The sequence below is a fragment of the Scyliorhinus torazame genome, chromosome 16, assembly GCF_047496885.1.
Source record: "Scyliorhinus torazame isolate Kashiwa2021f chromosome 16, sScyTor2.1, whole genome shotgun sequence".
NCBI lineage: Eukaryota > Metazoa > Chordata > Chondrichthyes > Carcharhiniformes > Scyliorhinidae > Scyliorhinus > Scyliorhinus torazame.
In genome coordinates, this window is record NC_092722.1 from 65,591,012 (window position 1) to 66,167,727 (window position 576,716).

The following is a 576,716-nucleotide window of genomic DNA, read 5'->3' on the forward strand; positions in this document are numbered from 1 at the left end:
GGTTAAGAGCATTAACAATAGACCTAACGGATAGCGTCCTTAGGGAAATGGTTATTTTGGAGGAATTTAAAGATTCACTTCCTGCAGTAGTGAGAACACATGTGGAAGAGCAAAAGGTTAAAACTGCATTATTTTGAATTAGTTCATAAATCAAGGTTTGTTTTTTGTCATCACTTTCAATCTGTGAAAGGTAGAAACTGGGGAAATGAGAAATCCACTGATGGTCAAGGCAAAGGAGGACGAGTTGGAGATATAAAGATTTTGCCTCAGATTAAAAAGGACATTTATGAGGGTGGAAGACAGACAGCACGGTAGTACAAGTGGATAGCACTGTGGCTTCACAGCGCCAGGGTCCCAGGTTCGATTCCCCGCTGGGTCACTGTCTGTGCGGAGTCTGCACGTTCTCCCCGTGTCTGCGTGGGTTTTCTCCGGGTGCTCCGGTTTCCTCCCACAGTCCAAAGACGTGCAGGTTAGGTGGATTGGCCATGCTAAAAATTGCCCGTAGTGTCCATAAGGGTTGGGAGGGGTTATTGGGTTGCGGGGATAGGGTGGAAGTGAGGGATTAATGTGGGTCGGTGCAGACTCGATGGGCCGAATGGCCTCCTTCTGCATTGTATGTTCTATGTAATCTATGTAAAACTTAAATATTTTAATTGTAATAAGGGGCGGGATTCTCCGACCCCACGCCGGGTCGGAGAATCGCTGGGGGCTGGCGTGAATCCAGAAGTCTCCGCCACCAGAGATTCGGCGGGGGCGGAAATCGCGCCGCACCGGTCGGTGGGCCCACCCCCGCCGATTCTCCGGCCTGCGATGGGCCGAAGTCCCGCTGCTGGAATGCCTGTCCCGCCAGCGTGGATTAAACCAACTTTTGAACGGCGGGACAAGACGGCGCGGGCAGGCTCCGGGGTCCTGGGGGGGGGGTGCGGGGCGATCTGGCCCCGGGTGGTGCCCCCACGGTGGCCTGGCCCGCAATCGGGGCCCACCGATCCGCGGGCAGGCCTGTGCCGTGGGGGCACTCTTTTTCTTCCGCCTTCGCCATGGTCTTCACTATGGTAGAGGCGGAAGAGACCCCCTCCCCTGCGCATGCGCGGGGATGATGTCAGCAGCCGCTGACGCTCCCGCGCATGCGTCGCCCGGCGAAGACCTGTCGGCCCCGGCTGGCGTGGTGCCAAAGGTCTTTCCCGCCAGCCGGCGGAGCGCAAACCACTCCGGCGCGGGCCTAGCCCCTCGAGGTGAGGGCTTGGCCCCTAAAGGTGCGGAGACTTCCGCACCTTTGGGGCGGCCCGACGCCGGAGTGGTTCCTGCCACTCCATTACGCCGGAACCCCCCGCCCCGCCGGGTAGGGGAGAATCCCGCCCAAGGTTGGACACACAAAGTTGCAGTGTTGGTGGCTTAAGGAAAGTACTGGGAAAACAGCATTTTTAAAACAGGATAAGCCAGTGGGATTCATTAAATTGGCAAAAGAAACCATGCTTGCAGCTGAAAAGGGGCAAATGAGTATGCAGTCGGTTAAGATTATGGTTGATAGAAACGTGTCAGATCTTTTTAAAGATCATGAGCTGGATTCTCCGCAGCCCCGCGGCAAAATTGCTTTTGGCGCTGAGGCGGAGAATCAGCTTTCGCGGCGAAACCGGGCCCAGTGCCATTGCAGCGATTCTCCAGGACCCGAGAATTGGCGTTTTCGCGAATTACTCCATGCAGCTGGGGGGCCATTGCCAGAGGCCAGCCCAGCCATCCTCCGCTCCCAGCCAGCCGAGTTCCCGATGGCGTGGTTCTAGCCACCTATTGCCATTCGGGCACCGCTCATGGCAGCTGTGGACTCAGTCCGTGGCCGCTCTGGTAGGGGGGGCGGGGGGGGCGGGCTTATGGGCAGCCAGGGCACACACAGATCGGGCCGGTCTGATGCAAGGGTGTGCGGCCAATCGGGGGGGCCTACATTTCGGAGCTGCCTCCGCAGTCCGAGTCTGCCATGGCGCTCGGCGCGACCACTGGAGCCGCCGCCGTGAACATGCACGGACTCGAACCGGAAGAGCGTGGGCCCGTATCGCAGCCGGAGCTGCGTGAATTACTCCGGATCCCTGCTAGCCCCGTGAGGGTAAGTGAATTGGTTTACCTTTTTTTGAGGAAACTCAGGAGTGCGACGCCAGCATTTTTACGCCGGCGTGGAGACATAGTCCCATTTTGGGAGAATCCAGCCCCCCCTATTTGTGAGAATAAGGTTTACTCATGTGTGCAAGGTGGAGTAGGTAAGGCGGTTAAGATCGTAAGGGACACAGGAGCAGGTCAATCTTTCATGGTGGGAGATAAGAAGATATGTAGTTCAGATAGAGTATTGCTAGGAAGGGTGGTATTACTGGTGGGGTTACTGGTGACGTGAGTAATATTCAATATTGTAAGGTAAGATTAGAGAGTCTCGTGGAAAGTCCTGAAGTGCTGATAGGAGTAATAGAAAAATTACCTTTTTCAGGGGGTACAATTTATCCTGGATAATGATAAAGCTGGATCACAGGTGAGTGTGATGCCTGCTGTGGCTAGAAAGCCTGTGGCAAGTTAAACAAATGAGGTGTTGCAAGAAGCGTATCCTGGGGTGTTTCTAGGTTGTGTGGTGACAAGATCTGGAGCGAAATTCTCCTACCCGCCCCGCCACATTTCTGCCCCGACCGGCCGGCGGGAGTCTCCGTAACACCGGCGGGTGAATGGGGTTTCCCATTGTGGGGCAGCCCCGCGCCGTCGGGAAACCCCCGGGCGCCGGCAAAACGGAGACTCCCGCCGGCGGAGAATGACGCCCCACAAATCCGCAGGTTGAGACAGGAGGAGGAGAAATCAAGACGTAATGATAGGGAGGCTGAGCAGATGGTTGATAAAGAACAAGAGCATATGGAGAATGAAGCCTTTAGTTCAGAAAGTTGGTAAAATTACAACAGACGGATTCAGAAATAAAACAGTTGTATCAGAAAACATACAGACAGAGAAGACTGCTGGAGAGAGTAGAGGAGCTGGAAAATAGAGCCCGTAGACAAAATCTGAGGATCATCGGCCTCCCGGAGAGGGCGGAGGGAGCTGATGCCACAGCGTTCGTGGCAGACCTGTTGATGCAGCTGATGGGGGCTGACGCCTGTCCGCGATCGCCGGAGCTGGAGGGGGCACACAGAGTACAGGTGAGATAGGTGCGTCCGGGGGGTCCCCCCCATCCGATGGTGATTAGGTTCCACAGGTTTGTGGAGAAGGAGCGGGTGCTGCAGTGGGCAAAGAGCACTAAGAGCAGCACGTGGAATAACAGTGTCCCTCGCATTTACCAGGACCTAAGCCAGGAGGTGGCCAGGCGGCGAGCAGCCTTTAAACAAGTTATGGAGGTGTTGTTCAAAAAGCACGTGAAGTTTGGTTTGCTCTTCCCGGCCCGTCTTTGGGTTACGCATCAGGGCCAACACCACTACTTCTCCAAGCCCGAAGAAGCGATGGACTTTGTGAGGGATCAGGGGCTGGTCTCAAAAAAAGGACCCACGGACGCAAGCTAGGGTCCAAGAATTACTGGTTGAAGGGACGCTTACTGTGCCTGGACTGCAGGTCGACTGTTTACTGCTTTAAAGGTGCCTTGTGGTGTATTTTTTGTGGGCAGGTTTTGCCTGTGGCCTGTGGGCCCCCCCCCCCGCCCCTTTTGAATGGTCTTTTTCCTTTATTCTGTTTTTTTTTTCTCTCCTTTTTTTTTCTTCTTCTGTTGTGGTGGGTACCTTTTGTTGGGCTCTCTGAGTGCGCTGGAGCCTGTATTGTAACAAAAGGGTGGCCGGTCAGCAATGGGGATTAAAGATGTTGGTTGGGGGCTTTTATTTAATTTATGTCTATGGTTTTTATGCTTGTTTCGGATGGGGGATGTACGGGTACTGGGTTATTGCGATGTTATATTTTTCTTTTTTTTGCTCAGAAAGGGACGTGGGTTAACACTTTTCTGTGTACACAGCTGGGACTGTGTTGTACCTGGAGCAGCCTCACGTTGCTGTTTGATGTTCACATCTTGTTTGATCTTTCCCATCTTAGTGAGACTGCTCCAGTGGGTCGGAGTGGGCGATGGTGTGCTGGGGAGTGGGGAGATGAGGTCGGGGAAACAATGGGAGTGAGACAAGGGGGCGCCGGAGCGATGAGTCACCGGGCTAGCAGATTGGCTAGTCAAAGGAGTCAGGTGGGGGGGGAAGAATACAGCCAGTGAATGGCAGGGGTGGGGTTATCGGGGGATGTTGCTAGTGGGGCGGGGGGGGGGGGGAGTTATTTTGCTGACGTGGGGGGGATCTGAAGTCGGTAATGGGAAGGAGGTCGGGGTGGAGGTAGCCAAGAGGCGAGCCAGGAATGGCACGGCGCATGGGGCTGACTGGCGGGGTGGGGGGGTGTGCCCCCCAACCAGGCTGATCACCTGGAATGTCAGGAGACTAAATGGGCCAGTTAAAAGGGCACGTGTGTTCGCACATTTGCGGGCTCTAAAGGTGGACGTAATTATGTTGCAGGAGACATATCTGAAAGTGTCTGACCAGACTAGGCTAAAGAAGGGCTGGATCAGCCAGGTCTTCCACTCGGACTTGGATTCTAAGTCCAGCAGGGAAGCAATTATGATCAATAAGCGGGTTCAATTTGAGGCGGAGGGCGTAGTCGCAGACGGCGGGGGCAGATTCCTTATGGTAAGGGGCAAGCTGGAGGGGAGAAGAGTGGTGCTGGTGAACATATATGCGCCGAACTGGGACGACGTTGACTTTGTCAAAGAGTGCTGGGAAGATCCCAGACCTAGACTCACGTAAGTTGATAATGGGGGGGGGACTTTAATACGGTCCTTGACCCGGGGCTGGACCAGTCATGTCCCAAACGGGCAGATTCCCAGCAATGGCAAGGGAGCTGAAAGGGTTCATGGAGCAAATGGGGGCTGTGGACCCATGGAGAGCCAGACAGCCGACGGGAAGGGGCTACTCGTTTTATTCGCATGTTCATAAAGTATATTCTAGGATTGATTTTTTTATCGTGAGCAGGGACTGTGTCGGGGAGGTAAAGAATATGGAATACTCGGCAATCACTATCTCAGACCATGCCCCGCACTGGGTGGACCTGCAGGTCCGGGGCGGGGGGGGCGGGGGGGGGGGGCGAATTACCAACGCCCGCAATGGAGGTTAGATGTAAGACTGTTGTCGGAGGAGGGGATATGTGAGAGACTTCGGAAGTGTATGCAAAATTACTTGCAGGTGAACGATACGGAGGAGGTTTCAGCAGCGACCCTGTGGGAGGCGCTGAAGGCAGTAGTGAGGGAGGAGCTGATCTCAATTCGGGCTCACAGGGTCAGGGCGGACAGAGCAGAAATGGACAGATTGGTTAGGGAAATTCACCGGCTAGACGAGGAGTATGCGGGATCCCCGGGGGAGGACCTACTCAGGGAGAGACGGAGATTGCAGGCGGAACTGGGGGTGCTATCCACGAGTAGGGCCATGGAACAACTTAGGAAGGCGAGGGGAGTGGTGTATGAGCATGGGGAGAAAGCCAGTAGATTGCTAGCACAGCAACTCAGGAAGAGGGAGGCGGCCTAGGAAATAAGTAGAGCGGTTGATGGGGAGGGGAGCAGAGTGGAGGACCCGGCAGGACTGAATAAAGTATTTTGGGACTTCTATAGTAAGCTGTACACTTCAGAACCCCCGGAAGAGCCGGAGGAGATGAAAAGGTTCCTGGATGGACTAACCTTCCCAAAAGTAGGCAGGGGACTAGTGGACAGGCTGGGGGCCCCGATTAGAGCGGAGGAGGTATTGGGGGGCCTAAGGGCCATGCAGTCGGTGAAAGCCCCGGGACCGGATGGATACCCAGTAGAGTTTTGCAAGAAGTTCTCGGAGATAGTGGGACCGGTCCTGACAAGGGTTTTTAATGAGGCAAGGAACAGAGGGACCCTGCCACCGACGATGTCGCAAGCCACCATCTCGCTGATACTGAAGCGGGACAAGGACCCGGAATCCTGCGGGTAATACAGACCAATCTCCCTGGTCAATGTGGATGCCAAGCTCCTGGCCAAGGTCCTGGCGATTAGAATTGAGGACTGCGTACCGGAGGTCATTGGGGACGATCAAACAGGGTTTGTGAAAGGCAGGCAGCTGACAGATAACTTGAGAAGATTGCTTAATGTGATCATGATGCCCCCGACGGGCAAGGAGGTGGAGGTAGTGGTGGCAATGGACGCTGAGAAGGCCTTCGACCGGGTGGAGTGGGGCTATTTGTGGGAGGTGCTTGGACGGTTTGGGTTCGGGGAGGGACTGGTTAATTGGGTCAGACTATTGTACCAGGCCCCAAAAGCTAGCGTTAGGACGAACAGGATAATGTCAGATTATTTCAGACTACACCACGGGGCCAGACAGGGGTGCCCACTCTCCCCGTCGCTGTTCACGCTGGCCATAGAGCCATTGGCGATGGCGTTGTGAGCTTGAAGGGGTGGAAGCGAATGACTAGGGGTGGGGGGGGGGGTGGTCGTGGAACATAGGGTCTCTCTCTATGTGGACGACCTGCTCCTGTACATGTCGGACCCACTGGCCGGGATGGAAAATATACTGGAAACATTGAGGAAGTTCGGCCGGTTTTCAGGGTACAAATTAAAAATGGCCAAGAGTGAGATGTTTGTGGTGCAGGCAAGGGGCCAGGAGAATAGACTGAAGGAGCTGCCATTTAGGCTGGTGGAGGAAAGTTTCCGGTGGTGGCGTTGTCACTGGACTGGTAATCCAGAGACCCAGGGCAATGCTCTGGCGACCTGGGTCAGTAGATAGTGAAATTCAATAACAATCTGGAATTAAAAGTGTTTTGATGATTATTGTTGTAAAAATCCATCTAGACTCATAGTAATGTCGTTGACTCTAAAAATGTGTAAGGGTCCTTCCTGTTTATTCCTTAATTTCCCTTTCTTTTATTTTTGCCATTACATTTTTTATCCATGGATGATTTGTGGACATGTGTCTTTAAGCAGCCTATATCTTTAATTTAAGCAGAAGGAAGCAGTGGCCTGTGCCTTTAATTCAAGCAAAGGATTTTGACAGCAGGAGAGATCACTATGTTAGTCTGTGCTGGTTCAAACTGGAGCTGTGGACTGTCCGGCACCAATGACAGAGATTAGCTGGGTCTCGGTTTGATTAAGTTGGCTGTGCTTTACCCGGTAACAGATGGTGATTGGATCTGATCTCTCGGAATGTTTTCAGGTTCACGAGGGTTCCAGTTTAGATTCAGCTTTGATCTTGGCAACCCCTGAAAGGACTGCTATTCTTTACTCTCCGTTTTTCTCCAGAAAGGCTGTGTTTCTGAACTGGCAGAGAGACTAGATGAACTGACAGAGTCCACAACCGACAAACTCTCTCTCCTGACAGATAGAGGCCTGAATGTGAACTTCAAGCTGGAGGCCCAATTTGATGAGAAATAAAGTGTCTCTCCAGAAAGCCTGTTGCCTGTGAGTACTGCATTTTCTGAACTGTGGGGTTCCTGTATGAATGACTCTGTAAAGAAGACCATTAACAGCTGTAAACCAGAGACTCTAATCAACAAGCTTGCTGTGGACAAAGTGTGCTAAAGAACCATCACCTGAAGAAAAGACTCTTACCTTTTGACTTTCACCCGTATTATTTTTTGCCCTTCTCCCCTCCTCTGTGTTTGTCTGCCTTGTGTGTGCAGTGTTAAGATACTGTTATGAAGCCTTTTGTCTGTCCTATGTTCTCCGTTTTATCCCCATCCTGCTGCCTGTCTTCTGATTAGCAGCTACAACGTTGCCATACCATCTGGGATTTCTGTTCAAACTACAGATTTTAGGCAGAGTTGGAACTGCCTATCGTGTTGGACCAAGTAAAGACATCCCCTTTAGGTTATGGGCAGAACCAGTGATGATGATTAGATAGATTTGGCAAGCAGCCAATCGGTAAATGTACAATTTACTGGGGCCAGACAGAAAGTTCCAGAGGAAGGCAGATCTTGTGAAGAGTGCCATTTCTTTGGCTGTGTTGTGAAGAGATCCAACATGAGACAGTTTTAAATCTCTCTCTCTCTCTCTGCCTGTTGATTTAGAGACCATTCTACAGCCAGCAGTTTCTGATTGAATACATGATTAAAGGATCGCTGGCTACAAAGAGCTACGTCAGCAGCAAAGAACAATCTCAGAACTATTAATCTCTTTTTCATTTTAAACCTTTCCTCCCCATTTCCACCGTGTATGTCTGTCTTGTGTGTGTCTGGGTGGAGGGTGGGACAGGGTTTTGGGATTAGGTAGATTGTTAGACCATTGTTCTGTTATTACTTCATATATTCATCTTTCCCTTTGGTTATTATAAACAGTTTGTTAATGTTTTACTTACAAATCTCTTGTCTGCATCTCATTGCAGCAGTCTAGGGCTAAAATCTCGACAGGTTTATAAGAATGATTGGTTAATTCACTTACGTTGTGACCCCGGGTTGACGAGGGCTGGAACTGACCGCGCGCTCGCCCAGAGTATCGTGACAGTGGGTAGAGGGTGGGAATGTTAAAGTGGGTAGTAGGTATTAGCTTGTCGTTATCCAGTTCTATATACTGCATATTTTATTAAAGTTCTTGTTGTAAATAAACAATAATTGTTTTTAAACTTACAAACTTGGTGACTGTAATTATTGGGCAGCCGAGGGCCAAAGACTTCGTGAATTTTTATAAGAATGATTGGTTAATTCACTTATGCTGTAACTCCAGGCCGAGTGGGCTGGAATTGACCGCGCAGTTGCCGAGGGTGTCATCACAAATACCCTCTGAAATTGCCTAGCTCAGTTCAATTGGGGATGGGCAATAAATGCTGCCCCAGCCAAAGAAGCCCACATCTCCTGAATCAATAAAAGTGATTTCTCAGATACTGAACCAGTCAATGTCCAAATGCAGCAGGACTGATAATGTCCAGGCTTGGGCTGACAAGTGACAAGTAATGTTCATGCCACATAAGTGCCAGGCAATGGCCATCTCCAAGAGAACAGAATCTAATGTCAAAGAGAAATGCTGGAAAATCTCAGCAGGTCTGGCAGCATCTGCAGGGAGAGAAAAGAGCTAACGTTTCGAGTCCAGATGACCCTTTGTCAAAGCTCAAAAAATAGAATCTAATGACCGACTCTTGATATTCCATGGCATTTCGATCGCTATTTCCCCCACTATCAACATCCTGGGTGTTACCATTTAAACAGAAACTGAACTAGACTAGCCATATAAATACTATGGTTTCAAGAGCAGGCCAGAGGCTAGGAATCCTGCAGTAGTTTCTCAACTTCTGACTCCCCCAAAGCCTGTCCACAATCTACAAGCACGGTGATAGAATACTTTCCACTTGCCTAGGTGAGTACAGCTCCAACAACACTCAAGAAGCTCAATGTCATCAAGGACAAGCAGCGCACTTGACTGGCACCCATCAACCAACCTAGACATGCACACCTTCCACAACTGATACTTCCAAAGATATGAGATACATTTCTGGAAAGACAGAAGAAATGAAGAATGCGCATGAACAGCAAGGAGGCAAAGAACTACCAAGCTTAATGCTGAGGCAGAAAATACAGCATTTCTATCTCACTGAAGGAATATGGAATCCAACTGAGATAGGGAAAATCTGTCATGAATCAAGACCTTCCAGGGTACTCACATCAGATAAATGACATAGAGACAGAATTGATACCAAGTCAGGGAAGTTCCTAAATATGACATAACAGGCCAGCTGAACAATGTTGGACAAGATCTAAACACAACCCTCCTACAGATACAGAGTATTGTTAGAATGATTAGTAATCTGAGTGTGGACTTCCGGTTGCGGCTATGCCTGGGTTGGTCTCACGGTCAGCAGCTCCCGCCGATAATGGACTTTTAGGCCCTTTTACGGAGCTCCAGCGGCACTTTGCCGGCGATTCCTGATTGGGAAGGAAATAGTGAGGGTCCCCCAGTGTTGTATGGAATGGACCAGGAGTGGGGCGATCAAAAAAGCGGCTTTGGAGAAGAGAGGAGAGCGGGCGCGAAAAAACAAGATGGCGGCTGGCAGGGATCAGGCAGCGTGGGCCCAGTGGTCACAGGAGCAGCAGAAGTTTTTGAGAAGCTGCTTGGCGGAGTTAAAGGCAGAGATGTTGGCCCCTATGAAGGCTTCGATTGAGAGGTTGGTGGAGACCCAGAAGATGTAGGGGATGGCGATAAGGGAGATGCAGCAGAAGGCCTCTGATAACGAGGATGAGATTTTGTGCCTGGCGGTTAGAGTGTCACGAGGTGCTGCACAAAAAATGGCAGGGGAAGCTGGAAGACCTGAAGAATAGGTCAAGGAGGCAGAACCAGCGGATTGTGGGTCTCCCTGAAGGCGCGGAGGGGTTGGATGCTGGGGCATATGTGACCACGATGCTGGGTGCGTGATAGGCGCGGGGGCTTTCCCGCGGCCCCTGGAGCTGGATGGGGCACACAGAGTCCTGGCAAGGAGGCTATGGTGGTAAGATTGCACCGCTTCACCGATAAGGAGTGTGTCCTGCGATGGACGAAGAAGGAGCGGAGCAGCAAGTGAGAGGACATCAAGATCCATATCTATCAAGACTGGGGTGCAGAGCTGGGTGCAGTACGGGATTCAACCGGGCCAAGGCGGTCCTCCACAGCAAAAGGGTGAAGTTCGGGCTGTTACAACTGGCGAGGCTGTGGGTTACATATCAGGACCGGTACAACTATTTCGATACGCTGGACGAGGTGTGGACTTTTATCAAGATTGAGAAGCTGGACTCAAGCTAATGGACTGTAGTATGTTGTGGGGGTTGGTGGTGGGCTGGTGGGGGCTGGGGGTGGGGGGGGGGGGCGCGGTGTTATGTTGGGGTTTTCCCCGTGTTCTCTTGTGTTTTTTTGCCCTCGGCAAGGTCGCAGTTGGGAAGAGCTGCGACACAGGTGGTGGGGTTGGCCCAGACAGGGAGAGCGGTTTATCCGCTCAATGGTGGGGGCAGTATCCGAAGCTAGGGGGTTTGAGACTATTGTGCCTTGTTTTTTTTCTTCTTTCTCTGTACACACGGGGTGTAGGGGGGGGGGGGACTCTCTCTACCTCCTTTAGGTGTGGGGTTGGAGACTCGTATGGGGAGCCGACAGTGGGATTGGAGGTGGAGGCGGCAGCGGCCGGGGTCAGCATGAGTCAGCTGGCTTGCGGGAGTGCAATGGGGGGTTAGGGGATGCTTGCAGAGTGGAGGGGGGTTGGGGGGTGGGGGCTGGGATGCTGCTTTGCTGACTGAAGGAGAATCAACTTTAAAGGGGAGAGTCGAGACGGGGAGCCTCCGGCTGGGGGGCTGGAGTGTGCGGGAGGCGCGGGCACGTGGCTGGCCTAAAAAAGGAGATGGCTAGTCGGCAGGGGGGGCGGGGAGGGGGGGGGTAATTAGCCCCCCGACCAGGCTGATCACGTGGAACGTGAGAGGCCTGAATGGGCCGGTAAAGAGGGCCCGTGTGTTTTCGCACTTAAGGGAGCTAAAGACAGACGTAGCCATGCTACAAGAACGCATCTGAAGATCGCGGATCAAACCAGGCTGAGGAAGGGATGGGTGGGGCAGGTTTTCCACTCAGGGTTTGATGCGAAGACCAGGGGGGTCGCAATTTTGGTGAGCAAGCGGGTGGCATTTGAGGCGGCGGGTGTTGTGGCGGATAAAGGGGGTAGATATATTATGGTGAGTGGTAAGTTGCAGGGGGCCCGGGTGGTGCTAGTGAATGTGTATGCTCCGAACTGGGACGATGCATGGTTCATGTAGCGGATTGAGTATAAGAATTTGAGTATAAGAATTGGCAAGTCATGTTGCAGCTGTATAGAACCTTAGTTAGGCCACACTTGGAGTATAGTGTTCAATTCTGGTCGCCACACTACCAGAAGGATGTGGAGGCTTTAGAGAGGGTGCAGAAGAGATTTACCAGAATGTTGCCTGGTATGGAGGGCATAAGCTATGAGGAGCGGTTGAATAAACTCGGTTTGTTCTCACTGGAACGAAGGAGGTTGAGGGGCGACCTGATAGAGGTATACAAAATTATGAGGGGCATAGACAGAGTGGATAGTCAGAGGCTTTTCCCCAGGGTAGAGGGGTCAATTACTAGGGGGCATAGGTTTAAGGTGAGAGGGGCAAAGTTTAGAGTAGATGTACGAGGCAAGTTTTTTACGCAGAGGGTAGTGGGTGCCTGGAACTCACTACCGGAGGAGGTAGTGGAAGCAGGGTCGATAGGGACATTTAAGGGGCATCTTGACAAATATATGAATAGGATGGGAAAAGAAGGATACGGACCCAGGAAGTGTAGAAGATTGTAGTTTAGTCGGGCAGTATGGTCGGCACGGGCTTGGAGGGCCGAAGGGCCTGTTCCTGTGCTGTACATTTCTTTGTTCTTTGTTTGTTGGATGTTGAGTAGGATTCCGGATTTGGAGTCAAGCAGTTTGGTAATGGGGGGGGACTTCAATACGGTCTTGGACCCGGCCCTGGATCGGTCTAGGTCGAGATCGGGTAAGAGGCCGGCAGCGGCCAAGTTCCTGAGGGGTTCATGGACCAGATGGGGGGAGTGGACCCGTGGAGATTTGCCAGGCCAAGGGCAAAGGAGTTTTCTTTCTTCTCCCATGTGCATAAGGTGTACTCGCGGATTGATTTTTTTTGTGGTAAGTAGGGCGCTAATCCCGAGAATGGAGGGGGTGGAATATTCGGCCATTGCGATCTCGGACCATGCCCTGCACAGGGTGGAGTTGGGGCTGGGGGAGGAGAGAGGCCAACGCCCTCTGTGGAGACTGGACGTAGGACTATTGGTAGATGTGGAGGTCTGTGGGCGGATTCGGCGGTGTATCCAAAGCTATGTGGAGACCAATGATACTGGGGAGGTTTCAGTGAGTGTGGTCTGGGAGGCGCTGAGGGCAGTTATCAGGGGGGAGTTAATTTCAGTCAGGGCCCACAGGTAGAAGAGGACAGGATGGAGAGGGAGAGGTTGGTGGGGGAGATACTTAGGGTGGACAGGGGGTATGCGGAATCCCCCGAGAAGGGATTGTTAAAGGAGCGCCGGAGTCTGCACGTGGAGTTTGACCTGCTTATCACGGGGAAAGCTGTGGCTCAGTTGAGGAAGGTACAAGGAGCGGTGTACGAGTATGGGGAGAAGGCAAGCAGAATGCTGGCGCATCAACTGCGGAAGAGAGAGATAGCCAGGGAGATTGGGGGAATTAGGGATAGCGGGGGGTTACACGGTGCTGAGCTCGGCAAGGATCAACGAGGTCTTCAAGGACTTTTATGGCAAATTGTATGAATCAGAACCCCCGGAGGAGGGGGGAGGGGTTGAAGCGTTTCTTGGACCAACTGAGGTTACCTAAGGTGGAGGAGGGGCGGGTAGAGGGATTGGGTGCCCCGATTGAGATGGAGGAATTGGTTAAGGGGTTGGAGGGTATACAGTCGGGCAAGGCCCCGGGACCGGATGGGTATCCCGTAGAATTTTACAGGACATTCTCAGAGCTGTTGGGTCCGATATTGTTGAGAACTTTTAACGAGGCTAAGGAAAAAGGAACCCTCCCCCCGACGATGTTGCAGGCTCTGGTCTCGCTTATCCTTAAGCGAGATAAAGACCCGTTGCAATGTGGCTCCTATAGGCCAATTTCGCTCCTTAATGTAGATGCCAAACTGTTGGCCAAGTTCTTGGCCACTCGGATCGAGGATTGTGTCCCGGGAGTGATCAATGAGGATCAGACGGGGTTTGTGAAGGGCAGGCAGTTGAACACGAATGTACGGAGGCTCCTGAATGAGATCATGATGCCCTCGGAAGGGGGGGATGCAGAAGTGGGGCCGCAGTGGACGCGGAGAAAGCCTTCGATCGGGTGGAGTGGGAGTACCTGTGGGAAGTGTTAGGCAGATTTGGGTTTGGAGAGTTTACAGGGTGGGTTAAATTGTTGTATCAGGCCTCGGTAGCGAGTGTGTCGACGAACCGGCTGCGGTCGGAGTACTTTAGATTACATCGAGGAACAAGGCAGGGATGCCCCCTGTGCCCCCCCCCCAACCCCCGCTGTTTGCCCTGGCAATTGAGCCACGGGCCATGGCGTTGAGGGAGTCCAGAAACTGGAGGGGGCTGGTTCGGGACGGGGGAGGAGCATCGGGTTTCACTGTATGCGGATGTCCTGCTCCTGTACATTGCGGATCCGGTGGAGGGGATAGGGGAGGTCATGCAGATCCTTAGAGATTTCAGGGACTTTTCAGGGTATAAGCTGAATGTGGAGATGGCACAGTGTAGAGGCTTGGGTTAGTGACATGGTTGGATTTCTCAGGTTGGAGAGGATAAAGTTTGCCTTGCGAGGGTACTTGCAGGGGTTCTCCAGGCGGTGGAAACCGTTCCTTGACTTTCTCGCGGAGCGTTAAGTGGAGGTCAGCAGCAGCAGCAAACCAGGCAAGGGGTGGGGGTGGTATGGGTGGTGGATAGATTTTATTTGTAAAGGGCAGATACCCCACCTTGTTTTGCTAATTTGTTAAGTTGTTTTCTTAATTATTACTAAGCTTTTTGTTGTTTTCTTTTTGTAGTGGTTTGTAAAAATTATTGAACAATTTTGAATAAAAACAAATTTAAAAATGTAATCTGAGTGTGATGGAATCCGCTCCACTTGCCTGGATGAATGCAGCTCCAACAATACTCAAGAAGCTCGACACCATCCAGACCAAAGCAGCGCACCCTTTCCACAAACATTCACTCCCTCCAGCAGCGGCGCACAGTAGTAGCAGTGTGTGCCATCTGCAAGATGCACTGCAGGAACTCACCAAGGCTCCTTAGGCAGCACCTTCCAAACTTACAACTACCATCATCTAGAAAGACAATTGTATCAGACACATGGGAACACCACCATCTGGATGTTCCTTTCCAAGCCACTCACCAACCTCACTTGGGCTTATATCACCATTTCTTCACTGTCGCAAGATCAAAATCTTGTAACTCGTTCCCTAAAAGCACTTTGGGTGTACTGTAGGCACCTAAATTGGCCAACTCCCGATTTAAAATGGCGAATGGCAAAGGCTGATGGGAAAGTCAGCCAACACAGGCAGAAACCAGCAGGTGCAGGTTTGCTGTGTATTTAACTCTGCAAAAGCCCAGACAGCATCGATACCAGCGACCATCAGCATAACAATGTAGCAGCCATCTACATACTGATGAGCATTCCCCGGGGACAATGGCAACATTTGGGACACTCAAAACTAAGACAGACTCCCCGGCGCCAGCAGGAGCCAACACAAAAGAGGTTAACAAACACCTCAAGACCGCCCATCGATCAGGGAACCGCTCCAGTATTGGAGAAATCGAACCAAGCGATTGGAACAAATTCCAATCACCTAGAACCAGGTACAGAATCTGCCCTGAAAGGCGGGAGACCCCTGGGGACTATAAGAGTTAAGCCCCAAGTTCAACTCGCTCTCTTCATCCTGCCCGGGTCACCCAGCAACACAAACCAACATTGACCGTGACCGGTGCAGTGACCGCCGAAAGAAGTAAGTCTTAATTCAACGCTCGCTACAAGATAGGCGCACCTAGCTACCAATCCGTACCAACTTCGAATCCCGCAGACTCAGAACCCGAACGAAAGGCCATTTGTTCCCCTGACCTGGTGGGCCAGTCCGAAGTTAAGTATAGGCCTGTTAGTTGTAGAAGTAGCTGAGACGTAGAATTTGTGCATGAGTAGCGATTACTGTGTATAATAAATGTGCTTTGATTTGAATCTTACTAATCGGTGTATTGAGTTATTGATCATTACTTGGACTTGAACCTCGTGGCGGTATAAAGATACCTGGTGACTCGAGAGCAAAGGTATTAAAACAGAGCAATTGAACCAACCGGAAAGTTAGCAACATTATTTGGCGACTCCGCCGGGACCCGATCTAGAAGTGGCGTAACCACTCCGGCAGAACCCAGAATTTGAATTAGAGATCCAGTTGGGAACAGAAAACCACAAGCGTTCAAGCAGTTCTGATCAAAACTCATAATTCGGAAGTGTGTGTATGCATGCGTAACTAACAGGGCGATAAAGTAAAACTGATAGATTTTTTTGTTGCGACAAAACTGTCGGGAGTTTGTATTTCGGAAAGTAGCGAAAGCCGTACCCGTATTTACAGCACCGCCTTAATACCCCTGTCCCAAATTTGAAGAGCAGCATTCGGATAGGAAAGATGGCAAATTCCTCATGAACCCAGAGGAATTTGCGGTCGCAGCGACCAGCAGCAGTAGAGTGGGACAATGTCCCATTTGGGAGGAAGAAATCAGGAAGTACCTCAAAGGGAAAGGATGGCCCCTTTGGAGTGAATTCTGTGACAATGAGGAATCAGGCCCCGGGAGTATAGGACATGCTTGGTGGGAGAACCTGAGCGAGATTCACAAAAAGAGCTTAGGGAAAGCTCGCAAGCCGATGGCAATCATGTCCTGCTTGGCACAGTTGCGAGGCACAGAGGAGGTTGTTAGGACACTCCGGAAAGAAGTAGAAGGCATACATCGAATGAGTAAGGTCGATGTAAGCGAGGTAGAAAAAGAGAACTTAGAATTAGAGAACTTAGAATTAAGGAGGAAGTTGGCAGCAAAAGACGGAGAGGTGGATGATGCCAAGTGGGCTCACCAGTCTTGTCAGTCCCAATATGAAAAGGCCTATCAGGACACGCAACGTGCAGTCCTGGTACATGAAGAAACAGAGAAGCAGGTAGAAGCATTGCAGAGGCAGTGTCGTGACCTGAAGGCAGCGTAAAGAGCACTCCATGCTGCCACCACGGAGCAAAGACAAAGCTCACTAGACCACACAAAGTGCTGGAAGCAGATTGCAGAGCTGCAATCTCTGCTTTCAGTCCAAAAGGATTCCAGGAAACCTTTGGAGCAAAATTAGAAGAGGAAGACGGCCCTGATTGGGAAGAATTAAACGAGACAGCGCAGAGATATGGTCAGGGAACATGTGCGCAGGGAAAACCACAGAAGAGGAAGGGGCCCCAACCCCCCACAGAGCAGATAGTTCAGGCTCCAATGAACCCTGTAACCACCCACCGCACAGCCACATCGGACGACGTGGAATTTTTGTATACCACCCCCTTAACAGTGACCCAATTACGGGACGCGTGCGAGAAAATCACATCGTTCCTCCCCACCTCAGACCCCCACCATTTCTTTGCCAGAGTAAAGCAGCATGCGACCATGTACGGCCTGGATGAGCGAGAGCATGTAAAGCTCATGGCAGCCCTTCCCGACCCACAGAATGTAGGAGGAGGCACCCTTGCAGAAATGCATACCGCGATCCTGGATGCGATCGGGTATAACCGGGGTGACCCCGTAGATGACCTCAACAAATGCAGGCAGGAGAAGACCGAGCACCCCACAGCGTTCGCTGGATGCCTGTGGATCCACTTTGCAGCAGTCTTTGGAGACTTAGACCGCGCCCATTTGTCCCCAGATAACATGGCCAAATGGACCCGCACCCTTATCTCCCATGCCACAGAAACAGGACAAAAAGCTTGCAACAATTATGATCCCTCAGAGGAGGCTCATAACAAGAAGTGGGTAGTAAAAAGATTGTCCCGCACCTGAGAGAAGTCTGTACAAAGCAAACCCGCAGTTAAAAATCCCGAGGAAAAGCAGGCCGACGCAGATATACAGGCAATTACAACACATCAGAACCCCGCATGGGTAAATGAAGGAAAGAACAGCCCCCCACCCAAGTCACAGGAGTGTTACAACTGTGGACAGTTGGGACACTTTGCAAGCGAGTGCAATGCCCCACAAAAGCCACAGAGAGCCCAGCAGACGGGCACTCTGAGTAAGAAGAAGACAGAGCCGATTCATAGTGTTAGCGCCCGTTCAGATCAGACGGACCTGACCGGAACGGACTGACGGTGTATGGGCTCCCCCAAAGTTTTGACCCACCACATCTTTACAAGATGGGGACTCCCCCGCAGCATTCTCATTTTACGGGACGTGTCATGAAGAACGTCCTCACGATATTTGGCATTACCCAAAAATTCCACATTGCATACCACCCAGTCAAGTGGTATCGTGGAGCGCATGAATTGGACCCTAAAATCAACCCTCAGAAAAATGGTCCAGCAAAACAACTCCACTTGGGACTCAGTCCTCACTTTTGCGCTGATGTTTTTGCGTAATACAGTTTCAACTTCTACAGGTTACACCCGACACACCCTCATGACCGGACGCCCCATGAAAGGCACAGAATTTTTACTAGGTTTAGACTTGACCAGCCCCGAAGTGACGGCCCTCACACACGAGAAAGCAGTAGCGCAATTAGTGGATAATGTTAAAACGGCTCAGCTAGCAGCCGCAGTGAAATTGGGCACAAGAAAGAAACAGAGCAAGGCTTGTTTCGACAAGACAGTGCATGCGACTGAGTTCAGTGTAGGACAGCAAGTCATGCTCTCCGTATACAACCCCAGCACATTCCTGTCACCAAAGTACTCGGGTCCGTACTCCATTGCGGACAAAGTAAGCCCTTCCGTCTACAAGATAAAGTACCCCAATGGAAAGACTGCGTGGTTCCATATTAACCAGCTGAAGGCATATGGAACACAGTCTAATCACTCACACCACGTCATGCTCGACGCAGCACACCACGCCCCGCCCACAGCCAACTTAACCGTACCCTACCCCAACACGTCCACCTCAGCCACGCACTCACCCTCGACTCCACCCCCGAAATATACACTCCGCCCCGGAACGCCCACAGACTGCAGCAGCGGAGACAGCGACTGTGACTCAGACGATAGCCACAGCACGCCTCCTACTATCCCCATGCAACAGGACCCACACCCAGGGAATCTGACCACGATTCGAGTGATCCCTTCATGATCACTTTCCAAAACAAACCCCACCACCGACCACCGACCCACAATGACGACCCCGATTCCGTCCCCACACAACTAGACACCACCTATTGGCACAGAGACAATTCATTCAGACTTGTCCGGAATGACGAGAGCGATCCGAAATCATACAAAGCAGCCCTATCAGCCCTGATACACTCAAGAGTTTGGCATCCGGGAGAAGATGACGACTTTGAGTCTGACTCCCAAAACGAGAACCACTTTGCGACCCTGTTCACAACCGATAACTGAGGTGTCCAGATGATGTTTCAAAAGGAACCGTTTGGGAGAAAACGGTGTCCTTTCTGATGGAACCTGCAGCATGTTTTATGTTGTTTGTAGTGTTTTGTTAAATGTTGTATGTCAGACCGGAAATTTTTTTTCACGGCCCCACACCTTTTCGGCCGAAACCTCTGAGGACTTGCCCACAGAAACTTGCTATTGGCCAGACGCTAGTTCAGAGGAACTAGTTTGTCTGCAGAGACTTGTTAAGGTCCCAGACGCCAGTTCAGCGGAACTCGTCTGTCGACAGACACCACACGCCCGTTCATAACTGCCCTTCTGGTTCGAAGGTAGAACCAATTCGGCACCCCCCCCACGATGACTACATTTCTTGCCCGTTCTTGTCAGTTGCTCAGGCAGTGGCGAAACGGCTTGGGACCCGCCCTGCCTGGGAACCCCCCTCTGGTCAGCTACGCTCGGGTAGGGGAGACACGGCAATGGTCGCCGTCCTATCTGGGGACTCCATCCAACTCTTACCCGTGCACCTCATTTTGGAAAGTTTTAATTCAAAAAGTTTTGTTTGTTTCAGGTAACCCTTAGGTTGCCAACCATATGCTATTTACATCCTGAAACATTTGGATGGTAAACCGCACAGTCTGTGAGACGGCTCGCACTGGTTCATTATTTGAAAGTGTATCTTGCCCTAAAATTCGGTTTTTGAAAAAAAGTGAGGGAGTCACACATAGTGACCAATTATAAAGGGAGTAATTGGCACTGAAGGACAGACAGGCTATCTGTTATAACCTGCCTACTTACCATTGGCTGGAGACTAATGACAATCCCACAATCCTGTGGGAGTATGAGCTTCCCCAATGAGGGGGGCGGAGAAATTATTAGTAAACTCCTAGTATAAATAAAGCTGGCCAGTTCAGGAACCAGCAGGAAGGAGTATGCAGCAAGGGAAGTTACTGCTACTGTTATATATATATGTTATTGTAAATAAATGTTATTACTTTGTATCCTTAAAACTAGTGCTGGATTCTTCATGGCCCTCACAAAACTATCATACGAGATGTTAAACGAAGATAGTAACAGATACTATGCTTGTTTCCACAGAACTCCAGAAGCTCCAGGACCAGAGAAGAGAAGAGAAGAGACTTGAAAGAAGAAGAACCATGAGGACATCCTCCGGATTGTTCATCGTGATAATGGACATTCGGTTGCGCGTGAACGCGAACCCCATGACCTCAAGCCCCCCAGCCGTTAATGACGCACTTCCCCACAGTACCCAGAGCCCAGTCACCAGCGACACCACACCATCTTGGTGTGCCAGGTTTATAACCTGGTACTCCCTGTCCTACTTGATAGAACCCCTATTGGTATTGGCGATAGATACTCTGCTGCATCATGCAGACTATGCATCTGAAAAAATAGAGAAGGAGAGCCTACCGCGCTCGCACCCCGGTATCTAGGATCAGATCCCCTATTTTCGGATACGACCAGACCCCCGACCCCCGCGATCTATAATAAAGAGCATTCGTTCGCGTTTTTGTTGTAAATAAAGACATGTTCATGAGCAATTGTACGATCCAGAGCTTGACTGCCAAGCCAGGAAAAAAGTGTATAAACTGCTATGATTTTGTTTGTATGGTTGAGGAAGTTAGAGTGATGAAATGTTTAAGTGAGTGTAGGGTATTAAGGATAGTTAGAGGTTCCCATTTTTATTGTTTTGTAATGCATGTCCCTATTTGACATAGCGCCCCTTAGAATTGTCAGTTAAATTTTTTTTGCATAGTTACGGTCAGTGTAGAGGCCAAGAAAGAAGTGCTCACTGGGTCAGGGAATGAAAGCAACGTAGTTATGTGATCCTTCACGCTTCGCGTTAGGATCACAAGGAGGGTGTGTAGCCACCTAAATTGGCCAACTCCCAATTTAAAATGGCGAATGGCAAAGGCTGATGGGAAAGTCAGCCCACACAGGCAGAAACCAGCAGGTGCAGGTTTGCTGTGTATTTAACTCTGCAAAATCCCAGACAGCATTGATACCAGCGACCATCAGCATAACAATGTAGCAGCCATCTACATACTGATGAGCAATCCCCGGGGACAATGGCAACATTTGGGACACTCAAAACTAAGACAGACTCCCCGGCGCCAGCAGGAGCCAACACAAAAGAGATTAACGAACACCTCAAGACCGCCCATCGATCAGGGAACCGCTCCAGTATTGGAGAAATCGAACCAAGCGATTGGAATGAAGTCCAATCACCTAGAACCAGGTACAGGGTCTGCCCCGAAAGGCGGGAAGCCCCTGGGGACTATAAGAGTTAAGCCCCAAGTTCAACTCGCTCTCTTCGTCCTGCCCGGGTCACCCAGCAACACGAACCAACATTGACCGTGACCGGTGCAGTGACCACCGAAAGAAGTAAGTCTTAATTCAATGCTCGCTACAAGATAGGCGCTCCTAGCTACCAATCCGTACCAACTTCGAATCCTGCAGATTCCGAACTCGAACGAAAGGCCATTTGTTCCCCTGACCTGGTGGGCCAGTCCGAAGTTAAGTATAGGCCTGTTAGTTGTGGAAGTAGCTTAGACGTAGAATTTGTGCATGAGTAGCGATTACTGTGTATAATAAATGTGCTTTGATTTGAATCTTACTAATCGGTGTATTGAGTTATTGATCATTACTTGGACTTGAACCTCGTGGCGGTATCATAAAGATACCTGGCGACTCGAGAGCAAAGGTAATAAAACAGAGCAATTGAACCAACCGGAAAGTTAGCAACAGTACCTACACCATATGGCCTGCCAGGTTTCAAGAAGGCAGCTCACCACCATCTTTGCCATAGCAATAAGGTATGCGCAATATGGGCTAGCCAATGATGTTCACATCCCATTAATTAATTTTTTTAAAGTATTAAATTCTAAAAATTAACTGCTCTAACTCCAAATTACTTTCAAATAAATGATAATAAAGACCGGGGGCGGGATTCTCCGACCCCCCCCCCCCCGCTGGGTCGGAGAATCACCGGGGGGCGGTGGGAATCCCCCCCTGCCGTTCCGACGCTGGCTGCCGAATTCTCCGGAGCCGGTTTTCGGGCGGGGGCGGGGATCGGGCCTCGCCGGTTGGGGGCCTTTGGCAGTGGCCCGCCTGGCAATTCTCCGGGCCCCGATGGGCCGAGCGGCCGCCCTTTTTCGGCCAGTCCCGCTGGCATTAAATGGACATGGTCCATTCCAGCGGACCTGGCTTGTCAGCCGTCTAGCGTGGTCCCCGGGGGGACGCGGGGTGATTCGGCCCCGGGGGCGGGGGGCACAATGGCCTGGCCGTGACCGGGGCCCACCGATCTGCGGGCGGACGTGTGCCGTGGGGGCACTCTTTCCCTCCGCACCAGCCTCTGTAGGGCTCTGCCATGGCCGACGCGGAGAAGAAACCCCCTGTGCATGCGCCAGAACACGCCGGCAGTCCTGCGTATGCGCCAACTCGCGCCGGCCCTTCGGCTCCGGTGCCGGCTTTGTGCGGAGGATTCCGCAACGTCCGGGCGGCCCGACGCCGGAGAGGTTCGCGCCATTCTTGGAGCCGGCGTCGGCCCATCCCGCCAAGTGCGGGAGAATCCCGTCCCTGACTGCAAAACACATGTTGGTTGATGGGCAAAAGCATTTATTGCAACTTCAGTCAACATGGAGGAACAGCATGAGTCTCCATTAGGTAGTAATTGTTTGTAACACTCACATTGTCACAAATAATTTGTTATTTCACTGAAAGAATGATTTTGGAACTCTGTGAGATTACAATTATTGTTGTGTTATTTTATCTGGGTGAAGAACTAAACACGAGTGATGTCACAACAAAATTGTGAAACATCAGTGCTGTTATTGTGATATCATAAATGGAAGACTGTTTCTGTTCTTAATTTCTAAATATAGTGGATAAAGCACCATCTGTAAAAGGTCACAAAGGTGCAGACTGATGGAATGGTCAAGTTCCACACAAGCTGGTGCGTCCTGGTGTCTAGATGTTCCAGTGCTCATTCTTCATGTGCGAGACTAAGCAGGTGTGTCAACAACTACCTTAACATGGGGATCATCACAAACAAATCTGAAGCTGCCTTCATCCAATATCTACAAAGGTACATTTCAATTTCAGAAAATCGTGAGGTGGAGCAGGCACTCTGCCAATTCTCCGCTTCCCAAAATCCAAGAGAACTGAAACTATTGATAATCCCTTAGTATTGATCAACAAATTCCCAGCAAATTGTAAAATAGAATCTGGAATATCCAGGACTACATGGCTTACTATCAGAATGGGCTGGGCATTGAGTAACAAAACTGATGGAAGTGAACAATGAATGAATTTTTCAGTGTTTGTGCTTTGATCTGTAAACCAAACTGCATGACAGGTTTGGTTAATGTTTGCTGTTGTTTGGCTCAACAATATTTCTATCTTGACCATCGCGGTATAGAGTTGCTAGTCTGGTGACAATAACTCAGCATGTGATTGGCACCGGAGTGTTTTCTATAAAGGATTTGTGTCACTGACCTATAAAATTACTGGGTGTTAGGTAACAACTCCACAGTGTTGTATAGTAAGTGATAAGATGACATGCAAATAATACAACCTGATTCCTGGGCCCATGGTGATCATATTTGGGTTTCTTGGCTACTTTAGTGACTGGGACTCCGACTGATCCTGAGAGCACTTGAGCCACACAAGAATAATACAGCCTGATTTGTCAGCTGTTGGGTGACCTGTTCCAACCCAGAGACATCCATATGGCCGTGTGCTTCCTGACCTGGAGGGGATTATAACCTTATATGCCTATATATATAAACATGTTTTGTTGAAACTACTTGTTAGGTGTTTTCCCTACTTCTAATCTTGATTTCTGCATCTGTTTTACAGCTTTGATGTTTATTCTGAAAGTTTGGATCTTTAATGATGTTAGAGATGGGGCTACTAGAGCTGGAAGCACTCCAAATGAGGTGCATTGCAGCCCTATCATGGCCAGGGTAACCAACATGGGAAGGGTATGCCAGCGGGCCTCCTTGGCGTGTAGCAGTAGCCTCCCAACTGATAATGTCATGATGTTACTCAGCTCAGCTAGCTGATTTGCAAACTTGGATTGCATATGGATAATTTGCTTGTCACTCACCAAAGAATATGCCATCAGTTGCAAGTGGGACCTGTTAGGAAAGCAAAGGTAGTTTCAAAGGATTAATATTTATTTGTTTTGATAAACATTAGAAATAAGGTATAGTTTTAATGTTTCTGTGCCTGGAATGGTAAAACCTACAGTTAAATTAATGCTGGACAAAGCTGTTTGTATGTGTGGGGTTGGTTAAGTTCCAACTGTGTTTCTATTGTGCTCAGAGAGGACGATGGCATGAAGAATAAGTAAAAGGCATAAGCATGTGGGTGTTGCTTAGCAACTGAGGCCTTGTAAGGTAGAGCTAATTTGATTGGAGATAGGTATTGAGAAAAGGCAGTTCTCACAGCTCTGCTATAAGTACAGATTGAACATCCCTTATTCGAAAACTGACATATTCCAAAATCCACACTTTCTTTGAGCGGCAAGTGATGCCACAAGTCCCCAGGCGATGCGCAGGTCCCAACGTGGCGCACATGTGCAGTTCCCAATGTGCTGCACATGCATAGTTCCCAACGCAGCACACCTGCACAAGTTCCAACGCGCCACACATGCGTAGTTTGCAACATGCCGCAAATACGCAACTCCCAACGTGGTGCACATGCGCATATCGCAACATGGCATACATGCACAGTTCGCCTCATGCCGCACATACGCAGTTCCCAACACACACACACACATGTGCAGTTTCCATCGTGCCACAGATGCACATTACATTCCAAAATCCAAAAAACTCTGAAATCTGATCCACACTCCGCCCCAAGCATTTCAGATAAGGGATACTCAACCTGTAGTTGGTTTATGGGGCGAGAGAGGATCATCTCACTCAATGTTTCGAGAAGAAAAGTCATACCATAGGGTAATGGTTAAGAAACGAAGTGCAGAGATCTGAAGAACAGCTAATTAAGGAAACTAGGGAAATGGAAAAAAGTTTACGTGGGGCGGGATTCTCCCTAACCCGGCGGGGCGGGGGGCCCGGCGGGACGGAGTGGCGTGAACCACTCTGGTGTCGGGCCGCCCCAAAGGTGCGGAATCCTCTGCACCTTTAGCGGCTAGGCCCGCCCCGGATTGGTTGGCACCCCGCCGGCTGGCGTGGAAGGCCTTTGGCGGCGCGCCAGCCGAGGCCGAAGGGGCTCCGCCGGCCAGCGCGGGTCCGCGCATGCGCGGGGGTGTCAGCGGCTGCTGACGTCATCCCGGCACATGCGCAGGGGGGGTTCGCCTACGCATCAGCCATGGCAGAGGCTGACATGGCCGGCTCGTAGGAAAAGAGTGCCCCCATGGCACAGGCCCCGGTGGGCCCCGATCGCGGGCCAGGCCACCGTGGGGCACTCCCTGGGGCCAGATCGCCCTGCACCCCCCCCCAGGACCCCACAGCCCGCCCGCGCGCCCCCCCCCACAGAACCCCGGAGCCCGCCCGCGCTGCCAGGTCCCACCGGTAAGGGACCTAGTCCAATTTACGCCGGCGGGACTGGCATAGAACCAGCAGGACTTCGGCCCATTGCGGGCTCGAGAATCGGCGGGGGGGGGGGCCGCCGACCGGCACGCCGCGATTCCCGCCACCGCCGAATCTCCGGTGCCGGAGAATTCGGTGGCCAGCGGGGGCGGGATTCACGCCACCCCCCGCCGATTTTCCGACCTGGCGGGGGGTTGGAGAATCCCGCGCAAGAAGTCTGAGGTTAAAGGTACTAGAACAGAGTACTGTTCAGTAAAGACAGACAGATCTGAGAAGAAAGTTGAGATGCTGGAAAGATATCTGAAGTGATATTCAGGTTTGTGAGATTTTACTACGTGATTTGAAATAACCATGGAAATCGGAGGCCGGGTTGATGGCTGCTGCAGTGCCAGTGCCTCAGTGAGATGGAGTGGAGGCTGTATCATGGGAAAGCATGGTAAAATGTCCTCTGGGCCCAGAGCTTGAGAGCCACTGCCCTTCACATCAACGCAGCATTTGACTGACTGTGACATCAGGAAACCTAGCAAAACTGGAGTTAATGGGAATTTGGGGAAAACTATCTGCTGGTTGGAGTCATACCTGGCACAAAGAAAGATGTTGTAGTTGTTGGAGGTCAATCATCTGAGTTCCGATCCATCACTGTAGGAGTTCATCAGGGTAGTGTCCTAGGCTTAACTATCTTCAGCTGCTTCATCATAAGGTCAGAAGTGGGGATGTTTGTTGATGGTTGCACAATGTTCAGCACCATTCATGACTCTTCAGATACTTAAGGAGTCCATGTCCAAATGCAGAACGACCTGGGCAATATCCAGACTTGGACTGACAAGTAGAAAGTAATATTTGCACCATATAAGTACCTGGCAAATGTCATCTACAACAAAAGAGAATCAAACCATCACCCCTTAACATTCAAGGGCATTACCTTCACTGAATCCCCCACTATCAACATCCCTGGGGTTACCATTGACCAGAAACTGAGTTGGACTAGCCATATAAATACTGCAACTAAAAGATCACGTCAGAGGATAGGAATCCTGGGCGTCATTCTCCGACCCCCCGCCGTTCACTGCAGGAACTCATCAAAGCTCCTTAGGGCGGCACGGTGGCACAGAGGTTAGCACTGCTGCCTCACAGCTCCAGGGTCCTGGGTTCAATTCCAGCCTCGAGTGACTCTCTGTGTGAAGTTTGCACTTTCTCCCCGGGTTCTATTCCAGCCTCGAGTGACTGTCTGTGTGAAGTTTGCACTTTCTTCCCATGTCTGCGTGGTTTTCCTCCGGGTGCTCCGGTTTCCACCCGCAGTCCAAAGATGTGCTGATTAGGTGGATTGGCCATGCTAAATTGCCCCTTAGTGTCAAAAAGGTTAGATGGGGTTACTGGGTTATGGGGATAGAGTGGAGGTGTGGGCATAGGGTGCTCTTTCCAAGGGCCGTGCAGACTTGCTGGGCCGAATGGCCTCCTTCTGTACTGTAAATTCTATGATTCTAGGCAGCAACTTCCAAACCTACAACCATTACCATTTAAAAGGATAAAGGCAGCAGACACATGGGAAACCACCACCTGGAGGCTCACTTCTGGGGCGAAATTCTCCCGAAACGGCGCGATGTCCGCCGACTGGCGCCCAAAACGGCGCCAATCAGACGGGCATCGCGCCGCCCCAAAGGTGCGGAATGCTCCGCATCTTTGGGGGCCGAGCCCCAACATTGAGGGGCTAGGCCGACGCCGGAGGAATTTCCGCCCCGCCAGCTGGCGGAAACGGCCTTTGTTGCCCCGCCAGCTGGCGCGGAAATGACATGTCGGGGCGGCGCATGCGCGGGAGCGTCAGCGGCCGCTGACAGTTTCCCGCGCATGCGCAGTGGAGGGAGTCTCTTCCGCCTCCGCCATGGTGGAGACCTGATCGCGGGCCAGGCCACCGTGGGGGCACCCCCGGGGTCAGATCGCCCCGCGCCCCCCCCCCAGGACCCCGGAGCCCGCCCGCGCCGCCTTGTCCCGCCGGTAAATAGGTGCTTTAATTTACGCCGGCAGGACAGGCAATTTATCGGCGGGACTTCGGCCCATCCGGGCCGGAGAATCGAGCGGGGGGGCCCGCCAAGCAGCGGGGGGTCGGAGAATGACGCCCCTGATTTGGAAATATATCGGCCATTCCTTCACTGCCATTGGGTCAAAATCCTGGAACTCCCTCCCTAACAACAGAGTGGGTGTACCAGAACTACACTGTAACAGTTGGAAAAAGTAGCTAACATACACCTTCTGAAGGTGCAAATGAAGGTGGGGAAGAAATGGTCTAGCCTGTGACACCCACATCCCATCATAAGAAAACCTATAAGCTGTATGTCATGGAAACTTTGGTTCGGAATCAGTGGGTCGTGAGAATGTGGAGCGCTTCTCCCCAGAGAGTGATAGAGGCAGCATAATTGAATATTCTTAAGGCAGAGGTCGATAGGTTCTTGACCAACAAGATATCAAAGAATATCGGGCTAAACAGGAAAGTGGCACTGAGGTAATATTCAGATCAGCCATGATTCTATTGAATAGCAGGAGCAGGCTCGAGGGTTTGAATTGCTTACTCCAGGTCCTAATTCACATGTTCGCATATGCTTGTCCTGTATTAGTACATACATGACATAATAATTTCATACATCCAGGTTTGCAATGTTAGGTGGGAATGCAATGTTAGGTGGGAATGCAAAGTGTGAGGAAGACACAGAAAGGCTGCAAAGTGACAGGGCAACAAGCTGGCAGATGGAGGATAATGTGGTGAGGTGTGAGGTTCTTCATGTTGGTACTACAAATAGCAAAGCAGAATACTTTTTAAAAAGCATCAAACTTCTAAATCTTGATGTCCACAGAGACTTGTATACTCATACAAGGAACACCAAAAGTTAGCATGCAGGTACAGGAAGGTAATTGCCACTTTTAACACAACTTAAGCTAGTGAGTGGGCCACATGAGTGGCCTCCTTTTTCTCAGTGGGCCGCGTGATTGAAATTGGGCTTGTTCACTATTCATGACACATGAATAAAATTAAATATATTTAATACATGCTAAATATTTCACAATGATTTGTAGAAAATGCTTAAATATTTATTATATTAATAGAACTACCACCAATTTCAAAACAGTAAAACCAAAAGTAATATATTTTTTTAAAAAAATATGTTTTATTGAAATTTTTTTCCCAGACAACAATTTTTCCCCTCTTACAAAGCAAACGCAACAATAACAATACAGAAATTTTTAACAATACACAAGTAACAAAACCCCTTTATCTTTGACCTAAACTAAACTAAACCCCCCTCCCCCCGCCCCCCCTTCCCCCTGGGTTGCTGCTGCTGGTCATCTGTCTTCCCTCTAATGTTCCCCTAGGTAGTCGAGAAATGGCTGCCACCGCCTGGTGAACCCTTGAGCCGATCCTCTCAGGGCAAACTTTATCTGCTCCAGTTTAATGAACCCCGCCATATCATTTACCCAGGCCTCCAGTCCGGGGGGTTTCGCCTCCTTCCACATGAATAGGATCCTGCGCCGGGCTACTAGGGACGCAAAGGCCACAACGTCGGCCTCTTTCGCCTCCTGCACTCCCGGCTCTTCCGCAACTCCAAATAGAGCTAACCCCCAGCCTGGTTTGACCCGGGCCTTCACCACCCGCGAAATCACTCCCGTCACTCCCTTCCAATACCCTTCCAGTGCCGGACACGCCCAAAACATATGTGCGTGGTTTGCCGGGCTCCCGCCACACCTCCCACATTTGTCCTCCACTCCAAAGAACCTGCTCAATCTTGCTCCCGTTATGTGTGCTCTATGTAGCACCTTAAATTGAATCAGGCTAAGCCTGGCGCATGAGGAAGAGGAATTTACCCTGATTAGGGCATCAGCCCACATACCCTCCTCTATCTCCTCCCCTAGTTCTTCTTCCCACTTTCCTTTTAGTTCGCCCACCGACTCCTCCCCCTCTTCCCTCATCTCTCGGTAAATCTCTGACACCTTGCCCTCTCCGACCCACACCCCTGAAAGCACCCTGTCCTGTATCCCGTGTCGGGAGCAACGGAAATTCCCTCACCTGTTGTCTAGTAAACGCCCTCACCTGCATATATCTCAAGAAATTTCCCCGGGGCAACTTATACTTTTCCTCCAATGCTCCCAAGCTCGCAAAAGTCCCATCTATAAATAAATCTCCCACCCTCCTAATTCCCAACTGGTACCAGCTCTGAAATCCTCCATCCATTCTTCCTGGGGCGAACCTATGGTTGTTCCTGATTGGGGACCCCACCAGGGCTCCCCGCACCCCTCTCTGTCGCCTCCACTGTCCCCAGATATTCAATGTTGCCGAAACCACCGGGTTCGTGGTAAACTTTTTAGGTGAGATCGGTAGCGGCGCCGTCACCAGTGCCTCTAAACTCGTCCCTTTACAGGACTTTCTCTCCAGTCTTTTCCACGCCGCTCCCTCGCCCTCCATCATCCATTTACGTATCATTGCCACATTGGCGGCCCAATAGTAATCGCCCAAGTTCGGTAGTGCCAATCCTCCTCTGTCCCTACTACGCTGAAGGAACCCACTCCTTACTCTCGGAACTTTCCCTGCCCACACGAAGCTCGTGATGCTCCTGTCTATTTTATTAAAAAAGGTCTTGGTGATTAGTATAGGGAGACATTGAAATACAAATAAGAACCTCGGGAGGACCATCATCTTAATTGCTTGCACCCTGCCCGCCAGCGATAGAGGCTGCATGTCCCACCTCTTGAAGTCCTCCTCCATTTGTTCTACCAACCGTGTCAGATTAAGTCTGTGCAAGGTTCCCCAGCTCCTAGCGATCTGAATCGCCAGGTATCGGAAGTTTCTTTCCACTTTCCTTAGAGGCAAGCCTTCTATCTCTCTACTCTGGTCCCCTGGATATATCACAAATAATTCACTCTTCCCCATGTTTAGCCTATACCCCGAGAAATCCCCGAACCCCCTCAAAATTCGCATAACCTCTATCATCCCCCCCGCTGGGTCCGACACATATAACAATAGGTCATCCGCGTATAACGAGACTCGGTGTTCTTCTCCCCCTCTAATCACCCCTCTCCATTTCCTGGAGTCTCTCAACGCCATGGCCAGAGGTTCAATTGCCAACGCGAACAACAATGGAGACAGCGGGCATCCCTGTCTTGTTCCCCTATATAGCCGGAAATACTCCGATCTATGCCGACCTGTAACTACGCTTGCCGTTGGAGCCCCATAAAGAAGTCTAACCCAGCTAATAAACCCGTTCCCAAACCCAAACCTCCTTAACACTTCCCATAAATACTCCCACTCCACCCTATCAAATGCCTTCTCTGCGTCCATTGCCGCCACTATCTCTGCCTCCCCCTCCACTGGGGGCATCATTATCACCCCTAATAGTCGTCGCACGTTAACATTCAGTTGTCTCCCTTTTACGAACCCTGTCTGGTCTTCGTGCACCACCCCCGGGACACAGTCCTCTATCCTCGATGCCAGTACCTTTGCCAACAATTTGGCGTCCACGTTCAATAATGAAATGGGTCTATAGGACCCGCACTGCAACGGATCTTTATCCCTCTTCAAAATTAATGATATCGTCGCCTCCGACATCGTCGGGGGTAGAGTCCCCCCTTTCCTGGCCTCATTGAACGTCCTCACCATCAACGGGGCCAACAAGTCCACATATTTTCTGTAATACTCCACCGGGAACCCGTCTGGTCCTGGGGCCTACCAAAAGTAATATTAACACTTTGGACACAGAGCACGGCCATCACAGCCAATGTTGTGAGCAATCAGCACGCACTTCACTTTACTTGCCCTGGCTTTATGTGTGTATCATTTGCCCACCACTGAATTAGAAGGATGTGTGGTACAATAGTTAATGTTCCTGCCTCTGAGCTAGACGCTCAGATAGGACAGGTAGTCGTGAATGCACTTCAAAACACAAATGTCTTGTTTTCCGTAATGAACAACACAACATTTTGCATGCACTATCACATGTAACTGTGAGTTACCAAAGTTACCCATCATAGCACAACTGTTCTCATGCATTAACAAACTGTTCATTCTCTACAGTGAGTCTCTACACGTGAATTGCATACGTAGTCGTTAAATCATGCAGATCTTTTAATGCATGCACATTGTCATTGGCTGTTCATCTGGCTGATGTTCTCTATCAAGGAATATCATTCCCGTGGTACTTGCTGTTGTCCTGGTAACTGTTGTTCATAGAATTTACAGTGTAGAAGAAGGCCATTCGGCCCATCGAGTCTGCACCGGCCCTTGGAAAGAGCACTCTACTCAAGCCCACACCTCCACCCTATCCCTGTAACCCAGTAATTCCACTTAACCTTTTTGGACACTAAGGGCAATTTAGCATGGCCAATCCACCTAACCTGCACATCTTTGGACTGTGGGAGGAAACCGGAGCACCTGGAGGAAACCCACACAGACACGGGGAGAACATGCAGACTCCGCACAGGCAGTGTCCCCAAGCCGGGAATCGAACCTGGGACCCTTGTGAATTAAATTAATTGAAATCTTATTGTTTTTCATTGCAAGTGGAAAAATTGCCAGTTCCACCAAATATCACCTTTTATTCTGACAGGAGCCGCGAATGGAAAATCTACAGCCATTTTTGTCTCATCCAGTATTTTACTTGCAGCCTTCAGCTTGTGTTAGCTTTTTCTTTGTCTTTGTTAATTTTTCAGTAAAACTCAACCTTAGCTCTACTTCTGACACCATGCTACAAGCTCAAAAACTATAGTCTTTTAAGTGTGGTGTCTTTATTGACCTGAATGTATCATGGCTACCTGCAGGGAGTTCCTCTGGGATAGGTTACATGACTATGGCAAGACAGGTAGGTCATGGAGTAGTGATTGTATTTCAAAACCCAAACTCTACAGTAGACAACTAGAAGTTAGTTCCCTGACTGAGGTGTCTTGGTCACAGTCTCAAGAGAAGAGGCTGACGATTTCAGACTGAGATGAGGAGATATTCCTTCACTTAGGAGGATGTGTATGCTCCTTTTGAGTATATTCAAAGCTCGAATTGTTAATCTTTGGGATTCTCTTTCACAGAGAACAGTGAAGGTGTGAATTAGTTTCCCTTCAGTCCGGATGAAATGATCAATCGAACACCAAGCTACTTCAACGTACGTTTATTCACGGCCGGGACTTGAGCACTGTACATCAAAGTGTCTACAGATGCAAGTCGAAGTTAATACAGCAGACTATTACTTATATAATAAAATGACAATGTTTCCTTCCCAAGGACAGCCCCTTTAGAAGAGGTCTGAGAAATACAGCATTCTGTGGCTCTCAGCTAAAATGAAGTTATCTGTAGAAATAGAAACGATTCCCAAGGCCGTGTTTTGTTACTGCAACTGTCTAGCGCAAAAACATAAGAGATAACATAAATTCCGTTAGACCAAAAAGTTCTTTTTGACATTTCATTTTCCCATCAAGCTTGATTCTAGATCCAAACTAAAACTCGGGTTGACATCCAGTAGCTTGATCCATATTCTCATTCCCCCCTTTTATCATTTCATGATAACTTCTAATCCATAGCCAATCGTCTCAGTCTCTCCCATTCTATCTGTACGTCTATCATTTTCTTACTTTCTTCGGCACTTTCTTTCACATCCATTAACTCTTCAAGGCGCACTTCATGTTGCTGCATTAACTGTTGAGAAATTACTGCTGCACTGACTCTTTTACACAAGCATTTCATTAGGAAGCTAAACATAATTATTACAAGTATTACAACTACCAGGATTATCAATCCATGCACCAGGTAAGACCCCCATGATCCGGCAAATAACCAATCTAACCACCCACCCCTTGATGTTTCATGCAGTTTCTTAACCTCTTTGTGGATGTGATCCACGAGGTGAGTTCTGTTCTCCGAACTATCGGGGATGTAGGTGCAACATTCCGAACCGATCATGGCACAAGTCCCACCTTTGTTTGCAAGGAGGTAATCGAGGGCCATTCGGATTTGTAGGGCTACGGTTCTTATTGCCACCATTTCATTATTTATCTCAGTCAATGCTTCAGTGGTGTCGTTTGCTACCTCCTCCAGGATTTTTGCTATCTTCCTTATTTCCTTCATTGCAAGAGCTACCCCAATAGGGGGAAGCAGGATCCCAAAGTATCGTTGCGTTTTGGTTATTTTTTTCTTTTGTCATCATTTGGTCATGGTCGCCTAAATTGGCGAGGTGGTGTATAAAGGGGACTACATACCCCAGATAACAGGATTCCGTCCAATTCTCTGGCAGCCAGGGATATGCCTTGTGGCCACAAATAAAATACGTCCCATTGTACGAAGTGAGTTTGTCCACATCAAACCCTTCAGCCATCAAGGAGTACTTGAAGGTACCTGTCCCATTTGCGTATGGGACGTCCAGTGTACACCCATAAAACTGAGGAGACGTATATATGGGATAGACCTCGGATATGTTGGCCACCACAAATCTGTGCTCGCATTGACTCGCACCTACAAATATCCCTTTAACCACATTCCTTCCTAAACATATTATTCCAAGTGGTCTTCCCATGTTGGTGGTATTAGTGAGGGTAAGAAACGGAGGCTGGTGGGATCTGTTATAACTTGGTTGGTACCACATCTCAAAGGTGTTCATTGGATAGCCCACCTCTTTCCAAGGTCTTGGGGATATGGGGAGAAACGATAAACTAGAAGCTACCCCACCGTCTGGGTGTCTTACCATAGATGCAATTCTTACAATCCTGGGGGATTGACGAGTACCATTCTGGTAAATATACCATTCTACCGTTTCTGACAGGTTAAGCGGAACAGGTCTGAGGGGGATCCCTCCCTTAGCATGGGTCGGGATATGTGTACATACCCAGCAACCAGAAACATTCATGTCCTTTGCGTACACATATGACATATACAGATACGTGTTTACATGTAATTCCCTTTTTTTTCCACAGCCTTACCCTCCCTTGGTCAACGCATCCCAAGGGTAAAGTCTTTTTTTTGTTTCTGCAGCTATAGTCCCATTTACAGTTGACCTGATGACAGGGTAGGTTGCCCTTAGTCACTCCACTGATGAGTATGGTCCGATTGCATCGTTGTACGTAGGCCGAACATCCGTCCGCAGGAGTCGCGTTCCAAGGTCCTTCTCCTGGGCCTTGACTGGTGCATTGTAAGGTGTCTCCTCGACAGAGGTGATGAGTCTGTCTTCCCTTGGGGCCACAGGTTCTTCGCTTTGCCTCTCCTCCAGTTTCCAAAAGTACCAGGAGGGTTACGATAATAAGTGTGGCCCTCATCCTAGAAGTGATGTCGGAGTTATTACCTAGGGCTCGAAACAGAGGGTTATTCTCGATTGCATTTTCACAACCTTACAATGGTGGATGTGGATCCAGGCATTTCTGCTTCCACTTTTCCAGCAGTGGGAGTAGTGAGTAGGACCTGGTGTGGTCCTTCCCATCGGGGTTCTAATCCTTTCCTAACCCAATTACGAATCAGAACATACTCCCCCGGATTAATAGTGACAGAACTGGACAAGGGAGGTATCTCCTCATAAGCAGCTCGTACCCGTGAATGGAGGCCTTTTAGTACTTTAGTCAGGGCTATCACATAGTTGGCCATTTCAGTGGTCATGTGGTGAAACTGTACTTCCTTATGTTTCCCTTGATCCCAAGTAGTACGCAAGGGTCTTCCGTATAACATTTCGGCGGGACTCAGTCGTGTCTTTCCAGCTGGGGTTGCACGTATTTGGAAGAGGGCAATAGGCAATAATTTGAGCCAAGTGGCTCCAGTATCTGCCTGTAGTTTTGCCAGTTTTGTTTTTAATGTCTGATTAGCCCTTTCTACCATTCCCGCTGCTTGGGGTCGGTATGCGCAATGAAATTGTTGTTTTATTCCCAGCTGAGTACAAAATTCCTCATTGATCTGTCCCACAAAATGAGGTCCATTATCAGAGCTTAACCGATATGGAATCCCAAATCTAGGAACAATTTCTCGCATTAAAACTTTTACTACGTGGAAGCTTTGTTATCTACAGTGGGGTAAGCTTCTATCCATTTACTAAATACATCAATAATAACCAATACATGTTTATAACATTGGAATCTTTCCAACTCAATGTAATCCATCTAGAGTGTCTCAAAAGGACCTTCCGGTAGCGGGGTTTTACCCATTTCACAGGGTATTGCTTTACCAGGATTATACTGCTGACATACTAGGCAACGACTGCTAATGTTTTGTGCTATGTCCTGCAGTCTTGGATGCCACCAGGTCTTGAGCAATACATCACCCGTAGCTCGCGCACCACAATGAGTTGCAAAGTGAACACACTCGGTGATCCAGGCTGCTAATGCATCGGGCATACAAGTCTGCCCTGCCGGGGTGACCCACAATTTGTTTACAGGATCATAACAACATCCCAATTCTTCCCATAGTCTTTTTACACAAGCAGGAGCGTCCTCCTGTAACTGAATGACGTCAGTGATGGTCGGCATTGGCTTTTCAGAGGGAGACTGACCCTTAGAGCTTTTAGTCTGGCTCATCATTTTTGGTACCACCATGTCTTTTACGTGAGAAGCCTCTTTGGCTTGTTGGTCTGCTTGCCGATTACCCGCGTCCACCAGTGTTTTGCCTGTCGTATGGGCAGCGCACTTTATTACGGCTATTTGTTTAGGGAGTATTAAAGCCTGTAGTAATTGTGTAACTAACTGTGGGATATCTGAGTGCCTGCAGATGTAAGAAATCCCCTGTTCTTCCATAATTGACCGAAGTCGTGTGTGACTCCAAATGCGTATCTGGAGTCTGTGTAAATGTTTATTTTCTTATTCTCTCCTAACACGCACGCTCGGATAAGTGCAAATAGCTCGGCTTGTTGGGCGGAGAACGCCATTTCAAATGCTGCTGCTTCCAAGGTTTCTCCCTGCTGATTAACTATAGCGTACCCTGAGACTTCCGGTGACGGCGGGCGGGAGGTGGCCGCACAATGGAGGGCTCCCGGTCGGCAACGGCATTTTCGGGGCTTTAAGCCCGGTCCCAGGGTCCGCGGAGGCGGCAGAAGAAGGGAGAAGGCACGGAGGAGGCACAGTGAACACACAGGAGGACAAAAGGCACAGAGAAAAATGTCGAGGGTGAGCAAAAAAAAGCCGGAAAAAAACAGCTGGAGGTCCGTCGCGGAGTGGAAAGGTCACCGCGGGGTCACCAGGAAAAATGGAGGCTGGAGCACCAGGGAAGGCCGCACTGCTTACGGCTGAAGAAATAACTAAGGTGATGGCTGCGGAATTTGAAAAGCAGTTGGCGCAGATTGCGAAATGCATGGAGACGGTGAGGAAGGAGATGAGGGAGGTTTTGAGTGTGCTGGTGGAGGAGGCGGTTTCCCCGGTGAGGACGGAGGTGGCGAGCGCAGTGGCGGAGGTGCGAGAGCAAGGGGAGGCGCTGAAGGAAGTGGAGGAGACGTTATTGCAGCACGGTGATCAACTTTCCTCGATGGGGAAAGAGATGCGGAAGGTGATGGATACTAACAAGGATCTGCGAGGAAAAATGGAAGACCTGGAAAACAGATCCAGGTGACAGAATTTGAGGATTGTGGGGCTGCCCGAAGGAGTTGAAGGACCGAAGCCGACTGAGTACTTTGCCGCGATGCTGGCAAAACTATTGGGGGAGGGGGAGGATCCCTCCCGATATGAACTGGATCGGGCTCATCGGTCGTGGAGGCCTATACCAAAGGCGAGTGAGCCGCCAAGGGCAGTGACTCTGTGCTTCCGTAGGTACAGGGTGAAGGAGAAGGTCCTGAGCTGGGCCAAGCAGAAGCGGGTGGTGCAGTGGGCTGGAGCTGGTATACGTGTATACCAGGACTTTACGGTGGAGCTGGTAAGGAGGCGGGCTGCCTTCAACCGGGTGAAGAGGGCACTGTACATTAGCAAGGTGCGGTGCGGCATTGTATATCCAGCGAAGCTGAGGGTGACTTACAAGCTCAGGGACTTTTATTTTGGAACGGCGGAAGCAGCGGAGGAGTTTGCCAAAGCAGAAGGAATGTGGCAGAACTGACAAATTGAGGAATGGCCATGTGCCGATGTAACCTCATGACTGTATTTTCTTCTTTTTTGTATCACTGCGCGCGGATGTAGAGATTAAAGGAGACAATGTGGTGTATATTTGGACAAGGGAAGGGACGGGACTTTCACTCGAAGTGAGAGTTCTTTGGGGTGTAGGTGGATATGCGGGGTTTGTGTGCTAAAAGGGGATCTTTGGGCTTTCCTAGGGCCGGGCAAGTGGGAAAGGGACCCGGGCGGGGGCCTCCACGCTGGCCGGTTTAAGCCGGCCAGTGAACGGGAGTGAGGTGGGGGAGGGGCTGCGGCCATCGGAGCCTGGCAGAACAGGGTCCGAGTGGTCTAGCCGGGGTGGAAAGTTGGGGGGAAGGGACCGAGGTTGGGAGGAGGAGGTTTACAAGAGGCAGTGGACAGGAGGAGCTGGAGACATGCGGTGGGGGGTGTGGGTGGGGGGGGGGGGGGTGGGGGGGGGTGGGGGAGAGCTGTGTAAGATTAAGGGTGACTACGGGTAATCCCTGATTCCTTTTTGCCATTTGTTTATGTAAACATGCGGGTTGAGGTTTGGGGGTTGGTGGGTAGATGGGATCGTTGTTATTATGGGGACTGACATATCTTGCTGATTATTGTTTATTGTTGATGGATGTAAATGTGGGAGAAAATGTGAAAAAGGAGAATAAAAAAAACTGTTTAAAAAAACTATAGCGTACCCTGATAATCTAAACCCCCTTTCGCCGACGGAAGCACTGCCGTCGGTGAAAACAGTTAAGTCTACATCGGGCAGGGGAGTGTGAGTGAGATCATCGCGTACGGAGGCTTCCTCTCTGAGGAGCGTCAGGCAATCGTGGCCTGGCTGTGAGCATTCCGAGGGTGGTTCGGAGAGAAAACTTGCTGGATTGATAGTGGTGCAGTGGCGAAATTGGAGCTTGGGATTATTCAGGAGATAAATTTCGTATTTGTTCTGCCGAGCCATGGTTAAATGTTGAGTTTGGAGCTGTCCGAGCAATGCCGTGACAGAGAGGGAACTGTAAAGCACAATGTCCTGCTGGAGGGTAAGGTTAGCTGCCGACTGGAGGCTGTTGTAAATAGAAGCAAGGATCTGAGTGCAGGCGGGATAGTCAAAAACTGTCAATTTAAGAGAACTGTCATTATTCTGAATATTACTTTATTAATTTTAAGAAATTAACATATCTTGCAAGTAGTACTTTCTTTAATTAAATCGAAGAATTCATCTATAGAAAACCAAGAGACAGCATAAGATTGGTTCAGTTATATATGTTTAATAAGTTATTGTGTTTGATATTTTAAAATAAATGTTTAGAATTAGCCTGGGAATTAAAATTTCAAACAATGTGGAAGCTGGTTTTAAAAAATCAAAACAGCTGATTAAAAAGAACAGATTGTTCAAATACATTTGATAACGGAAATTTGGCAGCAATCCAACTTTTACTCCCACTCCATTTGAGTGACAAATATATATATATTTTTAAAAAAAGTTTGGAGATGCGAACGGCATCATTCCAAGCTATACGCCTCTTTTTGTCTCTGCAAGAAAATTAACCCTTTCAACAAGCTTTTGTGTATAATCCAGAAGATGTCAAAGTGCAGAATGTTGCACTTTCATTCCCAATAACTCTAAAGAAGTTAAAGATTTGGCATTACATATCCAAAAAGAAATCAAAAAACTTGATCCACCCCAATTTATCTCTCTCTGGGATAAAATTTGTGGGTGGCTTGGACACACTGGGATGTCCATAATAAGAATAATCTTATTCTCCTGTGTAGCTGTATTCATCATTTACATAACATACCAATGTGCTAAGTGCATAAAAAACTATTCGCTAAACGCAGGGGACCAACTATTAGAATGATTCAACTAACCCAACTGTACCCCCAATCGATGAATTTGAGCTGAAATACTATTATTGAAATGTTACTGATCAATCAACTGTTTGACTGTATTATTAACATATTGTATAATTTATTAATACTGAACCAGTAGTATCAAATTTGATTAATTTATTAATTATAATAATTATTTTGAAATGCCTGGTTGTTGGGCCCCGGGGGTTGGCAGGGTTGTATGCTATATTGGGAACTTGCCGGATGGGGAACTGACACTGCGGTTGATAATCGTCTGGGTAATCAGGGAAATCCACCTCTAGTGCCCCCTCTTTTCCCAGGACTAACTCTTGATTCATCTGTGGGAATTGATTAGCATGGGTTTTAGAACGAGTGCGAGTCGCAGGACCTCCTTGCGACGGTGGAGTTGGTGGTACTGGCGGTGTAACGGTCGGTCGTCCCCTATATTGCCAATTTTCAGGGTCATCCTCATCGTCTCCCTCGGTCAGGGCAAGACCGGCCATTTGACCGTACGGTCCTGATTTAGAAATGGGGGTTTTTACAGACTTAGGTCTTTTTCTATGGTGGGCACATTCCTTTTTCAAAACCTCCACAGTCTCAACAATTCCCCCTTCTGTTAATTCAATACCCAATTTTAAAGCGTTAGCCTGCCAACTAGTCAATAAGGATGTATCTTTTAATTTTTGGCAGTACTCCCACCATAACTCAATCAATGTCTTAGCCGTGGAGCTACGGTTATGTTGCCAAATAATCTGCTGTGCCTCTAAAACCGTAGGCAAATCTTTTGATCCTCCCAGGGGCCATTTCCCCTTTCCCAATTTCTTATGCAATTCTCCCGATAACTGCCGCAGCTGCTGAGAATGTTCTGGATACTGTTCACAAAGAATCTGAAGCACGCTTCCACTATCAGAGGTGCTATCCAGAGTATTACCCATTGTCTCCTTCCTCGGATGATCTTTGTGGTTACCTATGTAATTTTGGTCGCGATCCTAAATCGCCTATTCAATCAAGAATTTAAACGGGTTTATCCTGCCCCGTTACCCAATCAGGAGGCTAAGGCAATTGTTCGAAAGTGATTTTTAGAAGGTCAAAGTCTGGAAATGAAACATGAAGAGAGAGAGAGAGGACTGATTAAAACCGACTGACAGACTCAGGGGATCAAAGACAGAACAACAGATAGACAGACTCAGAGAATTAAAGACAGAACTAACAGATTTAAGAAATTGTTCGAGTGTTCCGACAGGGTACGCAACGGTGAAACCCTGTTTATTGTGGAGTTTAAGGCGTCATCCGCACCTGGTGAGAAGTACTATAATTTAGACGGAGTTATCCGTTCTCCGCTGTAGCCAATAGTCAACCCGGAGTGTCGAACAAGTTGAGACACTGGTTGAGACAATCACTTGTTTTAAGGGCAACCTTTTATCACAAAGGTATCAAGCAACCAGAAGGATCATCAACAGCCAAGCACCTTTAGAATTCGAGGAGAACTCTAAGCTCCTACGGGACTCCAACCCAGAATTTGAGGAGAACTCTAAGCTCCTACGGGGCTCCAACCCAGAATTTGAGGAGAACTCCAAGCTCCTACGGGACTCCAACCCAGAATTTGAGGAGAACTCTAAGCTCCTACGGGACTCCAACCCTTCCCGGGCCTCTAACCCGGACTGTAACGGGATCGCTGGACTGACCTAATCTCGTAAGAGTCTCTCCAGGAACAGACAGTAGGACCAGGTCGCGCTCGGTACAGCGGAGTGGGAAACCAAAGTGGTAACAAGGGTACTCACATTTGGGGATCCAATTCCTCCAACGCCTCCCGACACGATCAGTCAGTTACACCATCTGCTCCTGGCAAGGCTCCGTGAGAACCATCCTCTGCTACCAAATGTGAATTAGTTTCCCTTCAGTCCGGATTAAATGATCAATCGAACACCAAGCTACTTCAACGTACGTTTATTCACGGCCGGGACTTGAGCACTGTACATCAAAGTGTCTACAGATGCAAGTCGAAGTTAATACAGCAGACTATTACTTATATAATAAAATGACAATGTTTCCTTCCCAAGGACAGCCCCTTTAGAAGAGGTCTGAGAAATACAACATTCTGTGGCTCTCAGCTAAAATGAAGTTATCTGTAGAAATAGAAACGATTCCCAAGGCCGTGTTTTGTTACTGTAACTGTCTAGCACAAAAACATAAGAGATAACATAAATTCCGTTAGACCAAAAAGTTCTTTTTGACATTTAATTTTCCCATCGAGCTTGATTCTAGATCCAAACTAAAACTCGGGTTGACATCCAGTAGCTTGATCCATATTCTCAAAGGCTGGGTCATTAAATATATATAAGGCTGAGTTAGACTATTGTTTGATCCACAAGGAGTACAGGTTCATAACTCCTTCAGTGGAAAATCGTTTAATTGAGTTTTTTGAAGGGGTAACCCAAGAAGGTCGATGAGGGTAGTGCAGCCGACGTTGTCTACATTGCCTAAAGCAAGGCCTTTGACAAGGTACCACATGGTACATTGTTGCATAAGGTTAAATCTCACAGGATCCAGGGTGAGGTAGCCAATTGAATACAAAGTTGGCTTGACAACAGAAGACAAAGGATGGTTGTAGAGGGTTCTTCAAACTGGAGGCCTGTGACCAGCAGTGTACCTCAGGGATCAGTGCTGGGTCCACTGTTATTTTTATTTATATTAATGAATTTGGATGAGAATTTAGGAGGCATGGTTAGTAAGTTTGCAGATGACACCAAGATTGGTGGCATGTGGACAGTGAAGAAGGTTATCTAGGATTGCAACGGGATTTTGATCAATTGGGCCAATGGGCCAATGAATGGCAGATTGAGTTTAATTTTGATAAATGTGAGGTGATGCATTTTGGGAGATCGAATCGGGGCAGGATCTACTCAGTTAATGGTAGGGTGTTGGGGAGAGTTGTAGAACAAAGAAACCTAGGAGTACAGGTTCATAGCTCCTTGAAAGTGAAGTCACAGGTGGACAGGATGGTGAAGAAGGCATTCGGCAAGCTTGGTTTCACTGGCCAACACATTGAATACAGGAGTTGGGGTGTCTTGTTGAAATTGTACAAGATTGTACAAATTAGTATGGCCACACTTGGCATATTGTGTACAGTTCTAGTCACCCAATTATAGAAAGGGTGCACAAAAGATTTACTAGGATGCTACCAGCACTTGATGGTTTCAGTTATAAGGAGAGGTTGGATAGACTGGGACTTTTTTCCCTGGAGCATAGGAGGCTTAGGGATGATCTAATAGAGGTTTATAAAATAGTGAGGGGCATAGATAAGGTAGATAGTCAACATCTTTTCCCAAAGGTAGGGGAGTCTAAAACTAGAGGGCATAGGTTTAAGGTGAGAGGGGAGAGATACAAAAGGGTCCAGAGGGGCAGTTTTTTCACTCGGAGTGTGGTGAGTGTCTGGAACGAGCTGCCAGAGGCAGTATTAGAGCCGGATACAGTTTTGTCTTTTATGAAATGAAATGAAATTAAATGAAAATCGCTTATTGTCACGAGTAGGCTTCAATTAGGTTACTGTGAAAAGCCCCTAGTCGCCACATTCCGGCGCCTGTTCGGGGAGGCTGGTATGGGAATTGAACCGTGCTGCTGGCCTGCCTTGATCTGCTTTGAAAGCCAGCAATTTAGCCCAGTGAGCTAAACCAGCCCCTAAAAAACAATTAAACAGTTAGATGGGTAAGATGGGTATAGAGGGATATGGGCCAAATGTGGGCAATTGGGACTAGCTTAGTGGTAAAAACTGGGCGACAAAGACAAGTTGGGCCAAAGGGACTGGAAGAGGGGGCTGTGTCAGACCAGGAGGGGATGAGCCTTGTCAGAACAATGGGGGGGGGGGGGGGAATCGGACGGGAGGGGGTAATTGGACCAGAGGGTCAGACTGCGGGTGGGGTCAGACAAGGAGGGGAAGCGTCAGACCGAAGGGGGGGGGGTCAGTCTGGAAGCCAGGGAGCTGGGTGGGGGGGGGTCACACCCAAACCGGAAGGTAGGGATTGGTATAGGAGTGGGGTGGGGGAGGGGTGTGGAGGGGTGGGGGGGGGGGGGGGCGGGGGGGGCTGGAATTGAGGTTGAGGGGAGTGTGGTGGGTTGGGCCTGGGGGGTCGTGAGTGTGGCGGTTGTCCCGTGCTATGTTGGGTCTGGATTTTTAAAATTGTTACTGGAGTTAGAACTATTTTTTTTCCTTTAACTCTTCCAGAGTAACGATCAGGATAAAACTGACAGAACCCCCAAGGTTTAACGATTTGAATCGTTTCTGTGGATGGTTCCCAACCCAGCGCAACTGTCCAGAGGTCCAGAGGAAATTAGCATTTCTGGGCAGGTGCCAAATAAACCCTTATATGGGAATTTCTTAGAGGGATTCCCCAGCGCATCATTATGGGTACCCCCTAAACGCGACACTCGGGAACGAGGAAGTTATGTTGCATGCGCAAACGACACTATTGTTTTGTGCTCCATGGTTTTTCTTTTTTCCATCTATTAAGAATATTTATTGCAGGTGCTACATCGTTGAATATATTTTTCCATTGTACGTCTGACCTAATAAAGCTTATTATCTGATTCGGATATTCAAGTATACTCTCAATATTGTATTTTTTTAACTGTAGAGTAACCTACCAAAGTTACTCGGATAGGTTACATCCGAGAGGAAACTTATTATTTTTCTGTCTGTTTTCAAATTCACTTGTCTGCAATGCCTTATCAATCTGATCTATGGTGATATTATTTATTTTGCTCAACTTCCTTTTAGCATTTGTAATTTAGGTCGTGTTTTATATCCGAAGCATTAAGGGAACTTCCATAGTCACTCGATATCTAGATATATTTTGAGACTGTTAAAGTTCTGAATAACATATTTCTTTAAAATTTCCTTTAGGCATGGGATTTATGCCAACCCTTACCGGGTTTATTTGTGTTTTTGCAAAGCAGGACAGTAATATCAAATAGCAGGAATATGAATAACATATTAAAATCAACACATTAATATGCACTTGTGTACAGAATTCCACTGAGAAAAACATAGCAGACATGATTTAAAAGAAATAAAAGAGTCCCGTGCCAGGCACATCCAGCCGGGTGTTTCCCGGCACTTGCAGCAAACATCCCCGCTATTAAATGTGAATCTGCTTCATTTCAGGGCCTCGGCGACGGGCTCCCCACACCAACGAACTCCACTCAACAGTGCAGGAAGGGATGCCCCTCCACAGCCTCCGGACCCCCCACCCAAACTCTTAAGGCATGGAGCCGTTGTGCCCGATCCATGGCACGAGAAAAATGCCACCTGGGCATCTTGGCACTGACATATTGACACCCTGGTAGTGCCCCTGTCAGCCTGATATTGTCACCTGGGCACCCTGCCATTGCCCAGTGGCAGCTGTGGTGTTGGGTGCTCTGGTGCACAGATGAGCCAACACAGTTGTATGTGGTACAACTCTATTTTATTATAACTCTTATAATACAGTTCGTTCTGGATACTCTGCACGTGCTGTCTCCCTGAGTGTGTTTGGTAACCAATGTGTCCTGGTTCTCCTCTGCAGCTAATACTGACCACCGGGGGTCGTGTCTGTGCTTTTATATCTTTCTGTCATTGGTTGTGGTGTTGTGTGTTCTGATTTGTCTGTTGGTGTGTCTATCATGATGTGTGTGTTTGAATATCATGACAGCAGCTAGGTGGCAGTGCCAGGGTGCCACTGTCAGGATGTCAGTGCTAAAGTGCCCAGGTGGCATTGGGGTGCCAGGGTACCACCCTGCCCAAATTCTAACATCCAGGAGCACCTGATCACCTGGGAGACCCGCCTCAAGTGCCAGTATGTCTCGTCCACGTTTGTGCAAACCAGCACTAAACAGTGCCCGCTCGATGTCTCCGAGACGTGGCCTTTCGATCCCGTGTACTGGGTAAATCGGTATAGACATATTCAAATGAGCCTAACTACTCACTTGAGAATGCAAACCTGACGCCTCAGGAGATCAGCTTTGCGCACGGGCAGCGGGAGAGGCCACATCCAGAGGGAGGCACAGACAGAGGGAGCTTTAACTTGAGAATTTGAAGCAGAGTGGAGTTGAATTGGTGAGTTTTTCCCTCTTTCCTTTTTAATAAGTTAAGTTATCCAGTTAAAAGGTTAATAAGGAGCTGCCCCACCCAGATAGCTGAGGGGCAGTTAACTGACCATCACCTGAAGCCTGATTAGGAGTCAAGAGGTGTTGATTACTTGCTTTTGATGCTTAACTGGTGTGTGAGTCATCCCAGCCCATCTCAGCCCTATTTAAGAAATGCTTCAAAGCATATCCAGAAGGAGGCACAGACAAAGTGAACTTTATACTTGGAAATTTGAAGCAGAGTGGGAATTCAGTGCAGAGTGGTGTCATGTGAGAGTACCTTTAAGAAATGGGTGTTTAAGAAATGTACCTTTAAGAAATGGGTGTTTAAGAAATGTACCTTTAAGAAATGGAGCTGCTCATGTTACTGGAGTGATGTCAGAGTGTGGGTGGAGCTGAGCTCCACTTTTGCTTTTTAGTTTCAAATTGAGAAAAGCTTGGATGTGTCTGTGTTTTTCAGTGAGCTCTTTAGAGAACAGTGAGTTCTCTAAACCCTGGCACGTAACAGTGGGAAGAGGTGCTCTTTGTTTTTTCTTCCTGCTGTGTAACTTTAAATCTTCAGAGAAGGGCCTTGCCCTGCTGCAACTGAGGCTATCAGGAAGACAGCTGATTGGTAACTAATGGGTAAGGTCGGTAAGTCTTTGCAACTTTTATCACTTGTAGTTTGAAAAAATGTTTTGTGGTTTATAATCTGTAAGGGTTACAAATTTGCTTTCAAACTGAGGTAATAAGGAGGGCTAGTCTTCAGGGAGCTGTCTTGGTGGGTGGAGCATCGAATTTGGAGAGTATAAAGTAGCTTATTTCGGGGTTCCACTGAAGCAGAAAAAAACTGATAGTGATATCACAGGAAAGCTGTGACCTGATTTGCTGATATGGAATCTGCTTAATTTGAAAAACGCACTGCAAAACTATTTAATTAACTAAGCCAGCCTTCTCTGCTATGTGCTGTATCTGCATGATGTGGGAGCTAGCAGATCCCATTGCGAGCTGCAGTGACCATGTCTGCAGGAAATTTTGGTCGCTTGAGGAGTTTTGGCTCCGAGTTGATGAGCTGGAGTCTAAGCTTCAGACACTGTGGCACATCTGGGAGGGGGAAAGTTGCACACTTTGGGCGGGATTCTCCGAGCCCTGCGCCGGGCCAGAGAATCGCCGCAACCGCGCCACGCCGCCCTGAAGCTGGCACGTGATTCTCCGAGGAGCGGAGAATCGGTGGCATTTGGCGCGGGGCTGGTTGTGGGCCGCTGTCCGCGGCCGGGCCACCGATTCTCCGGACTTGATGTGGAGTGGCCGCGCGGAAACGGCAGAGTCCCGCGGGGCCGTCCGCTCCTGCTCGCAGCCGGCGGGAACTCTGTGCGGTGGGTTGGGGGGTGGCCCGTGGGAGGGGGAGGGGGGGGCTCCTTCATCAGTCGGGGCCTCCGATGGGGTCTGGCCCGCAATCGGGGCCCACCGATTGGCGAGCAGGCCTCCCAGCCCCAGCCATATTTTGTTACGCAGCCGGCACCTGAGCCCCCTCGCCATGTTGCTTCAGGGCCGGCGTTTTGAGGAAGTCCCCCGCGTATGTGTGGGTTGGCGCAGCGCCACTGCGTGTGCGTGGGTTGGTATAGAGCCACTGCATGTGTGCGGGTTGGTGTGGTGCCACCGTGCCCGCGCGTGGGTTGGCGCCATGGTGCATGGTGTGCGCGGGTTGGCGCCATGGTGCAGGCTGGTGCATGCGCATGCTGGTTGGCGCCATGGCATGTGTGTTGGCGCCATGGTGCGGGCACGTGGGTTGGCGCCACGGCACGGGCACGTGGGTTGGCGCCACGGCATGGGTTGGCACCATGGCACGAGCATGCGGGTTGGCACCATGGTGCGGGCATGCGGGTTGGCGCCAGGAAGGGAGGCTGGAGCAGCGTGAACCGCTCTGGGGCCAGAATCTGTAGTGCCTGCGCCCGTTTTGCACCGTCGTGAAATGCAACGGTGTTCACGATGCGCGGACCCTCTGTCTCCATTTCGGAGAATCCCGCCCATTGTTTCAGGAGGCGGTCACACCCCATAGATTAGTTGTCTCCAATTCGGTCAATGATCAGGGACAGCAGGGTGTGACTGTAAGTGAGGCAGGAAGAGATTTCCTGAATTCGGGAATGAAGGAGCCTCAGATCTTGACCTTATCCAACAGGAATGAAGAACTTACTCCCTGTGCTGATGAGGAAAAGGGCTGTGGGGAAGAAGAGCTAGCTGACCACTGCATCGTGGAACAGGAGGCCATTCAAGTGGGGGGAGAAAAAAGTGGTAGTTGCAGTGGATTCTATAATTAGGTGAATTGATAACATCCTTTGTAATCAGGATCGAGAGTCCCGCATGGTGTGTTGCCTGCCTAGTGCCAGGGTGAGGGACATCTCTGACCAGCTTGAAAGGATATTGGAGTGGGAGGGGAAGAATCCACAATGGGACAAAGAACATAGGCAAGACTGGGAAAGAGGGCCTGTTAAGAGATTATCAGGCACCAGGAACTAAATTAAAGAACAAGTCCTCAAGGGTTATAATATCTGGATTACCACTCAAGCCACATGCAAATTAGCATAGGGATGAGAAAATTAGGGAAGTAAGCAAGTGGCTAAAGGAGTGGTGTGGGAAAGAGGGGTTCCATTTCATGGGGCATTGGTATCAGTATTGGAACAGGAGGGATCGGTACCGTTGAGACGGTCTTCACCTGAACCGATCTGGGATCAGTGCTCTGGCGGAAAGGATAAATAGGGTGGTCACAAGGACTTTGAACTAGGAAGTGGGGGAGAAGGGAAGGGTAAAACTATGGGAAGTATAATGGGTAATGGGAAGCAAAGTAGCAGGTTAGCACATTGGGAGGTGGGTTCAACTACATGGAAAAATATGAAAAAAGTTAGAGGGAAGAATAACTCGGGAGATGTTATTAATGGAAGTGTTAGGATTCAAAAATAAGCTTTAAAAAAAAAAGCCAGCGTAAATTCAAGTAAACCCACTTTACCTAAATACTCGTAGCATTCGAAACAAGATGAATCAGTTGTCAGCACAAATCATCGTGAATGAGTATGATTTAGTGATCATTACAGAGACATGGCTGTAGGTCACGACTGGGAGTTAAATATCCAGGGATATCAGACTATTCGGAAGGACAGACAGACAAGTAGGTAAGGGAGGTGGTGGAGCTCTGATATTTAAGGATGACATCAGGACAGTAGTGAGAGATAATGGGTTCTATGGAGAAAAAGGTTTAATCCATTTGGGTGGAAATTAGAAATATTAAGGAGTAAAGGTCACTGATAGGCATAGTCTATAGGCCACCAAATAATAATATCGCGGTGCGACGGGCAATAAACAAAGAAATAACTGATGCATGTAAAAATGGTATGGCAATTGTCATGGGGGCTTTTAATCTCGTATCAATTGGTCAAACCGGGTTCGTTAAGGCAGCCTTGAGGAGTTCATAGAATGTATCCGCGATAGTTTCCTCAAACAGTATGTAATGGAACCTACGAGGGAGCAAGCTATTCTAAATCTGGTCCTGTGTAATGAGGCAGGAATCATTAATGATCTCATAGTTCGGGATCCTCAGAAGGAGCGATCACAGTATGGTTGAATTTAAATTACAGATGGAGGGCGAGAAGATAAAATCCAATACCAGTGTCTTGTGCTTAAACAAACAAGATTACAATGGGATGAGGGAGAAGTTAACTAAGGTAGACTGGAAGCAAAGACTTAATGGTGGGACAATTGAGGAACAGTGGAGGACTTTCAAAGCGACTTTTCACCAGTCCTCAGGAAGTGAAAAGGAAGAACTGTTGGAAAATGGATAATCAGGAATGGATATCTAAGGGAATAATAGAGGTTTGGGAAATCTTTAAAATTCAACAGAAAACCACGAAAAAAGCTATAAATATAAATAAGATAGATTATGAGACTAAACTAGCTCAGGATATTAAAACGGATAGCAAAAGTTTCTACATATATATATAAAACGGAAAAGAGTGGCTAAGGTCAAAATTCCTTTAGAAGATAAGTGGGACATAATAATGGAAAATAAGGAAATGGCCGAGGCATTGAACAGGTATTTTGCACCGGTCTTTACAGTGGAAGACACAAATAACACACCAATAATTGATGGCAAGGAGGCTTTGGCAGGTGAGAACGTTAGAAACGATTATTATCACTAAGAAGGTAGTGTTGGGAAAGCTAATGGGGCTCAAGGTAGACAAGTCTCCTGGCCCTGATGGAATGCATCCCAGGGTACTAAAAGTGTTGGTTCGGGAAATAACAAATGTGCTTGTGGTCATCTACCAAAATTCGCTGGACTCTGGGGCGGTTCCGGCAGATTGGAAAACAGAAAATGTGACGCCATTATTTAAAGAAGGAGGTAGACAAAATGTGGGTAACTATAGGCTGGTTGGCTTGGCTTCTGTAGTGGGGGAAAATGGTTGAATCTATCATCATGGAAGAAATAGTGGAACACCTGGATAGAAATTGTCCCATTGGGCAGACGCAGCTTGTGTTCATGAAAGGCAGGTTAAGTTTAACTAATTTACTGGGATTCCATGAGGACATTACGAATGCGGTGGACAATGGGGAACTGGTGGATGTGGTGTATCTGGATTTCCAGAAGGCATTCGACAAAGTGCCGCACAAAAGGCTGCTACATAAGATAAAGGTGCACGGGCAATGTATTAGCATGGATAACTAACAGAAAGCAAAGAGAGTGGATAAATGGGTATTTTTCTGGTTTACGATGAGTGGCGAGTGTTGGGACCGCAATTCTTTACAATTTACATAGATGATTTGGAATTGGGAGATGACACTAAGATTAGTGGTAGAGCAAAGTGTGCAGAGGACACTGAAAGTCTGCAGAGGGACATAGGGTCGCTGGTCTGGAGGGGAAGTAGTGGTGTACTGCAGGTGGCCATAGAAGCCAGGTGGGGGAGATAGCCGGGCAGTAGGGCACTGTGGCTGACTTGGGGGTAGGGCAGAGCACAAATCATGAGTGGGGTTGGAGGGTGGGGGCAGGGGGTGGGTGCCATGCAGTGGCCTATCGCTTGGAAGGGGGAATGGTTTTTCCCTCTCGGGGTTAGCAGAATTGGAGAGGGAGGGAAGCCACTTCCGATGCTCTTCCAACCTGAGATTGAAAATCATGGGAAGAATGCCCCGGAGCTGGCTAGGTATTGAATCCAGGAAAGGAATTGACTGCAGAATGTTTATTCTTTCTCATTCCTCCCAGCAGTGATTACAGTGAGAGAAAGATGGAGCCAGGTCAACTGGTTGTGATCATGCTCACTGTGAGGCAACAAAGACAAAAGTGTGGATATCTGGCTCTCCAGGGACAGGATCACAGCCCTGGAGAGGAAGGGGTGGCAGGACCTGCTCCCAGCCAGAGGGACCATCAAGAGCAGTCCCTTACAGGTGTCATCTTCAGACCTGGGTTTACAGATGGCATCTAACTTCCTTGGAGATGAGTAAGAACCAGTGTCGAAGGAGACACTGCATGTCAAGGCATCTAGTTGCTCACCTGTGCCATCTGCTCCAGGAGTTGATGCCACATGGACTTGGTGCTGTCTCAGCTGGGTCTACGTTCTCAGCGTGGCTGCTACCACTGGGCTTGTGTATCTTGCTGAGGACGATGGGATTGCTGCTGTAGCCAGGGGCCTGGAGGGTCGTTCATTTACAGGATTCCTCCTCCATTTGTACCCCCCATTTGTACCCAATCTGTGCTGTGTTCTTGTACCCATCCCCTCACTCTCTGCCGTTGCTGCCTAGTGGTAGTACTGTAGGTTTGGTAAAGCCAGGACCCCTTTGATTTTCCTCCTTTGCAATGTCGGTTTGGGAATTCTCAGGTTCTTACCCCCAAACACAAACGCCATGATTAGACTGTTTATATTTTGGGAAAAGACCTTGGAGATGGAAGATCAGTATGGATCTAAACAGGAAGAAGAACCTTGGCAGTATGTTCATCTTGATCGTCTGCACTCTCCCCGCCAGGGAGAGTGGGAATGAGCCCCACCTTTGAAGGTCTTTTCTTACTTCCTCCACCAGGCTGGTCAGGTTCCACTTGTGGATCTGTGTCCAGCCTCTGGCTATCTGTATCCCCAGGTAACGGAATCTGTTCTGGGTCGTTTTAAACAGAAGCCCCTCCAGCTCTGCCCCTCCCCATTTGGGTTCACTGGGAGTGCCTCGCTTTTGCCCAGGTTAAGTTTGTAGCCCGAAAAGGTTCCAAACTCTTTCAGGATTTGCAGAAACCTATTCTAACAGGACTAGGTAGGGTAGATGCAGGAAGGATGTTCCCTATGGCGGGTGTGACCAGAACCAGAGCTCACAGTCTGAGGATACGGGGTAGACCATTTAGGACTGAGGAGGAGAAGTTTCTTCACCCAGAGAGTGGGATTTACTACCACAAAGTATATGTTTTCAACAGTTAGAGCTCTTGGGGCGAAGGGGATCAATGCATATGGGTAAAGGTGGGATCAGATAATGAGTTGGATGAGCAGCCCTGATCTAAGTGAATGGCAGAGCAGACCTGAAGGCCGAATGGCCTCCTCCTGCTCCTTTTTTCTATGTGACAGTCACCCTGAACATTTAGGCGAGTGGTTCGTCCTTTCAGGGCTCCACTGGTGATGTTGTGGCATCTCGCCGGTCTCTGCACATACGTGCCTCAGGGAAGTGATGGTAGCACTGTTTGTGAGGGCTCACAACTTCATCAGTTTTCATAGAATTTACAGTGCAGAAGAAGGTAATTCGGCCCATCGAGTATGCACCGGCTCTTGGAAAGAGCATTCCACTTAAGCTCACACCTCCACCCTATCCCCATAAATCAGTAACCCCACCTAACCTGAGGGCAATTTAACATGGCCAATCCACCTGCACATCTTTGTACTGTGGCAGGAAACTGGAGCACCCGGAGAAAACCCACGCACAGACTCCGTACAGGCAGTGACCCAAGCTGGGAATCGAACCTGGGACCCTGGAGCTGTGAAGCAACTGTGCTAACTGTAGCCATCTAAGATGGCGATCTGCAAAGGACTATGGGAATTATGGCCAACCCAGGACTCAGACAGATACACAGCCTATGTGTATCTGAAACACAGGTAACCAGACCTGACTGAAAGCCCTGCTCATTTACATTTCAATGGCCCATTTTCCCAGGACAATAGAACTGCAATCAAGCAACCGGTACAGCCATAGACTGATCGGCGCCACTCCCTCGCTCAGAAAGCACAACTGCCAAGGTCAATGACCGCTAAGGACCCACCCAGCTACCAAGGCACCAGCCCCTTTTATTGGCCGAAATCGAAGAGAGTGATCAGAGCCCTGTCGAGCTATTGGGTCCAAGGTTAAGGACCGCCCCAAAGAGCGCAAAATCCCAGGGGGGCAAAAGAGAGCACAGCCATGTGTTCTGTCTCTCTTGGATCTGGCCTGTATCCACCCAATTGCAGCAGGAACAGCCAGCTAAGTTCAGGACCGCCCCAAAGAGCGCAAAATCCCAGGGGGGCAAAAGAGAGCACAGCCATGTGTTCTGTCTCTCTTGGATCTGGCCTGTATCCACCCAATTGCAGCAGGAACAGCCAGCTAAGTTCAGGACCGCCCCAAAGAGCGCAAAATCCCAGGGGGGCAAAAGAGAGCACAGCCATGTGTTCTGTCTCTCTTGGATCCGGCCTGTATCCACCCAATTGCAGCAGGAACAGCCAGCTAAGTTCAAGACCAACGGTCGCTACCTGTCGGATGAGCCCAGCAGAGACCGAGCCACTTTCTTCGAACAAGCCAAGTGAAATCCAGATAAAGGCCTTTATCCATTTGCACAGTGCCAGTCGCCCTGAAGTTAAGTATAGGTTATTGTAGCTGATGGGTGTAGTTTAACTCGCAGTAGATATTGTGTTTGCATGTTGAGATAACTCTTGTGTATGTAAATAAACCATCTTTTGAACTAACTAACTGGCTGTGTGGTCATTTGATTGATATAAGGGAAAGGCTTGTGGTTCACCGAGATAAATAAATAGAGCAGTATAACCACTGTGCTACCGTGCCGTTTGGACCCGGACCAGGCCAGCCAGGATGCAACAAGCTTGGGATTCTCCTAGATTGCTGGCTTCTCACAGGTGCAGGGAAACATTGAATGCAAATATGATTGCCTGCACATCAAGGAGTCCCCTTTATGAACCACAAGGGCTTCCACTCCCTGAACATGCAGCAAATATGTGACCACACTAAGTGCATCCCACAGTTTTATATGCTAGATCCCAGGGAGCATTCATGAGAGATTAATCCTTGGCCGCTCACAGATACCCAGGTTACTTGAGGCTACAGTGGTGACTCCTCTGGGCCAAGGGGTAACCCTCAGGACAGCAAACACCCTATTTATGTGAGGAATGGTGGCAGTGGTTGGCACTGCTGCCCCAGCTTCAGGGTTGAATTCTGGCCTCGGGTAACTGTCTGTGAAGTTTGCACTTTCTCCCCGTGTCTGTGTGGGTTTCCTCCGGGTGCTCCGGTTTCCTCCCACAATTCAAAAATGTGCAGATTAGGTGGATTGGCCATGCTAAATTACGACATCTTCTTCACAGCCTTCAACACGTCATCGATGAAGATGAACATCTTGCCAAGGTCATCCCCACACCCCCACTACTTGCCTTCAAACAACCGCGCAACCTCAAACAAAACCATTGTTTGCAGCAAACTACTCAACCTTCAGAACAGTGACCACGACACCACACAACCCTGCCATGGCAATCTCTGCAAGACGTGCCAGATCATCGACATGGATACCACCATTACACGTGAGAACACCACCCACCAGGTATGCGGGTACATACTCGTGCGACTCGGCCAACGTTGTCTACCTCATACGCTGCAGGAGAAGGATGTCCCGAAGCATGGTACATTGGCGAGACCATGCAGACGCTGCGACAACGAATGAACGGACATCGTGCAACAATCACCAGGCAGGAATGTTCCCTTCCAGACGGGGAACACTTCAGCAGTCATGGGCATTCAGCCTCTGATCTCCGGGTAAGCGTTCTCCAAGGCAGCCTTCAGGACGCGCGACAACGCAGAATCGCCGAGCAGAAGCTTATAGCCAAGTTCCGCACACATGAGTGCGGCCTCAACCGGGACCTGGGATTTATGTCGCATTACATTCATCCCCCACCAGCTGGCCTGCAAAATCCTACCAACTGTCCTGGCTTGACACAATTCACACCTCTTTAACCTGGGGTTACCCCATCTCTGGATCTGTAAAGATTTAATCACCTACTAATGCTCACATTCCAAGCATTGTCTGGAGTCTTTGAATTTGTCCTATATATATGTTTCTGGAACATACCGCTTCATTCACCTGAGGAAGGGAGCAGCGCTCCGAAAGCTAGTGACATCGAAACAAACCTGTTGGATTTTAACCTGGTGTTGTAAGACTTCGTACTGTGCTCACCCCAGTCCAACGCCGGCATCTCCACATCATCTCTTGTACAGGACACACTGGGCAATTTTCCACATTGCTAGGTGGATGCCAGTGTTGTAGCTGTACTGGAACAGCGTTGTTAGGAGTGCGGCAAGTTCAGGAGCACAAGTCCTCAGCACTGTTGCCGGAATATTGTCAGGGCCTTCAGCCGTTTCCTTGACGTCACGTGGGAGTGAATCTTATTGGCTAAAGACTGACATCTGTGATGGTGGGGATCTTCGGAGGAGACTGAGATGATCATCCACTCATAGGGACATAGCGAATTAGGAGCGGAAGTAGGGAATTCAGCCCTTTGAGCCTGCTCTGCCATTCAATCAGATCATGGCTCACCTCTTCCGGGTCTTAAATACATTTTTTAAAATTAGAAATATATCTATCTCCTCTTGAAACCATGTAATGACTTTGATTCCACCGCACTATGGGGGCAATAAGTTCCACAAGTTCACAACCCACTGCGAGAAGTAGTTCCTCCTCATCTCAGTTTAGATCTACCGCCCCTCAACTCTATATCTATTCTAGGTTGACCCTCAAGGGGGAACATATGGGGCGAAATTCTCCCCCAACGGCGGGATGTCCGCCGACTGGCGCCAAAGCCGGCGCCAATCAGACGGGCATCGCGCCGGCCCAAAGGTGCGGAAGGCTCCGCATCTTTGGCGGCCAAGCCCCAACATTGAGGGGCTAGGCCGAAGCCGGAGGGATTTCCGCCCCGCCAGCTGGCGGAAATGGCGTTTGTTTCCCCGCCAGCTGGCGCGGAAATGCGGCGCAGTGCGCGGGAGCGTCAGCGGCCGCTGTCAGTTTCCCAGCGCATGCGCGGGAGCGTCAGCGGCCGCTGGTCAGTTTCCCGCGCATGCGCAGTGGGGAGAGTCTCTTCCGCCTCCGCCATGGTGGAGGCCGTAGCGGAGGCGGAAGGGAAAGAGGTGCCCCCACGGGTACAAGCCCGCCCGCGGATCGGTGGGCCCCCGATCGCGGGCCAGGCCACCGTGGGGGGCACCCCCCGGGGTCAGATCGCCCCGCGCCCCCCCCCCCAGGACCCCGGAGCCCGCCCATGCCGCCTGGTCCCGCCGGTAAATACCAGGTTTGATTTACGTCGGCGGGACAGGTGTCTGGGCGGGACTTCGGCCCATTCGGGCCGGAGAATCCCAGCGGCGGGGGTCCCGCCAACCGGGCGCGACCGGATTCCCGCCCCCCGCCCAATCTCCGGGAGCGGAGACTTCGGCGGGGGGCAGGGGCGGGATTCACGGCGGCCAACGGCCATTCCTCCAACCCGGCGGGGGGTCGGAGAATAACGCCCAAGGGGCGGTCATTCTCCGACCCCCCAGATGGTCGGAGAATGGCCGTTGGCCGCCGTGAATCCCGCCCCCGCCGGTTGCCGAAGTCTCCGAAGGGAGAAAAGTCGGCGGGGGCGTTAATGGCGCCGCTGCCGCGGAGAATGTCACGGGTCTGCGCAAGGGCAGCCGATTTTCGGCCCTGCCGATATTCTCCCTTCCGGATGGGCCGAAGTTCATCACGTCGACGTGAATCAAACCTCCTTTTCATCGGCGTGACCCGGTGCTCCAGGGTCACGCCGACCAGCGTGGAGGTGAGTGACGGCCTGGGGAGTTGGCTCTGGGCAGGCAATGGCGTGGCCGCAGTCTGATTGCGTGAGGAGAGGTGTGTCTCGGGTTGTGTGTGTGTGTGTGTGCGGCGGGGGGGGGGGGGGGGGAGGGGTGGTTAGAGTAGGCTGGGCTCCGGGGAGTGCCGGGAGGGGGTCCGTGCCGGGGTGGAGGTTGGGGGGGGTCCGTGCTGGGGTGGAGGTTGGGGGGGGTCCGTGCCGTGCCGGGTGGAGGTTGGGGGGGGGTCCGTGCCGTGCCGGGGTGGAGGTTGGGGGGGGGGTCCGTGCCGTGCCGTGCCGGAGTGGAGGTTGGGGAGGGTGTCCGTGCTGGGGTGGAGGTTGGGGGATCCGTGCCGGGGAGGAGGTTGGGGGGGGGTCCGTGCTGGGGTGGAGGTTGGGGGGGGTCTGTGCTGGGGTGGAGGTTGGGGGGGGTCTGTGCCGTGCCGGGGTGGAGGTTGGGGGTTGGGGGGGGGGGTCCGTGCTGGGGTGGAGGTTGGGGGAGGGGTCCGTGCCGGGGTGGAGGTTGGGGGGGGGTCCGTGCTGGGGTGGAGGTTGGGGGGGGTCCGTGCCTAGGAGGGGGATGGGACGGCAAGTGAGTTGGTCCACCTGGCCAGGTGCCAGCCTCCAAACAGTTGGACCCATGCGGTCCATGCCACCTGGCTGGGGGGAGGAGGTGGATATGGGCAATGATGACATGTCGTCGTTACCCTCCCGGTCCCCCCACCAGGGCCGTCATGTTTTCAGATCATCCAGCGATGTTGGCCGCCGTGGTGGCCAGCCGCTCATGTCTATGTTGCCCTGGATGAGGAGGAGGAGGAGCGTGCCAGAGAGGCGGCGCAGGCTGCCGCAGAGGAGCAGGCAGCAGGCCGCCCAGGCTGGAGGGACACCTGACCGACAGGACGAGGAGGGGGAGGAGGACGTCGCGGCCCGCCACGGCAACGGAGGCACCCGAGGGCCGCCCAGTGTGTACCGGCCCCGCAGTCATACCAGGACCTCACGGACCGGGAATGCAGGAGGAGACTCCGGATGAGCCGGGAAACCGTGGCACACATCTGTCACCTGCTGGCACACCTGTCACCGCGTGGCACTGGCGGGGGACACCCTCTCCCCGTGGTCCGTCAAGGTTACGGTGGCCCTGAACCTTTATGCAACGGGGTCATTCCAGGCACCGAGTGGGGGACCTGGTCCGGCATATCGCAGACATCGGTGCACCGGGTGCATCCGGGCAGTGACAGATGCCTATATGCCATGGCGCACCGCTACATCCGCTTCCCCGTGGACCGGGCCAGCCAAGATGCCCGGGCCGTGGGCTTCTCTGCCGTTGCCGGTTCCCCATGGTCCAGGGGCGCGATCGATGGGATGCACGTCGCCGTGCGGCCACCTGCAGATAACAGGGCCGTGTTCACTAATAGGAAGGGGACCTATTCGATGAACGTACAGGTAGTCTGCGACCACCGCATGATGATCCTGCACGTCTGCGCCCGTCACCCAGGCAGTGTACACGACTCATTCGTGTTGGTCCGCGGTCATCCATCCCCGGCATGTACGAGGGACGCCATCCCCGGGCTGAGGGGCTGGTTGCTGGGCGACCAGGGGCTACCCATTGCGATCGTGGCTGATGACGCCTATACGGAGGCCACGCAAAGAGGCGGAGAACCGCTACAATAATGCCATGTAGCGACAAGGGGAGTGATCGAGAGGTGCTTTTGTGTGCTGAAGATGCGTTTCAGGTGCCTGGACCTCTCTGGGGGGCGCCCTCCAGTATCGGTCAGATAGGGTCGGCCGCATCATTGTGGTGTGCTGCGTCTGCACAACATAGCCCAGCAGAGGGGCGATGTGCCGCAGGCAGAGGAGGGCGGAGTGGAGGAGCAGCAGGAAGAGGCCCAGGTCCTCCCCAGATGAGGGGGATGGGGGCAATGGTCAGGGCAGACGGGGTAGACACAGGCGGGTGGGCTGTCCACCGTTACCGGCTGGCCCAGCGGGCATGGGACAGACTCGATAGACGCCCGCAGCACTGAATAGATGGGCGTGGGAATCGGGTAGTATGGCCACAGACCGCACACCATGGCAACAGCCGACCACCCACACCCCCCCACCCATCCACCCACCCAGGCACCCTCACCCCCCTCCCCAACCCCACCCACCCCACCCGCATGCACACACCCCCCCCCCCATTGCCGATCCACCCTGCGGCACAACGGGCGGGGCTCACACAGTTGCGGGTGGACGCGTGTCTATCGCAGGCCATGGAGGATGATGACAACCCGCCCTGCGATGAGCTCCTGGCTCTACATCGTTGGACTATGTCTGACCCATGGCCACAGTACCACCATCCACCCGGACCATCCCTGCATGCGGCTGTGACACCTGCAGCGCACGGGTCCCGTCCTCTGCCCGGGGGATGTTGATGGCGGCCCAGGGGGGAAGGGGGCAGGACTCACCTGGGACTGAGGCAAGACCACGCCTCACACACACACTGGCGCTCAACGTACATGACACCCCCGCACACTTTGGACAGAGCACAAAGGCAGCTTCGGTAGGTGTAACATTGACTTTAATAACCAAAGGAGTTCATGCACGTGCCCTAGCCCCTAAAACTCATCTGTGCCCTGCACCCGTGTCATCTTACTCAGTGTCTAATTGTTTGGCCTTACGGGCCCTTTGACTACGTCTACGTGGTTCCCCAGACGGTACAGCAGAACTGGAGGTGGACTCCTGTGATTCCTGCCCTCTGACACTGGATCCCTTTGGCGGCCGTTTCCTGGGGCGTCCTGGCCTAGATGGGCCAGGCTGCGGCCTGGCGACTGGGGATGGCGAGCTGCCAGCCTGTCCTGCCCGTTGCCCACCCGATGCACCTGGGACGGAAGGGGGGGGAGTCCGAGGTATCGCGGTGTACCGGGACCTCCCCTACAGAGGGAGCCGGGACGGACCAACACCACCTCCTCCTCCCTCGGGGTGCCCGATGGCCCCCAGGCCTCTACATGGGTGGGGGATGCGAACGGACTGGCCATCCAACGTCCCCCCGACATCTGGCTCTGCCAGTCCTGGAGGCCCGTGCTGGTATCGACAGGGGTCTGCAGGTTTGCAGCCATGGAGCCCAGGGGGTTGGCAAACCCTGTCTGTGACAGTGCAACGCCGGCTCGCACATGGCCACTGGCGCCGATGCCCTCAGCGATGGCCTGCAGAGACTGGGCCATGGCCTGCTGAGACTGGGCCATGGCCTGCAGAGACTGGGCTATGGCGTTGAGCGCCTCTGCCATCTGGCGCTGGCACTGGCTCATGGCCTCCTGTGAGAGGGCAGCCATTTCCTGGGCCACAGACGCCGCCTGCACGGAAGGCCCCAGGCCTCGCAAACCGTTCCCCATGTCTGACACCGTCGCACCCATTGCCTCCACCGCGGACGCCACCCGTGCGGTGTCAGCCTGGGTGGCACGCATGATCGCACCACTCCCAGCTCCTTGACGCGGGTGGACTCCTCCACCTGCGACCGCAGCCGCCGCAAGCCGCCCGTCACCCTCTTCGCTCGTCTCCGGTCGGTGGTTGCATCGGATCTATGTGTGGGTGTGGTAACTGCAGGAACCCGGGATCCATCTGGGCGGCAGATGTTCGCTTGGGCTGGGCTGCCCTCCGACCGCCCGGTCCCCTCTGCTGCTCCTACCTCCACCTGCTTGTACCGGGGACGGCTGTGTTGTGCGCACCAGTGAGTGTACCAGACGCCTCATCACTAAAGTGCCCAACCGAGGTGAGTTGTTTCTGCGATGGTGGAGGGTGTTGGTGACAGCAGTGGCCTTGTGTCGTGCTCTTCGTCCCACTCTGAATCCATGGCACTTTGGGGTGGGGGTTCGTCTCCACCCATCCACTCTGAGTCACTGTCCGGTATTTCGTCTTCCTGGGTAGTGCTGTCCCGGGTAGGGGGTGTCCTGGGTAGTGCTGTCCCGGGTAGGGGTGTCCTGGGTAGTGGTGTCCTGGGTAGTGGTGTCCTGGGTAGTGGGTGTCCTGGGTAGTGGTGTCCTGGCTCGGATGTGACGGGGGCCTGTGGCTGCCCCCCCTCGTCGCCTAGGAGGTCGCTCCCGCACGTGACGGGGGTGTCGTCTCCCTGTTGCTCCAGGTCTCGCCGTCTCCCGTGGTGTGCGAGGGTCATCCTGCGGGCTTCGCATGCTGGAGGGTCCGGGTCTCTCCGTCTCCCATGGTCTCCGAGGGGCATCCTGCGGGCGTCGCATGCTGGAGGGTGCGGGTCTCTCCGTCTCCTGTGGTCTCCGAGGGGCATCCTGCGGGCGGTCTGCATCTGCGGGAATGGGTGCCTGGACGTTTGGGTCCTGGCGATACACAATGAAGCATGCATGGTTAGACATCAGGCAGTGATCAGGTGATACGGGGGAGGGGGATATAGGGGAGAGGGGATATGGGGACGGGCTGTCGGTGGCTCACTCGCTAGTACGCCCCCGACCTCTGCATCAGCAACCTCCCGGTCCTCAGGTCCGCCCAGCCAGTTCCAGGGCCCTTTCCTCGTGTACGGTCAGTGCCTCTCATCAGCGGGCCCTCCTCCAGTCCCTCACATGCTCCCTATTGTTGTTGTGCGCGCTTCTCCTGTGGGGGCGGGGGGCAGGGGGTAAAAGGCAACAGTGTTAGGCAGGTAATATGAATGCACGCCATCGGTTGCGCGTGCATTGCAGAGGTTAAGGTTAGGGCTGGATTCACTGGGGGATATGGGGGAGGGGGGATATGGGGGAGGGGGGGATATGGGGGGAGGGGGGGGATATGGGGGAGGGGGGGATATGGGGGAGGGGGGGATATGGGGGAGGGGGGGATATGGGGGAGGGGGGATATGGGGGAGGGGGGGATATGGGGGAGGGGGGGATATGGGGAGGGGGGATATGGGGGAGGGGGGATATGGGGGATATGGGGGAGGGGAGATATGGGGGAGGGGGGATATGGGGGAGGGCAGGATATGGGGGAGGGGGGATATGGGGGAGGGGGGGATATGGGGGAGGGGGGATATGGGGGAGGGGGTGATATGGGGGAGGGGTGATATGGGGGAGGGGGGATATGGGGGATATGGGGGAGGGGGGATATGGGGGAGGGGGGATATGGGGGAGGGCAGGATATGGGGGAGGGGGGATATGGGGGAGGGGGGATATGGGGGAGGCTCACCCTGCCTGCTCTGACGAGGTCGTTGACCTTCTTGTGGCACTGGGTGCCTGTCCGTGGTGTCAGGGCCACAGCGGTGACGGCCTCTGCCACTTCCCTCCACAGACGCCGGCTGTGGCGTGGGGCAACCCTGCGACCGTGCCCGGGATACAGGGCGTCCCTCCTCTGCTCCACCGCGTCCAGGAGCGCCTCCACATCGCGTGACTCGATCCTCGGGGCTGAGCGACGGCCAGCCATCCAGTCGGGTGTTGCGGTCGGGTGTTCCGGTCGGGTGAGGGGGAGCAGCGCGGCCTTATGAGCCGTCACGCCGTGCAGCGCGTATGACGCTGCACGGCGTGAACCACTGCGCAAGCGCGGATCCCGTTACGTCGCTGCTAGCCCATTTCGGGCCGGAGACTATCGACCCATTTTCCGACGTGACGCAAGTCGGATTTGCGCCGTTTTTTGCGCCGATCGGCGGACTTTCCGCCGATAATGGAGAATTTCGCCCAAGGTCTATGATTACTTTATCAATCCCTTTTAATATTTTATATACCTCGATGAGATCCCCTCTCTTCTTTCTAAATTCCAGCAAGTATAAGCCCAAATTGTTTAATCTCTCCTCATGCGTCAACCCTTTCACCCCGGAACATCCTCTGAACTGCCTCCAATGCAACATATCCTTCCTCAAGTAAGGAGGCCAAAACTGGACACAATACTCCAGATGTGGGGCGGGATTCTCCCCTACCCGGCGGGGCGGGGGGTTCCGGCGTAATGGAGTGGCGGGAACCACTCCGGTGTCGGGCCGCCCCAAAGGTGCGGAATTCTTTAGGGGCCAAGCCCTCACCTTGAGGGGCTAGGCCCGCACCGGAGTGGTTTCCGCTCCGCTGGCTGGCGGGAAAGGCCTTTGGCGCCACACCAGCCGCCGCCGAAAGGTTTTTGCCGAGCGACGCATGCGTGGGAGCGTCACCGGCCGCTCACGGCATCCCCGCACATGCGCAGAGGAGGGGGTCTCTTCCGCCTCCGCCATAGTGAAGACCATGGCGAAGACGGAAGAAAAACAGTCCCCCCTCGGCACAGGCCCACCCGCGGATCGGTGGGCCCCGATCGCGGGCCAGGCCACCGTGGGGGCACCCCCCATGGCCAGAACGCCCCGCACCCCCCCCCCCCGGGACCCCGGAGCCCGCCCGCTTCGCCTGCTCCCGCCGGTAAGCTAGGTGGTTTAATTCACGCCGGCTGGAGAGGTTTGACAGCGGCGAGACTTCGGCCCATCGTGGGCCGGAGAATCGCCGGGGGTGGGCCCGCCGACCGGCGCGATTCCCGCCGACTGGTGGCAGAGAATTCGGGACACGGCAGGGGTGGGATTCACGCCAGCCCCCGGCGATTCTCCGACACGGTGGGGGGTCGGAGAATCGCGCCAGTGGTCTCACCAACACCCTATATAATAAATATACAATTCCAACAACAATATATACAAGTGCAACGCTCAGCACCTCTGGCTAAAGATTGTTGCGAATGCTTCAGCCTTGCCTTTTGCACTGATGTGCTGATCTCCTCCATCATTGAGAATGGGAATATTTGTAGAGTCTCCTCCTCCATCGATTTGTTTAATTGTCCACTACTATTCACGGCTGGATGAGGCAGGACTGCAGAGTTTATATCTGATGCGTTCATTGTGGAATCACTTAGTTCTTGTCTATTGCTTGCTGCTTATGCTGTTTGGCACATGATTAGTCCTGTGTTGTAGCTTCACCAGGTTGGCACCTCACTTTTAGGTATGTCTGGTGTTGCTCTTGGCATGCTCTCCTACACTCTTCATTGAACGAGAGTTGGTCCCCTGGCTTGGTGGTAATGGTAGAATGGGGGATATGCCGCACCAGGAGGTTGCAGATTATGGCTCAGTACAATTCTGCCACTGTTGATGGCCCACACCGCCTCATGGATGCCCAGTCTTGAGTTGCTGGATCTGTTCAAAATCTATCCAATTTAGCATGATAGTGCCAAACAACACGATGGAGGGTACCCTCGATGTGAAGTCGGGACTTTGTCTCCACAAGGACTGTGCCGTGCTCATTTCTACTGGTACTGTCATCCCAGTCTAGTAGCTATGTCCTTTAGGACCCGAACAGTTCGGTTTGTTGCGGTACTACTGAGCGACTCTTGGTGATGGACATTGAAGTCTTCCACAAAGAGTATATTCTGGTCCCTTGCTACCATCAGTGCTTCCTTTAAGTGGTGTTGAACACGGCGGAGTGCTGATTCATCAGTTGATGGTGGAAGTACATGGTAATCAGCAGGAGATTTCCTTGTCCATGTGAAGCTATGAGACTTCATTGAGTCAGTCCAGAGTTGATGTTGAGGACTCTCAAGACAATCTACCCCCCCCCCCCCCCCCCCCCGACTGTGCCACCATCTCTGCTGGAAAGGTGATAATGGTGTCTGGGACATTGTCTGTAAGGTATGATAATGTGAGTATGATTATGTCAGGCTGCTGTACTAGTCTGGGACAGCTCTCCCAACTTTGGCACAAGCCCCAGCTTAGTTAGTAGGGTGGGCTTTTCAGGGTCAACAGGGTTGGGTTGGGTTTGCCGTTGTTGGTGCCTGGGTCGATTTTGGGTGGTCGGTCTGGTTTCATTCCTTTTTTACTGTTTACTGAGAGGCAGCACGGTTTTGTGAAGGGGAGGTCGTGTCTCACTAACTTGATAGAGTTTTTCGAGGAGGTCACTAAGATGATTGATGCAGGTAGGGCAGTAGATGTTGTCTATATGGACTTCAGTAAGGCCTTTGACAAGGTCCCTCATGGTAGACTAGTACAAAAGGTGAAGTCACACGGGATCAGGGGTGAACTGGCAAGGTGGATACAGAACTGGCTAGGCCATAGAAGGCAGAGGGTAGCAATGGAGGGATGCTTTTCTAATTGGAGGGCTGTGACCAGTGGTGTTCCACAGGGATCAGTGCTGGGACCTTTGCTCTTTGTAGTATATATAAATGATTTGGAGGAAAATGTAACTGGTCTGATTAGTAAGTTTGCAGACGACACAAAGGTTGGTGGAATTGCGGATAGCGATGAGGACTGTCGGAGGATACAGCAGGATTTAGATTGTCTGGAGACTTGGGCGGAGAGATGGCAGATGGAGTTTAACCTGGACAAATGTGAGGTAATGCATTTTGGAAGGGCTAATGCAGATAGGGAATATACAGTGAATGGTAGAACCCTCAAGAGTATTGAAAGTCAAAGAGATCTAGGAGTACAGGTCCACAGATCACTGAAAGGGGCTACACAGGTGGAGAAGGTAGTCAAGAAGGCATACGGCATGCTTGCCTTCATTGGCCGGGGCATTGAGTATAAGAATTGGCAAGTCATGTTGCAGCTGTATAGAACCTTAGTTAGGCCACACTTGGAGTATAGTGTTCAATTCTGGTCGCCACACTACCAGAAGGATGTGGAGGCTTTAGAGAGGGTGCAGAAGAGATTTACCAGAATGTTGCCTGGTATGGAGGGCATAAGCTATGAGGAGCGATTGAATAAACTCGGTTTGTTCTCACTGGAACGAAGGAGGTTGAGGGGCGACCTGATAGAGGTATACAAAATTATGAGGGGCATAGACAGAGTGGATAGTCAGAGGCTTTTCCCCAGGGTAGAGGGGTCAATTACTAGGGGGCATAGGTTTAAGGTGAGAGGGGCAAAGTTTAGAGTAGATGTACGAGGCAAGTTTTTTACGCAGAGGGTAGTGGGTGCCTGGAACTCACTACCGGAGGAGGTAGTGGAGGCAGGGACGATAGGGACATTTAAGGGGCATCTTGACAAATATATGAATAGGATGGGAATAGAAGGATACGGACCCAGGAAGTGTAGAAGATTGTAGTTTAGTCGGGCAGTATGGTCGGCACGGGCTTGGAGGGCCGAAGGGCCTGTTCCTGTGCTGTACATTTCTTTGTTCTTTGTTCTTTGTTGTTGTTTTTACAGTGGTTTGCTCGGTAATTTCAGAGGGTACTTTAGAGTCAACCACATTGCTGTGGATATGAAGTCACATGTAAGACAGACCAGGTCAGGATGGCAGATTTCCTTCCCTTAAGGACCATTAGTGAACCAGATCTTTAAATACCCTTCCCCCTAATTAGATTTTCCCCATTTACAAGCTGCTGATGTGTCCCTTAACCATAACCATCCTCCCTGCAACACAGTACCAAACCAAACAAGCCCATTGTCACGAAATGCAACATGTCCCTCACACCCAATCTGTGCCTTATCCCACTTGAGCACACAGGCCTTTCACCTCCCCGGGGCAGGACTATGATGTGCGTGGAATCCATTGGGGCCCACAAAGCCTAGGACTGTCTCTACTCTCTCGCCGTGACTATGAGGTCCACAAAACCCCAGCACTGCATTTAATCTCTTGCTCCAACCTCTTTGCCCCAGACCAGGGTCTATGACTTTCTTTCCATGAATTCTCCCATTGGGAGGAGCAATATGATTCTGACAAGTTGTATTTGCAATGAGTATTCACGACATGGTAATACATCCAAATGGTGTGGATCAGTGGGAAACCCAATCAGCCATCAAGTCATCATGAAAGTGCTCAGGGGAAAATTCCAAAGTGATTTCCAGCTGGCAGGATTCCGAATTTTGGGCGACCTTTGAATGTTCTGCTGCTGCCCCCACAAACCTTGATGCTGGCAGGAGAGGAAAATTCCACCCTTCATTTCTGCAGATCTGCTATAAACAGGTCCTCCCTTCTTTTAGTACTTCCTTGAGGACTCTGAATTGGATCGTGAAAGGATCCATTTATCCTCTTGAGCAGAATTTAATGCCCTCCCTCAAGGCAAGTTTAGTAGGGGGAGGGTATTTTATTAGGTGGGGATCTCACTGCTTTTCCCTTCCCTGCCCTATTAAGTCTAGGGAGGGAAGGCTCGTGGATGGTCTTCCCATCCCGCTGCCAATTAAGGCAGATGAGGCCACTTCGGGCCTCATCTGCCACTAATGGTAATCAACTAATGGCAAGTGAGGGACTCACCTACGGGTAGCCCAAAAAAGCAAACCCCATAGGGGGTTGTTTGCCAGTTCTGGGCAGGATGACCTTGTTCAAAGGCACTCAGTGCCTGATCCAGGGCTCCGGAATCGGGAAGGGAAGGAGCATTCTGAGAGAACCTCCGTGGTCTTGCTGCCTCCCCCTCCCCCTGTAATCCCAATCTCATAATCACTCACTTGTGACTTGTATTCCTTCAGTGATCATGGGCCTTTGGTGCATACAATACTGGCAACTACCAGCACTCTCAAGTAGCACTGCTGAGTATGTACAGCTGCTCGCCTGTGATTTGGCTAGTAGCTCGCTGAATTGGGATTCTGCACCTGTACTTCTTGAGCCAGGAGAAAGCCTATGTGCCTGAGAGATACTCAATTCAACATACCTCCTGAAAAGGAGGATATAGGAGCTGACAATCCAGCTGGTGGACGAGACCCCTGCCATCTTGTTGTAACCTACACGAGATCCACGGGGCCAGGCCGATTCGGCTCCCTGTGAGTCTCATGGAGTACAAGTTCCGTCGTTGAACGGTGGCGCCCCTCATTGGATTGGAATGGATTGGATTTGTTTATTGTCACGTGTACCAAGGTACAGTGAAAAGTATTTTTCTGCGAGCAGCTTAACAGATCATTATGTACATGAAAAGAAAAGGAAATAAAGAAAATACATAATAGGGCAACACAAGGTATACAATGTAACTACATATTCACTTGCATCGGATGAAGCATACAGGGGTGTAGTGTTAATGAGGTCAGTCCATAAGAGGGTCATTTAGGAGTCTGGTAACAGTGGGGCAGAAGCTGTTTTTGAGTCTGTTCGTGCGTGTTCTCAGACTTCTGTATCTCCTGCCCGATGGAAGAAGTTGGAAGAGTGAGTAAGCTGGGTGGGAGGGGTCTTTGATTATGCTGCCCGCTTTCCCCAGGCAGCGGGAGGTGTAGATGGAGTCAATAGATGGGAGGCGGTTTCGTGTGATGGATTGGGCTGTGTTCACGACTCTGAAGTTTCTTGCGGCCCTTGGCCGAGCAGTTGCCATACCAGGCAGTGAAGCAGCCAGATAGGATGCTTTCTATGGTGCATCTGTAAAAGCTGGTAAGAGTTAATGTGGACATGCCGAAAATCCTGAGGAAGTATAGGCACTGTTGTGCTTTCTTGGTGGTAGCGTCGACGTGGGTGGACCAGGAATTTTTTTTTGAGATGTGTGCCCCGAAGAATTTGAAACTACTAACCATCTCCACCTGGGCCCCGTTGATGCTGACAGGGGTGTGTACAGTACTTTGCTTCCTGAAGTCATTAGCGGGAAAGCAAACCAGAATATAAAATCCCTGGCCCGAGTGTGGGCGGGGTGTGGGTAGACGCTTCTGGGACCAGTGTACATAGAGACTCTGTTCGACTGTGATAAATCTTTCGTTCCGACCGCTTCCTGTGTGGCCACTTCCATGAACTCAGCATGCCTCCAATAAGTACCACCCATTGAATTATTTCTGTCCCTTAATAGAATAACAGTTTTAGTATAATAAGCATAAATTTACCATGTTGTATATGGGAGCATAGCAAAGAAGTTCACTTTTATTTGTTCCCAGGAAGTAGGCTTGGCTGACTCAGCCAGCAATTTTATTGGTCATCTCTAATAACCTTGAGTAGGTGGTGGTGTATTGCCTTCCTGAACCGCTGCAGTCCATGTAGTGCAGATACACCCACTGTGCTGTTGCTTCATAACATAAAGTCAGCTCTTGAGGACAGAGACATACACAGTACTGAAAAAGCAATATATTCCCGAGCTGCATTTCTATGTTTTTCCAATATGTGCTCTAACTGGGTTAGGTTTCATTCTGCAGTATGAAGCCAGAATGTTTATCCTGAGATTTATTGAGGTCCAGTTTAATTCTTAAGCCACCCCTCTATAACACTGCTGCTTCATGCATTGCCCCTCTCGAAGTTCTGAGGATGCGCACCTAGTAAAATTGTTGCTGATGTCAAGAAGGCTATTGTGTTAAGAGATAATCTAATGAAGTGATGAAGCTTGAATGCAAAGAAATCCAGGTTCAATAACAGTAGGAAGAAATGCAACATGCAAAATAAAAACCAAGGAATCTGAAAGCAAAAGAAAATGCTTTTGGGAATGTCTTGCACAGAATCATAGAATTTACAGTGCAGAAGGAAGCCATTTGTACCAAAGAGTCTGCACCGACCCTTGGAAAGAGCACCCTACTTAAGCCCCGACTCCATGCTATCCACGTAACCCAGTAAACCCACCTAACCTTTTTGGACACTAAGGGCAATTTAGCATTGCCAATCCACCTAACCTGCACGTCTTTTGACTGCGGAAGGAAACCAGAGCACCCGGAGGAAGTCCACGCAGACACTGGGAGATCGTGCAGACTCCGCACAGACAGTGACCCAAGCCTGGAATTGAACCTGGGTCCCTGGAGCTGTGAAACAACAGTGCTAACCACTGTGCTACCGTGCCACCTTAGAGTGCTGTGTTGCAGAACATGCTGGTTGTTAATCACTAATTGAGGTGGGCTGAGCCCTCTAGGACCATTGCTCTCCTGCAATCCCTGTCCTGAAAACCCCCTACCCTACCCTACCCAGCCACACAACCCCCAGATCCATCAAGAGAGGCCTTTCACTCCATCCTACATTGCTGCACCTTTGCATTCCTTCTCGGCCTCCGACCCCACCTTGGACAGTTGGTATTCCTTCCCTGGACATCTTCACCACCCCTTCCACCCTTAGCCTGCCTCCCATGTCGAGCCTTTGCTCCAATCTTCCACCCTACCTCGCCTGTCTACCCTTTGCCTACCTCTCACGTCCAGCCTCAGCTCCAACCATCCCACCGTTTGCCTGCTTCCTGTGTCCAGCTTTCGGCCCACCCTTATACTCTTCACATGGCTCCCCTGTCCAACATTCGCACCACCCTTATTCCCCCTTCCACCCTTCTCCTGCCTCCCATTTCCAGCCTTAGCATCACCCTTCCACCCTACTCCCTCTTCCAGCTTACACCTGCCTCCTTTGTCCAGCCATCACTGCACCCTTCCATTCACCCTTCCTTCCACACTTTGCCTGCCTCCCAGTCCAGCCTTCATGATAATCTTTATTATTGTCACAAGTAGACTCACATTAACATTGCAATGAAGTTACTGTGAAAATCCCCTAGTCGCCACATTCTGGCACCTGTTCAGGAACACAGAGGGAGAATTCAGAATGTCCAATTCACCTAACAAGCACATCTTTTGAGACTGGTGGGAGGAAACCGGGGCACCCAGAGGAAATCCATGCAGACACGGAGAGAGCATGCGGACTCTGCCCAGACAGTGCCCTAGCGGGAATCGAACCCGGGACCCCGGTGCTGTGAAGCAACAGTACTAACCACTGTGCTACCGTGCCGCTTATGCAGCTTGTCCTATTGCTTGACATGAGACAAGATTTGTGAACGGTCTCCTAAGTAGGCTAAAGCAGCATCGACACACCTCAAACTTGTAGAAAAAGTCAAGCTCACAAAGTGCACGCCACCCATACACAACTATAAATTCCAAATATGTTCCAATTTCTCACTGCCAGGAATGTTAATTGAAGGGAGAACTTAACTCCGGTGGGCTGGCCCCTCAACCAGCATGCAGGACCTGCTGATGCATTTAGAAGGGCTCCCTGACATTGTTCATCAGGAAGCTCGACCCGCCCTCAAAGTCCCGAGACCTTAAATACTAAATTTATCCCACTGTCAAGAAACTGATTCTTGGCCTCCTTCCCCTGCCCCTCAAGCTTCTCACTGATTGTGGGACCTAAGATCCTGCAGTTCCAAAATTGTTATTTTTTTTCTAGTGAATTCCAAATAATTTAAATTCAAAGTATTATGTAAAAATAAGGACAAAATGCATGACTTCAAAATGGTGACTAAATTACACCATTGAATTGGTTCAATAACTCTGTTTCAGTAGAAGATTGCACTTGGTCTTAACTCCCTGGAATAGATATTTCTTGTGGCTGCCCAGTCATAACCAGGACTACAATGTGACAATTTCCAGATGGCCACAGGGGTATCAGTATTGTTTAATACGTTTCCCCACGAGTATCCAGAGTAAAAAGACAGTGCTCAGGAATATATCCAGATTTAACTAAACTGTTAACTTGCTAGTGCATAAACTTGTTGATTTGAGTGAAATCTAAAATCAACATTCCACCCAGCCTATGGAGTTCTTTCTCAATGAATAAGGTTGAAATGACCCCCTTTTTTCCTACAGAAACAGAGAAAAAGCAACTGAATCATACTTGTCCTTGTGCATCACTTAACAGAGTTACTGAAGACCTCGGATGATTGTGACACAGCAGACAATTAGACCCACATTATCTGTGTCAGCTCTCTACTAAAGCAATCCAAAAGTGCTCAACGTCCCTGCTATCCTCTCGCAGTCATGAATCTTCCATTGCTACATATGTCCATATACTTTTCACTTAAAATCTGAATTGACTCCAGCTCGAACAATTCCTCGAGGGAAAGCATTTCATATTCTAACACAAATCTGTGAGCTCCAACAGCTTTATGCTAACATATCGATCACCACCTGCTAGCAGAGATCTTGAAGCAGTCACTTACCTAACTTCTCACTCAGGGAAGATGTGTGGGGCAAGAGATCTTTAAGGATTCCCGGGCGGCTTGGTGGCATTGCTGTCTCACAGCACCAGGGACCTGGGTTCAATTCCGACCATGGATGACTGTGTGGAGTTTGTATTTTGTCCCTGTGACTACATGGGTTTCCTCCAGGTTTCCTCGCACAGTCCAAAGATGTCCAGGTTATGTTGATTGGCCATGGGAGAGTCCAAAAGGTTAGGTGGGATTACTGGGTTATGGGGATATGTTTAGTGTGTGGGCCTAGGTAGGGTGCTCATTCAGAGAGTCAGTGCAGACTCATTGGGCCGAATGGCACTGTAGGGACTCTATGATCATCAGTTACCACTAATCCACAGATTAAGCTGTGTTATACAAGAGGAAGAACATGGGAAAACTGACACGAGAAAAAGTTGCTTTTATGTTAAGACTAAAATAAAGTTGTGTTGGCACCGAGGGAGACGGCATTAAATACACCCATGGCAGGGCTTTAGCATTTTATTTAAAAGAGAGTACCTCTGACAGTTCAGCACTGGCTCTGAAGTGTTTGCACAGATATGTGTTTAGATCAGTGGATTAGAATTTGAAACTACAATCTCTGGCCCAGGGATGGGGGTGCTGGCACTAAGCCACTCAGATTGGTTCTTTGCACACATTAATTGTTTCTTACCATATTGTTAGCATTGGAATGTTTTTCCATTGTGTGTTAAATGCTAGTGTTTATTTTTATCAGCCTTATAAAGTAATATAATCACATTGCAAAGTGTTCAATTTCTCAACCAACCCGTTTGTTCTCAGATGGTGAAATTGATAAGATATAAATTTGCTCATTTCCACTGGCTTCTCACACTTCACGGAGGAATTCTCACAATGCTGCAGCTCTGCTGAAGGGCTGTTAGGATCACAATTTGCAAAATTAGAAGAATCTCCAGGACTTTCCAAGGAACTGTAACAGTGTGTGCCTATATAAGGTGTACTACAGACACTAAAGGTGACTATTTAGTGATCAATGACCAGTACACTTAAACTTAAGACTTTTGTAAAGGTTAAATAATGTTTTATTTAAATGTTTGAAGCACTTGATCATGGTGTCATATCCTGGGCGCGATTCTCCGCTCCTGCGCGGTTGGGAGAATCGCCTGGCGCGTCATTTTTCCCCGCGACGCCGGTCCGACGCCCTCCCGCGATTCACCCAAACGGCGAGAACGGCCCCGTCGAGTTCTGCGCGGCGCAGGCCAGAAAATCGCCCGGGACACCCAAAATGGCGATTCTCCGCTACACCCGCTATTCTACCGCCCGGATGGGCCGAGCGGCCTGCCCAAAACGATGGCTTCCCGCCGGCGTCATCCACACCTGGTCGCTGCCGGCGGGAACAGCGCGGGAACGCTGGGGGGGGGGGGCCTGTGGGGGGGCGAAGGGGGTTCTTTCACCGGGGTAGGACTCAAAAGGGGTCTGGCCCGCGATCGGTGCCCACCGATCGGCGGGCCGGCCTCTCCGAAGGAGGACCTCCTTTCCTCCGCGCCCCGCAAGATCCATCCGACATCTTCTTGCAGGGTGGCCTCGGGGTTGGACGGCATGCGCGGGTGACGCCAGTTACGCGGCGCCGCTTTTATGCGGCGCCAATGCCCGGCGCGCGCTGACGACGCTGCTTTCGCGACACGCCCCCAGAGTTTTTCACGGCCCCGATCCTAGCCCATTTTCGGGACCTGAATCGATCGAGACCGGGGCCGTTTCGCATCGTCGTGAACCTCGACGGTGTTCACGACGGCGTGGGCACTTAGTCGCGGGAGCGGAGAATCAGGCATCCTAAGTATCATTTTCTGAATACAATAACTAAGAAAACAATTTTGTTCGTTGATTGGATCATTGGTCTGTTAAACCTTCCTATTTATTCTTTGTAACAATCATGGTACTTAAGGTCAAATATTTATATAATTATAACTCTTTCAACACCTCTTATTCCACTATTGGTCCCTTGTGGATGTCTATATAAACAGTAAGCTAATAATTGCTTCCATAACAATCGTGCTGCTCTGGCTGGCTCCCCACAGGTAAGGTCATTGATATCTTTGATTGATTACATTTCCCATTCTTTTAAATTGGAAAACAAGTCATGGACCAAAACTCACTGCACAGACTATCACCAGAATATGAGTGAAGTGGGGTGAGATGCAATCTCTTCAATGGGAAACATGTCCTTTACTCGTCTAAAGTTTGGGGTGGAACAAGTGACTGAGGACAACACAATGATGAAAGCAAAATACTGGGGATGCTGAAAATCTGAAATTAAACCAACCAATGCTGGCAGCCCTCAGCAGGTCAGGCAACATCTGTGGAGCGAGAAACAGAGTTAATGTTTCAGGGCTGTGACTTGGGGACATGAAGACATTTTAAAAGAATTGAAGGAAATAATCACAGGTGAGATACACATGTCTAGTTGAGTTTTGTAGGATCAGGTATGCATGGCTTGTGTACATTTATTAAGAAATAAAAGATAAGGCTGTACTTTTAGTAGTATGTTATATTTAGTATGTTCAGTAGCATGTATGGCGTGGATCACTTGTGGTCTGAGGTTTTGTTAACCTCGCGTGGCGGCTGCAGACTGCATCCTGCGCCGCCATAGTCAGGGGTGAGCCGTTCAGCTGGGGCCGGGGGGGAGGGGGTGGGGGGGGGGGGGGGGGGTGGCTGCTGGGGGGACTGGTAGGGGTGGTTACAGGGGGGGCACTATCTGGCAGGCCGGGTCCACGCTCGGGCAGTGCCATGTTTTACGGCACGACTGCTGCAGGTCGCCGTCGTGCGCATGCGCGGCCACGGACCCGGCAATTCCCCGGCTATTTTTGTTGGGAATGCTGGGGGTTTTACGTGGCACGGCTGCTAGTCCCCCACGTGGCGGAGCATTGGTGCGGGAGCGGTGCCAACTTTTTTGTTGTAAGACTGGACACATGCTCCGGACATAGCCTCAAAATCGGAGAATCCAGCTCAATATCTCTGCATCCAATCTGTCCAGCCCTATCAGAATGTTATATTGTTCAATGAGATACCCTGTCAACCTCCTAGGTTTGGTTGACCTCATCTCTCCGCATATGACAATCCTGCCACCCCCCGAAGGAATTTGGTGAACCTTCACTGCTGTCCCTTTATGTCTCCGTTTCTGCGAAATCCCGTGAATAGTGAAATCGCAAATGGTGAACTTCTGAAATGAAAATGAAATGAAAATCGCTTATTGTCACAAGTAGGCTTCAAATGAAGTTACTGTGAAAGCCCCTAATCGCCACATTCCGGCGCCTGTTCGGGGAGGCTGGTACTGGAATTGAACAGTGCTGCTGACCTGCCTTGGTCTGCTTTAAAAGCCAGCTCTTAGCCCTGTGCTAAACCAGCAATGCGTGTGCACTGCGTGCTTTCATTATGCAGAAGGTAAGAGATTAATATTCAACATCGCGGATAAATGAAGTTTTGAAGCCGTGAACTGCAATTTAGGTTCTCACACATTCGAGAGGGTGTTAAACAAATTCACGATATGGGGATTTCCGAATATCAGGGGCGACATTCTCCGACCCCCCCCGCCGGGTCGGAGAATCGCCGGGGGCTGGCGTGAATCCCGCCCCCGCTGGTTGCTGAAGTCTCCGGCACCGGAGATTCGGCGGGGGCGGGAATCGCGCTGCGCCGGTTGGCGGGCCCCCCGCTCGATTCTCCGGCCCGGATGGGCCAAAGTCCCACCGATAAATTGCCTGTCCCGCCGGCGTAAATTAAATCACCTACCTTACCGGCGGGACAAGGCGGCGTGGGCGGGCCCCGGGGGGGGGGGGGGGGGGGGGGGGGGCGCGGGGCGATCTGACCCCGGGGGGTGCCCCAACGGAGGCCTGGCCCGCGATCGGGGCCCACCGATCTGCGGGCGGGCCTGTGCCGTGGCGGCACTCTTTCCCTTCCGCCTCCGCCACGGTCTCCACCATGGCGGAGATGGAAGAGACTCCCTCCACTGCGCATGCATGGGAAACTGTCAGCGGCCGCTGACGCTCCCGCGCATGCGCCGCCCGGAGATGTCATTTCCGCGCCAGCTGGCGGGGCAACAAAGGCCGTTTCCGCCAGCTGGCGGGGCGGAAATTCCTTCGGCGTCGGCCTAGCCCCTCAATGTTGGGGCTCGGCCCCCAAAGATGCGGAGCATTCCGCACCTTTGGGGCGGCGCGATGCCGGTCTGATTGGTGCCGTTTTGGGCGCCATTCGGCGGACATCGCGCCGTTTCCGGAGAATTTTGCCCCAGGTGTTGACTGTGTATCCTTTCTTAGGTAAGGAGAGAAAACTGCACACAATGCTCCAAGCGTGGTCTCACCAAGGCCCTGTACAGCTCCCATAAAATATCCTTGCTTCTGTACCCAAGTCCTCTTGCAATGAAGGCCAACACACCATTTGCCTTCCGAACTGCTTGCTGTATCTGCATGTTTGCTTTCAATGGCTGGTGTACAAGTCCATTTGTACGTCAACATTTCCCAATCTATCACCATTTAAATAATATTCTGCTATTCTGTTTCTGTTTCTGTTTCTCCTTCCGAAGTGGATAACTTCACATTTACCTACATTATACTACACCTGCCATGTATTTGCCCACTCACCCAACTTGTCCAAATCACCTTGAAGCCTCCTAACGTCCTCCTCACCACTCATGTTCTCATCTAGTTTTGTGGCATCAGCAAACTTTGAAATATTGCATTTGGATCCCTGATTCAATCATTGATGTATATTGTGAATAGCTGGAGCCCAAACACTGATCTCTGCGGGACCCCACCAGTCACTCTGAAAAAGATCCATTTACTCCTTCTCAGTTTCTTGTCTACTAACCAATCCTCAATCCATGCCAATATATTACCCCAATCTCTTGTGTTTTAATTTTGCACACTGACCTCTGGGGCGAAATGCTTCGTTATCGGCGCAAAGTCCGCCGATGGGTGCAAAAACGGCGCAAATCCGACTTGCGCCACGCCGCAAAAATCGTCGCGAAGTCTCCGGCCCGAAATGGGCTAGCAGCGACTGACAGGATCTGCGCTTGCTCACGTGGTTCACGCCGTGCAGCGTCATACACGCCGCATGGCGTGACGGCTCATAAGGATGCGCTGCTCCCCCCCCACCCGACCGGAACACCTGACCGGAACACCGACCGGATGGCCGGCCGCCGCTCAGCCCCGAGGTTCCAGTCACGGGATGTGGAGGCGCTCCTGGACGCAGTGGAGCAGAGGAGGGAGGCCCTGTATCCCGGGCACAGCCGCAGAGTTGCCCCACGCCACAGCCGGTGTCTGTGGAGGGAGGTGGCAGAGGCCATCACCGCTGCGGCCCTGACACCACGGACAGGCACCCAGTGCCAAAAGAAGGTGAATGACCTCGTCAGAGCAGGCAGGGTGAGCCTCCCCCGCCCGATACCCATATCCCCTCTCCCCCATAACCCTCCCTCCCCATATCCCCCCTCCCCCATATCCCCCCATATCCCCCCTCCCCCATATCCCCCCTCCCCCATATCCCCCTCCCCCATATCCCCCCTCCCTCATATCCCCCCTCCCCCATATCCCCCCTCCCCCATATCCCCCATATCCCCAAGTGAATCCAGCCCTAACCTTAACCTCTGCAATACACGCGCAACCGGTGGCGTGCATTCATATACCTGTCTCACACTGTTGCCTTTTACCCCCGCCACCCACCCCCCCCCCCCCGCCCCCCCACCACCACAGGAGAAACGCACACACAACACCAGGGAGCATGTGAGGACTGGAGGAGGCCCCGCTGATGAGAGGCCACTGACCGAACACGAGGAAAGGGCCTTGAAACTGGCTGGCGGACCTGAGGACCGGGAGGTTGCTGATGCAGAGGTCGGGGGCGTACTAGCAAGTGAGTCCCGAGAGCCCGTCCCCATATCTCCCCTCCCCTACATCCCCCTCCCCCATATCACCTGATCACTGCCTGCGTGTCTAACCATGCATGCTTCATTGTGTATCGCAGGAGCAAATGTCGAGGCACCCATCCCCGCAGATGCAGACCGCCCGCAGGATGCCCCTCGGAGGCCACGGGAGACGGAGAAACCCGGACCCTCCAGCATGCGACGCCCGCAGGATGCCCCTCGCACACCACGGGAGACGGAGAGACCCGGAACCTCCGGCATGCGACGCCCGCAGGATGTCCCTTGGAGACCACGGGAGACGGAGAGACCTGGAGCAACAGGGAGACGACGCCCCTGTCACGTGCGGGTGCGACGACGCAGGCGTGTGCCACCCAGCGACGAGAGGGGCAGCCACAGGCCCCCCTCACAGCCGAGCCAGGACACCACTACCCAGGACACCCCTACCCGGGACACCCCTACCCGGGACAGCACTACCCAGGAAGACGAAATACCGGACAGTGACACAGAGTGGATGGGTGGAGACGAACCCCCACCCCAAAGTGCCATGGACTCAGAGTGGGACGAAGAGCACGACACAACGCCACTGCTGTCAGCAACACCCTCTACCATCGCAGAAACACTCACCTCGGTTGGGCACTTTAGTGATGAGGCGTCTGGTACACTCACTGGTGCGCACAACACAGCCGTCCCGGTACAGCAGGTGGAGGTAGGAGCAGCAGAGGGGCCGGGCGGTCGGAGGGCAGCCCAGCCCAAGCGAACATCTGCCGCCCAGATGGATCCCGGGTTCCTGGAGTTACCACACCCACTCATAGATCCGATGCAACCACCGACCCGGAGACGAGCGAAGAGGGTGACGGCCGGCTTGCGGCGGCTGCAGTCGCAGGTGGAGGAGTCCACCCGCGTCCAGGAGCTGGGAGTGGTGCCGGTCATACGTGCCACCCAGGCCGACACCGCACGGGTGGCGTCCGCGGTGGAGGCAATGGGTGCGACGGTGTCAGACATGGGGAACGGTTTGCGAGGCCTGGGGCTTTCCGTGCAGACGGCGTCTGTGGCCCAGGACATGGCTGCCCTCTCACAGGAGGCCATGAGCCAGTGCCAGCGCCAGATGGCAGAGGCGCTCAACGCCATGGCCCAGTCTCAGCAGGCCATAGCCCAGTCTCTCAGGCCATAGCCCAGTCTCAGCAGGCCATCGCTGAGGGCATCGGCGCCATTGGCCATGTGCGAGCCGGCGTCGCACAGTCACAGACAGGGTTTCCCAATCCCCTGGGCTCCATGGCTGCAAACCTGCAGACCCCTGTCGATACCAGCACGGGCCTCCAGGACTGGCAGCGCCAGATGTCGGGGGGGCGTCGGATGGCCAGTCCGTTCGCATCCCCCACCCATGTAGAGGCCTGGGGGCCATCGGGCACCCCGAGGGAGGAGGAGGTGGTGTGGTCCGTCCCGGGTCCCCCTGTAGGGGAGGTCCCGGAACACCGCGACACCTCGGACTCCCCCCCCCTTCCGTCCCAGGTGCATTGGGTGGGCAACGTGCAGGACAGGCTGGCAGCTCGCCATCCCAGTCACCCGGGCCGCAGCCTGGCCCATCTAGGCCAGGGCGCCCCAGGAAACGGCCGCCAAAGGGATCCCGTGTCAGAGGGCAGGAATCACAGGAGTCCACCTCCAGTTCTGCTGTACCGTCTGGGGAACCACGTAGACGTAGTCAACGAGCCCGTAAGGCCAAACAATTAGACACTGAGTAAGTTGGCACGGGTGCAGGGCACAGATGAGTTTTAGGGGCAAGGGCACGTGCATGAACTCCTTTGGTTATTAAAGTCAATGTTACACCTACAGAAGCTGCCTTTGTGCTCTGTCCAAAGCGTGCGGGGGTGTCATGTACGTTGAGCGCAAGTGTGTGTGTGAGGGGTGGTCTTACCTCAGCCCCAGGTGAGACTGCCCCTTCCCCTGGGCCGCCATCAACATCCCCCCGGGCAGAGGACGGGACCGTGCGCTGCAGTGTCACAGCCGCATGCAGGGATCGTCCGGGTGGATGGTGGTACTGTGGCCATGGGTCAGACATAGTCCAACGATGTGGATCCAGGACCTCATCGCAGGGCGGGTTGTCATCATCCTCCATGGCCTGCAATAGATACGCGTCCACCCGCAACTGTGTGAGCCCGGCCATTGTGCCGAGGTGGATCGACAATGGGGGGGGGGGGGGTGTGCATGCGGGTGGGGTGGGTGGGGTTAGAACAAAGAACAAAGAACAAAGAAATGTACAGCACAGGAACAGGCCCTTCGGCCCTCCAAGCCCGTGCCGACCATGCTGCCCGACTAAACTACAATCTTCTACACTTCCTGGGTCCGTATCCCTCTATTCCCATCCTATTCATGTATTTGTCAAGATGCCCCTTAAATGTCACTATCGTCCCTGCTTCCACCACCTCCTCCGGTAACGAGTTCCAGGCACCCACTACCCTCTGCGTAAAAAATTTGCCTCGTACATCTACTCTAAACCTTGCCCCTCTCACCTTAAACCTATGCCCCTAGTAATTGACCCCTCTACCCTGGGGAAAAGCCTCTGACTATCCACTCTGTCTAGGCCCCTCATAATTTTGTATACCTCTATCAGGTCGCCCCTCAACCTCCTTCGTTCCAGTGAGAACAAACCGAGTTTATTCAACCGCTCCTCATAGCTAATGCCCTCCACACCAGGCAACATTCTGGTAAATCTCTTCTGCACCCTCTCTAAAGCCTCCACATCCTTCTGGTAGTGTGGCGACCAGAATTGAACACTATACTCCAAGTGTGGCCTAACTAAGGTTCTATACAGCTGCAACATGACTTGCCAATTCTTATACTCAATGCCCCGGCCAATGAAGGCAAGCATGCCGTATGCCTTCTTGACTACCTTCTCCACCTGTGTTGCCCCTTTCAATGACCTGTGGACCTGTACTCCTAGATCTCTTTGACTTTCAATACTCTTGAGGGTTCTACCATTCACTGTATATTCCATACCTGCATTAGACCTTCCAAAATGCATTACCTCACATTTGTCCGGATTAAACTCCATCTGCCATCTCTCCGCCCAAGTCTCCAAACAATCTAAATCCTGCTATATCCTCTGACAGTCCTCATCGCTATCCGCAATTCCACCAACCTTTGTGTCGTCTGCAAACTTACTAATCAGACCAGTTACATTTTCCTCCAAATCATTTATATATACTACAAACAGCAAAGGTCCCAGCACTGATCCCTGTGGAACACCACTGGTCACAGCCCTTCAATTAGAAAAGCATCCTTCCATTGCTACTCTCTGCCTTCTATGACCTAGCCAGTTCTGTATCCACCTTGCCAGCTCACCCCTGATCCCGTGTGACTTCACCTTTTGTACTAGTCTACCATGAGGGACCTTGTCAAAGGCCTTACTGAAGTCCATATAGACAACATCCACTGCCCTACCTGCATCAATCATCTTAGTGACCTCCTCGAAAAACTCTATCAAGTTAGTGAGACACGACCTCCCCTTCACAAAACCATGCTGCCTCTCACTAATACGTCCATTTGCTTCCAAATGGGAGTAGATCCTGTCTCGAAGAATTCTCTCCAGTAATTTCCCTACCACTGAAGTAAGGCTCACCGGCCTGTAGTTCCCTGGATTATCCTTGCTACCCTTCTTAAACAGAGGAACAACATTGGCTATTCTCCAGTCCTCCGGGACATCATCTGAAGACAGTGAGGATCCAAAGATTTCTGTCAAGGCCTCAGCAATTTCCTCTCCAGCCTCCTTCAGTATTCTGGGGTAGATCCCATCAGGCCCTGGGGACTTATCTACCTTAATATTTTTTAAGACACCCAACACCTCGTCTTTTTGGATCTCAATGTGACCCAGGCTATCTACACACCCTTCTCCAGACTCAACATCTACCAATTTCTTCTCTTTGGTGAATACTGATGCAAAGTATTCATTTAGTACCTCGCCCATTTCCTCTGGCTCCACACATAGATTCCCTTGCCTATCCTTCAGTGGGCCAACCCTTTCCCTGGCTACCCTCTTGCTTTTTATGTACGTGTAAAAAGCCTTGGGATTTTCCTTAACCCTATTTGCCAATTACTTTTCGTGACCCCTTCTAGCCCTCCTGACTCCTTGCTTAAGTTCCTTCCTACTTTCCTTATATTCCACACAGGCTTCGTCTGTTCCCAGCCTTTTAGCCCTGACAAATGCCTCCTTTTTCTTTCTGACAAGGCCTACAATATCTCTCGTTATCCAAGGTTCCCGTAAATTGCCGTATTTATCCTTCTTCCTGACAGGAACATGCCGGTCCTGAATTCCTTTCAACTGACACTTGAAAGCCTCCCACATGTCAGATGTTGATTTGCCCTCAAACATCCGCCCCCAATCTAGGTTCTTCAGTTCCCGCCTAATATTGGTATAATTAGCCTTCCCCCAATTTAGCACATTCATCCTAGGACCACTCTTATCCTTGTCCACCAGCACTTTAAAACTGACTGAATTGTGGTCACTGTTCTCGAAATGCTCCCCTACTGAAACATCTACCACCTGGCCGGGCGTATTCCCCAATACCAGGTCCAGTACCGCCCCTTCCCTAGTTGGACTGTCCACATATTGTTTTAAGAAGCCCTCCTGGATGCTCCTTACAAACTCCGCCCCGTCTAAGCCCCTGGCACTAAGCGAGTCCCAGTCAATATTGGGGAAGTTGAAGTCTCCCATCACCACAGCCCTGTTGTTTTTACTCTTCTCCAAAATCTGTCTACCTATCTGCTCCTCTATCTCCCGCTGGCTGTTGGGAGGCCTGTAGTAAACCCCCAACACTGTGACTACACCATTCTTATTCCTGATCTCTACCCATATAGCCTCACTGCCCTTTGAGGTGTCCTCCCGCAGTACAGCTGTGATATTCTCCCTAACCAGTAGCGCAACTCCGCCACCCCTTTTACATCCCCCTCTATCCCGCCTGAAACATCTAAATCCTGGAACGTTTAGCTGCCAATCCTGCCCTTCCCTCAACCAGGTCTCTGTAATGGCAACAACATCATAGTTCCAAGTACTAATCCAAGCTCTAAGTTCATCTGCCTTACCCGTAATACTTCTTGCATTAAAACATATGCACTTCAGGCCACCAGACCCGCTGTGTTCAGCAACTTCTCCCTGTCTGCTCTGCCTCAGAGCCCCACTGTCCCTATTCCCTAGTTCTCCCTCAATGCTCTCACCTTCTGACCTATTGCTCCCGTGCCCACCCCCCTGCCATATTAGTTTAAACCCGCCCGTGTGACACTAGCAAACCTCGCGGCCAGGATATTTATGCCTCTCCAGTTTAGATGCAACCCGTCCTTCTTATATAGGTCACACCTGCCCCGGAAGAGCTCCCAGTTGTCCAGACAACGGAAACCCTCCCTCCTACACCAGCTGTTTAGCCACGTGTTTAGCTGCTCTATCTTCCTATTTCTAGCCTCACTGGCACGTGGCACAGGGAGTAATCCCGAGATTACAACCCGAGAGGTCATGTCTTTTAACTTTCTGCCTAGCTCCCTGAACTCCTGCTGCAGGACCTAATGCCCCTTCCTGCCTATGTCGTTAGTACCAATATGTACAACGACCTCTGCCTGTTTGCCCTCCCCCTTCAGGATGCCCTCTACCCGTTCGGAGTTATCCTGGACCCTGGCAACATACCATCCTGGAGTCTCTTTCACGTCCACAGAAGCGCCTATCTGTGCCCCTGACTATAGAGTCCCCTATTACTATTGCTCTTCTGCGCTTTGACCCTCCCTTCTGAACATCAGAGCCAGCCGTGGTGCCACTGCTCTGGCTGCTGCTGTTTTCCCCTGATAGGCTATCCCCCCCGACAGTATCCAAAGAGTATACCTGTTCGAGAGGGGGACAACCACAGGGGATTCCTGCACTGACTGCCTGCCCTTTCTGGTGGTCACCCATTTCTCTGCCTGCACCTTGGGTGTGACCACATTTATATAACTGCGATCTATGACGCTTTCCGCCACCTGCATGCATCCAATTGCTGCTCCAACCGAACCATGCGGTCTGTGAGGTGCTCCAGTTGGGTGCACTTTCTGCAGATGAAGCCATCCGGGACGCTGGAAGCCTCCCGGACCTGCCACATCTCACAGTCAGAGCACTGCACCCCTCTAACTGACATAGCGTCAATTAATTAAAATTAAAAGTTTTTTTTTTAAAAATGTTTTAATATATATATATTTTTAAAGTTACTGTTAACTATCTGTCTCCTACCACTAGATTTCTAATATAAATGCGAAAGCTAAATATAGTACTCTCCGATCTCTGGCTTAGATACCCCTCTAAATTATAATTAAGTAATTATGTTTAATTAGTTACCAATGCTTAATTTTGTTTAATTTAGTGTAGATTCCCAACCAGCCACTCAGGTCACAGCTTTTCTGTTTCCCCCCGACACACACAATTTGAAAAAGGTATAAAAGTAAAAATGAGTAAAAATCACTTACTTACCTTCTTACCTTCTGAGTGTCTTAGATGTTCTCAGGTTCTCTCCCTGACAGAGACTGCTCCTACTCCTCCGAACCACGACGGAGATATGCAAATTTCCCTTGTAACACCAATCAGCAGCTCCGCTCTACTGCCCTCTGCTGGTTGGGGAGGGGTTTGAGGGTTCTGGGTGGGTGGATGGGTGGGGGGTGTGGGTGGTCGGCTGTTGCCATGGTGTGCGGTCTGTGGCCGTACTACCCGATTCCCACGCCCATCTAGTCAGTGAAGCGGGCGGCTATCAGCCTGTCCCGTGCCTGCTGGGCCAGCCGGTAACGGTGGACAGCCACCCGCCTGTGTCTAGCCCGTCTGCCCTGACCATTGCCCCCATTCCCCTCATCTGGGGAGGACTGCGCCTCTTCCTGCTCCTACTCCACTCTGCCTGGGGCACATCGTCCCTCTGCTGGGCTATGTTGTGCAGGATGCAGCACACCACAATGATGCGGCCGACCCTATCTGACCGATACTGGAGGGCGCCCCCAGAGAGGTCCAAGCACCTGAAACGCATCTTCAGCACGCCAAAGCACCTCTCTATCACTCCCATTGTCGCTACATGGGCATCATTGTAGCGGTTCTCCGCCTCATTGCCTGGCCTCCGTATAGGCGTCATCAGCCACGATCGCAATGGGTAGCCCCTGTCGCCCAGCAACCAGCCCCTCAGCCGGGGATGGCGTCCCTCGTACATGCCGGTGATGGATGACCGCGACAACACGTGTGAGTCATGTACACTGCCCGGCACGGGCCCCCCATCCCCCTCCCCGGCACGGGCCCCCCATCCCCCTCCCCGGCACAGGCCCCCCATCCCCCTCCCCGGCACGGGCCCCACATCCCCCTCCCCGGCACGGGCCCCCCATCCCCCTCCCTGGCACGGGCCCCCCATCCCCCTCCCCGGCACGGGCCCCCCATCCTCCTCCCCGGCACGGCCCCCCCCATCCCCTTCCCCGGCACGGACCCCCCATCCTCCTCCCCGGCACGGACCCCAACCTCCTCCCCGGCACGGACCACAACCTCCTCCCCGGCACAGGCCCATCCTCCTCCCCGGCACGGCGCCCCCCATCCCCCTCCCCGGCACGGCCCCCCCCCATCCCCCTCCCCGGCACGGGCCCCCCATCCTCCTCCCCGGCACGGGCCCCCCCCCCCTCCCCGGCACGGCCCCCCCTCCCCAGCACGGACCCCCCATCCCCCTCCCCGGCACGGACCCCAACCTCCTCCCCGGCACGGGCCCCCCATCCCCCTCCCCGGCACGGGCCCCCCATCCCCCTCCCCGGCACGGGCCCCCCATCCTCCTCCCCGGCACGGGCCCCCCACCCCCCTCCCCGGCACGGGCCCCCCATTCCCCTCCCCGGCACGGGCCCCCCATCCCCCTCCCCGGCACGGGCCCCCCCCAACCCCCTCCCCGGCACGGACCCCCCCCATCCCCCTCCCCGGCACGGACCCCCCATCTTCCTCCCCGGCACGGACCTCAACCTCCTCCCCGGCACGGGCCCCCCATCCTCCTCCCCGGCACGGACCCCCCATCCTCCTCCCCGGCACGGACCCCATCCTCCTCCCTGGCACGGACCCCCCCCCCATCCCCCTCCCCGGCACGGGCCCCCCATCCTCCTCCCTGGCACGGGCCCCCCATCCTCCTCCCCGGCACGGACCCCATCCTCCTCCCCGGCACGGACCCCCCCCCCCCATCCCCCTCCCCGGTACGGGCCCCCCATCCTCCTCCCCGGCACGGACCCTATCCTCCTCCCCGGCACGGACCCCATCCTCCTCCCCGGCACTGACCCCCCTCCTGGCACTCCCCCGGAGCCCAGCCCACTCTAACCACCCCCCCCCCCCCCCGCCGCGCACACACACACACAACCCTAGACACACCTCTCCCCACACATTCAGACTGCGGCCACGCCATCGCCTGCCCAGCGGCCAACCCCCCCGGGCCGTCACTCACCTCCACGCTGGTCGGCGTGAACCTGGAGCACAGGTTGACGCCGATTAAAAGGAGGTTTGATTTACGTCGACGTGACCCGTCATCACGACGACGGGACTTCGGCCCATCCGGACGGGAGAATATCGGCAGGCCCAAAATCGTCTGCCTTGCGCACACCCGTGCCATTCTCCGACGTCTGCGGCGCCATTAACGCCCCGCCGACTTTTCTCCCTTCGGAGACTTCGGCAACCGGCGGGGGCGGGATTCACGGTGGCCAACGGCCATTCTCCGACCCGCTGGGGGGTCGAAGAATGACGCCCCTGATGTTAAACTTTGTCGATGGCTTTTTGAAAATCCAAATACACCATCACAGTGTCCTGTGTATTCTGTAAGTATTTTTCCAGTAGAGGAATTGGAAACAGTCAATGTGGTCATTTGGTTATCAATAACTTTCAACATAGAGCATGATTCAGCAGATATAAAACCAAGTCCGCTGACGGGCATGTTTAGCAAGGTGTTTCTCGGAGTCTGTAGCCCCGAGAAACACCCCACTATTCAACGGCATTTGGCCATTTTTCTGGGCTTTGGGAGTTTCTCCCCGCCGAGGCCACATTTAGAATCAAAAAAGAATCATATGAGTCCTACAATGCAGAAGGAGGCCATTCAGCCCATTGAGTCTGCACCGACCCTCCAAAAGAGCACCCGACTCAGGTCCACTCCCCCACCCACCCAACCCTATCCTCATAACCTAACCTGAACATCCCTGGACACTAAGGGGCAACTTAGCATGGCCAATCCACAAAACCTGCACATCTTTGGACTGTGGGAGGAAATGGGAGCTCCCAGAGGAAACCCACACACATACGGGAGAATGTGCAAACTCTACACACAGACAATCGACACACAATCGCCCAAGGCCAGAATTGAACATGGGTCCCTGGCACTGTGACACCAGCAGTGCTAACCACCGTGCAGCCCTTGGAGTGATTCCCTGCTGGCGAGCTGATCTTGCCAGCAGGAATGGCTGCTCTCAGATTGGAGTGCCATTTTGATCGGCAACCCAAACTTCTCTCCCCAAAACTTTCAGGCCCCTCCCTGCTTTATTGACCCCCCTGATCCCCCCCCCAACCTTGGTGAGACCTTTCAAAACCCCATCACACCCCCTGTAATTAGCAAGGCCCCCCGGGCCCGAACCCTGACAGTGCCAACCTGCCACTCGCGACTCCAGCCTGGCACCCTGGTAGAGCACCTTGGAAGTGCTCTGGAAGTGTCTATGTAGCTCTGCCAGGGTGTGAGGCTGGCAGTGCCAGGGGGAGTTCCAGGGTACCACACTGCCCTGCCCCAACCACCCAGAGGCCTCCAATGGCCTGTGAGACCCCCCGAGGGACGATTATGGCTGGTCCATCTATGTATGGACCAGTACTAAACAGCGCAGTTGCAGCCATTGAGTCCCGGGCACTGGTTGAATCCGGCGACCAGGTATTTAAATGAGCCATTAGTCTCATTTAAATATGCAGATCTGGAATTCAGCAAGCAAGGACGAGATCCAGAGTATGCTGGATGGAGCGAGACGGGTGATTCATGATTGGCGCGGTGCCCGGTGCAGAGCCTGTTGATCCACGCCAGGCACAACAGGATTACTGAATTGCGCCCATAGTTTGTGGAAGGAAAGGTTGTTTCCACCAACCACATTAAAGTTACAGAGGAGGTTGCTACCAAATTGAGGTGTCAAAGTAGTCTTGTAGGAATTGATTTTTTTAAAATACCTTTGAGATGGTAGCATGCAATGAGACATTTTGGAAGATGAAAGAGTGGGCAAAATCTTTTGTTTGGGAGATTAAGTGTTGACGCCGGGATTGAATTGCGTGCGGTTTATGTTCCCATTGGGTGTGCTATTTCTGGAGCAATTCAGGACATGCTAATGGCCCGTCACTCTGCTGGCGTGAATTCCGAACAGTTTCTGGCACAGCAGGTGTGCTAACCACTGGGGCCCGAGCTACAGAGCCTGGCAGCTGGAGCTGTTTTTAAGCACTCCAGACACCACACACTCAGTGCCGCCACTAAGGTGGCTCGGAGACCTGCCCACCAAGGTGTGGAGTCCAAGGTGGAAAGCTCCATGCCAGTGTGTAGCGGAGGGCCACCTTCTTCCTCAGCGGGGGCCGCAGAGTCAGTCAGAACGGCCAGCCTCACCAGGAGGAGGCAGTTGGTGATCCTGGAGGGGTGGGGGTCACTGGTGAGTCCTCTGCATTGAGGGAGAAAGAGAAGCAGGGAGGGGTCTAAAGGCCACCGTGCAAGTGTCCTCTGGTTGGGGTAAGCTCTGCTGCCCCCTGCTTCTTCTGCAATGAGGCAGCGCTTCTGAGGAGTGCCAACCCCTGGTAGCTCCTGATTGAGCTTGGCCCAGAAAATCTGGAGGACCATTTAATGGTCCGTTGACTTCGGGAGGGAATTTGTACTCTCGGGGTGGGCGTGACCAGAAAATCCACTCTCCTACTGACTTCAGTGAATAAGTCATATTTGTGTTACAGAAGGGTGGCACAATGGTTGGCACTGCTGCCTCACAGCGCCAAGGACCTGGGTTTAATTCCAGCCTTGGGTGACTGTCCGTGTGGAGTTTGCACATTCTCCCTGTGTCTGCGTGGGTTTCCTCCGAGTGCTCCGGTTTCGTCCCACAGTCAAAAGATATGCCGGTTACTACGTTACGGATAGGAGGGGGGGAGTGGGCTTAGGCAAGGTGCTCTTTCAGATAGATGGTCTGAGTGACTTGCTTCTGCACTGGAGAAGTTCTATGGTCACAGATGACAGAACAAATTGTGATGTTGCTAAAACCCGACAAAATAAATCTACAATCCAATGTAGATGGAATAGCAGAATGATCTATGTCTTGTGGATAATATTTAGGCCTGGACACCGGGATGTGATCCATGCCAGTATGCAACTAAGGCCATGAACTGGAGCAGGACCCCAGAGGCAGCTAGCAAATAGCAGGAGGTTCTTAGGTGAGTCTTGGAAGTGGGCTGAGTGGTACTCCATATTCCAATGAGAACTTCCTGGGCTCCACAATGGGGTAAAACATGAGACATACCTTTCGGGAGGCAGCTTCAGTCAATAGTTTGGCTGCTCTGTGGCTGAAAAAAATTACCGCTGTATTCCCAGCACATGCTGCAGTCAGTTAACAATGCAGTTTGCAAAGGGAGCTGATGTCACTTCCAAGGGGCACCCTGAGGGACAACAAAGAGCTCTCGCCAACACAGTGCTTTCGTGTCTGCTGCACTTTCACTGCAGAGGGTGTGTGCATACGCATGCCATGCCGGCAGGAGCCAACACCTGTTTTTTCCGCTACAAAATGAACAATGCACAATCAAATTTCCAGGTCAAAATGCCCTTTATATGTAGTGAGAACAAAATGACCAAGTATGACCTGAGGATTTGGTGAGGCATTGTCTCGAATAACAAGCCCAGTTTTTGTTCTATCATAGTGAGACATGGAGTTCCAGGACATGCTTCAAAGGCGAATGACTAGAACAATAACCAGTATAAAATCTGTGAGCTCTCAAAAGGAGCTAAGAGCTGAGCCTGTTCACTCTCTCAATTAGGGCGATTTGATTGAGGTATTTAAAATAATGAATGGAAAAGACCAAGAGGAATAATACATGGGCTTGTCAGCCCTGCGTTCAGATGCAGTCTGATTATAGTGATATTTTGTGATATTGAGTATCCACATTATGTTAATGTGGGGGTGTCTCCCCACAATGTTTATGACATGTTTTTATTTTAACATTTTGTGTTAATGACTTTTGTTTTCCAGAATTGGAGGAACATTGTCAAAATGATTTTGGTAAGTTCATCAACCATCAATTCAGATAGACAAACTGTTCTTTCTTCATTAACTGTATGTATAGGTTATGGCCAGAATTCTCAGGCCGATGGGATTCACTTTCCCTGCTTGCAGCACACCCCTGCCCGTGGGTTTCCCGGTGGTGTGGCTTCAATGGGTAATTAATCTCATTGACAAGCAGTGGGAGCAGAGAATCCCACACCACCGAGAAACACGTGACTGGGGGACCAGAGAATCATGTCCTCTGTTTGAAGAGTTTGCTGTGAATCTTTTAAGATGTGAATGTTATAATTAGTTCAAGATGTGAATGTTATAATTAGTTCAATTTTAAGTGCAACTTGAATTTGTATCTTACTGTATTGATTGGAAAGCTGAGGTGACTGAGAACTTCACAAAGGGATGTGAAAGACAGCAACATTGTACCACAGAATCATAGAATGATTACAGCACACTGAAAGAAGCCATTTTTGGGGGGAAATCTTTTTATTGGCATTTTCCATATTTATAAACAATTGTGTGTATATATACATCACATTTTTCTTAACTGCGTTAATTTACTTTATTGTACAAAAGGTTTATCCTGTCCTTCCTTTAATTAACCCTATATACATTTTGCTGTCCTCTGGTTCGGCCTACGGTCTCTTTCTCCCCACCTTGCGTACTCCCCTTGTCCCTCCCACGCCGTTGGCTTTGACTGTGTTTTGCTTTTGTGTTCAGGGGGGGGGGGGCGGTACCACCTCCCCCCTCTTTTGTGGCTTTCCCACCTTCCTTCCATCTTCTCCTTCCCCTGGATTGCATTGTCCATAGATGGTTCCTCATCTATCTTGATTTTCCCCCTGTCTTCCTCTCTTTCCCTTATTCTTAACTTACTCCTCGTTGCTGGCCTCAAACAGGTTTTGGAACAGGCTGGCAAACTGCCCCCATGTATCTAGGAAGTCTTCCTCTAACCCTCGGATGGCATGCTTAATCTTCTCCAGGTGGAGAAATTCCGAAAGGTCTGCCAGCCAGTCTGCAACTGTGGGTGATGCTGCCGATCGCCAGCCGAGCAGGATTCTCCGGCTTGCGATTAGGGAAGCGAAAGCCAGGGCGTCGGCCCCCTTCCCCATGTGTAGCTCTGGCTGCTCCGATACCCCGAAGATTGCCACAATTGGGCATGGCTTCACCCTCGCCCGCACAACCTTGGACATTGCCTCAGAGAAGGCTGTCCAGAATCCAGCAAGTTTGAGGCATGCCCAGAACATGTGGGTGTGGTTGGCCAAGACCTCTGGCACCGTTCACATTTGTCCTCCATCTCCGGTAATAACCTGCTCATTCGGGTTCTGGTCAGGTGCGCTCTGTGCACCACTTTGAGCTGCATTAGGCTTAGCCTTCCGCAGGAGGAGGTGGAGTTAGCCCTGCTCAGTGCTTCGCTCCAGAGTCCCCACGCAACTATGTCCCCAGCTCGTCCTCTCATTTTTGTCTGGTCCCGTCCAGTGGTGTCTGAGCTCTGTCCAGTAGCTGTCTGTACATTTTCCCACATAGTCCCCCCTCCTTGCGCCTATCAGGTCCTCCAATAGTATGGTTTCTGGGCCCTTGAGGTACCGTACTGTCTCTTTGCGGAGGAAGTGTTTTATTTGGAGATGTCTCATTTCATGTCCTTTTGTTAGTTTCCACTTCCTTGTCAGTTCATCCAGTGTCGCCAGTCTGTGCCCTACGTAAAAGTCCCTGACAGTCAGTGTACCTCCATCCCACCTCCATCTTTTGAAGCTGGTGTCTAGCATCGCTGGGGGGAATTTGTGATTTTCGCAGATGGGGGCCATCTTAGTTAGCCCAAAGTGTTGTCTCAATTAGGCCCATAATCTGTGTGGCCATTACCACTGGGCTCGTTGTGTGTCTTGTTGAGGGGGATGGGAGTGCTGCTGTAACCAGGGCCTGGCAGGTCGTTCCTTTACAGGAGGTCTCCTCTGCTGTTGCTGCCCAGTGGTAGTATTGTAGGTTCGGTAAAGCCAAGCCCCCTTTGATTTTCCTTCTTTGCGGTGTCGATTTGGGAATTCACGGGTTCTTATCCCCCCACAAATGCCATGATTAACTGTCTACATTTTGGTAAAAGGTATTGGGGATGCAGATGGATCTAAACAGGAAGAGGAACCTTGGCAGTACATTCATCTTAATCGTCTGCACTCTCCCCGCCAGGGAGTTGTAGTGAGCCCCACCTCTGTTGGTCCCTTTTTACTTCCTCCACTAGGCTGGACAGGTTCCACTTGTGGATCTGTGTCCAGTCTCTGGCTATCTGGATCCCCAGGTAATGGAATCTGTTCCGTGCCATTTTAAAATGGGAGCCCCGCCAGCTCTGCTCCTCCCCCATTTGGGTTCACTGGGAATGCCTCACTTTTGCCCAGGTTAAGTTTGTAGCCCAAAAAGGTTCCAAACTCTTTCTAGATCTGCAGTATTGCCTTCAGTCCCTCCTGTGGCTTCAAGACATAGAGGAGCAGGTAATCTGCATAGAGTGAGACTCTGTGCTCTCTGTCTCCTTTCCAGATGCCCTTACAGCTTTTTGCATCCCACAAGGCTATCGCCAGGGGTTCGATCACTACCTTGGACAAGAGTGGGGACAGGGGGAAGCCTCTCTGTAGCTGGGAGTAGAACATAGAACATTACAGCGCAGTACAGGCCCTTCGCCCCTCAATGTTGCGCTGACCTGTGAAACCACTCTAAAGCCCATCTACACTATTCCCTTATCGTCCATATGTCTATCCAATGACCATTTGAATGCCCTTAAGTGTTGGCGAGTCCACTACTGTTGCAGGCAGGGCATTCCACACCCTTACTACTCTCTGAGTAAAGAACCTACCTCTGACATCTGTCTTATATCTATCTCCCCTCAATTTAAAGCTATGTCCCCTCGTGCTAGACGGGGAAAAAGGCTCTCACTGTCCACCCTATCCAATCCTCTGATCATCTTGTATGCTTCAATTAAGTCACCTCTTAACCTTCTTCTCTCTAACGAAAACAGCCTCAAGTCCCTCAGCCTTTCCTCATAAGATCTTCCCTCCATACCAGGCAACATTCTGGTAAATATCCTCTGCACCCTTTCCAATGCGTAGTTCGGACACTCGCCTTGGGAGTGGTGTACAGGCCTCTCACCCAGGCGGTGAACCCCGCTTTTCGACCAAATCGTTCCAGTACCTCAAGGAGGTACTTCCATTTGACTCTGTCGTAGGCCTTTGCTGCATCCAGGGACACTATCACCTCTGGTGCTCTCTCCTTAGAAGTGGGGGGGGGGGGGGGCTCATTATTATGTTCAGCAGCCGCCTGATGTTCTCGGTGAACTGCCTACCCTTGACAAAGCCCATTTGGTCCTCTGTGCCCACCTCCGGTACGCAGCCCTCCAGGCCTTTGGCCAGGTCAAGTATTTTCGGTCTACATTCAGCAGGTAAATGGGTCTATATGATCCACATTCCGTCGGATCTTTATATTTTTTGGGTATCCATGAGATCAAGGCCTGCGCTAGCATGGGGGGGGCAACGTCCCCCTTGCCAGCGAGTCCGCGAACAGGTCGCTTAGGTGTGGGGCAACGACTGGCGCAAATTGTTTATAGAAGTCTGCTGGGACTCCATGATTTCTCCCGGATCTGTTGGTGCTTCCAGCTCCCCCTTCTTTCTTCCCCCACAACTGGTAGTTCCAGTCCGTCTAGGAACTATTTCACCCCGTGTCCCCGGCAGGGGGCTCGGAGGTCTCCAGTCCCCGGTAGGAGGTCTCAATGCCCGATTGACCTCTTTTGGTTCTGTTACCAGTCTGCCTCTGCTATTCATTACCTGGGCTATTTCCCTCGTGGCTGCCTGCTTTCTCAGCTGGTGAGCCAATAGGCGGCCAGCCTGTCTCCATGTTCGGAGAAGATCCCCTGTGTCTGGCGGAGTTGGTACACTGCTTTCCTGGCAGGTTAAAGTCCATTTGCAGCTTTTTCCTCTCTGTCAGCAGTTCTACGGTCGGGGCCTCGAGTACTTTCTGTCGACTTCCAGAATGGAGTCCACTAGTTGCTGCCTGGCCACCCTCTCTTCCCTATCTCTGCTTGCCCTGTAGGCTTTGATCGCTCCTCTAATCACGGCCTTCAGTGCCTCCCAAAACGTGGAGGGTGAGACCTCCCTGTTTTGGTTACTAACGTAATCGCCTATGGCCCGCGATATCTTTTGGCAGAAGGACTTGTCGGCCAGGAGGTCCATGTCCAGCCTTCATATGGGGTGCTGGGCATAACCTGTCTTCAACCTCACACCCATGTAATGTGGAGTGTGGCCAGAGATAACGATCGCGGAGTATTCTGCTCCCGTGATCCCTGGAAGCACCGATTTCCCCACTGCAAAGAAGTCGATACGGGTGTACACCTTGTGCACTTGTGAAAAGTATAAGAATTACTTTTCTCCTGGGTGCAGGCACCTCCATGGGTCCACTGCCCCCATCTGCTCCATAAATGCTCCCTAGCCATGTGTCTTTCTCCGTGTTCTGGGGTTTGATCTGTCAGTCAGTGGGTCCTACACGCAATTGAAGTCGCCCCCCCGTAATCAGTCGGTGTGTGTCAATGTCGGGGATTTCTGCCATGGTCTTCTTTCTGAATTCTGTGTCGTCCCAGTTGGGAGCATACACATTTACCAGTACCACCAGAAAGAGGCCATTTAACCCATTGTGTCTGTTCTGGATCTCTGTAAGAACATTTCATAGGCCCATTGGATCGTCAAGGGGTGATGGTTAGATTCTTTCTTGCTGGAGGTAGTCATTGCCTGGCACTTGTATGGTGTGAATGTTACTTACCACTTGTCAGTCCAAACCTGGATATTGTCCAAGTCTTGCTGCATTTGGACATGGATTGCTTCAGTATCTGAGGAGTTGCAAATTATGTTGAACTTTTAGCTCATTTGTCCATGTTTGGACCATGGCTGTAATGAGGGCAGGAGTTATGTTACTCTGGCGGAACCCAAGCTGAGTATCATATATAAACTTAGCATGTGTTTATCTCCAGAAATTCCTTGAGACATCTTCCTACATTAACTTGGTAGTCTTCCATCTTCGAAATGATGGCTTGCACCGTGATGGTCAACTCTGTGTTAAGCATCACCTGGTGTGGCTAAGATGACAATGGGCTGAGAAGATGCACAATTGGCTGAACTCTGTTTTCTTTGGGTCCTCTTCTCTGAGTTTGTCTCGTCTGCTCACTTCTACCAATGCCCTTCCAAACAGTCCACCTATAGAGGTCATGACTGTCAGCGACTGTCTCCCAGTTGTCTTCACAATAGCTGCCATTTTCATGTCTTGTTTGCAGATATTGTAATGGAGGTATGGAAGCATAGGAAATTGTGATCAAGTGTTCAGTTCACAATACAATGGTCTTTAGGTATTCAGCCATCATCCATCCGATGACCATAGCTGAGCTGGCACAGATTTCATTGGTTTAGATTGACAAAGAGTACTGGCTTTTGTTTTCCTATTAACATGTTCTGCATCTTACCTTATACCTCTGTAAGTGCCTTCTTTAGTCTTCAATGCTGCCTTTAACATTCCCTTTGTCTTGTCCCTATGATATCTTTGTCAATCTCTCCTTAGCTCCCACCTATCCCTGACGTTTTATGCTTCAATTCATTCACCCCCATCTCCAACTCTAAAATCCATCACATTTCTACCTCTTTTCGGCTCTGAAGAAGTCATACGGACTCGAAATGTTAACTGGTTTTCCACAGATGCTGCCAGACCTGCTGACTTCATCCAATATTTTCTGTTTTTATTACTGTTGTTTCACTATCTTACTCAGTTTAGGCATAACGTCTGCAGCTTTTATGATGTGTGTGTTGATTTCAGCATCAAGTGACGGATTGCTGGAGTTTGGCAATGTGAAGCTTTCAACAACCTCCAGCATTGTCAATGTTGACAAATGGCGGGTGCGGCAACATCTTGGATCATGGCATTTGTCTCCTGATGCAGATACGAACATAAAAACATACAAACTTTTATTGATGCCACTATACATGCTCCTAAAATTCCCTGTGTCCGAGGATATCTGGATGTTCTGACAAAGTGGTTATCAGTGGTCACCTAGCTGACTTTTCTTGGATGACTTTTAGTGCATTCGGAGTCTTTTCATCCCGATCTCTCATGTAATGACTGAGATTAGACCTCTCGGCTAACAATAAGAGGTTCCGTTGCATTGATATTAGCCTCAAAACAGTCAGCACTTTTTGTTTTTGTTTCCCAGAGGCTGAAAGTGCTGATTTGTGTGTGTCTCGAAGTATGTTCCATTTCACTTCTCCACTTTGAATGAGAATGACTGAGAGCATCTATTCTTCAAGTTGAGGAATATGGAGTATGGCTGTGGCTGATGGTGATTCAGGAAAGGCCTCTTTGCTTTAAATCAAAGAACTGCAAGGCATGCATCCAAACCTTGGGCACCCACCAAGGAGTGGTGTGTCATGGCCGTGTGCTGAGACTGCTGTTCACAGTCACGTCGAGGTGAAGGTCAGATCCAACAAGTCAATGTTATGATCTTGGAGTCTCCAGGATACCTTGTGGCATGGCTTGTTCTGAAAGGAGGCATGAGTTATACAAAGCTCACCATAGCAGCAAAGCCGAATAAATCAGAGAATCCCTATAATGCAGGAGGCCATTTGGCCCATTCATCTGCACCGACCCTCTGAAAGAGCACCCTACCGAGGCCCACTCCCCTGTCCTATCCCCACAACCCAACATATCCTGCACACTAAGGGGAAATTTAGCATGGCCAATCCACCTAACCTGCATATCTTTGACTGTGGGAGGAAACCGGTGCACAAGGAGGAAACCCACGCAGACACGGGGAGAATATGCAAACTCACAGACAGTCACCCAAGTCTCTGTCCATTCTCATTTATCTTTTGCAGGCCATAATCTGCAAGGCAAGAGGGCTTCAATTCATGGTCAATGACCACTGTTATATTGAACCCTCCCCATAGGGAAAGATATTTTGTTTTAGGGATTCTGCTGATAGCAGTGTCAAGCTCCTATTTGAACTGAATTTTCATGTAGTGGAGCACAGCATTGGAGGTGAACTGGGCCTGTTTGAGTTGAGAATTGGATGGAGGGAGAAAGCGGGCGTCATTCTCTGACCCCCCGCCGGGTCGGAGAATGGCCGTTGGCCGCCGTGAATCCCACCCCCGCCCCCGCTGAAGTCTCCGCTCCCGGAGATTGAGCGGGGGCGGGAATCCGGCCGCGCCGGTTGGCGGGACCCCCCGCTGGATTCTCCGGCCCGGATGGGCCGAAGTCCCACCCAGAAATTGCCTGTCCCGCCGACGTAAATCAAACCTGGTATTTACCGGCGGGACCAGGCGGCGTGGGCGGGCTCCGGGGTCCTGGGGGGGGGGGGGGGGCGCGGGGCGATCTGACCCCGGGGGGTGCCCCCACGGTGGCCTGGCCCGTGATCGGGGCCCACCGATCCGCGGGCGGGCCTGTGCCGTGAGGGCACTCTTTCCCTTCTGCCTCCGCTACGGCCTCCACCATGGCGGAGGCGGAAGAGACTCTCCCCACTGTGCATGCGCGGGAAACTGACAGCGGCCGCTGACGCTCCCGCGCATGCGCTGGGAAACTGACAGCGGCCGCTGACGCTCCCGCGCATGCGCCACATTTCCGCGCCAGCTGGCGGGGAAACAAACACCATTTCCGCCAGCTGGCGGGGCGGAAATCCCTCCGGCATCGGCCTAGCCCCTCAATGTTGGGGCTAGGCCGCCAAAGATGCGGAGCCTTCCGCACCTTTGGGCCGGCGCGATGCCCATCTGATTGGCGCCGGCTTTGGCGCCAGTCGGCGGACATCCCGCCGTTGGGGGAGAATTTCGCCCCACATTCTGAACCATTTGTGGGAGGGCCTTATCGTTGACAAGTTGGCATATTCTTTCTTTTTGTTTGTTTTGATTGTTTGTCTGGTGTTATGGATTCCATTAGTTTGTTAATAGAGGGCTTATGAATGTTAGATGAATGCTTTATGGGTGAGATTCTCTGGCCTCCCCACGGCATGTTTCTTGCCGTTGGAAGGCAGCCTGCCATTGGCCAACGGGGGTATCTTCTGGTCCCGTTGCTGCCAATGGGGTTTACCATTGAATCCACCACACATCGCTGGGAAACCCACGGTGGGGATGCGCCATCGGAGGATCCCTCTGGCGTGAACAGCCGGAAGATCTCACCCTGCATGTTGATTTGTAAATGTTGTGAATAATAACTACTTGTCTATAGAGTTCCTTTGTGGGATCTCCTCTGTGTGAGTTTATTATAAATAGTAATGCAGATATTCTTCAGGATTGTATTGAAAGAGATCTGTAAATCTGCCCAGCATGTTGAAATCTGCATTTAGTTGGTTTAACCATCACTCTCCAGAGTGATTATTTATTCATCAAGTGTGCTGAAATGTTGAGCTGAATCTTTATATCTAATTCCAGATATTCATAATTACTTCCATACTTTGCACCAACAGTAAGTATGATCATTTATATTTTGATGTTTAAGATCTTTTTATTAATTTTAAATAATATTCAAATGGCATTTAACTGTGCTATTTATTTCTGTTTCCAGGTTATGCTTTTGAATGCCAAGGTATCACTTCAAATCATTTGTTTTTTTGATGCATTCCAGTTTATATAAGATTTGACTGTATTATCCAAGGTGTAATCTGAAATTCTACATCAAATTATGTTTAATTTTAAGATCTGCTGCAAATCAATTCACAAATCAGCAGGTCTCTGTGCAGAATGGCTCTGGGACAGAATGGCTCTGGGACAAGCACACATGTATATTAACTTGTTCAAAGGCAGATAATTCTGTTCAGGGCCAAGCTGGAGGGTTGAGTGACAGTTACAGCATGGAAGCCATTTGCCAATTTTACATTCTAGGCCAGATAGGCCTATGTCCCCTCCGATGGACCAAGAAGGTGACACTCCACAATTTCTCTCAGTTCACAGACCAATGAACCATTTACACTATATGCGTGATTCAACAGCCTCATCGTGTCCAACTTGGTGTCGGGACGAGGATGTTGAAGCTGGCAAGAGGCCTCTCGCGAGATTTGCGATGCTCAAAACATCTCGCCTAGATCCATTCACTGGATTCTCCCAGTGCCCGGTATGCAATGGCACGTCTGGGAGACCTCGCCAGGGTGCCATTTAGTACTGGTCCACACAAACTTGGACCAGGCGTAGTGGCAGCTGGGGTGGTCTCTCAGGCTACTAGAGATGCTGTTTAGTCGGGGACAGGGCACCTGGCAGTGTCATCCAGACACTGGTTAATAATGCCAGGGATGGACATACAGGTAGAGGGTAGGTTTCCTAGGGACTTCCCAAAGGTTGAGGGAGTTGGGAGGGGCCTGAAAGGGGTGGGGGGGGGGGGGAGAGATGCGGGCATCCAGACAAAATGGCAACCCGATCTGAGACGAGCCTTTCCTGCGGGCTTAGCGGAGAGAAACTCCGAGGCCAAAGAAAACAACAATTTGCCATTGTGTAGCAAGATATTCTCACAACAGCAACCACCGATAAACACGGCCGAACCCGCACATAGACATTATTTGGGTGCATTGCGCTCCATAACTTGTGATAAATGTAGAAATTGGTATATATATTTGTGGCAGTAATGTTATTTAAAACCGTGATTTAAAATACAGTCAGTGGCCGGGATTCACCATTGGCTGACGGCGAAATTGCAAAATGCGATTGGGCGGAGAATAGCTTCCGACGCCAAAATCACGGTAGGCGCCGGTTTGACACCAAATCGGGATCCTCCAGCACCCTGAAAATGGAGTAAATGCGTCACACGCCTTTAAAGCACCATTGGCATATCATTAGCGGCCCTGATCCTCTATTCTCCAGGACCTCCGTGATTCATTGCCGCAGTTGGGCTAAGTTCCTGACGGCGCGGTTCACTTGTGGTCTCAGCGGTCGGGAACCCGGCGTGGTGGCTGCGGACTGTATCCAGCACCATCACAGTTGGCCGGGAGCCGTGCTACTGGTTGGGGGGGCTTCCGCGAAGGCTGGGGTGACTGGCCAATATTTGGCAGGTCGGGTCCGCGCACGGCCGGCGCCATGTTTTATGCGCGGCCATGGACCCGGCCATTCTCCAGCTGTTTTTGTCATGGGAGCCGGGAGTTTTACTCAGCACGGTTGCGAGCTCCTCACCGATCACAGGATGGGTGAGGGTTCGGCGCCGATTTTTTCCGTTTTCCGTTGGAAAACATCATAGTTCCTCCGCTGGGGTCAACACTTAGTCTCAAAAGCAGTGAATCCAGCCCAGTGGGTCTACTAAAGTTGTAATTAAGGTGTTGTCAAAAGTGAGGTAACCATGGTTTCTAACCATTTAGTTGTTTACACATACTGTTTTGTTTGCTGAAGATTCCTTGGGGTATAGATAATTTGAGGGATTGTATTTATCCTGGCCAAGCAGGTCATGGGATATCTTAGTGGGATAGATGATATAATTAATGGGTGGAGCCAGGTCTGTCTGTAATTTGCAGTTTTGCCAAATGTTGTTAGGTTGAGCAGAAGGGTCTGACAAGACAGAAGTGTACTGAATCTGCTCTTGAAAGGTATCTCTCCAAAATGTCTAGACAAAGGACAGCAAGTAAACCTGTTTTGTTAACTTCATTTAAAAGTGGCTTTTGAATTGTATTGACATTTGAATTGTATTGAGTTACTTGTTTGGAATATTTATAGTGAAGGTGTAGGGCATAAGTTAAAGTTTTCCCTTTTTTAAAAGATTTATTTAACTGTTAATTGTAAACCTATTTCTTTTGATAATGTGGTTAATTCTGTGTTTAAAGGGCAGCACGGTGGCATAGTGGTTAGCATTGCTGCCTCACGGCACCGGGGACTCAGGTTCGATCCCGGCTCTGGGTCACTGTCCGTGTGGAGTTTGCACATTCTCCCGTGTTTGCGTGGGTTCCCCCCCCGCCCACCCCCCACAACCCAAAGATGTGCAGGGTAGGTGAGTTGGCCATGCTTAATTGCCCCTTAATTGGAAAAAATGAATTGGGTACTCTAAATTGATAAAAAAACAATAAAAAATATCTGTGTTTAAATTAGAGTTTGTTTTACCATAAAAGGTCAGAGTCATCCCTCCTGGGGTTAAGTATGCTTTCCTCACAGTTTTACAAATTGTTGGAGTTTCCCACCCGGTATCTTAACATAAATTTGAGTCTGGTCTGGTACCCTAACGCTAAGAGTTAAATAACCCACTGCACAATACTTTTCACTGTATACTAATACATGTGACAATAATAAATGAAATCAACAAGATTGTTTTTATTATTTTGCATGAGGTGGATGTCACTGCCTAGGCCAGCATTTAATACCTATCTCTAATTGTTCTTGAGAGTTGGCGGTGAGCTGCCTTCTTGAACCGCTGCATGTGATGTTGGTACACCCACAGTGCTGTTAGAGAGGGAGATCCATGATGTTGACCCAGCGACAGGGAAGGAATGGTGATAGATTTCCAAGTCAGCATGGTTGCAGCTTGGAGGAGAACTTACAGGTGGTAGTGTTCCCAAATATCTGCTTCCCTTGTCCTGCTGGGTGATTCTGTGTGGAAGTGAATCACAGGATCTTTACAGTGGAGGAGGCCAACTGGCCCATTGGGTCTGCACTGGCTCTCTGAAAGAACATTCTACGTCATCCCACTCTCCTGCCTTATCTCCATAACCTTGCACATTCTTTCTTTTCAGATAGCAACTCAACTCCCTTTTGAATACCTCAATCAAACCTGCCTCAACCACCCTCTCAGCAAGTTTGTCCCAGTCTCCAACCACCCTCTGGGTGAAAAAATGTTTCCTCATATCATTTTTATTCATTTTGCCAAATATTTTGAACTTGCACCCTTTAGTTCTTGATGTTCTCCTGAGAGGGATGTATCTCTTGATTACTCCTCAGGAGTACTGAATCGCTCTACCAAGTCTCCCCCCATTCTTCTTTTCTTCAAGGAAAACAGTCTCAATCTCTCCAATTTATCTTCGTAGCACAGTTATTTATCCCTGGAATCATTCTTGTGAATCTCCTCTGTACTCTCTCCAATGCCTCAAATCCTTTCTCAAGTATGGCATTCTTATCTCCAGTTGAGGCCTAACTGGTGTCTTACAGAAAGTCAACATGACCTCCTTACTTTTGCACTCAATGCCTCTATTAATAAAACTTAAGATGGTATTTGCTTTAACTGCTCTCTCAACATGTCCGGTCACCTTCAGTAACTTATACACATGTGCACCAAAGTCCCTTTGTTTCTCACCTCCTTTAAAGTTTCTCACTTCATTTGTTCCAATGAAGCAACATCTTCCACAAGTGCTGAGATGTCTTTTTTCCTCGAACAAGGATTTGCCCCCTCAACCATAGCCCTCCATTTTCTCACATGCCTGCTCTCACCCTATCCCTTCCTTCACTGAATCATGAGACATTTACCTTTGTTCTCACCTTCCATCTAACCATCTTCTATGATCATCCTCTTTCATTTCCACCACCTCCAGCTTAATCTCACCACGAAACACATCCTCACCTCCTCTCAGCATTCTGATGGGGCCCTGGTCCACACCTCCATCACTGCTCTCGAGTCCCATTTCCACAGCACCTCTCTCTACAAGAACAGGAAATGTAACACCTCCCCTCTAACTCACCATCCATGGCCCCAAACATTCTTTCCAGTTGAAGCAGCAATTTATGCGTACTTCTTTCAATTTAGGGTAGTGTATTCAGTGATTAGAATACAGACCCCTTTACACTGAGGACGTAACACCCAGATTGGGTGACCGTTTTGTGGAATATCTCCACCATGTCCATGAATGGCGTATTGTTTGGCATTTTAATTCCCAAACTTTGTCTCATACTGACATTTCTGTCTTTGGACTGCATGAATGGCGTATTGTTTGGCATTTTAATTCCCAAACTTTGTCTCATACTGACATTTCTGTCTTTGGACTGCAGCAGAGTTCTAGGGAAGCTCAAAACGAATTCAAGGAATAGCACCGCATCTTTTGACTAGGTACTTTGCAACCTTCCCCAATCATTGAGTTCAACTATTTTGATCATAATCACCTCTACTTGTCACCCCTTCCACCCCCAATCCCTCCTCCCCATTCTGCCTCATTTCCCAATCCAGATTTCGGTCTTCATCTTGATTTTCTTGTTTTTGGTTTCAGATGTCAGCTGCTCATTATTCTGTCATTCATACCTCCTACGGACATCTTTATTTTTACCCATTTCCACTCCATTTGTCTATTCTCGTCAACTCTTTTGCCATTTAATTTGTCCCATCTCCCTTTCAGAGAACACAATTTTGCTTGTTTCCTACCCTCTCCCTTTACAGCTTGTTAAAAGCCAGAACCTTTCTAATTTTTCCCAGATCTGCCAGATTAGGAATAAAAAAGGGGTAACCACATTGCTAGGTGTTTATTATTGTAAAGTAAATTAAAGTCACCATAGTCCCAGGCTTTCCCCTTTGAGTGGTAGAGTTGACTGGTGGCGATTTGACCTGTGGATCAGGCAGGGGTAAGGTTGACAAGGCGGGGCCTTCATGAATAACCTTAGCAAGAACAGGAATTAAACCCATGCTTTTGGCCTTTTTCTCATCACAAACCAGCTGTCCAGCCATCCGAGCTAAACAAGCCCAGATGAACTATGGATGACCAGAGGTATTCTTGATATGATGAGAAGGAAAAGAGAGGCTTTTAGCAGGTACAAGGGGAGCAAATCAGCGAAGACATTAGAGGAGTACAGAATGTTCAGGATGAAGCTTAAAAAGGTAATTAGAAGAGCAAAGAGGGGATATGAGAAAGCTCTGGATGTAAAAGTAGGGAAAATCTTAAGATATTCTCTTAAGTATATCAATGGGAAGAGGATAACCAGGGAAAGAGTAGTGCTCATTAGGGAACAAGGGGGCAATCTGTGGTGGAGTCAGAGGACATTGGTAGGGTATTGAACAAATAGTTCACATCCGTCTTTGCCCAAGAGGATAAAGATGTAAGTATGGAACTCGGGGAGAGAGACTGTGGGGTTCGTGAGCAAATTGACATTGGGAGAGACAAGTTATTGGAGGTGTTGGCAGGCTTATCGATTGTGTCCCAAGCTGCTGTAGGAGACGAGGGAGGAGATTCAAAGTTTTAATTCCACTCTGGCCAGGGGGAGGTGCCAGATGACTGGATGTGGTTCCATTATTTAAGAAGAGAAAAGCCAGGGAACTACAGACCAGTGAGTCTCATGTCGGCGGTAGGGAAACTATTGGAAAAACTTCTTTAGCAGAAAATCTATCAACACTTGGAGAGGCAGGGTTTGATCAAGAATAGTCAGCATGGCTTTGTCATAGGAAGGCCATGCTTAACAAATTTGATGGAGGTGACCAGGTGTGTAGATGAGGGAATGAAATTGATGTTTGTCTAAATTCATTTTGCGGGATGTGGGCATCGCAGGTTAGGCCAGCATTTATTACTCATACCTAATTGCCCTTCATAAGGTGGTGGTGTGTTGCCTTTTTGAACCTCTGCAGTCCCTGTGGTGTAGTTATACCCACAGGACTGTTAGGGTGGGAGTGCCAGGATTTTGGCCTAACAGTGAAGGAATGACTATATATTTCCACATTGGGGTGGTGAGTGACTTGGAGGGGAACCTCCAGGTGGTGGGGTTTCCAGGTATCTTCTGCTCTTGTCCTTCTAGATTGTAGAAGTCGTGGGTTTGGAAGGTGCTGCTTAATAATAATAATATCACTTGCTGGCACAAGTAGGCTTCAATGAAGTTACTGTGAAAAGCCCCTAGTCGCCACATTCCGGCACCTGTTCGGGGAGGCCGGAACAGGAATTGAACCCACACTGCTGGCATTGTTCTGCATTACAAGTCAGCTATTTAGCCCACTGTGCTAAACCAGCCCCTGGAAATAATAATCGCTTATTGTCACAAGTAGGCTTCAATGAAGTTACTGTGAAAAGCCCCTAGTCGCCACATTCCGGTGCCTGTTCGGGGAGGCCGGTACGGGAAGGTTCCGCTTAAGGAACCTTGGCGAGTTCCTGCAGTGTATCTTGTAGGTGGTACACATTGCTGCCGCTGTTCATCGGTGGTGGAGGGATTGAATGTTTGTGGAAGGTGTAGTGATCAAGCGGGCTGCTTTGTCAAGTGGAGAGTATTCTATTACACTCCTGACTTGTGTCTTTAGATGGTGGACAGGTTTTGGGGAGTGAGAGAAGTTACTCGCCGTAGGATTCCTAGCCTTTGACATGTTCTGGTAGCCACAGTATTAATATGGCTAGTCCAGTTCAGTTTCTGTTCAATTACAACCCCCATGATGTTGATGTAGTTTATATGGATTTCAGCAAAGCTTTTGACAGGGTCCCACCTGGGAGACTTATAAAGAAGGCAAATGCCCATGAGATACAGGGTAATTTGATAAGGTGGATTCAAAATTAGCTTAGTTGTAGGAGACAGAGGGTGATGACAGAAGGCTGCTTTAGTGACTGGAAGCCAGCATCCAGTGGCGTACCACAGGCATCTGTGCTGGGTCCCCTATTATTCGTCATTTATATAAGCGACATAGATGACTCTGGCGGGTTAGATCAGTAAATTTACGGATAACACAAAGCTTGGCTGGGTGGTTAACAGTGAGGTTGGGTGTCTCGCGTTACAGAAAGATATGAGGTGATACACTTTGGAAGGAATAATTTGACAAGGAAATATTCAATGAATGGCATGACACTAAGAAGTTCTGAGGAACAAAGGGACTGTGGTGTGTTTGTCCATAGATCTCTAAAGGTGGAAGGGCAGGTTAATAGGATGGTGAAAAAAGTATATGAGACACTTGCCTTTGTCAATCGAGGCATAGATTACATGTTGGGAGTTGTATAGAACTTTGGTGAGGCCACAGCTGGAATACTATGTGCAATTCCGATCGCCACAATATAGGAAGGATGGCATTGCACTAGAGGAGGTGCAGAGGAGATTCTCCAGGATGTTGCCTGGGACAGAACATTTAAGTTATGAAGGGAGGTTGGATAGGCTTGGGTTGTTTTTGTTGGAGCAGAGAAGATTGTAGGGACGACTTGACTGAGGTATACAAGATTATGATGGATATGGACATGGTGGATCGGGAACAGCTGTTCCCTTAGTTGAAGGGTCAGTAATGAGGGGACAAAGTTCAAGGTGAGGGACAGGAGGTTTAGGGGGGATGTGAGGAATGCAGTCTGGAATGCATTGCCTGGGAGGGTGGTAGAGGCAGGTAACTGGATGAGCACTTGACACGTCATAACATTCAAAGTTATGTGGCAAATGCTGGTAAATGTGACTAGATCGGTAGGTCAGGTGCTTTTCATGTGTTGGTGCAGACTGAGTGGGCTGCAGTGTCTTTTCTGCACTGTGTGATTCTGTGCTGAAAGGTTACAACCTCAAAAACTAACTCTGTTTCTGTATTCACAAATATTTCCACACTCGCACTTTCTGTTTTCATATGTAGAATGTAAAAGCAGGCGGGTTTTGATAGAGCTGTATAAAATGCTTGCTAAGCCACAGCTGGAGTACTGTGTGCAATTCTGGTTGCCACACTATAGGAATGATGTGACTACACTAGAGAGGGTGCAGAGGAGATTCACCAGGATGTTGCTTGGGCTGGATCGTTTCAGCTGCAAGGAGAGGCTGGGGTTCTTCTCCTTGGGGCACAGAAGGCTAAGGGGGGAACCTGATTGATGTTTATAAAATCATGACGGACGTAGAATGGATGGGATGAAACTTTTTCACTTAGTGGAGGAGTCAATAATCAGAGGGCATTAATTTAAAATAATGGGCAGAAGGTTTAGAGGAGATGTGAGGACAAACTTTTTCACCCAGAGGGTGGTAGGAATCTGGAACTCACTGATGCCCAACGCATGGAAGAAACCTGGAAACTGGAAGAGCAACACCTCATCTTCTGAATGGCAAATTACTGCCTTTTGAACTCAACATTGAGTTCAACAATTTTAGACAGTATCTTCCCCCTCCACCTTAAACAATTCCCCCCCACCGCCAACCTTTTGTAGTTTGTTGCCAGTTGTTCCTCAGCTCCCTGGTCTGCCCCAACACAACCCCACTCCTCTCCCACATGGCCACCTGTCCCTGACTGTTCTGTTGCTCCCAATGGCTTTCTGGTTAGCATAGACCAGTTTGGGCGAAAGGGCCTGTTTCCATGCCGTAGATTCTATGGCTAAAACATTTGGCTATCTCGCCTGTTTCCACTATCGGCACTCTTTATCCCTTAATGGCAGGTTAACATTTCCCTTTGTCTCATGTCTAGGACAAATATGTCCACACCTCCTTTTCCCTGACCTATCATTGGTCTTCTATTCTGCCCCAGCTCCTCTGGCCCCTTTACAACTATATAATTCTGTACATTTCTACCTTGCTTCAGTTCTGCAGAAAAATCGTTTAGATCTGAAACTTTAACTCTTGGGGCGATTCAGTCACCGTGTTGCGCTGGCACGATCTGAATCATGCTCTCGCAAAAATGAGATTTAACTGAACATTAAGCTCATTTAAATGCCCGGATGCCGTAAGTACTCAGTGCCAGGGAGTCAATGGCTGCACATGCGAGATCCCGCCGGGGGGCCGTTTAGAATCATAGAACTTACAGTGCAGAAGGAGGCCATTCGGCCCATTGAGTCTACACCAGCCCCTGAAAGAGCACTCTACCTAAGCCCACACCTCCACCCTATCCCCGTAACCCAGCAACCCCACCTAACTTTTGGACACTACGCTGACATTTAGTGTGACCAATCCGCACATCTTTGGACTATGGGAGGAAACCGGAGCACCCGGAGGAAACCCACGCAGACACGGGGAGAACGTGCAGACTCTGCACAGACAGTGACCCAAGCTGGGGACCGAACCCGGGTCCCGGGTGCTGTAAAGCAACAGTAATAACCACTGTGCTACCGTGCCGCCCCACAGTAGTATTAGCACTAGTTTCCACAAACGTAGACCAGGCATGATCGCACCTCGGGGTGGGGTGGAGTGGGTGGGGAGGTGTCTCAAGGCCATGCAGACGCTCAACAACGAATGAACGGACATCGTGCGACAATCACCAGGCAGGAATGTTCCCTTCCAGTCGGGGAACACTTCAGCAGTCAAGGGCATTCAGCCTCTGATCTCCGGGTAAGCGTTCTCCAAGGCGGCCTTCAGGATGTGCGACAACGCAGAATCGCCGAGCAGAAACTTATAGCCAAGTTCCGCACACATGAGTGCGGCCTCAACCGGGACCTGGGATTCATGTCACATTACATTCATCCCCCACTATCTGGCCTGCGAAATCCTACCAACTGTCCTGGCTTGACACAATTCACACCTCTTTAACCTGGGGTTACCATATCACTGGATCTGTAAAGATTTAATCACCTGCTAATGCTCGCATTCCAAGCATTGTCTGGCATCTTTGAATTTGTCTATATATATGTTTCTGGAACATACCTCTTCATTCACCTGAGGAAGGAGCAGTGCTCCGAAAGCTAGTGATTCGAAACAAACCTGTTGGACTTTAACCTGGTGTTGTAAGACTTCTTACTGTGCTCACCCCAGTCCAACATCTCCACATCATTGTTGAAAAATATCAACTGCCTATTTACTTGAACCAGGTTGACCTTCAGTGTGATTGTTATTTTTCTATTTCTACTCTTCTACTCTGATCTATAAATGTGTTGCATTTTGTTCTTACTTTATCCAGGCACTTACAAAACCCAGTGGTTTGACCGTGATGATCCATCAGGGAAAGGTGATTTTGAATATCTTGCGAATCTCCGGAAAGAATATCCTGATCAGATCTGCAGCAATCCGACTGCCTGTGAGGTGGAGACAACATCAGGAATTCTCGCCTTAAAAACTGGAGACAACATCCCTGAGTAAAAAATGATTCCTCTCAGCTTATTTTGATACTATGACCTGATTTCAAAGCATATGAATTGTTTTAACATTTACATGACCACTGCCCCCTCTTCTCTGTGAATCAGGTGTACCATTTCGCTTGGATTTGCTTGTGTGAATACAGAAATAAGGACATGTCAAGATTACAAAATTCGATTTACCTGCCCCGAGTCTGTCTGTAAGTATTGGTTATTTCAAACAAATTGATGATTTGAATTTTAGTGTTATATATGTTTTGTATTCTTCCCAAATTAGATTTATTTGACCCCTCTTTCGGTCAATCAGCGGGAATATTCTAAATTCCAAAGACCTTTGAGAAATCTGCATTAATATCTTGGCACTTTAATGGATGATGAGCATTCAGGTGGAAGATTAGAACATGCCCAAATTTTCAACCCTTTCTTCATTCTTATATTTCTTCATACAAGGCACATCATGATGAATCTTCGCTTTGTACGAATAAGGAGCAAGATTGGGCCATTCAGCCCCTCGAGCCTGCTCCACATTTCAATAAGATTTGGATTTGTTTATTGTGACGTGTACTGAGGTACAGTGAAAGTATTGTTCTGCGCACAGTCCAGACAGATCATTCCATACATGAAAACAACATAGGGCATACATAAATATACAATATAAATACATAGACACAGGCATCGGGTGAAGCACACAGGAGTGCAGTACTATTCAGGAGAGATGCGATCAGTCCATAAGAGGGTCATTTAGGAGTCTGGTAACAGTGGGGAAGAAGCCGTCTTTGAATTTGTTTGTGCATGTTCTCAAGCTTTTGTATCTCCTGCCTGATGGAAGAAGTTGCAAAAGTGAATAAGCCAGCTGGGAGGAAGCTTTGATTATGCTGTCCACTTTCCCAAGGCAGCGGGAGTCAATGGATGGGAGGTGGGTTCGCGTGATGGACTGAGCTGTGTTCACGACTCTCTGTAGTTTCTTAAGGTCTTGGGCTGAGTAATTGCCATACTAGGCTGTGATGCAGCTAGATAGGATGCTTTCTATGGTGCATTTGTAAAAGTTGGTAAGAGTCAATGTGAACATGCCCTGTTGTGCTTTCTTGGTCGTAGCGTGGACGTGGTAGACCAGGACAGATTGTTCATGATGTGCACACCTCGGAATTTGAAGCTGTCAACCATCTCCACCTCGGCGTCATTGATGCAGACAATGGTGTGTCTGATACTTTGCTTCCTGAATTCAATGACCAGCTCGTTAGTTTTGGTGACAATGAGGGAGAGATTGTTGTTGTTACACCACTTCACTAGGTTCTCTATCTCCCTCCTGTATTCTGACCCATCATTGTTCGAGATCCAACTCACTACGGTTGTGTCATCGGCAAACATGTAGATGGAGTTGGAGCCAAAGTTTGCCACACGGTTGTGTGTGTATAGGGAATATAGGAGGGGGCTAAGTACGCAGACATGCGGGGCCCCGGTATTGAGGACTATCATGGAGCAGGTGTTGTTGTTTATACTTACTGATTGTGGTCTATGGGTCAGAAAGTTGAGGATCCAGAGGGAGGAGCAAAGTCCTAGGTCACAACTGATCCGATAGTAAACTCCAATCTGCATCCCACCTATGCCGAGAACTTTTCGCTCCCTTTGCTTCACAAGAATCTATCCACCTCTGCATTAAAAATATTCAAAGTCACTGGTTTCACCACCTTTTCAGGAAGAGAGCACAAAAACACATAACCTTCGCCTCATTTCTGTCTTTAATGAGTGACCTTTATTTTAAAATAATGAACCCAAGTACCAGATTCTCCCACAAGAGGAAACATCCTCTCCATCCCTCAGAATCTTATATATTTTAATCAAGGTACCTCTTACTCTTCTAAACTCCAACGCATACAAGCCCAGCATTTCCTCATAAAAGCCCTCTCATTCCAGCTATCGTAGTTTCCTTTATTAAGATTCAGGAACCTGGGGAGAAATTCTCCGGTATCGGCGCGATGTCCGCCGACTGGCGCCCAAAACGGCGCAAATCAATCTTTGGGGGCCGAGCCCCAACCTTAAGGGGCTAGGCCCGCGCCGGACGAATTTCTGCCCCGCCAGCTGGCGGAAAAGGTCTTTGGTGCCCCGCCAGCTGGCGCGGAAATGACCTCTCCGGGCAGCGCATGTGCGGGAGCGTTAACGGCCGCTGACGGCATTCCCGCGCATGCGCAGTGGAGGGAGTCTCTTCCGCCTCCGCCATGGTGGAGACCGTGGCGAAGGCGGAAGGGAAAGAGTGCCCCCACGGCACAGGCCCGCCCGCGGATCGGTGGGCCCCGATCGCGGGCCAGGCCACCGTGGGGGCACCCCCTGGGGCCAGATCGCCAGGACCCCAGAGCCCGCCTGCACCGCCTTGTCCCGCCGGGAAGGTAGGTGGTTTAATCTACGCCGGCGGGACAGGCATTTTAGCGGCGGGACTTCGGCCCATCTGGGCCGGAGAATCGCGGTGGGGGGCCCGCCAACCGCCGCGGCGCGATTCCTGCCCCCGCCGAATATCCGGTGCCGGAGAATTCGGCAACCAGCGGGGGCGGGATTCACGCCAGCCCCCGGCGATTCTCCGACCCGGCGGGGGGTCGGAGAATCTCGCCCCCGGTCTCAGAAACAAATATTTCATTATCCAGCTTGATGAAGAATTCTATTGTCTTATGGTTGCTCATCGCCAAGGGGCCTCGCACACCTCGGGCTGGATTCTCCGTATTTGGGACTAAGTCCCCACGCTGTTGTGAAAATTGTGGTCTTTTATGCCAGGAAAATTGGCGTCAAAAGGCCACAGATTCAGTGTTATGCTGGGGGCTAGCATGGAGCTATCATGGAGCCGATATGGCCCCCAGCACTTATGGGTCAGAGACCGCGCATGTGCACGGTGGCGGCCTGCAGCGGCTACGCCGTGCTTCATGGCGGACTCAGCCCGCGTACCTGGACCACTCGCCCACATCGGCCGCATGCACACATTGCTCCCATCCAGAATGAAGTCCCCCCTGCCCACCGATCAGCCCTCCCCGATGTGGCGGCCCCGAATTGAGCCTGCAGCTCCTGGCGGTGGGAGCACACGTAAGCCGTCGGAACTTTGGCCGGTTCGGGGGGGCGTCCAGTGCAATGAGACCTTGGTGTCCTTGTACACTAGTTTCTGAAAGTAAGCAGGCAGTTGCAGCAGGCAGCAAAGAAGGCAAATGACGAGATGATTTGAGTGCAGGAGCAGGAATATCTTGCTGCAATTGTATAGGGTCTTGGTGAGATCAGAACTAGAATCTAGAATATTGGGCACGATTCTCAGGCCTCGTTGCGCACTCGCTCAAGCGGAATGAGGCCGGTGAATAGCGGGAGAGGCCAAAAACTAGATTCCAACGCCTAACAGTTTGCGATGCAACCGGCCCGCTCCCGTTGGCGAAATCGGGATCTCGCCGTAACGAGGTGAGAAACCAATTATCACCACTTAAGCCCCATTTCCATTCAATTAACTAGAACGACCCTTATCCAATGGTCTCCCGTCATTCAGCGGCCTCCTCAGCAATTGCTCACGCTGGCATCGATTAGTACTCCTTTTGAAAAATGTGAACCTGGCGGAAGGACTTCTGTGGGGGCTGAGCAGGTGAGTAGTCATCTTTGCTCACAGGCAAAGAGAGTGGGGTTGCTGGGTTTGCCACCCCAGTGCTCGGCAGGGGTTGGGGGACCCTTCACAGGGATGGCCCACTATGGGGCGGGGAACCGGGGGTAAAATGCTCCCAGCACCATTCCAACCCTGGATTGTGTTTACCCATTCCTGGGCAACACTTCACCCTTGCCCGTTTGCCCCACTGATCACCCACAACTCCACCAACTGCTGAGGCCTCTGGCTGCGCGGCGGAAGGCTACTGCTGATAGGGAATTGGCAATCATGGTTAAGTGAGCACTTCATACATGCCAAGTGGATTCCTGTGGTTGGGCGGGCAATGTAGCATGTGGGAGTCATTGCCGAGCATCCCAATCACACCTTGATGCCTGGACACTGAGCTGAACACTGCGGGGGAGGCAACACCACAAGCAAAATCCGAACACCCAGGGATGGGTAACAGCTACGTGGACATGTCCACAGCTGGGAGGTGGGTGAGTGCCACAGGGAGGCGGGGGATGCCTGGAGAGATGGGCAAAGGGTCCGGGGATCAGCCCGCATTGCAAAAGAAAGTGACAGAGACATCATAATGGTTGTGCAAAAGGGAGGTTCATGTGCTGTACAATACCCCATTCCCGTTGGTGCTGCCCCCAACTTGTCCCCAACCCCTACCGAGAGCCCTCCCCAACACCCACCCATTCCTCCGGTGCCCACATTGATCCTCAACATGTTTTGCCCTCCGAGCCCCACCACTACGTCTAGGTGTTTCCCAAGGATGCACATCTGAGGTGGAGGCAGCCATTGAGTATAAGAATTGGCAAGTCATGTTGCAGCTGTATAGAACCTTAATTAGGCCACACTTGGAGTATAGTGTTCAATTCTGGTCGCCACACTACCAGAAGGATGTGGAGGCTTTAGAGAGGGTGCAGAAGAGATTTACCAGAATGTTGCCTGGTATGGAGGGCATTAGCTATGAGGAGCGGTTGAATCAACTCGGTTTGTTCTCGCTGGAACGACGGAGGTTGAGGGGCGACCAGATAGAGGTCTACAAAATTATGAAGGGCTTAGACAGAGTGGATAGTCAGAGGCTTTTCCCCAGGGTAGAGGGGTCAATTACTAGGGGGCAGAGGTTTAAAGTGCGAGGGGCAAGGTTTAGAATAGATGTACGAGGCAGGTTTTTTACACAGAGGGTAGTGGATGCCTGGAACTCGCTACCGGAGGAGGTGGTGGAAGCAGGGACGATAGTGACATTTAAGGGGCATCTTGACAAATACATGAATAGGATGGGAATAGAGGGATACGTACCCAGGAAGTGTAGAAGATTGTAGTTTAGTCGGGCAGCATGGTCGGCACGGGCTTGGAGGGCTGAAGGGCCTGTTCCTGTGCTGTACTTTTCTTTGTTCTTTGCCTACCTCGTCCCGTGGCCCTCGATGACCCTGATGGGCGTCCTCTGGACGCTCTCGGGCCCGAGGGCCCCAGCTCACTTGTCAGTGGCACACGCACAGCCATGCCGCCCTGTTCTGTGTGCTGACCTCGAGATGCGGTCTCATCAGAGGGGTGGAACTCGAGGGAGCTGGTGCCCACAATCGGCACTCCATGGGCGGGTCCAGGTTGGCACTTAGTGCCCCCTCCTCCTGGTCGGTTCCCATAGTGCCCTGAGGTTCACCTTGGGATGGAGGGGTAGCTGGGCTGAGCCCCGGCTGCCCCTGCATCTTGTCTCTCAGCCAGCCCTGGCGGTTCCCCATGGTCCACACTACTGTCGACGCCCTCCACGATGCTCCTCAGTGACTGGGACATGCTCTATAATGTCTCAGCCATGCCTACCTGCGACTGGGACAAGCTCCACAGCGCCTTGGTCATGCTCATCTGAGAGTGAGACATGTCCCACAGAACCTCATCAAGGACACCCTGGTACTGGGTGATATCCATCTGCGAGGCGGACATTCTGTCGAGACCTCAGGCATGGCCGTCACCGACTGTGCGATGCCTTGGACACTTTCACTCATGATGCCAATGTCATGCACCAGGTTTTCCACTGCGGTCGCCATCCTACCAGTGTTGGCCACAGTGCCACCCATAGCCAGCATCATCCCATGCGCCTGTAGCCTCTGGGCTCCTCTAAGCAAATATGGATCTGCTGGAGTGAAGCTGACATCTCCCTCTGAATGCCCCGGCCACTCCCTATTGCTCCATCAGCTCCGGGTAATCCACTTCCAGAGGCTCAGCATCAGGCTGGGACCCAGCTGGGTCTTGGGATCCTGTAGCCCTCCGACCGCTGTCTCGCCTGGGAGCTCCTGCCTCCACCAAATGTGCATCACCAGCAATGTGGTGCTCACCAGATTGTGCCCCAGACGCCTGACCATTAGTATTTCTCACCAAGGTGTGTGTATCTGCACTGATGGAGGATTGGGGTAACAGCTGCACAGCCACTATAACCGTTGCATCCTCAGAGCTCTCCTCCGAAGTGTTCTCCTCGGATTCAGAATGGAGGGCCGCCCGGGATGGGCCGGCTACGTAGGTTGGAGGACCTGCGGCAGAATGGACATGTGATCAGTGGGAGGGATGGGTCAGTCAGTATGGCAATCGCTACTCCTATTTGACAGGTCCCCCGGGTGGAACCCTGTGGTTCCTCACCTCTCCAGCATCCGCCAGCCTCCACGTTGGTGACCATACTCTCTCGGCCACACCAGTCACCTCCAGGGCCTGCACCTCGAAAGAGGCACCCCACCGTCAGTCTGAGCCCTCTTCCACTGATTTGAGGGAGAGATTTTCCTGAGGAGACAGAGGTGGCATTGTTAGCCACACATGTGGTTCACAGTGGTGGAAAGGAGTGGAGTGATAGTGAGCTTGGGAGGGCGGAAGTGGCAGGGTAGGGATGGAGGAGGAGTTTGGGGTCATATGGGGAGTTGAGGGTTGGATACTCCTTTGGAGGTGGGGATGGGCGTTGGTGTCTACTCACTGGTGCTGCCCGGTGTTGGTGTTATGGGCCAGGGTTTAGAGAAGCCCAAGTACATCATGGAGTTCACCTGACTCACGACTTTTACTAGATTGTGGTATGGGGAGCACACGGCCCACTCTACAGGTGTGGTACAGCAGAGATCGAAAAGTATTTTTTAAAGCAAAACAATGTTTATTCTATGAACTCAAGTTAACCTTTCTAAAACACACAGTGAGCATCTTAGCAACCATCAATTCAAATACAACCCCCAAAGAATACAACACTAAGTAATCCTTAAGCTTTCCTTTTAACATCCAAAGACATAAAAAAGCTTTTAACAAAAGCACATCAGGTTTAAATTCACTACTGAGAACAGTTATCACTCTGAATTCAGCAAATGATCACGAGATAGTCTTTACATGGCAGAGAGAACAACATTACACATTATTTGGCTGGCTGCAGCTCCAACACTGAAACAAAACCAAAAAAACACAGACACACCCAAGCTTTTCTCAAAGTGAAACTAAAAAGCAGAGCCAGAGCTCAGCTCCACCCACACTCTGACATCACTGCAGTAACTTGCAGACAAACATTTCTTCAAGTGACATTCTCATGACACCTCCCCCCCAAGAAAAAAAATAAACCATCAACTTCAAGATGGTTTCATTTTTCACCTTTTCACTGTCCTTTAAGAAATGGACACAGTAAATGTACTTTTTTGTTTCAAAAAACAACACACGCAAACAGGTATAATAATAATAGTCCATTTTTGTTCTTCTTCCTCCAACTGGAATCCTTCTCAATTGACAGTCTCTTTGGACAAGAAGGTCTCTGCAGGATCCATCCATTTCTCTATGCCTCGGCATGTCTCTTTAAAGTCAGATACTTTAGTTCAATCTGATCATGGAGTCCCTTGTAATTCTCCAACACAGGAGCATTGGTTTTCACAGCTTTCAGGTAGTCAAATGCCAGTTGAAACTCGGCTGTCCACTGAAATTTGCGATGTTTCTTCAGCAAGTCCGTCAGTGGAGCAACCACCCTACAAAAATTTTGCACAAATGTTCGATCAAATCCACTCAGGCCAAGAAATCACATTATTTCCCTTTGTGTCGAGGGTATTGGACAATTCGACCTTGTCCGATTGCACGGTCAAGGGAAGTGACTTGGGATTTTCCAAATTCACTTTTGGCTAGGTTTACGACCAAACCTGCCTCCGGAAGTCGATCGAATAACTCCATCACATGCTTCAAATGTTCTATCCATGTCTGGCTGAAAATTACCAGATCGTCGATGTACACAGCACAATTGGGTAATCCTGAAATGACTTTGTTAGTCAACCGTCGAAATGTGGCTGGGGCGTTTTTCATTCCAAATGGCATACTTTGAATTGGTATATACCATCTGGAGTCACAAAAGCTGAAAGCTCCTTTGCCCATTCGGATAAAGGTACCTGCTAGTAACCTTTAAGTAAATCCAATTTGGAAATAAAAGCTGATTGTCCCACTGTCTCAATGCAATCCTCCAAACGCAGGATAGGATAAGAGTCCGTTCTTGTAACTGCATTAACCTTTCTATAGTCCACACACAACCGTTGGGTACCGTCTGGTTTAGGTACCTTCACTATTGGTCAGCTCCATTGGCTGAAACCCACTTCAATTATGCCATTTGTGAACATGCTCTCAATCTCTTTGTTAACCTGTGCTAATTTTAAAGGGTTAAGTCTATATGGATGTTGTTTGATTGGAACAGCATTTCCCACATCTACATCATGTATAGCCATTTAGTACGTCCCAATTTATCTCCACAAACTTGCCCATGTGATATCAATAACTCTTTCAGGTCAGTCCGTTTTTCCTCTGGAAGGTAACTCAACAATTTATCCCAATTTTTAAGAACATCCTCGTTTTCCAATTTAATTTGAGGTATGTCAAATTCACAATCATCTGGATTTGGTTCGTCACTTTGAGTTAGAATCATTAAAACCTCCCCCTTTTTCCCTCCTTCCCTTTCAAAGTACCTTTTAAGCATATTCATATGTTGCACTCGGTGAGTTTTCCTTCCCTCTGGTGTTCTTACCACAATCCACCTCACTTAATTTCCTTTCAATCTGATAAAGTCCACAAAATCTTGCTGTTAAAGGTTCACCTACCACTGGTAACAATAGTAAAACTTTATCTCCACTGGCAAAACTACGAACTTTGGATTTCTTGTCCGCTACCCATTTCATCACATGTTGTGCAACTTTTAAATGTCGTCTAGCCAATTCACCTGCTCTATTTAATTGTTACCTAAAATTTGACACGTAATCCAATAATGTAAGTTCTGATTTCTTACTCTCCAATTTTTCCTTAATCAATTCAAGTGGTCCTCTTACCTCATGACCAAAATTTAGTTCAAACAGACTGAATTTAGTTGAATCCTTAGGTGCATCCCTAATTGGAATTCCTTTATCCCAATCCTCTGGTAATCGTGACAATTAGCCTTCAACATTGTCTTTAATGTCTGATGCCACCTTTCTAATGCTCCCTGTGATTTTTAACTGCAATTCTGGATGGTACGCAGTTTATTTAAATTGTTTTATTGTTAAGCTATCCATAATTTCTTTGAATAACCTTGAGGTAAAATTTGATCCTTGATCCGATTGTATTTCTGTGGGTAACCATATCGAGGAAAAAATTTAAGTAACTCCTCCACAATCTTTCTAGCTGCAATATTACATACTGGAATAGCCTCTGGCAACCTAGTAGACATATCCGTTATAGTCAAAAGATATTGATTCCCACTTTTTGTTTTAGGAAGCGGTCCTACGCAATCAATTAGGACGCTTGTAAAAGGTTCCTCAAATGCTGGGATGGGTATTAAAAGCGCTGGTTTTATCACTGCCTGAGGGTTCCCTATCACTTGACATGTGTGACATGATCGACAAAATTTAACTACATCTTTTGTTGTCCAGGACAATAAAAATGTTTTTGTATTTTAGCTTGAGTTTTCCTTATCTCCAAATGACCTCCCACTGGTACCTCATGTGCAACTCGCAACACCTCCTTTCTATACCCTATCGACGATACTACTTGATGAACTTCTGCCCACTTTTCATCCGCCTGCATATGTAAAGGTCTCCATTTTCTCATCAAGACATCACTTTTACGGTAATAACGCTCTGGTATACACTCAGATTCCTCTTCCGCGTATACTTTCTGATACATCCGGTTTATTTCCACATCTTTCTATTGTAACTCCGCCAATTTTCCTGAACTAAAAATATCCGCCTCATCCTCCACCTGTTCTTGCTCTTTTTCAACCATCTGATCATAAATCGTTTCTGATAATTTCAACTAATTTCAGCACTTCAACTTTATCTTAACTTTTTGATTTCTCCTCTTGTCTTGTGACTTCGCGACTTTGTCACTACACAATCCGGAAAAATCTCAGGATACTCGTCCTTCAACACTTCAGTTGTCTGATTTTCCACTGGCTTATCAACCACAGTAGGCATCACTCCTACCTGCGATCCAGCTATCTCATTACCCAAGATAAACTGTATTCCTGGACAAGATAGTTTCTCTTTTACTCCGACTACCACTTCACCACTCTTCACTGGACTTTCCAACCTTACCTTATATAATGGAATATTACTCCTCTCACCCTGAATTCCACATATTACCACCTTTTCTGGCAATATTCTTCCCAAACTACATAACTCCTAATCTCTTACCATCAAAGATTGACTAGCTCCCGTATCTCTTAAAATTGTGACTTTCCTCATGATACACGAGTAAACTTTACCCTCACAAGAAAATTCTTTAAAGACATCTGGCACCTTCTTATCAATCACCCCTTGATCAGGCTGTAGAATCTTTTGCACCTCTTCCGCTTCACTTGGTCTTTCCTTTACCACTTTAACAAACCCCACTGTCTTATCCTGCTTTACCACATCAGCCTTCCCAGTGCTTTTCTTCAACCACCAACACTGACTTTACATGGCCTACTTTATTACAGTGAAATCATCTGAAACTTTTGATTTCTTTTCCACCCTCCCGGATTTCTTTTTTAATCTGAGGTACACTCTGCTTATTATCTCCCATCAGATCACCTTTACCTTTACCACTTTAGTATTTCTCATGTCCCCAGTTTCTATCCCCCACAGGCTGAAACAGATGTTGGACCCCAAACTTTGATTTATGAACTAATTCATAATCATCTGCCATTTCTGCTGCTAATCTTGCAGTTTTAACCCTCTGCTCTTCCACAGTTCTCACTACATCAGGAATTGAATTTTTAAACTCCTCCAAAGGTATAATTTCTCTGGGAACTTCATACATTTGGTCTATTTTCAAAGCCCTTATCCACCGAATCAAAATTACTCTGTTTGATCCTTTCAAACTCCAGGTTCTTTCTTTAAATTTCTAAACTTTTGTCTGCAGGCTTCAGGCACTAGTTCATATGCACCTAAGTTGGATTTTTTCATCTCCTCATACATCCCAGATACCTTCTCTGATGTTGATGCAAACACTTCACTAGCCCTACCTACTAGCTTTGTTTGAATCACTAATACCCACATGTCCTGTGGCCATTTCATTTGTTTAGCCACCTTCTCAAATGAAATGAAAAAGGCTTCTACCTCCTTCTCGTCAAACACTGGCAATGCTAGGACATATTTAAATAGATCCCCACCAAGCTTTCAACTTTGACGCTCTTTCTCTTTATCCTCATCACTATCTTCAAACTGTACATTTCCCATTAAATCCGCCAATTTTAACTGACTGTCATGTTTCATGCCCATTTTCCAAAGTTCAAACTCTCTCTCTCTTTCTTTTTCCTCTCTCTGTTTTTCATATTCAAGCTGCTTTAATTCTTTCTCATGTTCCATTTGTTTAATTTGCAACTGAATATTTGCCATTTCAAATGAGTCAGACTGTATCTCAGGCAATTTTAAATGCTTAGCCACCCCCATAATTACCTTACCTTTTCGCATTTTTTCAGGTAATGTTAACTGCAATGTTTTTGCCAAATCTAACAGTCTGTTTTTAGTCTCTGTCCGTAAGGTGCTGCGTGTGACCATCTCCACCCCCAAAAACTTCAGAGCTCTGAAAGACCCATTGTCCACAACGCACTCCCTACTTAAACTAAAATACCATACCTGAAAAACAACCACAATATGCTCACCCCTCACTGTCTTTAAGTTCACTAAGCCAATCCAATAGATAGACTTTCATCCCGGACGAGCCCCCAATTTGTTATGGGCCAGGGTTTAGAGAAGCCCAAGTATATCATGGAGTTCACCTGACTCACGACTTTTACTAGATTGTGGTATGGGAAGCACATGGCCTACTCTACAGGTGTGGTACAGCAGAGATCGAAAAGTATTTTTTAAAGCAAAACAATGTTTATTCTATGAACTCAAGTTAATCTTTTTAAAACATACAGTGAACATCTTAGCACCCATCAATTCAAATACAACCCCTAAAGAATACAACGCTAAGTAATCCTTAAGCTTTCCTTTTAACATCCATAAGACATTAAAAAAAACTTTTAACAGAAGCACATCAGGTTTAAATTCACTACTGAGCACAGTTATCACTCTGAATTCACCAAATGATCAAGAGATAGTTTTTACATGGCAGAGAGAACAACATTACACATTCTTTGGCTGGCTGCTGCTCCAACACTGAAACAAAACCAAAAAAAAACACAGACACACCCAAGCTTTTCTCAAAGTGAAACTAAAAAGCAGAGCCAGAGCTCAGCTCCACCCACACTCTGACATCGCTGCAGTAACTTGCAGACAAACATTTCTTAAAGTGGCATTCTCATGACAGCTGGTCATTGAAATTTTTCTGGCACTGAAGGCCAATCCTCCTGGTCAAACTCCCTGAGCTGACATCTGCGCCACCTCGTCCCAGGCTGCACTGGCTGCCTGGTAGCTCACCCTCCAAGATCATCAGAGGTACAGGACATCACTACAGGCCTCCAGGAGCCTGCCTAGGTCAGCGTCCCCGCATTTTGAGGCTGAGGAGCATTATTGCGAGCTGGCTGGGCTTGGCTGAGCAAATGCAGCTTAAGTGCTGCTCTATTGAGTTGGTGGGGGGCTGGTGAAGGCTGTCCTGGCAGATCAGCTGGCGAGCCATCATTTGCAGTGCGAAACCAGTGAGGCCTCGTTAAGTGGACCAATTAACGTTGAATAGTGTTGCCGGCCTCACTGGGCCGAGTGCCGGGAGGTTTGCGGCAATTACCGCTCACTGCCACACTTAGAAATCTTTCTGGAGAATCACACCCATAGTGTGCAGAGATGGCCTCCTTATCTGAGGAAGGATTGTCTTGCTATAGAGAGAGTGCAGTGAATGTTTACCAGTCTGATTTCTGGGATTGTGGGACTAACATATGAGAAGAGATTAAGTCGGTTAGGATTGTATTCACTGGAGTTCAGAGGAATTAGAGGAGATCTCATTGAAACCACAGGACTAGACAGGGTAGATGCAGGAAGGATATTCCCGATGGTGGGGGAGTCCAGAACCAGGGGCCACAGTTTGAGGATATGGGGTAGGCCATTTAGGACTGAGATGAGGAAAAATGTCTTTACCCAGAGAGTGGTTAGCACAGAAAATAGCTGGGGCCAAAGCATTGTGGGCGGGATTCTCTATCGGCCGGCGCCGGAATCTGGAAAGGCGATTGGGTGAAGAATGGAGCTCGATGCCAAAATCTCGGGGGACACTGAGAGAGAGAGAGAAAGAAGATGTAGGGCACGGAGAGGAGCGACCGCAGGCTGCCGGCCTGGACACTAGCTGTGCTGGCTGGGGTGGGGGAGGAAACAGGCCGGGTGGCCTGGGTGAATCCCCCCATGGTACTAGGGTGGTGCCCAGGCACCGACTGCCATTACGATGGTCATCTTGCTGCACACCCGACCACCGTGGCCCCTGGTTCACCACAGTAACAATGCACATATGGGTGCCCCCACCCCGGCACCCAACCCTCTCCCACACCCCGCCCCAAACTCCCCGCCCAACCGGTCACCACCCACCGGCTGACCACCCAGGGCAACACTCATGGCAGCCCCCAGCGAGGGCAATGCCAACCAATGATACGCCTAGCATCAGGGATGGGTGCCAGAGCTGTAAGCTCCCACGGTGCCATCTGACGGGGCAGGGGTGAGGGGATGGAGGTGTGGGACACATGCGGGGCAGAGCCCGCAGTGCCAAATGGGCAACCGTGTAGCCCGTCGAACATCACTGGGCACAGGAATATGCACCATGCTAACATGTTGGTCTTTCAGCCCTTGCAGACAATGTATTTTGGAGTTCGACCAGAAATGGTGGCTGCCCTGGTGGTCGCCGCAGCTTTGCGAGGTTCGCTGCGGCCAAACGAGCGGGAGCTGCTGCAAGAGGAGGTGGAGGCTGCAGCAGCGGAGCAGGCAGCAAAGGGACAGGTGGTTGTCGCCGAGGTTGGAGAGCCAGCCACCCTTCAGGCCGAGGGGGAGTAAGTGCCGCATGAGGGCTCGTGTGTACCGGCACTGCCTGAAATTCGAGGAGCTGACAGGTTGGGCATGCGTTCGAAGACTCCGGCTGAGCAGGGAGATAGTGCTACATATCTGCCAGATGATGGCACACCTGGCACCTCCGGGGTATTGGGGAGGACACCCGTTCCCAGTGTCCGTCAAGGTGACGGTCACCCTGAACATTTACGTGGCAAGGTCCTTCCAGGCACCGAGTGGGGACATGTCCGGAGTCTCACAGACCTCCGTGCACAGGTGCGTCTGCACCGTCACGAGCCCTATATGCCCAGGCGGATCAATACATCCATTGTGATGTGAAACAAGCCCACCAGGATGCCTGGGCAGTGGGGTTCGCCGCTATCACCGGGATGCCCCGGGTCCAGGTGGCGATCGACGGGATGCATGTCGCCATATGTGCACCTGCAGATAACAGGCCAAAAGGGGTTCCACTCCATGAACGTTCAACTGGTCTGTGACCATCAGCTGCGCATCGTACACCTCTGCGCTCCATACGTGGCATTACTTGCCGATTCCTGAAATGCTCGAGAGGTAACCCCCCTCAGCTGAGGGGTTGGCTCCTGGGTGACAAAGGTTACCCACTGCGGCTGTGTCTGATGACTCCTATACGGAGGCCACAGACTAACGCGAGACCCCTACAACGACTCTCATGCAGCGACCAGGAGTGTGATCAAGCGGTGCATCAGCCTAGAGAAGATGCAGTCCAGGTGCCTGGATCAATCCGGAGGTGCCCTCCAGTATGAGGCTGAGAGGGTCGCCTGCATCGTGGCAGCCTGCTGCATCTTTCACAATATCGCACAGCAGAAGGGCGACATGCTGGAGGAGGATGAGGAGGAAGGGCAGGACCTGCCCGACGAGGAGGATGCAGGGGACATGAGGATGGGCATGACATGCCCAGGCAGGCACGGAAGGCTGCATAACGTGTGCGCCAGGGCCAACGCACACGGGATGTTCTGATCGCCACCAGGTTCACTGCCTAGGAGGGAGGGGGTGATGGCCAGGGGTAAGGACACAACATCCCAACACCATACCCCTCACGTCCCACCCCTCCTACCCCCCTGCCTGCAGCACCTCTGTGATACATACCGCAGCACTAAGGGGTGGGGACCCTGGGTTGGCAGTAACAACCCGCTCTGCGATGAGCTCTGGTGCTTCACATCGTATGACAATGTCTGACTCTTGCCCATAGTAGCACTTTCCACCCAGGGGAACCCTGCATGTGGGCTGGCCATTCCATCACACGGTCACATCGAATCCCTGAGGTGGCGGTGGTGGGGATGGGCAGGGGGGAGCATGGACCACCGACAGGACCTGCAGCAATCCCTCGCCTCCCCCCCCCCCCTCCCCTCAACCTGGCCAGCCAAGACCAGCCCACCCCTCAGACCCATCAGACAGAACACCAAGGCAGACTGAACCAGTGTGGACAAGTATTTACATATCTGTGCCCTCGGACCTCTGACTAAACTGTGTCCTACACCCGTGCCAACTTAACTGGTGTCTAACTTTCTGGCCAAAGGGGCCCGAACGCCACAACTAGGTGGTTCCCCATGTTAAGTAATGGGTTAAGAGACATTCCAATTAGTTGTCTCATTTATGTTAAGTATCCAATAATTGACACTGATATGTAAAGAGGCTTCAGGTGGCCTTTGTGTCAAATGATGTGATGTGATAGTTTTGTGCAAAGTCTGTTGAAGTAAATCAAAGGTGTTTGTGGAAAAGCAGCAGAACCCTTGACTCTTGAAACAACAGCAGCTAAAAGTCTAACAAATGGTAGCAGAGGACAGTTGCTGTGCAAATGTGAAGGGTTGAAAGATACAACTTTCCCAGACCAAACCAAGGAGTGAGTGAGAACAAAAAAAACCCAAAACAGATATATGGCTGAACCTAGGATAAAGATGGCCGGACGTGACTCCCCCACCCCCTTATTTTCTGAAAGGGGATCGTACGATCAATGGAGAAGTGCAGTAGTTCTGTGGACTAAGGTAACTGCCTTGGGAAAGAGAAAACAAGGTATGGCAAAATCCGAAGCAAAGTGTTTTCTGAGCTGGAATTGGAAGAGTTAGACTCTGAAGAAGGTCTGGAGACTCTATTACGTTATATGGGTAAGATTTATAAAAAGGATGACTTGTTAAGTGCGTATGAAGCATGGTCGGATTTTGATAGGTTTTGGAAAATCGAGGAATTCTCCATGGAAGATTACATAATGGAATTTAGCAAACTATATAAAAGGCTGCAGAAACATAACCTGGAATTTCCACAGTCTGTGTTGGCCTTTAAATTACTTGACTGTGCTAGAGTGAGCAACATGGATAGGCTCCTGGTTTTGACAGGAGTTCAGTTTGCGGATAAGAATACCTTATTCGATCAGATGACAGAAGCTTTAAAAAAAGTTTTGGAGGAAACATTTAATTCCGATGGCTCTGGTGACCCACATAGGTCAGTCTGCAACAAAACAGATTATGGAAGACACACTACTAACAGGATGGTGAAATCGCACGGCTACAATCAGGTTCCAAGACGATAGAGGGAGATCGGGACCTGGAAAGTATGAAGACAGAAACCCAGTTAGAACCTATAATGGGAAGATGAACCCCAGAAATGCCCGGGGTGTGATAAATCGATGTTTTCGACTCTCAATACCATTGTGCTTCCAACTGCCCAACACGCTATAATAGAGTGTTTGAAGCGACACATGACACGGAAGAGTCAGAAGAGGAAAAAGATAGTGACCAGAAAGAAGGCATTGTCCTATTAACAAGCAGTTTAACCTCGGTAATGAGGATGTTGGTTGCAGAATCCTTCAATTGTGCTGTATTGGACAGTGGCCGCACATCTACTGTGTGTGGAATTGACTGGTTAAAATATTACCTGGACTCCTAGAATGCTGAAAATCGTAACCATAATACCATAAGACATAGGAGCGGAAGTAAGGCCATTCGGCCCATCGAGTCCACTCCACCATTCAATCATGGCTGATTTTAACTCCATTTACCCGCTCTCTCTCCATAGCCCTTAATTCCTCGAGAAATCAAGAATTTATCAACTTCTATCTTAAAGACACTCAACGTCCCGGCCTCCACCGCCCTCTGTGGCAATGAATTCCACAGACCCACCACTCTCTGGCTGAAGAAATTTCTCCTCATCTCTGTTCTAAAGTGACTCCCTTTTATTCTAAGGCTGTGCCGCCGGGTCCTAGTCTCCCCTGCTAATGGAAACAACTTCCCTACATCCACCCTATCTAAGCCATTCATTATCTTGTAAGTTTCTATTAGGTCTCCCCTCAACCTCCTAAACTCCAATGAATATAATCCCAGGATCCTCAGACATTCATCGTATGTTAGGCCTACCATTCCTGGGATCATCCGTGTGATTCTCCGCTGGACCCGCTCCAGTACCAGTATGTCCTTCCTGAGGTGTGGGGCCCAAAATTGCTCACAGTATTCTAAATGGGGCCTAACTAATGCTTTATAAAGCTTCAGAAGTACATCCCTGCTTTTATATTCCAAGCCTCTTGAGATGAATGACAACATTGCATTTGCTTTCTTAAGTACAGACTCAACCTGCAAGTTTACCTTTAGAGAATCCTGGACTAGGACTCCCAAGTCCCTTTGCACTTCAGCATTATGAATTTTGTCACCATTTAGAAAATAGTCCATGCCTCTATTCTTTTTTCCAAAGTGCAAGACCTCACACTTGCCCACGTTGAATTTCATCAGCCATTTCTTGGACCACTCTCCTAAACTGTCTAAATCTTTCTGCAACCTCCCCACCTCCTCCATACTACCTGCCCCTCCACCTATCTTTGTATCATCGGCAAACTTAGCCAGAATGCCCCCAGTCCTGTCATCTAGATCGTTAATATATATATAAAGAGAACAGCTGTGGCCCCAACACTGAACCTTGCGGGACTCCACTCATCACCGGTTGCCATTCCGAAAAAGAACCTTTTATCCCAACTCTCTGCCTTCTGCCTGACAGCCAATCATCAATCCATGTTAGTACCTTGCCTCGAATACCATGGGCCCTTATTTTACTCAGCAGTATCCCGTGAGGCACCTTATCAAAGGCCTTTTGGAAGTCAAGATAGATAACATCCATTGGCTCTCCTTGGTCTAACCTATTTGTTATCTCTTCAAAGAACTCTAACAGGTTTGTCAGGCACGACCTCCCCTTACTAAATCCATGCTGACTTGTCCTAATCCGACCCTGCACTTCCAAGAATTTAGAAATCTCATCCTTAACAATGGATTCTAGAATCTTGCCAACAACCGAGGTTAGGCTAATTGGCCTATAATTTTCCATCTTTTTCCTTGTTCCCTTCTTGAACAGGGGGGTTACAACAGCGATTTTCCAATCCTCTGGGACTTTCCCTGACTCCAGTGACTTTTGAAAGATCATAACTAACACGTCCACTATTTCTTCAGCTATCTCCTTTAGAACTCTAGGATGTAGCCCATCTGGGCCTGGAGATTTATCAATTTTTAGACCTCTTATTTTCTCTAGCACTTTCTCCTTTGTGATGGCTACCATATTCAACTCTGCCCCCTGACTCTCCGGAATTGTTGGGATATTACTCATGTCTTCTACTGTGAAGACTGACGCAAAGTACTTATTTAGTTGCTCAGCTATTTCCTTGTCTCCCATCACAAAATTACCAGCGTCATTTTGGAGCGGCCCAATGTCAACTTTTGCCTCCCGTTTGTTTTTAATGTATTTAAAGACACTTTTACTATCATTCCTAATGTTACTGGCTAGCCTACCTTCATATTTGATCCTCTCTTTCCTTATTTCTCTCTTTGTTATCCTCTGTTTGTTTTTGTAGCCTTCCCAATCTTCTGACTTCCCACTACTCTTTGCCACATTATAGGCTTTCTCTTTTGCTTTGATGCATTCCCTAACTTCCTTTGTCAGCCATGGCTGCCTAATCCCCCCTCTGATAACCTTTCTTTTCTTTGGGATGAACCTCTGTACTGTGTCCTCAATTACTCCCAGAAACTCCTGCCATTGCTGTTCTACTGTCTTTCCCACTAGGCTCTGCTCCCAGTCGATTTTCGTCAGTTCCTCCCTCATGCCCCTGTAGTTACCTTTATTTAACTGTAACACCTTTACATCTGATTCTACCTTCTTTCTTTCAAATTGGAGATTGAATTCGACCATATTATGATCACTGCCTCCTAAGTGCTCCCTTACTTTAAGATCTTTAATCAAGTCTGGCTCATTACATAACACTAAGTCCAGAATGGCCTGTTCCCTCGTGGGCTCCATCACAAGCTGTTCCAAAAAGCCCTCCTGTAAACATTCAATGAATTCCCTTTCCTTGGGTCCACTGGCAGCATTATTTACCCAGTCCACCTGCATATTGAAGTCCCCCATGATCACTGTGACCTTGCCTTTCTGACACGCACTTTCTATTTCGTGGTGCATTTTGTGCCCCCGGTCCTGACCACTGTTAGGAGGCCTGTACATAACTTCCATTATGGTTTTTTTGCCTTTGTGGTTCCTCAACTCTACCCACACAGACTCTACATCATCTGACCCTATGTCGTTTAGTGCTATTGATTTAATTTCATTCCTAATTAACAAGGCAACCCGCCCCCTCTGCCCACCTCTCTGTCTTTTCGATAGGTTGTGAATCCCTGGATGTTTAAATGCCAGTCCTGAACCCCCTGCAACCATGTCTCTGTGATGCCTACCACATCATACCTGCCAGTCACAATCTGGGCCACAAGCTCATCTACCTTGTTCCGTATACTGCGCGCATTTAAATATAGCACCTTTAATTCTCTATTGACCGTCCCTTTTTGTTTTCTTAGTGTGGTGGACCTTGGTTTACTAACAAGGTTAAGGAATTTGTAAGTTCACCAAGTTTCAGGTTTCAGGATAATAATACTCTGAAGTCGCTGAAAGGAGTGGTGATCCCTTGCAATATTGCCGGAGTGAATCATTTCATTAGCACTGATGTATCAAGTGAGATATCTTTGCTTCTGAGCAGACCGTCGATGAAAAAAGTACACATGAAACTGGATATGGAACAGGATAAGGCAACAGTTTTTGGAAAGACGGTAGACTTTCAATTTACACAGTCGGGACACTACTGTATTCCATTACTGACAAATAATATTTCAAGTACAGTTGTTAAGGATGTGTTAATGGCAGTTCAAAATGGGACTTTAGCTGATAAAAAGCTTGTTGTATTAAAACTGCATAGGCAATTTGTGCATCCGTCTCCTCGGAGGCTGAAAAATTTATTAAAGGATGCAGGGATAAGGGATGAAGACTATACTAAACTGATAGAACAGGTTAATGATCGCTGTGAAGTTTGTAGGAAATACAGGACACCAGCATGACCGATAGTCACCCTACCTTTGGCCAAGGATTTTAACGACATTGTGGCCATGGACCTTAAGATCTGTGATAAAGCCAATAATACATTTATTTTGCATTTTGTAGATTTAGCAACCAGATTTAGTCAATCAACGCTTGTACGAAGTAAAGAAAAGAGAGTAATTCTGGATCAAATCGTGGAAAAATGGATAGGGACAGGAATGGGCCCACAAGCAAAATTCCTTACGGACAATGGGGCAGAATTTGCGAATGATTTTAGGGATATGTGTGAAAACGTGAATATCACAGTTATGAATATGGCTGTGGAAAGTCCATTTAATAATGGTGTGTGTGAAAGAAAACATGCGGTAATAGGTGACATGCTCCGGAAAATTTTGGCAGATAGACCAAACTGCAAGTTAAATTCAGCTTTAGCATGGGCGGTACATGCAAAGAATTCATTGCAGATGGTTGGGGGCTATAGTCATTATCAATTAGTGTTTGGTAGAAATCCTAAAATTCTGTCCATCTTAGATGACCAGTCTACAGTTCGGAATCGACTACAATTAGCTCTACTTTTGGTGAGCATTTAAATGCATTGCATAGCAGTAGAAAAGCTTTTTTGGAAGCAGAAGTCTCTGAACGAATTCGCAGAGCTTTAAGACATAATGTACGACCATCAGATGCCGTTTTTCAGCAAGTATACTATAAGAGAGACAATTCTAATGAATGGTAAGGCCCAGGGAAGATCATAGGCAAAACAATTATTTTGCAACATGGCAATCAAATTGTTAGGGTACATTCATCAAGGATAATGGGTACAGATTACAAATTTTCAAATTTAGACAGAGCAGACAGACATGACGAGGAACCAGAGTCATCTGGGACGCACATGTTACAGAACTATGAGGACCAGTTAACTGATATAGACAGGGTTTCTGTAGAGGAACACAACACTTCTGATGAATTAGAACAGGCCATTTTTCCGAAAGGACAACTGCCTTGTTGGTACAAAAGTGACATACTTGCCTGAAGGGTCTAGTCAATGGAAGGATGCAACTGTTATTAGTAGAGCAGGGAAGGCCACTGGAAACTATAAACATTGGTTGAATGTACAGCATTCAGGGGAGGGAGTCAAGACAATGGATTGGGAACACGAAGTTCAAAAATGGAGGGCACAGAAACACAATGCCAGTTCAGATAGTACGTTGGATAGTGAACAGGTCTGCAGGAAAAGGTCGAGAACTATTGAAAGAACATCCCACAGCAGAAGGGAAAGATCAAGCAGTAGCAGTACAGAACGAGATACCAGGCGGGAGAGGGGACGTAGTTTATCAAGATCTTGGAATATGAGTAAGACTGCAAATACAAATAGGAGTAGAAGCCCACATGCACGTGAGATTTTGGTGGCTTTCAATAAATTCGATGAAAAGGTTATCAAAGATGCCAAAGCAAGAACTGCATAGTTGGAGTGAATTTGGGGTATACACGGAAGTGCCGGATAGGGGACAAAGAGCTCTATCACACAGATGGATTTGCGTGGAAAAGGTTCTTCCGGATGAGACTTATAAGGCAAAGGCCAGGCTTGTGGCAAGGGGATTTGAAGAAAACTTAGAAGATCAGGATTTAAGGGTAGATTCACCTACGGCAGGAAAGGCTATTTTAAAGATCTTCTTGGCTCTATTAGCCACAAAGTCATGGGAATGCAAATCTATAGATATAAACGCTGCCTTTTTGCAGGGGCATTAGCTCCAGAGAGACATTTTTCTCCATCCTCCTAAAGAGGCAGCTAACACAGAAGGGGTAATCTGGAAGTTGAACAAATGTGTATATGGATTGAATGATGCGTCCAGAGTCTAGTACTTTGTGGGATGGTCAGTTTTGTTAAAGTTAGGATGTTGCCAGTTGAAAACAGATCCTGCAATGTTTTACTGGCACTATAAGGGAAATCTTTCTGGCATCTTTATGATGCATGTCGATGGTTTTTGGGGGGTGGGACTAGTGATTTAGAAGCTAGTGTACTCTCTGGTTTGAGGAAAGAATTCAGGGTTGGAAGTCAGGCTTCCGGTGCATTTAAATATATTGGACTGGAAATCGGACAGACTAAGTTAGGGTCAACTTTACGTCAGCAATCTTATTTGGAAAGCATCAGCCCAATAGCAATTAGTCGTGGCCGGGTTTCACAAAAAGATGCAATAGTTTCAAAGGTGGAAGAAGAACAACTGTGAAGTTTAATTGGGCAACTGAACTGGTTCGGTAGACAGACTAGACCGGATGTGAGTTTTGATGTCTTAGAGTTGAGTACAAAAATGAATGATCCCAAAGTGGAAGACATAATAAGAGCAAATAAAGCGTTGGTCAAACTAAAAATGCAGAAGTGCATTTTGAGGTTCCCGGTTTTAGGTGACCTTAGGCACTTGAAACTCATAGTTTATAGTGATGCGCCTATGCAAATTTATGTGATGGGGTTTCAAGCGCAGGAGGTTTTATAAGTTTCCTTTTAGGGAACAATGGTAAATGTTGCCCTCTTGTGTGGGAAACAAAGAAAATAAGGAGAGTGGTCAAAAGCACTTTGGCTGCTGAGACGTTAAGCCTTGTAGAGGCGGTGGATATGGCCTTTTATATATCTCAGATATTGACAGAAATTTTGGGATTAGGGGATTTGGGTAATATACGTATTGAATGTCACGTTGACAATAAATTCCTGTGGGAAAATGTGCACTCTACAAAAAGTGTCAATAAAAAAAGGTTAAGGATGGACATCGCAAGTTTGAAGCAGATGTTGGACATCGGGGAGATAGCAAAAATTCAATGGGTTGACAGTAGGTATCAATTGTCAGACTGTTTTACAAAAAGAGGGGCTAGCTCACAGAAACTTTTGGATATTGTTAATGAAGGGCGCCTGTTTCTGTGACTGTTTTTTTTCTTCCAAAAAATGAAAAGAAAAGGGGGGGAAATTGCGTGTGCGTTTTTGAGTTCCTTGTAATTTTGTTTTCACCTAATTTTTTTTTCTCCAAGGAAGGGGAGACTGTTAAGTAATGGGTTAAAAGACATTCGAATTAGTTATCTCATTTATGTTAAGTATCCAATAATTGACACTGGTATGGAAAGAGGCTTCAGGTGGCCTTTGTGTCAGGTGATGTGATGTTCGAGTTTTGTGCAAAGTCTGTTGAAGTAAATTAAAGGTGTTTGTAGGAAAGCAGCAGAACCTTTGACTCTTTATACAACAGCAGCTAAACGTTTTTAACACCCCAGATGGTACAGCAGGAGTGGAGGCGGCCTGCTGTGACTCTGGACCTGCGACGAGAGTCCCCGTTGGCGTGTGTCTTCTGGAGCGACCCTGCCTGGATGGGCCCAGCCAATGCTCGGGTGACCCAGTTGACATAGTGCCACCTTGTTTTTCCCGCTGCCCACCAGATGCGCCAGGGACAGAGACGGGAGTCCTAAGGTGCGGCGGCACCTACCCTGCGGGAGTCACCAGCACGGTGCCTGTCATCTCCTCCTTGCTCTGGGTGCCCAATGGCCCCTGGGTTACTCTGTGGGACAGGACTGCGAGCGGAGCCATCCCCTGATGCTCCCCGACCATCCCCTGAGGCTCCCCGCTAGCTGGCGCTGCCAGACTTGGAGACCAGCTCCGGCCTTGACCATGGTCTGCATGCTCATGGCTGTGCAATGGACCATCTCCGTCTGAGGCTGCGCCATCCCCCACTGGGACTAGGCCACCTCCCTCAGTGTCTGCACCACGTAGGCCAGCACCTGGGCAATGCTGCCAACGCTCTCAGCTATGGCCCGCTGTGACTGGGCCATGCTCAGATAGACTGCCAGTGCCACCCTGGCACCTAGGCAGCGCCTCTCACGAGATTCAACGGCCTTGTCCCGACACCAAGTTGAGCGCAACAAAGCCGCTGAATCACATCCTGACAGTTTCACATTTTCCTACATTATACTCCATTTGCCCATTCATTTAACCTACCTTTATCTCTTTGTCACCTCTTTTTAAAAAAAAATATATATTTTTTTTCTCCTCCTTTTTCACATTTTCTCTCGCATTTACACCCAGCAACAATAAACAATAATCAGCAACAGATATGTCAATCCCCATAACAATAACGATCCCATCCTCCCACCAACCCCCAAACATCAGCCTGCATGTTTACATAAACAAATGACAAAACGGAATCAGGGATTACCCATAGTCACCCTTAATATACACAGCCCCCCTTCCCCCACAACCCTCCCACCCATCACCCCCCCCCCCCCAACTAATGTTCGATGTTATCCAGTTCTTGAAAGTGCATAATAAATAATGCCCATGACTTGTAGAACCCCTCCGAGCTTCCCCTCAGTTCGAACTTAACCTTCTCAAGGGTCAAGTATTCCAACAGGTCCCCCGCCACGCCAGGGCACTTGGTGGAGAGGCTGCTCTCCATCCCAGCAGGATCCGCCTTCGGGCGATCAACGAGGCGAAGGCTATGATATCTGCCTCCACACCCGTTTCCAACCCTGCCTGGTCCGACACCCCGAATATGGCCTCCCGGGGACCTGGGTCAGGTTTCACACGCACCACCTTGGAAATTACCCTAAAAACCTCCTTCCAGTACTCCCCTAGCTTTGGACAGGACCAAAACATATGAACGTGATTAGCGGGGAACCCCCCCACAACGCTCACACATATCCTCTACTCTTTCAAAAAATCGGCTCATCCTCGCCCTCGCTCTATATACCACCTTCAGCTGTATCAGCCCCAACCGCGCACATGAGGTGGAGGCATTCACTCTGCGGAGCACCTCACACCAGACCCCCTCCTCTATAACCTCTCCCAGCTCTTCCTACCATTTTGCTTTGATCCCTTCCAGTGGTGCCTTATCCTCTTCCAAAATAGCTCTGTACACCGCTGACACTGCCCCCTTCTCCAGTCCCCTTGTCGTCAGCACCTCCTCCAGCAATGTGGAGGCCGGTTCCTCTGGGAAGCTCTGTATCTCCTTCCTGGCAAAATCTCGAACCTGCATGTACCTAAACACTTCTCCCTGCTCCAGCCCATACTTCGCTTCCAGCTCCCTCAATCCTGCAAACCGACCCCAAAGAAACAAATCTTTTAGCGTCTTAATCCCCCTCTCTTCCCATTTCCGAAAACTTCCATCCCCCCTCCCTGGCTCAAATCTGTGGTTCCCCCGAATCGGCATTTCCCTTGACCCTATCCCCAACCCGAAGTGTTGGCGAAACTGCCTCAAGATTTTCAATGAAGCTATTATTACCAGACTCCCTGAGTATTTCCCCGGAGCTATCGGGAGCGGCGCTGTTGCTAGTGTTTTCAGCCCCGACCCCCTGCACAAATTCTCTTCCATTCTGACCCACTGGGAATCAACCCCTCTGACCCAACTCTGCACCTTCTCCACATTCGCCGCCCGGTAGTAGTACAACAGGTTCGGGAGACCCAAACCCCCTGCCTGCCTTCCCCTCTGTAGCAGCACTTTTCTCACTCTGGCCACCTTCCCTCCCCATATGAACGAGGTAATCCTTCCCTCAATCTCCCTGAAAAAAGACTTTGGTAGGAAAATAGGTAGGCATTGAAAAATAAACAGAAATCGCGGCAACACATTCATTTTAACCGCCTGTAGATGTCCCGCCAGTGACAGAGGAAGGCCATCCCACCTTGCCAGATCGGCTTTCACTCTCCCCACCAAACTAGTGATGTTGTACCTGCGAAGCCTCCCCCACTCCCGGGCAACCTGCACCCCCAGATACCTAAAGTGAGTCCCTGCTCTACGGAATGGCAGCCCCCCCCACCTCTGCCCCCACCCCCGGCCGAGACACCACAAAATACTCACTCTTGTCCAGGTTTAGCTTGTACCCCGAAAAAGACCCAAATACCCGCAGTATTCGGCTCCTTATATAATAGCTTTACCCAGTTCACAAATCTTGGTCCAATCCCAAACCGCTCCAGCACTGCCATCAGGTACCCCCATTCTACCCGATAAAACGCCTTCTCGGCATCCAATGCCACAACTACCTCTGTTTCCTTTCTTTCCGCCGGTGCCATAACGACGTTCAAAACCCTCCTAATGTTCGAAAACAACTGCCTCCCTTTCACGAACCCCATCTGATCCTCCCCTATCAACTTCGGGAGGCACTCCTCCAGCCTACCCGCCAGTACCTTCGCCAACACTTTTGCGTCCACATTCAGAAGTGATATGGGCCGATATGACCCACACTCCGTTGGATCCTTATCTCTTTTGAGCAACAGTGAAATCGATGCCTGCCCCAAGGTTTGCTGCAAGACCCACTTCCCTATCGCCTCCTCAAACATCCCCACCATCAGGGGTGCCAACCTATCCTTAAATTGTTTATAATATTCCACCGGAAACCCATTCGGCCCTGCCACCTTCCCCGACTGCATCCTCCCAATTGCATCCTTTATCTCCTGATCCACTATTGCTCCTTCTAATGTAGCCCTGTCCCCTTCCCCTAGCCTCGGGTACTCCAACCCATCTAGAAATTCCTGCATCCCACGGTCTCCCCCGGGTGGCTCTGACTTGTACAACCTCTCATAAAACGCCTCAAAAACCTTGTTAATCAGCACTGGAGCCACCACCAACTTCCCTGCCCTATCCCTCACTTGAAGAATTTCCCTTGCCGCTGCCTCCCTCTGGAGCTGACCTGCTAACATACCTTATCTCCATGTTCATAAACCACCCCTTGCTCGTCTCAGTTGGCGCACCGCCTTCCTGGTGGACAGTCGGTCAAAGCTCGCCTGTAGTTCCTTCCTCTTTTCCAACTTCGCTGGGTCCCCATCTTCTTCATACCTCCTATCTACCTCCAACATCTCATCTATGACCCTCTGCCGCTCCAACCTCTCCTCTTTGTCCACCCTTGCCTTAAACAAAATTACCTCACCCCTCACCACTGCCTTTAGAGCCTCCCAGACGACTGCCTTCGACACCTCACCCGTACAATTGAAACTTTAATATTCCTTAATTACCTTTTCAATTTTCTCACAGAACACTTGGTTCCCCAAAAGCCCCACATCGAGTTTCCACCCTGCTCTCTGCGCTACCCCCTTCTCCAGCACCATATCCACCCAATGTGGAGCGTGATCTGACACTGCAATTGCAGAGTATTCTGACCCCTTGACTCCAGCCAGCAAAGCCTTTCCCACCACAAAAAAGTCGATCCGCGAGGATACCTTATGGACTGCTGAGAAAAACGCGTACTCCCATTCCCTTGGGTGCAGGAACCTCCAAGGGTCCACCCCTCCCATTTCCACCATTAGCCCAGTCAGCGCCTTCGCCCCCTCCTGATGGGATCAGCGAGCGCGGCCGTGATCTGTCCAACCTTGGCTCCTGCACCAAGTTCCAGTCCCCCCCCCCCCCACAATCAGCTCATGCATGTCCAAGTCGGGAATGGCCCCAAACACCTTTCTCGCGAATCCCACATCGTCCCAATTGGGACCATATACAATTAACAGCGCCACTAATCCCCCCTCCAGCGCCCCTGCAACAATCACATATCTACCCCCCTGATCCGCCACCACCTTCTCCATCTGGAAGCGTACCCTTTTGCTGACCAACACCGCTACCCACGAGCCCTTCCATCAAATCCGGAGTGAAACACTTGGCTAACCCAGCCCTTTTTAAGTCTCACCTGGTCCTTTACCCTCAAGTGAGTCTCCTGCAGCATTGCTACATCGGCTTTCAAACTTTTAAGATGCGCAAGCACCCTTGACCGGACCTCCTAGCCCTCTCACGTTCCACGTGACTATCCTTACTAGGGGTCTCTCACCACCCCCCCCCCCCGCCCCACCTTTCTTATCCACCATCACCATACCACCGGGCCCTGCCCCATAAGCCTGACCCGCCCCTGTCCATTGTTAACATCGAACCCCTTCCCCCCCTCCCAAGAACCCCCCCTACAAAAACATCCCCCAATATCCATCCCTTCCCCCCTTCTCGCTCGTCTCGTAGGCCCATTGAAGCCTGCTATCCAGGCTCCAACGTCCACAGCCCTCCTCTCACCTCACCCCAGTTCACTAGCTGACTTTAGTTAACTAGCGCGGGTGGCTCCCCCCCCTGCCAAGACATCTCGCCCCCTTCCACCCAGTCCCAGAGAAAGAAACACCAAAACAAACCCAACAATCCAACCCCTATAATTCACTTACATAACATTTAATCGTCGCAACACAGAACGCCATTAACTTGAACCCTGTAACAATGCAAAGAGAAGTAAATTGCAATACAAATCAGTAAAAAGAAAGTTGTAACATTTATACATTTTCCAGCTGCTCAAACACAGTCCACAGTCTCTCTTCCAGTTCCGCTCTTCACGTCTGTCCCAAGCCTTCTGCCCTCACGAACGCCTCAGTCGCCTCCGCTGTCTCAAAATAAAAGTCTTTGGCGTTATATGTTATTCTCAACTTCGCCGGGTACACCATACCAAATCGCACCCCCTACTTGTACAAAGCCGCCTTCACTCGCCCAAACGCCGCTCGTCTTTTTGCCAACTCCACCGTCAAGTCCTGGTAGATCCGAACCGCAGTACCATCCCACAGCACCTCACGCTTCTGCTTCGCCCAGCTTAATACCCTTCTCCTTCACGCAAAACTTATGGAAGCAGATAATTGCTGCCCTTGGCGGCTCATTCACTTTGGGCTTCGGCCTTAATGACCGATGAGCTCGGTTTAGCTCGTACAGGGTGGGGCTCTCACCCTCCCCCATCAGCTCCGCCAACTTCTTAGCAAAGTATTGCGTTGGCCTTGGGCCCTCTGTCCCTTCGGGCAAGCCCACAATTCTCAAATTGTGCCGCCTTGAGCGGTTTTCCAAGTCTTCCAGCTTTGCTCGGAGTCCTCTGGTAACCTCCACCACCCTCCACAGCTCGTCCCCCATCGAGGTGACCTGGTCGCTGTGTCGTGACACGGCCTCCTCCACTTCCTTCATCTTCTCGCCCTGCTCTCTCACCTCATCCGATGCCTTTGCCACCGCCACCCTCACCGGGCTGATTGCCTCCTCCACCAATGACTTCAACGCGACCGCCGTCTCCTTCCTCAAGGCCTCCATGTGCCTCGCAAACTGTTTTTCCAGCTCCACCGCCATCACCTCGGTCATCTTCTCCACCGTAAGTAGTGCGGCCCCGCCTTACAGTTCGGCTTCCGCCATCCTGTCAACACTTTTGTTCGTCTTCTCCTTCAGCGGCGATCCCGCCTTTCCTCATTTCTTCTACGCTGCTCTTCGCATCCTTTAGCGGCTTATTGTTTTTTATCTTCTTTCTTTTCTCCTCTCTTCCCCTTCACCCTCCTGTCCTTCATCAATCTGACTGATACTTTTTTTTAAAAAAAAAAAGGGGAGAGAAAAAAAAAACTTTTACCAAACTTCCTTAAACCTTCTTTCTTTCTCCTCTGCATTCACCCAGAGCTCCCCTGTGACCAGGCTGAAGCTTTCTTTCTTCCTCCTAGGTGGGAGCCATCCGACGTGGAGCACCCTCCCTACATAGTGCCCTGGCCTCGGGCCTGCCGCCTCGGCCTCCTCGTAGCTCCGCCCCCGCTGCTCTGACCTCAACGCCGCGCTGGGCCCAGCGCCTCAGTCTTCGCCGCCCGACACCCGCGCGGGGTTTTTCGCCGGTTTTTAAACGGAGCCCCGCTGGCTGCTCGTGACAGCCCCAAAGGCCGACGATAGTCGGGGGGTACGTGAAGACTCGGGGATTTCCCTGAAATCGCGGCCACCGGCGGGAGCTCTTGTTGCTGCGGCCGCCCTGCTCGCCCACGCCACCGGAAGTCTCCTTGTCACCTCTTTATGTCCTCTTCACAATTTATTTTCCTATCTATGTTTGTGTCATCAGCTAATCTGGCAATCAACCCTTCAATCCACCATCCAAGTCATTTATATACATTGTAAATAGTTAAGGTCGCTGCACTGATTCCTGTGGCACACCACTTGTTACACCCTGCCAACCTAAAAAGACCCTTGTATGCCCACTCTCTGCTTCCTGTCAGCCAGCTGATCTTATATCAATGTCAGTGTGTTACCCCCATAACACGAGCTTTTATTTTCCGCAATAACCTTTGATAGAATCATAGAACCCCTACAGTGCAGGAGGAGGCCATTCGGCCCATCAGGTCTGCACCGACCATCTGAAGGAGCACCCTACCAGGACCCACTCCCTCACCCCATCGCCATAACCCCATTACCGCACCTAACCTGCTCATCTTTTGGACACTAAGGGGCAATTTAGCATGGCCAATCCACCTAACCTAAAACTCTTTGGACTGTAGTACACAGAGGGAGAATTCAGAATGTCCAATTCACCTAACAAGCACATCTTTTGGGACTTGTGGGAAGAAACTGGAGCACCTGAAGGAAATCCACACACACGCGAGGAGAAAGTGCAAACGCCACACAGATAGTCATCCAAGCCCGGAATCGATCCTGGGTCCCTGGAGCTGTGAGGCAGTAGTGCTGACCACTGATGTGGCGCTTTATCAAATATCTTCTACATCCACTGGTTTCCCTTTATCCACAGCACAAGTTACTCCCTCAAAAACTCCAATAATTTGGTTAAACATGATTTCCATTTCACAAAACCATGTTGAATTTGCCTGATTACCTTGAGCTTATCCAAGTGCCCTACTATAGGTTCTTTAATAATGGCTTCTGATATTTTCCCTATGACAAATGTTAAGCATACGGTTAGCACTATTGTTTCACAGCGTCAGGGACCCGGGTTTGATTCCCAGTTTGGGTCACTGTGCGGAGTCTGCACGCTCTCCCCGTGTCTGCGTGGCTTTCACCCAGGTGCGCCGGTTTCGGCCCATATGTCCCGAAACATGTGGGGCTGGTTTCTCCGTTTCTGAGCCGAAGTGCGAAGGATTTTTGGAGTTGTTTGTGAAAAGATTTGGTGTCCCCTAACCGATCCTACAACCGGTGATGAGTTAGCAGCTGCGCTGCGCAACCCCCCCGGCACCCACGGACAAATGGCAGATTCGTGGTGCGCATGAGCATGGCGACGACGTGCAGTGGTTGTGCCGTAAAACATGGCACCGGACATGCTAGACAGTGCTCCCCCCGGCCACTCCCACCAGTCCCCTAGCCCTCGCAGAAGCACCCCCAGCCAGCAGCGTGGCTCCCACCCGACTGTGGCGGCACTAGACACAGTTCGCAGCTGCCAAATCAAGGTTCCCGACCGCTGAGACCGGAGATGAACTGCGTGGTCGGGAATGCGGCCCATCACGGGGGCGGAGCATCGGGATGTGCCTTCGGGTGATGCGCTAAGGCGTCCCCAATGGCGTGCGGTGCGCGACACGATGACGCCATTTCGGAGAGGGCAGTGCATACAAAACCTACGTCAAACAGATGCTGCCCTCAATTTCGGCATAAAATGGGATTCTTTGCCTGATCGGCGATTACAAAATCGGCATCGGGGAACGGAGAATCCCGCCCGTTCTTTTTAGGTGAATTGGATATTCTAAATTCTTCCTCAGTGTACTGAACAGGCACCGGAGTGTGGCGACTGGCGGATCTTCAGAGTAACCTCATTGCAGGATTAATGTAAGCCTACTTGTGACACTAATTAAGATTATAAAAGCTAATTGACCTGTAGTTTCCTGCCTTTTTCAATAAAGAAGTTACATTTGCTATTTTCCAATCTAATGAGACCTTCCATGAATCTAGGGAGTTTGGCAAAATTAAAACAAAAGCATCAACTATTTCACTTGGCATTTCTTTTAAGACCCTCAGATGAAGTCAATCAGGATCTGGCTCGTCAGCCTGCAGCTCCAAATGTTTACATAGTACCACTTCTCCGGTGACTGTAATTTTCCTGAGTTCCTCCCATCTATTTCCTGGTTTATAGCTGCTTCTGGGATGTTATTGATCTATGGTGAAGACTGATTCAAAATACCTGTTCAGCAGCCATCTCCTTGTTTTCCATTATCAATTTTTCAGTCTCATTTTCGATAGGACCAACACTCACTGGGTTAATTATTCTAATTAAAAATTTATAAAATCTCTTATTCGCTTTTGATAATTAGATATAGCTCTTGATACTAAAGGGCTCAAGGGATATTGGGGGAAAGGTGGGATCAGGGTATCACAATGAATGGCCTCCTTCTGCCTCTATTTTCCATGTATGTTTCTATGCATCTATTTTTATATTTCTGGGTAGCTGTCACTTGTATTCTAATTTCCCCTTATTAAATTTTTAGTTATCCTTTGCTGTTCCTTATATTCTGTCCAATCGTCTGCCTTCCTCCTGTCTTTGTATAATCATTTGCGTTTTCTTTAAGTTTGATACAACCTTTTAAAAAAATTGATTTTGAGCACCCAATTCATTTTTTGCCAATTAAGTGGCAATTTAGCGTGGCCAATCCAGCTACCCTGCTTTGACAAAGGGTCATCGGGATTCGAAACGTTAGCTCTTTTATTTCACAACAGATGCTGCCAGACCTGCTGAGATTTTCCAGCATTTTCTCTTTGGTTTCAGATCCCAGCATCCGCACATCTTTGGTTTGTGGGGTGAGACCCACACAGACATGGGAGAATGTGCAAACTCCACAAGGACAGTTACCCGGGGTGGGGATCGAAACCGGGTCCTCGGCTCCGTGAGGCAGCAGTGCTAACCACTGTGCCGCCCCAGGTTTGATACTATCTTTAACCTTTCTAGCCAACCACAGATGTGGATCTGTTTCTTGAACTTACTTTCTTCGACTTGATTGGAATGTCACTATTCTGTGCATTCTGAAGTATTCCCTTAAATGCCTGCCATTGCATCTGTATTGATCTTTCCCTTAACCTAATTTGCAAATTCACTTCAGTCAGCTCAGCTTTCATGCCCTCATAATTGCCCCTATTTAAGTTTAAAAACGTAAGTCTCTGACCGACGCCTCTCTCCCTCATACTGAATGTAAAATTCAATCATATTATGGTCACTGCAACCGAGGGGCATTTTAACTATGAGATCATTCATCATTCACATATCATTGCACAATACCGGGTCTAGTATAAACTGCCCTATGGTTGGGACCAGAACATTCTGTTCTGATAAACTATCCCCAAAACATTTTATGAACTCTTCATCACAGCTAGCTTTGCCCATCTGACTTTTCCAGCCTATATGTCAATTCAAATCTTTGTATCACTGTATCTTTCTGACATGCTCCAATTATTTCTTCTTTTATGCTCCACCCTACAATGTGGTTACTGTTAGGGGACCAGTACACGGCAAGCAGCCTTTGTAAATCTTTAATGGTATCATTGTAATAAGAACAAGAAAGCAATCTTGACTTCTTCAACTCTTAACTGTATTGTGATCTACAATCATTTATCCTCCAACCCCAAAGTACCACCTTTATCCCCTCTACAACTAAGTGCCGCCTTATCAAACAATAAATAAGTGTGGTCTGTCAAACAATAAGTGTATTCTATTAAACGATTAAAGCACCAATTTCAACTAAGCACTTGGGAACATTAACTCTTTCTTAACAAATTTGTCCTCTTAAAGAAAAGTAATTACTGTGGGATTCTCTGTCCCGGGATGCTTGGAATGCGTTCCCCGATAGGTCGGAGAATCTGGAGTCCGAGGAAAATTAGTGCCTATCCAAACGTGATTCTCCGAGCCCCCACTGCCGATGTGAACGAGGTCCACGATGCACGCCGGCAGGGCGGAAAATAGGGGGTCCATACCCCCTTCCCAGAGAGCCCTGTAATTTAAATTTTTTAAAATAAATTTAAGAGTACCCAATTAATTTTTTCCAATTAAGGGGCAATTTAACATGGCCAATCCACCTACCTGCACATCTTTGGGTGGTGGGGGCGAAACCTACGCAAACACAGGGAGAATGTGCAAACTCCACACGGACAGTGACCCAGAGCCAGGATCGAACCTGGGACCTCGCCGCTGTGAGGCAGCAGTGCTAACCACTGTGCCACTGTGCTGCCCTAGACGGAGCCCTGTAATAGGGGACCCCCCATGGTTAAAGGAACCCCCTCCACACACAGAGCCACGCATCCCCCCCAAAAAGGGACCCCTGTCTGGAAGCTAGACAGCAGTCCAGACAGGCGCAATGGGAAGCATTATATCTGCAATACTTACCTTGCAGATCCACGTGTCCATTCTTTGGAGGATAACAGCTGTGCCTGTTTCTGGTTATCATTGATCCACTATCTGCAAGCCATTCATAGCTTTTGAGTAGTGTTCTGTGATTGACAGTGCAGCGGCACAGTAGCTCAGTGGTTAGCACTGTTGCTTCACAGCGCCAGGATCCGGGTTCGATTCCCGGCTTGGGTCACTGTCTCTTCGGAGTCTGCATGTTCTCCTAGTGTAGGTGTGGGTTTCGTCCCGGTGTTCCAGTTTCCTCCCACAAGTCCCAAAAGGCATCCTTATTAAGTGAATTGGACAATCTGTATTCTCATTCGATGTACCCGGAGTGTGGTGACTCGGGAATTTTCACAGTAACTTCATTGCAGTGTTAATGTAAGCCTACTTGTGACACTAATAAAGACTATTATTATTAAAAACCATCTGCAGTTTTGATTCATTAATCTCCCTTCATGCTCCACTGCCGAAGTGGTGAAACCCCAATGTTTGTAAACAATGACCACATCAAAGAGATGTAAGTGCATTAGCAAGCATTAAGTACATTCCAATCAGTCAAGCGTGTGTGTTCCCGTAATTCAGGGTCCTATCTAAGGTCACTCCAAGGTATGTTGGAGTTGGGTGCTGCTTTAACTTGCAGCCATTCATTTGGATGTTAAGCTCTTTATTGGATTTTGCATAATGAAGATGGAATAAGCTGGATACTGTTTTGCAGGGCTTGTTAGAATATTGTTCAAGTTATGACAAGTCCTCGTTTAGGTTTCGATCCAAGGTGTCGAAGCCGGGGGCTTGAGGAGTGAGGCAAATGTCGTTGGCATATATGAATTTTCAGGAGGTAGTCATTGGAAGATCATTTGTGTATAAGTTAAACAGGATTGGAGCTAGTACTGAACCTTGCGGAAGTCCACTGATTTGTCTTTTTCATTAACTTTTTGCCTATCCAATGTGAACTCTGAACCTTCGATTGTTCAACAGTGTTCCAATGCTTTTAGTTGCCCAGGGGAGAGCCCGTAACAGCTTCGGGAGGAGGCCAGTATGCCAAACAGTGGCGTAGGCAGCTGTGAGGTGGAGGAACACAGCATTGAAAGTCATTTCCAATGTAGGTGGTAAGAGCTAGTACGTGTTCCTCTGTGCTGTGGTCATTGCAGAAACCAGCTTGGTCGACACCAAGGACATCTACAATTGGACATGTGCGCTGAAGGAAGAGGCGTTCAAGGATTTTATATGAGATCGACAGGAGATAGATTGGATGGTAGCTAGCTGCAAGTATGGAGCCTTTTCTGGGTTTTGGTATGGCGATAACTTTTGCTGTCCGCCATTTCTTTGGAATAATGTTGGAATTTATGACCATCGTGTTAAACCCGGTCAGTCAGGCAAGAGCTTGGAACCCCAGGTGGTTCATAAATTCTGGTATTATATTGCCATATCTTGTTGCCTTGCTGCACTTCAAGAACTGTAGAACCTTCTTTGGTTCTGCAACCTCAAAGGGGGCAGGGCTGATATCTTCTCTGCATTGCTTATGGTGTTGTCTTAATTCACTCTGAATGTTTATTTTGGTGTTTTTGTCCAGGGTGTCTTGGCTGTGGCAAGCAGATGGCTGGAGGCATGGTTGGGAGTAACTGAGGGACGGTTTTGAGTGGGTGGCTTTTGGCTGCTCCATGCTGCCAGACTAGACTCCAGCACTTCCTGCTGGAGTTTGTGAAGTTTAGCTCTGCTGCGGTTCCCTCCCACTTGGTGGGGTGCGCGGATTTGAGGGACTCGATTGGATGGTGCCCTACCTCTCGGTCCCGATGCTTTATTTGCCTTTAGGAGGGCAGCATACCTCATTTAAGCATGGGATATAGATGGGTTGGTAGCCTCTGGGAATTGTTGTGCAGGTTGCTTTGTAGATGGCACCACAGAGATGGTTATATGCTTTGTCAACGGTGATGTTTCGTAGTGGGATTGTTGAGATGCTGCGTTTCAAGGCTTCACTGTATATTGTCCAGTTGGCTTTCCAGAGGTTCCATCACAACTTCTTGGGGCTGTTGACTACTGGAACACGTAATCCTATATGGAAAAGTGAAGGATGGTGTTGGCTGCGCGGGAAGTCATCTAAGGCTCTATGCACGGTGGGAAGTCCCATGAAGAGAATTGATCCAGCACAGGTCAGGGTGGGGGGGGGGGGGGGGGGGCTAATCCCTATGCCCTCTGGGTGAATCTTTCATTTACCCGATTTGGGCATCGCTGGCTAGGTCAGCATTTATTGTTCATCCCTAGTTGACCTTCAGATGGTGGTGGTGAGCTTCTTTCTTGACCCGCTAAGTCCCTCTATGCTGTTAGGGAGAGAGTTCCAGGATTTTGAGTTGTGAGATTCGAACCAAGGTACCTAGTTCAATACGCTGGATCTCTGGATTGCTAGTCCAGCAACAAAACCGCTACGGCACCGCCTCCCTTTGAGTATTGAATGGAATGTTCCTCATGTTTGGGGTTGTGTAAGTGAAAGATCATTTCTGAATGCTCACTCTGCAAGCGCATCACCATCCCATCCCAGTCCAGACTGGTATCGCCAGTCTGACTGGTGACTGTTAAAGGGCAAGACTTGCTGCTCCAAGCTGGTGATTGGGGGATTGTGGATATCGGCTGTGTGGAATCCACCAACTGCTAGAATGTCAGAGAAAGTTGTCATTGCCAGATGGTTTGTTTGAGCAATGTCAGTCCAAGCATAGGTGGTACAACCCTGTTTGGCATGAGGGTGGTAGCACAGGAGGTCGTAGCCTTTGATGGAATAATGGCCTGCTTCTTCTGTTCCTATGTGGATTTCTTGCAGGCAAATTATATCAATGGAGTGTTGAGCAGCAAGGACTTCGTTGAGGCTTTGCATGGCTGCCAACAGGCCCTCAACGTGGAGTTTGAAGATTCGGAGAGCGGGCAATGAAACCTTTGGCAGATTTTCATTGTTCCTTTCAGCTTTGGGATTTTGATGATGATTCCTTGTGTGGACTCTTCTCATGCAGCTTCCTTTGGAATTTAGTCTGCTGATGGGATCATTGGCTTCCCCAGGCAAACCTGGTTGCTGGCATGGGCGTAATGTGAATGTTGCCTATTGCTCCCTGGGACAGCATCACATTGGGGCCCATTCAACCTGGTGCAGAAGGGAATGCTTTATATCACCAGGCCCCAAAAATGATAGCATGCAAAGACCTCTTCCACTCAGAAAAACACTCCCCGACCATTACCCTCTGCTTCCTGCCAATCAGCCAATTCTGGATCCAATTTGCCAAATTTCCTTGGATCCCATCGACTTTTACCATCACCATCTGTCTCCCTTTTGTGACCTTGTCAAAAGCTTTTCTGGAGTCCAAATAGACGACAAATCCGTTGCCTTCATCGACACACACCAAGTGATCTATATTATTTTTTATGTCTGAATGAAGCTCATAGTCTTCCAGTTGAAGTAAATGCTTTATTGGGTAAGTTCGTTCTCTCTCCAGAGCTTATCCTAGATGTTACATCTGAGCTGTCTGTCTGTGTCTGGTCACTAGCTGCCGTTCCTGTGAAGAGTGAGATCCTGGATCCCGTCTGTCTATTTTATACTTCTCTAGTGCTCCCTCTAGTGATTACTTAGTTGTAGTGTATTTACATTAACACTTGTATAAATGCAGATCACTACATGATCATGTGATGATGTGGTTACAAAGAGGGGTGTGACTGGGGCACGTAAGTTCTCCACAAGAGCACGGGCAGAGTACAAGCATGAAGTAGCTGCTCAACTACTGAATAAAGTACTGTTTGTGGCAACTCCTTGATGTCAGTGTTTGGTAACCCAGCAATTCTACCATTATTATTAGCTCATTAATTGTAGTTTGGGAATATCAAAAGGAAGAACCCAGCATAAAGCATTCTTGTATTTAAGCAAAAATGCAATGACCGAATTTTTCAGAAACAACCTGACCTGAGAGCTTTGTTGTAGCATTACACATAGCTATCAATTTTATATAAAATTATCCACGGTAAAAATCGTCTTGACATTCAGTTCTATCAGTTCTATGCAGCACGGTAGCATAGTAGTTAGCACAATTGCTTCGCAGTTCCAGGGTCCCAGGTTCGATTCCCGGCGCGGGTCACTGTCTGTGTGGAGTTTGCACGTTCTCCCCGTGTGTGCATGGGTTTCTTCCGGGTGCTCCGTTTCCTCCCGTAGTCCAAAGTTGTGCAGGTCAGGTGGATTGGCCATTCTAAATTGCCCTTAGTGTCCAAAAATGTTAGGTTGGATTACGTGGATAAAGGGGATAGGGTGGAGGTGTGGGGCTTAAGTAGGGTGATCTTTCCAAGGGCCGGTGCAGACTCGATGGGCTGAATGGCCTCCTTGTGCACTGTAAATTCTATGAAATTTGACTCACCCAATATCTCCCTGTTAGCTCAGTAATGGGATTAAATATCTTGAGTTAAAGATTCTTTTCACAGAGCCCTCAGTCGACTTTGTTCTTTTTTCAAATTTGATATAGATTTATTTTCCAATTTCATCAGGAACAGCCTGTTCTGCAACAGCCAATAAAAGGGGCCCAGTTACATACTTTTTAGTTGTTCATTATGGGTTTTCCTTACATTTTGTTTTTTATTTGATCCTTTCACCAGGTGATTGTAAAACCCAGTGGTTTGACCGCGATGACCCGTCGGACAATGGAGATTATGAAGACCTTGTGAATCTCCGAAAACAATATCCTGATCAGATCTGTAGCAAACCAGCTGCCTGTGAAGTGGAAACAACATCTGGGGTTCCAGCATCAAGCTCTGGGGACAACATTCCGGAGTAAATAAAGATTCCTCTCAACATATATTCCCTTGTCACATTTTATTTCAAAGATTGTGAATTGTTTTACACACGACATATGGGCAGGATTTTCCAGCCACGACACTGGGGGGCATGGTCACAAGAGTAATGAAAACATTCGACCGTGATGCAGCCCACACCAAATGTCCAGGCTGGAAAATGTCGCCCTCCATCTCCTGCATCACAGCAGTGAGAACACCTCAAAAAAGTACTTCATTGGCACTTTGAAACATTTAGTGGTTGTAAAAAGCAAATCTTTATTTTATTTATTATCTATTAAACAGGTGCAGCATTTCCAGTGGATTTGCTTGTGTAAATTCAGAGCAAAAGGATGGGAGCTGTGAAGATTACAGAATACGATTTACTTGCCCGGAATCCTTTTGTAAGTATTGAACTTGGTAAAAATTGATTTATTGAACTTCACATGCCCACTTTGGAAAGAATGGCTCTGCATTCAATGCTAGTTTAGCTCTCTGTTTAAATAAGAAAGCAATAAATTTTGGGATGGATTCTCCATCCCGTCACACCGGATTTCTGGTTCAGCACGCCGGTGGGATGCTCCGTTCCGCCAGCAGGTCAATGGGGTTTCCCATTTTGGGGCAGCCCCATGCCTTTGGGAAACCTCCGGGCTGCCGGCAAAATGGAGCATCCCACTGGCGGACAATCCAGCCTTTGTCTTTGGCTGGAATTGATCTGTGCCAGTGCAGCATCAAACATTAAAGAATGTAAGGAACACGCACATTGAAAACTGACCCAGAGAATCTTTAGGCATTCGGACCCAATATCCATAGTTTCTAACCACATTTGCGTTTCTGCAAGCAGAACATTTTCCTTCAGGAATGAAATAGGAATTTACACCATCAGGGTCCAATTAAACTTCACCAAAGAAGACAGTTACGCCTTTCACTCATCAGGATGAACCTCAAGATTACCAATAGTAACAACCATTTACACTGCATGATCAGGGAGTGCTGATTTGTTGGCAAGTGAACTCTAATTGGTAGAGGTAATGTCATGGAGAATGCATGCAGGCAACAGTTAAATGCCAAGCTTTTGTTCAAATTCAAACCAGGCAGGTCAGTTCTGATTGGTCAAGGCATTTCCATGGGAATGAATCGGAATTGAAAGTGAACCCGCGGAAAGTGACGAGCCCCAACGGAGTCCTTGGGCGAGCACTCAAAGCTTGCGCAGACCAGCTGCCGAGTGTAACACCACATTTCTCCGCTCCGAGGTCCCCACCTCCTTTAAGAAGACCACCATGATACCAGTACTAAAGAAGAACAAGGTAACGTGCACAACGACTACCGACTGGTGGTCCTGAAGTCTGTTATCAATGCCAGCCTCCCAGATGGTCTCAATCCATTGCAGTTCGCCTATCGCCACAACCGATGCATAGCAGATGCTATCTCTCTGGCCCTATAATCAACGCTCAAACACCTTGACAACAAGTACACCTACAACAGACTGCTGTTCACAGACTGCAGCTCGCCTTCAACACCATTATCCTGACGAGACTAATAACCAAACTCTGCAATCTTGGGCTTGACCCCTCTCTGTGCAGCTGGATCCTTGACTTCCTCACCAACAGACCGCAATCTGTCAGGAAAGGTAACAGCACCTCCTCCACAATAGTCTTCAACACCGGGGCCTTGCAAGGCTGTGTGCTCAGTCCTCTACTGTACTCCCTATACACACATGACTGTGTAGCAAGATTTAACTCCAATTCGATCTATAGGTTTGCGGATGATATGGCTGTGGTGAGTCGTATCTCAATGATGAATCAGACTACAGAAGGGAGATATTGGTTGCATGGTGCACCAAAAACAACCTCTCTTTAAATGTTGGATAGACCAAGGAACTGATCATTGATTTCAGGAAACGTAGCACGGCACGCACCCATCTACATCAATGGCTCCGAAGTGGTGATGGTCGATAGCTTTAAGTTCCTGGGGGTCACCATTACCAACAGTCTGTCCTGGTCCACTCACGTTGATGCAACAGTCAAGAAAGCCCAACAACATCTTGACTTCCTACGGAAGCAAAAGAAAATCGGCATGTCTGCATTGACTCTCACAAACGTCTACAGATGTGCCATAGAGAGCATCCTATCTGGCTGCATCTCAGCTTGGCATGGCAATTGCTCGGTCCAAGATTGCAAGAAACTGCAGAGTGTGGTGAACTCAGCCCAACGCATCACACAAGCTTGCCACCCTCCCATTGATTCTGTCTATACCTCCCGTTACCTCAGGAAGGCAGACAGCATTGGCAGAGACTCCTCACACCCAGGCTGTGCCCTCTTCCTGACCCTTCCATCAGGCAGAAGGTACAGAAGCCTGAAGACCTGCACATCCAGACATAGGAACAGCTTCTTCCCCACAGCTACTAGACTCCTCAACAACTCTCCCTTGGACTTATCTGTTCCCTGTAAGAACACTATTCACGACACCCTATACTGCTCATACTCATGTTTTGTTTGGCCCTTGCTCGCACTGTAACAAATCATATTTGTCGATGTACTAATTGTCAATGTACTCTGTCGATTATTCTTTTGTCTACTATGTACGTACTGTGTACGTTCCCTTGGCTGCAGAAAAATACTTTTCACTGTACTTCGGTACATGTGGCAATAAATATCAATCAATCAATGGCTATCTCCCAAGCTTTTTTTAGTTGAAAAAAATGCAATGCGTGGACTTCCTCTTTCCAAGGATACTTTCTCAGTATTCCATTGCTTTGTTTGCCCTCCCCAAATGCATTACCCCACACTTTGCCAGTTTGAATTCCATTTGCCAACTCTCTACTCACTCAGTCAAACCATAGATTTATATGCCGGGATCAGCATCAATCGTCTTCACTATTAACTATATGGTCTATTTCTGTGTCATCTGCAAATTTCGCAATCATTCCTCCCACATTTAAGTCTAAATCATTTATACAACAGCAAGGGCCCCAACACTGAGCCCTGTGGAACACCACTGAAAACTGTTTTGCATTCGAAAAATCAAGTCTCCACCTAATCTTATCTTCTCTAAGGAGATCAACCCCAGATTCATCAATCTATTGAGTTTTCCAAAGTCCCTCATCCCTTGAACCATTCTCATTCATCTTTTTTGTCTAACACCTGCACATTCTTCATAAAGTGGAGTGCCAAAAATTGGACGTATTATTCCAATTGCCACTGAACTAATAATTTATCAAGATTCATCATTACTTCCTTGTTTTTGTACTCCATGGACTTGATTTTCACTATTGAGGCAGAAGCTCATGTTGGGATATTTGCCAACTCAGCATAACTGTCTAGACTTTAAGGGTGCCATCACATCCAATTTCTGCTCTGGGGACGTGGGATCAGAATTGAGTCAGTCCACCAACTCTGGGACCATTCGGGTGCAGACAAGGAAAACAGTGAGTACCAAAGAAGTCTAGATAAAGGCCCATTTCACTCCTTCCCAGTTGCTTTGGAAGCTGTCAAGCCTTCTAGCTGCCACTCTCTTCTCATACTCTCTCATTTTTCCTTTTTCTTTTCATGGGGAAGGTAGTGATGTAGTGGATGTCACTGGACTAGTAAACCAGAAACCCAGGGTAATACTCTGGGTGCCCAGGTTCAAATCCCACCACTGCAAATGATGAACTTTTAATTCAATAAAAATCTGGAATTAAAAGTCTAATGATGACCATAAAACCACTGTTGATTATTGTAAAATCCAACTGGTTCAGTGATGTCCTTTAGGGAAGGAAATCTGCCATCCTTACCTGTTCTAGCCCACACATGACTCCAAATCCACAGCAACGCGGTTGATTCTTACCTCTCCCCTCAAGAGAAATTAGGCATGGGAAATAAATGCTGGCCCAGTCTGCGACACCCACGTTCCATAAACAAATTTTTTAAAAATTCTGTACTCAGTCTGATTCTCACTTGTATTATCAATCTGTCCTGTCATGTGCACCATTTTGCAGCTTCATCTTACCCACTATGTAATGTATCTATGATTCAGGGTAAACCATTTCGGACAGAGATAAGGAGACATTTCTTCACACAAAGAGTGGTGAGCCTGTGGAATTCATTACCACAGGAAGTAGTTGATGCTAAAACTTTGAATATATTCAAGAGGCGGCTAGATATAGCACTTGGGGAGAATGGGATCAAAGGCTATGGGGAGAAAGCAGGATTAGGCTATTGAGCTGGATGATCAGCCATGATTGTGCTGAATGGCAGAGCAGGCTCGAAGGGTCAAAAGGCCTCCTCCTGCTCCTGTTTTCTATGTATGTATCTACTATCGCTTCCGTCATCCATAGAAGTGTACCCTGTCTCCTCATCCCATTGTTCCATTAGTTTTGTCTGCCAATCGTTGATTCCAATTTATCTGGGGCAGTGGTGTTCTCAGTCCACTGAAATTAGCCTGCTTCCAATCATGTGCTGTTACATTAGATTGTTCCTTGTCTTTTTCCATGGCCAACCAAACCTTATGACACTATGATGACTATCCCTAAAGGTTTATAGTGACATTTTATCTGCTTTCAAGACCTCATTCCACAGAACCAGATCCAGCCGAGTATTTGCAGTATTTTCTGGTTTCAGCAATATCCTCACTCTTTGGACTGGAAACATTCTGCTCAAGAAAATTCTTCAGAACATACTTTAGAAACTCTTCTCTCTCTGTTCCATTTACACTATTACTATCCCAGTTTATATTAAGTTAATTTAAGTCCCCCATTATCATTGCTCTGTAGATTTTCCTCCTCTCTGTAATTCCCCTTCCAATTTTCTCCCCTGTATTTTTTCCAATTAGCTGGTGCTCTATCGAAAACAGCCAGTAGTGCAATTGTATATTTTTCTTTTAGCTCTAACCAAGTAGATTATGTCCTTGACCTTTCCAGGACACCCTCTGCATCTAGCACTGTACAATTCGTCTGACAGAGATCACTGTCAGACTCCTTTACTTCCCTATTTTTCCTGAATACGTTATATCCAGGAATATTTAGTACCCATTCTCACCATTTATTCAGACTGGTCACCAGCATCACCACAACTATGTTGTGGGCAAAATTGCAGGAAAGTAAACTTAGGCTATTTGGAATATGCAAATTCACAAGTATGCTTTGCAAACGTACAACACACACCCCAAGTTGTAGATCTTAACTATTTACAAAGTGCAATCGCTGCTCTGACGCAGGAAATGTGGTTGCCAATTTTCACAGAAAAAGGCTCAAGAATAAATTAATTCATCCATTTTAGGTGTTGGTCGAGGGATAGATGTTGACCAGGATGCAAGAAGAACTGTGCACCCTTGTATAAACAGTTTTATGTCCACTTGTAAAAGGTTAAAGAAAAGCCAATGTGGGGAACAGAAATATTACCTGTTATGAGATTTCCCGCAAAGATGGTGAAAAACTTGAATTTGTGCGGGGAGCAGCGGGTGTTTTGATCCAGCATATCTGAGAATACTTAGTACTAGCACAAATAATAAAAGCATAAGGAAGAGTTGCATTCCTCTCGCAATACTTATATAAAGAAATAAATAGCAATTTCTCTTACTAGAACCTCCCTTTATTTCTCTTTTATTAGATTCTCTCAGCAAGTATTTGGTGAAACCAATTCTGATTGAATTTAATTTCTCTAGAAGACTCCTCCAGGAGTCCAATTACTAACATTCTTCCCTTTCTATTCTGCACACACCATATCATATCGTTCAATTCCATTGTTGAAAGTGTTGCTAAGAGAGTAGAATTTGTTTTGTTTGTTAAACCAGGCAACTGCAAAACCCGATGGTTTGACAGAGATGACCCATCAGGCCATGGAGACTTTGAAAATCTCATAAACCTTCGGAAAGAAAATCCAGGTCAGATCTGCAATACCCCGACTGTCTGTGAAGTGGAGACAACATCAGGGATTTCAGACAGAAACTCTGGAGACAACATCACTGAGTAAATAATGATGTGATTTTATCCTGTGACTTTATTGCAAAGAGTATGGATTATTTTCGTGATTACATTATTCCCCCTCGTATTCCGTATTAAACAGGTGCAGCATTTCTACTGGATTTGCTTGTGTGAATAAAGACCAAACTGATGGGAGCTGTGAAGATTACAAAATACGATTTGGTTGCCCCGAATCTTTTTGTAAGTGTTCAACATTTGTAAAAGATTATTTAGCGCTCTTTCCACTTGAAATAATGGCTCTTGATTCAATGTTATATTTTTCCAGTATGCTTAAACAACTCCAGATGCACAGCAATGTGGTTGACTCTTGAATGCCCTCTGAAGTGGCGTAGCGAGCCACTCAGTTGTATAAAAGTGCCAAAAAAAAGTCTTGATGGAATGAAACCGGACTCAGCATTCATCATTAGAACAGGGCTAAATAGCTGGCTTTTAAAGCAGACCAAAGCAGGCCAGCAGCGCAGGCTCAATTCCCGTACCAGCCTCCCCGAACAGGCGCCGGAATGTGCCTACTAGGGGCTTTTCACAGTCGCTTCATTTGAAGCCTACTTATGACAAGCGATTTTCATTTTGTTTCATTTCATCAACCTAGGCACTGGGAACAGCAACAAACCCAATCATGTCACCGCCACTCCTTACTAACTTCTGGGGACTTGTGCCAAAAGGGGAAGACCAGTACAACAATAACCTGATATTGTCATACTCATGGAGTCGTAGGCGTGATTCAACAGTAATTAGATATTGGACAGTAGACTTCCGGGTGCGGCTATGCAGAGCTAGGTCGCATATTCGGTAGCTCCCGCTTGGAACGGACGTTTGGGCTCTTTGGGGCCCATAGAGTGTTGGTGAGGAGGCCCAAGGCTAACGAGCCTCCGCGGGCGGTGCTGGTGCAGTTCCATCGGTTCGTCGATCGGGAGTGTGTGCTCAGGTGGGCCAAGAAGGAGAGGAGCAGCAGGTGGGAGAACGCGGAGGTTCGGATATATCAGGACTGGAGTGCGGATGTGGCGAAGAGGAGGGCCGGGTACAATCGAGCGAAGGTGGTGCTGCACAGGAAGAGGGTGAAGTTTGGCATGTTGCAGACGGCGCGATTGTGGGTTACCTACAAGGACCGGCACCATTATTTTGAGTCTCCGGAGGAGGCGTGGGCCTTTGTTCAGGCCGAGAAGCTGGACACAGACTGAGGGTCGGGATGGGCGATTGGGGACTGCGGTGGATATGTTATGCCTATTTTTGGTTCGGGGAGGGGGGTGCCTTTGCATTTTTTTGGATTTCTTTTTCTCTGTGTTTTTCTCTTTCGGGTTGGGGAGGGTGGATGGGGCGGGTTGGGCACTGTTTTGGTTGGTGGCGGGGCCTGGTAGGTGGAGAGCGCGGGATTCTTTTCCCGCGCCGAAGACCGGGGCGGGGAAGCAAGGATTGTTTCCCGCGCTTAGAACGGAGGGGGAGAGCCTGTGAATGGGGAGCGGGAGAGGAGGGTGTGCCACACAATGGGAGGAGTCGAAGGGGAGGCGGGAGTGGCCGGGGTCAGCTGACTTGCGGAAGTGCAATGGGGGGAGTAAACCAGCTAGGATGGGTGTAAGCCGGGGGGGGGGGGGGGGCGGTGGGGGGGGGGGATCGAGTTGCTGCTGCTAAGATCAAGGAAGAGCTGGAGTGAGTGGGGTGGGTCAAGGCGGGGGTATGCCGCTGTGGGGAACGTGCCGGGTGTGGGGTGCGGGCGCGTGGCTGGCCGAGGAGGGGTCATGGCTAGTCGGCGGGGGAGGGGGGCGGGTAGCTCCCTAATCCGGCTGATAACCTGGAATGTAAGGGGACTGAATGGGCTGGTTAAGCGGGCCCGCGTGTTCGCGCATCTGAAGGGGCTCAAGGCAGATGTGGTTATGCTCCAGGAGACACACCTGAAGGTGGCAGACCAGGTAAGACTGAGGAAAGGGTGGGAAGGTCAGGTGTTTCACTCGGGGCTAGATGCCAAAAATCGAGGGGTGGCGATCTTGGTGGGAAAGAAGGTGTTATTCGAGGCGTCGAGCATTGTGGCAGATAATGGCGGGAGGTACATAATGGTAAGTGGTAAGTTGCAGGGAGAGAGGGTGGTACTGGTCAATGTGTATGCTCCGAACTGGGACGATGCGGGTTTTATGCGGCGTATGTTGAGTCGGATCCAGATTTGGAAGTGGAGGGCCTGATAATGGGGGGAGACTTTAACACGGTGTTGGATTCTGTACTGGATCGCTCCAGGTCTAGGACGGGTAGGAAGCCGGCGGCGGCTAGAGTGTTGAGGGGATTTATGGACCAAATAGGAGGGGTGGACCCTCGGAGATTTGCAAGGCCGGGGGCTGGAGAATTTTCATTCTTCTCACATGTCCATAAGGCTTATTCTCGAATCGACTTTTTCATTTTGAGTAGGGCGCTGATAGCGAGAGTAGAGGATACCGAGTATTCGGCAATAGCCATTTCGGACCACGCCCCGCATTGGGTGGACTTGGAGTTGGGGGAGGAGAGGGACCAGCGCCCGCTGTGGCGCTTGGAGGTGGGGCTGTTGGCGGACGAGGAGGTGAGCGAGTGGGTCCGAGGAAGTATAGAGAGGTACTTGGAGACCAACGACAACGGGGAGGTCCGAGTGGGGATGGTATGGGAGGCACTGAAGGCGGTGGTGAGGGGAGAGCTGATTTCCATCAGGGCCCACAAGGAGCGGAGGGAGCGGGGGAAGAGGGAGAGGCTGGTGGGGGAGATGGTGAGGGTAGACAGGAGGTATGCGGAAGAACCTGAGGAAGGATTGTTGAGGAAGAGGCGCAGCCTCCAGGCCGAATTCGATCTGGTGACCACCAGGAAGGCGGAGGTGCAGTGGAGGAAGGCCCAGGGGGCGTCTACGAGTATGGGGAAAAGGCAAGCCGGATGCTGGCGCATCAGCTTCGGAAGCGGGACGCAGCTAGGGAGATCGGGGGAGTTAAGGACAGGGGAGGGAGCGTGGTGCGGAGTGGGGTTGGCATCAATGGGGTCTTCAGGGACTTCTACGAGGAATTGTACCGATCCGAGCCCCCACGGGAGGAGGGAGGGATGGGCCGTTTCCTGGACCAATTGAGGTTTCCAAAGGTGGAAGAGGGACTGGTGGTGGGACTGGGGTCCCCGATTGGGCTGGAGGAGCTGATCAAAGGGATAGGAAGCATGCAGGCGGGGAAGGCACCGGGGCCGGACGGTTTCCCGGTCGAGTTCTATAAAAAATATATGGACCTGTTGGGCCCGCTGTTAGTTAGGACCTTTAATGAGGCAAGGGAGGGGGGGGGGCTTTACCCCCGACGATGTCCCGGGTACTGATCTCCTTGATCCTGAAGCGGGACAAGGATCCCCTGCAAAGTGGGTCTTACAGACCGATTTCCTTGCTAAATGTAGATGCCAAGGTGCTGGCGAAGGTCTTAGCCACGAGGATTGTGTGCCGCAGATCATCCATGAAGACCAGACGGGGTTTGTGAAGGGGAGACAGTTGAACGCGAATGTGCGGAGGCTTTTGAACGTTATCATGGTGCCGGCGAGGGAGGGGGAGGCGGAGATAGTGCTGGCGATGGGCGCTGAGAAAGCCTTCGATAGGGTAGAGTGGGGGTACCTGTGGGAGGTGCTGAAGAGGTTCGGGTTTGGGGAGGGGTTTGTCAGGTGGGTTAGGCTGTTGTACGAGGTCTCGATGGCGAGTGTAGCCACAAATAGGAGGAGGTCAGAGTACTTTTGGTTGCACCGAGGGACGAGACAGGGGTGTCCCTTGTCCCCCCTGCTCTTCGCACTGGCGATTGAACCCCTGGCTATGGCACTGAGAGAGTCGAGGAACTTGAGGGGGTTGGTGCGGGGTGGGGAGGAGCATAGGGTGTCGCTTTATGCGGACGACCTGCTGCTGTATGTGGCGGACCCGGTGGGAGGAATGCCAGAGGTAATGAGGATGCTTAGGGAATTCGGGGACTTTTCGGGGTACAAGCTCAATATGGGGAAGAGCGAGCTGTTCGTAGTTCAGCTAGGGGACCAGGAGAGGGGGATTGGTGAGCTCCCACTAAAAAGGGCGGAGAGGAGTTTCAGATATTTGGGGGTCCAGGTGGCCAGGAGCTGGGGGGCCCTGCATAGGCTTAACTTTACAAGGCTGGTGGAGCAAATGGAGGAGGAGTTCAAGAGGTGGGACGCATTGCCGCTGTCCCTGGCGGGTAGGGTGCAGTCAATCAAAATGACGGTGCTCCCAAGATTTTTGTTCCTGTTCCAGTGCCTCCCCGTGTTTATCTCGAAGGCTTTTTTCAGGCGGGTTAACAGGAGTATAATGGGGTTTGTGTGGGCGCGAGGGACTCCGAGGGTGAGAAGGGTGTTCCTGGAGCGAAGTAGAGATGGGGGGGGCTGGCGCTGCCCAACCTTTGTGGGTACTACTGGGCCGCCAATGCGACAATGGTGCGCAAGTGGGTGTTGGAGGGGGAGGGGGCTGCATGGAAGAGGCTGGAGACGGTGTCCTGTGTGGGTACGAGTCTGGGGGCGCTGGCAACGGCACCGCTGCCGCTCCCTCCAAGGAGGTATACCACGAGCCCGGTGGTGGTGGCGGCCCTCAAAATCTGGGGGCAGTGGAGGCGGCATTGGGGGGAAGTTAGGGCCTCGGCGTGGACCCCATTACGGGGGAACCACCGGTTCGCCCCAGGAAGAACAGGTGGAGGGTTTTCGGGGTGGCACAGGGCAGGCATACGAAAGTTGGGGGACCTGTTTGTGGACGGGAAGTCCGCGAGCTTGGGTGAGCTGGAGGAGAAGTACGGGCTCCCCCCGGGGAACACCTTCAGGTACTTAGAGGTAAGGGCGTTTGCCAGACGGCAGGTGGTGGAATTCACACGGCTACTGCCACACACAGTACAGGCCAGGGTGCTCTCGGGGGGGTGGGTGGGAGTGGGGAAGATCTCGGAAACTTACCAGGTGATGCAGGAGGAGGAGGAGGCCTCGGTGGTGGAGTTGAAAGGTAAGTGGGAGGAGGATTTGGGAGAGGAGATCGAAGAGGGGACGTGGGCAGATGCCCTAGGGAGGGTGAACTCTTCCTCTTCATGCGCGAGGCTCAGCCTCATACAGTTTAAGGTGCTGCACAGGGCACACATGACCGGGACAAGGATGAGCAGGTTCTTTGGGGGTGAGGACAGATGTGTTAGGTGCTCAGGGAGCCCAGCAAATCACACCCATATGTTCTGGGCATGCCCAGCGCTGGAGGAATTTTGGAAGGGCGTAGCGAGGACTGTGTCGAGGGTGGTACGATCCAGGGTCAAACCGGGCTGGGGGCTCGCAATATTTGGGGTGGCAGAGGAGCTGGGAGTGCAGGAGGCGAAAGAGGTCGGAATTCTGGCCTTTGCGTCCCTGGTAGCCCGGCAAAGGATTCTCCTTCAGTGGAAAGATACGAGGCCCCCAAGCGTGGAATCCTGGATCAGCGATATGGCAGGATTCATTAAATTGGAGAGGGTGAAATACGCCTTGAGTGGGTCGGTACAAGGGTTCTTTAGGCGGTGGCAACCGTTCTTAGACTTTCTGGCAGAACGCTAGACATTGGCCAATGGCAGCAGCAGCTCGGGGGGTGGGGGGGGGGTTTACTTTATTTTTGTTTATGTTATTTACACTGGAAGGGTCTAAGGGGGTGTATACACCTGCTGTCTTAAGTCGGGGTGTTAATGTTAATTTATTATTTAGGTACGGGGGGAGGGGTTTGGGGGGTTGCTTTTTTAGATTGTGTTTTGTACTTAACCTCGGTGGGTTCTTTTTTCTTTCTCATTTTGTTATGTATATTTTATGAAAACCTTTAATAAAAATTATTTTAAAAAAAAAAGATATTTGACAGTAGAGATATTGGACGGTAGTGGGATATTGGACAATAGAGAGATATTGGACAGTAGAAATATATTACCAATCATGGATAGAATCATAGATGTTTACAGCATGGAAACAGCTCCTCTGGCCCAGCTTGTCCATGCTGCCCAGTTTGTATCACTAAGCTACTCCCACTTGCCCTATTGGACTGTAGTGATATATTGGGCAGTAGTGGGATATTTTACAGTAAAGGGATATTGGACAGTAATGCGATAATTTACAGCAGTTTGTTATTGGACTGGTTTGGGATATTGGACAGTAGTGAGATATTTTACGGGTGGCATGGTAGCACTGTTGCTTCACAGCGTCAGGGTTCCAGGTTTGATTCCTGGCTTGAGTCACTGTCTGTTCGGAGTCTGCACGTTCTCCCCATGTCTGCGTGGGATTCCTCCAGGTGCTCCGGTTTCCTCCCACAAGTCCCAAAAGATGTGCTGTTCAGTAATTTGAACATTCTGAATTCTCCCTCAGTGTACCCAAACCGGTTCCAGAATGTGGCGATTAGGGGATTTTCACAGTAATTTCATTGCAGTTAATGTAAGCCTACTTGTGACAACAATAAAGATTAATATTAGTGGGTTATTATGCAGGAGTGGAATATTATACAGTGGTATGATACTCGACAGTAGTGGGATATTGTATCATTGTAGGATAGTGGATTGTAGTGAGATGAAAGAGGGCCACTCACTAGCCTAGGTTGCCCATCATTGTCATAAGACTTTGGAGCAGAAATAGGTCATTTGGCCCATTGAGTGTGCACCACCATTCAATGGAAGATCTGCTATGACAATCCTCAACTCCACTTTCCCAACTTATCCCCATAACCTTTGATGTCCTCTGATCCTAGATTCTCCCACAAGAAGAACAACCTTTCAGCGTCTACCCTGTCTTTTTAATTTTTTAAAATTTATTTTAAAAAAAAGAATTATTCAAATTTTTACAAAATATCAACAACAAAATATAAAAAGAAAAGAACAACCCCCCCCCATATAATAAATTAACAGCCTTCATCAACACAGAAGCAAATATACACACCCCCTCAAGAAAAATGAACCAACCCCCCCCCCCCCCCCCCCCGAGTTGCTGCTGCTACTGACCTACTTCAGCGTCTACCCTGTCAAGCCCCTGAGAATCCTATGTGCCTCAATAGGTCACCTCTCATTCTTCTAAACTCCAATGAGTATACAGTCCAAACCTATTCAGCCTCTCCTCATAAGAAAAGCCCTCCATACCTAGGAACAACCGAATGAACCTTCTCTGGACTGCCTCCAATGCCAGTATATCTTTCCTTAGATAAGGGGACCAAAACTGTTCACAGTATTCCAGGTGTGGTCTAAATAGTGCCTTATATAGTTTTACCAGGACACCCCTATTTATATACTCCATTCCTGTTGAAATATAGGCCAGTATTCCATTTGCCTTCCCAATTACTTGAACTTGTAAGCTAGCTTTTTGTGACTTATGCACGAGGACACCAAATTCCCTCTGTGCTGCAGCTTTCACGATTTAAATCAAATTTAGCTCCTTTATTATTCCTACCAAAGTGCATAATTTCACATTTTCCAACATTATATTCCATTTGACAGGTTTTTGCCCATTTATCTAACCAGTCTATATCCCTTTGTAGAATGTGTATCATCCTCACCACTCGCCTTCCCTCTATTTTTGGGTCATCCTCAAACTTGGCAATAGTACATTCACTTCCCTCATCCAAATCATTAATATATATTGTAAATAATTGTGGCTCCAGCACTGATCTGTATGGCATTTCACTAGTTATAGGTTGCATCCTGTAAATGCCCATCTTATCTCAACTCTGCCTTCTATAAGTTGGCCAATCTTCTATCCACACTGATATACTACCTCCAAAACCATGGGGACTTGCTTCCTAAGTAGCCTTTTGTGCGGTACCTTATTGAACACGTTTTGGAAATCCAAGTATATTGCTTATATAAGGCTGGCATGGTGGCTCGCTTTGCTGCCTCACAGAGCCAGGGACCTGGGTTAGCCTTGGGTCACTGTCTGTGTGGAGTTTGCAGTTTCTCCCCATACCTGCATGGGGCCTCTGGGTGTTCCGCTTTTCTCCCACAGTCCAAACATGTGAAGGTTGGGTGGATTGCCCATGCTAAATTGCCCCTTAGTGTCCAAAAAGATGTGTAGGTTAGATCAAGAGGTTAATGAGAAAGGGCAGAGGAGTCAGCTTGGGTGAAGTACTCTTTCAGAGGGTCAGTCGATGTGCCAAATGGCATTCTTCTGCACTGTAGAGAGTCTATGCTTCAATCTACTGTCTCCCCTTTATCTTTAAAGCTTGCTAATGCTTCAATGAATTCTAATAAATTTGTCAGGCATGATTTCCCCTTCATGAAGCCATGCTGACTCTGCATGATTATATTATGCATTTCTAAATGTTCTGCTTTGCATCTTTTATAATGGACTCTACTAGCATTTTCCCAATGACAGAAGTTAAGCCAACTGGCCTGTAGTTTCCTGTTTTTTGTCTTCTTCCCTTTTTGAATAAAGGTATTACATTGGAAGTTTTCTAATCCTCTTGGACTTTTCTGGAATTTAAGGATTCTTGGAAGTTTCCTATGAGTGTATCCACTATCTTTGTGGCTCCTTCCTTTAATATCCTGGGATACAACCCATCTGGTCCAGGGGACTTTTCAGCCTTTATCCCCATTGGTTTCCTAGTATTTTTTCCTCTAGTGATAGTTATTGTATGTATTTCCTTCCAGCCACCCCTTCCCCATTCTTCCCCTTGATTATTTATTTTTGGAAAGTTATTAGTGTTTTCCTCCATGAAGATTGACGCAAAGTATTTGTTCAACTCCACTGCCATTTCCTGGTACCCATTATTATTTCCCCCAGTCTCATTCTCTAAGGGGTCTATTTTCTTTTTGGCCTGTCTCTTTCTTTTTAAAGAAGCTCTTGTTGCCCATTGTTCTTGTCAGTTTACCCTCAGTTTATTTTCTCTATTTATTTTGGTCATCTTTTGTGGGTTTTAAAAACTTTGCCAATCCTCTGGTTTACCGCTAATCTTTGCCATATTGCATGTTTTTTCTTTCAGTTTAGTACAATCCTTAGCTTCCTTGGTTTAGCCTGGTTGATTTGTCACCTTCCTAGAATGCTTCTTCCTCACAGGGATATATCTTTGTTGTGAGTCATGAACCATTTTCAGAAATGTCTGCCATTGCTGATCAACCATCTTTTCTGCTATATGCCTTTCCCAATTCACACAAGGTGGAGGCGATGGCGTAGTGTGGTATTGTCACCTAATTAGTAATCCAGAGACCCAGAGTACTCCGGGGTCCCAAGTTCAAATCCCGCCACTGTAGATGGTGAAATTTGAATTCAACAAAAATCTGAAATTAAAAAGTCTAGTGATGACCATGAAACCATTGTCAATTGTCGTAAAAAGCCACCTGGTTCACTAATGTCCTTTAGGGAAGGAAATCTGCCATCCTTACCTAGTCTGGCCCATATGTGACTCCAGACCCACAGTAATGTGGTTGATTCTTAACTGCCCCTCAAGGGCAATTAGAGATGAGCAACAAATGCTGGCATAGCCTGCGACACCTACATTTCATGAATGAATGAATAAAAAAAACTCCAGCTAACTCTCCCCTCATTCCTTTAAATTTATCCTTATTTAAATTAAGCACAATTGTTTTACTCCAGTTTCTTACTCACAAACTGAATGCTAAATTCTACCATGTTATGGTGACTGCTTCCTTGGGGATCTTTTACCCTGAGATTGTTTACTAAATCTGTTTCATTACACATTACCAGATCCAAAATAGTCTGATCCGTGGTTGGATCCACAACATATTGTTCAGGGGTGGTGGTGATGCAGTCACTAAACTAGAGACCCAGCGTAATGCTCTGAGGACCTGGGTTCAAATCATGCCATGGCAGATGCCAAAATTTTAATCCGATTTAAATGTGGAATTAAAAGTCTAATGATGACCTTTGCCGATTGGCATAAAATCCCATTTGGGTAACTAATGTCTTTTACAGAAGGAAAATTGCCGATGTCACCTGATATGACCAATGTGCAATCCCAGACCCATAGCAATGTGATTCTGACTCTTAAATGCCCTCCAACATGGCCTAGCTCTGTTCAAGGGCAATTGGAGATGGGGAAACAAATTCTGGCCCAGCTTGCGTGCCCACATCCCATGATTGAATGCAACAAAATTTCAGCCATTTGGAACCTGTAAAGTACTAACTTTGTGAAATAAATTTATGCTTTACAAACTCACTGTTCAATCCCTGGGCTTTCATTTTAGGTCCATTTTAATAATACTGCACTGTCTTTCCATTTATAAATAATTTTCCATCCAATGTATTATTTCCTACATTTATTTTGTAAAAGCATTTATCATAATCAATATTTTGCGTTGCTCTGGAGAACATGGCAGCTAAACCTTGAACATCCTCATTTCGACTTTCATCTCAGAAACTGATCTACTCCCACTGTTGTGGAAAGGAATGCTATCTGAAATGTGGTTGAACTGAGATCTAGCAACTGAAAATCCACAGCAAAAATGTTAATTGTTTGCTCCTCACATTCACTGTGCAAAGTGGATGAATTGGAAAGAATGACCAAAAGCAAAATAAAATTTATACAGTGCCTTTTCAACCTTGAGGGTTCCATAACTGATTTCCAGATATTATGTATTCTTATGAAGTAGTCAGCTAAAATAGTAAACACAGCAGCTTAATTGCGCATAGCAAGGTCCCATAAACGGCCATGAAATAAGTTACTTGATGAATGGGTAGCACGGTAGCACAGTGGTTAGCTCTGTTGCTTCGCAGCACCAGAATCCGGGTCCGATTCCTGGCTTGGGTCACTGCCTGTGCGGAATCTGCACGTTCTCCCGTGTCTGCGTGAGTTTCTTCTGGGCACTCCAATTTCCTCCCACAAGTCTCGAAAGACACGCTGTTAGGTGAATTGGGCATTCTAAATTCTTCCTCGGTGTACTTGAATAGCGCCGGAGTGTGGCACAGTAACTTCATTGCAGTGTTAATGTAAGCCTATTTGTGACACAAATATTATTATTATGTGTGTTACGTGTTTACTGAGTGATGACCATTGGTGCTCTGCGATCTTTTGTACCCACCTGAAAGACATTTAATAGAAAAGAAAAGCCAAGAAGAGGGAACAGTGCTGGAATTTCTGTAACCCAGCACCGTGGCATGCTTCGCCGCGGTGAGGACGGCCCAACATTGGCTTGCAACAAGGATCTTCTGGTCCTGCTGCTGTCAAAGGAGTTTCCTGTTGTTTGTATTTCCCACCGCTGCAAGGGAACACGCAGCAGGGGTTTGCTGTCAGCAGCACCGCAAGATCCCACTGGCAGGAATAATTCCAGCCGGTGTGGTAAATATGCTGGTCCACCTGCTGCTTGAATTGTCATGGGCAGGGTGGGACGAAATATTCGGCAGACCATTGATCAACAGTCCGTTGACTTTGGGCGAGAATGTGTGCTCTCAAGGTGGGCATGACCAGAAAATCCCACCCGTTGTAATGAGAAATTTCCGACTGACTTCAGTGAATAAATCAAATTTGTGCGACAGAAGGGCGGCACAGTGGTTAGCACTGCTGCCTCACAGAGCCAAGGACCCGGGTTCAATTCTGGCTTTGGGGGACTGTCTGTGTGGAGTTTGCACATTCTCCCTGTGTCTGCCTGGGTTTTCTCCGGAAGCCCCGGTTTCCTCCCACAGACCAAAGATGTAAAGTTTAGGTGCAGTTATGGGGTAGAATGGGGGAAATGGGCCTGTGTGGTGTGCTCTTTCAGATGGTCGGTGCAGACTCGATGGGACGAATGACCTCCTTCGACACTGTAGTGATTCTATAAACAGAGCTTCTTTGATTATCATTTAACCTGAATGCAGATACCTGAGAATGCCTGATAGTAACACTATTAAATGTGATAAAATAGTTAACACTCTTCTCACAATTTGCATACAATGAAGTAAGTGCTCATTTCTGGCCCGAGAGGCTTCCCCATCCCATTTTCATTTAGTTCTCTCAATAATCACTTTTAAAATTCTGTCTAATTATTAAAGCTTTACCTTTTCTATTCCTCAACCACCACCTCAAAGCTTTTAAAAATGCTTTCAGAGTGTTGCTAATATAATATTTGGTTTTTACTCCTTAAATTAGGCAGCTGCAAAACCCAATGGTTTGACCGAGATGATCCATCCGGAAAAGGCGATTATGAAGATCTTGTGAATCTCCGGAAAGAGTATCCCGGTCAAATATGCAGTAACCCGACTGCCTGTGAAGCGGAGACAAAATCAGAAATTCCAGTTGCCACCTCTGGAGATAACGTTTCTGAGTAAATAATAATTTTGTCCATCGTATTTTGACATTGTCTTTTTTTTTAGCAACTACATTCATACGCCCTCTTGTTATCTATTCAACAGTTGCAGTGTTTCCACTGGATTTGCTTGTGTGAATGCAGAACAGGAAGGTGGGAGCTGTGAAGATTACAAAATACGATTTACCTGTCCTGAATCTTTTTGTAAGTACTGAACTTATGTAAAAGTTGATTCTTTTAACATTTTACTTTTGTGGCTCTACATTAACTGTTGTTTTTTGCTATTTGTTTTAAATAAGCAAAATGTGATTTTCCGATCTGCACAGAACTAAATTGTGTTTGTACAGTTGTAAACATTGAGAACCTCTGAAACTAAGTTACACTGCAACAGTGACCTACAGTATCAAAAGGCATTAGGACCCTTCCAACCACAAGTGTTACTGAAAGAAACACCAAGTGGAGGCTCCTATTATCTTTGGCCAGACTCATCAGTTGTTGCTGAAATCTGGTTAGGGACCAATAATATTTTGGGTGCAAGTCCCTCAAAACATTCTAAGTGTGTTTCTGGCAGGAAACGGGTTAAACACTTAAGATTTTTATGGAGGGAGGTATGTTTTGCACCAGCAATAAAGGACGGGTCCTAAACATGCCCATAGGTCTGGAGGGGCTGGATTCTCTGCCCCGCCGTGCCACATTTCTGCCTCGACATGCTGGCAGGATTCTCAATTACGCTGGCCGGTCAATGGGGTTTCCCATTGTGGGGCAGCCCCATACTGTCAGGAAAGAACAAAGAAAAGTACAGCACAGGAACAGGCCCTTCGGCCCTCCAAGCCCGTGCCGACGATGCTGCCCGACTAAACTACAATCTTCTACACTTCCTGGGTCCGTATCCCTCTATTCCCATCCTATTCATGTATTTGTCAAGATGCCCCTTAAATGTCACTATCGTCCCTGCTTCTACCACCTCCTCCGGCAGCAGGTTCCAGGCACCCACTACCCTCTGTGTAAAAAACGTGCCTCATACATCTACTCTAAACCTTGCCCCTCGCACCTTAAACCTATGCCCCCTAGTAATTGACCCCTCTACCCTGGGGAAAAGCCTCTGATTATCCACTCTGTCTATGCCCCTCATAATTTTGTAGATCTCTATCAGGTCGCCCCTCAACCTCCGTCGTTCCAGTGAGAACAAACTGAGTTTATTCAACCGCTCCTCATAGCTAATGCCCTCCATACCAGGCAACATTCTGGTAAATCTCTTCTGCACCCTCTCAAAAGCCTCCACATCCTTCTGGTAGTGTGGCGACCAGAATTGAACACTATACTCCAAGTGTGGCCTAACTAAGGTTCTAAAACCCAGGCGCTGGCAAAACGGAGCATCCCGCCGGTGGAGAATCCCGCCCAGGTTCCTCAGAGAGCCCGAGTTCAGAATAACGGTCCAACCAAAACTTCTGAAGACTGTTGGGACTCCCGACATTCAAGTTCCAAGGTAACTTTGGGTTTCATAACACTCTTCAGAAATGAAACAAGACTCCCTCAGTATATCAAGAGATTGAGCAAATTTTACCAAGTAATACTGCTAAATAAATGTAGGTCCGTAATTTCGTTTTTAGCTTGACCTCCATTCCAAGAAACAACTTGGGAATTTCTTTATCTGCTTAGATCTTAGTTTCAAGATTTGGGGCTGGATTCTCCAACCCCCGCCTCCGTTAGTGGAGTTCCCAATGCGGCGGAGAATCCACCGAGGAGGGAAAAAGTGCCCATCAGGACGCTGCTACCGGCGGTCGGTAATTGAGAATCCTGCCCATAGTCCACCAATAGAGAATTCCGAACTTTTTTTTTCCTTTCTTCATGGAATTGTTAAAGTTTGCCTTAAAATGCACCCATCATGAGATCTTTATAAATGATAATTTAGGCAAGGCTAGAATTAGTTACTCATCCCGAAATGGCCTTGAGCAGGTGATTGGGGTGAACAGTCTTCTTGAACCGCTGCAGTCCCTGTGTTGTAGGTACAGCCCCAGTGCTGTTCAGAAGGGAGTTCCAGGATTTTGACCCAGCAATGGAACAGAGGCAATATCGTTCTAAGTCAGGATGCTGTGTGGCTTGGAGGGGAACTTGAAGGTGGTGGTGTTCCCATGCATCTGCTGCCTTTATCTTTATTGGTGATGGATGCTATAAGTTTGGAAGATGTTGTCAAAGGAGGCATAATGAGATGTTGTAGTGAATTTTGTAGAGGGTACATACTGTGCACTCGTGAATGTTCCATGAGGTGAACAGGTGCACCAAACGGTCTGCTTTCTCCTGACCATGGTGGGCATCTTGAGTGTTATCAATGCTGCATGGACTGCTTCAGGATCTCAGTTGTTGTTAAACATTGTGCAATTATCAGCTGCATCCCCACTTCTGACATTATGATGAAGGTATGGTCATTGGTGATGATTATTGACAATGATTGAGCCTTGGACACTATTCTGAGGAACTCCTGCAGTGCTGTCATGGAGTTATTGGCCTCCAACAACATTAACTATTTTCCGTTGTGCTAGGTATGGCTCCAGCCAGCAGAGTGTTTTCCTCCTAATTTACATTGTCTTCAATTTTGCCAGGGTTCTTTGATGTCATATGCTGCCTTGATGTTAAAGGCAGCTACTCACACCTCACTTCTTCGATTGTTATTTTGTCCATGTTTGGACCAAGTCTCTAATACAGTCAGGAGCCAAGTGGTCCTGTCGGAACCCAAACTGAGCATCGGTGAGAAGGTCATTATTGAGCAAACATTGCTTGATTACACTGTCAGCAGTATCTTCCATCACTTTGCTGATGATTGTCAGTAGACTGCTGGGGCAGTAATTGGCCAGATTGGATTTTCCTGCTTTATATGGTCAGGACATACCCGTACAATTTTCCATATTGTTGGGTTGTGATGTAGCTGTACTTGGCGAGGGACTCAGCTTGTTCTGGGGCATAGGTCTTCAGTACTATTGCCGGAATGTTGTCAGCATCCATACACATTGAGATATCTAGTACCTTCCGCTGTTTTTTGATATCATGTGGAGTGAATCGAATTGGCTGAAGACTAGCATCTGTGATTTGGGAAGAAGAGACCGAGATGGTTCATCTACTCAACCCATCAAGCTGAAGATGGTTTGCAGTACAGTTTGCAATTCTGGTTGCCAGATTACAATCGGGATATAGAGGCGTTGGAAAGGCTGCATTTAAGATTTACAAGGATGATAACCCGGAAATGTGTGGGTATACATATCAGGAAAGGATTGACAGGCTGCATCTCTGCTCTCTTGGAAAAGATAGCTTGAAGAGTGACCTAAGTAGGTCTTCAAAATTATAACAATTTTTAGTGGAGAATATTTATATTTGTGGGGAAGAGCTAGTTACCAAGAAATCCAATGGGGAATTCAGAAAAAACATCTCAACCCAATGAGCAATGAAAATATGCTCTTATTTGAATGATTGAATAGTATAGATACATTTAAGAGGAAACTAGATCGACAGATGAGGGAGGAGGGAATAGAGGATTACAATTGTAAATTTAGATTAGAAAAGATGGGAGAAGGTTCAGGTGGAGCATTAACAGCATGGACTGTTTGGGTCGAATGGATTTGTCTATGCTGTATATCCAATATAATCTTATGTAATAAAAAAAAGAACAATACATCACAGGACCAGGCTCGTCGGCCCTCCAAGACTGTACTGGTCAGGATATCACCCTTGGCCAAAAGCCTCAGCACCTCCTAGTGCCATATCCCTCTATACCCATCCTATCCATGTATTTGTCGAGATGCCTTTTGAACGGCATTAATACATCTGCTTCCACAACCTCCCCTGGCAGTGTGTTCCAGGCCCTCACCACCCTCTGTGTCAAAAACCTGCCTTGCACACATTCTCTAAACTTTACCCCATGGACCTTAAACCTATGCCCCTTGCCAAGGACGTTTCATGACCCTTCCAAGCCCACCTAATTTGACGCTCAAGTGCCTTTCTACTTTTTTATACTCCTCAAAGGTTTTGACTGTCCCCACCCTTCTAGACCATACAAAAGCTTCATTTTTCTTTTTTATGGCGTTCACAATATCCCGTTATCCAAGGCTCCCTAGATTTCCCATACTTATTCTTCGTTCTCTAAGGTCAGTGACTTTCCTGAATCCTAATCAATGTTGCTTGAAAGACTCCCATATGTCCGATGTTGATTTACCCTCCAACAGCCACACCCAATCCAAATTCTTCAATTCCTGTCTAATGTTATCGTAATTTGCCTTTCCCCAGTTTAGCACCTTAACGCGAGGGTCACTCTCATCCCTATCCAAAAGTATCCTAAAACATACGGAAATGTGGTCGCTACTCCCAAAATGTTCCCCTACTGAAACCTCAACCACCTGTCCAGGCTCATTCCCCAATACCAGGTCCAGTACTGCCCCTTCCCTGGTTGAACTATCTACATATTGGATCAAAATGCCTTCCTGGATACATCTTACAAACTCTGCCCCATCCAAGCCCCGAGCACTAAGTGAGTCCCAGTCAATACAGGGGAAGTTAAAATTCCCTACCACAATAACCCTGTTACTTTTGCACCTATCCAAAACATCTCTATCTATCTTAGACCATAAGACATAGGAGCGGAAGTAAGGCCATTCGGCCCATCGAGTCCACTCCACCATTCAATCATGGCTGATTTCAACTCCATTACCCGCTCTCTCTCCATAACCCTTAATTCCTCGAGAAATCAAGAATTTATCAACTTCTGTCTTAAAGACACTCAACGTCTCGGCCTCCACCGCCCTCTGTGGCAATGAATTCCACAGACCCACCACTCTCTAGCTGAAGAAATGTCTCCTCATCTCTGTTCTAAAGTGACTCCCTTTTATTCTAAGGCTGTGCCCCCGGGTCCTAGTCTCCCCTGCTAATGGAAACAACTTCCCTACGTCCACCCTATCTAAGCCATTCATTATCTTGTAAGTTTCTATTAGATCTCCCCTCAACCTCCTAAACTCCAATCAATATAATCCCAGGATCCTCAGACATGCATCGTATGTTAGGCCTACCATTCCTGGGATCATCCGTGTGATTCTCCGCTGGACCCGCTCCAGTGCCAGTATGTCCTTCCTGAGGTGTGGGGCCCAAAATTGCTCACAGTATTCTAAATGGGGCCTAACTAATGCTTTATAAAGCTTCAGAAGCACATCCCTGCTTTTATATTCCAAGCCTCTTGAGATAAATGACAACATTGCATTTGCTTTCTTAATTACGGACTCAACCTGCAAGTTTACCTTTAGAGAATCCTGGACTAGGACTCCCAAGTCCCTTTGCACTTCGGCATTATGAATTTTGTCACCATTTAGAAAATAGTCCATGCCTCTATTCTTTTTTCCAAAGTGCAAGACCTCGCGCTTGCCCATGTGAAATTTCATCAGCCATTTCTTGGACCACTCTCCTAAACTGTCTAAATCTTTCTGCAGCCTCCCCACCTCCTCCATACTACCTGCCCCTCCACCTATCTTTGTATCATCGGCAAACCTAGCCAGAATGCCCCCAGTCCCGTCATCTAGATCGTTAATATATAAAGAGAACAGCTGTGGCCCCAACACTGAACCCTGCGGGACACCACTCGTCACCGGTTGCCATTCCGAAAAATAACCTTTTATCCCAACTCTCTGCCTTCTGCCTGGCAGCCAATCGTCAATCCATGTTAGTACCTTGCCTCGAATACCATGGGCCCTTATTTTACTCAGCAGTCTCCCGTGAGGCACCTTATCAAAGGCCTTTTGGAAGTCAAGATAGATAACATCCATTGGCTCTCCTTGGTCTAACCTATTTGTTATCTCTTCAAAGAACTCTAACAGGTTTGTCAGGCACGACCTCCCCTTACTAAATCCATGCTGACTTGTCCCAATCCGACCCTGCACTTCCAAGAATTTAGAAATCTCATCCTTAACAATGGATTCTAGAATCCTGCCAACAACCGAGGTTAGGCTAATTGGCCTATATTTTTCCATCTATTTCCTTGTTCCCGTCTTGAACAGGGGGGTTACAACAGCGATTTTCCAATCCTCTGGGACATTCCCTGACTCCAGTGACTTTTGAAAGATCATAACTAACACGTCCACTATTTCTTCAGCTATCTCCTTTAGAACGCTAGGATGTAGCCCATCTGGGCCTGGAGATTTATCAATTTTTAGACCTCTTAGTTTCTCTAGCACTTTCTCCTTTGTGATGGCTACCATATTCAACTCTGCCCCCTGACTCTCCTGAATTGTTGGGATATTACTCATGTCTTCTACTGTGAAGACTGATGCAAAGTACTTATTTAGTTCCTCAGCTATTTCCTTGTCTCCCATCACTAGATTACCAGCGTCATTTTGGAGCGGCCCAATGTCAACTTTTGCCTCCCGTTTGTTTTTAATGTATTTAAAGACACTTTTACTATCATTCCTAATGTTACTGGCTAGCCTACCTTCATATTTGATCCTCTCTTTCCTTATTTCTCTCTTTGTTATCCTCTGTTTGTTTTTGTAGCCTTCCCAATCTTCTGACTTCCCACTACTCTTTGCCACATTATAGGCTTTCTCTTTTGCTTTGATGCATTCCCTAACTTCCTTTGTCAGCCATGGCTGCCTAATCCCCCCTCTGATAACCTTTCTTTTCTTTGGGATGAACCTCTGTACTGTGTCCTCAATTACTCCCAGAAACTCCTGCCATTGCTGTTCTACTGTCTTTCCCACGAGGCTCTGCTTCCAGTCGATTTTCGTCAGTTCCTCCCTCATGCCCCTGTAGTTACCTTTATTTAACTGTAACACCTTTACATCTGAGTTTACCTTCTTTCTTTCAAATTGCAGACTGAATTCTACCATATTATGATCACTGCCTCCTAAGTGCTCCCTTACTTTAAGATCTTTAATCAAGTCTGGCTCATTACATAACACTAAGTCCAGAATGGCCTGTTCCCTCGTGGGCTCCATCACAAGCTGTTCCAAAAAGCCCTCCTGTAAACATTCAATGAATTCCCTTTCTTTGGGTCTACTGGTAACATTGTTTAACCTCTATCTCCCGCTGGCAGTTGGGGGGCCTGTAATAAAGCCCCAACATTGTGATTGCTCCCTTCCTGTTTCTGAGCTCGATCCAAATTGCCTCATTGTATGAGCCCTCCAAGGTGTCCTCCCGCAGTACGGCTGTAATATTTTCCTTCACCAGTAATGTTACTCCCCCACCCCTTTTACATCCCCCTCTACCTGTCCTGAAGCATCTCTATCTTCCAAAGTTCAACTCCAATCCTGCCCTTCCTTTAACCACGTTTCTGTGATAGCCACAACATCATAATTCCAAGTACTAATCGGTGCTCTAAGTTATCTGCCTTACCTGCTATGCTTCAGGCATTGAAACAAATACACTTCAGCTGACTGCGTTTGAGCAGACAGGGTGATGTTGTTGTTCTCTTACTTTTGTTCTCCATTTCCCCTTCAGTTATTACACCACCTAAGCTAACACTCTGGTTCCCACCCCTTTACCATACCAGTTTTAATCCTCCCGAGTGACTCGAGCAAATCCCCCAGACAGGATATTGGTAAGCATATGTAATGGTTGGAAATATTTCAGCCTTGTCTTTTGCACTGAGGAACAAGGTTCCACTATCATTGAGATGTTTGTGGAACCTTCTCCTCTGGACATGTTTAATTGTCACCATCATTCATGAATAGATGTGGCAGAACTGTGGCATTGTAACCTGATTGTTGGCTGTGGTTACTCAATTGCATACTGCTTACACTATTTGGTACACATGTAGCCCCATTTTGAGCTTCACCAGGTTGGCATCTTATTTTTACGTATGATTGGTGCGGCTCCTGGCATGGTCCACTGCGCTCCTCATGGAATCAGAGTTGATCGCTTATCTTGATGGCAATGGTAGAGGAATAAGCGGAGCCATGAGGTTAGATTCTAGTTATACACTTTTGCTGCTGCTCATGGCTCACAGCACCTCATGGTGACCCAGTTTGAGTTGCTAGTTCTCTGTTGGATCTATCCCACTTAGCAAGTGGATCTTCTTTGTAATCTTTCAAAGATTGTAAGAATCACTAGTAACATGATTAGAAATTGTTGCCTCATCCCTAATTGCCTTTGAAAGGCTGATGGTGGACCATCTGGCACCACTGCAGTCCATGTGGTGTAGGTATAGCCACAGTGCTGTCCGGAAGGCAGTTCCAAGTTTTTGACCTATTAACAGTGAAGAAACAGCAATATATTTCCAAGTCAGTTTGGTGTATGGCTTGGAGAGTATTTTGCAGATGGTGATGTTCCATGTGCCTGCTGCCCTCGTCATGTTAGGTGTAGAGGTTGCGGGATTGGGAGATGCTACAGTGCAAAACTTTTTAAAACATTTTAAAAAAAAAAATTTAATGCACCCAATTAATTTTTTCGAATTAAGGGGCAATTTAGTGTGGCCAATCCACCTACCCTGCACATCTTTGAGTTGTGGGGGCAAAACCCACGCAAACATGGGGAGAATGTGCAAACTCCACACGAACAGGGACCCAGAGCCGGGATCGAACCTGGGATCTCGGCACCGTGAAGCTGCAGGGTTAACCCACTGTGCCACCGTGCTGCCCGCTACAGTGCAAAACTGGAGCAGAGTGAATTTTTAAGTTCGTGGACGGGGTTCTGATCAAGCATGCTGCTTTGTCTAGGATGGTGCTGAGCCCTTGGGTGTTGATGGAGCTGTACTCATCAATCAGTCATCCATCTTCAGACTATTCCATCAGTCTTGATTTGTGCCTTGCAGATGGAGGAATTTCTAACATCTGATCTTTTCGTGTAGCTATGGTATTTACATGGTTGGTCCAGTTCAGTTTCTGATCAATAGTGACTGCCCCCTGGATATTGATGGTTGGAGATTCAGAAATGCTGATGTTGCTGTATGTCTAGAGGACTTGAATGGATCTCTTTTGTTCGAGATGTTTATTACCTGGCAGCATGAATGTTACTTGTCATTTATCAGCCCAGGCCTGAATGTTTTTTGGGTCTTATTGCATGCGGGCATGGACTGCTTCAGATTCGGAGGAATCATGAATGGTACTGAGCACTGTAGTGCCACAGAACATGATGGGGGGATCCCTCAGTGTCCCCACAAGGTTTTGCAGTGGTCACCCCTACCAATAATTCATGGACAGATTCTCCTGTTACTGATTAACTGAGGAATGTTGTTATGGGCCAGGGCATGGAGAACCCCAAAGTGTATCATGGAGTTCATCTGACCCACAACTTTTACTAGGTTGTGGTATGGGGAGCACACGGCCCACTCTACAGGTGTGGTACAGCAGAAATCGAAAAGTATTTTTTAAAGCAAAACAATGTTTATTCTATGAAATCAAGTTAACCTTTCTAAAACATACAGTGAACATCTTATCAACCATCAATTCAAATTCAACCCCCAAAGAATACAACACTAAGTAATCCTTAATAAATTCCCAAACAACATTCAGAAGACAAAATACCCCTTTAACACAAAGATCGGGTGTAAATTCACTATTGTCATGTGAGAGTACCTTTAAGAAATGGATATTTAAGCAATGTACCTTTAAGAAAACAGTGATGTCAGAGAGTGGGTGGAGCTGAGCTCAGTTCAGCCATTTTGAAGTTTCAGTTTTAAGGAAAAGAGCTTGGGTGTGTGTCTGTGTTTTGCAGTGAGCTGGATCTGCTGTGATCTCTGCCATGAAAGACTCTCTGGATCATTTGGGTGATTTAAACTCATAATAGTAAAGCCTTTAACCTGATGTGTTTCTGTTTAAAGGTGTTAAGTCTCATGGATGTTGAAAGGGATAACTGAGGGATTATTTAGTGTTGTATTATGTTCGGGGTTATCTTTGAAGTAAGGGGTGTTAAGAGATCCAATGTTTATTTAATAGGTTAATTTGAGTTCATGGAATAAACATTGTTATGTGTTAAAAACCACGTGTCCATAATTGTAATACCACACCTGGGAAGCACGCCATGTGCTTCAAAAGCAACAATCCATTAAAGGGTGAGGTTGGTTGAACTCCATGATACATTTTGGGGTTCTGAAAACACCTCGCCCATAACACTATTGAGAGCAGTTACTGTCATGATATTCAAACACACTTCACAACACACACATCATGATAGACAGACCAACAGACCAATTAGCACACATAACACGACAGCCAATCACAGACAAGAGCAGACACAGTATAAGACAAGAAACACGACACCTGCTGGCCAGTCCATCTGGAGACAGGACAAGGCCAGGACCTCATTAACAAGACACTCACACAGTCACAACGTGCTGAGTACCAAGTCAGATGTGTAAATAACTAGTTGGAATAAAACTGCGTTGTACCAATCTCAACCGTGTTGGTTCGTCTGTACCTCAGAGCACCCAACGCCACATGGTACCAGTGAGTGAATCGATATTTACCGGCAAATCTGCCATCCTGAGCCATGGACACCCACAACAAACCGCAGCCGTTGCAAGTCGCTGGGAACCTGGGCACCAATTGGAAGCTCTTCAAGCAGCGATTCGAACTGTTCATGCGAGCCAACGAAAAACAGGGCGCCTCGGACGAAACAAAGATTGCCATGCTCCTCACTACCGCAGGTCAGCACGCCATCGATGTATACAACGCCTTGGTGTTCGCGGAAGGCGAGAACAAATCTAAATATGACATGGTCCTCCTCAAGCTCGACCAGCACTTCAACGTTGAGGTCAATGAAAGCTTTGAGAGGTATATCTTTCAGCAGCGCCTACAAGGTAAGGATGAGCTCTTTCAGTCATTCCTGACGCACCTCCGCATACTCGCGCAGTCCTGTGGTTACGGCACCACCTCAGAGTCCATGATCCGGGACCAGATCGTTTTTGCCGTTGCCTCCAGTGGCCTACGCCAGCAGCTTCTAAAAATTAAAGGCCTGACCTTAGCATCTGCAGTTGAAGCCTGTGTCCTGCATGAAAATGCGACCGGTCGTTACGCCCAATTTCAGGCGACCGAATCGGCACGGAAGGGGTCCCAAGCTATCGAATCGGCAAGCCAGGCCGCCCACGAGGCCGAAAGCATCCAGGCAATCGAGTTTCTCCCGGCCCGCGGCCCGGACGAGGGTGGCCGTTTTGCGCGCTTTTTGAGGCCTCCCGCGTTTGTGCGCGCCAAAACTTACGGCAACACTGAGGGACGTGCTGCGCAGGCGCCACCTATGCAAGACCGAACTGCGCATGCGCAGTGGCGTAACGAACGCCATGACGTGTGGCAACTGTGGAGCTGCACATTTAAAAGGGCAATGTCCTGCAAAAACCCGACAATGCCTACGCTGTGGCAAGATGGGCCACTACGCTGCCTACTTTCGAGCGGCTCAACCTGTGGATCTTCCACATCTCCGACAACCTCGCAGACACGTGCGGACCATCCAGCCTCCACATCACGACATCCAAACCGACGACACAGATGACCAAGACGCCTTCCGGGTGGCGGTCATTGATGTGAACCGGGTCAACACCATCAATCCGGCCGATGAATGGAGTGCCACCCTGACGGTCAACCGATCGCCGATCACTTACCGCCTGGACACTGGCGCCTCCGCCAACCTCATAGCATGGTCAGCATTCTATGCTATGAAGGTTAGACCACCAATCCAGCCATCCCGGTGCAAGATGGTCGACTACAACGGGAACGTTATCCCGGCCATGGGATCCTGCCAGCTCCAGGTGACACACAAAACACACACGGCCACACTCTCGTTCGAGATAGTTGGCTCATCAAAGGAATCCCTGCTGGGCGCACAGGCATGTAAGGCTCTCCACCTTGTGCAACAAATTCTCTCTCTCTCTCCAGACGGCACATCTGACTTCCCGGATGCAGAGTTCAACGCACAGCTCCAATCGCTCCTCGCCTACAACCAGGAGGCATTCGAAGGCATGGGAACACTGCCATACACCTGCCGAATTCGCCTCAAACCGGACGCCATCCCGGTCGTTCACGCACCTCGCACGGTTCCTGCGCCACTTAAAGACCGCCTCAAGCTGCAGCTGCAGGATCTCCAGGACCAAGGGGTCCTATCCAGGGTCACGGAGCCCACGCCATGGGTCAGCTCCATGGTGTGTGTCAAGAAGCCCTCTGGCGAGCTCCGCATCTGTATAGACCCCAAAGACCTCAATAATAACATTATGCGGGAACATTATCCCATACCCAAACGGGAGGAGATCACCAGTGAAATGGCCCAAGCAAAGATATTCTCGAAACTGGATGCTTCTAAAGGATTTTGGCAGATCCAACTGGACCCGTCCAGCCGAAAGCTATGTACCTTCAACACCCCTTTTGGCAGATTCTGCTACAACCGGATGCCATTTGGCATCATCTCGGCATCCGAGGTCTTCCACAGAATCATGGAGCAGATGATGGAAGGCATTGAAGGGGTGCGCGTATATGTGGACGATGTCATCATCTGGTCCACCACAACGCAGGAGCACAGACATCGTCTCCAACGTGATTTTGCCCGCGTACGGGAAAACGGCCTGCGCCTCAACCGAGCCAAGTGCGCCGTTGGCCAGACCGAATTGAAGTTCCTGGGGGACCATATCTCCCGGTCAGGGGTCCGTCCGGATGCAGACAAGGTGAGCACCATCACAGCCATGCCGCAGCCGGCCGACAAGAAGGCTGTCCTAAGCTTCCTTGGCATGGTCAACTTCCGAGGGAAATTCATTCCCAACCTTGCCTCCCACACAACGACTCTGCGCCACCTCGTCAAAAAATCTACAGAGTTCCAGTGGCAACACACACACCAGCTGGAATGGGAGGAGCTCAAACGCAAACTGACGACTTCCAACTGGTCTACACTCCAGGGAAGGACCTCATCGTGACGGATGCCCTATACAGAGCAGTAAGCACGCCGCCAGATGCGGAGGGGTTCGTATGTCAGGTCGAGGCACAGGTGGCCTTGACAGCGGCAAATCTGCCGGCTGACGACTCCAGTCTGGCCCGCATCCGCCGAGAGACAGCGGCCGACCCCCTTTTATAGCGAGTGATGCGCCACATGACGGGAGGATGGCTCAAAGGGCAGTGCCCGCAGTTCTATAATGTACGAGACGACCTAGCCATCATTGATGGGATCCTTCTGAAGCTGGACCGGATTGTGATTCCGCACAGTATGCGCCAGCTGGTTCTCGATCAAATACACGAAGGCCACTTGGGGGTCGAGAAGTGCAGACAGAGGGCCCGAGAGGCGGTATACTGGCCGGGCATCAGTGACGATATTGCCAACATGGTGATCAACTGTACAACCTGCCAAAGGTTTCAGCCGGCGCAACCTTCTGAGACGCTTCTGCCCCATGAGCTGGTGACGTCCCCCTGGGCGAAGGTGGGTGTCGACCTATTTCACGCGCTTGGCATGGACTATGTTATCATAGTGGACTACTTCTCCAATTACCCAGAAGTCATACGCCTGCGCGATCTCACGTCGTCTGCTGTCATCAGGGCCTGCAAAGACACCTTTGTTCGCCACGGCATTCCGATGACTGTCATGTCGGACAATGGGCCCTGTTTTGCCAGCCATGAATGGTCGTCCATTGCGGCCTCGTATGGCTTCACACACGTGACGTCCAGCCCTCTGCATCCCCAGTCCAATGGAAAGGCGGAGAAGGGCGTTCACATTGCCAAGCGGCTCCTCTGCAAGGTTGCTGCTGCCGGATTGGACTTCTACCTCGCCCTGCTGGCCTATCGCTCGGCCCCACTAGCCACGGGTCGCTATCCAGCACAGCTGTTGATGGGTCGCGCCCTCAGAACCACTGTGCCTTCCATTCTGGCACCAACAATAGACCATGCTCCGGTACTGCATAGGATGCAACTGCAGCGCGATCGCCAGAAGAGATCGTACGACACAAGGGCAACTGATCTTTCCTCCCTGGCCCCTGGAGACAACGTCCGCATTCGCCTACCAGACGGTGGCTGGTCAGCACCTACCGAAGTTCTCCGACGCGTGGCTCCCCGCTCGTTCCTGGTACGCATGCCGGATGGATCCGTGCATAGGCGCAATCGCCAAGCCCTTCGCCTACTTCCACGCCCGCAACGGAACCATACACAGACGCCGTGTCCTCCACAGGTTCCTGATAGCGACTTCGTGGAGCTGCCATATACCATGCCCCTTCTGTCGCCGCCCATGGCCAGGCTCGCACCACAGCCGGTGGTTCTCGACCCACCCTTGAGGCGGTCAACCCGAATTCGTCGCCCACCTACTAGACTGGACTTATGAGACTGTTCACACGTCACATTTTAGCAACTACTGTATTGTAACATGTCACTGTTTTATCGTACCAGGCCTCGTTTGATCGGTCCAAATTTCAACGTTCTTCTTCTTTTGTTATGGTACAACCTCGTTAGCATGTCACACCTGTCATTGCCCCTTGTATATAGTTACGCCACATGTACATGCTGTAAATATCACGCACACACACCTTTAGCTGCACTCAGGACACATTTATATTTATAACCACGTAGGCATATAATCTTGTAAAAAAGGGGGATGTCATGATATTCAAACACACATCACAACACACACATCATGATAGACAGACCAACAGACCAATTAGCACACATAACACGACAGCCAATCACAGACAAGAGCAGACACAGTATAAGACAAGAAACACGACACCTGCTGGCCAGTCCATCTGGAGACAGGACAAGGCCAGGACCACATTAACAAGACACTCATACAGTCACCACGTGCTGAGTACCAAGTCAGATGTGTAAATAACTAGTTGGAATAAAACTGCGTTGTACCAATCGCAACCGTGTTGGTTCGTCTGTACCTCAGAGCACCCAACACCACAGTTACCACTTTGAAAATCCCAAATGAACATTCATAAGCTTGCAAAGATTCATACCCATCCTGCTGTGATTTCAGCTTCTCCAAAACTAAAATGAAACCAAACCCGTCCTGCAGTAAAAAGCCTGAAGCAAAAGTAAAAAGCTGACAGACAGCCCAGCTCCACCCACACTCTGACATCACTGCAGTAATAAACACCCATTTCTTAAAGGTACTCTCATTTCAGATATTTATATACACACCCATTTATAAACACACATTTCTTAAAGGTACTCTCACATGACTAGGTGAAGTGAAATAAGTTTCTCTCTTGCCTTGGTTCTCTCACACTTGCCATGTGCACAATCTGCCAGGTATTAGTCAGGTATATTGTTCAGGATGCAGTCAGTGATGCTGCCCCTGAGGTACAGTAGCTATGGCCATTGAAATCCCCCATCTTGATTATATTCTGTGCTTACTCAGAATGCCGTTCAACATAGAGGAGTCCTGATTCATTAGCTGAAATGGGCAGCGGTCATCCAGAGGTTTCCCAGCCCATGTTTGATTTTGATACCTTGAGATTTCATGAAGTTTGCAGACGATATTGAGGACGACCAGGGCCACTTCCTCCCAATTGTATTAATATATCCAGGAATGGTGATGGGGTATTCTAAGACATTGGCTGTAGTGTATGATTCACTGACCAAGACTATGTCAGTCTACTCCCACAAGTCTTGTGCCAGCACTCCCAATTTTGGCACATTTCCCAAATGCTAGTGTAGCGAACTTTGGGTTGATTGGCAGAGTGTACTCACCAATTTTGGTATCTAGGTTAATGCTAATCGGAAGATGAGGTGCTGTTTCTCCATTTTATGTTGGGCTTCTCTGGAAGAATTCAGCAGGCCAAGGACGGACATGTGGACATGAGAGCAGGACAGTGAGTTGAAATAGTAAGCAATGGGAAGGTCTGGGCCCTGTTTGCAGACAGACCGAAGGTGTTCTGCAAAGTGGTCACCCAGTCTGTGTTTAGTCTCTCCAATGTAGGCTGCATTGGGAGCAGTAAATGCAACAGAGCAGATTGCAAGAGGCGCACATGAAGTGCTGCCTCACTTGGATGGTGAGCAGGGAGGAGGTAAAGGGGCAGGTATTACACCTTCTGCGACTGCATGGGAAGGTGCCGTAGGAAGAGGGTGAGGTTTTGGGTGAGGACCAGGGTATCCCGGAGGAAATATGGAATGCTGACAGGGGGAGTGAGGAGAAGATGTGTTTGGTCGTGACATCATGCTGGAGTTGTCAGAACTGGAGGAGAATGATTGTTTGCATGTGGGAACTGGTGGGGTGAAAAGTGAGGACAAGGGGGACCCAATCCTGGTTCTGGGAGGGAGGAGAGAGGGTAAGGGCAGAGGTGCGGGAGATAGGTTGGACACGGTTGAGAGCCCTGTCGACTATAATGGTGGGAAACCACGATTAAGGAAGAATGAAGACATCAGCAGCATCGTTTTGGAAAGTGACATCACCAGAATAGATGAAACGGAGGCAAAGGAACTGGGAGAATGCGATGGAGTCCTTACAGGATGTGGGGTGTAAAGAGCTGTAGTCGAGGTAGCTATGGGATCAGTGGGGTTGGAATGGATACTAGTGGATAGTCTATCCTTAGAAATGGCAATATAAAGGTCAAGGAAGCGAAGTATCGGAGATGGAACATGTGAAGGTGATAGAGGTAATTATATTCTTTCTAGCTAGGTGAGCTCCAGTCATAGAATATTAAAGCTTTTCTACTTTTGCTATGCCACTATGTCACACCTCTATTCCATCTTCAAAAGTACTATTGAAAGCATAGATTTTGTTTGTTGCATGATTCAGGCAACTGTAAAACCCAATGGTTTGACCGTGATGACCCATCGGTGAATGGTGATTATGAAGATCTTGCAAATCTCCGGAAAGAATATCCCGATCAGATCTGCGGTAACCCGACTACCTGTGAAGTGGAGACAATAACTGGAATTTCCGCCTTAAATACCGAAGATAACATCCCTCAGTAAATAATGATTCCTCTCAGCTTATTTTGATACTGTCATCTTATTTCAAAGAATAGTTTTACCAATTACATTAACATACTTCCCTATTCTGAATTAAACAGGTGCAGTGTTTCTTCTGGATTTGCTTGTGTGAATGCAGAGCAAAAAGATGGAAAATGTGAAGATTACAGAATACGATTTACTTGTCCTGAATCTTTTTGTAAGTACTGGGCATATATCATAATTAATTTATTGGCTGCTCGCTACCAATTTGAAAGGTTGTATTTGCATTCAAAGCTAGAGTTTTGCTGTATGTTTAAAGGGCTCAAGGGCAACTAGGTCTGGGCAATAAATGCTGGCCGAGCCAGCGACGGCCACATTCCATAAATTAATTTGAAAAAACAAGGTGATAATTGTCATGATATGCAGACATGCAGATAATGATATACAGACAGCTAATGAACACAGAGAACAGGACATGACCAATGAGCAGGCAGGACACTCAGGGGTGGTATCTCACTATAAAAGGCACGAGACACTCACACTCCGCCTCTTTCCGCTGATGAACATCTGCAGAGTATGTCAGAGTGTATTTACAGTATCACACCCCCAGCACGTGGCTAAGAGCTAGTCTGGTTCAGTCAGACTGCGTAACCACACTTAGGTTAGCAGAGAGTCGAACTCATAGAGAACTGTGCTAACTGTGCTACTGGTTCGATAAATCAGATTGAACTAACTTCATGGTCTGGAGTGTCTTTTGGTTAAAACTGCATCCAGTTGCAGCCTGTTATCCCAGAGTACATAACACATCATGGTACCAGGTGAGTGCTTAATCTAGGTGGTTTACTTCAGTCCGTTTGTGACGACCAGCGAATGTAGCCCGGCCCCATGGCGAAGATTCAGGCTCCTCACCAGCTCAGGACCTCCGGCAATCTCAGTGCCAACTGGCGGACATTCAAGCAAAAGTTTCTGCAGTACATCGAAGCTTCGGACCTCGAGGGTGCGTCTGATGTAAGAAAGATCGCGCTTCTCCTCTCAACAGCGGGTGATCAAGCCATCGAACTCTTCAACTCTTTTCACTTCACTGAAGGCCAGTTTCAGACCATCCTGGACAATGTGACAGTCACTGTGAAGTGGACACCAATGAAATCTTCGAGCCTACATGTTCAAACAGCATCGACAAGGTAAAGATGAATCTTTCAACTCCTTCTTAACTAACCTCCGCCTGCTAGCGCTGTCCTGCAACTTTGGTGATATTGCTGACTCCATGATCAGAGACCAAATCATTTTTGGAGTTCACTCTGATCCTCTGAGAGAGCAGCTACTGAAAATCCAGCGTATGACCCTGCCAGTCGCGATTGAAACATGCACAGTGCATGAGCATGCCAAAAATCGCCATGCCCAGTACAAATCGCTGAAAATGAGAAACATGCCTCCCACGAGGCAGAGAGTGTGCAGGCCATCTCCCGGATGCAGCGCCTCAGCATTGATGAAAGCGGCCATTTCGCACGATTTTCCCGGGGCCCCACGCATGCGCGATGCGAACGGGATAACAAAGCGGTCGACACCCGTACTGCGCATGTGCGACAACGTGCGGAGCGTCAGGCCGCCAACGTCCTGACGTGCTCGAACTACGGCAACGCCCACTTAAAGAAACACTGCCCTGCAAGAGGCAGGCGATGTTTAAACTGCGGGAAGCCTGGACACTATGCAGCCTTGTGCAGGTCTGCACCACCAGTCAGGGGCCAGCGCTCCCAATTCCGATGACAGCGCGTTCAGAGTGTGCAACAACGATTACAGGATTCTGATCCTGGCAGCACAACGGATCCAGAGGAAGAATGCCTGGACTCCGCCTACTGTGTGAGCATCATTACCAAATGTGAATATGCCATATCCAACTCATCACAAATTCAATCCATCCTCACTGTGGATTCTGCGGACGAATGGCGTGCGGTGATGCAGGTCAACCACTGCTCCATCCAGTTTAAGCTGGACACAGGTGCTTCTGCCAACCTCCTCTCACAGGCAGATTTCAAACGCACCAAGAAGCCCCCCCAAGGTCCTTCCAGCAGCCCGCAGGCTCTTGTACCACTACGGAAATGCCATCACGGCACTGGGATCCTGCCATCTACTCGTCTCCAACCGGAGCACCCATGCACGGTTACGTTTTGAAATTGTCAAGCCAGACAGGGCATCCCAACTTGGCGCGCATGCCTGCAAGCAGCTGAACCTCATGCAGCGGGTTTACACAACGACATCCTCCAATGTGGATCTTCAGGCCAGCATTGACGACATCCTCGCTCAGTATCTGGATGTGTTCGACGGGATGGGCACGCTGCCATATCGATACTAGATTCTGCTACGACCTGATGCCAAGCCAGTGGTCCATGCACCACGCCGGGTCCCGGCTCCACTGAGGGAGCGCCTGAAGGCACAGCTCAAGGATCTTCAGCAACAGGGCATCGTTCCCAAGGTAACCGAACCGACTGACTGGGTCAGCTTGATGTTATGTGTTAGAAAGCCTTCATGAGACCTGTGCATCTGCATTGATCCCAAGGATCTCAATAAGAATATAATGCGTGAACACTACCCCATCCCGAAGCGGGAGGAACTCACCAGTGAGATGGCATACGCACGTTTTTTCACCAAGTTAGAGATGTCACATGGATTTTGGCAAATCTAGCTGGATGAGTCCAGCAGAAGGCTCTGCACCTTCAACACACCGTTTGGCAGATACTGCTATAATCCCATGCCGTTTGGCATTGTCTCGGCATCAACAAAGAACAAAGAAATGTACAGCACAGGAACAGGCCCTTCGGTCCTCCAAGCCCGTGCCGACCATGCTGCCCGACTAAACTACAATCTTCGACACTTCCTGGGTCCGTATCCCTCTATTCCCATCCTATTCATGTATTTGTCAAGATGCCCCTTAAATGTCACTATCGTCCCTGCGTCCACCACCTCCTCCGGCAGCGGGTTCCAGGCACCCACTACCCTCTGCATAAAAACCTTGCCTCGTACATCTACTCTAAACCTTGCCCCTCTCACCGTAAACCTATGCCCCCTAGTAATTGACCCCTCTACCCTGGGGAAAAGCTTCTGACTATCCACTCTGTCTATGCACCTCATAATTTTGTAGACCTCTATCAGGTCTCCCCTCAACTTCCTTTGTTCCAGTGAGAACAAACCGAGTTTATTCAACCGCTCCTCATAGCTAATGCCCTCCATACCAGGCAACATTCTGGTAAATCTCTTCTGCACCCTCTCTAAAGCCTCCACATCCTTCTGGTAGTGTGGCGACCAGAATTGAACACTATACTCCAAGTGTGGCCTAACTAAGGTTCTATATAGCTGCAACATGACTTGCCAATTCTTATACTCAATGCCCCGGCCAATGAAGGCAAGCATGCCGTATGCCTTCTTGACTACCTTCTCCACCTGCGTTGCCCCTTTCAATGACCTGTGGACCTGTACTCCTAGACCTCTTTGACTTTCAATACTCTTGAGGGTTCTACCATTCACTGTATATTCCCTACCTGCATTAGACCTTCCAAAATGCATTACCTCACATTTGTCCGGATTAAACTCCATCTGCCATCTCTCCGCCCAAGTCTCCAAACAATCTAAATCCTGCTGTATCCTCTGACAGTCCTCATCGCTATCTGCAATTCCACCAACCTTTGTGTCGTCTGCAAACTTACTAATCAGACCAGTTACATTTTCCTCCAAATCATTTATATATACTACAAAGAGCAAAGGTCCCAACACTGATCCCTGTGGAACACCACTGGTCACAGCCCTCCAATTAGAAAAGCATCCTTCCATTGCTACTCTCTGCCTTCTTTGACATAGCCAGTTCTGTATCCACCTTGCCAGCTCACCCCTGATCCCGTGTGACTTCATCTTTTGTACTAGTCTACCATGAGGGACCTTGTCAAAGGCCTTACTGAAGTCCATATAGACAACATCCACTGCCCTATCTGCATCAATCATCTTAGTGACCTCCTCGAAAAACTCTATCAAGTTAGTGAGACACGACTTTCCCTTCACAAAACCGTGCTGCCTCTCACTAATACGTTCATTTGCTTCCAAATGGGAGTAGATCCTGTCTCCAAGAATTCTCTCCAGTAATTTCCCTACCACTGAAGTAAGGCTCACCGGCCTGTAGTTCCCGGGATTATCCTTGCTACCCTTCTTAAACAGAGGAACAACATTGGCTATTCTCCAGTCCTCCAGGACATCCCCTGAAGTCAGTGAGGATCCAAAGATTTCTGTCAAGGCCTCAGCAATTTCCTCTCCAGCCTCCTTATCTGATGCAAAGTATTCATTTAGTACCTCACCCATTTCCTCTGGCTCCACACATAGATTCCCTTGCCTATCCTTCAGTGGACCAACCCTTTCCCTGGCTACCCTCTTGCTTTTTATGTACGTGTAAAAAGCCTTGGGATTTTCCTTAACCCTATTTGCCAATGACTTTTCGTGACCCCTTCTAGCCCTCCTGACTCCTTGCTTAAGTTCCTTCCTACTTTCCTTATATTCCACAGAGGCTTCGGCTGTTCCCAGCCTTTTAGCCCTGACAAATGCCTCCTTTTTCTTTTTGACGAGGCCTACAATATCTCTCGTTATCCAAGGTTCCCGAAAATTGCCGTATTTATCCTTCTTCCTCACAGGAACATGCCGGTCCTGAATTCCTTTCAACTGACACTTGAAAGCCTCCCACATGTCAGATGTTGATTTGCCCTCAAACATCCGCCCCCAATCTAGGTTCTTCAGTTCCCGCCTAATATTGTTATAATTAGCCTTCCCCCAATTTAGCACATTCATCCTAGGACCACTCTTATCCTTGTCCACCAGTACTTTAAAACTTACTGAATTGTGGTCACTGTTACCGAAATGCTCCCCTACTGAAACATCTACCACCTGGCTGGGCTCATTCCCCAATACCAGGTCCAGTACCGCCCCTTCCCTAGTTGGACTGTCTACATATTGTTTTAAGAAGCCCTCCTGGATGCTCCTTACAAACTCCGCCCCGTCTAAGCCCCTGGCACTAAGTGAGTCCCAGTCAATATTGGGGAAGTTGAAGTCTCCCATCACCACAACCCTGTTGTTTTTACTCTTTTCCAAAATCTGTCTACCTATCTGCTCCTCTATCTCCCGCTGGCTGTTGGGAGGCCTGTAGTAAACCCCCAACATTGTGACTGCACCCTTCTTATTCCTGATCTCTACCCATATAGCCTCACTGCCCTCTGAGGTGTCCTCCTGCCAATCCTGCCCTTCCCTCAACCAGGTCTCTGTAATGGCAACAACATCATAGTTCCAAGTACTAATCCAAGCTCTAAGTTCATCTGCCTTACCCGTAATACCTCTTGCATTAAAACATATGCACTTCAGGCCACCAGACCCGCTGTGTTCAGCAACTTCTCCCTGTCTACTCTGCCTCAGAGCCCCGCTGTCCCTATTCCCTAGTTCTCCCTCAATACTCTCACCTTCTGACCTATTGCTCCCGTGCCCACCCCCCTGCCATACTAGTTTAAACCCTCCCGTGTGACACTAGCAAACCTCACGGCCAGGATATTTATGCCTCTCCGGTTTAGATGCAACCTGTCCTTCTTATATAGGTCACACCTGCCCCGGAAGAGCTCCCAGTGGTCCAGATAATGGAAACCCTCCCTCCTACACCAGCTGTTTAGCCATGTGTAAAGGGGTCTTTTTCAGGATGGCAGCTGGTGACTAATGGTGTGCCTCAGGGGTCGATGCCGGGACCACAACTTTTGACAATATACACTAACAATCTGGAAGAAGGAACTGAAGGCACTGTTGCTAAGTTTGCAGATGATACAAAGATCTGTAGGGGGACAGGTAGTATTGAGGAAGCAGGGGGGCTGCAGAAGGACTTGGACAGAGTGGGCAAATAAGTGGCAGATGGAATACAATGTGGAAAAGTGTGAGGTTATGCACTTTGGAAGGAGGAATGGAGTCATAGACTATTTTCTAATTGGGGAAATGCTTAGGAAATCAGAAGCACAAAGGGACTTGGGAGTCCTTGTTCAAGATTCTCTTAAGGTTAACGTGCAGGTTCAGTCGGCAGTTAGGAAGACAAATGCAATTGTCAAGAGTAGTGAGGCCGTGGAATGCCCTACCTGCTACAGTAGTGAACTCGCCAACATTGAGGGCATTTAAAAGTTTATTGGATAAACATATGGATGATAATGGCATAGTGTAGGTTAGATGGCTTTTGTTTCGGTGCAACATCGTGGGCCGAAGGGCCTGTACTGCGCTGTATTGTTCTATGTTCTATGCTCTATCTTCCTATTTCTAGCCTCACTGGCACGTGGCACAGGGAGTAATCCCGAGATTACAACCCTCGAGGTCCTGTCTTTTAACTTTCTGCCTAGCTCCCTGAACTCCTGCTGCAGTACCTCATGCCCCTTCCTGCCTATGTCGTTAGTACCAATATGTACAACGACCCCTGCCTGTTTGCCCTCCCCCTTCAGGGTGCCCTCTACCCTTTCGGAGACATCCTGGACCCTGGCACCAGGGAGGCAACATACCATCCTGGAGTCTCTTTCACGTCCACAGAAGTGCCTATCTGTGCCCCTGACTATAGAGTCGCCTATTACTATTACTCTTCTGCGCTTTGACCCTCCCTTCTGAACATCAGAGCCAGTCGTGGTGCCACTGCTCTGGCTGCTGCTGTTTTCCCCTGATAGGCTATCCCCCCCGACAGTATCCAAAGGGGTATACCTGTTCGAGAGGGCGACAACCACAGGGGATTCCTGCACTGACTGCCTGCCCTTTCTGGTGGTCACCCATTTCTCTGCCTGCACCTTGGGTGTGACCACATTTACATAACTGCGATCTATGACGCTTTCCGCCACCTGCATGCTCCTAAGTGCATCCAATTGCTGCTCCAACCGAACCATGCGGTCTGTGAGGAGCTCCAGTTGGGTGCACTTTCTGCAGATGAAGCCATCCGGGACGCTGGAAGCCTCCCGGACCTGCCACATCTCACAGTCAGAGCACTGCACCCCTCTAACTGACATTGCGTCAATTAATTAAAATTTAAAAAAATGTTTTTAAAAAATATATATTTTTAAAAATTTTTCAAAGTTACTGTTAACTATCTGTTTCCTAGCACTAGATTTCTAATAGAAATGCGAAAGCTAAATATAGTACTCTCCGATCTCTGGCTTAGATACCCCTCTAAATTATAATTAAGTAATTATGTTTAATTAGTTACCAATGCTTAATTTTTTTAATTTAATGTAGATTCCCAACCAGCCACTCAGGCCACAGCTTTTCTGTGATGTCACTTCAGTTTCCCCCCGACACACACAATTTGAAAAAGGTATAAAAGTAAAAATGAGTAAAAATCACTTACTTACCTTCTTACCTTCTGAGTGGCTTAGATGTTCTCAGGTTCTCTCCCTGACAGAGACTGCTCCTCCTCCTCCGAACGGCTCCCGAAACTAGGCCGCGAACTTTTAAAATCTCCGCTCCGACTCGCAGCTCCGGCGCTTTTTAAATCTCCCGCGCTGTTTTCACTGTCCCGGCTCACTCAGCTCCCGCGCTGTTTTCAAAGTCCCGGCTCACTCAGCTCCCGCGCTGTTTTCAAAGTCACGGCTCACTCAGCTCCCGCGCTGTTTTCAAAGTCCCGGCTCACTCAGCTCCCGCGCTGTTTTCAAAGTCCCGGCTCACTCAGCTCCCGTGCTGTTTTCAAAGTCCCGGCTCACTCAGCTCCCGCGCTGTTTTCAAAGTCCCGGCTCACTCAGCTCCCGCGCTGTTTTCACTGTCCTGGCTCACTCAGCTCCCGCGCTGTTTTCACTGTCCTGGCTCACTCACCTCTCGCGCTGTTTTCACTGTCCCGGCTCACTCAGCTCCCGCGCTGTTTTCAAAGTCCCGGCTCACTCAGCTCCCGCGCTGTTTTCACTGTCCCGGCTCACTCACCTCCTGCGCTGTTTTCAAAGTCCCGGCTCACTCAGCTCCCGCGCTGTTTTCACTGACCCAGCTCATTCAGCTCCCGCGCTGTTTTCAAAGTCCCGGCTCACTCAGCTACCGCACTGTTTTCAAAGTCCCGGCTCACTCAGCTCCCGCGCTGTTTTCAAAGTCCCGGCTCACTCAGCTCCCACGCTGTTTTCACTGTCCCGGCTCACTCACCTCCCGAGCTGTTTTCAAAGTCCTGGCTCACTCAGCTCCCGCGCTGTTTTCAAAGTCCCGGCTCACTCAGCTCCCACGCTGTTTTCAAAGTCCCGGCTCACTCAGCTCCCGCGCTGTTTTCAAAGTCCCGGCTCACTCAGCTCCCGCGCTGTTTTCAAAGTCCCGGCTCACTCAGCTCCCGCGCTGTTTTCAAAGTCCCGGCTCACTCAGCTCCCACGCTGTTTTCACTGTCCCGGCTCACTCACCTCCCGAGCTGTTTTCAAAGTCCCGGCTCACTCAGCTCCCGCGCTGTTTTCAAAGTCCCGGCTCACTCAGCTCCCGCGCTGTTTTCAAAGTCCCGGCTCACTCAGCTCCCGCGCTGTTTTCAAAGTCCCGGCTCACTCAGCTCCCGCGCTGTTTTCAAAGTCCCGGCTCACTCAGCTCCCGCGCTGTTTTCAAAGTCCCGGCTCACTCACCTCCCGCGCTGTTTTCAAAGTCCCGGCTCACTCACCTCCCGCGCTGTTTTCAAAAGATCTTCCATCGCATCATGGAGCAGATGATGGAGGGCATTGAAGGGGTTTGTGTGTACATGGACGACATCATCATATGGTCCACGATCCCTGAAGAGCATGTTTCCCGTCTCCAGCAGGTATTCCACCATGTATTTGCCAATGGCCTGAAGCTGAACAGGTCCAAATGTTGCTTTGGCATGTCGACACTCAAGTTCCCAGGTGACCAGATCTTTCAGCAGGGCGTGCGCCCGGACACAGACAAGGTCAAGGCCATCGAAGCCATGAAGGTCCCTGAAGACAAGAAGGCGGTGTTGCGCTTAGTGGGCATGGTCAATTTTCTGGGCAAATTCATCCCAAACCGGGCCTCACACACCACGGCCCTACAAAACTTGATGAAAAAGTCCACTGCCTTTGAGTGGAAAGCAGCACATCAGGCAGAGTGGTTGGAGCTAAAAACCAAGCACACCACTGTACCCGTCTTGGCATTTTCCAACCCAGCCAGGGAGACAAAGATCTCGACAGATACGAGCCAGGATGGCATCGGTGCGGTGCTGCTTCAACGCGATGACACTTCATCCTGGGCACCAGTAGCCTACGCATCGAGGCCATGACGCCCACCAAAACAAGGTATGCGCAAATAGAGAAGGAATGGCTCGGTCTTCTCACTGGCATTCTCAAGTTTCACGATATGTCTATGGCCTGCCGACATTCACTGTCGAGACTGATCATAGGCCTCTGGTCCACATTATCCACAAGGACCTGAACGACATGACGCCTCGGTTGCAGCACATCCTCCTCATCCTCAAACTCAGAAGGTACGACTTTGACTTAGTGGCAAGGAGCTCATCATCACTGATGCATTGTCCTGCTCCATCACATTGCCTAGTGAACCGCTGGAAATCATCCGGCAGATTGAATCACAGGTGCAGCTGTGTACTAGCACCCTCTCGGCATCTGATGAGAAGGTGCTTCGTATCCGCGAGGAGACAGCCAAAGGCCCCCTCTTGCAGCGTGTCATGTAGCACCTCGCCAATGGCTGGCAGAAAGGGCAGTGCCCTCAATTTTACAATGTAAAGGACGATCTGACAGTGATTGATGGTATCCTCCTCAAGCTGGACCGGATTGTCATTCCACTCAGTGTCCAGAGCTTGGTGCTCCACCAAATCCATGAGGGACACCTGGGCGTCGTGAAGTGCAGACGCAGAGCCAGGCAGACTGTCTACTGGCCCGGTATTAGCCAGAACATCTTGAACATGGTCCTCAACTGTGCGACCTGTCAACGCTTCCAGCCAGCGCAGAGCAAGGAGATGCTCCAGCAGCATGAAATTGAGACCTCCCCATGGTTCAAGGTTGGCACGACCTCTTTCGTGCGAATGGTCGTGACTACGTGTTGATTATTGACTATTTCTCCAATTACCCTGAAGTCGTGAAGCTCTCAGACCTCACATCTCGGACCGTCATCAAGGCCTGTAAGGAGACGTTCTCCAGGCATGGTATCCTACTCACTGTCATGAGTGACAATGACCCGTGCTTCAACAGCCACGAGTGGTCTATGTTTGCCAAGTCATACCATTTCAAATATGTCACTTCCAGCCCACACTATCTGCAGTCCAATGGGAAGGTTGGAAAAGGGGTGCACATTGTGAAACAGCTCATCTGCAAGGCCGCGGATTCTGGTTCTGACATCTACTTTGCGTTGCTAGCGTAGAGGGAGACCCCACTGTCCACTGGCATGCTGCCGGCTCAACTCCTGATGAACAGGGACCTGCGGACAACACTTCCAGCCATACACTTGCCCAACCTGGATCACCTCCCGGTGCTGCAGAAGGTGCAGCAGCTCCGAAACTAGCAAAAGCAGGGCAATGATGCTCATGCCACCGATTTGCCCGTGTTATCCCCGGCAGACACTGTCAGGATCAAGATACCGGATGGTGGCTGGTCTGCTCCAGTTGTCGTTGTTCGACAGGCTGCGTCCTGCTCGTATGTTGTACGTATGTCTGATGGTTCTGTTGTGCAACGAAACAGATGGGCACTGCACAAGGTTGCCTGCCCACAACCGCTTTCTTCTCCGTTTCCATCCGTTGTTTTGCCACCTTCTGATACCTCAAACTGCGAGGCCACCAGTCAGGCTTCCATCCCGCCTGTCAAGACGCCAATCGTCCCCACCACCACCTCTCCGGCGGTCGACAAGTATCAGACTCAAGCCCCAGAGACTGGACTTATGAACATTTGTTTTGTTTGCTATGTTCTGTTTTCTCACATTAGACAGCTGTCTTCACATGTAAATACGTTCACATATGCCACCGCTTGTAAATATGTTAATATATGCCACCACATGTAAATACGTTCTCATGTGCCAACAAAACATTTTTTAAAAGGGGAGTTGTCATGATATGCAGACATGCAGATAATGATATACAGACAGGCAGCTAATGAACACAGAGAACAGGACATGACCAATGAGTAGGCAGGACACTCAGGGGTGGTATCTCACTATAAAAGGCACAAGGCACTCACACTCTGCCTCTTTTCACTGATGAACATCTGCAGAGTGAGTCAGGGTGTATGTACAGTATCACACCCCCAGCACGTGGCTAAGAGCTAGTCTGGTTCAGTCAGACAGAGTAACCACACTTAGGTTAGCAGAGAGTTGAACTCATAGAGAACTGTGCTAACTGTGCTACTGGTTCAATAAATCAGATTGAACCAAATTCAAGGTCTGGAGTATCTTTTGGTTAAAGCTGCATCCAGTTGCAGCCTGTGTTATCCCAGAGTACATAACACATCAATAATCTGGCGGCACGGTAACACATTGGTTAGTAGTTCGGCCTCATAGCGCCAGGGAGCCGGGTTCAATTCTGGCCTTCGGTGACTGTCTGTGTGAAGTTTGCCATTTCTCCCCTTGTCTGTGCCGGTTTCCACCAGGTGCTCCGCTTTCCTCCCACCGTCCAAAGATGTGCAGATTAGGTGCCTTGGCCATGCTAAATTGCCCCTTAATGTCCAAAGATGTGCAGATTACGTGGGGTTAGGGTCAAGGATTGTACCTAGATGGGGTGCTCTTTCAATGGGTCGGTGCAGAATAGATGGGCCGAATAGACCCCTTCAACGCTGTAGGATTTCTATGATTCCAGTATCGGTGTAGAATTGAACATGAGTGAAATATTGTGCAGAAGAACTTTTGCTTCATAACAGAGCATTGGTACCTTGAGCAACTGCATTATCAGCCAGTTCAAAGACATTTCCTTCTGTAACTGGCAAATGGGGATTTTCACAGTAACTTCATTGCAGTGTTAATGTGAGCCTACTTGTGACAATAATAAAGATTATTATTTTGTCAAATTTTGGGTAGAAAACAGATGGACTGTCATTTCTTCAGCAATGCAAGCTGCAGCTAACTTGAGTACCTCTGATGTTAACCGTGGATGTGAATCACTCCATTCCTAAAACAGCATTAAATTCCACTTAGGAACGAACACATTGGCCGGGATTCTCCATCTGCCGCGCATAAATCGGGAAAGGCGATTGGGCAGAGGATCGGTTTGGACGCCAAAATCGTGGCGGCACCGAGTTCACGCCAAATCGCAATTCTCCAGTGACCCAACAGCGACATCAATGCATTCAGTAATAAATAATAAAGTTCAGATGGGCCAAGGCCCCCTCCCCGCACCCTCGCTCAAGAAGGACCTTCTTCACCCCTGGGGCTTTCCCGGCCCATATAAAACTCGAGATCGCTGCATTCATCTTCTTAAAAAATGCCTTAGGGATGAAAATTGGAAGACACTGAAACACAAACAGCAATCTCGGGAGGACTGCCATTTTCACAGTCTGTACCACCCCCCCACCCCCCACCAATGACAGCGGGAGCACGTCCCACGTATGGAAGTCCCCTTCATTTGTTCAATCAACCTGCCGAAATTTAGTTTATGAAGCTGACCCCACTCCTGTGCCACTTGAATCCCCAGGCACCTAAGACTCCCTCCCACCACTTCGAATGACATCTCCCTCAGTCCACTCTCCTTGCCTGGATCGCAAAAACCTCACTCTTACCCATATTCAGTTTGTAACCTGAAAACCGGCCAAATTCCTCCAGTATCCCCATAATTCCTGCAATCCCCCCAATGGGTCTGTTATATAAAAGAGCAAATCGTCCGCATAGATGCTCCACACCCCCTCTCGCTATACCCCACCAAATGTTCGATGTTCGCAGCGCCATTGCCAAAGGCTCTATGGTCAGGGCAAACAGTAGCGGGGAGAGTGGACACCCCTGTCTCGTCCCCCAACACAGACTAAAATATTCTGATCGAACCCGGTTTGTTCTTACATTCGCCACCGGTGCCTGATTTAGCAACTGGACCCAATCTACAAATCCCTGCCCAAACCCAAACCTTCCCAGGGCAGCCCACAAACACCTCCACTCCACCCGATCAAAGGCCTGTCAGTGTCATTCTCATCACTGCCTGGCACCTGGGGGTTCTGGCTGTGGCGCAGTCGGGGGACATCAGAAGGGCCTACCCCATTACCAGCAGCTTCTGCAAGTCACAGGTCATGATGCATGATTGCATCGTGTGCCGGGGTGGGGAGGAGTATGGGTGGTGGTGAAGTGTGGATGTTGTGGGGGTGGTGGTGGTGCTGGTGGTGAGGGGGGGGGGGGGGGGGGGGGGGTGTGACATACGTGCCATGGGGAACCACAACTCTGCAGGGTCTCACTTCCTCGGCTGATGCCGACTTCCATCCCGGCGACGGCCCTTTCTCCGGGTACGCCGACCACGTCCAGTGCCCTCTGCTCCGCTGCAGCGAGGGACCGCAGGTCCGGCGGTCCCCCTCCAGTCTTCTCCCAGCAGTTATAAGCGCCTTTCTCCTGGGGTGGGTGGGGGGGATCAGAAAACGCATTAGACTGCCTGACGTATGCAGCCCAGGGGTTGGGCAGCTGGTGGCTTCAGTGGCATGGTCACCCGGCCATGGTGGCCGGTATGGGTGCAGGGTGGTGGTTCAGCCGCATCCGGTTGGGAGATGGGGGTTTGTGTTATGGGTGTGTGTGGTGGGGGTTGGTGCCAGGGGCAGAGTGCTGCCTACTCACCTGGCCGCTCTGAGGAGGACGTGCAGTTTTTTCCGGCACTGCTGGCCCATAACACTGACCACCTCTGCAACCTATGCCCAGGCCCGGCTAACGGCAGCGGCTCGAAGCCTCCTTCCCACTCCGGGATACATAGTCGCCCATCTCTCCTCCACGGGGTCTAGCAGGGTCTCCAGTTCTGCATCAGTGAACCTCGGGGCCGTGTGTCTTGCTGCCATCTTATTTACTGGGATGGTGTGTGTGGGAAGTACAGTGTCTATATGTGACTGCAGCTAGTCAGCCTCCTAAATGCCAATCATGGTCCCAGCGAATCCCGCACCATTCCTCATTGGAATTAATGGTGTTCCATGTGGCGCCAGTGCTAGCCCCTTAACTGTCGTTAAATCGGTCCAGGTGTAGCGCCAGTTTTGCTGTCGTAAAGCTCCACGAATCCTACCCCGGAGTCAACACTTCATCTCAGGAACAGAGAATCCAGCCGGTTATTCTTTCATAGGGTACAGGAAGATTTTTGATGCCAGGTCATGGATTTTATTCACTTTATTTAGTCTCTCCCAGCAACCAAAAGCTGAAATCAATAATTATGCTGTGCTATTAAATTTTACATTGGTCAATACCGCAGAAAGAGACAGATTGTCAATACTTTTTTTCTTACTCTCTTTCTATTCTTCCTCAATTAAATCAAAACCTTCAATTCTATATGAGCAATGTTACTCACAGTGAGTTTTTTGTTTGTTCCATAATTCAGGCAACTGCAAAACCGAGTGGTTTGACCGTGATAACCCATCAGGGAAAGGGGATTATGAAGACCTGGTGAATCTCCGGAAACAATACCCTGATCAGATCTGCAATAACCCTACTGCCTGTGAAGTAGAGACAACATCAGGAATTCCCGCCTCAAGCACAGGAGACAAAATCCCTGAGTAAATAACAATGTCTGCCATCCTATCTTGACAGTGGCATGTTATTTTCAATCGTATGGATTGTTTATGTAACTATGTCACATATTCTGTATTAAACAGGTGCAACATTTCAACTGGATTTGTATGTGTGAATAAAGAACAACAAGATGGGAGCTGTGAAGATTACAGAATACGCTTTGCCTGTCCTGAATATTTTTGTAAGTACTGGCCATTTGTAAACATTGATTTATTGATCGAACCTTTCAATTTGAAAGAAAAATTTTGAAGTTTTGTTGATGTTTAAATAAGATGATTTCAGTCTCTTGGTAGATTGAATGGCATTAGTGAAATATTAAACATTGAGGATCTTATTTTAGTAAAACTGTACATGAACATTTTAATTGAGCCACTACATTAGTCTGTGTTATGTAATTAATGATAGCCAACAAGCGTTACCCATAGCGATGCTCAAATTCCATGAGTGAATATTAAAATTACAAAAGGACCCAAGACTCGGGGATTCTAATCAATGTTACCTTACTGCAAGAAGGGAGTCTCTTTTTTTTAAAAATATGTTTTTATTAAGAATTTTTCAACAATATTTTCCACCTTACAAACAAACACGCCCCCCCTCCATAACAAAGAAAAGAAAAAGAACTCGCGTGGCAAGACATGAACATGGCAAGTCAATAAGATACAGAACTTTGTACTTTGGAATCTTCCCGAACGTGTCAGATTCCGGATCATTCAAGTGTTTTCTTGCTCAAATGCCCCCCAGCGGAACCCCCCTCCCCCCCCCCCTCGAATGATGTCCCCCCCTCCCCCCCCCTCCCCTGGGTTGCTGCTGTCCGACCTTCATCGAACGCTCCGCGAGATGGTCTAGGAACGGTTGCCACCGCCTGTAGAACCCCTGCGCAGATCCTCTCAAGGCAAACTTTATCCTTTCCAATTTGATGAACCCTGCCATTTCATTTATCCAGGCCTCCACGCTGGGGGGCTTCGCCTCCTTCCACATTAGCAAGATCCTTCGCCGGGCTACTAGGGACACAAAGGCCAGAATGCCGGCCTCTTTCGCCTCCTGTACTCCCGGCTTGTCCACTACTCCAAATAGTGCTAGCCCCCAGCTTGGCTTGACCCGGACTTTCACCACCTTAGATACTGTTCCCGCAACTCCCCTCCAGAACCCCTCCAGTGCCGGGCATGACCAAAACATATGGACATAGTTCGCCGGACTTCCTGAGCACCTCCCACATCTGTCCTTCACCCCAAAGAACCTGCTCAGCCTCGCCCCCATCATATGCGCTCTATGAACCACCTTAAATTGTATCTGGCTAAGCCTGGCACACGAGGAAGAGGAATTAACCCTACTTAGGGCATCAGCCCATAGCCCCTCCTCAATCTCCTCCCCCAACTCCTCCTCCCATTTACCCTTCAGCTCCTCTACCAAAGCCTCCCCCTCTTCTTTCATCTCCTGGTATATCGCCGACACCTTGCCCTCCCCGACCCATACGCCCAAAATCACCCTATCTTGAATCCCATGTGCCGAGAGTAGCGGAGATTCCTTCACCTGCCGCCTCACAAACGCCCTCACTTGCATGTACCTGAAAGCGTTTCCCGGGGGTAGCCCAAACTTCTCCTCCAGCGCCCCTAGGCTCGCAAACGTCCCGTCAATGAACAGGTCCCCCATTCTTCTAATCCCTACCCGATGCCAGCTCTGAAATCCCCAGTCCATCCTTCCTGGGACAAACCGATGGTCGTCTCTGATCGGGGACCACACCGAGGCTCCCGTCGCACCCCTGTGCTGTCTCCACTGCCCCCAGATCTTTAGCGTTGCCGCCACCACCGGGCTCGTGGTATACCTTGTCGGCGAGAGCGGCAGCGGTGCCGTCATCAGCGCCCCCAGGCTCGTTCCTTTGCAGGACGCCATCTCCAACCTCTTCCACTCCGCCCCCTCTCCCTCCATCACCCACTTACGGATCATTGCCACGTTGGCTGCCCAATAATAACCTCCCAAATTCGGCAACGCCAACCCTCCTCTGTCTCTGCTACGCTCCAAGAACCCCCTCCTTACCCGCTGGGTCTTGCTCGCCCACACAAATCCCGTAATGCTCCTGCTTACCCTCTTAAAAAAGGCCTTAGTAATCACAATTGGGAGGCATTGGAATACAAAAAGAAATCTCGGGAGGACCACCATTTTAACCGACTGTACCCTACCCGCCAGCGAGAGTGGCATCATGTCCCACCTTTTAAAATCCTCCTCCATCTGTTCCACCAACCGCGTCAAATTAAATTTGTGCAGTGCCCCCCAGCTCCTAGCTACCTGAATCCCCAAGTATGGAAAGCTCCTTTCCGCCCTCCTCAACGGTAGGTCGTCTCTTCCCTGGTCCCCCGGATGGCTCACTCTTTCCCACATTGAGCTTATAGCCCGAAAAGTCTCCAAACTCCCGTAGGATCTGCATTACCTCAACCATCCCCTCCACTGGATCCGTCACATACAGCAACAGGTCGTCTGTGTACAGCGACACTCGATGTTCCTCTCCTCTTCGAACCACCCCCTTCCATTTCCCCGACTCCCTTAACGCCATGGCCAAAGGTTCAATTGCTAATGCAAACAGCAGAGGGGACAGGGGGCACCCCTGCCTCGTCCCTCGGTGCAGCCAAAAATACTCCGACCTCTGCCGGTTCGTGACCACCCTCGCCACCGGGGCTTTATACGGAGCTTAACCCAAATAATAAACCCTTCCCCGAACCCAAACCTCCTCAACACTTCCCAGAGATACTCCCACTCTACCCGATCGAAGGCCTTCTCCGCGTCCATGTCTGTCACTATCTCCGCTTCTCCCTCCACCGATGGCATCATTATCACATTTAGGAGCCTTCGAACATTAGTATTTAACTGCCTACCCTTTACGAATCCCGTCTGGTCCTCGTGAATCACCCCCGGGACACAGTCCTCAATCCTCATGGCCAACATTTTTGCCAGCAACTTAGCACCTACATTAAGGAGCAAGATCGGTCTGTACGACCCACATTGCAGTGGGTCCTTATCCCGCTTCAAGATCAAAGAGATCGTCGCCTCCGACATTGTCGGGGGCAGGGTCCCCCCTTCCTTGCTTCATTGAAGGTCCTTACCAGCAACGGGGCTAACAGGTCTACATACTTCCTGTAGAACTCCACCGGGAACCCATCCGGGCCCGGGGCCTTCCCTGCCTGCATGCTCCCCAGTCCTTTAACCAGCTCCTCCACCCCAATTGGCGACCCCAAACCAGCCACCTCCTGCACCTCCACCTTTGGGAACCTCAACTGGTCCAAGAATCGCCACATCCCCTCTTTTCCCCCTGGGGGCTGGGACCGATACAGTTCCTCGTAAAAGGCCTTAAAAGCCTCATTCACTTTCCCTGCACTCCGCACCGTAGTTCCCCTGCCATCTTTGACTCCGCCTATTTCGCTCGCTGTCATCCTCTTACGGAGCTGGTGTGCCAGCATCCGGCTCGCCTTCTCCCCATATTCATATATCGCCCCCCCGTGCCTTCCTCCACTGTGCCTCTGCCTTCCCTGTGGTCAACAGGTCGAACTCCGTCTGGAGACTTCGTCTCTCCCTGAGTAGTCCCTCATCAGGAGCCTCTGCATAGCTCCTGTCCACCCTTAAAATCTCCCCCACTAACCTCTCCCTGCCCTCTCTCTTCACCCTGTGAGCCCTGATGGAGATTAACTCTCCCCTGACCACCGCCTTCAGCGCCTCCCATACTACTCCCACCATTGTTGTTGGCCTCCAGATACCTTACAATACACCCCCGTACCCTCCCGCACACTTCCTTGTCTGCCAGCAGTCCCACATCCAACCTCCACAATGGCCGTTGGTCCCTCTCCTCCCCCAGCTCCAGCTCCACCCAGTGCGAGGCATGGTCTGAAATGGCTATGGCCGAATACTCCGTTCCCTCCACTTTCGGGATCAATGCCCTGCCCAGAACAAAAAAATCTATCCGGGAGTAGGCCTTATGTATGTGAGAGAAAAAAGAAAATTCTCTGGCCAAAGGCCTGGCAAATCTCCATGGATCTACTCCCCCCATCTGATCCATAAACCCCCTAAGCACCTTGGCCGCAGCCGGCCTCTTCCCCGTCCTAGATCTGGAACGATCTAATGCTGGGTCCAGCACCGTGTTAAAAGCCCCACCCATTATCAAGCTCCCTACCTCCAGGTCCGGAATATGCCCCAACATCCATTTCATGAATCCAGTATCGTCCCAGTTCGGGGCACATACATTCACCAGTACCACCTCCGTCCCCTGCAACCTACCACTCACCATCACATATCGGCCTCCCTTGTCCGCTCCTATGTTCTTGGCCTCAAACCCGCTTTCCCACCAGTATTGCCACCTCTCTATTCTTCGCATCCAGCCCCGAATGGAACACCTGTCCACCTCTTCCATTTTCAGTTCCCCCTCGGACAGTGCAGCAGCAACCCTAGAATCCCCCCCCACCCCGCCCCCCCCCAGTTCTCTCATTCCCGAGTCTCACCTCCCTCCAGCACCGACGCCCACATTCCCCATCATCATCATCTCGTCTACAGAAAAGAAAAAAGGAAATTTTAGGAATTTTAACCAGAACTCTACTCACATCCCCATCCATCATCCCACCCATGAAATATTCTTTACCCATATTTACAACCCCATATACAACCAACATCTCCCCCCACAACCACAGCCCTTCAGTTCGAGTCCAGTTTTTCCATCTGAATAAAGGTCCAAGCCTCTTCTGGCGTTTCAAAATAATGGTGTTGGTCCTGATAAGTGACCCACAGACACGCAGGCTGCAGCATGCCGAACCTGACTCTATATGCAGCACCGCCTTGGCCCGGTTGAAGCCAGCTCTCCTCTTTGCACCTCCGTGCTCCAATCATGGTATACTCGGATCACCGCGTTCTCCCATCTACTGTTCCGCACCTTCTTGGCCCATCTCAGCACACTTTCTTTGTCCGCGAAGCGATGGAACATTGCCACTATCGCCCTTGGCGGCTCATCAGCCTTGGGTCTCCTCGCCAGGACCCGGTGAGCCCCTTCCAGCTCCAGGGGGGTCGGAGAGGCCTCCGCTCCCATCAGTGCATGGCGCATTGTACTCACATACGCCCCGGCATCAGCTCCCTCCACTCCTTTGGGAAGACCTAGAATCCGGAGGTTCTTCCTCCTCGACCTGTTCTCCAGGACCTCAATTCTCTCGGCCCACCTCCTGTGCACCGCCTCGTGCACCTCCACTTTTACCGCCAGGCCCAGGATCTCGTCCTCGTTGTCATTCATTTTGTCTTTCACCTCACGAAGCTCTACCGTCTGGGTCTTCTGGGTCTCCTTCAGCCCCTCGATTGGTGCCAGCACCTCCTTTTTCAGCTCCTCCACACAGCGCTTAAGGAACTCCTGCTGGTCAGGCCCCTATGCTGCTTGCTCTCCGCCCTCCGCCATCTTGCTTTTTCCCCCCCCCCCGTTTTTGTCGTTGCTCCAGGGCCTCTTTTTTCGTCGCTCCACCGCTGATCTCGGCCATATATCGTAAGGGAGGACCTTACTGCACCTTCCCACACGGGACCAATTCAAAAAAAGTTCCGTTGGGGCTCCTCTGGAGAGCCCGAAAGTCCCTCGTTGTCGCGGGAGCTGCCGAAACGTGCGGCTTAGCTCCGCATCGCCGCAACCGAAAGTCAAGATGGGATTCTCAGTTGGTTGACACCGAAATCGGGAATGACAATTGGGCAGAGAATAGGTTGTGAGGCCAAAATCTTTGCTGGCACCAGGAGCCCCCCAGAATGCCATACTCCGATGCCTTGACAGAAGTGTCAATGAGTTCTACTCTGCATGTACAGTAAACACCATCTGCATATCATTAGCAGGCCTTGCCCAATATTCTCCGGGGCCGCCACAATGCTCTGCCTCCGCTGGGAGGAAATACCGACGGCGAGGTTGTGGTTTTAAAAATTGGGAACCAGGCGCCGTGGCCGCTGAGGGAGAGAGAGGAGGTAGGGCATGCAAAGGCACAACCGTCCTGCCACTGGCAGGGCTGGCTGGGAGGTGGGGAGGGCATGTCTACCAGGCGCAGGGGATGGGCTGTGGGTTCCGGGTGACCCCCACCAGACTATAGCACTCAGGCACGGACCGCCATTGCCGCGGCCTGCAATACAACCATCTTGCTGTGCACCCCACTGACCGCCCACCCTGGCCTGTGGTTGTGCAGTGACACTGACCATATGTGTGCCCCCGCCCCACAAACCTACATTACACCCCACCAATCCCGCAACCCACCCTCCATCCCTGCATTTCACCCTCCACCCCACCAACTCTACACCCTTCCCCACCCAACCGGCTGCTACCCGCCGGCGGAGTAGCATGCTGCCCTAGGGGGTGTCAACAACTGTCCAACGCCCACAATAGGAGGGCATGCTGGAGGAGAAGGAAAAATGTCAGGCCTCATCTGACGAGGAGGACAAGGGTGATGTCCAGGAGGATCTAGGTGTGGAGCTTGAGCTAGCACGGTAGGCTGCCCAATGTGTGATCCAGGGCTGCCACACATGAGACAACGTCATCACCTCCCGATTTACCAACTAGGGGGCCTGGCTACCGGCAGCCCTGCCACCCTGTCCCACCTCTTCTCTTCCCAACAACTTCATTCCCACCTCTTCTCTCCCCACCACCCCCCCACTCAGAATCCACCTTCTCCTGAACCTCACACCCCTTCGCTTTCCCTCATCCCTTCTTGCTCTCTCTGTCCGACATTCCATCTTCCCCCTACCACTTCCTCCCACGACCACAGCTCCTCGCTCCGAGCGTCATTTCAGCATCACGGTGTTGGTCCTGGGTTGACAGAATAAGTGGCCTTGTCCGCGGGATGCAGGATGATGACAACTTGCTGTGAGATGAGCTCTGTGCTACTCATTGTTTGACAAAGTCTGACTCCTGTGCTTATAATATATCACTGTCCGCCCGGGTGATCCCTGCGTGCATGCAGGCAAATGCTTCTCACAGGCCCATTTCAGGAGGAATTTCAGGAGATGGTGAATGGTCAGGGGTCACTCACTGGGGTTGCTGTCATACAAGGCATGCTCACACTGCTGTCCCCTTGCCCTGCCACTTCTCGGTGAGGGTGTCACCATGTGGGACATTCATGTGTCATGGGTGTCCTGTCGCACCACGGCCTCCACCGCCTCCCCCCTCCCCCGCTCACCCCATCCGCCACCTTTCCCACCCGGAAAATACACAATGCCCAGCCCCAGCCCATTCTTCACACATGTCAAAAAGCGGTTAGACGCAGGTCAGACTGGTGGTGCAATAGTGTTTCAAGGTGGTGATGTACAACGGTGTGCCCCAACTGCTAACTACCTTCTATCTACCATATCCATGCCAACTTAAGTGTCATCAATCTTCCTTAATATTGCTTGGCCTACCGCTCCTTCTAGGTGTTACCCCAAACAGCACATCAGAAGTGGAGGCAGTCTTTTGGGTGTCCAAGGTGACGACGTGTCAGCCTATTCTGCTCGCTGCCCATGAGATGGGCCAGTGCTGGGTGGGGGGCGGGATTCGGAATGGCTGAGGTGTTCTAGCATCTCTCCTGTGGGAGACACCAGCACGGGCATCATCACTTCCTCCTTCCTAGGTGTGCTCGATGACCTCTGGGTTACTCCATGGGATGGAAGTGAAGCTGAAGTGAGCTCCAGCCGCCACCATCTCCTGGCACTGCCAATCCTGGAGGCCCGCCCTAATCTGAACCATAGTCTCGATGTCCACAGCCATGGAGTACTGAGACTGCGACACGTCCCTCAGCGAGTGAGACATGTCCCACACAGCCTCAGACATGTGCCTCTGTGCCTGTGACATGTCCCTCTGTGACAGCACTGGCAAATGCTCTCGATACCCTCAGCCATGACTCTTTGAGAATGGGCCAAACTCAGGAGCGCCGCAGTAATGTCGGTGTGGGCCTGGAACATGTCTGTCGTGACTGGACTCCCCTGTCCTGAGCCTCGGCCATCGACTGCACAGATTGTCCCAAGACATGGACGTCCTGACACATGGCTCTGATGTCTTGCCCAGGCCGCCACCGCAGGCGCCACCCTTTCATTGTTGGCCTGGATGCCACACATTGTCGGCACCATCACCTACGTCTGAAGGCGGCTGGACACCTCCAGCTGTATCTGCAGGCGTTGGACAGTTGTTGACACCCCCTCGTACAGCCATCCAGCCTATGGTGAGTGGAGCGCTTAAAAGCTGCTTCAGCCTGTCATGCTTTTTAATGCAAATTCCGACTCCAGCAAATCAGACACCAGCGAGGCCAAGAATCGCTTGGGTTGTATGTGGGCAATGTGCTGGCCTATTTGCATCACCTGAATTTTAACTGCACAGCGCTGCCAGGGGGAGCAAGAATTCCCCGCGATTCAGATCTAGCAGAATATCATCTCCCAAATGGAGAATCCCGCCCCTTATATCACTGCTACTGTAATACATCCAACTGAAATTAGGCTGATCTACCTCATGCTAGTTTCCAACTTTACATGTTAAATGGATGAGAAAGGTATTGTATAACCTCACTGCACCCCAGAGCATTTTACAGCCAATGAAATCCTTTTGCAATGCGGTCATGCTGTATTGTAGTCAATGTGGAGCACCTAAAAGGTATCAAAAGTAGTTTATGTACTACTCACAGTTAGGAAATGTAACAACTAAGCAACACTCCAAGTCCCAGCAGGACCCATCCTGACTTGCCGGCTCCTTCTTGGGTCGACTTTTCCCTCGGGAAATTAACGAGCCCGCTGTTGGGCCTCTGCCCCTCAGCGGGGGAGCACAAATTGCACGAGCCCCACAGGGAGATCAATCGGGTCATCCCCATGGGTCGTGTGGGGGTTATAACACTTTGAGAATACACAAAACATACTGGCTATTTAGCAAGGTCTCATAAATAAAAATCAATTATTGGACAGGGCACGAAAAAAATAAATACAAAAGCAAATTACTGCACATGCTGGAAATAAAAACAGAAAATACTGCGAAAACTCAACAAGTCTGACAGCATCTTACCGAAACCAATGCTGAGCAAAAATTGGAAAATTCCACCCATCAACTCTCTTTAGTTAAGACAGAAAGAGAGTTAATGGGTGGAATTTTCCAATTTTTGCTCAGTGTTGGTTTTGGTCAGAAGAGCAGAGAATTCTGCCGGTGCCGTCGGCGAGAATACTCACCATATATTCAGCCTCGCAATAATCCTTCCAGTAGCTTCGGTGCCCCTCCAATGTCAGCTCTCACTCACCCCCCCAGAGTCACGTATATAAGAGAGGGATGATGGCATCCGTCCTTATGTTGCAAGATTGACTGGAGGAAACTTATCACCTACTGTCTGGGGAGAAGGTGTCCAACACTGCCAGGTGACTTGGCAGGAGGTGGACTCCATGGTGGGGGTTATGGCCCTCTGGTTTAGCTCATGACGTCCATGGCTGAGGGCGTGAGCTGCATGGTGCAGGAACTTGTGGGCATCCACGAGTGTCAGTGCCAGAGAACAGCAAGGCTTCTGGATCACACTCCAGCTGCCCCTCTATCCAATGGTGGAACCCAAGGGCACTGGGCACACGAAGGGAAGAGGATCGGCAGGAGCGCAGCCAAGGATGTTCCACCCAGGAGACTGCTCTCCCTGCTGCAGTGCCAGATTGTGCAGACCATTATGATCCAGGACACCCTCTGTGAGCTGTTTGGAGGACTATCCCCACCTGTCCAGGTACCAGACCGCATCTTGAGCATGCTTAACCAATGTACACGTTGATACGCAAGCTTTATTGTAATGAAGCCTCGAAAACGGCTGAGATCTGTGGGCGCTGCAAGATGTAACTATCATTAATGTTCCCGGGAAACATAGTCACAGATGAAGGAGTGGAATCGCTTGAAGTCCATAAATGGCACCTCATCCTACCATGTAGACCGCAGTGAAATGTGGGTGCAGTCGATGACACCATGCACCTGGGGCAAGCCAGCTATGTGGCCGAAGCCCATAGCCCTGGCATCCTGGCTCACCTGGTCCCGGTTGAAGTTGATGTACAGGTGAATGCTCACAAAAAGCGGATCTGTCACCTCCCTTATGCACTTGTGTGCTGAAGATTAGGAGATCCCGCATAGGCTGCTGAATGATCACTATCAAAAGAACTGCTAGCCCGACTGGTTCCATGATTCTCTTGAATCAAAAACTGAGAAGAGAGCATGAAAGTGAGCGATGAGGTGTCCTGACAATGGCCTGACCCTCAGCCCTTTTGGTATCTGGGACATCCATCTATGTGAGCATCTTTTAAATGAGCCTCACTCCCTCCCCTCTCACACAATAGCCAATTCTTCATAGTTGCTCCCCAACCTCACCTGATTGAAGCGCTTCGATCCTTGAGAACCTCAGTGGACCGTGCAACCTCTCCAAAGGTGTGAGGAGTGAAACAAATTAAGTGCATTGAATGGACTTGTATTCTAACCTCATGGGGGAATGAGACACTGCCACCCATCATGTCCTGAACACGTGACTGATTAACTGCTTCACCATGAGCCTTGCATTGGGGGTCACCTTTCTGTAATGGAGAGGTGAGTGTTAGCCTTGCAGTTTAATACTTGGGGGCTAGGCTTCCAACTATTTTGACAGGGCTAAGTTTTCAATTCAAATTTCACCAAGTATCGTGGGGGTGGATTTAAGCCTGGAACCCCAGAGCATTGCTCTACGTTTATAGTTTACAAGCTCAGTGAACTATACTCCTTCCAATTCTCTCCCCGCACCTAGTGGTGCACTAAGTCGACTTTCATCTGTTTCCAGAGCTAATTATTTCTGGAACAGGTTGCTAATCATAGAGCTTGAGGGCACTGTTACACATCAAATATGACTGACCAGGTGTCTCTTCCACTCTTATCACCAGCCATTGGCGCTTTTGAAAAAGTTTTGCAGGTTGGCACTGTTTGGTCGAATTAAGAACACACCTTGGCAATCAAATTCTAGGGTGGGACTTAAACCCGGAGCTTCTGGCTCAGAGGCATGGATGCTCCCACTGGGCCACAGACCTCTGCCCCATACTCCTTCCAAGGGTTAAATATTTGGTGCGAATCAGTGGTACACTCATTCATTGCAATACTGATTAATTGACTAGTCCCGGAAGGGTCAGGGAGCTGATAAAACAACTGCTATCTCCCTGTGGCAGCGAGGCATACCTGGTGCATGTGAAGACTGCAATTTGCAGTCTCCTTCATTCTTAGAGGGCACCCACATTTCCCCCAGTTCACATGGGCTGCAAGTTAAATGAGCCCTCCAACTTGTACACTAATCCTTGACAGCTTGGCCTCCATAACCAGGCCTTGAACTTCTAGACAGCTCATCCTTCATTCTGACAACATCTGTCCTCCTCCCTGTCTGAGGGTCTTCTACACTCATGAAGCTTGGTACCACCTCTTGTCAGAGTCCCCCACACTACCCAGGCAGGCTGGTATTTCACAGGACCCCATCCAGGGACCTCACAGTCGCCCCCTTTGCTGATCCTATGGATTCAACTGCTCCCACCTACTTCTTTCCAACCGCCGCTCTGGAAGGGCAATCCCTCAGCGGTGATATTGCCAGGAACCCAGTAAGGAGGAAGCGCTGCCTGCAAACCAGCCGCCAGACGCCCTTAAACCTAGAGGCTAACAGTCATGAAGGGCTGTTAAGGCTTGCGAGCGACCCTACCCCCCATGATACCAAGACTGAACTCCCTCTGGCCCCAAGTTACACTTATCAGGAACACCCCCTGCCCCACCCAACAACCTCTCCAGTGCCCCCTCTCCATTGGACACTCTGGTGGGTAATGATGATCTGAGTGCTTCCCTCCGAAGGGTAAATCGGAGGTGAGATCGCCAGATTCTCGTTTTTATTCAACTGTCATAAATTGCGCCGGCAGAATATTCAGTGAGGAGGGAGAGGAAATCTCGGTGGGAAGGCTGGTTAAAATGTTAAATCATGCAAATGAGGTTTCCAAATTCCTGGGATTGAACCTTGTTATGTTATCAGAGAGGGGCGTGGAAAATCAGGAATCGTGATCTCACTAGCGAGAATCACGTTTCCGGACTCGCGCAGGACTTTGCACCACCTGGCTGTTCTCGCTGGCAGCAAATGCGGGCTCAAAATTCTGCCCAACATTTCAGGTCGATGATGTGCTGCCAAAATTGGGGTTAGAAATTAGCAATGTGGCAGGTTTTAAGGACAGAGGCAGGGAAAAAGGGTAGGGTGATGTCGTGATGCGTGGAAGAGAAGGGAATGATTGTATCGGGTGAAAGACAGGAGATTTAAAAGAAAGAAAATTACACAACAAAAGGGATGGTGCAATGAAATTGGGAGTGGTAATGGGTTTGGAAAAGGTGTAAATGGGAAAATTAGAAACACACAAAAACAAAACGCACAAAAAATGGAGGCAAATGTTATGAACAGAAATGATTGAACTCAATGTTAGAATCCATAGATTGGCAACTGTGCAGAGGATGGCTATTTGGCCCATCGAGTCTGCACTGACTCTCTGAAAGAGCACCCTACCTCGGTCCACTCCCCCTTCCTATCCCCGTAACCCCACCTAACCTACACATCTTTGGACACTAAGGGACAATTCATCATGGCCAACCCACATAACCTGCAAATTTTTGGACTGTGGGAGGAAACTGGAGCACCCGAGGAAACCCACGCAGAGACGGGGAGAACATGCAAACTCCACACAATTGACCAAAGCCAAAATTGAACCGGGGTTCCTGGCGCTGTGAGGCAGCAGTGCTAATCACTGTACCACTGTTGATAATGGAAGGCGGTAGAGTGCACAGTTATGGTGAGCTGCTGGAACAGTGGGCAAGGGACGGGGCATAAAGGAGAGGATGGGAGTGCAGAAGGTAAGCAGTAAAATGACAGATAACTGGAAAATTGAGTTCATGGGCTGGATTCTCCGTTAGCCGACACCAAAGTCGGGAAACGCGATTGGGCGGAGAATAGCTTCCGAAATCGCGGTAGACCCAGGTTTGACGCCAAATCTGGATTCTCCGGCCTCCCCAAACACGACGTAAACAGCGGCCTGGAAGTACATTAGGCATATCTTTAGCAGGCCTGACGGCCGATGCTCCGGCGCCTCAGATGGGCCGATTTCCCGACGCCGTGTTTCTAATGTGGTTTTAAAAATCGTGAACCTGGCATCCTGGCTGCTGAGCGAGAGAGAGGATGTAGGAAGTGGCGTGGAGTGATTGTGGGCTGCCGGCTCGGACACCAGCTGTGCTGGCTGCAGCGGACGGGGGACGGGCTGCTGGGGAGGGGGGAGACAAGCCGAGCAGCCAGGGTCCCCCCTCCACAAGACGGGCAGTGCCCAGGCACCGACCGCCATTGTGGAGGCCATCTTGCTGACCACCTATCCCGGTCCCTAGTTCTACACAGTGACACTGGCCGTATGGATGCCCCCACCAGCCCCCTAACACCCCACCCAACCGGCAGCCACCCACTGGGGACCACCCAGGGCCACCCCAACGGCAGCCCCCAGTGAGGGCAGTGCCAGCTAACGGTACCCTGCGGCACGGACAGGCGCCGGGACCGCCGGGGGGGACATGCGTGGGTGGGGCTCGCAGTGCCAAACCGGGGCCACCGTGTAGCCCCTGGCACCTGGTTGGGCACACGAGTATGCACCATGCTAACATGTTTGCCTTTCACCCTTGCAGAGAATAATAGCTTTTGGGCATCAACCTGCGATGCTGGCCGCCGTGGCGATGGCCACAGCCCTCCATGAAGCCCGTCGGCAGCATGAGCGGGGCCCGCTCAGAGAGGAGTCAGAGGCTGCAGTAGAGAAGTGGGCTGCAGAGGGGCAGTTGGCAGCCGCTCAGTCTGGAGGGCGTATTGCCCCACGAGGATGAGGAGGTGCCAAGGAAGCGCCGAATGAGCAATCATACTAAGTATGATTGCTCCTTTAGACACAATAAACTGAATGTCCTCTGCCTGTGTTGTATATTTCTAGGATTTTATCTGATCCGTCTTCAGAGTGTTAACCTGTTTATTCTTTTTATCAGGTAGCTGTAAAACTCCGTGGTTTGACGATGATAACCCATCAGGAAATGGGGATTATGAAGATGTTCAGACTCTCCGAAAAAAATATCCTGGTCAGATCTGTGGTAAACCAACTGCTTGTGAAGTGGAGACAACATCAGGGATTCCAGCCTCAGGCTCTGGAGACAACACCGCTGAGTAAACAATGATTCCTGCCATTGTATTTGGTTATTATCACTTTATTTCTAGAAGTATAAATTGGTTTACTTATTACATTATAATTTCTTCCCATTCTGTCTTAAACAGGTGCAGTATTTCTACTGGATTTGTCTGTGTGAATAATGAGCAAAATGATGGGCACTGTGAAGATTACAGAATACGATTTATCTGCCCTGAATATTTTTGTAAGTAATAGAAAATTTAAAAAATTAATTTGCATTATCTTCTGTAGTAATCTCTATGTGCATGGACATGAGGGGTTAATGTGTAATCAGAAGATCACTAGAGGGCAGCACTAATGGGTATAAAAGCCAGACGCAGCCTGTTCCTGTCCCTCTTAGTGATTAGACTGTGACGAGAGCAGAAGCATAGACTTAGCTCAGAGTGATTAGTGTGGTGAAACATAGCTACTTTATTTAGACCTTGTAACATTTCTACCAGCATTGATCTTAAAGTAAAGAACTCACGCAATTGTGAATTTAGTTACTCAATAAACCTTTCAATACCTCTGGACAACTTTGAGTCTTTTTCATCAAGACACAGACAATCTCTTCAGCAGCTGGATTGAGTAACGCATGTTACGCTCAGTAGTGTAACCAAACACACTACGGTAAAGTAACAAAAGATGGTACCAGGCTGGCTTTAAACTAACAATACTAGCTAGATCAGTTTAGACAGAAAGAAAGAAAATAAAGCCCAGATGGTTCGACTGTAGAAAACTTTGCAGCATTTGGATCTTCGACGACCAAACGATTCAATGGACCATGTTCAAGCTCCATGGCAGCTGAAAACCACCGGTAATTTAAATAGTAACTGGAAAATGTTTAAAACAACAGTTCCAAATATATATGGCAGCTAGTGACTTAAACACAGCCTCTAATGAAAGAAAGATAACACTGCTACTAGCAATGCTAGTAGAGATCTTTAACTCCTTCAATTACTTAGAAAATGAAGACAAAACTAAATTTAAAGTGATACTCGCAAAATTTGAACAACACTGTAAAATGCAGTCTAATGAAATCCAGGAAAGATTTCACTTACGCAACAGGTTCCAGAGAAACGGTGAGACAATCTCTAATTTTTTAACAAACCGCAGGTTAATAGCACAAGGCTATAATTATGCTGATTTAACAGACTCTATCATCAGAGATTAATTAATCTATGGACTATCCGATGAACGTTTAAGGGAATCACTAATTCAACAAAATGATTTAACTCTAAAAACCACCATAGCAAAGTGCACAGCGCAAGAACAAAAGAAACAGCAGTACCTTGAGTTTCTGTAGAGAAAGAACAGAGAAAAAATTCTCCATGAGGTGGAAGAAGTCAAAATGGTGTCTCATCCTCCCAGACATCTTCTTCCTGGCACCGGCTCCAATTCAAATCTGTCTGCGCATGTGCACATTCAAGAAAGACGCGAACCGGCAAAATCCCGTTCTGCGCATGCGCAGTTTGCAAAATTACGCACTCAGAAGAGGATCGATTCGCGCATGCCATCACGAACGTCATGACGTGCTGCCACTGTGGCAACTCCCACTTAAAAGGGAAACGTCCTGTACAAAGGAAAAGATGCTTAAAGTGTACCAAAGTGAATCATTTTGCCTCCCAGTGTAAGTCAACAGCAAAATATCACTCTCCAACACACAAACATGCAAACTTCACAGTTCGCACTGTTGATACAATGGAGAACCACACACCTGAAGAAATGTTTTTCCGCCATGTAAACTTTAACTCCCGGGAGAACACATTCTTCATTGGAATAATAGATTCAGCAGAGGAACTTCAAGCGACAACCAAAGATCCTCAACAAATTAATGCCACTGACTCAACAGTGAATGGAACACGACGGTGCAAGTGAACAACTTCGCAATTATGTTCAAGCTTGACACTGGAGCATCCGCAAACTTGATGACAAGCAAAGCTCTCGCATCTATCCTCAGAAGACACAAGATGATACCTGCTGCATGCAAGTTAAAAGACTACAATGGTAATGTTATGGGCCAGGGTTTAGAGAACGCCACAGTGTATCATGGAGTTCACCTGACCCACAACTTTTAATAGATTGTGGTATGGGGAGCACACGGCCCACTCTACAGATGTGGTACAGCAGAAATGGAAAAGTATTTTTTAAAGCAAAACAATGTTTATTCTATGAACTCAAGTTAAGCTTTTTAAAACAAACAGTGAACATCTTGGCAACCATCAATTCAAATACAACCCCCAAAGAATACAACACAAAGTAATGCTTAATAACTTCCCAAACAACATCCAAAAGACAAACGAAACACCTTTTAACAGAAGCAATTAGGTTTACATTCACTACTGAGAACATTTATAATTCTGAATTCACCAAATGATCAAGAGATAGTATTTTGATGACAGAGAGAACAGCAGTACACCTGCTTGGTCTGGCTTCAGCTCCAACACTGATAACGAACCTAAAACACACCCTGCAGTAAACAGTCTAAAACAAAAGTAAAAAGCTGACAGACAGCCCAGCACCACCCACACTCTGACATCACTGATAAACACCTATTTCTTAAAGGTACATTTCTTAAGCACCCATTTCTTAAAGTTACTCTCATATGACAGTAACCAGATCACTTCAAGAGGATCATGCCATTTACGAGTAGTCAATAAGAGGGTCACGAAAGAACTACGGCTTGAGATAGTGGACAACAAAAAAACTTCGCTGTTAGGTGCCCAAGCCTGCAAGGACTTGGGCTGGTCCAGAGAATCTTCATGCACATGAATGGCACATCACGACTGGACGATGACATTCAACTACTGCTCAGTGAATATCTTGACGTGTTTCGTGGCATGGGTATGTTACCTTACAAATACAAAATTTTGCTCAAGGAAGATGGAAAACCTGTTATTCATCCGCTGAGGAGGGTACCAGCTACTTTGCATGAAAGGCTAAAATCAGAGTTGCTACGCCTACAATCTCGAGGCATAATCTCAAAAGTCACACAACCGACTGACTGGGTCAGCTCGTTGGTGTGTGTCAAGAAGCCATCAGGTGATTTCTGAATCTGTATAGATCCCAAAGATCTGAACAAGAACATTCACAGGGAACACTACCCTATCCCCCAAGCGTGAGGAAATGACGTGTGAAATGGCAAATGTTCGCATCTTTACCAAGCTTGATGCTTCTCAAGGTTTCTGGCAGATGCAGCTCGATAATTTCAGTAGATTGCTTTTACGTTCAACACGCACTTTGGATGATACTGCTATAACCACATGCCTTTCGGGATCATCTCCGCCTCCAAAATCTTTCACAGAGTCATGGAGCAGATGACGGAGGGTATTGAAGGTGTCAGAGTATATGTTGATGACATTGTCATCTGGTCAACAACAGAAGACCACATTGCTCGACTAAGAAAAGTTTTAAAAATAATTCACCAGTTTGGATTGAAACTGAACCAATCCAAGTGCATCTTTGCACACTCATCTTTGACCTTCTTGGGTGACTCAATCTCAGCTTAAGGTTTGAGACCAGATAATGAAAAGATTTCTGCAATCCAGAACATGAAGCAGCCAAAAGACGAGAAAGCTGTGCTCAGATTTCTTGGATTCATTAACTTCTTTGGCAAGTTTATACCTAACTTATCGACGAGGACATCAGCACTATGAAACGTGATAAGGAAGAACACAAGTTTGACTGGACTCCACGCCACCAAGAATGAGTGGAACTCAAGCATCAATTGATGACAGCTCCAACTCTGACTTTTTTTGACCAAACAAAACCTACAAAGATCTCCACCGACGCCAGTCAAGATGGAATCGGTGCGGTGCTTCTTCAACAAGATGATCAATCAGACTGGGTTCCAGTTGCATACGCGTCTAGAGCGATGACCACCACAGAGTGCAGGTATGTACAGATAGAGAAGGAGTACCTGGGGTTGATCACAGGTATAACAAAATTTCACCACTATGTGTACGGGCTTCCCATGTTCATCGTAGAGACTGATCATAGACCACTGGTCAACATAATTGAAAAAAACCTCACTGACCTGACTCCTCGCCTACAACACACGATGAAGTTGAGGAGGAATGACTTCACACTGGTCTACACTCCTGGAAAAGACCTCAACGTAGCCGACACACTATCCAGACCCATTGATACTGACAGCTCACCTCCTGCGTCCATTGACGATGTCGAAGCTCAAGTGCAGCTGGGCAAAGAAACTCTCCCGGCGTCTGACGAGAAGCTGCAGCAAATTCGTCTGGCGACACAAAAAAATGCAACCTTGCTCCAGGTAATTCATTACCTTCAGCATGGCTGGCCAAAAGGACGGTGTCTGCAGTTTCAAAATATCCAAACTGAACTGTCAGTAATGGATGGACTAATACTGAGAAATTACAGAATTGTTATTCCGCTAACTCTCAGGTCAGATATGCCCTTGACAAGGTGGTGGTGCTGTCTTGCAATTCCATGTATTGCAGGTACATCAACAGTGCTATTAGGGAGATAGTTCCAGGACAGAGAAGGATGGTGATATATATCCAAGTAAGAATGATGTGTGACTTGCAGGGGAATTTTAAATTTGTGGTGTTACCATGCGCCTGCTCCACCTGTTCTTCTAGGTGGTGGAGATTGTGGGTTTTAAAGGTGCTGTCGAAGGAGCATTGGCCAGAAAGAGTCCCATTGTTGATACTTTCCATTTTTCTATTCTTCATCCATTCAATCAAAATTTTCCATTTCATCTTAACAATGTTACTTACAGTGAGTTTTTTGTTTATTCCATAATACAGGCAATTGCAAAACCGAGTGGTTTGACCGCGATAACCCATCAGGAAATGGGGATTATGAAGATCTGATGAATCTCCGCAAAGAATACCCTGATCAGATCTGCAATAATCCGACTGCCTGTGAAGTGGAGACAACAACAGGAATTCCCGTCTCTGGCTCAGGAGATAATATCCCTCAGTAAATAATTATTCCTGCTATTTCATTTTGATATAGAATCATAGAATGTACAGTGCATGAGGAGGCTATTTGGCCCATCGAGTCTGCACCGGCCCTTGGAAAGAGCACACCACTTAAGCCCACCCATCCCCGTAACCCAGTAATCCCACCTAACCTTTTGGACACTAAGGACAATTTACCATGACCAATCCACCGAACCTGCACATTTTTGGACTGTGGGAGGAAACCCACGCAGACATGGGAAGAACGTGCAGGCTCCACACAGACAGTGAACCAAGCCGGGAATCGAACTTGGGATCCTGGAACTGTGAAGCAACTGTGCTAACCACTGTGCTACCGCGCTGCCCCTGTGTACCTTTATTTTAAAGAATTTGATTTGATTTACGTCTTAACTTATCACGCTCTCCCGTTCTTTCTTAAACAGGTGCAACATTTCTTATGGTTTTGCTTGTGTGAATGCAGAACAAGAAGATGGGAGCTGTGAAGACTACAAAATACGATTTACCTGTCCTCAATTGTTTTGTAAGTATTGAACATTTAAAAAAGTTGATTTATATGTAACCTTCCACTTTGAGGTACAACACTCGATGCTGAAGTTTTCCTGTATGTTTAGATTTCAGTCTCTGGGTAGAAATAAACCGTTTTAATATACAGTGCTTCCCACAGTAAAACAAAACTGCAGACTGAATAATTCACTTCGGAATGAAATAAGGCTCCCTTGTGGATCAAGAGGGGATATGCGGGTCGGGATTCTCCAAATTCCCGTCTGTGGTGACGCCGGTGTCAACCGGCCTCTTGGCCCAGAGATTGTGGCCCACAGGGGGCCAGCAAGGCACTGGAGTGCTCAGCCGGCGGGTCAGCACATACGCGTGGTGGCCGTTTCCGCACCGGTGCCGCGCAACATAGCATAGCGACACAGCGGGCCACGCGGAAGGTAGGCCCCCCCCCCGATCGCGGGCCTGGCCGTCGTGGAGGACCCCGGAGTCTGATCCCCCCCGCCCTCCACACCAGGACGGTCACTGTTCCTGCCGGGTGGTACCACATGTGAACCACGCCAGCGGAACTCGGCGGGAACTCAGTCAAAATCAAATCCACAGTAGCCAGGTCGTCGATGCATATCTATTTAATTAAGTTAACTGGTCCTGTTTGGTCCACTGTTGGATGTGAGAAACATTGCCCAGCAAAATGATTTGTTCTTCCACACTTGTGACACACCTTTCCAAATAGGGGACATTGCCTTGGCAAATGTCGATTGCCGCATTTCTGGCACAAAATGGTGGATTCAGTCGGCCGCTCATAATGGCCCCCTGCACTGAGACCACGTTTCCTATTCAACTCCGTCACAGTGCATATGGCGCTGGTGTCTTCTGCCACATTGGCAGCAAAATGTTTCAGATTGAGCGCATTGATCTGCTGTGCAGCTAGCTCGCAGGCATGACAAATACTGATGGCGCTTCCAGTTGAAGCTCATCTTCCCTCAATAGCCTCTCCGGTACCTTGTCATTTGATATCCCGAACACTATCTCATTTCGGATCATCGACAACTTTAAAGTACTAAAATTGCACGACTGCGCCTTCAACTGCAAGTTGGTTAGAAAACTATCGAAAGATTTGCCCGCCGTCTGATTACGCTTGCAAAAAATATAACGCTTGATTGGTTCATTTTTCTTTGGGGAGCAATGGTGATCAAAGTACTTTATCAAAGCTCTTTCTTTCCACTTTGCCGTCGAATACAAAGGTGTTATGAATGTCTATTGCTTGACGACTTGGTACCATGAGCAGTAACGCAATAAGCCTCTCGTCAGGCTGTGCCTGCAAGCCAAGGGCTGCAACATGGAGTCTGAATTGTTGCTTAAAAACACACCAATTTTCATCTACATTACCGGTGACTTGAAGCTGATGGGGTGCCTTCAAATCTTCTGTCTCTAACTTCATAGTCTTTACGTGCATTGAGTTCCAGTTGCCCATAGTTTAACAGGTAGATAGAAGAATTTTCTTTTTTTCTTTCTTCGGCCTGTTTCGCTCCATTTTCCCCGTTGTTATCTTCAATTGTTCTACACTCTTGGTACCATGTTATGTTCTGTGTTGTGGCCATAGTACAGATGCACACAGAAGTTAGTTCTTTAACTAGTAAGATAGTTTATTAACAAAATGAATGATAATATAAACAGTAACAAATAAGCAAATACAATGAATTGTCCTGGAGCTACTTCTAGTGCGAACATCCGCCAATACAACTTACTACCAACTGCTGGATCTCGCAAGTCACATGGTGGATCTCTATCGGCACCTGTTGGTCGAAGGTCGTATCGATAACTATATACATTGATAGATGATGATATACATTGATGTGCACATGCATATCACCACAGTGGGGGTCATAGTAGATGGGTTCATGGGGCGGCAAGGCTTTGAAAAGTCCTCAACAACATGCAGCCAATGAGATTATAGGAGGCCTTCACTCAGTACTTGAGCACTACATGAATTCAGTTAGCGAAGGTGCACGATCTGACCAGAGAGCCCACGGCCAGATACATTAATTGATTCCTCTGTCAGCGACTTACTAATTTCAGGTATTTGCATCCAAACATGAATTTATTCTTGACTGCAACATGGCCGACGAGTTTGACAATGTACTGTCACGTCTTTTACAATCCATAGAAAATTTGACTTTAGAGCTGCAGACAGAGTTGTGACAAAAGACTCAGGGGCGAGGTCAAGGCTCAAAAAGTATTTACCCTGTGTGTAGGTTCAGCTTTGGGAGCACCGCCCACCAAAAAGCCTGCTAAAAAGCTAGCCAAAACCACCAAAAGGGAGGGAAGAACTCTTCTACCCAGGCAAGTGGAGAGTATTCCAGTACACTCCTGACTTGTGCCTTGTAGATGGTTGGCAGGCTTTGGAGGATCAGGAGGTGAGTTATTCACCATAGGATTCCTAGCCTTTTACCTACCCTGGTAGTCAAAGCATTAAGTATGTCTAGTCCATTTCAGTTTCTGATCAGTGGTAACCCCCAGTGTTATGGGCCAGGGTTTAGAAAACTACAAAGTATATCATGGCGTTCACCTAACCTACAACTGTTTACTGATTTGGGTTATGATGTTCATAAGAGCCTGCCTTTCAGGTTTTATTCAACAGAGGTTTTTGGCGTTTTTAATCCAAAAAAAAGCTTTATTCTACAGATTTAGTTAACATCTTTATAAACACACAATAAGAATTATTATCAACTACAAACATGAAGACACACACAGCTATAGTAAGCCATGTATAACCTTCAATAAATTCCCCCTTTAACTGATTCAATTTAATGACAAGATCCCATAAACCAGAAACCACTTTTCAAACGTGTGGCCCAGCACACGGCACTCTTAAAGAAAGACTTGGTATGGATACTCGTTTCCTTTACAAAACAGCAGTTTGAATTCCTTCCAGAAAACAATTGTCTCTTTTAAGTTATACAGTAATCTGGAAACAGCTTTAAAAATGCAGATCGAGAGACACTTTTTTTCAACCTGTGCAGTACAAAAGCCAGTTCAAACTCCAAGCGAAAGTAAAACTAACTTCCAGCGCCACAGCCCAGCTCCACCCACACAATGACATCACTGAAGCCATGTGATAAGACAAAAACATTTCTTAAAGAGACACTCCCATGACACCTCCCCCCAAGAAAAAAAACCCGTCAACTTCAAAGATAGTTTCATTTTTCACCTTTTCACTTGTCCATTAAGAATAATTGACAATAAATATACATTTTTTAAACAAAAACAAAGCAGGAAAACATTGATAATAACACAGCCCATTTTAGTTCTTCTTCCACCATTGAACCTGCTTCTCGTCATCACATTCGTGACAAAGCATCGGCTATCACATTTTCTCGTCCTGCCATTAAGAATGTATAATTCTTTAATGAAATGGCTGTAACAATAAACTCCATCAAAACAGTCAGGCATTTTTATTCCTGAATCGCTGCAAAAACGTCAATGGATTATGATCAGTATATATTACTGTTTCAGATGAATTGCTGGTAACATAAATGCCAAAGTGTTGCAAAGCCAGCACCAAGCTCAAAGTCTCCTTTTCAATTGTTGAATACTTCCTCTGGTGATCATTCAATTTCTTGGAAAAATATCCAATAGGACGCTTTATTCCTTCGTCATTTTTGTGCAAGAGCACAGCACCTACGACCACTTCACTCGCATCGACAGCTACCTTGAATGGTTTTGTGTAATTTGGGGTGGCCAACACAGGAACAGTGGTTAACACAGCCTTCAGGCCTTTAAATGCCTATTGACACTCCGCTGTCCACTGAAATTTGCCATGCTTCTTCAGCAAGTCTGTCAATGGAGCAATCACGCTGCAAACATTTGGCACAAATTTACGGTAAAAACCACTCATGCCAAGAAATCTCATTATTTCCCTTCGTGCTGAGGGTATTTGAAACACCCCAATAACTTTTGTTTTCACATTCCGTGGGACCATTTGTCCATGTCCAATTGTATGGCAAAGGAACTTGGGCTTTTCCAAACTCACCGTTGGCTAGGTTTACCACCAAACCCGCCTCCTGAAGTTGATCGAATAACTCCATCAGATGCTTCAAATGTTCTTTCCATGTCTGACTAAAAATTACCAGATCGTCTATGTATACTGCACAATTGGGTGATCCTGAAATTACTTTGTTAGTTAACCGTTGAAATGTGGCTGGGGGCGTTTTCATGCCAAATGGCATAACTTTGAACTGGTACATACCATTTGGAGTCACAAAAGCTGAAATCTCCTTCACCCTTTCAGATAGATACCTGCCAGTAACTTTTAAGTAACTCCAGTTTGGAGATAAAAGATGCAGTCCTCCAAGCGTGAGATAGGATAAGAGTCTGTTCTTGTAACTGCATTAACCTTTCTATAGTCCACACACAATCGTTGGGTACCGTCCGGTTTTCGGACCATCACTATGGGCGAGCTCCATTGGCTGCAATCCACTTCAATTATGCCATTTTTTAGCATACTTTCAATTTCTTTTTGAACCTGTGCCAGTTTTAACGGGTTAAGTTGATATGGATGATGTTTAAATGGAACAGCATTTCCCACATCTACATCATGTGTAACCATTTTAGCACTTCCCAACTTATCGCCACAAACTTGCCCATGTGATATTAATAACTCTTTCAGGTCAGTTTGTTTTCCTCTGGAAGGTAACTCAACAATTTATCCCAATTTTTAAGAATATCCTCATTATCCAATTTAATTTGAGGAATGTCAAATTCAGAGTAATCTGGATTTGGTTCTTCACTTTGAGAGTTAGAATCATTCAAACCTCCTCTTTTTGCTCTCCTTCCCTTTCAAAGTACCTTTTAAGCATATTCATATGACACACTTGGTGAGTTTTCCTTTTATCTGGCGTTATTGCCAAAAAATTCTCCTCATTCAATTTCTTTTCAATCTGATAAGGTCCACAAAACCTTGCTTTAAAAGGTTCACCTACCACTGGTAACAATTCTAAAACTTTATCTCCACCAGCAAAACTACAAACTTTTACTTCTTGTCCGCTGTTTCATCACATGCTGTGCAACTTTTAAATGTTGTCTAGCCAATTCACCTGCTCTATTTAATCGTTCCCTAAAATTTGACACATAATCCAAAAATGTCATTTCAGACTGCTAACTCACCAATTTTTCTTTAATCAATTTAAGCGGTCCTCTTATCTCATGACCAAAAATTAATTCAAAAGGACTGAATTTGGTTGACTGATTAGGTGCATCCCTAATTGCAAACAGTACAAATGGAATTCCTTTTTCCAAATCCTCTGGATAATCATGACAATAAGCCCTCAACATTGTCTTTAAAGTCTGATGCCATCATTCTAACGCTCCCTGCGATTCTGGATGGTTGATGCAGTTGATTTAAATTGTTTTACTCCAAAGCTATCCATAACTGCCTTGAATAACCTTGAGGTAAAATTTGATCCTTGATCCGATTGTATTTCTGTGGGTAGTCCATATCTAGTAAAGAATTTAAGTAACTCCTCCACAATCTTTTTAGCTTGCGTACTGGAATGGCCTCTGGAAACCTAGTAGACGTTTCCATTATAGTCAAACGATATTGATTCCCACTTTTCATTTTAGGAAGCGGTCCCACGCAATCAATTTAGAACCTTGTAAAAGGTTCCTCAAATGCTGGAATGGGTATTAAGGGTGCTGGTTTTATCACCACTTGAGGTTTCCCTATCACTTGACATGTGTGACATGATCACCAACATTTTACTACATCTTTATGTAGACCAGGTCAATAAAAATGTTTTTGTACTTTAGTTTGAGTTTTCCTTACACCCAAATGACCTCCTACTGGTACCTCATGTGCTACTCGCAACACCTCCTTTCTATACCCTACCGGCAATACCACTTGATGAACTTCTGCCCACTTTTCATCCACCTGCAAATGTAAAGATTTCCATTTTATCATTAAGACATCATTTTTAAGGTAATAACATTCTGTTATACACTCAGATTCTTCTTCCGTGTATACCTTATGATACATCCGTTTTATTTCTATGTCTTTCTGTTGTAACTCCGCCAACTTTCCTGAACTAAAAATATCCGCCTCATCCTCCACCTGTTCTTGTTCTTTTCCAACCACCTGATCAAAAATCATTTCTGATAAATTGAACTTCAACTTTATCTTCACTTTGATTTCTCCTCTTGTCTTAACTGGTGACTTGGCGACCTTGTTACTACACAATCCAGAAAATTCCCAGGATATTCATCCTTCAACAATTCAGTTGTTTGATTTTCCTCTGACTTATCGACCTCAGTAGGCATCACTCCCATCTGCAATCCAGCTATACCATTACCCAAAATAAACTGTATTCCTGGACAAGATAGTTTCTCTATTACTCCTATTACCAATTCACCACTCTTCACTGGACTTTCCAACCTTACCTTATATAATGGAACACTACTCTTCTCACCCTGACTTCCACATATTACCACCTTTTCTGGCAATATTCCTCCTAAACTACATAACTCCTCATCTCTTACCATCGAAGATTGACTAGCTCCCGTATCTCTTAAAATTCTGACTTCTTTACCTACTCCTCCTGGTACAGATGAGTAAACTTTACCCACACAAGTAAATTCTTTAAAGAGATCTGGCACCTTCTTATCAATCATCACTTGATCAGACTGTACATTCTTTTGCACCTCCTTCACTTCAATTGGACTTTCCTTGACCACTTTAACAAACCCCACTGGCTTATCCTGTTTAACCACATCAGCTTTCCCAGTGCTTTTCTTAAACCCCCAACATTGTGACATTACATGGCCTGGTTTATTACAGTAAAAATATCTGAAACTTTTCATTTCTCGTCCACCCTCCTGGATTTCTTTTTTAATCTGAGATATACTCTCCATATTATCCCCCATCAGATCCCCTTTACCTTTATCACTTGAGTATTTACCACTTGATTTTTGAGCTAATTCATAATCATCTGCCATTTCTGCTGCTAACCTCGCAGTTTTAACCCTCTGCTCTTCTTGCACATGAGTTCTCACTACATCAGGAATTGAATTTTTAAACTCTTCCAAAATTATAATTTCTCTAAGAGCTTCATACATTTGGTCTATTTTCAAAGCCCTTATCCAACTATCAAAGTTACTCTGTTTATCCTCTCAAACTCCATGTATGTTTGACAAGGTTCTTTCCTTAAATTTCTAAATCTTTGTCTGTAGGCTTCAGGCACTAGTTCATGTGCACCTAAGATGGATTTTTTCACCTTCTCATACGCCCCAGATACCTCCTGATAGTGATGCAAACACTTCACTAGCTCTACCTACCAACTTTGTTTGAATCAGTAATAACCACATGTCCTGTGACCATTTCATTTGTTCAACTACCTTCTCAAATGAAATGAAAAAGGCTTCTAAATCCTTCTCATCAAACCTTGGCAATGCTTGGACATATTTAAATAGATCCCCACCCAGCCTTTGACGATAACGCTCTTGCTCACTATCCTCAACACTATCCTCAGACTGTACGTTTCTCTTTACCTCTGCCAATTTTAACTGACTTTCACGTTTCATGGCCAGTTTCTGAAGTTCAGTCTCTCTCTTTTTCCCCTCTGTCTTTTTCTTTTTTCCCTCTCTCTTCTTCTTTTTCCCAGATCTGTACACCCCTTTCTCTCTCTTTCTGATCTGCTAGGGCTATTCATTCTTTTTACCTTTCCTCTCTCCTTTTCTTTTTGTTCTGCTATGGCTATACTTTCTTTTTCCCTCATTTTGTATTCAAGCTGCTTTAATTCTTTTTCATGTTCAAGCTGCTTGATCTGGAATTGAATTCTTGCAATTTCCAATGATTCTGACTGTATCTTAGGCAATTTTAAATGCTCAGCTACTGCCACAATTACTTCTGCTTTCTGTTTTTTGTCAATGTTAACTGCAATGTTTTTGCCAAATATAAACTGCGTGAGACCTTCTCCACCCCAAAAAGCTGCTGAGCCTCTGAATGAGCCATTGTCCACAACACACTCCCTATTTAAACTGGAATACAGCACCTGAAAGGCAAACACAAATATGCTCACCCCTCACCATCTTTAAATTCACTACGCCAACCCAATCATGAAAGATAGACATTTATCCCATGAGCTCCCAATTTGTTATGGGCCAGGGTTTAGAAAACTCCAAAGTAAATCATGGAGTTCACCTGACCTACAACTGTTTATTGATTTAGGTTACGATGAGCACAAGAGCCTGCCTTTCAGATGTTATTCAACAGAGTGCTTTGGCGCTTTTAATCCTAAAACAAGCTTTATTGTTCGAATTAATTAACATCTTTATAAACACAAAATAAGAATTATCAACTACAAACATAAAGACCCCACACAACTACAGTAATCTATGTATAACCTTTAATAAATTCCCCCTTTAACTGTTCCAATTTAATAACAAGATCCCATAAACCAGAACTCCTTTTCAAAGGTGTGCCCTAGCACACGGCGCTCTTACTGTCTTCAAGACCTGGTGTGGATACTCTTGTTTCCTTTCCAAAACAGCAGGTTTGAATTCCTTCCAGAAAACAGTTGCCTCTTTTATGTTATACAGTAATCTGGAAACAGCTTTTAAAATGCAGATCGAGAGACACTTCTTTTCAACCTGTGCAGTACAAAAACCAAATCAAACTCCAAGCGAAAGGAAAACTAACTTCAAAAGCCACAGCCCAGCTCCACCCACACAATGACATCACTGAAGCCATGTGATAAGACAAAAATATTTCTTAAAGCGACACTCCCATGACACCAAGATGTTGATTGTGGGGGATTCAGCGATGGTAATGCTATTGAATGTCAAGTGGTGGTAATACCATTGAATGCCAAGTGGCAGTAATGCCATTGAATGTCAAGTGGCAGTAGTTAAATCCTCTCTTGTAGGAGATGGTCATTACCTGGCACTTGGGTGCCGCAAATGAATACTAGGCCCAACAATTTGATGGGCATAATGCTGAAAACCCTACTTCATTCACTCCAATACAAACATTACTTTGCCTGGCCATGACTGAGTAAGCTGCCATGATCAGATGCTCAAAGAGAGGCAGTCCACTTGGTATAATTGCCAATGTAGGGGATGGACACTGCCCACTTTAGCACCAGACACAATATCTGGATCAGAGATTATCAGGTGTAAGGTGCAGTCATACACCAAACCCAGCAATCACGATCATACCTTGTTGACTTGCCAGTCGGAATTATACGAACAGAAAGACCTGATTCCCCGAGGTACTACTTGGAGCCAATTCTTTCAGCTTCATCATGACAATACTGACAACACAGTCTTGACTGAAAATACCTTGAGAAATCCTTCTCAGGTCCAAGAACCAGTTTTACCTCAACTAGCCTAAATGGGGATACTTGGTTCCAGATCAGGGAGTGGTATCAAAGCATCTGACAAGCTAGCTCAACCTATGATCTTATGACTTTGTGGAGGGAGGGGGGGGGGGGGGGGGGGGGGGGCGGTTGCAGAGATATGGAGGGAGTGCAAATAATTTAACAACATAACGCAACAGTTTTGAGATTATACTTGGAGGGGGGGGGGATGTAGAGTTAATGGGTTAATAGTTATGTTAATGTGAAACCATATTAATTGTGTAACATAGGGGTCAGATGACCAAAAGGCTCAAAGGGAACTAGGTGCAGAATAGCCTGTCCTGAATACTATGTAATTACAATGATGCCTGGTAAACAGTGTAAATAAATAGTGTTACAATCCCAGCTGATGTTACTACTGGGCATGTTAGATCCCAGAGTGGAACCCAGCTTGCTAGATCATAACCTTTCATTTTTTGTTTAGAGATGTAAATGAACAGAGTCATAGGACAGCCAAATAACTTTTAACAAAAGAATAAAACATGTATTAAATTAAAAAAGATTAATCATTATATACTTCACCTCAGCTATACCTTTACAGATATATACAGATTTGTATGGGTAACACAAGTTATAAACTTTATCTTATACTCTAATGTACACAGTCCATGTAAACTAATGGGCAAGATGTAGTCAGACACATCACATTCTGAAACCATTCTGAGCGGCATGGTGGCACAGTGATTAGAACTGCTGTCTCACAACTCCAGGGTCCTCGGTCCAATTCCGGTCTTAGATGACTGTGTGTGGAGTCTGCACTTTGTCCCCGTGTCAGCATGGGATTCCTCCGACTGCTCCGGTTTCCTTCCACAATCCAAAGACGTGCAGGTTAGGTGGATTGGCCAAGCTAAATTTCCCCTTAGTGTCCAAAAGGTTCGGTCGGGTTACTGGGATAAGGTGGAGGTGTGGCCTTAAGTAGGGTGCTCTTTTCAAGGGCTGAATGGCCTCCTTATGTACTGCAAACTCTATGAAGTGACTAATGGCACCCATGGATGACGCATGAGAGTTTCCAAACTTCATTATCGAAAATCACACATTGAAATCCTTTCCCACACAACCTCTCCTATCAGTACTCCTCTGTCCTGGATCAACATGTGCACTCACATAATCTCTCTGGTACTCAGCCGCACCAACAGAACATCACTGCTGCACAGGCTGTATTAAGATGTCACCGATCTTAGGATTACTTTAGATACCTGGCTTCTCACTAGATTGTGTTTCCAGGCCTGTATCTTGTAGCTCTGTCTTTAACTGGGAGCCCCGCTCTGCTCCTTTAACTTCAGTGAACAGTACTTTGTTCAGAATCAGGGGAGGGATTCTCCGACCCCCCGCCGGTTGGCGGGCCCCCCCCGCTCGATTCTCCGGCCCGGATGGGCCGAAGTCCCGCCGCTAAAATGCCTGTCCCGCCGGCGTAAATTAAACCATCTACCTTACCGGCGAGACAAGGCGGCGCGGGCGGGCTCCGGGGTCCTGGGGGGGGACGCGGGGCGATCTGGCCCCGGGGGGTGCCCCCACGGTGGCCTGGCCCGCGATCGGGGCCCACCGATCCGCAGGTGGGCCTGTGCCGTGGGGCCACTCTTTCCCTTCCGCCTCCGCCTCCACTATGGCGGAGGCAGAAGAGACTCCCTCCACTGCGCATGCGTGGGAAGCTGTCAACGGCCGCTGACGCTCCCGCGCATGCGCCGCCCGGAGATGTCATTTCCGCGCCAGCTGGTGGGGCACCAAAGGCCTTTTCCGCCAGCTGGCGGGGCGGAAATTTGTCCGGCGCCGACCTAGCCCTTCAATGTTGGGGCTCGGCCCCCAAAGATGCGGAGCATTCCGCACCTTTGGGGCGGCGCGATGCCCGTCTGATTTGCGCCGTTTTGGGTGCCAGTCGGCGGACATCGCGCCGTTTCCGGAGAATTTCGCCCCTGGTTCCAGACTGAAACACAAGTGCTTTTGCTTTTCAGTATGGGCCTCTATTTGTGAAGCCACAATTTTGATTTTTTTTAAAATGCCTGTAATTGCTTTTGTGTCGTAAAGCCTTAATTACAATGCAGGCAAAGTTTAAAGTGAAATTAAGATTTACTGACTTGTAGGCATTTGTGTTTATCATGAAGCTAAATTAAGTTTTACCCCTCTTCCTGCAAACAAATACAAAAAACCCAAATAAAGCTTAAACTTATATCAAACCTTATTTCTGATACTCACAATACAATTATAAATTACTTAAACAATCTCTATTTCTGAACAATAGTTTCAGCAAAACGATACTATATATCACAAGTCTCTTGCGGACTAAGTCAAACCTTTTGTATACAGAAACATCATATGTAGAAACTGAAGCTGACAAACATAGGTCTTGGTTAGAACACCAGGAGAAATCCCCTGCCCTTCTTTAATTAGTGCTTTGTGGTGTTTATGATCATCCTTAAGTATTAAAAGTGCAAAACAGAAATTATTACCTACGTTAACCTGCTGTTGCTTGTGAAGAAGTCAAATTTGTGTTACACAACTGACAGATCTTTCATTACTATTTAATCCATCTGACCTGAGACTATGCGGTACTAAAATGGAGTTCCAGATCTGTAAAAAGATTTTGCAATTGCAAAAAGGAACTAATACTGATTATGATTTGTTTAATTTCTCTGTAGCTGCATCTTTTTCACATGGAATCTTTTTACTTAGGTTTTTCTCCAGCAATGTCAAATACTTCAACTCTAAACTCAATAGTGTTAACGGTATTATCTGTTTCTTAAACAGGTAACTGTAAAACCCAATGGTTTGATCGCGATAACCCTTCAGGGGATGGGGATTTTGAAGATCTTGTGAATCTCCGAAATGACTATCCTGATCAAATCTGCAATAACCCAACTGCCTGTGAAGTGGAGACAACATCAGGGGTTTCAATCTACTCCACTGGAGACAACATTTCTGAGTAAATAATAATTTTTTCAATTTTTATTTATTTCGGAGAACATGACTTGAAGCAACTGCGGTTTCACAAACTCCTGTTCTGTATTAAACAGCTGCAGCATTTCAAATGGATTTTCTTGTGTCAATAAAGAGCAAGAAGATGGGAGCTGTGAAGATTACAAAATACGATTTACCTGCCCGGAAGCTTTTTGTAAGTCTTCGACATTTGTCAAAGTTGATTCATTGAACTTTAGTTGCCCACTTTGGAAAGAGTGTCATTTTGCTGCGTGTTTAAATAAGAAAAATATGGTTTCAATCTCTGGTTAGAATTGAACTGTGCATATTAAACATTGAGGGATTTCTGAATGTTAACTGCTCTGGAACAGTCTCAGCATCAAAATCTAACAATTCCAATTCTTTTACTGCAAGATGTACTGAGTTCAGGCTGAATGTTTCCTTTCAGGAATTAAATGAGATTGAATCTCATCCAGCCCTACAACCCTCAGACCTGTTCCCCTAATTATTGAATATGCAATCACTATTGGTTTCCCAGTCTTTCTCCAGTACCCCCCCCCCCACACACACACACACCCTACACCAAAGCCGCAAATGGTACAGTGCAGTTGGCTCTGATTGCACATTCCAGAGGCATCATTATCCTCACTGGTGTTCAGAACTGAATACCAGTTGCAGAACGAGATGTGCGCAAAGGGCTCTTGCACTACCTGTCTTGTTTGTCTGCCCTCTAGCCACATATCTTTAAGCTCCAGCATGGTCATCTCTATAAACCTGTCATCCACAAAACACTCAGCCTCACAGATATTGCATTGTCACCAATTGCTGTTAATGCTCCGAAACTTAGAGCTTGATCTCCTCAAACTGAACATTCTTCCTGCACATGTAGCTGTCCTGAATATGGGACACATAGAAAATAGGAGCAGGAGGACAGTCGGCTTTAAGCCTGCTCCACCATTCATTATGATCATGGCTGATCATCCAACTCAACAGTCTGATCCTGTCCTTTGATCCCCTTTGTCCCAAAAGCTATATCCAACTGCTTCTTGAAAAATGTCCTGGTGTTCCCCCATGGAGTAGGATGCACATTTAATGGCACTATTCTTCCATAAGACCATAAGACATAGGAGAAAAATTAGGCCACTCGGTCCATCGAGTCAAAAACTCTCAATGTCACCACCACTTTCTCAAGGAAATGTAAGGATGGGCAATGAAAGAGATGTTTACCAAATATAACCTATATTTTACTTAATTAATTTAAACCAGACAATCCATCTTTAAAAGTATTATTTATACCATGTATTTTCTCCATAAATCAGGCAACTGCCAAACCCAATGGTTTGATCGTGATGATCCATCAGGTAATGGTGACTATGAAGATCTTGTGAATCTCCGAAATGAATATCCTAATCAGATCTGCAATAACCCAACCGATTGTGAAGTGGAAACAACATCAGGAATTCCAGGGTCAAGCACTGGAGAAAACATACCTGAGTAAATAATGATTCTTCCCTTATTTATGATTTTATTTTGAAGAGTGTGAGGGAATTTTACATGGAGGCAGTGGCTCCAAACCCCCAGCTTAAACATCGGGGATCTCTGTCTGGGTTTCCCAGAAGTGATTTAATGGGAGTTGGGCTGTTAAATGGCTTAGGATAGGGTTTCTGACCACCTAGGAAAACTGTCAGCCAATCAAATGGGAACTCGCTATCCTGTTTACACTGTGCCACCGGGTGCACTGAAGTGGAACCATGCAGACAGATATAGAGGTGAGTTTAGAGTTTTAGGTGGGGTCAAGCTGGCAGGCCCTGGCTTGGTGGCTCAGGAGTCAGACTCTGCAGAGCACGGGAGATAACACGAGTGCTGGTGCTGAGAGGGCAGCCTTTGAATCCATACAGTGCAGAAGGAGCCATTCGGCCCATCAAGTCTGCACCAACCCTCGGAAAGAACACCTTACCTAGGCCAAATCCCCAAACCTATCCCTGTAACCCCACCAAACCTTGGAATGGATTGGGTTTTGTTTATTGTCACGTGTACCAAGGTACAGTGAAAATTATTTTTCTGCGAGCAACTCAACAGATTATTAAGTACATGAAAAAAAAACATAATAGGGCAACACAAGGTACACAATGTAACTACATCACACCGGCATTGGGTGAAGCATACAGGGGTGTAGTGTTAATGAGGTCAGTCCATAAGAGGGTCGTTTAGGAGTGTGGTAACAGCGGGGAAGAAGCTGTTTTTGAGTCTGTTCGTGTGTGTTCTCAGACTTTTGTATCTCCTGCCCGATGGAAGAAGTTGGAAGAGTGAGTAAACTGGGTGGGAGGGGTCTTTGATTATGCTGCCTGCTTTCGCCAGGCAGTGGGAGGTGTAGATGGAGTCAATGGATGGGAGGCAGGTTCGTGTAATGGACTGGGCTGTGTTCACGCCTCTCTAAAGTTTCTTGCGGTCTTGGGCTGAGCAGTTGCCATACCAGGCTGTGATGCAGCCAGATAGGATACTTTCTATGGTGCATCTGTAAAGGTTGGTAAGAGTTAATGTGAACATGCCTATTTTTCTGAGAAAGTATAGGCACTGTTGTGCTTTCATGGTGGCAGCGTCAATATGGGTGGACCAGGACAGATTTTTGGAAATGTGTACCCCTGTCAATTTGAAATTGCTAACCATCTCCACCTCGGCCTCATTGATGCTGAGAGGGGTGTGTACAGTACTTTGCTTTCAGAAGTCAATGACCAGCTCTTTAGTTTTGCTGGCATTGAGGGATAGATTGTTGTCGCTGCACCACTCCACTAGGTTTTCAATCTCCCTCCTGTATTCTGAATTGTCGTTATTCGAAATCCAGCCCACTATGGTCGTATCGTCAGAAAACTTGTTGATGGAGTTGGAACCAAGTTTTGCCACGCAGTCGTGTGTACAGGGAGTATAGTAGGGGCTAAGTACGCAGCCCTGCGGAGCCCCGGTATTGAGACTATTGTGGAGGAGGTGTTGTTTTTTATTCTTAATGATTGTGGTCTGTGGGTAAGAAAGTCGAGGATCCAGTTGCAGAGTAAGGAGCCAAGTCTTAGGTTTTGAAGCTTTGATATGAGCTTGGCTGGGATTATGCTGTTGAAGGCGGAGCTGAAGTCAATAAATAGGAGTCTGATGTAGGAGTCCTTGTTGTCGAGATGCTCTAGGGATGAGTGTAGTGCCAGGGAGATGGCTTCTGCTGTGGATCGGTTGCGGTGGTATGCGAATTGTTGTGGATCAAGGCGTTCTGGGAGTATGGAGGTGATAACGCTTCATGACCAGCCTCTCAAAGCACTTCATTTTGACTGAAGTCAGGGCCACCGGATGGTAATCATTGAGGCACGTTGCCTGGTTTTTCTTTGGCACCGGTATGATGGTGGTCTTCGTGAAGCAGGTGGGGACCTTGGAGCGGAGTAGGGACAGGTTAAAGATATCCGTGAACACATCTGCCAGCTGATCCATGCAGGCTCTTAGTGCACGACCGGGGATCCCGTCTGGACCCGTCGCCTTCCGAGGGTTCACTTTCTGGAAAGCCGATCTGACTTTGGAAGCTGTGATGGTGGATATGGGTGTGCTATGGGCTGCTGGGGCACTTGACAGCGAATCGTTGATTTCCTGCTCGAACCGAGCATAGAATGCATTGAGTTCATCGGGGAGGGGTGCGCTGCTGCTGGAGATACTGCTCGGCTTTGCTTTGTAGCTCGTTATGTTGTTTAGGCCTTGCCACAACCGCTGAGAGTCTGTAACGCTAGTCTGTGACTAACTTGGTCTGATATTCTCTCTTGGCATCTCGGATGGCTTTGTGGAGGTCGTACCTGGATTTCCTGTATAGGTCAGGGTCACCTGACTTGAACGCCTCAGACCTGTCCTTAAGTAGGGAGTCAATCTAGTGAATGAGCCATGGTTTCCGGTTGGGGACGTACGTACTACTTTCTTTGGCACGCAGCTATCCACACATTTGCTGATGAAGTCTGTGACGGTAGTGGCATACTCATTTAAGTTGGTCGCTGAGTTCTTAAATACGGACCAGTCCACTGTCTCCAAGCAGTCACTAGGAGCTCTTCTGTTTCCTCAGACCAGCACTGCACAACCTTCTGAGTTGAATGCCGGGAGAAGGAGCACCGTCTTACGGCCTGATTTCCCAAACTGCTGTCGGGGGATGGAACGGTAGGCGCCCTTGATTTCTGAGTAGCAGTGGTCATGAGTGCTGTCGCCCCTGGTGGGTCAGATGTGCTGGTGGAATTTTGGCAGGACACTCTTGAGGTTGGCTTTGTTGAAGTCCCCGGCCAAGATGAACAAAGCCTTCGGGTGTTCTGTTTTGTAGTTGTTTATAACTGTGTACAGTTCATCCAGCACCTTCTTCATTTCTGCCTGGACTGGGATGTAGACCGCTGTATTAATGGGTGAAGTGAACTCACGTGGAAGGTAGTATGGGCGGCGCTTCACGTTTAGGTATTCCAGGTCCGGAGAGCAGTAGGTCGCCACATCCAAGCATCAGGAGTTGAGGAGGAGGCAAACCCCTCCATCCTTTGCTTTGCCTGATGACGCGGTGCGGTCCGCCCGATGAATGGAGAAGCCTTCAGGTTGTGAATTCAGAAGCCTTCAGGTTGTATGGCACAGTCCGGTGAGACGGGAGTGAGCCATGTCTCTGTGAAACAGAGCACACAGCAGTCTCTTACTTCCCTCTGAGAGGTAAGTCTAGCGTTAAGTTCATCCAGCTTGTTTTCAATCGCTTGTACGTTTGGCAGGAGTATGCTGGGGAGAGGAGTCTTGAAACCGCGTTGCTTCAGTCTCACCTGCAGACCGTCGCGTTTCCCTCGCTTCCTCAGTCATTTCTGTAATGTTCCTTTGGACATTAAAGGGCAATTTAGCAAGTCCAATTCACCTAACCTGCACCTCTTTGGACTGTGAGAGGGAACTGGAGCACTCAAAGGAAACCCACGCAGACACAGGGAGAACGTGTAAAGTCCATACGAACATCAAGGTCAAAGTCGAACCCGGGTCCCTGACACTGTGTGGCAGCAGTGCTAACCATTCTGTCACTATACCGGAAAAGGGGGGGGGGGGGGGGGGGTTGGAGGGGGTGTAAAATATCAAAATCATAGGGGACATGGCCTTGCCACTTTGCCCAGGCACCCATGTGGAGGCTTTTAATTGATCATTAATTGCCCACTTAAGGGATTCAGCTGGCCCACGAGCATATGGTTTCTCGGGCTCGACACTACACTGGTAAAGTACCAGTGGCAGCAGGCAGTGCATATGGTGCCTTTTCCACCCTCTCCGCCCCTTCTCCCAACTCACACTGTCCCACCTGCCAGCCAGCTCCAGGAGCAGGGTGGGAAGGGGAGAGGTGGAGAGAGAGGTTGGATGATATGAATTGTTAATTGTTTCAGCCGAAAACATTATTTCACCCTCCCATTCTGGATTATCAGGTGCAGCATATCTGATGGATTCACTTGTGTAAATGAAGAACAAGATGATGGGCACTGTGAAGATTACAGAATACGATTTACCTGTCCTGAATCCTTTTGTAAGTACTGATCATTTGAAAAAGATGTTTTAGAACTATTCCACAATCAGCACTGTAGTTGTGCTGGGTGTTCAGTGAGCAATTGATTTCAGTTTGCTGTTCAAATTGAAGATATTATTGCAGTGTTAAACACCCTGAACCTTCTCCAGCTTCAGATGTACTGCATACTCTGCGACTGCATCATCCAGTGATAGAAATTCAAAACCCAGGGGGTTAATCTTGTTTTAGCATTCCAGGAAGCAGTCAGTACAAACCAAACATTTACAAAATCAAAATATGCTGATGCTGGAAATCTCAAATACACTGTATCTTTGGTCGTGTACAACATTTCTTTTTGTTAATGGGGCATCAGCGTCACTGGCGAGGCCAGCATGTGTTGTCCATCCTTGATTGCCCTTGAGAAGGTGGTGATGGGTCACATTCTAGCTGGAGTCCATGTCTTGTAGGTACAGAGACAGTGCTGTTTGGTAGAGGATTCCAGGGGCATGATTCAACCGGAAAAAAATTTATGTCCGGCTTTGAGTGTGTTTCGCGAGGTGTTTCTCTGTGTCTGCAGCGCAGGGAAATAGCCCATTATTCAACGTCACTTTGCTGGGTTTCTTTGGCCTCGGGTTGTTTCTCTCCGGCAAGGCCGCACTCACAGTCATTTTCTGCTGATGAACCCATTAGGAAAGGCTCCTCGCAAATAAGGATGCCATTTTGTCTGGCTTCCCTCATCTTCCCCCGCCCCTCTCCCATTTATGATCCATCCTCCTCCTCGAACCCCAGGGAGGCACCCAGAAATAGCCTCCTCCACCTGCTAAGGCCCCAGCCTCCCGGGTCTGATCCCTGACACTGCCAACCTGGTACCCAGATACCCTGGCACTGCCACCCGACAATGTCTCTACCAGGGTGTCCAGCTGGCAGTGGCAAGATGCCCAGGCCTGGGAGATCCCATTATATGCCATTACAACTGGTCCAGATTTGTGGAAATGAGTACTAAATGGCATCCTGTCAGGTTTCCGAGGCATGGCCTTTAGATTCTGAGCAATGAGAGAATCCCTCGAATGTTTTTAAAATGAGCCTAATGGCAGATTATGTCCAGTGAGGGCATGATCCAGACTGTGACATCTTGCAAGATTTAAAAAATCTTGCGGACGTTTTGAGCATCGCAAATCGAGCGAGAGGCCTCACGAGATTCAACGGCCTCTTCCTGACACCAAGTCCAAGGCGGGCACACTGTGGTAGTATGTATTGGGGGTCATGTGGGACTGGAAGCCCTAATGTCATTGGCTGGCAGATCCCGGGTCCTGGTTGGCCGTTGACCTCAAGCTCCGCCCTGAAGGCGAAGTATAAGAAGCCGGTGCCTTCCCCCGCAGGCCAGTTTACTATCGGGCTGCTGGGGAACAGACACGCTTAATAAAGCCTCATCGACTTCACTCTATTCGTCTCACGGAGTCTTTGTGCGCTACACACACCAAAGCCGTTAAATCGTGCTCCCGGATTTTGATTCAGTGAAAATGAAGGAACAACAATATAGTTCCAAGACAGTATGGTACATAAGAAGATAGGAAACAGAAGCAGACCACACGGTCAAAGGAGCCTGCTTCGCGTTTAATATGATATAGCTGACCTTGGGCTCCCCATATTCCTTAAATCCGTGACCCCAAAAATCGACACCGGCTCAAATGTATTCAATGATGGAGCATTGACAACCCTCTCGGGTCGACAATTCAAAAGATTCACAACCCTCTGCGTGAAGAAATTTCTCATCTCAGTCCTGAGACTGTGCTCTCATATTTTAGACTCCCTGACCAGCAGAAGCAATCGCTTATAAATAAAACTAATTGAAGGCTAATAAGAAAGGGGAGTATGTTATTTGGAGAGAACTTCCAGATGCTGGTGCTCCGATGTGCTTGTTAGGCTCTTGTTTTCTAGTTGAAGGGTCATGAGTTTGGAAGGCACTGTCAGGGGAGCCTACGCAAGATGCCACAGTGCATCTTGTAGCTGGTACACACTGCTGCGTTGTTGGTGGATGTGGTGCCGATCGAGTGAGCTAACTTGTACTGGATGGTGTCAAAGGCCTTTGTAAGTTGTTATAATGCACTCACCCACTGATGCACTATCAATTACGACGAGACGAGAGTAGATTGTAATCGAGGCTTTATTTCAGAGATGTTTAGCCTCCCGCAGCTGCTGCCGAAATGGCTGCAGCTCAGAGAGCCCACACATTTATACTCCGCCTACTGGGCGGAGCCAGCAGGCAGGGACCTACCCCCCCACCTGTAGTACAGGAGCCTTACCATAATACCCCTCGTATGCGGTATATACAATATAACAGTGGTGATTATCACATTCACCCACTGTTAAAAAGAGTCCAGCGGGAGTGATGGACAACTATTTACATTCAGGTGTTTAACATTTTAAGGAAAAGTTTACAAATTCAGGCGATCGGGCGCCTTGATCCGTCGGTGCGAACGCCGCAGTTCTGGTAGCGATTTCGCCATCGGTTCGGTCATCGCTCACTCCAGGAGCGTGTCGACCTCATCTTCATCCCTGGGTGGGACCAAGGAGAGGACGGATCGTCCTGGAGTGGGGGCTGTGGTGGGTGCGCAGGGGGGAGGGAGGGTAGCTCCGGGGCAGAGGGAGGGGGTGTGGGGACCCAGCTGGTGCCAGGTCCCTGAGGGAGACTGTGTCTAGGCAGCCATCGGGGTATGCTACGTAGGCGTACTGCAGGTTCGCGTGAAGTAGCTGAACCCTCTCAACCAACGGGTCCGCCTCGTGTAGCCACACGTGCTTGCAGAGGAGAACGGGTCCTGGAGCTGCCAGCAACGTTGGGAGCGAAACCCCGGAGGTGGACTTCCTGGGGAAAGCAGAGACATTCATGGGGAGTTTCATTCGTCACAGTGCAAAGGACGGACCGAATGGAGTAAAGGGCGTCAAGGAGTGGATGAGTGGGTGCGCCTTGTCCGCATAGTTAGGGACTTTCCAAGAGTCGGTGCAGACTCGATGGGCCGAATGGCCTCCTTCTGCACTGTAAATTCTATGATTCTATGACCCACTGGGCGTAGTACGAGAAGAAGCCCATGCATCGTTTGAGGGCCTTGGGGGCAGTGGGGAAGGGACAGTTCCATGAGGGGGCGCGTGCGATCGGGGCCGGGCCCTAGCACTCTGTTCTGGACCATATAGCCGAGGATGGCTAATCGGTTCGTGCTGAACACTCACTTCTCCTTGTTGCAGGTTAGGTTGAGGAGTTTAGCAGTGTGGAGGAATTTGGAAAGGTTAGCGTCGTGGTCCTGCGGGTCGTGGCCGCAGATGGTGACGTTATCCAGATACGGGAAGGTGGCCCGCAGCCCGTACCGGTCAACCATTCGGTCCATCTCCCGTTGGAAGACCGGGACCCCATTAGTGATGCCAAAGGAAACCCTAAGGAAGTGGTAAAGGCGGCCGTCCGCTTCAAACGTGGTGTACGGGCTTGCGAATGGGGAGCTGATGGTAGGCAGATTTCAGGTCCACTGTCGAGAAGACCCGGTCCTGTGCAATCTGATTGACCACATCAGATATGCGTGGGAGGGGGTATGCGTCGAGCTGCGTGTACTGATTGATGGTCTGACTGTAGTCAACGACCATCTTGTTTTTCTCCCCAGTTTTCACAACTACCACTTGGGCTCTCCAGGGGCTGTTGCTGGCCTCGATAATACCTTCCCGTAGCAGCCGCTGGACCTCAGACCTGATGGAGGTCCTGTCCTGAGCGCTGTACCATCAGCTCCTGGTGGTGGCGGGTTTGCAATCCGGGGTGAGGTTTGCAAACAGAGAAGGCGGGTCGACCTTAAGGGTCTTGAGACTGCAGACAGTAAGGGGTGGTAGGGGCATGCCAAATTTCAGGGTTAGGCTCTGGAGGTTGCACTGGAAGTCCAGGCCGAGTCACAAGGCTGCGCAGAGGTCGGGGAGGACGTAGAGCCGGAAGTGGCTGAACTCTATGCGATGGATGGTGAGGGCGGCGGTGAAGAAGCCCCGGATCGCCACAGAGTGGGATCCGGAGGCCTGGGAGATTTCCTCGTTAATAGGGTGTACCGTGAGGGAGCAGCACTTTAACCGTATCAGGATTGATGAAGCTCTCAGTGCTCCCGGAGTCCAGAAGGCAGCATATCTTGTGCCCATCGACCTTCACTGTCGTCGACGCGGTCGCGAGGTTGTGCGGTCGGGACTGGTCGATCGTGATGGAGGCGAGACGTGGGTGGTCGGTGGCGGTCGCAGGCGATGAGCGGCCCGATGAGGTGGCCGACGAGCAGGGGTCCGGAGGCGGGGATGATGGCAGCGCCCATGGGCCGCACGTGTCCTGAGGCAGTCAAGATGGCGGCGCCCATGGGCCGCACGTGTTGTGAGGCAAACAAGATGGCGAGCAAAATGGCGGTGCCCACGGGCCGCACGTGTTGTGAGGCGAGCAAGATGGCAGCGCCCACGGGCCACACGTGGTCTGAGGCGAGGAAGATGGTGGCGCCCACAGGTCACATTTAGGGGTTGCAGGGACAATAGCGGCGATCGAGCGGGCCTGGCACACAGCAGCGAAATGTCCTTTCTTCCCGCAGGTCTTGCAGAGCGCGTCGCGCCTGGCAGCGCTGCCGGTGGTGTTTTGTCTGTCTGCAGAAGTAGCACCATGGCCTCCGCGTAGGTCGGCGCATCCCAGATGAGGGGAAAGATATCGGAGCTCAGCCGCGTGTAAAGGATCTGGAGCTTCTGTGCCTCTGAGGGTGGTTCTGTCGCAGATCCGATGTATGCTTCAAAGCAAGCTAGCCAATGTGCGAAGGCCGACTTGGCATTGTCTGCTTGAGGGTGCAGCTGCAGGCGATCAGGCTTGATGCGGAGATCCATCATTGTACAATCTCTGCGTAATAAATTGATGCACTATCAATTACGACGAGACGAGAGTGGAGTGCAATCGAGGCTTTATTACGCAGAGATGTGCAGCCTCCCGCAGCTGCTGCCGAAATGGCTGCAGCTTGGAGAGCCCACATTTATACTCCGCCTATTGGGCGGAGCCAGTTGGCAGGGATCGACCCCCGTACCTGTTGTACAGGGGCCTTACCGTAATACCCCTTGTATGCGGTTATATACAATACAACAGTGGTGGCTACCACCCCCACCAACTTCTAAGTATTGCATTCCTGACTGGGCTTTAGAGAGAAAGGACCGTAGTAACCGGCCACAGAATATCTGGCCTTTTGCCCGCTCGTGTAATCACAAATATTTATATGACGGGTCCAGTTAAGTATCTGATTACTGGTAATGCCTGGGATGTTGAAAGTGGAGGATTCAGGAATGATAACCCCATTAATAGCCAAGGGGAGGTGGTTCCATTGTGCCTTGCTGGTGACTGTCATAGCCTGGCACTAGTGTGGTACGAATGTTACTTGCCACTTGTCAGTTTAAGACTAAATGTTGCCCAGGTCTTGGTGAATGTAGGCATGGTTAAGACTAGGTCAGGAGGGATGGACTGATTTCTCTCTTTGTCCCTCTCGTGGGTTGTTTGCAACAGTTTGAATTTAAAAAGATGATGTCGTTGCTTCAATATATGAATGGATGGGCAGCATGGTAGCATAGTGGTTAGCAATCTAGCTTCACAGCTCCAGGTTTGATTCCCAGTTTGGGTCACTGTCTGTGCGGAGTCTGCACGTTCTCCCAGTGTCTGGGTGGGTTTCCTTCAGGTGCTCCCATTTCCTACCACAGTCCAAAATGATGTGCAGGTTAGGTGGATTGGCCATGATAAATTGCCCTTAGTGTCCAAAAAAATAATTAGGTGGAGTTACTGGGATAGGGCGAAGGCGTGGGCTTAAGTGGGGTGCTCTTTCCAAGGGCCGGTGCACTCAATGGGCCGAATGGCCTCCTTCTGCACTGTAAATTCTATGATATATATACTCAATGGGGTATAGCTGAGTGTGAGAAATAAGCCAGCCAGGTTCCTTAACAAGTAAAGAGTTAGTTTTATTGCTAAAACTAACTCCGGTGAAGATGCAGAAACTGTTAATAGTTGGTTCAAAATGTATGAGTATGTCCAACTAACCACTAATGCAAAAACAACACAAATACAGAACACACCCAGCATGCAAACAATAAATAAAACTCTGCAGAATCAGATCTTAAAACCTGACCAAGTAAACATTAAGGAAAATAATTAGGGAGATTGGATGTTGATTTAATGCTGAGGGGTCACTTTCATTGTTTTTTAATCAGAGATCGGGGTGCCCTTTAAAAACGGCACCCTGATATCGGGATTCGCTGTGTTGCCGATTTATTCCAGCCCTGGCCTCCAGCGTGTTGGCATGGGCCACGTCCTTTGTTTTGCACAGAATGCTAGATTATCTGGTGCGAAAAGCCAGTGAGCTGCATGCAGGTGTTCTCACAGCAGCCAGCACTCTGAAAAAATAGAAAATTCTACCGTATCTGTGTTCCAAGTGCTAACATGATCTTTTTCTGCATAAGTTATATGAAACAATTCTGTGATAAAGCAGGTTGTGTCTTTTGCAAATGCAACATAGTAACTGCTGTATGTTAAGTGTCCCTTGCTCAGCAAGTGTTCTTTTCAAATATTTCAGTGAATAAATAAGTCCAGCCGACTGAATAAAGTAATTTATTCAATAAATACATCTTCATAGTGGTGTGAACTTAAGTATCTGAAGACTCCCGAGTGGCATTGAACCTTGTACCATCATTGACCATAACCACTTCTGTCCTTATGATAGAGGAAAGGTCATTGATGAAGCAGCTGAAGATGGTTAGGCCTAGGACACTACCTTGAGGAACTCTTGCAGTGATGTCCTGAGGTGGAGATGACTGACCTCCAACAACGACAACCATCTTCCTTTGTGCTAGGCATAACATCAGTGGAGAGTTTTTCCCCTCATTCCCACTGACTTCATTTTTTGCTAGGGCTCCTTGATGCCATACCTGATCAAATGCTAGCTTGATGTCAAGGGCTGTCACTCTCGCCTCACCTCTGGAATTCAGCTCCTTTGAAATGAAATCTGGAACGGAGTAGCAGAACCCGAACTGAATGTCAGTGAGCAGATTCTTGCCATGTAAGTGCCACTTGATAGCACTATTGATAGTCCCTTCCATCACTTTTCTGGTGATTGAGAGTAGACAGATGGGATGATATACCAGGTTAGATTTGTCCTGCTTTTTGTGTGCAGGACATACCTGGGAAATTTTACACATTGCCAAATAGATGCCAATGTTGTAGCTGTACAAGATCAGCTTGGCTAAGGGAACAGCTAGTTCCGCAGCACAAGTCTTCAGTATCATTGCTGGAATATTGTCAGGGCTCATAGCCTTTGCAGTACCCAGAGCTTTTGGCTGTTTTATATCACATGGGGTGAAACGAACTAGCTCAAAACTGACATTTATGCTGGATACTTCAGGAGGAAGCTGAGATGGATCATTCATTTGACATTTCTGGCTGAAGATGGCTGCAAATGCTTCAGCTTTGTCTTTTGCACTGATGTGCTGAGGATGGAAATACCTGTGGAATCTCTTCCCCTGGTTAGTTGTCTAATTTTCCACCAATATTCGCAACTGGTTGCAGTAGAATTTGCTGGGATCAATGATCTGTGTCCATTGCATGCTGTTTGGCATGCACGTTATAGCTTCACGAGGTTAGCACCTCATTTCATGGTGTGCCTGGTGTTGTTTCCAGCATGCTCCTTTGCACTTTTCATTGAACCAAGGTTGATCCCCTATCTTGATGGTAGTGAGAATGGGGAATGTGGTGGCCCATGAAGTTGCAGATTGTTATTGAGTACAATTCTGCTGCACATAGCCCATCCTACCTCATGAATGTCCTGTACTGAGCTACTAGATTATTTCTGAATCTATCCCATTCAGCATGGTTGTCTTCACAAGGACTGTGCAGTAATCATTCTTACCAAGTGTCACGGAAAGATGCATCTGCAACAGGTAAAATACTGAGTGTGAGGTGAATTGGTATTTGTCCTTCTTGATTTTCTCACTACCTGCCACAAGCCTGGCAGCTATTTCCTTCAGGACTATGCCAGATGAGTCAGTAGCTCTGGTACCAAGCCACTCTTGATGGATGTTGATGTTCCCCAACCACAGTACATTTTGTCTCTGCTACCTTTCGTACTTCTTTCAAGTGTTCATAATGGAGGTATATTGATTGATCAGTTGAGGGAGGGCTGTAGCTGGTAATTAGCAGATTTCCTTGCCCAGGTTTAGTTCGATGCCATGAGACTTAATAAAGTAGAGGATCAATGTTGAGTGAGGTCTCCCAAGGCCATTCCTTCAGACGGTATATCACTGAGCTCTCACCTTTGTTGGGTCTGTCCTGCTGATGGGACAAAACATACCCAGGAGTGGTGATGGAAGAGACTGAAACATATGAGTATACGGTTTAATGCTCTGCAAGGTTAAATTCCTTGACTAGCCTGTTTGATAGTTCTCCCAATTTTGGCCCAAGTCCCCAGATGATACTGAGAAGAGCTTTGTGAAGATTTCTGGGCAAGATGTGCCTTTGTCATTTCTGGTCCCAAAGTCAATGTTGCATGGTCTATCCAGCTATATTTCTATTAAACGTCTCTGGAGAGGTTTGATACAATTGCTTGGCCATTTCAAAGGGCAGTTACGAGTCAATCACATTACTGTGGATCTGGAGTTGTAGGACAGTACGAGTATGGACGATATATTTCCTTCCCTCAAGGAAATTAGTAAACCTGGTGGCTCTTGTGACATCCCAAAGGTTTTATAATATTTTTCTTCATTTTGATTCTGGGGATTACATTTTAAAATAAGTTTATTTTTAAAAGGAAAAATATATACTTAGAAAATATACAACCAACTTCCACAACTTCAAAAAGGTGATCAAGCCAGGTAGATGTTTGCATCTTCCAGTGGTTTCAGAACCGACAGCGATTTCTTGAAATCCTGCCCCAGGGAGCATTCAGTGTCCTAACCCCGATAGTCAAACTTGCAAGCAACAAACAAGATGGTTCTCGAAACCCACATGTAACTTTTGAATTAGCATTGCATCATCTTCAATCAGGCCTTTTGTAATGAGCCAATTGGTCATTGTTTAGAGAATGTGCAAGTCAAACATATTGTACAGAAGAATTCTAGGCACATGCGGGAATGTATTTAAAACTAGTTTATTCACATGATGTACAATATGCACAAGGTGGGCGACTGAGAATGAACATCTTTCCTAGTTGCCGGTTTTCTGTGAAGTCACAGGTGCATCATTGCCGACATCACTAATTAGCATGTCTATTCCATTAACCCCAACTCTGTAGTAACTTGTTGTCACTGGGTTAACTTTATGGGATTTAGCCATATATGTACATTGCACCAAGTAGTGGAACAATGAGACAGTTCATGATATTTCGCTAATCTGAATTTGTACAAATCTTCATTCATTCAAAGTCGAGGTCAAATGGGGCCAAGTGGTGTCTGGCTGCTCCCTTACAGCAGCAAATTCATGGCCAGGATGTAATCCTCCCGTCCCCTCCCACAATGGTGTGTCTTCTCCTGGTGGATGCAGCAGGCCAATAAAATTGGCGTTTATTTTGGCAGGGCTGTAAAATAGCACCAAGTGGGAGTGGCCAAATTTTAAACTATAAACATAAGAATATTACCGAGCCTTAAAAACGACTTAATTAATCATTTACTTTTGAATTATATATTGAGGTTTCCTACCTATTTAATCATGTGTTTCTGGCTGGTTACTAAAAATACAGTAATTTTTTTTTAATAAACATTTTATTGAGGTATTTTTGGCTTTACAACTACATCAAAATAAACAATGTACATGAATTTATAAACATAGTGCAAAAGCCGTCTTTCTCCCTTACAGGTCCCACCTTTATTAACCCCCTACACTAAACTAAGCTAACCCCACCCACCCTTCTGCTGACGATTAATTTTCCGCAAAGAAGTCGACGAACGGTTGTCACCTTCGGGCGAACCCTAACATTGACCCTCTCAAGACGAACTTGATTTTCTCCAAACAGAGAAAGCTAGCCATGTCAGATAGCCAGGTCTCTGACTTCGGGGCTTCGAATCCCTCCAAGCTAATAATATCCGTCTCCGGGCTACCAGGGAAGCGAAGGCCAGAACGTCTGCCTCTTTCTCTTCCTGGATACCCGGATCTTCCGACACCATGAAAATCGCCACCTCTGGACTCGGTGCCACCCTTGTTTTTAACACCGTGGACATGACATCTGCAAACTCCTGCCAGAATTCCCTAAGCTTTGGGCATGTCCAGAACATGTGGACATGGTTCGTTGGTCCTCCCGCACACCTATCTTCTACACCAAAGAACCTGCTCATCCGGGCCACTGTCATGTGAGCCTGGTGAACAACCTTAAACTGTATCAGGCTGAGCCTGGCACATGTTGTGGATGCTTGACTATACTCAGCGCGTCCGCCCAGAGACCATCTTCTATCTCTCCACCTAACTCCTCTTTCCACTTGCGCTTCAGATCCTCCGTCTGCGTCCCCTCTGACCCCATGAGTTCCTTGTAGATGTCGGAGACCTTCCCTTCTCCCACCCACACTCTGGAAACTACCCTGTCCCGTATCCCCCTTGGTGGTAGGAGCGGGAAAGTTGAAACCTGCCTAGGTAGGAAGTCTCGCACCTGCAGGTACCTAAACTCGTTTTCCCTCGCCAATCCAAATTTCTCCTCCAGCTCCCTCACGCCAGTAAAGCTTACCTCCATAAACATATCCCCATCCTCTAAATCCCTGCTCTCTGCCATCTCCGAAACCCCCATCCATCCTTCCCGGGACAAACCGGTGATTATTACAGATTGGAGACCAGACCGATGCTCCCTCCGCTCCCACATGTCTCCTCCATTGCCACCAGACTCTCAGGGCCGCCACCACCATGGGGCTGGTGGAGTACCGTGCTGGCAGGAATGGCAGAGGCACCGTTATCAATGCCCCCAAGCTGTTGCCCTTGCATGAAGCCGCCTCCATACGCTCCCATGCCGCCACCGCCCCCCCCCCCCCCCCCCCCTACTTCCCCTGATCATGGCTATATTTGCCGCCCAGTAGTAATTACTGAAGAGTTTGGCAGCGCCAGCCCACTCTCCCCCCGGCTCCGCTCAAGCATCCCCTTTTTTACTCGCGGGGTCTTGTCTGCCCATACAAAGCCAGTGATTACTTTGTTGACCCGTTTAAAAAAGGACCGCGGAATAAAGATGGGGACACACCGAAGAACAAACCGGAATCTCGGGAGGACCGTCATCTTCACCGTGTGGACCATCCCAGCTAGTGACAACAGGAGCGCATCCCACCTCCGAAAACCATCCTTCATTTGGTCTACTAGTCGGACCAGATTTAGTTTGTGCAACCGTTCCCATGCCACTTGAATGCCTAGGTACCGAAAGCTTCCCCCAACTACTATAAATGGCAGTTCCCCCAGTCGCCTCTCCTGTCCCCTTGCCTGGGCCGCAAACATCTCACTTTCCCCCATATTTAGTTTATACCGCAAAAAACGGCCAGATTGCCCCAGAATCCCCATGAATTCTTCCATCCCCGCTGCTGGGTCCGATACATACAGGAACAGGTCGTCTACGTAGAGCGAGACTCTGTGTTCCAACCCTCCCCCCCCCCCCCCCCCCCACCCTTCCAGCTCTCAGTGCAATTGCCAGCGTCTTTGTGGCTAACACGAACAACAATGGGGGGGGAGGGGGCATCCCTTCCCTGTCTCGTCCCCCGATGCAGCCTAAAATAGTCCGATGTTGTCCTATTTGTCCGTATGCTCGCCACAGGGTCCTGATACAGTAACCTGACCCAGTCAATAAAGCAGCGCCCAAATCAGAACCGTCCCAGTACCTCCCACAGATATTCCCATTCTACTCGATCAAAAGCCTTCTCTGCATCCATTGCGACCACTACCTCCACCTCCCTACCTTGAAAAGTTTTAAATGTATTCACTGTAATAAACTAGACCATGTAAAGTCACAGCGTTGGTGGTTGAAGAAAAGCACTGGGAAGGCTGTTGTGGTAAACCAGGATAAGACAGTGGGGTTTGTTAAAGTGGGAAAGGAAAGCCCAAGTGAAACGAAGGAGGTACAAAAGATTGTACAGCCTGATCAAGGTGATTGATAAGAAGGTGCCAGGTCTCTTTAAAGATGCCAGGTCTCTTTAAAGAATTTACTTGTGTGGGTGAAGTTTACTCATGTGTATCAGGAGGAGCAGGTAAAGAAATCACAATTTTAAGAGATACGGGAACTAGTCAATCTTTAATGATAAGAGATGAGGAGTTATGTAGTTTGGGAAGAATATTGCCAGAAAAGGTGGTAATATGTGGAATTCAGGGTGAGAGGAGTAGTGTTCCATTATATAAGGTAAGGTTGGAAAGTCCAGTGAAGAGTGGTGAAGTGGTAGTAGGAGTAAAAGAGAAACTATCTTGTCCAGGAATACAATTTATCTTGGGTAATGATATAGCTGGATCGCAGGTGGGAGTGGTGCCTACTGTGGTGCATAAGCCAGTGGAAAATCAGACAACTGAAGTGTTGAAGGACGAATATCCTGGGATTTTTCCAGATTGTGTAGTAACAAGGTCGCAAAGTCACAGGTTAAGACAAGAGGAGAAATCAAAGAGTGAAGATGAAGTTGAAGTGCAATGATCAGAAACAATTTTTGATCAGATGGTTGAAAAAGAAAAACAGGTGGAGGATGAGGCGGATATTTCTAGTCAGGAACATTGGCACAGTTATAACAGAAAGATGTAGAAATAAAATGAATGTCTCAGAAAGCATATATGGAAGAGTAATCTGAGTGTATACCAGAGTGTTATTACCGTAAAAGTGATGTCTTGATGAGAAAATGGAGACCTTTACATATGCAGACGGATGAAAAGTGGGCAGAAGTTCATCAAGTAGTATTGCCGGTAGGGTACAGAAAGGAGGTGTTGCGAGTTGCACATGAGGTACCAGTGGGAGGTCATTTGGGAATAAGGTAAACTCAAGCTAAAATACAAAAACATTTTTATTGGCCTGGACTACATAAAGATGTAATTAAATTTTGTCAATCATGTCACACATGTCAAGTGATAGGGAAACCTCAAGCAGTGATAAAACAAGCGCCCATAATACCCATTCTAGCATTTGAAGAACCTTTTACAAGGGTCCTAATTGATCGCGTAGGACCACTTTCTAAAACAAAAAGTGTGAATCAATATCTTTTGACTATAATGGATGTGTCTACTAGGTTTCTAGAGGCCATTCGAGTACGTAATATTGCAGCTAAAAAGATTGTGGAGGAGTTACTTCAATTCTTTACTCGATATGGACTACCCACAGAAATGCAATCGGATCAAGGATCAAATTTTACCTCAAGGTTATTCAAAGAAGTTATGGAAAGCTTAGGAATAAAACAATTTAAATCAACTGTGTACCATCCAGAATTGCAGGGAGCATTAGAAAGGTGGCATCAGACATTAAAGACAATGTTGAGGGCTTATTGTCATGATTATCCAGAGGATTGGGATAAAGGAATTCCATTCGTACTGTTTGCAATTAGGGATGCACCTAATGAGTCTACCAAATTTAGTCCTTTTGAACTAATTTTTGGTCATGAGGTAAAAGGACCACTTAAATTGATTAAGAAAAAATTGGTGAGTGAGAAATCGGAAATTACATTATTGGATTACGTGTCAAATTTTAGGGAACGGTTAAATAAAGCAGGTGAATTGGCTAGACAACATTTAAAAGTTGCACAAAATGTGATGAAACGGGTAGCGGACAAGAAATCCAAAGCTAGTAGTTTTGCCAGTGGAGACAAAGTTTTAGTGTTGTTACCAGTGGTAGGTGAGTCTTTAAAGCAAGGTTCGTGGACCCTATCAGATTGAAAGGAAATTAAGTGAGGTAAATTATGTGGTAAAAACACCAGATAGAAGGAAGACTCACTGAGTGTGTCATGTGAATATGCTGAAAAGGTACTTTGAAAGGGAAGGAGAAAAAAAGGAGGGTTTAATGATTCGAACTCAAAGTGACGAACCAAATCCAGATGACTGTGAATTTGACATACCTCCAATTAAATTAGAAAATGAGGATGTTCTTAAAAATTGGGATAAATTGTTGAGTTACCTTCCAGAGGAAAAACGGACTGACCTGAAAGGGTTATTGATATCACGTGGGCAAGTTTGTGGAGATAAATTGGGAAGTACTAAAATGGCTTTACATGGAGTTGTGGGAAATGCTGTTCCAATCAAACAACATCCATACAGACTTAACCCTTTAAAATTGGCACAAGTTAACAAAGAGATTGAGAGTATGCTTAAAAATGGCATAATTGAAGTGGGTTGCAGCCAATGGAGCTCACCCATAGTGATGGTACCTAAACCAGACAGTACCCAACGGTTGTGTGTGGACTATAGAAAAGTTAATGCAGTTACAAGAACGGACTCTTATCCTTTCCCACATTTGGAGGATTGCATTGAGAAAGTGGGACAATCAGCTTTTATTTCCAAACTGGATTTACTTAAAGGTTACTGGCAGGTACCTTTATCCGAAAGGGCGAAGGAAATTTCAGCTTTTGTGACTCCAGATGGTATATACCAATTCTAAGTTATACCATTTGGCATGAAAAACACCCCAGCCATATTTCAACGATTAACTAACAAAGTCGTTTCAGGATTACCCAATTGTGTGGTATACATCGACGATCTTTAATTTTTAGCCAGACATGGAAAGAACATTTAAAACATCTGAAGGAGTTATTCGATCGACTTCAGGAGGCGGGTGTGGTGATAAACCTAGCCAAAAGTGAATTTGGAAAAGCCCAAGTCACTTTCCTTGGCCATACAATCGGACAGGGTCGAATGGTCCCACTGGATGTGAAACAAAAGTTATTGTGGAGTTTGCGATACCCTCAAGACAAAGGGAAGTAATGCGATTTCTTGGCATGAGTGAACTTGATCGAACATTTGTGCAAATGTTCTGTCGTGTGATTGCTCCACTGATGGACTTGCTGAAGCAACGTCAAATTTTGTTGGACAGCGGAGTTTCAACAGGCATCTGACTGCCTGAAAGCTGTGATAACCAATGCTCCTGTGTTCGAGAATTACAAGGGACTCTGTGATCAGATTGAACTACAGTATCCGACTTTAAAGAGAATTGCCGAGGCTTTGAGAAATGGATGGATCGTGCAGAGACCTCCTTGTTCAAAGAGACTGTAAATTGAGAGGGATTCCAGTTGGAGGAAGAATAAAAAAATGGACTATATTATTATACCTGTTTGCATGTATTGTTTTATGAAACGAAAATGTATATTTACTGTGTGCATTTCTTAAAGTATAGTGAAAAATTAAACCATCTTGAAGTTGATGCTGTTTTTTTTCTTGGGCAGGGTGGGGGAGGTATCATGTGAAAGTACCTTTAAGAAATGGGTGTATTTATAGAATAACTATAGTGGGTGTACCTTTAAGAAATGGGTGTTTATTACTGCAGTGATGTCAGAGTGTGTGGGGAGCTGGGCTGTCTGTCAGCTTTAAGTCTCACTTTGAGAAAAGCTTGGGTGTGTCTGTGGTTTTGTTTTGGTTTCATATCAGTGTTGGACCTGAAGCCAGACAAAGCAGGTGAACTGGTGTTCTCTCTGCCATGAAAAGACTATCTCTTGAACTTTTGGTGAAATAAGAATTATAAATGTTCTCAATAGTGAATTTAAACCTGATCTTTGTGTTAAAAGGGTCTTTTGTCTTCTGAATGTTGTTTGGGAATTTATGAAGGATTACTTAGTGTTGTATTCTTTGGGGGTTGTATTTGAATTAACAGTTGCTAAGATGTTCACAGTACGTTTTAAAAAGGTTAACTTGAGTTCATAGAATCAACATTTGTTTTGCTTTAAAAAATACTTTTCCATTTCTACTGTACCACACCTGTCGAGTGGGCCATCTGCTCCCCATACCACAATCTATTAAAAGTTGTGGGTCAGGTGAACTCCATGATACACTTTGGGCTTCTCTAAACCCTGGCCCATAACACCAGCCCAACATTTTTTCTCATCTCTGTCTTGGAACACCAACCCCTTATTTTTATACAATGACCCCCTCGTTTTGGATTGTCCGACAAGAGATATCTTATCCACACCTACGCTGTCAATATCTCTCAGAATTAAGGGGTATAATCAAGTCAACCTTTCTAAACTATAGTGGATCGAAGCTTAGGCTGTCCAAACTTCCCTCATAAGACAATCTGCCTATTCCTTTTATTGTTCCAGTAAACCTTCACTGATTTGCTTTGACACATTTATATCCTTCGTTAAATAAGGAGACCAATACTGTCTGCAGTACTCCAGACATGGCCTCACTAGGGCCCTGTAGAACTCCCCTCACAATAAAAGAAAACATTCTATTTGCTTGCCTAATTACTTGCTGTATCTGTATACTTTTGTGATACAAGCACTAGGACACCCAGATCTCTCTGCATCTCAGAACTCTGCAATTGCTCATTTCAATAACATATTTTTTATTTGTCCTGCCAAAATGGACAATTTTATATTTCCCCTCGTTATATCCATTTGCCAGATCTTTGCCCACTTATTTAAACTATCTACGTCCCCTTGTAGCCCCTCTTTATGTCCTCTTCACATTTACTTTCCTATCTATCTTTGAGCCTTCAGAACATTTAGCAACCATACCTTCAGTCCCGTCATTCAACTCATTTATATAAATTGTAAACAATTGAGGCCCCAGCACTGATCCCTGAGCCATACCACTTGCTTTACCCTGCCAACTGGAAGAGGACCTATATATACCTACTCGCTCTTTCCTGATAACTAGAAAATCTTCAATCCATGCCGATGTGTTACCCCTACACCGTGAGCTTTAATTTGCCACAATAACTTTTGACCTTATCAAGTGTCCTCTGGAAGTCTAACTATAGTACATCCACCAGTTCCCCTTTATCCACAGCATATGTGACTCTTTCAAAGAGCTCCAACAAATTGGTTGAACATGATTTCTCTTTCACAAAACCATGATGACACTGCCTGATAGTTTTGAATTTTCCTCAGTATCCTGCCATAACATTTTAAATGATAGCTTCCAACAATTTCCCTTTGACCGATGTTAGGCTAATTGTCTTGTGGTTTCCTGCTTTTGGACTCCCTCCTTTTTTTGATTTTTCCAATCAAATTTAGCCTTTCTCATATCTAGGAAATTTTGGAAAATTAAAACCAACGCATCAATCATCTGAATAGTCACTTCTTTCAAGACCTTGGAAGAAATCCATTTGGATTCAGGGATTTGTCAGCTCTCAGACCCAACACTTTGCTCAATATCACTTTCCTTGGCAATTTGAATTTTCCTGAGTGCCCCCCCCCGCCCTTCCATTTCCTGATTTACAGATATTTCTGGAACGTTACTTGTATCCTCTATAATGAATACTGATGCAAAATACCATTTTCAATTAATTTGCCATTTTGGTATATTCCATTATTAATTCCCGGGATTCACTCTTATTCGGTCACAGATAGAGTACTTTAAAAAAATAAATTTAGAGTACCCAATCCTTTTTTTTTCCAATTAAGGGGCAATTTAGTGTGGCCAATCCGCCTATCCTGCACATCTTTGCGTTGTGGGGGCAAGACCCATGCAGACTCGGGGATAGATAGAATACTTTGTGTAGTTCTGGTCACCGCAGTATAGAAAGGATGTGATTGCACTAGAAAGGTTGCAGAGGAGATTCACAAGGATGTTGCCTGGGTTGGAGTCCTTCAGCTATGAAGAGAGGCTAATTAGGCTGGGGTTGTTCTCCTTAGAGCAGAGAAAGCTGAGGGGGGACCTCATCAAGGTGCACAAATCTATGAGGGATATGGATGAGAAGAAACATTTTCCCTTAGTGGAGGGGTCAATGACCAAGGGGCATAGATTTAAGGTAAGGAGCAGGAGATTTGAGGATTGAGCACTTGAAACACCATGGGCGGGATTCTCCGCTTGCCAAAATCGCGAAACGCGATTGGGCGGAGAATAGCTTCCGACGCTGAAATCAGGGTTGGTGCCGGTTTGACGCCAAATCTGGATGCTATGGCGCCCTGAAAATAACGGAAATGGGTCACTCGCCGCGTGGGGTAAAAGTACAGTCGACATATCATTACCAGGCCTGAAGCTCTATGCGCCGGGGCTCCGCGATTCACTGCTTCTGATGGGCCGATTTCCCCGACGGCGCCGTTAATTTGTGCTTTTAAAAATCGTGAACCTGCCGTCCTGGCTGCTGAGCGAGAGAGAGAGGTAGGAAATGCCGTGGAGTGACTGCGGGCTGCCGGCTCGGACACCGGCTGGGCTGCCTGCGGCAGGGTGAGGTCCCAACCAGGGCCGGGGGAGGCGGACCGTTATCTTGCTGAGCACCTACTGACCACCCATCCTGGCCTGTGGTTCTATACAGTGGCACTGGCCATTATGGGTGCACCCACACCCGCACCCCCCCCCCCGGGCCCCGAGCACCCCGCCCAACTGGCAGCCACCCCTCGAGCCACAAACAAGGCAGCCACAGTGAGGGCAGTGCCAGCCCAAAGTGCCCCTGGCAGCAGGAACGGGCGCCATGACCGGGGGCTCTGACTGGGCCGGATACAGACAGGGCAGGGCCCGCAGTGCAAACCAGGGCCACCGTGTACCTGGATGAGCACGGGAGTATGCGCCATGCTAACCTGTTGACTTTCCACCCACTGCAGACAATGACATTTGGACACCAATCCGTGAGGATGGCCGCTGTGAGGATGGCCGCAGCCCTGCAAGATACCCTGTGGCCACATGAGAGGGGGCTGCTGAGAAAGGAGGGGGAAGCCGCTGCAGAGGAACGGGCTGCAGAGGGGCAGCTGATGGTCGCACAGGCTGGAGGGTCGGGCATCCAACTGGCCGAGGAGGAGGTGCCATGGAGGTGCCGCATGAGGTCCCACGTGTACTGGCGCCACAGTTCGAAGACTGCGGATGAGCAAAGGGATGTGCAACACATCTGCCAGATGATGGCACACCTTGGCACCGCAGGGGTATGGGGAGGACACCCGCTCCCAGTGACTGACAAGGAGATGGTCGCCCGCAACTTTTACGCGATTGGGTCCTTCCAGGCGCCGAGTGGGGACCTTTCCGGGATCTCGCAGGCCTCAACGCACAGGTGCATCCGCCCCATCACGGACACCCTATACTCGCAGCCGGACCAGTACATCCAGTTCCATGTAGACCGAGCCCACCTTGATGCCCGGGTAGCGGGCTTCGCTGCCATCGCCAGGATACTAGGTCCAGGGAGTGATCAACGGAATGTATGCCGCCCTACAGGCACCGGTTGGTAACAAGCTGCTCTGCACCAACCGAAAGGGGTTTCACTCCATGAACATACAGTGGCATGCGATCAACAGCTGCACATCATGCACGTCTGCGCCCTATGCCCTATACCTGGGAAGTGTACATGACTCATTTATCCTGGCATACTTGGTGATCCCCGATATGTTCGAGTGGCAACCCCCCCCCCCCCCCGGCTGCTGGGCGACAGGGGCTACCCGCTGCAGTTGTGGCTGATGATACCTATCCGGAGTCCACAGACCAACGCGGATACAATGACGCCCCTGCAGCGACCAGGAGTGTGGTTGAGCGCTGCTTCGGCATCCTCAAGATGCGCTTCAGTTGCCTGGACACTCTGGCGGTGCCCTCCAGTATGAGGCTGAGAGGGTCACCCGCATTATGGAGGCCTGTTGCATCCTCCACAATGTAGCACAGCAGAGGGGATATGTGCTAGAGGAGGAGGATGAGCAGGCCTCATCCGACGAGGAGGATGCGGGGGTAGAGGACGATGAGCAGGACATGGGGCCCGGGCAGGTACGGGAGGCCGCACAATACCACCGCCAGGGCCAGCGTACACAGGATGCTCTCACAGTTCACCTTTGGGGAGGGGGTTGCTGGCCAGGGGCACCGACACCACATCCCAGACCCACACCACCAAACCGCCATCATGCACACCAACTCCATTATACATACTTGCGGCGTAATGAGCTTGGGACCCTGGGTTTGCAGTAACAGCGGGTCTGGTCCATGGGATGGAGGATGATGACAGCCCGCTCTGCGATGAGCATGAACTCTGGTGCTCCACATCGTATGACAATGTCGGACTCATGCCCACAGTAGCACCTTCCACCTGGGAGATCCCCGCATGCAAGCTGGCCAGTCCATCACATGGTCCCATCGGATCCGTGCAGTGGGGATGCTGGGGACGGTCAAAGCAGGAGGGGGCAGGTAGGGAGGATGGTCCACCCACGGTGCCTGGCCTGGTCTGGGCCCCCCCGGCCAGCCCACACATACACACGCAGCAGAAAGAGCACTGAGGTAGGTTTCAACAGTGTTAACAGGTGTTTATTGTGGAGAATTATATACACAGTCTGTGCCCTAGCCCCATAACTCAACTGTGCCCTGCACTCTTGCCAACTTAACTGGTATCTAATATTCTAGCTTTCTGGGCCCCAACACTATGCTTGGTGATTCCCCAGAAGGTACAGCAGGAGTGGAGGCGGCCTGCTGTGACTCCTGCCCTGCGACAAAGGTCCCCGTTGGCGTATATCTCCTGGGCGACCCGGCCTGGATGGGCCTGGCCGCTGCTCGGGCGTCCCAGGTGGTGTGGTGCCGCCCTGTCTGCCCGCTGCCCACCAGGTGGTACCAGGAACTGGAGGGGGGGGGTCCGAGATGCTGCGCTGTCCTGGCATCTCCCCTGTGGGAGTCACCGGCAAGGGCCCCGTCACCTCCTCCTCACTCGGGGTGCCCGATGGCCCCCTGGCTACTCCATGGGACGGGGGTGCGAGCGGAGCGGAGCGCAGCCGGTCCTGAAGACCTGCTCTGGTCTGGACCAGGGTATGCACGTTCGCGGCCATGGAGCACAGAGAGTGGATCATCTCCGCCTGGGACTGCGCAACATCACGCTGCAACTGTGCCACCACCCTGAGGGCCTGTGCCACATCAGCCAGTGACTGGGCCACATTCCTCTGGGATTGGGCCACCTCCCTCGGGGACTGGAACACCTCCCTCTGGGACTGGGCCACCTCCCTCTGTGTCTGCGCAACGCTGGCCAATGCTGCCGACGTTCTCAGCCATGGCAATGCTGAGGTGCGCTGCTGCAAATTCCAGGAGACTCTGGCACATGGCTGCCTGTGAGAGGGCAGCCCTGTCCTGGGCCTCGGCACCAGCCTGCACAGAATTCCCCAGGTCATAGACACTCTGACCCATAGCTGACACCGTCACCCCCATTGCCTCCACTGTGGATGCCACCCATGCAATGTCAGCCTGGGCCTGCACCACACCGTGCACCTGCACACGGATGGGCACTTCCACCTGTGCTTGCAGGTGCTGGATGCCCACCATCATCCCCTCCTGTAGTCCTTGGGTCTTTTACAGTATCTGCACTGTGACTGGATGTTCCAGGAGCCCGGGACCCGTCTGGACGGCAGCTGTTTCCTGGGGCTGACCTGCCCTCTGACCATCTGGCCCCTCGGCTGCTCCTACCTCCACCTGCGATGTGTGGTGTGCACCAGATAGCGCCCTAGGAGCCTCTTCACAAATGTGTCCAACCGAGGTGATAGTATCTGGAATGCTGGAGGGTGTAGGAGACAGCAGTGTCCTCCTCCGAGCCGAGCTCTGGGGTGTCCTGAGTCTCGGGCAGAGGGCTGGTGTTCAGGCTGATCTCCCCGTCGGAGCTCGGCTGTCTGGGGGGGCACCGGCTCTGGCCGGGTTCGGGGGGCTCCAGATAGACCGGCCCCATCTCCGGCAGGTCCTGTAAGACACAAGATGACATGTATGGTTAGACAGCGGGCCGGGGTCGGCATGGGGGGGGGGGGGGTGGGGGGAAGATTGGGGGGAGGAAGGGTGGGGGGAGGGGGGTGTTGGGTGAATGGGATGTCCACACATGTCATGGTGATCCGCAACTAAGCGGGTCTCACTTGCTCACCTGCCGCCGACCTCCACCTCGGTGACCTCCCTTTCCTCCGGGCCACCGACCACGTCCACTTCCCTCTGCTCGGGCATGGTGAGGGGACGCATTTCTGTTCTTCCCCTGCTCACGGCCTTCTCCTGGGGGTGGGGAAACATTAACAACAAAACCGTTAGACGTCCCGATGCAAGCAGCCCAGGGATTGGGGAGATGATGGCATGAGGGGCCATTGTGGCTGGCATGGGTGCTGGCATGTGGGGCAGTGTGGGCGTTCAGCCAACCCCCGGGGTGAAGGGGCCGTATTACGTGTATGTGGCGGTGACGGGGGCACAGCGCTGCCCACTCACCCTGGCCGCCCTGAGGTTATGCAGTTTCTTCCGGAACTGCATGTCAGTCCAAACACGGCCCACAGCACCAAATGCCTCTGCCACCTGTGCCCAGGCACAGTGAATGGCGGTGCCTGGCAGCCTTCCTCCCAGGCCGGGGTACAGGGTCATCCTACACAGCGGAGAGGTGGTTGTCCAGCTCAGCGTCCCTGAACCGTGGCACTGCTCTCCTTCCAGCCATTTAGTTGGTGACGGTGTGAGTGTGGGGAAGGACCACTTAAGTACAGCTGCGTGAGTCTCATATGCACCAATGAAGGACCCGGTGAATCCGGCACCGTTTTGCCTAGAACCGGTTGCGTTCCACGTGGCGATGATGCTAGCCCATTCAGAGTTGCTGAATCGGTGCAGCGGTTGTGCCATTTTTCCTGTTGTAAAACACCACTGTTTCCACGCCGGCGTCAGCTGTCATGGAAGGCTACGGACCAAGTGCTAGGAAATCTATTAGAATAGCTCGGTGTTTGATGGCCAACACAAACCCAAAGGGCTGAAGGGCCTCTTTCTATACTGTGAAATTCTAATTCTATAGTCTCTAAAGGATAATTTCAGTTTTTATTTACATAAACTCCTACTATTGTCATGAGTGTCCCTTTAAGAAATGTTTTTGTCTTCTCACATAGCTTCAGTGATGTCATTGTGTGGGTGGGGATGGGCTATGGCTCTGAGTTTATACTTTCGCTTCGAGTTTGGACTGGTTTTGAACTGCATAGGTTGAAAGAAGTGTCTCTCTATCTTCATTTTAAAAGCTGTTTCCAGACTGCTTGGTAACTTAAAAGAGATAATTGCTTTCTGGAAAGAATTCAAACCTGTTTTAAAAGGGGAACAGAGTATCACTAACAGGTCTTCTAACAGTGAGAATGCCGTATGCTGGGCCACGCCTTTGAAAAGGGGTTTCTAGTTTTACTTGGATTTTGTTATTGAACTGGAACAGTTAAGGGGGAATTCATTAAGGGTTATACATAGATTGCTGTAGGGTCTTTGTATTTGTAATGATAAAAGTTCTTACTGTGTGTGTGTATACAAATGTTAACTAAATTCATAGAATAAAGCATTTTTTTAAAATTAAAAGCGCCTAAGAACTCTTGAATAACAGCTGAAAGGCAGGCTCTTGTGCTCATCATAACCAAAATCAATAAACAGTTGTAGGTCAGGTGAACTCCATAATATACTTTGGAGTTTTCTAATCACTGGCCCATAACACTATCTATCTTTATATATCTATCTAGCTTTCTCTTGTGTTCAAATTTTCTCTCATTACGATGTTTTTTTATATTTTGTCCAATCTTCTGACCTGTGTCATGTGAGAATACCTTAAGAAATGGGTGTTTATAAATGGGTGTGTATATAAATATCTGTAGTGAGAGTACCTTTAAGAAATGGGTGTTTATTACTGCAGTGATGTCAGAGAGTGGGTGGAGCTGGGCTGTCTGTCAGCTTTTTACTTTTGTTTTAAGCTGTTTGCTGCAGGGTGTGTTTTAGTTTCGTTTTCAGAGCTGGAAGCTGCAGTCACAGCCAGAAGGGGTACGAGTCTCTCTCTGTATTCTAAAGACTGTAAATCGATCCTTTGGTGATTTAAAACTAATAACTGCCCTCAGTAGTGACTTTAACCTGATGTGCTTCTGTCTTAAAGGTTTTTTTAAAGTCTTCTGGATGTTAAAAGGAAAGTTTAAATGATTACTTACTGTTGTATTCTTTGGGGGTTGTTTTTGAATTGATGGTTGCTCAGATGTTCACTGTTTGTTTTAAAAAGATTAACTTGAGTTCATAGAATAAACATTGTTTTGCTTTAAAAAATACTTTTCCATTTCTGCTGTACCACACCTGTCGAGTGGGCCGTGTGATTTCCATACCGCAATTTATTAAAAGTTGTGGGTCAGGTGATACACTTTGGCCCTTAACACCTGCCAACCACCTTTGTGCAATTAAATGCTTTTTCTTTTAGTTTGGTAATGTCTTTAACTTTTTTAGATAATCGCAGATGGTCGGTTCTCCTCTTGGGAGTTTTTCTTTTTTATTGCAATATATGTATTCCTCTGTATTCTGAATTATTGCTTTAAATGTCTGCCACTGAACCTCTATTGACCTATCCCTTAACCTAATTTGCTCGTTCATTTCAGCCAGCTCTACTTCTACTTTCATGCACGCATGATGTCTCTTAGTTAAGTTCAAAATACTTTTCTTGGGCCCACTCTTCTCTCCCTCAAACTGAATATATAATTTGATCATAGCCTGTTGGCTTACCTAGGGATCCATTCAATACGAGGTTATCAATTAACCCTATCTTGTTGCACAATATCAGATCCAATATAGTTTGCTGTCTGGTTGACTCCAAAATGTGCCTCCGATTAGTACAAAGTATCCAGGTACCTTTCCCCGTCCATGTTATGTCACAGTGTCTGCAACTTGACTCCCACTCAATGACTGAGCTAAAGTTCCTCAATCAGCAGATGCTTACTGAAAACGTATTCGCCCCGGATTACACTGGTATCCAAGAGCTCCCTTATGCTGCAGTCATGACACATCACCTGTCCTGCCATCCCTGTGTTTTAATTAACTACTTAATTATTTTATTCAATTATTTATTTTATTTTATATAATTTATTAATCTTGCCACAAATTCCTGTACTATTTTAACCTTAGGAACCGAATAGACTATAACTACTCACCAGAAAATCACCAATAAGTTAGCTTCTTCCCCTGCAGTAGGGCAAGAAACAATTTCTGCCGATGAAAAGTTAGAAAAAGGGAAGGCATAACCCCTTTCCCCTCCTCACCAAACTCCCTCAATTCAGCAAACCTCCGGCACTCCAGGGAGGTCACATTCCTGTGCTAAGTCACACTGAAATGTATGAATTAATATCTTAACCAGCTGAGCCCAGGTACAGAAAACACAGAACAAGCTAGTTTCCATCATTGTCTATCTAGTTGACGCTCACTTTCTTTTCAGATATGAGACAATGGTTCGCTGAATACTGTTATGCCACCCTGGGCAAGTGCACGGTCAATTCCAGCCCCAGGTGCCCCGGAGTCACAACGCAAGTGAATTAACCAATAATTCTTATAAACATTCCCGAAGTCTTTGGTCCTTGGCTGCCCAATAATTACATTCACCAGGTTTGTAAATTGAAACACAATTACTGTTTACTTATACCAAGAACAATCATGAAATGTGCATTAAGTACAACTGGATAACAACATGCTAATACCTACTACCCCCTTGAACTGCCCCACCTTCTACCCACACACACAGGACAGACGAGCACAGATGGGTGGAAAGGGGTAAAAATAGTAAGGATGAAGGTCAAATGACAAGTCTTCGCTTTAAATGGTTGTTCTTTGGCATGCTTTGGGATTAAAGTCACTGGTTTGCAACCAGTAATGGTTTTCCTTGTAGAGTCAGTTATTCGGGGTCCTTGTAGTTTATAAAGAGAATGCAGTACTCACAAGCAGCAGGCTTTCTGGAGATCACTTTAGTTGTCAACAAACTGGACTTTAGCTCAAGGTTCACATTCTGGAGAGACACTTTTTCTTGCATCAGACCTTGCTTCCAGCTTATGGTTTGACTTCAGGCCTCTGCAGTCTCAATAGAATGGCACCCAGACTTGGTGAAGAGGACATTAGCCCTCACTGTGGGCCTTTAAGGAGAAAGGTTAGCTGGATATTTTGGGAACGAATTAGATCCCTCCATCAGTTTTCCAGAACCAAAACTGAAACCAATTCTGAAAGCATTCCAGCGGGATCAGATCCAATCACCATCTGTTACCGAGCAGTGCACAGCCTTTTGTGCAAATTAATTGGCTACTAGTCAAATCAATCAAACTGAGTCCCAGCAAATCTCTGCCATTAGTGCTGGATAGTCCATAGCTCTGGATTGAACCAGCACAGACTAACACAGTGATCTCTCCTTCAGTTGAAATCCTCTATTTGAATTAAAGACAGAAGCCACTGCTTTCTTCTGCTTGAATTAAAAATACAGACTGACTTAAAGACACATGTCCACAAATCATCCATGGATTAAAAATGTAATGGTAAAAATAAAAGGGGAATAAATAGGGGATTGTTACGGGCCAGGGCTTAGAAACTCCAAAGTGTATTATGAAGCTCACCTGACAGATAACGTTTATGTTGAATTTGGCTTGGATGAGCACAAGAGCCTTCACTTCAGGTGTGATTCATCAGACATCCTAGGCGCTTTTATCAAAACAAAGTTTATTGTAAGAATGTAGTTAACATATATAAAACACAGCAAGAATTTGTTATCAATTACCAACATGGAAAGAATAAAAATGAAATGAATGAAAATCACTTATTGTCACAAGTAGGCTTCAAATGAAGTTACTGTGAAAAACCCCTAGTCGCCACATTCGGGCGCCTGTTCGGGGAGGCTGTTACGGGAATCGAACCGTGCTGCTAGCCTGCCTCGGTCTGCTTTCAAAGCCAGCGATTTAGCCCTGTGCTAAACAGCCCCTGAAACAAAACTACAGTAATCTATGTTTATAACTCTTAAATGAATCCCTCTTAGCTGTTCTGATTCAATACAAAATTCAATTAAAAAAACCTTTCAAGGGTGTGGCCCAGCACACTGTAATCTCACTTGAATGGGACTGGTCCTTTCCCCAAGATTCTGATCCCGTCTCCAACCAGCAAATTCAAAACGCCTTCAGGAAAGCAACTCTAGATTTAAAGTTACCAAGACAGTTTGCCACACCCAATATGCTTTCAGTTCACTGGAATAGCTTTAAAATAAAGCCGGGAAAACAGGGAAACATCCTGCAGTCCAAACGAACAAACCGAAAATGAGACCAAAAAAACTAAGCCCCTCTCACCTGATAGCCACAGCCCAGCTACACCCACAAATGACATCACTGAAGCCGTGCTGCAAGCCATGTGGTAAAACAATACCTTTCTTAAAGGAGAATTCACATAACAGGATAAACAGGAAGTACCCTTATAATACAGTTCCCCCAGAAAGTAGCTTGTGAACATTCGGAATTATTTTAATATAAATGTTTTTTAGGGATTTTCTTTTTATACAAAACAAAGATGAAACACAGAAACTACCATTCACTCTATTCATTAGTTACAGTTCATATTTCTCTACAAGTGCCTAGTTTTGGCTTGACCTCCTAATCCCAAAGCTCCCCGTTTTTCCTGATCCCTCCCATTCTTGTTATCTGGCCTTGTCTTTCTCATTTGGTGGATCATCCAACCTGGACCTGCTGGGGCAATGTGTTACTACGCATGCTGTTTTGTGTTAGGTATGGTTGGGTTCTGTGCCTCTTTGTTCCTCTCTCGTTTTTGCCCCCTACTGCACCCCCTCTCTTACTGTTTGTGTCTGTGGTTCTTCTGTGGTTCCTCCCTCCCCCTGGCGTATTGGCTGCTGGTTACAAACAGATCTTGGAATAGGTTGGTGAATGGCCCCCACGTTTTGTGGAAGCCCTCTTCCGACCCCCGGATGGTGAATTTGATATTTTCCATTTGGAGAAATTCCGATAGGTCGAGCAGCCAGCCCGTAGCTTCAGATGGTGCTGCGGATCGTCAGCCGAGCAGGATTCTCTGGCAGGCAGCTAGGGTGGCAAATGCTGGGCCGTCAGCCCTCTTCCCCATAAAGAGTTTTGGCTGTTCTGATACCCCGAGACTTCCACTTTCAGGCATGACTTCACCCTCAACCCCATAACCTTGGACATCACCTCGAAAAAGGCTGTCCAGAACCTGACAAATCTGGGGCATGACCAGAACATATGGGCGTGGTTAGCCGGACTCCCCTGGCACCGTTCACATTTGTCCTCCGCCTCCTAGAAGAACCTACTCATTCAGGTTCTGGTTAAGAGTGCTCTGTGTACCACTTTCAGTTGCATTAGGCCTTGCCAAGTGGAGGTGGAGTTGACCCTCTGTGGTGCTTCGCTCCAGAATCCCCACCCAATCTCAAAGCCTAGGTTTTCCTCCCCTTTTTCTTGTCTCATCCAGGGAGTGTGTGCTTTTTCCCAGTAGTAGCCCATGCACTTCCCCGCAGTTTCCCCTCCATAGGTTGTCCATGTCCAATAGGTCCTCTAATGGCGAATGTTGCGGTGGCCGTGGGTATGTGTTTGTTCCCTCCGTTGGAAGATTTTAACTTGCATGTATCTTAATTTGTTTCTCTGGTCAGTTGGGACTTCTCTGTCAGTTCCTCTTGTGTTGTCAGTCTGTTGTCTGTGTAGAAGTCCCTAAGTGACAATGTCCTGACTCCACCTTTTGAAGGTAGCGTCCATTTTGGCTGGCGTGAACCTTGTTGTTACAGATGGGAGCCTTAATGGACACCTCGGTTAGACCGAAGTACAGTCGTAGTTAATTCCATGACAGAGTGGCTATCACTACTGGGCTCATTGAGTGTCCAGTCGGAGGGACAGGTAGCGGATTTTGTTTTGGGCCTGTTTAAATGACAGTTCCTCCAGATCTGCCCCTCTCCCTTGCAGGTTCACCGGGAAGATATCACTTTTGCTCAGGTTGAGTTTGTTGCCCGATAGGGTGGCACAGGGGTTACCACTGCTGCCTCACAGCTCGGGAACAGATTCAATACTAGCCTTGGGTGACTGTCTGTGTGGAGTTTGCACTTTCTCTCTGTGTCTGTGTGGATTTCCTCCAGTTTCATGGAATCATATAATTTACAGTGCAGAAAGAGGCCATTCGACCCATTTCCTCCCATAGTCCAAAGATGTGCAGGTTAGGACAGGTTACGGGGATAGGGCAGAGGAATGGGCTTAGGTGGAGTGCTCTTTCAGAGGATTAGTGCAGACTCGATGGGCTAAATGGCCTCCTTCTGCACTGTAGGGATTCTATGGATTCTTAGGTTCCAAACTCTTTCAAGGGCGCCATGATTCCCTCCATGATGCTTTGTGGGTCTGCAACGTGAAGGAGATCATCCATGTAGAGCGAGACCCTATGCTCTCTGTCTCCTCTGCTGATCCACTTCCAATTCTTTACCGCTCTGAGCGCGATCGCTAATGACTTGATTGCTCAGGCGAACAGCAGGGGGGACAGCTGGCATCCCTGCCTTGTGCCTCTGAGCTAGTGGTGTTCGTCCCAAGCTCACCATGGGAGTGCTGTACAGAAGTTTCACCCAGGCAGTGAACCCTGTTCCAAGCACGAACCGTTGTAGTCCTCTATGATGTACTTCCATTCGACTCTGTCAGTAGCCTTTTCTATGTCCAGGGACATGATCACCTTTGGTGTTCTCTCCCCAGATGGTGTCATTATCACATTCAGCAAGCGCCTGATTTTGATGTTGCCTCTCTATCCTTAACAAAGCCCATCTGGTCTTCTGTCACCATCCTGGTACGCAGTTCTCCAAGGATATTGACTGGGATTTTTGCCAGTATTTTCATGTCAATGTTGAGCAACGAAATGGGTCTGTAAGACCCGCATTCTCATCGAATTTACAGTGCAGAAGGAGGCCATTCGGCCCATCGAGTCTGCACCGGCTCTTGGAAAGAGCACCCTACCCAAGGTCAACACCTCCACCCTATCCCCATAACCCAGTAACCCCACCCAACACTAAGGGCAATTTTGGACACTAAGGGCAATTTATCATGGGCAACCCACCTAACCTGCACATCTTTGGACTGTGGGAGGAAACCGGAGCACCCAGAGGAAACCCACGCACCCACGGGGAGGATGTGCAGACTCCACACAGACAGTGACCCAAGCCGGAATCGAACCTGGGACCCTGGAGCTGTGAAGCAATTGTGCTATCCACAATGCTACCATGCTGCCTGGGTCTTTGTCCTTTTTGGGTAACTGCCAGATTGAGCCGTGTGCTAGCGTAGGTGGCAGGGTGCCCCTAGCTAGCGAGTCTCTTGCAAGTGCGGGTCCAGTGCCATCATGAATATTTTATAGATGTTCGCCAGGAATCCGTCTGGTTTCACTTTAACCAGGGGCAACCCAACATGACCGCCAACTATGTGTACGTTATGTGGATGCACCTCTGCACTGCGGGGCTTACCTTTATTTGGGGACCCTCCAAAATGTTTGCTTGCGGTGCCTTTGTGTTCCAAGTCGCCACGTGTGGCCTGTTGTAGCCAGCCTCGAGCCCTTACACCATCCTTCTCCCTCTGTGCCCCCTATGCTTCTGCCTCCCCGCTCCCCCACCCCCGTTCTCTCCCCCTTCTCCTGTTACTGGCCCCCTTCTTACTCCACTACCCCTGGCTTTCCCCTCCCATTGGTGTTGTATTAGTGTAGTGGCCCCCCCTCCTAGGTCGACTATGGGTCTACCCTCTGCTCGCTATGTGGTTTCCTCTCCTGTGCTCCACTGCCCTCACCCCTTCCTTCCTACATTTTAGTTCCCATATTCAGAGGGAGGCAGTGCGGTCCCGCACATAGTGTCTCTCAGGTTGATACAGTCCCTTCGGAACTTATGTGCGACTACTCGGTCAATCCCATCACCAGAAGTCCCACTCTGAATTATTGTATGTGAAACCCATATCCAATCATCAAATTTTAATTAGACCCAAGTTACAACAGCAACACACACTTGTACGGTGTGTAAATTGTCAATAGGCACTTCAGAAGTGTGATATCAAACAAACTTTAACTCCAAAGCACACAAAGAGATATTGGGCCAGATAACAAAAAGCTCAGTCAACGCAAGAGACATTAAGGAAGATTTAAAGGAGAAAAGAGAGTGAAAGCAGCAGATAGGCTTTGGAAGGAAATTCCAGAATTTCAGCCCTTGGCATGTGAAAGCCTGATGCTCCATGGTGCAGTGATTAAATAGGGGATACACAAAAGACCAGATTGGGGTCTGCACAGGAATCCTGGACATCTTACGAGGCTAGAAGAGGTCATTAAAATCATGGAGGCATCTGAAAATAAAGGTAGAAATTTTAAACCTGAGGCATTGCTGAACTGAGAATTGACTGAGTTGGTCAATGAAAGGGGAACAAACTTGGCATGAGTTAGTTTATGGACTGAGTTTTAAATCAGCTCAAGTTATTGGACGATGGAAAATGTGAGGACAGCAGGAAAGCAAAAGAATAGGCACATCTAGAGGTAACAGAGGCAGAGACGAATGTTTCAGTGACAGATCAGCCGAGACAGCGACTGAGTCAGGTTATGTTACAGTATGGAAGTACACAGTCTTGATGATTGCGCAGTTCTGTATTTGGAAGATCATATCAGGATCAACTGCAACACCAAGATTGGGAAGATTCTAGTTCAGCCTCAGATCCCTGCCAAGGAGAGGGATGGAGCAGGTGACTAGGGAGTTACATTTGTGGTGGGGACCAAAGACAGTAGCCGGCAGTCTCCATTGCGAGTCCATCCCGCTACCGAGGGAGGAGAATGAGGTGCACTGTTCATTGGCATGGGATTCTCTACTCCCGCCTTTGTCAATGGGATTTCCTATTGAAGCCATCCCACGCCACAGAGAAATCCGGAGTGTGCTACTGGCGGGACCAGAAAATCCTGCTACCAGCAAATGGCCAGAGAATTCAGGCCGGTGGCTTCTGTCTTCCCAATGTTTAATTGGATTAAATTTCTGCTCATCCATGTCTGGAAGCCAGACAAGCAAGAGTGGAGAAAACATGTAAGGTAGGGATGGGAGACGTCAACACACATGGGGAATCTGATGTTTTTTGGAAGTTGTGCTGAAGAGCAGCATGTCGATGCAAAAATAAACTAAGGGACTTTAGGAAAAATGAGCTGGAGAGTGGGAAGAGAGGTCATGTAATTTGTTCCTTTCACTCCCATATATATGTCAATACAAATAATCTGTATGCTATTGTTAGGGGTTGCATTTCTGTCATCAAATTTATCCGTATCGATGTATACATTTCACTAGGAAAGTAGTTTGCAATTTAGTTTAGAGCAGTCATTAACCTCGGGTGTTGTTTTAATATAAAATATCAGATGGAAGAATACCTTCTTCCATGACCACTGTAAAGTTTCGAATTGAAATATGTTGACAGCTGTAAGAAGCCATGAATTGACTGAAAAATGTACACAAATATATGTTACAATACTATAATGGCAGCCATTCGTCTTATAAACCGACTTGTGATGGCCAGCCCAGGCGTGGCTCAGAAGCCCCACTTTTACCTGACGGGGGTGTTGGGTGGAGGTGTTGACCTTGGGTAGAGTGCTCTTTCCAAGAGCCGGTGCAGACTCAATGGGCCGAATGGCCTCCTTCTGCACTGTAAATTCTATGATAATCTATGATTAACCAACGACAAAGGTTCGGCACAACATCGTGGGCCGAAGGGCCTGTTCTGTGCTGTATTTTTCTATGTTCTATGTTTGTTGCAGAGACAGTGGGCTGAGAACATGCAAGAGATGCTGTCCTTCTTTCTCTGACTTCTCTCCTCGACCAGTTGAGCTTTTTGTTTCTGCTCGCCTTTTCCAATATCCCTCCAAAAGTTCAGCCTCCAGAGGTCAAGCCCATCAGTGACCATCTCCCTGTTGTCAGTGTCAATATCTTCTTTATATCTCACTTTCAAGTAGCCTTGTAATGGAGGAATGGACATCCTGGAGGCCATGGCCTGTGGGCCGGTTCACCATGTGGAAGGTCGTCTATCCGATGAACATGGCTGAGCCAGCGCATATTTTGTTGGTTTAGCAATGAGCGTATGCTGATGAAATTAGCACAATTCAGGACCTTGTACTGCCAAGAGATGCCAGGTTACATCTGACACAGAGAGGTGGAAACTGTTTGGATTTCTCTCTGGCTTCGGATATGTTGCCCAGGCCTCAACCCTGGGGAGGAGTGAGCTGAGAACACAAGCTTGGTAGATCAGTCTTGGTAGATCACAGTTCAATGTTCTCAGTCAGGTTGTTGTTATTCCACACTCTCACTCAGCTTGGACAGAACAGCTGCAGTTTTTGCAATGTGTGTGTTGATTTCAGTATCAGTGACAGATTGCTGGTGATTGTGGAGCTGAGATATGTGAAGCAATCAACAAACTCCAGGGTCATGTTGTCAGTGCTGGTCCCTGGTGGTACGGCAACATCCTGGATTGTGACATTTATCTACTTGACGCTGATGGTCAAACGAAACACTCTGCAGCTGTGATAAAGTCTGTCCATTTGCCACTAAAACTATTCCTCAGTATGGAATGCTAGTACAGCATCAACAGCATCCGATAAGGACTTAGTGTACCTTTATCTTGGATCACAGGACAGCAGGGTTGAACAGCTTTTCATCAGTTATGGTGCGTAAGTAGACACTCTGTAGAAAACCTGAAGAAATGTGGCAGCAGCAAAAAGACTTAGGGGGCGATCTTCCAGCCTCGTTACACTCGCACTCAAGCGTAACGAGGCTGGTGAAAGCGGGAGAGGCCAAAACCGAGAACCGCATCAGGCGCCAAACAGTTTGCAATGCAACCTGCTTGCTCCCATAGGCGAATACGAGAAACCAATCATCATCCAACGGCCTCCTATCATTCACCAGTCTCCCCAGCAAGGGCTTACGCTGGCATTGATTTTAAAAACGTGAACCTGATGGAAATACTTCAGTGGGGAGCCGAGAAGGTGAACAGCCATCATTGCTCACAGACAAACAGCACGGGGCGTTGGGCTTGCTGCCTCTGTGCTCGGTGGGGGATCCTCCGCAGGGGTGGGCCGCAATGGGATGGCGGGGGAAGGCTTGGGGGGAGGGGAGCAATCACTCGAGGCACCACCATGCCAACTCTTGGACCCCAACCCCATTTCAGGAGCAACCCCTGTGCCTGCCCGTCTGCCCCACCGATCACCCATAACTCTCACCGGCTGCAAATAAGGAATTGTGGTTAAGTGAGCACTTGACACATGCCAAGTGGGTCCCCGTTGATCGGCGGGCTAGTAGCATGTGCGAGTCATTGCCTAGCATTCCGATCACACCTTGATGCCTGGACATTGTATGGGAGTTAACACCAGTCACGCAGCAGCCAACATCCAAACATCCTGAGGATGGGACACAGCCCCCGGGCCATGACTACGGCTGGAGGGTGGATGTATGGGTGCCATGGGGGGAGGGGGGGGGGGGGTTACCTGGGGAGACAGGCACAGGTCCGGGGGTCAGCCTGCATTATGGAAGAAAGTAACAAAGGCATCATGATGTTTGTGCAAAGAGTTGTTTAATGTGCTGTACAATGCCCCATTTCGGATAGTGCTCCCCTCCCCAACCCCACCACCTCCCCCCTAACCAAGTGTTTCGTGCCTGGACCCACACTAGCTCTACACCATGTCTCGGTGTTTCCCCAGGATGCACATCTGAGGTGGTGGCAGCCAGCTGCTTACCTCGTCCCGTGGCCTTCGATGCCCCTGGCGGGGGTCCTCTGGGAGAGCGGTGTGGTGGTATGTATTAGGGGTCATGTGGGACTGTGAAGCCATGATGCTATTGGCTGACAGATCCCGGGTCCTGGTTGGCTGCTGACTCCTGGCTCCGCCCTGAAGGCGGAGTATAAGAACCCGAGCTTCTCCCCGCCGCTTCATTCTGTTGCTCAACTGCTGGGGACAAGTCTCGCTTAATAAAGCCTGAATCTACTTCATCACTTCTCGCCTCTCTCGTAAGTCATTGTGCGCTACAATTTATTAAGCGAGCTTAAAAGACTATGGAGCTCCGGATCGCCCCGGAATGCCTGCGGATCAGCCCCCACGCAGCGAACTCGGTAGCGGTATTTAAACACTGGCAAGCATGTTTTGAAGGCTACCTCCGAACGGCCCCCGGCCGGATCACAGAAGACCAGAAAATGCAGGTCCTGCATTCGAGGGTAAGCCCGGAAATTTACCCTCTCATAGAAGACGCAGAGGATTTCCCGACGGCGCTCGCATTACTGAAGGGCATCTACGTTCGGCCCGTTAACCAGGTCTACGCGCGCCACCAACTCGCAACGAGACGGCAAAGTCCCGGAGAATCGCTAGAAGAATTCTACGCCGCGCTAATTTTGGGACGGGGCTGCAGCTGCCCGCCGGTGAACGCGATCGAACACACGGACATGCTAATTCGCGATGCTTTTGTGGCAGGTATGAACTCTCCCCAAATCCGCCAAAGACTTTTAGAAAGAGAGTCGCTAGGACTCTAGAGGCACGGGCCCTTGCTGCTTCCCTAGATGTGGCCTCGCAAAACGCCCGCGCCTACGGCCCCGACCGCGCAGCAGCCCCTTGGGCTCCGTGGACCCCCGTCGCGACAACCCCCCCCCCCCCCTCGCAGGCTTGCGCGGTTAAAGCGCCAGACCATCCCGGGGGGGCCCGCTGCTATTTCTGCGGGCAAGCGAAACACCCCCAGCAGCGCTGCCCGGCCCGCGCAGCTATTTGTAAAAGCGGCGGCAAGAAGGGCCATTACGCGGCAGTGTGCCGGTCCCGGGGGGTCGCCGCAATCCCCGGAGAAGAACGAGCCCAGCATATCCCAAACGCTCCCCAACCCCCCCAGCGCCCCATGTGCGACCCGCGGGTGCCGCCATTTTGAGTCCCGGGCACCACGAGGGGAGGATGGGCGCCGCCATCTTGTGACCCCAGCCACGTGCGATTCATGGGGGCGGCCATTTTGTTCACCCCCGACCACGTGCGATCCATGGGGGCGGCCATTTTGTCTATCCCCGGCCACGTGCGATTCATGGACGCCACCATCTTCGTTGACAACAAAGGACCCCAGCATCGACGGCTCCACGGGGTCCGAAGAAGACGCCGGGACACTACTACCACGACTGGCTTCGGTGACTCTGGATCAATCCCGCCCCCGGATGCTCCAGACGACGACAACAACGGTGCTGATCAACGGACACGAGACACCATGCCTGATCGACTCCGGGAGCACTGAAAGTTTTATTCACCCAGACACGGTAAGACGCTGTTTTCTGACCATCCATCCAAGCACGCAAAAGATTTCCCTAGCTGCAGGATCCCACTCCGTAGAGATCAAAGGGTTCTGCATCGCGAACCTAACAGTGCAAGGGAGGGAGTTTAAGAACTACAGGCTCTACGTCCTGCCCCAACTCTGCGCGCCCACATTACTGGGATTAGACTTCCAATGTAACCTTCAGAGCCTAACATTTCAATTCGGCGGCCCAATCCCCCCACTCACTATCTGCGGCCTCGCAACTCTCAAGGTTGAACCGCCGTCCTTGTTTGCAAACCTCACCCCGGATTGCAAACCCGTCGCCACTAGGAGCAGACGGTACAGCGCCCAGGACCGGATATTTATTCGGTCTGAAGTCCAGCGGTTGCTGAAGGAAGGCATAATCCAGGCCAGCAATAGTCCCTGGAGAGCCCACGTGGTAGTAGTAAAGACCGGGGAGAAGCAAAGGATGGTCGTAGACTATAGTCAGACCATCAACAGGTACACACAGCTAGATGCGTACCCTCTCCCCCGCATATCCGACATGGTAAATCGGATTGCCCAGTATAAGGTTTTCTCCACAGTGGACCTCAAGTCCGCTTACCACCAGCTCCCCATCCGCCCAGGTGACCGCAAGTACACAGCCTTCGAGGCAGACGGGCGTCTATACCACTTCCTAAGGGTCCCATTTGGTGTCACAAACGGGGTCTCGGTCTTCCAACGGGAGATGGACCGAATGGTTGACCAGCACGGGTTGCAGGCCACCTTCCCGTATCTCGACAACGTAACCATCTGCGGCCACGATCAGCAGGACCACGACGCCAACCTCCAAAAATTCCTCCAGACCGCTAACGCCCTGAACCTCACATACAACGAGGAAAAGTGCGTTTTTAGCACAAACCGTTGGCCATCCTGGGATACATAGTGCGCAATGGGATAATAGGCCACGACCCCGAACGCATGCGCCCCCTTATGGAATTTCCCCTCCCCCACTGCTCCAAAGCCCTGAAACGTTGCCTGGGTTTCTTTTCATATTACGCCCAGTGGGTCCCCCAGTACGCAGACAAGGCCCGCCCGCTAATACAGTCCACTACCTTCCCCCTGTCGACAGAGGCTCGCCAGGCCTTCAGCCGCATCAAAGCGGATATCGCAAAGGCCACGATGCGCGCCATCGATGAGTCCCTCCCCTTCCAGGTCGAGAGCGACGCATCCGACGTAGCTCTGGCGGCCACCCTTAACCAAGCGGGCAGACCCGTGGCCTTTTTCTCCCGGACCCTCCACACCTCAGAAATCCGCCACTCATCAGTGGAAATGGAAGCCCAAGCCATAGTGGAAGCTGTGCGACATTGGAGGCATTACCTGGCCGGCAGGAGATTCACTCTCCTCACCGACCAACGGTCGGTAGCCTTCATGTTCGATAATGCACAGCGGGGCAAAATTAAAAATGACAAGATCTTAAGGTGGAGGATCGAGCTCTCCACCTTCAACTATGAGATCTTGTACCGTCCCGGAAAGCTGAACGAGCCGTCCGATGCCCTATCCCGCGGCACATGTGCCAACGCACAAATAGACCGCCTCCAAGCCCTCCAAGAGGACCTCTGCCACCCGGGGGTCACTCGATTCTACCATTTTGTAAAGTCCCGCAACCTCCCCTACTCTGTGGAGGAGGTCCGTACAGTCACCAGGAACTGCCACATCTGCGCAGAGTGCAAACCGCACTTTTTCAGGCCGGATAGAGCGCACCTGATCAAGGCTTCCCGCCCCTTTGAACGCCTCAGTTTGGATTTCAAAGGGCCCCTCCCCTCCACTGACCGCAACGCATACTTCCTGAACGTGGTGGACGAGTACTCTCGTTTCCCCTTCGCCATCCCCTGCCCCGACATGACAGCGGCCACAGTCATTAAAGCCCTTGGCACCATATTCAAACTGTTCGGTTGCCCCGTATATATCCATAGCGACAGGGGGTCCTCCTTCATGAGTGACGAGCTGCGCCAGTTCCTGCTCAGCAAGGGCATAGCCTCGAGCAGGACGACCAGCTACAACCCCCGGGGGAACGGGCAAGTAGAGAGGGAGAACGGAACGGTCTGGAAGACCGTCCTACTGGCCCTACGGTCCAGGGATCTCCCAGTTTCCCGGTGGCAGGAGGTACTCCCGGATGCTCTCCACTCCATCCGGTCGCTGCTGTGTACCACCACTAACCAAACGCCTCATGAGCGCCTCCTTGTCTTCCCCAGGAAGTCCTCCTCCGGAACGTCGCTGCCGACCTGGCTGGCGGCCCCAGGACCCATCTTGCTCCGGAAACATGTGCGGGCGCACAAATCGGACCCGTTGGTTGAGAGGGTTCACCTTCTCCACGCGAACCCGCAGTACGCCTACGTGGCGTACCCGGACGGCCGACAGGACACTGTCTCCCTGCGGGACCTGGCGCCCGCCGGCAACACACACACCCCCCCGACACCGATCATCCCCTCCCTGCCACCGGCGCACCCCGCGACCGCCCCCTTCCCGGGGGGATCGGTCCTCCTCCCGTGCCCGCCCAGGAGTGAAACAGGAACAAACACCGAAACGCTCCCGGAGACGACAACGCCTGAACAAGCACCTGCACCACCACCGGGGCTGAGGCGATCGACGAGGAAGACCAGACCGCCCGCTCGACTCGTGGCATCCGCGTGACACCAAGAATGTTGTTGTATTGTAACAAAAAAATTTTTTTTTCTTGCTAATATTGTAAATAGTTTCACAAACTTTTACATAGCCCAGTGTAGGGCTAAAACTGTAGTAACATGTCCGAAATTTTCCTTCCAGGGCCAGCCTTGTAAACCCCTACCACCATGCGAACCACCACCCCGCTGGGTTCCTTTTTAACAAGGGGTGAATGTGGTGGTATGTATTAGGGGTCATGTGGGACTGTGAAGCCGTGATGCTATTGGCTGACAGATCCCGGGTCCTGGTTGGCTGCTGACTCCTGGCTTCGCCCTGAAGGCGGAGTATAAGAACCCGAGCTTCTCCCCGCCGCTTCATTCTGTTGCTCAACTGCTGGGGACAAGTCTCGCTTAATAAAGCCTGAATCGACTTCATCACTTCTCGCCTCTCTCGTAAGTCATTGTGCGCTACAGGCGGCTCACTTGTCGACGGGACTTGCAAAGCCGTGCCGCCCTGTCCTGTGTGCTGACCCCGCGACGTGGCCTCATCAGAGGGGTGTGCTGGTGGCCACCATCACCACCCAATGGTACGGGTCCAGGTTGGTACTCAGCAACTCCTCCTCCCGGTCAGTGCCGATTGGGCCCTGGGATTCATCTTGGGACTGAGCGGCAACTGGTTCGGGCCCTGGCTGCCCCTGCATCATCTGGCTCTGTCAACCCTGATGTTTCTCCATAGTCCGCACCATTGTATCGATGCCCGCGGGGATGCTCCTCATTGACTGGGACAAATCACCCAGTGACCAGGCCAAGCTCTGCAGTGTCTCATTGATGCCCTCCTGCGACTGGGACAAGCTCCGCAGCGCATTGACCATGTCCCTCAGAACCTCATCAAGGTCAGCCAGGTGCTGGTTAAGATTCCCCAGTGAGGCAGACATACGGCCGAGACCCTCAGCCAAGACCGTCACCGAGACGCGATACCTTGGACACCTTCACTCATGGTGCTGACGTTGTGAACTAGGCTCTCCACTGCGGTAGCTACCCTAGCAGTGTTGGCCTTGGTGCCACTCATTGCTGGTGCCATCTACTGTACCCGTAGCCTCTGGGCCTCCTCCAATCGGCAATGGAGCTGCTAGAGTGGCGTTGACATCTCCTGAACGTTCAGGTTGGTCCCTATCGTCCCCATCAGCCCCGGGTCTCTTCCAGAGGCTCAATAGCAGGCTGGGACCCAACAGACATCCAACTGCTGTCTCGTCTGGGGGTTCCTGCCTCCACCAGATGTACATCAGCAACAGTGTAGTGCTCATCAAATTGTGCCCCAGAAGCCTGACCACTAACATTTCCCACCGAGGTGTGTTTATCTGTGCTGGTGGAGGGTGGGGATGACAGTTGTGCCATGACTGTAGCAGTTGCATCCTCGGAACTCTCCTCAGAGGTGTTCTCCCCGAAGTCAGGACAGGGTGCTGCCCGCGATGGGCCAGAGTAATCGGCTGCTGAACCTGCAAGATAATGGACATGTGCTCTGTGGGAGGGATGGGTCAGTCAGTAAGGCATTCACTACTCACGTTTGACAGGTCCTCCGGTTGTCCGCCAGCCTCTGCATTGGTGACGTCCCTCTCCTCGGCCACACAAGTCACCTCCTGGGCTCGCTCCTCGAAGACGGTGAAAATTCTTAGGACTGACACCCCACCGTCAGTCTGGGCCCTCTCCCGCCAATTATGGGAGAGCTTTTCCTGAAGGGAGAAGATGGGGCATTGTTAGTCACACACGTGGGGGTGTGTGAAGGGAGGGTTGGCGGGAGGGGGGGTTGAAGGGGCAAGTGGAGGGAGTACTGAAGAGGGAGAGGGTTGGAGGGAGGGTTGGGGTATGCTCCCTTGGGTGGGGGGGGGGGGAACAAGAAACAAAAAACAATACAGCACGGGGACACGCCCTTCAGCCTTCCAAGCCTGCGCCGACCATGGTACCTGCCTCAACTAAAACCATCTGCACTTACGGAGTCCTTCCATTCCACCCTATTCATTTATTTGTCTAGGTGTCCCTTAAATGCCACTATCGTACTGGCTCCCACCACCTCCCCAGGCAGCGCGTTCCATAACCTGCTATGTCCCCTAGTACTTGACTCTCCTACCCTAGGAAAAAGCATCTGACTATCCACTCTATCCAAGGCACTCAATCTTGTAGGCCTCTTTTAGGTCGCCTCTAAACCTCCGTTGTTCTAATGAGAACAGACCAAGTTTATCTAACCTCTCCTCATAGCTAATGCCCTCCATACCAGGCAACGTCCTAAACCACCTCTGAACCCTCTCCAAAGCATCCACATCCTTCTGGTAGTGTGGTGACCAGAATTGTACACAATATTCCAAATGAGGCCCGACTAAGATCCTGTACAGTTGCAACATAACTTGCCAATTTTTATATTGAATGCTCCGACTGATGAAGGCCAGCATGCCGCATGCCTTCTTGACCACCTTATCCACACGCATTACCACTTTTGGTGATCAGTGGACCTGCAAGCCCAGATGTCTCTAGAACTCGCAAGAGTTTTACCATTTATTGTGTAATTTCTACATGCATTGGACCTTCCAAAGTGCATTACCTCACACTTGTCTGGATTAAACTCCATCTGCCATTTTTCCACCCAAGATTCCAACCTGTTTATATCCTGCTGTATCCTCTGACAATCCTCTTCACTAAAAATTCCACCAATTTTTGTGTCGTCTGCAAACTTATTAATCAGACCAGCTACATTTTCTTCCAAATCATTTAGATACACCACAAACAATAAAGACCCCAGAAGTGATCCCTGTGGAACGGCGCCAGTCACAGCCTTCCATTCGGAGAAGCAACCTTCTACTGCTACCCTGTCTTCACTAAGGTGACATTAGTGAAGCAGATGGGGTCATCGGTGTCTACTCACTCGTGTTGCCCGTTGACCTTCTTCCGACTCTGGAGGCCAGTCCTCCTGGTCACACTGCCCGAGCTGACCGCTGCTGTCACCTTGTCCCAGGCTGCCTTGTGGCTCACCCTCCAGGACCCTCAGGGAAACAGGACATCCTTCTTGGCCACTGTGTTCAGGTCAGCTTCCCCGAATCTTGGGGCTGGTCTCTTCGGCACCATTGTTGCGGATGTGATTGACTGAGCAAGTGCAGTTTAAGTGCTGGTCGACGCTGTTAGCGGGGGGGCTGGTGAGAGCGGTCCAGGCGAATCAGCTGGCAAGCTGGCATCGGGACAGGATGCCCATAAGGCCTCGTTAAATGGACCAATTAATGTTGAATAGAGTTGCCGGCATCGCTGGGCCGAGCGCCGGGAAACCCACGGAAATTCCCACTTGTCACAGCACTCAGAGAATCACGCCCATAGTCTAAAGTGTCAGGGCCAGAACCTTGATTGACTCCTTTGTAGATGTCAAAGGATTCTGATGTTGCAACATCATAGCTGACCTTTTTTTTTTACAATCCCTACAGTGCCGAAGGAGGGCATTCTGCCCATCGAGTCTGCACCAGCCCTTGCTCTGATAGAGCACCCTCCCTAAGCCCAATACCTCACTCCTAGTCCCTTAACCCCACCTATTGTTTGGGCAATTTTAGCATGGCCAATCCACCTAACTGGCACATCTTTGGACTGTGGGAGGAAACCGGAACACCTGATGGAAACCAACGCAGACACAGGGAGAATGTGCAGATTCCGCATAGACAGTGATCCAAGCCGGGAATCAAACCTGGGACCCTGGAACTGTGAAGCAATTGTGCTAACCACTGTGCTACAGTGCTGCCCAGTAAATATAAATTGGTCTCCTTTATTCAGGAAATTTCCCTTGCAGCTACACTTGGTTTCCGGGTAGATGCATAACTTTAACTCGGTCATCACCAGAAAGGTTTCTGTTTCTTCTCCACACTTATTGCACAAAACCCTTCAATTCCACCTTTAAAGTGTTTCTCCCAATGTCCTTTTTGGGTTTTTTCCAGGTAACTGCCAAACCCAGTGGTTTGACCGAGATAACCCATCAGGCTATGGTGATTATGAAGATCTTGTGAATCTTCGGAAAGAATATCCTCAACAGATCTGCAGTAATCCAATTGTCTGTGAAGTGGAGACAACGTCAGGAATTCCAGCATCAAGCATTGGAGACAACATCCCTGAGTAAATAATAATTCCTGCCATCCTATTTTAATACTATGTCTTGATTTCAAAGAATAATAATTATTTTAGCAAACACATTGTCATATCCTCCCATTCTGTATTAAACAGGTGCAACATTACCACTGGATTTATTTGTGTGAATGCAGAGCAAGGTGATGGGAGCTGTGAAGATTACAGAATCCGATTTACTTGTCCTGAATCTTTTTGTAAGTGTTGACCTAGGTAAAGGTTATGTTATTTACCTTCCACTTTTGTAACATAGAAACAATTGTAGCACAACCAGTGATGCTGTTTAGCTGTATGTTTAAGAAAAATTATTTCAGTACATTGTTAAAACTCAATGCTGTTATTGCATTATTATACACCGAGAACCTGCTAGGTTTACAGCGTAATGAGTAGTTACCGACTACCTGTTAGTGATAGGGACCCAATATCTAGAGGGCCTAATTAACTTCATGTTATTGTAAGTGGTGGAAAAGCAGGACAAATATTTACATTCCGGGATGATAGCTGATTGGCTGCCGGTGTTACCATTAAGGGCACAGTCACCTTTTCAGTGAGCTTTGAAAAATGATGACAGAATTATCTGTCATTTCCACACCTTACTTTTTTTAATACACTAGAGTTGAAATATTAGTCATTTGTTGACCTTCATTTTCTCCAGTACCATTTTAATAATTATAGTATATCCAGTTCCTATTTTTAGTTTGCCTTTTATCCCTGTTATTTTGTCCACTTTTTCTCTACTTCAAAAATATTTACAAAGTATTCATTTATCAATTTTGCCCTTCTCTTATTATCCATTATAATCTCAGTTTTGCTGAGTTGAAAGATTGATCAGGCTCAGCATTTTCAGCATCAAGAAATTCGGAGGATTACACAGATTTGCAGCACAGATTATCATTAGGCCCACAGGTTTATGCACCACATAATCCTCCGCTTTCTAGGGGCGCGATTTAATGGTCTTATCGCACCCGACTTGGTGTCGCATGAGACATCTTGCGAGATTCAGCCAAATCTCGCGAGGTGTCGCAATCTGGATCTCGCCCGTGCTTAAACTCTTAATTTCCAAAGATAATGGTTTCTATTTCTCCTACCAATATTGAAATTCATTTGTGTTTGACACACCCATGCTGCAAGTTTTTAACATCTTTTATTTTGTCAGTCTTCCTTAATATTAACCTCCTACAATTTGGCAATGTATTTCCAATTCCAGAATCTCACATACTTATGTAAAGGAGATAACTGTGGGTAACAATGGCCCCAGAACTGACCACTGTGGGATACCACTTCCTACTTTTTGCTATTTGAGTAACTACCTTTAATCTCTACTCTCTGTTGTCAGTTTGATTCCACATGCACTGACCTTAATCATGAGTCTATTGTCAAAGGCCTGCAGGAAGCCCAAGTAAAATACACAGACAGCATAACATTACTACTTTTGCTGCTACTTCTTCAAACAAAGCAATAAGGTTGATCATGTATCACCTCTTTATTAGTTTTTATTATATTTTCAGTATCTGGATGCTACTCTTTTCAGTAAAGATTCCAAAACATTCCTACCATCAACTTTAAGCTATCGGTTCCTTGGATTTGTTATGTGCCTCAAGGGGCCAGTTGGCTCAGTTGGCTGGATGGCTAGTGTGTGATTCAGATTATTGTCAACAGTGCAAGTTTCATTCCCGTGTTGGCTGAGGATCTGCCTTCGTGCCCTGGCCGAGAATGGATGGCAGGAGCAAACCCACCACTGATAATAATGCTCCCAAGAAAAGCAGCCCAGGATGAAGCATCAGACAATGACTTGCCTTCCTTGAAGGAAGGACATGCCTTAATGGATGCAATCCATTCTGATTCAAAGTTCCATCTTCTCTAAGTTGGACTAGTTTATCAGTTCACTCTCACCTTTTCATCTTCAACATTTTGATATTCTTTTCGATTTCTTCTTCTTCTTCTTCTAATGTCCTATCAACCTTAGTGAAAACGAAGAAAATTGACTATCCAATATTTCTGTCGTTTTTTTTGTTGCCTGTGAATTTATCTTGTGTATCTCTTATTGACTAACTTATTTTGTTTAGACTATTGTCAGTAGAATTCCATATTCTTTGATAATTTCATTTTATAATTTTGTAATTGAATTTTTCACTTTCTATTCTGCACCCATTGAACCAATCACTTCAATTCCATCTTTAAAAGTATTGCTCACAATATCTTTTTTGTTTGTTGCATAATCAGGCAACTGTAAAACCCAGTGGTTTGATCGCGATAACCCATCAGGAAATGGGGATTATGAAGATCTCGTGAATCTCCGAAATCAATATCCCGATAAGATTTGCAGCAACCCGACCGCCTGTGAAGTGGAGACAACAGCTGGGGTTCCAGCATCAAGTTCTGGAGACAACATCCCTGAGTAAATAATTATTCTTGCCATCTTATTCCTCAACCTAACCTCTCTCAAACCCTCCCTTGCCGATTGACCAATACCCAATATTGGAGGAGGAGAAATATAATGGCTCTGGACCCTGTTACGAATTCTGTTCCTTAGCCACCTTAGACTGAAGCTTAACCAGTCACTTTGCACCGCTGGAGCACTGACGTTTCCAACTCCAAATCCTCTTCACCATTAAGACTGCCTACTTCCATCTCTGTAACATCTGACACCTCCAGCTCTGCCTGAGCTCTGTAGGTGAAATCCGGAAGGTTGACCATTTTTACGCTTTCCTAGGCAACTTTCCATCTTCTGCCCTCTGTAAACTTAATTTTTTTGGCACCCCATCTGACAACACCTCAATTTTAAAATGTTCATCCTCCTTTTAAAACCCTCAACAGTCTTGCCTTTCTCAGTATCCACCTCGAACCCACAATCCACTGACATATCTGCTTTGCTTTAATTCTAGCATCCTGTGCATCTCCAATTTCCATTGCTCCATCAAATGGTTTTCCTATGCTCTGAAATTTTCCCATCTATACCTCTCGTCCTGCATCTCTCAGACACTCCCTAAAATTTACCTTTGTGTCCTAATATGTCTCGGCGTCAAACTTTGTTGAGTAATTCTCCTGTAAAGCACTGTGAGCTTTTTCACTATATTAATGGTGTTATATAAATGCAAGTTGTTTGTGATGTTGCATTGTGTCTTTGTTTCAAAAAGTAGGTATTAATTTGATAACTACATTATCACACTCTCCTGCTTCGTATTTAACAGGTGCAGCATTTTTTCTGGATTTGTATGTGTGAATAAAGAGCAACAAGATGGAAGCTGTGAAGATTACAGGATACGATTTAACTGCCCTGAAATATTTTGTAAGTATTATACATTTGTAAGGGCTGATTTATTGAATGTTACATTCAACTTTGGAAACAATGGCCCTGCAATTTACCAGGATGTGGGAAGGATGTGCAAAAGGCAGTAAATGACTGAAGGTCCCAGCAAGACCGGGATTGTGAATGTCCAGCCGAACTCGATGCAACAAGCTCATTATCTTATTGTTCAGTTTCTTTTCCAGCTGCTGGTCAGATGGACAGCCTGACCTGAGGCCAGGAGAGGCAACTGATGGCAGGAAACCGCATCCAGGAAGCTTTGTGGCCAGACCCCACAATAAAGAGGAGAGGTCAACCTTTGTTTGGAGGAAGGGAGACACTGTAGAGAGAGATTGAAAATTGAAATTGAAGAGAGGGGAAAGGTCTTCTGGTTAGTGACCCTAACAGGGGTTTGAGAAAGCCTGCAATCAGTAAACGTGATGCTGGGGCTTCCTTGAAAGACTGGGAAGTGTTCCTGCTCTTCCTGGCCCACAAAAAAACAGGGACTTATGAATATGGAGCCAGCAGTGTCTGCCTCTCTTTCAGGGAAGAGTTTGACTCCTGAGAAAGCGGTGTATGATTCAATGAATTATAAATTACAAACCAGTGGGGTCAACAACAAGGCTAATTAAGTTAGTGCTGTAGTGTTTCTGTATGTTTGAATACAATAATTATTTGAGTTTGGTGTTAGAATTGAATGCAGTACTGGGTTCCATCCTGGCCCCGGGTCACTGTCCCTGTGGAGTTTGCATATTCTCCCCGTGTCTGCGTGGGTCTCACCCCCACAATGCAAAGATATGCAGGGTAGGTGGACTGGCCACGCTAAATTGCCCCCTAATTGGAACAATTTTTTTTTTTTTAAATTGAATGCAGTATATTGAATACTTACTGATTGCAGCACTGTAGTACAGTGGTTGGCACTGCTGTCTCACAGCGACATAGGCCTGGGTTCAATTCCAGTGTGGGGTTTGCATGTTCTTCCCATGTCTGCATGCGTTTCTTCTGGGTGCTCCAGTTTCCTTCAACAGTCTAAAGATGTCCAGGTTAGGTGGATTGACCATGCTAAATTTACCCCTCAATGTCCAAAGATGTGCGCGTTAGGTGGGATTATGGTGTTACAGGGATAGGGTGGGCGAGTGGGCCTAGACAGGGTGCCCTTATAATAATAATCTTTATTAGTGTCATAAGTAGGCTTACATTACACTGCAATTAAGTTACTGTGAAAATCCCCTAGTCGCCACACTCCGCGTCTGTTCAGGTACACTGAGGGAGAATTCAGAATGTCCAATTCATCGAACAAGCACATCTTTCAGGACTTGTGGAAGGAAAACGGAGCACCCGGAGGAAACCACAGACATGGAGTGAACATGCACACTCCGCACAGACAGTGGCCCAACAGGGTATCGAACCCAGGTCTCTGCCGCTATGTCTCAAGCCATAGTGCTAACCACTGGGTTGGTGCAATCCCAATGAACCGAATGGCTCCTTCTGCATGCAAGGTTTTCTATGGATTCTAGTGTGGGAATCTGACACTGGATAGGTTATATTTTGGAATATCGCAGCTGGTGAACAAAACTATCCAAATACTTGTTTTCAATGGTCTTTCTTCTCAAACGCCCTTAATTATCATAGGTTGAGACCAAATATTATCTGCATAATCACATATCAACTTGCTCATTATCAGGCATCTGAATATTAAAACGTGTGACTTTCTATGCTGCACGAAATGGAACAGAAATAAAGACTCCAATACCATCTTTAAAGTATTGGTCACAATGCTCTTATTGTTTGTTGCATTTATTAGGTAGTTGCAAAACAGAGTGGTTTGACAGCGATAACCCATCAGGGAAAGGGGATTATGAAGATCTTGTGAATCTCCGCAAAGAATATCCCGGTCAGATTTGCAGCAACCCGACTGCTTGTGAAATCGAGACAACATCAGGAATTTCCGCCTCAAACACCACAAACATTCCTCAGTAAATAATGATTCCTTCTTTCAACTTTTTTGATACTTTGGGCTGGATTTTAGGTTCCTGACGTGCTGGGAGCTAGTAGGTTATGCGGGAGGGGTGGGGATGGGAGTGGGGGCAAGTCTGGTAGTGCATGGGTGCATGGGAAACCTAGAAGTAAGTTCAGTGTTTGTGTTAGTGGCTACTGCATTACTGTAGAGTTTCTGAGTTTCTCACCCCATTATCAGGAACGGGTTGGTGATGTTCACGTGAGGCAACTTCAACTTTCATGATTAAAGGAAGATTCTAAACATGCAGTTTGATGGATTTCTGAATTAGGAATAAAATAGAATGATTTGGTGGATGGAGTTCAGAAGTTCGAATAATGAGCATTTTTTTTAGTGTTGCCTCTTGATGTGTTGCTGGGGAGAACCCCCCCCCCCCCCCCCCCCCCTCCACACTCTAAGGGAAATACTCTTCAATATTCAAGCGGAGAGAAGGCTGCTAATGAAACAAAGGTCTGACAAACTGAAAGTTGCTCATGTAGTCTACTGCAAAAGTGTGGTACCTTGTTCCTGAATTCAATGCTGAAAGTAGTTTAATGACCTCATGAGGGTAAAAAGCGTGAGTATAGTGGCGCATTCATCTCTATCCACAAACAAATATCACTAACCTTTCACTCCACATTCTCAAGCCTGCTTCACATCGCTCACACCAACCTGCCTTGCACGTGTACCCATCCCTCTCAAACGACCTCATATCCCCAGCTATCCTATCTACCACTGACACTCACCCTCATCTCTATCCTATCTATCATTGACACTCACCCTCATCTCCATTGCATGTAATGTCACACTCACCAAATTGTCTCCATTCTGTCATCCATTTAACGCACGCTTTTACTGTAGCTTAAAGGTCTCATATTTCTCTCCTTGCAAGAGAAGTAAATGGGAGAGTCAGGGAACTGGTGGTAACCATCCGGCCATGATTTAACTGACAGCTGCAGAGGATGAGATAGAGGATGAGTTGGCACGAACGACTGTCAGAGTCGAGGCCTCCAGCATCTTGGTGACAACCATGTGGTATAAAACATACACTCATATTGACTTGATTTAGCAATAAGTGTTATGATTATCTGCATAATTATCACTTTAAACACGCTTCGGAGGTGGCACGATGGCAGTGGTTAGCACTGCTGCCTCCACAGCACCAGTGTCCCGGGGTCGATTACGATCTTGGGTGACTGTGTGGAGTTTGCACGTTCTCCCAGTGTCTGCATGGGTTTCCCCCGGGTGCTCGGGTTTGCTCCCACAGTCCAAAGATGTGCAAGTTAGGTGGATTGGGCATGATAAATTGCTCCTTATGCCCAACAGTTAGGTGAGGTTACGGGGATTGGGAAGGCCTAAGTAAGGTTGTCTTTCGGAGGGTCAGTGCAAACTTGATAGGACGAATAGCCTCCTTCTGCACTGTAGGGATTCGATGGATTCTACCTTGACATTCAAATTCATGGGCTGGATTCTCGGTTAGCCGACACCAAAATCGGGAAACGCGATCGGGTGGAGAATAGCTTCCGACGCCGCAATCGCAGTAGATGCTGGGTTGACACCAAATCGGGAATCTCTGGTTCCCCCCTCCCCAAACACAACGTAAAAGTACAGTAGGTATATCATTAGTGGGCCTGACACCCGATTCTCCAGGGCCTCTGCGATTCAGCACCTCGGCTGGACTGATTTCCCAACGGCGTGTTTCTAATGTGCTTTTAAAAATCGTGAACCTGGCGTGCTGGCTGCTGAGCGAAAGATAGGCGGTAGGAAGTGGCGTAGGGTGACTGCGGGTTTCTGGTTCGGACACCGGCAGTGTTGGCTGCAGCGGGGAGGGGGGCCTGCCAGGGCCGGGGAGGGGACAGTTCGAGCAGCCAGGGAGCCCCCACACAGGACAGGGACAGTTCCAAGGCACCAACAGCCAGTAGGGCGGCCATCTTGCTGGCCACCCACCCCGGCCCGTCGGTGCATACAGTGACAAAGGCCATATGGTTGGGCCATATGATCACTCCAACCAACCAGCAGCCACCCACCGGGCGACCAACCAAGGCCACACCAACAACAGACCCCAGCGAGGGCAGTGCCAGCCATCGGTGCCCCTAGCAGCAGGGACGGACACCAAGACTGGGGGCACCAATGAGGCTGGAGTGCGGGGGGGGTGGAGATATGCGTGTGTGGGGCTCGCAGTGCCAAATGTGGGCCACCGTGTAGCCCATGGCACCTGGTTGGGCACGGCTGAATGCGCCATGTTAACATGTTTGCCTTTGATCCCTTGCAGAAAATAATGGCTTTTGGTCACAAACCTACGATGTTGGCCACTGTGGCGATGTCAGCAGCCCTGCATGAAGCCCTATGGCAGCATGAGTGGGGGTCGCTCAGGGAGGAGGTGGAGGCTGCAGCAGAGGAATGGGCTGCAGAGGGGCAGATGGCAGCCGCCCAGGTTGAATGGCCGCCTGCCCAACAGGCCGAGTAGGAGGAGGGTGGAGAGCCTGCTGCCCGACAGGCCGAGAAGGAAGAGATGCTAAGGAGGCGCCGGATGAGGACACCCGCTCCCGTCAAGTTGACGGTCACGCTGAACTATTACTCGACGGGTTCCTTCTAGTCGCCAAGTGGGGATCTATCCGGCATCTTACCAGCATCGGCGCACAGGTGCATTCGCGTCGTCACTGACGCCCTGCACGCCCAGGCGGAGCGGTACATCGAGTACCCTATGGACTGCACCCACCAGGATGCCTGAGCAGCGGGCTTCGCTGCCATCGCCAGGATGCCCCGCGGGAGTCCAGGGGGTCATCGATGGGATGCATGTCGCCCTACGGCCACCACAGGATAACAGGCCGCTCTTCACAAACAGGAAGGGGTACCACTCCATGAATATTCAGCTGGTCTGCAATCATCAGATGCGGATTATGCACGTCTGCAACCGATATCCGGGCAGTGTACATGAATCGTTCATACTGCCGTACTCGGTGATCCCCAACATATTCGAAGTGCACCCCCCCGGGGCTGCGGTGATGGCTGCTGCACAACAGGGGTTACCCATTGCAGTCGTGGTTGATGACACCTTTACAGAGGCCACAGATCGACGCAGAGACCGTTTACAACGATGCCCACAAGGCGACCAGGGGTATTGTCAAGAGGTGCTTCAAGGTCCTGAAGATGCGCTTCAGGTGCTTGGACCGCTCTGGAGGGGCCCTCCAGTACGAGGCCAGGAGGGTCGCCCGCATCGTGGTGGTCTGCTGCGTCCTCCGCAACATCGCGCAGCAGCTGGGGCGATGTGGTGGAGGAGGCAGGGCAGGCCTCTCAGACGAGGTGGATTATGTAGAGGGGGACAATGAGCGGGACATGGAGCCTGGCCAGGCACGGGAGGCCGGACAACGCTACCGCCAGGGCCAGTGCGCAAGGAATGCATTCATCGAGACACTTTCAACTGGGGGCGGGGAGGGAGGGGCCTTGCTGGCCAGGGACACGGACGCAACCATCCCAGACCCACACCACCAAACCCCCTCACCTCCCACACCACCAAACTACCTGCATGTGTCAAATCCCAAATTTGTTTACCTGTCAGTCTGGCCTCAATAAAAGTCGAGATGGATTTGCAGGTACAGCATTAGTTATTTTATTTAGCTTGCAAGCTTTCCTCAATTCTCAGGAGCACAAAGCACATCCTGCTTCGTACACTTCTGGAATCAAGTGAGGCTGTAGAACAAAGGAGTCTGTACTGATACATTCAAATGGCATCAAGTTTCACATACACGATTCCCATAGGTCATCCTATATCCCTCCTGACCTGTTGATATATTCTGATTGGCTCACTTCCAATCCCTTCCTCTGGCCCCTATTACCCAGCATCCTTTTCTCCTCCTTTGGTGGACACACCTCTTCCTTGCTTTGCCATGCGGTCTGAAATCCTTTGTCTGTGAACTCACCAGAATGAGACTGGCCTATCTCTACATTACAGTAACTAATATCTCTAAAGTAACTATTTTATATCACATTCGTCACATGCACACCCCCGCTGTTATACATACCTACGGCGCTACGAGCTGGGGGCACTGGGTTGGCAGGGACAGCAGGCCTGGTCCATGGGATGGAGGATGATGCCAACCCACTCTGCGATGAGCTCCGTGCTCCACATCGTTTGACAATGTCTCCTGGGGCGACTCGGCCTGGATGGGCCCAGCTGCTGCTCAGGCGCCCCGGGTTGCGTGGTGCCACCCTGTTCTGCCCGCCTGATGCACCAGGGACAGGAGGGCGGGGGGTGGAGGGTGGAGAGTACAAGGTGCTACGGTGTTCCGACACCTGCCCTGCGGGAGTCACCGGCACGGGCCCCGTAACCTCTTCCTCCCTCGGGGTGCCCGATGGCCCGCAAGCTACTCCATGGGATGGGGTTGCGAGCGGAGCCATACCCCAAGAACCCCCCACCACCTGCGCTGCCAGTCCTGGAGGCCCGCTCTGGTCTCGACATGGGTCTGCACATTCGCGCCCATGAAGCACAGGGAGCGGCCCATCTCCGCCTGGGACTGCACCACATCACGCTGCGACTGTGCCACCACACCGAAGGTCTGTGCCACATCAGCCAGTGAGTGGGCCGCGTCCCTCAGGGTATGAGCCACATCAGCCAGTGAGTGGGCCACGTCCTGTGTGCGCGCCACACCGGCCTGCGCCTGGGCAATGCCGCCGATCCTTTTAGCAATGGCCTGCTGTGACTGGCCGCGCTGAGGAGTGCCGCTGCAATCTTCAGGTGGCTCTGGCACATGGTTGCCTGTGAGAGGGCAGCCCTGTCTTGGGCCTCGGTCCCCACCTGCACAGAATGCCCCAGGTCTTGCACACACTGACCCATACCCGACGCCTTCGCCCTCAATTCCCCCACCGCGGCCACCACTTGAGCGGTTTCGGACTGGGTGGCACGCATAACCGGCACCACCTCCTGCTCATGGATGGACTCCTCCACCTGTGTCCACAGGTGGTGGATGCCGGCAGTCATCCCCTCCCATAATCCCTGGGTCCCTGTCTGCATCTGCACTGTGGGTGGGACTGGATGTTCCAGGAGCCCAGGACCCATCTGGGCGGCAGCTGCTTCCTGCGGCTGGACTGCCCTCCGACCGTCCGACTCCTCGGCTGCTCCTACCTCCACCTGCTGGCCGACTGTGGTGCGCACCTGATTGTGTCCTAGGAGCCTCTCCCCAGTTTGCCCAACCAAGGTGATAGTCTCTTAGATGGTGGAGGGTGTTGGAGACAGCTGTGACGGAAAGTCTGTGTCCTCCTCTGACCTAAACTCGAGGGTCTCCTGGGTCTCGAGCAGAGGGCTGGTGTTCAGGCTGCTCTCCCCGTCAGTGCTCTGCCGTTCAGGGGGCACCTGCTCCAGGCAGCCAGTTGGTAACTCTGAACTGGTCTGCAAAGTGTTAAGGAACGTGGACTGATACAAGGTGAAGGCATCATGAGTATTGCCTGGGATATTCAAAACACTTAAAAATATATAATTTTGTGGTTGTACACTAGCTGCACGTTGATGGAATTCAAGCCCCTGCAGTTGGATAAATGGTGATTTGGAGGTTCCTTAATTGCCACATGTGCAGTCGATGAGGTTCTGTGCATGTGGAAAGCCAATCATAGCCACAAACCTGTTCATTCAGACTGCCATCATCACTAGCAGTTACATTGATGGTAAACAAGTCATCAGCCATCTGGTGCCAAATATCTTTCTGGGTTGAAAACGGAGAGATCCTGGGCGGGATTCTCCGTCCCGCCAGCCCGATTTCCAGTGCGGCGCTCCGCCGGCAGTGGGATTATCTGTTCCCGCAGCCGGCCAATGGAGTTTCCCATTGTGGCCTACCCCCACACTCTTGGGAAATGTGCGGGCGTGAGTGCGCTGCCAGCAGGGCGGAGGATCCAGGCGACGGAGAATCCCGCAGCCTGTACTTGGCACTGGTGGTCACAGTTAATTTGAGACCACCAAGTCCACTTCCCAGCTGGTCTTGTTCCAAGAATTTCAGCGATGAAATCATGCAAGGTCACACCATGCACCTCCTGAGGCTCTGGTGTCCTCAGATGCCAAGGAAGCGTATGCTATGTCTGTCAGCTGCTTTCGCACTTTTACTTGTTAATTTCCTGGAAACCCATGGACACTCAAACTGCAAAAGCCATTTTTGTTGAGCAACTAACAGATTGAACTTGACAACCTGCTTCCCCTAACTAAGTTGCTCTCATGGAGCCTAAAGCACCAAGATTAAATGTGGTAGGTGACAAGTTGGAGCAAACTTTCTAACACCCTGCCAATTTCACCAGTATTAATCAGGTCACCTGCTGACCTTGGTTCTAAACTGCCCACTCCTGTGCAAGTCCAGCTCCATTTAGTTATGAATTTCTTTAGAAAACAACAATATAAAACACTGCCTTTCTGTATTAAACAGGTGCACCATTTCTTCAGGCTTTGCTTGTGTTAATGACGAGCAAAATGATGGGAACTGTGAGGATTACAGAATACGATTCATCTGCCCTGAATCTTTCTGCAAGTATTAGACATTGATAAAAGTTGATTCATGATTGTTACCCTCCAACTTAGAAATATTTTCTCTTTCAAATGGCCAAACATTATTTGATATTTATAATAATAGATTTATTAATTGTTACCTTATACTTTGGAAATTGTGTCAAATGGCTGCAAATTTACTTTGCATTTTAACATCAGCTGGAGGGCTTAATTGTTTGATATACAACTGTATTGACAGTAACACCTTGGGGCATATTGTACACTGGAACACAACTGCACTGTAGCTCAGTGGGGTGGGACCCCAAGATCCTGTTATATAGACAATGTGATAAAGTAGTGTGCTAATTAATTCTGAAGTCAGATGGTGAAGTAGGAAAGCAGACATCACTCCTTCATTTAATATTTGTTATTTACAGCAGCACGGTGGCAATGCAAATGTAATGCATAGTCCCAGATGACCATAGGCTGCTTTCCCCTTTGAGATGGAGAGCTGACTGGTGATGATTTAACCTGAGGATCACTACACCTCAGGCGAGGGGCAAGGTTGAGAAGGCGGGGCGGGAATTGAACCCACGCTACTGGTCTTATTCTGCATCATGAATCAGCTGTCTAGCCAACAGAGCTAAACCGGCCCCCAAACAGTGGTTAGTACTGCTGCCTCACAGCGCCAGGGACCTGGGTCCAATTCCAGCTGTGGTTGACTGTTTGGATTTTGCACGTTCTCCCCGTGTCTACATGGGTTTCCTCCAGCTACTCCAGTTTCCTCCCACATTCCAAAGGTTAAAGTGGATTGGCGATGCTAAATTGCCCCTTGGTGTCCAAAAATGGGCAGGCTGGGTGGGGTTATGGGGATATGATGGGGGAAGTGGGCATGCGTGGGGTGCTCTTTTAGATGGTTGGTTCAGACCCGATGGGCCAAATGGCCTCCTTCTGTACTGTAGGAATTCAGTGGATCTATGGATAAGTAGCTATTCTGCAATAAGTTGCTTGTGAAAATTCGGAATTATCCTGTGTGAAACCCATAACCAATCATCCAATACTAATTAGATATATGATACAGATTTCCTGTCATTCTATTACATAAATTACTTTCTGCTTCAGGGTTTATGTTCTTTGGAGTTCAAGAGAATGATTGATTGATAGTTGTCACATGTACCAAAGTACAGTGAAAAGTATTTTTCTGCGGCCAAGGGAACATACACAGAATGTACATAGTAGACAAAAGAATAATCAACAGAGTACATTGACAAATGGTACATCAACAATTAGTGATTGGTTACAGTGCGGAACAAGGACCTAACAAGGCAAATACATCAGCAAGAGTAGCATCGAATGTCGTGAATAGTGTTCTTACGGGGAAAGTCATTGAGGAGTCTAGTAGCTGTAGGGAAGAAGCTGTTCCTATGTCTGGATGTGCAGGTCTTCAGACTTCTGTATATTCTGCCAGATAAAAGGGTCTGGAAGAGGGCAAAGCCTGGGTGTGAGGGGTGTCTGACAATGCTGTCTGCCTTCCTGAAGTAGTGGGAGGTATAGACAGAATCAATGGGAGGGTGGCAAGCTTGTGTGATGCGTTGGGCTGAGTTCATCACACTCTGCAGTTTCTTGCGACCTTGGGCCGAGCAGTTGCGATACCATGCTATGATGCAGCCGGATAGGAGGCTCTCTATGGCACATCTGTAGAAGTTTGTGAGAGTCGATGCAGACATGCCAAATCTCTTTAGCTTCCGTACGACGGAAGCAGAGACATTGTTGAGCTTTCTTGACTGTTGCATTGTGAGTGGACCAGGACAGACTGTTAGTGATGGTGTCATGGTCATACTGAATAGGGGAGCAGGCTTAATTGGTCTACATGTGTTCTTATGTTCTGCTGGAAGGATCTGAATAGAGATATAGGTCTGAATTTAGTGTGCCCCTGCGACAGGTTTAAAGGTGGGTTTGGGGGAGCACGTAAAATCCAGTGGTCACCAAACCTGACTACTCCCACCCTGCTGAAATTTTATGAGTAGTAGGGGAAGGAGTCGAGCAATCTGCCTGAACTGCCACTGGAATTTAATTGGCATTAGGAGAGGCCCAAAAGAAACACTCGCTGGACCACTGCTCCAGCCTTTAACTAACCCTCTGGACCCATCAGAAGGCCCCAAGGTTTAACCCTTTCTAGGATTCCCTCCTCTTGTTATCCTTTTATCCTAACTTCTCAACCACAACACTGCCTTATCAAGGTCAGCAATTCTTTTTTTTTGGGTGTCGCTGGTTAGACCAACATCTATTGGCCATTCATAATTGCCCTTGAAAAGATTAGTGGTGAGCCATCTTCTTGAACCACTGCTGTCCCAGAGCTGTAGGTACACCCATATTGCTGTTAAGGAAGGAATTTCAGGATTTTGACCCAGCGGCAGTGCAGGAACGATTATATATTTCTGTCATAACCCCCACAAGGACCACAGGGCAACCAGCATTGATCTTCTCGTGGAGCACAGGCTTCCCAGATAGGGAGCGGAGGCTCGTTATGTGCTGATATAAAAGCTGCCCCAGGGCCTAGAGAGACTCGTCCTCCCAACAAGCATTGTACTAGGAGTGAGATGCTGCTTACGCACAACTTTGCGTATAGTTAAATAATAATAACTTATTGCCACAAGTAGGCTTCAATGAAATTACTGTGAAAAGCCCCTAGTCAGCACATTCTAGTGCCTGTTCGGGGAGGGCGGTACGGGAAATAAATTAATGTTCAATTTTTGCCTGCTTCCTCAAGTTAGCAAAATTTCCAAGTCAGGATAGTGAGTGAAATGGATGAGAATTTCCAAGTGATGCTGTTCCCAGGTATCTGTTTCCCTTGTCCTAAAATATGGCAGTGGTTGATGTCTAAAAAGCCTTGGTGAGTTCCTGCAGTTCATCTTGTAGGTGGTACACGCTGCTGCTGTTTGTCAGTGGTGAAGAGACTGAATGACATTTCCTGGTCAGTTCCTTGTCCGTAGAATACTTACAGTGTAGGAGACCAGTCAGCCCATCGAGTCTGCACCAACCCTCCAAAAGTGCACCCTACTAAGGCCCACTCCCCCCAATCATTGTAACCTCACATAAGTGTCTTAAGGGGTAATTTAGCATGGCCAATCGACCTAACATGCACATCTTTCGGCTGTTCATGTAAGTGGTAGCAATCAAGCGAGCTGCTTTGTCCTGGATGGTGTCAAGCTTCTTGAATGTTGTTGGAACTGCACTCATCCAAGCAAATGTAGAGTATTCCATTTCATGCCTAACCTGTGCCTTGTAGATGGTGGACAGGCTTTGTGGGGTGGGGGGGGGGGGCTCAGGCAGTGAGTTACTTATCATGAGATTCCTAGCCTTTGACCTGCTCTTTTAGTCGCATTTACATGGCTAATCCGGTCTTGACTTGCATCAGTCCTCCAAGCACCAGTGAGGCCGCCCGTACAGCATCATTTCCGACAGGCCTCGCAGAAAAACTACAAGTGGTTACTATTCTGGCTGCACTTATCAGAAATGGAAGGCTTTGATTGGACAGAACCTACTGTTGTTCAGGGTCTGTTTTAAGTCAAGTAACTGCAGGGCAACCACTTCTGGTGGCGGTGATTGTTATGTTCCTTGTATTGTTCTCCAAGATAGTGTTTACAAAGAACAGAAAGCTATATATTTAAACCAAAGCTAATTTATTTTACACTACTTGAAATGGTTCGCACACTCTACTGAGTAACAGCAAAAATAGTATTGACTCTATGTTACAGTAATTAATTATCTCTCACTAATGCAACCTACACTCTAACTCAACCTCACACTAAATTCATCAACTTCTCTCACAGCTTCTCTCAGAATGCTCAGAGACGCAGCCTTTTATAAGACTATTCAGTGATGCCATCTAATGTTGATTTACATGATCAGCTTGTTAACCCTTTACTCTCCTTAGATTATACATATCATAGCATCATAGAATTTACAGTGCAGAAGGAGGCCATTCAGCCCATCAAATCAGCACCGGCCCTTGGAAAGAGCACCCTACTTAAGCCCCAGGCCTCAACCCTATCTCCTTTATTCCCATAACCCCACCCACGTCTCCACCCTATCCCCTTTATCCCCATAACCTCACCTAACATTTTTGGACAGGGCAATTTAGAATGGCCAGTCCACCTAACCTGCACATCTTTTAGACGTTTGTACAGTACAAACAGGAAAAAATTAGAAGAAATCGACGTGCTCTTCACCACTGTACAGTACAAACAGGAAAATAGAAGTAACATTATTACATGATACATTGATATGCATGCCAAAAGTGAACAAGTGAGTCAAAATGTGTTAAAACAGTTCATTTGTTGTTCTTTACAAATTCAGTCTGGCAGGTTCCTTTATGATTCTGGATGATCTCCTCATTCCAGTCAATTGAGTAGTAGATTTGTCGATGGTTCCTGGAACTCATCTTGTTACTTATCAGATGCTGTATGTAATAAATGATCAAACTGAAGACATGGAAATAACGTACGAGAAGATTTGAATTTCAGAAGAGCACGTCGATTTCTTCTAAGAACAGAACCATCAGTCGCAACAATTTTTGAATGAGGTGCTGCTTGGAGTATGACCTTAGCTCCGACCATCCTCCAGTGGGAATCTGAATTCTCACCAGATCATCTGGATTTTGCATGTTCATTATAGTATTTCTCTGAAGATGCTTTTGATGTCGCATTTTCTCTATTACTTGCTGAAGATTAGGATCAGCTAGTTGTAGACATGGAAGAGTTGTACGCAACAATCGGTTCATTAACAACTGAGGAGAGAAACCAGTTGAGAGAGGAGTAGCTCTATAATTCAATAAAGCCAAGAACATGTCTGAGTCAGTCAAGTGCGTTCTTGAAAAGTTGTTTCACAACGTGAACGCCTTTTTCAACCTTGCCATTAGATTGCGGATAAAGAGGACTAGACGTGAGATGAGTGAAATTATAGTTACGAGCAAATTCTGTCCAATCATTACTATCAAAGCAAGATTCATTGTCTGTCATGACTCTGTAAGATATCCCATGACGAGCAAATATTTCTTTAGTCACTTTGATCACGGATTTCGAAGTAGAATCGGACAATTTCATTACATCCAGCTAGTTTGAAAAATAGTTGATGATCAAGACATAATCACGACCATGAAAATGAAAAAGATCAATACCAACTTTCGACCACGGAGTTTTCTCAAGATCATGAGTTGTGAGTTTCTCTTTACTCTGTGTCGATTGATTTTGCTGGCATGTCTCACATTCTAGCACAAAATTGACTGTGTGAGTATTCATTCCAGGCTAATATACTGCCCATCTCTCTCGGCGTTTACACTTTTCTATTCCGAAGTGACCTTCATGAACCTTCTGGAGGATCATGTGCCTTAGTGTCATAGGAATAACAAGATGATCGAGACAAAGTATAAATCCATCTACAACATGGAGATCAGATTGAATATTTCTGAAATTCGAACAGCATCCTTTCGGCCAACCATTTTTCATATGGCTGATTACTCATTGTATTATTGCATCTTTTTCAGTCTCCGCTCTGATGAGCTTGAGTTTTTCATCAGAGACAGGAAGGGTTTCAGCTAGAAGTTCCACTTGAGCTTCAATTAGTTGAACTATCTCAGGTTGTTGTTCATTTGTTTCTGCAGCACGAGATAATGCGTCTGCAATGATAAGATCTTTACCTGGAGTGTAGACCAGTTGAAAGTCATACCTTTTTAGTTTCATGATTATTCATTGCAGTCTTGAGAGTCATATCATATCTTTCTTTATGATATGAACTAATAGGGCAGCACGGTGGCGCAGTGGTAGCACTGCAGTCTTTCGGCACCGAGGTCCCAGGTTCGATCCCGGCTCTGGGTCACTATCCGTGTAGAGTTTGCACATTCTTCCCGTGTTTGCGTGGGTTTCACCCCCACAACCCAAAGATGTGCAGGCTAGGTGGATTGAACATGCCAAATTGCCCCTTAATTGGAAAAAATTAATTGGGTACTCTAAATTTTTTTAATGTTTTATAAATGATATGAACTAATGGTCAGTGATCTGGTTCAACAATGAACATCGGAAGTCCATATACGTAGTCATGGAATTTCTGTATTCCCATAAGCATGCCAAAACACTTTGCGATCTGAGCATACCATTGCTCTGTGGTAGTCATAGATCTGGATGTATATATAATGAGTCTCCAAAAAGCATCATCATTCTTTTGAAGGAGGACTGCCCCAATCCCGTTTTGACTTGCATCTGTGGAAATCTTCGTTTCTCACCCAGGGTCAAAGAAGGAAAGGACAGGTGCCGTAACCAATGCTGACTTGAGGTCTAACCATTCTTTTTTGTGATCTGCAGTCCACATGAAGAATATGTTCTTCTTAACGAGGTTACGCAAGGCAGTTGTTCGTGAAGCAAGGTTGGGGATGAATTTTCCAAAGAAATTCACTACACCAATGAATCTCAGAGCTGCTTTTTTGTCTTCTGGGATTGACATCTTCTGAATGGCAGCAATCTTATCATTATCTGGTTGCACACCATGTTCTGAGATTTGGTCATCCAGAAATTTTAAAGTTGAGATACCAAAGTTGCACTTAGCCCGATTGAGCTTCAATCCGTATTTGTGTATTCTCTGTAACACTTGCAGGAGTCTTGCATTGTGTTCTTCACAAGTAGATGACTGTATTATGTCATCAACATACACATGAACTCCACCTGTCATCTGTTCCATGGCACGATAGAATATCTTAGATGCTGAGATTATGCCAAATGGCATTCTGTTAAAACAGTAATGACCAAACAGTGTGTTGAATGTACACAATTTTTTGCTCGTGTCATCCAGTTGCATTTGTCAAAAACTTCTGGAAGCATCTAATTTAGAGAATATATTGGCATTAGCCATCTCACTCGTTATTTCTTCACGTTTCGGTATTGGATAGTGTTCACGTCTGACGTTCATATTCAGATCCTTCGGATCAATACAAATCCAGAGGTCACCATTGGGGTTTTAAAAAATATATAAACGCACACCATCGAGCTGACCCAATCTGTTGGTTCTGTGTTCTTGGAAATGATTCCAAGGTGCTGCATTCGTTCCAGTTCTTGCTTGAGGCGGTCACGTAACGAAGCAGGAACTCATCTTGGAGTTGAGTATCCCACTGATTTAGCATTCGCTTTTAGTTGAATTTTGTATTGGAAAGGAAGAGTACCCATATCTTCAAATACCTGAGAAACTTTAGTGTGGATGCTTTCAATATCTTCCTGCACAGGTGTAAGAGGTTTTCTTGTGCTATAGATTTGTTTCACAAGGTGTAAGTCTTGACAGGCTTGTGCATCTAATAGTGAAGTTCGCTTGGCTTCAACAATCTTGAAACGCAAGAATATTACAGTGTCGTTGTTTGTCACTAAGAGATGGCATGACCCTAAAGAAGTAATCGTGTTACCACTGTAGTCACTCAATTGGCAGTCAGTTTTCTGAATCTTAGGACTATGACAAAGTTGTGATAAATCACGAGTATTTATTAAATTTGCAGATGCTCCAGTGTCCAATTTGAACACAATCACGGAACCATTGACTTGTAATGGAGTATTCCATTCAGATTCCGTGTTAATCGATTGTATGGGATGCAGTATCTGTAGATAGGAAGTGTTCTTTACAGTTGTCTGGAACTTCTCTACAATTCGCACAAAGAAAGAATCTTCATGACAATAAGCATCTATATTAACATTAAGGTTATCCATTTTGGAGGTGTCTGCACTTGTATTAACACTCTGAACATTCATATAACTTCAATTAAATTTGAAGTTTTAAAGTGTGCACCCAACCCTATCAATGCAGTTCTGCATTGAACAGCAAAGTGATTCAGTTTGCCACATTTGGATCAGATTTTTCCATGTGCTGGGCATTTTTTAATGCGGGTGAACGTGTCCACACGTCATGATGTTGCTTTCGTCATGTGCAAATTGGTTGCACTCATGCACAGAATGGTCTTCGTCCGAAACACGCTTTTTTCTCAACTGTGCCACAGATCGAACGCAGTCAGCCCCGAGGTGCATTTCTGCGCCCTTTTCCTCAATCAGTATTTCTGAATACTCATTTTTGGATATTTCATTCGCTCTACACATTTCAATTGCATCTTCCAATTTTAATTCTTTTTGCCTTAAATGTTGAGTTTCCCATCTTTGAAGCCAAAAACGATTTGATCATTGAGTCTGACAAAATTGTGAAATTACAGGTTTGTGACTTTAATCTTAAATCAGTAATGAACCAATCTACAGATTCTCCATCTTTTTACACTCTCGTTTTAAAGACAAACCGTTTATACCTTTCATTAATTTGAGGTTTACAATGAATATCAAATTTTTCAATAACTACGTCAAATTTATTTTTATCATCTTCCGTGGAGAATTGGAAAGAATTCTATGGGGTGAAGAGGGAACAGCAATCTAGTGGGCACAGGGGTAAGATCAGTTGTGGGAGGGGGGTCACCCCACTAGCAGGAAAAGCTAACGCAGGAAGTATGAGAACAAGGGGGGGGGCCCCGGCGCACCTCCCAGCAGGGGACGGGAATACAAGGGAAATACAAGGATAAGAAAGAGTTGGTTTTCAGGTTGGCTTCAGCAGGAAAGGTGCAAGTTGTGGGAACAAAATGGTGCCCAGGCAGCCACTTTGGAGGGTCCCTAAACAAAGGGAAACTCCGTTGTGCAGGGGCGAGCCCACGTGGCGTACTCACAGTTGGCAGCCATGTTGGGTGCCCCCTGGACAAAGGGAAACCCCAGAGCTCAGCGGCCTGGTCTCATGGCGAGGATGGTGACCGCGGCCAATTACACGATCCCTGACAAAGGGAAACTCAGGAGGGCAGGGGCACGTACACCAGGTAAGTATGGCTGGTCCCGCAGAAGCAGGGCGTGGGGCCAAACCCCCACCACTAGGATTATCACCTGGAATGTGAGGGACTTAATGGCCCAGTGAAAAGATCCAGAGTGTTCGCCCATTTGAGAAGTGCGAAAGCCCACATGGTCTTCCTTCAATAGATGCACTTAAGGGAGAAGGACCGACTGCGGGTAAGGAAGTGCTGGGGACGTACCACTCATGTTATGCAACAAGGCTGGGGGGGGGGGGGGCGGGGGGAGAAAGAGCTGTCCTGATTAGCAATTGGACGGTGTTTACGGCGGCAAGGCCGGTTGTGGACCCAGGGCAATGGTACATAATGGTCAACGGTGCCCGTGACGGGGTAAAAGACAAGCATGGCTAGGGAATTGGGAGCATTCAAGGAACAGATGGGGGCTTCGGACCCATGATAGTTCCCGCACCCCAGTGAGAAGGAATTCTTGTTCTTTTCACCGGTGCACAAGATATACACCCGAATCAACTTATTTGCAGTGGGGTAAATCGATGCTTCCAGAAATGGTCACAGCGGAATACTCCCCGATAGTCATCTCCGACCAGGCTCCACATTACATGGATGAGAGGTTGGAGACAGGTCATGCCCAACGCCCCGCATGGAGGTTGGACACGGACCTCCTTGCCGACAAGGTCTTCTGCCAGAAAACATCACACGCCATAGAAGAGTACATCACTAACAACCAGAATGGAGATGTCTCACCTTCCACGTTCCGGGAGGCACTTAAGATGGTGATCAGGGGAGAGATTATAGTCTACAAGGAACGTAGAGATAGGGAAGAGAGGGTAAACAGGCAGCAATTGATCGACTCCATCCTGGAGGTCGACAGCAAATACTCTGAGGACCTGAGTATAGACCTTCTGGCGGAGAGGAAAAAGCTACAAATGGACTATCCACCAGGAAGGCAGTGCACACACTCCGCCAGTCATGGGGGAGGGGACGGGGACCTTTTATGAGCACGGAGAGAAGGCAAGCCATCTGATGGCTCACCAGCTGAGAAAGCAGGCAGCCACGAGAAAGATAGCACAAGTGGCAGACGTGGATTGGTAGCCGAACCAAAAATGGTCAACTAAGCATTTGAGGCCTCCTACCCAGGGACTGTATACCTTTTGAGCCCCCCTCCCCCGACGGGTCCTTGATGGACTGGACATGCCAGTCGTGGTGGACGATAGATGGAGGGAGCTGGAAGCACCAATAGAACTGAGCAAGGTCATGGAGAACATCAGCTCCATGCAGGCGGGGAATGCCAGGACCCAATGGGTTCCCTGCGGACCATAAAGAATTTGTTCCAACCTTGGCTCCTCACCTACAGATTCGCTAGCGAGGGGCACCCTGCCTGCAACACTAATACAAGCCACTATATCACTGTTATCCAAGAAAGACAAAGACCCAACGGAATGCGGATTGTATGGGCCCATTTTGCTGCTCAAATAGACGTGAAAATACTCACAAATATCCTGGCCAAGAGACTGGAGAACTGCGTACCAGAGGTGGTCACAAGAGGGCCAGACGGGCTTTGTCAAGGGTAGACAGCCCACAGCGAACATCAGAGGGCTGCTGAATGTGAAACTGACCCCATCCGGGTAGAGAACATCTTGATAGATTGATTGATATGATCATCTCTGTGGTAGTATGTATTAGGGGTCATGTGGGACTGTGAAGCCGTGATGTCATTGGCTGACAGATCCCGGGTCCTGGTTGGCTGTTGACCTCTAGCTCCGCCCTGAAGGCGGAGTATAAGAACCAGGAGTTCTCCCCCGCAGGCCAGTCTGTTACTGAACTGCGGGGAACAAGTCACGCTTAATAAAGCCTCATCGACTTCATCTCTATTCGTCTCTCGTGAGTCTTTGTGCGCTACAATCTCGTAGAAAAGGCCTTCGACAGAGTCAAATGGAAGTACCTCAAGAGGTACTGAAGCGGTTTGGGCTGGGGACAGGGTTCACCTCATGGGTGAAACTCATGTACAACACCCCCAAGGCGAGCGTTCAGACCAACACCACCAGGTCTGAATACTTTCAGCTGCAGTGACACCAGGCAGGGATGCCCTCTGTCCCCACTCCTGTTCGCGCTAGCAATCAAACTCCTGATGATCGTTCTGCAGAACGCAAGATGCTGGAAGGGCATCCGAAGAGGAAGCAGGGAGCATAGAGTCTCACTATGCTGATGACCTGCTCCTCTACATCTCGGACCCGCAGAACAGCCGAAAAGTAATCATGAAGCTCCTGGAAGAATGTGGGGACTTTCCCGGGCTACAAATCCAACCTTGGCAAGAGTGAGGCATTTCCGGTGAACCAAATGGGGCGGGGACAGAGCTGAGGGTCTATCTTTACATCTAGCCCATAAGCAAATTCTGCTACCGAGGGATCCAGATAGCCCCATGACTGGACATAGATCCACAAGTGGAATCTGACCAACCAGTCTGGCGGAGGAAGTCAAAGAGGACCTACAGAGATGGGATGCAGTCCTGCTCTCCCTGGCGGGGTGGATGCAGACGAACAAAATGAACGTACTGCCAAGGTTCCTATTCCTGTTTAGATCCACACCAATCTTCATCTCTAAGCACTTTTCCAAGGAATAGACAAAATGATCATGGCGTTTGTGTATGTGTGTGGGGTAGGGTGGGAATGGGAAAGAATCCAAGAATTCCCAAGACTACACTGCAGAAGAGAAGAAACATGGGCAACCTGGCCCTTCTGGACATGCAATACGACCACTGGTGTAATGGGAGTGCCCCTTGAAGAAAGGTTTTTGTCTTATGGCTTCAATTATGTTATTGTGTGGGTGGAGCTGGACTGTGGCTCTGTGTTTTTACTTTTGTTTTGGGTTAGGACTGGTTTTGAACTGCATAGGTTGAAAGAAGTGTTTTTCTCTATCTTCATTTTAAAAGTTGTTTCCAGACTGCTTGGTAACTTAAGAGATAATTGCTTTCTGGAAGGAATTTAAATATGCTGTTTGAAAAGGAGAACATTTACAATAACAAGTCTTAGAACAGTGAGAACAGACAGAAACAAAAGGCAGTAAGGGGGAAAGTGTAAGGCAGAGAAGCCATAGTCAAAAATCAAAAAGGGCGACAGTACAAGATACAGTGACTGAGGGGAGCTCAGTGAATAGGCCCAGTAATACTAAAAGGAATAAATCGGGAAGTAAAAACATTAATGGTAACCGACACGGCAGGTTGTTACATGAAGATATGGCTTCAACGACAAGGAAAATTAGGAGAAAAGTTAAGAGGAAATATAACTTAGGAGAGGTTACTGATCGAGGTGTTAAGATTCAAAACTGAGGTAAAAAAGCCAACATAAGTGTACTTTATCTGAATGCTCGTAGTATTCGGATTAAGGTAAATGAGTTGATAGCGCAAATCATCGTGAATGACTATGATTTAGTGGCTATTACTGAAACATGGTTAAAGAATGGTCAAGACTGGGAGTTAAATATCCGAGGTATTTCAAACTATTCGGAAGGACAGAGTGGATGGTAAGGGGAGGTGGTGTAGCTCTGTTATTTAAGGATGACATCCGGGCAATAGTAAGGGATGACATCGTGCTATGGAGGATATGGTTGAATCCATTTGGGTGGAAATCAGGAATAGTAAGGCGAAAAAGTCACTGATAGGAGTAGTCTATAGGCCACCAAGTAGTAACATTACAGTGGGGCAGGCAATAAACAAAGAAATAACGGATGCATGTAGAAATGGTACAGCAGTTATCATGGGGGATTTTAAGTCCCCTGGGCCGGATGGGATTTATCCTAGGATTCTCTGGGAAGCTAGGGAGGAGATTGCTGAGCCTTTGGCTTTGATCTTTAAGTCATCTTTGTCTACAGGAATAGTGCCAGAAGACTGGAGGATAGCAAATGTTGTCCCCTTGTTCAAGAAGGGGAGTAGAGACAACCCCGGTAACTATAGACCAGTGAGCCTTACTTCTGTTGTGGGCAAAATATTGGAAAGGTTTATAAGAGAGATAGGATGTATAATCATCTGGAAAGGAATAATTTGATTAGAGATAGTCAACACGGTTTTGTGAAGGATAGGTCGTGCCTCACAAACCTTAGTGAGTTCTTTGAGAAGGTGACCAAACAGGTGGATGAGGGTAAAGCAGTTGATGTGGTGTATATGGATTTCAGTAAAGCGTTTGATAAGGCTCCCCATGGTAGTCTACTGCAGAAAATACGGAGGCATGGGATTCAGGGTGATTTAGCAGTTTGGATCAGAAATTGGCTAGCTGGAAGAAGACAAAGAGTGGTGGTTGATGGGAAATGTTCAGACTGGAGTCCAGTTACTAGTGGTGTACCACAAGGATCTGTTTTGGGGCCACTGCTTTTTGTCATTTTTATAAATGACCTGGAAGAGTGCGTAGAAGGATGGGCGAGTAAATTTGCAGATGACACTAAAGTCGGTGGAGTTGTGGACAGTGCGGAAGGATGTTACAAGTTACAGAGGGACATAGATAAGCTGCAGCGCTGGGCTGAGAGGTGGCAAATGGAGTTTAATGCAGAAAAGTGTGAGGTGATTCATTTTGGAAGGAATAACAGGAAGACAGAGTACTGGACTAATGGTAAGATTCTTGGCAGTATGGATGAGCAGAGATCTCGGTGTCCATGTACATAGATCCCTGAAAGTTGCCACCCAGGTTGAGAGGGTTGTTAAGAAGGCGTACGGTGTGTTAGCTTTTATTGGTAGAGGGATTGAGTTTCGGAGCGATGAGGTCATGTTGCAGCTGTACAAAACTCTGGTGCTGCCCCATTTGGAGTATTGCGTGCAATTCTGGTCGCCTCATTATAGGAAGGATGTGGAAGCATTGGAAAAGGTGCAGAGATTTACCAGAATGTTGCCTGGTATGGAGGGAAGATCTTATGAGGAAAGTGTAGCGCACAATGACTTACGAGAGAGACGAATAGAGATGAAGTCGATGAGGCTTTATTAAGCGTGACTTGTTCCCCGCAATTCAGCAACAGACTGGAGCAGCGGGGAGAAGCCCAGGTTCTTATACTCCGCCATCAGGGCGGAGCTAGGGGTCAACAGCCAACCAGGACCCGGGATCTGTCAGCCAATAGCATCACGGCTTCACAGTCCCACATGACCCCTAATACATACTACCACAGAAAGGCTGAGGGACTCGAGGCTGTTTTCGTTAGTGAGAAGAAGGTTAAGAGGTGACTTAATTGAAGCATACAAGATGATCAGAGGATTGGATAGTGTGGACAGCGAGAGCCTTTTTCCTTGGATGGTGATGTCTAGCACGAGGGGAGATAGCTTTAAATTGAGGGGAGATAGATATAGGACAGATGTCAGAGAGTAGTAAGGGTGTGGAATGCTCTGCCTGCAACAGTAGTAGACTCGCCAACACGAAGGGCATTCAAATGGTCATTGGGTAAACATATGGACGAGAAGGGAATAGTGTAGATGGGCTTTAGAGTAGTTTCACAGGTCGGCGCAACATCGAGGTCCGAAGGGCCTGTACTGCGCTGTAATGTTCTATGTTCTATATATCGATTGGTTTAACCAGATCAGTCAAGACAGCCTTGAACCAGGTCGGTCAAGACAGACTTGAGGAGGAGTTTATAGAATGTATCCGCGATAGTTTCCTAGAACAGTATGTAATGGAACCTACGAGGGAACAAGCGGTCCTAGATCTGGTCCTGTGTAATGAGACAGGATTGATTCCCGTAACCCAATAACCCCTCCTAACATTGTTGGTCACGAATGGCAATTTATCATGGCCAATCCACCTAACCTGCACGTCTTTGGACTGTGGGAGGCAACCGGAGCACCCAGAGAAAACCCACGCAGACACGGGGAGAATGTGCAGACTCCGCACAGACATTGACCCAGCGGGGAATCGAACCTGGGACCCTGGCGCTGTGAAAGTCAGTGCTATCCATTTGTGGGGTTATGGACAGCCTTCTTTGAGGCGATGTCCAAGGTTGTGCGGGTGAGAGTGGAGCCGTGCCCTAAAGTGGCATTCTTTGGGGTGTCGGAGCACCCAGAACTACACAAGGGGAGAGGGCCGATGTCCTTGCTTTTGCTTCCTTAATTGCACGCCAGAGAATTCTCTCGGCTGGCGATCAGCAGCACCACCTACAGCTGCCGACTGGCTGGCAGACCATCGGAATTACACCACCTCGACCGAGGGTCAGATGAGAGCTTCCACAAAGTATGGGGGCTATTCATCAGCCTGTTCCAAGACCTGTTCGAAGCCAATAGTGATTAGGAAGAAAGGAGGGGGACCGAGAGGGGAGACAAGATCGCACAGAACAGAGGGGGAGGGCAAGGAGGGAAACAGCTAAGTATCTGGAAGGGAAATGGGAAAAGAGCGAGGTGGGGGAGGAGACAGACAGAGCTCTCTCCTCTCTTTCCCCCAACCCCCCCCCCCCCCCACAAAGCCACAGGGGTAACAGCAGAAATCACAAATTGAAGGAAAGAATATAATAATACAACACTCAGGCGGAAGATGGGGCCCAGGTTGGAACTCGACCATCAACAGAGGAGGGGGAGCAAGGAAAGGGGGAGGGCCGATAAAAGGAGTACATGCACAATTGTACACAATGGAATGTGTTTTGCACGTCTAATTGTTAACCACGCTCTTTATCACCATCTTTAAAAGTCTAGCTCACACTGTATTTTTCCTTTGTTGCATTTATCAGGTAATTGCAAAACTGAGTGGTTTGACCGCGATAACCCATCAGGGAAAGGGGATTATGAAGATCTTTTGAACCTCCGCAAAGAATATCCTAGCCAGATCTGCAGCATACCAATTGCCTGTGAAGTGGAGACCACATCAGGAATTCCCGCCTCAAACACCGGAGACAACATTCCTCAGTAAATAATGATTCCTCTCAGCTTTTTTGATATTTTAGGCTTGATTTTAGGTTCCCGACACGCTGGGAGCGGGGAGGTTGCGCGAAGAGGGGTGGGGATGGGAATCGGGGCAGGGGAAAGCTAGAAGTTCAGTATTTGTGTTAGTGGCTACTGCATTACTGTAGAGTTTCTGAGTTTCTGACCCCATTATTAGGAACAGGGTGGTGATGAGGCAACTTCAATTTTCATATTTAAAGGAACATTCCAAAGCTGCAGTTTGATGGATTTCTTTTTTTTTAAAAATATGTTTATTCAAAGTTTTTCCAACAAAAATTTTCAACCCATTAAATCCCCCCCCGTAACAGAAAAGAAAAAGAGAAATAACAGAACAAAACATAAAAATATCAATCAAACATATTACAGAACTTGTACAATGGGTTTCTCCCACACATATTAACTCTCCCATATGTATATGTTTTTCTTTTTTCAAGTGCCCCTAGGAAAACCCCCTTCCCCGCCCACCCATATACCCCCCACCCCCCCCCCCCCCCCCTCCCTGGGTTGCTGCTGCTGACCGACCTCATTCTAACGCTCTGCGAGATAGTCTAGGAATGGTTGCCACCGCCTGAAGAACCCCATGCGCAGACCCTCTCAAGGCAAACTTTATCCTCTCCAGCTTGATGAACCCTGCCATATAATTTATCCAGGCTTCCACACTGGGGGGCTTTGCATCTTTCCATAACAGCAAGATTCGCCGGGCTTCCTGAGCACCTCCCGCATCTGTCCTCCACCCCAAAGAACCTACTCAGCCTCGCTCCTGTCATATGCGCTCTGTGAATAACCTTAAACTGTATCAGGCTACACCTGGCAGACGAGGAAGAGGAATTAACCCTACCTACTCAGGGTAGCAACCCACAGACCCTCTTCAATCTCCTCCCCCAACTCCTCCTCCCACTTGCCCTTCAGCTCCTCTACCAAAGCCTCCTCCTCTTCTTTCACCTCCTGATATATCGCCGAAACCTCGCCTTCTCCGACCCATACACCCGAAATCACCCTGTCCTGAATCCCCTGTGCCGGGAGCAACAGGAATTCCCTCACCTGCCGCCTCACAAACGCCCTCACTTGCATGTACCTGAACGCATTTCCCGGGGGTAACCCAAACTTCTCCTCCAGCGCCCCTAGGCTCGCGAACATCCCATCTATAAACAGGTCCCCCATCCTTCTGATCCCTGCCCGATGCCAGCTCTGAAACCCCCCCCCCCATCCATCCTTCCTGGGACAAACCGATGGTTATCCCTGATCGGGTACCACACAGAGGCTCCCATCTCACCCGTGTCGTCTCCACTGCCCCCAGATCTTTAGCGTTGCCGCCACCACCGGACTCGTGGTGTACCTTGTCAGCGAGAGCGGCAGCGGTGCCGTCACCAGCACCCTCAGGCTCGTTCCTTTGCAGGACGCCATCTCCAACTTCTTCCATGCCACCCCCTCTCCCTCTATTACCCACTTACGGATCATCGCCACGTCCTTACCCTCGGGGTCTTGTTTGCCCACACAAAATTCATGATGCTCCTACCTACCCGCTTAAAAAAGGCATTGGTAATCATAATAGGAAGGCACTAGAACACAAAAAGAAACCTCGGGAGGACCATCATTTTAATCGACTGTATCCTGCCCGCTAGCGAGAGTGGCAACACATCCCATCGTTTGAAGTCCTCCTCCATCTGCTCCACCAGCCGCGTCAAATTAAGTTTGTGCAGGGCCCCCCCAACTCCTCGCTACCTGGATCCCCAAATACCGAAAGCTCCTTTCCGCCCTCCTCAACGGCAGGTCGTCTATCCTTCTTCCCGGTCCCCTGGATGCACCACGAAGAGCTCACTTTTCCCTACATTGAGCTTGTAGCCCGAGAAGTCCCCAAACTCCCTTAGGATCTGCATGACCTCCACCATCCCCTCCACTGGATCTTCCACATACAGCAACAGGTCGTCCGCATACAGCGACACCCGATGCTCCTCTCCCCCTCGGACCACCCCCCTCCATTTCCTGGACTCCCTTAATGCCATAGCCAAAGGCTCAATTGCTAATGCAAACAACAGGGGGGACAGGGGGCACCCCGCCTCATCCCTTGAAACAGCCAAAAATACTCCAACCTCCGCCGATTCGTAATCACACTCGCCACCGAGGCTCTATATGGGAGCTTAACCCAACTGATAAACCCCTCCCCAAACCCAAACCTCCGCAACACTTCCCAGAGATACTCCCACTCCACTCGGTCAAAGGCCTTCTCCACGTCCATAGCTGCCACTATCTCCGCCTCTCCCTCCACCGATGGCATCATAATCACGTTAAGGAGCCTCCACACATTGGTGTTTAGCTGCCTGCCCTTTACAAATCCCGTCTGGTCCTCGTGGATCACCCCTGGGACACAGTCCTCAATCCTCGTAGCCAGCACTTTTGCCAGCAACTTAGCATCCACATTAAGGAGCGAAATCGGCCTATACGACCCACATTGCAGTGGGTCCTTGTCCCGCTTCAGGATCAGAGAGATCAGCGCCCCGGACATTGTCGGGGGCAGAGTCCCCCCCTCCCTTGCCTCATTGAAAGTCCTCACTAGCAACGGGGCTAACAGGTCCGCATACTTCCTGTAAAATTCAACCGGAAACCCATTTGGCCCCGGGGCCTTCCCCGCCTGCATGCTCCCCAGTCCTTTAATCAGCTCCTCCAACCCAATTGGCGCCCCCAAACCAGCCACCTCCTGCTCCTCCACCCTCAGGAACCTCAGTTGATCCAGAAATCGTCGCATCCCCTCTTCCCCCGCTGGGGGCTGAGATCTGTACAGCTCCTCATAAAAGGCCTTAAATGCCTCATTTACTTTCACCGCACTCCGCACCGTAGTTCCCCTGCCAACCTTGACTCCACCTATCTCCCTTGCTGCCATCCTCTTACGGAGCTGATGTGCCAGCATCCGGCTCGCCTTCTCCCCATACTCTTATGTCGCCCCCTGTGCTTTCCTCCACTGTGCCTCTGCCTTCCCTTAGTCAACAGTTCGAATTCCGTCTGGAGACTTCGCCGCTCCCTAAGTAGTCCCTCTTCAGGGGCCTCTGCATATCTCCTGTCCACCCTTAGGATCTCCCCCACTAACCTCTCCCTTTCCCTGATCTCCCCCACTAACCTCTCCCTGCCCTCTCTCTTCTCCCTGTGAGCCCTGATGGAGATTAACTCTCCCCTGACCACCGCCTTCAGCGCCTCCCATACTACCCCCACCTGCACCTCCCCGTTGTCGTTGGCCTCCAAATACCTTTCAATGCACCCTCGTACCCTCCCGCACATCTCCTCATCCGCCAGTAATCCCACATCCAGACGCTACAGCGGGCATTGGTCCCTCTCCTCTCCCAACTCCAGCTCCACCCAGTGCGGGGTGTGATCTGAGATGGCTATGGCCGAGTACTCCGTTCCCTCCACTTTCGGGATCAGCGCCCTGCTCAAAACAAAACATCTAGCTCCAGGGGACTCGGAGAGGCCCCCGCACCCATCAGCGAATTGAGCATCGTGCTCACATATGCCCCGGCATCGGCCCCCTCCACCCCTTCAGGGAGACCCAGAATCCAAAGATTCTTCCTCCTCGACCGGTTCTCCAGGTCCTCGAATCTTTCCGCCCACCCCTTGTGCAGCGCCTCGTGCGCCTCCATCTTCACCGCCAGGCCCAAGATCTCGTCCTCGTTCTCTGCGGCTTTTTCCCGCACCTCCTGGCTCTCCGCCCCGTGGGCCTTCTGGGTCTCCTTTAGCCCCTCGATCGCCGTCAGCAGTGGTGCCAGCACCTCTTTCTTAAGCTCCTCCACGCAGCGCTTGTGAAATTCCTGCTGCTCCGGCCCCCATGCCGCTCGATCTCCGCCCTCCGCCATCTTGTTTTTTCTCCCTCGCTCCTTTCGCTGCTCCAAAATCGCTTTTTTAACCGCTCCACTCCTGGTCCACTCCATATACTATGGAGGGGGGGACCTTGCTCTCACCTTCCCACACGGGAAGTCGTCGAAAAATTGCCGTTGGGGCTCCTCTGGAGAGCCCAAAAGTCCGTTTTAGCGGGCGCCGCCGAAATGTGCGGCTTAGCTCCGCATAGCCGCAACCGCAAGTCCGTTTGATGGATTTCACGAGTTAGGAGTGAAACAGAATTAATTGGTGGACAGCGTTCAGGAGCGGGATTTTCCGTCCTGCCAGACCTGTTTTCTGGCAGCAGGATTCTCTGTCCCGGCAGCCCGCCAATAGCGTTTCCCAATGTGACCACCCCCACGACGTCAAGAAAACCGCGGGCGTGAGTGTGCTGCCGGCGAAGCGGAGGATCCCACAGACAGAAAATCCCGCTACAGATGTTCAAAGGATGAGCACTGCCTCTAGGATGTGTTGCTGGGGAGACCCCCCCCCCCCCAAGGGAGATACTCTTCGAAATTCATGGCACAGAAAAGGCTGCTAACTGAACGTTTCACATGTGGTCTGCAACAAGAGTGTGGTACCTTGGTCCTGAGTGTGGTACCTTGTTCCTGGGTTCAATTCTGAAAGCAATGAAGGGAGGAAGGCTGAGTTTTTATTTATGAAATGTGGGTATCATTGGCTGGGCCAGCATTTATTGCCCATCCCTAAATGCCCTCGAACTGAGTGGTTTGCTGGGCAAGTTGAGAGGGCATTGCTGAGAGTCTGGAATCACATAATAATAATCTTTATCAATCTCACAAGTAGGCTTACATTAACACTGCAATGACATGTTGGCAAGGCCAGGTAAGGTCGACAGATTTGATCCCCTAAAGGAGCATTAGTGATCTAGGTGGTTTTTTATGACAATCGACAATGGTTCCATAGTCATCTTTGGACTTTTATTCCATAGTATTTATATTGAATCTAAATTTTACTAACTGCCTTGGTGGGGTTCGAACCCGGAACTCCAGAGCATTATCCTGGGTCTCAAGATTACTGGTAGTGACAATACCACTACGCCATAACATCCCATGTGTATAATGGCACATACACCTATATCCGCGTGTGAACATCATTAACCTCTCACTGCATTCTCAAGCCTGCTTCACATCACTCACTCTAACCTGCCCTGAAGATGTACCCATCCTTCAGCTTATGAACTACCTCATCCCCCCCCCCATCTGTCCATCAACACTGACCCTCATCTCTATGCAATGTTGCGTTTCTGCCTCAGTCACAGCATCAAATGCTCTACAGCCAGCCATCCATTTAACGCATGCTTTTACTCACTTACACATCTCATATTTTCCTCTTTGCAAGAGAAGAAAACAGAACTAAACGGGCGAGAGTCAAGGAACTGGTGGTGGCCATCACTTAACTCAGCTACACACTTAACTCAGCTGCAGAGGATGGGATAGTGGACGTCAGTGGGCTCTTGGCATGAATTTAAAAAAAATAATAATTTAGAGTACCCAATTCATTTTTCCAATTAAGGGGCAATTTAGCATTGCCAATCCACCTAGCCTGCACATCTTTGGGATGTGGGGGCGAAATCCATGCAGACATGGAGAGAATGTGCAAACTCCACACGGACACTGACCCAGAGCTGGGATCGAACCTGGGACCTCGTAGCCGTGAGGCAGCAGGGCTAACCTACTGCGCCACTGTGCTGCCCGCTCTTGGCATGAATGACCATCAAAGGCGAGGCCTTCCAGTTCTTTGTGACAGACATATGGTACAAAACAAACACTCATGTTGACTTGATGTTTGGCAGTGAGTGTAATATGATTATATGCATAATGATCACTTTAAACACTCTCATCTTGATTTCAAATGCATGTCTTTAATTTCCCATAGACTCTTCAAGCATTCCCCAGGAGGTTTTGCAGAATGACAACAGAGGCGGGGAACAGAGGGAAGTAGATCCTTGGAAAATAGAAGCCAAGTTTAGATAAGGATCTGGATTGGCGCAGGCTGGGAGGGCCGAAGGGCCTGTTCCTGTGTTGTAATTTTCTTTGTTCTTTGTTGTTCTTGACAAAGACAACTCCCTAGAAGAGTTCACCTCCTGCTGATGGTACACTGTCACAAGGTCATGTAAATCATGCACCACCTCAGATACACGCACTTCAGTGGGACTAGAAAGGCAGATAGTTAAGCTTTCACTTGGTGACTCTCGCATCACAAATCAGCAAGAACAGGTCGTGGAGACAGGGACAGCAGTGAAGAGTCTTCATCAAAAGCTGCCGGATGCTCCAACCTATGCTCAGCTGAATGTAGATATGGTACCTGTGGGGCTGAGCCTCTTCAGTGTACAATGTACGAGAAAGCCCTCATTTGCATGGTGTACACTTGTAGAGACCGAAGAAGTTGTGCTCAAGCATGAATGGCACGCTGATTTTGTTCATGGAAAGATCGTCACCTGCGTAAAACATAAAAGAAATGCACACAGCTCTTCTGAAGACCCTGGCTAGTGTTCACCGAGGGCACCTCCCCTTTTGTGCAGGTACCTGAACAGCATCGTTAGCATACTGATGGGTGCTTAATGAGCCATCAGATTGTCATCTAGCTTTCATTATATCACTGATGGGCCTCATTGATTTTGTTCATCACACTGTCATCAACCACATTTGCAAAGATTGGTACCTGCAGTAAGCATCAAACTAATGCGTGCAGGCCTTTACCAATGGCTTGCAGACACTGAATACCAACTTAAATAGGATGCATGATATCCTTGCCTTGACTTAGTTATTCACTGCCCCACTGATCTGCAGCTAAGTACTCTCCAGTTTATTGCTCACAATAAAGTAGAGCTGGGCCTAGAAAGAGCTAGTGAAAATGGATATGAAAGTGGGATCTTGGCTCATCGGATTTCCACCACTCCTTGTTTTCCTCGGCCCTATCAGTCTGAGGCCCAAATATTGTCTTGTTTCCTGTTGGTTAATTCTCCCCTGCACAGGTGTAGGAAGACCAGTCGTTACTTTGACTCTGGCGAGCGTCAAAAGTCAGAGGACGACAACCAAGAGCATCTTAGCAGTTGGGAGGGGATCTGAGCAATCTGGTGTTCAAATTACAGGAGTTTCATCACATGGAACATCCAGGACAGAGGTGGGCAACCTGTCGCCTGGGGGTCATATGTGGCCCATCAAGGTTCTGAGTGCATCCTACAAGACATTTTGTTCATCGTTGCCCTGCTGGGACAGGACTTGTTGAGAGGAGTGATGCAGTGAAAGCACGTTCAATTACAGCCCCACTGGAGGCTAGAGTCGCAACACAAGTGAAATCAGAAGTTATTTTCAAATACCTGAAGACTGATGTGTTGGGTACTCTGGATCTGTGGAGACTGCGTTTACCTGAGCAGTAACATAGACAGGCTACCAACACTTGTAATAGTTCAACTCTATTTTATTTAACTAAGAGCCGTTAAACATACTTGCACTGTGGGTCGACACTATGTTAGATTGACTGAAGACCTATGCCTAACCTGACCAGCCTATACTGCTAGCACATGGTGGATGTTTGTGCTACTGACTGCGGGCTCTCTGTCTCAGAGGCTGCATCCCGAATGAGTGGGAAAACTAGTGCCCTCTGTCTTTATAGTGACCGTGCCCTAACTGGTGATTGGCTGCTGTGTTGTGTGTGTTGATTGGTTTTGCAGTGTGTCAGTCAGTGTGTGTCTCTGCACCATCATATACTGATGTGTATATTATGACAAAGACCTCGGCTGAGCCCAATGAACTGCAGTCACCAGAGTTGCCACATTCTGTTGATTTCCGCATGCATAGCTTTTTTCCGACTGGTGTGACTGAATACATACGTATGGAAATCAAGAACAAGTGAAGTGGGGTGCGTGCAGATTGCTCACAACATTGACAGTGTGGGCCATGTGCTCCCTCTTGTGTTTAATCAAGCGTAACGATTCCTTTTGCTTTTACCACTTGAAGTTGAAGACAATTCTATTAATATATGAATGATTAAGTATTTTCTATAACTAGTTATGAAATATTTGGTGTGTATTAAATGTATTTATCTTATTCAAGGGTCATAAGTAGTGAGCAAGCCCAATGTCAATCTTACACCCGTGAGATGGAGGGCCACTCTTGCGGCTCACTCACTTGTCTAGGTCATCCATCATTGTTCTGAAGAGGAAAAGAAGAGATTTGTAGTTGTACTTTGGTGTGTTACACAATGTTAAATTGATTTGTTCCATTTTACTTTTGAGCCACTAAATATTATTTCTTGCCATCAGTTTCCAGTCTTGCTCATTTTTAGTTCCTGGATGGCAAATGGGCTTTTCACTTGTGATGATTGAGCAGATATGAATTGATTGTGAAAAATGATGGTGCTATGAAAGACAGCTTTGTGTTGGGGGAATGGTTGTAGAGGTGGCTGGAGGGGAGAGGAGACAATGTTTCAATGTTGTTAGAGCCATTCCTTTTGATTTCCCTTTGTTCCCATTTCTTTGTTTCAGTATATTATTTTTGGTTCATGGACTCATGGAGTGTATCTTTAAGCAGTAGACTTAAGCTGAGGCAGCATGCTAGTCAGGACAGTGTTGGAGGATGTGTGTTTTTGGAGAGGGAGTCTCATCAGCACACCTTGAAGGGAATAAGAGCTCTCTCGCTCTGCTGAAGTGAAAACCGCTTTCTGCTAAAAATCGGTGAGTGCCTGGCACACCTTTACTATATACTTATGATCTTGGAAAAAGTAGACATCCAATGGAGGGTAGGAGGGACGGATGGATGGAGTGGGGCAACTTGGAAAGGGGGTTGGATTGGGTCAGGGGCATTCGGTAGGCAGTTACATTTTTATCAGTTTAATTACATTTTTATCAGTTTAATTATATTACTTTCAAAAAATAAAAAGGTTATTTGTGTTACATTTTACAAACCTGGTGACTTCAGTTTATTGGGCTCAGCCACAGTCCACAGGTATTTTAAAATAGCATCTAAATTCACTTGTGTTGCAACTTCAGCCTCAAGTGGGCTGCAATTGACTGTGCATTAACCCAGGTTGCAACTTCAGCCTCAAGTGGGCTGCAATTGACTGTGCATTAACCCAGGTTGCAACTTCAGCCTCAAGTGGGCTGTAATTGACTGTGCATTAACCCAGGGGCAGTGACAATGTGTTTTTCACATTGGCGGACTAGTGAAAGCAAAACAAACCTCGCAGGTCGCAGTGGCATTGCAGGTAGTAATGACTGTTGATGGATTAGCTCTATTGCATTGTGTCACCCTCTTCCAAATTGTCTGACAAGGCTTGATGCTCTGTACTTTGTTCTCCTGCAAGTCCAAATCCTGATGCTGTCCAGTGCTATGTACTGTGCAGGTTACCGTGACCATTCTGAAGATCCTGGCTGGTGCTTACTTGGGTCACCTTCCAAAATGCATATCCTCACACATTTCCACATTGCATTCCATCTGCCACTTCTTTGCCCGCTCACCCAGCCTGTCCAAGTCCTTCTGCAGCCCACCTGCTTCCTCAATACTACCTGTCCCTCTACAGATCTTTGTATCATCTGCAAACTCAGCAATGGTGCCTTCAGTTCCTTCTTCCAGATCATTAAAAGTTGTGGTTCCAGCTGACCCTTGGCAAACCACTAGTCTCCGGCTGCCATCCCTTGCATCAGACCCTTGCATCAGAACAGCATCATCAGCATGCTGATGGTTCGTTCAATGTTGCATCAGATTGGCATATAGGCCACCGCTAGAAGGGATCAAGGCAAAGTGGGAGGAAAAGTTGGGAGAAGGTATGGAGGAGGGGTTCTGGTGTGAGGTGCTCCGGAGGGTGAACGCCTCCACCTCGTGTGCGAGGTTGGGGCTGATACAGCTGAAGGTGGTGTATAGAGCGCACCTTACAAGGGCGAAGATGAGCCAGCTCTTTGAGGGGTAGAAGATGTATGTGAACATTGTGTTGGGGGGGGGGGAGCCGCAAACCAAATTCATATGTTCTGGTCCTGTCCAAAGCTGGAGAATTACTGGAAGGAGGTGTTTAGGGTCATCTCTAAAGTGGTGTACGTGAAACTGGACCCGAGCCCTCAGGAGGCCATATTCGGGGTGTCGGACCAGCCAGGGTTGGAAACAGGCGCGGAAGCATATGTTGTAGCCTTCACCTTTTGATCACCCGAAGGCGGATTCTGTTAGGGTGGAGATCAACCTCTCCACCATGTGCCCTGACGTGGCGGGGGGACCTGTTGGAATTCCGGAGGCTTGATACGGTCAAATTTGAACTGAGGGGAAGGATGGAGGGATTCTACAATTCATGGGCATTATTCATTCTGCATTTTCGAGAATTGGATCATATCGAACATTAGGGGGGGTTGTATGTGTTAATGGTGACTATGGGTGATTCCTGATTCCTCTTTGTCATTTGTTTATGTTAACATGTGGGCTAATGTTTGGGGGTTTGGTGGGAGGATGGGATTGTTGTTATTGATATGGGGATTGACATTACATTTGTTACTGATTATTGTTTATTGTTGGGTGCAAATTTGGGGGGAAATGTGAAAAAGGAGAATAAAAAAATATTTCAAAAAAAGATTGGCATATGGACCATAAGACAGATGAGCGGAATTAGGGGCCACTCAGCCCATCGAGTCTGTTCCGCCATTCAATCATGGCTGATATTTTTCTCATCACCATTCTCCTGCCTTTTCCCCATAACCCCTGATCCCCTTATTAATCAGGAACCAATCTATCTCCTTCTTCCAGATCATCAATGTATATTGTGAAAAGTTGTGGTCCCAGCACCGACACCTGAGGCACACCACTAGTTTCCGGCTGCCATCCTGAAAAAGACCCCTTTATCCCCACTCTCTGGCTTCTGCCAGTCAGCCAATCCTCTATCCATGCCAGGATCTTACCCTCAACACTATGGGCTCTTTCCTTATTTAACGGTTTCCTATGCGGCACCTTGTCAAAGGCCTTCTGTAAATCTAAATATATCATGTCCACTGGTTCTCCTTTGTCGAACTTCATTGTTACCTCCTCAAAAGGACTCTAACAGATTTGTCAGACATGCCCTCCCCTTGACGAAGCCGTGCTGACTCAGCCCTATTTTATCATGCACTTCCAAGTACTCTGCGATCTCATCTTTAATAATGGACTCTTTCTTACCAATGACCGAATCAGGCTAAATGGCCTATAATTTCCTGTCTTCCGCCTCCCTCCCTTCTTAAACAGCGGTGTTACATCAGCCATTTTCCAGTCCTCTGGGACCCTTCCTACCTCCAGTGATTCCTGAACGATCACCACCAATGCCTCCATAATTTCCTCAGCTATCTCTTTTAGAACCCTGGGGTGTAGTCAGAAGACCATACAAAATAGGAGCAGAATTAGGCCACTTGGCCCATCGAGTCTGCTCCGCCATTCAATCATGGTCCAAGTGATTTATCCACCTTCAGACCTTTCAGTTTCCCCAGCACCTTCCCCTCATTGATGGCCACTACACTCACCTCTGCCCCCTGATTCTCCTGGAGCTCTGGCATCCCCCTGGTATCTTCCACCGTGAAGATTGATGCAAAGTAACTATTCAGTTCCTCTGCCATTTCTTTGTTTCCTATTATTACTTCTCCAGCCACATTTTCCGGTAGTTCAATGTCTATTTTTGTCTCTCACATTTTATATGTTTGATGCACGATCAATTAAACTTGAAGACGAGGTTGTATCATAACTGAAGGCTTTAATAGACTAGATCTGTTCCCCAGCAGCTTCAGTACAGAATGAGGGCTGGTTCTGGTGGGGGTCCGGGCATCTGCAACTCCGGGAGCGTGGCTTCGTCGTCCATGGCAGCTTCGTCACCCCTAGGCAGCGCTGGTGGGGCAAATGGTTGACCCGAGAGGGGGGCGCCTGTAATGGGCGTCGGTGGGTGCGATGGCCTAGGTAGGAGCGGCGGGAGGACCGATCCCCCAGTGAGGTGCTGTTGGGGGGGGGGGGGGCAGGTCCCGGAGGGAGACTGTATCTTGCCGGCCGTCAGGGATCGCCACGTAGGCGTACTGGGAGTTAGCGTGCAGCAGGTGGACCCTCTTGACCAACGGGTCCGACTTGTGCGCCCGCACGTGCTTACGAAGCAGGATGGGTCCGGGTGTCGCTAGCCAGGTTGGGAGCGAGGTCCCGGAGGAGGACTTCCTGGGGAAGACAAGGAGACGTTCATGGAGGTGTCCAATTGGTAGTTGTACAGAGCAGCGACCGAATGGCGTGGAGGGCCTCCGGGAGGACTTCCTGCCAGCGGGAGACTCCTGGACCGCAGGGCCAGTAGAACGGTCTTCCAGACCGTTCCGTTCTCCCTCTCGACCTGCCCGTTTCCCCGGGGGTTGTAACTGGTCGTCCTGCTGGAGGCGATGCCCTTGCTGAGCAGGAATTGACGCAGTTCGTCGCTCATAAAGGAGGACCCCCTATCACGGTGTATGTACGCGGGGAACCCAAACAGTGTAAAGATACCCTGGAGGGCCTTGATGACAGTGGTTGTGGTGATGTCGGGGCAGGGGATGGCGAACGGGAACCGGGAGTACTATCAATCACGTTCAGGAATAAGTGTTGCGGTCGGTGGAGGGGAGGGGGCCTTTGAAATCCATGCTGAGGCGTTCAAAGGGACGGGAAGCCTTTGTCAGGTGCGCCCTCTCTGGCCAGTAGAAGTGCGGTTTGCACTCCACGCAGATTTGGCAGTCCCTGGTGACTGTCCTGACCTCCTCGATGGAGTAGGGCAGGTTGCGGGCCTTAATGAAGTGGAAAAAGCGAGTGACCCCTGGGTGGCAGAGGTCCTCGTGGAGGCGGTCCACTTGTGCGGTGGCACACGTGCCGCAGGACAGAGCATCGGGAGGCTCGTTTAGCTTCCCAGGACGGTACAAGATCTCGTAGTTGTAGGTGGAGAGTTCTATCCTCCATCGCAAGATCGTCGTCGTTCTTTATCTTGCCCCGCTGTGCATTATCAAACACGAACGCTACCGATCGTTGGTCAGTGAGGAGAGTGAATCTCCTGCCGGCCAGGTAATGCCTCCAGTGTTGCACAGCTTCAACTATGGCTTGTGCCTCCTTTTCGGCCGAGGAATGGTGAATTTCTGAAGCATGGAGGGTACGGGAGAAGAACGCCACGGGTCTGCCTGCTTGGTTGAGGGTGGCGGCCAGAGATACGTCGGACGCGTCGCTCTCGAGCTGGAAGGGGAGGGACTGGTCGGTGGCGCGCATCGTGGCCTTTACAATGTCTGCTTTGATGCGGCAGAAGGCCTGGCGGGCCTCCATCGACAGGGGGAAGATTGTGGACTGGATCAGGGGTCTGGCTTTGTCTGCGTAGTTGGGGACCCACTGGGTGTAATAGCTGAAAAACCTGAGGCAGCGCTTCAGGGCCTTGGGGCAGTGAGGGAGGGGGAACTCCATAAGGGGGCGCATGCGTTCAGGGTCGGGGCCTATAACTCCATTTCGCACTACGTAGCCGAGAATGGCTAGGCGGTCGGTGCTAAAGAAGCATTTATCCTTATTGTACGTTAAATTAAGGATTTTCGCAGTCTGGAGAAATTTTCGGAGGTTGGTGTCGTGGTCCTGCTGGTCATGGCCGCAGACGGTGATGTTATCAAGATACGGGAACGTTGCGCGTAAGCCGTAACGGTCAACCATTCGGTCCATCTCGCGAGACCCCATTAGTAACACCAAAGGGAACCCTTAAAAATTGGTAGAGCCGCCCATCTGCTTCGAAGGCAGTGTACTTGCGGTCACTAGTGCGGAGGGGTAGCTGATGGTAGGCGGACTGGAGGTCCACTGTGGAGAAGACCTTGTATTGCGCAATCCTGTTTACCAGGTCAGATATGCGGGGGACAGGGTACGCGTCCAGCTGCGTAAACCTGTTGACGGTCTGACTGTAGTGGATGACCATCCTATGCTTCTCCCTGGTCTTCACCACCACTACTTGAGCTCTCCAGGGACTGTTGCTAGCTTCAATGACCCCATCCCTCAGTAGCCTTTGGACCTCTGACCTGATGAAGGTCCGGTCCTGGGCACTGTACCGTCTGCTTCTGGTGGCGACGGGTTTGCAATCCGGGGTGAGGTTCGCAAACAGGAAAGGCAGGTCAACCTTGAGGGTCGCGAGGCCGCAGACAGTAAGGGGGGCTATCGGGCCGCCAAATTTAAAAGTGAGGCTTTGCAAGTTACATTGGAAGTCCAACCCCAAGAGTGTAGCCGCACAAAGGTGCGGCAGGACATAAAGTTGGAAATTGTTGAATTTCCTGCCTTGGACAGTGAGGTTTGCTAAGCAAAACCCCTTTATCTCCACAGAGTATGACCCGGAGGCCAGGGAGATTCTTTGGTTTACAGGTTGGGTAACAAGTTAACAGCGCCTTACCGTGTCGGGGTGTATAAAGTTCTCCGTGCTCCCAGAGTCCATCAAGCAAGACGTCTTGTGGCCGTTGATAAAGATAGTCGTCGTTGCGAGTGTCCGAGGTCGATTTTGGTCCAGCGTCACCGAGGCCAGATGGAGCAGTTGTGGGTTGTGATCGGGCAGCATGTAGTCGGCTGTGCTGGGGGCCTGGGGCCCCATCCAAGATGGCATCTCCCATGGATCGCACATGGTCGGCGAGGTACAAAATGGCGGCATGGATGGACAAAATGGCGGCGCCCATCCGTCCAGCGTGGTGTCTGAGGGGCAAGATGGCCGTGAGTCGGGTGTGGTCCTCGGATAGGGGGGTGGCGGTGAGTGCTGGCCGCCTGGGGCTCGAAGAGAAGGTTACCGCGGCGGTCCAGAGTCGTTGGAGACCGCGGCCACGGCTCGTGCTTGGGAGTCCCCCACAAAATGGCCGCACCCTTTGCAGGTGGAGGTGCGGGCTGGGCAGCGCTGGCGGGGGTGTTTCGCCTGCCCGCAGAAGAAGCAATGGGGCCCAACGGAGCTAGAGGGCCGTCTTACAGCGCAGGCCTGCGGGGACACGGGGAAGGTCAGTGGGGCTGCCGATGCGGGATGCCACGCAGCCCAGGGGGCCGCTGCGCGGTCGGGCGCATAGGACTGTACGTTTTGGAGGCAACATCCATGGACCCTGCCAGGGCCCGTGCCTCTCTCAGTCCCAGGGTGTCCTTTTCTAAAAGTCTTTGTCGGATCTCTGAAGAGCTCATACCTGCTACGAAGGCATCCCGGATTAGACGTTCCGTGTGCTCGCTGCCCGAAACTTGCGGGCAGCCACAGTTTCTGCCTAGCACTAGTAGCGCACGGTAGAATTCCTCCAGCGATTCCCCTGGGCTTTGCCGTCTAGTTGCAAGGGGGTGACGTGCGTAGACCTGGTTCACAGGGCGTATATAATGTCCCTTTAACAGTTCGATCACATCATCATAGTCCTCCGCCTCCTCGATGAGGGAGAAGATTCCAGGGCTGACTTTAGAGTGCAGAAGATGCAGTTTCTGTTCTCCTGAGGGGGTGCCTCCGGCCGTATCGAGGTAGCCTTTAAAGCACGCAAGCCAGTGCTTAAAAATTGCAGCCGAGTTCTCTGCATGGGGGCTGTGTTGTAAACATCCGCTTGATTCGGAGATCCATTCTTCCAGCTCAAGAGTAGTCTATTAAATGTTGAAAAAAAATCTTCCTATCTTCTTTTATATGACTAGCTAGCTTGCACTCATATTCCATCTTCTCCCCCTTATTGCTTTTTTAGTTGTCCTCTGCTCGCTTTTAAAGGCTTTCTAATCCACTGGCTTCTCACAAATCCTCGCCATTTTGTATGCGTTTTCTTTTGCTTTTATGCTTTCACTGCATTACTCCTCTCAGCAGGTCCTGTTCCAGCAAGTCCTGTCCCAGCAGGTCACAAATGTCTGCTGCAAACTGACATGATACGAGTCTCCTGAGATACTGTTTTAGTAAAAAACATATTATTGCATCCTCTAATTTTATATTCAACAGGTGCAGCATAGTTTCTGGATTTATTTGTGTGAATGAAGAACAAGAAGATGGGGTATGTGAAGATTACAGAGTGCGATTTACCTGCCCTGTATCTTTTTGTAAGTACTATGTTTAGGATGATTTACTGAGTCCTACCTTCCACTTTGGAAATAATTACTTTTTTTTATTAAAGACAATTATATGGAGGTATTTTTGGCATGTAAATCAATTACATTGTATAGTACTGTACAAAAGGAAAAGAAAGTGACGCATAGTACAACCACAACTCCGTTCTCGCAAGGACCTGCCTAAACCACCCCCTACTGTACACTACCCTAACACCCCCCCCGCTGATGATTAATTCTCCGCGAAGAAGTCAATGAATGGCTGCCACCTCTGGGCGAAACCCGATAGTGAACCTCTCAAGGCGAACTTAACCTTTTCTAGACCGAGAAAGCTCGCCATGTCCGATAGCCATGCTTCGGTCTTCGGGGGCTGGAGTCCCTCCATGCCAACAGTATTCGTCGCCAGGCTACCAGGGAAGCAAAGACCAAGACGTCAGCTTCCTTCTCCTCCTGGGCTCCCGGGTCCTCCGACACCCCAAAGATTGCCACCTCAGGACTCATTACCAGCCCAGTTTTCAAAACCCAGGGCATGATGTCCACGAATCCCTGCCAGTACCCAGAGTCTAGGGCACGACCAGAACATGTGCACGTGATTAGCTGGCTCACCGGCGCATCTGGCACACTTGTCCTCCGCATCTGGCACACTTGTCCTCCAGCCCGAAGAATTTACTCATCCGGGCCACCATCATGTGGGCCCAGTGCACAACCTTAAACTGGATCAGAAGGAGCCTAGTGCATGTTGCGGTCGTGTTTACTCTACCCAGAGCTTCTGCCCAAATACCGTCCTCCATCTCCCCCCTGAGCTCCTCTTTCCACTTAAGCTTCAGGTCCTCAGTCTGTGTATCCTCTGCTCCCTTTAGCTCTTTGTAAATATCTGAGACTCTACCTTCACCTACCTCCCCCTTAGAAACTACCGTGTCCTGCCTCCCCTTTATGCCTCCTCCACTAGCCCCAGATCTCCACTAGCAGGGCTGGTGGAGTACCGCGCCGGCGGGACGCCGAAACCAGGGCTGCCAAACTGGTGCCCTTGCACGAAGCAGCCTCCACCCGCTAGAAATATTACTTTTTCCAATGAGGCAAACAAAACTCGATATTTTGCCAGTGTTTTTACTATTTGAACCAGGAACCTAGTGGTTGGATTTCGGTCAGTCTTATTGATTTTCAATGGTCTCGCAGCAAACCACTATTACCGGCACAGCTATTGCTCCATCATCCTGCTTTCAATATCATGCAAGGTCCTGATAACAATTAGTAAATCAACTATTATCAATAATTATTATTTTGTAAAACTGCGGAAGCAGTTAGTTTGATAGAGATTAATAATCCACTCAATGGGGTCTTGCTGAAGAGACTGCCTCCCAATTAGAAACATTCTATTAGCAATGCGTCCACCGCAATGCGTCCACCACATTCTCCAGATATAATAGGTAGACTGTTGAACAAGTGCCAATCCTTCTTGAAGTCAGCTCTACAAGCATCCTGTTCTTAAGGAAAAAGTCCCAACTTCTCTCATGTATTTGCATAACTGACTTTCCCCATCCCTGAAACAATTTCGTGAATCTTTTCTGCATTCTCTCCATATCTTTCCTAAAGTACGACAACCAGAATTGAACACAATACTTCAGCTGAGGTTGAACTAATGTCTTATAAAAGTTCCACATAATCGCCTTGCTCTTGCACTCTTATGCCCCAATAATAAAGGATACTGTATGTTTTATTGATGAATCTTTCCTGCTGCTTTCAGTGATTTATACACATATACACCGTTACCACCACGTCCAGAGAGATGAACAAATTCCTCTCTCTTTCACCCCTGAAGTTGCCTATATATATATATGTATATATATATATTTTTTTATAAATGCATTTGACGTAGGGAAATGCATTTGACGTAGTCTACTTGGGCTTCAGCAAGACCTTTGGTAAGGTCCCACATGGGGGACTGATAGATAAGTGCCCATTGGATCCAAGCAATTTGACAGATTGGATCCAGAATTGGTTGAGTGACAAGATGCAGAGGATGATGGTCGAGGGGCGTGTTTCTGACTGGACAGCGTCTGTGTCCAGTGGGGTTCCGCAGTGATCAGTTTTGTGGCCCTGTTTTTGGTTTGCATAAATGATTTAGACTTGAATGTAGATGGGTTGATCAGTAAGTTCAGAGATAATACGAAAATTGGTGAGGTGGAACTAGTGAGGAGGATAGCCTTAGATTACAGGAGGATATAGGCAAGCTGATCAGATGGGCTGATCATTAGCAAATGGAATTCAATTTGGTTAAGTGTGCTTGGGCAGGATAAAATAGGCAAGGGAATAAATGATAAATAGCAGGACCCTGGGAAGCACGGAGGATCAGAGGGACCTTGGCATGCATGTACACACATCCCTCCAGTTAGCAGGACATGGGGATAAAGTGGCGAAGGCATATGGTATACTTGCTTTTATTAGCCGAGGCTTAGAGTTTAAGAGCAGGGAGGTTATGTCAAGTACACTTGAAAGGGTCTCAAATCCCTTGGCAGCCTTTGAAATGCAAAACTCACATTCAATTTCATTTTGAAAAACATTTCCCTCGCAAGTGATTGACAGGTGGACTGTTGATCGATTGTTTCCTTCAAACTTGAATAATTCTCAAGTACCCTGCTGTGATGTTAATCACAATTTTTATCAACATTTTGATAGCTCTTTTTGATGTGGTGAGGAACTGGCAAAGTGGTTTCACTTCTTCTTATTCACAGCAGAAAGAACTTGGCTCCTTTGATGTGGTAAGGAGCTGTCAATCATAGCAAGAGTGATCATAAAACATTGTGGTTAGCATCAAAGCAGTGTGCTTCTGATCCATTCAAGTGTGAAGGAAAAGATAACCAATCATAAAATGCATAGAATTCCTATAGTGCAGAAAGAGGGCATTCAGCCTATTGTTTCTGCCCTGACCCTATGAAAGAACACCCTACCTAGGTTCACTACCCCACCATATCCCACTAACTCCACCTAACCTACACATCTTTGGACTGAGGGAAGAAACCAGAGCACCCGGAGGAAACCCACACAGACACAGGGGGAAAGTGCAAACTCCACACAGTCACTCAAGGTCAGAATTGAACCTGGGTCGCTGGCACTGTGAGGCAGCAGTGCTAACCACTGTCACCGTGCCTCCTGACTAAGCACCTGTCTCTGGACTAACAAATCTGCCAGCTCGTGAAATGTATTCCTCTGTGAAATTGAATAGAAGTTCAGCATTTCAAAGGCTGTCAAGGAATTTAAAGACCTTCGAAGTGTACTTTGCTTTCGAGGAAGCCTCTGACACTTGTAGCAGTTGCTGCTTTCAACACTTTTGGCTGAGGCAACAGATGCTTTGAACGATAAGTGAAATACAGTGATCTTTCACTGAACTGCCTGGACTGCTCTTCAGCTTTCAGGCAGGGCTAACTGGGGGGGGGGGGGGGGGTCTGAGGGGCCTCTCTAATGGATGTGACGGATGGAGATTCTGATGACGGAGACTGATGGGAGGTCTGATAGGGTGACTGATTAGGCCGGCGGGGCAGGGGTGATCTTGGGGAACCCCGGTGGGAGAGGGTCACACTGAAGAGTTATGCACCAACACCCCTTGAACCACCTCGGAGTCCACCACATCAATGCCACACTTGGGCAAACTTGCATCGAAGCCCGCCTGGTGAATTTCCCACTGTGTGGGTCGGTGCAAAACGAGAAGGCGGGGGTGGGGTTGATTCAGGCTGCCAGTCTGTTAAATATATTGAAATGGATGCAAATCACTGACTTCAATTTCTATTTTCCAGCTTGCAGCTCAAGGGCACTGGAGCTGCTGCCCCAGTGCTCAGGGGTGGGGAAACCCCTCAGAACATAGATAGAACATAGAAAAATACAGCACAGAACAGGCCCTTCGGCCCACGATGTTGTGCCGAACCTTTGTCATAGATTATCATTGCATTTACAGAGCAGAAGGAGGCCATTCGGCCCATTCAGTCTGCATTGGCTCTTGGAAAGAGCACCCTACCCAAAGTCAACACCTCCACCCAACACGAAGGGCAATTTTGAACACTAAGGGCAATTTATCATGGCCAATCCACCTAACCTGAACATCTTTTGACTGTGGGAGGAAACCGGAGCACCCGGAGGAAACCCACACAGACACGGGGAGGATGTGCAGACTCCGCACAGACAGTGACCCAAGTCGGAATCGAACCTGGGACCCTGGAGCTGTGAAGCAATTGTGCTATCCACAATGTTACCATGCTGCCCTTAAGAACAAATAAATCGACACCATGTCATTTTACCGTAATCTATGTACCTATCCAATAGCTGCTTGAAGGTCCCTAATGTTTCCGACTCAACTACTTCCACAGGCAGTGCATTCCATGCCCCCACTACTCTCTGGGTAAAGAACCTACTTCTGACATCCCCCCTATATCTTCCACATTCACCTTAAATTTATGTACCCTTGTAATGGTTTGTTCCACCCGGGGAAAAAGTCTCTGACTGTCTACTCTATCTATTCCCCTGATCATCTTATAAACCTCTATCAAGTCGCCCCTCATCCTTCTCCGTTCTAATGAGAAAAGGCCTAGCACCCTCAACCTTTCCTCGTAAGACCTACTCTCCATTCCAGGCAACATCCTGGTAAATCTCCTTTGCACCTTTTCCAAAGCTTCCACATCCTCCCTAAAATGAGGCGACCAAAACTGTACACAGTACTCCAAATGTGGTCTTACCAAAGTTTTGTACAGCTGCATCATCACCTCATGGCTCTTAAATTCAATCCCTCTGTTAATGAACGCTAGTACACCATAGGCCTTCTTCACAGCTCTATCCACTTGAGTGGCAATTTTCAAAGATGTATGAACATAGATCCCAAGATCTCTCTGCTCCTTCACATTGCCAAGAACTCTACCGTTACCTCTGTATTCCGCATTCATATTTGTCCTTCCAAAATGGACAACCTCACACTTTTCAGGGTTAAACTCCATCTGCCACTTCTCAGCCCAGCTCTGCATCCTATCGATGTCTCTTTCCAGCCGACAACAGCCCTCCTTACTATCCACAACTCCACCAATCTTCGTATCGTCTGCAAATTTACTGACCCACCCTTCTACTCCCTCATCAAAGTCATTAATGAAAATCACAAACAGCAGAGGACCCAAAACTGATCCCTGCGGTACGCCACTGGTAACTGGGATCCAGGCTGAATATTTGTCATCCACTACCAATCTCTGACTTCTATCGGTTAGCCAGTTCGTTATCCAGCTGGCCAAATTTCCCACTATCCCATGCCTCCTTACTTTCTGCAGAAGCCTACCATGGGGAACCTTATCAAATGCCTTACTAAAATCCATGTACACTACATCTACTGCTTTACCTTCATCCACATGCTTGGTCACCTCCTCAAAGAATTCAATAAGACTTGTTAAGGCAAGACCTACCCCTCACAAATCCGTGCTGACTATCCCTAATCAAGCAGTGTCTTTCCAGATGCTCAGAAATCCTATCCTTCAGTACCCTTTCCATGACTTTGCCTACCACCGAAGTAAGACTAACTGCCCTGTAATTCCCAGGGTTATCCCTAGTCCCTTTTTTGAACAGGGGCACGACATTCACCACTCTCCAATCCCCTGGTACCACCCCTGTTGACAGTGAGGACGAAAAGATCATTGCCAATGGCTCTGCAATTTCATCTCTTGCTTCCCATAGAATCCTTGGATATATCCCGTCAGGCCCGGGGCACTTGTCTATCCTCAAGGTTTTCAAAATGCCCAACACATCTTCCTTCCGAACAAGTATTTCCTCGAGCTTACCAGTCTGTTTCACACTGTCCTCTCCAACAATACGGCCCCTCTCATTTGTAAATACAGAAGAAAAGTACTCATTCAAGACCTCTCCTATCTCTTCAGACTCAATACACAATCTCCCGCTACTGTCCTTGATCGGACCTACCCTCGCTCTAGTCATTCTCATATTTCTCACATATGTGTAAAAGGTCTTGGGGTTTTCCTTGATCCTACCCGCCAAAGATTGTTCATGCCCTCTCTTAGCTCTCCTAATCCCTTTCTTCAGTTCCCTCCTGGCTATCTTGTATCCCTCCAACGCCCTGTCTGAACCTTGTTTCCTCAGCCTTACATAAGTCACCTTTTTCCTCTTAACAAGACATTCAACCTCTCTTGTCAACCATGGTTCCCTCACTCGACCATCTCTTCCCTGCCTGACAGGGACATACATATCAAGGACATGTTCCTTGTTCCTTGAACAAGTTCCACATTTCACTTGTGTCCTTCCCTGCCAGCCTATGTTCCCAACTTATGCACTTCAATTCTTGTCTGACAACATCGTATTTACCCTTCCCCCAATTGTAAACCTTGCCCTGTTGCACGTACCTATCCCTCTCCATTACTACAGTGAAAGTCACAGAATTGTGGTCACTATCTCCAAAATGCTCCCCCACTAACAAATCTATCACTTGCCCTGGTTCATTACCAAGTACCAAATCCAATATTGCCCCTCCTCTGGTCGGACAATCTGCATGCTGTGTTAGAAAAGCTTCCTGGACACACTGCACAAACACCACCCCATCCAAACTATTTTGATCTAAAGAGTTTCCACTCAATGTTTGGGAAGTTAAAGTCACCCATGACTACTACCCTGTGACTTCTGCACCTTTCCAAAATCTGTTTCCCAATCTGTTCCTCCACATCTCTGCTACTATTGGGGGGCCTATAGATAACTCCTAACAAGGTGACTGCTCCTTTCCTATTTCTGACTTCAACCCATACTACCTCAGTAGGCTGATACTCCTCGAACTGCCTTTCTGCAGCTGTTATACTATCTCCAATTAACAATGCCACCCCCCCACCTCTTTTACCACCCTCCCTAATCTTATTGAAACATCTATAACCAGGGACCTCCCAACAACCATTTCTGCCCCTCTTCTATCCAAGTTTCCGTGATGGCCATCACATCATAGTCCCAAGTACTGATCCATGCCTTTAGTTCACCCACCTTATTCCTGATGCTTCTTGCGTTGAAGTATACACACTTCAACCAATCTCCATGCCTGCAAGTACTCTCCTTTGTCAGTGTTGCCTTCCCCACTGCCTCATTACATGCTTTGGCGTCCTGAATATCGGCTACCTTAGTTGCTGGACTACAAATTCGGTTCCCATTCCCCTGCCAAATTAGTTTAAACCCTCCCGAAGAGTACTAGAAAATCTCCCTCCCAGGATATTGGTGCCCCTCTGGTTCAGATGCAACCCGTCCAGCTTGTACAGGTCCCACCTTCCCCAGAATGCGCTCCTATTATCCAAATACCTGAAGCCCTCCCTCCTACACCATTCCTGCAGCCACGTGTTCAACTGCACTCTCTCCCTATTCCTAGCCTCGCTATCACGTGGCACCGGCAACAAACCAGAGATGACAACTCTGTCTGTCCTGGCTTTTAACTTCCAGCCTAACTCCCTAAACTCATTTATTACCTCCACACCCCTTTTCCTACCTAAGTCATTGGTACCAATGTGCACCACGACTTCTGGCTGCTCCCCCTCCCCCTTAAGGATCCGGAAGACACGATCCGAGACATCCCTGGCCCTGGCACCCAGGAGGCAACATACCTTCCGGGAGTCTCGCTCGCGACCACAGAATCTCCTATCTATTCCCCACACCATTGAATCTCCTACAGCTATTGCTTTTCTATTCTCCCCCCTTCCCTTCTGAGCCCCAGAGCCAGACTCAGTGCCAGAGACCTGGCCGCTAGGGCCTTCCCCCGGTAGGTCATCCCCCCCCCAACAGCATCCAAAACGGTACACTTGTTTTGAAGGGGAACGGCCACGAGGGATCCCTACACTGTCTGCCTGTTTGTTTTTTTCCCCCCTGACTGTAACCCAGCTATTCTTGTCCTGTCCCTTGGGTGTGGTTACCTCCCTGTAACTCTTCTCTATCACCCCCTCTGCCTCCCGGATGATCCGAAGTTCATCCAGCTTCAGTTCCCTAACACGGTCGGTCTTTGAGGAGCTGGAGTTGGGTGCACTTCCCGCAGGTATAGTCAGCGGGGACACCGGTGGTATCCCTCACCACCCACATCCTACAGGAGGAGCATGCAACTGGCCTAGCCTCCATCCCCTCTTACCTTACAGAATATAGCTGCCCTGTGGACCAACTGGATCTCCGCCCTCCGACTCTGCTCCCAGTCAGCTGCACTCTCTGTAAACTCCTGGCTCTCTTCTCACTCTTTGCGGAAATGTAGGAAACAAAATGAAAGGAGCACCTTACTCCCTCCTCACCTAACTCCCTCAGTCACCAAACTCTCACTCTAGCACTCAAATGCACCAAATTCAGCACTCAGTGCAAACAAAGTCTGCACTGTAGGGATCACTTTTATACTGTGAATCTCGCCTCTGAAAACTGGCCTAATCCAATTAACTAATTAACAAGCTCCAGCTGGAAGTGCCTACAAGTAGCTTTGTTTAAAGCGGATTGAAAATTCACCTTCTTCTAAACCAAACAGCAACTTTTAAGTTAATTAACTAAATAAAAGACTAAACTTTAGATAAAAATGAAGCCTTACACTCCCTCAGTCACCAAACTCACTATAGCACTCAAATGCACCAAATTCAGCACTCAGGTGAGCTTTGTCGGGCGGGTTGCTGAAGCCTTTTAGGTCGGGGTCTGCCCTGAGCCGGGGGGGTCCTTCAAGCCATCTTTAAATATTGTGGAGACCCTTAACACGGACAACTACTGTTGGTTCGATGCTGAACGTCACTTTAACTCGCTATTGCTAGTAAGGATTTGGCCTTGTTAGTTGAGAGCACTTCACAGCTCCAGCTTGTTTTCGGCTTGCTCCTACTAGTGGCTGCAGATGCCTGGAGGCTGCTGTTGCTGTTTCCTTCTTTTTCTATAGCCGGAAAGAAGGGCAATTTTTTGAAAGATGTCTGGGTTCTGGAACACTGGGCTCAGAGGGATGTAGGAGTCAAGGAAGGCAATCAGGTTTGAAGCAAGAAGCCGGTGCAGGACCAGGTGCACAACATTATTCCAAATGGGCCACCTGCTAACGCCATTGAAGAAATGCTTTTGCAGATTGCTGATGCTTTTCTTGTTGGTGTGGCGAGTGCTGCATGCAACTGGCACATCACTGCAGGTTAAACACGCTGAAAGTCAAGGATTTTCAACTGCACCTTGAGCGCCAGTAGGATATGTGGCCCTTTCCTGCTTATTATGGGTTATCTTCTCCTGTGGGGACAAAGAGAGAGCATTGTGAGCCACCAGTTTGATGACTAAGAAGGGTCTGTAGCCTGGCATGAAGGACTTGTGCTGGTAGGTGCCAGTGGGTTTTGCGGAGCAAGCACGAAGATCAGATGTGGGGAGGGTGGGAGGTGGAACTGATGCCAGGAGAGATGGTAGTTTACCCTTGCAACTCAGTGGAGGTCATTGGTCTTTTTCTGGCCATTGTACGGCGGTCCTCCTGGTCATGCTGTCCGCACTGACAGCCGCTGCCACTGCCACCCAGGCAGCATTGGTGACCCTGCTGCTGGTCTTCCCACGCCCTCGGGAGAACAGGATATCCCATCTCGCATTGGCGGCGTTGAGAAGCCTGGTCAGGTCGGCATCCCCAGTCTGCGTACTGCCATGCCTGGGTGTTGACTCAGAGTGAGTGGCGAGTGAGTGTTTGAAAGCACCTCCCGCTTATTAGCGAATCAGACAGCGAGACAGCCTGTGGTGGCGAGAAGCTCGTGGGGCTCATTTCTGGCACAAAGTGGCATTAAATAAGAGCCACGATCTCACCAACCCGTCCATTGAGAAACACCCCACCAAATGCGTCCAAAATCACGCTTCACAATTTTTCCGTTAAATCAAGCCCTAGAACTGTGATCTTCGCTCACTGTTACTGTAAGGATATCAATAGCAACATAATGAGCAGGCTCAGTCTATGTTTCAGCAACTAGAAATCCACTGAAAAATGTCCATATTTGTTTCACTTGGGCGCTATATTAACAGTGCAATTTCAAAAGAGAATGAGAAAGTTGAAGTGGGTGAATTGAAATTTTGCCCAGTGTTTTGGAGAGATTTGCTTCTAAAGTTGGCACTGAATGATACCTATTTCTAAAAGTTAGTTTTGAGCTTCCCCTTTATATTAAGCACTTTGTGCAATCATTGTGCAATCATTGATGTAAACCAATTTTTATTCTGCATAATTACTTCTTAATTTGGTCATCAGCAGGAGTACAATCGTTAATATTCTGTATCAGCGTAGCCAAATTCCTCGATACCATTTTAAAAATGGTTCCTCACACTACACTGGTTGTTTGTTCCATAAATTAGGCAACTGCAAAACCGAGTGGTTTGACCGCGATGACCCATCAGGCAATGGGGATTATGAAGATCTTGTGAATCTCTGGAAACAATATCCTGGTCAGATCTGCAATAACCCAACTGCTTGCGAAGTGGAGACAACATCAGGAATTCCCGCCTCAAGCACCAGAGACAACATTCCCGAGTAAATAATTCCTTCCATCCTATTTTGATATTATCATTTTATTCCAGAAATATGAATTGTTTTGCAACAACATTATCACATTCATTGATTCTGAATTAAACAGATGCGACACTTCGACTGGATTTGTTTGTGTGAATGCAGAGCAAGATGATGGGAGCTGTGAAGATTACAGAATCCGATTTACCTGTCCCGAATCTTTTTGTAAGTATTGGATTTCATGTATTGTTAAAGTTGATTTATTGATATTTGCCTGTCATTTTGGAAACAATTGCTCAATATCAGCTGGTGTTTTGTGTTTTTAAACTTAGATTATGATTTCAGTCTATTGTTGGAAATGAATGGGGCAATTTCAGTGTAACATATAGAGAACTACAGTGTACTGACTGCATCACATGTGATAGGAACATGCGGAAGACCTGAATTATAAATGGTGTTGTTACAAGAGGTATAGAACACAGGCTAAATTGCAGTCAGGGAAACTAGCTGACTTGCCACTTATTAAGGTCCTAGCTTCTGATTTAAGTCTCGGAACAACGTCTTCTCTCACTGCATTGTGAAGCATATTGACCAGTCACAGCCTTGCTTCCAGAAATTGCAAATTAATTAAAAAATATCCTTATTTATTGCTGAGCATGACTTAGAAAGGGAATGAGGAAAGCTGAAGTGGAGAATCGAATTGTCACCCAATGTTTCTGGAATATTTCTTCTGGAGCTGGAATGTTTTCTATTGCTAGATATTGGTTTTCTATTGAGCTCTCTCTACAATGATGTGGAGGTGCCAGCGTTGGACTGGGGTGGGCACAGTAAGAAGTCTTACAACACCAGGTTAAAGTCCAACAGGTTTATTTGGAATCACTAGCTTTCGGGGCGCAGCTCCTTCATCAGGTGACGAAGGAGCTGCACTCACCTGATGAAGCTGCTAGTGACTACAAATAAACCTGTTAGACTTTAACCTGGTGTTGTAAGACTTCTTACTGTCTCTGCAATCCACGGTTAAAACGAATTATTCTGAGTAATTAGTTTTTGATTGTTAAAATATTTCTCTTTCTACCCGCCATCTATTATACCAAACCCTTCAATTCTATCTTAAATGTTATCTATATGTTTGTCCCTTTTATCAGGTAATTGTAAAACCAAATGGTTTGATCGTGATAACCCATCAGGAAATGGAGATTATGAAGATCTCATGAGTCTCCAGAAAGACTATCCTGGTGAAATTTGCAGTGATCCTATTGCCTGTGAAGTGGCGACAACATCAGGAATTCCAGCATCAAGCTCTGGAGACAACATCACCCCGTAAAAACCTGTTCTGATATTTCATGCTCTTTTTGAAACATTATTATTATTGTATAAATTGATCAAGCGAATAGAAAATCACAGTTTTGTATCATTTTGTATTTCAGGTGCACCATTTCCTCTGGATTTGTTTGTGCAAACAAAGACCAAAAGGACGGAAGCTGTGAAGATTACAAAATAAGATTTATCTGCCCTGAAGCATTTTGTGAGTCCCTTGTAAAATTTGATTTTTTTATCTTCTATTTTGGAAATAATAGTTCTACGTAGTGATGTAATTTTCAGAAAGTTTCTTAAATCCACCAACAGCAGTAAAGTCTGTTCTAATGATTCTTTGTTCCACGGCTGTGCCAGGAAATTAATTCCTGGAATCAGAAGGCTGCAGGATGTGCCTCTTAGAAGGAAGACTTTCTCCCCCTATATCCAACTGTGGCAGCTAGTAAACCCAAACAGCTTTACTCTCTACTGTCCAGAAAGTACAGCTATCTATCTGAGATTAACTCATTTTTAGGGAAGTCAGTAACCTAATATCAAAAATGGGTCCCTTCCAAACACTAATTAGTTATCCTTGACATCAACTTTCATCTTAGAAGTAAAGGAATAGCTCACAGTACAACTATTTACAATAACTACAACACCTTTCTGGGACTTTGAGAATTCAAGAGCCTACTCATTGGGTGGAATTTTGTCTGAAAAAATTACAAAGTATCCTTACAAAGTATCCTATTTGGTGAGAAAATCAGTGCAATTTCATCTGGACTGCAGTTTTCAGGCACTTAGAAGAACGTTTTATTCCCCACATGAAAAAAGCTGTGCATGAGACGCAAAGTGTCTGATTTTCCCGTCCTGGAGGAGTGGGTCATCTAAGCACTTCAATGAAGCTGCATTTAAACAGCTCCACAGCACTTGCTGTTTTTCAAGCCAGGTGGATAGCAGTAAGGAAACCAGCTCCTTGATTCGCATAGGGTGCCCTCATCCATATGCTGGATGCCATGGAGAAGAGGTAGGCCACTATATACCATTGGGTTGGCAGGAGATCCTCTAGCCAGATGTCGAATCCTACCTGGGGCACAGGTCACTGCCAACAGCCTGACCAAGAGAATGGGTGTACAAGGCAGAAAAAGATGACCTACTCCGATCAGTCAGGGTAAGTGCTCCCTGTTTCATCTTTGCACTCCAGAAGAGGGCCTACGCTGAGAGTGACGTGGGCCAGTGAGAGAAAAGATGAGCCACTCCATCTTCATCCAGATAACCAGTGTCAAATGGATTCTGTGTAGTACAAACCCTCGGCCAGGCCATATACTGATACCATGTTCCTTGCCTTGAAAGAACATTACCTGAAGAGCTAGGCCAATCCACCAGCAGTTCTACTGCCCACCCTCGACACCACCTCGGAGGAGGACACAGTGGTCATAGCTATTACCCGCACCATCCACTGTCGCAGAGACACACACCTCGGTAGGATATTACAAAGCCCTGGGCTAGTCCGCTGTCAATTCCAGCCCCATTTGATCTGGGGCTGCAACACATGTGAATTAACCAATAATTCTTAGAAAAATATCCAATGTCTTTGGTCCCTGACTGCCCAATAATTACAGTCACCAGTTTCTAAATGTAAACTCAATTACTGTTTATTAATTATAATGAAATGTGCAGCAAATGCAACTTGTTAACTATTATCTAATTCCCCTCTTTGACTTGCCCCCAGCCTGTATATACACACGCACACACAAAACACAGAGGGGTGGAGGTGAAAATCATAAATAAACGTTGGTGGTTTTTAAGCACCTTTCTTCGCTTCAAAATTTGCTTTCAGTCTGAGGTTTTTACTGTAGATTAATTCAAGATTCTGTAGATTCAGAAATACAGCACTTATAGCCCTTTGGAGAGAGAGGTGGGGGCAGGTCCTTGTCTTTTTTTGCCGCCTGTTTTGGTTTCCCTGTATTCATTAATTCAGGTTCTCTGCCGCTCCAGGCATACAGCACTCAACCATTCAGAGAGAGAGAGAGAGAGAGAGATAGAGAGAAAGCAGGCCCTGGTCTGTGTATCTAGGACTCAACTGCTCCCAGAGGTCTCGGAGAACCATCCCACTGGGATAAGATCCAATCACTACCAGGCAGAGTACGGATTTTTTGGCCAATTCATTTGCCACCAGTTAATCCATGGAACCGAGTCACACCCCATCTCGCTCTCTCTCTCCTGCCGCAAAGTCTCCTGTTCAAAGTAGCAAGTGTTCTCTCCTGTAATTTCTGAATTCCTCACTCGTATCTTTATGTCCATTAATCATCCATGGATCAAAAATGATGATGGCAAAATAAAAGAAAGGGGAAATCAGGGAATAAACAGTAAGAACTTTACAGGGCTAACTCAGCAGGCAGGAATCTGGGTCACTTTCTGGTGAGCACCAACTGCTTCTGATGCACATCAGGTGGAGGTAGGAACATCCCAGTGATCAGACACTCTTGGATCCCAAACTCAGCTGTGGCCAAGTCAGGTGCCGGGCCTCTGGACTCATCTCTCAGCTGCTGAAGATGCAACGGTAGAGCCAGGAATATCAGGAAGGGGTGTCAGTGACTGCAAAGCGAATGGAGAAGTCCCTAAGCCTTCTGCTGCAGGAGATGTTGCTGGTAATGCACACAGGCCAAACTGCAAGGGTGGCATCAGCAGTGGAAAGCCTTGGGCAAGAGGTCAGATCCATGATGGGAGAACTCCAAAGCATGGCTCAGCCTAAGGAACATGTCTGAGGCCTTCAACTGTATGGTCCGGACAATGATAGGCCTCCAGTACCAGCAGCTTTTGGAGCTCAATGATGTTGCCCCTCACTCCCATGGAGTAATCCAGCGGCCCTCGAGCACCGTGAAGGAGGAGGATCCTTTTTAGTACATCACTGGGCATTCTACCCAAGAGACCCTGGATGGGACCAGCCACAAATCTGAATTCCCACCCCACTTCCTGAGACCGGCACAACTCAGAGGCAGCGGGCAGAACAGGTGCAGCAGTGCCACCTGAAAGTAGGCCAAGGTCGTCCGAGTCCCAGCCCTGGAGGATGTTCACCAAGAGCATCTCAGGAAACTGGGCCTGGAAGGCAACACGTTGCCTCCACCTGATATGCTTCCTGGAAACATACCCAGAGATAGTGAAAGTCAAAGTAATTTTAGGAGCACAGCATGGGCACGGGTGAAGTAAGGCAGTATTAGTTGAGGGAAATTCTCACTTGTAAAATCTACATGTAACTGAATTAAACATTACTGTTCGTCACTTAATGCCTCACAGTCTTCAGCCCTCTTCCTCGTGTCATAGTGCTTCTCACCATCCGGACACAGCTGTTCTCACTGGCCCTCCATGCCCACCAGACGGTTAGAGGGGCTAATGTTTAATTCACAGTGATAGGGCTCAGGCATGATTCAGTGAACCCGAGACCCTGACCCCTAGTCCACCTCTCGAGTAAAGGGACAAAGGAATGTAGGGCAGAACCTCACTCAGACATGAGCCAGGGAGTCAGCGTGCCGGCAGCAGATAGACAGGAGTCAAACATAATCAGTAGCTGGGGAGCATCACAGGCCATTTGTCACTGCGAGTCGTCATAACCCTCCTGCATCAACTGGGCAGCAGGCACTCACGGACTCCCCAACCCCGGCACCCTCATGATCAAGATCTCTGTAACCTTCATCGCCTGGTCGCAGAAGGGCCACAATGCCCTGGGAGGTGGGGAAGATGGCAGATAATAGGTTGGTCCTACTGTCACTCGCTGCCTGGCCTCCATACTCTGGATCCTCACGGTCGTCTTCATTGCTTCCCTCCTGAACATCCTCCTCATCCGAGGAAACGTGCCCGCTTGAGGTCTTCCTCCGGAAGGTCATCGTCCTTCTGCAAAGCAAGGTTATGTAGGGGACAGCAGACCACTAAAATGCAGGAGGTCCTCTGGTGGCTGTGCTGGAGGACCCAAGCAGCCTATCGAGGCAGCAGAAATGCATCTTTAGGAGGCTGATGTACCGTTCTATCATAGATCTGGTGCCACTGTGAAATTCGCTGTACCAGGCCTCTGTTGCCTGTCTCTGTTGTCTGTCCTACCAAGCACTTCCAGGAAAGAGCCCTGCTATTGGTGAGTTGCTGAAGGTACATTTAACTCTCTTTGACTGTGAACTGCTGTTCACTTCACAGCTGAAGACTATTGCTAATGAGGAATTGGCCTTCTTAGTTGTGAGAGCACTTCACAGCTTCAGGATGTGTTTGCTGCTTGATCCTGTTGGTGGCTGCAGATGCCTGGAGGCTGCTGTTGCCTCCTTTTTTATGGAGCTGGAAAAAAGGTCAATTCTTTCGAAGATGCAGATGTCCTGGAACACCATGCTCAGGGGGACATACGAGTCCAGAAGCAAGATACGGTTTGAAGCAAGAAAACGCTGCGGGACCTGGTGTGCGACATTATTCCAAATGGGCAACCTGTTGATGCCATTATCGCAGTTTGCTGATGTGAGGAGTGCAGCATGTAAGTGGAACATCACCGTCAGTAGCCACCCTTGAAGTCAAGGATCTTCAATTGTACCATGAACGCCAGTGGAATATATGTGGATGCCAGGATTTGGTTCCCGTGAGATTGGACCCCTGCACAGCGGTGGCTCTTGGACGGAGAATGGCACTGGATGCACAACAAGTCACACATTGATGGACAGATCATTTCTACAACAAAGTTCTGGACGTAACACATTCTCAGGCTTTTCCTCCATTTCTGTTCAGGAACCTGCGAGGGTGATACCGTGTGTATGTTTTTTTTTGTGAACATGAGCCTTGTATTGGTACCAATATTGAATGGCGATGCTTCCTTGTTTAATCGTTAGTGTGATACGTGGAATGTTACGTAGTTGATTTTAGAATCTTTGTTACTGTTAACTGTTTAATAAACAAAATTGGGCAGCACGGTGGCGCAGTGGGTTAGCCCTGAGGCGCTGAGGTCCCAGGTTTGATCCCGGCTCTGGGTCACTGTCTGTTTGTACATTCTCCGTGTTTGCGTGGGTTTCGCTCCCACAACCCAAAGATGTGCAGGCTAGGTGGATTAGCCATGTTAAATTGCCCCTTTATTGGAAAAAATTAATTGGGTACACTAAATTTATTTTTTAAAAACGAAACAAAATATTCTCAAGTGGCTTCTCGTGGGTACACGTGCCATGTCTGAAAGGATGATTATTACATCGCGTTTCAATTAAACTTTAAAGCCTGAAAAGTTCACCTGACCCCTAGAAGTGTCAGCATCATAGAGGCCGCAGCCAATCAAACATCAGCACTTGGAATTTCCTCGCGACCAAAGGTTGTGTGTATGAATCAGGGGAGGGCACCTATGCATTGACTCCCTAATGTTCCCGGCAGAGGTCTGGGTCTAGGGGCTCCTGATGTGGCCTAGGGTGAGTGTACAGAGCGAGGTTCTTCAGCACAATTGGCTCACTGGATGGCACTCAGAGAAGGCAGGACATGCAAGAGTGGGGGTGGATAGGGGGATTTGAGGATCCCAGGGATCAAACGCCTCCGATGAAAGATGGGCCAACACGGCCTTCGAGAAACACCGTGTCAATTGCATCCAAAACGACACTTTAGAAATGTTTCCGTTAAATCGCACCCCTTATTGCTGTCAGGCCTCTACACTCATGGATAGCTATTCCAGAGATTTTAATCAACACAGATAGCAGACTAACACATCCCTAAGACAACTTTCAGACAACAGACAGCAGACTTCAGGACCACCCAGACCAACCATGTCCCGCATCTGGGAAACTCCCAATCCCACCCCTTGCTGTCCAGAGCAAACCAGCCGGCTCTGTCCCTTGGACTCCCTGGTGCTAGCTGGAGACAGTGATACTCACCTCCTTCTTTGAGCAAACCAGCCGGCTCTGTCCCTTGGACTCCCTGGTGCTAGCTGGAGACAGTGATACTCACCTCCTTCTTTCCTCTCGGAGGTCAGAGCGCTTGGTACTCACGTCTGGGGGAGGGGGTGGGAAGATTCAATGAGAGCTGAAGATGCAACGTTAACCACACTTAAGAACATGATTGGAAATCTCTCCAGCACAAATTGTGTTCTTGCAAGATTTAGCAGCCATTACAGGATTTGTACCTGCAGCTAATGCAGCCACGAAATTTCATCCATTGTTTCCAAGCATAATTTTTGTTTAATTCATTTTTACGGGATATGTGCTTCACTGGCTAGGCCAACATTTGTTGACCTTATCTAATTGCCCTCGAGGTGGTGAGCTGCCTTCTTGAACTAATGCAGTCCATGTGGTGTAGGTACAACCACAATCTTTAGGGAGGAGTTCTAGGATTTTGATACCAGTGACAGTGAAGGAACAACAATATATTTCCAAGTCAGGATGGTGAATGACTTGGAGGGGAACATCTAGTGGTAATGTTCCCAGGTTTCTGCTGTCCTTGTCCTTCTAGATGGTAGTAGTCATGGGTTTGGAAAGTGCTGCCTAAAAAGCTTTGGTGAGTTCCTGCAGTGCATCTTGTAGATGGCACACATTGTGGTTACGGTGCATCGGTGTGGAAGGAGTTAATGTTTGTGGATGGGTACCAATCAAGTGAGTTGCTTTGTCCTGGATGAGTGTTATTGGAGCTGCACTCATCCAGCTAAATGGTGAGTATTCCATCTCTCCTGACTTGTGTCTTGTAGGTGGACATCAGGCTTCGGGGAATCAGGTGGTGAGTTACTTGCCGCTGGATTCCTAGCTTCTTACGTGCTCTTGAAGCCATACCATATTATTTATGACCCCTAGGATGTAATAGTGGGTGATTCAGTAATGGTAATGCTATTGAATGTCAAGGGTGATGGTCAGATTCTTTCTTATTAGTGATGGTAATTGCCTGGCACTTGTGTAACTTGTACCTTCTTCCCAGTAAATCAGTCTAAACTTTCCTTTTCTATCCAACAAGCAAACCACCCAGGATTACTGTCAGGCAAACTAAAACAGATCAAATGATCCCTTTCATTTACCATAACATTAAAAGGTATAGTTCCACAGCATAATGATCTTATACATCTCACACTTGTAACAGTACTTTTCATGTATCCATTTAACCAGGCAACTGTAAAACCCGATGGTTTGATAGAGATGACCCATCAGGCAGTGGGGATTATGAAGACCTTGTGAATCTCCAAAAAGAAAATCCTGGTCAGATCTGCCATAACCCAATTTCCTGTGAAGTGGCAACAACATCAGAAACTCTAGCATCAGACTCTGGAGACAACATCCCTGAGTACATAATAATTCCTCCCATCTTATTTAGATATTGTGATTTTATTTTAAAGAGTATGGGTTGGAGACTATGTTGTGCCGGAGCGGAGTCGCTTCTGGTTTGCGGTGGTACTGGGAGTTGCGCCCAGAAGAGATTCAATGTGTCCAGCCATGTAAAATATATGCATAGCGGGGATCGCGAGGGATTCCGTCACGAATCATGCTATCGGGCTGCCATTTTGAACGGGCAGCCTGATAGCGAGGTCCGGTGGCTTGCCCTCCTTCTGCTGTAACGTAAATCCTGCACCCCCACCAGAGAGCCCCTGATCAGAGAACCTTTCCTTATAGCAGAAACCTCCCCCCGGCCTGGAAACTAAGAGTAGTCCAGGGAGAATCACTACTTTTTCACTCACCTGTGCGTTACACCTGCTGCTTCAGACAGACGTCTAGAAAGCAGCAGCTGTTACTTAATAGAACGCCAAAACCACATCACAACGCTTTAAACCTTCAGATCTTTTGATCAGCAAGGCTTCTATTCAACAAAGAGAAATTGCTTTTAGTAGCCTGTAATTGACTGCTTCCAGACAGCCAGGTGCCTGGATTGTTTATTTCCATTCCCCTTCAGGCTTGAATGCATTTCAAGTAGCCTGCTTTGCACCTAATCTCAATGTTTATAATAGCTAGCTCTGATTGACAGATCAACACCACAACAAAAGCAGTTAAGTGCTTTCTGCTGAGAAAACAAGGAAGTGAAATCACTTAACTCCTAATTCCCTGTTATGGTGGGGGGGGGGATCTTTGATGGGGATGGGTAGGATGTATATTGTGGGGGGAGAAGGGGGCCCTCAGATGAACTTTGGGGGCACATACCTTAAATACTTACTCTCTTGGGCCACCACAAGGTCCATACCGGCAAATACTTGCACCAATTGACGTCCACGTGAATCCCAGCCCAGAGGGCCGGAACATCACGGAGGTGTGGAGAATCGGTGTCCAGCCTGATGACGCCGATCTCATTTGTTCCCCACATGGGATTCTGTCACATCGGGAACTCCACTACTGCAGGTGCCCTATTCATTGTTTTACCCATTATACTTACACGTCTTCCCATTCTCTATTAAACAGGTGCAGTGTTTTGACCGGTTTTACTTGTCTGAATGCACAGCAGGAAGATGGGAGCTGTGAAGATTACAAAATACAGTTCACTTGCCCTCAATCTTTTTGTGAGTACTGGTCTTTTTAAACATTATTCTTCTCCTTCAAAAATTTTATATTTATCCCTACAGGTCCCAGAGTTCGGTCATGGCAAGATCTGTTTCCCTGGAAAACCATTTTCAAGGCATAGCAATCACCCAGAGTTGAGCCCACAAATGGAAAAAAGAGAATTCCAATGGTACTAAAGCTGGGACACTACTGAGAGATAATGAGGGATCTTAAAGTGGAATAATGCCCAGAAGTTTATATTAAGGATCCAACTGAAACTCCTGAGAGAAACAAAAGCCTTCAACACTAAGTTTTGGGTCTAAAAGTGAATATTGTTCTTTACAATTTTTATACTGGCCTTATGGTGGCATGCAGACTGATCCTTGATGTCTTGAGATATCGGTCAGAATTCTCGAGCCATTTTTGTTCGCTTTTGCCGCTGGCAGTGCATACCTGCCCACGGGTTTCCGATGGAGTGGGGTGGCTTCAATGGGAAAGCCCATTGTCATGTAGTGGGAAAAGAGAACTCTGCCACCAATGAATGGCGCGCCACTAAGAAACACAGTTGGGCGACTGAAGTATCCAGCCCAATTCCGGACGTCTACCATCATATGATGGTTCTGGTATGTGGGTACGCAGACACCGTCTTCTCTGAACATCCCAAGCTCAGCAGCAGCAGAAAATTCAGACTGGGCATTGAAATGTTCAAAATTTTCCAAGTCCTCCATCTGATCTGAAATGTTATTGCAGAGGAGCATCGAGGGGAATATTTCTGTAGTCAGTGTTTTAGATCTTCTGTCTGATTGAATCATTCGGCAATTTGCTTTTGGGGGTAGAATTAAAATATAGTAAGAGGGCAGCATAGTGGCACAGTGATTAGCACTGCTGCCGCACAAGCCAGGGACCCAGGTTCCATTCCAGCCTTGGGTGACTGTGTGGAGTATGCACTTTTGCCCCATCTCTGCTCGAGTTCCCTCCCGGTGCGCCGGTTTCCTTCCACAGTCCAAAGAAGTGCAGGTTAGGTGGATTAGCCATGCTAATTTTCCCCTGAAGTGTTTAAAGATGTGCAGGTTAGGTGGGGTTGGGGAGATGGGGTGGGGGAGTGGGCCTCGGTGGGGTGCGCTTTCGGAGTGTTGGTGCAGACCCGATAGGCTGAATGGCCTCCTTCTGCACTGTCGGGGTTCTATGGTTCAAAGCATTGAACATTAATACAATGATATATTGTATACCGGAACACTGAATTGTCAGGGTGAATTACTTTGCTGTTCTCAACATATTATCAATGAATAAATGGTGTGTGAAATTCCAAGGCAGGAGAAGACAGCGGACTTCATTTTTGCTGCTATGAACCTATAGCATGTTCCTTCAGGTGCCTTTGCATCAATGGCCTCAGTTGCATCTCAGCCAGGAAGGTAGAGCAGCCACACATTTTATGGGTTTACATGAGTAATTCATGATGTAGAAGCTGGACGGAGATAAATGTGGTTCGGCAAGATCATTTAATTAAGGCAGCAGAGAGGAGCTTTAGAGCCAGAAAAGACTGGAGAATTTTTACAAATGATTTATCATTTGCACTTAATCTAATTTAGCAAACTTATGAAGCATTTTCTTACACCAACACTATCTGAACTTCCCAACAGGACGTCTGGCATTTTCTATTGGCCAGTCATGAAGGTGGGGGAGGAACATTATTTTACTTCAAAAGTACTTCAGTGGCACAAACCTGATCTTTTCCTTTGCTCCACACTCACTAAAGATTCTGGGATACATCGATCTGTAATGTCATCCTAAACTATTCTTAAAGCTTCCATCCTCAACACCTTAGCCCAGTGCTTGTGTATATATTGGGGTGGGGGCTAAGTTTGGAGATATGCCTTTAAGCATATGCTGCCCTTGTGGTTTGCCAGTCATGTGGCCACTGACATCACCTTGGGTGAAACAAAGGGAATGATTGCATGGTCACATTGCGATTTTGCGAGACGTTGCAATGCAAATCCCTCCCAGTGTGGGCTGGATCACCTTTTGGCAAATCAGCATATTAGAGCGAGACTGCTAGCCTCCGAGACCTCGGACGAGCGACGTTCAGTACTGGTCTCCACAAATAGGGACCAGACAAAAAGGCCCTCGTGGGGGGTCTCCCAGGGGATCAGAGGTGCATGCCAGCAGTGCCAGCCTGGAACTGCCATGATGGCACTCACTTGGCAGGGGCACTGCCAGGATACAAGGCTGGCACTGCCAAAGTGTCAAGCTAGCATTTTTCACGCAGTGGCGATTGGGCCGGGGCGGGGCCTAGAGACCCCCTCATAGTGAATTAGGGCTTGGGAGGAGGGGGTTGGTGGTCAGGGTTGCGTTGGGGACTCCAGAGCTCGGGACGCCATTTTTAAATGGTGTCCCCGATCTCTCGCTGCACTGAGTTCCAGCAAGTAGAGCAGAAAATGTGCTGACTCGGCTGGGCGTTCCCCGCTGAGGCCCCCTATCGAATCCCAGTGCCGTTCGATAGCATAGTGTTACTCGGCACTGCGAGCGCCAGGAAACATGTGACTAAATACACTTGTTATGGGACTTTGTTCCCATTTAATTAATTCGCACCCAAAGGCTTTGCAAAGAAGCCATTTTACCAGCGACATGAAATAGTCTACACACACACACAGAGTGCACATAACCAAGAAAGCATCTGAGAGCTGTTGCAAGAAGACCTCAAGCCACCTGCGAACACTTCTTTCTCATTAGCTTAAAAAACCCTCAGTTTCTGCAGTTATGGGTCATTTCATGCAACCACAGGGATATGAGCAGCAGCAGATAAGGTACTGTACAAGCATAGAATCACTCCCATCAATTCATAAACTTTGAAATTGCATGAAAATAGCAGAAAGGTAGCATCATAATGTGGTTTCTAGTTTCCAGGGTGTAATCAATAGTACCCATATTGCTTTGAGGGAGCCCACAGAATGCCATCAATGCTATGTCCAGGAAGAGTTTTGTACTCCCTCACTGCCCACATAGTGTGAGACAACAATCATAAGGTTCTTTGTGATAAGCCCCACGAGTCATCTCTCCGTGGGGCTCATGAAGTACAAGTGTCCCTGATAATTGGCAGAGGCCTGCCCAGCTAGGACTCATTAACTTACCTTTTGAATACCGGCCTGACACTAAGCTGGAAGCTCTGGTAGCCCTGGACTGGGCTCATTGTTGTAACTTTCAGGTTGTCTCTGTTAGATTACTACAGTTCTCCACGTCAACCTCCAATATCCAAAAAGTTGTCAAAATGTCTCTAATCATTTTAGTTTTTTCTAAATATATTTTGGAGTGTAATGCACTGAGGAAACTTACCTATATTGCATCACATTGCAGTGGATTCTATTCAAATAGAACAGATGTAAAATACTACAATTCAGAGAGCGGAGAGTCAATCAGATCAGCATTGCCCCAAAGCCCAAATGCATAATGACAGTCACAAAGTGTGAAATCAAAGAGCAACAGAAGTTAACTGAAGGGACGATTCAGAACAGCATGGGTGGGATTCTCCGGTCCTCCAGCTGCGTGTTTCTCAGCGGCATGCTATTCGCTGGTGCCGGGATTCTCTGCTCTTGCCACTTTGTCAATGGGATTTTCCATTGAAGCCACCACACGCTGCCAGGAAACCCATGCTGCCGGCAGGAACAGAGAATCTCAACAGCCAGAGAATTCCAGCCTTCGTCAATAACAACTCTTTCCTTAAGCAACCGAATCCTGCTATTCCCGCCCTTGTGCTATGTTTAGCTCAGTGGGCTAAACAGCTGGTTTGTGATGCAGAACAAGGCCTGCAGCATGGATTCAATTCCCGTACCAACTTACCCGATCAGGTGCCGAAATGTGGCGACTAGGGGCTTTTCACAGTAACTTCATACTTGTGACAATAAAAGATTATTCCGTGAAAATAGCGCCGGAGGAGAGAGTCGGGACAGCGAAAACAGCGCGGGAGGAGAGCGCCGGGAGATTTAAAAAGCGCGGGAGGAGAGAGCCGGGACAGCGAAAACAGCGCGGGAGCAAGAGAGAGCTGGGACAGCGAAAAGCGCCGGAGAGAGCCGGGAGATTTAAAAAGCGGGGGAGGAGAAAGCCGGGACAGCGAAAACAGCGCGGGAGGAGAGAGCCGAGACAGTGCTGGGAGAGGTGAGTGCACAAAAGGTGTGGCAGGAATGCCTTTAGACGGAGTGCTGATTGGAACAGAGTGCATCTGAGTTTAGGTGAGTGACTGAGTTCGGGTGAGTGGCGAGAGAGGGCTGTGTTTTTGTTGGTGTTCGGGTTTATCCTTGAGGTTATATAAAAAAATTAAAATTATTTTTTAAATTAATTAACTAATTGAATATGGCTGGACAGGTGATGTGCTGTTCCTGTATGATGATGGAACTGGTGGATCTCATTGAGACCGTCAGTGACCACATCTGCAGCAAGTGTTGGCTGCTCGAGGAACTTCGGCTCAGAATTGATGAGCTGGAGACCGAGCTGCACACACTGCGGCACATCAGGGAGGGGGAAAATTACCTGGACGCTTTGTTTCAGGAGGCAGTCACACCCGGTAGAATAAGTACTGTTAATTCGGACAGTGGTCAGGGACAGTGGTGTGATTGCAAGGGAGGCAGGTAGGGGGATCCTGAGTTTAGGAGTTGAGGAGCCTCAGCCCTTGACCTTGTCCAACAGGTATGAGATACTTGCTCCCTGTGTGGATGAGGAAGAGGGCTGTAGGGAGGATGCGTTGACTGACCACTGCACAGTGGTACAGGAAGACATTCAAGAGGGGGGAGCAAAAAGACAAGTGGTAGTTGTAGGGGATTCTATAATTAGGGGGATTGATGGCATCCTTTGTAAGCCAGATCGAGAGTCCCGCATGGTATGTTGCCTGCCCGGTGCCAGGGTGAGGGACATCTCTGATCGGCTTGAAAGGATTTTGGAGAGGGAGGGGGAGGATCCAGTTGTTGTGGTCCACGTTGGGACTAACAACATAGGTAAGACTAGGAAAGAGGACCTGTTTGGGGATTATCAAACACTAGGGACTAAATTAAAGAACAGGTCCTCCAGGGTTATAATCTCTGGATTACTACCTGAGCCACGTGCCAATTGGCATAGGGTTGAGAAAATTAGGGAAGTTAACACGTGGCTAAAGGAGTGGTGCGGGAAAGAGGGATTCCATTTCATGGGGCATTGGCATCAGTACTGGGGCAGGAGGGACCTGTACCGTTGGGACGGTCTTCACCTGAACCATTCTGGGACCAGTGTTCTAACAAATAGGATAAATAGGTTGGTCACAAGGACTTTAAACTAGCAAGTTGGGGGGGGGGGGGGGAAGGGAAGTGTAAAGCTATGGACAGTATAATGGTTAATGGAGATCAAGGCAGCAGGTTACATGACAGGTTATTATGTAGAGATATGGGTTCAAAGACAAGGAAAATTAGGAGAAAGGGTAAGAGGAAAAACAAATTGCGAGAAGTTACTGATCAAGGTGTTAGGATTCATAACAAAGACATAAAAAACAGCATAAGTGTACTTTACCTAAATTCTCGTAGTATACGAAATAAGGGAAATGAGTTGATGGCGCAAATCATCGTGGATGACTATGATTTAGTGGCCATTACTGAAACATGGTTAAATGATGGTCAAGACTGGGAGTTAAATATCCAAGGGTATCAGACTATATGAAAGGATAGAATGGATGGTAAGGGCGGTGGTGTAGCTGTGTTGTTTAAGGATGGCATCCGGGCAATAGTAAGGGATGATATTGGTGCTATGGAGGACAAGGTTGAATCAATTTGGGTGGAAATCAGGAATAGCAAGGTGAAAAGGTCACTGATAGGAGTAGTCTATAGGCCACCAAATAGTAACAGGATGGTAGGGCAGGCAATAAGCAAAGGAATAACGGATGCATGTAGAAATGGTACAGCGGTTATCATGGGAGATTTTAATCTGCATGTCGATTGGTTTAACCAGGTTGGTAAAGGCAGCCTTGAAGAGGAGTTTATAGAATGTGCCCGGGATAATTTCCTGGAACAGTATGTAATGGAACCTACAAGGGAACAAGCGGTCCTAGATCTGGTCCTGTGTAATGAGGCAGGATTGATTAATGATCTCATAGTTCGGGATCCTCTTGGAAGGAGCGACCACAATATGGTGGAATTTAAAATACAGTTGGAGGATGACAAGGTAAAATCAAACACTAGTGTTTTGTGCTTAAACAAAGGCGAATACAATGGGATGAGAGAAGAACTAGCTAAGGTAGACTGGGAGCAAAGACTACATGGTGAAGCAGTTGAGGAACAGTGGTGAACCTTCCGAGCGCTCTTTCAGTGTTCAGAAAAGGTTCATACCGACAAAAAAGAAAGACGGTAGAAAGGGGAAAAATCGACCGTGGATATCTAAGGAGGTGAGGGAGAGTATTAAATTGAAGGAAAAAACATACAAAGTGGCAAAAATTAGTGGGAGACTAGAGGACTGGTAAGTCTTTAGGGGTCAACAGAAAGCTACTAAAAAAGCTATAAAGAAGAGTAAGGTAGACTATGAAAGTAAACTGGCTCAGAACATAAAAGCAGATAGTAAAAGCTTCTACAAATATATAAGACAAAAAAGAGTGGCTAAGGTAAATATTGGTCCTTTGGAAGATGAGAAGGGAGATTTAATAATAGGAGACAGGGAAATGGCTGAGGAGCTGAACAGGTTTTTTGGGGTCAGTCTTCACAGTGGAGGACACAAATAACATGCCAGTGACAAATGGAAATAAAGATATGATAGGTGAGGACCTTGAGATGATTGTAATCACTAAGGAGGCAGTATTGGGCAAGCTAATGGGGCTAAAGAGAGACAAGTCTCCTGGCCCTGATGGGATGCATCCCAGAGTGTTAAAAGAGATAGAATCATAGAAGTTTACAGCATGGAAACAGGCCCTTCGGCCCAACCAGTCCATGCCGCCCAGTTTTTACCATTAAGCTAGTTCCAGTTGCCCGCATTTGGCCCATAACCCTCTATACCCATCTTACCCATGTAACTATCTAAATGCTTTTTAAAAGACACAATTGTACCCGCCTCTACTACTACCTCTGGCAGCACATTCCAGACACTCACTACCCTCTGAGTGAAGAAATTGCCCCTCTGGGCCCTTCTGAATCTCTCCCCTCTCACCTTAAACCTATGCCCTCTAGTTTTAGACTCCCCTACCTTTGGGAAACTTGTAAAGTTGTAAACGCACTAGTGATAATTTATCAGAATTCACTAGACTCTGGGGTGGTCCCAGAGGACTGGAAAGTAGCAAACGTGACACCACTGTTTAAAAAAGGTCGGCAGAAAGCGGGTAATTATAGGCCGGTAAGCTTAACTTCGGTTGTAGGGAAAATGCTGGAATCTATCATTAAGGAGGAAATAGCGGGGCACCTGGAGGGCAATTGTCCCATTGGGCAGACGCAGCATGGGTTCACAAAGGGTAGGTCGTGTCTGACTAATTTGGTAGAATTTTTTGAGAACGTTACCAGTGCAGTAGATAACGGGGAGCCAATAGATGTGGTATATCTGGATTTCCACAAAGCTTTTGACAAGGTGCCACACAAAAGGTTGCTGCATAAACTAAAGATGCATGGCATTGAGGGTAAAGTGGTAGCATGGGTAGAGGATTGGTTAACTAACAGAAAGCAGAGAGTGGGGATAAATGGGTGTTTCTCTGGTTGGCAACCTGTAACTAGTGGGGTCCCTCAAGGATCAGTTGTTCACAATTTACATAGACGATTTGGAGTTGGGGACCAAGTGCAATGTGTCAAAGTTTGCAGACGACACTAAGATGTGTGGTAAAGCAAAAAGTGCAGAGGATACCGGAAGTCTGCAGAAGGATTTGGGTAGGTTAGGTGAATGGGCTAGGGTCTGGCAGATGGAATTCAATGTTGCCAAGTGTGAGGCTATTCATTTTGGGAGGAATAACAGCAGAATAGACTATTATTTAAACGGTAAGATGTTAAAACATGCTGCTGTGCAGAGGGACCTGGGTGCGCTGGTTCACGAGTCGCAAAAAGTTGGTGTGCATGTGCAACAGGTGATTAAGAAGGCTAATCGAGTTTTGTCTTTCATTGCTAGAGGGATGGAGTTCAAGACTAGGGAGGTTATGCTGCAATTGTATAAGGTGTTGGTGAGGCCGCATCTGGAGTATTGTGTTCAGTTTTGGTCTCCTTACCTGAGAATGGACATATTGGCACTGGAGGGAGTGCAGAGGAGATTCACTAGGTTGATCCCAGAGTTGAGGGGATTAGATTATGACGAGAGGTTGAGTAGACTGGGACTGTACTCATTGGCGTTTAGAAGGATGCGGGGGGGGGGGGGGGGGGGGGATCTTATAGAAACATATAAAATTATGAAGGGAATAGATAGGATAGATGCGGGCAGGTTGTTTCCACTGGTCGGGGAAAGCAGAACTAGGGGGCATAGCCTCAAAATAAGGGGAAATAGATTTAACACGGAGTGTAGGAGGAACTTCTTCACCCAAAGGGTTGTGAATCTCTGGAATTCCTTGCCCAGTGAAGCAGTTGAGGCTCCTTCATTAAATGTTTTTAAGATAAAGATAGATACCTTTCTAAAGAATAAAGGGATTTGGGGATATGGTGTACGGGCCAGAGAGTGGAGCTGAGTCCACAAAGATCAGCCATGATCTCATTAAATGGCGGAGCAGGCTTGAGGGGCCAGATGGCCTACTCCTGCTCCTAGTTATTATTATTTTTTAAAAATATTTATTAAGAATGTTTTAACAAAATTTTCAACCATACAAACAACCCCCCCCCCCCCCCGTAACACAAAAGAAGGAAAGCTCGCATAGCAAGACATGAACAAGGCAAGTCAATATGATACAGACTTTGTACATTGGATTCCTCCCGTACATATCAGTTTTCCGGATCATTCATGTATTTTCTTGCTGAAATGCCCCCCAGAAAAAAAACCTCCCCCCACCCCCCAAGAAAGATATCCCCCACTCCCCGCCTCCACTCCTCCACCACCCCCCCCCCTCTCTCCTCTCCTCCCCTCCCCCTCCTCCCGGGTTGCTGCTGCTGCTGTCCGACCTTCATCGAACGCTCCACGAGATAGTCTAGGAACGGTTGCCACCGCCTGTAGAACCCCTGCGCAGACCCTCTCAAGGCAAACTTTATCCTCTCCAACTTGATAAACCCTGCCATTTCATTTATCCAGGCCTCCACACTGGGGGCTTCGCCTCTTTCCACATTAACTAGGCTACTAGGGACGCAAAGGCCAGAATGCCGGCCTCTTTCACCTCCTGCACTCCCAGCTCATCCGCTACTCCAAATAGTGCTAGCCCCCAGCTTGGCTTGACCCGGACTTTCACCACCTTAGATATTGTTCTCGCAACTCCCCTCCAGAACCCCTCCAGTGCCGGGCATGACCAAAACATATGGACATGGTTCGCTGGGCTTCCTAAGCACCTCCCACATCTGTCCTCCACCCCAAAGAGCCTACTCAGCCTCGCCCCCGTCATATGCGCTCTGTGAACTACCTTAAACTGTATCAGGCTAAGCCTGGCACAAGAGGAAGAGGAATAAACCCCGCTTAGGGCATCAGCCCACAGCCCCTCCTCAATCTCCTCCCCCAGCTCCTCTTCCCATTTACCCTTCAGCTCCTGTACCAAAGCCTCCCCCTCTTCTTTCATCTCCTGGTATATTGCCGACACCTTGCCCTCTCCGACCCATACGCCCAAAATCACCCCGTCTTGAATCCCCTGTGCCGGGAGCAGTGGGAATTCCCTCACCTGCCGCCTCACAAATGCCCTCACTTGCATTTACCTGTAAGTGTTTCCCGGGGGTAGCCCAAACTTCTCCTCCAGCGCCCCTAAGCTCGCAAAAGTCCCATGAACAGGTCCCCCATTCTTCTAATCCCTGCCCGATGCCAGCTCTGAAACCCCCCGTCCATCCTTCCTGGAACAAACCGATGGTGATCTCTGATCGGGGACCACACCGAGGCTCCCATCGCACCCCTGTGCAGTCTCCACTGCCCCCATATTTTTAGCGTTGCCGCCACCACCGGGCTCGTGGTGTATCTTGTCGGCGAGAGCAGCAGTGGTGCAGTCACCAGCGCCCCCAGGCTCGTTCCTTTGCAGGACACCATCTCCAGCCTCTTCCATGCCGCCCCCTCTCCCTCCATCACCCTCTTGCAGACCATCGCCACGTTAGCTGCCCAATAGTAGCCACCCAGATTCGGCAACGCCAGCCCTCCTCTATCCCTACTACGCTCCAGGAACCCCCTCCTTACCCTCGTGGTCTTACTCGCCCACACAAAGCCCATAATGCTCCTGCCTACCCTCTTAAAAAAGGCCTTGGTGATCACAATTGGAAGGCACTGAAATACAAAAAGAAACCTTGGAAGGGCCACCATTTTAATCGACTGTACCCTGCCCGCTAGCGAGAGTGGCAACATGTCCCACCGTTTAAAGTCCTCCTCCATCTGCTCCACCAGCCTCGTCAAATTAAGTTTGTGCAGGGCCCCCCCAACTCCTAGCTACCTGGATCCCCAAGTATCGAAAGCTCCAATCCGCCCTCCTCAGCAGTAGGTCGTCTATCCCTCTTCCCTGATCCCCCGGATGCACCACAAAGAGCTCGCTCTTCCCTACATTGAGCTTATAGCCCGAGAAGTCCCCAAACTCCCTTAGGATCTGCATGACCTCCACCATCCCCTCCACTGGGTCCGCCACATACAGCAACAGGTCGTCTGCATACAGCGACACTCAATGCTCCTCTCCCCCTCGGACCACCCCCCTCAATGACATGGCCAAAGGTTCAATTGCTAGTGCAGACAACAAGGGGGACAGGGGGCACCCCCGTCTCGTCCCTCGATACAGCCAAAAATGGTCCTACCTCCGACGATTCGTAACCACACTCGCCACCGGGGCTCTATATCGGAGTTTAACCCAGCTGATAAACCCCTCTCCAAACCCAAACCTCCGCAACACTTCCCAGAGATATTCCCACTCTACTCGGTCAAAGACCTTCTCCGCGTCCATAGCTGCCACTATCTCCGCCTCTCCCTCCACCGATGGCATAATTATCACATTTAGGAGCCTTCGCACATTGGTATTTAGCTGCCTACCCTTTACGAATCCCGTCTGGTCCTCGTGAATCACCCCCGGGACACAGTCCTCAATTCTCGTAGCCAACATTTTTGCCAGCAACTTAGCATCTACGTTGAGGAGCGAGATCGGTCTATACGACCCGCATTGCAGTGGGTCCTTATCCCGCTTCAGGATCAAAGAGATCGTCGCCTCTGACATTGTCGGGGGCAGGGTCCCCCCCTCCCTTGCTTCATTTAAGGTCCTTACCAGCAACGGGGCTAACAGGTCTACATACTTCCTATAGAACTCCACCGGGAACCCATCCGGCCCCGAGGCCTTCCCTGCCTGCATGCTCCCCAGTCCTTTAACCAGCTCCTCCGCCCCAATTGGCGCCCCCAAACCAGCCACCTCCTGCTCCTCCACCCTCGGGAACCGCAGTTGGTCCAAGAATCGTCACATCCCCTCTTTTCCCCCTGGGGGCTGGGAACTATACAGCTCCTCGTAAAAGGTCTTGAATGCCTCATTCACTTTCACCGCACTCCGCACCGTAGTTCCCCTGCCATCCTTGACTCCACCTATTTCCCTCGCTGCCATCCTCTTACGGAGCTGATGTGCCTGCATCCGACTCGCCTTCTCCCCATATTCATACATCGGCCCCTGTGCCTTCCTCCACTGTGCCTCTGCCTTCCCTGTGGTCAACAGGTCGAACTCCATCTGGAGACTTCATCTCTCCCAGAGTAGTCCCTCATCAGGGGCCTCTGCATATCTCCTGTCCACCCTTAAAATATCCCCCACTAACCTCTCCCTTTCCCTGCCCTCTCTCTTTTCCCTATGAGCCCGGATGGAGATTAACTCTCCCCTGACCACCGACTTCAGCGCCTGCCATACTACTCCCACCTGCACCTCCCCGTTGTCGTTGGCCTCCAGGTACCTTTCGATGCACCCCCGCACCCTCCCACACACTTCGTCTGCTAGAAGTCCCACATCCAACCGCTGGTCCCTCTCCTCCCCCAGCTCTAGCTCCACCCAATGCAGGGCGTGGTCTGAAATGGCTATGGCCGAATACTCCGTTCCCTCCACTTTCAGGATCAATGCCCTGCCCAGAACAAAAAAATCTATCCGGGAGTAGGCCTTATGTACATGGGAGAAAAAAGAATATTCTCTGGCCAAAGGCCTGGCAAGTCTCCACGGATCTACTCCCCCCATCTGATCCATAAACCCCCTGAGCACCTTGGCCGCAGCCGGCCTCTTCCCAGTCCTAGATCTGGAACGATCTAATGCTGGGTCCAGCACCGTGTTAAAATCCCCACCCATTATCAAGCTCCCTACCTCCAAGTCCGGAATACGCCCCAACATCCATTTCATGAATCCAGCATCGTCCCAGTTCGGGGCGTATACCAATACCACCCCCGTCCCCTTCAACCTACCGCTCACCATCACGTAGCGGCCTCCATTGTCCGCTACTATGTTCTTGGCCTCAAATGACACCCTCTTCCCCACAAGTATTGCCACCCCTCAATTCTTTGCATCCAGTCCCGAATGGAACACCTGTCCTACCCATCCTTTCCTTAACCTGACCTGATCTGCCACCTTCAGATGTGTCTCCTGAAGCATGACCACGTCTGCCTTCAGTCCCTTCAAGTGCCCTCTTAACCAGCCCATTTAGGCCTCTCACATTCCACGTGATCAGCCGGATTGGGAGGTTTCTCCACCCCCCGGCCATCTCCTATCTTAGGCCAGTCCCGCACCCTCAGTCCCCCAAACAGGGAACCCCCACCCCGACCACCTCTTCCATTTTCAGTTCCCCCTCGGCCAGTGCAGCAGCAACCCTATTATCCCCCCCTCTCTCTCTTCTCCCCCCACCCCGCTAGATCCGCATCTAGCTCTTTTGCTACCCCCATACTACTTCCGTGAGTCAGCTGACCTCTGCTGACCCCGGCTTCCCCCGCCTTCCCGTTGATCTCCCTAGTGTGGGACTCTCTCCTCCTTCTTACATTCCTCCATCCCCCACCTCCCCCCCCCCCCCCAGCGCGGGAAAAAGCCCGTGCTTTCCTGAGCCAGCCCCGCCCCCTATGGCGCAGCTGCTGTTGCGGCCTTATCCCAGTTTACCCATCCCAGAGTCTCACCTCACTCCAGCACCGACGCCCACATTCCCCACTCTCTCATCAAAAGAAAAAACTCTTCCTCCATCCCCATCCATCATCCCACCCGTGAAACATTCTTTACCCATATTTACAACCCTGTATACAGTCAGCATCTCCCCCACAACCACAGCCCCTCAGTTCGAGTCAAATTTTTCCCGTTTGGATGAAGTCCAAGCCTCTTCTGGCGTTTCAAAATAGTGGTGTCGGTCCTGATAAGTGACCCACAGTCGCGCAGGCTGCAACATTCCGAATCTCACTCTTTTTTTATGCAGCACCGCCTTGGCCCGGTTGAAGCCAGCTCTCCTCTTTGCCACCTCCGCACTCCAGTCCTGGTAGACTCGGATCACCGCATTCTCCCATCTACTACTCCGCACCTTCTTGGCCCATCTCAGGACACTTTCTTTGTCCGTGAAGCGATGGAACCTCGCCACTATCGCCCTTGGCAGCTCGCCAGCCTTGGGCCTCCTCGCCAGGACCCGGTGAGCCCCTTCTAGCTCCACGGGGCTCGGAGAGACCTCCGCACGCATCAGCGAATGGAGCATCGTGCTCACATACGCCCCAGCATCAGCCCCCTCCACTCCTTCAGGGAGACCCAGAATCCGGAGATTCTTCCTCCCCGACCTGTTCTCCAGGACCTAGAGTCTCTCGGCCCACCTCTTGTGCACCGCCTCGTGCGCCTCCATCTTTACCGCCAGGCCCAGGATCTAGTCCTCGTTCTCAATAGTTTTATCCTTTACCTCACGGAGGTCCACCGCCTGGGCCTTCTGGGTCTCCTTCAGCCCCTCGATCGCCAACAGCATTGGCGCCAGCACCTCCTTTTTAAGCTCCTCCACGCAGCGCCTGAGGAACTCCTGCTGGTCTGGCCCCCATGCTGCTCGATCTCCGTCCTCCGCCATCTTGTTTTTCCCCCCTCGTTTTTGCCGCTGCTCCAAAGCCTCTTTCTCCGTTGCTCCACCGCTAATCCCCGCCATACGATGCAAGGGGGACCTTACTTCACCTTCCCACACGGGATTCAATCAAAAAATTTCCGTTGGGGGCTCCTCCGGAGAGCCCAAAAGTCCGTTATAGCGGGAGCTGCCGAAATTTGCGGCTTAGCTCCGCATCGCCGCAACCGGAAGTCCAAAAGGTTATTATTATTAACCAGCCTCCTGTAAAAGCCAAAAGATGTAATGCTCTCTGTTTTAACCACTCTGTGCAATAAAACTTCAAGCTTCAACAATCATGAATGAATAAAATAATCCTAAACTCTTTCTTGATTCTTAGTGAAAATGCTAAACTGATAAAATGAAATTGATTGCCCAATTTCTTTATTCATTTGCAAATCTCTTCATAACTTTAAAACTTCTAATAATAAAGTCCTCCTGCCTTGGCTGCTGACATGGGAAATAGTCCTAGAATGGCAGGTATGCCCTTATCTGGAATGAATTGCATGAAAGAGAGGAGGCAGCAGATTCAATTATAACTCTCAGAAGGGAATTAGATAAATAAGTGGACAAATTTACAGGGCGATGGTGAAAGAGGTGAGTGGCAAGGATTTCATAGCTATTTCAAAGAATCGCCTCCTTCTGCTCTGGATCATTCTGTGATTGTAAAGCCAGGTATCACAGAATTCCTACAGTGCAGAAGGAGGTAATTCGGCCCATCATATCAGCACCAACCCCCTGAAAGAGCACTCCACCCAAGCCCACTCCCCGACCCCATCCCAATGAACCCCTAACCTAAACTAAGGGGCAATTTAGCATGGCGAAGGTCCCTGGCGCTATGAGGCAGTAGTGCTAACCACGGTGCCAGCGTGCATACATGTGAATTTAGGTTGTATTCTCTCTGTAGTTGCCATGTTCTTTGCATAAGCTGTGTACAACTTACGACTTAAATTTGCTGTATAAAATTGTACATTTCTCCTCTGGCCCTGTTCATAACACCCAAAAAGATGGTTTAAAATGGTTCTATCCACCTGTCCTCGCAGCTTAAGGATGGCACACATATAAATCCCCAAGACTTGTTCATGAACTTTAGCATCTTTCTATTAAATGTGCACTTCCATTCCATGTTTTTCCTTCCAAGGTATGTTACATCACACCTATGTACATTACATTGTATCCCCTAGTTCTTTAGCTGTTTATGTCTTTCATTCACCTTACTTTATGCCCAATGCCCAACCTCAACTTTTAAAATGTCCAAATCCAAACCGACTACATACCCAGAACAAAGTAGGCCCCGCGCTGATCTCCTTGGCACCAAACTTTAAACTCACCAAGTCTGAACAATCCTGACTCTGTTCCCTGTCAACCAACTCATCAAACTTTCAAAAATGTTGTCCTCTTGACAGCTTTGATTTTAAATTCCTGCATGTGGACAAGATGACCTCTGACTGCCTCCTAACTTTCCATCAATCTGAAGAGCTGCTCAACAAACCTGCCCACCTTAAAATAGAACCCCCCCCCCCCCCTCCATTGCAAACCATAAATGCCATGTTCAGCTAAGATCACATGCTGTGTGCTCAATGAGAAGAGGCCATCCAAAGTATATTCTCTGTAAGAATTGTTAGAATGTGTTAATATGCCCCACTGTCTCAATAATGAGGTATGCAAGAAATGTCACTCTTGTTATTCGCTTGTTATTACACTTTTGGATTTCGGCGGCAGCGGTGCGCAGGGGCCTTCTTGGAGGTGAGTAGTGAGTTTAAAACCACTTACCTTTACAGGAGCAGCCCTTTGGATTTCGGCGGCAGCGGTGCGCAGGGGCCTTCTTGGAGGTGAGTAGTGAGTTTAAAACCACTTACCTTTACAGGAGCAGCCCTTTGGATTTCGGCGGCAGCGGTGCGCAGGGGCCTTCTTGGAGGTGAGTAGTGAGTTTAAAACCACTTACCTTTACAGGAGCAGCCCTTTGGATTTCGGCGGCAGCGGTGCGCAGGGGCCTTCTGGGAGGTGAGTAGTGAGTTTAAAAGCTCTTACCTTTACAGGAGCAGCCCTTTGGATTTCGGCGGCAGCGGTGCGCAGGGGCCTTCTGGGAGGTGAGTAGTGTGTTTAAAAACCTTACCTTTACAGGAGCAGCCCTTTGGATTTCGGCGGCAGCGGTGCGCAGGGGCCTTCTGGGAGGTGAGTAGTGTGTTTAAAAAACCTTACCTTTACAGGAGCACCCCGTTGGATTTCGGCGGCAGCGGTGCGCAGGGGCCTTCTTGGAGGTGAGTAGTGAGTTTAAAACCACTTACCTTTACAGGAGCAGCCCTTTGGATTTCGGCGGCAGCGGTGCGCAGGGGCCTTCTTGGAGGTGAGTAGTGAGTTTAAAAACCTTACCTTTACAGGAGCAGCCCTTTGGATTTCGGCGGCAGCGGTGCGCAGGGGCCTTCTGGGAGGTGAGTAGTGTGTTTAAAAACCTTACCTTTACAGGAGCAGCCCTTTGGATTTCGGCGGCAGCGGTGCGCAGGGGCCTTCTTGGAGGTGAGTAGTGAGTTTAAAACCACTTACCTTTACAGGAGCAGCCCTTTGGATTTCGGCGGGAACCGGAAGTTCGACCTCTGGCAAGTGTCCCCCCCCCCCCCCCCCCCCCCAACCAATAAATTCTGGTGGAGAGGAAACCCGAGACACTACACGTGTAGTGTCTCCCACCCGCCCTCCTCCTCTAACCTAATAATAAGACCCATTGGTGTAAGGTAAGTGCCATATTATATTATTATATTATTAGCATTGTGCAGGTCAAGGATTGGAGGTGGAGGAGCAGTCTCTGTCAGCGAGAGAACCTGAGAACATCTCAGAAGGTAAGCAAGTGATTTTTACTTTTATACCTTTTTTTCAAATTGTGTGTGTCGGGGGGAAACTGAAGTGACATCACAGAAAAGCTGTGACCTGAGTGGCTGGTTGGGATTCTAACCTAAATTTTTTTGAGTATTTGGGAACTAATTAAACATAATAACTTAATTATAATTTAGAGGATATCTAAGCCAGAGATGGAGAATATTATAGTTAGCTATCGCATTTCTATTAGAAATCTAGTGCTAGGAAACAGATAGTTGACAGTAACTTTGTAATTAAAAAAAAAAAAGTATTTATAAAAAAAAAAGACAAATTTTAATTTTAATTAATTGACGCAATGTCAGTTAGAGGGGTGCTGTGCTCTGACTGTGAGATGTGGCAGGTCCGGGAGGCTTCCAGCGTCCCGGATGGCTTCATCTGCAGAAAGTGCACCCAACTGCAGCTCCTCACAGACCGCATGGTTCGGTTGGAGCAGCAATTGGATGCACTTAGGAGCATGCAGGTGGCGGAAAGCGTCATAGATCGCAGTTATGTAAGTGTGGTCACACCCAAGGTGCAGGCAGAGAAATGGGTGACCACCAGAAAGGGCAGGCAGTCAGTGCAGGAATCCCCTGTGGTTGTCCCCCTCTCGAACAGATATACCCCTTTGGATACTGTCGGGGGGGATAGCCTATCAGGGGAAAACAGCAGCAGCCAGAGCAGTGGCACCACGGCTGGCTCTGATGTTCAGAAGGGAGGGTCAAAGCGCAGAAGAGTAATAGTTATAGGGGACTCTATAGTCAGGGGCACAGATAGGCGCTTCTGTGGACGTGAAAGAGACTCCAGGATGGTATGTTGCCTCCCTGGTGCCAGGGTCCAGGATGTCTCCGAACGGGTAGAGGGAATCCTGAAGGGGGAGGGCAAACAGGCAGAGGTCGTTGTACATATTGGTACTAACGACATAGGCAGGAAGGGGCATGAGGTCCTGCAGCAGGAGTTCAGGGAGCTAGGCAGAAAGTTAAAAGATAGGACCTCGAGGGTTGTAATCTCGGGATTACTCCCTGTGCCACGTGCCAGTGAGGCTAGAAATAGGAAGATAGAGCAGACAAACACGTGGCTAAACAGCTGGTGTAGGAGGGAGGGTTTCTGTTATCTGGACCACTGGGAGCTCTTCCGGGGCAGGTGTGACCTGTATAAGATGGACGGGTTGCATCTAAACCGGAGAGGCATAAATATCCTGGCCGCGAGATTTGCTAGTGTCACACGGGAGGGTTTAAACTAGTATGGCAGGGGGGTGGGCACGGGAGCAATAGGTCAGAAGGTGAGAGCATTGAGGGAGAACTAGGGAATAGGGACAGTGTGGCTCTGAGGCAGAGCAGACGGGGAGAAGTTGCTGAACACAGCGGGTCTGGTGGCCTGAAGTGCATATGTTTTAATGCAAGGAGCATTACGGGTAAGGCTGATGAACTTAGAGCTTGGATTACTACTTGGAACTATGATGTTGTTGCCATTACAGAGACCTGGTTGAGGGAAGGGCAGGATTGGCAGCTAAACGTTCCAGGATTTAGATGTTTCAGGCGGGATAGAGGGGGATGTAAAAGGGGAGGCGGAGTTGCGCTACTTGTTCAGGAGAGTATCACAGCTATACAGCGAGAGGACACCTCAGAGGGCAGTGAGGCTATATGGGTAGAGATCAGGAATAAGAAGGGTGCAGTCACAATGTTGGGGGTATACTACAGGCCTCCCAACAGCCAGCGGGAGATAGAGGAGCAGATAGGTAGACAGATTTTGGAAAAGAGTAAAAACAACAGGGTTGTGGTGATGGGAGACTTCAACTTCCCCAATATTGATTGGGACTCACTTAGTGCCAGGGGCTTAGACGGGGCAGAGTTTGTAAGGAGCATCCAGGAGGGCTTCTTAAAACAATATGTAAACAGTCCAACTAGGGAAGGGGCGGTACTGGACCTGGTATTGGGGAATGAGCCCGGCCAGGTGGTAGATGTTTCAGTAGGGGAGCATTTCGGTAACAGTGACCACAATTCAGTAAGTTTTAAAGTACTGGTGGACAAGGATAAGAGTGGTCCAATGATGAATGTGCTAAATTGGGGGAAGGCCAATTATAACAATATTAGGCGGGAACTGAAGAACATAGATTGGGGGCGGATGTTTGAGGGCAAATCAACATCTGACATGTGGGAGGCTTTCAAGTGTCAGTTGAAAGGAATACAGGACAGGCATGTTCCTGTGAGGAAGAAAGATAAATACGGCAATTTTCGGGAACCTTGGATGACGAGTGATATTGTAGGCCTCGTCAAAAAGAAAAAGGAGGCATTTGTCAGGGCTAAAAGGCTGGGAACAGACGAAGCCTGTGTGGCATATAAGGAAAGTAGGAAGGAACTTAAGCAAGGAGTCAGGAGGGCTAGAAGGGGTCATGAAAAGTCATTGGCAAATAGGGTTAAGGAAAATCCCAAGGCTTTTTACACTTACATAAAAAGCAAGAGGGTAGCCAGGGAAAGGGTTGGCCCACTGAAGGATAGGCAAGGGAATCTATGTGTGGAGCCAGAGGAAATGGGCGAGGTACTAAATGAATACTTTGCATCAGTATTCACCAAAGAGAAGGAATTGGTAGATGTTGAGTCTGGAGAAGGGGGTGTAGATAGCCTGGGTCACATTGTGATCCAAAAAGACGAGGTGTTGGGTGTCTTAAAAAATATTAAGGTAGATAAGTCCCCAGGGCCGGATGGGATCTACCCCAGAATACTGAAGGAGGCTGGAGAGGAAATTGCTGAGGCCTTGACAGAAATCTTTGGATCCTCGCTGTCTTCAGGGGATGTCCCGGAGGACTGGAGAATAGCCAATGTTGTTCCTCTGTTTAAGAAGGGTGGCAGGGATAATCCCGGGAACTACAGGCCGGTGAGCCTTACTTCAGTGGTAGGGAAATTACTGGAGAGAATTCTTCGAGACAGGATCTACTCCCATTTGGAAGCAAATGGACGTATTAGTGAGAGGCAGCACGGTTTTGTGAAGGGGAGGTCGTGTCTCACTAACTTGATAGAGTTTTTCGAGGAGGTCACTAAGATGATTGATGCAGGTAGGGCAGTAGATGTTGTCTATATTGACTTCAGTAAGGCCTTTGACAAGGTCCCTCATGGTAGACTAGTACAAAAGGTGAAGTCACACGGGATCAGGGGTGAACTGGCAAGGTGGATACAGAACTGGCTAGGCCATAGAAGGCAGAGGGTAGCAATGGAGGGATGCTTTTCTAATTGGAGGGCTGTGACCAGTGGTGTTCCACAGGGATCAGTGCTGGGACCTTTGCTCTTTGTAGTATATATAAATGATTTGGAGGAAAATGTAACTGGTCTGATTAGTAAGTTTGCAGACGACACAAAGGTTGGTGGAATTGCGGATAGCGATGAGGACTGTCTGAGGATACAGCAGGATTTAGATTGTCTGGAGACTTGGGCGGAGAGATGGCAGATGGAGTTTAACCTGGACAAATGTGAGGTAATGCATTTTGGAAGGGCTAATGCAGGTAGGGAATATACAGTGAATGGTAGAACCCTCAAGAGTATTGAAAGTCAAAGAGATCTAGGAGTACAGGTCCACAGATCACTGAAAGGGGCTACACAGGTGGAGAAGGTAGTCAAGAAGGCATACGGCATGCTTGCCTTCATTGGCCGGGGCATTGAGTATAAGAATTGGCAAGTCATGTTGCAGCTGTATAGAGCCTTAGTTAGGCCACACTTGGAGTATAGTGTTCAATTCTGGTCGCCACACTACCAGAAGGATGTGGAGGCTTTAGAGAGGGTGCAGAAGAGATTTACCAGAATGTTGCCTGGTATGGAGGGCATAAGCTATGAGGAGCGATTGAATAAACTCGGTTTGTTCTCACTGGAACGAAGGAGGTTGAGGGGCGACCTGATAAGAGGTATACAAAATTATGAGGGGCATAGACAGAGTGGATAGTCAGAGGCTTTTCCCCAGGGTAGAGGGGTCAATTACTAGGGGGCATAGGTTTAAGGTGAGAGGGGCAAAGTTTAGAGTAGATGTACGAGGCAAGTTTTTTACGCAGAGGGTAATGGGTGCCTGGAACTCACTACCGGAGGAGGTAGTGGAGGCAGGGACGATAGGGACATTTAAGGGGCATCTTGACAAATATATGAATAGGATGGGAATAGAAGGATACGGACCCAGGAAGTGTAGAAGATTGTAGTTTAGTCGGGCAGTATGGTCGGCACGGGCTTGGAGGGCCGAAGGGCCTGTTCCCGTGCTGTACATTTCTTTGTTCTTTGTTCTTTGTTGTTTGTTAGACAATGCAGGTTTAATATTCACATGATGATGATGGAAGCCAGGATGGGGGGGCATTGATGAAGAGGATGGCATTAATGGGCAATAAATACATATCACCGGTCATGTGGAAATGTTTAAATATATCAGGGATGGGTCATTGTCATTTTACTTCTGCATTTTGCATTCCCACTTTGTGAACTCACATGATGCAGATCTGCATGATGTGGTTTTTTAAATATAAATTTAAGAGTATCCAATTAGTTTTTTCCCAATTAAGGAGCAATTTAGCATGGCCAATCCACCTAACCTGCACATCTTTGGATTGTGGGGGCGAAACCCACACAAACACGGGGAGAATGTGCAAACGCCACACGGACAGTGACCCAGAGCCGGGATGGAACCTGGGACCTCACCGCTGTGAGGCAGCAGCACCATCCTCGGCGCTGTGAGGCAGCAGCACTAACCACTGCATGATGTATTTTCACCATGAATATTTAAAGGGACCATTTACAAATGCAATGGTGGAGAAAGTTTGGCCATTTGCCGAATGTCTTAAGCGGAGTAGAAGTCAGATTAATGGAAGGAATAATTGAAAAAGCGGCACTGAATTCTAATGAAACATCCCTGGATACCAAACTGCTGGATGAAGTAGGGACAAAGAAGGAGGTTCTGTTTCAAAGCAATGGGAAAAACACAACAAGGAAGTGGCCAAAGAGATCAGCAGCAGAGGTGTCACCATGTGGCTCTGGATGCAATGCAAAAAGCATTTTAGAGATCTGACCAAGCGAGCAATGTTTTGGATTCACCTATATCCGGTGATGCATCACCTCACCCAACCTCATCAGTATACTCCGTTTACATCACTCTCACAAGCCACTGAACTACAAGCAGATCCCACTGTTCCTTCTTCTCACCTCCTTCTCCCACCACTGCCACTCACCCCAAACCTCTCATAATCTGACACCACGTCAGTTAACTCTGAGGAATCTCAGCATATCTTCAAAAGGATCATCGAGACATTCTTCAAATGAACTACCAGTACCACTCCTCTTGGATCTACCCATCACCTTCATCAAATGTATTTCATCCAGCCAATACAGACACCTTAAAGCGACCCATAGGTTTGCTGTGTCACATTGCATGATAACACAGAATTCCAGGAAGAAAGCAAGGACTGGAGATGGACCTCCATAAACTGTGTTATCACCACAGCAGAGGAGGAGTTGGAGATAAACAGCATTTCTACCACCCTCAGCACCAGAGATGGTGAGTCTGTTTGTGCATTGTTGCAGGGTGACAACTCACAGACCCACATCTGCAAGAAAATGTATCTGGACTTGGCCACAAATGAAATATCATTTCAATCGCATGCATTTTAACACCTGTAGATTCATGACTAAATTATATTCATCTGTCCTCTCCTCCAGACCATCATTTGAAGAACAACAATCCCTGCCAATTAATAGCATTTGCTCCTCAGAGGAGTTCATGTGGGTGCACCCATCACAGGCCATATGCAGACCAGGCACCAGCACAGATACAAGCACATTTGGTGGGTCCCCTTGAAGATTTAGGTTGGGTTCTCAACAGATGAAATACACTTCAGGAATGAGCGCAGGTAGAATGTTGTGGTAGGGACAAATCTGGAGTATCCATAACAGGAGAAACACAGAATTCTCAGTTTTTGAGACTAAGACCAGTGGCTGGCAGAGCTTATCCCACTGACCAGAATGGAGGGATTCGACGACAGATATTGTGCTTGGAACCTAATTAATTATGCAGAGGCGGGTTCACCTCTGAATCACCTGGTTGCTGGTAAGTGAACGTTTGCCCACTGTCAGCTGGCAGGTTCAAAGGTCCTGATGCCATATTTAAACACTCCTATCACCCTCTTTACCAGACTATGGAGGATGTCAGCTATTACCCTCTTCACCAGACCATGGAGGATGTCACCAATCCAGAGGGAAAAGTCTAGCAGCCTCAAGAAGTCTGTTCCTCCCCTTTAGCCCATCAACTGCAAAGTACCCATGCCCCAGTTGGACCTCTACCCACCCAAATTAACAGTGGTGTTTTGATCATATGACAGATTGTTGATTGATAAAGCATCCATCGGTTTGTTACATTTATCAATAGTTGTGTGTTCTGGTTTTTTTTGCTAATTGGCAACGGCTGGTGCATTTAGGCATATCAAACATCAGTCATTTCATGTTGGAAAGTTTGTTGATTATTCTGCCTACATTTGTCCCAGCTCTTCAGCCTCCAGATTCCGTATTCCACCACGGATGAAGCTCTCGGTGAAATTATGAAACAATTTCAGTCCTTCATCTATTCCTCCTGACCAGATTAAAGCGTCGTCACTTTCGGTGTCACCTTATGATCGGGACTTGGAACTCCCCGGTTCCTGAAATTTCTTTTGTTGCACTCAGCTACCTTGTGAATGGCTCTCTCCCTTGTTGGGATTGTTGTTGCTCCTCTTCGATCTCAGACAGATGATTGCTGGTATGCTGGAGTTCCTGTTCACTGATACTGGATCTCAGCTTTCTTCCGAATCTGCCCTTCCAGGTTATTTTTCTTTTCCGTGTAATCATCACTGAGGTCTCCTGTTGGATGAAGTCCCTCTGCCAGCTGCTTAACTTTCAGTTCTCCGTTCACTCTGTCGAGGTGTTCTCCTTTGCGTTCACGTACATAAGCCATAACGTTTGCACCTGTGCTGTTGTTAGCAGATTGAACTTGCATTGGTGTTGTTTCATGGGAACAGCATTTTCGACAGCTACATCTTGCTTAATTACTTTTGTGTATCCCCAGTTATCTCCCCATGCAGCTCCATGTGACTGTAATGACTCTTTCAGGTTATTTTGATTTTCCTCTGGAAGCTAACTCAATGAATTATCTCAATTTGTGAATGTTTCTTCGTTGTCCAATTGAATTTATGGAACGTCAAATTCAGAATTGTCTGGATTTCTCTCTTCTCCCTGAGATACAATGACTAACACTTCTCCTTCTTTCTTTCTCTCCCTGACCCATTCTGTGCTTCCTCCTTCTGTCTGGCATTATTATCAAATGATTCGCCTCACTCAATTTCCTTTCAATCGAATATGGCTTTTAATGGTTCCTTGAAGGCGGAAATGGGTATTAAAGGTGCTGGTTTGATTACCACTCAAAGTTCCCCTATTACCTGACATGAGACATATACAGCAAAATTCAACTACATCCTTATGCAGTCCAGGACATTGAACTACATCCTTATGCAGTCCAGGACGTTGCGCATTTCTTTGTATTTTTGCTTGGATCTTCCTTGAACCTAAATGACCCCCTACTGGAACCTCATGCACTACCTGGAAAACCTCCTTTCTATAACTCACCAGTAATACCTCTTAATGAACTTCTGCCCCTTTCTCATCTGCTCGAATATTTAACGGTCTCTATTTTCTCATTACCACATTATCTCTAATGTAATAACATTCTGGTATACATTCAGGTTCCATTTCTGGATATGTTTTCCGGCATAACTTCAGCTCAGAATCATTTTGTTGTAATTCAACCAACTTGCTTGAACTACAGACGTAGCATGGTGGTTATCACAATTGCTTCACAGCTCCAGGGTCACAGGTTCAATTCCCAGCTTGGGTCACGGTCTGTGCGGAGTCTGCACATTCTCCCAGTGTGTGCGTGGGTTTCCTCCGGGTGCTCCGGTTTCCTCCCACAGTCCAAAGATGTGCAGGTTAGGTGGATTGGCCATGCTAAATTGCCCTTAGTGCCAAAATTGCTCTTAGTGTTGAGTGAGGTGACTGGGTTAGGGGGATAGGGTGGAGGTGTGGGCTTGGGTAGGGTGCTCTTTCAAAGAGCCGGCGCAGACTCGATGGCCTGAATGGCCTCCTTCTGCACTGTAAATTCTATGATTCTATGATCCGCTTTATTTCACTACTTGCTCTGGCATTGTCCACTGTCCTAACCATTTGATCAAAAATGGTTCCTGACAATTCATTCACTAACTGCTCGTTGTCTTGGTTAACTATCTAATCAAACAGGGTTCCTGATAATTGAATCTCAGCCTCCCTATTGGAACTCCTCAGGTTCTCTTCCATCCAGTGGCTGTGAGATCAGATTATCCCACTCCCAGATATACGTCTTGCAACATCTTCGTTTGACTACAGTATGTCTTTTAGGAAAAGAAATCTGCCATCCTTACCTGGTCTGGCCTACATAGGACTCCAGACACACAGCAATGTGGTTGACTCTTGGAGCCCCTCAAGTGCAATTAGGGATGGGCAATAAATGCCTGTGACGCCCACATCCCATGAACGAATAAAAAAAAGAAATGCTGCACTCCCACGTGTGGTCCAGTTACACCTTTACCAGGATAAATTGTTCCCCCAAAAATGGTATATGTTCTATTATTCCTACTCCACCACGTCTCCCTGGCGCTGTGAGGCAGCAATACTAACCACGAGATAAGGTTCAGGCACTTGATGTACACATTTTCCAGGAAGCATGCATGACAGCTGCATCCTTGGGAAATTGCAAATCCCTGGTATTTGAGGGTCACCTCAGGCTGCAGTGATGGCCCGTTGAGGTTATCCACTAATGTCTTGGCTGATGACGTCAGTGTGGAAGCCCGAGGCTTAAGCAGAGGCCCGATACAATGAGGCTCACAGAGCTACCCGGCCTCTGGCTTGCTCAACATGCGTGCCCTCGACAGGTCAGATGGAACCATGCAGTAGAGTCCCCAGAGGGTCTCCGTATCGTTGTGGTCTGCTGTGCCCTACAAAACCTGGCTCAGCAGTGGGCCTTACTGATAAAGACCCAGAGGAGCGTAACATTTTGTTGGAGAAAGTCCAGGAGAGTAGAGGAAGAGGCCAAGGAGGAGTCAGAGGATGAGTATGATTCCTGAAGGCCCCATAAAATCCCCCATGGAGTGCAGTATATAAGGTTAGGGTATATGAATTGGGATACATCAGGTGGAAAAGGTTGCAGGCACAGATAGACATATGGGAATATGATCTTGTGGTGATAATGGAGACCCGGCTCAATAAAGAACAGGAATGGGTAAATATTCCTGAGTACAAGTTGTTGAGGAGAGATGGGGTGAAAAAGAAAGGAGGAAGGGTGACAGTATTGATCAAGGCAAGTATTACAATGCTGGAGAGAGGGGATAGAGTCTCCTCGGTTTACAGCTATACCACCAGGTACATGATATAGGCCCCCAACTAGTGGGAAAGATGCAGAGGAACACATTTTCCAAGGAAATTAGAGGTGCAAAAACTATAGAATAGATTTAATGGGGGAATTTTAATTACCTCAATATAGAGAGCTATAACAATAGTATATAGGAAGAAGTCTTACAACACCAGATTAAAGTCCAACAGGTTTGTTTCAAATCACTAGCTTTCGGAGCACTGCTCCTTCCTCAGGTGAATGAAGAGCTGGGTTCCAGAAACATATATTTTGGCAAAGTCAAAGATGCAAGACGATACTTTGAATGGGTGCATTTGCAGGTAATTAAGTCTTTACAGATCCAGAGAGAGGGGTAATTCCAGGTTAAAGAGGTGTGAATTGTCTCAGGGCAGGACAGTTGGTAGGATTTTGCACGCCCAGGCCAGATGGTGGGGGGTGAATGTAATGTGGCATGAATCCAAGGTCCTAGTTCAGGCCGTACTCATGTGTGCGGAACTTGGCTATAAGTTTCTGCTCAGCGATTCTGTTGCGCGTCCTGAAGGCTGCCTTGGAGAACGCTTACCCCCGAAGATCAGAGGCTGAATGCCCTTGACTGCTGAAGTGTTCCCCGACTGGAAGAGAATATTCCTGCCTGGCGATTGTCGCGCGATGTCCGTTCATCCGTTGTCGCAGCGACTGCATGGTCTCGCCAATGTACCATGATTCGGGACATCCTTTCCTGCAGCGTATGAGGTCGACAACGTTGGCCGAGTCGCACGAGTACCATGTACCTGGTGGGTGGTGTTCTCACATGTAATAGTGGTATCCATGTCGATGATCTGGCACGTCTTGCAGAGATTGCCATGGCAGTGTTGTGTGGTGTCGTGGTCGCTGTTCTGAAGGCTGGATAGTTTGCTGCAAATAATGGTTTGTTTGAGGTTGCGCGGTTGTTTGAAGGCAAGTATTGGGGGTGTGGGGATGACCTTGGCAAGATGTTAGTCTTCATCGATGATGTGTTGAAGGCTGCGAAGATGTTGTAGTTTCTCCGCTCCGGGGAAGTACTGGACGACGAAGGGTACTCTGTGGGTTGTGTCCCGTGTTTGTCTTCTGAGGAGGTCGGTGCGTTTTTTTCTGTGGCACGTTGGAACTGTTGATTGATGAGTCGAGCGCCATATCCCGTTCGTACGAGGGTACCTTTCAGTCTGTAGATGTCGGTTACGCTTAATATGCCAACATCTTCATGCACAAGTTTGAACAAGATCTCCTCACCGCATAGGACCTTCAACCGACATAGCAAACTACCCAGCCTTCAGAACAACGACCACAACACCACACAACCCTGCCATGGCAATCTCTGCAAGACGTGCCAGATCATCGACATGGATACCACCATTACACATGAGAACACCACCCACCAGGTACGTGGTATATACTCATGCGACTCGGCCAATTTTATCTACCTCATATGCTGCAGGAAAGGATGTCCCGGTGCATTGGAACATTGGCGAGACCATGCAGACGCTGCGACAACGGATGAACGGACATCGCGCGACAATCGCCAGGCAGGAATGTTCTCTTCCCGTCGGGGAACACTTAAGCATTCTCCAAGCAGCCTTCAGGACGTGCGACAACACAGAATCGCCGAGCAGAAACTTTTAGCCAAGTTGCGCACACTTCAGCAGTCAAGGGCATTCAGCCTCTGATCTTCGGGGGTAAGCGTTCTCCAAGGCAGCCTTCAGGACGCGCAACAGAATCGCCGAGCAGAAACTTATAGCCAAGTTCCGCACACACGAGTGCGGCCTCAACCAGGACCTTGGATTCATGTCGCATTACATTCACCCCCCACCATCTGGCCTGGGATTGCAAAATCCTACCAACTGTCCTGGCTTGAGACAATTCACACCTCTTTAACCTGGGATTACCCCTCTCTATGGATCTGTAAAGACTTAATTACCTGCAAATGCATGCAATCAAAGTATTATCTTGAATCTTTGACTTTGTCTAAATATATGTTTCTGGAACCTACCTCTTCATTCACCGGAGGAAGGAGCAGTGCTAGTGATTCCAAACAAACCTGTTGGACTTTAACCTGATGTTGTAAGACTTCTTACTGTGCTCGCCCCAGTCCAACGCCAGCATCTCCATATCAATAGTATATAGGACAGAGAGGATCAAGAGTTTGTGAAGTGTGTTCAGGAGAATTTTCTCAATCAGTATTTGGCCATTTCAATGAGGAAGGGGCATTGTTGGATCTGCTCCTGGCTAATGAGCTAGGCCAAGTGGGTTAAGTATCAGTGGAGAACACTTAGGTTATGTCTAAGGATGAAGAAAAATCTAAAGTATAATTAATTAATCGGGAGAAAGCCAATTTCAGTGGGATCCAAATGGATCTGGTCCAGCTAAATTGGATGTAATTGTCAGATCAGCCATGATTAAATTGCAGAGGAGGTTTAAGGGGCTGAATGAGCTATTTCTGTTCTTTGTTTGTATGTTTGTGTGTTCGTACACTGGCAGATAATATTGTCAAGAACAATGAGCTGCCGTTTTCACGTGGGGGAATAAAAACATTTCAAAGTGCCTGAAGATTGCGATCTGGACTGTGTCGCAGGGCCTGTGGGAATCACACCGATTTTCTCACTGAAAATAACACTTTCTCATTGTTTGGGAAAATTCCAATTCCGTCTCTCGTGGCCAGAACTCTTCTTTAAAAATGCACAGAAGTTTTGGCATCTCCAGGAAGGAACATTAATGTCTTTTAAAGCTAACTACACTCTTTTAGTTTGTCTGAAGGTTAGAAATATCTCCAGTAAAAGTCATGGCTAGTCAGAGTAGCTTTGTCCATTGTTAAAAAGAAGAAATAATTTTATTGAGTAGCCCAGTGGACATTGATAGGTATTTATATTATTCTGATTTTGATCACATCGACCTAGGAGCGCCATCACTCGAGGTCATTCATCAACACTACCTCATTGATCAATATCAGGTCTAGTATAGCCCGCTCCCTGGTTGGCTCCAAAATGTGCTAATCTAAGAGGTTATCCAGAACATATTCCATTCATTCATCATCACGTTACTTTTGCCCATCCAATTTTTCCAGTCTACATGTAGATTTAAAAACCTCCATGATAATTGGCATACCTTTCTGATAAGCTCCCACTATTTCTTCTTTGATACCCCCTCCTAATGTGTGATTACCATGGGGCCTGTACACCACTTCCACAACTGACTTTATCATTCCTTGTCTCTACCCAAGTTGTTGGATGTGCACACTCATCCAGGCAATTTTCTACCGTGCCAGGTAGATGTCAGTGTTGTAGTTGGCAAGTATTGCAATGAGTCTGCATTAAGTGCTATGTTACATCTTGACACTATGGAGGTAGAAACATAGAAGACAGGAGCAGGAGGAAGCCATTAGGCCCTTAAAGAGCCAGCTTCGCCATGTATTATGATCATGGCTGATCATCCAACTCAACAGCCTATTCCCGCCTTCCCCACCAAATCCTTTGATCCCTTTCACCCCAAGTGCTATATCTAACTCCTTGAAAACATACAATGTTTTGATCTCAACTGTTTTCTGTGGGAGTGAATTCCACAGGCTCACCACTCTCTAGGTGAAGGAATTTCTCCTCACTTCAGTCCTAAATGTCTACCCTGTATCCTCAGGTTGTGGCCTCTGTCTCAACCTTCCTGCCTAGTCTAGTCCTGTTAGAATTTTGTGAACCCCCCTCATTCTTCTAAACTCCAGCGAATATAATCCTAATGACTCAATCACTCCTCATATGTCAATCCCGCCATCCAAGAAATCAGGCTGGTAAACGTTAGCTGCACTCCCTCTCGGATAAGGGGGCCAAAACTGCACACACCAGGGGGCCAGAACTGCTCACACCACAGGTATGGTCTTGCCAAGGCCCTGTATAATTACTGCAAGATATACCTCCTCCTGTACTCAAATCCTCTCGCTATGAAGGCCAACAAACTATTTGCCTCTATATCGCCTGCTGCACTTGCACGCTTACCTTCAGCGAGTGGTGGTCGAGAACACCCAAGTTTTGCTGCAAATTGGCTATTAATGCCCTCTCTCAATTTACAGCCATTCAGATAAAAATCTGCCTTCTTGTTTTTGCTACCAAAGTGGATAACTTCTCATGTATCCACAACATACTGCATCTGTCCATCCACTCAATTTGTCCAAACCACACTGAAGCATCTCTGCATTCTCCTCATAGCTCATCCTCCCACCCAGATTTGTGCCATCAGTAAATTTGGAGGCATTACATTTAGTTCCCTCATCTAAATCATTGATATATTTTGGGAATAGATGGGGTGCCAGCGCCAATCCCTGCGGCACCTCACTAGTCACTGCTTGCCAATCAGAAAAAGACCCGTTTATTCCTACTCTTTATTTCCTGTCTGCCAACCAGTGTTCTATCCATCTCAGCACACTACTCCTAAACCTATGTGCTTTAATTTTACACACTAATCTCTTATGTGGGACTTTGTTGAAAGCGCAAATAAATAACATCCACTGGCACCCCCTGAAAGTGCAAATAAATCACATCCACTATCTCCCCTCATCAACTCTACTAGTTGCAGCCTCAAAGAATTCCAGTAAATATGTCAAACACTATAACTCTTTCATTAATCCATGCTGATTCTGCCCGATTCCACATGTTTTCCAAGTTTTACAATAGACTCCAACATTTTCCCCACTACTGATGTCAGGTTGAATGGTCTATAATTCACTGTTTTCTCTCAACCTCCCTTCTAAAATACTGGGGTTTCATCAGCTACCCTCCAATCTGCAGGAACTGTTCCAGAGTCTATAGAATCTTGGAAGATGACTACCAATGCATCCACTATTTCTAGGCCCATTTTGTGAAGTGCTCCAGAATAGATTATCGGGCCCTGGGGATTTATCGGCCTTCAATCCCATCAATTCCCCCTACACCATTTCCCTACTAATATCCTTCAGTTCCTGTCTCTTACTAAACCCAGTGTTCCCCTACATTTCTGGTATGTTATTTGTCTCTTCCTTTGTGAAGACAGAACCAAAGTATGTATTTGAATTGGTCAGCCATTTTTTTGTTCCCAATTACAAATTCCCCTGTTTCTGACTGTAAGGGACCTACATTTATCTTCACCAATCTTTTTCTCTTTACCTATAGAAACTTCTACAATCAGGGCAGCATAGGTGGTGCAGTGGTTAGCACTGCTGCCTCACGGCACCAAGGTCCCAGGTTCGATCCTGGCTCTGGGTCACTGTCCATGTGGAGTTTGCACATTCTCCCCGTGTTTGCATGAGTTTTGCCCCCACAACCCAAAGATGTGCAGGGTAGGCGGATTGACCACACTAAATTGTCCCTTAATTGGAAAAAATGAACTGGGTACTTTAAACTTTTACAGTCAAGTTTACTCGGGTACTTTATTTCCCCATTCTTAAACAATCCCTTATGTCTTGTTTTGCTGAATTCTAAACTGCTCCCAATCCTCAGGTCTGGTGTTTTGCCTGGCCAATTTGTATGCATTTTCCTTGGATCTAATGCTGTCTCTAATTTGAATTGTAAGCCATCTTTCCCGTTTTACTTTTGCAGCAGACAGGAACAAACAATTGTTGAGTGTTCAATATTTGCCATTGCCTATCCGTCGTCATTCCTTTAAGTAATATTTTCCAATCGATGATAGCCAACACGCACCTCGTACCATCGTAGATTCCTTTATTTAGATTCAGGACCTAGACTCAAAATTAACTACGTCACTCTCCAGCTTGATGAAAAATTCTTTCATATTTTAGTTGCTTATCCCCAAGGGGCCTCTCATCTAGATTGCCAATTATTTATTTCTCATTACGTAATACCCAGTCTAGGATGGCTTGTTCTCTAATGGGTTCCTCAAAGTGTTGGTCCAGCAAACCATTCCATAAAAACTCCAGGAATTCCTCCTCTACAGGATTGTTACTAATTTATATACAGATTAAAGTCACCATAAGTAAGATCCTTTATTACATGTGTCTCAAATTTCCTGTTAAATGCCATTCCGAACATCACCACTAGTTTGGGGGTCTATATACAACCCATACTAACATTTTTTGCCCTTTGGTGTTTCTCAGCTCTGCCCATACAGATTTCACAGCATTGGAGCCAATATCCTTCCTCACTGTTAATTTACTCTTTAACCAGCAATGCAACTCCACCACCACCTTTTCCTTTTTGTCTATCCTTCCTAAATACCCTTGGATGTTCAATTCCCATCTATCATTACCCTGCAGCCATGTCTCCTGCAGCCATGTCTCCACAATCCCGACTATACCCATTTACACTATTTGGGTGATTAATTCATCCACTTTATTGTGAATGTTCTGTGCATTAAGGCACAAAGCCTTATACTGATCATTTTAACATTCCTTGTCCCATTCCCATTATTTTATCTGTGGGTCTGTTTGATTCTAGCCCTTGATTCCTCTGCCTATTGTTATTCCTCTTTCGGTCTTTCAGAAACAGGAATTAGGAGCAGAAGTAGTCAATTCAGCCTTTTGAGTGTGCTCTGCCATTCAATCAGATCATGGCTGATCTCAAATCCATCTCCTCACCTGTTGCCCATATTCCTTTAACCCGTTTATCATCAGAAATGTATCTATCTCCTACTTGAAACCATTTAATGATTCAGGTTCCACCACACTATGGGGCAGTGAGTTCCACTAATTCACCACCCACTACGAACAGTTTCTCTTCATCTCAGTTTTAAATCTACCACCTCTCAACTTATATCACTGACTGCTTGTTCTAGATTGCCCCACAAGGGGGACATTTGGTCTACATTTACTTTATAAATCCTTTATAGTATTTTATACACTTTGATCAGATCCCCTCTCATCCTTCTAAACTCTAGTGAGTACAAGCCCAAACTGTTTAACCTCGCCTCATACATCAACTTTTTTCATCCCGGAATCAATCTGGTGAACCTCCTCTGAACTGCCTCCAATGCCACCATATCCTTCCTCAAATAAGGAGACCAAAACTTGGCACAATATTCTAGATGTTGTCTCACCAACACCCTATACAATTGTAAAAAAGCTTCTCTACTTTTACACTCCAGCCCTTTTGCAATAAACGCTAAGATTCGATTTGCCTTTTTGTTCTTGTCCTTGATTTCTCCCTCTTCTGACTCGAGTCATAGAGGTTTACAGCGTGAAAACAGGCCCTTGGAGCCAACTTGTCCATGCCGCCCAGTTTTTACCACTAAGCTAATCCCAATTGCCCGCATTTGGCCCATAACTCTCGATACCCAGCTTTCCCATACAACTGTCTAAATGCTTTTTAAGACACAAAATTGTACACGCCTCAACTACAGCTCGTTCCAGACACTTGTGAAAAAATTGCCCCTCTGGACCTTTTTGTGTCTCCCCCCTCTTATCTTAAACCTATGCTCTCTAGTTTTAGACCTTCCTACTTTGGGGAAAAGATGTTAACTATTTACCATATCTATGCCCCTCATTATTTTATCAACCTCTATAAGTTCACCCCCAAGCCTCCTACACTCCAGGGAAAAAAGTCCCAGTCTATCCAGCTTCTCCTGATAACTCAAACCATCAAGTCCCAGTAGCATCCTAGTAAATCTTTTCTGCACTCTTTCTAGTTTAACAATATCCTTCCTGTAATAGGGTGACCAGAACTGTACACAGTATTCCAAGTGTGGCATTACTAATGTCTTGTAGAACTTCAGCAAGACGTCCCAACTCCTGTATTCAATGTTCTGACCAATGAAACCAAGCATGCCGACTACCTGTACTCCACTTTCAAGGAGCTATGAACCTGTACTCCTAGGTTTCTTTGTTCTACAACTCTCCCCAACACCCTACCATTAACTGAGTAGGTCCTGCCCCGATTCAATCTCCCAAAATGCATCACCTCACATTTATCTAAATTAAACTCCATCTGCCATTCATCAGGCCACTGGCCCAGTTGATCAAGATCCCGTTGCAATCCTAGATAACCTTCTTCACTGGCCACTATGCCACCAATCTTGGTGTCATCTGTAAACTTACATGCCTTCTAAATTCTCATCTAAATAATTAATATCAATAACAAATAACAGTGGACCCAGCACTGATCCCTGAGGCATACCGCTGGTCACAGGCCTCCAGTTTGAAAATCAACCCTCTACAACCACCTTTGTCTTCTGTTGTCAAGCCAATTTTGTATCCTCACCATGGATCCTGTGAGATTTAACCTTATGCAATAACCTACCATGCAGTACCTTCTCAAAGGCCTTGCTAAAGTCCATGTAGACGTCAAATGTACTGTCCTCAAATACCTTCTTGGTTGCCCCTTCAAAAAACTCCTTCCAAGATTTCCATTCCCCTTTCTTACTGGGGATGAATTATCACTGGGGTTCCATGCTGTTTTTTCCAGAAATTTGGAGCGCTTTATGAAGCTTTAATGAACCAGCAAATAGAACCCCCCTCTTACATTTAATGTTTTATTTTTAATATGAAGTTCCTGATTTTTAAAAATGTATCAATGAATTAAGTATTTTCTTCCAACGATTTGGGTTTGAACAATTATCCAACTCTGACTCAGTTTTTGTCTAGAAGTCTCCCTTCCAAGATGCTTTAGTGTACCTTAATTGAAAATAATTTAATCGGTTTTAGCATGGATTCAAGCAGTCCTAATTAAACTGCAACCTCTTCATATCATCGAAGTTGAAAGGGAAAAATAAGACTGCGTAACAAACCTTCCTAGTATTGTGTGTACACCGACTACTTACGAAGGGAAGATTTTCCACTTCAGTCTCTTCAGAAATGAGTGGCTCTTTTGATTTCTTTCCTCTTCGGTTGATCTCTCTCTCGGTGGCCTTCCTCTCAGGTGTCGTCGCGCCCTCCGAGCTTCTCATTTCGCGTCCTTGTGGGGGAAAGTCTCTGTCCGTTGCGTGATTACCATTTGCTCCTCTCGCCAGGTAACTGCCGAACCCAGTGGTTTGACCGAGACGACCCAACAGGGAGCGGGGATTTCGAGGGTCTGGCCAACCTCCGGAAAGAGCATCCCCGTCTGATCTGCAGCAGCCCGACTGCCTGCGAAGTGGAGACGACGTCGGGGACCCCAGCCTCCGACTCGGGAGACAACGCTGCCCCGTAAATATAAAACACAATTCCTGACCTCTGGTGCTGCCATTTAATTCCCCACGGCGTGAATTATTTTACGTTAACTGCGCTCCCTTTTTTTTTCTTAAATCTGTGCGAAACAGGTGCAGCCCCTCCACTGGGTTCGTTTGCGTGAACAAAGATCAAGACGACGGGACCTGCGAGGATTACAGAATCCGGTTCACCTGCCCCCAATCTTTCTGTAAGTGTTGAATATCCGCGGGAGACGGTGATCTTGAATTGGGAGGCGAGAGGGTGAATCTGGGGCCGGATTCTCGGCGCCTCGTGCCGGCCGGCGGCAGTTGAACAAAATGGCGGCGGTGGCGGCGCGCGCGAGGGGAATTCCCGCCCTTGAGTGAGAGCGCGCGCTCCTGACCACAGGGCAGCGGGAGCTCCGGCCTACCCGGCTTGGCCACACTCCTAACCACAAGGCAGAGGGAGCTTGGCCTGCCTGTATTGACCACGCTCCTAACCACAGGGCAGCGGGAGCTCGTGCCTACCCGGCTTGACCACACTCCCAACCACAGGGCAGCAGGAGCTCGGGCCCGCCCTTATTGACCACGTTCCTAACTACAAGGCAGAGGGAGCTCGGGCCCGCCTGTATTAACCACGCTCCTAACCACGGGAGCGGGAGCTCGGACCTGGCTGAATTGGCCACACTCCTCCACAGGGCAGAGGGAGCTAGGGCCTGTTTTGTGAGGGCCACCAAGAATCGAGCATGAGTTTGTAGAACTGAAAGAAATAATTTTATTTACAATTACATATATACAACAGCAGCAGTACTCCACCATTGCTCTCTACTCTCTAAGGATTGGGGGATAGCAATAGTCCCCAGCCAGTAGTAATCAGGCAGGTGATAACATCCCTCCGCCCCAAAGTTCGGAGGAATTCACCGAAAGACCCTGGCGAAAGAGGGCGTCCGACTCGTTTTGCCGCAGCTCAGACACCATTTGCATGAGGCGCTGGATCGGGCGGCATATAACGAGAAGGAGAATGGCGCTTCCGCGATGAACGGCATAGCGGTTGTACATCCACGGGTGTGGGTCCGAGGACTCCCCCTCGGAGGACCCTGTGTCTCCATCTCGGAGTCGGAGTCCAAATCTTCCATCATCTCGGCGTCTCTAACGCCACACGGTTCTGCAACGACCTGCGCAGGCTTTGAGTGCGGCGCCAGAGGAAGATCCTGAGGATGAATCTCCACTGTGTCAGATCTCTGCGGTTGTAGAAGTGAGCTCCGGGGGTGGGGAATCGTTGGAAGAGGCGGCCTTCTGGACCGAATGTGGTCTAAATGCTTGCAGTGGAGCTGACCCTGGGCTTGCATCTGGTAAGAGATCGGACCCGTTCATTGAAAGATAATGGCAGGGACCCACTGGGCACCACCAGCAAAATTTTGAACGAACACCGGGTCACCAGGCGCAAACTGCCGAATCAGCCGGTGCCGAGAAGGTCCCTGCCATTCTTGAGTGTGGCGTTCTTTTGCGCCAATGTCCGGGAAAACCATGCTAAGGCGGGTGTGAAGTCTCCGGCCCATTAGGAGCTCCGCGGGAGCTACCCCAGTCACCGCATGTGGAATGGTTCTAAACAAAAAACAAGCCAGCCTAGTGTCCATAGACCTGGAAAACTCTTTCTTCAGGCCCCGTTTGAATGTCTGCACTACGTACTCCGGCAACCCGTTGAAAGCCGGGTGGTATGGAGCGGTGAGGATATGGCGTATGCCATTCATCTTCAGAAACCACGCAAACTCCTCACTTGTGAAAGGAGTGCCGTGCCGAGAACCTCGGGGAGGCCATGTGTACTGAAAGACAAACGCATCTTCTCGATCGTTGCGCCGGACGTTGTGCCTACCATCTTATGCACCTCTAGCCATTTAGATTGGGCATCGATTAATAAAAGGAACATGGATCCTTGAAAAGGGCCGGCGAATTCCGCATGCAAGCGCGCCTAAGGCCGCCCTGGCCATTCCCAGTGATGTAGGGACAGGGCCAGTGGAAACCTCTGATGCTCCTGGCAAATGAAGCAGTTTTGGGCGACCTTCTCAATGTTGCCGTGGAGGTCTGGCCGCCTAACAACTCCGGGCCAACATTTTCATTTTGGTCACACCCAGATGCCCATTGTGCAAGTCCTTTAGTATCAGCTCCTGTCCTTTTTCCGGGACAATCACACGCGTCCCCCACAAGAGGATACCGTCCTCCAGGCTAAATTCTGACAGCTTGGAGAAAAATGCCCGCAACTCGCCTGGGAGCTGTCAATGTTGTCCACCATACAGGACTATAGGCCTAACTTTTTGATAGGACTGGGTCCACTAACGGATTTGCGATGCCGTGACAGGCAAGGAGTCCATAAAATTTAGTTTGGCAGCCACCTCACCGGTCGTGGGGGTCAACATGGGGCCGGTCGACAACGGTAATCGGCTCAATGCATTGGCATTTGACATCTGGGTCCCTGGTTTATGCTCTAGAGAATACTCGTAGGCAGCGAGCAACAAAGCCCAGCGCAGGCTCCGTGCAGAATCAATGGCCGGAATTGGTTTATCCTCTCAGAAAGGTCCAAGCAGAGGCTTATGATCAGTCACGATAGTGAAGTGGTGGCCATAAACCTACTGGTGGAAGCATTTCACTGCAGAGAGCACCGCCGAGCCCTCCTTCACGATCTGCACATACTTCTTTTCTGCTGCAGTCAATGTGCGGGAGGTGAAAGCTATCGGCCGCTCAACTCTTTTCTTCATTTTGTGGGACAGGACGGCCCCAATACCACGTGATGAGCAAAGGCTTTTCAGGATCATAGTGAGTTAGTAACCCAGGCGACGACAATTGTTGTTTTATCCACCGGAAAGCGTTTTCTTGCGGCTGACCCCAAACCTAGGTATGATTCTTCTTCAACAGAAGGTGCAATGGGGCCAGCGTAGTTGCCAGATTGGGGAGGAACTTCCTGTAATAGTTTACGAGTTCGAGAAAAGAACAAAGATGTGAAGTGTCAGTCGGGACGGGGGCTTGTTGAATTGCATGCACCTTTTCTATGACTGGGTGCAAACCTTCGCAGTCCACCTGATAACCCAGGTAGACCACTTCCTTCACCTGAAAGATACACTTTGTACTACGTAAACGGACTCCAGCCTCTGAGACGCGTCTAAGGATAGCCTCCAAATTTTCCAAATGTTCCTGCTTCAACGTCTCTGTAATCAAAACACCATCTAAATAAACAGCGGCATGTGGTAAACCTCTCAAGATACCCTCCATGATGCGTTGAAAGATAGCGCAGGCAGAGGATACTCCAAAGGGCAACCATGTATACTCATCCAGGTCCCTGTGTGTATTAATGGTTACATATGGCTGGGAGGCAGGGTCCAACTCCAACTGTAGGTAGGTGTGACTCATATCTAATTTCGTGAACGAGAGTCCACCTGCAGGCTTCATGTAGAGATCTTCTACGCGGGGCATTGGATATCGGTCGAGCCGGGAAGCCGTATTCACTAAGTTTATAGTTGCCGCACCAGCGAACCGTGCCATCTGGCTTCATTACTGGTACAACTGCCGCTGCCCAGTCGGCAAAACGGACAGGCCTGATAATACCCAAGGACTCCAAACGAGTGAGCTCCCCTTCTACCTTCTCGAGCAAGGCGTAAGGCACCGGGCGCGCCCGGATATAGCGCGGCGTGACTCCTGGCTCGACCTGGATACGGGCTACGGCCCCTTTTATCTTCACCAAACCGGGCTGGAGTATATCTGGGTAACCTCCTAGTACCTCCGTCAACCCTCCAGAATCTGTTTGAAGAATGAGCTGCCACTGCAGCCGCAAATGGCGCAACCAGTCCCGACCCAACAGGCTGGGCCCGTGGCCGCGCATCACGATAAGCCCCTCCTGGTGTCCATAACAACAGGGGTCAACATAGTTCCAGCAATGTCGAATGGTTCCCCCGTATAGGTGGCCAACCTGGCCTGTGTATCGGTTAATGTAAGGATCTGTACACCCTGCTTGATGTGGTAGAGTGTCCTCTGGACAATCACGAAGACCGCTTCGCCAGTGTCCAACCCCATCTCAAGTGGGTGGCCATTGACCCGTACTGTCACCTTAATGGGGGCCACACAGGGAGCTGCCACACAATGCAGCTGCAGGCAGTCGTCCTCCTTCTCCACATCCTCAGGATTAGTCCCCGCAGGTTCATCCAAATGGAAGGTATGGCCCTTGGACTGGACTCAGTTCCTCTCAGAATGACAGCGTCTCTGCCACCCACAGAACTTTGGGGAGGGACATCCGGCGGCCACTGGCATCGATCCGGACGCGCCGTCCAAGGTACGGCAGCGGTGCAGGGAGACGCCTTTGGATGAAAGGGGTTGCGCCCCAAGGCGCGCACCTCCATTCCCTGTAGCTCCTGCACTCCCCGTTCTGCGATCTCTCGGGACAGCGCTATCTGAATGGCCTGTTGAAAAGTCAATGTCGCGTCGGCTAACAACTCTCTGGGTGGCCGCGTTGTTAATACCGCAAACCAGACGGTCGCGTAACATTTCTGACAAAGTCTCATCATAGTCACAGTATTCTGCAATCCTGCATAGCCTGGATAGAAACTCTGCAAGGGCTTGTCCTGGGGTCCTCTGAGCGGTATTAAACCGGTAACGCTGGACTATCGTGAATGGGGTTGGGTTAAAATGTTGCCCCACCAAGGTCACAAGTTCATCAAACGTCTTGCTGTCAGGCGCAGCTGGGTACATAAGGTTTCTAATCACCCCAAACCTATGCGGGCCGCAGGCGTTGAGCAAAATGACTACATGGCGCTCGTTTTCGGTGATGTTATTCGCCCAGAAATAGTAACGCATCCGTTGTGTGTCCTGGTTCCAACTTTCCAGCGCAGCATCAAAGACATCCAAACGTCCATACAGAGGCATGGTGCAACAGAAAAACAACTTCAAACCTGTATCCAACATAAATCCAGGGAGGTGGCTTCAGCAGTGTAGACAGTTATCCACTTTAACCCTCGGCACCAGTTTTGTGAGGGCCACGAAGAATCCAGCACGAGTTTGTAGAATCGAAAGAAATAACTTCATTTACAATTACATATATGCAACAGCAGCAACTCCACCCTGCTCTCTCCTCTCGTAGGATTGTGGGATAGTCAATAGTCCCCAGGCAGTAGTAATCAGGCAGGTTATAACAGCCTTCCTGGTTTGGCCACACCCTTAACCACAGGGCAGAGGAGCTCGGCCTGCCCGGATTGGTCACACCCTTAACCACAGGGCAGAGGAGCTCGGCCTGCCCGGATTGGCCACACCCTTAACCACAGGGCAGAGGAGCTCGGCCTGCCCGGATTGGTCACACCCTTAACCACAGGGCAGAGAGAGCTAGGGCCTGCCCGGATTGGTCACACCCCTAACCACAGGGCAGAGAGAGCTCAGCCTGCCCAGATTGGCCGCACCCTAACCACAGGGCAGAGAGAGCTAGGGCCTGCCCGGATTGGTCACACCCCTAACCACAGGGCAGAGGGAACTTGGGCTCGCCCGGATTGGCCATGCTCCTAACTAAAGGGCAGAGGGAGCTCAGGTCTACCTGGCTTGGCTATACTCCTAATTACAGGCCAGAGGGAGCTTGGGCCTCCCCGGCTTGGCCACACTCCTAACCACAGGGCAACGGGAGCTCATGCCTACCTGGAGTGGCCACCCTCCTAACCATAGGGCAACAGGAGCTCGGGACTGCACGGATTGGCCACACCCCTCACCACAGGGCATCGTGACATTGGGCAAACCCGGATAGGCCACACTTCTAACCACATGGCAATTGGAGATCAGCCTTCACGGATTGGTCACCCACCTAACCACAGGGTAGAGGAAGCTCGGGTCTGCCTGGCTTGGCCACACTCCTAACCACAAGGCAGAGGATGCTCGGGCTTGCCCGGCTTGGCCACACTCCTAACCACAGGGCAACGCAACCTCAGGTCCTCCCAGCTTGGCCACACTCCTAACCACAGGACAGCGGGAGTTCGGGCAGGCCTGGCTTAGCCACATTTCCAACCACAGGGCAGAGGGAGTTTGGACCCACCTGGCTTGGTCTCACTCCAAACCACAAAGTAGCAGGAGCTGGGGCCTGCCTAGATTGGCTATACTCCTAACCGCAGGACAGGGGGAGCTCGGCCCTGCCCGTATTGACCAGACTCCCACCCACAGGGCAGAGGGAGCTCAGGCCCGCCAAGTTTGGCCACACTCCTAACCACAAGGCAGAGGGAGCTTGGACCCGCCCGGCTTGGCCACACTCCTAGCAGGAGCTGGGGTATGCCCAGATTGGCTCCTAACTACAGGTCATTGGGAGCTAGGGTCCATCCAGGTTTGCCACGCTCCTAACCTCAGTGCAGCGGGAGCTGGGACCCGCCCGGTTTGACCATACTCCTAATCACCGGTCATTGGGTGCTCGGGCCTGTCTGGATTGTCTACATTCCTAACCACAGGGCAGTGGGAGCTCGGGCCTCCCAATCTGGCCACACTCCTAACCACAGGGCAGTGGGAGCTCGGTCCTCCCAATCTGGCCACACTCCTAACCACATGGCAGCGGGAACTCGGCCTGCCGACTTGGCCACACTCCTTAGCCCAAGGAAGGGGAGCTGTGACCTACCGGCTCGGCAATATTCCTAACCACAGGGCAGCGGGAATTGGACTTGCTAGCTTGGCCACACTACTAAACACTGGGCTGCAGTATCTCCGATCTCCTCGGCTTGACATAATCCTAACCACAGGGCAGCGGGAGATCGGGTCTCCTGGCTTGGCCACAGTGCCAACCACAGAGCAGTGGGAGTTCGGGCCTGCTGGCTGGGCCACATTCCTAATCACAGGGCGGCGGGAGTTCGGGCGTCCCAGCTTGGCCACACTCCTAACCACAGACAAGCTCAAACAGGAAAGACCTTGTTAGAAACACCTCTGTGACAATCTCCTGTACCTCTGTATGAGTCAGACCAGCTGCAGACAGGCAAAGGCCACGCTGATGGTGAGTCATGCAAGCCAGAAATGTTTTAAAAGGCAAGTATTCATGCTTTTCAAAAATTAAACGCTTCACCCCGCTGAAGGAAAAGTTGCAGCAGCCACCCATTGCAGGTCAGGGGAGATATCAGCATTAAGAACATTTCCAGTTCAGCGTGTTGTCTCCTTCCTGGAATTATTAGGGCATCGGATGTGTGGACAAGGCTGTTTGGACCCCAGCTGAATACCACAGGAAGGGTGCAGCTGGAAATAGGTGCTGCACCCTCAGAAATCGAGGCTCTTGCGGATGAGGAGCAGCAGCCTGCATTAGAAGAGCAGAGCCCTGGGCATCAGGAGGCCATAAGAGAGGGACGAGGGCCACAAAGGAGCAGGCGACACTGCCCTAAGCACAGGATTTACAGGCAGAAGCAAAACTACCTGCACATGACTGAGAACCAATGCCGAAGGATATTTCAACCATGTGGACAGCTGGTCACAGACCTCTGTGTCTTCATCAGTGCGGAATTCTGCAGCATCTCACAGGCAACTCACCTAGATAGATTTAGATAAGAAATGATGGGAGGAGGAGGCTCAAACGAAGCGTAAACACCAGCATGGACTGATTGGGTTGGGTGGCCTGTTTCATTGCTCGACTGTGTTAATTAACATGATCCAGTGGGAGAATCATTGTGGAATTTAATGCCCAATGTTTTAAAGTAAATCATCATTTTGCTGTGTAATTACTGAGCAGTAGATTTATATTTGCATGATTGTGATAGTAAGCATTGTGTGTGTTGCAGTAGTACAGTGCAATGCAAGACAGAGTGGCACTGTGACACAGTGGTTAGCACTGCTGCCTCACAGAGTCAGGGACCCATTTCCAGCCTTGGGTGACTGTGTGGAGTTTGCACATTCGTCTGGTGCCTGCGTTGTGTTGCCTCCAGGTGCTCCGGTTTCCTCTCACAGTCCAAAGATGTGCAGGTTAGGTGGATCGGCCATGATCAATGTATGGGGTTAGGGGGATTGTGGTAGTCACCACTGATGTATATATTGTGTATATATAGGATGTTGATATAGGTGCTTTACGGTAAGGCCCCTGTACTACAGGTATGGGGGTAGATCCCTGCCTGCTGGCTCCGCCCAGTAGGTGGAGTATAAATATGTGTGCTCCCAGTACAGCAGCCTTTCGTTAGCTTCTGTAGGAGGCCACACATCTCAGTGTAATAAAGCCTCAATTACATCCAACTCTCGTCTTTGTGTAATTGATCGTGCATCAATTTATTACACTGAGTTTTTCAGAAGATGGACCTCCGCATCAAGCCGGATCGCCTGCAGCTGCATCCGCAAGTAGACAACGACAAAAAGGATTTTGAACATTGACTAGCCTGTTTTGAAGCGTACATTGGGTCTGCGCCAGACGAAAGCACAGAAGCCCCAGATCCTTTACACACGGCTGAGCTCCAACGTCATTCCACTTGTCCAGGACGCGCCGACCTACGCAGAGGCCATGGCGCTACTGAAGGAAAACTACGCTCAGCGGACTAACATATTCTACGCCAGGCACCTCCTCGCCACGCGGCGTCAACTTCCCGGTGAGTCGGTGGAAGATTTCTGGCGCGCCCTGCTCCCCCTAGTTAGAGACTGTGACTTTCGGCCACGGAACACTCAAATTTGCAAATGAGAGACGCATTTGTTACGGGCATAGGGTCTGACTACATCCGCCAGCGCCTCTTAGAGGGGGCCTCGCAGCGACCTAAAAACTAGCACTTTCACTTACGTTCGCATCACGCAACATTCAGGCCTATGCCCCCAACCGCGCGGCCCACCCCCACCCTGTGCATCGTGGACTCCGCAGACGGCCGCCCCATCGTGGACCCCATCAGCGACCGCCCTCAGCCAATCCCACGCCTGTGCCGTGCGGCAGCCAACCAACCCCAGGGAGGCCCAAATGCTAATTCTGTGGGCAGTCAAAACACCCCCGACAGCGCTGCCCGGCGTGGAGCACCCTCTGCAAGGCTTGTGGCAAGAAGGGACATTTTGCTGCAGTGTGCCAGGCCCGCTCAATCGCCGGTATTGTCCCGGCACTCCCCACGTGCAGCCAGTGGGTGCTGCCATCTTCCCCTCCTAGGACCTCGTACGGCCAGTGGACTTGTTCCTCCCAGGACCAACGGGCGCCGCCATCTTGCTTTCCCCACGACACGTGCAGCCCGTGGGCGCCACCATCTTACCCGACTCAGGATCCATGCCCAGCGGACACCTCATCCGATCGCTCATCGCCTGCAACCGCCAACGACCAGCCGCATCTCGCCTCTGCCATGATTGACCCGTCTCGACCACACAACCTCGCGACTGCTTCAACTAAAGGTCAACAGGCACGAGATCTCCTGCCTGCTGGACTCCGGGAGCAGAGAGAGCTTCATTCATCCCGATACGGTAAGGCGCTGCTCCCTCGTGGTACACCCCGCTAACCAGAGAATCACCCTGGCCTCCGGGTCCCACTCCGTGGCGATCCGGGGGTACTGCATCGCCACTCTCACTGTCCAGGGTGTGGAGTTCAGCGGCTTCCGCCTCTACGTCCTCCCCAACCTCTGCGCTGCCTTGCTACTCGGCCTGAACTTCCAGTGCAACCTCCAGAGCCTAGCCCTGAAATTTGGCGGGCCCCTACCACCCCTTACTGTGTGCGGCCTCGCGACCCTTAAGGTTAACCCACCTTCCCTTTTTGCAAACCTAACCCCGGATTGCAAACCCGTCGCCACCAGGAGCAGACGGTACAGCGCCCAGGACAGGACCTTCATCAGGTCTGAAGTTCAGCGGCTGCTTCGGGAAAGCATCATCGAGGACAGCAACAGCCCCTGGAGAGCCCAAGTGGTAGTGGTCGAAACTGGGGAGAAAAACAGGATGGTCGTTGACTACAGTCAGACCATCAATCGGTACACGCAGTTCGACGCGTACCCCCTACCACGTATATCTGATATGGTCAATCAGATTGCACAGTACCAGGTCTTCGCCACAGGATACCTGAAATCTGCCTACCACCAGCTCCCCATCCGCAAGGCGGACCGCCCATACACTGCGTTCGAGGCAGACGGCCGCCTTTACCACTTTCTTAGGGTTCCCTTCAGCGTCACTAACGAGGTCTCTGTCTTCCAACGGGAGATGGACCGAATGGTTGACTGGTACGGGTTGCGGGCCACTTTCCCGTACCTGGACAATGTCACCATCTGCAGCCAGAATCAGCAGGACCATGACGCCAACCTTGCCAAATTTCTCCACACCGCCACTCTCTTCAACCTCACGTATAACAAGGAGAAGTGCGTGTTCAGCATGAACCGCTTAGCCATCCTCGGCTATGTGGTCCAGAACGGAGTTCTGGGGCCCAACCCCGATCGCATGCGCCTCTTCATGGAACTCCCCCTCCCCCACTGCCCCAAGGTCCTCAAACGTTGCCTGGGGTTCTTTTCGTATTACGCCCAGTGGGTCCCAAACTATGCGGACAAGGCCCGCCCACTCATTCAATCCACTGTCTTTCCTCTGACGGCCGAGGCTCACCAGGCCTTCAACCGTATCAAGGCCAACATTGCCAAGGCCGCGATGCACGCGGTCGATGAGACGCTCCCCTTCCAAGTCGAGAGCGATGCATCAGACGTCGTTCGGGCCGCCACCCTCAACCAGGCAGGCAGGCCCGTGGCATTCTTTTCCCGCACCCTCCGTGCTTCCGAAATTCGGTACTCCTCCGTTGAAAAAGAGGCCCAAGCCATCGTTGAAGCTGTGCGACATTGAAGGCATTACCTAGCCGGCAGGAGATTCACTCTCCTCACTAGTCGGTTGCCTCCATGTTTAATAACACACAGCGGGGCAAGATCAAAAACGATAAAATCTTGAGGTGAAGGATCGAGCTCTCCACCTACAATTACGATATTTAATATTGCCCCAGTAAGCTCAACGAGCCCCCCAATGCCCTATCCCGAGGTACATGTGCCAGCGCACAAGTGGATCGACTCCGGACCGTGCACGACAACCTCTGTCACCCAGGGGTCACACGTATTTACCATTTCATCATGGCCCACAACCTGCCCTACTCCATTGAGGAAGTCAGGGCGATCACCAGACTGCCAGGTCTGCGCGGAGTGTAAACCGCACTTCTATCAGCCAGACCGTGCACGCCTGGTGAAGGCCTCCCACCCCTTTGAACACCTCAGCGTGGACTTCAAAGGGCCCCTCCCCGCCACCGACTGCAACACGTACTTTCTCAGTGTGGTCGATGAATATTCCCGATTCCCCTTTGCCGTCCCATGCCCCGACATGACGTCTGCCACCGTCATCAAAGCCCTCAATACCATCTTCGCTCTGTTTGGCTTCCCCGCCTACGTCCACAGTGACCGGGGATCCTCATCCATGAGCGATGAGTTGCGCCAGTACCTGCTCAACAGGGGCATTGCCTCGAGCAGGACAACCAGCTACAACCCCAGGGGAAACGGGCAGGTGGAGAGGGAGAATGGGATGGTCTGGAGGGCCGTCCAGCTGGCCCTACGGTCCAGAATTCCCCCGGCCTCCCGCTGGCTGGAGGTCCTCCCCAACGCACTTCACTCCATTCGGTCGCTCCTGTGCACCGCGACTAATGAAACCCCCCATGAACGTCTCTTTGCCTTCCCCAGGAAGTCCACCTCCGGGTTTCGCTCCCGACATGGCTGGCAGCTCCGCGACCCGTTCTCCTCCCTAGACACGTTCAACCAGTAGGCAGAGTATAAATATGTGTGCTACCAGTACAGCAGCCATTTCGTCAGCTTCTGTAGGAGACCACACATCTCAGTGTAATAAAGCCTCGATTACATTCTACTCTCGTCTTTGTGTAATTGATCGTGCATCAGGGATAGAATGAGGGAGTGGACCTTGGTAAAGTGCTCTTTCGGAGGGTTGGTGCTGACTCGATGGGCTGAATGGCCTCATTCTGCCCTGTAGGGAATCTATGGATAAGATGCTCTATTCAGGGGGAGAAGGGGGCATAATGGTAATGTCACTGGAGGAGTAACCCAGAGGCTCAGGCTTATACTCTGGGGGGGGACAAGGGTTCAAATCCCACCACGGCAGCAGGTGGAATTCAAATTCAATGAATAAATTCTGGAATTCAATAATGATGGTCATGAAACTATCACCGGTTGTCATTAAAAACCCATCTTGTCCATTATTGCCCTTTAGGGAAGGAAATCTGCCCTCCTTACGTGATTCCAGACCCACAGCAATGTGGTTGGCTTTTAACTGCCCTCTGAAATGGCCCAGGAAATCAGTCTGTTCAGGGGCAATTAGGGATGGATGCCAAATGCTGGCCCAGCCAGCGAGGACAAATCCCATGAAAGAAAAAAAAAATTGATGAGCTCACCTCCACATGGCCAGGAAGCCCCAGCTAATCCTGCCACTGGTACAATACCAATAGAGGTGGGTAGACAACAGGAATGGAACCCTCCAGTTTTCTGTATCCCTGTCTGCCAGCCTGCTCTCAGGGGTGCAGGGTTGGAGTGGGAGTAACATTCTGAATGTGACATGCATTGTCTCACGGGTCCGGGATCAGTTGGGGCAGAAGCCATTGCAACAATTTGGATTGATATAGTGCCTATAATGTAGAAGATTCTCCTTCCAGCAAAGAAAATTAATGGAGGTTTAAAATGATGAGGAATCTTGGTAAGGTAGACAGAGAGAAGCTATTTCCACTACTGGTTATTGAACTTGGATTTAAAATAAAGCATTTCCTACGAGAAACATAAGGAGATTTTCTTTACACAACACAATGCCTTGTCGTAAAGGGTGATGGGAACAGATTTGATAGTAAATTTCAAACGAGAAGTGGATATATAATTGAAATGGAAAATTGTTTAGGGCTATGGGGGTACATCAGGGAAGTGGGACAGTCATGAAAATCTGGCACATACACAATGAGACTATGGGCCTTCTGCACTGTATGATTGAATAATCAATCACTCAGCGATCACAAATTGAATCGTGCCATTATTCTGCAACCACAAAGCCATGATTTACCTTTTCAAATTTAGAAGTGTTTTACAGAGCGTGCTTTGGTTTGTTCATTTTGATTAGGCAGTTGCGTGACCCAGTGGTTTGACCATGATGACCCATCAGGAACAGGGGATTTTGAAGTTCTCCTGAATCTCCGCAAAGACTATCCTGATAAGATCTGCAATTATCCAACTGGCTGTGAAGTGGAGACAATATCAGGAATTCCAGCTTCAAGCTCTGAAGACGACATTCAACAGTAACTATTCCTATTCATTTATTTGAAACCAACAACATAGAGAGGACAGGCATTGAGGCCCCATGATCAGATTTTCAGGAGGCGCCTAGGGAGGCAGTTAAAAAGTAGGACCTTGAAGGTAGTAATTGCTGCATTAATCCCTACAGTACTATTAGCAAGAGTAGCAATCGAAAGGTAGGGATGATAAATGTGTGGTTAAAGGCATGTTGCAGGAGGGAGGGCTTCAGATTCTTGGGACTGTGAGAGGACATAACTATTCAAAAGGGGTGTGTTGCGTGTGACTGTAACTAATATCCTCAAGGGGAGGTTCAGAAGTGTAGTTGGACATGTTGAAACTAAATTGGCAGGGGGTTTGGCACCAGCACCAAGCAGTAGGAAAGAGGAATAAAGTGGAAAAGGAGTTTTGGATAATACCAGAAAATGAAGAACCATATTAAAAAGGAGCAGACTAAGAAGGAATACAAGGAATACAAAGACAAATTTGTAAAAACATAATGTGTGGTGAATAAGATTAGGGACCTACAAACACAAATAGCCAGATGGGAATATGATCTTGTGACAATAATGGAAATGTGGCTTATAAATGGCAAGGACTGAGTGCTTAATATTCAAGAATACAGAGTGTGCAGAGAATAGAAGAATAGAAAAATGGGAGCTAAGACATTGTAATGTCGGGAAGAGGTAATGCCCCTGTGCGGGAAAGAGCAGAATCCATTCGGTTAGAGTTGGGAAGCAAAAGGGGTATGATCACGCTACTGTGGGCATTCTATAGGTCTCCAAATAATGAGAAAAGAAATGGGGAGGGGGGGGGGAGCAAATCTGCAAGGACACCCCGGAGATTGATATTGTGGGACTTAAATTACCAAATATTAACGGGGAGAATGTTAGAGTAAAGGAGAAGGAAGGTTATGAATTTCTGAAATGTATTCAGAAGAATTCCTTGGCCAGTCGGTCCAATTAGGAAGGAGGCATTTCTGGGTCTGGTACTAAGGAACGAGCTGGGCCAATTACACCCATGTGTCAGTGGAAAGAGTGAGAGCAATATTCGGATCATAACATTTAGATTAATAAGAAGAATGAGAAACAATCTCATGCAGAACTTCTAAATTAGAATGGGGCTAAAAGTGCAGGATAAAATGGAGCCAAGGTTTGACAAGATAAACTATTACAGAAAAATGGATGATTCAGAGAAGAAATGTTTAAATTCCAAGCTAAGTTGTCTTTGTATTCCAAGTACTTATGCTGATTGTCCCTTTAAGGGTAAACCAGCAGAGAAAGGGTCATATGGCCTGTGCGACCAATTGAGACTCAATAATCCATGGTGAGAGAGGCCTCTAGGCAGAGACATTTTGGGAGCTAGCTGTAGGCTGCTGTACAATTCTTATTAATATATACATTTTATGTTCACTAATGCTGTGAAACTGCATCTTTACATCTGGCGATGAGGATAAATAATCCTGACACTTCCTCTGACCCACGTCTGTAAATATCTTGTTTTAATCGAAATCTGAAAAAAATTACTCACCACTGTGCCTCACTGTGGCCGAATAGACCCATTTGACTCCACAGAGGACTGGACACAATACGTCAAGCGCCATGGATGTCGTTTACAAGCAAACAAAATAGTGGAGGAAGTGAAATGCAAAGAAATTCTCCTATGTCTTTGTGGAACTCAGACCTATAACCTTATTCGTAGTCTTACAGCCCCAACTCCAAATCATTCATTGAGCTTGTGGATTTAGTGAAGGCTCAATTGCAACCTCAACCATCAGTCATACTCCAGTGCAATGGTTTTCAAGCTGTGTACCGCAAAGATTTGTAGCTTTCTCTGAAACCCTGCTGTGGTAATGCTAGGTTTGGAGGCTGTGGCTCTGCAGACTTTGAGCCCCGACTTTAGAAAGGGCATGTTGTGTTCGAGACACCTATCCCTGAATCTTTCGTGATTCAGATTCAGGGGAGTGTCTGGTCATGAGCGAGTAAAATCCATAATAATGAGGGTTTCTTTCTGTGTCTGTGGACTCGGAGGATGGGATGGGTAAGGGGATGATGATGTCCAGTCCAGTTAGCGGGAAGGGAATCAACCAATGACGATGCAATGACTCAAATTGAGGGACCTGGTGACATTGGACAAGGTGGAGGAAGTCAATCCCCATAACTACAGACTGTTTCAATTTCTCCACTGCATTCAGTGGGCAGCACGGTAGCACAAGTGGATAAGTGTTATGGGCCAGGGTTTAGAGAACCCCAAAGTGTATCATGGAGTTCACCTGACCCACAACTTTTTATAGATTGTGGTATGGGGAGCACACGGCCCACTCTACAGGTGTGGTACAGCAGAAATGGAAAAGTATTTTTTAAAGCAAAACAATGTTTATTCTATGAACTCAAGTTAACCTTTTTAAAATAGTGAACATCTTAGTAACCATTAATTCAAATACAACCCCCAAAGAATACAACACTAAGTAATGCTTAATAACTTCCCAAACAACATCCAGAAGACAAAAGAAACACCTTTTAACAGAAGCACATTCGGTTTACATTCACTACGGAGAACATTTATAATTCTGAATTCACCAAATGATCAAGAGGTAGTCTTTTGATGGCAGAGAGATCAACATACACCTGCTCTGTCTGGCTTCAGCTCCAACACTGAAAACAAAACTAAAACATACCCTGCAGCAAACAGCCTAAAACGAAAGTAAAAAGCTGACAAACAGCCCAGCTCCACCCACACTCTGACATCACTGATAAACATCCATTTCCTAAAGGTACATTTCTTAAGCACCCATTTCTTAAAGGTACTCTCACATGACACCTCCCCCCCCCCCCCCCCCCCCCCGCAATAAAAACTAAACCATGAACTTCAAGATGGTTTCATTTTTCACCTTTTCACTATCCTTTAAGAAATGCACACAGTAGGACTTCCGGGTGCGGCGATGACCAGCTAAGTCGCACGTTTCGGCAGCTCCCGGTGGAACGGACTTTTGGGCTCTTAATAGGAGCCCCATCGGCAATTTTAACGGCAAATAACACTGTGCGGTAATCCAGAAGGGAATCCCCCCTGGACACGGATGGAAAAAAGAGAGGAAAGTAGCCGGATTGCGGTGGATCCTCTAGAGCAGCGGCCAGGAAGGCAGGCACAAAGCAAGATGGCGTCGGAAGGAGGCAGTTTAATATGGGGCCCTGACCAACAAGAGTTCCTGCGGCGTTGCGTAGATGAACTCAAAAAGGAGATGAAGAAGGAGCTGTTGGCCCTGATATTACAAGCGATTGAGGGGCTAAAGGAGGAGCAAAAGACCCAGGAACAGGAGCTTCGGGTCGTGAAGGCAAAGGCTGCTGAGAATGAGGACGACGTACAGGGCCTGGTGGTGAAAACGGAGGTCCACAAGGCACAACACAAAAGATGTGTGGAAAGGCTGGAGGTGCTGGAGAATAATGCGAGGAGGAAGAACCTAAGGATTCTTGGTCTTCCCGAAGGGGCGGACGTCGGGGCATATGTGAGCACGATGCTGCACTCGTTAATGGGATCGGAGGCCCCGACGGGTCCGCTGGAGGTGGAGGGAGCCTCTTGGGTTATGGCGCGAAGACCGAGGGCTGGAGAAATTCCTCGAGCAATAGTGGTGAGATTTCTCCGATACAAGGACAGAGAGATGGTCCTCAGATGGGCAAAGAAAACTCGGAGCAGTAGGGGGGAGAACGCGGTGATCCGCGTATATCAAGATTGGAGTGCGGAGGTGGCGAGAAGGAGGGCAAGCTTTAATCGGGCCAAGGCGGTGTTGCATAAAAGGAAGGTCAAATTCGGAATGCTGCAACCGGCAAGACTGTGGGTCACACATCTAGGGAAACACCACTACTACGAAACGGCAGATGAGGCGTGAACATTTATTGTCGAGGAGAAGCTGGAGTGAGCGGGCCAGAAAAAGAACGTTTGGGACAAAAGTAGGGGGGTGAATATGTGGGATGAAGGGGGGAAAAGGGGGAAGAGATGACTTCCCAAGTTGTTAAACCTGCGACCCTGTAACTTCTCTCTCTTCCCCATGTCGTGGGGGAGGGGGTGAGGGAGGATGAGGAGCTGAGGGCGCCGGCCATTGGGGGCGGGGCCAAAAGGGAAGCGCGGGCTTTGTTCCCGCGCTATGGTAATCATGACGGGAACAGGGAAGCAGGGGGCATCGCACAGTGTGAGCCGAGGTCACGGGGGGAAGCCGAGGTCGGCCAGAGTTTGCTGACTTCTGGGAGCAACATGGGGGGTGCAATTACGCTAGCTCGGGATCTAGCGGGGGGGGGGGGTTAACTGGGTTGCTGCTGCTGGGGAGAAGGGGGAGCTGGTATGGGAGGGGGGTCGGGGCGGGGGGGCGCCGCCTGGGTGGGATACAGCTACGTGGGAACCAGGTGAGGAGCTGGATTGAAAAAGGAAATGGCTAGTCGTCAAGGGGGGGGGGGGGTAAAGAGCCCCCCAACCCGGTTGATCACGTGGAATGTGAGAGGGCTGAACGGGACGATTAAGAGGGCACGGGTACTCGCACACCTAAAGAAACTTAAGGCAGATGTGGTTATGCTTCAGGAGACGCATCTGAAGCTGATAGACCAGGTTAGACTATGCAAAGGATGGGTGGGGCAGGTGTTTCATTCGGGGCTAGACGCAAAAAACAGGGGGGTGGCCATACTAGTGGGGAAGTGGGTAATGTTTGAGGCAAAGACTATAGTGGCGGATAGTGGGGGCAGATACGTGATGGTGAGTGGCAAACTGCAAGGGGAGGCGGTGGTATTAGTGAACGTGTATGCCCCAAACTGGGATGATAATTTTATGAGGCGTATGTTAGGACGAATCCCGGACCTAGAAGTGGGGAAGTTGGTAATGGGTGGAGACTTTAATACGGTGCTGGACCCAGGGCTGGACAGATCTAGGTCCAGGACCGGAAGGAGGCCGGCTGCAGCTAGGGTGCTTAAGGATTTTATGGAGCAGATGGGAGGAGTAGATCCCTGGAGATTTAGTAGACCTAGGAGTAAGGAGTTTTACTTTTCTCCTATGTACACAAAGTATTTTCACGAATAGATTTTTTTGTTTTGGGAAGGACACTGATCCCAAAGGTGACGGGGACGGAGTACACGGCTATAGCCATCTCGGATCATGCTCCACAGTGGGTGGACCTGGAGATAGGGGAAGAAAAACAACAGCTTCCACCCTGGAGACTGGACATGGGATTATTGGCAGATGAGGGGGTGTGTTTAAGGGTGAGGGGGTGTATTGAAAGGTACTTGGAACTTAATGATAATGGGGAGGTACAGGTGGGAGTGATCTGGGAGGCGCTGAAGGCAGTGGTTAGAGGGGAGCTGATATCTATTAGGGCACATAAAGGAAAGCAGGAGGGTAGGGAAAGGGAGCGGTTGTTGAAAGAACTTCTGAGGGTGGACAGACAATACGCGGAGGCACCGGAGGAGGGACTGTACAGGGAAAGGCAAAGGCTACGTGTAGAATTTGACTTGTTGACTACAGGTAATGCAGAGGCACAATGGAGGAAGGCACAGGGTGTACAGTATGAATATGGGGAGAAGGCGAATAGGTTGTTGGCCCACCAACTGAGGAAAAGGGGAGCAGCGAGGGAGATAGGGGGGGTGAGAGATGAGGAGGGAGAGATGGAGCGGGCAGCGGAGAGAGTAAATGGAGTGTTCAAGGCATTTTACGAAAGACTATATGAAGCTCAGCCCCCGGACGGGAAGGAGAGAATGATGTGCTTTCTGGATCAGCTGGAATTTCCTAAGGTGGAGGAGCAGGAGAGAGTGGGGCTGGGAGCACGGATTGAGACGGAGGAAGTAGTGAAAGGGATTGGGAGCATGCAGGCGGGGAAGGCCCCGGGACCAGACGGATTCCCAGTTGAATTCTATAAGAAATATTTGGACTTGCTGGCCCCACTACTGATGAGAACCTTTAATGAGGCGAGGGAAAGGGGGCAGCTGCCCCCGACTATGTCAGAGGCAACAATATTGTTCCTCCTAAAGAAGGAAAAAGACCCGCTGCAATGCGGGTTATACAGGCCCATTTCCCTCCTGAATGTGGATGCTAAGATTCTGGCCAAGGTAATGGCAATGAGGATAGAGGATTGTGTCCCGGGGGTGGTTCATGAGGACCAAACTGGGTTTGTGAAGGGGAGACAGCTAAATACAAATATACGGAGGCTGCTAGGGGTAATGATGATGCCCCCACCAGAGGGGGAAGCGGAGATAGTGGTGGCGATGGATGCCGAGAAAGCATTTGATAGAGTGGAGTGGGATTATTTGTGGGAGGTGTTGAGGAGATTTGGCTTTGGGGACGGGTATATCAGGTGGGTACAGTTGCTGTATAGGGCCCCGATGGCGAGCGTGGTCACGAATGGACGGGGGTCTGACTATTTTCGGCTCCATAGAGGGACGAGGCAGGGATGTCCTCTGTCCCCGTTATTGTTTGCACTGGCGATTGAACCCCTGGCCATAGCACTGAGGGGTTCCAGGAAGTGGAGGGGAGTACTTAGGGGGGGAGAAGAACACCGGGTATCTCTGTATGCGGATGATTTGTTGCTGTATGTGGCGGACCCGACGGAGGGGATGCCAGAGATAATGCGGATACTTGGGGAGTTTGGGGATTTTTCAGGGTATAAACTGAACATGGGGTAAAGTGAGTTATTTGTGGTGCATCCGGGGGAGCAGAGCAGAGAGATAGAGGATTTACCGTTGAGGAAGGTAACAAGGGACTTCCGGTACCTGGGGATCCAGATAGCCAAGAATTGGGGTACATTACATAGGCTTAATTTAACACGGTTGGTGGAACAGATGGAGGAGGATTTCAAGAGATGGGACATGGTGTCCCTGTCATTGGCAGGTAGGGTGCAGGCGGTTAAAATGGTGGTCCTCCCGAGATTCCTTTTTGTGTTCCAGTGCCTCCCGGTGGTGATCACGAAGGCTTTTTTCAAAAGAATTGAGAAGAGCATTATGAGTTTTGTGTGGGCTGGGAAGACCCCGAGAGTGAGGCGGGGATTCTTGCAGCGTAGTAGGGACAGGGGGGGACTGGCACTACCGAGCCTAAGTGAGTACTATTGGGCCGCCAATGTTTCAATGGTGTGTAAGTGGATGGGAGAAGGGGAGGGAGCGGCGTGGAAGAGATTGGAGAGGGCGTCCTGCAGGGGGACTAGCCTGCAAGCAATGGTGACGGCCCCATTGCCGTTCTCACCAAAGAAATACACCACAAGCCCGGTGGTGGTGGCTACATTGAGAATTTGGGGGCAGTGGAGACGGCATAGGGGAGGGACGGGAGCTTCGGTGCGGTCCCCGATAAGAAACAATCATAGGTTCGTTCTGGGGAGAATGGATGGGGGATTTGGAGCATGGCAAAGAGCTGGGGTAGTACAACTAAGAGATCTATTTGTAGATGGGACGTTTGCGAGTCTGGGAGCACTGACGGAGAAATATGGGTTGCCCCAAGGGAATGCATTTCGGTATATGCAATTGAGGGCTTTTGCGAGGCAACAGGTGAGGGAATTCCCGCAGCTCCCGACGCAGGAAGTGCAGGATAGAGTGATCTCAGAGACATGGGTGGGGGACGGTAATGTGGCGGACATATACAGGGAGATGAGGGACGAGGGGGAGATCATGGTAGATGAGCTGAAAGGGAAATAAGAACTGGGGGAGGAGATTGAGGAGGGGCTGTGGGCTGATGCCCTACGTAGGGTAAACTCATCTTCCTCGTGTGCCAGGCTAAGCCTGATACAATTTAAGGTGCTACACAGGTCGCATATGACTGGAGCACGGCTTAGTAAATTTTTTGGGGTAGAGGATAGGTGTGCGAGATGCTCGAGAGGCCCAGTGAATCACACCCACATGTTCTGGTCATGCCCGGCACTACAGGGGTTCTGGGTGGGGGTGGCAAAGGTGCTTTCGAAGGTGGTGGGGGTCCGGGTCGAACCAAGCTGGGGGTTGGCTATATTTGGGGTTGCAGAAGAGCCGGGAGTGCAGGAGGTGAGAGAGGCTGACGTGTTGGCCTTTGCATCCCTTGTAGCCCGGCGCAGCATATTGTTAATGTGGAAGGAAGCCAAACCCCCGGGTGTGGAGACCTGGATAAACGACATGGCAGGGTTTATAAAGTTAGAACGGATTAAGTTCGTGTTAAGGGGTTCGGCTCAGGGGTTCACCAGGCGGTGGCAACCGTTCGTCGACTACCTCACAGAAAGAAAGAGGGAATGGAAAAGAAGTAGACAACAGCAGCAACCCACAGGGGGGGGCGGGGGGGGGGGAGGGCGGGGGGGAGGAATCGGACGGACTCTCAGGGATGTTATTGTATATGTATAAGTATCTGGTATATGTAATTGTATATTGGATTGTTGGATTGTATTTTTGGAGAGTATTTTGGACAAGGCAGTTGCCATTTAGTTTTGTTTTTGTTTATATATTACTTATTTATTTGTTTAAAACTGGCCACGGTTATTTATATTGCTTTATTGTTGTGTAAAAGAAACACTACGTATTGTTATGTTTGGCCAAAAAACTTGAATAAAATATATTTAAAAAAAAAGAAATGCACCCAGTAAATATACTTTTTCGTTTCAAAAAACAACACACGCAAACAGTTATAATAATTGTCATGAGAATGTCGCTGTAAGAAATGTTTGGCTGCTCATGTTACTGCAATGATGTCAGAGTGTGGGTGGAGTTGAGCTCTGGTTCTGCTTTTTAGTTTCACTTTGAGAAAAGCTTGGGTGTGTCTGTCTTTTTCGTTTCGTTTTTCAGTGTGTTGCAGCTGAAGTCAGCCAAAGCAGCTCTATTGTTGAGCTCCCTGCCATGAAGGACTACTCTTAATCATTTGGTGAATTCAGAATTATAAATGTTTTCAGTATTGAATATAAACCCTGATGTGCTTCTGTTTAAAGTTTGTTAAGTCTTCTGGGTGTTAAAAGGACAGCATACAGATTACTTAGTGTTGTATTCTTTGGGGGGTGTATTTGAATTAATGGCTGCTAAGATATTCACTGTTTGTTTTAAAATGGTTAACTTGAGTTCATAGAATAAACATTGTTTTATTTTAGAAAATACTGGTTCATTTCTGCTGTACCATTCCTGTAGAGTGAGCCGTGTGCTCCCCATACCACAATCTATTAAAAGTCGTGAACTCCATGATACACTTTGGGATTCTCTAAATCCTGGCCCATAACATAATATAGTCCATTTTTCTTCTGTTCTTCTTTCAACTGAAATCTTTCTCGATTGACAGTTTCTTTGAACAAGAAGGTCTCTACACGATCCGTCCATTTCTCTTCGCCAAGGCATGTCTCTTTAATGTCAGATACTTTGGTTCAATCTGATCACAGAGTCCCTTGTAATTCTCCAACACATGAGCATTGGTTATCACAGCTTTCAAAGTTGAAAGTCCGCCATCCACTGAAATTTGCGACGTTTCTTCAGCAAGTCCATCAGTGGAGCAATCACGCTACAAAACATTTGCACAAATGTTCGATCAAATCCACTCATGCCAAGCAACCACATTATTTCCCTTCGTCCTGAGGGTATCGGAAACTACTCAATAACTGTTGGTTTCACATCCCGTGTGACCATTCGACCCTGTCCGATTGTATGGCCAAGGAAAGTGATTTGGGCTTTTCCAAATTCACTTTTCACAAGGTTTATCACCAAATCCGCCTCTGAAGTCGATCGAATAACTCCATAAGATGTTTTAAATGTTCTTTCCATGTGTGGCTGAAAATTACCAGATCGTCGATGTATACCGCACAATTGGGTAATCCTGAAACAACTTTGTCAGTTAACTGTTGAAATGTGGCTGGGGCGTTTTTCATGCCAAATGGCATAACTTTGAATGAGTATACCAACTGGAGTCACAAAAGCTGAAATCTCCTTCGTCCTTTCGGATAAAGGTACCTGCCAGTAACCTTTAAGTAAATCCAGTTTGGAAATAAAAGCTGATTGTCCTACTTTCTCAATGCAATCCTCCAAACGTGGGATAGGATAAGAGTCCGTTCTTGTAACTGCATTAACCTTTCTGCAGTCCACACACAGCCATTGGGTACCGTCTAGTTTTGGTACCATCACTATGGGTGAACTCCATTGGCTGCAACCCACTTCAATTATGCCATAGAACATAGAACATTACAGCGCAGTACAGGCCCTCGATGTTGCGCCGACCTGTGAAACCACTCTAAAGCCTATCTACACTATTCCCTTATCGTCTATATGTCTATCCAATGACCATTTGAATGCCCTTAGTGTTGGTGAGTCCACTACTGTTGCATTTTTAAGCATATTCTCAATCTCTTTGTTAACCTGTGCCAATTTTAAAGGGTTAAGTCTGTATGGATGTTGTTTAATTGGAACAGCATTTCCCACATCTACATCATGTATACCCATTTTAGTACTTCCCAATTTTTCTCCACAAACTTGCACATGTGATATCAATAACTCTTTCAGGTCAGTCCGTTTTTCCCCTGGAAGGTAACTCAACAATTTATCCCAATTTTTAAGAACATCCTCGCTTTCCAATTTAATTTGAGGTATGTCAAATTCACATTCATCTGGATTTGGTTCGTCACTTTGAGTTAGAATCATTAAAACCTCCTTTTTCTCTCCTTCCCTTTCAAAGTACCTTTTAACCATATTCACATGACACACTCTATCTGGCGTTTTTACCACATAATTCACCTCACTTAATTTCCTTTAAATCTGATAAGGTCCACAAAACCTAGCTTTTAAAGGCTCACCTACCACTGGTAACAATACTAAAACTTTATCTCCACTGGCAAAACTACGAACTTTGGATTTCTTGTCCACTACCCGTTTCATCACATTTTGTGCAACTTTTAAATGTTGTCTAGCCAATTCACCTGCTCTATTTAATCGTTCCCTAAAATTTGACACGTAATCCAATGATGTAATTTCCGATTTCTCACTCACCAATTTTTTCTTAATCAATTTAAGTGGTCCTTTTACCTCATGACCAAAAATTAGTTCAAAAGGACTAAATTTGATAGACTCATTAGCTGCATCCCTAATTGCAAACAGTACGAATGGAATTCCTTTATCCCAATCCTCTGGATAACCATGACAATAAGCCCTCAACATTGTCTTTAATGTCTGATGCCACCTTTCTAACGCTCCCTACGATTCTGGATGGTATGCAGTTGATTTAAATTGTTTTATTCCTAAGTTATCCATAACTTCTTTCAATAACCTGGAGGTAAAATTTGATCCTTGATCCGATTGTATTTCTGTGGGTGGTCCATATCTAGTAAAGAATTGAAGTAACTCCTCCACAATCTTTTTAGCTGTAATATTACGTAGTGGAATGGCCTCTGGAAACCTAGTAGACACATCCATTATAGTCAAAAGATATTGATTCACACTTTTCGTTTTCGGAAGCGGTCCTACGCAATCAATTAGGACCCTTGTAAAAGGTTTCTCAAATGCTGGAATGGGTATTAAGGGCGCTGGTTTTATCACTTGACATGTGGACATGATTGACAAAATTTAACTACATCTTTATGCAGTCCAGGTCAATAAAAATGTTTGTGGATTTTAGCTTGAGTTTTCCTTATTCCCAAATGACCTCCCACTGGTACCTCATGTGCAACTCGCAACACCTCCTTTCTATACCCTCCCGGTAATACTACTTGATGAACTTCTGCCCACTTTTCATCTGCTTGCATATGTAAAGGTCTCCATTTTCTCATCAAGACATTACTTTTACGGTGATAACATTCTGGTATACACTCAGATTCCTCTTCTGTATATGCTTTCTGATACATACGTTTTATTTCTATATCTTTCTGTTGTAACTCCGCTAATTTTCCTGAAATAAAAATATCCGCCTCATCCTCCACCTGTTCTTGTTCTTTTTCAACCATCTGATGAATAATCGTTTCTGATAATTGCACTTCAACTTCATCTTCACTCTTTGATTTCTTCTCTTGTCTCAACCTGTGACTTTGCGACCTTGTTGCTACACAATCCGGAAAAATCCCAGGATATTTGTCCTTCAACACTTCAGTTGTCTGATTTTCCACTGGCTTATCCACCACAGTAGGCATCACTCCCACCTGCGATCCAGCTATATCATTACCCAAGATTAAACTGTATTCCTGGACAAGATAGTTTCTCTATTACTCCTACTACCACTTCATCACTCTTCACTGGACTTTCCAACCTTACTTTATTTAATGGAGCACTACTCTTCTCACCCTGAATTCTACATATTACCACCTTTTCTGGCAACATTCTTCCCAAACTACATAACTCCTCATCTCTTACCATTAAAGATTGACTAGCTCCCGTATATATTAAAATTGTGACTTCTTTACCTGCTCCTCCTGATACACATGAATAAACGTTACCCACACAAGTAAATTCTTTAAAGAGATCTGGCACCTTCTTATCAATCACCTCTTGATCAGGCTGTACAATCGTTTACACCTCCTTCGCTTCACTTGGGCTTTCCTTCACCGCTTTAACAAACCCCACGCCTTATCCTGTTTTACCACATCAGCCTTCCCAGTGCTTTTCTTCAACCACCAACACTGTGACTTTACATGGCCTAGTTTATTAGTGAAAACATTTGAAACTTTTCATTTCTTTTCCACCCTCCTGGATTTCTTTTTTAATCTGAGGTACACTCCTTATTATCTCCCATTAGATCACCTTTACTTTTACCACTTGAGTATTTCTCATTTCCCCAGTTTCTATCCCTCACAGGCTGAAACTGATGTCGGAAACCAAGCTATGATTTCTGAACTAATTCATAATCACCTGCCATTTCTGGTGCTAACCTCACAGTTTTAACCCTCTGCTCTTCCACATGAGTTCTCACTACATCAGGAATTGAATTTTTAATCTCCTCCAAAAATATAATTTCTCTGAGAGCTTCAGACGTTTGGTCTATTTTCAAAGCCCTTATCAACCTATCAAAATTACTCAGTTTGAGCCTTTCAAACTCCATGTATGTTTGACCAAATTATTTCCTTAAATTTCTAAACCTTTGTCTGTAAACTTCAGGCACCAGTTCATATGCAACTAAGATGGATTTTTCCACCTCCTCATACGTCCCAGATACCTCCTCCGGTCGTGATGCCAACACTTCACTTGCCCTACCTATCAGCTTTGTTTGAATCAGTAATGCCCACATGTCCTGTGGCCATTTCATTTGTTTAGCTACGTTCTCAAATGAAATGAAAAATGCTTCCAGCTCCTTCTCGTCAAACCTTGGCAATGCTTTCACATATTTAAATAGATCCCCATCAAGCCTTCCACTTTGACGCTCTTTCTCACTATCCTCATCACTATCGCCCAACTGTATGCTTCCCTTTACGTCTGCCAATTTTAACTGACTGTCATGTTTCATGGCCATTTTCTGAAGTTCAAACTCTCTTTATCTTTTTCCCTGATCCGTATCTCCCTTTCTCTTTCTTTTTGCTGTGCTAGGGCTATTATTTCTTTTCTTCTTTCTTCTCTCTCTCTTTTTCCCCTCTCTCTCTTTCGTATTCAAGCCGCTTTAATTCTTTCTCATGTTCCATTTGTTTAAGTTGTAACTGAATTTTTGCCATTTCCAATGCGTCAAACTGTATCTCAGGCAACTTTAAATGCTTAGCCACCGCCATAATAACCTCATCTTTTCGCATTTTCTCAGGTAATGTTAACTGCAATGCTTTTACAAATCTAACAGTCTGCTTTTAGTCTCTGTCCGTAAGATACTGTGTGTTATCATCTCCACCCAAAAAAACTTAAGAGCCTCTGAAAGAACCATTGCCCACAACACACTCCCCACTTAAACTAGAATACCACACCTGAAAAGCAACCACAATATGCTCACCCCTCACTCTCTTTAAGTTCACTAAGCCAATCCAATAGATAGACTTTTATCCCCGTCGAGCCCCCAATTTGTTATGGGCCATGTATCATGGAGTTCACCTGATCCACAACTTTTTATAGATTGTGGTATGGGGAGCACACGGCCCACTCTACAGGTGTGTACAGCAGAAATGGAAAAGTACTTTTTAAAGCAAAACAATGTTTATTCTATGAACTCAAGTTAACTTTTTTAAACATACAGTGAACATCTTAGCAACCATTAATTCAAATACAACCCCCAAAGAGTACAACACTAAGTAATGCTTAATAACTTCCCAAACAACATCCGGAAGACAAAGGAAACACCTTTTAACAGAAGCACATTAGGTTTACATTCACTACGGAGAACATTTATAATTCTGAATTCACCAAATGATCAAGAGATAGTCTTTTGATGGCAGAAAGATCAACAGTACACCTGCACTGTCTGGCTTCAGCTCCAACACTGAAAACGAAACTAAAACACACCCTGCAGCAAAAAGCCTAAAATGAAAGTAAAAAGCTGACAGACAGCCCAGCTCCACCCACGCTCTGACATCACTGATAAACACCCATTTCTTAAAGGTACTCTCACATGACAATAGCACTGTGGCCTCATAGCGCCAGGGTCCCAGGTTTGATTCCCCGCTGTGCAGAGTCTGCACATTCTCCACGTGTCTGCGTGGGTTTCCTCCGGGTGCTCCGGTTTCCTCCCACAGTCCAAAGACGTGCAGGTTAGGTGGATTGGCCATAATAAATTGCCCTTAGTGACCAAGGTTAGTAGGGGTTATTGGGTTATAGGGATAGGGTGTAAGTGAGGGCTTAAGTAGGTTCGTGCAGACTTGATGGGCCGAATGGCCTCCTTCTGCACTGTTTGTTCTATGTTCGATCACAGATTGTTGGTGTCTTTATGTTGGGTATGGGGTCTAATGGGAAAGCCCATAAGCCAGGAAACATTTTAAACAAGTTTAATCAGAGTTTTCCAGCCTTAATAAGATATTTATAATGCTAACTGACTTCCGGCGAGGATATGCTGTTCGTTCCCTGCCCTTATATTTTGAACAATAGTGGTAATGTTGATTTCATGGTTGAAGTTCTTTGAAAGAATTTGAACAAATCAAAAACAAGCCATCTGTTGAACCCAAACATGAATTACAAACATGGGGCGTCATTCTCCGACCCCCCACCAGGTCGGAGAATCGCCGGGGGCTGGCCAGAATCCCGCCTCTGCCGGTTGCCGAAGTCTCAGGCACTGGAGATTCGGCGGGGGCGGGAATCGCGCCGGTTGGCGGGCCCCCCCGCTCGATTCACCATCCCGGATGGGCCGAAGTCCCGCCGATAAATTGCCTGTCCCGCCGGCGTGGATTAAACCACCTTTTGAACGGCGGGACAAGGCAGCGTGGGCGGGCTCCGGTGTCCTGGGGGGGGGTGCGGGGCGACCTGGCCCCGGGGGGTGCCCCCACAGTGGCCTGGCCCCCGATCGAGGCCCACGGATCCGCAGGCGGGCCTGTGCCGTGGGGGCACTCTTTCCCTTCCGCCTCCGCCACGGTCTCCACCATGGCGGAGGCGGAAGAGACTCCCTCCACTGCGCATGCGTGGGAAACTGTCAGCGGCCGTTGACGCTCCCGCGCATGCGCCGCCCGGGGATGTCATTTCCGCGCCAGCTGGTGGGGCAACAAAGGCCGTTTTGTAGAATCTTGCCACCAGTGAACAGCGCACCAGCGAGAAACATTTGGCTGGGGGAACAGAGAACCCAGCCTATTTTATTCAAAATTTGTGTCTATTCATTAAAATAATTATAATGCAAAGGTGGGAGAAATATGCACAAGGACGAAAGCTGATCTGTGAATGGGATGACTGAAATTATCTCAGTGGATGTGAATACCAGTGACTTTTTAAGCAGCAACGGAGAATACTCACAGGTAGCCAGCCAATGTGCGGATGGATCTAAGAGCAATGTGGCTCGGGTGGAATTCAGGAATGGGCTGACGGGGATCAGGGCATTGGAAGATCAGAAATGAGGGGACGGGATTTGAGATAGCAGGGATATGGGCATTGGGACGTACAGAAGTCAGGAACCATTGGAGCGTGACTGTATCACAGAGAAAACATGACAAGTAAAATGTGGCAGATACTGGAAATATGAAATAAACCTGATCATGTTTGACTAATCTGATAGAATTTTTTGATGAACTAATGGAAAAGGTTGATGAAGGCAATGCATCACCATGAGTAATGCTAGAGAACGTTGGGTTGTCAAATGTGTTACATTCCTGTATCTCATCAGGAATTGGCTTTGTCGTTTAGACAATGATCCTTGCTCATGAGCTACCTTCAGTGAATGCTTCATTGTCCGAACAAACCTTTCAGCCCATCCATTTGTGGTAGGATGAGAATGAGCTGATCTGATGTGTTGGATAATCTGCAAATTCTGAAAAATGAACTGTGGCTCATTGTCTCGAACAAGTTGTTCAGTGTAACCAAATCTCACCTAGTCTTTCGATTGTTCTCTCCAAGGACATAGTCTTCAAAATGGCAACTTCAGGCCATTTCGAGTACGCGTCTTCCATAATGAAAAAGACTTGTCCTAAGAATGGTCCGGCATAATCTACATGAACTCTTTGCCATGGCCCTCCTGGCCATTGCCATGGTCTAATAGCGCTTGTGGCGATAGGTTTCAAATATTTGCACAAGTCAAACACAAGCCTGCCTTCTCCCCGATTTCACTATTGAGCCCTGTCCACCAAAAATAGCTACTGCTGATCTTCTTCATCCTTACTATCCCACAATAACCTTCATGAAGTTGGTTTAGGACACATTTCCCCAACAATGGCGGAATGATGACCCTCAGTCAGGAAAAACGAGGGAATCCAGCTAGTGGGCCGCCATTTTGAACGGATGGCCCTATAGTGAAGTCCCGTGACCAGCCAACACCACCACCCCTGCACCGCAAAACAGCCCCCACCCCCCACGCTGCAAAGCAGCCTTCCACTCTGGATTGCCTGGGTGACCCCCTTCCCCCTTGTACGGGAATGACCCGACCCGTTCTTCACCCCCTCTCCCCAGGGACCCCTTAATAGGTATGAATCCCCAGGGACCCTCTTAATAGGGAGGCCACCCCCATGGACCCCATGAATAGGGAGACCCTCAGCACACCATATCTAAAGGGACCACCCCACAGAGATCTCCTAACTATAGGAACACCTTGACCGGGGCAGCAGCTAAACAGAGAGCGAGGCTTGGGGCCTTCACTCACCTCTGGGAGTGGAGACATCCGGACCTGTGAGCGACACCTCAACTGGGGCAGAGGACTGAGTGTAAAAAACCATCCAAGAGTAACATCACAGGAAAACGCTAAATTGAATGGTTGGTGAGAAACTGTTAATAGGAATTGTATTAATTAGATTCAATGTTTACAAAGAAAAAGCTCCTTGAATTTCAGTAAGGAACACTAGCAATAGGAAAGTGAAGCTAAATGAAGTTGAAGTGAAATGAGGTAATTGAGTAAAAGTAAGAGAGTAAAAGTAAGATGAAGTTAGCGAGCAGAGCCATGAGGATAAAGGAGCAGGAGCAGGAGAAAGAGCAAGACTGAGCATAGAGGCAGAAGGTTAAAGGAGTGTGAGAAAAAGTTAAATTAGAAATGGAGCTGAGAGGATAAAAGGGGAGGATAAAAGAGCACGAGAAAGAATGTGATTGGGAGTGGAGCCGGGAGGATGAAAGAGTGCGAGAAAGATCAAGACTGAGAATGGCATGCTAGCTTGGGGTTTGGAGATCCTGAAGTGACACTTCAAAAGTGACTCAGGACAAGTGGAAGCAGCTGACTGGATGAGTACGGTCGGGTAAGTATTTACTACTTTTATCGCGTGTAGTTTGTAAGGTCTATATTTTGGGGTCTATAGTTTGTAAGGGATATGTTCTATAGTAACGAGGACCAGAGATGAAGGACCCTTGATTTTAAGTATCTTCCAAAAGGTTTGATTTAAAGGGGAAAGTCAAAGCACGGTGGCGCAGTAGTTAGCATTGCTGCCTCACGGCACAGAGGTCCCAGGTTCGATCCCGGCCCTGGGTCACTGTCCTTGTGGAGTTTGCACATTCTCCCCGTGTTTGCGTGGGTTTCACCCCCAAAACCCAAAGATGTGCAGGGTAGGTGGTTTGTCCACAATAAATTGCCCTTTAATTGGAAGAAATTAATTGGGTACTCTAAATTTATTTTTTTTAAATGGGGAAAGACATGGCAGGAGAGCCCAAAGCTGTGGTGTGCTTGTCCTGCTTTATGTGGGAACATTTCCAATGCCCGGGGCCAGCATATGTGTGGGACGTGTCTCCAACTGCAGTTCCTGGGAGCCTGGGTTTCAGAGCTGGAGCAGCGGCTGTGAACTCTGTGGAGCATCCGGGAGGCGGAGATTCCATGAGGCGGAGACTTTCTTGAATAGCATATATAGTCACACCGCAGGCCCAGACTCCACAGCCAGGAAGAGAATGGGTGACCCCCCAGGCAGAGCACGAGGACTTAGGCAGGCAGTGCAGGAATCTCCTGTGCCATTTTCCTACAAAACAAATATACCACTTTAGATACTGTTGAGGGAAATGTCCTCTTAGGTGAAAGCAGCAACTACCAAATTAGTTGTACCACAGTTGGCTCTGTTGCAAAGGGGACGATTAAGATGTGTAGGACTGCAATAGTTATGGAGGATTCAATTGTAAGGGGAATACACAGGTGTTTATGTGGCCATAGATGAGACTCCAGGATAGTATGTTGGTGCTAGGATCAAGGATGTCTCGGAGCAGTTACAGGACATTCTGAAGAGGAGGGTGAACAGCCAGTGATCGTGGTACACATCAGTACCAACGATATAGGCAAAAAGGGGATTTGTTCAAAAAAGCAGGGAGTTAGGAAGAAAGTTGAGAAGTCGGACCTCAAAGTAGTGATCTCAGGATTACTACCAATGCCACGTGCTAGTCACAGTAGAAAAAGCATAATATATCATATGACTATGTGGCTGAAGGGATGGCATGAGGGGAGGGTTTGAGATGCCGGGGACATTACGTCCAGTTCTGGGGAGGTGGAACGGTGCAAACTGCATGGGTTACACTTAGATAGGACTGGGACTGATGTCTTCGGGGGAGTATTTGCTCGAGTGGCTGGGGAGGGTTTAACTAAAATGGCAGGATGTTGGGAACCTATGTGACATAACCTCCATGAGGACCACGGGGGAACATTCATTGATTTCCCCGTGGGATTTGTGGAGTACGAACTCCCCAGGTAAGGGCGCGGAGGCCAACCAACCACCTGGGGATCGTTATGAGCAAAGGTTAAAAGCAGGCCCAAATCTGGGCCTGGTGTGATAAGTCCTCCCAGCTAGGATTGTACTGGGCGTAAGATGCTGTGTTATACAGACCATTGTAAATACTTATAAATCCATATTACGTTTACCATCAGCCTTCTCTGCATCATTATGCTATGCAAGGAGTCAGAGGATGGGGAACAATAAGACAGGAAGGGGAATAAGAAAAGTTATAGGCAGAGAAACCAAGGATCAGATTCAACAAGGGACACAGATAATTTTTTAAAAATATATAAATTTAGTGTACCCAATTATTTTTTTCCCCAATTAGGGGTAATTTAGCGTGGCCAATCCACCTACTCTGCACATCTTTGGATTGTGGGGGTGAAACCCACGGGGAGAAAGTTCAAACTCCACACAGACAGTGACCCGAGGCCGGGATTGAACCGGGGTCCTCAGGGCCCAGGCAGCAGTACTAACCACTGGACCACCGTGCTGCCCTGGGACACAGATAAAATAACGGAAACGGGACAAGAAATTTTAAAAAGACAAGCCTTAAGGCTTTGTGCCTTAATGAGCGGAGAGTGGATGAATTGATCACGCAAACAGATGTAAAAGGGTATAATATAGTCGAGGTTACAGAGACTTGGCTGCAGGGTGACCAGGGATGGGAATTGAACATCAGGGGTGTTCAGTATTTAGAAAGGACAGACAAAAAGGAAAAGGCACTGGTGTTACATTGCTGGCTAAAGAGGAAATTAATACAATAGTGAGGAATGATATCAGCTCCAATAATGTAGAATCTGTATGGGCAGAGCTAAGAAACTCCAAGGGCAAAAAACATTAGTGGGAGTTGTATATAGATCCCCAAATGGTAGTGGTGGTGTTGGGAATGGCATTAAACAGGGAATTAGAGACGCCTGCGATAAAGGAACATCTGTGATTCTGCGTGCCTTTAATCTGCATATAGATTTGACACATAAAATTGGTAACAATACCATCGAAGAGGAATTCTTGGATACCAGATGGTTTCCTGGACCAATACATTGAGGAACTAACTAGAGAACAGGCCATCCTGAGATGAGAAAGGAATAATTAGCAATCTAGTTGTGCAAGACCCTTTTGGGATGAATGACCATAATTTGAGAGAATTCTTCACAAAGTTGGACAATAGTTGATTCTGAGACTCTGGTCCTGAATCTAAATAAAGGAAATAATGGTGGTATGAGGTGCAAGTTGTCCATGACGGATTGGGGAGTGTTACTTAAAGGGGTATTGGTGGATAAGCAATACAACCATTCTAAAAGTACATGGGTGAACTTCAACAATTTGTTTATTTCATCTGGCACAAAAATAAAATGGGAAATGTGACCAAACCATAGTTTACAATGGGTATTAGAGATAGTATTAGATTCAAGGGAGGGGCATACAAATTAGTTGAAAAAGCAACAGACCTGAGGAATGGAAACAGTTTAAAATTCTGCAAAGGAGGACAAAGGGATTAATTCAGAAGGGGAAAATGGAATACAAGAATAAGCTTATGGGGAGCGTTATAACTCACTGTAAAAGTTTCTCCAGGTATGTGAAAAGATAAAGATCAATGTAGGTTTCTTACAGTCAGAAAAAGCGGAATTTATAATGGAGAACAAAGAAACAGCTGACCAACTAATTACATACTATGGTCTGTCTTCACAAAGGAGAATATAAATAACATCAGAAATGTTGGGGAACATAGGGTTTAGTGAGAGCGAGGAACTGAAGTATTAGTGGAGAAATGATTTTGGGGAAATGCTTTATAATCTATAGAATCCCTTCAGTGCAGAAGGAGGCCATTTGGTCCATCCAATCTGCATCAACCCTCCGAAAGAGCACTCTACCTCGGCCTACTCCCCCGTCCTATCCCCCTGTAACCCCACGTATTGATCATGGCCAGTCCACCGAACCAGTGCATCTTTCAACTGTGGGAGGAAACCAGAGCCTCCAAAGGAAACCCACGCAGACATGGGGAGAACGTGCAAACTCACACAGTCACCAAAGCTGGCACATAGCGACAACAGTGCTAACGACTTTGCCAACCCAAATTGATGGAATTGAAGGCCGATAAATCCCGAGAGCCTAATAATCAATATTCCTGTGTACTTGAGGAAGTAGCCGTAGAAGTCGTGGATGCATAGGTGGTCATCTTCCAAGATTTTATAGACTAGTGTGGGAACTAGTAGATCTTAGGCATTAAGGGCAAAGTTGTCTTTAACCATCTGACTGGAGAGAGACAGTCTCCTGAGGCTCTGCCATTTCCGGGTAGCTTCGCCTTCAGCAGTAGATCCGTCTCCTGAGGCTCTGCCATTTCCGGGTAGCTTCGCCTTCAGCAGTAGATCATGCGTCGAGGATTTAACCTCCGTCTCTGATATTTGTGGGCACCACCCCCATCAACACACACAGGTTCCCCCACTCCCCGCACTTCCGTTCCTGACTTCTGGAGGCCTCAGAAAATTCAGCCCTGTGAAAGTAACATGAATAGTTTTAGGAACTCTCTTAACTCACCATTCCATTCTACATTAAACAGGTGCAGCATTTCGACTGGGTTCACTTGTATCAATGCAGAGCAGAGAAATGGAAGCTGTGAAGATTACAGAGTACGATTTATCTGCCCTGAATCTTTCTGTAAGTACTGGATAGTAGTGGCAAACACTATCTGTATTGCAATGCTGCACCTGCACTGTACATTTACTTAAGAATTAGGCAGCAGAAATTTCTGTCTCGAAAATCGTATCTTAAATAGAATACAATACTGTGAAAACTGTATCATCTGGGTAGGTGAAGGTACCAACGACCTGCTCCACTTTTTTCCACTAATTTCTTTGCATGTTTGAGGGACGGCACAGTTGCGCAGTGGTTAGCACTGTTGCTTCACAATGCCAAGGACCCGGGTTTGATTCCCGGCTTGGCTCGCTGCCTATGCGGAGCCTGCACGTTCTTCCCGTGTCTGCGTGGTTTCCTCCGGGTGCTCCGGTTTCCTCCCACAGTCCGAAGATGTGCAGGTTAGGTGGATTGGTCACGCTAAATTGCCCCGTAGTGTCCAAAGTTTAGGTGGGGTTTCTGGGTTACAGGGATCGGGTGGCGGTGTGGGCTTAGGTAGGGTGCTCTAGCAGCTCCAAGGTGCTTGCACCTATTAATCTCCATGAGTACAAAAACCAATGACCCATGAATAGCAGTTTGACAGCATGTGACTACATCTCCATTACTTCCGTCTCAGTTGCTCTCAAATCAATGTTTGCTTGTTTTGAGAAAGTGTGCTCACTTGATAGGATCAGCTGTTAAATGTGACTATTGTTTAAAGAGACAATCCTTCTTGTGGTACTTTTGCTTGTCACAGCTACCTTTACGGATCCATTTGCAAGTTATTTCTTTGAGGATACTTAATTTAACGTCACTCTGCCTTTTCTACAATACAACTGGAAAGACAGCATCCTTTGTTCCTCCAGGAACACCAGTTTGATCCATTTGAAGGAGGTAACTGAAGAATGAAGGAAATTCAGTAGCATCTTTCATGACCTCAGGATGTCTAAAACCTTTTCCACAGAAGTATCTCTGACGTGAAGTCACTACTGCAATGTGGCAAATAAGGGTATAAGTCTCCTATTTTGAAAGGCACCACCGGCGGAAGGCTCCAGTGATGCCTGTCCTGCTGACCAGAAAGGTGGGACTCTGCGACAGATTCTACATCCGCCCGTGCTCAGCTGGTGGGTTTGAAAGTCCCGGGAGCATTTTTAACACCGGTCCAGCACACTTATATCATTCTCCCCAGCCCACCGATCTTCACAAAACCGTGCAGAATGTAGCAACCCAGAGGTAAAAGGTGAACAGCTCAAGAGGAAGTCTGTTCCTCAATTTAGCCACCCTCCCCCGAGATCATCACCTACAGGGTTATTCCCACTTGGATCTCTGGCAACCGCATCTGGAGTCTTTGTGCATCATTTTCCAGGAAATTATAGTTGAGCCCTTTTTTGTTAACTTTTCATGCAACCTACTCAGGGTCCAACTTTCCTCCCCTTGGTCCTCCCTCAGCCTTCCATTGTTTGTCTTCTTCATCCACCTCTTGCCTCTCTGGCTGTCCGCCACCTGCATAACCCTCCTTCTCCATTGGCCCATTTCTCTTTGCCAGGCCACTTACACATCAGCAACCCCCCCTCAACCACCCTCGGTCAAACTTCAGACCTTTGTTACAGTGGCTGCATGAGTCCCATAGCATAGAGCCATCCAGATAGGCATTGCTGTGTGGCTCCAGGGGCAAGGAGGTTCCATCACCTCCCAACCCCAGGCACAGCACTGATTTGAGTCGGTGGCTCAGGAGGGTCCATGGGTCCAGCAGCATGGTGCTGTCAGTGAAGACCAGCTTGGCATGGAGATGGAGACAGGAACTGTTTGCCCTGCATCAGAAGCAGCACAGCACTGTGGCAGTGCCACACTCACCACAACGTCTGGTGAACTGACGGTTACTTTGTACCACTCTTTATCAAATTGGGTTTGACGCGTTGTGATTTCCCACTGACATGATGCAAGATTGGAAGGATTGATGGGATTCACTAATTTTATGGTGTTAATTTTTTTTTAAATGTTTCCAATTAAGGGGCAATTTAGCGTGGCCAAACCACCTACCCTGCACATCTTTGGGTTGTGAGGGTGACACCCACGCAGACACAGGGAGAATGTGCAAACTCCACATGGACAGTCACCCAGGGCTAGGATCGAACTAATCACTGTGCTGCTCATTTTATGGTGTTAATGCTGTAATTTTGCTGGTTTCAAACATTTTCCAATTGACTGCCTAGACAAGTGAAAGGTCAGCGGGAACCTAGGCTGGGATTCTCCGACCCTGCGCCAGGTCGGAGAATCCCCTGGGGGAGGCGCGAATCCCACCCCACTGCCCCGACACCTACTTCCCTATTCTCCGGCGCCGTTTTTCGGGCGCCGGCGTGAATTACTCACCTCACACAAGGCGGGACCCGAAAGGTAAGTGTGGCCATCCTGGAAGGGGGAGGGGTGCGTGATCCGATCCCGGAGGGGGGTCGGGGGGGGGGGGGGCACGGTGGCCAGGCCCGCGATCGGGGCCTACCGATCGGCGGGTGGCTGGTTCCATGGAGGCCTACTTTACACCGTGCCAGGCCCCTGTAGGGCTCCGCTATATTGCCCGGGGCCGGCGCGGAGAACGGAACCCCCGCGCATGCGTAGAAATACGCCGGCCGTTCTGCGCATGCACGGAAATACATCAGCCTTTCTGCGCATGCGCGGAAATACGGCAGCCGTTCTGCACATGCGCAAACACGCGCCGGCCCTTTGGCGCCGGCTGGAGCTGCGGGAGCCACTCTGGCGTGGGGACATAGCCCCATTATTGGAGAATCCCGCCCCTAATTTCCCATTGAAGCTATGGGCCGGGATTCTCCGGTATCCGGCGGGCGGGCCGTACCGGCGCCAAAGAATGGCGTGAACCACTCCCGCGTCGGGCAGCCCGGAAGGTGCGGAATTCTCCGCCCCTTCGGGGGCTAGGCTGGCGCTGGAGTGGTTGGTACCACGCCAACCGGCGCTGAAGGGCCTCCAGCCGGCCGGCGCGAGTTGGCGCATGCGCAGGAGCGCCAGCAAGTTCCCAGAAACGCTGCCGTAATTCTTGCGCGTGCGCAGGGGGTTTCTTCTCCGTGCCGGCCATGGCGGAGCTTTACACAGACCGTCGCGGAGGGAAAGAGTGCCCCCGCGGCACAGGCCATCCCGCAGATCGGTGGGCCCCGATCGCGGGCCCGGCCACCGTGGGGACCTCCCCCAGGGCCGGTTCCCCCCGCGCCCACCCCCCGTGGACTCCGCGGGCCGCCGTCAAAGCCAGTTCCCGCCGGTACGGACCTGATCTAATCCACGCCGGCAGGACTAGCCGAAAACGGGTGACCGCTCAGCCCATCAGGGACCGGAGAATCGCCGGGGGGGGCCACTGCCAAAGGCCCCCGACCGGCGCGGCGTGATCCCCGCACCCGCCAAAAAAACAGCGCCGGAGATTTCAGCAACTGGCGGCGGGGCGAGATTCACGCCGCTCTCCCCCCCCCCCCCCCCCCACCCGCCGACGATTCTCCGACCCGGCGGGGGGTTGGAGAATCCCCCCCATGGTTTTTGAACTCAAAACCTCCTAAGAGAATTGCTGCTGTGTTTGTTTGAAGTGCTTTATTCCTTGAGTTAGAACTGTTTTTCAGCATGGAGGAACGACCAGCAGGTTCTGATAATAAAACCTGTCCCATTGTCTTCAGTCCAATATTTGATTTTAGGCTACAATTCGAAAAACATATGAATTCAGAACAGGAGTAGGCCACTCTGCCCCCCCCCCCCCCCCCCCCCCGCCAAGCCTAAAAAACATCAAGGCCAGTACTGCTGGTTTTGGATCAAAATCAAAGTGAATTTTGTCAATCTGAGATTCTGGCAGATGCAAATGCACCACAAACTGTATCCAAACAATGTTTCAAGTCACTGGCATCCAACTTAAAAAGTAGTCCCTGTATCTCAGAAAAGTTACATAAACAGCGAATTAGAAAGACAATAATAAAGACTGGAACATGGGGAAAATATTGCCCAGTGTGCAGTGGTTTACCTTTTGAAACTGGCAAATCTGAAGCATGAAGCAGTGGAATCCCTTATTTCTAAATGCACCTGCTATAGGTGACCTGAAATGTTTGATATTCGAACTGGATGTTAAATGTCTCAATAAACTATTTCCCATTCTCCCAGTCATCAGCACAGAATTCATCTGATGTAATTGACTGGATCCTTTGCTTTTTTTTTGTTAACTAATTTCTCACAACAGCTACCTACTGAACTCAATTATTGTTTCATTTTTTTTCTTAAATCAGGTCTCCAACAGCAGTCTAATTTCTCCCACTTTCTCTTTCTATTTTGAATGTACTGAGCCCCACCTTAACATTGTAAATGTAGAAATGTTACTGACAATGTAGTTTTCCCTTTCCTTTAAAACAGGCAGCTGCAAAACCCAATGGTTTGATCGTGATGACCCATCCGGAAATGGGGATTATGAAGATCTCTTGAGCCTCCAGAAAGAATATGGTGACCAAATCTGCAGAAGTCCAACTGCCTGTGAAGTGGAGACAATATCAGGGGTGCCGGTCTCTAATGCTGGGGACATTGTCTCTGAGTAAGTGATGATTCCGGTCATCTGATGTGGATATCCAGAAGGCATTCGATAAGGTTCCACAGTATATCTCCTGTTACCAAATTGGAAGTGCATGAAATTGGAAGCAACCTTTCAACACGCTGACACAGTGGTTAGCACCGCTGCCTCCGAGCACCAGGAATCAGGGACCTGGGCTCGATTCCGGCCCCGGGTGACTGTCTGTGTGGAGTTTGCACATTCTGCCCCTTAGTGTTCAGGGATGTGCAAATTAGGTGGATTGGCCACGATCAATGCACAGGATTACTGGAATAAGGTGGGGAATGGGCTAAAATAGAGTGCTCTTTCGGAGGGTAAAAGGGCCGAGTGAATAGCTAGAAGGTACTAGACTGACAGTAGATATAATGGATATCGACTTCCGGTGGCGGCCATGGAGTGAGTGGTCGCACATTTGGTAGCTCCCACTCAAGGTGGTATTTTTCAGTTCTTTCCCCGTCTTTGAGGTGCGAAGGTTTGGATGGAAAGAGGTGTAGAGTACCAGAAGAATCTCTGGTGTGGCTGGTGGATGAATCCACGAACTAGGAGTGTGTCGAGAAGAAAGGAGCTGTTTTTGCAGGAGAGTCTTCGTGCTGTGTCACAGGCTAAGATGGCGGAGAACAATGGGCCTGTTCTGCCCGCCCAGTGCTCAACGGATCAGCCGGTGGGATTTCAAAATGCTAAGTTCCGCCAGCAGGCGAAGGAGGCCCTGAAAGACCTGGCCAAGGTGATGGAGCCCGTTAAAGCAGGTATTGAGAGAATGGAGCAGAGGCTGGAGTCCCAGGGCTGGGCAATCCAGAAATTTATTGGTGGCCGAGGTGGGGATGATGCGAGAGACCCAGAAGAGGCTGAAAGAGAAGATGGAGGATCTGGAGAATCGCTCCAGAAGGCAACATTTGAGGATTGTGGGCTGCCCGAGGGCCGACACGTATGTGACCAAATTTTGGGAGCAGTTGATGGGGAGGGGGCCTTTGACCGGCCCCTGGAGGTCAACTGAGCACAGAGGGTGCTGATGCGGAGGCCGCAAGCTGCCAAGGGCGATGATGGCGCAGTTGCTCCGCTTTGTGGACAAAGAGAAGATTCTTTGGTGGACAACAAAGTGCACCTGGGAAGGGAACGAGCTGCGGGTGTATCATGTCCTGGGTGCAGAACTGGCGAAGAGGAGGGTTGGGTTTAATTGGGTCAAGGCTACCCGCTTCAAGATGGCTGTGAAGTTTGGAGTGCTGTACCCAGCTCGCCTCTCGGTGACTTTTCAGAAGCGAGAATATTATTTTGGTAGGCCAGAGAAGGCGCTGGAGTTTATGAGGGACAATGGACTGCCAGGAGAAGGAGGGCATTGAATTCTGGAGGAGTTTGTGAGGAGGCTTCTTTTCCCTTGAGAAACTTTTCCCCTTGAAATGTTCCTTTGGTTTTGATGACTGGCTGCTTGGAGGGTAGGTCCCTCCGTGGGGGGAGTATCATGGGTGAATGCACCTTTTCTGTTTTATTTGGGGGGGGGATGGGGAGAGTGTGGACAGAGGGGAGGAGAATCGGGAGGGGGTTTGGAGGTCTTGGGTGGGGGCTACCATGCTAGCTGGTGGGTTAGTTAATGGGAGTGCAGTGGGGGAGTTGTCAGGAGGTAGGTGTGGGGAGCGGGATGGGGCTGTTTAGTTTGGGAGAGGGGGTGCTGACAAGGGTGTGGTTGCAGTGGCGCAGCTGGAAAAAGAGTGATGATGGTGGACATCCAAGGGTGGGCCGGGAGGGTCACGTGAAATGGGTGAGGGGGAGTTGCTGGCCCAAATAGGTTATGGTTGATCAGCAGTGGAGGGGAGCGTGGAGCCCCCCCAACCTAACTGGTCATGTGGAAGACGAGGGGGCTGAATGGGCCAGTCAAACGGTCATGTGTGTTCGCTTACCTGAGAAGTCTAAAGGTGGACGTGGCTTTTTTGCAGATTGGAACTGGAGGATTGGGATTCAGCATTTGGGACTGGAGGATGCCTCGGTGTGGGCAGTAATCTGTGATAATCTTTGCACCGGGAGGGCTGGATGCGAGGTTTCGGGGTTGGCAACAGGCAGGGATTGAGCGCCTTGGGGACCTGTTTGTAGGGGGCAGTTTTGCAAAATTAGAGGGCCTGGAGAAAGAATCTGAGCAGCCCAGAGGGAATGGTTTCAGGTACCTGCAGGTTTGGGATTTTGTGAAGAGAGAGGTGCCCACCTTTCCCGGGTTGCCGCTCTTGGGATTGGAGAACAAGGTGCCGAAGGGGGTGATAGGGGTCCGAGGTCTACAAGGGGCTGATGGATTGGGAGGGGGCCCCAGTGGGGGATATAAAACGGAAGTGGGAGGAGGAGCTGGGTGGGGAGGGTGAATGCGTCCTTGTCGTGTGCGAGGCTAAGTCTTATTCAGTTTAATGTACTTCACAGGGCACATATGACGGTCACGCGGATGAGTAGGTTTTTTTAGGTAGTAGAGGATAGGTGTGGGCGGTGTACGGGCAGGCTTGCAAATCACATGTTTTGGGCATGTCCGAAGCTAAAGAGGTTCTGGCAGGGGTTTGCAGACGTAATGTCCAAGGTGTTGGGGGTAAAGGTGGCCCCGAGTAGTGATATTTGGGGTGTTACAATACGTAAGGGCAGAAAGGTGCAAAAGGGCAAAACTGAAAGCTGGACCTCAAGATGGGAAAGCATGAAATCATCCAATTCATTTTTATTCATTGATGCAATGTGGGCATCACTGGTTAAGGCAGCATAGATTGAGACAAGATATTTCCTCTGGTAAGGAGTCCAGAAGATGGGGTCTAAAATTAAATGAGAGCCAGTTAAGGGAAGATGTCAGGAAGAACCTCTTCACAACAAAAAGAGTATAAATCTGGAATTCTATCCGCTGAAAAACTGCTGAAGGATAGATCTATTAAAAATTTCAAAACTTAGGTTGATAAATTTTTGTTAGGTTATGATATGGATTATGAAAGCAAGGTGGGTAAATGAAGCTAGGCACAGATTAGCCATGATGGAGTTGAGAAAAGGGACTGGGCAACCTACTCCTGTTCCTATGCCATTTGATGTTGTGACACCATTTCAAAGTGTGTGAATTAGTTAACCAAATCTTCCTATTCTATATTAAATAGGTGCAGTATTTCAACAGGATTTGCCTGTGTAAATGCAGAGCAAAAAGATGAGAGCTGTCAAGATTACAGAATACGATTTACCTGCCCTCGCTCTTTTTGTAAGTTGTTGAATATTTTATTTGTTGAATCTACCCTTCCACTGTGATAAACACTACATTTAACGCTGCATACTTACCCGAAACCCAAGGGGCTGAAATTCCTCTCTCATGGACAAATACTGCAGGTAAATGCCAGGTGCAGAAAACCAAGGTCAATGTTCGATTCCACTTTGGAATGAATCTGATGAGTGAAGGTTTGCTGCAGGATTCCAGGCAATCAACCTGTTGCTGTAACTTTCCTATCCAACCTGGATTTAGAAACATAGAAAATAGAAACAGGAGGCCATTCGGCCCTTTGAGCCAGCTCCGCCACTCATTATGGTCATGGCTGATCATCAAGTGCAATACCCTGATCCCGCCTTCCCCCCATATCCCTTGATCTCTTTAGCTCAATATTTTTCAAACTTTTTTGCCCTGGATCCATTTTTACCAACCGGCCATCCTTCAGGATCCAGGCCGGCCGACCTACGGGATCCACACCGGCCGATCTTCGGGATCCACGCCGGCCAACCTTCGTGACCCACGCCGCCCGACCTTCGTGACCCAAGCCACCCGACCTTCGTGACACGCTGCCCGACCTTCGCGACCCACCATTTTCCCTTACCTTTAATGCGAGAGGTGAGCTTTGGCATATTCTGCAGTCTAGAGTAGCAAAAAATGAGAAATGACCTCATTGAAACAGGCATTATTCTCTCTGGACTCTGCAGAGCAGATGTAGAATATAAGTTTTCCTCAGATGAGTGGTTTACAGTCTGGGGATATAGTCTGCAAATTACAATGCAACGATTTTAGACATAGATGAGGAGGAATTACGTAACTCAAAGTATTGTGAATCTTTTTAATCTCTAAAATTCACTATCAAAGAAAGTTCTGCAGCCTCAGCCATTGAGCATATTCAAGAGCAAGGAAGACTTAATTGGATTTTTTAAAAAATCTTCTGGGTCAGTGAGCTGACGTCAAGAAGAGGCAGTGTTTCTCTCCAGGCTCCGGGCATCCACACTGATGAACGGACATGCATACATCTTTGGATCCTCGCTGTCTTCAGGGGATGTCCCGGAGGACTGGAGAATAGCCAATGTTGTTCCTCTGTTTAAGAAGGGTAGCAAGGATAATCCCGGGAACTACAGGCCGGTGAGCCTTACTTCAGTGGTAGGGAAATTACTGGAGAGAATTCTTCGAGACAGGATCTACTCCCATTTGGAAGCAAATGGACGTATTAGTGAGAGGCAGCACGGTTTTGTGAAGGGAAGGCCGTGTCTCACTAACTTGATAGAGTTTTTCGAGGAGGTCACTAAGATGATTGATGCAGGTAGGGCAGTGGATGTTGTCTATATGGACTTCAGTAAGGCCTTTGACAAGGTCCCTCATGGTAGACTAGTACAAAAGGTGAAGTCACACGGGATCAGGGGTGAGCTGGCAAGGTGGATACAGAACTGGCTAGGCCATAGAAGGCAGAGAGTAGCAATGGAAGGATGCTTTTCTAATTGGAGGGCTGTGACCAGTGGTGTTCCACAGGGATCAGTGCTGGGACCTTTGCTCTTTGTAGTATATATAAATGATTTGGAGGAAAATGTAACAGGTCTGATTAGTAAGTTTGCAGACGACACAAAGTTTGGTGGAATTGCGGATAGCGATGAGGACTGTCGGAGGATACAGCAGGATTTAGATTGTTTGGAGACTTGGGCGGAGAGATGGCAGATGGAGTTTAATCCGGACAAATGTGAGGTAATGCATTTTGGAAGGTCTAATGCAGGTAGGGAATATACAGTGAATGGTAGAACCCTCAAGAGTATTGAAAGTCAAAGAGATCTAGGAGTACAGGTCCACAGGTCATTGAAAGGGGCAACACAGGTGGAGAAGGTAGTCAAGAAGGCATACGGCATGCTTGTCTTCATTGGCCGGGGCATTGAGTATAAGAATTGTCAAGTCATGTTGCAGCTGTATAGAATCTTAGTTAGGCCACACTTGGAGTATAGTGTTCAATTCTGGTCGCCACGCTACCTGAAGGATGTGGAGGCTTTAGAGAGGGTGCAGAAGGGATTTACCAGAATGTTGCCTGGTATGGAGGGCATTAGCTATGAGGAGCGGTTGAATAAACTCGGTTTGTTCTCACTGGAACGAAGGAGGTTGAGGGGAGACCTGATAGAGGTCTACAAAATTATGAGGGGCATAGACAGAGTGGATAGTCAGAGGCTTTTCCCCAGGGTAGAGGGGTCAATTACTAGGGGGCATAGGTTTAAGGTGAGAGGGGCAAGGTTTAGAGTAGATGTACGAGGCAAGTTTTTTACGCAGAGGGTAGTGGGTGCCTGGAACTCGCTACCGGAGGAGGTGGTGGAAGCAGGGACGATAGTGACATTTAAGGGGCATCTTGACAAATACATGAATAGGATGGGAATAGAGGGGTACGGACCCAGGAAGTGTAGAAGATTGTAGTTTAGTCGGGCAGCATGGTTGGCACGGGCTTGGAGGGCCGAAGGGCCTGTTCCTGTGCTGTACATTTCTTTGTTCTTGTTCTATACATACAATAATAATCTGTCTTCCTATTTTTGTGACCGAAGCGGATAACCTCACATTTATCCACATTATACTGCATCTGCCATGCATGTGTCCACTCACTCAGCATGTCCAAATCCCACATAAGCATCTCTGCATCCTCCTCACAGCTCTCTCTCTCCCAACTTTGTATCATCTGAAAATTTGGAGATAATACATTTATTTCCCTCGTCTAAATCATTAATACATAATGTGAGAAGTTGGGGTCCTAGCACATATCCCTGAGCACCCACTAGTCGCTGCCTGCCAATCAGACAAAGACCCGTTTATTCCAACTTTTTGCTTCCTGTCTGCTAACCAGCTTTCTATTCATCTCAAAACACTACGCATACTCCCATGTGGTTTAACGTTACAAATTAATCTGCTATGTGAGACCTTGTCGAAAGCCTTCTGAAAGTCTAAATAAACCACATCCACCAGCTCTCCCTGGTCAACTCTACCAGTTACATCTTCAAAGAATTTCAGTAGATTTGTCAACCATGATTTTCCTTTCGTAAATCCATGTTGACTTTGTCTGATTACATCTGCTTTCCAAATGCCGTGCTATGAAATCCTTGATAATGGACTCCAGCAACTTTCCTACGACTGACGTTAGGCTCACTGGTCTATAGTTTGTTTTTTAAAAATATTTTTATTCAACTCCATTTTCACATTTTCTCCCAAATTTACACCCAACAATAAACAATAATCAGTAACGAATGCAATGTCAATCCCCATGTCAATAACAACGATCCCATCCTCCCACCAAACCCCAAACATTAGCCCGCATATTAACGTAAACAAATGACAAAAAGGAATCCGGAATCACCCATAGTCACCATTAAACATACAGTCCCCCTCCCCCCAACTCTCCTAGCCCACCCCCCCTAATGTTCGATGTAATTCAATTCTCGAAAGTGCATAATGAATAACGCCCATGAATTGTTGAACCCCTCCACCCTTCCCCTCAGTTCAAATTTGACCTTTTCAAGCGTCAAGAACGCCAAACCAGGGCACAGGGTGGAGAGGTTGATCTCCACCCTAACAGGATCTGCCTTTGGGCGATCAACAAGGCGAAGGCTTACAACACCTGCCTCTGCACCCGTTTCCAACCGCGGCTGGTCCGACACCCCGAATAGGGCCTCCCGAGGGCCCGGGTCCAGTTTCACGTGCACCACTTTAGAGATTACCCTAAAAACCTCCTTCCAGTAATCCTTCAGCTTTAGACAGGACCAGAACATATGAACGTGGTTTGGCACCCCCCCCCCCCCCCCCGCAACGTTTACACTCATCTTCTTCCCCCTCAAAGAGCTGGCTCATCCTCGTCCTTGGAAGGTGTGCTCTATACACCACTTTCAGCTGCATCATCCCCAACCTCGCACAGGAGATGGAGGCGTTCACACTCCGGAGCACCTCACACCAGAACTCCTCCTCCATACCCTCTCCCAACTCTTCCTCTCACTTTGTCTTGATCCCTTCCAGCGGCGCCTTCTCCTCCTCCAAAATAGCCCGTAAACCGCCGATACTCCAGTCTCCCTGTCGTCAGCAATGTGGAAGCCGGCTCTACTGGGAAGCTCTTTATCTCCTTTCTGGCAAAGTCCCGAAACTGCATGTATCTAAATATTTCCCCCTTCTCCAGTCCCTACTTCGCTCCCAGCTCCTTCAATCCTGCAAACCGACCCCGAAGAAACAAATCTTTTAGTGTCCTAATTCCTTTCTCCTTCCATCTCCAAAAATGTCCATCCCACTTCCCTGGCTCAAATCTATGGTTCCCCCGAATTGGCATTTTCCTTGACCCTGCCCCCAACTGGAAGTGCTGGCGAAACTACCTCCAAATTCTCAACAAACCTATTAATACCAGACTCCCTGAGTATCTCCCCGGGGCCATCGGGAGTGGTGCTGTCGCTAGCGCCTTCAATCCCGACCCCCAACACAAACTCTCCTCCATTCTGACCCATTGGGAGTCAACCCCTCTGACCCAGCTCCATACCTTCTCCACATTGGCCGTCCAGTAATAATACAACAGGTTCGGAAGACCCAAACCCCCTATCTGCCTTCCTCTCTGCAGTAGCACCTTGCAAATTCTGGCCACCTTCCCTCCCCATATGAACGAGGTAATCATCCCTTCAACCTCTCTAAAAAATGCCTTTGGCTGGAAAATCGGTAGGCATTGGAAAATAAACCGGAATTGCAGCAGCACATTCATTTTAACCGCCTGTACCCGACCCGCCAGTGACAGAGGGAGACCATCCCACCTTGCCAGATCAGATTTCACCCTCCCACCAAACTAGAAATGTTGTACCTACAAAATCCCCCTAATCCCGAGCAACTTGCACCCCCAGGTATCTAAAGTGATTTCCTGCCCTACGGAATGGCAGCCCCCCCCACCCCTGCCCCCACCCCTTGCCGAGACACCACAAAATATTCACTCTTGTCTAGATTTAATTTGTACCCCGAGAAAGACCAAAACACCCGAAGCAGCTCCAGTATTCCCCCTATTGACACACTCGGTTCCGACACGTATAATAACAAGTCATCGGCATATAAGGACACCCTATGCTCTATCCCCCCCGCACTATCTCTTTCCATACCCCCAAATGTCTTAACGCGATGGCCAATGGCTCAATCGCGAGTGCAAACAGCAGGGGGGACATAGGACATCCCTGCCTAGCCCCACGGTGGAGAGGAAAGTATTCTGAGCTGATGTTATTTGTGCAGACACTGGCCCTCGGCTCCTTATGTAATAGTCCACAAATCTGGGTCCAATTCCAAACCGCTCTCGAACTGCCATCATGTACCCCCATTCTATCCGGTCAAACGCTTTCTCGGCGTCCAATGCCACAACCACTTCTGTTTCCTTCCCCTCCGCCAGTGCCATAACCACGTTCAATACCCTCCTAATGTTCGAAAAGAGCTACCTCCCTCTCACCTATCACTTCCGGGAGGCACTCCTTTAGCCTACCTGCCTGTACTTTCGGCAATATCTTTGCATCCACATTTAAAACTGATATGGGCCTCCACGACCCACCCTCTATCGGATCCTTATCTTCGTCAAGTAACAGGGAAATCGATGCCTGCCCCAAAGTTTGTGGTAACACCCCCTTCCCTATCGCCTCCTCAAATATCCCCACCATCAGCGGGTCCAGCTTATTTTTGAATTTTTTATAATATTCCACCGGAAACCTATCCGGCCTTGCCACCTTCCCCGACTGCATCCTCCCAATTGCACCTTTTATCTCCTGCTCCACTATCGCCCCCCCCCCCCTCAAATGTAGCTCTGTCCCCCTTCCCTAATCTTGGGTATTCCAGCCCATCTAGAAATTCCTGCATCTCCCAGCTTCCCCCAGGTGGCTCTGACCTGTACAACCTCTCATAGAATTCCTTCAAGACCTTGTTAATCTGATCTGGAGCTACCATCAACTTCCCTGCCCTGTCCCGCACCTGGACAATTTCCCTTGCCACAGACTTCCTACGGAGCTGATCCGCCTTCTCTCCATGCTGGTGAACTGCCCCCCTTTCTCGCCTCAATTGGCGTACCGCCTTCCTGGTAGATCGTCGGTCAAAGCTCGCCTGGAGTTCCTTCCTCTTTTTCAACTTCGCTGGGTCCCTATCTTCTGCATAACTCCTGTCTACCTCCAGCATCTCACCTATTATCCTCTGACGTTCCAACCTCTCCTCTTTGTCTAGCCTGAATGAGATCACCTCACCCCTCACCACAACCTTCAAAGCCTCCCAGACAACCGCCTTCGACACCTCACCCGTGCAGTTAAAACCTACATATTCCTCGATTACTTTTTCAATTTTGTCACAGAACCCTCAGTCTCCCAACAGTCCCACATCTAACTTCCACCCTGGTCTCTATACCACACCCTTCTCCAGTACCATATCCACCCAATGCGGAGCATGATCTGATATTGCAATTGCCGAGTACTCCGACCCTTTAACCCCAGCCAGCAGCGCCTTCCCCACCATGAAAAAGTCAATCCACGAGTATACCTTATGGACCGCTGAGAAAAACGAGTACTCCTACTCCCTCAGGTGCAGAAACCTCGAAGGATCCACCCCTCCCATTTCCACCATTAGCCCAGCCAGCGCCTTTGCCCCCCCCCCTGACAGGACCAGCGAGTGCGGCCGTGACCTGTCCAATCTTGGCTCCTGCACCAAGTTCCAGTCCCCCCCCACTATCAGTTTGTGTGTTTCCAAGTCGGGGATGGCCCCACACACCTTCGCGAATCCCACATCGCCCCAATTGGGACCATATACACTTACCAGCGCCATTAGCCTCCCCTCCAGCGCCCCTGTCACAATCACATACCGACCCCCCTGATCTGCAACCACCTTTTCCATCTGGAACCTTACCCTTTTGCTGACCATTACCTCTACCCCTTGAGCACTTCCGTCAAATCCGGAGTGAAACACTTGGCTAACCCAGCCCTTTTAAGTCTCACTTGGTCCTTCACCCTCAGGTGAGTCTCCTGCAGCATTGCCACATCGGCCTTCAAACTTTTAAGATGCGCAAGCACCGTTGACCTCTTGACTGGGCCTCCCAACCCCCTCACGTTCCACATGACTATCCTTATCCACCATAATCCCTTCTTCCACCATAATCATACCACTGGGTCCTGCCCCATGAGCCTGACCCATCCCTTTCCATTATTAACATCGAACCCCTCCCGCCCCCCCTCCTAGAATCATCCCCTGCACTTCCCCTCGAAAAAATCTCACCCAGTATCGACGCTCCCCTCCTGCACTTGCTCGCCTTGTACCCATCAAAACCTGTTAACCAGGCTCCAATGTCCGCAGCCCTCCTCTCACCTCACCTCCGTTCACCAGCTGACTTCAGTTAGTTAGTGCGGGTAGTCCCCCTCTCCACCAAAAAGGCATTCTATCCCCTCCCACCCAGTCCCTGAAGTAAAAGAAAAACAATCTAACCCATGCAATTCAATGAAATAACATATAGACGTTGCAACAAAACAAAAGGAACAAAAATGCCAATCAAACAAAACAAAACAAAACAAAAACTTGAACTCTCTATAACAATGTGAAGTCAAGTAAGTTACAATACAGATCAGTGAAAAGAAAGTTAGAACATTTATACATTTTCCAGATCCCCAATCACAGTCCACGATCTCTCTTCCAGCTCCACTCCTCACTGCTGCCCCAAGCCTTCTGCCTTCATGAACGCCTCAGACGCCTCCACCGTTTCAAAATAAAAATCTTTGGCGTTGTGCGTCACCCTCAGCTTTGCCGGGTATACCATACCAAATCGCAGTCCCTTGTTGTACAGTGCTGCCTTCACTCGGCTGAACGCCGCTCGTCTCTTTACCAACTCCACCGTCAAGTCCTGGTAAATGCGAACTCTAGCACCATCCCACTGCACCTCCTGCTTCTGCTTTGCCCAGTTTGACACCTCTTCATGTGGTATTTATGGACCAGATAATTACTGCTCTCGGCGGCTCATTCACTTTAGGTTTCGGCCTTAACGGCCGATGAGCTCGGTCCAGTTCATACCGGGAAGGGTCTTCACCCTCCCCCATCAACTCCCCCAGCATCTTAGCAAAGTACTCAGTTGGCCTTGAGCCCTCTGTCCCTTCAGACAAGCCAACAATTCTCAGATTGTGCCACTTCGAGCAGTTCTCCAAGTCCACGAGCTTTGCTCGGAGTCCTCTGTTGACCTCCACCACCCTCTGCAGTTCGTCCCCCATTAAGGTGAGCTGGTTGCTGTGCTGCGACACGGCCTCCTCCACTTCCTTCATCTTTTCACCCTGTTCTCTCACCCTGGCTGATTGATGTCTTTGCCACATCCACCCTCACCAGGGCAATTGCCTCCTCCACCAATGATCTCTGTGCGACCGGCTTCTCCTTCCTCAACGCCTCCATGTGCCACACAAACTGCTTTGCCAGCTCCACCTTTTCCACTGTGAGTACTGCGGCCCCACCATGCGGTCCGGTATCCACCATCTTGTCAGCGCTTTTACTGGTCCTCTCCTTCGGCGGCGAACCCGCGTTTCCTCCCTTCTTCACAGCTGTTTTGCCATCCCTTAACCACTTAGTATTTTTCTCCTTCTTTCTTCAATCTCGAGAAAAATAAATAATTAAAAAAACAATTTTTTTTTAAAATGTAAAATATAAAATAATTTTTTTAAATTTAGAAATCAAAGTTCAAAAAATCTCGTCCCCTGGGACCGGACTTCAAACATCCCAAACATTCATTTTCAGTGGGGTCCACCCGGTGTGCGTTGCTCCACCTCTACATATGTGCTGCATTTAGGCCTCGCCTTAGGCCAAGCTCCTCCTCCGCCACTTACTTCGGGCTCGATGCCCCTCCTCCTCCGGCCAGGGGCTCCCCACCGGCTCCAAAGTGGCCCGACCCGGTGCCCGTCCCTCAGGCCCCAATGGCCGAAGAAATCTCGACCGGCGAAACAACAGGGAAACCCCTGGAAAACACCGAAATGCCGTGGACCGGCGGGAGTCCCTCTCCAGCGCGACCGCTCCGCTCGCGCGTGCCACCGGAAGCTCACTGGTCTATAGTTCCCTGTTTTCTCTCTACCACCCTTTTCGAATAGTGGGTTTACATTCACTATCCTCTAATCTGCAGAAACCATTCCAGAGTCCAAATAATTTTGGAAAATGACCACCAATGGAACTACTATTTCTAGGGCCACTTCCTTAACTACTCTTTAGACTTGTAAAGTTGTAAGATGCTTTATACATGAATGTTCTGGATCTTCTGATGGTGTGAAATGTATGAAATTAATTCTTTCTTTGCTTTTGGAAATTATAAAGAAGTCTGCACAGCAATAGTATTAGTACGTAGCTGGTGAAGGGGAAAGCCGCTGTCAATGAGATCAATTGTTACTGTTTTTCTATCTTTACATGGCAGCCAGGGTGGTCTTGTGGCACACTGACTAGTGCCTCTGAACCAGGAGCTCTGAGTTTGGGAGCCATCCGAGGATTTGATGGCCAAGGAATGTGCGTTCATAGAGTGGCAACTGAGGTTGATTATCAAGCACTAAATCTTTCCAATGTGCCTATGGCTCATGGTAAGAGAGAGAGAACTTTCTGGTCAGCCATCTGCAGAAAGCAATGGCAAATCACCACAGTACCAAGTATAACACAGAGGTCCGTGCTCACCAACACCCTTCCAGGATATGGTACATTGAAGAGTGACAAAGACACTGTGCCTGAAAAACCACATCCTTCATTTCCATCTTCAAAGATGCTGTTTATGATGTATATTTTGTTTGCTCCTTTAACCAGGTAATTGCAAAACCAAATGGTTTGACCGAGATAATCCATCAGGAAAAGGGGATTATGAAACTCTTGCGAATCTCCTTAAAGAATATCCTGGTCAGCTCTGTAGCAACCCGACCGCCTGTGAAGTAGAGACAGTATCAGGAATTCCCGCCGCAACCTCTGGAGACACAATTTCTGAGTAAGTAACAATTCCCTCAACTTACTTTCATGTCTTTTTTTATTTTCATTCATATTAATTAAATAGCCGTGTATTCATACCTTCCTGTTCTGCATTAAACAGGTGCAGTGCTTCTTTTGGATTTGCTTGTGTGAATGCAGAGCAAAAAGTTAGGACCTGTGAAGATTACAAAATACGATTTATCTGCCCTGAAACCTTTTGTAAGTAGAGAGCATTGTGAACGTCATTTGTTCACTGTTATCTTCCACAGTGAGTACATTACTCTTGAGATTTTCCATGCAGTGCCCACAAAAAGACTTCCTGTGCTCCCTGTATGTTGAGTAAGAGATGTACGCCGTTACAAATTCGCCATACCGATGTAGACAGAATGATAGGTGAACAGTGTCCATGCCAGGCATCAGCATTTTGCATATTCAATTAAGGGGCCCAACCTTCTTGAAGGATCTCTGGAATATTAGGCTGCCCTGAATGTAGCTGCAGCTGGGCCAACTGCATTCAGAAAATCTCTTGTAACCCAACAGGCAACGGACCACAAAAATCCTCAACAAATAAGGTGAGTCCAAAATAATCCTCCACAACCAGCATTAAAACAAAATGCCATAATGCCAGCTAGTACACCCCTCCCCTGTTTGCTACCATTTCTCCCATGCATTGTGATTACAACCCTACCTTTAGCTTCCACAACTCTAAAAGGTACCCACCTTTCTGCTCACAACTCAACCCTCCCAATCTCCTTTAACGGTTGAGCTGCGGATCATTGTTTGCATCACATTTTAAGCCTATTTCTCACCAAAAGGAAAACTCATACATCCCTCTGCTGACTTTCTGGAAGCCTCTCCAACCCAAATCTGTATGACTGGGGAATCTGTAATCCCATCCTTGGTTGACAGAGTGCGAAATCATTGCAGGACAGAAACACTGCAGTATGGAATCTGGTACCAAGGGTAAACTCAGGGCATTTTTTTGGCAAGTTATCATGAGAACACCTCACATGCTGTTTGATGGAGCATTGAGACATCAAGCCCTGAGCTGCAGCCACAATGGGACAACATGAAACATGAAAGCCTGGTTTTAGTCTATCAGTCTTGAAATAAATATCCAAAATAAAAGTAATAATTTTCAGCCAAGATTCCAACAGGTACAAATGCATAACAAAATGGGCGGCACGGTAGCATGGTGGTTGGCACAGTTGCTTCACATTTCCAGGGTCCCAGGTTCGATTCCCGGCTTGGGTGACTGTCTGAGTGGAGTTTACACGTTCTCCCCATGTCTGCGTGGGTTTCCTCTGGGTGCTCCGGTTTCCTCCCACAGTCCAAAGATGTGCAGGTTAGGTGGATTGGCCGTGCTAAATTGCCCTTAGTGTCCAAAAAGGTAAGATCGGGTTACAGGGATAGGGTGGAGATGTGGGCTTAGATAGGGTGCAGACCCGATGGGCCGAATGGCCTCTTTCTGCACTGTAAATTCTATCTATCTATGAAAATATTCCCTCTATTGTCTCAAATGTACAATGAATGGAGTCTGACTTTGAAAGTATAAAAGAGGATGGAGTTCAGAACTGAAATTTGTTTGTGTAGCACTGTTTCAAATTGCCGCTACACGGTCGATATAGATTTTGTGGGGCCATGCGGTTCTGCAGACCATTGCCTACGCAAACCATGAGGTTTCTTCAATGACATCAGTAAGGAATGTCCGAACTGTACAGGTAACTGACCATGGTGCTGCCAGACCCGGGGTTTGATGTTGTCTGTGAAGCACAGCTTCAAAGTGGTACTGTGTGAGCAAATGTTTTGCTGGTCATCTCTTCCTTCTGAAGCTGGCAAGAAATCAAACTTATTGTACAGAACAATGACCAACCATTCACCACAACTCACCTGAAAATGGAACAACGCGTTCCATTTTCTAAACATTGATACCTCATACGAATATGACCACAAAATTCCAAAAAAGCTTTCTTCACTTGCAGATGCTTCTGTTTTTCCTTTTTAATTAAGCTTTCTTGTTAATTATCCATTGAAACGGACATTGTGAGATTCCAAGTTGTTAAATACAGGTTATGTGGAAGTATTGGAATGACATTAAGCAGGTTTCTAGAGGCACAGTGGAAGGTGGAAACATTTATTCTATGTTAGTCCACAGATACACAGTGAATTTAGTGCTGTTCCATATTGCATGGGAGAATCCTGGCTGAACAGGAATATTTCCTGGAGCCAAATTTGTTATCACTTTTCAAATGTCACGCAATGCAGTCAAACTAAAATATAATGGGACAATGACCAGCCTTTACAAGGAGGCAAATCAACCAATAAACAGGACAATTGAAATAATTAAAATTCAGCTTCTAATTTGTTCAAAAGTGTGCCTAAAATTGTATTTGTCTGTTTTATGCTGCCCAATTTTGTTGGGCAAAAGAAAGGCTCAGGAAGGGGCCAGAGCAGTAGGTGATGATGAGGCTTTTAAGTTTCATTGCTGTGGCAGCTAGGTAGCCAGTAAAACATCAAAGTTCAATGTAAATATCTACAAGTTATTTATTAAAAAACATGTGTTTCTTCTGCAGTAAAATGCAACTTCCTCCAATTAATTATCTGCATACTTTCCTTGGGAGTGAAATAAGTGAGATAGGTGTATATCCTTGAGTGATCCCTGGGCTACTGAGGTTCTTATAATGGTATCTACAGGTCAGAAGATATCTCTGGAATTACAGGAACAAGGCTTGTTACTGTGATGGATGCTTGTCTCTTTGCCCTGCTCACTTTATACCTCTATATGAGTCCTTTGAGTGTAGTAATTGAATTGCTCGGATGATCAGCGGTCAAGTGAATGCTCCTTATCCATGTGTCTTCTTGAACATCCTACATTTAATATGTTCAGCCAACTTCATGGGGTTAACGAGTAGAAATGTGCGCAAAAGGTCACGGCAGGATTCGCAGCAGGCCGCCTCCACCCCTGATGTACTGGCTCGGGATCCACCTGGATGTAGCGTTTGGGCCCGTAAGGCCAGAAAGGTAGACACCAGTTAAGATGGCACGGTTGCAGCACATAGGATAGGTAGAACGGGTGGTCATGGGAGGGGGTGGTCAGCCGGGTAGGGAGGATGGAATGTTCATGCCGTCGGCCAGTCCCCCTAGTCAGTGAACATGGAGGCGATTAGAGTGTACCGCGCAATCCAGCCCAGGCCTGCCCAGTCCAACCTGGCCCTCCTCCACAGCCTCATTGTCGAACAAGGCCTGGCGTTCATCACGCCCCTCCAACATGTCGCCCCTCTGGTGCACGATGTTGCGGAGGACGCAGCAGGCCACCACAATGTGGAGACTCTTCCCTCTATACTGGATGGCCCCTCCAGAGCAATCTAAGCGCCTGACCTGCATTTTCAGGATGCTGAAGCACCGCTCGATCACGCCTGGTCACAGCATGGCAACTTGTAAAGGTCTCCATGTCGGTCTGTGGCCTCCAGATAGGCATCATAAGCCATTACCGTAGCGGATACCCCCTGTCAACCAGGAGCCAACCCTCACCCAGGGGGCGCCTGGTAGGTGTCAGGAACCTTCGAGTGTGCCAGCATGAAGGCATTGTGCACATTGCCTGGGTATCGGGCGCAGATGTGCATGATGTGCAGCTCATGGTTACACACCAGCTGCATGTTCATTGAGTGGAACCCTTTTCGGTTTGTGAAGACCGGCCTATCATGGGCCGGTGCTCGGTAGGGTGACATGTCTGACACCCTCCAACCCCAGGGTGTTCGGTAGATTCCTCGGACTTTGGGGGGAGGGATATTATAACCTGCCTGAATCCTATTGGCTGGGGCCTATTAGTTATCCCAGGAAATATTTTAAGTTTATTAACAACTAAAGAATACAAATGTGTTCAAAACAATCACGAAAATCAGTAATATGCGAAAAGCATTTACAAGACACCAAAAAAATACAAAATCACCAGCTCTCAAGCCAGCACACAACCTCCACCCCCTGGCCCCAACGGTAGCCCCACATCAGCGTGAAGGCTCCCAGACGAGAAACAGAGACCACTGGAAAAGGACACATCGGTGCAGGGCACGATGTGAGAGAGAGAAAACACACCCCTTCTCCCCCCCCACCCCCGCCTCCAAGAAGGGGCACAGTTCAATCCAAAACAGTTCTTGTAAACAAACCACCAGCTGCAAAGCCAGCATTCGGCCACCTCTGCCCCCTCCCGCCCCAACGGTAGCCCTACAGCGATGAAAAGGTGTCCAAACGAGCAGCGCAGACCACCGGAAAAGGACACACCACTATGGGGCATGGCAGAAGAGAGAGGGAGAGAACCCCCTTTACAAAAATACAGAGCAACCACTAGAAACTCAACAAACAATTAAGTACGAGGCACAGCCGCCAGCACTCAAGCCAGTGCACACTCCCTTCTCCCACCCCCCCCGTCTCTAGCAACGGCCTCACGTCGGGGAAGAGGCACCCCCAAGCAGCACAGTCCACCAGAAAAGGAGAGGCAGCGTGTGGTTGCGGAGAGAGAGACAGAACACCTCTCTCCCTCATTCACACCAGGAAGGACTCCTCAACCGCCAATGCACAGAAGCAGGAGGGCCACAACTGGTGAGCACCCAGTCGCTAGGTCCAAAATGACAATACACAACAAAAATACAATAATAACCATACAATTCCCCAACAATAAAACAAAACTAACATCAGTACAAACAGTCCACATAGTTAATTGGGCCACCACCCCGCTGCTCTCACAGATTCGGCATCCGGTCTCCGACACTAACCAGTCCAAAACTGCAAAAACGAGTCCTTTCTCCCCCTCTTTCAGCCTGGCCCGAAGCCAAACAAAATCTGCCCCATGCTCCACTGCCAGCCAGTAAGCAGAAAGGCAGCAAGGTAACAAGTACGAGTCCCAGGCAGGCAAGTCCATCCTCTCTTTCCCCTGCAAGCAACTTCTCCTCCATCCAACTGGTTGTAGCACCGTTCACCCTTGCCATAGTCTAGGCATCAAAGTCCAGAAAAGGCAGCCAGGATACAGAATAACACACCAGGTCAGGGAGCAGAGTTAACACCAGAAGCAGCTGGAGCTCAGATACAGATTCCTCTCCAATGCCTCAGAGTGTGAGCTACTCGGTTGGAATGTGAGCTCCCCCAATGAGGGGGGTGGGGAAATCATTAGCAATTTCACCTGTATAAATAGAGCTGGCCAGTGTGGTACCGGCTAAAGTAGGAAGCAGTGGTGTACTACTGCTGCAGTGTATATATAGTTGTAAATAATGTTACTTTCTGTTTGAATCTACAAACTCGTGCTGGGATTATTTGTGGCCCTCACAAAACAAACATAGCCTTGGAGTTTATAACATAAAGGGATAACTCTAACACTATAATATTAACAAGTACTAAACTTGTGGGTAAGCAGCTATATTATAATCATGTCACTCAGAGAGAGGTGAATGAGAAGAATCTAAGAGGGGGGGCATTAGTTCTGTCCTGATGTTATATAACATGTGTAGTTAGTTATGTGAATAAAAGAACTGAGAGCAGCATGGTGGTGCAGTGGTTTGCACCGCTGCCTCACGGCACCGGGGACCCATGTTCGATCCCAGCCCCGGGTCACTATATGTGGAGTTTTCACATTCTCCCCGTGTCTCCCCCGTGTGGGGGATCTCACCCCCACAAACCAAAGATGTGTAGGGTGGGTGGATTGGCCACGCTAAATTGGCCCTTAATTGGAAAATAAATGATTTGGGGCACCCACAGTCTTCCATGACAATTAAACAATTTCTGGAAGAATAGAATTCAAGAACAGAGAAATGATATTGAATGTAAAGAGTAACAATGGTACTATGCACTGCTTGGATCTCAATATTGCAAAAAAGATATAGAAACATTGGAAAAATGCTAAAAGGAATTTATAAAGATGATACCAGAAACGAGGAAATCCAATTATCAAGAAAGACTAACACACTGAGGCACTTTTCTCTTGATATAAAACAGAGTTGCTCTTACTGAGGTTTTTTTAATTACAAAAGAATTAATAATAATCACTTATTGTCACAAGTAGGCTTCAATGAAGTTACTGTGAAAAGCCTCTAGTCGCCACATTCCGGCGCCTGTTCCGGGAGGCTGGTACGGGAATTGAACCCGCGCAGCTGGCATTGTTCTACATTACAAGCCAGCTGTTTAGCCCACTGTGCTAAACCAAGTTTGAAAAAATATATATATATTTTTCTCCATTTTTACATTTTCTCCCAAATCTACACCCACCAACAATAAATAATAATCAGTAACGAATGTAATGTCAATACCCATATCAATGACAACAATCCCATCCTCCCACCAAACCCCAAACATTAGCCCGCATGTTAACATAAACAAATGACAAAAAGGAATCAGGAATCACCCATAGTCACCATTAACACATACATACGCCCTCCCCCCTAATGTTCGATGTGATCCAATTCTCGAAAGTGCATAATGAATAACGCCCATGAATTTTAGAACCCCTCTATCCTTCCCCTCAGTTCAAATTTGACCTTCCCAGGAGTCATGAATTCCAGCAGGTCCCCCAGCCTCGCCAGGGTGGAGAGGTTGATCTCCATCCCAACAGGATCTGCCTTCGGGTGATCGAGGCAAAGGCTACAACATCTGCCTCCGCACCCGTTTCCAACCCCGACTGGTCCGACACCCCGAATATGGCCTCCCGAGGGCCCGGGTCCAGTTTCACGTGCACTTCTTTAGAGATTACCCTAAATAGCTCTTTCCAGTAGTCCTCCAGCTTTGAACAGGACCAAAACATATGAACGTGGTTTGCGGGCCCCAACCCCCCCCCCCCCCCCCGCAATGTTCACACACATCTTCTACCCCCTCAAAGAGCCGACTCATCCTCGCCCTTGTGAGGTGTGCTCTATATACCACCTTCAGGCTGTATCAGCCCCAATCTCACGTACGAGGTGGAGGCATTCACCCTCCGTAGCACCTCACACCAGAACCCCTCCTCCATACCCTCTCCCAACTCTTCCTCCCACTTTGCCTTGATCCCATCCAGCAGTGCCTTCTCCTCTTCCAAATTAGCCCCGTAAACTGCTGATACTACCTCCTTCTCCAGTCCCCCTGTCGCCAGCACCTCCTCCAGCAATGTGGAGGCCAGCTCTAGCGAGAAGCTCTGCATCTCCTTTCTGGCAAAGTCTCAAAGCTGCATGTATCTAAATATTTCCCTTTGCTCTAACTCATATTCAGAATTGGATAAGGTTAATCTAGAGTAGATCTTCCCACTTGTGGGGAGTCCAATAGTGGACGTAATACATATATGATAGATACTAGTAAATCCAACAAAGTGTTCTTTCCTCAGAGAGCAGTTATAATATGGAACTCTTGACATATGGAGTGGAGAACATCAATGCATTCAAGGGCCATTTTCTCACCTTGGGGCAGGGTTTAGAAAATACCAAAGTATATTATGGAGTTATCCTGACCTACAACAATTTATTAATTTTGGTTACGATGAGCACAAGAGTCTGCCTTTCAGGTGTTATTCAACACAGTTCTTAGGCGCTTATAATCAAACAACAAGGGGCGGGATTCTCTAGCCCGCGCCAGTTCGGAGTATCTCCGTTCCCGAGGTATTGTGCGCAACGACGGTCCGACGGCGTTCGCGATTCTGCCAACAAGCTAAACCGGCGTGGTCGTGCTCGGCGCCGAGCGGCACGGAGAATCGCCAGCAGGCATCCGTTTAGCGATTCTCCGGGACCCCGGTGATTCTGCGGCCCGTTCTAACCTGCTTTTAAAAATCGTGAGCCAGTCGTGCTGGCTCACGATCCGGCATAAGGTGGTGAGGGGTCGGCGTGGGTGGACCTACGGGTGGCGGGACAGGCACGGCCGTGGCTGGGGGGCAAGGGGGTGACGGGGGGAGGGCCTCCAGGTTCGGGGGAGGTGGGGAAGACAGCCCCGCCAGCCAGGAATGGCCCGCCTAACGGCAGAGCGGTTAAGCCACGGCCGTCATTATGGTGGCCAGACTGATGGGCACTGACCCTGGGCACTGGCTGGGCGCAAGCCCGCAGCCGTGCGGATGGGTGCCGGACTCCCCCGCTTCCCACGGGGGGCAAGCCACCCAGCCAACGGCGCCCACCGGCGGGTAGGTCACCCATGGCATCCCCCAATGAGGGCACTGCCATCCAACGGCGGCACTATCAGGAGGGACGGGCAACAGGAGTCGGGGCACAGAGGTTGCGGCCAGGGCTGGGTGTGCATGCGTGTGTGTGGCTCAAGCGTGGCGCAACTGTCCAATAAGGGCGACCATGTAGCCCATGGCATATGGTTGCGGAGGGGGCCATGCACCATGGTTAAACCTGTTGTCAACCCCACCCCCTGCAGATCATGATGTTTGGGCACCAGCCAGCGATGCTGGCCGCCGTGGCGGGGGCCGCTGTCCTGCATGCAGCCCTGTGGCAGCGTCGGCGCAGGCGGCGGCAGCGGCGGCTGCAGCAGAGGGACGGGCTGCAGAGGGCCAGGTGGCACCCGCTCAAGCTGCAGGGCCGCCCACCCGACAGACGCAGGAGGAGGAGGAGGATAGCGACGATGGCGAGGCACAGGATGGGGATACCGATGTGGATAGGGAGGTGGAGGAGGTGGTGCCCGATGAGGCCTCGTGTCTACCGGCGTCGCATGTCCTTCAAGGACCTGCCGGACAGGACATGCAGGAGGAGACCGTCGCCCATATCTGTCACCTGATGGCATACCGGGCATCGCGTGGAACTGGGGGAGGACATGCTATCCTGGTGGTCGTCAAGGTTACGGTGGCCCTGAACCTTAATGCCACGGGGTCATTCCAGTCGCCGAGCGGGGACTTGTCCAGCATCTCCCAGGCATTGGTGCACAGGTGCCTCCATACAGTGACTGACATCCTGTGTGACATCGCAGACCGCTACATTCAGTTCCCTGTCGACCGCGCCCACCAGAATGCCCGGGCAGTGGGATTTGCAGCTGTGGCCAGGATATCCATGGTATAGGGTGCGATCGATGGGGTTCACGTCACCATGCAGCCACCAACGGAGAACAGGGACGTGTTCATAAACAGGAAGGGGATCCTACTCCATGAACATTCAGGTGGTCTGCGACCACTAAATGAAGATCCTGCACAACTGCGCCCGGTACCCGGGCAGTGTACATGACGTGCTTATCCCGGTACAATCGTTCACCCCCGTCATTTTCGAGGGACCCACCCCCCCCCCCCGGCATGTTCCTTTGGTTGTTTGTAATAGGCAGAGGGCAGACCATGCTCGATCAGCCCACACTTGCAGTACCCAACACTAAAGTTCTGCCGTTAGATTGGGCAGCACTTACTGAAACAATCCTGAGTGCGCTAATAGCTACACTAACAATCAACTTAAGATGATCAGTCAAGCTTATAACGTGGCTCATTTAGACTTGTTAGAAACAACATACATTTATAACAGGGACCCATTCTTTACAAACAAAAATAATATGTTCAAATCTTGCACCCTTTTGAAATTATCCAAACTTAAGGAACCTATGGTTTCTCATTAATTTCTCCATGGCAATGCCGTGGTCAATAAGGATCTCACATGCCAACCAATCAACACCCTTTTCTCTTATACTATAACTTGTGATCATTTGAAATTTGTCATTCTTGTGTTTTTCCTGATGAGTGAAAGATGAAAAGCTTTGGCAACATGTCTCTCTTTTCAGCAATAGTCATCGAATCATAGAAGATCATAGAATCCCTACACTGCAGAAGGAGGCCACACAGCCTATTGGGCCTGCACCAACCCTCTGAATGAGCATCCTACCTAGGCCCACTCCCACGCTCTATCCCCGTAACCCATAACCCCACTTAATCTGCACACCTTTGGACATTAGGGGACAACTTTGCTTGGCCAATCCACCTTTGGACTATGGAAGGAAACCGGAGCACCCGGAGGAAACCCACACAGACACGGGGAGAAAATGCAAATTCCACACAGTCAGTCACCCAAGTTTGAAATCCGTGTCCCTGGCGCTGTGAGGCAGCAGTGCTAAACACTGTGCCACCGTGACACCCACTGTTACATTAATATGATGTGAAAAGGAGGGGTCGGAGAATATAAATACGAAACCTGGGGCTGGATTCTCCGTCCCTTCGCGCCACATTTCTGTTTCACCTTGCCGGCGGGTGCTCCATTACGCCGGCTGGTCAATGGGGTTTCCCATTGTGGGGCAGCCCCACGCTGTCGGGAAAACCCGAGCTGCCAGCAAAATGGAGCATCCCACCGGCGGAAATTCCAGCCCCAGGTATTTGTTCTGATATGTCGTGTTACGAGGGGCCAGTTTCAGTTGCCCAGATTTTACAGTATATGTTGGGCGCAGATAATGATGCCGAAGTTGATGCTGTGAACAATACTTTATTGAACTACTTCAACAGCACAGGTTCCACTTGGCCATGTAAAACCAATCTTCAAATGATGGATACTTGGGTAAAGGCTGGAGAGTTCACCAAAGTTATGCAAATTTTGCTGAGGTCAGAACATCCATGGATTCAGCATGTCTATGGTGGGAGGATATCCTCCCATTCCAGAAAATATATCCCTATTCTCAAATCCATCAGCAGATATCTTCCCTTTTCTTCGAGTCTACTCTCCCATCAGGCACTTTGAACTCTATCCCACATTACGTGACCAACAGTGGGTTCAATAGATTTCTACCAGAAAGGGTCCAATTATTATTGCATTGTGCTTCAATTCTGCAGCAGTAAAGAACCTTCAATTCCATCTTATTTGTTCCTTTATCCAGGCACTAAGAGAACTCCATGGTTTGATCGTGATGACCCATCAGGAACTGGGGATTTCGAGGATCTTGAGAATCTTCGGAAAGAATATCCTACTCAGATCTGCAATAACCCAATTGGCTGTGAAGTACAGACGGTGTCTGGACTGCCACCCTCAAGCACTGGAGACATTGTTACTGAGTAAATAGCTATTCCTGTCATCGTAGTTTGATTTCATTTTAAAGAGCATGAATTGTTTTCCCAATCACATTATCACCCCCTTTCCGAATTGTATTAATAGGTGCAGTACTTTGACTGGATTTGTCTGCTTGAATAAGGACCAAACAACTGAGCTCTGTAACGATTACAGAATACGATTTATTTGCCCTTAAACTTTCTGTAAGTATTGGATATTTGGAAAAGTTTATTTATAGAGTGTTACTTCCCACTTTGAAAATAATAACTTGGATTTCTCGCGTATACCTATCAGTGGATGTGGGCAGGAGAGACCTGAAAAATGCTTGAGTACATCCTCCATCATGTCCCTCTCCCTCACCCATTTCTGGAATCCAGGTTCCTGTGGCACTGAATGCATCTGACAGAATCTTTACAGTGCAAAAGGAGGCCATTCGGCCCATCGGGTCTGCACTGGCTCGCTGAAAGAGCATTCTACCTCATCCCATTCCCCTACCTTATCCCTGTAACCTTGCACATTATTTATTTTTAAATAGGAATCTAATTCCGTTTTGAATACCTCGATCGAACCTGTCTCCACCACCCTCTCAGGAAGGTCGTTCCAGACTCCAACCACCCTCTGGGTGAAAAAACATTTCCTCAGATCACTTTTACTCCTTTTCCCAATTATTTTGTGCCCTCAAACACTTGATGCTGGCTTGAGAGGGAACAGTTTCTCACTATTTACCCTGTCATTACTCCTCAGCATCTTCAATTGCTCTATCAAATCTTCCTGAGCCTTCTTTTCACCAAGGAACACAGACCCAACCTCTCCAATTTAATTCTTGTGAATTTCCTCTGTACTCTCTCCAATGCCTCGCACCCTTCCTCAAGTATGCTGCCCAGAACTGGACACAGTCTCCAGATGAGACCTAACTATGCAAGTTCAACATGACCTCCTTACTTCTGCCCTCAATGTCTATGATATTGTGAGCGCGATTCTATAGCCTTGTTATGCTCTCGCTCAAGCGTAATGAGGCCGGTGAGTAGTGGGGGAGGCCAAAAACGAGATCCGCGCCAGATGCCAAACAGTTTGTGATTCCCGTTCCCAGAGGTGAGATCGGAAGCAATTATCACCACTTAAGCCTCATTTCCATACAATTAACAAGAGCGATCCCATATCTAACAGCCTCCCGTCATTCAGCGGCCTTCCCAGCATTTGCTCACGCTTGCGCCGATTAGTACTCCTTTTTAAAAACGTGAATCTGGCGGAAGGGCTTCTGTGGGGAGCTGAGGAGGTGAGTAGCCATCTTTGCTCACAGGCAAAGAGCCTGAGGGCGCTGGGCTTGTCCTCCCAGTGCTCAGTGGGGTGGCAAGCCCTGCTGGGGTGGGCCGCCATGGGGGGGCTGCGCTGGGGAGATGGGCAAAGGGTACAGGGGTCAGCCCGCATTGCAGAAGAAAGTGGCAGAGGCATCATAATGGTTTTACAAAAAGGTGTTTCATGTGTTGTACAAACCCTACTCCCAATGGTGTCGCCCTCCACCCCCTACCTGTCCGCCCCACCCTGGCTCTGGTGCCCTCAGTGGTCCTCGACCTGCTTGGCCCTTCAACTCTACCACTGCATCTTGGTGTTTCCCCAGGATGCACATCAGAGGTGGAGGCAGCCGGCTGCTTACCTCGTCCTGTGGCCGTCGATGCCCCTGGCGGGGGTCCTCCGAGAGCTCCAGCTCACTTGTCAGCGGAACATGTACAGCCATGCGGCCTGTCCTGTCTGCTGACTGCGAGATGCGACCTCATCAGAGGGGTGGAACCCAGGGGAACTGGTGCCTAACATTACCACTCCATGGGATGGGTCTGGCTTGGCACCCGGCAACCCCTCCTCCCGATCGGTAGGTCCACCTTGGGACAGAGGGGCACTGATTTGAGCCCCGGCTGCCCCTATATCATCTGGCTCTGCCAGCCCTGGAGGTTTTCGCATGGTCTGCATGCCCTCAGCGACTGGGCCATGCTCTGCAACTCCTCAGCCATGTCCACCTGCGACTGGGACAAGCTCTGCAGCGTCTCGGCCATGTCCATCTGAGCGTGGGACATATGTGGGAATCGCATCAAGGTCGGCCAGGTGCTGGGTGACATCCCCCAGCGTGTCAGACATCCTGCCGAGACCCTCAGCCATGGCCATCACCGACAGCGCTACGTCTTTGGACACCTTCACTCATGGTGCCGACGTCGTGCACCAGGCTATCCACTGCGGTCACCACCCTAGCAGTGCCATGCATTGCCGATGACATCTCCTACGCCCGTAGCCTCTGGAACTCCTCCAATCGACTATGAGTCTGCTGGAGTGACGCTGACATCTCCCCGTGAACACCCAGGTTGCACCCTATCGTCTCATTCTGCTCCGGGTAACTCTGTACCACAGGCTCAGCATTAGGCTGGGACCCACCCAGGTCCTGGGATCCAGCAGACCTCCAATTGCTGTTTAGCCTGGGGGTTCCTGCCTCCACCAGATGTGCGTCATCAGCAGTGTGGTGCTCACCAGATTGTGCTCCAGAAGCCTGTCCACTAACATGTTCTACCGAGGTGTATGTATCTGCGCTGGTGGGGGTTGGGGATGACAGCTGTGCCATAACCACAATCTCCTCCGAGGTGTTCTTGGATTCAGGAGAGAGTGTCGCCCAGGATGGGCCGGCTCCGTCGGCTGGAGGACCTGCAGGAGAATGGACATGTGGTTAGTGGGAGGGATGGGTCAGTCAGTAAGGCAATAACAACTCAAGTTTAACAGGTCCTCTCAGTGGAGCCCGGTGGTTCCTCACCTCTGCGGCATCTGCCAGCCTCCGCATGGCTGATTGACCAGTTCTTGGCCACCCCAGTCACCTCCAGGCCTGCTCCTCGAAGGAGGTGAGTATTCTTATGCCTGGCATCCCTCCGCCGGTCTGGACACTCTCCAGGTGATTATGTGAGAGCTTTTCCTAAGGAGACACAGAAAGGGCATCGTTAGCCACATGCGTGGTTCACAGTAGCGGGAGAGGGGTGTGAAGGTGGGGCTGGGGGGGGGCTTGAGAGGGAGGGGAGAGGGAGGGCTGGGGGTAGCATAGGGAGTTGGGGGGGGGTGGGTGCTTCCTTCGGCGGGGGGGTTGATGAGGAGCTGGTGCCTACTCACTTGAGCTGCCCAGTGTACATCGTTGACTTTCTTCCTGCACTGCAGACCAGTCCTCCTGGTCATACTCCTTGAGCTGACAGCTGCCGCCACCTCATCCTAGGCAGCACTGGCTGCCTTGTGGCTCACCCACTAGGGCCCTCAGACAGAACAGCTCTCCTGGTCTCCACCTCGTCTCCAGGAGCCACCCCAGGTCAGCAACCCTGAATCTTGAAGCTGGTCTCCTCGACGTCATTGTTGCGGGCTGGCTGGGGTTGTCTGACCAAATGCAGCTTAAGTGGTGCTCGAACCTGTGAGCGGGAGGCTAGCGAGTGTGGTCCCGGCGAATCAGCTGACGAGCCTTCATTTGCGGTGAGAAGAAGCCCATGAGGCCTCGTTAAGTGGACCAATTAATGTTGAATTACGATGCCGCCATTGGTGGGCCGAGCGCCGGGAAGCTTGTGGTAATTCCCACTCGCTACCACACTTCAAGATTTTTCCCAAGGATTGCTCTTTTTAACTGTTCTCCCAACATGCCCTGCCATTTTCAATGATTTATGTACACCTACACTGAGGTTCCACTCTTCCTGCACCTCCTTTCGAGTTTCTCCCTTTACTTTATTTTTTATCTCCACATTCTTCCTGCCAAAATGAATTACCTCACAATTCTGTGCGTCGAACTTCATCTGACACTTTAGAAAGGGCTGTGAACTAGGGGCTGTTCACAGTAACTTCATTGCAGTGTGAATGTAAGCCTACTTGTGACAATAATAATGATTATATAAGTCACCCCCAGCCTTCTTTGTTTCAAGGAAAATAACCCCAACCTATCCAATCTCTTCTCGTAGCTACACTTTTCTAGCTCTGGCAACATTCTTGTAAACCTCTTCTGCACTCTCTCCAGAGCAATAACTTCGTTCCTATGGTGACTTGAATTACACACAATATTCCAGTTGTGGCCTCACTGGTATTATATACAATTCTAACATTATTTTATACAATTCTTACTTTTATGTTCTAAACCTCTGCCGATGAAGGAGAGTATTCTATATGCTTTCTTTACAATGTTGTCGACTTGAACTGCTGCCTTTAGGGACCTGTGTACTTGTACGCCAAGGTCTCTCATTCACCGACCCCTATTTGTATATTCCTATTTATTTTTTTCCCCTACTGTTTGACCTCCCTAAGTGCATGACCTCACACTTCTCTGTGTTAAATTCCATCTGCTATTTTATCGGCCACTCTATCTATTTCATTTTGGAGATTATAGCTGCGCTCTACATTGTCTACCACTCAGCCAATCTTTGAGTCGTCTGCAAATTTCCCAAACATGCCCCCCAGGTTCACGTCCAAATGGTTAATATATAACACAAATAGTAAGGGGCCCAACACCGAGCCCTTGGAACACTACTTGAAATAACTTTCCATTTGCACGAGCAGCCATCAACCATTGCCCTTTGCTTCCTGTCAATTTTTTATCGAGTTTGACACATTGCCCTGTATCCCTTGGGCTTTTACTTTTTTGACCAACCTGCCATGTGGGACTTTGTTAAGTACTTTGCTAAAATCTATGTACACAACATTTACTGCACTACCTTCATCAACCCTTCTTGTCACTTCCTCAAAGAATTCAATCAAATTTGTGAGGCAAGACCTTCCTTTAACAAATCCATGCTGACTATCCCTGACTAGTCCAAGCCTTTCTATGTTACAGTATCCTATCTCTCAGGATTGAGAGATTTTCCCACCACCGACATAAGTCTCACTGACCTATAATTGTTTGGCATTTACTTCCATCCCTTTTTAAACAATGGGACCACGTTTGCATTTCTCCAGTCCTCTGGTACCTCCACTGTATCTAGTCAGGATTGGAAAATCATCCTCAGAGTATCTGCTATCTCCCCCCTGATCTCATTCAGTAGCCTCAGAAAAAAATCCATCTGGCCTGAGTGACGTATCTGTCATAATATCCACTCATGTATATAATGAGATGCAGACAGGAAGTGATTGACACATAGGATGACCAGTAAGCATACAACACAGCACAGCCAACCACCAGACAGGACACTACCACTATAAAGCCAGAGGGCACTAGGTTTCCCGCTCTCTCGGGACCCAGCTACTGAGACAGTCAGAGCCCACGAGCTAGCAAGCACAAACACCATGCGGTAGCTAGTAAGTCTGGTCAGGCTACGACAAGGTCACTAGTCAGATCAGTATAGTGTCGACCTACAGCTGAATATGTACAGCAGTTCATCTAGTTGAATAAAACTTCTCCTGTGTTAGACATCTGTTTCTAACTTACCTGCAACGAGTGCAGTCCACATCGAACCAACCTGTCTAACACATCATGGTACCAGAGTGATATTGATCTTGACGGACCTACCTCGAGTGAATCAGCATCGACCAGCAAGCAGCCATCCAGCGAAATGGAAAACATCCAGCCTCCTCTGCAACTCCGCATCTCCAGCAACCTCGGCGCCAACTGGAAAATCTTCAAGCAAAAGTTCCTCTTGTACACCGAGGCCTCCGACCTTGAGGCAGGATCGGATGCCAGGAAGATTGCGCTATTTCTCTCCACTGCGGGGGACCACGCCATCCATATCTACAATTCGCTTATGTTCGCCGACGGTGAAGACAAAACGAAATTCAAAACAGTCCTGCTGAAGTTCGACAGCCACTGCGACATTGAGATGAATGAGAGCTTTGAACGGTACATCTTCCAGCAGAAGCTTCAGGGTAAGGATGAACCTTTTCAGTCCTTCTTGACCCATCTCCGCATCCTAGCGCAGTCATGTAACTATGACTCGACGGCGAATTCCATGATCCGGGATCAGAACGTTTTCGGGGTCCACTCCGACTCCCTGCGGCAGCAGCTCCTTAAAATCAAACAGTTGACCCTCTCTGTCGCTATCGAGACATGCGTTGCCCATGAGCATGCCAAGAATCGTTACTCCCACATCAGGGCGGCAGAAACTGCATAGCTGGCCTCCCACGAGGTAGAAAGGGTGCAGGCCATTGCACAGATGCAGGGCCTGAGCATTGAGGAGAGTGGCCGTTTTGCGCATTTTTCTCGGATTCCTGCGCATGCGCGCCACGACCGAGTGGACGACGAGACCGAAAACCCGACTGCGCAGGTGCGTACGTTGGCCGACCGCACTGCGCGATGGCGCACGGATCGCGCTGACGTCAGCGTCATGACGTGTCCAAATTGTGGCTCTGCCCATTTAAAGCGGCAATGTCCAGCAAGAGGACGCCCATGTCTCCAGTGTGGCAAGCTTGGCCACTACGCAGCCCTCTGCAGATCCGCTCCACCGCTCAGCAGCCAGCGATCCCAGCTGCGGCGCAGAAGTATCCGTTCAATACAACAAAGCATGCCAGAATCTGATCTCTACAGCCCAACGGACCCTGATGCTGACTGCCTCAAGTCTCCATATCGGGTGGGCATCGTAACCACACATGAGCTGGCCTCCACTACACCTGCGCAACGCCTCTCGATCCTAAGTGTGGATCCTGACGACGAGTGGTGTGCTGTCCTCACAGTTAACAAGGCTCGCATCCGATTTAAACTGGACAGCGGCGCGTCTGCGAACCTCATCTCACAATCCGACCTCGACACCATCCGGGCCCGACCAAGCATTCTTCCACCGGCCTGCCAGCTCCTTGACTACAATGGCAATGCCATAGCTGCCAGTGGCTTGTGTCAACTAGGAGTATCCAACAAGGCGATCAAGGCAACGTTACGATTTGAAATCGTCAGGCCTGACAGGGCGTCCCTGCTCGGTGCTCGCGCCTGCAAGCTCCTAAATCTGGTTCAGCGAATCCACACCATATCGTCGTCACCGGCGACGGCCTCGCAGATGGAAATTTGCAAGCCGACATAGACGACATTATCACTCAGTACCGCAGTGCATTCGATGGAATGGGCACACTCCCGTACCGATACAAAATACTGCTCAAGCCGAACTCCATCCCTGTAATCCATGCACCACGCCGGGTGCCGGCACCCCTCAAGGATCATCTGTAAAAGCAACTACAGGACCTCCAAGACCAGGGCATCATCTCGAAGGTCACGGAGCCAACAGACTGGGTCAGCTCCATGGTCTGCGTAAAGAAGCCATCAGGAGAGCTCCGCATTTGCATTGATCCCAAGGATCTAAACTGCAACATCATGCGGGAGCACTACCCGATCCCGAAGCGTGAAGAGTTAACCAGCCAAATTCTTCACTAAGCTGGACGCCTCCCGGGGTTTTTGGCAAATACAGCTGGACGCGTCCAGTCTCATGTTATGCACCTTCAACAACCCGTTCGGCCGCTACTGTTACAACCGCATGCCTTTTGGTATCATATCTGCCTCCGAAGTGTTTCATCGCATCATGGAGAAGGTGATGGAGGGCATCGAGGGGGTACGAGTATACGTGGACGACGTGATCATCTGGTCCACAACGCCCCAGGAACAACATCACTCGCCTCAAGCAGGTCTTCCAGCGAATTTATGAACATGGTCTCCAGCTCAACAGGGCCAAATGCTCAGTTGGTCAATCTGATATAAAGTTTCTAGGCGACCACATCTCGCGGCAGGTGTGCGGCTAGATGCCGACAAGGTCTTGGCGATCAACGCCATGAAGACCCCGGAGGACAAGAAGGCGGTCCTCCGCTTCATCGGGATGGTCAACTTTCTCAGGAAATTCATTCCCAATATGGCATCCCACACCACGGCCCTCCGCCATCTCGCCAAGAAGTCAACGGAATTCCAGTGGCTGCCCACGCATGAAGCGGAATGGCGTGAGCTGAAAGCAAAGCTCACCACAGCCCCAGTTGTAGCATTCTTCGACCCAACCAAGGAAACCAAGATATCAACTGATGCAAGCCAGGACGGCATTGGGGAGGTGCTCCTCCATCGAGATAACTCCTCGTCCTGGGCCCCAGAGGCATATGCCTCCAGGGCCATGAAGCCCACTGAGCAACAGTATGCCAAGATCGAAAAGGAGTGCCTGGGTCTCCTGACAGGAATAGTCAAGTTTCATGACTACGTTTACGGCCTGCCAAAATTCACAGTGGAAACGGACCACAGGCCTCTAGTCCACATAATCCAGAAGGATTTAAATGACATGACACCTCGGTTACAGCGAATTTTTCTTCGACTCCGCTGCTATGACTTCGAACTTGTCTACACGCCAGGCAATGAGCTGATCATTGCAGATGCCCTATCCCGGTCCATCACCACACCGTGTGAACAAGGTGACTTAATCTGCCACATAGAAGCGCAAGTGCAATTGTGTGCCACCAACCTCCCAGCCTCTGACGAACGGGTGGTCCAAATTCGTGAGGAAACGGCCAAGGATCCTTTACTGCAGCGTGTGATGCAGCACCTTACCCATGGCTGGCAGAAGGGACAATGTCCCCAATTCTTTAATGTTAAAGACGAGCTGACGGTTGTGGAGGGAATGCTTCTGAAACTCGACAGGATCGTTATTCCTCAAAGCATGCAGGCTATGGTGCTGGGTGAACTCCATGAGGGTCACCTAGGAGTTGAGAAATGCCGACGCAGAGCTCGGAGGCAATTTACTGGCCGGGTATTAACCAGGATATTGCCAACACGGTCCTCAACTGCCCCACCTGTCAGAAGTTTCAACCGGCTCAACCCAAGGAAACACTGCAACAGCAGGAGATTGTGACCTCTCCGTGGTCCAAAGTAGGTATGGACCTTTTTCACGCCAAGGGGCGTGACTACGTACTCCTGGTCGATTACTTCTCCAGTTACCCAGAAGTGGTGAAACAGTCCGACCTCACGTCGAAGGCGGTCATCAAAACCTGCAAAGAAATGTTCGCCAGGCACAGAATACCGCTCACGGTAATGAGCGACAACAGTCCATGCTTTTACAGCCAAGAATGGTCTGATTTTGCATAGTCCTACAACTTCCGTCACATTATCTCCAGTCCCCACTACCGCAATCAAACGGGAAGGCCGAGAAAGGGGTCCATATTGTCAAGCGGTTTCTGTGCAAAGCTGCAGACTCAGGCTCCGACTTCAACCTGGCAATGCTGGCAAACAGGGCAACCCCACTGTCCACTGGGTTGTCTCCAGCGCAGATGCTCATGAATCGCACTCTGAGGACCACAGTTCCAGCCATCCATGTTCCAGACCTTGACCACCTCACGGTACTACAAAAAGTGCAACAGTCCCGGGCCCAACCGAAGGTCATATATGATGCTCATGCCACGGATTTACCTGAGCTAGCTCCAGCCGATCATGTTCGCATCCAGTGGCCTGAGGGCGGTTGGTCAGCCACAGATGTTGGTATCAAACAAGTTGCCCCGAGGTCTTTCATTGTTCGCATGGCTGATGGCTCCCTGCTATGGCGCAACAGACGGGCATTGCGAAGAGTTCCACGCCTACCACCTGACCGCAGTGCTCCGCCGGCTATCATGCTTCCTCTGAACATACCCTGCCACGAGGCCACCGATCTGCCAGCGAACCTGCCGGCCCACGCGACCACCGCGATGGCAGCGATCCCACCCATCCACGTGCAGGCGGCTCCTGATCCACCTCTGCGGCGATCGACAAGAATTTGTCGCCCATCACAAAGACTGAATCTGTAGACTTAACTTTTGTAAATTTTTGTGACTGAATCCATTGACTTAACTCTTGTAAATATTGCTTAGTTTGCCATGTATCTGCACTATCGACACCTTCCCATGTATATACGTTTGTTCAATCACGGTTTGTATATAGTCAGGCATATATATATATGTATACACACATCAGTATTTATTTAACTCAAAAAAAAAGGGGGGAGATGTCATAATATCCACTCATGTGTATAATGAGGTGCAGACAGGCAGTGATTGATACATAGGATGACCAGTAAGCATACAACACAGCACAGCCAATCACCAGACAGGACACTACCACAATAAAGCCAGAGGGCTCTAGGTTTCCCGCTCTATCGGGACCCAGCTACTGAGACAGTCGGAGTCCATGAGCTAGCAAGCACAAACACCATGCGGTAGCCAGTAAGTCTGGTCAGGCTACTACAAGGCCACTAGTCAGAGGTGGGGGGGAGCTCCCTGCACCCTGCCCCCACCCCTCCTCCCTCTTTTTCCCATGTCCCTCTCTGATATTTCTCTGGGTTCCTTCCTTGCCTTCCCCCCCCCCCCCGTTCCTCTCTGCTTTGTGGGATCCTGTCTGCGCTCGTCAGTCCCCTCTCCCCCTTTTTCCCTCGTCACTGTTGGCTTCGAACAGGTCCTGGAACAGGCTGATGAATGGCCCCCACTCTTTGTGGAAGCCCTCGTCTGATCTTCGGATGGTGTACTTGATCTTCTCCAGGTGGAGAAGTTCCGACAGGTCTGCCAGCCAGTTTGAAGATGTGGGTGGTGCTGCTGATTGCCAGCCGATTAAGGAAGCAAAAGTCAGGGCTTCAGCCCGCTTTCCCATATGTAATTTTGGCTGGTCCGAAACCTCAAAGACTGCCATTCTCGGGCACAACTCCACCCTCACCCCCACAACCTTGGACATCGCCTCGAAGACGGCTGTCCAGAATCCGCCAAGTCTGGGGCAGACCCAGAACATGTGGGCGTGGTTCGCCGGGCCTCCTTGGCACCGTTCGCATTTATCATCCACGTCCGAGAAGAACCTGTTCATTCGGGTTCTGGTTAGGTGAGCTCAGTGCACCACTTTAAACTACATGAGGCTTAGCCTTGCGCAGGAGAAGGTGGAGTTGGCTCTCCTTCGTTCCAGAGTCCCCAATCCGCTTCTGTCCCGAGTTTGTCCTCCCATTTGGGCCTAGCGCCGTCCAATGGTGTTCTTGCTCTTTCCTGCAGCCGTATGTAGATGTCCCCACAGTTCCCCCTCTCCTTCCTGTCCGTGCCCAGTAGTTCCTCCAGTAAAGCGTCTCTTAGGGCCCTAGGATATTGCATTGTCTCCTTGCGGAGAAAGTGTTGATTTGTAGGTGTTGGAGCTCCTGTCCCTTTGGTAGCTCCAGTCCTTCCATTAGTTCGTATAGGATCACGGGTCTGTCCCCCATATAAAAGTCTCTGATCGCTGGGGTCCCCCTGTCCTGTCTCCACATCTCAGAAGTGGCATCCAGCATGGCTGGCAGGAATTTGTGGTTACCACAGATGGGGGCATGGTGGACATCTTGGTTAAGCCAAAGTGTTGCCTCATCTGGTTCCATGTTTTCAATGTGGCTACCACCACTGGGCAGGGTGTGTATTTCCCCGGTGGGGGATTGGAACGTTGCCGTGGCGAGGGCTCGGAGGGTCATTTTCTTGCACATCCGTGCTCGGTTCTCCTATCCATTCCCTCACTCTCCCAGCTGTGGCTGCCAGTGGTAATATTGCAAGTTCGGAAGAGCCAGGACGCCCATGTTTTTCCTCCTTTGTAATGTAGACTTGGGGATCCTTGGGTTTTCTCCCGACACACAAATGTCATGATCCTTTTGTCTATCCCTTGGAAAAAGGCCTTGGGGATGAAGATCAGTATGGGTCTGACCAGGAAGAGGAACCTCGGCAACACGTTCATCATGATCTTCTGCACCCTCCCATCTCTGTATCCCACCTCTGTAGGTCCTCTTTAACTTCCTCGGCAAGACTGGTCAGGTTCCATTTATGGATCCGTGTCCTGTCATGGGCTATCTGGATCCCCAGGTAGCAGAATTCATTTTGGGCTAGTTTGAATGATAGACCCCCCAGCTCTGTCCCTCCCACATTCGGGTTCACCGGGAATGCCTCGCTCTTGCCCAGATTGAGTTTGTAGCCCGAGAAGGCCCCGAACTCTGCCAGCAGCTTCATGATTACCTTCAGGCTGTTCTGTGGGTCCGATATGTAAAGGAGCAGGTCATCTGCATAGACTGAGACCCTGTGCCTTCTACCTCCTCTTCAGATGTCCTTCCACTCTTTTGTGTCTCAGATCGGTCGCCAGGGTTTCGATTGCCAGGGCGAACAAGAACAGGGACAGTGGGCATCCCTGCCTTGTGCCTCTGTGCAGCAGGAAGTATTCAGAGCCGGTGGTGTTGGTCCGCACACTCGCCTTGAATTCTCCTTTGCCTTATCTGCCAAAGCAATCTCGTGTCCCCTTTTTGCCCTCCTGATTTCCTCTTAACTCTACTCCGACAACCTCTATACTCTTCAAGGGATCCAATTGATCCCAGCTGCTTATGGGTACCATATGCCTCCTTTTTCTTTTTGACCAGGGCCTCAATATCCTGAATCATTGAGGTTTCCCTACTTCTGCTGGCCTTGCCCTTCACTCTAAAAGGAATGTGCTTATCCTGAACCCTGATTAACACACTTTTGAAAGTCTTCCACTTACCAACCGTCCCTATTCCTGTCATTTCCTGCCAACAGACTCCCCCAATCAACTTTTGAAAGTTCCTGTCTAATACCATCAAAATTGGCCTTGCCCCAATTTACAATTTTAACTATTGAGCCAGACCTATCATTCTCCATAGCTATCTTAAAACTAATGGAATTATGTTCACTGGTCCCAAAGTGATTCCTCACTAACACTTCTGTCACCTTCTCTTCCATATTTCCCAAGAGGAGGTCAAGGTTTTCCCCCTCTCTAGTCGGGCCATCCACATACGGAATGAGAAATTCCTCCTGCAGACACCCAACAAATTTCTCTCTACCTAAGCCCCGAATGCTATGACTGTCCCAGTAATGTTGGTAATGTTAATGTCCCGAACTATTACTTCCCTTTTTTTCTTGTATCTATCTGTAATCTCCTCAATTTCCCGCTGACTATTTGGCGACCTGTAGTACAATCCTATCAAAGTGATCTCTCTATTCTTATTTTTCAGTTCTACCCATATAGACTCAGTGGGCGAACCCTCGGATAAATCACCTCTCAGTACTGCTGTGATATTCTCCCTAATCAAAAAATGCAACTCTCCCTCCTCTCTTACCTCCTGTTCTATCTTTCCTGTAGCATCAGTACCCCGGAACATTGAGTTGCCAGTCCTGCCCTGAGTGCATCTCCCTTCCCCGTCAGGTCTCTTGCATTGAAATAAATGCAGTTTAATCTAGACTTCTCTTGCTCTCTGCCCTGCTTTCTCAGACCATCTATCCAACCTTTTTTCTGCAAAACTCCCTGCAGAATACAAGTTTAGAGATCATTCCACCATGATTTGACACCAAAGCATTTGTAAAGTTGTGTTTTTTAAATGCCTTCTTGATATATCCTGAACTTAACCCAGCTTCTATTCATTTCAGCTGCTCATTTCCTGTGTGTAAACATTAAAAGTTAATTATTTGGAAGCCTAACATGTGTAAGCATGTGTGCAGAGCTCTTCCTAGTGGTCAGAATGTGATTTACAACTAGGGACAAATAATCAATTTCGTTGGCCTGTGCTTATCACTCTTCAGCTCCAGCAGGGCACTGTGGCAACTGTCGTATTGCTCAAGCATCGACCCTGGATTGTAAAAAGATGGAAAGGTCCTAATCGCATGTTGCACTTTTTTTTCTAGGAACAAGCAAGTGGAAAAGCAGTCACAGGACCTGGATGTGGAGCTAGCCAGACATGCTTTTGGAACTTGGTTGTTTAATTGGCAGAGTTGCTGTACATATCACATTTATCAAATGGATTTGGGGTACAACAATACACAATGACTTGGGGGAAACCTTGGATCTGGGGTACAACAATACACAATGACTTGGGGGAAAACCTATCACATAGACTTGCAGTCCCTGACTAATCACGTTGAACTGTACAACCTGCATAATTGTATAGAAATTCAATATTCAGTAAAATATATATCATTTTGAAAAATGTTGGTAATTGATAACTATTAGGGAGCAGAACTTTTGGAGCTGAATGCATTTAGTTACTAATTATTATAATTATCAAATTGTTGCATGTGAGAAAAATCAATAAAATATTAATAAACTTTGCTATCTAACTATTGTTAGAAAGTAATTCTTAGAATATTCCATGGACCCGATTTCTGTAAATATATGTATCATTTCCTAACAGAAGCTTTTACAGTCCAGTTATGGAGGAAAGAGGATTAATCATATTCATAACAGCAGGAACATGGTATAACAGTGCCACCATTCAGTACTGCTACACAATTGCTCATTCTTCAACCCCAAACATGACAACAGCTCCCCCCCCCCCGCCAACAATATTGTTACCCTGGCCCCAAAAAAGCAGCAATGGCAGGAACAATTATTTAAAAATACATTCACGGGATGTGGGTTTCGCTGGCCAGTCCATAACTTATTTCCCATTCCTATTTACCCTCGAGAAGGTGGTGGTGAGTACCTTCTTGAACCACCGCAGAGCCTGCGGTGCAGGTACACCCACAGTGTTGTTCAGGACAGAGTTCCAGGATTTTAGTTTTGATCCAGCGACAGTTAAGGAACAGTGATATAGTTCCAAGTTACTTTCCCGACAGGAAAACATGTAAGTGCTGATTTTTTCAGGCATCTAGTGCCCTTGCTCCTCTCGGTGTTAGGAGTCACATTTTTGGAAGGTTCACTTGAAGGAACAATGAATCTTGTAGATAACACATATTGCTGCCATTGTGCGGTGGTGGAGGGAGTGATGTTTGGGTGGCTTTGTCTTGAGTGGTGTTGAGCTTGTTGAGCATCACTGGAGCTGCACTCATAGAGTCGAGGTCATTATGATGTGGAGATGCCGGTGTCAGACTGGGGTGGGAACAGTAAGAAGTCTTGCAACACCAGGTTAAAGTCCAACTGGTTTATTTTGGAATCACTAGCTTTTGGGGCGCAGCTCCTTCATCAGGTTAGTGACTCACCTGATGAAAGAGCTGCACTCCGAAAGCTAGTGATTCCAAATAAATCTGTTGGACTTTAACCTGGTGTTGTAAGACTTCTTACAGAGTCATTATGGCACAGAAGAAGGCCATCTCATCCGTTGAGTCCATGTTAACTCTGCAGAGCAATGCAGTGAGTGTCAAATCCCTGGTCTCTCCCCATGCCTTGAAAGTTAAGTTCCTTCAAGTGGCCATCAAATTTCCTGTCCCAGTTGAGACAGGAAGGAAAATATAAATACATATTTACATCAACTGGGCTACTCTGTAAAACTATCACTTTTATTTTTAACAATGTATGAAGCTACCCTGACTACCCATGACTCTTACTGGACGAATTTCTAAACTTTAGCCAAACCAGCAGAGTCTCGTTATCTTTAAATGGCATTAATGCCCCTTCCTGGAGCTGCACAAAGCTTCTGTGCATTTCTAAAGAAGAATTCTGGCCACCAGAGACACGAGCCGGAATTCGCTATTCCCCGCCACGAAGACCAGCAATACCGAAGAACCCCCCGGCGGGGCAAAAACCAGGATTTGTGCTGGGCGGCAAACCTGTTGCAAGTCTCTGCGCCTGCTCGCTGGCCATAGCGGGTTTCACGAAGGGCCCAGTCAGCCATCCCTGAAAGAGCACTCTAGTTAGATCCACTCCCCTGCCCTATCCTCATAACCTGACCTAACCTGCACATCTTTGGACACTAAGGGGCAATTTTATCATCGCCAATCCACCTAACCAGCACATCTTTTATCTTATCTGATCTTGCGTTTGCTGTGTGTGTTATGTGTCGAGGATTGGAACACTCCAAATATAAGTGTTAGGGAAAATACACTCAAAGGAGGGAAATCAGAAATACCTTTCTGTTTACAATGGGTAGTGGGAGGAGAAATCAGGGCGGTTTTAAATTAAACACCCGCATGTCAGGAAAATTCCTTTTAAAATCATCTCCACTAAGCCTTGTAGGCAGCGCGTTACGCACTCATCAAGTCAAGGGGAGAGTATGCCATCATACTTTTGACAGGGTTTGGGAGTGAGGGGTTGAGTTCCTCGCCTCAGAACACCCAGCTTTTTACGAGCTGTGGTACACACAGTATTTATGTGGCTGGTCCAGTCAAGTTGATGATAAGAGGTTTAGCTGTTAATTGAACATCTTGGGGAAAATGATAGGATTTTCTCTTGTAGGAGATGGTCATGCGAGAAAAAAAATTGTATAAGTCAATAAAATATTAATAAAGTTACCATTGAAACCCCAGCAGGACCATACCATAGATTGAGGTATTTAAACACCTCAGAGACTTTTTACCATCACTCAGAGGAGAATGTTGTTTGCATATCTTCCATTATACTTTCATCAATTAGACTACTTAGCTTCTGCTATTTTTCCTCTATTCTTTACCAATGCAACACTATATTATTTTTATCTCTAATGTCACTCCCTTTTTTTGTTCTTTGCATTCCACACATTGTCTCGTTTCACAGAAGGAGCATCTTTCTCTAACTAAACTATTAAAAAATTTGAAAAAGCTTCAAAGTGTAATTGATGACAAATTACTTTCATTGGTTGCTGAATTGATGACAAGGAGAATAAATTGAGGATATGTATGTATTGAAAGGCCCTCCTTGTTGCTCTGATCTCCAAGAGCCTCTAAACAACACCACCCATGCGCCATGTTCCATCCATTGGTGATGGATTTGCTAAGGCTCTATGGTTCAATCTCAGACAAACGCTAGCTTCACGTTGAGGATAGGTGCTCCCCCTGACATACAGCTTTTTCTTCCATGTCCGGATCAAGGGAATGAGGGCTGAAGTTTGTGTTTCTGACACAACCTGAATTGAACATTTGTGAGCAGAGTGTCACTAGGCCGCTTAAGTGCTGCTCTCGAGAGATGCCTCCAGTTGGTGCTCAGCATGTCAAGAGCACAGAGTCAGCAAGTACCAATCAGCAGGAGGTTACCCTGACCTTGCGTGAGGACTCTGGGAAATCCCTCCATCGCCTCTTCCTGCTAATTAACAAACCTAATTTGAGTACTATGACTGACTGATTATAAATTAAATAATTAATTAGTTGTTACATGACAATGCTGACACAGAATTATCTTTTAAATCCTTATCCTACATTCTGGGTAAAGACAGAATGATAATGAGCCTACGTGATCAGAAACTGGTTTTCGTTTTCATGTTTCATTGGTGCAGAAGGTGTAAAGGGAACTAAATGGTTAAAAATAAAACTTCATCAGAATCCCAAAGCCCTGCGTGCCAGTTAGTAAAGGTTTCACTGTAATATTAAATGAGACATGAGTAAGAATTTGACAATTATGGGTATAATATTGACTGTCTGAGGACTCCATTAAAATTACACCACATCAAACTTCCTCCTTGAAATAGTTTTATTTCCTGAAGAAAGACAACATGAACACGATGTTGAAATTGGTAGCCTAGTTAACAACTCACCCTGCTGGGACATTGGGTTTCACAGTTCAGTTCGGTCTTTGGTTCGTATTAGTTCACACACTCTGACCGTAGTTCTTTTGGTAATGGTAGTTTAGCTCATAAAACAAAGAGAATCAGAAACAAAACTTAAAACAGTAAACCATAATGTGATTGAGGGGGCGGGATTCTCCAATCCCGCGGCAGAGTGTCGCACGCCATTGTAAACGGTGTCACGTTGTACGACGGCGTGAACAGCCCGCTCCTACGTCTAATTCTGGCTCCTACAGGGGGCCAGCACGGCGATGGAGCGGTTTGTGCCGCTCCAGCTGCAGATCCCGGCGCGAACTGTGCGCCGCGGGATCCGCGCATGCGCAGTTATGCCGCCAACGATGACAAGCGCAGTGGCTTTGGCGCCAACGCGCGCATGTGCAGTGGCCTCCTTCAACGCGCTGGCAGTGACGCAACATGGCGCAGGGCTACAGGGGCCGGCGTGTAGGAAAGGAGGCCCCCAGCCACAGAGACCGACCTGCCAATTGGTGGGTCCCAATCACGGGCCAGGCCACATCGGAGGCCCCCTCTCCCGGGGTCAGACCCCCCCTTTTCCCCCTCCCACAGGCCACCACCCGACCCTTACACGCCGTGGTCCCGCCGGCCCAGAGCAGGTTAGAACGGCGCCAGTGGGACTCAGCTCTTTTCCTACGGCCGCTCGGCCCATCTGGAGAATCAGCGGGGCGTGCCGGCATCGGGGCGGCGTGGCCCGTTTGCGGGAATTCTCCGGCCCGGCGCAGGGCTGGGAGAATCCCGCCCAAGGAGTCAATAAGGCACCCCAGCCCCACAATTGGCATAATTGACTTGCCAGCAATGGGCCAAGGATCGGATTAGGGAACTGACTTCCCAAGGTGGCAAGTGAGGCACAGCTGGTTCCATGTCAAGCCTGCAATTTACAGTCAGTTTCATCCTTCGATTTCAATCTCCTTACCCCAGCTTTCACGGGTTGGGGATCAAATGAGCCTCCAATCTAGAATAGCCAATGACCCACGATTACATCCCTGATAGCCTGGCCTCCATAACTAGTGGCATTTCACATACACAGTACATGCCCTAAGGCTGCACTTTTCAGTCTGAGGGTAGGGTTAATTCTGACTGCACTCATCGTCCCCCAAGTGGGAGGGTCATTTTGGCCTTGTGCAAGTTTGATGTGGTATAATCTTAATGGAGTCCTCAGTCAGGAAGTCAATATTATATCCATAATTAAGGGGCTGCACGGTGGCATATGGTTAGCCCTGCTGCCTTACAGCGCCAGGGACCCGGGTTTGATTCACGACTTGGGTCACTGTCTATGCGGAGTCTGCACATTCTCCCCGTGTCTGAGTGGGTTTCCTCCAGGTGCTCCGGTTTCCTCCCACAAGTCCCGAAAGACGTGCTTGTTAGGTGAATTGGACATTCTGAATTCTCCCTCAGTGTACCCGAACAGGAGCCGGAGTGCGGCGAATAGAGGATTTTCACAGTAACTTCATTGCAGTGTTAATGTAAGCCTACTGTGACACCAATAAAGATAATTATTTCTAAATTTCTACACATCTGTCTGTAGGCTTCTGGCACTCGTTCATATGCACTTAATTTTATTTTTCTCATCTCATCATAATTCTGAGATATATCCTCTGATAGTGATGTAAACACTTCACTATCTCTATCTGTTAACTTTGTTTGAACCGACAATACCCACATGGTCTTTGGCCAACTCAATTGTTTAGCCACTTTCTCAAATGCGATAAAAAAGGCTTCCACATCTTTCTCATCAAACCTTGGCAGTGCTTGCATGTATTTAAACATATCTCCACTAGGCTTTTGACTAGGAGGGGGTTCTCTTTCCTCTAGACATTCCTCAACATATGCCTTTAATTCCAATATTTTAAGTTGATATTCCCTTTTGTTGAAATTCTCTCTTTACTCTTTTCTCCTGCCATTGTCTCTCCCTATTTCCTTTTCTTCTGTGATTGCTTTTCTCTCTCTTTTTCTTCTGCCATTGCCTTTCTCTCTCTTTCTTTTTCTTCTAATTCTAATTGTTTAATTTGCTATTGAAATTTAGCCAATTCCAATGCTTCAGACTGTGTCTCTGGTGAATTTAAATGCTGAGCTATCACTTGTATTATGTTCATCTTCCTCACCCTTTCAGGTACAGGCAACTGCAGCTTGTCCACCAAACCCTAAAGTTTTGTTTTAGTCACCCTTTGTAAACCACATCCAAGAAAGATTTAAAACTCAAAGAGCCATTTCCAGTCACTCCCTATTTAAACTGTACCACCTGAAAGAAAGCACCTATTCCACAGATACTGTCTTTAAATTCAATAATCTCAAGCCAAACAAGGATATATACTTATACTTATACTTTTAAATCCCAGTGAAGAGCCTCCAAATTTATTATGATCCCGGGCGAGCCCTCAATTTTATTACGATTCTGGACCAGATCCCAAAAGTTGCTAGGATACCGGACAGGAAGCTCAATATTTTATTATAATTTGTAAGACTGTGAAGAAAGGATGTTTCACTCCAGAAGTGATTTCTCGCACACAAAGGGATATGGTATATTAAAAGGAACTTTATTACTTACACAAGATTATTAACTTTAACATCATAAGTACAATATCTTTCAATGACTAGTTAAACTAGTCATTCAATGACTAGTTAAACTAGCTTATAAATACAATGAAATTATAACCCTTAACTGCTATCTTTATCTCCACTCAAAAAAACCTCATCTGAGGTCAAAATCCACTTCTAAATACAGTTAGCAGACTCAGGAATACTTGTTGTAAACAGATGTTTTGGTTAATCCACTTTGAGTAAGTGAGGTCATTTAGGAATCAGCTGGAGATTCTTGTCTGTCTCAAACTATTGTTTAAACTGCCAGCCTGAGTCACTGGTCCTATTCTTACACAGGAAAATCTTGAACTCATTGTCTTAAGAACAACTGTTTGTCTGCTCTGGCCCCAGTCAAATCTTTAACTGAACAAGTTTCCCCAGGAACTGCTAGAATACCCACAGTCAGATATAAACCCACTGTATTGAGATCAATTGTTTCTCTGGTCACACCCCATCTAAAACTGAGTTTCTTAAATTGCAACCTAAACACCTGACTGCTTCAGCTCCTGGATCTTCCCATTAACAACTTAATCTTACTAAAACTAAACACAATGGGCGAGATTCTTCATTTTGGGAGATTATGTTCTCCAGCCTGAGAATTGTAACTGATTTATGTTCCGCCTGGCAGCGCAAATTGGGAAGCAATTCAGTATCCCTTGCCATGCAAATTTATGCATGGCAAGGACTACAAGGGATTCCTGAGGGAATCCCGCTTTCGGGCAGCCATTCAGAGCAGGTGACCTGATAGCGAAGAATCACGGCCGGCCAACCTCCCCACTGCAAGCTTGAGTGATTGGAATGCACCTAGTGATTGAAGTGCACTTACCTCTCTTTGATGCGGTTGATGTTGGTAAACATGGGAGTTTAAGCACTTAGAGTCACCTATCCATTAAGGGAGATGAATGAATCAAGGCTGTAGCTGTTTTGTGGAAGATGTCAATCACAGCCCACTACTAGAATGGAATGAATGGCTTGCAGCTAATGGACCTGAGGTGTTGAAACACAGGTCACAGATGCTCTCCTTCCAGAAACTTCCAGATGAGTTGTACTGCCCCTGCCTGTACTGCTCTCTAGCTTCCAGACAGGTGTCTCTTTTCTTGGGTGGGGATGGGGGGGGGTGTCTGGGGTGTCCCTTTATTCAGGGGGTAGAACATGTTCTTCCTGCGAGAAGGTAAGAAACCTGCCACCCTTGGCACTGCTGCATCCATGGGAATGGCCTGAAGAGGCCTGGCAACACATGCATGTGGATTTTACAGGACCTTTTTAAGGACATATGTTCTTGGTAATGGTCGATGCTCACACCAAGGGGACAAAGATCACTGTGATGTAATTTACCTCATTGGAGGAGACAATTGAGAAGCTAGGAGAAGGGATTATTTGTTTTGGATTCTCTGAACAACTAGTAAGCGACAACAGACCTCAATTTGTCTCACAAGAATTTGAAAGTTTCTAACCAGAGAATGGTATTCAACGTAATAAGTCCGCACTGTACCACCCTGTACTAATGGGCTAGCAGAACGTTTCATCCAACACCATGAAAAATACCTTGGGAGTCACCAGTGAACAAGGTTCACTGTCAAACATCTTAACAAATTTCTACTGGCATATAGGAATCCCACACATTCCATGACCAAGACTTCACCTGCATTACTAATGATGAAAAGACAATTACATTTTGCGTTCGATTTGTCGAAACCTCTGAAAACTAAAGAGCTCATACAACAGCCACAACAATTACAAATCGAACGGTGGGAGAGGAGGGAAAAGCATAGAGTTTTCCACCAAGGACAACAAGGGAGGAAGGGATGAACCAGGAAACTACAGGCGTAGTCACTCAGGCTATATACAGGACAGTCAATGTAACCTCTGTGGTGGGGCAACTATTGGAAGCATTTGGAGAGGCAGGTATTAATCAAAAATAGTCAGCACGGCTTTGTGAAGGGGAGGTCATGTCTGATCAACTGGATTGAATTTTTCGAAGAAGAGACCAGTTATGTCGATGAGGGAAATGCATTTGATGTAGTCTACTTGGATTTCAGCAAGGCTTTTGATAAGGTCCCATATGGGAGACTGATAGCGAAGGGAAAAGCCCATGGGATCTAAAGAAATTTCTCAAATTTAATCCAAAATTGGCTGAGTGACAAGAAGTAGAGGGTGATGGTTGAGGGATGTTTTTCTGACTGGAAGCCTGTGTCCATGTGGTCCCGTAGGGATCAGTGTGGGGCCCTTGCTGTTTGTGGCTTATATAAATGATTTAGATAATAATGTAGGAGGGTTCATCAGTAAGTTTGCAGATGATATGAAAGTTGGTGGGGTGGTAGCCTTCGATTGCAGAAGAATATAGACGGGCTAGTCAGATGGCTGATCAGTGGCAAATGGAATTCAATACGGATACATTTGAGGTGATGCACTTGGGCAGGACAAACAAGGAAAGGGAATACATGATCAATGGCTGGACCCTGGGAAGCACCGAGGATCAGAGGGATCTGGGTGTGCATGTACACCTGTCCCTTAAGATAGCAGAGCAGGTGGATACAGGGGATGATTTAGCACAGGGCTAAATAGCTGGCTTTTAAAGCAGACCAAGGCAGGCCAGCAGCACGGTTCAATTCCCGTACCAGCCTCCCCGAACAGGCGCCGGAATGTGGCAACTAGGGGCTTTTCACAGTAACTTAATTTGAAGCCTACTTGTGGCAATAAGCGATTTTCATTTCATTTTCATTTCAGTGGTTAAGAATGCATATGGTATTCTTGCCTTTATTAGCAGAGGCAATGGGCGGGATTCTCCCAACGGGAGTCTAAGTACCGTCGCCGGATAAAAACCGGAGTGTTTTACTCCGGCGACGGCGCCCGTTCCCAGACCCCTCTTCTAGGGCCTCCGTGGGGCTGGCAGGGGCGTGGCGCGATTTGGAGGGGCAGGGCCTCGGCGCGGCGTCGGAGACCCAGCGCCGCGTAAAAGCCTTGGGTCCCGCGCATGCGCTGTTGTGCCAGCTCAATCCTGCGCATGCGCAGTTGGGCTGCACCATCCTGCGCATGCGCGGGGAACTTCTTACGCGCGCCGGCCCCGACCCAACATGGGGTCGGTGTTCAGGGGCCGGCCACGCCGGTAAGTAGTCCTGGGGGGTAGAGGCCGGCCCGCCGATCGGTGGGCCCCGATTGCGGGCCAGGCACTATCGGAGGCCCCCTCCCCCCCATTGGAGGAGCCCCCCTCCACCTCCCAAAGGCAGTCCCCCAAGCGTTCCCGCAGAGTTCCCGCCGGCAGCGACCAGGGGTGAACGGCGCCGCGGGACTCTGTTGTGTCGGAGCGGCCGCTCGGCCCATCCGGGCTGGAGAATCGGCGGCTCCTCCGATTCCAGTGGCCCGCGGCCGGCGCCGTGCCTAACGCGCCGGCGCAAATGGCGCCGATTCTCCGCACCTCAGAGAATCGCACCGGCGTTGGGGCGTCGTGGCACGGTTGCTCCGATTCTCCAGCCTGGCACGGGGCTCGGAGAATCGCCCCCATAAAGTTTAAGAGCAGGAAGGTTATGCTGAAACTTTATAAAATGTCAGTTCAGCCACAGCTAGAGTATTGTGTGCAGTTCTGGAATCCACATTATAAGAGGGATGTGTTAGCACTGGAAAGACTGCATAGGAGATTTCCAGGATGTTGCCTGGGCTGGAGAGTTTTAGTTATGAAGAAAGATTGGATAGATTGGCGTTGTTTTCCTTGGAGTAGAGGAGGCTGAGGGGGGACATGATTGAGATGTATAAAATTATGAGGGGCATAGATAGAGTAGACAGGAAGAAACTATTCCCCTTGGTGGAGGGGTCAATGACCAAGGGACATAGATTTAAGGTATGGAGCAGAAGGTTTAGAGGGGATGTGAGGCAAAACATTTTTACCCAGAGGGTGGTGGAGGCAGAGACCCTCATAACATTTAAGAAGTATTTAGATGTGCACCTGTGATCCCAGGACATAAAAGGCCAAGTGCTGGAAAATAGCATTAGAATGGTTTGACTAGTGCAGACACAGTGGGCCGAAGGTTCTATAACTCTATGACATGGAGACAGGGGAGAAATGGGTCCCTGCCACAATTCTTGCAGGCTGGCCCTGTCTCTTATACTGTCCAGACCAGAGATGACATTATCTGGAGAAGACATGTCCAGTTGCTGGCTGGAAGAACGGAATCAGGCCCACGGAAAATCCAGGTTCTGCCCGACAAAGTCATGAGTTGACCATTCCCAGAACCCTGACACTAAAATACACTGTTGAGGAAAGTGCCTCACCCTCTGCCCAGGCACAGGGACAATCTCTAGTTTCTACGTCAACGCCAGTTAAACCAAACACCGATGACATTAACGCAAAAACGGAAATCTCAGAAGTTACCACTAGTGTGAGGAAGAAGATGCCAGAAGTTCGCTGTCAACTCTTCCGAGAGTGACAACCTCCAGATCATCTGACTTATTGACTATTGTTCATGTTGAATTAGTTAGGGATGTTCAGCTGTCAGGATACCGGACCAACACCAACTTTTGTTAGGATACCGGATGAGAACCCCAAACTATTTTTCTATTTGTAAAACTATAAGGATTTTTACAGTTTTACTTCACCCCAGGAGTGATGGCTCTGACAAATAGGTATCTTTTATGTTAAAACAAACTTTAATTGAAACATAACATTAACCACATTAGCATCAAAGAAACTTTAACTTACTATCTAAACCTACCATCATGTATATTCCAAAAAAGCAACCCAAAACAATTCAAAATCCACTCATAAATAAAGTTGGCAATCAGGGTTACTTGCTTATCTGTGCAGACCTTTGGAGAGAAATCCTTTCAGGAACAATCTGAAAATCCTACTATCTTGTCAGACTCAAATCCTACAGCAACCTGCTGTTCAACTTAAAATCTTATAACAGAAAGCAAACCTACAGTCAGACCCAGCTCCTCCCATTAATTAATTATATCATCTATATCCTTCAAATTATCGACACTCCAGGGAATCTCCTGCAATCAAAACAATGTTCCATTAGCCATCTCTTAGTAAAAAGGTAAATTGTTAAAATCAATAATTACCTCACCTTTTATAAAACCATAATTACAGCTTTAGTGGACACGCTACCCATATGTATTTTAAACCAAGGTTTTTACTAACATTATGCCCAAAACATGAAATATAATATATAACAATTTCTATATTTATAACACAATTTAAGGGGGGAGGAAATGTTATGTATTTGCATTAATTCATATTCCATACAATCCATACAGTGCAGAAGGAGACCATTCAGCCCACCGAGTCTGCACCGACCCTTCAAAGGAGCACTCTACCAAGGCCCACTCCCCTGCTCTATCCCTGTTACCCCACGCATTGATCATGGCCAATCCACCTAACCTGCACATCTTTGGACTGTGGGAGGAAACCGGAGAGCCCGGAGGAAACCCACGCAGACATTGGGAGGAAGTGCAAACTCCACACAGTTACCCAAAGCCAGAATTGAACAGGAGTCCCTTGCACTGTGAGGTAGCAGTGCTAACCACTGGGCACTGTACTGTGGGAGTAGCTCTAGTGAAGCTCTGTTGTATTAATGTATTCACCAGAAGTGATGTCGTAAGTCCTAGCGAGGGAAACAGAGAGAGAACAGCCATGTAAATAAATTGTAAATAAAGCTCCACTGTTTTAAACCTCTGCTCCCTAGTATCACACCTCCAAATCACAATACCTGGCACAAAGGAGATGGTTTTGGTAGTTGGAGGTCAATCATCTCAGCTCCAGGACATCACTGCAGGAGCTCCTCAGGGTAGTGTCTTTGGCCCAACCATCTTCAGCTGCTTCATCAATGACCTCCCTTACATCAAAAGGTCAGAAGTGAGATGGTTTGCTGATGATTGCACAATGTTCACGATTCCTCAGATACTGAAGCAGTCCATGTCCAATTTCAGCAAGACATGGACAATATCTAGGCTTGGGCTGACAAGTGGCAAGTTATATTTGCGCCACACAAATCCGTGGCAATGGCTATCTCCAACAAGAGAGAACCTAACCATCGCCTCTTGACATTCAATGACATTACCATTGCTGAATCCCCCACTATCAACATCCTGGGCGTTACCATTGGCCAGAAACTGAACTGGACTAGCCATATAAATACTGTGGCTACGAGAATAGTCAGAGGCTAGAAATCTTACGGTGAGTAACTCACCTCCTGACTCACCAAAGCCTGTCGACATTCTACAAGGCACAAGTCAGGACTGTGATGGAATACTCTCCACTTGCCTGGATGAGTGCAGCTCCAACAACAGCCAAGAAGCTCAAAACCATCCAGGACAAAACAGCCCGCTTGATTGGCACCCTTTCCACAAACATTCACTCCCTCCATCACTGACACACAGTGACAACCAGGTGTACCATCTACAAGATGCACTGCAGGAACTCATCAAGGCTCCTAAGGGAGCACCTTCTAAACCCACAACTCGTAGCATCGAAGCACAAGAGCAGCAGATACCTGGGAACCCCATAACCTGGAAGTTTCCCTCCAAATCACTCACCATCCTGACTTGGAAATATATCGCCGTTCCTTCACTGTCACTGGGTCAAAATCTTGGAACTCCCTCCTTAACAGCACTGTAGGTGTACCTATTTCTCAGGGTCTGCAGCGGTTCAAGAAGGCAGATCACCACCACCTTCTCAAGGGAAATTAGGGATGGGCAATAAATGCTGGCCTAGCATGCGACGCCCACATCCCTTGAATGAATGAACAAATGCTCAGCTCTAACGAACCTGAACCATTCATTACATGATATGATCTGTGGACATTGGAGCGTGTAACAGATTAACCTGGCGTTGCTGGGAATATTGTCGTTCAAATCTGCAACAAACACAGGCATTCCTCAGCAAACCTCAAGAGGGCAGAATAAGCTAAGGTAAAAGATTCTCCACCTCAATAATGTGAGGAAACCTTTGTTGTCAGGTGCTGGGAAAAGGCCCTGCTGCAGATTTAGGCAGGACATGGCTACTTCAGTCTGAGTGGGATTTGGGGTGTGATCAACAGTTTGTGTTGATCTGATTTGGGCATGTCCTATTCAACAGCAGCTATCACAGTTCATTAAGTACTCAATGTGAATCATGGCAAAGATAGCATTTGAGCCTCCAGAAGCACACAGCCTGAATATTTTGGTGTGAATTGTAAAGTGTGATGCACAAAATGACTCAAGTGAATGTGTTAAAATAATGAGATCATGTAGGTTCATTTGCTTTGGGATTCTGGCAAGTTAACAACACCAATTTCTTCAGTTTTATTGACAAAGTTCCCAGTAATCTATCACTGCAGAGACAGCTTCAAAACAACTCGGTGTCTGGGGTGTATCACAGAATCATAAAATCCCTGCAGTGCAGTTTCGAAAGAGCACTCCACCTCGACCCACGCCCACATCCTATTCCCATAACCCCGTAACCCCACCTAACCTTTTGATGTTATATACTATGTACAATGGTAGGGAGGTACAGTGGTGTATCACCACACCTTTTGCGCACTAAGGGGCAATTTTGGGGGCATGGCCAATCCACCTATCCTGCGTATCTTTGGACTGTGGGAGGAACCCCACGGAGGCACAGGGAGAACTTGCAAACTCCACACAGACAATCACCCAAGGCTGGAATTAAACCGGGGTCCCTAGCGCTGTGAGGCAGCAGTGCTAACCACTGGGCCACCGTGCTGCCACTGCTGTATCACCACGTCAGGGTCAATCTTCACAATTTAAAACTCTCTTGCTGGCTCACTTGGTAAGTGCTTCATATTAGCAAGATCCCATTCAAGCTGCAGGTCTATCCTGACCTAAGGAACAATATTCAGCCTGCAGTAAGAAAGATCCCACTTCTGTTTATTATCCAAAAGCTTATTCTGGGAAATGGATGCGATTATAGATGATACATAAAAAAAGGGTTTTCTCAGAGTCCTGCAAATATTGTCCCTTTAAGCATTTATGCAATTCCATTTTCAAAGTTACCTCCTTCCATTGCCCTTTCAAGTAATTTACTCCAGCTCATAGCAACTTAATGCATGGAAAACCTTCTCTCACTTCTGGTTCTTTCACAAATTACCATTAAATCTGTCTACCTGGTTGCCTCTCAGTGGAAAACCGATTATCTTCATTTACTCCATGATCTTAAATGTCTCCATCACCTTCACTTCTCTGAAGAGAAATCCGACTGCTCTTCTGCTGGATTCTCCGGTTCCCCAGCCGCCTGTTTCTCGGTGTTGCGCCATTTGCCGGCGGCGGGATTCTACACTCGCACCGCTTGTCTCGGGAATTTCTCATTGAAGCCACCCCCCGCTGCCGGGAAACCCGTGGGTGGAGGTGCGCTGGTGGGAAAAATGAATAGCAACAGTTGGAGAATTCCGTCCCTTGTCTCTGCATTGCTGGGGTTTTTACACCCCTAATACCATTCTAATAAATCTCCTTTCTATCCTCTCTAACACCTTGAAATCCTTCCTAACGGGACTGAACATAGTGTTCCAGCTGAGGACTAACCTTTGTTTTCAGAGTCACACAATGGTTACAGCATTAATAATTATAATAATCTTTAGTATTGTCACAAGTAGACTTACAGTAACACTGCAATGAAGTTCCTGCGAAAATCCCCTAACCTCCACTTTCCGGCGCCTGTTCGGGTACACTGAGGGAGAATTCAGAATGTCCAATTCACCTAACAACACTTTCGGGACTTGTGGGAGGAAACCGGAGCACCTCGACGAAACCCACGCAGACACGGGGAGATCGTGCAGACTCCGCACAGACAGTGACCCAAGCTGGGAAACGAAGCTGGGACCCTGACGCTGTGAAGCCACAGTGCTAACTACTGTGCTACCGCTACCGGTGGTGGTTCGGGGAAATACTAAGGAGACTTCCAGTAGAACCAAACAAGAGCTTATTAACAAGTCACGGTAAACTACACACAGGCACAGAGTCACTAAACAGGTCTTTACTCTCTGACTCCAGGGTCCACTCTGCTCTGGACCCTGCTTCTAGGGCCCTGCGCATTTTCTCCATTGGTCAGGGTTCGTGCACCATAAAGGTCCGCCACTTAACGGGGCCGTGTTACCACAAAAGCAAGGCTATTTAGCTTGTCGGGACTGGGCTGGTTCCTTATAAGAGTAAGGTAGATTATTCCACTGTGCCCCTTTTTTCCCCCCTATAGTTGTGCAAATATTCTCCCTCCAGGTGCTGATCTTATTTTGAACATCTCTGATAAAATTTTAGAACATCCTTGCTTTTGTTGTCTATTAATAAAGCCAAGTAATCCATATGCTTTAGCAGCTTTCTCAACTTATCCAACAGACTTGTGTATGTATACTCGTGTTCCTGAACCCCATTTACTATTGGACCAATTAGTTTATATTGTCACTCTTCATTCTTTTACTAAGTGATCACTTCACAATTCAGTGTGTTAAATTTAACCTGTATTGTTTCTTTCCATATCAGAAGTTTAAGTCCTTCTGAAATCTATTACTATCCTCCTCACTGTTCAGTATATTTCCAAGTTTTTTAGACATAAACTTTGATACGAGGCCATGTATAAATATATTTGGTCCTAATGCCAATCCCTGTGGGTCAGACTCTGCTTCCCATCAATACTACTCTGTGATTTCTGTCTCTTGGTGAACTTTATATCCATTCTGCTCCTGCCTTTTTAATCCAACTGCCTTTACTGTTGCAGATAATTCCATGATGCAGTGCTTTTAAGTCTCAATATACAACATTATGGGTGAGGAATGGAACAGACTGGATTACGGTGCAGAGAGTCAGCATGGAATCAATGGGCCAAATGGCCTCTTTCTGAGCCATGATGGCTCTATGGCCAGAATTTTCCAGCCCCCCCCCATGGAAGGTTTCCCGGCGGCGGAGGTGACCTGCCATTGGCCGCCGGCTGAAACCTGTGGCGTTTCGGTTGGCTCACCTGTCCCACCGCCAGGAAACCTCGGAGGGACTGGAAGATCTCGTCAGTGGAAAAGGCTGGAAAACCCCACCCATTATAACTCTGTGACTACCTTAGTTGGGCATTGACGCTGCAGCAGTCAATCTCCAGCTGATGCTCACTCTCTGGGTAACAAGTGAAACATGATGACCTGTGTAAGGTGTGGGAGCATACTCCAGCTTGTTGTCACACCTTCGGGAGGAGCTGGAATTGGACAGGGCAGTCAGCGAGGTTAATACTCAGGTCATTTCATTTAGCTGGACTGGCTCTCACTATGCATTCACATTCAACACACCAGCGTAGAGTCGGAGTGGGAAGGTGGGATACACATTTTTACAGTGAAGAATTCATATGATATAAATCGGATTTAGCAGCTTCATTGACTCGGAGGCTGAATTTGAATTCAGAAATTCTGATGACATTTAGGCATCCATTGGATCAGTGTCAAAGACTCATTACAGATAGTGGGCGGGATTCTCTGATCCTGAGGCTAAATATTGACGCCATCGTAAATGCCGTCGCGTTTCTCAGAGGCGTCAACATGCCCTCAGGATCAGCGATTCTGACCCCTACAGGGGGCCAGCACGACGCTGGATCGACCCACGCCGGTCCAGCTGCCGATCCCGGTGCCAGATGGGCACCGCGGGTCTGTGCATGCACAATGAGACCGGCGCCAATGCGCGCATGCGCAGTGGTTCCCTTCTCCACGCCGGCCCCGACGCAACACAGCGTAGAGCTACAGGGGCCGGCGCAGAACAAAAGAGGCCCCCAGCCCGAGAGTCCGGCCCACCGAACATTAGGCCCTGATCGCGGGCCAGGCCACAACGGAGGTCCCACCCGGGGTCGGAACTCCCTCCCCTCCCACCAAGCCGCTCCCGGATGCACGCACGCCGAGGTCCCGCCGGGTCAGACCACACGTGGACGGCGCCGGCGGGACTCGGATTTTCTGCCCAGCCGCTCGGCCCATCCTGGGCAGAGAATCAGCAGGGGGCCGTGTAGAACGGCCTCCGACCGGCGCCGCGCCGGCGTCAATGGCGCCGATTCACCGCTCTCCGGAGAATCGGCGGACCGGCATCGTGCAATTCGCGCCCGTCCCGCCAATTCTCCGACCCGGCCTGGGCTGAGAGAATCGCGCCCAGTATTCCACACTGAGCCTGGTCAAGAAAATAAACTTTGAATCATCTTCTTTTCAGAGGCTCTATTTGGATTTATTTATCACATTTAAATTACATATAAAGAGTTTGATTTGTCCCTTAATTCCAGAAGAAGCATTTGTTCCAACATTTTATTATTTTCCCGCAGGAAAAGGCTAAAAATCATGAACTTAACTAACATCCTGGTGGCAGACTTGTCAGCCAGAGAACCACTCGATCCTGGCTCAGCTCTGATTGGTAATCTGGACAAAGTTACAGTGCCAAAGTAAAAGTTCCCTCCTCCGCTCCCTTGTGGAGACACATTCCCAGATGTGAACAGTTTGTTCTGTGAAACAGACTGTTTCTTTACTGTGAGGACTACTTTCTAAGGTAAGTTATACTTTCAGAGCAATGTCCATTCTATTTAATATGTTTAGAAAGTGCCGACCTGTGTGCAGAAACATTCTTAAGTCTCCCCACGTTCCGGATCTTTTGTTGTGTTTTAATTGATTCAGCCTCAGCCAGGCAGTTTCAAAATGTAACAGATAACCAATGGATTTCACTCTACCTCATTCTGCTGTAACTTGTACTGCTCTCTATTCCTCATAGCCCTTTGCTTACCTGACGAAATTATATTATTAAGAAGTGATAAGTCGATATGAGATGAAATTAATTTCATTCAATTTGTATTTAAACATTATTAATGAAGTAACCATTAATAATTTAAGGTCATGCTATCTTTTTACTAATACTTGGAAACAACTCCAGTTTTCTCAAGCACCGGAGCCAGCCAGTGAGAGTGTCCGTCTTGTGAGTAATTTAACCCCTTACTTTAAACTGTTGGAATATGTGCAAAGGCTGGAAGAGCAGTCAGAATAAAGTGATTGGATTCTACACATAAATAAAATATTAGTGTATAGAAGTTTGTCTTTGGTCGCAGCATAGCACAGGGTTGTGTGGACACAGGTTACCTGCCCAATGTAACATTCAATGGAGATAAATATTGGGTGGGCATGTAACAGGAGATGCAACATTGCATATCTCCCACAACTACTCAAGCCAAATTAACTCTACAGATGTAAACCTTCTCCATCGGTAGGTCAGAAATAGGGATGTTGGTGAGGTGGTGGTATAGTGGTATTGTCACTGGATAATCCAGAGAGCCAGGGTAATGTTCTGGGGACCTGGATTCGAATCCCGCCATGGCAGATGGTGAAATTTTAATTCAATAAAAATCTGTAAATCAAAGTCAAATGATGACTATGGAACCATTGCTGATTGACATAAAATCCCATCTGGTTCACTAATGTCCTTCAGGGAAGGAAATCTGCCGTCCTTACCCGGTCTGGCCTACATGTGACTCCAGACCACACAGCAGTGTGATTGGCTCTTAACAACCCCTATTGCAGTGGCCTAGCAAGCCACTCAGTTCAAGGGCAATTAGGGATGGGCAACAGCGATACCCACATCCCAAGAATACTTTGTTTTAAAAATGTTCACTGATGACTGCAGTGTTCAGTTTCATTCACATTTCCTCAGGAACTGAAGCAATTTGTGTCCATATGCAGCAAGATCTGGACAATGTCCAGACTTAGGCTGACAAGTGGCAAGTAACATTCATGCCAAACAATTAAGTACCATGCAATGACTATTTCCAACAAGAGGAAATATAATAATCTTCTCTACATATTCAATGGCGTTATCATCTCTGAACCCCCACCATCTACATCCTGGTGTTCACTATTGGCCAGAAACTCAATTGGACCAGTCATGTAAATGCCATGGTTTCTGGACACTGGGAATTCTATTGTAAGTGGTTTGCTTCCTGACTCCCCAAAACCTGTCCACCACTCCAAGGCACAATTCAGGAGTGTGATGGAATACTCTCCATTACTTGGATGAGTGCAGCTCCAACAACACCCAAGATGCTCGACAATATCCAGGTCAGAGCAATGGCCTTGATCAACAACCCATCCACCACCTAAAACATTAATTTCCTCCACCTCCGGTTATCAGTGGCAGCAATGTGTACTGCAAACAAGGTGCACCGAAGCAATCCCCAAAACTCCTTCAATAGCACCTTCCAAATCTCTGTCACCTAAAAGGCACATGACAACAAAATAGGAGCATCACCACCTGCGAGTACCACTCCAAGTCACAAATCATCATGGCTTTGCCTTTCTTTGCCATTCCTTAATTGTCACTGGATCAAAATCCTGGAACTCCGACTAAGCAATATTAAGGGAGGATATTAACCATATGGACTGTAACAGTTCAGTAAGCAGGTTCACAACCACCTTCTCAAAGGCAATAAGGGACGTGCAACATCTCATGAAGGAATCTTGAAAAAAAAAAAATCAGTAAAAATGAAGAATCTCCTATTCCACAAGGTAAGAATTTAATAATAATGTTATTTTATTCAGGAAACATATTTCATAAAATTTTCATAGAATTTACAGAGCAGAAGGAGGCCATTCAGCCCATCGAGTCTGCACCAGCCCTTGGGAAAAGCACCCCACTCAAGCACACACCTCCTCCACCCCAACCCCTTAACCCACTAACCCCAATTTACCTTTTCTTTGGACACTAAGGGCAATTTATCATGGCCAATCCACCTAACCTGCACATCTTTGGACTGTGGGAGGAAACCGGAGCACCCGGAGGAAACACACACACACACACACACACACACACACACACAGGGATAATGTGCAGACTCCACACAGACAGTGACCCAAGCTGGGAATCGAACCTTGGACCCTGGAGCTGTGAAGCAACTGTGCTAGCCACTATGCTACCGTGCTGCCCTAAATATATTAATTTTCCACACCCTTTACAACTCCACAGAGATCTCTCTTCCAGCTACCTCATGGATTTCCAACACTTGTCATGGCAACACCCCTCCGCTCTCACCCCCACCCTCCCGCACTCCCCACAGTAGACAATTTTTCCCTCTTCATCATCAACCCGACCCGGCGGGACTTCTGCCGACACTCTTCCCATCTGTCTCTTTTCAGTATAAACTCAAGCTCAACCGGCGTGAGTGGGCACAGGCTGCCACAGTCATGCCCGTGCTGAGATGCCTACCATCCTATGGGGAGAGAGCCCTTGAGCTGGCAGGTGAGGAGCAGGACTGTACCTGTGCAGAGGGCAAGGTGGGGACACCAGACAAAAGTGAGAATCCTCAACACATCCAACAATGGTGCAAGTCTCGCCATGAGTTAACTTTCTTTCTTCAGTCATTCTCCGATGCCACTCCAGTGACCCCTCCCCACAGCACCCCCATCCATGGAAGGTTAACCCCCACCCCCCTCTCCAACATCAACACTCAGGCCTCTCATGTCTGCCAGACTTCTCTAGTGATGAGGATGCCAAGGGCTGAAAACATGTTGAGAGTCTGTCCACCTCGTATGTAGTGGAGAACAACACCAGGATCCTTTGCCTTGGAGGAGGCTGTAGCAGTTGAGATTTGTCATCCAATATCTTTGGGCCCCATTATAATCCCGTTCATTGGCAGAACACGATCAGCTCTCTGTCAGGCAGGGGTGAAACATATCACCGAGGTAGAGAGGAGCATCACTTGTCCTCACTGCAAGTCATCATCATTCTCCAGCATTGTCTGGCCAGTCATTCTAGTGCCCTGACCACAAATGGTGCGACCATCACGATGCAGGCACTACAGAAGTGAAGGGATGGCAGACCCCATGGTGAGAGAGGCCTTTACGTCCTAGCCCTGGTTGTACCCAAACCAAGAGTCAATGAGAATGTCCTTAGCCCTGCTCCCCATTTGGACGCTGGCCATTGCCCAAGGTCCTTCCTCTTCCAAGGTTATCCCTCGCTGCCCTTCTTGTCATCTCCCTCATCTGAAGAAATGTGGCATTTCTCCACCTCCTCCTGCTTCAGCTTATCTCCTCTCTGCAGTGCCAAGTTGTGCAGAGTGCAGCAGGCCACTATGATGCGGGCCCTCTGGGGGCTGTACTGGAGGTCTCCTTCCGACTGGAGCAGTCCAGTCGCTTGTTCGACCAGCGCATGCGTTGACATATCAGTCTCATTGTAGCGAGTTTCAGCGGGACTTGTGGCCTCCGCACTGGCATCATCAGCCACCTCCGGAGTGGATACCCTTTGACCCTGAGGAGCCATCCTTCCAGCCACTGTTCTCCCTCAAAGACAGATGGGATCTGCAAGCCTCCCAAAATGTAATTATCATGGATGCTCCCTGGGAAACGGGTACACACCTGTATGGTGCGTGTCGCATGGTCACAGATGATCTGGACATTGAAGGAGCGGTATCCCTTGTGATTCAGATGGTGCCCCATGCTGCCATGAAGACCACTGGGTCACGTGGGTGCAGTCGATGACAACTTGCATCTGGGTCAGGTCTGCTGTGCCGCAAAGCCCATGGCCTTGGCATCCTGGTTTAACTGGTCGCAGTCCAAATTGATGTACATGTGGATCCTCTCAAATAGTGCAACAGAGCCACCTGATACACTTGTGTGCGGCTGACTGCGAGATCCTGCACACGTCACCCGTGCAGCCCTGAAATGAGTCACTGGCATAGAAGTTCAGAGCCTCACGGACGTTCAAAACCACAGGCAATGGGTGACCTCCCAGTCCATGTGATGCCAACTCTTGCATCACCTGGCACAGGTAGTCCATCATCCCCTGGGACAGCCGCAATCTTCTCTGGCACTGAACCCCTGACACCTGGAAGCAGGAAGTTCAATGCCAGAATACCCATGGCCGGTGGTGTCTTTTCTGAAACTCTGTCACCTGTGGACCTGCTTCGGGATGAGCAATGGGCCCACCCTCCCCCTCCTCTGCAGGGCGCTGGTCCTGGCCACATGCAGTGGCATGTGAATGCTGCAGCAATTGGTCAATCACAATCAAAAGAATTGCCAGCTCGACTGGTTCCACGATTCTCCAGAATCATAAACAGAAAGGAAGAGAATAGCTTAGTGAACAATGCAGATTCCTGACTGTGCCCTGACCCTCAGCCCCCAAAATGGCCGTACCGAAACCCAATCCCCCACCCCCGGGCCCGAGCTGACCCTATCTGGGTCCTCTGCATCCTCGCCAGTGATTCCACTCTGTTGAACTCATGGTAGATGATGATGACCTAAGCGCTCACCTCCGTATCCCCTTCAGAGGTGAGGTTGCTAGGTTCTTGTTTTTATAGAGCTGTTGTAAACCGCATTGACCTGACGTTAAGCTGATGACCGATGAATATTCAGTGAGTGGGGTAGTCCTGGAGGGGAAGCTCATTGACGGAATTATAATGTATTATACTCTTGGCCTTCCACGCCAGCAATGTCATCACCCCGCTAACAAGGGCCTTAGAAAATCAGAAATCGCAATCTCGCCGGAGGGAATTGTGTTTTCCAATTCTCGCCGAATTCACTGCCCGCGTCGCTGTTCTCAGTGATGGCTAATGCGGGCTCAAAGTCACCCCAGTGTTTCAGGGCGATGATCAGAACTGGAAACTGTTGGAGCTGCAACAGGTTATAAACAAGCGCAGAGGGTGGAATTTTCCCACTTTTCGAGTGTCAGACTCTGACTGAAACCCAATGAGTAGCTCTTCAGCTGCACAGCCCAGTGTTTAGAGCAGATTTTGAGCCTCACTGAAAACAATTTCAGAGAGAGTGTTTTATGTTACCACTATGGCGGGGCGGGACCTCAGAGAGCCAACGGGGCCAGCTCCACAGAGATCCGGGTCCCCTATAAGAATGGTGTTCCAATCAGCACAGAAAATAAACCCACCCCAGTCCCCCCCTTCCTCCCATACAAACATGGGGACACTCCCCTCCCCCACAGCATCAGGAGCTCTCACCCCCTCGCTCCCCCCCCTCCCCCCCCCCAACCACAAGCATCAGCATTGGGTCTCCCCCCTCAACAAACAAAACCCAGAACCCTGCCCCCATTGGGGCTCTCCAGGAGATCCGGCCTGGCCCTATTAACCTGGTACTGCAAAACTGTGCCAGGGGCAGGCATGTCCCTCTCCCCCCATGGTCTATACTTACCTGTCCCCCCGGGGAAATTCCACTCACCTGATTCATGTTTTTCCAAACCTGTTGTACAGCCACACTAAACGAGTTCTGAATCCTCAGTGGCTGGGCTGGGGTTGAGTGGGGTGGTCGGGGGGGGGGGGGGGGGGGGGGGGGGTCGGTCGGGGGGGGGGGGGGGGGGTCATGTGGCGACGGGCATGGAAAATTGGGAAACAAGACTTTGCAGGCGGGAATATCACATCCCGATTCTCTGGAGATTTTTGCACCCGTATCGCTGTTTTTGCTGATGGGATAAAATAGGGTGGCAATGGGTCAAGTAAAATTTTTAAAAATATGTTTAGCAGAGGTGTAAATCAGAATAGAACCATTACCAACAGTTGTTGTCTGAGGAAGTCGGGGCAAAATTTTTGATCTGAAATTGTTGAACTCAGTGTTGAGCTCAGAAGGTTGTACAGTACCTAATTGAAAGATGAGTTTCCATTGAGCTACATTGGAACAGTGTAGGAGGCCGAGGACAGGGAGGTCAGAGTGGGAATGGGGCTGAGAATAGTGCTGGAGGTTGAGAACAGTGTTGGAGGCTGAGGATAGTGCAGGAGGCTGAGGATAGTGTAGGAGTCCGAGGGCAGAGAGGTCAGAGTGGGAGTGGGTCTGAGAATAGTGCTGGAGGCTGAGAATAGTGCAGCAGGCTGAGGACTGGTGTAGGAGGCCAAGGACAGAGTGGTCAGAGTGGGAGTGGGGCTGAGAATAGTGCTGGAGGCTGAGAATAGTGCAGCAGGCTGAGGACTGGTGTAGGAGGCCAAGGACAGAGTGGTCAGTGAGGGAGTGGGGCTGAGAATAGTGCCTGAGGCAGAGAAACAGTGTAGGAGGCCAAGGACAGAGTGGTCAGAGAGGGAGTGGGGCTGAGAATAGTGCCTGAAGCAGAGAAACAGTGTAGGAGGCCGAGGACAGAGTGGTAAGAGTGGGAGTGGGACTGAGAATAGTGGAAAAGGCTGAGGATTGGTGTAGAAGGCCGTGGACAAAGAGGTCAGAGTGGGAGTGGGGCCGAGGATTCGAATTGTTGTCCTTCATGTAAAGGTATTGTAGGAAATGGATGGGTTATTGGGGTTGATTGAAAAGCAGACCAGGTTGTTGTGGATGGAATGTGCGCTCCAATCATTCAATACACTATTTAAAATTCTAGTTCTGTCTTTTCTTTCTTTGCATTGTCTCTGCGTTCTCTCTGGTTGAAATGGTGCTGTGATAGGAGTTGATTATGAAGGAATAGAGTTGTACTAAAGTTTGTCCCGTGGCTTATCTACAGCCATGTCCAAAACTGGCTCAGTTCTTAATTTTGTCAATAATTTCAGGAACAAATTAGTAAAAGGAAATGAAACAGACACTATGGACATGATTTACCATCCTCGTTGCAGCTGACTTGCTGACGTGAGAAGGCCATTGAATTTCGCGAGAGGCCTTGAACAGAATTTCGTGAGAGGTCACGAATTGGATCTCTCCCTCACTGAGTGAGATCCAGATTAGCATATTTAAGTGAGCCACTAGGCTCATTGAATTTGTCTGCGCTGGATTCTTCTGGCGCCTTGGAAACCTCATCAGGGTGTCGATTAGCACTGGTCCAAACAAACGTGGACCAGGCGTAATGGCACCTGGGGAGGTTTACCAGGCCATTAGAGCCCCCCCGGGTGGTGGTACTCTGGGTAGAGTGTTACCCTTACACTCCCGCTGGCACCTGGGCACCTTGGTACTGCCAACCTGGCACATTGGCACTGCCATCTGGGCACCCTGGCACTGTCACCCCTGCATTGCCAGTGTGTCCGGGTCTCACTGGCAGACTGGCAGGGCACTGCCAAGGTACCAGGTTGGCAGTATCAAGGTGCCCGGATGCCAGCTTGCCATGCCAGGGTGTCTTGCCCATAAGAGGTGGGATGAGAATGGGACTCAAGGGCCCTGTAAGAGTAAAGTTTGGCGCAGTGGTGGGAGGTGCGGTTCCAGGGGCCGCGGTTGGTTACTGAGAGGGGGGGAGCGGGTTGAAAGATCAGGGCGGCCTTTAAAAATGGCGACCTGATCCGCGAATGCTCTTCCAGAACTGGCGAGCTCAGCTCGTCAGTGCAGGAAATGATGTAAGTGCAGCCTCGACGGGGTGCTGCAGGCGTCGAGAAACAATCCATTAAACCCGCCCAAAACGGTGTCCTGCTGAATCACACCTCATATAAACTAAACTTTCTTGATTATTTATTTGGGGATTTCCGGAGTGCTGAAAGCGACAGTCAGATAGTGGATTCTGTTTTTGAATGGGTTTGGTCATTTCATTGGTTGGACTTGGGGAAGTCCTGGAACTTTAAGGAGCAGGAAAATGGTGCACGACTGAATGATTTATAAAAAGGCTTCATGTTAAATTATATAATCATGGCAAAATAATATCTATAAATATCCTTGTTGGTTGTTTTACTGCGGCTGTCCCCTAGCTCTCTATCCCTAAGACAGAAAAAGTTCAGGAGAACACTTGGGCCATAAGTTTTGCTCATGTACTTAGATACAGAAAAAAATATAGAATATTTCAGTAATACGTGCAGTGAAACATCAGGAACATTAACAGGAAACTATTGAAAGAACACTATTAGACTGATTCAAATTTTTACAAGTCGTCAGCTGTGCATACCTGATGTAAGTTCCCCGCTATATTATGAGCTAAACCCCCAGATTTTCTTTTATGAAGGGGTTAATATTGGATGAATGGCAATCCTAGAGACATGATATGTCTTCATCAACCAACTAGCAGGAGATTCTCTCCAGTGAATGGACGAGCGTATTATCCTGTTCATTAGTAAATTGATTAAATGATTGAGCTAAAGTTGCTCGGGGCATCAGAGAGACATTCCCAAAGGTTGTTGTTGCATTGCCTGCTACAGACCTCTGCTTCCGTCCAGCGTGGGTGGCCCTGTCCTAAATCTCAGGAGTGGGATCATTGAATTATTGGAGGTGGGTGTCCACACCTACACCGCTGCCGCAACACAGCCTCAGGCCAGTTCCCTTGTCACTCCGAGTTGAGGATTGAGGATCTCAGATTGTAGTATGGAGAGCACATGGCCCACTCTACAGGTGTGGTGCAGCAGAACTCTAAAAGTATTTTTAAAAGTAAACAATGTTTATTCTATGAACTCAGTTAACCTTTTTAAAACATACACTGAACATCTTAGCAATCATCAATTCAAATACAACCCCCAAAGAATACAATACTGCAAGTAATCCTTAAACTTTCCTTTTAATACCCATAAGACAAAACAAACCCTTTTAAAAGAAGCACATCAGGTTTAAATTCTGTACTGAGAGCAGTTATCACTCTGAATTCACCAAATGATCTAGAGATAGTCTTTAGATTGCAGAGAGATCAAAATTACACCTTCTTTGACTGGCTGTAGCTCCAACTTAAAACGAAACTGAAAAACACAGACACACCCAAGCTTTTCCTCAAAGCGAAACTAAAAAGCAGAGGCAGAGCTCAGCTCCACCCACACTCTGACATCACTGCAGCCACTTGAGCAGACAAAAATTTCTTAAAGTGACATTCACTACAGATATTTTTATGAACACCCATTTCTTAAAGGTACTCTCACATGACAAGAAGGATTGATCAGACTCGAAATATTCACTGTTTCTCTCTCCACAGATGCTGCCAGACCTGCTGAGTTTATCCAGCATTTTCCGTTTTTATTTCAAATTTCCAGCATCTGCAGTGTTTTGCATTTATTAAATAGCGGCTGATATTTTCAAATCTTCCCCACTGTTGGTTCAGTCCCAATGGTTAGAGCTGTAAGTCCTGGCATCAGTTGTTTCTCTACTCCACAGACATTGGCCCCATTGGCTATATCAGGAAGATATCCATTGTGATTCCCAGGATAATTCAGAACCATCCCCTCCATCTAGCCACCCCCGAGACTTCCTGCTGGGATTATGGGGATAGAAGAAGTGCCACCCCAGATAGGAACTCCTGCTTAACTTTTAATTGGATAGAAATCTGGTGGACCCAAGACCTGTGCCGAATTCTGAGCTTCACCCCCATGACTCCGGCAGAGTTGCATGCAATTTTGGGATGGGAATTCTCAGCCTCTCATGCATACGCTGCTGATTTATTTCAGGAAGTACTTCTTCTGCTACAATACGATGCATAATCAGGTGAGGCAGTCAATATGGGTGCACCGTCTGTTTATAGCTCTGTGAAGAATGATGAATATTAACACTTGGCAGTGTCACATTACTGTTCATGCCTACTTGTTCTGTACAGACACAATGATGCGTGTGGGGCTGGTGCTGTTTGTTCTGATAACACGGGCTGCTGCAGGTACAAGTGTATGCCGAGCACCAAATGGCCAGGACGGATTGCCTGGTGCATCAGGAGCAGCAGGAAGAGATGGGAGACGTGGAGACAATGGTGACACAGGCGACCAAGGTAACACATGATAGTTTGGGTATCACGGACCTCTAAGTCCACGGCCCTGATAAATTAATAAAAGGTTTAATGAATAGAACCGGATGAGGAAAAGAATATAAATCCAGGTCCATGAACATAAATGACGTAACATTGCCTAACTGAGGAAATGTGGAAGATATTGTCTGAACTAGCATTGTCCCTGCAATGGGGTAGGAGGGAACATGACATATATTCAACAGGAGTCCTTCCAGGGGCTGAGGGCAAAATGATCAGGAGCAAGAGACAGCCGCGCAACGCCATGACCCTGCCCCAGCATTCAATAAAATCATAGCGAATGTCACGGACAGAGTTTTTAAAAATTAATTTACGGGATGTGGCCGTCGCCATTTAGGCCAGCATTTATTGCCCATCCTGGTTGTCCTTTAGAAGGTGGTGGTGAGTTGCCTTCTTGAACCGCTGCAGTCCCTGAGGTGTAGGTACACCCACTGTGCTATCAGGGAGGGAGTTCCAAGGTTTTGACCCAGCGACATTGAAGGAACGGCCGATATATTTCCAAGTCAGGATGGTGAGTGATTTGGAGGAGAACCTCCGGGTGGCGACCTGCCCTTGCCCTTCTAAAGAGTAGTGGTCGTGGGTTTGGAAGCTGCTGCCTAAGGAACCTTGGCGAGTTTCTGCAGTGAATCTTGTAGATGGCACACACGGCTGTCACTGTTCGTCGGTGTGAAGGGATTGAATGTTTGTGGAAGGGGGAGCAATCAAGCGGGCTGCTTTGTCCTGGATGGTGTCGAACTTCTTGAGTGCTGTTGGAGCTGCAGTCATCCAGGGAAGCGGGGTGTATTCCACTCCTGATTTGTGCCTTGTAGGTGGTGGAAAGGCTTTGGGGGTGAGGAGGTGAGTTACTCGCCTTAGGACTCCTAGCTTTTGACCGGCTCTGGTAGCCACAATATTAATATGGCTAGTCCAATTGGATTTTGTTGTGGGGGATTCAGTGAAGGTAATGCCATTGAAAGTCAAAGGCAGTGGTTCGATCCTCTCTAGTATGTGATGGTCTTTGCCTGCCACTTATGTGGCGTAAATGTAACTTACCACTTGTCAGCCCAAGCCTGGATCTGTCCAGGTCTTGCTGCATTTGCACATGGACTGCTTCATTATCTAGGAGTCGCAAATGGTGTTGAACATTGTGCAGTCATCTACGAACACGCCCACTTCTGACCTTTTGATGGAAGGGAGATCATTGATGAAGCAGCTTAAGATGGTTGGGCCTAAGACACTACCCTGAGGAACTCCTGCAGTGTTGTCCTCGAGCTGAGATGATTGACCTCCAACCACCACAATCATCTTCCTTTGTGCCAGGTATGACTCCAACCAGCAAAGATTTTTCCCACTGATTCGCATTGCCTCCAGTTCTTTGATGCCATACTCGGTCAAATGCTGCCTTGATGTCAAGGGCAGTCACTCACACCTCACCTCTGGCATTCAGCTCTTTTGTCCATGTTTGAACCAAAGCTGGAATGAGATCAGGAGTTGAGTGACCCTGGCGGAACTCAAACTGAAAGTCTGTGAGCAGGTTATTGCTGAGTAAGTGCTACTTGATAGCACTGTTGATGACTCCTTCCATCACTTTGGATGATGGATAGTAGACTGAGAGGTTGGTAATTGGCTGGGTTGGATTTGTCCTGTTTCTTGTGAAACAGGACACACATGGGCAATTTTCCAGATTGCCGGGTCGATGCCAGTGTTGTACCTGTACTGGAACAGCTTGGTTAGAGGTGCAGCAGGTTCTAGAGCGTGGGTCTTCAGTACCATTGCCAGAATATTGTCAGGGCCCATAGCCTTTGCAGTATCCAGTCCTTCAGCTGTTTCTTGATATCGTGTGGAGTGAATCGTATTGGCTGAAGACTGACATCTGTGATGCTGGGGATCTCCGGAGGAGACTGACATGGATCATCCATTCAGCACTCCTGGCTGAAGAGTATTGTGAACACTTCAGCCTTGTGTCTTGCTCAGACATGCTAGTTTCCTCCATGATTGAGGATGGGGATATTTGTAAAGCCCCCTCCTCCAGTGAGTTGTTTAATTGTCCACCACCATTCACGGCTGGATGTGGCAGGACTGCAAAACCAGGGTTGATATACTGGCTTCGTAGTAATGGTAGAATGGGGGAAATGCCAGGTCATGAGGTTGCAGATTGTGGTTGAGTACAATTGTGCTGCTACTGAAGGCCCACAGGGCCTCATGAATGCCTTGTCTTGAGCTGTTAAATCTGTTTGAAGTCTATCTCATTCCGCACAGTGGTAATGCCACACAACACGATGGAGCGTGTCCTCAATGTGAAGCCAAGACTTCATCTCCACAAGGACTGTGCGGTGGTTGGGTCGACCAATACTGTCATGGTCAGGTGCCCCCAGACAGATATTCAACACTATTCCTTCTGAAGCAGGCTCTTCCATACTCTAAGTCTCTATTTTGCTGAAAGTAAATAATTCCTGATTCCAAACACCACCGGTGGAATTCTCTGCTTCAGAAACTAAGTGTTGATGCTGGGACTAAATCTGACGACTTCTACAACAGCAAAATTGGGGCCTTTCCCAGAGCAATTCATCAACCGTTAATGGGCACCACTTGGAACACGGCTGATTCCAATGAAAAATGGTGTCTGATTCGCTGGAGTCAGGATTGATACTCGAGAGGCTGACCAGCTGCAGCCGCTTATACAGATTCCACTCTCCACACACACCATCCCAGCCAATGAGATGGCAGCAAGCAAAGCGGCCCTGCACTTCACCAATGTTAGACCCTACTGGACTCAGTGGAGGAGTACCCTGGGGTGGGAAGGCCGTTGCCACCCGCCGCCATGCACCGCATCTGGGCGCAGGTGGCACCATGGGCAACACAGCCAGGACCGGCCAGCAGTGCCGTAACAAACTGCACATCCTCCTCAGGGTGGCCAGGGTGAGTAGGCAGCATTGTGCCCCTGGCACCAACCCCCGATCCTCACCTTAGTAACTTCCTACCCGCCTACTCGGAGGGCAACCAAACCCCCACCCTGCACCCATACCGGCCACCATGGCAACGAAGGCCACTAGCTGCCCACCCCCTGTGTCTGACTGTCTAACACTGTGCGTTTTCTGTATCTCCACCCCCTCCCCTGAGGAGAAGTCAGCCCACAACCTCCATGACAGGGAGAAAATGGGACCTGTGGCACCTCACCACAGCCGAGCAACGGGCACTGAAACTGATTGGTGGAACGGGGAGAGGGCAGTCACTGAAGCGGAGGTCGGTATCGGGCGAGCAAGAGAGACCCTGCTGAGTTGCGGTTTCCCATGGCATGTATGTCACCACCCCCAACCGCACACCCACCACCACCCGTCCAACCCCCCTACACACCACCCCCATACCACTGTTTGGCCGGGGCAGGGGCTGTTGGGATATGGGGGTGGGATGGGTTGTCCATGCCCCTGGCCAGTCCTCCTAGTCGGTGAACCTGGAGGCGATCAGAGTGTCCCGTGCGCGTTGGCCCGAGCGCACACATTCTGCGACCTCCCATGCGTGCCCGGGCCCCATGTCCTGCCCATCCTCGCCCTCCCCTGCATCCTTCTCATCGGATGAGGCCTGGCGTTCCTCCTCCTCCTCCATCATGTCGCTCTGCAGGTGCACAATGTGGCGGATGCAGCAGGTCGCCACGATGTGGGAGACTCTCCCAAGCTTCCAGAGCGTCCAGGCACCGGAAACGCATCATCAGGGTGCCGAAGTACCGCTCGATCACCCGGCATGGGCATTATTGTAGCAGGTGTCTGTGTTGGTCTATGGCCTCCGAATAGGCATCATCATCCACGGCTGCAGCAGATAACCCCTGTCGCCCAGAGCCAACCACCCGGCCAGTGGGGGCACCTCAAAGAGATCAGGAACCGTCTTGTGTGCCAGGATGAAGGTGTCTTGCACACTGCCCGGGTATTGGGCGCAGGCATGCATGATGTACATCTCATGGTCACCCACCTGCTGCATGTTCGTTGAGTGGAACCCCTTTTGGTTTGTGAAGATCAGTCTATCATGGGCCGTTGCTCATAGGGCAACATTAATCATGCTGTGAACCCAGGGCATCTCAACGATGACACCGAACCCCACTGCCCAGACATTCTGGTGGGCTCGGTCCACATTGTATTTGATATATTGTGCCGACTAGTCATATAGGGCCTCCGTGATGATGTGGATGCACCTGTGCACCGAAGTCTGTGAGATTCCGGGCATGTCCCCACACGGCGTTGGAAAGACCCATGGTGTAAATGTTCAGGACGATTGTCACCTTGATGGCCACCAGGTGCGGGTGTCCTCCAAAATACCTTAGCAGTGCCAGGTGTGCCATGACCTGGCAGATATGTCACTCTGTCCCCTGCTCAGTCTTCAACAGAATGCCCTGTCCGGCAGGTCCTCGAATGACAGCTGCTGTCGGTACACACAGGGCTTCATGTGGTGCCTCCTTCCCAACTCCTCCACCTCGGCCTGTTGGGGACCGGCTCCCCATCCTCAGCGGCTGCCTCATGTTCCTCTGGGGCAGGCTCCGCTGCTGCAGCTTCCTCTTCCTCGAGCAGCTCCCGCTCGTACAACCTTAGTGCATTCCCCAGGGCTGCGGCGACTAGGATGAACGCCACCATTGCTGGTTGAATTCGAAGTCCAATGTCTGCAGGGGATGAAATCATAGAATTTACAGTGCAGAAGGAGGTCATTCGGCCCATCAAGTCTGCACCGGCTCTTGGAAAGAGCACCCTACTTAAGCTCATGCCTCCACCCTATCCCTGTAACCCAGTAACCGCACCTCACCTTTTTTGGACAGTAAGGGCAGTTTATCATGGCCAATCCACCTAACCTACACATCTTTGGATTGTGGGAGGAAACCGGAGCATCCGGAGGAAACCCACGCAGACACGGGGAGAACGTGCAGACTCCGCACAGACAGTGACCCAAACCGGGAATCGAACCTGGGAACCTGGAGCTGTGAAGCAACTGTGCTAACCACTATGCTACCGTGCTGCCCTGGCAGATATGTTAGCATAGTGTGTATCCCCGTGCCCAACCAGGTCCACTGGGCGGCACGGTTGCCCCGGTCTGCACTACAGACCCTGCCCCCGCATTCCCCTCCCTCCCCTCCGCCCCCCCAATCCCGGCCATTCCCCTGGCACTCTGCCCTTCGCACCACTGGCCCCGTCGGTGCACGGCACTGCAGTGGCCTGGGGCCCTGCCGCTCGTCCCTGCTGCCAGGGATATCGGTGGCTGGCCTACCTATGCAGGCGGTATGCTCCATGGCCCCCATCCGGTTCGCTCCTGCAGGGGCTACGCGAACGTTGCCCTGGGGGCGGAGGAGAGTTGGTGGGAGGGTGTGGCATGGAGTAGTGGAGAGGAGGGTGAGAGCCGGGGTGCGGGGGCTGGGGTGCAGGGTTGGAATGTGGGGGTGGTGGGGTGGGGCACCAATATTGACTGTACAACCAGGGGCCACGGTGGGCGATCAGTGGAGTGCACAGCAAGATGGCTACCTTGCAGTGTCCGACAATGGCGGTCGGTGCCTGGACACTGCGGTCCCATGGGGCGTCACCACGCCCCCAAGGCTCATTCCCTATTCACCCCTCGCTGCCTCCTCCCATTAACTCTCAAATAAACCTGCATTTCTTCCTAAATAGTTCGCTGTTAGGAACCATCTTAGCACATCTAAATACTGATATATACCATTCAGAATGTCTCAATTTTAATGGGAGAAAACAATGAACAGAGGCATTTATGAGTCATTCTCACTCATCTCTCCTTCTTCTTCACAGGCATGCACACTGGTACCTTTGGAGACACAGAAATGAAAGGACAGCGAGGGAATCCAGGACAGTCGGGGAAACCTGGCCTCAGAGGATATGTTGGTCCAACAGGGCCAAGAGGTCAAGATGGGCTACCTGGACTAACAGGACAAAAGGGCCATTCAGGGCAAGGGGGTGGTCTCCAGGGAACGGACAGACCAGCTTTCTCGGTTGTCAAAGTCACCAGTAATGACCCTGTCCCTGGAAACCCAGTGACGTTTGACAAGGCTATCACCAATGAGGGAAATTGCTTTAATGTTCAAAACGGAAAATTTGTCGCTTGCAAAGCTGGTTGGTATTACTTTACATACAACATGGTGTCAGAAGGGAAACTGTGTATAAACATAATGAAAAACAACAAGAAAGAAGCTGGATTCTGTGACACTCTTGGTAGCAAACATTCCTGGCAAAAATATCAGATGAATTCAGGTGGGACAGTACTGCGGCTGCGTAAAAATGATGCGGTGTGGCTTCAAACCACACAGGGACACAGCATGGTTTTTGGCTCAGATGACCTCAACAGTGTCTTTTCTGGGTTCCTTCTGTTTCCAGCTGAATAATGTTCTGATCAGAGATCCAAGAACCTTCAGTTTATATGATCCAGTTAGTGGGGGATGTGTTCATTCACCAGTAATTACCACCCTGCCCCTTCCTCCTCTCTAATCCCTTGGGTTTCACATTGTCCATTTATAAAAAAACATGAGAAAGCGTCAGACTAGTTAAAAACAAAAATATTATCCATCAGGTTGATCCCCCTCAATCCCTCTCTCCCTCGAATATCCATCCTTTCCCACGCTTTCTTCTCCATTATTTCCCAAAGTTCTTTAATTCCAGCCTATTGATGTTCGTTACACATTGGCACTGGGCATTGACACACCCCAGTACAAACTTGCTGCTTGTTTCAATCTCACAGCTGATATCTAATCATTGGGCCAACTCTAATCTCCCAGTTACCTGACCAGGTTCATCTTGTTAAGCAGGACTATTTTGGGAGAAAGGAAGGAGAATGCAGTGAAGAACCTGGGTGTACTTATTTTATTCAGCAAACAATGACATTCGCTCAAAAAACTGTCAACTAAAACAAATAAAATATGCCAGCCAATGAGCGAGTGCCAGCCTGGCTAGTATGATAGAACACTCGCGTCTGAGTCACCAAATTGCAACCTCCAGTCTCATCTTTGGAATGAAATCTTAAACTGAGGCCCCATTTTCCTCACCCCCCCCCCCCCCCCATATTCATGGGAATATTTGAAGAAGAGCCAAGGAATTCTCCTTGGGGCCCAAACCAAAATTTATCCCTCAGTCAACATCACAAAATCAGATGACTCCATTGCCTGTTTGTTGGATCTTGCTGTGCACAAATTGGCTGCCATGTTTCCCACATTGCAACAGTGACTACACTTCAAAACTTGTTGCTTATTAAGTGATTGGGATGTCATAAAGCCATGAATATATATACAAATGTATGGTTTATTTTCCGTGTAGTTCATTGGAAAGTGCAGCTGGAGAAAAGCAGGTACAGCAATTTTTCAACGAACGATTTAAGCAGAATTTAGAGGAATTTCCAGCTTGTTCTGTATATTCATTGCTAATCACTGCTGTTATTATGGATTGTTACCTTGTTACTCACAATGGCCTATAGGCAGTTATCCTCATCATCACCTTCAATTCACTGAGGCTCTGATCCCCCTCCCCTCGGGGCCCCAACCCCTTCTCCCTCCGAGACTCTGTACCAATCTCTCACCGAGACCCCATTCCTCTCTCCTCCAAGTCAGAGAGACCCTGTTCCCCTCTCCCCCAGTCACAGAGACTCTAGGCTGGATTCTCTGATTCTGAGGTTATGACGGTGGCGTTTTACAACAGAAAAAATGCCGTAAAATGGCCACCGATCCTCCGTTTGGCTGGGGGCTAGCATGCCGGCAGAGTAGAGCACCTGGCTCTAGCTGCCGATATGGCCCGGAGAATTGACGGGTCCGTGGCCACGCATGCGCATGGCGGTGGACTGCAGCGGCCTCGCCGTGCTACATGGCGGTGACCTCTCACGGAGTCAGCCCACAAAACAGTGCCCCCTCTTTGGTCGGCTCGTGCGCCCCGGACCACCCCCCAACAGTTCCCCCAGCCCCTGATAAAGTCCCTCCTGCCTGTGGATTGACCTCCCCCCGACTGTGGCGGCGCTTGATTAAGTCCGCAGCCGCCACGCCGAGTTCCCGATAGAATGGACCACACGCAACCAACGCCGTCGGGAACTCCGCCGGTTGGGGCGGAGTATCAGAGGGTGGGCCTCAGGCAATATTCTGAGGCCGTTGATACATTGGGCGGCGTACTCGGAGGGAGAGCAGGCCACTTCGGAGGGAGCGGGCCATCGCGGGAACGGTGCCGTCTTCGATTTGGTCAGCACTGTGTTTCTCCGGTCGACCGCCAAACGCGATTTCGGCGACCAGAGAATCCAACCCTTTGTTCCCCTCTACCCAGTCACAGAGACCCCTTTGCCCTCTGCCACAGTCATAGAGATCCCATTGTTCCCCTCTCTCCAGTCACAGAGACCCCATTGGCCTCTGCCCCAGTCACAGAGACCCCATTGTCCTCTGCCCCAGTCACAGAGACCCCATTGTCCTCTGCCCCAGTCACAGAGACCCCATTGACCTCTGCCCCAGTCACAGAGACCCCATTCTCCTCTGCCCCAGTCACAGAGACCCCATTGACCTCTGCCCCAGTCACAGAGACCCCATTCTCCTCTGCCCCAGTCACAGAGACCCCATTGACCTCTGCCCCAGTCACAGAGACCCCATTGTCCTCTGCCCCAGTCACAGAGACCCCATTGACCTCTGCCCCAGTCACAGAGACCCCATTGTTCCCCTCTCTCCAGTCACAGAGACCTCATTGCCCTCTGCCCCAGTCACAGAGACCCCATTGTTCCCCTCTCTCCAGTCACTGAGACCCCATTATCCTCTGCCCCAGTCACAGAGCCCCATTCCCCTCTCCCCCATTAACAATATTCTTCTCCTTCCTCCCCCCTCCTCCTTCAGGGAAACATTACTTAGTAATTCACAAACCATCATTCACATTGTTTATCCTATTTCTTTTTTGATCCCCAATCTACACGCAGGTCAAAACGCTGGTAAACTCTCCTCATTGTGGTCTCAACTTTCTAATAAATAACAAAAACATATTTTAGTATGCAAGTGTTTCAGAAAACAGAATCATCAATGTAAGGAAACACACTTTGATTTCACTCTATCCCCCAAGCTGTAAATTTCTAGATCAATGTTTCAAAGAGGTTGCAGAGCCAGAATCACAAATTGTAGTATATGCGGATACGATGGGCCAAGTTGCCTCCTCCTGTTCTGTAACAATTCTGTGTTCTATATGTTTGTATTTTCCATGAGCAATCTGTGTTTATGATACTTGCTGTAAATCGACTGATATAACCATTCATTAACATTTCCTAATCATTCTCCAAAATGCTAAATTGCTGGACTAACCCTTCACTGTTTAGAAAACAATCACCCAAACTTCTTGTGTTTGGAAATTTCTGTTCCGAACATTGTGCTATGTTTGTATAACATGTTTTATTCTCAACTTTAATGGAAGCAGAAAGCCATTGAAATAAATGCCCCATCAAATAGCAGCCAGAGACCTCCTTCCATTACAAAGACCAAACACAAATCCTCGCTTTATGTCTTTACTTTAAAACGTCAAATATATATCACTGCTGCAAGCAATAAGGATTAGCAGTACAAGGATTAATTGAGCCAGAAACAATTAGATCAGATTTACTCTCCACCCAGATAAAAACATTTATTATTTTCACAGACCCTGGAGAAACAACGCAGCAATAGGAATATACAAACCCAGGAATATACAGACCCAAAAATATGTCGAGCCAGGAATATGTAGACCCAGAAATATGTAAGTTGGAATTCTCCGGTTGCGCCCGCCTGGTTACCGGAGAATTTCACTCAAAATCAATGGACTTTTCCATTGTCCGCACCTCACCCGTGGAGATCTTTCTGCGGGCAGGGTGGAAGAATCCAGCCCGTAAAGCCATGAATATGCAGACCCAGGAATATGGTGGCCCAGAAATATGCAGGCCCAGAAATATGCATGCCCAGGAAAATGCAGAACCAAAACTACGCAGACCCAGGAATATGTAGAACCACCTGGGCGAGATTCTCCGACCCCCCGCCGGGTTGGAGAATCGCCGGGGGCTGGCGTGAATCCAGCCCCCGCCGGTTGCCGAATTCTCCGGCATCGGATATTAGGCGGGGACGGGAATCGCGCCGTGCCGGTTGGCGAGCCACCCCCTGGGGATTCTCCGGACCGGATGGGCCGAAGACCCGCTGCTAGAATGCCTGTCCCGTCGGCGTGGATTAAACCACCTACCTTACCGGCGGGACAAGGCGGCGCGGGCGGGCTCCGGGGTCCTGGGGGGGGGGCGCGGGGCGATCTGGCCCCAGGGGGTGCCTCCACGGTGGCCTGGCCCGTGATCGGGGCCCACCGATCTGCGGGCGGGCCTGTGCCGTGGGGGCACTCTTTTCCTTCCGCCTTCGCCACGGTCTCCACCATGGCAGAGGTGGAAGAGACTCCCTCCACTGCGCATGCGCGGGGATGTCGTGAGCGGCTGCTGACGCTCCAGCGCATGCGCCGCCCGGCAATGTCATTTCTGCGCCAGCTGGCGGGGCACCAAAGACCTTTCCCGCCAGCTGGCGGGGTAGAAATCAGTCCGGCGCGGGCCTAGCCCCTCAAGGTTAGGGCTCGGCCGGTCAAGATGCGGAGGATTCCGCACCTTTGGGGCGGTGTGATGCCGGACTGATTTGCGCCTTTTTTGGCGCCGGTTGGCGGACATCGCGCCGATTACGGAGAATTTCACCCAGGGTTCGACAAAACAGAAACAATGCAGATGCAGAAGTATGTAGACCAGGGCTATGCAGAAATAGGAATATGCAGACCCAGGAATATGCAGACCAGGGTCATACAGAAATAGCAATATGCAGACCCAGGGATATGCAGACACAGAAATATGCAGACCCAGGGTTATACAGAAACAGAAACATCCAGACCCAGAAATATGCAGACACGGAAATATGCAGATCCAGGAATATGCACAGAAAACTGTTTTGGTGTTCAGAATGAAGGTATTTGCATCTTGATAATGGAAAGAACTCTGGAAAGTTCTGGATGGGGTTTATTTGGAGTCAGAATGCTGTTAGGAGGACGGAGAGGGGGGGGGGGTTGGGCGAGAGGCTTATAGAATCTATTCTCATAATTACCACCTTCACACACAGGGATATTTCCAGCTTCCTTAGCTGCCCTGAGTGCTTCATGTATTACAGGATGAATATTTCAACATTCATGATTGATTTTGAAACTGAGAGAGAATCACCCCGAAATTAACAATGCAGCCTAGGAATCTCTGGAAAAAATTCCAATGCTGCTAATTTCATTCCATTAAATAAGATGTTTCAATAGGAGGTGGGTGCGATCTTTCCAAAAGTGGGAACAAAGTGCCCATGCAGGCGGGTTTAACCGTGTGTTTCCCGGCACGCCCAGTGCCGGGAAATACATGGGGCTGGATTCTCCGATTCAGAGGCTATGTCCTCACGCTGGCGTGGGAATAGTGGTGGTTACGGCAGAAAAAATATTGTTAAACGGCCACCGATTCCCCATGTAGCTGGGGGCTAGCATACCGGTAGTGTAGAGCACCCGGCCCGAGCAGCCGATACCCCCCAGGGAATTCCGGGCCGTGGCCGCGCATGCGCCCGGCGGCGGCCTGCTACATGGCGGAGGCCCGCAAAATAGTGGCCCCCCCTTTGGCCGGTTCGCGTGCCACAGACCAACCCCCCACAGTGCCCCCCCCAGCCCCTAATACGGTCCCCTCCCCCTGCCCGCGGATCGTCCCTCCCCCGACTGTGGCGGCGCTGGACTGAGTCCATGAGAGACCCACGCCGTCGGGAACTCGGCCGGTCGGGGGCAGAGCATCGGGGGACGGGCCTCAGGCAATGTCCTGAGGCAATGGCGCTTTGGAGGGGGCGGAGCACCACAAAAGCAGCGCCGCCCCCGATTTGGTTGGAAACTTGTATTCTCCGGCCGATCGGCGAATGCAATTTGGGCTTCGGCGACCGGAGAATCCAGCCCATGGTTATTCAACACAACTCATGTTGCCAAGGCCACATATAACTCCGTATTTTTGCAATGGGGAGCTCTGCTCGCCAGAACTCCCCGTTATAGCGAGGCATCAGGATGAACTTTTAAACGACGCTGTGTGGCTGGAGGATCGCACCTGAACAGTCTGCAAGTTGGAAAATACAGGGCGAAATTCAACCAGAATACTTCAGTGTCATTTTGGGTGATCTTGGTGGGGTGTTTCCCGCCAGCTTTTGGATGAGATCCACACTGCTATGCACAAACCTTTTTTGGGGCCTCGGGGAGCTTCTCCCGGGTCCAGCCCACAAAAATGTTTTCATCATTGGGAGCTGAACTCGGGCCGCTATTTTGAAAGGGTATCCCAATCTCTAAGTGGGTTTGAAGGTCCCCCTAACTATTGGCAATGTTACCCCCACATACACATGGGCATACCCTACAGCCCCTCCTGATTGAGGACACCCACTATGGGGTCACTGATGGCCCCCCTTTTCAGTCCTATTCACCTCCCCTTTTGGGCCTGACCTCGCCTACTGAAAGGACCTCCACCATTCATCCCCCAATCTGTATAAGGACCCTTTATACCCATCCCTCACCCAACACCCTTCATACCGCCCTTATTCACCTTTCAGGCCCTGACCCTTAGCAATACCACCCTGGCACCTGGGAATACCTGTACTGCCAATTTGAGAATGCCCCTAGTGCCACCCAAGCACCCTGGCAATGCCAAGGTGACAGGCTGGTAGTGCCATGGTTCGCAGGTGCCAGACCGAGATCCAGGGTGCCACCTTGCCCTATCTCCAACCACCCAGGGTCTCCAAAGGCCTGGGTGTACCAACCCCCCCCCCCCCCAAAGTGCCATTAAGCCTAGTCCACATTTGTGTGGTCTGGTATAAAACAGTGCCTGGTTGAGATCTCTCTGGGGAAGCCGTTAGTTCCTGGGCACCGGGAGAATCCGTATGCATATTTAAATTAGCCTAATGACGCATTTAAATATGTTGATCTGGATCTCGCCCAGTCTTGAGCATTGCGAATCTCGCGAGACGCCTCTCACGAGGTTCAATGGCCTTGTAGCCACACCAAGTCGTAGCGATGAGGCTGGTAAATCATACCTGCAATGTCTGTGAACATATAGCAACTCTGAAAGTAACACAAGGAAGAAAATGATGAACACTTATCTTACACAGTCAGTCCGTGGGCTGGCAACATAACTGATTTCTGGAAATCACCTCATAAATCAAAAGGTCATAAGTTGGATAAAAAATGAGGAATTGGTTCCGTTGTGTTTACCTGCAAATTGTAACCTACTCTCCTATGGGTTTTAGACAGTCATTCCAGTCCATTCAGGTTTCTGCCAGTGGGCCACAGTGACCGTTCTCTACAGCTGACCGGGCTGTCATTAAGGTGATTAATTCGCTGAGTTAGAGGAATTTTACAGGAGTTTTGAATGTTACAAACAGCATAGGGGACACCACATGGTTCAAAGTCTCATCCAGTAAATTGAGGCAGCAAGCGAGAGAGAGTTCAAAAACAAGAACAGAGGAGGCCGGAAAAACTCAGCAGGTCTGGAGCATCCGGGTCGGAGAATGGCCGTTGGCCGCCGTGAATCCCGCCCCCGCCCCCGCCGAAGTCTCCGGTACCGGAGATTGGGCGGGGGCGGGATCGGGCCGCGCCGGTTGGCGGGACCCCCCGCTCAATTCTCCGGCCCGGATGGGCCGAAGCCCCGCCCAGAAATTGCCTGTCCCGCCGGCGTAAATCAAAGTTGGTATTTACCGGCGGGACCAGGCGGCGTGGGCAGGCTCAGGGGTCCTGGGGGGGGCGTGGGGCGATCTGACCCCGGGGGGTACCCCCACGGTGGCCTGTCCCACGATCGGGGCCCACCGTTCCGCGGGCGGACCTGTGCCGTTGGGGCACTCTTTCCCTTCCGCCTCCGCCACGGCCTCCACCATGGCGGAGGCGGAAGAGACTCTCCCCACTGCGCATGAGCGGGAAACTGTCGGCGGCCGCTGACGCTCCCGCGCATGCGCTGCATTTCTGTGCCAGCTGGCGGGGCGGAAATCCCTCCAGCGCCGGCCTAGCCCCTCAATGTTGGGGCTCGGCCCCCAAAGATGCGGAGCATTCTGCACCTTTGGGCCGGCGCGATGCCCGTCTGATTGGCACCGTTTTTGGTGCCAGTCGGCGGACATCGCGCCGTTGGGGGAGAATTTCGCCCCAGGATTTGATGTTGATCTGAATCTGGATATCTGCCGTCCTTCCCTGTTCTGGCCTACATGTGACGCCAGACCTACAGCAATGCGGTTGACTCTTAAAAATATGCTCTCTCAGCAGATCAAGGGAAATTAGGGATGGGTAATAAATGCTGGCCCAGCTAGCGATTCCCATATCCATTGAAAGAATAAAGAAAACATGTATGCCCAGCAAGTGTAGTATGCCATGCTGAAGAGGAGGGAGGTGTTGAACAATGAGGATATCATCAATTATGATTTCTCCTCCATTGATGAGGTTGTCGAGCAGGTTCTAGACCAGGCAATGAATGATGAAGGTCCACAGGCAAGGAGGTTTGAGATGTGGTAATACAAAGAGAGTTCAGATGGCTCGTCAACTATAAGTAGTTGGATCCATACTTTCCTATATTTCCTTCATCTTCTAATCTATCATCCTGCACCCAGTTTCACATCGCAAGGATGAGGCATTGACTGGACACAACACGGTACCTCACAGACAACCCCTCGAGGGAAGCGTGATATAATTGCGATCTGCTAAGGCCACAACATATAGGAGACAACTTGACCGGGATTCTCCATTTGGGAAACTATGGGCTGGATTCTCCGATTTTGAGGCTATGTCCAGAGGAAGTGTCTAGTTTTACGATGAAAAGGACGGCCACCGATGCTCCACCCAGTTGGGGTTAGCAGCCGCACCACTTAACCCCCGGCTCCAGGCAGAAATGGCTGGAGAATTGCTGGGCCTGTTGCCGCGCATGCGCACGGCGACAAACTGCAGCGCCGTACAACAAGGCAGCAGCCGCGCGTGGACCCGGCCTGCCAGATAGTGCCCCACCGTAACGCCCCTCACCACCTCCGGAACACCCCCACCGGTCCCCCCAACTCCTGCTGAAGCCTCCCCAGCCAGCGGAGAATCCTGCCCTATGTTCTCCTGCTGGAGCAGAATTGCGCCTGATTTGTGCAGATGCTGGGAGAGCAAATCAGGAAATGATTCCCAATCCTTAGCCATGCAAATTAATGCATGGTGATGATTGCGAGGGATTCCCTAGGGAATCCTGCTGTCGGGTCGCCATTTTGAGCGGGTGCATCGATAGCAAAGTCCGGTGGTTGTCCCCCTCATCCCGCAATGCAATTTGGCACCCTCCACCCACTCACAATGCAATCCACCCCTCCCCCAATTTTCTGGATCATCCCACCCCCACCCACAGTACAGGGATGACCAAACCCCCACCCATCCACCAGAGACCCCTAATTAAAGAGACCCCACATGAGAGAGACCCCTGCCTGGAAGTCCCACCAGAAACGAGACCCCTGTCTGGAAGCAAGAGAGCAGTCCAGGCAGAAGCAGTGAAAAAAAAATCATTGCTTTAAAACTCACTTGGGCAATACACCTGCTGGATCAGACACACAAAGCAGTACCTGCCAATTCCTGGAAAGAGAAAACAGCCAGCTGGGTTCAAACCCCCTCAGATCTTTGATCTGCAAGCCTTTCATTAATTTCTCTGTGAAATTGATTTTACTAGGCTGTGATTGACAGTTTCCACACACACACAGCGGTCTGTATTGTTTCATTCATCTCCCTTCACGCTTGAGTAGCTTTGAAGTAATCAGCTGCAATGTTTATAAACATCAAGCTGTGATTGACAGCTCCTGGACCATATCAAAGGAAGTTAAGTGCTTTCTGTTAGTTTTGTATTGTGGGGAGGAGGCTTGCCCTCTGATGGATTTTGGGGACAACTCCCTTCAAGAGTTACCCCCTTAAGCCAATTGCGAGGTCCACCACATCAGGGCCACGCTTGTCAAGAGCTGCCCCAATTCTCGCCCACGTGTATCCTGGCCCAATGGTCATAGTTTCAGAATAAAGCATCTCCATTTATGGTGAAGGTGAGGAATATGTTTTTCTCTCAGCAGCTGGTTATCTTTGAAAGCCCTCTTCTACAGGGAACAGTGGAGGTTGGTTCATTGAATCTATTCAAGGCTGAGTTATGCAGTACTTTAATCAACAAGAGAGTTAATGATTGTGGGGAAGAGGCAGGCAAGTGACATTGAGGCCATAATCAGATTAGCCATGATCTTATTGAATGGTGAAGTAGACTCAGGGAGCGAAATTCTCCGTTATCGGCGCGATGTCCGCCGACCGGCTCCAAAAACGGCGCAAATCCCACCTGCATCACGCCGCCCCAAACGTCGCTAAGTCTCCGGCCCAGAATGGGCTAGCAGCGACGTGACGCTATCCGCGCTGGCTCACGTGGTTCACGCCGTGCGGCGTGACGGCTCAAAAGACGCGCTGCTCCCTCCACCCGACCAGAAGACCCGACCGGATGGCCGCCCGCCGCTCAGCCCCGAGGTTCCAGTCCCGCGACATTGAGGCGCTCCTGGACACAGTGAAGCAGAGGAGGGAGGCCCTGTATCCCGGACACGGCCGCAGAGTCGCCCCATGCCACAGCCGGCGTCTGTGGAGGGAAGTGGCAGAGGCCGTCACCGCTGTGGCCCTGACACCACGGACAGGCACCCAGTGCCACAAGAAGGTGAACACCTCGTCAGGGCAGCCAGGGTGAGCTGATATCCATATCCCCCATATCCCCTCTCCCCATATTCCCCATATCCCCCTCCCCCATATCCCCCATATCCCCCTCCCCCATATCCCCCATATCCCCCTCCCCATATCCCCCATATCCCCCCTCTCCCATATCCCCCTCCCCATATCCCCCATATCCCCCCTCTCCCATATCCCCCTCCCCCATATCCCCCATATCCCCCTCCCCATATCCCCCATATCCCCCCTCTCCCATATCCCCCTCCCCATATCCCCCTCCTCCATATCCCCCTCCCCCATATCCCCCATATCTCCCATATCCCCCCTCCCCATATCCCCCTCCCCCATATACCCCCTCCCCCATATCCCCCTCCCCATATCCCCCCTCCCCCATATCCCCCTCCCCATATCCCCCCTCCCCCATATCCCCCTCCCCCATATCCCCTCTCCCCCATATCCCCCCTCCCCCATATCCCCCCTCCCCCATATTCCCCCTCCCCCATATTCCCCCTCCCCCATATTCCCCCTCCCCCATATTCCCCCTCCCCCATATTCCCCCTCCCCCATATTCCCCCTCCCCCATATTCCCCCTCCCCCATATCCCCCCTCCCCCATATCCCCCCTCCCCCATATCCCCCCTCCCCCATATCCCCCCTCCCCCATATCCCCCCTCCCCATATCCCCCCTCCCCCATATCCCCCCTCCCCCATATTCCCCCTCCCCCATATTCCCCCTCCCCCATATTCCCCCTCCCCCATATCCCCCCTCCCCCATATCCCCCCTCCCCCATATCCCCCTCCCCATATCCTCCATATCCCCCTCCCCCATATCCCCCATATCCGCCCTCCCCCATATCCCCCATATCCCCCCTCCCCCATATCCGCCTTCATCCATTTCCCCAAGTGAATCCAGCCCTAACCTTAACCTCTGCAATACACGCGCAACCGATGGCGTGCATTCATATACCTGTCAAACACTGTTGCCTTTTACCCCTGCCACCACCCCCCACAGGAGAAACGCGCACACAACACCAGGGAGCATGTGAGGACTGGAGGAGGCCCAGCTGATGAGAGGCCACTGACCGAACATGAGGGAGGGCCCTGGAACTGGCTGGCGGACCTGAGGACCGGGAGGTTGCTGATGCAGAGGTTGGGGGCCCACCAGCAAGTGAGCCACTGACAGCCCGTTCCCATATCCCCCCTCCCCCATATCCCCCCTCCCCCATATCACCTGATCACTGCCTGCGTGTCTAACCATGCATGCTTCATTGTGTATCGCAGGAGCAAACGTCGAGGCGCCCATCCCCGCAGATGCAGACCGGCCGCATGATGCCCCTCGGAGACCACGGGAGACGGAGACACCCGGACCCTCCGACATGCGACGCCCGCACGATGCCCCTCGGAGACCATGGGAGACGGAGAGACCTGGAGCAACAGGGAGACGGCTACCCCGTCTCATGCGGGTGCGGCGACGCAGGCGTGTGCCACCCAGCAACGAGAGGGGCAGTCACAGGCCCCCGTCACAGCCGAGCCACTAAACCACTACCCAGGACACCCCTACCCAGGACACCACTACCCAGGACACCCCTACCCAGGAAACTGAAATACAGGACAGTGACACAGATTGGATGAGCGGAGACGAACCGCCACCCCAAAGTGCCATGGACTCAGAGTCGGACGATGCACACGACACAACGCCACTGCTGTCACCAACACCCTCCACCATCGCAGAGACGCTCACCTCAGTTGGGCACTTTAGTGATGAGGCGTCTGGTACACTCACTGGTGCGCACAACACAGCCATCCCGGTACAGCAGGTGGGGGTAGGAGCAGCAGAGGGGCCGGGTGGTCGGAGGGCAGCCCGGCGCAAGCGAACATCTGCTGCCCAGATGGATCCCGGGTTCCTGGAGTTACCACACCCACCCATAGGTCCGATGCAACCACCGAATCTGAGACGAGCGAAGAGGGTGACGGCCGGCTTGCAGCGGCTGCAGTCGCAGGTGGAGGAGTCCACCCATGTCCAGGAGCTGGCAGTGGTGCCGGTCATGCGTGCCACCCAGGCCGACACCGCATGGCTGGCGTCCGTGGTGGAGGCAATGGGTGCGATGGTGTCAGACATGGGGAGCGGTTTGCGAGGCCTGGGGCTTTCCGTGCAGGCGGCATCTGTGGGCCAGGACATGGCTGCCCTCTCACAGGAGGCCATGAGCCAGCGCCAGCGGCAGATGGCAGAGGGGCTCAACTCCGTGGCACAGTCTCTGAAGGCCATGGCCCAGTCTCAGCAGGCCATGGCCCAGTCTCAGCAGTCCATAGCCCAATCTCTGCAGGCCATGGCCCAGTCTCAGCAGGCCATCGCTGAGGGCATCGGCGCCATTGCCCATGTGCGAGCCGGCGTCGCACAGTCACAGACAGGGATTGCCAACCCCCTGAGTTCCATGGCTGCAAACCTGCAGAGCCCTGTCGATACCAGCACAGGCCTCCAGGACTGGCAGCGCCAGATGTCGGGGGGGGCGTCGGATGGCCAGTCCGTTCGCATCCCCCACCCATGTAGAGGCCTGGGGGCCATCAGGCACCCCGAGGGAGGAGGAAGTGCTGGGGCCTGTTCCGGGTCCCATTGTAGGGGAGGTCCCGGAACACCTCAACACCTCGGGCTCCCCCCCTGCCATCCCAGGTGCATCGGGTGGGCAACGGGCAGGACAGGCTGGCAGCTCGTCATCCCAGTCGCCCGGGTCGCAGCCTGGCCCACCTAGGCCAGGACGCCCCAGGAAACGGCCGCCAAAGGGATCCCGTGTCAGAAAACCCAGGTTAATAAAAATTAAAGTGACTCCCCAGAGGGAATCCTACAGCCTGGGGAATTTGACTGAATGATCTTGCCAGAAGATCCTCATTATCAACCAAACCAGTGGTTTCAGTCACCCCACGTTCTGGGAGGACAGCCTGCTACAACATCTCTCTCTTTTCATTTTAATACCTCTTTTTTTACCCTTTCCCCTCCGTCTGTGTGTGTTTGGGTAGAGGGTGGGACGGTAAAAGAGTAGTAGATTAACTGGCGATTATTCTGTTATAATTATTGCATGTTTCAACTCTATTTCTGTTCTAAATAAACAGTTGTTGTGTTTAACTTTCAAATCCTGTGCCTGTAAGTCATTGAAGCAGTCAAGGGCCAAATATCTCAGAAATGTTATACAAATTATTGCTTAATTCACTTGTGTTGAGACACCAGGGCCTGTGGGGCTGGAATCAACCATGCATTAGCCCAACATAACTCAATCTCCTTCCATCTGTGCAATATTCCTTCATACCAATAAGAGAAGATGAACAGGAGATTTCTTAGAGGTGTGCGAAATCACGAGGGGTCTGGAAAGAATAGATCAGGAGAAACTGTTCCCATTGGCAGAAGGATCAAGAACCAGATGACACCAATTTAAGGTGCTTGGCAAAAGAAGCAAAGGTGAAATGAGGAAATATGTTTTTACACAGCAAGTGACTGGGATCTAAAATGTACTGCCTGAGTGTGTGTGGAAGCAATTCAATCAAGGCTCACAGCAGCCATACCTAGATAAAGGTAGACAGGGTAATAGACAGAGGAATGTACAAAGGTTTATCAATCTCAAATTTAGAATCAGCAATTAATCTAGTATCAATTTCCTCATTCCACCCCAGGAGTAGGAAAATTTGAGGTCAGCCTTCCCACCCAGATGCCAATTCATAGAATCCCTACAGTGCAGAAGGAGGCCATTCAGTCCATCGAGTCTGCACCGACCCTCTAAGAGAACCCTACCTAGGTCTACTACCCCACAACCCTACCGAACCATTGGACACTAAGAGGCAATTTAGCATGGCCAATCCACTTATCCTGCACATCTTTGGATTGTGGGAGGAAACCGGAGCACCCGGAGGAAACCAATGCAGACACGGGGACAACTTACAAACTCCACACAGTCACCCAATCCTGGTGCTGTGATGCAGCAATGCTAATTACTGTGCCACCATGCTCCCCAATTGAGGCCCTTTCATGGCTACTGAACGGCTATATAAGAACTTTATCCTGCTGCCTCTAGTATGAGGCCATACTGAAGGCGAGGAGGCCATACTCCAGATGGTGAAGCTGGCTATCTCCCTGTCGGCTTGGGTAAAAGAGGTAATTGTGGTGTTGGGTGTTCTAACACACAGAAGAGCCAACACAGTTGCATATGGTACAACACTTGTTTATTTAAACTTGCTATTTACAACTTGGTCTTTGCACTCTGCACGAGGGGGGCTCCCTGCTTGTGGTGTTTCAACAGCTCTTTCATGCTTCCTTCTCCCCAGACCTACTGACCTCCAGGTGTCGTGCTCGTGCTTTTTATGTGGTTGGTGTTCTTGTCTGTGATTGGTTGTGGTGTTGTGTACTCTGATTTGCCTGTTAGTGTGTCCATCATGATGTGTGTGTTTGAATATCATGACATCCCCCCTTTTTACAAAGATATGTGCCTACGTGGTAATAAATATGATCGTGACGTGAGTGCATCTAAGAGTGTGTGTGTGTCGTGTGCAGCATGTGTCTATGACGGAACTATGTACATGGGGCGATGTCGAGTGCGTCACATGAATCCAGTTGTACCATAACATAACAGAAATGCGAACGAGAGAAGAAGAAAAAAAATTTTGAACAGTTGTCCAGTCAGACGACATCTGGAACGATAAACAACAACAGGTTATCATGTAAAATTGTCCAACTTATTAAACATATGAACTGTATTATAAGTCCATTCTAATGGGTTTGCGACGAATTCGGGTTGACCGCCTTAAGGGTGGATCAAGAACCACCGGCTGCTGTGCAGGCATGGCCATGGGTGGCGATGGAAAGGGCGTGATGTGCGGCAGCTCCACAAAGTCATCCTCGGAAGCCTGTTGAGGATCTGGCGTGTTGTGTGGCTGTGAACGTGGAAGTCGGCGAAGGGCGCGCCGATTGCGGCGACGCACGGAACCATCCGGCATGCGAACCAGGAACGAGCGGGGAGCCACTTGTCGGAGGACTTCGGCCGGTGCTGACCAGCCACCATACGGTTGATGGACGCGTACTTTGTCTCCGGAGGACAGGGGGGGCAGGTCCGTCGCTCGTGTGTCGTACCGACCTTTCTGGCGATCACGCTGCAGTTGCATGTCCCGAAGAACCGCCTCATGGTCTGTTGTCGGTGCCAGGACGGAAGGTACCGTCGTCCTGAGGGAGCGACCCATTAGTAGCTGCGCTGGCGAGAGGCCCGTGGATAACGGGGCCGATCGATAGGCCAGCAAGGCAAGGTTAAAGTCCGATCCGGCATCAGCCGCCTTGCACAGGAGCCGCTTTGCGATGTGGACACCCTTTTCAGCCTTCCCGTTCGATTGTGGATGCAGAGGGCTGGATGTCACATGAGTGAAACCATATGCTGCGGCAAAGGACGACCATTCACGGCTGGCAAAACAAGGTCCATTGTCTGACATGACAGTCCTTGGAATGCCATGGCGAGCAAACGTTTCCTTGCAGGCCCCAATGACTGCGGACGACGTCAGATCATGGAGAGGCATGACTTCCGGGTAGTTTGAGAAGTAGTCTATAATAACAATGTAATCTCTGCCGAGCGCGTGAAATAGGTCAACACCCACCTTCGCCCAGGGGGACGTCACCATCTCGTGTGGTAGAAGTGTTTCCGGAGGTTGCGCCGGCTGAAACCTCTGACAGGTTGTGCAGTTGAGCACCATGTTGGCTATGTCTTCATTAATACCCGGCCAATATACCGCCGCCCGGGCCCTTCGTCTGCATTTTTCGACACCCAAGTGGCCTTCGTGTAGTTGACGAAGAATCATCTGGCGCACACTGTGTGGAATGACGATCCTATGCGATTTCATAAGGACCCCGTCTATATTGGTGAGATCATCTCGCACATTGTAAAACTGGGGGCACTGCCCTTTTAGCCACCCTTCCGTCATGTGGCGCATCACTCGCTGCAGCAGAGGGTCAGTCGCCGTCTCTGCGCGTATGTGGGCCAGACAAGGATCATCAGCTGGCATATTTGCTGCTGTCAGAGTCACGTGTGCCTCAATTTGACGCACGAACCCCTCCGCATCTGGTGGTGTGCTCACTGCTCGGGAAAGAGTGTCCGCCACTATGAGTTCCTTCCCCGGAGTGTAGATCAGTTCAAAATCGTACCTCCTGAGTTTGAGTAAGATGCGCTGGAGGCGAGGAGTCATGTCGTTCAGGTCTTTGTTAATGATGTTGACCAGGGGGCGGTGGTCAGTTTCGACCGTGAATCGTGGCAGGCCATACACATAGTCGTGGAACTTGTCCAGTCCAGTTAACAAGCCCAGGCATTCTTTTTCGATTTGCGCGTAGCGCTGTTCGGTAGGGGTCATGGCTCGTGAGGCATACGCAACCGGGGCCCATGATGACGTGCTGTCTTTTTGCAGGAGTACCGCTCCAATACCAGATTGGCTGGCGTCTGTTGAGATCTTTGTAGGGCGAGTCGCGTCAAAGAAGGCCAGCACTGGTGCCGTGACCAGTTTGTGCTTGAGCTCCTCCCATTCCTGCTGATGCGACTGGTGCCAGTTGAATTCCGTCGATTTTTTTACGAGATGGCGCATGTTTGTTGTATGAGAAGCCAGGTTGGGAATGAACTTCCCAAGGAAGTTGACCATGCCCAGGAATCTTAAGACAGCCTTCTTGTCAGCCGGTCGTGGCATGGCTGTGATGGCGCTAACCTTGTCTGCATCGGGACGGACCCCGGACCTTGAGATGTGGTCCCCGAGGAATTTCAGCTCCGTCTGGCCGAAAGCACACTTCGCACGGTTGAGACGCAGGCCATTCTGCCGTATGCGGGTGAAGACACGTCGAAGACGATGCATGTGTTCCTGCGGAGTGGTGGACCAAATGATGATATCGTCCACATATACACGTACCCCTTCGATGCCTTCCATCATCTGCTCCATAATGCGGTGGAATACTTCAGATGCCGAAATGATGCCGAATGGCATCCGGTTGTAGCAGAATCTGCCAAAAGGGGTGTTGAATGTGCATAGTCTTCGGCTGGCCGGGTCCAGTTGGATCTGCCAGAATCCTTTGGACGCATCCAATTTAGTGAATATGTTGGCTCGCGCCATCTCGCTGGTGAGGTCTTCTCGTTTTGGGATGGGATAGTGTTCCCGCATGATGTTGTTGTTCAGATCTTTTGGATCTATACATATACGGAGCTCGCCAGAGGGCTTCTTTACACAGACCATGGAGCTGACCCATGGCGTGGGCTCCGTGACCTTGGATAGGACCCCTTGGTCCTGAAGAATCTGCAGTTGTGCCTTGAGGCGGTCTTTGAGAGGCGCAGGAACCCTGCGAGGTGCGTGAACGACAGGGATGGCGTCCGGTCTGAGTCGAATCTTGTACGTGTGTGGCAATGTCCCCATGCCTTCAAAAACCTCCTGGTTGTGAGCGAGGAGGGAATGGAGATTCGCGTGGAACTCAGCATCCGGGAAGTCGGATATCTCATCTGGAGAGAGAGACATGATGCGCTGTACCAGGTGAAGGACCTTACACGCTTGTGCGCCCAGTAACGAGTCCTTTGATGAGCCCACAACTTCGAAGGGGAGTGTGGCCGTGTACCTCTTGTGAGTCACCTGTAGCTGGCAAGATCCTATGGACGGGATAACGTTCCCGTTATAGTCAACCATCTGAAGCCGGGATGGTGTGATGAGTGGTTTGACCTTCATGGCCTGGACTGCAGAGTAAGCAATCAGGTTGGCGGATGCGCCGGTGTCCAGACGGAAGGCGACGCGCGATCGGTTGACCGTCAGGGTGGCACACCACTCATCGTCTGGATTGATGGCATTGACCTTGTTGACATCAATGACGGCAACTCTGAAGTCATCCTGGTCATCTGCATCACTTAACTGGAAGTCTTGATGCGTGGGCTGGACGGTCCTGACTCGTGTGCGAGGTTGTCGAGAATGCGCCGGATCCATGGGTTGAGCCGCACGACAGCGGGCTGCGTAGTGGCCTATCATGGCACATCTGTTGCACTGTTGGTATTTTGCAGGACATTGCCCTTTTAAGTGTAGACCTCCACACTTGCTGCACGTCATGACGTCACGGCGTTCGTTGCGCCACTGCGCATGCGCAGTGCGATCTTGCGGTGGGCGCGCCTGCGCAGTGCGTCCCTCGTTGTGGCCGTTATTCTTGGCGCGCACCTGCGCGGGAGACCGCGAAAAGCGCGGGAAGCGGCCGCTGTCGTCCGGGCCGTGGGGCGGGAAGAAATCGACGGCCTGGATGCGTTCGACGTCGTGGGCGGCCTGGCTTGCCGATTCGACGGCTGGGGACCCCCTCCGTGCCAACTCGGACGCCTGAAATCGGGCAAAACGGCAGGTCGCATTTTCATGGAGGACACAGGCTTCCACAGCAGACGCTAAGGTGAGGCTCTTTATTTTAAGAAGCTGCTGGCGTAGGCCACTGGAGGCAACGCCAAAAACAATCTGGTCCCTGATCATGGACTCTGTGGTGGTGCCGTAACCGCAGGACTGCGCCAGAATCCGGAGGTGCGTCAAAAAGGGTTGAAAAAGCTCCTCCTTACCTTGCAGGCGTTGCTGAAAGATGTATCTTTCGAAAGTTTCGTTTACTTCAGTTTGAAAGTGCTGGTCCATTTTGAGGATGACCGTGTCATATTTGGCCTGGTTTTCGCCTTCCTCGAACACCAGTGAATTAAAGACATCATTTGGGTGGGGGCCTGCGTAGAAGAGGAGCATTGCAATCTTCGAATCATCCGAGACATTCTGTTTTTCGGTGGCACGGATGTACAGGTCAAATCGCTGCCTGTAGAGCTTCCAGTTGGTGCCTAGGTTCCCCGTGACTTGCATCGGCTGCGGTTTGCCGGTGTGGTCCATGTCCAGAATGGCAGGTTGGTAGGCAGGTATCGATCCACTCCTGTACCATGTGGTGTTGGGTGTTCTAACACACAGAAGAGCCAACACAGTTGCATATGGTACAACACTTGTTTATTTAAACTTGCTATTTACAACTTGGTCTTTGCACTCTGCACGAGGGGGGCTCCCTGCTTGTGGTGTTTCAACAGCTCTTTCATGCTTCCTTCTCCCCAGACCTACTGACCTCCAGGTGTCGTGCTCGTGCTTTTTATGTGGTTGGTGTTCTTGTCTGTGATTGGTTGTGGTGTTGTGTACTCTGATTTGCCTGTTAGTGTGTCCATCATGATGTGTGTGTTTGAATATCATGACAGTAATCTTGATCGGGAACCCAGTTGTTGACACTTGGGGAGTCTACAATGGTAAGGGGCATTCTTGCTGACAGAGCATCATCTACCCTCCTGACTGACTGTCCAACTGGCCCTGAGAATATAGAAAACCTACCTGTATTCTGGGTCACGGCCATGGTCACTGCTTTGAGGTCTGTTAGAGAGAGAGAAGTGTTATAACTTGAGGGTCACCATTGCACATCGAGCATGGCTGACCAGGGATCTCTCTCCCTCTCACTGATTAACCTGTTTGGCTGCACCATGAGCTTTCCCTGCATGGCCAACAAGTCCTGGAGTAGGGCTTGAACCTGGCTCAGAGACAGGGGCATAGGAGTCCCTGCAGCAACTACACCATGGGCGGGATTCTCCCATACCCGGCGGGGCGGGGGGGACTGGCGGGATGGAGTGGCGGGAAGCTCTCCGCCGTCGGGCCGCCCCAAAATGCGAGTCTCCGCACCTTTAGGGGCCTAGCCCTCACCTTGAGGGGCTAGGCCCCCGGCGGAATGGTTTCACTTCCGCCGGCTGGCGGGAAAGGCCTTTGGCGCCACGCCAGCCGGCGCCAAAAGGTCTTCGCCGGGCGGCTGCTGACGTCATCCCCGCACATGCGCAGGGGAGGGGGTCTCTTCCGCCTCCGCCATAGTGAAGACCATGGCGAAGGTGGAAGAAAAAGAGTGCCATCACGGCACAAGCCCGCCCGTGGATCGGTGGGCCCCCATCGCAGGCCAGGCCACTGCGGGGGCACCCCCTGGGGCCAAATTTCCCCGCGCCCCCCCCAGGACCCTGGAGCCCACCCCCGCCGCCTTGTCCCGCCGTTCAAAAGGTGGTTTAATCCACGCCGGCGGGAGAGGGTTGACAGCGGCGGGACTTCGGCCAATTGCGGACCGGAGAATCGCCGGGGGTGGGCCCGCCGACCGGCGCGGCGTGATTCCCGCCCCCACCGAATCTCTGGTGGCGGAGAATTCGGGACACGGCGGGGGCGGGATTCACGCCGGCCCCCGGCGATTCTCCGACCCAGTGGTCCAAATAAACACAATGTGGTAAACCACTGTGTTCCTACATTAAGGGTTGGACGGTAAAACCTGCACTGCAGGTTCACCTGGGCCCCTGCATGCTAGCTCCGCCCAGGAGCCGGGTTATAAATATGTGTGGCCTTCAGCTCGCAGCCATTTCAACAGCTGCTGTAGGAGGCCACACTTCAGACACTAATAAAGCCTCAGTTTGAATTCAACTTCGTCTCCAGCCAAATTGATCGTGCCTCAATTTATTAGTATCCGATTCAGAAGATGGACCTCCGGATTAAACCAGATCGACTGCAGCTGGATACAGACGCAAGCGACGCCAGAAAGGACTTCCAGCACTGGCTAGCTTGTTTTGAAGCGTATATCAACGCGGCGCCGACCCCTGTTCCAGAGGCTCCGAAGATTCAAATCTCCAGGCTCAGCTCCAAAGTCTTCCCGCTGATCCAGGATGCGCCCAATTACGCTGAGGCTATGACTCGGCTCAAAGAGAGTTATGAGCAGAAGACGAATTTGCTCTTCGCCAGACACGCACTCGCAACGCGTACTCAACTACCTGGTGTGTCAATCGAGGACTACTGGAGGGCCCTGATCCCACTAGTTCGGGACTGTGACTGCCAGGACGTTACAGCTAAGGAGCACTCAGATCTCCTTATGAGGGACGCTTTTGTAACTGGGATTGGGTCCGATGTTATCAGGCAGCGGCTCCTAGAAGGGGCCACGCGTGACCTCGCAGAGACTAAAACACTAGCGTCCTCCATGATGGTCGCCCTGCGCAATGTCCAGTCCTACGCCCCCAACCGCGCGGCCCACTCCTCCTACGCTTCATGGGCCCCACAGGTAGCCACCCCAGCGGGGGCGCTACCCACCCAATACGCCTGCGCTACGCGCCAGCCAGTGATCTCCGAGGGGCCCCCGATGCTATTTTTGCGGCCAACAAAGACACCCCCGCCAACGCTGACCGGCCCGCGCTGCCCTTTGTAAGGCCTGCGGGAAGAAGGGTCACTATGCAGCGGTGTGCCAGGCCCCTCAGCAGCAGCGGTCGCCCCCAACCCCCCTGGTCACGGACAATGGGGGCGCTACCCTCCCCTCCTCCACAGGCCATGTGCGAGCAACGGGAGCCGCCATCTTCTCCCCCGCACAACACGTGCGTTTCATGGGCGCCGCCATCTTGCTCCAGCCCCGCAACGTGCGTTCCATGGGCGCCGCCATTTTGTGACCCCCAGGACCTCCGGGCGCCATCATCTTGTCCACCCCGCAGCACATGGAGACCAACGGCGTTTCAGGACCCCGACGCAGCGGCTGCCTCACTACCCGACGATCAACCACGACTCGCATCCATGATAATCGACCAGTCCCGACCATACACTCTGACCAACGCATCCACCAGCGTGAAAGTCAACGGCCACATGACCTCCGGCCTACTGGACTCCAGGAGCACCGAGAGCTTTGTACATCCAAATACGGTAAGCTGCTCCCTTAAGGTACACCCTACCAATTAAAGTATCTCCCTGGCCTCCGGATCCCATCGCGTAGCGATCCGGGGGTACTGCACGGTCACGCTCACAGTCCAAGGCATAGAGTTCCACAGTTTTTGCCTCTACTTCCTCCCTAATTTCTGCGCTGCACTTATCCTTGGTCTGGATTTTCAGTGCAACCTCCAGAGCCTGACCGTTAAATTCGTCGGACCCTTACCACCCCTCACTGTGTGCGGCCTCGCGACCCTAAAGGTCAATCCTCCTTCCCTCTTTGCCAATCCAACTCCAGATTACAAACCCGTCGCCACCAGGAGCAGATGGTACAGCACCCAGGATAAGGCCTTCATCAGGTCCGAGGTCCAGCGGTTGCTTCAGGAGGGAGTCATCGAGGCCAGCAACAGCCCCTGGAGAGCTCAAGTGGTAGTGGTTAAGTCTGGGGAGAAAAATCGAATGGTCGTGGACTACAGCCAGACCATCAACAGGTACACGCAGCTCGACCCGTACCCCCTCCCACGCATATCTGACATGGTTAACCAGATTGCACAGTACCGGGTCTTCTCAACGGTGGACCTGAAATCCGCTTACCACCAGCTCCCCATCCGTAAATCGGAACGGCCATACACCGCCTTCGAGGCAGACGGCCGTCTATATCACTTCCTTAGGGTTCCCTTGGGGTCACCAATGGGGTTTCGGTCTTCCAAAGGGAGATGGACCGAATGGTCGACCAGTACGGCTTGCGGGCGAACTTTCCGTACCTAGACAAGCTGACCATCTGTGGCCATGATCACCAGGACCACGACGCCAACCTCGCTAAATTTCTTCGCACCGCCACTCTCCTCAACCTCACGTATAACAAGGAGAAGTGTGTGTTCCCTACAAACCACCTAGCCATCCTCGGCTACGTGGTCCAGAACGGAGTTCTGGGGCCCGATCCCGACCGCATGCACCCCCTCATGGAGCTTCCCCTCCCCCACTGCCCCAAGGCCCTCAAACGCAGCCTGGGGTTCTTCTCATTTTACGCTCAGTGGGTCCCAAACTATGCGGACAAGGCCCGCCCACTCATACAGTCCACTCATTTCCCCCTAACGGCAGAGGCCCAACAGGCCTTCGCCCGGATCAGAGCTGATATTGCCAAAGCTGGAATGCACGCTGTAGACAAAACACTTCCTTTCCAAGTAGAAAGCGACGCATCGGACGTCACCCTTGCCGCCACCCTCAACCAGGCAGGCAGGCCCGTGGCATTCTTTTTCCCGCACCCTCCATGCCTCCGAAATTCGGCACTCATCCGTCGAAAAGGAGGCCCAGGCTATCGTTGAGGCTGTGTGATATTGGAGGCATTACCTGGCCAGCAGGAGATTCACTCTCCTCACTGACCAACGGTCGGCAGCCTTCATGTTCAACAACACACAGCGGGGCAAGATCAAAAATGACAAAATCTTGCGGTGGAGAATCAAGCTCTCCACCTATAACTACGCGATTAAGTATCCCCCTTAATCGCGTAGACCGACTCCGGACCCTGCACGACAGCCTTTGCCACCCAGGGGTCACTCAGTTGTACCACTTCATTGAGGCACAAAATTTGCCCTACTCCGTCGAGGAAGTAAGGACGATCACCAAGGACTGCCAGGTCTGTGCGGAGTGCAAGCCGCACTTCTACCGGCCGGACAGCGCGCACCTGGTGAAGGCCTCCCGCCCCTTTGAAAGCCTCAGCGTGGTTTTTAAAAGCCCCCTCCCCTCCTCCGACCGACACACATATTTCCTCAGTGTGATCGATGAATACTCCCATTTTCCCTTCGCCATCCCATGCCCCGACATGACGTCTGCCACAGTCATTAAAGCCCTTAATTCTATCTTCACTCTGTTCGGCTTCCCCGCCTACATCCACAGTGACAGGGGATCCTCATTCATGAGTGATGAGCTACGCCAGTTCCTGCTCAGCAGGGGTATCGCCTCCAGCAGAACGACGAGCTACAACCCCCGGGGAAACGGACAGGTAGAAAGGGAGAATGGGACGGTATGGAGGGCCATCCAGCTGGCCCTACGGTCCAGAAATCTCCCGGCCTCCCGCTGGCAAGAGGTCCTCCCTGATGCACTACATTCCATTCGCTCATTACTTTGCACTGCTACTAACAGTACACCGCATGAACGTCTTTTTGCCTTCCCCAGGAAGTCCACATCCGGGGTATCACTCCCAACTTGGCTCACAGCTCCGGGAACCGTGCTTCTCCGTAAACATGTGCGGCTCCACAAGGCGGACCCGTTGGTGGAGAGGGTGCACTTGCTCCATGCAAACCCTCAGTACGCCTACGTGGCGTTCCCCGACGGCCGCCAGGATACCGTCTCCCTCAGGGACCTGGCACCAGCAGATTCCACCCCCACATCACCCCCGTCGCCCCCGGCGCCACCCTCCCCTCCCCCGCCGCCCCCATCACCCCCCCTAGGACTGTCCGTCCTCCCCCTGCCCACCCCCGTTGATGAAGAGGGCTTCGACCACGACAGCACCAACGTCGCCGGCTCCACTTCGTCGATCCCAGAGGACGATCAAGGCGCCGGACCGGCTGAACCTCTGACCGGCCCACCGGATGACCAGAGACATTATTTTTTCACTGTTCTGTAAATATTAAAGATTGCGAATTGTATATAGTGATCCACCACCCCCCGCTGGACTCAATTTTAACAGGGGGTGAATGTGGTAAACCACTGTGTTCCTATATGAAGGGTTGTACGGTAGAACCTGCACTACAGGTTCACCTGGGCCCCTGCACACTAGCTCCGCCCAGGAGCCGGGTTATAAATATGCGTGGCCCCCAGCTCGCAGCCATTTAATCAGCTGCTGTAGGAGGCCACACTTCAGATACTAATAAAGCCTCAGTTTGAATTCAACTTCGTCTCCAGTCAAATTGATCGTGCCTCACACAACATAATCAATCAATAATTCAAGTTCCAGTTTACCAGATGTTGGAATTCAAAGTAAAAGAGAATCAAATCAAATTCTGTTGTGCAGACCGTGTTTGATTGAAACTGAAATCCTTTCTTTTGTACTGGATTTCTAACTCATTAAGCTTGAGAGAGATGAGCAGCCTGCCCAGCTCACTGGCTGCTGTTTTAGGGCCTCTGCTGTCAGAGTCTTTATGGTTCAGCTTGTCCCACAGAGCCAGGCTCGCTGATTTTCACATTTGTAGCTGGGAGACAAATAGATGTCAGAGGTTTGAGAATACAAACTGGATAAATATATACTGTTAAAGGAAATACTCAAGATTGCCTCAAACAGAGTGCAGTCTCTGCCTTTTATTCTGTTTACTCCCACCCCAGGTATAGATGGTGTGAGCCTCGATTTAATCTGCTTCCACCACACTCTCAGGCAGTGCATTCCAGGTCCTAAGCACTTGCTGGGTAAAAGCATAACACCTTGGGCGGGATTCTCCGAAATGGAGGCAGAGTGTTCGCGCCGTCGTGAACGCCGTCGAGGTTCACGACGGCGCGAAACGGCCCCTATCCCGACCGATTCAGGGCCCGATAATGGGCTAGGAGCAGCGCCGCGTCATTACGCCCGCCAGGTCTTGGCGCTGCGTAAAGGCGGCGCCGCATATATGACACGGCCGGCGCCGCATAACTAGCGTCACCCGCGCATGCGCGGTTGCCGTCCTCTCCGAGTCCGCCCCGCAAAAAGATGTCAGACGGATCTTGCGGGGCTGCGGAAGAAAGGAGGTCCTCCTTCAGAGAGGACGGCCCGACGATCGGTGGGCACCGATCACGAGCCACACCCCATTTCAGGCCCCCCCCCCGGTGCAGGATTCCCCCCCCCCCCCCCCCCCCCGCAGGCCGCTCCCCCCCAGCGTTCCCGCACTGTTCCCGCCGGCAGCAACCAGGTGTGGACGGCGCCGGGGGGAATCCGCCGTTTTGGGCTGGCCGCTCGGCCCATCCGGGCCTGAGAATAGCAGGGGTGCCGGTGAATCGCCATTTTGGGTGTCTCGGGCGATTCTCCGGCCTGCGCCGCGCGGAACCCGACGGGGCCGTTCTCGCCGCTTGGGAGAATCACGGGAGGGCGTCGGACCGGCGTCGCGGGAACATTTGGCGACCCAGGCGATTCTCCCAACCGGCGAGGGAGCGGAGAATCGCGCCCCTCATCTCTCCAAGGCTTCTTTTGCCAATCAGCTTAAATCTGTGCCCTCTATCCTTCCCTATTGGGAACAATTTCTCCCTGTCTATTCTATCCACACCCCTCATGATCGTGTACACCTCTGATAAATCTCCTCTTAATCTTATCTTCTGCAAGGAAAAGAACTGCAGCTTTTTCAATCCATCCGTGTAACACAAGTTCCTCATCCCTGGAATCATTCTTGGGAATCTTTTCTGCACTCTCTCTTCATCCTCTTCCTAAAGTGGAGCGATCAGAACTGGACACAAGATGCCAGTTGAGGCTGTACCAGCATTTTACACCAGTTATCAGAGCTCCTTTGCTTCTGTCCGGAGGTCAAACACAGAACCACATGGAGGCATTAGCATCTTTTGGATTATGTCATTGTCGGCCTAACAACATTTCTGGTGAAATAAGATTTTGTGACAGAAATAACCCAGAAGATTTTTTTGATAAATATAAAGTACCCCAATTCATTTTTTTTTCCAATTAAGGGGCAATTTAGCATGGCCAACCCACCTACCCTGCGCATCTTTGCGTTTTGGGGGTGAGACCCATGCAGACAAGGGGAGAATGTGCAAACTCCACACAGATTGTGACCTGGCGCTTGCTGGACATGGGGGGGGGAAGGTAAAAGTGGTAATGTCTCTACTCTACTATTAACTTGTTCGAGTGAATTTGGCAATAGGGTAAGTCAAGACCACCAACCAGGTGAGCCCAGCAGTGTTAGCCACTCATGGGGATCATTGGGACCACATGTAATGGTGAAAAACAGTCAATGGTGAATGGACAGGAATAAATGTCAGACTAAATATAAAACAGGCTACCCAGAACTTCTCACAATGTTCCAGGTTTAGTTCAATCAGGGCTTTGTCCAGCTGACTTCTACCACCTTATATATACCAATCCTCCAGATATAATGACCAGCATTGCATTAGCCGTACTGAGTGTTTTCTGTGCATGTTCATGTAATTTTAATGATCCAAGATGTTCCAAGTCCCAAGTAGCTTCAGTATGGAACTAAACAGGAAGAGGAACCTCGGCAGTACGTTCATTTTGATCGTCTGCACTCTGCCCGCCAGGGAAAGCGGAAGTGCAACCCATCTCTGGAGGTCCATTTTAACTTCCTCCGCCAGACTGGTCAGATTTCACTTGGGGATACGTCTTCAATCATGGGCTATCTGTATCCCCAGGTAGTGGAATTTGTTTTGGACTAGGCTGAATGGTAGTCCCTCCAGCTCTGTGCCTCCTGCGTTCGGGTTCACCGAGACTGCCTCGCTTTTGCCAGGTTGGGTTTGTAGCCCGAGAAGGCCCCAAACTCTTCCAGGAGCTTTATGATTACCTTCCGGCTTGTCATGATATTCAGATAAACATCATGGTGCAAACACACATACACACTGATGGACACATCAACGGACCAATCAACACACACACAAAACATCACAGCCAATCACAAGTAAGAGCACACGCACTATAAAACGGGGAACACCACAGTTCCCGCTCATTACAGCAGGAGACAGCTCAGGGCACCGAGCTCACAGCAAGCCACTCAGACATACACCATGTGCTGAGTGCCTCTCAAAGATAGTGTAAGGGCTGGGTCCACAGGTTAAAGGGTAAAGAACGAACCACCGTCATAAGTTTACAGATGTTGTTATTGATAGTAATAAAACAGAGTTGTACCATCTGCAACCGTGTTGGTTCGTCTGTATAGCGGAACACCCAACACGACATAGTACCAGGATTGGAACCCAGCAACTGTGAGACCTACCTACACATCTTCAGGAATCCGCCATCCTGCGCCATGGACACCATCAGCCCGCCGCAGCCGCTCCAAATCGCTGGAAACCTCGGCATCAACTGGAAGCTGTTTAAACAGCGCTTCCAGTTCTTCCTAGAAGCCACAGAAAGGGAGAATGCTTTGGACACCAGAAAAATCGCCCTCCTCCTCTCCACGGCAGGGCAACACGCCATCCACATCTACAACTCCCTGGTGTTCGCGGACGGTGAGGACAAGACGAAGTACAAGACGGTCCTTCTTAAACTCGAGCAGCACTTCAGCGTCGAGGTGAACGAGAGCTTTGAGAGGTACCTCTTCCAGCAGCGACTGCAGGGTAAGGATGAGCCTTTTCAATCTTTTTTGACACAACTCCGTATCCTCGCGCAGTCCTGCGGTTATGAGGCCACCTCCGATTCCATGGTTCGGGACCAGATAGTTTTTGGGGTCACCTCGGGCACCCTACGCCAGCAGCTCCTCAAAATTAAGAGCCTCACCTTAGCCACCGCCATCGAAGCCTGCGTCCTCCCAATTCCAGGCGGCTGAATCGGCACGGCAGGGGTCCTACGAGGCCGAGCGGGTCCAGTCGATTGAGTTCCTCCCGGCCCGCGGCCCGGACGAGGGCGGCCATTTTGCGTGCTTTCCGCGGCCTCCCGCGCTTGTACGCACCAAAAGAGACGTTGACGCAGAGGGACGCGACGCGTAGGCGCGCTCTACGCAGGACCGAACTGCGCATGCGTGATGGCGCAACGAACGCCATGACGTCACGATGTGCGGCAACTGTGGATCCGCACATTTAAAGCGGCAATGTCCAGCAAAGAACCGACAATGCCTCCGCTGTGGCAAGATGGGCCACTACGCTGCCTGCTGTCGAGCAGCTCAACCTGCCAACGCTCCCCAATTCCGACAGCCTCGCAGGGACGTGCGGACTATTCAGCCTCCATACACTGAGTCATACCCTGACGATGTACAGACCGGTGATACCGACGACCGGGAAGCCTTCTGCGTCGCGGTCATTGACAGGAACCAGATGTCCCCAAGCAAGACCCACCAGCCGATGCCAGTGAACAGCGTTAATCCGGGTGATGAATGGTGTGCCACCCTAATGGTCAGCCGATCACCGATAACATTCTGTTTAGACACTGGTGCCTCCGCCAATCTCATTGCATGGTCAGCCTTCTACGCCTTGAAGGTCAGACCACTGATTCGGCCATCCCGCTGTCAGATGGTCGATTACAGAGGAAATATTATCCCGGTCATGGGATCCTGCCAGCTCGAGGTCACACACAACACATACACGGCCACACTGTCCTTTGAGATAGTTGGATCATCGAAGGACTCCCTGCTAGGCGCACAGGCATGCAAGGTTCTCCACCTCGTTCAGCGGGTACACACTCTGTCTCCAGAAGACATGTCCGACTTCCCGGATGCAGAATTTAGGGCACAGTTCCACTCGCCCCTCGCCCACAACCAGGAGGCTTTCGAGGGCATGGGCACACTGCCCGACACTTACAGAATACGGCTCAAACCGGATGCCACCCCGGTCATTCATGCATCTCGTAGAGTCCCAGCACCACTCAAAGACTGCCACAAGCAGCAGCTGCAGGATCTCCAGGACCAAGGAGTGCTTTCCCGGGTCACGGAGCCAACGCCACGGGTCAGCTCCATGGTGTGCGTTTAAAAGCCCTCTGGTGAACTCCGGATCTGCATCGACCCGAAAGACCTGAACAACAACATCATGAGGGAACACTACCCCATACCCAAACGGGAAGGGATCACGAGCGAAATGGCCCGTGCTAAAAAATTTTCAAAGCTTGATGCCTCAAAGGGTTTTTGGCAGATTCAACTGGATCAGTCCAGCAGGAAGCTGTGCACCTTCAACACTCCCTTTGGCAGGTTCTGCTACAACAGAATGCCGTTTGGCGTCATCTCGGCATCCAAGGTATTTCATAGAATCATGGAACAGATGATGGAGGGCATCGAAGGGGTGCGCGTCTATGTTGACGACGACATCATCTGGTCCACCACACCACAGGAGCACATCAGTCGTCTCCAGCATGTCTTTGCTCGGATACGGGAACACGGCCTGCGCCTCAACCGAGCCAAGTGTTTTTTTGGCCAAACTGAGCTAAAGTTTCTGGGGGACTACAGACAAAGTGAGCGCCATTACAGCCATGCCGCAGCCGGCAGACAAGAAAGCAGTGCTACGCTTTCTCGGGATGGTCAACTTCCTGGGGAAGTTCATTCCAACCTTGCCTCCCACACAACGGCTCTGCGCCACCTCGTCAAGAAGACTACGGAGTTCCAGTGGCTGCCCGCACACCAGAAGGAATGAGAGGAGCTCAAGATTAAGCTCACCACAGCCCCGGTATTGGCGTTCTTCGACACCTCTCAAGATACGAAGATCTCGACTGATGCCAGCCAGTCCGGCATTGGGGCAGTACTCCTGCAACGGGACGACACTGCATCATGGGCCCCGGTCGCCTATGCCTAGCGTGCCATGACCCCCACAGAACAGCGCTATGCGCAGATCGAGAAGGAGTGCCTGCGTTTGTTAACCGGCATTGATAAGTTCCACGACTACGTGTGTGGTCTCCCTCAGTTCACCATGGAAACCGACCATCGCCCCCTGGTCAGCATCATACAAAAGGACCTGAATGAGATGACCCCTCGCCTCCAGCGCATTCTGCTCAAGCTCCGGAGGTACGACTTCCAACTGGTCTACACCCCGGGAAAGGACCTCATCATCGTGGATGCCCTATCCAGAGCAGTGAGCACACCGCCCGATTCGGGGGGGTTTGTATGTCAGGTCGAAGCGCATGTGGCCTTCACATCGGCCAATCTGCCAGCGAATGATTCGAGTCTGGCCCGTATTCGCCGGGAGACTGCGGCTGACCCCCTTCTACAACGTGTGATGCACCACATGATGGCTCAAAGGACAGTGCCCACAATTCTACAATGTCCGGGACGACTTGGCCGTCATTGATGGTGTCCTCCTAAAGTTGGACCGGATTGTGATTCCACACAGCATACACAGGCTGGTCCTCGAACAATTACACAAAGACTATCTCAGGGTTGAGAAGTGCAGACGGAGGGCCCGAGAAGCAGTATACTGGCCGGGCATCAGCGACGACATCGCCAACATGGTGCTCAACTGCCCCACCTGCCAAAGGTTTCAGCCGGCGCAACCCCCTGAGACACTTCAGCCCCATGAGTTGGTAATGTCCCCCTGGGCGAAGGTGGGTGTGGACCTTTTTCATGCGCTCGGCAGGGGCTACGTCATCATTATAGATTACTTTTCGAATTATCCAGAAGTCATACGCCTGCATGATTTGACATCGTCCGCTGTCATCAGGGCATGCAAAGAAACCTTCGCTCGCCATGGCATTCCGCTTACTGTCATGTCGGACAATGGGCCCTGTTTTGCGAGCCAAGAATGGTCTTCTTTTGCTGCTTCATATGGCTTCGCACACGTGACGTCCAGCCCTCTCCATCCCCAGTCAAATGGCAAGGCGGAAAAGGGCATCCATATCGTCAAGCGGCTCCTCTGCAAGGCTGCTGATGCCGGATCTGACTTCTGTTTAGCCCTGCTGGCCTATCGCTCGGCCCCACTATCCACTGGCCTCTCACCAGCCCAGCTGTTGATGGGTCACGCCCTCAGGACCACTGTGCCATCCATTCTTGTTCCTACACGCGACCATGCTCCAGTACCGCAAAGGATGCAACAGCAGCGTGCTCAGCAGAAGGTGGCACATGACACTCGGGCAACTGATCTTCCTGCCTTGGCGCCTGGAGACAACGTCCGCAACCACCTACCAGAGGGTGGCTGGTCGGCAACTGCCGAAGTTCTCCGACGCGTGGCTCCCCGCTCGTTCCTGGTTCGCATGCCAGATGGCTCCATTCGCCGGCGTAATCGCCGGGCTCTTCGGCTGCTTCCGCGCTCGCTACATGATCATGCACCGGTGCCACGCCCTCCTGTTGTTCCTGATGTCGACTTCGTAGAGCTTCCTGCCACCATGCCCATTCCTCTGTTGCCTGTGGCCAGGCCCATTCCTCAGCCGGTGGATCCTGACCAACCCTTGAGGCGGTCAACCTGAATTCGTCGCCCACCTACTGGGCTGGACTTATGAGCCTGTTTGAACATTGGACTCACTAAAGTGTTATGCCACAATGTTAATATGTTTCTCTTTTTGTCGTTACAGGATAGTTTAACCTCATGTACATGTTGTAGATATTACACACACACATTCAGCTGCACTCAGTACACATCTATATTTATTACCACATAGGCACATATTCTTGTAAAAAAAAGGGGGGATGTCATGATATTCAGATAAACATCATGGTGCAAACACACATACACACTGATGGACAGATCAACGGACCAATCAACACACACGCAACATCACAGCCAATCACAAGCAAGAGCACACGCACTATAAAACGGGGAACATCACAGTTCCCGCTCATTCCAGCAGGAGACAGCTCAGGGCACAGAGCTCACAGCAAGCCACTCAGACATACACCATGTGCTGAGTGCCTCTATAAGATAGTGTTAGGGCTGGGTCCACAGACTAAAGGGTAAAGAACGAACCACAGTCATAAATTTACAGATGTTGTTATTGATAGTAATAAAACAGAGTTGTACCATCTGCAACCGTGTTGGTTCATCTGTATAGCGGAACACCCAACACGACACGGCTGTTCTGCTGGTCCGAGATGTAGAGGAGGAGGTCATCTGCATAGAGTGAGACTCTATGCTCCCTGCCTCCTCTTTGGATGCCCTTCCAGCTTTTCGCACCTCGCAGGGCAATTGCCAGGGGTTCAATTGCCAGGGCGAACAGGAGCGGGGATAGTGGGCACCCCTGCCTTGTACCTCTGTGCAGCTGGAAGTACTCAGATCTGGTGGTGTTGGTCCGCACATTCACCTTTGGGGCGTTGTATGGAGTTTCACCCATGGGGTGAACTTCGTCCCTAGCCCAAACCGCTCCAGTGCCTCGAGGAAGTACTTCCATTCTACTCTGTCGAAGGCCTTTTCTGTGCCCAGGGACACGATCACTGCTGGTGTTCTCTCCCCGGTTGGGGTCAGTATTACATTTAGCAGCCACCTGATGTTCGCAGTTAGCTGTCTACCCTGGACAAAGCCGGTCTGGTCCTCTGCGACCACCTCGGTTACGCAGTTCTCCAGTCTCTTGGCCTGGACGATTTTTTTTACAAAAGTCCACCGGGAACCCATCAGGTACCAGTGTCTTCCCCGTCTGCACAGAGCTCTCCATGATCTCTCCCAGTTCTCTTGGTGCTTCCCCCCGCCTAGCATGTCTAGTCCATCGAGGAACCGTTTAACCTCCACCTCCCCATCGGGGGGTTCGGAGGTGTACAGCCCTCAGTAGACTTCTTTTGGTTCGGCTACCAGTTTGCTTCTGCTGTTTTTTACCTGAGCTACCTCCCTTGTGGCTGTCTGCTTTCTCAGCTGGTGAGCCAGTATATGGCCAGCCTTTTCTCCGTGTTCATAGAAGGTCCCCCTGTGTTTGGTGGAGTTGGTACAATGTTTTCCTGGTGGACAGCAGGTTAACGACCATTTGTAGCTTTTTCCTCTCTGCCAGAAGCCCTACAGTCGGGGCCTCGGAGTACTTTCTGTTGACCTCCAGAATAGAGTCGATCAGTTGTTGCCTGGCCTCCCTCTCTTTCCAGTCTCTACACGCCTTGTATGCTGTAATCTCTCCCCTAATCACAGCCTCCCAGAACGTGGAAGGTGAGACTTCCTCGTTCTAGCTATTAGTAATGTACTCACCTACGCGGACAGTAAGGAGGGGGGGAACTGTGGGAACACATACGGACGGTTGCTGGATAGGGCAAGACTACCACTGGGCGAAGCCAGATGAAAATGGGAGGACGAATTGGTGGCGGAAGTGGGTTGGGGACTCTGGAGCGAAGCACTAAGCAGGTCCAACTCCATCTCCTCTTGGGCTAGGCTAAGCCTCATGCAGTTCAAAGTGGTACACAAAGCTCACTTAACCAGAACCTGAATGAGCAGATTCTTCCCGGAGGTGAAGGCAGGCCCTGCCAACCACGCCCACATGTTCTGTGCCTGCCCCAGACTTGTCTGGTTCTGAACAGCCTTCTTTGAGCTGATGTCCAAGGTTGTGGGGGTGAAGGTGGAGCCGTGCCTGAGAGTGGCAGTATTCGGGATATCGGACCAGCCAAAACTACATGTGGGGAAAAGGGCCAAAACCCTGGCCTTTGCTTCCTTAAATGCCTGAAAATCCTGCTCGACTGGAGATCAGCAGCACCTCCTGCAGCTGCAGACTGGCTGGAAGACCTGTCAGAACTTCTCCACCTGGAGAAGATTAAATACACCATCCCAGGGTCGGACGAGGGCTTCCACAAAGCATGAGGCCAACTTATCAGCCTGTTTCAAGATCTGTTCGAGGTCAATAGCGGCTAGGGAGAGAGGGAAGAGGGAGGGAGGAAAAACAAAGGATGACACACACAATAGAAAGAAGCAGAGGGGGAAGGAGAAAGGAGGTTTTCCAAGGGAACCACAAAATGAAACATGGAAAAGGGGACAACTGCCCCCGACTATGTCTGAAGCAACGATATCGCTTCTCTTAAAGAAGGAAAAGGACCCGCTACAATGCGGGTCCTATAGACCTATTTCCCTCCTAAATGTAGATGCCAAGATCCTGGCCAAGGTAATGGCAATGAGAATAGAGGAATGTGTCCCGGGGGTGGTCCACGAGGACCAAACTGGGTTTGTGAAGGGGAGACAGCTGAACACGAATATACGGAGGCTGTTAGGGGTAATGATGATGGCCCCACCAGAGGGGGAAACGGAGATAGTAGTGGCGATGGATGCCGAGAAAGCATTTGATAGAGTGGAGTGGGATTATTTGTGGGAGGTGTTGAGGAGATTTGGTTTTGGAGAGGGGTATGTTAGATGGGTGCAGCTGTTGTATAGGGCCCCGATGGCGAGCGTGGTCACGAATGGACGGGGATCTGCATATTTTCGGCTCCATAGAGGGACAAGGCAGGGATGCCCTCTGTCCCCATTATTGTTTGCACTGGCGATTGAGCCCCTGGCGATAGCGTTGAGGGGTTCCAAGAAGTGGAGGGGAGTACTTAGAGGAGGAGAAGAACACCGGGTATCTTTGTATGCGGACGATTTGCTACTATACGTGGCAGACCCGGCGGAGGGGATGCCAGAAATAATGCGGATACTTGGGGAGTTTGGGGCTTTTTCAGGGTATAAATTGAACATGGGGAAAAGTGAGTTGTCTGTGGTGCATCCAGGGGAGCAGAGTAGAGAAATAGAGGACCTACCGTTGAGGAAGGTAACAAGGGACTTTCGTTACCTGGGGATCCAGATAGCCAAGAATTGGGGCACATTGCATAGGTTAAATTTAACGCGGTTGGTGGAACAAATGGAGGAGGATTTCAAGAGATGGGATATGGTATCCCTGTCACTGGCAGGGAGGGTGCAGGCGGTTAAGATGGTGATCCTCCCGAGATTCCTCTTTGTGTTTCAGTGCCTCCCGGTGGTGATCACGAAGGCTTTTTTTAAAAGGATTGAAAAGAGCATCATGGGTTTTGTGTGGGCCGGGAAGACCCCGAGAGTGAGGAAGGGATTCTTGCAGCGTAGCAGGGATAGGGGGGGGCTGGCACTACCGAGCCTAAGTGAGTATTATTGGGCCGCTAATATTTCAATGGTGAGTAAGTGGATGGGAGAGGAGGAGGGAGCGGCGTGGAAGAGATTAGAGAGGGCGTCCTGTAGGGGGACTAGCCTACAGGCTATGGTGACAGCCCCATTGCCGTTCTCACCGAGGAACTACACCACAAGCCCGGTGGTGGTGGCTACACTGAAGATTTGGGGACAGTGGAGACGGCATAGGGGAAAGACTGGGGCCTTGGGGGGGTCCCCGATAAGAAACAACCATAGGTTTGCCCCGGGGGGAATGGATGGGGATATGGAATGTGGCAAAGAGCAGGAATAACGCAACTGAAAGATCTGTTTGTGGATGGGAAGTTCGCGAGTCTGGGAGCGCTGACCGAGAAATATGGGTTGCCCCAAGGGAATGCATTCAGGTATATGCAACTGAGGGCTTTTGCGAGGCAACAGGTGAGGGAATTCCCGCAGCTCCCGACACAAGAGGTGCAGGACAGAGTGATCTCAAAGACATGGGTGGGGGATGGTAAGGTGTCAGATATATATAGGGAAATGAGGGACGAAGGGGAGACTATGGTAGATGAACTAAAAGGGAAATGGGAAGAAGAGCTGGGGGAGGAGATCGAGGAGGGGCTGTGGGCAGATGCCCTAAGCAGGGTAAACTTGTCGTCCTCGTGTGCCAGGCTAAGCCTGATTCAGTTTAAGGTATTACACAGGGCGCATATGAGTGGAGCACGGCTCAGTAAATTTTTTGGGGTGGAGGATAGGTGTGCGAGGTGCTCGAGAAGCCCAGCGAATCATACCCATATGTTTTGGTCATGCCCGGTACTACAGGGGTTTTGGATGGGGATGACAAAGGTGCTTTCGAAAGTAGTAGGAGTCCGGGTCGAACCAAGCTGGGGGTTGGCTATATTTGGGGTTGCACAAGAGCCGGGAGTGCAGGAGGCGAGAGAGGCCTTTGCGTCCCTAGTAGCCCGGCACAGGATATTGTTAATGTGGAAAGAAGCCAAGCCCCCGGGGGTGGAGACCTGGATAAATGACATGGCAGGGTTTATAAAGCTAGAGCGGATTAAGTTCGTTCTAAGGGGGTCGGCTCAAGGGTTCATCAGGCGGTGGCAACCGTTCGTCGAATACCTCGCAGAAAGATAGATGGAATGGAAAAAAGAAGGCAGCAGCAGCAGCCCAGGATCGGGGGGGGAGGGGGGGGGGGGGGGGGGGGAGGAGGAACCAGAAGGACTCTCAGGGTTGTTAATATATACTGTATAATATGTATAGGTCGTTGCGACAGATAATTATATATTGGATTGTTAAATTATATTTTTGGAGAGTGTTACTTGTGATAAGGCAGTTGCCAATTAGGGTTAGTTTTCATTTTTGTTATTTATTATTTATTCATTTTTTGTTTATAAAATAGGCCATTGTTATTTGTGTTGTTATAATATTGTGTAAAGGATGCACAATGTACTGTGTTGGTTGACCAAAAATTTTCAATTAAATATTTATAAAAAAAAAAAAATGAAACATGGGGAAAAAGGGAGGAGGGAAGGGTCCATGTAGCCCCCCTCGGCCCCCGATGATGAGAACTAAAAACCGCAACAGAAAGAATCGGAACGCATTATGTGACGCTCAGGTAGGAGTCAATACTAAGAGGGAAACTAAGCTACCGACATGGGAAAGGGGGGGGAGGCCCGAAGGGAGGGAAGGCAGCTGGGGGGGGGGGGGGGGGGGGGGGGGGCACACGTGTACAAATCTCTGTACATAAGACTTTATTTGCAAATACCAGGTACAGTTGTGCTGTTACTCTGTTAAAAACCGGAAAATACCAATAAAAGTATAGCAAAAAAAAGTCGATACAAATACAATGTTGCCTTTCTGTGGACATATATATGAACATACAAATTAGCAGCCGGAGTAGACCACCCGGCCCCTCCGCCTCCTCCGCCATTTGATCTGATTGTGGCCTTAACTCCATTTTCCTGTCTACCTCCAATTGTGGCCTGGTGCCCTGTTCACAAAGACCACCAGGTGCCCACCCCCTGCACAGCACGTGTATGGTTGCCTACCACTGTGTATTTTCTGTCTCCCTTCCCCCCCCCCTCCCCCAGGAGAAGGTGGCGCACAACCCCAGGGAGCGAGAGAAGGTTAGAGCAGGCCCGCCGGACCTCTGGCCTCGCACAGTTGTGGAGTGGAAGGCACTGGACCTGCTCAGTGGGCCCGGGGAGTGGGAAGTCGCCGAGGGGGATTGGGGAACCAACTGGGCCCCCGCTGAGGTGTGGTGTCCCTACGGCATAATCCCCACACCACCCTCACATCACCCCGCCACCCCTACACCACCCCACCTCCCTCGCAGCGCCCCACCACCCCTCCATCCAACTCCCCCACACCACCCCAAACCCAGGCCTCCACCACCTCCACATGACCACGCCCAACCACCTCCTCCACAATGTCAGCCGAACCCATGATACCACCTTGCATCATGTCTTGCAGGATCACCTGCCGATGAGGCGTGCCCTTCTGGTGTCCCCCACACCTGACCACAGCCCCAGGACACGTCGAGTGATGAGGCGGCACCTGACAGTGACGCGAGCCCCCAAATGCCAGCCCGTGACACCCTGGAGCATCAGTTCGGGGGCGACACTGACTTTCCATCACAGCTGTCCCCAACACTCTCCGCCATCCCAGAGACACTCACCTCAGTTGGGCACTTTGGTGAAGAGGCACCACACCACCTGGGACACCCGAGAGACTGCCGGGCCACCCAGGCCCAGTCGCCTCAGATGATGGCAGCCAAAGGGGACCCAGGTCACAGGAGGGGAATCGAGGCAGGCCATGTCCACCCCTGATGTACCACCTGGGGATCCACCTAGGCATACCGTTAGGGCCCGTTTCGCTAGAAAGTTAGACACCAGTTAAGTTGGCATGGATGCAGCACACAGGACAGCATCAGAGGCTAGGGCTGAAACCTGTAGAAACACGTTCACCATTTCACAATAAATACCTGTTCACTAATGTTTTAACTCGCTCACCACCCCACCCTCCTTCCGCCAACCAACATTGCCAGCCATGCCAGCAGCAGGACCCGCAGCCCACAGTCGTGCCTTTGGGAACATGACCTACCTCCTTTCTCTCCCTCAGCAGCGACTGCACCTGTTTCCCGACTTTGAAAGCCACAAGTGAATCTTGCCATCGGTAATTCCGCCTGGAGGAGGCGGAGCATAGCGGGAGACCCGGAGAATACCGGGACAGGCTCGTTAATGATATGTCAACGGCATTTACTGTATGGGTGATGCAGAATGCATCCACGCCCGTCGAGGCGCCGGAGCACGGCATTCCGTTGGGTCTCTGTCTCAACTGGAGAACCCTTATTTGTAAACTGTGCCCACCTCGTTCTAGTTTATCTCAAGAGAGGAAACATCCTCTCAGCTTCCACCCTGTCAAGTCCCCTCAGGATGCTTTTGTTTCAATAAGACTACCTCTCATTGTTCTAACCACCAATGAATGCAGGCCCAACCTCTCCAACCTTTCCTCATAAGATAATCCTCCCCATCCCAGGAATGAGTCAAATGAAACTTCTCTTAGCTGCTGATACCCATATAACCTTAGAAAAGTTACAGCACAGAAAGAGGCCATTCAGCCCATCATGCCTACATGACCCAAAACGAAAAGAAGCTATTTGCTCAGTCTTATCCCACTTCCCAGCACCTGGCCTGTAGCCCAACAGGTCACAGCGCTTCAGATCCAGATCCAGGCACCTCTTAAATAAGTTGAGGGTTTCTTCCTCCATCACCAAACCAGGCAGCAAATTCCAAACACCCACCACCCTCTGGGTGAAGAGATTATTCTTCATGTCCCCTCTAACCCTTCTACTAATTACCTTAAATCTGTGCCCCCTGGTAATTGATCATCCCTTTCGGGGAAACAGGGCATCCCCATCTACTCTATCTCAGTCCCTTATAATCAGATCACCCCTCAGCCTCGGCACAAATACTTGCTGGGCACCACCAATCCTCTCAATAGATACCCCGTAACTATAGACCTCAGTCTAGCAGCTTTTCATCTTGAACCTTTCTTAAATATCCACAATTTCTACATCTAAATGTGTAATTTCTGAAATGAGACAGCTTTGTGAGATTATATAACATACCCACTGGTTATACACCACACACATTACACAACCACCTGTTACATACCTCACCATTACACCCAGTCAAATGCTATCTTTTCCAGGAACAAGGGTCCTTGCACTTGCTCTTTAAGGGACAGTATGTTTTAAAAACCTAAATTCTTCCAGAATGTTCTTAATTCTTCCAGAATGTCATTAATGATGAACCATTTACTGTGATTAAAGCATTTATGAAAGTCTTCCAATTCTTTAGGTGCAAGCTAACATTCTATTTATCTTTAAGGTGGATTTTTGCATTTGTTCATGAGCTTTTAATGATTTCTGTACACGGACACAGAAACCTCTTCGTTACTGAAGTGAATCAGCTATTTCAGATAGGTAAAAGGCCATTTTAATGTAAATATTAAAGCCCAGTCTTTAATACCCATTTTAAAATAAGGATTTCAGTATTCATAACCTTAGGTCATGACAAAACACATGTCTTAAACAGAGGTACAAAACTTGACACATCCACAAATTAGTTGAAGATAAAGGCAACATTTTTACTGACAATATGAACTGACTATTGTTTTAATGAACAGATTTCATATTAAGAAATGAGCTGTACCAGTAATCAGATCAAGGTCGAAATAAGCAACATAGCAATATGAAGCCACCATTGTTCAGAATATGGATAAAATGAAAGTCAGCAGAAAACCAGTAAGAACCAGACTCGATTACAGCACAAAATCACATTCCATAGCACACACAAAAGTTCAAACATGAAACATTTAAAACTTATGTTGCACATTGAGGATTGACAGTTAACTATCCAATCAAATGTATTTGAAACTCACCCAAACCAATCAGAACAACATAGAGGTAGGGACAGATGGCCTCAGACTATATCATTTTCCTTACACATGAGAGTCCGGACAGCCATTTTCTATCCGGATCAATCTATACTTTTACTTGACTATTCGCTATCCTTATTTTCATATTTTCCCTACTAAAACTCTTGAAGTTTGCACAAGCTGTCTTTGCCTTAAGCAAGAAACCATTTCTGTATTGTAATCAGTAGAGGCAATGAAAGATTCTTACTTACACCCGAGAAGTGTAACTCAAATTTCTACCGAGTTTTAAAGTGTATACGAGATTGCACTTGAACCACATGGTAGATCTCTACAATTGGCGCAGTATGGCAAAAGAGGAGGAGCGCTGAGTCGACGATCGTAGAAAATCGGCGATCGGATAGAATCAGAAAAGAGCAGAACGAGTCGGAGACGATCGGAGCGAATCGGAGGAAATCGGAAGACCGAAGATCGTACCATTAGCGGAGGCCCAGAAGGACAGACGACCCAAAGAAAAACGGCTAGACTGGGGTAAGGGAATATATTTTTCACCCATTAAAAGTCTTAAAGCCGCACCAAATAGTGCTTCGACCCCTTAGAAAGGACCTTTTTCAGACAGCGTTATTCAATTGGGTGCCAGTCGTAAAAACTAAATAAAACGGGACTGAATAACAAATAGTCACGGTGGTGTGATCATCGGATTGCACATAACGTGGTTGACGACCAAAAGATTGGGTGTAAGGCTGAGTTTATGGCGGACAAAAATCCTAAAATAGATTCAGAACCTTCAAATGGTAGAGAACTACTTCCCACAACCTCTAAGGGAGATCGCGCTGTACCGGAAGTCTCTGTTGACGATATATTGGGAGATCTTAGATCTTTGATTTATAGACATTTTGGACTGTCTAAAGTATCTACGCAAATTGAATCAAAATATAAAATCCCTAAAGGACAGTGGTCCCTTGACGACATCAAGAGGGCATGAGGAAAAACCACACGTTTAAATAGAGGAAAACGTATGAAATGGTCTTTTGTAATGGCACGGCTCCGTAAACAGCAAGAAACGATCACAAAAACTAAATACGATCATGACCTTAAGTCCATTAAAGACCAACTAGCGGCAGTTGTTGAAGAATTACGAGATGCAAAATCTAAACTTGAAAAACGTGACCAGATCAAAACATTATTGGAAAATGAAACCTTTAAAGTTCAACAACAATCATTTCAAATTGGTGAATTACAACATAAAAATAATGAATTAGAGCCCAAATACCAACAGTCACAAACAGAAACTGATGAAATCAAAAGTCAAAATTGTCAGTTACTCGAGGAAAGATATGTTTTGGAAGGTGAAATGAACAATTTAAAAGGACACTGCAAAATCTTAACAGACAATCTTGCAGCTCATAATTTGAATCAGAGAACAAAGGAGCCTTGTTCAAATCCTAATATCAGTTCCGAACCTAGAGAAAGTACTCTGAGCAATATAGCTTCGACTCCAATCCCACAACCAACTCCAATCCCACAACCTAGATCAAGTGTTAGAAATAAACCAAAACCTAGAATTCAAATACCAATTGAATCAGATGAAGACAGTGACGAATCAAGCGGACCTAGAACACAAACTACAAAAGTAATTTGATTAGCCCCATTACGAAGCAAACGGAAGTAAAGAAATAAAAGAAAATGAGGTAACAACCACTAAAACTGTATATGGCCATCATTGGGTTCATGAGGTCGCAGACCCTGATAAAATAGACAGATGGTCTAAAGATCTTCATCACCCAAAAAGGGGTGGTTTGACCACGTGGGAACAACTCCACAGATTGCAAATCATTTATCATCTTCACCCATTAGATGGTGTGCAAATTCTGTCTGTTATGGTTGGCACCCGTGACGGTCAACATCTTGCAGACGAAGTAGAAGTTGCCCTTGGAGATAATTCGCAAAATTTAGAAGCTGGTTGGCTAGCAGTCAAAAATTGTCTCTTAAAATTTCGCCCTCCTAGAGCCGATTGGTCTAAAATTACATCTTGTATTCAAAAAAATACTGAAGATATACAAGATTTCAAAGACAGATTTTTACATATCTGGATATAACATTCAGGAATTAAACTCCAAAATGAAACAGATACTTGGGATACAAGTACTTTAAGGCCGATTAAAACTGCTTTTGTTGCCGGCAAAAGACCTGAAATATCTAGTGCTTTAAGCCTAATCGTACCAAATTGGGCCACAGCTGGTACATACCGAGAAACAGTTGACCAATGTATTCAGATAGATCGCGTTTTGCATAACCCTCCGGCTGGTCAAAATCAGCCTGTGTCACCTGCCGCTCCAGCAGCAGCTGCTGCAGCCTCTGCAGGGATATCAGCAGTAAATACAACCTCCCCGGAAGCATGGGTTCCACCTGCACCCTTGCTCCATTAAGAGAACATAAGAAAATTCCACACTGTCTTTTTTGAGGAAAAGTAGGACATTGGATGAAATCATGTCGTTATAAACAACAAGTTGAATCAAGAAATAATAGTGAAGTGTCCAATGACTCATACAATACGTTTCCACCCGCTAGCCAGTCACGCAATACGTACAAACAGGACACACCCAGAGTTCTGCTCCAACAAGACACACCCAGACTTGCGTACAGGGAATCTAGACCCTCCCAGCCATCCCCACGTATGGACGCACGCAATGACGACAATGAAATGAATGAAATGTTAAACGGCTTAACTCCAGCTCAAAGGCGTTCTATGTTTGATTCTTCAAAAAACTAATGGACCCCACTCTTGGTGATTCTTTTCTTGGTGATATTTCTCTACATGCACTTTTGGAACAGAAAAAGGATGGACTATATATTTCACTAAGAGTGTGAGGCTTTCATATCGATTTTCTTTTTGACATTGGAGCTGAACTTACCTGTGTTACTCAAAACTATGCTGCTTTATTTCCCCTAAATGCAGGAAAAATTAACGCTTTTGCAGCAGCAGGAGATTCTTTTACCCTCCGACAGACTGATCCAATGCTGTTAGAATTTGGACCACATGAACTGATGGCATCAATTTGGTAGGTCCGGTTACACAGGCACTTCTAGGTATGGACATCTGGGGCGTCATTCTCCGCCGGCGGGAGTCTCCGTTTTGCCGGCGCCCGGGGGTTTCCCGACGGCGTGGGGCTGCCCCACAATGGGAAACCCCATTGACCGGCCGGTGTTACGGAGACTCCCGCCGGCCGGTCGGGGCAGAAATGTGGCGGGGCGGGTAGGAGAATTTCGGCCCTTATCTCAACTAAGTTCTTCACTTAATTTTGATAATAGAAAAATCACCTGGTCCATTAGACACATCACAAAGAACGAGATACAAAATCGCCCAATCTGGGCCAAAGACAAAAATGATTGTGGCCTCTTAAAAATGGAACCAGTCACCTTCATTGGATCCACACCACCTTGTACCAAACAATATCCCATTAACAAAACTTCAATTCAGGGCATTCTACCAATAATAAAACAACTTGAAGAAAGGGGAATCTTAGTACGCATTCACAGCTCATCAAACAGCCCTGTATGGCCTGTCAAAAAGGCTAATGGCACATGGCGCCTAACTATTGACAATAGAAAAGCAAATCAATTCATTGTCAGAAAGGCTCCTTTAGTGGCAGACCCATCTACTATCTTTAGCTCTTTCACACCTGACCTTCAATGGTTTTCAGTCATTGACATGGCAAATGGTTTCTGGTCAGTACCACTAGCTAAGGATGTACAGCCATGGTTTGCTTTTACCATCAATCAACAACAGTACACATGGACTAGACTACCACAAGGTTTTCACAATAGCCCAACTGTTTAGCACATGGCTCTACAGAACCATCTCAGGCAACTGCCTGCTCTGCCTTCCACCATTATCCAGTATGTAGATGACATTCTGATAGCCTCCATCAGTAAAGATGACCACGAAAAAGACTTATGTGTGGTCTTGAACCACCTCAGTGATAAAGGACACAAAGCTAGCTTTGCCAAAGCACAAATTTCCCAAGAAGAAGTTGTCTACTTAGGTCAGAAAATATCCAAAGGCAAAAGGGAACTTACTCAGGACAGAACGGCTGCCATCAAAGCCGCTAAAGGACCCTCGACTGTTCAGGAAGTGAGATCTTTTTTGGGACTGTGTAATTTTAACAGAAATTGGATTGATTCTTACACTCAGTTAGCTCAGCCATTGAATGATCTTTTAAAAGGTAACCGAAAATCAAAAGACACAGTTCAACTAAATTCAGAACAAAAAGAATCATTCTTAAATTTGAGACAGGCCCTATGTTCATCACCAGCTTTAGGTATTCCAAACAACGGAAAACCTTTTACCATGTTTGTTCATGAAAAGATGGTTACATGACTGCAGTACTAGCCCAAGAACATGGTGATCAGTTAAAACCAGTTGGATACTACTCCATTAAACTTGACATTGGAGCGTTAGCATTTGGCAGCTGTTTACGAGCCATGGAAGCCACATGTCGAGCTGTAATACATCAGTCCTTGTCCTAGGCCAAAAGTTAACCATTAAATGTCCACATTCAGTCCATTCTCTACTATCCATGAACAGAGTATCACAAGTTACATCAGCTAGATGGACTAGATGGACAGCAGTTTTGGAAGCACCTAACCTATATTTTTACAAAGCCAGTCCTGTAAACCCATCATCTTTGCTCCTGCTTCCCAAGGAACAAAAGGGAGGGGAGGGAGAAGGGCATGACTGTGTGAAAATAATAGAGGAAATGGAAGAAGTGCGCTTCGTAGAAGAAGAGACACTACAGAACCCAGATTTAGTCCTATCCACAGATGGTTCCTCTTTTATTGACAAGGGTATCAGAAAAGCGGGGTGGGCAGTCACAAACCCATATGAAGTATCAGCAGAAGGAAGTTTGCCACCAGGTACATCAGCTCGGCAGGCTGTGGTAAACCACTGTTGTACCTGTATTAGAGGATGTACGGTACAACCTGCACTACAGGTTCACCGGTAGTGTCCCTGCCTGCTGGCTCTGCCCAGGAGGCGGGGTACAAATATGCGTGGCCTCCAGCTAGCAGCCATTTCACCAGCTGCCGTGGGAGGCCACACATCTGATTGCAATAAAGCCTTAGTTTAGATTCAACTATCGTCTCTTGTCCAATTGATCCTGCCTCAATTTATTGCTATCAGTTTCTAAGGATGGACCTCCATATCAAACCGGATCGCCTGCAGCTGGATCCGCACTCAAACAACGCCAGAAAGGACTTCCAGCACTGGCTAGCTTGCGTCAAAGTGTATATCAACACGGCGCCAACTCCTGTTCCGGAGGCTCAGAAGATCCAGATTTTATATTCCAGGTTGAGCTCCAAAGTCTTTCCGTTAATCCAGGACGCGCCGAACTACGCAAAGCCATGACTCGACTCAAGGACAACTACGCACAGAAGGCGAACACGCTCTTCGCCAGGCACGCACTCGCCACGCGCTCTCAACTCCCTGGCGTGTCCATAGAAGACTTCTGGAGGGCCCTAATCCCACTAGTCCGGGACTGTGACTGTCAGGCCGTTACGCCAAGGAACAGTGAGACCTCCTTATGCGAGACGCTTTTGTGACTGGGATTGGGTCAGATCTCATACGCCAGCGGCTCCTAGAAGGGGCCACGCGCGACCTCGCAGAGACTAAAACGCTAGCGCTCTACATGACGGTTGGCCTGCGCAACGTCCAGTCCTACACCCTCAACCGCGTGGCCCACCCCTCCTACGCTTCGTGGACCCCACAGACAGCCGCCCCAGTGGGGGTGCTGCCCACCCAATATGCCTGCGCTGCACGCCAGCCTGCGAACCCTGGGGGGCTCCGATGCTATTTTTGCGGCCAACAGAATCACCCCTGCCAACACTGCCCGGCCCGCGCTGCCCTTTGTAAAACCTGCGGGAAGAAGGGCCACTTCGCCATGGTGTACCAGGCCCGCTCAGTAGCTGCTATCGCCCCCCCCACCCCCCCGGTCATGGCCAATGGGCGCCGCCATCCCCCACTCTCAGTCCACATGCAGCCAGTGGGAGCTGCCATCTTCCCCTCCACGCAACACGTGCGTTTCATGGGCACCGCCATTTTGTAACCCTCAAGATGTTCGGGCGCCGCCATCTTGTCTACCCCTCAGCACATGGGCACCACCAGCGTTCCAGGACCCGGGCTCACCGGCCGCCCCATTACCCGACGACCAACCAAGACTCGCCTCCATGTCAATCGTCCAGTCTCATCCGCATAACCTGACCAACGCATCCACCAGTGTGAAAGTCGACGGACATGTAACCTCTTGCCTGCTGGAGTCCGGGAGCACCGAAAGCTTCATACACCTGGATACGGTAAGGCGCTGCTCCCTCACGATACACCCCGCCAACCAAAAAATCTCCCTGGCCTCCGGATCCCATTGCGTAATGATCCGGGGGTACTGTACGGTCACGCTCACGGTACAGGGCATAGAATTCAGCAGCTTCCACCTCTACGTCCTCCCTAACCTCTGCGCTGCACTAATCCTCGGCCTGGACTTCCAGTGTAACCTCCAGAGCCTAACTCTGAAATTCGGCTGGTCCTTACCACCCCTTACTGTGTGCGGCCTTGCGACCCTAAAGGTCGACCCACCTTCCCTCTTTGCCAATCTAACTCCAGATTGCAAACCGGCCGCCACCAGGAGCAGACAGTACAGCACCCAGGACAAGACCTTCATCAGGTCCGAAGTCCAGCGACTGCTTCGGGAAAGCATCATCGAGGCCAGCAACAGCCCCTGGAGAGCTCAAGTGGTAGTAGTTAAAAATGGGGAGAAACACCGCATGGTGTTTCATCAACCGGTACACACAGCTCGACGCGTACCCCCTCCAACACATTTTTCATAGAATTTACAGTGCAGAAGGAGGCCATTCGGCCCATCGAGTCTGCACCGGCTCTTGGAAAGAGCAACCTACCCAAGGTCCACACCTCCACCCTATCCCCATCACCCAGCAACCCCACCCAACACTGTGGGCAATTTTGGACACTAAGGGCAAATTATCATGGCCAATCCACCTAACCTGCACATCTTTGGACAATTTCCAATTGTTGGGTATGCATTTCAACCCTTACTAACTCAGGAGAAGGTATTCCCTTCTTAACTATCCCCTTTAATGCTTCAGAAACAGCAGAATGGTACATCTATCAGAGTGTCCCTCGCTCTGTAGTGGTCTGTTCTGGAGCATATTCATGTGAAAAAGGAAGGTTCAAGATTTATCTAAAGACATTTATTAAATTTATGGAAATCTGCAGGCTATCCACTAAACACCTTTTCCGGATGGCACCAACTTAAGTATAACCCTAACAAAAATCCTAAATATATTAGCCTTCCAACTACTATTAAACAAGAAGGACCAATATGCCTCACGAGTAATCACTCTAAATGGATGAAAATGGGCAATAATGTTTGTACTAATTATTTGGATGTTAACACAGCTTATGAATGTATGCAAAATTCATTACAAAGAACTGAACGGTCCTCAACAATAACAGGCATGCACAACATCACAAATAATAAAACATTCTCAGATCATTGGTACTTAGAAGATATTTACTTATATTCTGCTTATAATGGAACTTATTTTATTTGTAATGACAAAGCATAGTCCTGGCTCCCAAAATACTGGCCAAGATCTTGCTATTTAGGATACATAGTACCTGCCATCCGTCATCTTCCTTATGTTTCAGAACCAGCCACTCGAATAAATAAACGTGCTATAACCTGATGAGACGCAATTTATGCGAAACTTATTCCTTTTTATTGGGAGACAAGGGTTGCCAATGAATTGAATAAAATAACAACCATCATACAAAACGTAGCTGATTACACCGCCACTGCCCTAGATAAAATTTCTGACGAAATGCGAGCAATTCAAACTGTGGCATTACAAAATCGAATGGCACTTGACTATGTGCTAGCTGAAAAAGGAGGCACCTGCGCCATGATTGGTGCGGAGTGTTATACTTTTACTCCAGATAACTCAAAGGAAGTTAAAGATCTGGCAGCACACATTCAAAAGGAAACTTGATTCACCCTCAGACACCTCTATCTGGGTGAAACTTTGCAGGTGGTTGGGACCCACAGGAATGTCCACAGTAAGAATAGTCTTTTTCTTCTGTGTAGCAGGATTCATCATTTACATGACATTCCTGATGATCAAATGCATTAGACCACTATTCATTAAACGCAAGGGCCCAACAGTCAGAATGATTCACACTAACCCCACTGCACCACCATTAGATGAAGTAGAACTACAATATTATTGTTGAACTGTTACTAACCGATCAATTATTTGACTATATTACTAACATATTGCTAAAAGATTAATACTAAATTAGTAGAATCAAATTCAATTAATTGATTAATTGTTGTTTTATAATAATTATTATTTTAAGAATTTTAATAATTTTTGCTGTAATGCTTGAAATGCAAAGCTTGCCCACTCTATTGTTGAAGATTGTTTTTAAACAAAGAAATGATCAATGACAATGTGAAGGAGTTCCTCTTCGCGCTTTTACGTATCCTATTTGGGCAGCACGGTACCATTGTGGATAGCACAATTGCTTCACAGCTCCAAGGTACCAGGTTCGATTCCGGCTTGGGTCACTGTCTGTGCGGAGTCTGCACATCCTCTCCGTGTGTGCGTGGGTTTCCTCCAGATGCTCCGGTTTCCTCCGGGTGCTCCGGTTTCCTCCCACAGTCCAAAGATGTGCAGGTTAGGTGGATTGGCCATGATACATTGCCCTTAGTGTCCAAAATTAGTGTTTGGTGGGGTTACTGGGTTATGGGATAGGGTGGAGATGTTGACCTTGGGTAGGGTGCTCTTTCCAAGAGCCGGCGCAGACTCGATGGGCTGACTGGCCTCCTTCTGCACTGTAAATTCTATGATTCTATTATTCTATTGCATTTACTCCTTCGTTTTATCTTATTGTGATATATCTCACTTAATCTTTCGATTTATCAAAGAGAGGACTGAAGGGAATCAGCTATCTCTGATAGGTAAAAGGCCATTTTAATGTAAATATTAAAGCCCAGTCTTTAATACCCATTTTAAAATAAGGATTTCAGTATTCATAATCTTAGGTCATGACAAAACACCTAATGTAAACAGAGGTACAAAACTTGACACATCCACAAACTAGTTGAAGATAAAGCCAACATTTTTAACTGACAATATGAACTGACTATTGTTCTAATGAACAGATTTCATATTAAGAAATGAGCTGTACCAGTAACCAGATCCAGGTCGAAATAAGCACCATAGCAATATGAAGCCACCATTGTTCAGAATATGGGTAAAATGAAAGTCAGCAGAAAACCAGTAAGAACCAGACTAGATTACAGCACAAAATCACATTCCATAGCACACACAAAAATTCAAACATGAAACATTTTAAACTTATGTTGCACATTGAGGATTGACAGTTAACTATCCAACCAAATGTATTTGAAACTCACTCAAACCAATCAGGATGACATAGAGGTAGGGAGAGATGGCCTCAGACTGATAACATTTTCCTTACACATGAGAGTCCAGACAGCCATTTTCTATCCAGATCAATCTATACTTTTACTTGACTATTCGCTATCCTTATTTTCATATTTTCCCTTCCAAAACTCTTGAAGTCTGCGCAAGCTGTCTTTGCCTTAAGCAAGAAACCATGGGCGTCATTCTCCGACCCCCGCCGGGTCGGAGAATCGCCGGGGGCTGGTGTGAATCCCGCCCCCGCCGGTTGCCGAAGTCTCCGGCACCGGATACTCGGCGGGGGCGGGAATCGGGCCGCGCCGGTTGGCGGGCCCCCCCCCGCTGGATTCTCCGGCCCAGATGGGCCGAAGTCCCGCCGATAAATTGCCTGTCCCGCCGGCGTGGATTAAACCACCTTTTGAACGGCGGGTCAAGGCGGCGTGGGCGGGCTCCGGGGTCCTGGGGGGGCACAGGGCGATCTGGCCCCGGGGGGTGCCCCCACGGTGGCCTGGCCTGCGATCGGGGCCCACCGATCCGTGGGTGGGCCTGTGCCGTGGGGGCACTCTTTCCCTTCCGCCTCCTCCAAGGTCTCCACCATGGCGGAGGCGGAAGAGACTCCCTCCACTGCGCATGCGTGGGAAACTGTCAGCGGCCGCTGATGCTCCCGTGCATGCGCCGCCCCGAGATGTCATTTTTGCGGCAGCTGGCGGGGCAACAAAGGCCGTTTCCGCCAGCTGGCGGGGCGGAAATTCCTCCGGCGTCGGCCTAGCCCCTCAATGTTGGGGCTCAGCCCCCAAAGCTGCGGAGCATTCCGGACCTTTGGGGCGGCGCGATGCCTGTCTGATTGGCGCAGTCTTGGGCGCCAGTCGGCGGACATCGCGCTGTTTCGGGAGAATTTCGCCCCATTACTGTATTTTTGAAAGTTAAAATTGTATTATAAATTGCTTCTCTTTAAGTCTTTTGCTGGCAAGGCTTTATTGAGAATAGATTTAAGTTTCTCTCAATTGTAATCAGTAGAAGCAATAAAAGATTATTACTTCGCACCCGAGAAGAGTAACTCACATTTCTACCGAGTTTTAAAGTGTATGCGAAACTGCACTTGAACCGCAAGGTAGATCTCTACAGCTACTCTCCAGTTTCTAGTTAATGCTCATTAGGAGATATTCCCATTTGTCTTCTTGGACATAAAATGGATGACTTCACACTTCTACAGATTACCTTCCATCTGACATGTACTCTCTTACTAAATCTGTCTATGCCAGTCTGTAAAGCATTCTTTGCCCTTATCTGGACAACTTAGTCTGTCTCTTAATATAGTGTCATTTACAACTTCAGTTGTACAACTTTAAAAAAAAAAAAAATTTGAAGTGCCCAATTATTTTTTCCAATTAAGGGGCAATTTAGCGCGGCCAATCCACCTACCAGCACAGCTTTGGGTTGTGGGGGTGACACCCACACAGACACAGGGAGAATGTGAAAACTCTACACGGGGCTGGGATCGAACCCAGGTCCTCGGCATCATCAGGCAGCAATGTTAACCACTGCGCTACCATTCCGCCCAAGTGTACAACTCCTTGTTCCTTTCTTTCTTGTCAAGAATCTATACATACGGGCTGGTTTAGCTCAGTTGGCTGGACAGATGGTTTGTGATGCAGAGCGAGGCAAACAGCATCGGCTGAGGTTATCCATGAAGGCTCCCCCTTCTCAACCTTGCCCCTCGCCTGAGGTGTGGTGACCTTCAGGTTAAATCACCACCAACCAGCTCCCCAAGAGGAAAGCAGACTATGGTCATCTGGGACTATGGAGACTTTACCCTACCTTTACATGCTGAAAAGCTAAGGCCATCGTACAGATCCCTGGGGAACCCTAGTTCTCACATCTCATCAATCAAGGTATTTGCTCTCTATTCCTGCTCTCTGACTCTTAGCTTCCAATCAATTTGTCAGCAGGAGTTGATGATCCTCCATATGTAAGCCCAGATGAAATTTCTAACATTCCTTAGGCATTTGAAATGGATTCTAAGAGAGATACAGTCCTGCAAGTGGAAAATGCTGAATATATAATGATGGATAAAATCAGTGGTGTATTTTCAGACTTATGGGTGGTGTGACATCTGGCTCTATTTTGTGCTATTTTCAGTTATCTACTCAATTGAGCTTGAATGAAAGTTACTTTATATTCTGGTTATCGCTGGCTTTCGGTTCCTAACTTTAAAAATAATTTGATTGAATGAGCTTCTGTTGCTCCTTGTTGGCATTGGTACTGGTGACCTTTCCTACTTTTCTGATATTTGAGAAAATCTAAAGGTTATGTGAAGCACAGGACCATAGCTCTATGGAAGAAATCCGGTCATTTTTGTCACTCAGGGATGTATAAGAGGGTTAAATGTGTTGCAAGAGAAAAGTCTAACATAAATAGCCTATGGTACAAATGATGAGTTGAGTGTCAGTACATCTCTAAGCTTAAGATGAATAAATTAGTACTGAGACCAACCTGAAACAATTCATAGAATCTTAGAATCCCTACAATGTGGAAGGACGCCCATCAAGCCTGCACCAGCCTCCTTGAGAGAGCACCCTACCTAGGCTCACTCCCCCAACCTATCACCCTTAACCCTACCTAATCTGCACATGTTTGGACTGTGGGAGGAAACTGAAACATCTGGAGGAAACCCACGCAGACATGGGGAGAACATGCAAACTCCACACAGACAGCCACCCAATGCTGGAATTTAACTCAGGTTCCTGGCACTGTGAGGAAGCGGTGCTAGCCACTGTGCCGCCGTGCTGCCCCTTTTAAATTGTTGTATGTTAATTGCAGGATGCATTAACGATATTCAACCCTATGATTTAACTTAGCTCTTGATAGAATCCCGAGACTTGGAAATTGCTCTGCCTGAAAATGAAATGAAATGAAATGAAAATCGCTTATTGTCACAAGTAGGCTTCAAATGAAGTTGCTGTGAAAAGCCCCTAGTCGCCACATTCCGGCGCCTGTTCGGGGAGGCTGGTACGGAAATTGAACCCGCGCTGTAGGCCTGCTTTAAAAGCCAGCTATTTAGCCCTGTGCTAAACCAGCCCCTCATTTTTGCTCTCTCCCCACATAATAAACTTGCAAATCTCCTTTCTCCTTCGTATTCTCATTCCTGGGAGAAATTATGCTTGTTCCCGATCACAGGATTAATAGTTTTCAACTATCTTTTTTTCGCTGATATTGTTTGTGTGTTTGTGCATATGCTCCCAGGTTGATCCCGACAATCGGAATGGAGTTAAAATCCAACATCATGTTTCACTGGCCTCGCTCCCATGTCTGTGTGTGCTCATTCACATGTTTCACAATTCTAGCAAAAATATGATAATAAAAAATAATCTTTCTGCTTATGGCAGCAGTGTTTATACATTATTGTTATTGCGGAGGAATTCTAACAAAATTTTTTAAAAATGTTTTTTTGTCCAGTTAAGTTCCAGGTGAGAAAGATTCTTTTACAAGTCACCTCGCAACCATGTAACACTCACAATCTAAGGAACAATCCTGTTCAATAGAACACTTTGAAGATACATTTTTCAATAATATGCTGGGTCATTTTGCTTATTCTTTTTCAGTTAGTCCAATGTATAAACTCATTGGAAGCAGGAATGAGATTTGGATGGAAGGACAGATATTATCTCAACGTCTAAAACATGATGTTACTCAGTCGCTGAAATGTTGTGCAGAGACAAGCCAATTGGCTTCACCATTCATCATTATTGGGAAATCTGGATTTCAGGCCAAAGATTTACTGTCAAAAAACCCCTCCATTGTTTACAGCTTATGGTTTAAAACATTCTTTCTGGCAGCGCAGGACATCCTCGTGGGATGTGAAAGGCAGCAAACAATAAGAAACATTGCTTCACTGAACTGCACGGGCTGGTCATGAGCGACAGTGGCCAGAAATAAACAGCAAACATCCAGCTCTCAGATCAACGGGGGGATTCTTCATCAAACGTAACCTCCATGATCCCCAGGGGATAGTATTCGTCACCTTGAGGAGGTGCAAACTGGGAATTACCAGGACCTATGATAAATGGAACTGATAGTGAAAATCTCTCTCCTCGGGCTGGGATTTCCCACTTGGTTTGCAATCTTGCCATCCGGCTCAATTCTGGATCAGGAACCCAGAAGTGGCCCGCGATCTTCCTGGGGGTGACAAATTGAGAGGCTGCCTACCGGAGTCACATCCAATTCACAAGGTTGGGTGGACTTTGTGAAGCAGGAGATCCAGTCAGAGATTTGGGTGAGGTGGGTGCCTTTGAGCAAGGAAGAAGACCGTGAGGATCCCTCAAAATGGGAACGCATCGGTCGGCAAAACGATGCCCAATATTCTGAACATGCTCCAACTCCTGCCTCCTAATCCCCAACCCCTACCTCTCAGCACTGTGGGAGTCAGAACATTCAGCCTCCTATTTCTGAATGTCAGCCAAAGCGACCTATTGCTGCTGCCATAGGTCAGAACATTCTGATATGTTCCATATCCCGAGGCCTTGATGGTGAATGATGGAAAAACCACATTGCTGAGCTGTTCCCTACTTTCCATAACATCTTAATTATCTGATTCAAACAGCTTTGACTCACTGTACAACGATTGGAACCTGTTAGAATGGGCCAATCTCTTCAGGTAATTTCTGGCTTGGCATGTGGCCTAATGAACTGTTCTAGTTTCCATCAACGAAAAGTTTAGAGCTTGTAGCAAAGACAATGTAATAATTATCAGGGGCTTTAATCTTCATCGAGACTGGACCAATCACATTAGCAAGGGTGGTCAAGCAGATGAATTTGTAAAATGTTCTGGTGACAATTTCCTAATGCAATACATTGTGGAACCAACTGGAGATAAAGCTATTTTTCAAATCTAGTATTGAGTAATGAAGGAGGGTTAAGTAATGATCTCATAAGTAGAAGATCCATTGGGAAATAGTGATCACAATACAATTGAATAGAAGGGCGGCATGTGGTGCAGTGGTTAGCACTAGGGCTGCGGCGCCGAGGACCCGGGTTCGAATCCTGGCCCTGGATCACTGTCCGTGTGGAGTTTGTACATTCTCCCCATGTCTGCGTGGGTTTCACCCCCACAACCCAAAGATGTGCTGGTTAGTTGGATTGGCCACGTTAAATTGCCCCTTAATTCGAAAACAAAAATAATTGGCGACTCAAAATTTATTTTAAAAAATAATATAATTTAATTCAATTCACCTGAAGACAATATACTCCAATCACAAATCAGAATCTTAAACTTAAACAAAGAAAAATATGTCAATTATTTTGTGCCTGTCATCACAGTAGAAGACACAAGTTAGAATCATAGAATTTGCAGTGCAGAAGCAGGCCTTTTCGCCCATCGAGTCTGCACCGGCCCTTGGAAAGAGCACCCTACTTAAGCCTACGCCTTCACCCCAACCCTGTAACCCCACCTAATCTTTTGGATGCTAAGGGGCAATTTAGCATGGCCAATCCACCAAACCTGCACATCTTTGGACTGTGGGAGGAAACTCATGAAGACATGGGGGAGAAAGTGCATACTCCACACAGTCACCCGAGGCCGGAATTGAGCCCTGGTGCTGTGAGTGCTAACCACTGTGTCATTGTGTGCCCCAAGTTACATACAAAAATCGAGGTTACCCAAGTGCTAAAAAGTAAGGAAATTAAGAGAATTAATATCAGGAGCGAAAAGTATCGGAGAAACTTAATGGGCTTAAATCCAACAACTTAAGTCTCTAAAATAAACAGCTGTAGAGATAGCTCACTTGGCTAGACAGCTGGGTTCCTGATGCAGAGCAAGACCAGAGCATGGGTTCAATTTTCATACCAGCTGAGGTTATTCACGAAAGCTCCGCCTTCTCAACATCACCCCTTGACTGAGGTGTGGTGACCCTTAGGTTAAATCACCACCAGTCAATTGTTCCCCTCAAAGGGGAAAGCAGCCTCTGGTCATCTGGGACTGTGGCAACTTCACCTTTTAATGTATCTGTTTGTTGATGATACAATATAAACTGTGGAAAGATAAGCTGTGGGGAGGACAGAGAGGCTCAAAAGAGATATAGATTGATGAATTGAGTGGGTAACAAGATGGCACCTGGAGTACAATGTGGGGAAATATGATCATAAGAATGGAAAAGCAAAATTTTTTTAAAAGGCGTGAAACTTGTAAATGTTGATGCGCAAATAAACTTGGGCATGTTAGTACAAGGAACTCAGAAAGTTAACATGCAGGTTAACAAACAACTAGGAAAGGAAAATAGCATGTTGGTATTTATCATGAGGGGATTGGAATACAGTTTTAGAAGGCATATTAGAGACAGTACATTGGAGACAGTGCAGCAAAGATTCACTGGATTGGTCCCTGGGATGAATTGTCCTATACTGAGAGGCTGAGTATTTGGATCTGTATTCTGTGGAGTTTAGAAGATTGAGAGGTTATCTCATTGAAAGCTGTTAGATTCCATATGGGCTAGTCAGACTGGGAGCCGAGAGATGGTTTCTACTGATCGGGCAATCTAGAACACAGGGACACAGTCTGACGTGTAGGGGCTGATCATTTAGGACTGAGATGAGCAGACATATCTTCACTCAAAGGGTTTATAATCTTTAAATTCTCAATTGTTTTCTCAATGTTTTCTCAATTGATTGAGTTGTGATGATCTCCTTTTGAAATCCAGGTCATGGATATGATGGAAAATTCCAAAGACTTTCTTATGCCTGGAGTGTGGTGCAAATATCTGAAACAGAGGAAAGATAAATGCGGTTATGTACAATTCTCCATCTCGCGCTCTCTGCCCAAAGGCAGGCCCGACCCACAGTATCACGATCTCCACCCCAGGCAAGGGCAAGGAGGTAGGTCCCAATCCACCCCAGCCACAGATGGGATCAAACCCCTTGTCATTCACACCAACATTATCCACAACAGGTGTCCCCTTGGCTCCTGACAAAAGGAGTCCACGTGGCTTTGGCAATGCACACTTTTACACACATGCTACAACCTGGAGCTATGGGTAGTAATGGTAGAGGCTTCACTTTGTTTCCATCACTAATCTGACCAAGAATCTCTCCCACTCTTACTGCCTGCCATTGGCATGTGTTAGAAGGATTTTGTAGGTTGATAATCGACCTGATTGGCCATGCTATTGGCTGACAAGTTCTGGAGTGGTATTCAAACCCAGAAACCTGTCTCAGAGGCAGGGACATGCCCAACTGCATCAAAAGATCTTCAGCTGTAGCATAATTATCAGTCCAACTTTCTATATAAGAACATAAGAACTAGGAGCAGGAGTAGGCCATCTGGCCCCTCGGGCCTGCTCCACCATTCAATGAGATCATGGCTGATCTTTTGTGGACTCAGCTCCACTTTCCGGCCCGAACACCACAACCCTTAATCCCTTTATTCTTCAAAAAACTATCTATCTTTATCTTAAAAACATTTAATGAAGGAGCCTCTACTGCTTCACTGGGCAAGGAATTCCATAGATTCACAACCCTTTGGGTGAAGAAGTTCCTCCTAAACTCAGTCCTAAATCTACTTCCCCTTATTTTGAGGCTATGCCCCCTAGTTCTGCTTTCACCCGCCAGTGGAAACAACCTGCCCGCATCTATCCTATCTATTCCCTTCATAATCTTATATGTTTCTATAAGATCCCCCCTCATCCTTCTAAATTCCAACGAGTACAGACCCAGTCTACTCAACCTCTCCTCGTAATCCAACCCCTTCAGATCTGGGATTAACCTAGTGAATCTCCTCTGCACACCCTCCAGTGCCAGTATGTCCTTTCTCAAGGAAGGAGACCAAAACTGAACACAATGCTCCAGGTGTGACCTCACTAACACCTTATACAATTGCAGCATAACCTCCCTAGTCTTAAACTCCATCCCTTTAGCAATGAAGGACAAAATTCCATTTGCCTTCTTAATCACCTGTTCATAGAATTTAGAATTTACAGTGCAGAAGGAGGCCATTCGGCCCATCGAGTCTGCACCGGCTCCTGGAAAGAGCACCCTACCCAAGGTCAACACCGCCACCCTATCCCCATAACCCAGTAACCCCACCCAACACTAAGGGCAATTTTGGACACTAAGGGCAATTTATTATGGCCAATCCACCTAACCTGCACATCTTTGGACTGTGGGAGGAAACCGGAGCACCCGGAGGAAACCCACGCACACACGGGGAGGATGTGCAGACTCCGCACAGACAGTGACCCAAGCCGGAATCAAACCTGGGATCCTGGAGCTGTGAAGCAATTGTGCTATCCACAAGGCTACCGTGCTGCCCCTGTAAACCAACTTTTTGCGACTCGTGCACTAGCACTCCCAGGTCTCTCTGCACAACAGCATGTTTTAATATTTTATCATTTAAATAATAATCCCTTTTGCTGTTATTCCTACCAAAATGGATAACCTCACATTTGTCAACATTGTATTCCATCTGCCAGACCCTAGCCCATTCACTTAGCCTATCCAAATCCCTCTGCAGACTTCCAGTATCCTCTGCACTTTTTGCTTTACCACTTATCTTAGTGTCGTCTGCAAACTTGGACACATTGCCCTTGGTCCCCAACTCCAAATCATCTATGTAAATTGTGAACAGTTGTGGGCCCAACACTGATCCCTGAGGGACACCACTAGCTACTCATTGCCAACCAGAGAAACACCCATTAATCCCCACTCTTTGCTTTCTATTAATTAACCAATCCTCTATCCATGCTACTACTTTCCCCTTAATTCCATGCATCTTTATCTTATGCAGTAACCTTTTGTGTGGCACCTTGTCAAAGGCTTTCTGGAAATCCAGATATACCACATCCGGTGGCTCCCCGTTATCTACCGCACTGTTAATGTCCTCAAAAAATTCCACTAAATTAGTTAGGCACGACCTGCCATTTATGAACCCATGCTGCGTCTGCCCAATGATACAATTTCCATCCAGATGCCTCGCTATTTCTTCCTTGATGATAGATTCCAGCATCTTCCCTACTGCCGAAGTTAAGCTCACTGGCCTATAATTACCCGCTTTCTGCCTACCTCCTTTTTTAAACAGTGGTGTCACGTTTGCTAATTTCCAATCCGCCGGGACCACCCCAGAGTCCAGTGAATTTTGGTAAATTATCACTCGTGCATTTGCAATTTTCCTAGTCATCTCTATATATAAATCATTTGCTCACTTCTGACAATTCTTTAAACCAGAAAGGGAAACTTAACTGCTCAGAGATGGTACACTAATTTATTGAAGTGTTTGTTGCCTTCTTTGAATCACTGAGTTAGTAAGGAAATGCAATGGAATCAGGATACCTCAGAGAAGCACACCATTGGTTGGTTGAACATGTTGGAGTGAATTGTTTATATAATTTTGTCACAATTTTACCTCAGAATGAAAACATGATGAAACGGTTCATTGTTAAATTTTAGAGGTCCTTGGGCAGGGAATAAGGAAGCATGCGACTGACACAGTAACAAATGGCACTTATATATTAATAATAACAATAATCTTTATTTGTGTCACAAGTAGGCTTACATTAACACTGCAATGAAGTTACTGTGAAAATCCCCTAGTCGCCACACTATGGCTCCTGTTCAGGTACACGGAGGGAAAATTCAGAATGTCCTATTCACCTAACAGGCACGTCTTTTGGGACTTGTGGGAGGAAACCGGAGCACCCGGAGGAAACGCATGCAGACACGGGGAGAATGTGCAGGCACAGTGCCCGCTCAGGGGTGGACCTGCTCACCCTTAGCCAGCCACGAGCTGCTACAGTTTGATGAATTTGATGGTCATGTTGGATCTCATTTTTTGTACATCAACTTTATTCTAAATTTTAAAAGGGAACATTTATTCTAAACATAAATGTCACGAGTTTATATTTGAGATTCTGCGCTGCAACTGTGCAGCCAACCAAATTTTAAAAAGATTGCTTTCCATTTTCACTTTATGAAAATCCTCATAATAAAATCAAAAATAAATTCAGTTGGAAGCTGTCCCAGATTTATGTTCCAGAAAAGCTGAGGGGCTTTAGCCATTTTTGTCGATAACCAATTATGGCAGTTGCTGCCATTTGTGCATGAGTGCAGTAAAATATTAATGTGGGGAGCTGTTAAAAACAGAAACAAGGGGCAGCACAATGGCGCAGTGGTTAGCACAGCTGCCTCACAGTGCCGAGGGCCCGGGTTCGACCCTGGCCCTGTGGAGTTTGCACGTTCTCCCCGTGTCTGCGTGGGTCTCACCCCTGCAGTCTAAAGGTGTGCAGGGTAGGTGAATTGTTAAATTGTCCCTTAATTGGAAATAAATAATTGGGCACTTTAAATTTATAAATGAAAAAAATAAACTGAAACAAGTCGCCCTCAAGAGCCCCGCTGGTGCCAAGGCGATAACGACAAAGAGGATTAAAAGAACATATTACCCCTCAACCTGTCCGTGTGAGGAGCTGAGCAACCCTCTTGGAGGAACAGAAAGAAGCAAATCCTGAAGCAGCGCGGCTCAGAGGTTGATGCAGCCAAGAGAATGCAGGTTATACTTTACAAAGCAATGAATAGAAGATCACCTTTAGACATGTTGAAATTTAATCAAGCACAATGGCGTCGAATGTCACATGACCACCCAATAGCCTCCATAAAAATTAAGTTTCAAAATATTTAATTTCCTGTTTGGAGAACCGTACCTCAGTGTGTATCCTAACTTTAAAAAAAAAAAACCCAAATAATGGCAATTTAACGTAGCCGAGCCACCTACCGTACACATCTTTGGGTTGTGGGGGTGAGACCGACGGAGGCAGAATGTGCAAACTCCACACGGACAGTGACCCGGGGCTGGGATCGAACCCGGGTCCTCGGCGCCATGAGACAACAATGCTAACCACTGTGCACTGTGCCGCCCGTGTTTGTCATGATCTGCACTCATGCACATAATGAGATACAGACAGGCAGTGACAGACACCCAGTACAGCCAATCAACACACAGGACAGAACACAACCAATCACCAGGCAGAACACTAGAGGGTGGTCTCCCACTATAAAACACGCGAGGCATCAGCACTCTGCCTCTTTCCACTGGTGACAACTGTAGTGACAGTCAGGGTGTATATATCAGTCAGCACCTTCTACACATGGATCAGAGCTAGTCTGGTCTAGTTAGTTATAGTTAGTACACTTAGAGTAGTAGAGTGTCAAACCCACAGCGAACTGTGTGCACTGCTTAACAAGTTCACGTATTGAACCAACATCACGGTTTGGAGTCTACTTTCAAGGACAACTGCATCCAGTAGCAGTCCGTGTTACCCCAGGGTGAATTTCACGTTACGGTACCAGGAATGTACTTTCTCTCAGTGGTTTACCTCGAGTGATTCTGTGATGACCAGCAAGTGCCTTCCAGCGGCATGGAGAAGATCCAGGCCCCCTCCACAGTCGGCAATCTCGGCGCCAACTGTCGGGTCTTCAAGCAAAGGTTCCTTCTCTACATTGAGGCCTCAGGCCTCGAGGATGCATCCGATGCCAGAAACAACGCGCTGCTCCTATCAACTGTGGGGGACCAAGCCATCCAGATTTTCAACTCGCTTAATTTTACCGACGGCCAGGACTAGACCAAATTCAAGACCGTTTTAGAGAAGTTCAACAGTCACTGTGAAGTCGAAACAAACGAGAGCTTTGAGCACTATATTCTTCCAGCAACGCCTTCAGGGTAAGGATGAACCTTTCCAATCCTTTCTAACTCATCTCTGTATATTAGCGCAGTCCTGCAATTATGGTGACACTGCTGATTCCATCAGAGATCAGATCGTGTTTGGGGTGCACTCCGATTCCTTGCTGGAGCAACTCCTCAAAATTAAGCACATGACCCTGCCAGTCGCAATCGAGGGAGAATGCGAGAAATCGGTACTCCCATCTCAAATCGGCAGAATACGAAAAACTTGCCTCCCACGAGGCAGAGTGTACAGGCCATCGCCTGGATGCAACGCCGCAGTATCGATGAAAGCGGCCGTTATGTACGCTTTTCCCGGGGCCCCACGCATGCGCAACACGAACGGGAGAACGAAGTGACCGAAAACCAGACTGCGCAGGTGCGAACATCGGCTGACTGCACTGCGCATGTTCGACGACGCATGGAGCGTAACAACGTCAATGTCATGACGTGCCCGAACTGCGGCACCGCCCACTTAAAGCGACAATGCCCTGCAAAAGGCAGGCGAGGTTTAAATTGCGGGAAGCCTGGACATTATGCAGCCTTGTGCAGGTCGAGAGCCAGCGATCCCAATTTCAACGCAAGCGCGATCGATGTGTCCAGCAAGGTTTACTGGATTCTGATCCTGGTAGCACTATGGATCCAGAGAACGACTGCCTGGAGTCCCCCTATCTTGTGGGCATCATCACTACATGTGAGTATGCCTCCTCAAATTCAGCAAGACGCCTATCTATCCTCAATGTGGATTCTGCGAACGAATGGCGTGCTGTCATACACGTAAATCAATGCAGCATCCAGTTCAAGCTGGACACTGGCGCTTCTGCCAATCTCATCTCTCAATCTGATTTTGGCCACATTAAAAAGCAACCCAAAATTCTTCCGCCAGCCTGCCAGCTCCTCGATTATAATGGTAATGCCATAACTGCACTTGGATCTTGTCATCTCTTCATCTCCAGCAAGATCATCAATTCCACACTGTGATTCGAAATCGTCAAGCCTGATAAGGCATCCCTGCTCGGTGCCCATGCATGCAAGCTACTCAACCTCGTACAGCGAGTCCATGCCATGTCTCCCAATGTGGATCTTCAGGCTGACATTGATGACATCCTTGCTCAATATCCGGATGTGTTTTATGGAATGGGTATGCTGCCATACTGCTACAAGATCCTACTCAGGCCTGATGCCACGCCTGTAATCCATTCACCACACCGGGTGCCGGCTCCTCTGAAGGAACGTTTAAAGGCACAACTGCAGGAGCTCCAAGACCAGGGCATCATCTCCAAAGTGACGGAACCGACAGACTGGGCCAGCTCGATCGTCTGTGTGAAGAAGCCCTCAGGAGAGTTGCGGATATGCATAGATCCCAAAGATCTTAACCAGAACATAATGCGGGAACACTACCCGATCCCGAAGCGGGAAGAACTGACCAACGGATGTTGAGATGGCACACGTGAAATTCTTCATGAAGCTAGATGCAATGTATGGTTTCTGGCAGATACAACTGGACGAGTCCAGCAGGAAGCTCTGCACGTTCAACACATAATTTGGCAGGTACTGTTATAACCGTATGCCGTTCGGCATTGTCTCAGCCTCTGAAATCCTATACAGGATAATGCAGCAGATGGTAGAGGGCATTGAGGGTGTGCGTGTCTATGTAGATGATGTAATAATATGATCCACGACCCCCGAGTAACACATATCTCGTCGCAAACAAGTCTTTCGACGTGTCCATGCAAACAACCTCATGCTGAACAAGGCCAAGTGCTCCTTTGGCATGTCATCCATCAAATTCTTGGGCGACCAGATATCCCAGCAGGGTGTGCGACCAGATTCGGACAAGGTCAAGGCCATTAACGGCATGAAGACCCCGGAAGACAAAAGGCGGAACTACGCTTCCTCGGAATGGTGAACTTCTTGGGAAAATTCATTCCCAACATGGCCTCACACACCACGGCTCTCAGGCATCTGGTGAAGAAGTCCATTGCATTCCAGTGGCTACTCACACATCAAGCAGAGTGGCTCGAGCTCAAAGCAAAGCTGACCACTGCTCCGGTACGCGCGTTTTTTGACCCGGACAGGGAAACAAAAATCTCCACGGACGCAAGCCAGGACGGCATTGGTGCGGTGCTCCTCCAGAGGGATGACTCCTCGTCCTGGGCTCCAGTTGCTTATCCGTCAAGGGCCATGACTCCTACTGAACAGAGGTACGCCCAGATAGAAAAAGAGTGCCTGGGCCTCCTAACCAGCATTGTAAAGTTCCATGACTACGTCTACGGTCTACCAACATTCACAGTGGAGACTGACCACAGACCCTTGGTCCATATCATTCATAAATAGGTGCAGGGCCCGGCAGGCAATTTTTCCATGGGAGTAATTGCGATTACCAACTCAACAATTCTGTCTGCATCCTTTTCTCATCATTTGGGAACGATGGATTCTATAGGCTGTTGTCAAAATGAAATGAACTCTAGTCAATGAATATGGAAGATTAACCGAACTCTGAACCGCTCCTCTAATGGAAGATGCTACCCAGGCCCTGATGCCAGACAAGGAAACTCTGTCCCTTGAAGGGTTCACATTGATAAGGAGGAAGAGTTGAATAGACAGTCGGTATTAAAGTTGACAAGGCACGGGGATTAGATGTGATGCATTCAAGGACATTGAAGCAAGGGAGAGTGGAAATTTCAGGGGCATGGCCACAATCTTCCAGTCTTCTCTCAAATCAGTGGAGGTGTCAGAGGATTGGAGAATTGCAAACATTACGCCCTTGTTCAAAAAAGGTTTTAAGGATAACCCTATAGCAATTCCAGACCAGACAGTTTAACTTCAGTGGTGGGGAATCTTCTAGAAACAATTATTTGGAATAGCATTAATAGTCACATGGAAAAATGTGGTTTTATTCGGAAGAACCACCATGGATTTCTAAAGGGGAAATTGTGTTTAACTACACATTCATGATCTTGGTGTGATGGGGAGTATTTGAACGTTTGCAGATGATGCAAAACTTGGAAACATTGTAAATTGTGAGGAATCCGTGTAGAACTTCAAAAGGGTATAGACAAGTTGGTGGAGTGGGCAGATAGATGGTGGAAGATGTTCAATGTGGAGAAGTGTGAGGTGATGCAGTTAATAAAGCATATAATAATAATAATAATAATAATAATAATAATAATAATAATCGCTTATTGTCACAAGTAGGCTTCAATGAAATTACTGCGAAAAGGCTTTCGTCGCCACATTCCGACGCCTGTTCGGGGAGGCCAGTACGGGAATTGAACCCGTGCTGCTGCCTTGTTCTGCATTACAAGCCAGCTGTTTAGCCCACTGTGCTAAACCAGTCCCTATAGTATTCTGGGCTTTTTAATAGGGGACATAGAGGACTAGGGCAAGGAGGTTATGCTGAACTTATACAAGACACTAGCTAGATAGCAGCTGGAATATTGAGTACAGTTCTGTAGGAAGGATGTGACCACATTGGAGAGAGTGCATCAGAGGTTTGCAAGAATAGTTCCAGGGATGAGGAACTTCAGTTATCAGGATAGATTGGAGACTGTTCTTATAGGAAAAAGGAAGGCTAAAAGGAGATTTGGTACAGATAGTCATCTTCTATTGTAGTTTTCAAAGTTGCTCTCTTTCAGATGTTCAAAATCATGAGGGGGCTGGACAGAGTAGATAGGGAGAAACTGTTCCCACTCGTAAAAGGATCAAAAATGAGTGGGCATAGATTTAAAGAGATTTTCAAAAGAAACCGATGTGATGTGAGAAAAAAGCCTTTTCACACAGCAAGTGGTTGGGGTCTGGAATGCGCAGACCCGAAGTGGATGAAGGCTGGTTCAATCGAAGCTTCCAAGAGGGTATTGGATAATTATTTGAATAGAATCAGTGGGCAGGGGTACGGGAAATAACAGGGAAATGGCTGGCACCAAGTCATAATGCTCATTTGGCAAGCCAGTGCAGAGATGATGGGCCGAATGGCCTCCTTCTGCATCGTAACCGTTCTGTGATTCCTTGAATGGAATCCAAATCATATTCGGATCCTTTAGCTCTTCTGCTATTAATCCTGATGTATTCACTCTGTGTTGACCTTCATTCCCAATTGCTAGGCAATTTTTTTATGGCCTGCTTGTCTGGTACGGATGCAACTGAATCAAGAAACCATGGCTAATTTTGAATTCAGATAGTAGACCAGCTGCACCCCAATCTAGAATAGTAAATTTTGCGGAAATTTTGACAAGGTCCCTTTGACATTCCTTCTCCTGCAGTACCTAGGGTGGGTGTTGCCGCAGCCACTTTTGCATGCTTTCCTGAAGTTCCACCCGTTATAATCACAACGTTCTCTCTCCTGATTTTTATGATGGGTTTTTTGTTTTTGTTTACTTGCTATCGATCCTGCCTGCACCCTAATCACTTGGCTTTCCAGTCTGAGCTAACCCGGTGCTGGTCCTCTCAAGGCGCCATCTTACTGTCTCGTTCTTTATTTGAGCACTATGTCCACAAAGCTTTCCTGAACAGTCAGATCACTGCATTCTCAGATCTCTCTGATGTTGCAGCTTCACTACAGTCTGCTGCAAATGTTGAGGGTCATCACATGTCATGTAGCGCGGTATAAGACCGTCAACCCTGTCATACGTGTTCTGAATCCTGGAGCCGGTCTGAGCACCATAATGCTGCACACCATGGCACAGTGGTTAGTACTGTTCCTTCACAGCTCCAGAGTTCCAGGATCGATTTCCGGCTTGGGTCACTGTCTGTGTGTTCTCCCTGTGTCTGCGTGGGTATCCTCGGGGTGCTCCGGTTCCCTTCCACACGTCCTGAAAGATGTGCTGTTAGGTAATTCGGATATTCTGAATTCTCCCTCTGTGTACCCGAACAGGCACCGGAATGTGACGACTAGGGGTTTTTCACAGTAACTTCATTGCAGTGTTAATGTAAGCCTACTTGTGACAATAAAGATTATTAAAAAACATTTTTTTATAATGATATAAAGGCACCAATTGCTTATTATGAATTGTACAAACATACCGTGGTTTCACTTATTGAGACTAGGCCCAGTAGAACAGTTATGCAGAGGCATTAAGCTCGAAGACACCAACGGCAGTGCTCTGTGTATTTGCTCTACTTAAAAAACAAATCAAATCTGAAACAGGATCAAGTGACACATTCCTTTTGAGGGCTGTCATGCTGCAATCTTTTCAAGTTTTATTACAACAGAGGTGACTGCTTATTGTAGGCTTGATAAAATGTATTCAAAAGAAATAAGGCACTTAAGTTTTCACACGGCTTTCTTTACTGAACGTATTTTGTCTTGGCGGTGTCTTAGGAATGATAAATCTTAGGTTTTTTTCTCATCATTTCCCGACCCATGTTTGAAGTTTGAGGTTGGGACTTGGGTGGTGGCAGGAAAGAGGTTTCTTCTGAATAACTCTAAACTGAGAGAGGGAGTGAGATTTGTGCGCGACTAAGTGTGAGGTGGGATCTGGGTTGATTTTACTGAAATGCTGTTTGCTTCTTTCTCTGATAGTTTTAAATAGTTCAAGATTTTAGATCCACTACAGATTCTCAGCTCCTGCTGAAAACTGAGGCAGTTTTCCCAGGACGTTCTCCAGGGTAGTCTCTGGGCATTCAAAGTTTCTCAAACAAATTAAAAGCATATAGCAGTTTTCAAAGTTTGTACAAGTGTTCAAAGTTTATAAAAGTTGATAAAAGGTTGTTTAAAATTTTTATAAAGTGTTTCAAAGTATTAACCATTGTAATAAAATGCTTGTGTCTCTTCGCAAGGCCTTGCATATCATTTGCCAATGGACCATCCTTCAGCAAGAATTTGGAACTCTCATTGCAGCCAACCAGATAAGTTTGCACTTTTGAATACAGTCAGTAAACGTCACAAAATCTGGGCCACTGCATTCTCTGTTTAACATTCTACCTCATTGAACATAAGCAGGAATACCAGAAGAGCGAGGGAAAAATTAAGCACAGCACATCCCTACCTCCCATTACAATCTGCTTGCTATAATTCAGTCATTCACAGTATGTTCACTGGTGTCAGCCACACACAGTGCTTTGAAGTGATGGAATATATACTTTAACTCTTCTTATCTGGGAAAATCATTCACAAACTTCCAGAAAAGATCATCCATTAGAAGGTTTGTGGCGATTGTACCCAATGGTCACCTTCAGCTCTTTCTACTCTGCCTGTTCATGAGTTTTTTGTCCATCTCCTTATTAGGAAATTCCCTTCTAGGAAATGAGAGTTTCACGTCTGTCTTGGGACGACCAAGGGTGATCTCTGCTGTTATCGACAGACACAAACACTTCCTTCGCACCCTGGCTCTTTAAGCAGCTGTAGCTGTTTAAGTCCTTGGCACAGGCAGCTGTGGGGGCAGATTCTTTCTGTATATTTACGGTTGAGATAAATCAATTTTTGATCAATAAGGGAATCAAAGGGCAAGAAAGTGGACATGAGGAATGTTGGATCATTTTTAGAATTATAGAAGAACCATAGAATCTCTACGATGCAGAAGGAGGCCATCTGGCCCGTTTTTGCACCAAACCTCTGAAAGAGCACCCTACCCATGCCCATTCCCCTTCCCTGTCCCCATAACCTCCCTAACCTGCACACCCGTGGACACTAAGTGGCAATTTTATCAGGGCCAATCCACCTAGTTTGCACATTCTAGGATTGTGGGAGGAAACTGGAGCACGCGGAGGAAACCCACGCAGACACGGGGAGAAAGTGCAAACTCCTCACAGACAGTCACCCAAGGCTGGAATTGAAACTGGGTCGCTGGCACCGTGAAGAAGCAGTGCAAATCACTGTGCCACCGTGCCGTCCCACCATGATCCAACTGAATGGCGGAACAGGCTCGAGGGGCAAAACAGCCTGCTCCTGTACCTATTTCTTATGGTTTAATGGTCTTAAGTCCACTCCCTTTCTCACAATCACAGGGTATTATAGCTGGTCACAAGAAGTGTAACTATGATATCAGGTTATGCAATATAGAGTTCTATATTTAACGTTATTTCATATATTTAACCTAATGTTATCTCATCATAATTACCTTAATTGGCAATCGTTGACCCAATGACTAGGGGCGGGATTCTCCGACTCCCCGCCGGGTCGGAGAATCGCTGGGGGGGCGGCGTAAATCCCGCCCCCGCTGCCAGCCGAATTCTCTGAAGGGTGAAAAGTCGGCGGGGCGTCAATCGCGCCACCCGCCTCGGAAATGGCAGGGGCGGGCGCGAGACAATGGACTCTGGGGCTGCCCATATTCTCCCGGCCGGATGGGCCGAAGTCCCGCCGACGTGACCATGGGTCACGTCGGCGTAAATAAAAACACCTTTTTAACGGCGTCAACCAGTGCTGATGGTTGACGCAGTTCAGCGTGGAGGTAGGTCACGGCCTAGGGGGTGGCCGCAGGAGAGGTGATGGCGTTGCCGCAGTCTGTGTGTGTGGGGAGAGGTGTGTGTGGGTGTGTGTGCGGCGGGGGGGGTGGGCTTCGGGGGAGTGCTGGGAAGGGGGGGGTGAGTGCCGGCGAGGGGGGGATGAGCGCCGGGGACGAGGGGGGGAGTGAGTGCCGGGGGGTGGGGGGGGGGGGTGAGTGCCGGGGATGGGGGGGAATGAGTGCCGGGTCGGGGGATGAGTGCCGGGGATGGGGGTGAGTGCCGGGGACGGGGAAATGAGTGCCGGGTATGGGGAGGATGAGTGCTGGGTACGGGGAGGATGAGTGCTGGGTACGGGGGAGGGGTGAGTGCTGGGGACGGGGGGGGGATGAGTGCCGGGTATGGGGGGGGTGAGTGCCGGGGACAGGGGGTGAGTGCCGGGGGCGGGGGCGGGGGGGGGGATGTGCCGGGGATGAGGGGGGGGGTGAGTGCCGGGGACAGTGGGATGAGTGCCGGGTACGGGGGGGGGGGGGTGAATGCCGGGGATGGGGGGGGGTGAGTGCTGGGGATGGGGGGGGGGGGTGAGTGCCGGCGAGGGGGACGGGGACGGGGGGGGGATGAGTGCCATCGAGGGGGACGGGCGGATGAGTGCCGGTTACGGGGGGGGTGAGCGCCGGGGACGGGGGGGTGAGTGCCGTGGACGGAGGTGGTGAGTGCCGGGGACGGGTGGGGTGAGTGCCGGGGACGGGTGGGGTGAGTGCCGGGGACGGGTGGGGTGAGTGCCGGGGACGGGTGGGGTGAGTGCCGGGGACGGGTGGGGTGAGTGCCGGGGACGGGTGGTGTGAGTGCCGGGGACGGGTGGGGTGAGTGCCGGAGACGGGGGGGGGGTGGGTGGGGGGGGGGTGAGTGCCGGGTACGGGGGGGGGGGGTGAGTGCCGGGGACGGGGGGGGGGGCGGGGGTGAGTGCCGGGTACGAGGGGATAAGTGCCGGGTACGGGGGGGGTGAGTGCCGGGGATGGGGGGGGGGGCTGCCAGGTACGGGGGGGGGGGGGGTGAGTGCCGGGTACAAGGGGATGAGTGCCGGGTATGGGGGGGTGAGTACCGGGGACGGGGCGGGGGTGAGTGCCGGGGATGGGGAGGGGGCCGAGTGCCGGGGACGGGGGGGGGGGTGAGTGCCGGCGAGGGGGACGGGGACGGGGGGATGAGTGCCGGATATGGGGGGGGGTGAGTGCCGGGGATGGGGGAGGGTGAGTGCCGGGGACGGGGGGGGGGGGGTGAGTGCCGGCGAGGGGGACGGGGGGGGGGGACGGGGGGATGAGTGCCGGGTATGGGGGGGGGGGGTGAGCGCCGGGGATGGGGGGGGGTGAGTGCCGGGGACGGGGGGGTGAGTGCCGGCGAGGGGGACGGGGGGGAATGAGTGCCGGGTATGGGGAGGTGAGTGCCGGGGACGGGGGCGTGTGTGCCGGGGAGGGGGTTGCGAGGGCAAGGGAGTTTGTCCGCCTGGCCAGGTGCCATCCTCCAATTGTCGTGCCGATGCAGCCCATGCCACCTGGCTGGGGGGAGGGGGGTACTGGCAATGACGACATGTCGTCGTTTGCCCACCTCCCCGCAGGCCGTCATGTTTTCTGATCAGCCAGCGATGTTGGCTGCCATGGCGGAAGCCGCTATTCTACATGTTGCCCTGGAGGAGGAGGAGGAGGAGGAGGAGTGTGCCAGAGAGACGGCGCAGGCTGCCGCAGAGGAGCATGCTGCAGAGGGGCAGGCGGCAGCCGCCCAGGCTTGCGGGACACCTGCCCGACAGGACGAGGAGAAGGAGCAGGGGGAGCCGTAGTGGAGGAGGAACATGAGGAGGGGGAGGAGGTCGTCGCGGCGCCACGGCAATGGAGGCACCCGAGGAGGCCCCGTGTGTACCGGCCACGGTTGTCGTACCAGGACCTCACGGACTGGGAATGCAGGAGGAGACTCCGGATGAGCCGGCAAACCGTGGCACACATCTGCCACCTGCTGGCACACCTGGCACCGTGTGGCACTGGGGACGACGACACTCTCTCCCAGTGTCCGCCAAGTTTACGGTGGCCCTGAACTTTTATGCCACGGGGTCATTCCAGACGCCAGTTGGGGACCTGTCCGGCATCCCGCAGACATCGGTGCACAGGTGCATCCGGGCAGTGACAGACGCCCTGTGTGCCATTGCGCACCGCTACATCCGCTTCCCTGTGGACTGGGCCAGCCAGGATGCCCGGGCCGTGGGCTTCTCTGCCGTGGCCGGGTTTCCCATGGTCCAGGGCGCGATGGGATGCACGTCGCAGTGCGGCCACCTGCAGTGTTCACCAATAGGAAGGGGACCTCTTCCATGAGCGTCCAGGTGGTCTGCGATCACCGCATGATGATCCTGCACGTCTGCGCCCGGTACCCGGGAAGTGTACATGACTCATACGTGTTGTCGCGGTCTTACATCCCCGGCTGAGGGGCTGGTTGCTGGGCGACAGGGGTTACCCGTTGCGGTCGTGGCTGATGACCTATATGGCTGATGTCCTATACGGAGGCCACAGAATGACGCGGAGAACAGCTACAACGATTCCCATGCAGCGACAAGGGGTGTGATAGAGAGGTGCTTTGGTGTGCTCAAAATGCGTTTCAGCTGCCTGGACCTCTCTGGGGGCGCCCTCCAGTATCGGTCAGATAGGGTCGGCCGCATCATTGTGGTGTGCTGCGTCCTGCACAATATAGCCCAGCAGATGGGCAATGTTCCGCAGGCAGAGGAGGGCGGAGTGGAGGAGCAGCAGGAAGAGGCGCAGTCCTCCCAGATGAGGGGGATGGGGGCAATGGTCAGGGCAGACGGGCTAGACATGGGCCGGTGGCTGGGCCAGCGGGCACGGGACAGGCTGATAGCCGCCCGCTTCACTGAGTAGATGGGCGTGGGAATCGGGTAGTATGGCCACAGACCGCACACCATGGCAACAGCCAAACACCTTCACCCCGCCCCCATCCATCCACCCCCCAGCACCCTCACCCCCTCCTCAACCACACCCACCCACCTGCATGCACACCACCCCCCATTGCCGATCCACCTGCGGCACAACGGCCGGGCTCACACAGTTGCCGGTGGAAGCGTGTCTATTGCAGGCCATGGAGGATGATGACAACCCGCCCTGCGGTGAGCTCCTGGCTCCACATCGTTGGACTATGTCTGACCCATGGCCACAGTACCACCATCCACCCGGACCATCCCTGCATGCGGCTGTGACACTGCAGCGCATGGTCCCGTCCTCTGCCCGGGGGGATGGTGAGGGCGGCCCAGGGGGAAGGGGACAGACTCACCTGAGGCCGACGTAAGACCACCCCTCACACACACACTGGCGCTCAACGTACATGACACCCCCCCACGCTTCGGACAGAGCACAAAGGCAGCTTCTGTAGGTGTTAAAGTGATTTTAATAACAAACAGTGCATACACGTGACCTAGCCCCTAAAACTCATCTGTACCCTGCATCCGTGCCAACTTACTCAGTGTCTAATTGTTTGGCCTTACGGGCCCCTTGACTACGCCTAGGTGGTTCCCCAGATGGTACAACAGAACTGGAGGGCGATTCCTGCCCTCTGACTCGGGATCCCTTTGGCGGCCGTTTCCTGGGGTGTCCTGGCCTAGATGGGCCAGGCTGCGGCCCGGGCGACTGGGATGGCGAGCTGCCAGCCTGTCCTGCCCGTTGCCCACTCAATGCACCTGGGACGGAAGAGGGGGGGGGGGGGGGGGGAGTCCGAGGTGCTGCAGTGTTCCTGGACCTCCCCTACAGGGGGACCAGGAACGGGCGCCAGCAACTCCTCCTCCCTCGGGTGCCCAATGGCCCCCAGGCCCATATGGGTCGGTGGTGCGAACGGACTGGCCATCCGACGCCCCTCCGACACCTGGCGCTGCCAGTCCTGGAGGCCCGTGTTGGTATCGACAAGGCTCTGCAGGTTTGCAGCCATGGAGCTCAGGCAGTTGGCCACCCCTGTCTGTGACTGTGCGATGCCGGCTAGCACATGGGCAATGGTGCCGATGCCCTCAGCGATGGCCTGCTGAGACTGGGCCATGGTCTGCAGGGACTGGGCCATGGCCTGCAGAGACTGGGCCGTGGCCTGCTGAGACTGGGCCATGGCGTTGAGCGCCTCTGCCATCTGCCGCTGGCTCTGGCTCATGGCCTCCTGTGAGAGGGCAGCCATGTCCTGGGCCACAGACGCCGCCTGCAAGGAAAGGCCCAGGCCTCGCATACTGCTCCCCATGTCTGACACTGTCGCACCCATTGCCTCCACCGCGGACGCCACCCGTGCGGTGTCGGCCTGGGTGGCACGCATGACCGGCACCACTTCCAGCTCCTGGACGCGGGTGGACTCCTCCACCTGCGACTGCAGCCGCTGCAAGCCGCCCGTCACCCTCTTCGCTCGTCTCCGGGTCGGTGGTTGCATCGGGGCTATGGGTGGATGTGGTAACTGCAGGAACCCGCGATCCATCTGGGCGGCAGATGTTCGCTTGCGCCAGGATGCCCTCCGACCTCCCGGCCCCTCGGCTGCTCCTACCTCCACCTGCTGTACCTGTACGGCTGTGTTGTGCGCACCAGTGAGTGTACCAGACGCCTCATCACTAAAGTGCCCAACTGTGGTGAGTGTTTCTGCGATGGTGGAGGGTGTTGGTGACAGCAGTGGCGTTGTGTCGTGCGCATCGTCCGACTCTGAGTCCATGGCACTTTGGGGTTGGGGTTCGTCCCCACCCATCCACTCTGAGTCACTGTCCGGTATTTCGTCTTCCTGGGTAGGGGTGTCCTGGGTAGTGGTGTCGTGGGTAGGGCTGTCCTGGGTAGTGGTTTCGTGGCTCGGCTGCGACGGGGGCCTGTGGCTGCCCCCCTCGTCACTGGGTGGCACACGCCTGCGTCGCCGCACCCGCACGAGACGTGGGCGTCGTCTCCCTATTGCTCCAGGTCTCTCCGTCTCCAGTGGTCGCTGTGGGGCACCCTTCAGGTGTCGCGTGCCAGAGGGTCCGGGTCTCTCCGTATCCCGTGGTCGCCCTGGGGCATCCTTCGGGCGTCGCGTGCCAGAGGATCCGGGTATCTCCGTATCCCGTGGTCGCCCTGGGGCATCCTGTGGGCAGTCTGCATCTGCGGGGATGGGCGCCTCGACGTTTGCTCCTGCAATACACAATGAAGCATGCATGGTAAGACACGCAGGCGGTGATCAGGTGATATGGGGGAGGGGGGATATGGGGGAGGGGGGGGATATGGGAGAGGGGGGATATGGGGACGGACCTCACTTGCTGGTGGGCCCCCAACCTCTGCATCAGCAACCTCCCGGTCCTCAGGTCGGCCAGCCAGTTCCAGGGCCCTTTCCTCATGTACGGTGAGTGGCCTCTCATCAGCTGGGCCCCCTCCAGTCCTCTCATGCTCCCTATTGTTGTGTGTGCGCTTCTCCTGTGGGGGGCAGGTGGGTGGCAGGGATAAAGGGCAACAGTGTTAGACAGGTATATGAATGCACGCCATCGGTTGCGCGTATAATGCAGAGGTTAGGGTTAGGGTTGGTTTCACCTGGGGGGGTGCAGCACATCGGGCAGGGAGGGGGGGGGATTCACCCTGGCTGCCCTGATGAGGTTGTTCACCTTCTTGTGGCACAGGGTGCCTGTCCGTGGTATCAGAGCCACAGCGCTGACGGCCTCTGCCACCTCCCTCCACAGATGCCATCACGAATGGCGCGACGTCGCTACTAGCCCATTCGAGGCCGGATAATTTGTGTTGTTTGGGGGTGCCCGACGCCGGAGTGATCCGCGCCGTTTTTGGCGCCGGGTCCCGGACATCGCGCCAGTTTTCGAAGAATCCCGCTAGGTGTTGAACTGTGCAGTGACTTTGCATCACTCAGTATCACCATCATTATAAACAGCGTCATTTTCATAACTGGGTGAAAGGGGGTGGCTGAATTTTTGTGAGGAGTGCGTACGTGGTTAAAAACTGTTTTGATAATTTAGTGAAACATTTTTGTGCTTTAGGGACGGGAGTTTAACTTCAATAAAACCGGAGTTATTGTCTCAACCTTAGCCGGGATTTTCCAAACCTCCGCCCCAAAACGCGCTCAGCACGGGGGCGGAGAATGGGGTCTCAGACCCGCGGAGCCGGGACACGATTCTCCTCGGACCGGAGAATCGCCACCAGCTGCGCGCGCGGTTGATGTGGCGCTGGTCCGGCGGCCGTTGAAGGAGGCCCCCGCAGCGATTCTCCGCGATCGACCGACCGAGTTCCGCCGGCGTGGTTCCACCCGGGGGGAGCTCGGACTCGCTGCCATGCTGGCCGTCCTGGTGGGGGTGCGGGGGGGGGGGGGAAATCAGACTCCGGGGGGGGGCCTCCACGACGACGAGGCCTGCGATCGGGGGCTACCGATCAGCGGCTGCGCGCGATCCGGGGGGGGGGCGCGTACTTCTTCGGCGCCTGCCTGCTGTGTGGCAGATTTGCGACAGACGGCTCAGCGACCCTCCCGACACCCGCCCGCGACCCACCTGCAGGTTGCGCCCTGTGTTTGACAATGCCTGCTTCAGACTGTTCAATGCTGTGTTCAGCTGTGAAAGGTGCATCCAGCGTATAGGTTAGAGTTTGGATTTGAAAACACCAGAATCTGCCGGTTCTGCTGACCACTGGCAGTTGTTACAATACCCTGGGCCAGTGCATGCTCAATTCCAGCCCCACTTGACCTGGAGTCACACATCATTGAAATTAACAATTAATTCTTTGAAAACACGCAAAGTCTTTGGTCTCTGGCTGGCCAATATTTACAGTCACCAGGTTTGTATATTTAAACGCAATTAATTTTTTTTCACAATACTATTAATAAATAAGCAGCAAATACAACTGGTTAACTATTATCAAGTTCCTAAACCCACTCTTTAACTTGCCCCTCCTTCCACATATACACAAGCCAGACAAACACAGAGGGGAAAGGGGGGGGGAAAGAAAACATAACATGAAAAGTAAAAAGGATAAAAGTCTTTGTTTCAGATGGGTGTCTTCCAATATAGATTTCTGCAGTCTAGACCCTCAGTTGGAGGTTTTTGCTTTCAGTCTATAACAGTTTTCACTGTAGATTCATCCAGTTCCTCAAAACCTCTCCGCACATTCAGAAAACAGCAGATAGGCAGTATTTATGGACAAAGAGAAAGAGAGAGAGAGGAGAGAGAGAGAGAAAGAGAAAACTTCTCACCGCTTCTTCTCTCAGTATCCAGGACCCGACTGTCCTTCCTGGGTTCTCTGAAAACCATCCACACAGGCCTATTGCTGCCTGCCGCTGAGCACAATTCGGCCTTTGACCAATTGATTGGCCACCAGCCAATTGAACAAAATCCTTTTGATCTCTCAGGTGCCAGAAAGTCTGAGATTTGCTGTTCAAAAGCTAAATCTCCAATAGCACAGAGTGCTGTTTTGCAACTTCCCTTGCTCGACTTAGATCAAAATGGTAATGAAAAAGTAAAATAAATGGGAAATAAGGGTGTAATAATAATAATAATCTTTATTGTCACAAGTAGGCTTATATTAACATTGCAGTGAAGTTACTGTGAAAAGCCCTTCGTCACCACATTCCAGCGCCTGTTCGGGTAAACAGAGGGAGAATTCAGAATGTCCAAATTACAGAGCAGCACGTCTTTCGGGATTTGTGGGAGGAAACCGGAGCACCCGGAGGAGGCCCACGCAGACACGGGGAGAATGTGCAGACTCCGCACAGACAGTGACCCAAGCCGGGAATCAAACCTGGACCCTGGTGCTGTGAAGCAACAGTGCTAACCACTGTGCTACCATGCTGCCCAGCAGGAAGGGTCCTTACATACCTCCCTCCCTAAAAGGAATGAAATGTCAGGACATGGCATTTCATTATGGAGGTATACAAGACATGCATTTAAAGTTTTCAGGAGCAAGATTGAAAATGTGGGCAGGCAAACATGCCAGGTCCAAAACCTTCCAGGCTGGAGATGAGGTATTAGTATTGTTGCCGTTGCAAGGTGAACCTCTGAAAGTGAGAGTCAATGGTCCCTATAAGATAGTTAGGAGGGTGAGTAAGATGAATTACCTAATAGATGCTTCCAAACAGAGGAAGAAGGGCCAACTGTGCCACATAAATATGTTAAAGAAGTACCACCGTAGGGCAGAGGATACAATGGAACAAGTGTGTCAGGTGGTAGAAGGCAGAGATAGGAAGAGTGAGGTAGGAAAAGAGGTTGAGAGTTCATAGAATGACCTGCCTATGGTACAACTAACAAATACAGACATCCTTGGACAATTAGAGGCCCAGATTGCCCGTTTAAAAGAAGAACAGTGGAACGATCTGACGAAGATACTGAAAGAATATAGGCAGATATGTAGGACACACCAGGGTGCACTATGTTAACTAATCATGATGTAGGCATAATAAACTCTGAACCAATAAATCAACATCCGTCTCAACTAAACCCATGGAGACTGGTTCAGTCAGAGACTGAAATTTGGTGCATGTTGGATATGTTGTCTAAACAAGCAAAAATGGTGTGGTCCACAGGATACCAAGTAGAGTTTGGAAGATTGAGGGCCATGTTGGTGGGCAAACCAGTGCTAACCGCCCCAGATTTTTCCAGACCTTTAAAATGGTCACAAAAGAGAGCGACCCGGGGGTCAGAGCAATGCTACAAGACAAAGGCCATTACACCGTTACTGGGTGCACATGCAGACGACCCCTTTATCAAGCTGGAATTTGGAATTCTTCTTGCTGATTGTGCTTCTTGTTGTTAATCAAGTAAACTAAATCAACAAACTATGGGATCACTTAAACATGCTGTTCCTTAAAGGGACACTGCATCAAAGCAAGCACAATTTCAAAGGAAACTTAAAACATCAAAACAAAATGTGTTTAAAGGGGTCAGCAATGCAGTCCAGTCCCCGCGGTGCCTGCCAAGCATGGGAGGCCTCAGTAATGCCTGTGGACACCACGTATTTCCTTTCCAGGGACACTGGGCAGCGAACCTAGCCACGGAATTCTTATTGGCTGCGTATGTATATATCTCCGAATCCATTTACAAGGGTGTTGTATAACATCTCGCAAATGTGAACTTCAGAGCCCTATTTCACACCTGATACAGTTGACTCTTTGTGCCTTCAAGGCAAATTGAGGTTCGGCATTAAAGCTAACGTGCCTATGTCCCTGCAGCACTTCTTTTTCACAATTAGCAAATGAAAATCTATTTTATCATTTCTTTAATTGTACTTTTATTAAATTCACAGATTTATATTTAACTGCTCACATCAATGGTAGAAATATGGGGGGCCATTCTCCAATATGGAGGCCAAGTGTTCGCGCTGTCGTGAACGCCGTCGCGTTTCACGATGGTGCGAACAGGGCCCGGGCACGACCTATTCTGGCCCCCGTAAGGGGCCAGCACGGCACTGGAGTGGTTCCAACCTCCTTACCGCCGCGCCAACCCGCGCATGCGCAGTTGTGCCAGCTCAATCCTGCGCACGCGCAGTTGGGCTGCACCATCCTACGCATGCGCGGGAAACTTCTTACGCGCGCCGGCCCCGACCCAACATGGGGTCGGTGTTCAGGGGCCGGCCGCGCCGGAAAGTAGTCCCGGGTGGGAGAGGCCGGCCCGCCGATTGTTGGGCCCTGATCGCGGGCCAGATCCCATCAGAGGCCCCCCCTGGTGAAGGAGCCCCCCCCTCCCCACTCCCTCCCGAACGTTCCCGCAGAGTTCCTTCCGGCATCGACCAGGGGTGAACGGCGTCGGCAGGACTCTGTTGTATCAGGGCGGCCGCTCGACCCATCCGGGCCGGGGAATCGGCGGGGCCGCTGATTCCAGCTACCCACGGCCGGCGCCGCGCCTAACACGCCGGCGCGGTCGCGCCGATTCTCTGGCCCGGCACGGGGCCCCTGAAAATTATTTCAAATTTTCCAATTCACTGGACAGGAGAGAATATTCAATCGAATGTCCACTGTGAAGCCAAAAGGCTATTTCTAAAACATTCCGTTTCTATTTGAGTCTGATTGTGGTTTTCACTTTGCATTAAGAATGCAATATAAAATTCTCTCCCTGAGAAATTTCAGCTCTAAAGAAGGAAGACAGGTTGACCCCATCTTCATGCTTTGCTGATATCTGCCTCATCTCATTTTGTTCAACCAGCTCCGAGGGCCATTTCATCAGCAGGCACATTAAACTGTAATGGCAACAGAATATTCTCATGTCCATTGCTTTTTACGTTAAGATAATTCCAAAAGCACATTGGGTGCCCAGAAATATTGTAAATTATTCACAACAGACATTTCTCAGGTTCGAGAATATCTTACCCGACTTAACTCCATAAGAGAATTTACTTTAAAAATTGAATATTGCGGCTGATATGTTTTCCATGTGCAAGAGTCAAGCTATAAATCTCTGTATAATCACCTTGTTAATGAGCACTGTAAAGCGGGAGGAACATTGCTAAAATACTGAAATACATAGATGCCCTAAGAGCTGCCTGTCATCTCTCGGACTTGTTCGCTGTGGGGAAGCCAGCAGTCCAGGGGATACTTCGACCTTTTGTCACCACGACTTTAAGTGGCTTTTTAACCTGACCACTGTGTTTGCATCTGATTTCCGGGTTTCACAATCGATTGGAGTGAATGTGAGTAACAACGGCGGCACAGTGGTTAGCACTGCTGTCTCACAGCACCAGGGACCCTGGTTAAATTCTGGTCTTGGGTGGCTGTCTGTGTGGAGTTTGCACTTTCTCCCCATGTCTGCGTGGGTTTCCTCCGGGTACTCCGGTTTCCTCCCACAGTCTCAAGATATGCAGGTTAGATAGATTTCTAAATTGCCCGTAAGTGTCCAAAGATGTGCAGGTTAGGTGGATTGGCCATGCTAAATTGCCTCTTGATGTCAAAAAATTTGCAGGTTAGGGTGAGGTTACAGGGCGGGGGCAGGGTATTTGGCCTAGGTAAGGTGTCCTTTCAGAGGGTCAGTGCAGTGTCCTTCTGCGCTGTCGGGATTCAATAACCCACAGCAGTCTATTTCAGGTAAATCTTCCAGGTAAGATATGAGGAGCCGAGTTGAAGCAAGGCAGAGTTAAACTAAGTCAGAAACTGAAGAAATGGAGACACCAGGTTTCAACAATCTGCTCTGTGGACATGCAGCAAACTGTCTGATGTTATGGGCCAGGGTTTAGAGAACCCCAAAGTGTATCATGGAGTTCATCTGACCCACAGCTTTTAATAGATTGTGGTATGGGGAGCACACGGCCCACTCTACAGGTGTGGTACAGCAGAAATGGAAAAGTATTTTTTAAAGCAAAACAATGTTTATTCTATGAACTCAGGTTAACCTTATTAAAACATACAGTGAACATCTTAGCAACCATTAATTCAAATACAACCCCCAAAGACTACAACACTAAGTAATCCTTTAAGCTTTCCTTTTAACATCCAGAAGGCTTAAGAAACACTTTTTTTACCAGAAGCACATCAGGTTAAAGTCACTACTGTTATTAGTTTTAAATCACCAGGATCGATTTACAGTCTTTAGATTACAGAGAGAGATTCATACACCTTCTGGCTGTGACTGCAACTATCCAGCTCTGAAAACTAAACTAAACACACCCTGCAGCAAACAGCCTAAAACAAAAGTAAAAAGCTGACAGACAGCCCAGCTCCATCCAATCTCTGACATCACTGCAGTAGTAAACATCCATTTCTTAAAGGTACTCTCACTACAGATATGTATATACACACCCATTTCTTAAAGGTAATCTCACATGACCCCCAAGAAAAAAAAATAAACCATCAACTTCAAGATGGTTTCATTTTTCACCTTTTCACTATCCCTTAAGAAATGCACACAGTAAATACACGTTTTCTTTTCAAAAAACAACACACGCAAACAGGTATAATAATATAGTCCATTTTGTTCCGTTCTTCCAACTGAAATCCTTTTTGATTGACAGTCTCTTTGAACAAGAAGGTCTCTGCACGATCCATCCATTTCTCTACGTCTCGGCATTTCTCTTTAAAGTCAGATACTTTCGTTCAATCTGATCACAGAGTCCCTTGTAATTATCCAACACAGGAGCAATGGTTATCATAGCTTTCAGGCTGTCAAATGCCTGTTGACACTCCACTGTCCACTGGAATTTGTTACGCTTCTTCAGCAAGTCCATCAGTGGAGCAACCACACTACAAAACCTTTGCACAAATGTTCGATCAAATCCACTCATGCCAAGAAATCACATTATTTCCTTTTGTCTTGAGGGTAACGGAAAACTCCTCAATAACTGTTGGTTTCACATCCCGTGTGACCATTCGGCCCTGTCCGATTGTATGGCCAAGGAAAGTGATTTGGGCCTTTCCAAATTCACTTTTGGCTAGGTTTAACACCAAACCTGCTTCCTGAAGTCGATCAAATAACTCCATCAGATGTTTTAAATGTTCTTTCCATGTCTGCCTGAAAATTACCAGATCGTCGATGTATACCGCACAGTTGGGTAATCCTGAAACAACTTTGTTAGTTAACCGTTGAAATGTGGCTGGTGCGTTTTCCATGCCAAATGGCATAACCTTGAATTGGTACATACCATCTGGAGTCACAAAAGCTGAAATTTCCTTCGCCCTTTCGGATAAAGGTACCTGCCAGTAACCTTTAAGTAAATCCAGTTTGGAAATAAAAGCTGATTGTCCCACTTTCTCAATACAATCCTCCAAACGTGGGATAGGATAAGAGTCCGTTCTTGTAACTGCATTAACCTTTCTATAATCCACACACAACAGTTGGGTACCGTCTGGTTTAGGCACCATCACTATGGGTGAGCTCCATGAGCTGCAACCCACTTCAATTATGCCATTTTTAAGCATACTCTCAATCTCTTTGTTAACCTGTGCCAATTTTCAAGGATTAAGTCGATATGGATGTTGTTTGATTGGAACAGCATTTCCCATATCTACATCATGTATAGCCATTTTAGTACTTCCCAATTTATCTCCACAAACTTGCCCATGTGATATCAATAACTCTTTCAGGGTCAGTCCGTTTTTCCCCTGGAAGGTAACTCAACAATTTATCCCAAGTTTTAAGAACATACTCGTTTTCCAATTTAACTTGAGGTATGTCAGATTCACAGTCATCTGGATTTGGTTTGTCACTTTGAGTTAGAATCATTAAAACCTCTTGATTTTTGTCCCCTTTCAAAGTACCTTTTAAGCATATTCACATGACACACTTGGTGAGTTTTCCATCTATGCGGCGTTTTTAACCAGATAATTCACCACACATAATTTCCTTTCAAACTGATAAGGTCCACAAAACCTAGCATTTAAAGGTTCACCTACCAGTGGTAACAATACTAAAACTTTATCTCTACTGGCAAAACTACAAACTTCTTGTCCACCACCCGTTTCATCACATTTTGTGCAACTTTTAAATGTTATCTCACCAATTCACCTGCTCTATTTAATCGTTTCCTAAAATTTGACACGTAATCCAATAATATAATTTCCGATTTCTCACTCACCAATTTTTCCTTAATCAATTTAAGTGGTCCTCTTATCTCATGACCAAAAGTTAGTTCAAAAGGACTAAATTTGGTTGACTCATTAGATGCATCCCTAATTGCAAACAGTACGAATGGAATTCCTTTATCCCAATCCTCTGGATAATCTTGACAATAAGCCCTCAACTTTGTCTTTAATGTCTGATGCCACCTTTTTAATTGCGATTCTGGATGGTACGCAGTTGATTTAAATTGTTTTATTCCAAAGCTATCCATAACTTCTTCGAATAACCTGGAGGTAAAATTCGATCCTTGATCCGATTGTATTTCTGTGGGTAGTCCATATCTAGTAAAGAATTTAAGTAACTCCTCCACAATCATTTTAGCTGTAATATTACGTACTGGGATGGCCTTTGGAAACCTAGTAAACACATCCATTATAGTCAAAAGATATTGATTCCCACTCTTCGTTTTAGGAAGCGGTCCTACGCAATCAATTAGGACCCTTGTAAAAGGTTCCTCAAATGCTGGAATGGGTATTAAGGGCACTGGTTTTATCACTGCTTGAGGTTTCCCTATCACTTGACATGTGTGACATGATTGACAAAATTTAACTACATCTTTATGTAGTCCAGGCCAATAAAAATGTTTCTGGATTTTTGCTTGAGTTTTCCTTATTCCCAAATGACCTCCCACTAGTACCTCATGTGCAACTCGCAACACCTCCTTTCTATACCCTACCGGCAATACTACTTGATGAACTTCTGCCCACTTTTCATCTGCCTGCATATGTAAAGGTCTCCATTTTCTCATCAAGACATCACTTTTACGGTAATAACACTCTGGTATACACTCAGATTCCTCTTCCGTATCTGCTTTCTGATACATCCATTTTATTTCTATATCTTTTTTTGTAACTCTGCCAATTTTATCCGCCTCATCCTCCACCTGTTCTTGTTCTTTTTCAACCATCTGATCAAAAATCGTTTCTGACAATTGCACTTCAACCTCATCTTCACTCTTTGATTTCTCCTCTTGTCTTAACCTGTGACTTTGCGACCTTGTTACTACACAATCCGGAAAAATCCCAGGATATTCGTCCTTCAACCCTTCAGTTGTCTGATTTTCCACTGGCTTATCAACCACAGTAGGCATCACTCCCACCTGTGATCCAGCTATATCATTACCCAAGATAAACTGTATTCCTGGACAAGATAGTTTCTCTATTACTCCTACTACCACTTCACCACTCTTCACTGGACTTTCCAACCTTACCTTATATAATGGAACACTACTCCTCTCACCCTGAATTCCACATATTACCACCTTTTCTGGCAACATTCTTCCCAAACTACATAACTCCTCATCTCTTACCATTAAAGATTGACTAGCTCCCATATCTCTTAAAATTGTGACCTCATTACCTGCTCCTCCTGATACACATGAGTAAACTTTACCCACACAAGTAAATTCTTTAAAGAGATCTGGCACCTTCTTATCAATCACCTCTTGATCAGGCTGTACAATCTCTTGCCTCTCCTTCGCTTCACTTGGGCTTTCCTTTACCACTTTAACAAACCCCACTGTCTTATCCTGTTTTACCACATCAGCCTTCCCAGTGCTTTTCTTCAACCACCAACACTGTGACTTTACATGGCCTAGTTTATTACAATGAAAACATTTGAAACTTTTCATTTCTTTTCCACCCTCCTGGATTTATTTTTTAATCTGAGGTACACTCTCCTTATTATCTCCCATCAGATCACCTTTACCTTAACCACTTGAGTATTTCTCATGTCCCCAGTTTCTATCCCTCACAGGCTGAAACTGATGTCGGAAACCAAGATTTGATTTATAATCATCTGCCATTTCTGCTGCTAATCTCGCAGTTTTAATACTCTGCTCTTCCACATGAGTTCTCACTACATCAGGAATTGAATTTTTAAACTCCTCCAAAAGTATAATTTCTCTGAATGCTTCATAGGTTTGGTCTATTTTCAAAGCCCTTCTCCACCTATCAAAATTACTCTTTTTGATCCTTTCAAACTCCATGCATGTTTGACCAAATTCTTTCCTTAAATTTCTAAACCTTTGTCTGTAGGCTTCAGGCACTAGTTCATATGCACCGGAGATGGATTTTTTCACCTCCTCATACGACTCATAGTGATGCATACACTTCACTCGCCCTAGCTACCAGTTTTGTTTGAATCAGTAATACCCACATCTCCTGTGGCCATTTCATTTGTTTAGCTACCTTCTCAAATGAAATGAAAAAGGCTTCTACCTCCTTCTCATCAAACCTTGGCAATGCTTGGAGATATTTAAATAGATCCCCACCAAGCCTTCGACTATGACGCTCTTCCTCACTAGCCTCATCACTATCTACCAACTGTACGTGTCCCTTTATGTCTGCCAATTTTAACTGACTGTCATGTTTCATGGCCATTTTCTGAAGTTCAAACTCTCTCTATCTTTTTCCCTGATCTGTATCTCCCTTTCTCTTTGTTCTGCTAGGGCTATTCTTTCTGTTTTCCTTTCTTCTCTCTCTTTTTCCTCTCTCTCTTTCTTTTTCCTCTCTCTCTTTCATGTTCAAGCTGCTTTAATTCTTTCTAATGATCCATTTGTTTAATTTGCAACTGAATTTTTGCTATTTCCAATGCGTCAAACTGTATCTCAGGCAACTTTAAATGCTTAGCCATCGCCATAATTACCTCATTTTTTTGCATTTTGTCAGGTGATGTTAACTGCAATGTTTTTGCCAAATCTAACAGTCTGCTTTTAGTCTCTGTCCGTAAGGTACTGCGTGTGACCGTCTCCCCCCAAAAAACTTCAGAGTCTCTGAAAGAGCCATTGTCCACAACACACTCCCAACTTAAACTGAAATACCACACCTGAAAAGCAACCACAATATTCTCACCCCTCACTGTCTTTAAGTTCACAATGCCAATCCAATAGATAGACTTTTATCCCAGACGAGCCCCCAATTTGTTATGGGCCAGGGTAAGTATTCTTCAAAGCAAAACAATGTTTATTCTATGAACTCAAATTAACCTTTTTAAAACATACAGTGAACATCTTAGCATTCAAATACAATTCAAATACAACCGCCAAAGAATACAACACTAAGTAACCCTTTTCGCTTTCCTTTTAACATCCAGAAGACTTAAGACACACCTTTTACCAGAAGCACATCAGGTTAAAGTCATTATTGTTATTAGTTTTAAATCACCAGGATTGATTTACAGTCTTTAGATTACAGAGAGAGATTCATACACCTTCTGGCTGTGACTGCAGCTATCCAGCTCTGAAAATGAAACTAAAACACACCCTACAGCAAACAGCCTAAAACGAAAGTAAAAAACTGACAGACAGCCCAGCTCCACCCACTCTCTGACATCACTGTAGTAGTAAACACCCATTTCTTAAAGGTACTCTCACTGCAGATATTTATAAAAACACCCATTTATAAACACCCATTTCTTAAAGGTACTCTCACGTGACACAGGGTTCACAAAGAGATTCCTTCCCAGTGGATGACAGAATGAAACTTTCTGAAAACAAGGAGGTACAAGATGTTGGCAGAGTGGAGAGCCTCACTCCAGGATGTTCTACCACAAGATCCTAATCAGGACAGAAAAGGTGAATGACATTTCACATTCATGTACAAACCCCCTTCACAAAATCTTTCTTCTATCTTGTTCTCATACCAACAGTATGGGTTGTGCCAGGGTCTCTCAGCTCCTCATTTCATTACAGCCTTGATTCTTCCTTGGACAAAAGAGCTGAATATCAGAGGTGAGGCGAGAGTGACTGCCCTTGACAGCAAGGCAGCATTTCATGGAGTGTGGCATCGAGGAACCATAGCTCAACTGGAGTCGATGGGAATCAAGGGGGAAACTCTCCGCTGGTTGGTCATACCTGGCACAAAGGACAATGGTTGTGGTGGTTGGAGGTGAATCATCTCAGCTGCAGGGCATCATTGCAGGAGTTCCTCAGGGTAGTGTCCCAGGCCCAACCATCTTCAGCTGACCTTCAATGACCTTCCTTTCATCATAAGGCCAGAGGTGGGGATGTTCACTGATAATTGCACATGCACAATGTTCAGTGCCATTCGTGACTCCTCAGATACTGAATCAGTCCATGAAAAAATGCAACGAGTCGTGGACAATATCCACGGGCTGACAAGTAACATTTATGCTATGTAATGACAATTACCAACAAGAGAGAATCTAACCTTGATGTTCATTGGCATAATCATCGCTGAATCTCCTGGGGGTTAACATCCCGGGGGTTACCATTGACCAGAAACTGAACTGGATGAGCCATATAAAGACTGTGGCTACAAGAGCAGGTAAGAGACTAGGAATCCTGCAGCGTGTAACTCACCTCCTGACTCTCGAAAGCCCGCCTACAATCTACAAGGTACAAGTCAGGAGTGCGATGAAATGCTCTCCACTTGCCTGGGTGAGTGCAGCTCCAACAACACTCAAGATGCTCGACATCATCCAGGACAGAGCAGCCCGCTTGATTGGCACCACATCTACAAACATTCGCTCGCTTCACCGCCGACAAACAGTACCAGCCGTATGTACCATCTACAAGATGGACTGCAGGAACTCATCAAGGCTCCTTCAACAGCACCTTCCAAACCAATGACAATTGAGAAGGACCAGGGCAGCAGGTGCATGGATCACCACCACCTGGAGGTTCCCCTTTATGTTACAAAGTCTCTACAGTGCAGAGGGAGGCCTTTCGGCCCATCAGGTCGGCACTGGCTCCCTCACCATCCTGACTTGGAAATACATCTCTGTTCCTTCACTATCGCTGGGTCGAAATCCTGGAACTCCCTCCGTAGCAGCGCTGTGGGTTTTGATCTCCACAGGCAATAGTGGGCCTTTTTAATCCCTTTCGGGATAGGCCACGGCTGCTGATCAGCCACCCAACTGAGGCCACTGAGACCATCCAGGCTGCAGCCGTGGTGCAGGCAAACAACGACTCACATTGTTGAGGAGTGTCTGCTGAATAGATTTGAAGATGGGATCAAAGAACGTCATCGAGACGCTGACAATGATGTTGAATGGCCCTGTGACTATGCTCAGTAAATAAACAAACAACCCTCCACCAATATTGTCCATCCATTCTTCCAAAGCCTCCCATTCTTGGATCCATCTATCTGTCTCTCCTTGTAGGAGAAGAGAGCTCAAACCATCCGGGAGAGGCAGAGAAGTGGAATCGGCCTTAACGCATCACAACCTTGAGAGTTACAGAGGAGGAAGGGCTGAAGAGAATCAAAATATGTCATTGCTGATGTGATTCGCACCTAACTAATGACAAAATTAGATACCACAGACATTTAGCTTCTAACATTTGAACAATGAAGGTGTCTGATAACTGTGCTGAGATCCACAAACTGGAAGTTGTGCTTCTGTACAACCAATTTGTTGAGGTGGATAGTCAACATCGCAGTGGCTCATTGGAAAAGGAAGTATATGTTCATAATCACTGTATTAGAAATATCCAGGTCTGCTTGCTATCAGTGTTTCATGTTCCAGTTTCTGTTGTCATCCATCATTGGTAAAACATTGGTACAGGGCGGCACTGTGGCGCAGTGATTAACACTGCTGCCTCACAGTGCTAAAGGTTCGATTCCGGTACCGAGCAAATCTTTGATCTCCAGACAGAAATGATGCAAATTTGTGAGCATAATATGCTTGATGCAAATTCAGTCTCCCACCTCAAATCAGGGTTCCCTTGTGAAAGTAGACATTAACTTTGAATCATTGCTTTGCAATTTATTCTGCTCTCACTATGAAATTCTTATGGTGATAGTAAAAGATTGGTCAGTGACATGC

General features: G+C 48.8%; 2 protein-coding genes across 3 annotated transcripts; both read left to right on the plus strand.

The window, feature by feature from the left end:
• Positions 1–38,470: 38,470 nt before the first annotated feature.
• On the plus strand, positions 38,471–454,287 carry LOC140392259 (uncharacterized). The gene is made up of 49 exons (XM_072477576.1): positions 38,471–38,704; positions 89,544–89,573; positions 97,997–98,030; positions 98,130–98,150; positions 108,252–108,426; positions 108,535–108,626; positions 147,493–147,667; positions 147,973–148,070; positions 153,439–153,613; positions 153,711–153,808; positions 165,633–165,807; positions 165,896–165,993; positions 182,455–182,629; positions 182,732–182,829; positions 197,077–197,251; positions 197,351–197,448; positions 211,270–211,444; positions 211,553–211,650; positions 216,224–216,398; positions 216,823–216,920; positions 229,045–229,219; positions 229,311–229,408; positions 230,532–230,706; positions 234,651–234,748; positions 277,418–277,592; positions 277,701–277,798; positions 279,825–279,999; positions 280,793–280,890; positions 282,692–282,863; positions 289,288–289,385; positions 304,897–305,071; positions 320,873–320,970; positions 331,291–331,465; positions 331,569–331,666; positions 332,587–332,761; positions 332,869–332,966; positions 339,826–340,000; positions 341,104–341,201; positions 376,512–376,686; positions 376,800–376,897; positions 389,718–389,892; positions 411,592–411,689; positions 416,034–416,208; positions 419,325–419,422; positions 429,215–429,389; positions 429,492–429,589; positions 440,144–440,318; positions 440,419–440,516; positions 453,898–454,287. Exons 1-48 carry the CDS (start codon positions 38,690–38,692, stop codon positions 440,507–440,509), a joined length of 6,090 nt encoding a protein of 2,029 aa, XP_072333677.1. The 5' UTR covers positions 38,471–38,689; the 3' UTR covers positions 440,510–440,516; positions 453,898–454,287.
• Positions 454,288–471,648: 17,361 nt separating this feature from the next.
• Positions 471,649–491,258, plus strand: LOC140392854 (complement C1q subcomponent subunit A-like). 2 transcript variants are annotated; one of them, XM_072478594.1, is made up of 4 exons: positions 471,702–471,755; positions 472,094–472,175; positions 481,647–481,811; positions 487,601–491,258. In XM_072478594.1, the coding sequence occupies exons 3-4, from the start codon at positions 481,652–481,654 to the stop codon at positions 488,188–488,190; spliced, it is 750 nt and encodes a 249-aa protein (XP_072334695.1). In that variant the 5' UTR covers positions 471,702–471,755; positions 472,094–472,175; positions 481,647–481,651; the 3' UTR covers positions 488,191–491,258. The 2 variants fall into 2 exon arrangements, with proteins under 2 accessions (XP_072334694.1, XP_072334695.1); XM_072478593.1 differs by lacking the exon at positions 472,094–472,175 and having other exon boundaries at positions 471,649–471,755.
• The last annotated feature ends 85,458 nt before the right edge of the window (positions 491,259–576,716 follow it).

What these genes read in the sequence shown, in the direction of transcription:
- LOC140392259 (XM_072477576.1), top strand. An exon ending in TCAGGAGATAATATCCCTCA is followed by an intron (nt 216,399 to 216,822) that starts GTAAATAATTAT and finishes TTTCTTAAACAG; the next exon opens with GTGCAACATTTCTTATGGTT. An exon ending in TCTGAAGACGACATTCAACA is followed by an intron (nt 389,893 to 411,591) that starts GTAACTATTCCT and finishes TACATTAAACAG; the next exon opens with GTGCAGCATTTCGACTGGGT.
- LOC140392854 (XM_072478593.1), top strand. Translation starts at nt 481,652, where the DNA reads ATGATGCGTGTGGGGCTGGTGCTGTTTGTTCTGATAACACGGGCTGCT. An exon ending in TGGTGACACAGGCGACCAAG is followed by an intron (nt 481,812 to 487,600) that starts GTAACACATGAT and finishes TCTTCTTCACAG; the next exon opens with GCATGCACACTGGTACCTTT.